The 473,732-nt window shown below is 42.2% G+C and overlaps 10 protein-coding genes, 1 long non-coding RNA gene and 1 other non-coding gene across 18 annotated transcripts; 8 read left to right on the top strand and 4 right to left on the bottom strand.

Moving 5' to 3' along the window:
* Positions 1-1,854: 1,854 nt before the first annotated feature.
* LOC132837069 (small nucleolar RNA U13) lies at positions 1,855-1,956 on the top strand. Its single transcript, XR_009647431.1, has one exon. It is a non-coding gene; the product is annotated as a small nucleolar RNA U13 (small nucleolar RNA).
* A 5,025-nt stretch (positions 1,957-6,981) lies between these two features.
* On the top strand, positions 6,982-26,393 carry mak16 (MAK16 homolog (S. cerevisiae)). The gene is made up of 10 exons (XM_060856670.1): positions 6,982-7,103; positions 10,219-10,268; positions 13,300-13,409; positions 15,827-15,891; positions 19,444-19,595; positions 20,378-20,432; positions 21,819-21,893; positions 22,379-22,483; positions 23,696-23,761; positions 25,920-26,393. The coding sequence occupies exons 1-10, from the start codon at positions 7,089-7,091 to the stop codon at positions 26,115-26,117; spliced, it is 891 nt and encodes a 296-aa protein (XP_060712653.1). The 5' UTR covers positions 6,982-7,088; the 3' UTR covers positions 26,118-26,393.
* Positions 26,394-27,234: 841 nt separating this feature from the next.
* Positions 27,235-32,287, bottom strand: tti2 (TELO2 interacting protein 2). The gene is made up of 8 exons (XM_060856669.1): positions 32,267-32,287; positions 30,980-31,714; positions 30,431-30,617; positions 29,586-29,678; positions 28,778-28,959; positions 28,032-28,175; positions 27,771-27,933; positions 27,235-27,375 (listed from the first exon to the last, which is right to left on the bottom strand). Exons 2-8 carry the CDS (start codon positions 31,663-31,665, stop codon positions 27,295-27,297), a joined length of 1,536 nt encoding a protein of 511 aa, XP_060712652.1. The 5' UTR covers positions 31,666-31,714; positions 32,267-32,287; the 3' UTR covers positions 27,235-27,294.
* Positions 32,288-47,125: 14,838 nt separating this feature from the next.
* LOC132836907 (chromaffin granule amine transporter-like) lies at positions 47,126-82,826 on the bottom strand. Its single transcript, XM_060856474.1, has 17 exons — positions 82,812-82,826; positions 81,494-81,571; positions 80,482-80,635; positions 78,360-78,714; positions 76,749-76,807; positions 72,424-72,507; positions 68,897-68,989; positions 68,046-68,135; positions 65,536-65,579; positions 64,976-65,036; positions 63,039-63,134; positions 62,850-62,928; positions 56,213-56,264; positions 56,037-56,100; positions 52,028-52,147; positions 50,807-50,940; positions 47,126-47,247 (listed from the first exon to the last, which is right to left on the bottom strand). Exons 1-17 carry the CDS (start codon positions 82,824-82,826, stop codon positions 47,134-47,136), a joined length of 1,692 nt encoding a protein of 563 aa, XP_060712457.1. The 3' UTR covers positions 47,126-47,133.
* An 8,943-nt stretch (positions 82,827-91,769) lies between these two features.
* Positions 91,770-115,460, top strand: LOC132837010 (V-type proton ATPase subunit B, brain isoform). Its single transcript, XM_060856643.1, has 14 exons — positions 91,770-91,919; positions 94,857-94,912; positions 100,046-100,144; positions 102,214-102,307; positions 103,271-103,348; positions 105,013-105,152; positions 105,795-105,896; positions 107,036-107,133; positions 108,110-108,233; positions 108,839-108,989; positions 112,069-112,151; positions 112,456-112,560; positions 113,242-113,371; positions 113,873-115,460. Exons 1-14 carry the CDS (start codon positions 91,802-91,804, stop codon positions 114,013-114,015), a joined length of 1,521 nt encoding a protein of 506 aa, XP_060712626.1. The 5' UTR covers positions 91,770-91,801; the 3' UTR covers positions 114,016-115,460.
* A 3,992-nt stretch (positions 115,461-119,452) lies between these two features.
* gck (glucokinase (hexokinase 4)) lies at positions 119,453-158,495 on the top strand. Its single transcript, XM_060856473.1, is given in 10 exon segments — positions 119,453-119,512; positions 136,882-137,068; positions 137,942-138,096; positions 139,603-139,722; positions 140,110-140,205; positions 146,136-146,235; positions 148,217-148,400; positions 150,289-150,444; positions 155,422-155,655; positions 158,363-158,495. Coding segments are annotated over 10 exon segments (1,425 nt in total).
* Positions 158,496-161,657: 3,162 nt separating this feature from the next.
* On the top strand, positions 161,658-183,345 carry myl7 (myosin, light chain 7, regulatory). Its single transcript, XM_060856728.1, has 7 exons — positions 161,658-161,730; positions 166,195-166,302; positions 177,024-177,099; positions 177,588-177,692; positions 180,908-180,986; positions 181,899-181,947; positions 183,226-183,345. The coding sequence occupies exons 1-7, from the start codon at positions 161,728-161,730 to the stop codon at positions 183,328-183,330; spliced, it is 525 nt and encodes a 174-aa protein (XP_060712711.1). The 5' UTR covers positions 161,658-161,727; the 3' UTR covers positions 183,331-183,345.
* Positions 166,305-192,591, bottom strand: LOC132837053 (uncharacterized). Of its 2 annotated transcripts, none has more exons than XR_009647428.1 (3): positions 191,904-192,591; positions 175,397-175,488; positions 166,305-166,443 (listed from the first exon to the last, which is right to left on the bottom strand). It is a non-coding gene; the product is annotated as an uncharacterized LOC132837053 (long non-coding RNA). The 2 variants fall into 2 exon arrangements; XR_009647429.1 differs by lacking the exon at positions 166,305-166,443 and adding an exon at positions 169,955-170,018.
* Positions 192,205-212,131, top strand: pold2 (polymerase (DNA directed), delta 2, regulatory subunit). Of its 2 annotated transcripts, XR_009647427.1 has the most exons (11): positions 192,205-192,630; positions 192,860-192,981; positions 201,578-201,701; positions 203,367-203,481; positions 203,937-204,135; positions 206,895-206,975; positions 207,149-207,306; positions 207,605-207,732; positions 208,033-208,134; positions 210,489-210,815; positions 211,805-212,131. XR_009647427.1 is itself a non-coding variant. In XM_060856727.1 (10 exons), exons 1-10 carry the CDS (start codon positions 192,405-192,407, stop codon positions 210,644-210,646), a joined length of 1,413 nt encoding a protein of 470 aa, XP_060712710.1. In that variant the 5' UTR covers positions 192,205-192,404; the 3' UTR covers positions 210,647-211,782. The 2 variants fall into 2 exon arrangements, 1 of the variants encoding a protein (XP_060712710.1); XM_060856727.1 differs by lacking the exon at positions 211,805-212,131 and having other exon boundaries at positions 210,489-211,782.
* Positions 212,132-213,945: 1,814 nt separating this feature from the next.
* aebp1b (AE binding protein 1b) lies at positions 213,946-287,905 on the bottom strand. Its single transcript, XM_060856726.1, has 20 exons — positions 287,147-287,905; positions 281,343-281,807; positions 270,468-270,527; positions 268,827-268,931; positions 268,201-268,284; positions 263,641-263,745; positions 261,758-261,838; positions 255,356-255,430; positions 247,609-247,718; positions 243,604-243,752; positions 240,369-240,453; positions 234,760-234,904; positions 228,530-228,612; positions 226,850-226,973; positions 225,308-225,504; positions 224,795-224,974; positions 221,943-222,312; positions 218,520-218,659; positions 217,813-217,912; positions 213,946-215,909 (listed from the first exon to the last, which is right to left on the bottom strand). The coding sequence occupies exons 1-20, from the start codon at positions 287,397-287,399 to the stop codon at positions 215,608-215,610; spliced, it is 3,213 nt and encodes a 1,070-aa protein (XP_060712709.1). The 5' UTR covers positions 287,400-287,905; the 3' UTR covers positions 213,946-215,607.
* Positions 287,906-358,961: 71,056 nt separating this feature from the next.
* elmod3 (ELMO/CED-12 domain containing 3) lies at positions 358,962-399,785 on the top strand. 5 transcript variants are annotated; one of them, XM_060856494.1, is made up of 13 exons: positions 358,962-359,027; positions 365,120-365,862; positions 370,394-370,462; positions 372,896-372,973; positions 373,115-373,184; positions 379,335-379,400; positions 388,657-388,745; positions 392,161-392,284; positions 393,149-393,271; positions 394,389-394,519; positions 394,857-394,933; positions 395,934-396,061; positions 398,731-399,785. In XM_060856494.1, the coding sequence occupies exons 2-13, from the start codon at positions 365,821-365,823 to the stop codon at positions 398,964-398,966; spliced, it is 1,233 nt and encodes a 410-aa protein (XP_060712477.1). In that variant the 5' UTR covers positions 358,962-359,027; positions 365,120-365,820; the 3' UTR covers positions 398,967-399,785. The 5 variants fall into 5 exon arrangements, with proteins under 5 accessions (XP_060712477.1, XP_060712479.1, XP_060712480.1 ...); XM_060856495.1 differs by lacking the exon at positions 358,962-359,027 and adding an exon at positions 359,401-359,439; XM_060856496.1 differs by lacking the exon at positions 370,394-370,462.
* A 36,149-nt stretch (positions 399,786-435,934) lies between these two features.
* LOC132836905 (uncharacterized) lies at positions 435,935-473,234 on the top strand. The gene is made up of 13 exons (XM_060856472.1): positions 435,935-435,960; positions 439,119-439,255; positions 439,627-439,705; positions 441,200-441,409; positions 450,834-450,941; positions 452,415-452,473; positions 457,333-457,403; positions 458,551-458,699; positions 459,623-459,700; positions 462,330-462,461; positions 462,906-463,026; positions 468,945-469,000; positions 473,121-473,234. The coding sequence occupies exons 1-13, from the start codon at positions 435,937-435,939 to the stop codon at positions 473,232-473,234; spliced, it is 1,338 nt and encodes a 445-aa protein (XP_060712455.1). The 5' UTR covers positions 435,935-435,936.
* Positions 473,235-473,732: the final 498 nt, after the last annotated feature.

Below are 473,732 nucleotides of genomic sequence, written 5' to 3'. Positions count from 1 at the left end.
GGGCGCCCTCTGCCTCAGTGAGTCTGATTCAGATTAACATCCAGTTCAGGAGGTAATGCATTCTCTCCCAGTGAAATCAAAGATCTTTAATCTTGAAACAGACTCCATTCGCATATTCATTGCGCTCCCTTGCTGCGATCTCAAGATGAAAATCACCATTCAGAACTTGTATGTCTTATATGATCTTGAACTGAGCTACTGTCTGCTACAAGGGTGCCGACTTGATCTGTCTTTTCAGCTTTAATCCATCTGTCCATGAAATCGAATTCTTAACTGATATTATCTGTAAATCTGGCTATTCCACACAAGGCAACAGGAGAAATACAAGTCAATTGAAGTTCCATTAACCTGTTTTAAATGTGGAACATTTCATTCTACAGTTTCCTTGGTTAAATCAAGATTCTTTTCCTATTTTAGTCCACAATCCAAAAATAAAAGTGATTCGCAGGATTTTGTGGCACGTGGCTGACACTACGAAAGGTTCAAGTCACAATGTTCATTAAATGTTAAACGATGAATGAATGATTTTATTGTCATGTGTATTTTACAATGCACAATGCAGTAAAAGACAGTGAGAAGTTACCATTGTCACCGTGATCTGGTGCCATTTTGGACAGTTTAAGGATTAAAAAAAAGGTATAGCTTGAAGAGAGTCCATAACTATTCTCCCGCTTTGCCACTGCCATTTGGATACAATCAATGTCCATGTCCCATTCCTCAGGCACTGTCTTATACCACTGGGTCTACCTTGCCACTGTTGCTTCTTCCAATATAACAGCTGATGCTGGGTCCTGTGCTTGCCACCCTGCCAGTTGCCTCCTTGACATTGCTGCCAGAGCTCTCTTTCTGCCCTCACCAGCCACCATATTGCTGCCTGCGAGAGTTCCACTCCAGGCTCACCAGCTGCCAGACTCCAGATTCTAACAAAGCTACCTTCCTACCACGTTCCATATCAATGCTGCCACGACCAAGCTCTTCCCCAGTAGGTAAGGAGACTCAAAATCTAAAACGAAAATAAACAAGAAAACAAAAGAAAAAGCAGACAAGGTGGATTCGCCTTGGGATCAGGAGTCTGGACGCTGCCTGCCCTGCCACTGCCATCTTATGGACCATATCAGCATACTGGCTGAGGAAATTTGCACTGTTTCCATACACTTGGCATACTCTGACTGAAATGCCATTGTGACCTTTTCCCTGCTAGGCGTCTCAAGGCAGCTGCCCCAACCTCCAGTGTGCCTTTGCCACCTCGTTTGGGTGCTCACAATGTCCAGGTCAGCAGCATTTAATCGTTGACAGATTTTTGCACAGGAAGACCAATAGGTTTCAGGCAGATGAACAAGGAGGCATCAGCTGCAATCCCAATTCAGCTACCTGGGATCTGGAATTCCCTCCCTAAACTTCTCTACATCCTTCTCCTTTGTCATTAAAGGTGCTCCTTAAAACCTCGGGTTTTAACTTAGCCGTCAATCCAAATATCACCATACATAGCTCAATAACAACTTTTTATCGGATGACTGTCCTGAAAGACGTGACATTGTTAATCAGCTGGGCTCTGCTGCAACTTTTTCAGTGCAGCGAGCTCTTCCGCATAGGCGCACTACGTCAGGGTGACGACCACGCTGTGCGTCATGACTTAGGTTCGTACATTTACATACAGACGGAGCTGGTCTTCGGACATAAACCTGTCAATGACAACACACCCCAATTAAATATTGAACAGTCCGCACAGTTAGCTTTCGTTAGTGGTCATACTTCCCCTGAACTACCACAGGATAGTCGGGTGCGGTTTGGTTCACCCTGACCTAACATGGGTTTGTTCAGCGCCAGAGTCGTGACAGCCGAAGAGTCCAGACGATCCTTTCGAATCAAATGAAAGTGATGATTGGGCTGGTCACGCTTTAGTTGTGTGAGATGTGTCTCCTATTTGTTACGTGCCGACACATTACCCATCTGATTTCTTTTGTTGCGAAGGGATTTTTTTTCTCTATGTTAATTTATCCTTTGCTTTAGTAACTTGGTTTATCGTTTGCAAAGCCTCTCAATTGTTGGTGGTTATGCCACTTGTCTTCGTTTTGTTGATGAGGCAACCAACTTTTACCCAATACTTTTATTTCCTGTTTCACTGTTTACAATCTTTTAAATCTACATTATGTACACAGGTAGTTGTTTAAGCAGTTTGGTTCTGTTCATTCCTTGCAAGTTCAGAACGACCAAACATTGGGGTCGGACTTTATAGTTGGAACAAACCCAAAGTCATTTCTTTAATCAGAGCTGATAATGTGTTGCTGGAAAAGCGCAGCAGGTCAGGCAGCATCCAAGGAGCAGGCATGAGCGCTTCTTCATTTCTTTATTAGGCAAGGTACTATTTACATATATTTGAAGCACCGGGGAAAGTCTGATAATTGAATAGGCTCTAGAGCCATAGAGATGTACAGAAAGGAAACAGACCCTTCAGCCCAGCTCGTCCATGCTGACAGAAATCCTCACCTAATCTAGTCTCATTTGCCAACACTTGCCCCAAATCCCTCTCAACCCTTCCTATTCATATACCCATCCAGATGCCTTTTAAATATTGCAATTGTACTCGTCTCCACCACTTCCTCTGGCAGCTCATTCCATGCATGGAAGACTTACTATTTCGGTCCCTTTTAAATCTTTTCACCTTAAACCTATGCCCTCGAATTCTGGACTCACCTACCCTGCAGAAAAGACCTTGGTTGTTCGCCCTATTCATGCCCCTCATGATTTTGTAAAGGTTGACATTCCAGGGAAAATAACCCCAGTCTATTTTGCCTCTCCCTATAGCGTAAACACTTCAACTCTGGCAACACCTTTGGAACTCTTTTCTAAACCCTTCCAAATTTCATAGCATCCTTCCTAAAACAGGAAGACAAAAATTGAATGGAGCATTCCAAAACTGGTCTAACATATATTCTGTACAGCTGCAACATGACCTTCCCAGTCCTACACTCAATGCATCAACCAATAAAGGCAAGTGGACCAAATGCCTTCTTCTCTCTCCTATTGTGGGAAAAAACACCAGTCTTGGAGTCAGAATCGGGATTCAATGACAAAGAAACTAGAGCTCTGGGGAGCGAGAGATGTCCGGCAGGACGGCTGTCAATTCCGAGCCTTCTCTCCCCCTTGGAGCACATGTCACGAAATTTTATACATCTCATGGGATAATGGTCCAGATATGGACTGTTTGTTTGTGCAACATAGTTTGTTTACAGAAAACATGACAGAGTCATTGTCACTTTCAGAGGAAATTTACAGAGTCATTGTCAGTTTCAGCAGGTACGCAGAAGTCCATTGCTGCAGTAACTGGTTGTAATCATTCTTCCTGAGACGGAAGATCGATTCTCATTACTGCAGATCTAAGGTCTTGTACACAAGCAATCTCAGGTAGTTAACATTTCTATTGAAGGTGATGGCTGGACTCAGACATTTCGGCGGGGAGTAGGTATTACTGATGTGTATTCTCTCCTCCACCCCCTTTAAACTTACCAATGTTCTGTGTCTATTGTGCTGGTATCCTGTTGGCCTCAGGCTGTACCAGTATATGCTTCGCTGTACTTTTCCATGTAATGGCTCAGTGGCCATCTTGTCTGCTAAGTGACCAACTTATGGCTCAGCGGTCATCTTGTGTCTGTGTGCCCTGTGTTAGCATGCCCGTGTCAACTTCTACTTCACTATCTACCTGTGACTCCACTTTCAAGAAACTGTGCATCTGCACTCTTTTTTCACGTCTACTTCCCTTGTCTCATTTTCTCTTATGACAAAAAAAAGGGACATGTCAACACAGCGACAAAATTGACTGAGCAACTGAGTAGAGTGGTGAATGGTTGTTTGGACAGGAGGAAGATACCTTTGTGAGGTTCTTTAGCACTTGGATCCATACTGTTCTTGATTAGATTACCTACAGTGTGGAAACAGGCCATTTGACCCAACAAGTCCACACTGACCCTCCAAACAGCAGCCCACCCAGACTTATTCCCCAACATTTATCCCTGACTCATGCACTTAACACTACGGGTAATTTAGCATGGCCAATTCACCTAACCTACACATCTTTGGACTGTGGGAGGAAACCCACGCAGACACAGGGAGAATGTGCAAACTCCACACAGACAGTTGCCTGAGGCTGGAATCGAACCTGGCTCCCTGGTGCTGTGAGGCAGCCGTGCTAACCACTGAGCTACCATGGCACCTCTTGAAATCTATATTTCTAGACTGAGACATTGACACACATTACATGAAATTTGTGGATTAAACTAAACTTGGAAAATACTGCAATCTACAATCGACATACAATTGTCCAATTGATTGAAAGAATGGGCAGACAAAAGGCAGACGAAATGTAATGGAGAGATGTGTGAAGTGATTTAATTTGCTGGAAGAAGAGACAACACAAAATAAAGGGTACATTCTAAATATTCACAAATCAGAGATGCTGGCAGGGTCAGACAAGACCACAATTTCAAATGTCTGCAGGCTGTGAGGCCTTTATAACAGGAACACAGAAAACAAAAAAGAAAGAAGCTGTGACAAATCTGCATAAAACACTGGTTCAGCCTCAACTGAAATGTGGTGTTCCGTTCTTGTCACCAGACTTGAACCATGTTTATATTTTTGCAGCATGGATAAAGACCATTCAGCTAATCTCTTGCTGTGTGAAGGGGGCCCACGCAGTAAGTGGGCTCCGCTGACGCCTCAGCTCAACATATGGATATATGATCGGTATTCCTTACAGACCTGTATGTTCAAATGATAAATTCTGATCGCTGTATGCAAAGAAATGGAATGTTTATGTATGTATGGCGTGGCCAATTGTACAGATCATCAAAATATTTTATGAATAAAGTATATTTTTGAGATAAAAATAAACTTGCTGTGTGAAGGAGCTATTCATCTCTGTCAGACCCCAGCTACTCGCTGGAGTCCTGCACATTCTTCCTTTTCATTCCTTCTGGAATGCTTCATTTGAATCTCAGGCAACGCATTTCAAATCCAAACCACTTACTGAGTAAAACTAAAAAGATTCTTCTATCACGAGTTGGTTCTTTTGGCACAAAAGTAGAAATGACTGGAGAAACTCAACAGGTCTGACAGCACCTGTGGAGAGTAGCAGAGTGAATGTTTTGGATCCAGAACAACTCAGAAGAAGGGTCTGTTTCCTTGCTGTACATCTCTATGACATTACAATGGGAGCCTATTCAATTATCAGACTCTCCCCGGTGTTTCAAATATATGTAAATAGTACCTTGCCTAATTAAGAAATGACTTTGGGTTTGTTCCCACGATAAAGTCAGACCCCAACGTTTGTTCTAAATATGCAAGGAATGAACAGAACCAAACTGCTTTAACAGGAAATGTTTGGAGGGAAATGGGACAAATGCTGGCAAATGGGACTCAATTAATTTAGGATATCTGGTCAGAATGGATGAGTTGGAATTACGGGTCTGTTTCTGTGTCATACATCTCCATGTGCAGCACAGTGGCTCAGTGGTAAGCACTGCTGTGTCACAGTGCTAGGGATCTGGGTTTGATGCCAACCTTAGGCGACTATCTGTGTGAATAATTGCACATTCTCCTCGTCTCCGTGTGTGTTTCCTCTGGGTGCTCCCATTTCTTCCCACAGTTGAAAGATGTGCAGCTTGGTTGGATTGGATATGCTAAATTGCCCATAGTGTACAGGGATGTGTAGGTTACGTGTATTAGGGTGCTGAGGATTTTCGATAGAAATGGAGAGGACTAGGAAGGTGAGGGAGGAGTCTGAGACGGTCCAGGTAAATTTGAGGTTGGGGTGGAAGGTGTTAGTAAAGTGGATGAACTGTTCAACCTCCTCGTGGGAGCACGAGGTAGCGCCAATACAATCATCGATGTAGCGGAGAAAAAGGTGGGGGATGGTGCCAGTGTAGCTGCGGAAGATGGACTGTTCCACATATCCGACGAAGAGGCAAGCGTAGCTGGGGCCCATGCGGGTGCCCTCCTTTGGTTTGGAGGAAGTGGGAGGATTGGAAGGAGAGGAGAAGGTGAGGTCTGCAGATGCTGGAGATCAGAGCTGAAAATATGTTGCTGGAAAAGCGCAGCAGGTCAGGCAGCATCCAAGGAACAGGAAATTCGACGTTTCAGGCATAAGCCCTTCATCATTTGGGCATTAGCTCTTCATCATTCCTGATGAAGGGCTTATGCCCGAAACGTTGAATTTCCTGTTCCTTGGATGCTGCCTGACCTGCTGCGCTTTTCCAGCAACACAATTTCAGCTCAGGATTGGAAGGAGAAGTGGTTAAGAGTGTGGCCAGGGGTAAACACAGCGAAGAGAAATGCATCCTGATGGGTTCCTCTTCAGGGGGTCCCGGTGTGGCTTTGTTGGGCTGAAGGGCCTGTTTCCACACTGTAGGGATTCTATCCTATGAATAAGCGGCCTGCTGCTGTTATCTTTTCCACAAAATGTGTTTCATTCGGACAACTTGGAAACAAAAACGTGCAAACATTCCAATTTGAACATTACAGCTTTGGCGAAGCACTACCATTGCAATTAGAAAATACATTCCACCTCACGTCTGCATTTCAAACGATAAATCACCAAAAGTGCACCCATACAAAGCTCTCTGCACAGTGCAAGGAATTTCCCTTTGCGGTGCCTCAGCCCCTCGCCCATCTTTGTTGCTGAACACCATGCAGTATTTGTTGGGCACACAGTGTGAGGGAGGCTCCAGTTCCCAGCCCTTCGGCTGCTCCCCAGCAGCTGGAGAATGTCACCTTCCCAAGGGCTTTGCGCTGCAGCCCGGCTCGCGGTGAACCGGTGCGCCACCCAGTGGCCGCCAGGCCTCAACTGCAGCCGGCGGGGGGATGGGGGGTGGGGATGGAGAGTGCGGCCCCCGAGCGGTCGGACTGAGGACGCGCAGGTCTTCCTCCCATCAACCTCCGCGCGCGGGAGGTGGGGAGGGGGCGGGGACATCCGGGTCTCGCGAGAGGTTGCCGGCGGCCGGTTGCCATGAGGGGCAAGATGGCGGCGGCTGGTGTGTGAAGCGGATGGTGTGGTTTCCCCCAGGGCTCTCTCTCTCCTCGCTCAGGACGGAGCCATGCAGCACGACGATGTGAGTTTTGGGTGGATGGGTGGGGTTGTCGTGTTGACCCTGTTCAACACGGACCTGCAGTGGTCCCAGTCCCATGGGGTGGGGGTGGGGGTGGGGGTGAGGGTTCATGCCCCAGGCTCCTGCTGATAAAAGATGCACTTCCTACAAGAGGGCCACCGGACCCCACACCTTCACCCCCTGATTGCTCTCCGCCGGTGCTGCCAGAGCTTTCCCAGCAGTGTCCCTTTCTCCCGTCCCGCCTCCATCAGGACCCTCAGCAAGAATGCCCAGGCTCACTCCTGATTTGGGAGGTGCCGGTGTTGGGACTGGGGTGGACGAAGTTAAAAATCACACAACGCCAGGCTATAGTCCAACAGGTTTAACTGGAAGCGCACTAGCTTTCCTTCATCAGGTGATCGTGGAGGGCTCAATCCTAAAACACAGAATTCATGGCAAAAATTTGCAGTGTGATGTAACTGAAATTATACATTGAAAAAAAATTGATTGCCCGTTAAGCCTCGCATCTGTTAGAATACCGTGATAGTTTCACTTCTTTCACTCCATCAGTCTTGGAATGTGGGCAGGGAGGCTGCTTGTGAAAGGGTGTTTTTCTGACTGGGGGAGGTCTGTGACCGGTGGTGTTCCCTCAGGGTCAGTGCAGGGACCGCGGTTGTTTGTCATCTGCAGAAATGATTTGGGTGAAAACGTCAGTGGACTGATCAGTAAGTTTGTAGACAGCATGAGAATTGGTGGACTGGTGGATTCCAGCAGGATATAGTTCGCCTGGAAGATTAGATTAGATTAGATTACTTACAGTGTGGAAACAGGCCCTTCGGCCCAACAAGTCCACTCCGACCCGCCGAAGCGCAACCCACCCATACCCCTACATTTACCCCTTACCCTAACACTATGGGCAATTTAGTATGGCCAATTCACCTGACCCGCACATCTTTGGACTGTGGGAGGAAACCGGAGTACCCGGAGGAAACCCACGCAGACACGGGGAGAACGTGCAAACTCCACACAGTCAGTCGCCTGAGGCGGGAATTGAACCCGGGTTTCTGGCGCTGTGAGGCAGCAGTGCTAACCACTGTGCCACCGTGCCGCCCACACGGAAGGTTGGGCAAAGAAGTGGCAGTAACTAATCCAGACAAGTGTGCAGACGATGCATTTTGGAGGTTGTACTGTGCAGAGGAACCTCGATTATCCGAACAAGATGGGTGAGCTCTTTTGATGGGCCATTCAGTTAATTGATTTCCTCTGGGGCTCAGGGTTTTCTGTGAGGTCTGCTCCCTGTTTGGGAGATTAAGCAGTAGCACACTGCTCGAGCCCCACTCCCAATTTGTCCACCCCTGTCTGCCCCCCCCCGTCCCAAACCCATCTGCGCCCCCAGCCCCAATCTCATTTACTCCTGCCCCTGCCTGCCCCAACCCTGTCCATCCCTGCCCACACCTAACCCCATCCAACACGGCCCCCCCTACCCTGATTTCCAGCCAAGCCTCTTTTCCCCCCCCCCCCCCCAAAAAGCCCTGGCACCTGAACTGCACACCAATAGTAAGATTGCTGCTGCCTTTGTGGGGCAAGTCTCCAAATAGCGCGTGCATGCACACATAGCTTTTTACTGCAACTTTTTGACAGGTTCCACTCTGCCCTGTACAGGACAATGTTGGAGAGATTGCCTGGGGGTGAGGGGTTTAGGGATCATGCCTGTGTAAAACTCCAGGAAAAGTGTTGGGGGGAGAGAGGCAGGCTGAGGAGCAACCTCAGAAGTATCTAAAATTGATGTGTGTGCATAGGGTGGATGGTTGGAGTCTCTTTCCCATGATGGAAATGTGAAATACATGGGAGCACAGATTTAAGGTGAGAAGGGAAAGTTTCAAAGAGGGAGGAGATGTACAAAGCAAGTTTTTTTTTACCCCAATGGTGGTTGGTGCCGAGAATGTGCTGCCAGGGGAGGTGGCTAGAAGTAGATGACAAGAGCAAAGCTTGAGGCATGTCGACAGACAGGTGTACCGGCAGGGAACAGAGGACACTGACCGTGTGCAGGCAGTTGGAAAAAGTTTAGAATAGCATCATGGTCGATACAGACATTTCCGGTTGAAGAGCCTGTTCCTGTGCTGAACTGTACTCTGTACTGGTGACGGTGTCCATTGTGAAACAAACTAATCTGGTTCACAAATGTTCTCGAGGGAAAGAAATCTGCTTTTTGTTTGCCAGTTTGGCCTACATAAGCCTCCTGATCCACAACAACGTGGTTGACTTTTAGCTGCCCCTGAAGTGTCTTTGCAAGCCCCTCAGTTCAAGGCCAATTTGCAAATCTTTAGTGTAAAACAGTGGGAATGCCTTTGACCTTGGCTCATTGTGGTTTTGTGACTTGAGTGCCTCCCTGAGCATATGCTCCTTGAATAACGTAGGCAGTTCCAATCATCACCTCACTGGAATGATGTGATCACCTTGGAGGAGTTCAAGGGGAGCCATACAAGGTGGTGGTCTGAACTTGAGTTTTGGTGGAAAAATGAGGTTCTTTGTGCTTGTTTTCTTTGGAACAGAGGGAGGCTTTCAGGTGATTTGATTCAGGCTCTGAAATCACGCAGCGGGTGGTACGTGTATGGAATGAGCTGCCAGAGAAAGTGGTGAAGGCTGGTACAATTGCAACATTAAAAGGCATCTGGATGGGTATATGAATAGGAAGGGTTTGTAGGGATATGGGCCTGGTGCTGGCAGGTGGGACTAGATTGGGTTGGGATATCTGGTCGGCATGGATGAAGGGTCTTTTCCGTGCTGTACATCTCTGTGACTTTGTCGTGCACCAGGAGAATATGTTGAAGAAGTTAAGGGTATATTACATCAGCTGGATGATGTAAGCAAACTTGGAAAACTCCCGGCAGCCCTGTCCGGAAATGGCACAGTTGTTCTGCAGTTTGTTTGCGGCAACATTATATGTTAATTCAAACAAAAGTGGTTTCACGACGCACAATGGCTAGAATAATCTTATCCACCAATTTTTTTTCCTGATCCCAGGGATGTTCTTCATAATCTTGACACTTTCTGTTGAATTTAGTTACTTTTCTCTGAAAGTTAGATTTGCTCATTAGAAAACAGCAAGATTAAAATTTAACATGTTTCTCTGTTCCAGGTGCTTTGGGATCTTATCGGAAACAAACAGTTTTGTTCCTTCAAAGTGAAGTGAGTAAAGATTCCCAGAAAAATAAATCCGAAATGCGTCTTCTTCCGAAAAGTTATTTGAATTGTCTGCGACTGGCTGGGATTTGGCCTCTTTGAATGCTGATCTGGCTTCATTTCCTCATTTCCTTCTGTCAGACTCGAGCTAAGTGTTTTGTATTTCATGAACAGGGAGAAGCAGCTGTCCCTTCTGAATATGCTCCTTTGTGCTCAGGAATGCCCTGAATCCTCTCACCACCTCTCCTCCGTGTATGGGAGGATCTGGAAGCTAATGGACCTCTTTCATATTGGTGCATTGTCAGTAAAACAAAGCAAACGCAGTTGGAGCAAAGACACTTGTAGCACTGAAAGCCGTTTAGCCCGTTGCATCCAGGATGGCGTTTTGAAGGAACAGGGCAAAAGTGAGGGCTGCAGATGCTGGAGATCAGAGTCTAGATTAGAGTGGTGCTGGAACATGTACAGCAGGTCAGGCAGCATCCGAGAAGCAGGAAAATCGCCGTTTCCGTCAAAAGTCCTTCATCAGGAATGAGGCAGGGAGCCTCTGGTGTGGAGAAATAAACGGGAGGGGGGTGGGCTGGTGCTGGGGAGCAGGTAGCCAAGAGTACAACAGGTGGATGGAGGTAGGGATGAAGGTGATAGGTCGGAGAAGAGGGTGGAACGGATAGGTGGGAAGGAAGACCGGCAGGTATGACAGGTCATGGGCATGGTTCTGAGCTGGCAGGTTGGAACTGGGGTAAGGTGTGGGGGGGTGGAAAATGAGGAAACTGGTGAAGTCCACATTGATGCCCTGGGGTTGAAGTGCTCCAAGGCAGAAGATGAGGCGTTCTTCTTCCAGGTGTCGGGTGGTGAGGTAGAGGCGGCCCAGGACCTGCATATCCATGGCAGAGTGGGAGGGGAAGTTGAAATATTTGGCCACAAAATGGTGGGGCTAATTGGAGCGGTTGTTCCGGAGATGTTCCCTGAAGTTCACTGCGAGAAGGCATCCAGTCTCCCCAATGTAGAGGAGACCGTATTGGAAGCAACAGATACAATAAATGATATTGGTGGATATGCAGGTAAAACTTTGATTGATGTGGAAGGCTCCTTTGGGGCCTTGGATGAAGGTGAGGGAGGAAGTGTGGGCGCAGGTTTTACAGTTCCTGCAGTGGGAGGGGAGGGTGGGTGGTTGCACTTGAGCCGTGTTGACAAGTTCATTCTGTCTGCAGATCCATGTTCATCATTCTCAACTACTTCTCTGGTCTATTTTAAAATTGTTCACCAAAGGAGATTCTACCAGCTTGTAGTCATAACCGCATTTTATGAAGAGTCATTTAGAATTGAAACGTTAGCTTTCTTTCTCACCGTGGATGCTGCCTGACCAGCTGTGATCATCAGCATTTTTTGTTTTCAATCCTAACCAGGTTTGAAGCTTTTTCCTACCCCCCCCCAATCCTTTGCCAAGTATTTTATGTTTGTGGCTGCTGCCTATTGAAACATTTTAAACAAGGTTACAGCCTCTATCTCTGAGAAAATGAAGACTGCAGAGGCTTGAGATAAGAGTAAAAAAACGTGATGCTGGAAAAGCACATCCGAGGAGCAGGACAATCACATTTCGAGCATAAGCTCTTCATCAGGAATGGGGAGGGGGGTGTGGTGGCTGGGGCTGAGGGGGTAGGTAGCTCGGAATGTGAAAGGTAGATGAAGGTGGGGGTGATGGTGATAGGTCAGAGAGGAGGGTGGGCCGGATAGGTGGGAAGAAAGATCGACAGCCCCACGCCTTCCATCTTCTCCAAAACTTTCAGTTATCCGGCCTCCAACACTTCATCTTCACCATGGACATCCAGTCCCTGTACACATCTGTCCACCATGACGAAGGCCTCCAAACCATCCGTTTTTGCCTCTCCCACCGACCCAACCGGTACCCATCCACTGACACACTCGTTCGATGGGCTGAACTGGATCGTCAACAATTTCTCTTTCAAATCCTCCTACTTCCTCAGACCCACCCATCTCCCATCATCTCTCAGCTCCACTCCCCTACACATCTGCTGCTCCTCAGATGCTGCCTGACCCTCTGTGCTTTTCCAGCACCTCACTTTTGACTACTGCCTCTATCTACTCTGTCATTATCCAGTAGCTTCCCTTCCAGGGAACAAATATAATTTTTCATTCAGTCTTCCAAACTAAAGTTCTTGCAACATGGTAGCAACAGCTAAACCACCCCCCCCCCCCCAATGTGCTGTCGTGCCCAGATAGAAGTCGAGATAACATATTGATATTTATTCTTGACAAAATTTGAAGTGCAAAATGTAGCAAATGCTTTCCAAACATTGGAAAATGTATTCTCCAAAAAATTAGCATGAACTTAGATTGAGAGAAGTGTGGAGCAGAAGAAGTTAATTCTTAGCTGTTTTTCAGAGTGTGACTGAAAATGTTTCAAACCTAAAGGATTTTTGTTCTGGTTTCTCAAAGACGCAGGGTGTTTGAAAACCTCAGGCCTTTAATTTAAATCGTGGTTGGGCTTCTTTAGTGAGGAACGAAGAGCATGTGAGAAGTATCCCTTTCATCTGCTGAAGGTGACTTTTAAACAGGGTATTTTTCTTTTGCTGGAACACGATCTCTTGCCTTGCGGTTGTCATTTTTTCGTTTTGATCAACTGACTTGTGGTATTCAAACCAAAATGTTGTTTATCAAGTGTAAATTGTAAACTGTCTTCCATCATGAACTGTCTCCTTACCATGTTAAATGGTGTCAGTTTTCCATTGCCCCCACCTCAGTGCTCTGGCCTCAAACAGCATAAGACGCAACCTCTCCTTCCAGTCAGTCTGAGATAACAACCTACACGTACACACTGTTCGATTCTTTGCTTCATGTTGCTGCAGATTCCTGTGTTTTCCAGAATGAGACCTTCCTGTCATATTAGGCTGAGGCTTCCCATCCAATACCCGTCACCAGTTTATCCCGTAATGTGTTTGATGTTTGACAGCTTCTTTGAGAACAAATGTTATATGCTTCATGACTCTTTTCATATTAATCCTCTTTCATTCCCCTGCAGAACTAAAACGCAGAACTTCTGTCGCAATGAGTACAATATCACAGGCCTGTGTAATCGGTCGTCCTGTCCTTTGGCCAACAGTCAGTATGCAACCGTCAAGGAGGAGAAAGGTAAGCAGCCTGACCTGTGATTCATATCATCTTTCTACTGTTGTGTCAAACTTTAACCCATATTAACATATAAACTAGGAGCAGGAGCCCATTGAGCCTGCTGTTCTGTTGAGTATGATCATTGTTTATCATCTGTTCAGTGTGTTCCTTCCATGTTCTCCCCATTATTACACCTTGAACTCATTTGTCTCCAGAAATCTTTGTATTTATCTCTTAAAGATGTTCACTGATTCTCCACTGCCCTCTTTGGTCAAGAACTCGACATGTTCCCCATCCTCTTAATGAAGAAATTTCGCCAAGTCTCAGTCCTCAGTGGTCTACCTCGTCTCCAGATGCTGTGAGCCACTGTTCTTGAACCCCCCCCTCCCACTGACAAGAGGGATGTCATCCTTGTATCCAGGCTATCTAGGCCTATCAAAATTTCAAATTTCAGTGAGAATCCCTCCCATTTTTCTAAAGCCTATAATCTTGCTGTCCCAGGATTCAATGGAGTGAACCTTTCCTACACTGCCTCTCTGGCAAGTATATCCTTCCTTCAGTGAGGAGACCAAAAATGCACACTAATCCAGGTCTGGTACCACCAAAGCCCTATTGCTCCAGGAAAACTACCTAGCTCCTTTACTCCAAGTATCTTGCAGTCAAGGCCAACATACGATTTCCCTTCCTAAATGCTTACCGTATTGCCCGGTTTCAGTGACTGGTATCCAAAGACATCTAGATACCTTGTGTGCCAACATTTCCCATGCTGTCACAATTTACATAATAATAAGCATTCTTTTGATCATATTGAAGTGGATAATTTCATAGTTAAGCAATAACCCCAGCTGATGTTGTTACTGGACAAGTCTGAAATCTGGCTTGACAGCTGATTTCTTTTTAAATTTAATCAGTTTGTATTTCATCGAACAAAAGCATGCAGTGCTACATATTTGGTTTTAACAATAATTTAACAATTTGGTTTATTATGCAGAAGAGAAGGTGAAATAGAATAAACCAAGCTATTTATAAACAATACAACACAAAATATTTCAAGATGCAGTAAAAATGTGATCCCACCTATCTATCCCATGTTGCTGCATGACAGTACTCCAATACGCGACAGCATTCCCATCTCTGTCTTTTGGATTGACTTGACTGTTTTTTTTTAGATAACCCCTTCAGAATTCGAAGCAAACACTACCTGTGTAGAATTTTCAAACCAAGATTCTTAGACTGAGGTGACCTGTTTCCTGACTTTGCTGAACTGACCCCTTTCTCCTGAAGAAGCTGTTTCATCCATCTAGTTTCTGTCAGGACCTGTGCTTTTGGTTCCAGTTCGCCCTTTCAAACTGAGTTTTTGGCCAATGGGAAAAAAAATCCTGATCCTTTTGAGCTGAAAGCAAGCTCAAGCTCATCAGAGTTTACTCTGTCTGCTCATAAAACTCTCGCAACATAAAGAAATTGTCATTATCGCCCCACAGACACGCTCTTACTCCCTGGTTTGAAAAAAAAAGTATGGTTCCAGAAATGCTGACAAGTTAGTCATTATATACGCAGACCAAAACCCACATCCCATGATATTAAAATCCAAATTAGAAATATTTCTAATCAAATTACACTTAGCCATGTATTACTCCTCAATTTGTCTGAATTGCATTGAAATGTCTTTGAAACATCCTCCTCGTCACTCATAATCAGTGTTCCCACTAAATTTCTTCTGTAAGGACCTGGAACACGACAAGTTGTGTTGTGACTTCTGGTGTTCGATGCTGTAAATGGCAAGGCATAGGGACCTAAACCCACATGCTGTTGGGGCAGGTGTCAAATGGTATTATGACCAGGTTATTCATCTAGAAACTCATCTGAAATTTTCGGGACCTGAGTTCAAATCCTGCCATGGCAGATGTTGAAATTGGGATTTAATAAAGAATTTGGAATTAAGGGTATAAAGAATATAAAACCATTGTCAATTATCAGAAAAACCCATTTGATTCTCTATTGTCCTTCATGGAAAGCAACCTGTCAACCTTACCTTACCTCACCTGGCCTACGTGTGACTCCAGATCTACAGCCATGTGGTTGACTTTTAACTGCCCTGGAGGCAGTTTGGGATGGGCAACAAATGTTGGGCAAGCCAGAGACACCCACATCCCATGAGTGATTTGTCAAAAAAAAGAAAATATTTTGTTCATAATGTTTGTGAAACATTGCAGAAAGTGAAAAAAAAGTTCAAATTTCTTCAGACAGCTCAGAGTCTGAAGTTCCTCAGTACTACTGCAATGCTGTAGATATTTCCAGCATTTATAAGGTGTGAAACTGTTTCAGCTGACTTTTGGAGTATTTTGTATGCCTGTTTTTGTTGGAATGCATGCAGGGTATATATCTCTCTCCCCTCGCAGGTTTTCCATAAGATAAACGTGATATGTTGTATCCTGCAGGTCAGTGTTTCCTGTACATGAAGACAATAGAACGAGCTGCTTTTCCATTTCGATTATGGGAGCGGGTAAGCACAGTCTGTCTGGGCTGGGGAAGTTACCTTTGGTGTGATCATCTTGTTCGCAGTGAGAATGAAATGTTGCATGCTCACAACATAATTGGAAGAGAACATAACAGAAGAGGTGCTAAATGGATATTTTTCATCTGTATTCACACGGGAAAAAGACAATTTTGTCAAGGAGAATACTAAGATACAGGCTATTAGACTAGACAGAATTGAGGTTCCTAAGGAGGAGGTGTTAGCAATTCTGGAAAGTGTGAAAATGGATAACACCCCTGGGCCAGATGTGATTGATCCTGGAATTCTCTGGGAAGCTAGGGAGGAGATTGTAGAACCTTTGGCTTTGATCTTTATGTTGTCATTATCTATAGGAACAGTGCCAGAAGACTGCAGGATAGCAACCCTGGTAATTATAGACCAGTGAGCCTTACTGTGGTTGTGGGTAAAGTGTTGGAAAGGATTATAAGAGAGAGGATTTATAATCATCTAGAAGGGAATAATTTGATTAGGGATAGTCAACACGGTTTTGTGAAGGATAGGTCGTGTCTCTCAAAGCTTATTGAGTTCTTTGAGAAGGTGACCAAATAGGTGGTTGATGGTAAAGTGGTTGATGTGTTGGATATGGATTTCAGTGAGGCGTTTGATAATGTTCCCAATGGTCGGCTATTGCACAAAATGCGGAGGAATGGGATTGAGGATGATTTAGAGGTTTGGATCGGAAATTGGTTAGCTGAAAGAAGACAGAGGTTGTGGTGTTCTGCAAGGATCTGTTTTGGGTCCACTGCTGTTTGTCATTTTTATAAACAACTGGATAAAGGTATAAAAGGATGGGTTAGTAAATTTGCAGTTGGCAGTCAGGTTGGTGGAGTTGTGGACAGTGCCAAAGGAGGTTGCAGATTACAGAGAGATATAGATAAGCTGCAGAGCTGGGCTGAGAGGTGGCAAATGGAGTTTAATGCAGAAAAGTGTGAGGTGATTCACTTTGGAAGGATCAACGGCAATACAGAGTACTAGGCTAATGTTAAGATTCTTGGCAGTGTGGATGAGCAGAGAACTCTTGGTGTCCACCTGCATAGATCCCTGAAAGTTAGGACCCAGATTGATAGGGTTCTTAAGAAGGCATACGGTGTTAGCCTTTGTTGGTAAAGGGATTGGGTTTTGAAGCCACGAGGTCATGCCGCAGCTGTACAAAACTCTGGTGCAGCAGCATTTGGTGTATTGTGTACTGTTCTGGTCACCGCATACTAGGAAGGATGTGGAAGCTTTGGAAAGAGTGCAGAGGAGATTTACCAGGATGTTGGAATGGCGGGAAGGTCTTATGAGGCAAAGTTGAGGGACTTGAGGCTGTTTTCGATAGAGAGAAGAAGGTTGAGAGGTGATTTAATAGATGACCAGAGGATTAGATAGGGTGGACAGTGAGAGCCTCTTTCCTCGGATGGTGATGGCGAGCATGAGGGGACACAGCTTTAAATTGGAGGGTGATAGAGGACAGATGTCGGAAATAGGTTCTTTCCTCAGAGTAATAGTGGCGTGGAACACCCTGTCTGCAGCAGTAGTAGACTGGCCAATTTTAAGGGCATTTAAATGGCCATTGAAAAGACATATGGATGATAATGGAATAGTGTAGGTTAGATGGGCTTCAGATTGGTTTCACACATTGAGGACCAAAGGGCCTATACTGCACTGTAACATTCTGTGTTCTGACCTATCAGGATATCTGTCAGAGAAATAGATCTTGGTGAAATATTTTCTTTGCTTATTGTAATTGATCATTTAGTCACTTGACTCACTGACATAACTGCACTAATGAGATACTGAACACCCTGAATCCTCTTTTACAAGGGTAAGAATAAAAATAAGTCCATGCACTTGAGGTGCAAAATAAACAAAACACCTGGTGAGCAAGGAATGCGGTGCATGTGATATACATTGAGAATATCTTGGATGGATGAGGTGTATGCATGGGATATAGGAATAAAATAAGGGAACAGCTCATCAGTTACGTGAGGAATGTGTTATGGACTAGGCCAGGCCACTCAAAACATTCTTGAGCAGGCAACCCAGACCATAACTTTACAATTTGTTTCAGTCAGTGTACAGTGAAAATTAACTGGAGTAAGTTAGCTAAGTTGACTACTCGGTTTTAAAACAGACACATTTATTCACAAAATGACGCAATGAAACACAAATAACAGAATAAAGAACCCCTACAGAGCTCAGTCTATCCAAACTAGACTTAATTATGCTGTTCCGAATATACACAACAGTCCCAATAAGCAAACCCCTTTAAAGAGCAGTTTTTTAAAAAGGAACAGACGCTTACATGTTGAAGTTAGGCAAGCAGAAAGAGAGAGAGTTTCCACACAGCTCACCGTTGAACTCCTGACTGGTTCTGGACTGAACTACTCAGCTGGAGAGCTGACCACTTCCCTTTCATTTTACAGGTAACTTCTAAAACATGACAATTTTGGCTTGAAGTCTCATCTGTTTACATAGCAACAAAAAGACCTCTTAATACCTTTTAATCTCTGTATCAAGCCAGTCTAATCGGAACCGGGAGTGTTTTATTACCCCTCTGAAAAAAAACCCAAGGCTGCAGTATCTGTGGGAAATGATTTGCTAACCCACAATAGCTAAATTGGCCAAACTGTACCAGAACACCCAGAATTCCCAAGCAACTCACAAGCCGAATCAGACAGCATGCAGACAAGGGGATGCACAGACAATGATAGATCACCACAGATATCTCAAAGCCCCAAGGACAGTTTCACAACCCAGCAATAGCAAAACCACACCAAGAGCAGGACAGACAGAGAAGCACCTCACCACTTCAGAAGAGACATTAACACCGACCTGTGAAGAGGAATGGAACAGTTGGTACTGTCAGGATGTTGCATTGTGTGAAGGAACAGGGGATTCATCTGATATTTGTTTACCAATTAGCAACCTTGTAGCTAGATTACTCCATTTCCAGATACATTGTAGTTTCCCATTTCTTAATCAGTGTCATTGTGCAGCCTTACTCTAAAACTGGTCTCATCCTCAGCTCTGGGAAGAGAAATCTGATCTACCGTACAGACTGTCAGTCCTGTGTTAGCTGGTTTGTTTTCTCTTCCAGCGATATTGCTTGCAATAAGCTGTCAATTTCACTTTGAGCTGTGTTTTGTAATCTCTAACCTATTGGGCACATTCCTCTGACAGTATCCTTGAGAAAAGGAACAGCTTTTGGAAAAAAGGGACCAGCTTTGTGATAAATGTCATGCATGGTGTGTAAGCAATAGATTTGTGAGGGATAATATTTCTCAACCTTGATGGATTCATGAGTTACTGTGGGTGCAGTTAGGACTAAACATTATACTTTGTATAAGTTAAACCCTCAGATGGTCACCATTTTGGAAGCTGTTCTGCCATTATCCACTTGTGCTGCGTGTAGTGTTTCGTGTTTTGCTGATAGAATTGCTCCTTATTTATCTGTTTCCCTAAAGTACTTCCATTTCAGCAATTGCTCTTAAACGCAAGTTTGTTCAGCTCAACCCTTCCTTGCTCAATATATTGCAGGTCAAGTTAAGTAAGAATTATGAGAGAGCTCTGGAACAGATTGATGAGCATCTTATCTACTGGCCTCGCTTTATCAGACACAAGTGTAAACAGCGTTTCACAAAGATCACCCAGTACCTGATCCGTATCCGCAAGCTCATCCTAAAGAGACAGTAAGTTTGTTCTGGAATGTGGTATGAGCTTTGGTCTTGGTTTGTTTGGAGTTACAAACAAACTATTGGTTGGGATTTGGGCTATTACTGCCAGTGAGATGGAGCTTGAGGAAGACAGTCATCCAAGGTGCAAAGGTCATCTTTGTAAGTGAAAAGCTGAAAATGTGTTGCTGGAAAAGCGCAGCAGGTCAGGCAGCATCCAACGAGCAGGAGAATTGAAGTTTCAGGCATGAGCCCTTCTTCAGGAAGGGCTCATGCCCGAAACGTCGATTCTCCTCCTCCTTGGATGCTGCCTGACCTGCTGTGCTTTTCCAGCAACACACTTTCAGCTCTGATCTCCTGTCCTCACTTTCTCCTTTGTAAGTGAAAATCCAGGAGTGATGATCAGAGAGGGGCACATAATTGTGGAGGTGAAAAAGATATCCTGGCATTGGGTTCATTTGTCTCTCAGCCATCCATGGCTACCTGGTTAATTTGAATATTCCCTGGCTCTTAAGGGTCTGAAAAACATTACTTAGGCAAGGGATGTAATAACATTTCAATTCTGGGGTAACATTAGCAAGCTCCCTCCAAGGTAGTTGATGGCTTTGAGCTCAGTAGCATTGCTCATGCAGCATTACCAACTGGACCATGCAAAAGGATCATCACTTTCTGACCCTTGACTTACTGTGACAAAACCAACTTGTGTTAAAGCAGAGACGCAGCCTGCTGCTGATGTCTCACTCACTGACTTCGACTTGTGTGATTTTAACCCTGTTCCTTTCACTTGTGTTTCTGTTTAGGAGGAAGCTGGTACCTTTAAACAAGAAGGTTGAACGGAGAGAGAAACGGAGAGAGGTAAGTGTACTCCTGCACCCTACGTGTGGTGTTTGCGATGGACCTGAGTCTGTGACTTGGATTGTTGCTGAGTGAAATCTTATTGCTCGGTGGGGGTTTGTTTGAGACTGTCAAGGTCTCCCTGACTCTTCTCAATGTGTGTTCACCTGTTGACCTGATCCAGTTGCTGGGAACCATCACTGTCATGTGATTTCTGTCAGACTTCATCCAATGCAGCTGGACAATCCTTGAACACTGGAGCAACTTCTTTAATTCATCCTGTCAGCCTTGCCTTTTCCAAGAACATAAACCTTTTTAATTCCCTGTAGATCTCCCATTTTTTTCACTTCAAGCACTGATCCAGTTCCCCTTTGAACGTCACTGTCAAGTCTGTTTTTGTTCTAAATTGTGGGAGCTTGCTATGTGAAAGAAACTCTCCTTTTTTCCTGTCATCATGAACCAGTGCACTCTGGCTCACAACCTTCCTGACACTGGCTATGCCACTGTTAAAACACAGCATAATTTTAAACATTTGAATTGGAATAAATCACACTGGAATCTTCTTTTCTGTAAGAAGAACAATTCCAGTCTTTCCAGATGTAATGGACCAGGCAAGACCCCCTCAAAACATTTCAGGAAAGTAGCTTGGACTCTCATCTTTCTAGTTTTTTATGCGGGTGTAACATGGATATTCCAGGAGGGGTGTAGCTGGCCTAAACACCTCATTTTAAACAAAACAGAATGTATTTGCAAGATTACCAAATGAAACCCAAACAAAAGAGAACAGAATAAAGAATAAATTAATCTATCCGAAAACCCAACCGACTATCTCAGAATAATGATGCTGTTCCAAATACTTGCAACAAACACTCCTTGGCGTAAAAGGTAAATTTAAACACAGTCTCTTACAGGAGAGATGTCAGAGATTGGGAGGATCAGCATGGACCTGCTTCTTTGGGTTCAGAACCTACACAATTCTGCTTGCTCAAACCAAACCAAACCAGAGCTGAGCTGAGAGAACTGGCCGCTCCCCTTTCATTGTACAAGTGCCCTTTTAAAACTTGAAAGCTTTTTGCCTGAGGCAGTGCATGTTAGCTGAAATCAAACTGGTCCTAAAACCCTTCAAACGGAGACCTCCCAGAATCTCTGTTTTTGCGACCTCTCTGGAATGAAAAAGGTCCGCAGAACCTTGTTAAAGGAGCAACGTCATTACACAGGTAACTGAAGTCCCCCACCCTTGAAGAAAATCTTGCACTCTGTCTATCCTTATGTGATCTGAATTGAATGGGAGGAGTCAGCTGCTCCATTTTAGTTTGTGGTAATTCTTCCGGGCTGAATTTGGCAAGGGCAATGAGATTCTGTGCTGGAGGAGTATGAGGCTGCAGCGTAATTGTTGTTTTCTTTCAGGAAAAGGCTCTGATTGCAGCTCAGCTGGACAATGCCATCGAGAAGGAACTGCTGGAGCGACTCAAGCAGGGGACGGTGAGTTGCTGAGCTTCATTAGCAGAGATCTGAACTCACAACAAGTTTTTATGGAACTAGCTGAGAGTAGTATCAGAAAATGACAACAATTGATGAACTTAAAAATGTGTTGCTGGAAAAGCACACAAAAGGAATCCTGAAGAAGGGCTTATGCCCGAAACGTCGATTCTCCTGTTCCTTTGATGCTGCCTGACCTACTGTGCTTTTCCAGCTACACATTTTTAAGCTCTGATGTCCAGCATCTGCAGTCCTCACTTTCTCCAACAATTGATGAACCAATGGAATGATGGTTACATGGTTAATTCCTTGCATGTGTTGAGGAATAGTGTGCTGCAGGGATTGGAAATGCCAACTCCACTCATGGGTGGTCTCCTAACTGGTTCTGTTGAGAAAGCCTGAAGTGTGGGATGAACGTTGCTGCTGTGACTGAGAGTGCTGCCCTGGATGATCTGAGTTTGTAATAGCTTTCTCTTGTGTCCCATCAGTATGAAGACATCTACAACTTCCCTATTCATGCTTTTGATAAAGCGCTGGAAAAGCAGGATGAAGAGAGTGAGACCGACTCTTCGGAGGAAGAAGAAGATGAAGAAGTAAGTGATGGTCGAAGTTGAAAGGAAAACAAAGCTGTTTGATGTCTTGGATTCTGTTACAGTTTTGTTGGGATTACTTTAATACTGGAAACCTAGGTTCCTCAGTTCTGCCTCCTTGAACACAACTGGTTTGGTGCATTGTTGTCAAACTTACGGGCAAATTGGGAAATCTGTTGTTAATCATGCATTTTTGCTCATCAGTAAATGAAAACTCTGAAATAGACACCGTCCTAGGCAGTGGTTTCCGGTGTTTATATCAGCATGATTTGTGCTATTTTGCATGTGAGCAGGATGGATGAGGATTTTTGATTTTGATTTGTGGTTTTAGCTCCCGGGTTAGTATTTATCTATTAGAAGTGTGGAAAACAAGGGTGAAATTCCAAACTTGGCACCATGGAAACAGCAGCCTTGATTGTCCGGATTAAGAAGCTCGCCTCATTGTCAGGTTCACCGATCTGAGTCAGCAACACAAACCTAAAGCATTAATGAACATTTCCAGCAGGGAGTATGATGGCACTATCTGTATTCCATGTCTTAATTCAGAATGTACCTGTCTTGGAGTCAGGGTAGGTGAATGTCTGAAGGGAATTGAGAGTCTGGGTCATGGAGATGGAGTGGTATTTGCAGGGGGGAACTGACTTGAGACTGGGGGATGTGGTTGGAAAACAAGACTGTAAGAAAGGCAGGGGAAGATTTGGACTGTTGTGGGTCTAGAGACAGGGAAAGGTCGAGAGGGAGAGAGAGTGCATTTGGCTGTAGAGTGACCTTATGTCTCTTGAAAGAGAAAAGGAAGGGTCAGAAGAGAGGGTGCGAAGGAGACTTTGGGCAGCGATGGTTTGGGTGTCTTTCATATTGAAAATATTGACCACATTTTCTCTGCTGAAGTCAGCTGCAGTTAGATGGATTGACTTTGATATAACTCTGAGCAAATTTTGGGGAAAGATTGAGTTTCATACTTTAATGACACTCTGAGTCACTGAATACGTGGATTGCATTCACCTCAATTGTTCCCAAGCCATTTCCACAAACATCCATGTTTGTAGCTGAAACCATGTTACTGTTGCTTGCACCACAATGGGCCAATGATTTTACTTCTCCAGTGCCATATACTGTCCAGAAATTTGAGATTGGACAGGTTGGTGACATGTTGGAGTTACTGTCAGTCTCAAAAGCAGCAGGCTCCTTGTAATGTGTCTTTCTTTCTCTCAACAGGATGTTGGTCAAGTGGAATACGTGGAGGGTGATGAAATAGACGAGAGTGACCTGAGTGACTTGGAGGTATTTGGCTCAGTCGTGTCTGAATTCTTCTCATTTTGGGGGAGGGGAATATGATTGTTGTATGACAAAGGATGGGGTGTCAGTGGTGAGAGTGGAATAGAGTGTGCACCCATTTTTAGTTGATTGCTGAGTAATTGAGTGAAAAATGCTGTCTTCTGTTGGAAATTGTCAGCCATCTCGGCTGAGGTACAACATCCCTTTGAACTGTTCAACTGCAGAGAGTTTTAATACAATTGTATGCATGAGAATTTGTTCCAGGTACCAATGTAAGGCCAATCTCTGATGCAGCAAACCCACCCTATTCATGAGTCAGGTCTATTCTATAATGAAAAATCTCTTCAGAAAGAAACATGTTCATGATATGTGTAACACACTGCCCTTCAGCTGTAGATTTTGGGTCTGCCTTGATACTCTGTTAACTGTCTGATTTTAATTTTAGGGACAGTCTATAGGATTAAGGAAATTATGTTAAAATACTTAATTGGGCTCGGTTGGAATATTGCATCCATACTAATGAATTAATGTGAAGACGTTCGAGATAGTGCAGAAAAGATTGAGATGAATTGTTTCAGGATGAGGAACTGAGGTAATGTACTAAGATTTATGAAATTTGGAAAGCAAGAACAAGAACACATAGATTAGAAGTAATTGGCGGAAGATGCATTTAAGACGGGAGGAACATCCTCATGACACAGTGAGTGGTTACGATCTGAATGCATTGCCTGAGTATGTCGTGGATGCGGGTTCCATTGAGTTATTTAAAAGAGAATTAGATGATTATTTTAAATGTGAGAACACGCAGAGTCATGACTAAGTCCTGGAGAAATGGCATATGGTAAATTGCTACTTTACAAAGCCATGACTCACGGGGGTCTTGAAATGCAAGTTAAACCCCATGATTCCTGGAGTTGCCACAGAAGTTGAGGTTTTTAAAAGAAATATCCAAAATCCCTATAATGTTCAGATCCAGATTGATAAAATACAAGGAACTTGACAAGATATCACTGTTTATTACAGGTCATTAAATTCCAGCCATAGGTAAACAATTAAGCTAAATGAAGTAAAGACTACAAATTAAAACTTTCACGCCCTGTAAACTCTCCCTTACAAACATAAACAGAGATAAGAATAAGTACAGGTATGGCGAGAAAAGCAATTCCATCGCCTTTGTCCATGTGATCTTTTGGGTTGGATCTTGCTGATGAGAGCATTTCTCTGAAACCTTTTTCTGAATGTTTCTACTGCTTTGCAAGAGTCACAGTGGGGCTGGTTCACTTGTAAAAGTGTCTCTGACTTAACCAATTCAAAGTCACAGCTTGTATTAACCGCCAGAGGAAAGATAAGCTTGTTTTCTTGAGGTTTCAAATGATTTACTGCGGAGAGTTGAGAATTTCTGACTGCTTCAGACCTGCAGGTTTCTCATCTAGTCTGAGCTTCACTCTGTCCTGTTCACAGCCCAAGCTTTTTAACGAACTGATGAGCAGTCATCCAGTTGTTGGCAGTCGTGGTATCTTTGTCATTCATAATCAGTCCCTTGTCCACAAACCTTGGCTCCAATTCACCTGCACATTGCTAGAACCCACAGCTACACAAACAGGGTTCACAGTAGATATCACATTCTTTGCTTTCAAAACATTCAGACATCCTTGTGAATCCCCAGGTTTTAAGATGGTTCTTTGGCATTTTAGAAAAAAACACAAAAAGACATCGTCTTTACCCAACATAGACGCACTGTGATGATTAACCTCCTTCAGTGGTGCTGTCAAAATTTTGCCGTGCTTTGAAATTTAATTTGATTAAAGTTTGCCTGCATTCCTGCTTCTGCTCACCATAGGTGGCATGTTTGTGTGGGCATGGATGAAGCCAGCTGTGATACATTGCTGCTTCAGCAGCCTACTTGCAATTCCTTATTTCACATGACAAGTCACAGCTAACCATGTGGCTGAGGAAACAAACTGTCCTTGGAACTGTCCCACTTGGAGCTTTCCTGATTGAAGGGATGTGTGTGTGACAGAAACGAACAGGAAAATGCCAGGCAGTATTTCAGCAGCTTGGCCCTTTCTTTGCTTTGTACAATGGTCTATGTACTACTGTCATGCAATCCGTTGTTGAGATGCGGCAACTGGCTGACTGGAATTGATTTTTGACACATACACAGGACAACCTGGAAGGAGAGGAGGAGGAGGAGGAAGAGGAGGAGCAGGAGCAATCCAGTGATGCAGAGGAACTGGAGAAAGAACCCTCCACATCCAAAGGCAAAACACCGGTCAAGGGCCCAGCCCGTAAGAAGCGACCATATGTGGAAATTGAATATGAACAGGAAACAGAACCAGCAGCCAAAGCGACTAGCTCATGACCACTTTGTAGTGCTGCTTGTACCGAAGGTGAGGAATTGTATTAACTCCATTGTAAAGCAAAGCAGCTTCCTGGTCTCCACTGTGGACAGGCTACATTGCTGCTTCCAGTTATCATGGCCTTGATTGCACAAAGCAAGAACTATTCTTCAAGATTCTTTGTGTCAACTGTTCGTTTATATTTTCTCCATTTGCTTTAATCGTTCTCATTTCTATAAAACTATGAATAAAAGATGGGACTGATCTTTGTATGGTTCCAAAAAATGTCGTTTGAACAATTATCTACTTAGATGTCAGCAGAAATCTGTCCAACCTGAACTACTTGACGAAAACTCCTTGAAATTGTGATTCAACTAACTGCGTTGTATTTTCATCAGATTTAGGTCTCTTACGTGCAGTTAAAAGAATATGCAAAAGGTTCAGAGAATTCTTGGATTCTTTGAAATCCTTTTGGAGTGGCGTTCTCATTGGATTGGAGAGTAAATGGTAACATGTCAATCTGAATCTCCCTGGTCGATGCATTACTATTGGGGGGGGGATTAATTGCACAGGGCAGCATCAGATTCTGACATTTCCTCACTCTCACTGGAAATGAATTATAATTTTAACAGAGAATAAGGAATTGCCATGCTTGGGAGGTGCCTTGATAGGTTTTGGAAACTTGGCTGTTTTTCATTGTAGTGACCAAGCTCTCCTAGGTCAGATTAGGTACAGTTAGATTCAGAGTTCAAGGTTTTTTCCTGTGCATTGACATCAAGTACACAAGTTGTGCCTTCTCTGAGCTTACATCAGCTTCAGAGTACGGAAGGGGATCGCCATTGAACACATCACCGTAAGGTTGCACTCGTTCATTAGTCAGGGTGGACAGCAAGGTTCAGACTTCAAGTGACAGGCCTCTGGAGTACATTGTTGCCAGCTTTATGTTCTGTTCTCCGAAATGACATGATTCACACTGTACTAAAGTGAAGGTGCTGGCATCAAGCCAAGTCTGGCCCCAACACATCTGAGCTTGAGCAATAATGAATTAACATGTTTATGTGGCTGGAGTGACTTGGTGGCCCGGATCCATTGTTTATCCTGAATAGCTGCATTTGCAATGAGGGTAGACACAACGACTGGTGATGTTTTCTGCTTTTGTTTATTAAGGTTTTATACATTTACTGTTCTGGTGGTGACTTATTACACATCTTGCTGCACCCTTTGCAGGCAGTCCAGTACTGTTGCATTCTCGCAGCTCTGCCGCACTCCTTCCAGGAGAACCTAAAAGAGCAAAAACAGATTAAACCACTCCCCTGCTGCAGTGAGTGTAGTGTGTTGGCTGATTTAGGTCAGTTCAGTTCCAAAGCAATGTTCCCACAAGTGGTACAATGTTTCAATATTCAAAATTCTTTGCTAAGCAAACCACTACAAATGGTGTATCTTCAAATAAAATGTGTACATTTCGAATTTCATGATGGATGAACAGGAGCTATGTCAAGTTCAATTTGTCAGGCTGAAGGCCATGTTGGATGAGATAATGGCTCATGTGTGTTTTGGCTTTAACTGACGGAGCTTCTCCGAAAATGAGCTTGTTTCTCTTCCCTAACTGATGCAATCTGCCCCTGCTTCATCACCACCCCACCCCCACCTCAAGAGATCACCAGAAATTAACTTACTGTTACTTTGCGTTCGCAGCAGCGATTAAGTAGGATCAGGCAGTGGGTAGCATCTTGTAACAGCTCTTCCTTCACACGTGGTGGTGTTGGACCTTGGTCAGTTGCCATATCATAAATGAATTTCAGTAAAGACTTGAGCAAAACCTCCAGCCTCACGGACATTCTGTTCAAATAACAACAAAAAAGAATGTTTAAGGTTGAGGTTTAACTGGCTGAATAAGGCATGCAAATCTTAAACCTTCATTTGGGTTTGGCTGGTACCTGGGCCAGGCCTGTTGAATCATACTCTGGAATGCTTGGAGAACACAGAGCCTGGCCGCTTCTTCTGGTCCATCATACACCTCCAGGTATCCCAGAATCACTCTCTGCAAACGCTTCAAGTGGCGAACGACCATAATGCCCAACCTGGCAACATAGACAGAGTGCTGAGTGATCAGTATTCGGGATGTTGGAGGACAAGTGGACGTGAAAGACACAACCTTAACTTCACTGTTCAGGGAGATTGAAGAAAGAGAGGTCAGCATTTTTCGTGTCTGCTGTCCTTGTTTTCCTGCCCTCCTCCAGAATGACGAACTTGTCAGTTTGGCCACAGCTCAGTCAGCATGAGAACGTATAATCAGTGGTGAAAGATCAGCACAGTCAGCTGTTATTATTCTGTTCCTATTCTGTCCTCATCTAACATCTTGGAACACATTTTTGCAACCAGATTACTTGGTGATAGGCAGGAACCCTGTCCAATTTCCACCTACCCTGGCCTTATCTCAAGGGCACCCAGAGACTAAATGCAGTGAGCTATTCACCTGACCTTGAGCAATCAAATGGTTGGCCCCTGGCTCTCTCTGGTTCCATTTCATGACAGGGCTGTGCACAGAACCACTGAGGAATGGAGAGAGATTGTGAGAGAGACATGGGGAATGTGGCAGGAATGTACTGCTTCCCTCAACGGGCACCACACGAACCAGCAGGATCGAACAGTGATCATGTCCGTAAAATACAGCAGTTCTCACCTCTCAGTGAAAATGGGTAGATGTTGGGCATACACTCGACGCAGAGGGATCTTGTCTTCAACCTCCATGTGGGTAAGAATGAGGCAGAACACTTTGTCGTAGCGATTGGCTCTCTGCTGCCCACGAATGACATGTGATTTCTCAAGAAGTGGAAGGAGGTCAAGTAAGCAGGACAGCACATTCTGAAACAGACAAGGAACCAGTTATGGGTCAGTCACACTGCCATTTGTCGTGCAGGTCCAAAATTGTACAGATATCTAAAACCAAAAGTAAGAGAACTTTTTGACAGATCAGGCAGCATCCACGAAGACCTAAGTCATAACTCAGACTGATGACCTTCAGTCAGAACTGGTCCCATGTGTGATACTGGAATTATGTCTACTGAAATAGAAAAGTAAACACCGCCACTCAGATTAAAGTACAATTTAGAAGTTATTTGCTGAAGCAGGCCTTGAACTGACAAGTGAAGAGATGACCAGTCCTGGCTTGGTAATTCCAGTCAAAGGTGAAGGAAGCAATGTCAGCCTTCCCAAACTCATGGTCGAATGGAAATTGGATTAAGTGCGTACCCAGAACAGAACCATTAATATGGAGTGATAAAACAGTACAGTCTTTCCACAATCTGTTGATTGGTGTGATCACATACAGTTCATTAGCTGCACAACTAATCTATCACTGTTCCGTTTCTGCCCTGTACAAATAAACAGACACTTGATAAGATTTGAAGGCTGGGTGCCTGTACCTACTGGCCCAGGGATTAAGGTGGCATATTCAGATAAGTGGAGATAAGGTGAGGACGCACACTCACCTGGATGAGCGAAGCCTCAGGAGTATACAAGTGATTGTAGAGAGCGTGGTATACCACCTGCGCCCGGTTATACTGCAGGAGCTCTGCAGCAGGCTGAAACGCAAAGCAGAAAGCTGTCAACACAGGGATATTTGCAATCTCTTCCTGTCCACTATACCAACAGAACAGTCAGGGTTCAGGAACAGGAGGATGACTGAGTCAAACAAAGTACTTGTTATGAACAACGACCTCTTCATGCTTGTCCTCCACACCTTCACTCTCCCACAGGAAAGACAATGGTCTCCTGAGCTCATTGTTCAAATCCATTGGAACAATTCCCTGTCCCAAACCCTAACATGACATCTGCACACAACGCACTACTGTTGTAATAGGTTGTTTGTGCTGCACTACAGGGGTGGACAGAACATCCCTTCAGTTGAGAAAGGAAAGAACTAATTTATACAGCATCTTAAACATATGAATGTGCTTCACATCCACTTAATTATTTTTGATGTGTTGTTGCTGTTCTGCACTGAATGCAACAGATTACTTTCATACAGCAAGCTCCCATAAATACTAAACTTGAGGAACGATAGCTGGGATATGGGACAATCCCTATTCTTTGTCCTGTACCTTTAAATCTACCTCCATGGAAAGCTTTGGAACGGACAAACATGAAACTGTATTTAACATCTGATCTTAAAGTCAGCAGCTCCGACAGTGCGGGGCTCTCGGTCCTGCGCTAAGTCAGCCTTGTATTGCATTTGGTCAGAAACACCTCCAGCAGAATTTCTTCTCTACAATTTGTCATGCACAGGCCTCCATCCATCCCACTCCACAATCTCCAATCTCCAGCCTCCACGTACCACATTGTCAATGATGTGCTGGAGGCACCTCACGCCCAGTATCTTGTTTTCTGTCCTGTAGTCATCAGAGAAGAGGAGGGATGGGGGCAGCACTACGTCCAGGTGCTCAGCCAGCCATGGCCTCCTCACCTTCTGCAGGAGCCACCGAAATACGTGTTTTGTGGCTGGATTCGACTTCCAGGTGTTTCTGTAGAAATTTGCACACAAATCAGTTAGTGGTATTGTGTTCAAAATTGGGAGCAAAAAAAAATTACAAGTTGTGTCGTGACTCGTCATATCCAGTTTTGAGAAAGCATGCTTACTGGAGGATAGGGACCGAGACTGCATTTTTGTTCCTAGAGCAGGAGATGGATGCTCAGTAAGTTCCAGCTGGAGCACCAGCACAGATACTCAACAAAGCTCAGCACAATCACACGGTGTAGAAGTCACCTGCAGTGCCCATTCATTGACCTTTCCCCACCCCTCTGACAAACAAAGTGAATTGCATGGTCTATCAAAGAGTAGAGACCATCTGGCGAAACAGGGAGCAGTGTCAACAATCAGACTCACTTGTTCATATGTGGTTTCATCAGATGCAGCACAGCTCCCAGAGCTCCCCTGCCTTCCTCCTCTGCACCACACAGGAGTTCTAGGACAGTCTTGCACCCCACAGCGTGCACTGCAGCTGCCAACAGCTCGTCTGCAGCCAGCCGAGATGCTGCATTGGTCCACGGTTTCTCTTCGCAGTGTGTAGCACAAAAAATAACCAGATGTGGCAAAATGGCTCTCAGAACAGAGTCTGGCGAAACTGTTGTGACCTGAGGCGTCATTTGCTCTGGCCTTGCCTGCAGTTTCCAGAGGAGAGCTTTCAAGGTTTGGGCCACATTGCAGGCTCTCTCAGGTATCAGGTTATATGCATCGTCAGGTAATTCGCCACTATCGGTCTCACATCTGGGCAATCCTGAGTACTCTATCAGGGCAGCTGTGAAATTGACATAGATTTGAACAATGTCTGACATGTCATTCTGGAAGCAGTCAAGAAGCCAGGCAGGGTCAGCCTGTAGAAACAATTCTCTTGCATCATCCAAAACTGATCCTTTGTGTCTTATCAGTTTCTCATTTGACAAGTCCCCCAAAATTTTCCTGAGAACGTGCTCGACTGCCGGGACTTGTATTCTTTGATGAGAATCCTCTTCCACTGTCCTGCTTTTTCCTGCGAGGTGCAATTTCTGAATAATTTCTGAAGGATCTTCCATGGTACTTTTTTCTTTGGCTTGGTCCTCTATCAGAAATTCATACTTTAATCTGGGAAAAAGAAGGCATTCTTTTTGACCAAAGGCAACATTAGTCATCCAAGAGCACATGTACCAGGCAAGAAATACCCAAGCTAACTGAGCTGCTAAACATTTCTGTTCGCAGATTATTACTCATGATCAATGACTGAGAGTGTTCTCAATCCTCAGATCTGCTTTGAGAATCTTCAAACAGAAATCACCATATTTATTTTGCTATTGATTTTGCATAATGTTTAAAATTCGTTCACAAGCTAGCTCAGCCAGCGCTTATTGCCCAACCTAAATTACCAGAAGGCGGTTAAAAGTCAACCACACTGGAGCCGTACTAGGTAATGATGCATGACTGGGACAGCAACCTAGATTTGTAACTGAAACCCTCATGTAATAAAGTATGATTGAGATGTTTTAAAATTTGAAGAACACGCTCATCAAGTGGATTAATCTGCGTAACTGATCCGATTCCTTTGCATGACCATGTTCTGCGAAGGGAGACCAAGATCATTACATAAACAATCACACAGCACCAGGTTATAGTCCAACAGGTTTATTTGAAAGTACAAACCTTCGGACTGCAGTTCCCTCGTCAGGAGCTACCTGACTAAGGAGCACCACTCTGTAAGCTTGTACTTCCAGATAAACTTGTTGGGACTATAAGCCGGCATTGTGTGACTTTTACCGAATGTGTCCAGCCAGTCCAACACTGGCACCTGCACATCAAGATCATCACGGATGAGACCATCACAGTTCACCAATCCAATGGCCTGTCCTGGGAAGGGGGGAGGGGAAGGGTGCATGCCAAATTCAGTGATTTCCCAGAAGTTGCTTTTTTACACAACCCCCGACTCATCCACCGCCCTCCTCGAGTAACAGGATCACTGCGGGAAATTTTTCTTCCCCCCCCACCCCACCCCTCAGCTCACATTCCAATAAACACCTCTAGTTCGCCCACACCGTGCCGAAAACTAATTTTATTTGGAGGGAGGGAGGGAAGGAAGGGAACGAAGATGGAGAGTTGCTGGTGTGGGGGCAATGATCCACCCAGGCAAAAATAAATGAAATGCAGGGAATGGAGTGGAGCAGCAGCCTCAGGCAGCAATTTGTGAGGGTGGGTGGGGGGGGCTCTCTGTGGGATGAGTGCAGGGCTGTTGGGACATTGGCAGCAGTTTGGATGGCCCCAGCATTTGGACTCAGGGAAGGAGGGTGGTTGATGGTAAAATCCCATTCTCTCCAATCAAATCCCTCTTCCTGTTGTCCGTCTTCAGCGGGGTGGGAGAAAGCTCTGGGGTTTATTTTTTTAAACACCAGCTCCTCCTTGGTCGGGCCAAAGGGCAGAGGGTCTGGATCAAAGGGAAGGAGCCCAAGGCCCAGACACAGACAGAAGGCCCTGGGGCCCAGCAGCTCCCTCAGGCCACCCTCCCTGCTGCTGGCGCTGACCTTCCTGTCGGCCCAGCCCGTTTCCGGTCACAAACTCCCCGCCTCCTTCCATCCGAAAGGGGAGTTTCTTGCCGTGCGCAACCGACAGAGAGAGAGGGGGAAAAAAAACATCACCCACCGCTCTTTCCACACGGACTGGATAGGCCGCGGACCGCGTCACAGCGCTGGTCGTCACCGACTCTCCCACCCCCCCGGGAAACGCCAGCCCCGCACTTTAGTTCCGCCCCCCCCCCTTGTCAGTCCCAGCCCTCCTGTTAAATCCAAACACAAACCGGGTCTTGCGACCCTCACCCGCTAAAGGCAACAAAAGGAATGGGTTTACAAATTGCAAAGGAAACTTACAAGTTCAAGTTGATATGTTCTTTGTCAGGGAAGGGCTTGGGGCAATGCTGCATCCTCACTCCTGAAGATGCCCACTGCTGGCAGGTGGCAAAGCAAGTTGACAAACTGGTAGCCGTGTAAGAGAAACCAGCAGTCCAGTGCAATGGCTACTTCCACAGCCTGCAGTCTGGCACTGACCCTCTCCTGATTGCTCAGAGTCAAAATAATTTGGGCTGAACTCTTTCCCCCAATGCACACATACAGACACTTGTGGTCAGTCGAAATTCTGCATAAAATGAGTTATAATATGATTTGCATTGTTTCGAGAGTGGAATCATAATTGTAGAAAAATTCAGGAAGAGGATCTCAAATGTAGGAGAGAAGCTAAGGCTGGAACGAGGAAGGCCAAGTAGAAGCATAAGGAAAGGATGGCAGACTGCGCGAAACCAAACAGTGAAATATTCTTCAAATTTAGTAAAAGATTTGTGAAAGATGGAGTAATGTCAGAAGGAACAAGCAGGGTAACCTGCTCATTGAAACAAAGAGTACAGCAGAGGTGCATGGTGGCACAGTGGTTAGCACTGCTGCCTCACAGCGTCAGAGACCCGGGATCAATTCCCACCTCAGGCGACTGACTGTGTGGAGTTTGCACGTTCTCCCTGTGTCTGCGTGGGTTTCCTCCAGGTGTTCTGGTTTCCTCCCACAATCCAAAGATGTGCGGGTCAGGTGAATTGGTCATTCTAAATTGCCCATAGTGTTAGGTAAGGGGTAAATGTAGGGGTATGGGTGGGTTGCGCTTCGGCAGGTCGGTGTGGACTTGTTGGGTCGAAGGGCCTGTTTCCACACTGTAAGTAATCTAAATTAATTTATTTTACTCTTTCTTTAACAAATTAGAAAGTGGTGACAATGGCCCAGCTGAAAAAGTGGGTGTTGAGCAACTGAGCAACAGAGTGATAGACAAAGAAGAGATGCTAAAAAGATGAGCAACAATTCAGGTAGCGAAGTTGCCAGGTCCTGATGGGTGTGACAAAATTGCTCCTTAACAAGGTTATGCTGTCCTTGGCTTTTTTTTCACAGCAGTCGTAAAGGACACAGATTCCAAAAAGTCTGGGGTTGGAGGGTTTGAGGGCCAATTTGATCATAGCCAACGGATACGGCCTCAGGCAGAAGGCTTTAAGTTTTCATTGTGCAATGAAAGGGAATAGGCCAGTTCTCCCAGCTCAGTTTTTTTCTGGTTTGGTTTTCAGCAGTAATATGAAAAAGCGGCCAGATCCAAAGAAGCAGGTCCAGGCTGGTACTCTCTCTTTCTGATTTATATCATATAAGAACTTGTGTTTGATTTTACCTTTTGTGCCAAGGGGTGTTCATGGGGATTGTTTCAAGTATTTGGAACAGCATCATTAAGTTGGGATGACCTTTTGGTTTTTTGGATAGGTTGTTATTCGGTATTCTGTTTTCTATTTGCTTGTGTTCCATTCAATAATCTTGTAAATAACTTCTATTTTGTTTACAACTAAGTGGTTTGACCAGCTGATTTTCTCCTGGAATATCCACTTAATATCCCTGCTTAAAACAACCAGCAAAGTTATGGTCTGGGCTACTTTCTTGAAATGTTTTAGGGGGGGTCTGGCCTGGTCCATTAGATGGGATGCATCTGAGATTGCTGAACAAAAAGGGAGCACATTGCAAAATTGTTAACAGAAATTTTCCAACCTTCTCTGAACACAGAAAAAGTTCCAGGGGAGTGGACGATTGTAATTGTGACACTATTGGTTGAGAAAAGTGCAATGGATAACCTAAGAAGCTGTACATCTGTCAACTTGACTTTAATCGTAATAAAATTGATGGAGGCTATAATGCAGGATAAGATGAATACACACTGAGAGAAAAATCACATCATACCAGGCAATCAACTTGGTTTGTCAATGGCAAGTCATGTCTGACAAATTGAATTGAATTCTTTGACAAGGTGACACAAGCACTGGCTGAGGATGCTGGTGTCAATGTTGCACATTTGGACTTTCAGAAAGCATTTGATGCAGTGTTCCATGGCACGTTGGTTCGCAGATTTGGGATTGATGGGTCCTTCGCAGCATGGACGAGAAGTTGGCTAAATGCAAGGTATAGATGGGTATTTCTCAGAGTGGTGTTCCCCAGGGGCCCTTGACTTTATATAAACAATTGGGATTTGGATGTTGAGGGCAAGATGTCTAAACTTGCAGATGATATTAAGCGAGGGAGAACAATGGATTGTGAGGATGATGCTGAGTGATTTCAGAGGGACATTGACAAGTTGGCCACATAGGCAGAACACCTGACAGATTCATTTTTAAGACAGAGAAATAAGCGGTAGTGCATTTTGGCAGAAATATGGATACAAAATACAGATTCAATGGTACAAAATGGTATAAGGGGAGTACAGAGCAGAGGAACGTCAAGGTTCAAGTGCATAATTCTCTGAAGGTGGCTAGGCAAGTTGAAGCAGTTGTTAAGAAGGCTGAGAAGACCCTGAGATTGAAACATCGAGGCACAGAGAAAAAAGCAAGGAAGAGTATAAGAGCAATGAGATGATGCTGCACCTTCATAAGTCATTGGTCAAACCACATTAGGAGTTTTATGTTACGTTCTTGGCTAATTATTTAGGGAAGTTTATTTAAAACTTTGAAGAGCGTACAAAGGAAATTTACTGGAATTATACCAGGAATGTAGGATTTCAGATACAAGGAAAGATTAGAGAAATTGGGCTTCTTCTCGTTGGAGCAGGGAAGATTAAGAGGTGACTTTATTGAGGTGTTCAAAATTATGAACATTTTTGAAAGGGTAAGGAAGGATATTCTGCTTCACTGTGTCAAGAAGTAAGAGTCATAATTTCAAGATTGTCAGCAAGAAAGCTAGGACCCAAATGAGAAGGTACTTATTTACTCACAGAGGTGTTCGGGTTTGGAGTGTGCAGCCTGGCAGAACGTGGAGGTGATTTCCACAGAAGCTATTAAAAGAGAGCTGGCTATACATTTGAAAGTGTCAAATTAGAGGATTAAGGAGTGAAGTCTGGAGAATCTGACTAGCTAGTACAAACATGATGCTTTGAATGGACACCTCCTATAGTGTAAAACTTTATGAATCTATGTCCTCTTGCCCCTCCATTGATGTCCATTGATGATGAAAGGCTCAAATGTCGCAGTGTTGTCAAAACGTGAACAAGATAGTGCACCAATGTCTAACAATTGCAGCGATTTAAAAAATTGATTCAAGTAGTTTACAGGCTGTTGTGTCCCACGGCAAACCCGATCTCTGATGCTGTTTTGCCATTGAGGACAGTGCAAGATTGTGATGTTTTTGCAGACAAGTCAAATTCCCAACTGAACTTGTTTGTTCCCAGATGAAAGCAAACATAGACCAAATGGCCACAAGAGGGCGCAGAATGCTGCAGTACAGAGGGATCTGTTTATCATAGAAAGTTAACATTAACACACTGTCCAGCAAGTAATTAGGCAAGCAAATAGATTGTTGGCCTTTATTGTTATGGAATCAAATCTAAAAGTAGGAAGTTTTGCTACTCCTACAGGGCTTTGGTGATTACATACATGGAGTACTGTGTAGTTTTCATTTCCTTACTCAACACTGAAAAGCGATGTTAATCACTTGACTCTGACGAAGTCAAGGGTAGGTTGGACTTGAATTTTGGTTATCTGCTTCAGAGATGGGTACTCTCCCACTGCACCACAAAAACACCCTTAAGTGGAGCTTGACTTGCTTTGCAGGAATTTCAGAGGCTGATTCCTGGGATGGAAGGATTATCTTATGTGGAACTATCAAACACGTTGCCTGGTACTCATTGGCATTGTGAAGAATAAGAGGTGATCCTGTTGAAACAGAACAATTTTGGGAATGAGCAGATGTTGCAAGGTGTTTCGTCTTGTGGCAGAATCTCAAACGAGCAGACAGAATTTAAAATAAAGGGTCCCAAAGGTGAAGTAAAGTGAATTTTACTCTCCTAGCAGTTGTTAATCATTGGAATTCTCTTCTACAGAGAGCAGTGAAGGCTGAACCATTGGAAATATTCAAGACTGTAGGTGGGGGGGAGGGAATTGGAGTTGACAGCACAATCAGCAAAAACCATCAGTTTATTGAATGGTGAAACAGGCTTGAGGGACCAAACGAGGTAAAAACAATGACTGCAGATGCTGGAAACCAGATTCTGGATTAGTGATCGATGAAGGGCTTTTGCCCGAAACGTCAATTTCGCTGCACTTTGGATGCTGCCTGAACTGTTGTGCTCTTCCAGCACCACTAATCCAGAATTGAGGACCAAATGCCTACTCCTGCTCCTATTTCTCATGTTCTTCTGCAGCATAGAAAGAAAGACACAAGTCAGGAGTGTGATGCAATGTTCACCATTTTCCTGTTGCAGTGCAGCTCCAACAACTCAAGAAGCTTGACACCATCCAGGATAATACAGCCCATTTTATTGTATTCACAAGCATCCAATCCCTCCATCACTGACATTCAGTAACAGCAGTGTGTACTATCTACAAGATGCACTGTAGAAATTCATCAAAGCTTGTGAAGATAGAACCTTCCAAACCCATAACCACTTCCATCTAGAAGGACAAAGGCAGCAGATACATCACCCCTTGCAAGTTCACCTCCAAGCCACCCTCCATCCTGATTTGAAAATATACCGCCATTCCTTCACTGTCGCAGGGTCAAAATCCTGGAATTCCCTCCCTAAGGGACTTGTGAGTCTTCCGATAGCACGTGGACTTCAGTGATTCCTGAAGGCAGCTCACCACCACCTTCTCAAGAGCATCTAAGGACAGGCACTAAATGCTGGCCAGCAAGCAACTCCATATCCTTGAATTAAGCGAATGTGTATAACCTCAGGATCTTGCAAAACCTTTGCACCTTGTTAAGAATGAGGGGCAATTATTGAAATATACAAGATTCTTCAAGAGCATCAAATAATTCCACAGAGGCTGATGTCCCAAGGTCTAGTCATCCTTCATTTACATAAGGAGCGTCCTTGACACTGATCCAGGTCCTGCAGAGCCAGCTCTCAGACCGAGGAGAACCCTCGACACTTCTATTTCTATCTCTCGTCAGCCAGGGTTCCCTGATTAGACCAGGTTAACAGCTCCAATCAGGAATCTCAGATTCCATGAGATCCATCTGGCTGACCTTGTGACAATCACTGCACGCAGGGATGATGTGGAGAGGATGTTTCCCGTTGGGGAACTGTCTAGGACCAGAGTTTATGATCTCAGTGAAAGGGATGACCCAATTAAGGCAGAGATGTGGAGGAATGTCTTCTTTCAGAGGGCAGTGAATCTCAAATTCTTTACCACAGAGAGCTGTAAAGGCAGGATCATCAATTATATTCAAGGCTGAGACAGACAGATTTTTAATCAGTCCGTGAATTGGGGTATTGGGGAGAAGGCAGGAACACAGCGTTGACAATTTTCAGATTAGATCATTGAATGGAGGGGCAGATCTAAGAAGGACTGCCTGTTTCTGATCCTCTGTCTTATGGCCCGTGATTCAATTCCGATGTTGGCAATCGTTTACTGAACAGTATTTTCACTTTTCAGCTTCTACGTTTAAGGCCCACTTCAGACTCTTGAGTATAAAATCTAGCTTGACACTCCATTGTAATACTGAGGGAATCCTTTGAACGAGTTGTGAAACCGCGGCCTCTTGGGTTCCACAGTACCCTTTGAAAATGAGCAGAAGCATTTTCTCATGTGTCCTGTTTATCCTTGAACTAAGATCACTAGATTACCCAGTTATTATCCCATTTCTATTCGTGAGACCTGGCTGTGTGCAAACTGGATGCTGTATTTTTCCCCAGTATTACGACAGCAACCACACTACAAAAGTGCTTCGCAGTAAAACACTTATTCTGTCTTGAGGCCATGAAAGACACTGTAAATGTGCATGTTCTCGTTGTACTGTCTGCAACTGAAACTGCTGAAATCTCTTGCCGTCAACCTGTCAATCTGTCAGGAAGTCTATAATTATCACAGCCCAGCTGATGAAATACTTGGAAATGTAATAAGCAGGGATTATTCACCAAGCTCACCCAGACAGCACTCAACACATTGTAACCAGGGACAGAAAAGTGCTCCTTATCAAACAAATCCTGAAACATGGCCTCTATCAAATTATTCTGACGGAGGCAGATTTTAAAGCCCATAAAGAGAAAAGGTCAGTCCCGTAATTGATTAATCAAACAAAGTGGATCTGATTTGTTCACTCAGTATGATATTTGCTCACCTGCGAACCTGGCAGCTGACTGTTCATTCAATGAAAGATAAAGGGTTTCATATTTCCTCTTATTTATGGGAAGTGTGCGTCAGTAAACTGTAATCAATAAACTCCAGTCCCTCAGCCTGGGGATACCAGCTCTGACAGATCAGGAATTGACAAAAAAAAAGACTGTCTTATTCATCGTGCAATACAAAATACTCAGCATCTAAGCACCACTAACTCTCTGCAAATATGAAATATGCAGTCTTCTGAGGCAGGTTTCATTTTGGCATCTGCCTGGTTCAATATGACCATCAGTTGGGATCATAACTATGCCATCCATCTCAATCTTATCCTGTGACTCCTTGGGTTATCGGATTCCAGTTGATTCCCTGAGTATCTGAGCTTCTTAATTTGTGACAAATGAATTTGTAACGTTTGAAGCTCCTCGTGAACCTCTGATCACAGGAAGTAGAAACTGGGTATGTCACTGACCTACCCTGCTGTGCCATTCAGTAAGATCACGCCTGATCTGATTTGGCTTCAACTCCATTTTCCCTGTGAGCCCCCTCCATAATCATTGACTTCCGTTCAGATCAAGAATGTGTCTGCAGAATGTATATACTCAGCTTCTCTTATACTGTTCTCTTTGGAAGAGAATGCCAAAGACTCACAACTCTTTTGGAGAAGAAATTCCAACTCATCCCGATCTTGTCAGGGACCCCGTATTTTTAAACTACCTGCTCACATCACAACTCACTGGAATAGTGTGCTTCAAATTAAGTCTAATGATTCCTGGAATCATTGCAAAGTTCAAGCTTTTTTTTAAATCCCCAAGCAACTTGATTATCAGATTGATAGAATATACAGTCCTGACTTCCAGAACAAGAAATCACTGTTTATTACAGGTCATTAGATTCTTGCCTGCAAGTAAACAATTATGAACCATTGACATACAATACAACAAATTAAATCCCTGAAGTCCATAACAAACACACCAGATAGACAGATGTAAACAGGGGAAAAAAACACGTGTGGGCGCAAGGAAAACTGGGAAAACAATTCCATAGTAATAGTCAAGAAAACAGACCCTTGCCGACTCGTCCATGCCGACCAGATAGCCTCACCTAATCTAGTCCCACTTGCCAGCACCCAGCCCATATCCCTCCAAATCCATCCTATTCAAATCCCCATCCACATGCCTTATAACTATTGAATTGTACCAGCCTCCATCACTTTCTCTGGCAGCTCATTTCATACACTCTCTGTGCACCACTCTCTGCATGCAAAAGTTGTCCCTTAGGTCCCTTCTAAATCTTTCTCCTCTCATCTTAAACCTATGCCCTGTAGTTTTGGACTCCTCTATCCTGAGGAAACTACCTTGACTATTCAAATCTTAATTCATAAGATCTGTTGGGTTGGACCTTACTGATGAGAAGGTTTCTCCTCGACCTTTCTTTTCCTGAATACTTCCACTGGCTTGCGAGAGGCACAGGGTGGCTGGTTCACTTGTAAAATGTCACGGACTTATCCAATTCAAAGTCACAGCTCGCATTAATTGCTGAGGGAAGAAGCAGGTTTGCTTCAGGTTTCAAGTGGTCGACTGAAGAGAAATGAGAGAGAGTTTTTTGGCTGCTGCAGTTCTGCTGGTTTTGTTATGGTCTGAAAAAAAAAACACTCTGTGTCTTGTTTACTGCCCATATTGTTCAGCTAACTGCCAACCAATTGCAAGATGCTGAGAGGCAGAGGACCTTTGATAACTGGTCCCACGTCCACAAACCAATCATCCTTCACCCCAGAACCTAGCCTAATAAACTTTGTCAGAACTGTTTGCAATGCACGTCCATCTCTCCTGAAGTAATGTGAATGAAGCAGTACTCAGTACAGTGTCACTAATGTCCAGCACGGCTGGAGCAGCTTTCGTGTTGCATCTCCCTTGTGATTAAAAACAATGCTCCATTTGTATTCCTAATTCTGCTTTCCCATTCTTCCTGCAAAAGTGCACAAAATCAAATATTTCCACATTTTCTCCATCTGCCAATTTTTTGTCCACTCTACTTACTCATGACCCTTTGTCGTTACGCTTGTCCTCCTAACAAGCTTTCCTATCTTTCTTTCTGTCATGACAAAATTATTCATCCAAGTCATTGCAAGTAGTTGAAACCACAGGACTGATTTCTGCACGTACTGCATTGGTCACATGCAAACATATTCATCTATGGCCTGCAGCATTGTTCCAGTGAAGCCCAACACTAGTTGGAGGAACAGCACCCCAATTTCTGTTGAGATATCTTTACGACTTTTGCGCCTCAACATTAAGCCAAGGTCCCTCATTCTTTTTGCCATTCTGGTAAATCGATTCTGCACCTTCTCCCAGCTCTGGGCACCCTTCTGAAAGTGCACTGCCCAGATTTGGACATATTGGATGGAATCTTCTAGTGGTGAGGTTGGAGTCAGGAAGAGCACTAAATTAGGCAGGATTTGGCGTAGCTCAACCCCACCACCCTATGGTCAAGTCAGAATATGGTGTTATGGACCAGGCCTGACCCCCTTAAAACATTTCAAGAAAATAGCTCAGACCCTAACTTTGCTGGTTGTTTTAAGCAGATGTAGAACTGATAATCCAGGAGGGATGCAGCCGGCCCAACCACCTGGTTTTAAACAAACCAGAATTTATTTGCAAGATTACCGAATGAAACACAAACAAAAGAGAACAGAATGCGGAATAACTTAACCTATCTGAAAACCCAACCAACTCTATCCCAGCTTGATGATGCTGTTTCAAATTCCTGCAATAATCCCCATAAACACCCCTTGGCAAAAAAGGTTCTTACAGGAGAGATGTCAGAAAGAGGGAGGATCAGTATGGACCTGCTTCTTTGGGTCCAGCAGCTTCACAACTCTGCTTGCTCCAAACCAGACATCTCGGCAACTTTGCCTAGTACAACACTTTTGAAAAATAACGAAGGACAACACAATCTCGTTCATGGAGCAGCATCGTCACAATGGTAACTTTACCTTGTTAGCTCAAAGTAGTCTATTTATTGGAACATCAGAAAAGGAGTTGGCCAGTCAGTCAGTCCAACTTGCCCTGCTATTCAATATTGTTATGGTTTAGCAAACACTTCAATACTTTTTATTCATCCCATCCTCATAACCCTGCAGGAGAAAGTGAGGACTGCAGATGCTGGGAATCAGAGTCGAGAGTGTGGTGCTGGAAAAGCACAGCAGGTCAGGCAGCATCCGAGGAGCAGGAGAGTCAACATTTCAGTCCTGATGAAGGGCTTGTGCCTGAAACGTCAATTCTCCTGCTCTTCGGATGCTGCCTGACCTGCTGTGCTTTTCCAGCACCACATTCTCGACTCATAACCCTGTATGCCTCTTTGTCTCATAATCTTATGGTCTAATCAGGAATCTTTTGATGTCTACTTAAAAAGTGCTCAAAGGTTGAGCTCCTGACCACCCTCTGAGTAAAATTATTTCTCCTCATCTTGGAATTAAGACCTTATTTTTACATGCTCTCATTCTAGACTTCAATTCTCCTGCGAGACAAATCAGAGGGAAATGAGACTGCACAGGCCCAGTGCCCTGGGGCCTGTTCTTTCTGCAGCTCCAAAGACATTTGTTCATCCCTGCAATTTGAAGCAGCTATTTGTGACGAATGAAACAGTATAAAACATGTCAGCAGCACCATGCGGTGAATGCGCTAACAAGCTGTTCGTGAAAGGAAGTGGAGTCAAATTTTAATCAAATGTCGTCTTTGTGAGCCGGTCCTTTGTTTGACAGCATTAATTCCAGCGATTTTAATCTGGCTTGTTCTTCATTGTTTGGCCATGGGAAGGGGAACAGGTGTAGAATATGCCCTTATCATTGGTTACCTTTGTGGAAATTCTAATATTTATTGTACTGGGCTCTGTTCCGCTACTTTGCAAACAACATTACGTAGTGTCTGCTGCAGCCACATTGATCTCACAGTTGAACTGACCTCAGCTCAGCCTCAGCGCTTCACACAAATGGCAGCTCATGGATGTACTTGGCATCTTCTGGTCAGCACTTACTCCCGTGTCTCTCCTGCTGAGTATTTTTAATCCCAGGCCAGGGGAACTGCTGTGCACTGTCACACAAGTCGTAATTGCACACAGACTTGGCAAGATCAATTCCTGACAGCAAAAGCAACAGAATGGTGTAAACTCTGGATGAGTAACATGGGAACAAAGATCTTGGGCGCACTAAGAAGCCATATGGCACTTCTTCCTGGCTCCAGCATTCAGTCAGATTATGGCCGATCAGGTTGTGGTATCAAATCAACTTCATGACTCCTTTGAGTATAAAAAATGTGTTTAGTTCTGCTTTTCATCAGCCAATCCTGCTGTACACCTACATTCAAGTGCTGCTGTACAGATACATCGACGTGAGAATACTCCTGTACTGTTACACCTATACTCATGTCATGGTACACCTACGTTCAAGGACTGCTGTATTGTACACCCACATTCAAACACATTATACTGGTACACCTTTGTTCAAGGGCTGGTGTACTGGGACACCTGATCTTGAAACCAGTGAGCTTATTTCATGGTTGAAAAGATAACAGAACCTTTCATGGAACAGAAAAATATATAAAATGTTAAAATTCAAGTACAGAAGAGTCAGCACAGTTTTCATTTGTTTGATTGACCATTGACCAAGGACATTGGAGATGACATCACAGTTAATGTGACAAAATGAATAGAAAGTTGACGACAATACAAACTGTCAAAGGTTAAGGGGAGTGACTCAGCCAATCAAAAGGCAGGAAATGGTCTTCTCTAGTGTTCGGTCTACAATCAAGGAAAATTGGCAATAAAGAAGCTATCAAGAGACGAAATAAATGGACATGTACTTGGCAAATCAGTTTTACTGCACGTAAGTTTGGGATGTTGCAGTTTGGTCGTGAGAATAAGGAGAAGCCACAAATCGTTTGTATTGTAAAGGTCCAAATGATTGATGGTACAAATAAAGAAATCACTGCAAATAGCAACACGGTTTACATATAACCACTGAGTTATAGTTGAATTGAAAGGCAGTCCAGAAGTGATGGTAAACTTACATCAAACTTTGGTTGAACCACACTGTGGAGCCATGCACTTATTTCTGGTCCAAGCCAATAAGAAGGATGGAGAGGCAGTGCAGAAAGTGCCAAGGAAAGATCCACAATGATGATTCCAGAATTTTGAGAATATCACAAAAGGCTGAACAGATTAGAAAAGAGAAGGGTGACGGTGACTGGATCAAAATCTTTAAGATTCTGAAAGGGTTTGTAAGAGTAGAAGTAAATTTAAGAAATTGTTTTCACTGTTATATCGCCACAATTGGCTCTGCTTGGATCTGTTTGGGAATAATATGCTGCCCCCGATCCTCAAAATATTTATCTGTTGGGCTGACTCCAATGGAGTGCTGAAGGAACAACAACCACAATAAGTTTTCATCAGAAGTAGCACATGTTTGAGTAACAAGAAGCATTTATTACAAAGTAACTTAAGATAGCAGGTTACATGAAGTTTTGACTGGTTAACAATCTGACACTGAAGGGAGATTTGATTATCTTCTAAGAGATACCAAGCTTGGTGAAGTTACATAGTTGTTAACAGCAGAGGTCAGACAAACAGGGGTAGACAACACACTGACAACTGGAATTTACCAGCTCCTCCCATAGGCAGAAATGGTCACTTTTATCCTAGAGCTCTGTGAAGATGTCAGAGTTAACCCTTTAAGGATAATTGCCTCAAACAACATCCAAACATCGGGCCATGAATAGAAAACAGCCACTAGTAAAACCATTCAAGAATTCCGGAGAAGGTACAATTCCCGAAGAGTGGTTCAAGTGTAGAACATTCTCCCATTTGGAGTAATTGAAGCAAATTGACCAATTGCATCTTTGGGAAAACAGCATAACTGCTTTCAGAAGAAAGAATTTGAAAGAAATGTTGAAAGGTTTAGATCATGTTAGCAAGTTTTGAGAAGATTTGTTGCTCAAGTTGAGGTTCTGGATGTAGGTTTGCTGGCTGACTTGGAAGGTTTATTTTCAGATGGTTCAGAGGTAACATCATTAGTAAGCCTCCGATGAAGCACTGGTGGCATGGCCCACTTTCTGTTTATGTGTTTAGGTTTCCTTGGTTTGGTTACGGCATTTCCTGTGGTGATGTCATTTCCTGTTCTTTTTCTCAGGGGTGGTAGATGGGCTCCAAATCAATGTGTTTGTTGATAGAGTTCCAGTTGGAATACAATGCTTCTAGGAATTCTCTTGCGTGTCTCTGTTTGGCTTGTCCTAGGATGAATGTGTTGTCCCAATCAAAGTGGTGTCCTTCCTCATCTGTATGTAAGCATATGAATGAGAATGGGTCATGTCTTTTTGTGGCTCGTTGATGTTCATGTATCCTGGTGGCTAGCTTTCTGCCTGTTTGTCCAACGTAGTGTTCGTTACAGTCCTTGCAAGGTATTTTGAAAATGACATTAGTTTTGCTCATTGTCTGCAAAGGTCTTTCAAGTTCATTAGCTGCTGTTTGAGTACATTGGTGGGTTTGTGGGCTACCACGGTGCCTAGAGGTCTGAATAGACTGACAGTCATTTCTGAGATGTCTTTGATGTCAGGGAGAGTGACTAGGGTTTATGGACATGTTTTGTCTGCTTGTTGAGGTTTGTTGCTGAGAAATAGGCAGACTGTATTCATTGGGTACCTGTTCTTTTTGAATACACTGAATAGGTGATTTCCCTCTGCTCTGCATAAATGAACACAGTCCGCCGATTTCTCAGTAACAAACCCCAACAAGCAGACAAAACATGTCCAGAAACCCGAATCACTTTGACTGGGACAACACATTCATTCTAGGACAAGCTAAACAGAGACAAGCACAAGATTCCAACTGGAACTCGATCAACAAACACATTGACTTGGATCCTATTTGCCACCCCTTGAGAAAATGAACAGGAAATGACATCACCACAGGAAATGACATCAGCAACCCAAGGAATCCTAAACACATAAATAGAAAGTGGGTCATGCCACTAGTGCTTCATCCAGAAACTAACAGATAATGTTACCTAGTATGGTGATGAAACGTCTGAAAACGAACCTTCCAGCCCAGCGAGCAAACCTCGATCCATTTCAATCAAGTGATGTGGGAGGAGGCTTGGTGGAGAATTACTGCTGACTTGTTGGAAGAATTTGTTTCAGTGTAGAATCAACACAGTTCCTATAATCTAATGTATTCTGCCTTTTTCAGTACAATGGCTCCTTGATGGTATCTTTATTGCCATGTTGTGTAATGCAGGTTGGCTGATTTGAGATTCTGGCAAATAGAATGAAGGTATGCCTTTATTTAAAAGGATTTCAATGAACACAGGAGTTATGGGCCTTTGACCATCAGTATACTAGCCTTTATTCTGAATTTATTCCTTATTCCCTGCTTCCTCATCTCTACCCTCCATTGCAGTGAATTCCAGGCTGTCCCGCTCAGCGGTGTAATGATGAGTATTCACAGCATTGTACTGAGACAAAATTGCCTGTTGATAAAAGCAAAATAGTTAGTGTTGAACATCCAATAAAAATTTACCCTCTGTTTTACCTGTCCAAAATAAACTAATGTTTCCATGAAAAAAGAGGATTGAATAATTATCTACAGACTGTTCATATATCAATATCGCAGTCTTCTTCCAGGAATGTACCCAGTGCATTCACGCTTCTCAAAAGGAGAGAACTCACATTCATCTCGTGTCCTTCATGACCTCAGAACTTTTTCAAACCCCTCACAACCAATGAGGCACTTTTGAAGTGGAATCATTGTTCCAGGATTGGCAACATGACCATTTGCTCAAGGCAAGGTCTTATAAACAGCAATGTGACAGTTGAAATCTGCAATTTGGATTGAGGGATAAACATTTTGCAAGGATACTGTAGGTAACTCCCCTGCTTGCCTTCAAATACTACCAGGGGATATTTTTCTGTTTATCTGTAGGAGAAACAGCCTTCATCTCACAGGTCATCCGGAAAAACCTAAAAAAATCTAAACCACTGGAGATGGGACGAATTGAAGATCATCTGATCCTCAGCCAACAACATTATTCATTTATCAGAGATGTGTTGTGAATTTTGGTTTGTTTGAAACTTCTTTCCAATGGTGTGAGCATACACTGAGGCCTAAACATTAATGGACTGTGGAATGATCTGATCATCCCAAGAAAACCGGGAAATCACCCCACTGGGTTTTAAGCCAGAACAGTATAGAGATAAGCTGAAAATGTGTTGCTGGTCAAAGCACAGCAGGCCAGGCAGCATCTCAGGAATAGGGAATTCGACGTTTCGAGCATAAGCCCTTCATCAGTATAGAGATAAGTCAACCTTCCCTTCTTGCAAAAATATCCCTCGATATGCCTGGAATGAAAACCATTCAGTCGTTTCCATAAAACCATGAGATGTGGGAGTGGAACTTGGCCTTTTAGCATACTGAGTCTGCTGTACCATTTGATCATGGCTGATATGTTTCTCAACACCATTCTCCTGTCTCCTCCCCATAACCATTCATCCCCTTACTAACCAAGAACCTATTTATCTCTGTCTTAAATACAGTCAATGACTTGACCTCTGCAGACTTTGCAGTAATGAGTTTCACAAATTAACCACCTTCTGGCTGATGAACTTTGCCTTCATCTCAGTTCAAAGGGTTATCCCTTCACTCTGAGGCTGTGCACTTGAGTCCTAGTCTCTCCTGCTATCGGATCTTCTCCACATCCACTCTCTCCAGACGTCTCAGTATCCTGTAAACTTCAATTCGATCACCCCCCCCCACTCCCCCTTATCCTGCTAAACTCAAGCCAGACCCAGAGTTCTCAACTACCCCTCATATGACAAGCCCTTTATCCCGCATATCATTCTTGTAAGTCCCCTCTGGACGCCATCCAACACCAATCCATCCTTCCTTTGTTATGGGGCTGAACATTGCTCACAGTATTCCAAGTATGGTCTAACCAGAGCCTTGTACAGCCTCTGCAGTACATTTCTGCTCTGTTTTCTTGCCCTCTCAAACTTAATGCTGACATTGCATTTGCCTTTTGAACTGCCAACTGTAGCTGTAAGTTCAGCTCAAGAGAATCCTGAACTTGGACTCCCAAGTCCTCTTGTACTTCAGATTTCCTAAGTCTTTCCCTGTTTGGAAAATGATTCATACCTCCATTCTTCCTATCAAAGTGCATAATCTTACACTTCCCTCCATTGTATTCCATTTGCCATTTCTTTGCCCACTCTTCAAGCCTTTCCAAGTCCCTCTGCAGCCTCAACACAACCTGCTCCTCCACCTATCTTTGCATCATCTGCAAATTTAGCAATAGTGCCTCAGCTCCATTGTCCAAATCATTAACGTATAATGTGAATTGTTGTGGTCACAACGCAGACACCCGTGGAACTCCACTGGTCACTGGTTGCCATCCTGAAAAAGACCCTATTTCTACACTGTGTCTTCTGCCAGTCAGCCAGTCCTCTATCCACGCCAGTAACTTGCCCCGAACACCATCGGCTCTGATCTTACTTCACTGCCTCTTGTACAGTACCTTGTCAAAGGCCAAATAGATCACATTTACTGGCTCTCCTTCGTCAAACTTGACAGTTACTTCCTCAATAACAGATTTGTCTGACATGACCTCCTCTTGACGAAGCCATGCCTGACTCAACCCTATTTGACCATGCACTTCCAAGTACTTTGCAATCTCATCTTTCATCACAGAATATAAAATCTTCCCACTGACTGAGGTCAGGCTAACCTGCCAGTGAAGTGAGAGCAGAATTCTGATTGGCTTTGAAGCTCACTCCTGCTTTGCTCATCATTCATTCATTCATTTGCTCTTCCCTAACCTCCCCATTCATTCGCCTCTATCCCAACAATCTTGTTTGCTCCCACTCACCTATTGGTTGCTGTCAAACTCATTCACTTCATTGACTGTTACTCTTTCCTCTATGGCCCTCACCAGCCTTGGGTGATGGTTTAAGCACCACCTGAGGGAGAGGGGGTCACTTCAAGGCTGACCTGTCCCCTTTTGTCTGAGGCATTAAACCAAGACTCTGCCTACCTTCTCTGGTGAATGTGAAGGATCCCACCAAACTATTTCCAAGAACACTGGGCGGCACGGTGGCACAGTGGTTAGCACTGCTGCCTCACAACGCCGGAGACCCGGGTTCAATTCCTGACTCAGGCGACTGACTGTGTGGAGTTTGCACATTCTCCCCGTGTCTGCATGGGCTTCCTCCAGGTGCTCCGGTTTCCTCCCACAGTCCAAAGATGTGCAGGTTAGGTGAATTGGCCAGGATAAATTGCCTGCAGTGTTAGGTAAAGGGGTAAATGTAGGGGTATGGGTGGGTTGCGCTTCGGCGGGTCGGTGTGGACTTGTTGGGCCGAAGGGCCTGTTTCCACACTATAAGTAATCTAATCTAATCTAACAACAGTCGAGTTATCCCCACTTATTGCACAGTTAACACCATAGAAATGGGTTATCTGGCCACGATGACACAGCTGTTTTTGGGAGTTGATCTGGAATTAAGAGTCTAATAGCCATGAAATTATTGTCAATTGTCAGAAAAACCCATCTGCTTCACTGATGTCCTTTGGTGAAGGAAACTGCCATCTTTACCCAGTATGGCCCACATGGGACTCCAGACCCACAGCAATGTGATTGACTCACAACAGCCTTTTGGACAATTAGAGATGGGAAATAAATGTTGGCTCAGGTAGCAATACCCACGTCCCCTGAACGAATGAGTAAAAGCTTCCTGTGTCCAAATTATCTGCAAAGTGTCCTACACGACAACAATGACTGCAATTCAAACGTGGTTCATTAGCTGTGATGAAGGGGTGATAAAAGTTGCTATAAAAACACAACATTTTTTTCCAAAAAGCACTCATCCCTTTCCATTTTTCCTTCCTTCCTATTTATTTCTTTTCCTCCATTCCTTCCTGCATTCTTTTCAGTCTTTCCTGTGCATCCTTTCTCTTTTCCATCCTTCCCTTCTTCCCATCCTTCCATTCTCCCCACACCTTCTGGAAGGAAATTGTTTTTACAATATGATGACTCTTACCACTTTCTCTTCTTTGCTCGGAGGATTTTTTAGGAAGACACAAAGTGGGGCATAGCATATGTTAATAACTCCGATGATGACCATGAGCCAATGGAATCCAATTGCTTTGACAATAGCTCCTCCCATTGAGGGGCCTGGGTGATAAGCACAACATTTCATTTTTTATGTGCGAACAAGCATGTTATACTTGAGATTTCTTCTGAACAGATTCCAAGTCCACACCTTAGTTGAGAACTTAGTTTCAGTCGTCAGACTCCACAAAACTCATACTCACTGATTATTAGCTCCCATATTTATACAAACAATTCTCACCCAATTAATCCTCAACTCAATAGCATCCATTACCCATTCCCTTAAACCATTATGTCCCACGCACCCCTTTAGACTGTATGCGATGACAACAATGCAGTGTTTTCACACTTAATTACTTGTCTGCGAGGGACAGGAGCGGTTCGATTTTGTTTGAGAAAAATGAAACAAAACTGTGCAGGTTGTTGACGTATTTGGATCTGCAGAAAACCTTATGACAATAGCTCACAGGGAAAATCATTAGTTAAATTAAAATTTATTCAGGATAGACTGTGGCATTGTGGAAGAAATTGATGACAAAACAGAAAACTAAGAATGAGTGAGAGGTGTGGTGTCAACTTTGAGTTGCAGGGAGACACTGAGTGGGATATGAATGGAGTTGACACTTTGACCATGGTGTTTTGACATGACTAATGAATATGAAAATTAATTGAAAGCTCTACAGTGATGCAGGTAAGTGGTCCCTTCAACTTCTTGCAGTGTTGGCAGGCAAACATTTGTTAATCTTGAATAAGGAAAACATGGGTCTTTTAGCATCCAAGAAAACAGCAACAAGGTCATGAGTTGTGCCCTTGTTGGTTCTTTCTTCGACAACACTTGAAAAGCAAAGGACAGACAGAGGAGTCTCAGATACCAATGGAATAGGCATTCAGCAAGAGGCCGTGCTCTCATGAAAAAAACAGCAAGAAACTTAGAAATAGAGGAAATGTCGGAACATCATCATTGGATAAAATTGAGAAGCTACAGAAGTGAAGGTTGGTACACTGCGAGGAACTGTGTCAATTTGCAGGAGACCGCTGGAGTGGGAAAGCAAACAACCCACCTCAGCTTTATCACTGGACACTTTCAGAGAGCTTGAGAGACTTACATTTAAGCAAACATGCATCAAAGAAGACAACCATTTTGACTTACCGATTGCAAATCCTACACAAAGCGCCACATCAGCGATGGCAAATATACTGCCGTACACAGATACATGACGAATGTCCACCAGGTAACCCATAATGGGAGTCATCGAGGAATCGGTCATTCCTGGTCATATCAAAAGGCACACTCAGAATTCAGGCTGCGACATTAGATTAGATTCCTGACAGTGCGGGGACAAGTCCACACCGACCCTCTGAAGAGTAACCCACACAGACCCATTTCCCTCTGACTAATGCACCTAACACTATGGACAATTTAGCATGGCCAATTCACCTGAACTGCACGTCTTTGGACTGTGGGAGGAAACTGGAGGAAACCCATGTGACACGGGGAGAATGTGTAAACTCCACACAGGCAGTCACCCAAGGCTGGAATCGAACTTGGGACCTTGGTGCTGTGAGGCCGCAGTGCTAACCACTGAGCCACCATGCCACCCATAAACATGCACGATAATAATTTCTAAATCCAGGATCCGACTGAAGTGTATGTGGGGTGTGGAAGTGTGCCTCCCAAACCTTCCACTGAACAGCTTTGGGTAACCTCCACTTGCAATCTAGAGAGTCAGTCTTTTCTTTAGGTCTCCCTTGGTGGAAGGATTTCAGCACAGTTCTGTGCAATTCCGCTCTCCATTTCAGCTTAACTTGTGAAACTGAAGGGACCAAGGTTCATCTTGAATCAATTTAGTGAGGACCTGACGTTAAAATAGATGGCTGAAAACCTTTGGATTTTGGGGATATTATAATTCCTGAAATAAATTTCTCCCTTCCTGTTTGGCAAGGTGGTCTCCAGCTGAAAGTGGAGCAGGCAATTTCATCACTGGAGTTTCCTGAAAGGATCACTTTAAGGCCTGACCAATTTTGGATTGCACATTGACTTGCACTGTGTCAGCAAGCTCAGTGCCATCATTGGCAACCAATTCAATTCCCACCCTCAGACTTGGAGACTAACTCTGTTCCTTGTATATGCACTCATGACTTCTCCAAATGTGAGATTCCAACTCAAGTTGAAGCTTCCTCAGAACTCAGAAAACTTCCTCAGTGATTGAAGTGAAAAATGTTCTTGGTCTCTTACTTTGGCTGCAATTCCATTGTTGTGGGCAGCTTTAGTTGCTCCTCAGTAATGCCAAAACACCCCCAGGAACACCACAGTAACTGCTATTTGTATGAAAGTAACCTTGAGGGGCATTTCAATATCTGTGTCCCTGTTCTGATTCACGCTGCATTCGATTTCCCTTCAGCCCTGTGCTCATTGAGCTGCTTTGACCCCCTGTCAGGACACATCTTGAATTTCAAAATGTTCACTGTTTTGAAACGGGTCCCAAGGCTTCACCCCTCTGTAACTCTGTGAAACATTTCATCTCCACAATCCTCTGAGCTATCTACATTCTTCTAACTCTGACCTCTTGTGAACCCTAATTGCTGAACATATCATACTTACAACCTTTTTTTTCAGATTTCTAACATCTTCAAGATTTGCTTTCAGTTTAGTTGCCTCATCATTGGTGGTTGCACCTTCAGTGCCTCTGTGATAGTCTGAAATTCCCTCCCTACATGTCTTATCCTCATTTTTCTATCTTTAAGACACTCTTGCCAAAACCTACCTCTTGTATCAAGCATTTTGTCTTCATGCCTCATTATGTGGCTCAGTCCCATCTTGTGTTTTATAATTCCCCTCTGTCGTGCATTTGAATTTCTTTATCACATTGTTAAACTGGTGTCCACTGACATTGGAGAAGGGGTTTCAGAACAAGAGGAGTGCACTGTCATACGGTGCACAATATCACATTGTTCCAGTGTCATTTTGAGGCCATACGATCAGGCTTTTAAAAAATTCCTTCACAGGATGTGAGTATCGCTGACTGATCTAGCATTTATTGCCCATCCCTAGTTGCTCTTGAGCTGCTGTAAATCAAACCATTGGAGTTGCTGGAAGGGAAGTTTGTGAACATGAAGGTGACGGTAAATTTTTGACTTCTAGCCAGTCGAAATCAAAAAGAAGTTATCCTAAAAAATGATTTTTTACTATATGATATACACAGGATATCAAAATTAATATCCATACTAAAATTGCTTCCCTTGAGCCTCTTCTCACCTTTCCTCATCGAACACGGTGAGATTAGATAGTATTCTATTCTCTTCTCTCGTGCTTATGGTGAATAACCTCCCTGAACTACATCTCAGCCCCTCCCTGTGAGAGCAAGTTCCACATTCTCACCACTGCTGCTGAAGACGTTCCTTCAGAGATTCTGATTTGTGTTCTTTCCATGACACTTATCTTAATGGCCTCTGCTGCTCTTCTCAACAAGTCTGATCCGTACTTAATTTTAAATGCATGATTCAATTATCAGAACATCAGAATTATCAGCCCTTCAAGCCCGCTCTGCCATTCAGCATGATCATGGCTAATCTTATCCTGGTCTCAACTTTCTGTCTGCTCCCCATAACCCTTTATCCCGCTTCTTATCAGAAACGTATCTATTTCTTGATTGAATTTGTTGATTGATTCTGCCTCCAATGCACTCTGTGGCAGTGAGTTCCACAGCCCGTTGAGAGAAGTAGTTTCTCCTCATCTCTATATCTCTGCCCTCTTGTTTAACACTGTCCATAAGGGAGAACATCTGTTCAACATCCACCTTATCAATCATGTTCGGCATTTCATATATTTCAATCGAGTACAAGCCCAAGCTATTAAACACTCCTCACACAACAGCCCTTTCATCCCTGGAACCAAACTTGTGAACCTCCTCTGAACATCCTCCAGTCCCACCACATTCTTCCTCCAGTAAGAAGAGCAGAACTGGACACAATATTCCAGATGTGATCTCACCGACGCCTTACATAATTGTAACAACACTTCTTTACTTTTATCATCTAGTCCTTTAACAATAAATACCGGGATTCAATTTGCCTTGCTTATTGTATGCTGCACCTGCATACCCACTTCCTGCAATTCATACAGAATCCTTCTCAATCAGTCTTTTATGCAACACCTTCTCAAATACCCTGTGGAAGTCTAGATATACACCAATCACTGAATCCCCTTTATCAATCTTGCTGGTTGCGTGCTCAAAGAACTTTAGCAAATTTGTCAAACACAATTTGCCTTTCTTGAAACTGTGCTGACATTGGTGAATTGAGCTTTGTTTTCCAAGTGTTCAGTTATCTCCTCCTTTATGATTGACTCCAACAACTTCCCCACTGTCAAGGTCAAACCAATTGGTCTATAGTTTCCCAATTTTTTTGCCTGTCTCCTTTTTTGAATAAGGATGTTTAAGTAGCCTGTTTCCAATCCACTAGTACCTTTCCAGAATCCAGGAATTTTGGAAAATCATAACTAATGCATCCACCAACTCTGCTATCATCTCCTTTAATATGCCAGGGTACAGGCTAGTTTACTTAATACCTTCTCCCTAGTTATAGTAATTTCACCACGTTCCTCTGTAGTCACTGCAGCTTTTGGGAAGAAACTGTTATTTTCCAACTGCGAAAACCGAGACAAAATATTGGCTTTGTGCCTGTGCCATTTCTGAGTTACCCATTCTGACTTCCCTACTTTTATCCTCTAAAGAGCCAACATTTACTTCTACTATTCTCTCCCTTTTTACATACTTATAGAAGCTTCCAAATCAGTGCATATGTTTCTTCTAGTTTCATTCTGTCATCCACCTTAGCCCTTTTGGCTTTGTTTTTAGCAACCCTTTGCTGATATTTAAAGTTCTCCCAATCCTCCAGAGTGCTCCTAACTTTTGCAGTATGATGTATTTTCTACCGATACATTTTCTTTCGCTTCCTTGTTAAGCCATGGATACTTTTTCACCTTTTATCTTTCAGCCACCCTTTACTTGGCACTTTTAAGATTTAAAATGTGAGGGACATGATTTTTGTGAAGACGTAACTAGGTATCTGCATGGAAGGTGATAGATATTGAAGGATAACTGGCCCTGCTTCCTGTCTGTTTCTGACTTGAGATGTATTCACAGTGGTTTGCTACTAACCCAGTGAAAAACCTACTCCACATCCGGGAACAATGAGCACAAAAATGTTGGTTGCCAGAGGAACCTAAGGCACAAATGAAACAAGGTTAGGGACAAGAAAATTGCACACTCAACTGAAATAAAAATGGAACAATATATCAAGTGAAATAAACTGAAAATCAAACCAAACTTCTTACAGAGATTATACTTATCCCCAGAAGTACCATTCCAACCAGGGCACACAGCCACCTGCAGATATACAGAGAGAAAGCATTTTTTAAAAGGTATACACAGATGCAAATTGTTGTGGGAGCGTATTCCTATCACTGAAGCCTTGTTGTTCCATATTTCTTTGAAGTAACAGTGTGATTGTTTTCACTTGAATAAGGCCCTGAAATGAAGTTTGTACCTTCACCTTTTCAATCATTGCAGCTGCACTGAATTGAAATAATTGTGGAATTGTGCTTGAAGGATCTTATTTATCTGTTGCCTTTATCTCAGCTTGCATCAAGATCCATTCATCATTTATCCTTGTGTGTGCCGATTTTTTTGGTTTTTGCTCTTCCTCACCATACATTTCATTTTAAAATTTTCCTGCCCATGTACAGAACATTGAACAGTACAGCACAGTACAGGCCCTTTGGCCCTTAACATTGTGCTGACCTTTTATCCTACTCTAAGATCAAACTAATCTACATACCCTTCATTTTACTGTCGTCCATGTGCCTATTCAAAGAGTCACTTCAATGTCCCTAATGTATCTGACTCTATCACCACCACTGGAAGTGTATTCCACACACTCACAACTCTCTTTGTAAAGAACTGACCTCTGACACCTCCCTGAAACCTTCCTCCAATCACCTTAAAATTATGTCCCCTTGTGATAGCCATTTCTGTTCTGGGGAAAAGTCTCTGTATCATCTTGTATACCTCGATCAAGTCACCTCTTATCCTTCTTTGCTCCAATGAGAAAAACCTTAGCTTCCTCAATCTTTCTTCATAAAACAAGCTCTCCAGTTGAGGCAGCATCCTGGTAAATCTCCTCTGCATCTTCTCTAAAGCTTCCATATTGTTTATATAATGAGGGACCAGAACTGAACACAATATTCCATGTGCGGTCTAACCAGGGCTGTACAGAACTGTTGTATAATCTTGCGGCTCTTAAACTCAATCCCCCTGCTAACGAAAGCCAACACACCATATACCTTCTTAACAACCCTATCAACTTAGGTGGCAACTTTGAGAGATCTATGGATGTAGATCCCAACATCCCTCTGTTCCTCCACACTGCCAAGAATCCTCCCTTAAACCCTGTATTCTAGATTCAAATTTGACCTTCCAAAATTAATGGCTTCAGTCTTTTCCAGGTTGAACTCCATCTGCCACTTCTCAGCCCAGTTCTGCATCCTGTCAATGTTCCATTCCAGCCGACAACAACCCTCCTCACTATCTCCAACTCCACCAACTTTCATGTCATTGACAAACTTACTAACCCTAACTCTAATTAAGGACTCCATGACTTATCGAATCAGAATTAGAATTAGGTTTATTGTCACATCTGTCACATGTGAGAGCAGTGACAAGTTCACAAAGTCACTGCTTGCAGCACCATCTTCAGTTCAAATATACCAAGCTACACATTCTTAGGAATAAGTTAGAAGAACAAAGCAATAAAAAGTTCAGATTTACAGTCCTGCCAGGTAGAGAAGATGGAACAGACGACTCTGTGTTGGTCTCCAGTCCATGTCAGGCCTCGCTTCCTGTCCAAGCCAGGACCTCCCCTCCAGTTTGTGTTGAGCCTTGCCTCCAGTCTGTCAAGGCTGGGAGTCCATGTTGGCTTCACCCAAGGACAGCAGTCTGCTTTGGATTCAGCTCTAGGCCAGGAGTCCACGCTGGCTTTAATTTGAGCCTCATGAGGCTGGGAGTCCGTGGTGACTTCACCTCAAAGCCAGGAGTCCGTGCTGAGTCTATGAGTCCATGCAGCTTCACCCCAGCCATCGGTAAGAAGAGAGAGAAAAAAAACAAAAAGGCAGAAAAAAAGAAAGGAAATGGACAGAGTGGATGAGCTCTGTCTCAGGAATCCTATGAAGACACCAACTTAGATCGGTGCTTTATACTTCTTATCTGACTAACTTCTTTCATCTTTAATGCATTCCAAGATCTCTATGACTCTACCTCTGTGCTCCTTCAGTCCTGTGTATCCAGCTTAAATTGCTCCAGTGTTGGTAGTTGTCCCTCCAGCTGCTCAGATACTAAAGTCTGTTCCTCTCCTACTTTTAACTCTCTGTTCTCCTTTCATACATTTTTTAAAAGCCACTACTTGGAGGGCTTTATCCTAATATCTCCTTTTTTGGATTGTAACCAAATTTTATCAGGTAACCTTTTCTGAGAAATGTATCAGAATGTTCCACAGTTTTAATATTTAAACTTGCAGGTTGTTAGAAATGCTACATCCAGTTTGGAATCCATGCTCCAATCAAGAAAGGTCTTGCTCCTGATGCAACCCGAAGCTGGAGTTCTGGCATGGTAAAACTTTGGGTTCTGACAGTGTAGAAAGTCATTCAGGAATGAAAATACACCTATAAGTGAGAAGTTACTATTCCTTGTTTTTTCTTATGAAGTTTTTCAATTTTCCTTAATCTGAGTACAGTTAAACCCAAATTACTTGATTTGCCAGGACACTGATTTTGCATGGTTTAGATGAAGTCCATCCCAATAGAACTGTTCCTGTTTCCCCTGTATTTGTGTCAGTATCCCAATCTTTGAGCCACACATTCATTTCTCTGATTTAGTTTACCTTTGTTTTATCCAATGCCAATTTGCTTATGGTTGGGGAGTAATCTGAAGATTATTGTCTTTCTGGGCATGCTTTTTAACTTCACCCCAAGCTGCTTATACTCTTTCAGCAGAAGTTCCTTCCCAATCCTACGTGTGTGGTTGCTATTGTGTTCGACCACAACAATTGGATCCTTCTGTTCTTACTCTAAATTCTCAAGAGATGTATTTAACACCGGCAACATACCCTACGGGACTTAAACTTCATTCTGCTGAGAATGGTGTCACACCTTTCTCTGCACTGACCATATTTCTCTGTACTCCCTCTCAGATCTTGCTGCCTCTCTTGTCTTGTACAAAATCAGAACAGAATTACCAAGTACTCTGTTGAAGCTGTGCTCTGTTGAGTAACTGCTATCTGTTTAATAGCTTTAACTTTACACTTTGCTCATGGATCTTCAGAGAAAGATACACTAAAACACCAGATCTCTTTCCTTCACCTGTCTTTAATTCTGTTCCCTCTGTGGTAAAATACTCAGCATTTGATCTACCCAATGAGAAACACCGCACGTCCAGAAGTTAAACATCATTTGTTAAACACAATTCCATTTATCCAATAAGATCTGCTTTCTGTGCTCAAGCTCCTCCATAGTTCCAACTCCCACATACATTTTGGGGTCATTCACAACTCGTGGTTTATTCTCCAAGATTATTGATAAACTTGGTAAACAGTAAAGTTAGTTAATGAGAAACAACATTGGCGAGCAGTCTTCAAGCAGATCCAAATCTATTGGCTGCCATTTTCAACCTATAGGTATTCAGCCAGGTCTCAATCTACTGGAGTGATTTGCCATTAATTGCACATGGTTCTGCCTGTCAATGAGCACTTTGAGAGGTTCTACTGAAGTTGCTTTACACGGGGTATCTGTTTCAAACATGTTCCTTCAGCTTTTGGTCACAATTCCTAATTTCTTTCTGAGCTCTGCACCCACTCTCCATGTTAATTACATTTAAGATGTTGAATACTACATGTTATTATTGCCACACTTCCATTTATTGCCCAGATCGAACAGTGGAGGGCTTTTCTGGATCATGTCAGTGGACACTTGAGCAATGTCTACCGTGGTGTGTGACTGAAGGCAGATCAGTCAGTTGGTAAACCTTCTTCCCTAATTAGAAAACCAGTTGGATTTCTACAACAGCCTCACTTTTACTGAAGTCACATTTTCATTTACAGATTTTGAATTTGAATAATACCATGATATTTGAACTCTCTTTTCTGGATAATGAGACCTAGCCTCTGAAGTATCAGCAATGTAACATAAACAATGCACTCCAGTCCCTTCATTTTATACAGCTTCACAGTTCTCTCCCCTTCCTGGACCATCTCAGATACCTCCCTCCTCTTCCTGGACCTCTCCATCACCGTCTCCGGCAACCAACTGATCACGGACATCTACTACAAGCCCACTGACTCCCACAACTACCTAGACTACACCTCCTCCACCCTTCCTCCTGTAAAAACGCCATCCCTTATTCCCAATTCCTCCGCCTCCGCCATATCAGTTCGCAGGATGACCAGTTCCACCTTACAAAATCCCAGATGGCCTCTTTCTTCCAAGATCGCAATTCCTTTCCCATGTGGTTGACGATGCCCTTCAATGCATCTCCTCCACTTCCCGCACTGATGCCCTTGAACCCCAACCCTTCCAACACAACAAGGACAGAACCCCTGGTCCTCACTTTCTATCCCAACAACCTCCGCATACATTACATCATCCTCTGCCACTTCCGTCACCTCCAAACAGACCCCGCTACCAGAGATATATTTTTCTCCCCACCCCTATCAGCGTTCTGGAGAAACCATTCCCTCTACGATTCCCTCATCAGGTCCACACACCCCCGCCAGCCCACACCCCACTCCTGGCACCTTCTCCTGCCATCGCAGGAATTGCAAAACCTGCGCCCACACCAGTCCCCTCACCTCCATCCAAGGCCCCAAAGGATCTTTCCACATTCGACAGAAATATACCTGTACCTTTATCAATGTCATCTACTGTATCCGTTGCATCCGATGTGGTCTCCTCTACATTGGCGGGACAGGACCTTTTCTTGCGGATTGTTGCAGAGAACATCTCTGGGACACCCGCACCACCAACCCCACCACCCCGTTGATGAATGCTTGAACTCTCTCTCCCACTCCGTCAAGGACAAACAGGTCCTGGACCTCCTCCACCGCCAAATCGTTACCATCTGTTGTCTGGAGGAAGAGCACCTCATATTCCGCCTTGGGACCCTGCAACCACTTGGCATGAATGTGGATTTCAACAATTTCCTCATTTCCCCTCCCCCGACATTATCCCAGTCCCAAGCCTCCAACTCAGCACCACCTTCCTGACCTGTCAATCACCTTTCCCATCTATCCATTGCACCCGCCCTGCCCAACCTACCACCTTCTCCTTCACTTTCATCTACTTATTGCTTTCTCAACCCCACCCCCTCCCATTTATCTCCCAGCCCCCCCAGGCCCACAAGCCTCATGACTGATGAAGGGCTTATGCCCGAAACGTCGATTCTCCTGCTCCTCTGATGCTGCCTGACCTGCCATGCTTTTCCAGCACTACACTCTCGACAGTGATAAGATCTGTAAGAAGGGGTTTCTTCAAATGAAATAATGTGAGTTATGCAGTTGCTATACTAATCTGACCATTGCATTTATGTTGTGCATAGTTCACCATAAACTTATCAGAATTCTTCAGTGGCAGAACACAGTCTGGGTGATGGAATGGAATCAAAGTGCAGATAACAGAACACTTGAACTAATCAGGATGCTCTGATTTTTTTCAGATGCCAGATTTTTAATTGCACCATTGCTCGCAGTCTTCTGTTGTGCAGGATGAGAATTTCTGCTGTAGCAGTCAAATCTGTAACATTCGTTCAGATACAGCAATGATTCATTGTCATTGATGAATAACAATGCAGTAGTAGATCAAACTCACTCAAACCAGGTTAGTCCCAACAGCTGACCCAATGTAAATTCACTTTTCTGTAAACAGTGTTGTAAACTGTAATTAGCAGGAACATGTGACAATATTTGAAGAAGCTCTGCACTCAAATTTTCAGCTCAGCATGTTTAACCAAAAAGGCTGCGAGGTTCATTCCCAGACTTTGCCAGATGGCAGGAATGAGGGATTTGATGATAGATACAATGGAATTCTGGATCCCTAGTTCTGTGCAGGGGAAAACAAATAAGCCTGGGTTCCTATGTTGGCTTGCTGACCAGTGATTGCCTATTGGGAAGTGCATCTGAGTCCAGGATGGAATTAGCTGTGATGTTACCACTCACTTTCAGGCAATTTGGTCAGCACTGGAGTGTGATTCAGCATGAGTCATCACCTTCAGAACAAAATATGTGGGGAGGGCTTCAGAGGAGAGCTTTTGATTTTGGAGCAAAATCCAGGGGTACAGATCAGAATGAGAAGGAAAGAACTTGAATTTCTGCCCTGCATTTGCCCGTCTCAGAATATCCCAAACTCATAGAGATGGAGCTGTGCAGCATGGAAACAGACCCTTCAGTCCAACCCATCCATGCCAACCAGATATCCCAACCTCATCTAGACCCCTTGCCAGCACCCGGCCCATATTCCTCCAAGCCCTTTCTATTCATGTACCCATCCAGATGCCTCTTAAATGTTGCAATTGTACTCACCTCCACCACTTCCTCTGGCAGCTCATTCCATACACTCACCACCCTCTGTGTGAAAAGGTTGCCCCTTAGGTCTCTTTTATATCTTTTCCCTCTCACCCTAAACCTATGCCCTCCCCGACCCCAGGGAAAAGACTTTGCCTATTTATCCTATCCATGCCCCTCATGATTTTATAAACCTCTGTGAGATCACCCCTCAGCCTCCGATAACTAAATCAATATTTCTGAAGTGTTCCTGTTAGAGATAGTCTACAGTGTGAAAGTCATCTCAAAGGATGTTATTGTTTCTGAAATATCAGGATATGAAGAACATCTCTGGAGCACTTGATATATCCAGCCCAAATTGCTCCTACCTGCCCATTTTGTTAGCGAGAACACCAAAGAGATTTGTGCCCATCAAGTAGCTGATTGTGGATGGCAAGAAAGCCAAACCTGCCAGAAGAGAACATCCAGGTCAGGAAAAAGGCAAACAAGGTGACCCTGCCTCAGCCTTTCACATCCACACAGACAATGGTTTCAACTTGATATTTGTGTCAACATACCCAAATGCAGTTTCGGAGAACACATGGTCTTCATCATCCAGATTGGGAGCGCCTGGTCCAGCATTGCGATGGCCATGTTTGAGAAGCACAGGCTTCCTTGAAATAAATAATAGGCCCAACTTTCATTCAATACATGCATTTGCCCGAAGGAGTTATGAGCAGGAGAAGGCAGTTTGGTCCTTGAGCCTGTTACACCAGTGAATAAGATATTGTTGTAACCCTCACTTCCATACTCCCACCTACCTCTGACGACATTTCATTCTCTTGCTAACCAAAAGTTCATCTATGTCTGCCTTAAAAATATTCAAACAGTCTGCTTTCCCTGCCTTTTGGGGAAGAGAATTCCAAAGATTCATAACCCTCTGTGAGAAGAAATATTTAAAATGTGCATTTGACAACTCAATGTTGGAAATCTGAGCAAATGAAAAATTCACCCTCACCACTTCAGATGAGAAAGAAACCAAATAAGCTCCGTTCGTTAAGATTTTTCTTTATCTATGCACTTAAAATTAAGTGCAAGTAATTAAATCCTTCTATATCTCACCACTGTGCTTAGATACATTTTATGTGCACACAACTAATAGCAGCCAAAGGAGAAATGAATTTCTAAGAAAAGGACTGTGTTTAGAACATTGGAGAAGGTTCAACAGTTGAACATTAAATGTATCAGGTGACCATTCTCTTGCTTCTGTTCTCGATGTTTCAAAGACATTTAGCGTGTCAAGGGATTGGAGACAGAGCAGTAGTGTGGCATTGAGAGAGAAGATCAGCCATGATCATACTGGATAGTGAAACAGGCTCCCTGGAACAAAGAGCCTCCTCTTGCACATTTTGGCTCCGTTTATCCCAGTATTCTAGTTTGGTGCCTCAGAACGACAAATTGCCAACCACTCTTCAACTCAATCATTTGAAATCAAAAATGATGTTCTCTTGTAAAGTGTTCTTCTAATAAAAAATTATTCTCAGGAGTCACTGGCAAGGCTTAGAAAGGAGCCAGGGACCTCCTTCTTCTTGAACCACTGTGAGCTGTTGGATCAGACCCAGTTGGGCCCTTTAAGAGGGGAGTTTAAAATCAGTTGCATTGGTGTGGGACCACCAATACAGTCATGTATGAAACCAGGTTGGATAAGGATGGAAGATTTCCTTCTCTCATGGCTATCTGTGAACCAGGAGACTTTTTCCAACAATCTGACAGCTTGAGTTTAAAGGAGATGCTGGTGTGTTGGTAATATCCTTGAACTGGGAATGAAGAAACCCAGGCTAATATTCTGAGGTCTTGAATTCAAGTACACCAGTGGCAGTGATGAATTCAACAGAAATATGGAATTTGAAGAAAAAAAGCAAGGCGAGTGGCAATCATGTGACCACACTGATTTGTTGGAAAAAACATGCTGGTTCATTATTGTCCTTCAGGGAAGGAAATGAACCATCCTGCCTCCCTCAGCCCACATTTTACTCCAGATCCACACCAATGTGGTTATCTGTTCAGGTGTTGTCTCCAATTTGGGATCAGCAGGAGATGCTGGCCTGACCAGCAATGTCCAAATCATGTGAGTGAAGAATAAAGTGAAAATGATGGCAATTTGGATGAGCACTTCCCTGAATTGTAAGGCTGTAGCTCTGGATTACGAGTTCACTCGCACAACCATGACACAGTCATAATTTTCACTTTGTGGATTCTAATTCTATTACAATCACTGAAACTTTCCGACAGAACAAATTTCTGGAGACACATGCTTTGAGGCAGACATATGTGAAAGAATTCTCTTCTTATCCAATTTCTAGATTAACATCCATAATTTATTCGCTCACGAAGAAATCTGCAGAGTGTCTCAGAAGCCAGGTTTTCTGAAAACCATCCTAAATCAAAAGTCGCGCAAATATTTCTGAAAACTCAATCCTTCCTGGGATAATGTGTAAACAATGGATCTGCTTACCGGCAGCAATCAGTATGTAGGGATCTCTCAACAATGTTAACAGAGACGACCCTTTCTGACTCTGTAATCAGAACAATAGAAATAGCAATGGGTCAAGCTATCATCCAATCCAAAGCCAGCTTGAATTCTGACAGAGGAGACCAAATGCTACTGTTGTAAATAGTTCATATTGAAGTACACATTCTCTTGTAATATTCAGGGCTGGAAACAAATTCTGAGAATGAACAGATGGATTGCTCATTTAAATAATTATTATATATTTCAGATAAATTGTAAATTCCTGATAGAATGCCAAAATAATGTTCAATGACCTCCTCAATCATGTTTCAACTCTATTACTCATTCTGTTCTGCAACTTCAGATGGAAGGAGTGAGATCAGTCAGCCTTGTTATAGATATTTAATATCATTTTCTGAATTGAAAGGTATAACATTTGAGATTGATATTGTCTCCCTGTCATTCTGTTGTTTTAGGGTGCTGGATGAATGCAGCTTATTGTTGTGAGGGATTCCATGGTATCAAAAGAGTGCTGAAGGACGAAAGAAAAACTGGTCACTCACCTCTGCAATAGCTTTCGTGGGAGAAAGGATGAAGAGCTGGAGAGCTGGGTGAATAGAAAAAGGAATTCAGCATTCAATAATTTAAGCAAAGTAGCAGCTATGAAAAATTAGCAGTAAAGAAAATTGTGAGCTAAATCTGGTTCATTCAGGGATTTAGGGACATCAATTGCCTTTCAAAGTAAAATCTCTTCATGTGCTGTTCTATTCTGTCTTTTTTCAAGCATGCAAATGTTTAGAGACAGAGGAGATTGTCACTCGAAGATCACTCGAGGTGATGTTTTGAAAGCCCATTCAGTGTTGGAGAAGCAGAGTTAGATTCAGCAATTCCAATTTAAAACTCTTACCCCCTCCACTGTTACCTAACAAGGAGGCAGGGATGTGACTTGCACTCGAACCTGTCTTTTGCTGCCCATCTTGATCAATTGTGGGCAAAAGACGGACTCTGCTCTGAGGCCATCTTAATTTCCTGGCTGGAGTGGAGCCTCACAGTTACTGACCTCAGTGACAATCCACTCACCAATTGGTCACATTGTTTCTCAGTAACAAGTTGTACACAAAGAAAAACTAATTTAAAAGGACTGCTTTAGTAGAGCAGGTTTGTTCTGTGCCAGTCAAATAGTAACTTCGCAGAATCCTTGCTGCCACAGGAGCAGCTTTAACTCAGGTTGGCAACATCCCACAGTTTGAAGTATCAGCTGTTTCAGAAAACAAACTGGCTATGACTAAGATCATCTCCCACTGTCTCCAGAAGGGTTGATGACACTAATGTGGGTAAAAACACATCCCCAACAGTACCCTTCCACCGACACTCTCATTTTCTTGGCCAAACTGGTCCTCAACTCTTAACAATTTTTCTTTCGAATCCTCCCACTTCCTCCAGACCAAAGGGGTAGCCATGGGCACACGTATGGGCCCCAGTTATGCCTGTCTCTTTGTTGGCTACGTAGAACAGTTGATCTTCCGTAATTACACCGGCACCTTTTCCTCCGCTACATTGATAACTGCATTGGCGCCACCTCGTGCTCCCGCGAGGAGTTTGAGCAATTCATCAACTTCATCAACACATTCCACCCTGACCTTAAATTTACCTGGACCATCTCTGACACCTCCCTCCCCTTCCTGGACCTCTCCATCTCCATTAATGACGACTGACTTGATACCAACATTTTTTACAAACCCACCGACTCCCACAGCTACCTGGATTACACCTCTTCCCACCCTACCTCTTGCAAAAATGCCATCTCGTATTCCCAATTCCTCTGCCTCCGGTGTATCTGCTCCCAGGAGGACCAGTTCCACCACAGAACACACCAGGTGGCCTCCTTCCTTAAAAACCGCAATTTCCCTTCCCACGTAGTTAAAGATGCCCTCCAATGCATCTCGTCCACATCCTGCACCTCCGCCCTCAGACCCTACCCCTCCAACTGTAACAAGGAAAGAACGCCTCTGGTGCTCACCTTCACCCTACCAACCTTCTCATAAGCCAAATCATCCGTCAACATTTCTGGCACCTCCAAAAAGACCCCACCAGGCATATATTTCCCTCCCCACCCCTTTCCACCTTCCGCAAAGACCGTTCCCTCTGTGACTACCTGGTCAGGTCCACGCCCCCCTACAACCCACCCTCCCATCCTGCCACCTTCCCCTGCCACCACAGGAATTGCAAAACCTGTGCCCATACCTCCTCCCTCACCTCCATCCAAGGCCCAAAAGGAGCCTTCCGCATCCATCAAAATTTTACTACACATCCACTAATATCATTTATTGTATCCGTTGCTCCCGATGCGGTCTCCTCTACATTGGAGAGACTGGACGCCTCCTAGCAGAGCGCTTTAGGGAACATCTCCGGAACACCCGCACCAATCAACCACACTGCCCTGTGGCCCAACATTTCAACTCCCCTTCCCACTCTGCCGAGGACATGGAGGTCCTGGGCCTCCTTCACCGCCGCTCCCTCACCACCAGATGCCTGGAGGAAGAACGCCTCATCTTCCGCCTCGGAACACTTCAACCCCAGGGCATCAATGTGGACTTCAACAGTTTCCTCATTTCCCCTTCCCCCACCTCACCCTAGTTCCAGCCTTCCAGCTCAGCACTGTCCCCATGACTTGTCCTACCTGCCTATCTTCTTTTCCACCTATCCACTCCACCCTCTCCTCCCTGACCTATCACCTTCATCCCCTCCCCCACTCACCCATTGTACTCTATGCTACTTTCTCCCCACCCCCACCCTCCTCTAGCTTATCTCTCCACGCTTCAGGCTCTCTGCCTTTATTCCTGATGAAGGGCTTTTGCCCGAAACGTCGATTTTTCTGCTCATCGATGCTGCCTGAAATGCTGTGCTCTTCCAGCACCACTAATCCAGACACTAATGTGGGTGGCTACCAGGTTAGGCCAAATGTACCTTCTGCCTCATAATTTAACAAAACAAATAATTCACATGAAATGTAGAACATTCTGTCTTTTTTTCAATAAATCAGCAGTGTTTCACAATTTAAAATTGTACCAACCTCCATCGATTAAAGCCAAGCCTGCCAAAACCAGAAAAGGAGATGACTTTCCCACATATTCATACATCACACTTCCGAAAGGTGCTCCAACTGCAAGCAATGAAACATTGGAATGAATCCAAATGAACCTTACCAAGAACCAGCTGCAAACACAAGTGAATGGGTGGCACGGTGGCATAGTGGTTAGCACTGCTGCGTTACAGTGCCAGGGACCCAGGTTCAATTTCTAACTGTGTGGAGTTTGCACATTCTCCCTGCGTCTGCGTGAGTTTCCTCCGGGTGCTCTGGTTTCCTCCCACAGTCCAGAGATGTGCTGGTCAGGTGAATTGGCTATGCTAAATTGTCCATAGTGTTAAGTGCATTAGTCAGGGGAATGGGTCAGGGTGGGTTACTGTTCGGAGGGTCGGTGTGGACTTGTTGGGCCAAAGGGTTTGTATCCATACTGCAGGGAATCTAATCAATGGCCAAAAGGTTGTTAATTTTATTCTATTCAGTCCTGGGTATTGCCCTGTCCCTGCTGCTGATAATTAAAGCTTCAGAGGTGAATGAAAACATTTCAAGATTCTGACCTCTTGACTTGTCTTCCCAGGATCTGTTCTGCACTTCCTTGAACAAACTTGCTGAGGTCAAGATTTAAACATAGGGAACGAAGGTATGGCTTTTGACTGAGTACCCTTCATTGGGAATGAGACAGAATGGAAGTAGATCTGAGGATGTTTGTTGCTTTTTTTTGATTTGATTTATTATTGTCATGTGTAATGAGGTAAAGTGAAAAGAGTTGTCTTACATGCCTGACAGTACAAATGTAACAGTACATAGTTTCATCTATGTGCAATGTACACATTACTTACCAAGCACTCCCACAGCTATTCCTCCCAGTGCTATGCCCATGGTTCTGCCTCTTTCATTGTCATCTGTATAATAACTGGCTAACATTGCCAAACCTACAGAGAAAGAAACCATTAGTCCAACAATCACTAAGTCATAAAGAAAAAACTCAAGCAACATCCAGTACTTCTCACAAAACTGGAACTCATCCTTAGTCTGTCAGCCCATTTTAATGTTATGATGTGGAGGTGCCAGTGTTGGACTGGGGTGGACAACATCAGAAATCACCCAACACTAGGTTATAGTCCAACAGGTTTATTTGAAATCACAAGCTTTCAGAGTGCTGCTTTTTCATCAGGTAGAGTCCAGCTGACAAAGGAGCAGCTCTCCAAAAGCTTGTGATTTTAAATAAACCTGTTGAATTATAACCTGGTGTCATGTGACTTCTGACTTTATTGTTGTGTAGAATTTCAGTGAACTTGTCACCATTGCACTGTCATTTTTGAAAGCTTCTGAATATTCTGAACTGAATATTCAGAATATTCTGAACCAGGAGACCAATATTTTAATGCTGAATGGTCCGAACTATTTGGCTTCTCTTCATTATTTCACCCAGGTTATTATTAGTTTCTGAAATCTCATACAGTTAATTGTTGCTGAAGCAGGCAGATGAAAAAGATATGTCCAGGAAATAAAACCTACCCTCCTCCATTTGATTAGATCAGATTCCCTACAGTGTGGAAACAGGCCCTTCGGCCCAACAAGTCCACACCAACCCTCCAAAGAGTTCCCCACCCAGATCCATTCCCCTATCCTACATTTACGCCTGACTAATGCGCCTGACATAATGGGCAATTTAGCATGGCTAATTCATCTGACATGCACATCTTTGGATTGTGAGAGGAAATCAGAGCACCCAGAGGAAACCCACACAGACCACAGGGAGAATGTGCAAACTCCACACAAGACAGTTTCCTGAGGCGCGAATCAAACCTGTGTCCCTGGTGCTGCGAGGCAGTAGTGCTAAACACTGAGTCAATGTGCCACCATATTCTGTTGATTCCCTCCCATCATCTTAACAATGCATTTATCCAGATTCCCCTAAAATAGTGGTTTCATTCTTCTTATTAATACTTTGCTCATTCAGCATTTCCCAAAGAATGATGATTCTCTCAGAATCAACGTTGCACCTTTGCACTCACAGTCGTGATTTTTAACAAGTAACTACTGTCAAATCTGCAATGATCCACAAATCTGAAAGTTTGGCCAAATCCATGATTGTCAGATTGCTTCAGTCTTGGGTAGTTTCACTGGTGCTCGTGTTGTGTTGGTTTCTCACATAGAGAATTCTGCTCTTGAAAACTTGGATGAATGGAATGGCATAATGTTCTGATATTGGAAGGAGGCAAAGTTTTAATTTTGTCTTTTTCATTTTCTCTGTGTGTGATTTGCTTAATGCCGTGTCCTCTAACTTGTTTTCAACTCTGCCTTTCCTGTGATTTACAATGACTCTGCTCTCAACCATGGTAGACAATTTCTGAGATTTGTTCAGTGATCAACTATTTCCTTTCTTTGACTGATGATCTCGTTCTGCTTTCATCAATTTCTTACACGACCTGCTTATAATCTGTGGTCATCTTAGAATGCAGCGGTGTTTGCTCATAAAAGAATTGTTTGAAACTTGAAGGACATCGATAACACAATTGAAAATGCTGGAGAAACTCAGCAGGATGAGCAACATTTGTGGAGTGAAAAACAGTTAACATTTTGAGTCCAATGTAACTCTTTTTCAGCACAGAATCAGAGAACAGATCAGGAAGGAGGTCATTTGGTCCTCTGGACCTACAGCAGCTCTCCGAGTGACCAATTCATAAAGGACCATTCTCCCATCCTTCCCCTGCAGCCTTGCATATTTATCCTTCACAGATAACCGTTTGATTGTCTTTTGATGCCTCCATCATACCTTCAAGCATTCCAGGTCTCACTACTAAAAACAAAGTCCTGTGAATGCTGGAAATCTGAAATACAAGCAGAAAATGCTGGAGACATTGAGCAGGTTTGGCAGCACCTGTGGAGGAAGAAACAGTTCATGTTTGAGTCCAACACGACTCTTCATCAGAACTCAGTTCAGATCCAAACCTGCTGAGTTTCTCCTGCATTTTCTGTTTTTATCCAGATCAAGTTATTTGCAGTGTGACAATGTTTTTCCCCATGTCGTTTTCCCTTTTCTTTAATCAATAACTTCAAATATTTTCCCTTTCTTTGATTCTTTCATGAGAAAGAACAGTTTGTCCCCATTACTCTGTTCAGATGCTCATGATTTGAATGTCTTAATTAAAAGTCTTCTCAGCTTCCTTTCACTTTAATCCAACTCACATTCTTGGAAATATGGAAACACATTTGTTATCTGCTGGCAATCTTTCAGTCACTTCTTTCTCAATTTTTCTTTCACTCGTAACTTTATTTCTATGACTATGCCTTAAGTTCCTTTAAATTTTCCCCTTGTGTTTTTTTCTTTCCCCATATACGGCATCCAACAAGCTATTATCCTGCCTGTCATGATGGAAGTGGGATTCAATAATGGTTTGTTCAAGGCAATGGAAGAAAGTTGCCTGGCTATAAGGAAAGCATGGCACTAATTGGATCATCCTTTCAAATGGTCATTGCAGACACAGTGGGATTTTTGAAATATGCAGGCAAACGTGTTATGTGACCATTGAGAAAACTCACCTGAGTATCTCATCTTATCTGTCTCTTGATATTGGTGACTGGAGTCACCACAAACTGCTGATTAATAGAGGCCTCCCGGGTTCTGTCATCCACCATTTGTGATCCACTCCTTTGGGATCCAGTGGCAAGGAAATGAATAATTTCTTTCCTTTTACTTGAGGATTGTGGGTAGAGAGGGGTTGCAGCAAGAGCAATAGTTTGACTTTCAGAGGCCACCTTATTGCCATCTGTGCCTGCAAATGGCCCCACATTGGACAATTGAAGCCCTAAGCCCCAACAGCGCAGATATGTCACCATTGTTTCCCAGCTGGGAAATTAATCACTTTTCTAACCAGCCAGGAAGGCTGGTGATGAGGGAGGAAAAGAGTTGAGGCCCTGAAGTGGCACTGACTGACAGTTGGAGCACTGCAATTGCTGGTGAGTTGAGAAAGTTCCCAATGGAACTTCTTGCCCAGAACATAATTGTTGAGGTGGTGAGAAGGCAATGAATTTCCCTCCAGAGCCAACTCACCCCATTAGTTCACTTCTTGCTGCAGGGAGGGGAAAATTCTGTCCCAGAAGCTAGGAGCCAACTTCAATGCTGCAATTAAATTATCGCTACATTGTGTTGAAATTTAGACTCATAATACAGTTTGCTACTCAAATGTCCCCCAGACCTCAAAAAGCATTGCATCCCTGATTATTTTCCCCTTTCCATCTTTCAAAACCTTTAAGACTCCAGTTCAGTATCATTCAATTACTGGTCTCTGAAGTCCTGCAGTTCTCTTCTGCATGTTACCTTGCCTTTCACCGGGGATTTCTCAATACCCATCAGAAATACCTGCTACTGAAGAACACGACGAGCCAATTCCTTGTAGTGCTCGAGCAACAAATAACCAGACGTAGGTGTTCGAGAAAGCGTACACTGTCAACAAGAGGAGAGGAAAGTTAAATAGTGTCAGTGGGAAGACCAAGAATTTGATTGGGCATTCCAGAGTGAAACTGCCAACTTCCATAGCAGGGAAGGATACAGTTCCTTAATTCAGTGAGAAGAACCTCATAGTTTGGAAATAAAATAAATGCTGCATTATTTTGATTTCCATAACTTTCTATCCTCCTCTCTTCTTTTAGTCCATTGAATTATTGATTAATTTGGAGCACTGATGGACAGCTGCTGAGTTGGAACAGTTAATCCTGAACACACTCAATTTCTCCATTCACGTCATTTATTAGCCAGTTTGCAACATTCAAATTCATCTCAAAATCTTACAAATTCTTACAGAAGTTGCACAAAATGAATGAAACCCGATGAACCACACATCATTGACAAAGGTACCAGACATGGTGGCTCAGTGGTTAGCACTGCTGCCTCACAGCGGCAGGGACCCTGGTTTGGTTCCAGCCTCGGACGACTGTCTGTGTGAAGTTTGCACATTCTCCCCGTGTTTGCATGGGTTTCCTCCAGATGCTCCGGTTTCTTCCCACGGTCACAAAAGATGTGCCGGTTAGGTGAATTGGCCATGCCAAATTGCCCATAGTGTTCAGGGATGTGTAGGTTCAATGCATGAGATAGTGGGTTGGGGGAGAGTGGGTCTGGTGAGTTGTTCTTCGGAGGACCAATGTGGATTTGTTGGGCTGAAGGGCCTGTTTCCACACTGTAGGGGTTCCGTGCACTCTATGATAAACTGACCCTCTTTGATCCCCCCTTCCAACATCTGTGGGTTTGTACCAAACTTGGGAGAGCTGTCTCACTGACTATTCAAGCTACAGCCTGATATAGTCATATTCTGGAATGACACCTTATTGATGATGACCTGGACAAAACCTTCACCATCCTTGGGTATTTCCTGTCCCAATGGCAAGATAGATACAGCATAGGTGGTGACATAGTCACAAGTGATTTGCACTGGAATCTTCAACATTGACTCCAGATCCCAAGGTATTTCATGGCATCAGATCAAAGACAGAGACAGAAAAAACCTCCAGATGCTGGAATTCAAGGTAGGCAAGCAGGAGGCTGGAAGTACACAGCATGCCAAGCAGCATCAGGAGGGGGAGAAGTCGACATTTCAGGTGTAACCCTTCTTCAGGACTCAGTGTGGGTGCAGAGGGAGCTGCAGACAAAGGGAGTGGCAGGGACACGGTAGTGAAATGGGGATAGGTAAAGACAGGGAGAGAGTACGACCTGGTTGGTCAGTGGGAGGAATGAATCTGGTTGGTGACTGGGAGGAGTGGAAGGAATGGGGAGGGGCAGGGAAGGGATCTGGGGGAAGGGAAGGGGATGAAAATTGGAGAACCCGATGTTTCGTCCTCCGGGCTACAGGCTGCCCAGGCAGAAGATGAGGTGTTGTTCTTCCAATTCAGTTTGTGGCAATGGAGGAGGCCAAGGATGGTCATGTCGGAAGGGGAGTAGGGAGGGGAATTAAAATGGGTGGTGACTGGGAGGTCCGGTTGGCCCCTGTGGGCCCGGCTGAGATGGTCAACAAACTGTTCCCTAACGTTACGTTTGGTTTACCTGATGTAGAGAAGACTGCATCGGGAACAACTAATGCAGTAAACTGGGTTGGAAGAGAGGCACGTGAACCTCTGTCTCATTTGGAAGGACTGTTTGAGGCCCTGGATGGAGATAAGGGATGGCGGTATACTGGAAGGTTTTGCTTCTTTTCCGGTTGCAAGTGAAGACACCTGGGGGTTTAGAGGGGTTGATGGGGAGAGTGGCATAAAATAAGGACTGTCAAAGGGAATGGTCCTTGCGGAAGGCAGAGAGGGGTGGGGAGGGCAAGATGTTCTTGGTGGTTGGGTCTAGCTGGAGTTGGTGGACGTGTTTAAGGATGATGTGTTGGATGCCGAGACTGGTAGGATGGTAGGTGAGGACAAAGGGGATTTTGTATTTATTGTGTTTGGAGGGGGGAGGGGTTTAGAGCATTGGAATGGGGAAAGAGGTGGTGTGGTGGGTGTCAAAGATGGACAAAGAAGCCTCCTGCTTATTATTTCATATTGTGAATTCTCCCCCATCCACGTATGATTGTTGGAGGTAACTCTTCTCAGTTCCAGGACATCTATGCAGAAATTCCTCAGCAGAGTGTCCTCAGCTCAACTATCTTCAGCTGCTTTATCAATGAACCTCTCACCTTCATAAGGTCAGAAGTGGGGATGTTTGCTGAGGACTGTACAATGTTCAGCACTATCTGTGTCTCCTCAGATAGTGGAGCACTCCATGTCCAAATGCAGCAAAATTGCTCAATATCCATGTTTGAGTTGTTAAGTAACTTTGGATGCGAGCATAAGAGGTACAGTTAGTAAGTTTGCAGATGACACCAAAATTGAAGGTGTAGTGGACAGCGAAGAGGGTTACCTCAGATTACAACAGGATCTGGACCAAATGGGCCAATGGGCTGAGAATTGGCAGATGGAGTTTAATTCAGATAAATGCGAGGTGCTGCATTTTGGGAAAGGAAATCTTGGCAGGACTTATACACTTAATGATAAGGTCCTAGGGAGTGTTGCTGAACAAAGAGACCTTGGAATGCAGGTTCATAGCTCCTTGAAAGTGGAGTCGCAGGTAGATAGGATAGTGAAGAAGGTGTTTGGTGTGCTTTCCTTTATTGGTCAGAGTATTGAGTACAGGAGTTGGGAGGCCATGTTGCAGCTGTGCAGGAAATTGGTTAGGCCACGGTTGGAATATTGAGTGCAATTCTGGTCTCCTTCCTTGTGAAACTTGAAAGGGTTCAGAAAAGATTTGCAAGGATGTTGCCAGGGTTGGAGGATCTGAGCTACAGGGAGAGGCTGAACAGGCTGGGGCTGTTTTCCCTGGAGCGTCGGAGGCTGAGGGTTGACCTTATAGAGGTTTACAAAATTATGAGGGGCATGAATAGGATAAATAGGCAAAGTCTTTTCCCTGGGGTCGGGGAGGGCTTGGGTTTAGGGTGAGAGGGGAAAGTTATAAAAGAGACCTAAGGGGCAACTTTTTCACGCAGAGGGTGGTACGTATATGGAATGAGCTGCCAGAGGAAGTGGTGGAGGCTGGTACAATTGCAACATTTAAGAGGCATTTGGATGGGTATATGAATAGGAAGGGTTTGGAGGGATATGGGCAGGTGGGACGAGATTGGGTTGGGATATCTGGTTGGCATGGATGGGTTGGACCAAAGGGTCTGTTTCCATGCTGTACATCTCTATGACTCTGTGACTCTGAGAGAGATTCTAATCTTTGCTCCATGTCATTCAATAGCAAAACCAATGCTGAATTCACGACTCTCTACATGCTGAGGCTATGATTCGCCAGAAACAGTACTGGGCTAACTGTATACATACAATGGTAATAAGAGCAGATCAGAGGCTGGCAATCCTGCAGCAAATAACTCACCACCAAATTCCCCAATGTCTTTCTACAGTCTTCAAGGCACCAGTCAGGACTGTGATGGAATACTTCCAGTTGACTAAGTGAGTGGAGCTTTGATAACACTAAAAATTCAACAACATGCAGTCCACTTGATTGGCACCATATTCACAAACATTCACACACTGATGCACAGTGGCAGCATTCTGTCCCATTGACAAGATACACAGCATAAATTTGCTTAGGCTGTTTAGACATGAGACAATAAGACATAGAAGCAGAAATTAGGCCATTCAGCCCATCGAGTTAGCTCTGCCATTCAATCATAGCTGATAATTTTCTCAACCCTGTTCTACCACTTTCTCCTGTAACCCTTGATTCCCTTGATACTCAAGAACCTATCGATCTCAGCACTGTCCAAACCCATGACCACTGCCAGTTAGCAGGAGATACAGGAACACTACCACCTGTAAGTTCCCGTTCAAGCCATTCACCATCCAAACCTCAAAATATAGGTGTTCCTACAGTGTCACAAGGCCGTAATCCTGGAATTCCCTCCCTCACAACATTTTGTGTCCAGCTCCAAAAAATAGACTCCAAGTAGTGCAAGAAGTGCACCGCACCTTCTCAAGGGTACTTAGGGATGGGCAATAAATGCTAGCCCAGCCAACAATGTCCACATCCCACAAACAACTTTAACAAATACTTTTTTACAAGCCTCTGACAACATTCCTTTTCAACAGCTGTCAATGAGTTCTGAAACATGCCCCACTATTGGCTTGCAGTGTCCCCCGCATAACTTCCAGAGTAATTCAATCTGTACTCACTTATTGTTGACACAAACAATATCACAAAACCAGTGAACATAGGAAGGTGATATCCAATCCTGAAAGAAAGAAAATAAAATTGATGCAGAGAATGAAAAAAGATATATTACCCAGGAGCTACTTTAACTGAAAATTCCCATGCTCCTTGCAGGGAAATGATCTCAATGTATTACGTTGTATTCTTTGTATTCGGGCAAAGTTAAGCATTTCAATGTCATGTATTAAAAGTAGAGTTTTCAGAGTCTTGACTGGACAAACTGATCAGCTTGTTTAGAAGCGGAAGACTTTTAATTTCAGATTCAAATTCTGAAGTTGTCACTTGGAAAGGAGAATAAAATGATTCCACTTTCAGATTAATGCTGTTGAGCTTACCTATTCCTCAAGATTGCAGCAGAATTAAGATGTTATGCTGTTTATTTCAGTTTGAGAGAAGTTTTAAGTACAGATAGACAACCCTTTATCCAAACTGCCGAAATCCGAAAAGCTCCAAAATCCAAAGGTTTTTTTTTGTGAAGTTTTTATCTCATTAACAAGGTTGTTTGGCGTGCAAACAGTTAACCCAACTCCACACCCACTCGATGCGTATCACTCAGATGCGACATGGATGGGCGTGGCCCAGCACTGGTAGGCCTCAATTCTGTCACAGGGCCTGTTACTCACAGTGAGTCTGCTGACCGGTAAGAGTTTTTTCAAAATTTCACCATTGAAGTATCACTTATTCTGAAATTCAAAAAATTCCGAATTCCGCAAGCCAGCTGGCCCCAAGCGTTTTGGATAAAGGATTGTGTACCTGTACTACGAACCTTGTTTCTCTTTTACTCGAGAATTGCAGGTCAAGTGTCTCCATACCAGCAACCTAAGGAATGAGGCTATGCCCGATTTCAGATACTGCTGGTTTTGGGCTTGGGCGGTTCAAGAAATGGGCAATTCAGGTCAAGCTTGGTTGGGTGGGGTCAAAGGTTATACAGGACAGATCAGCACACGAAGCCAATAACTCATCTGGGAGCCACATCGAGTTGAATTGCTCAACATAGTTTTTTGTTCAAAAGTTACGCAATTAAGTTTGATTCAGGGAGCATAAAAGCAGGATATGATTTTTGGAAAACTCTGTTTTCGGACAGCCAGATTTAAGGTGCTACCTGCAGTCAAGAGAAATGGGGAATACAACGTGCAGTCTTACACAAATAGCTCAGAACTCCCCAGTTGAAAGCTCTATTCAGTAGTTCAGACAGCTTGGGTACAACAACTCCACTGGAAATTCTCAGTTGTAACAATGGCAGGAAATGTGAAAAGGAAATAGTTAAATCCCTGCCAAGTCTCTCGACTGTGGGCACCATGGCCTCAGTTGAAAGGCAAACACGATGCTCCCCCAACCTTCTGCTCTGTTTGTCTTATCTTGGTTGGCGAGAGAATCAGTCACAGATTCTTTGTCACTTTAGGTCAATGATCTGCTGTGTGGATAAATGAGAGCTGAAGACCAAGCTGGAAGGTCCATGGTCTTGCACACTCAGGCACCTTGCACAGCATGGTATACTCTTGGTCCATGCAGTGAGGTGCCAAGTACATTACCCAGATTCAATTGCCTCCTGGTGTGAAGGCTTCCTCACTCACCTGTTGGTCAGAGGGCCAATTAATGGATTCACAATGAGCTGCACAATTGCTTTCGAAGCTAATAACAAGCCAACACGAACGTTTTCCTCTTCTAAGAATGATTTGTTCCGACTGCAGTGGGCTCCTCCAGTTCCTGTCTTCAGGCTTGGGATGGCAGCTCCAGTCATGTTTCTCCATTTCAATCCTTGACTCTGACTGTCAGCTGCTGCAGTATTCTCAATTGTAACCTGGCCACCACTGGAATCTGAGAGGCCAGGGGAGAGTGTGGAGGACAGAGCTGGTGGCTGCTCTGATGATGCTGACCTATTCATTTCTGAGTTCTGTTTTTCATATAAGAAATTAGGGATGATGGGTACTGAAACAGAAAGAACATTCAATCCATACTGAGTGAAGATTATAATTCCCTCAGCTGAAATGTGGTGCACTTTAATCTCCTGCTTTGGAGCCATCAGAAAATGAAACAACTGCTTCTGTGACAATGGTTCAGCTCTCGGAAGCCTCCAGTACAAAGGGCAATGGCTCTTTCTGACAACATAGATGATGTTTGCAGATACAATGATAAAAATCAAAGTGCACATTTTTACATATTCAGGATTACAATTTGGGAATTAGCCCAAAAACGTAAAATGCTGTTCTGATTACAGTCAGAGACTATGGGTTGCAAAGTTAATTTCCCACATTGTTTCTTCTGGAAGCTGACGTGCAAGTTGATCAAACAGATACCGAGACAAAGCAAAGGAATATTGTTTGAGAAAAAACTGGCAAGTAACTCAACCTGGACCTTCCCTTAGTGGCTCAGAACAGATACTGTGTAAGGCTTGAGATCATATTGCCCAGCTGGTCTCTTGGCTGGGAGTGTGGAGAGAGTGGCAAATACAAATAGATGAGGAGGAAGGAGAACAGTTTATCAGTCACTGCTGTAATGAGCTGGATAAAGCTTGTGAAAATCTCAGCACATAACACCATTCGGTACGAGCAGAATTTGACCATTCAGCCCATCGAATCATGTCTGCTATTTGATCATGGCTGATATGTTTTTCAATCCTATACTCATGGCTTCTCCCCATAACCCTTGATCCCATTACTCATGAAGAATCTATCTATCTCTGCCTGATGGAAGCCATGACTTGGCCTCCACAGCTTCTGCAGTATTAAGTTCCACAGATTCACTATCTTCTTGCTGAAGAAATTCCACCTTATCTCAGTTTTAAAGGGTTGTCCCTTAACTCTGAGGCTATGCCCTAGGGTCCTACTCTTTCGTATGAGTGAAAACATCTTCTCCATGTTCACTCTTCCAGGCTTCTCAGTATTCTGTAAATTTCAATCAGATCCCCTCTCATCATTCTACACAGACCTAGCATCATTAATCACTCCTCATATGACAAACCTTTATTCCCTGGGATCATTTCTGTAAACATACCCTCCAATGCCAACACATCTTTCCTCAGATAAGGGCCCTAAACGATTCTCAGTATTCCAAACACTGTCTGACCAGAGCCTGATACATTGTCAGCAGGATTTCCCTGTTTCTGTATCTGAATCCTCTTGAAATTAATGCTAACATTGCATTTGCTTTCCTGACTGACAACTGAACCTTAATGTTAAGAGAATCCTTAACTAGGAATCCCAAGTCACTTTGCGCTTCAGATTTGCAAAGCCTTTTCCTGTTTAGAAAACAGTTCATGCCTTTATTCTTCTGACCAAAGTGCATAACCTAATACTTCCCCACATTATATTCCATCTGCCACTTCTTTCCCTATTCTCCTAGCCTGTCCAAGTCCTTCTGCAGTCTTTGTGTGTCCTCAACACTTCTTGTCCCTCCATTCATTTGCAAATTAATCAACGATGCTCTCAGTTCCTTCATTTATATTGTGAATGTATAACGTAAATAGTCCAACAGTGTGTGAGAAATTGTATCAATCAATGAGTGAGAAATCTGACCCTTCATCATGTGAGAAACATGATCCCTCAGTAAATAAGAGGCATGGTCCCTCAGTGCATGAGAAATTCAAGCCTCTGACTCTCTTGCAGCCTCTGCCCTTCAATATTGTTATCTTCTACTGATGACCAGAATTATATTTTTTAATCAATTGTCCACAAATAATATTAGACCTGAACTTACCAATAACAGTTAGTAGGGTATAGTCCAGAAAAAGTGCAATATAAACAATAACAAGCACCATTGTCCTGGACTGCCTTCCCTTTTTCAGCCATTGCCATCCTCTGCATTCCTTGCCCCATGGCACCATCTTGATCCCAGGTGAGTTGTTGTCAACCTGAAACAACGCGGCACATTGATCATCAGATGCATGTTACCCCAACCACAGTGCCGAGCTCACAGAATGAATTGCCACAAGATAACTATGTGTATTGAGACAAATCTAAACAGAACTATTCATTCCAAGCTGAGGTTGGCACATCCCCACACTTGACAGAAACCTGTGTACAGTTACATTTTGGATGGGACTCAGGTCGGCATTCCATCAATAATTCTTGAACTGCTTTATTTTGATCTGCATCAGCATAGTCAGAGTCAGTCTCTTCTTGTTGTGTAATTTTCATGGTGCTATTTTCCATAAACAATCGATATTGATAGGAGCATCATAGTGGTGAGAAGAGTCTGGAGTTAATGCATTATGACTCAGGCAAGAGCAGAAACAGTTAAGCCAGGCAAACACTGCGATGTTACAATAATTTGGAGCTGAATGTTCTGCCTAGCCCCGGCTTGCTGCATGCGAAGACAAGTGATTCATGACCTATGTGAGCTGTGAGCTCGGAGAATCTGGCTGAATTGACTCTTTGTGGCCAATTCTCAGAGCTCTTCAAATTGGCTTTCATCACTCTTTCAGACAGTGCATTCCACATAATATCAAACTATCAATACTTTCTCCATTTTTCCCATCATTATTTTGACAATTATATTAAATCCATCTGATATGTTCCTGGTGATGAAAACTTTTTATCTATCTAATCTCATTTGTCATTTTTAACACCTCTGTTAACTGTCCCTTTATTCTTCCTCATCATGAGTAGGCTAAATCTAAAACTGACCTTACAGTCGTCACCATCTCTAAATTTGTCAGACACTTGTATTTTATTTCAGAATTTGCATCATTTAGCAATGTTCCACTTACCTTCTCCACAATGTCCTGTGGCCCTTGAATTCGCAGACTGCTGTCGTTCTCGTTTGGTCTGCACAGTTTCAGTTCAGACTAATATAAAGAAATGATTTTATGAGGAGAACATAACAAAGGATCCCAAACAAAATATAGCCTACAAAACCGTGGTTCCCTGCGTCATGTAGGAGGAAATGAATCAAATATTTTCATTTGATTTGTAAAGAACAAGGAGAGTTTAACATTACTGTGATTTGTTTGCTCAAGATAATCTCTGTTCAAACCAATGCAGTTTGTTTTCCTGTATTTGCTCCATTAAGGGATGCAGCATCTGGAAGAGGCAATTGTTGAAAACTTCAAATTTATCGCGACAAGTTTATGTTTTGCAGAAGATAACCATTGAAGAAGACAGAGCAAGGAAAAGCTGCATGTCACATGACAAGGCTACTGAGAATGTTATAATTTTGATTCATAATAAGAATTCAAACAGGGTCTGTCAGGGTGCAGACAAATTATTTCACGTCACATTTAAAATCAAGCAAAGGTCTGTTCTGGGAAAGCTGACAAAAGACTGAAAACCATAATCGCTTGCCCTTGGTTATTGCTGGGGATCATCTGTTAGTTATTAACTGTGGTGTTGCCCAGTGTCCAATAATCATTACCTTGGCTATCTTTAAAAGCACCATCAACCTCATGTTCTGTTGGATAACTTAATGTCACTAAATATTCCCAGTGCAGGGAATTCAAGATGAAGCATCTGATGTGATTGCTGATTCCACTGTACTGTTTATCTCATTATCCAGTCATCTTGATCTTTTTACAAATTTTTTCAGTCTGTTTTTCCACTGAGACTGAGTTTCCTCTAACTATGGGGCTGCTATTATTTCTCACCCCCCTCTTCCTCTTCTCCCTTCCTTTTGCCTTTGATTGACTGCAGCAACATTTTGATGAGGAAAAGCAAAACAAGACTCCAGCATACATCAGATAACCCAGCAAGGATAAAGGAGGAAAGTTGGCAATAAGATGAAAGAAATAGGCTGCCATCTTAAGCTCAAGATCTCACTTTCTCCCATAAACTCCTGAAGATTTTTACGTTTATAATTCCATGGTTCCAGCTTTGGCCTTTTATTCTGATCTCTCTAAAATCTGGTACTCATCCTTCATTTTATGCTGCCAATCTTTAACATACCAAAGAGAGATCTTGCAAATTGCAGCCTTCATATCGTTATGTACAAGAACGCAGTACATGTATCACAGCACAATTCCTTTCTTGGCACAAAAAAACCCTCCTGTTTATCAGTTGATAATTATCATCCAGTAGGGTTGGGCTGCATACCTGCTGAAGATTCATGCTGGTCCTGGGCTGATGGATACATGTGTTTTTCAGCTGTTTGTGCAGCAATTCTTAGTGCAGTGGCATCAGGGATCACTTTGGTGGCTGGATCCATTGGGAACTGTGTGGACAACACCGGGAACTGTGGATCTCCTCAACCGAATGACCATTTAGCATTCAGTTGCACACATGAATCACATTCAAAATGTCTCCTCAAAATACTGGGACATGGTGACTCCCTGTCAAGTAGGCCCTTGAGATTCCTCTGCATGGATGTTGCAGATCATTGCTCTGATCCAAATGTCTGTTGTTCAACTCTGTTGGCACACATAGAGAAGCAGACTGTGCATGTGGCAGCAATGATGAAGAAAGACAGCGACGTATGGAGGATAATGGGATGGACGTTTGAAGGCCCAAGTTGCGCAGTGAGCCTGTCCTACAATTTGTGCAGACAATATGACCTTGGAAAGTGATTGCTAGTTTGGCAATGAGGGTGAATCTTTCAGGCCACAAGACATTTCTTGTGCCTCATTACCATTAGTAGGATAGATTCATCATGTTCAGTGATGTGGTCAAAAGTGCTTCGGTCAGGACTTTTCATTGACATTATCAGTAAATGTACATCATTTGTGATAATGGATGTCATTCACACAGACTGTGCAGGTGTATGTTTAATGCTATTGTTCTTTGAAGGGCCATACATTGCACAAAAATGGATTCCCCTTCCTTAGAGAATGAAACATTTTCTGCTCTCACTTGGTTTGTGGTGGCACTCGTTTTCACTTACCTGTCATATGGATGAGGGTGGAAGGAAGCAGAGGTTGTGCTTCAGGGGAGTCACAGGCTCTGCATCTCAGTCAAGGAGACCTCCAAATCTTCATGTTTCCTTCTACCTTTTTCCTCCCTGTCAATGCCATTGGCTTTGATGTTCCTCAGATTTCCGCCCAACCCACTGTTCATCCCCCTACCTTACTTCCTGAACTCCAGGCATACAGCGTTGTCATGTCAAACATAATTTGCAGGTGCCGGTATTGGACTAGGGTGGACAAAGTTAGAAATCACACAACACCAGATTATAGTCCAACAGCTTTATTTGGAAGCACTAACTTTTGAGGTGCTGCCTCTTCATCAGGTCACAGAGTCATAGAGCATGGAAACAGACCCTTCAGTCCAATGTGTTCATGCTGCCCAGATGTTCTAACCTCATCTTGTCCCATTTGCCAGCACTTGGCCCATATCCTTCTAATCCCTTCCTTTTCCAGATGCCTTTTAAATGCTGTAATTGTATCAGTCTCCACCACTTCCTGTGGCAGCTCATACCACACACACAAAAAGTTGCTCCTTAGGTCCCTTTCATACCTTTCCCCTCTCATCCTGAACCTGTGCCCTCTAGTCCTGGACTCCCCCACCCCAGGGAAAAGAACTTGGCTTCTTTACCCTATCCATGCCCCTCATTATTTTATAAGGTCATTCTGTAAGGTCACCCCTCATCCTCTGACTCTCCAAGGAAAACAGCCCCAGCCTATTCAGCCTCTCCCTATAGCTCAAATAGCAAGGTCAACCACCTGATGAAGAGGCAACACCTCAAAAGCTAGGGCTTCCAAATACACCTGTTGGACTATAATCTGTTGGTGTGTGATCTCTAACTGCGTCAAACATAGTCATGCACAACCCTCCCATCAATGCCAAAGTGGTCATGAGTGTCAATGAAACCCCTTCTCCAATACCTTTGGCCCTCCCATGATCTATCATCTTGAAGATTCAGCCTTGACTGATGATGATGTGACCAGATAGCTCAGGGCTTGAGCAGCTAGGCCCAAAACCAAACTTAGCAACTTTTGAGTAGCCAGACCTTATAGGACAGATCGAGCTGAAAGCAGAAGACAAAGGCAAACAATGACAAGCTGGACTTGCTCTGGAAAACGAGACTGGTCTGTGTGTTGGCGTACAACATGCATCCTCACTGGAGTCCTATGTTCCTGCCATGACAACAATGGAGAGGGGGACATGTCCTTTACACATCAGGGGATGGCACTGACTGCAGTCCCAGAATCTTCCATATATGTCCGAGGGGATCCCACTGAATAAAGTGACCTTGTCCTGGAATATCGATTGGTTAAGAGCCAGAGAACATTTTGGAAGCATTCAACAGGGAGTGATTTGAAGGGACACATGGCCACCATTCCTTTAGTGAAGATTCAGTCTGGCCTAGCACCAGATCTCCAGCAACATGGATAGAGAGAGAGAGAGAACAACCTGGTGTGAGATCAATTTTCACCAAGTTCATCAGAGCTAGCTCTGCAGACGGCTAAGTTCACGGATACAACATTGTCCTTATCTGGTAGCCAGGTGTTGTTTAGATTAGGATTTGACAAAGATTTAACACTGCAATGGTAAAGTAATTCATGTAAGAGTCAGGTGTTTTCAAGCAAAAGAGCAGAGTTTTGTTTGGTATTTGGTCATATGGCCCCTTTTGTGTCTTTGGTGGATAAAATTGCATTGAATTGCAAGTGAATCTGACCCTTTTGTTTGTCTCACAAGTATCGGACCTGTTTAAAATTAATTTACACACAAGATAGTTGAAGTGTCCAAAGCACAAACAACATGGACATACCTGGATTGTTATCAGTACAAGTCCCTTCCCAATTTACTGTGAATCCCTGAACGAGTTGAATTAGACTTCCTGGACTGACCATGACCTCCTTCCAGGGCTGCAGAGGTACAGACCCTTCAACCTGATACCTTCAGATAATGAAGTGATCAGATCAAAGCCACAGGACTGACATTGAATGCTGTCCTTAACTTACTGTGATGGTATCACTGACTGAAGGTTGATACTCCTTGACTATTGTCCTTTGGCACGGTGGCACAGTGGTTAGCACTGCTGCCTCACTGCCAGGGACCCGGCTTCAATTCCCACCTCAAGCAACTGTGTGGAGTTTGCACATTCTCCTCCTGTCTGCGTGGGTTTCCTCCCACTGTCCAAAAATGTGCATTTTAAGTGAATTGGCCAGGCTAAATTGCCCATAGTGTTAGATGAAAGGGTAAATGTAGGGGAATATGCCTAGGTGGGTTGCTCTGCGGAGGGTTGGTGTGGACTTGTTGGGCTGAAGGGCCTGTTTCCACACTGTAAGTAATCTAATTACATGTGCTTCAACCAAATGGCCATAATTCAATCTGTTTGCTGCATACTCTTCTGGTGCATGGTGTAGTTGGTAACATTGATGTGGTGCCTTGAGATGCAACATCACACAGTCCATAACATCATTGTTCATGACTAATGGGAGGGAGGATGTTGCAGAATGTGGTGCTGTCGGAGAAATTCAGCCCAATGGATCAGAGACCACGAACGAGGATTGTGGTGAAATTGACAAGCGGTATGATGAAGGGCTCTGGCCCGAAACGTCGAATTTCCTGTTCCTTGGATGCTGCCTAACCTGCTGTGCTTTAACCAGCAACACATTTTCAGCAAGCGGTATATTAAACAAAGCGACATCGCAGAAGAGAAGTTGACTGGAGGATACAGAACTGATTCTCTGCACAGATGGCCAGAATGCTCTTCCCAGAACAGAAGGTGCGGGCAGGCTTTATAACGGTGCAAAACAACAGTGATAATTGTAAAGCAGTTGCAGTACAATGGTGAAAATTGTAAAGCGATTAAAACAAGAATAAAATGAGTGGAAGCTAATCAAGCGTCTGGCAGTAGCAATTCATTTATAATTGACACAGGAGATTCTAGCCATCACCGTGAATGGGTGAGAATGTCTTCTAGAGGAGTTTTCATTGTATTTCCCGTCCACACGAATATGTGTAAATGTCATTTCTCCTGGCATTCAGGTGTGTCCATTGTGTTCCTCATGTGTGCAAAATCTTCTGGGGTCTCTTGGTCTGCCTCTTTGTTTATGCAGTATCATTTTCAATGGGGAATGAGCCTGCCCTTAGGGTTTTGGGACCGCAATGTTAATCAGGCCCGGGAGCTTTATTGTGAAGGTTGTTTGGGAAGTGTATTGTCTGGTCTGGGAATAGCTTGGCCATGTCTGGTTTCTTCGTTAGCCTGTTTGGCCAAGGCTGGGGCACTGTGGGTGTGTTCTATAAGTGTTTTAATTTCTGTGTTTTGCAGGCCATGTGTTTTTTTGTGTGTGGCCATGCTGTGGGTGGGCAGGGTGGCAGATCTTTTTCCCACAGTGTCATTGAAGCATAACCTTAAACTTTGGTAACTGATCCAATAGATGAAGGTCTGAGGATCAAGCAGTGACCTGGATCCACCAGGCACTTGCTCTAACTTTAGGTCAGGCATTTTCACTGTCAAGTTTCTTTCGAGCACATGAGACAAAAAGATACTCATATCAGTGATGCAAGATTAGGTAATAACAGCATGTAAAATTGACCAAATAGGCCTCTCACCCCTCAATAGTGGGGTTCATGTCTCTCCATTCAAAACCTTGTTGCAGAACCTGACATTGAGAATCTCATTTCTTCTGATTTAGCCATATTTTGGCCTTTAGTTCAAAGGAGATAGAGCTTGAAAATAGGAAATAAAAATGAAAGGTTTTATGAAAGTAGGAAGATCATGCTTAAACAACACAAGACACTAGTTAGGCCACACATAGGACACTGCAGACAGTTTTGGTTTCCTTATCTAAAGAATGATGTCCTATATTGGAGAAAGTCCAGAGGAGTCGGCTGATTTTGAGTGTGGAGGGATGTTTTAATGAGGAGATATTGAGCCATTTGGGTCTATACTCATTGGAGTTCAGAAGAATGAGAGGCAACCTGATAGAAATATATAAGATTCTTAGCATACTTGACACAGAGAGGTTGTTTCTTCTTGTGCGAGAGTTTGGATCAGACAGCATAACCTCAGAATAAGGAGTGCACATTTAAGACACAAATGAGGAAGAATTTCTTAATGCAGAGGGCTGTGGAGGTTCTGTTGTTAAGTGTATTCAAAGGTGTGACGGACAGACTTTTGATCAGTAGGGGTATCAAGGGCTATGGGTTAAGCGGCAAAGTGTTGTTAAGGATTATAAGATCAGGCATGATCTGATTGAATGGCAGAACAGACTTAATGGGCCAAATGGTCAATTTCTGCTCCAACATCTTATGGTTTTATGGCCCGATTACGTTTTCAGGTACTCTGTTGAAATAATCTCAGGCAGTGATTTAGAATCTAAAATGGGATATATTCTTCCTGGGTTCTACTGGACAGGGAGTGCACAGTGACCGTTTTGGTTTTCTGGTTCTTCTTTTCTGATTCTGTTTCTCTCTCTCTCCCTTCCATACCTCTTGTTTGTTTTTGTTCTTGTTTCTAAATTTCTCCACCCCGTGGAACTGATCAGGTGTCTGTTTTATCCTGGCTCTTAGAAAATTAACTCCAGATCTCCTGAATCATTTTCAGTCTCGTGGGGATCATGTCGTTTTTGACCAACCAGGGATCAGGTATGTGGCTGTTGCTGATCTCATGTATTTATGTTCTTCACTTTTCATTTTCGTCTGTGTCTGAATGCTTCTACATTTCAAACATTTGTATCTTGTAGAGAGAGAGAGAGAGAGAGACATCTGAATTCCTTTGTTACCTAAGTAGTTTCTTATAGATTGTCTTCTCAAGGACTCAATTTTTTGTTGCAGTAAGCCACAAAGCCTGACATAAGCTTCTAATACTTCTCTACCTTGGCATTTTGATACTTTGCCATACTTGTAAGTTTCTCATTTTAATATACAACCAAGATAAATTCCTGTTACAGTTCAATGTTAGTTTCTCATAACAAAATAATAAATATTCTGCCAATAATCTAATAATTATTGCTGTAATCATTCTATGTTCTGAAGGCTGTTGCTTGAGAATTAAACTCTTCAGCCATTCACAGTATTGCATCTTAGAACGTACCTCAAATCCTCTGCTTACATGAATGTCATGTGAGATCAATAACTGTCACATTGCAATCTGTACATGGATTAAAACAAGAGCAAACTGGAAGAATAAGTCTGAGATCTGATTGTAGAGGTAAAAATGTTTGCAAATTTGATTACTGAGTGCTACTTTGGAAGAGCTGTGCCACACTAAAAGGACACGAGTCTGTGATTCACATAGTTTGAGTTTGCAATAATGTCAGCCTACGTAGCTGCACATATTGCTGCCATCCTGTGGTTAAGTTCACAACTTTCATTAGCTTTACATTGTAAAGGACAATCATCTGACTATTCTTAATTTATTCCTTGATATATTTTGTGCAGAAGCCATTGTCGCTATTGAAATAGACCATTAGAATAGCAGCTAATTTTGCTGTCAGTGGTCATGCCATCAATGTGCACAGAAATTTTTTTTTCTACCCCTCTTTGAAAGAATTGTTACTGAGGGTATTGGATTACAGACAGTGTGATTTAAGAGGGGAAAAAAAATCACAAGACTTTGCTTGCCTAAACTAAAAGTTTAGTGCAGATGGAGGCTAACACAGAAAGTTAGAATTTCTCATATAATAGATCCCATTCCGAGGATCAGAGGATTATATGTTTGAACTGATATTTTTTCAGTAGGGGCTCAACATTTTGTGAAGGTGAAATAGAACAGCATCTATACAGTAAGTTATGATATATTTTGGATATCCCAAATGCCTTATAATAATGGATTACCATGTTAATTGTAGTTATTTTTGATGCACAACAAGCAACCACATAGAGTTGGTAAATGAGGGTCAGAATGTGACAGAAAACCACCTATGATAATGTCCAATTATATAGAAATGCAATTTCCATTTTTCCACTTCGTTTCTTTCACTAGACACTTTGGAAGGTGTTCAAGTGTATTGATCACGGTCAGATTTTCTGGAGGCAAGACAGTGGTGAGGTTGAGGTGTCTAACCATCCAAAAACAAAAATACCAGGTTGATGATTGTCTATTGACATGTAATGGTTTGTCTCAAGAAACCATCATTTTAAATGTAGCCTTTGGTTGGCCAGATTGCATTGACTTCTAGAGTCAAGGAGTCATACAGCATGGAAACAAACCCTTCAATTTAATTCATTGGTGCTGACCAGTTTCCTCCAACTCAATGAGTCGCATTTACCAGTGCTTGGCCCATATCCCACTCATCCTTTCCTGTTCATGAACATGTCCAAATGTCTTTTCAATGTTGTAACTCTATGTACATCTAACGTGTCCTCTTGCAGTTCATTCCACATGTAAACCACCATCTGAAACCTGGCAACAAAAGAGAAGTGACAATTGTATGATCCAGAAAGTAGATTAACTTAATTGCTGGGTCTAACTTACTGATCCTCACTCAGTCAGAAACATCTTGAACTTTCCATTTTTCTCCCTGATCACATATCCTTGCAATCAACCAGACTCCAATCTCCTCTGTGGCCTGCAATTTTTCCCCGCTTTCCCTGAACACTGGCCTCTGATTTTACCACTCGTCTGTAATGTTCTTCACCCTGTCCTCTGAATCTCGCCATGGCCTCAGATTTGTTTTGGGCTCCTAATTCTTCCCCAATTTGCACCTTTCTGATATCACTCTCCCTCCTCTGCATTCCTCAACTGCTGGCTGGTGCTGAAGGCTTGTCCTTCTGACAATCAACCAGCCTGTTGAGCTGGCTGGCTGCAACTTGGAAATGGACAAAAATAAATTGTAATCAGGTCCTGCTGTGAGACAGAAAGAATTCTGAGTCAATGGAGTGGCCAGTTTTTGGATGACTGCTGCTTAATTTTGAAAACATTGGTGTTTCTCTGAATTTCTACTAAGTTTGAAAACATTTGCTGTGTTCAAGGGAACTTTGGACAAGAAATAGGCCATTTAACCCTGACAGCCTTAGTTACCATAAATGAAAATTGGCTGATCTAAGACTGAATTTTAGATAATGTTTAACAGAAACTGATCAGCACAAATTTAAAATTAACAGTTGACTCAGTACCAATTATCATGTGTGGATGTAACTTCCAAACTTCTGATATTTAACTGCTTCCTCAGGTTGTCCTGAAAGACCTTCCTCCAATTTTTAGTCGGAGTGGGTGGCATGATGGCTCACTGCTGCCTCACAGCACCAGGGACCTGAGTTTGCTTCCAGCCTTGGGCGACTGTCTGTGTGGGTTTCTTCCAGGTCCTCCAGTTTCCTCCCACAGTCCAAAAAATTGCCCATAGTGTTCGGTGCATTAGTCAGAGGGAAATGGGTCTGAGTGAGTTACTGTTTGGAGGGTCGGTTTGGACTTGTTGGGCCAAATGGCCTGTTTCCACACTGTAGGGAATCTAATCTTCAAATCTTAGACCACACGTGAAAGCATTTTCTGCCTGTTACAGAGTGACACGAGAACCAGTGGGTCTGATTGCTCATTGTAGCACAGATAAACTATAAGAATGAGATAAACTTATGATAAATAAGTTTACTTTCAAAACAGGTACTTCAGTGATTGGCTGAATTACGGCCTCTTCATATAATGCCTTACGGGTTTGTATGATTCACATTTACAACCTTGATCTAATGCTCAGTTGCAAGAAAATGTTGAGTTTTACAGTAACGAAGACATAAAAAAAGCACGATCTTGTATTGAACAAACGACTGCATGTGTTGGAAATCTGAAATGGAAGTAGAAATTGCTGGAGAAACTCAGCAGGTCTGGCGGGATCTATAGGGAGTATAGGGTTTAATGGTTTCAAGTCCAGTGACCGTTCTTCCGAAGTGATGAAGCTTTTTGGGGGGTGAGGGGGGGTGCTTACGACTTTGTCCCCTTTCATTTGAAATCTTTGCCCAGCCCATATGGCTGTTGAAGACAAGGGGTAGTCCCTCAGTGCCAAATCAAAACAGCAGGATCATATCCAGCACCAAGGACAGCAACAAGCACATGCGCGTGGCCGCAGCGGCCGGGGACCGCATTGCGCGCGTGCGCAGTCGGCGTGTTGCCGGCCGCGGGCCGAAGACGCGTGAGGGAGCGTGCGCAGTGGCTTCCTCCAACCCCCCACCCCACCTCCTCCCCCGTCGCCTCGCTGCTGAGAGACAAGATGGCGACGAAGGGGGTCGGGCGATTGGTGAACGGGGCCATGGGCGATATCACGGGCTCGGGGGGCCGAGAACACGCCCAGGCGGTCAGCAGGGACTACATGTCGCAGCCGCGGCTGAGTGAGTGTTCCTCACGTGTGTGAGAATGGGTGACCGGGGGAGGGGGTGGGGGACCGTGCGGCCCTGTCTGTGGGAGTGCAGCAACAACAAGCTGCAGGAGGATGTCACCCTCTTCCGCCCCATGTCCACTCAGTCTCACACACACACACACAGTGCTTGGCAAAGGGAGGGGACCAGACCCGCAACAAAACACAGAACGAGCTAGTTACCAGCACTGGGAGTGGGGGGGGGGGAGGAATTTTAGCTCTGAGATGACAGACTGGGCTTATTTCTCTCTCTCTCTCTCTGGAGCAGAGTGGTCTGAGTCACTCATTCTCAAACTGTTGAGGCAATGAAGGTGACACCACAGGCGGACAAAAACCAGAACACAATGAATGCACATCAATAACATTCAGCTGATAATTATGAAAGACAGGGCAGCATTATACATACATTGTAAATTCCCTTCGCTGGGAAGCAGTTGAAAAGTTCATGATTGCTTCGTATCTTGGTATCATATATTTTAATGAGTTAAACGTATATTTAAATTTTCCTGAAGCACTTCAGTCCCTGTGGCTGTTGTAAGCCCTTCCTATTTCCCCCTCCACCTCTCTGAAACCACCTTGCCCCACACTGCCTCCAGATCCACTTCACTGTCACATCCACCCTGATCTCCCCATTTCACTCAGCATCTGCCCCACACCACTCCAAATCCAACCTCCTCCCTCACAACACACATCTACCTTGCCACCCAAACCATATCCACCCCCAGCCCAATCCACTGCACCCACCTTATGTCTGACGGAATGAATATTTCCAACTTTTCTATCGTCAACAAACTGTGAAGTTATGACATGGGATACAATTATTTGCATATCGTGCTGAGGTGAAAGTAAGAGGGTGAACAAGACTCATTTGCACATATGTGGCAAAATAATGCTCCCACACAAAGTTGAAGGGTGGGAGACTGAATTTGCAAACTGTCAGGAAGGTACTTTTTTCACTGCTGTGGTGTCAAAACAAAGGCTCAAGCATTTATTTTTGTGACACACTGGAGATTTAATTGCATGACATTTGATGTGAAAATTCCAAAAAGAAGACTCTTCAGTCCTAGGGTTAGTTATTTTCCAGTCTGTAACTTGCTTCAGATCTGCACAATGGTGGCAGACTTGTGACTACACACAAGTCTGCACACGTACCTTAAGGTCTTCTTCAATTACTTGTAATGCCACTGTAGGTAAATTCTAGGCAAAACTTATGCCTAACCTTTGAATAGCACAATGAAGACTTCAGCATCATTTATGGTGAATTGTCCACACCCCTGCCTACAGGTCAAACCTAGCCTCACTCATAATTTCTGCTTCACCACAAAAGAAAGGTGGGCTTTTGACTTTTCCCTTTACTGTCTGAGGCAGTAGGTGATTGAAATGCAGTTTGCATGGCAAAATGCATGAGGTTCCTTCTGTCAAAAGCCAGAAACAAAAACAGCCGAAACCTCGAGTGGGATTTGAGAATTTTCATGGAACAGGTTGTCCTTTCTTTAGAAACTCAGTGAGCTGCTCAGGATCTCCCTTCTAGCTTTATCTCTTGCTGTTCTGGTCAGAATCTTCCTCAAGAATTCATCTAATTGCTGGCTTTGCCTGGATTCATAAATTCACAGCATTATGGCCTTTTTTATTAATTAAAAACATGGATCTATGAAATCCTAAATCATAATTCTACTTAACCCAACATAAGAAGAGAAGTGGATCATTTATCACTTTAACTTGTGCTTCAGTTGCATTTACTCAAATTTGATTTGTATTCATTGCTGAATAAAATGACAAGTTGATTTCAGTATTGAACATTTGAGTTGGCCAAATTGAGATCTTCAGTGAGTGAATTTGAGTGTATTCAATGATACTTTGTTTGAAAATGCTTCCCAATTTGGTCCTGAAGTGGCTTTGTGCTGGTTTTGATGCTATTTTGAATTCCTAACCAGAGCAAATTGTTTCTCTGCATCTGCCCTTCAATCAAAATATGTTGCTGAGATCATCCTGAACTCTCGAAACTCAAAAGTGTACAATTGGAATATATGCAATTTGCCTGAATACCATCAGTAGAAACGTTCAACTATAATTCTGATAAATCTTTGTAGCGCCCCTGCTTTGTTCATTTTGAGGTTGGTTGCCTGAACTGACCGAATCCATACGTGATCTGACCAAAATTCTGCATAATTGAGGCATAACTTTGTCTCTTTCTATTACAAGCCCCTTCGTAGAAGGACCAACATTTTTATTCACCTTTTCAACTTTACTTTGTATCTACCAACAAGTCTTTTGTGCCTTGTTTTCAGAAAGTTTGAAATCAGCTTGCTCTTCCACAGCTCCCAGTTTCTCTGCATTGAGGAACTGTTCAGATTTGTTTTTCTCACATTCAAAGAGGATAGTCTGACCTTTCTTTTACCACCTATTTTTGCATCTTTTTCTGTTTCAACATTAACATCATTGATGATCTACTGGTCAGAGTATTCTTGGAGCTGGAGTTGCTTATTTAATTTTTATTGAGGATCACGTTGGCATCAAAAATGATTTGATGCTCTGATTCTGTTGGCCCTTGTACAAGCCCATAGGTTGTGCACCACTTCCAGTGGTACCAGTGTAATGAATGGTCTTGAATAGCCAAGCGAAGGGGCTTGCTTTGATACAAGCAATACACTCATGTCCTAAAATATCTTACACAAATCCCAAAACAAAAAAACAGTTCTTCTTCATTATTCAGAACATACAGGCAAAACGTTGCAAATAAAATGTTAGGTGCTGCAAAATTCGACTTGAGCCTTTACAATTTGTGCAAGTTTGCATGTTGGAAACGTAAATTTCAAGTTGATTAAATTTAACACTGATTCTGCAGCCTAGTCATCAAATTCTATGTTCAGTTATGTCAGAATAACAACTAATGCAGCGTTTTACTTTGCAGCTTACAAGACTGTATCTGGTGTTAATGGGCCCTTGGTAATCCTGGACCAAGTGAAGGTACAGAGCTTAATGTTTTCTGTCAAGTTGCTTCGCATCTCACAGTTGTTTCATCACATCCAATCTTTGGATGTCCTACATGCAAACAATTGTTCTCATCTTGGGCAGTTGCCCTTTTGCAAGCTCTGTCTCTCCTTTTCCACCTATATGTTTTAAAATGTAAGCATAGCCTGTGCTTAAGTCACCAATTCCACAACCTCTCAATACCTTGGTTCCAAAAACAAAAGCTTCCTCTTCACTTTTTCTGAAATATTTTTATATTTAAATCTTATGTCTCCGTTGCTCAAGTCAACTCAGTTGGTGGAAACAGTCGGTATGTATGTTGTCTGTCCCATTCATTCATAATGTAATCTTTTGAATCATTCCCTGAATTCCTTCTGTCAGATAATGTTTCCAGTTTTGAAGTCTTTTAATTGAAATGTTATGTTGTCAAACCCACCAAGCAGAGTAAAAATCTGTGCCTGACTCACTTTTTGTTCCACTTCTACATTCCCTATCTTTTGCCATTTCAGAAACTTTTTTTTGGGATAGGTGACTTGGACATAAATACCTCTGCTTTTCCGTCGTATCCAGTTTTCCTGCAATCGAAGTTGTTAGGACCAGACCAGACCCCCTCAAAATATTTGAACAGGTTGGCCCAGACCCTAACGTTGCCTTTTTTTAAAAGGCAGATGTAAGTGGATATCCCAGGAGTGATGCAGCCGGCCAAACGACTTGGCTTTAAGTAAAACAGTTTATTTACACAGGACAGTTGAAACACAAACAAAAGGAAATAAAATTTAGAAAAACTTAACAATTTGAAAATCCAACCGACTCGAAATCACAATTGAACAAAGCTTTTCCAATTCCCACAACATCCCATCAACACACCCCTTGGCAAATGGGTAAATTAAAACACAGGTTCTCACAGGCAGGGGACATTTCAGAGTGAAAGTTCAGGCAAGATCTCTGTTGAAGCATGGAACCTCTTTTCACTGTTTCTGTGCTACCAGTAGCTTCTGACTGTCTGCTAAAACTAAAACTAATCCAAACTAGAAAAAACCTGAACTGGGAGAAGAGGCCACTCCCCTTCAAAAAAACCTAAAGGTCTCCCCTTTTGACTTGGGCAGTGTTTCAGTCATTTCAGCACCACTGACTTTAAAATTCCTCCTCAAAAAAAACCAAGAACACTGCAACCTTGTCACAAAGTGTAGTTTTTTTTAATCCATGATTTACTGACAAGTTTAGTTTCGGTTTTATCTCTATTTATTAATGGTAATCTGAAACTTGAAATAATGCTGATTTTCATTGCAATATATTTTTTATGTCTTACTTTGTATGAACTTGGAACCATTGCTAATTTGTTGCTGTCACTATATACCAGAATCTTAGAACTCCCTTCTTGTGATTGTACTAATAGCATCTTCTTCCATGAAGGTGACTAATCACCACCACATTCTCAAGGACACTTGGTGATGGGCAAGAAATTCAGGCCCTGTTATTAACATTCATATCCATTGAACAAATGAATACAGTTTTGCAGCTTGCCTTTTAAAAATTCTTGTGTTGACTTCAAATTCTGTATTCCCAGTTGCCTTTCAAACTCAGTGCTCTGAGTCATCTTCGGCTTGATCTGCTTTGTTCTATCTTTATTTCTGCAACAATATTCTATTTTGACCTGCAGTCACATCATACTATGGTCACTATTTTTGATATGTTGAGCCCCTTTGGTCTCCTGCAGCTAATTTAATTGGAATCAAATAATCAAGTCTCACGGTGCTTTTCCTTATAAATGTATAAAAAATACTTTTGAGGAAGGAGCCATTTGCATGTTTTAGGAATTCTGTTTCCTTTGCTCTGGTTTTGCTGCTGACGCGTTTGCTGTCTAAAACCATGTGCAGTTAAAATATCTTAAAATAATAATTGATCTCTGTGCTCTTCTGTACTTTGTACATAGGTTTTCTCTTCCTTTTTCTTTGCACAGTTTGGATTCTGTAATCCAACGTCATTCATCATTTCAAATCATGTTATTTTGATTGTAAACATCTTTTTATGTCCATTAAACCTCATTATGATTATATTCTCCCTTTCATGTATATCGCTGCTTCTCTCTTACTTAGTGTTAATTTGAAAAATATTTAAGCTCTGTATTTCATTTTATTTTTGAATCTCGTTCAGTTTTCAGAAAATCTTGTGTAAATTGGATTAAATCTATATTCTGCTGTGATATGATTGTTTTGAACCTTCGCATGATGCACTGTGACAATCTGCCAAGGCCTTTTCAGCAGCTCCTCCAGAGCTTGTGACCTAAACTCTCAAGTCAAGGTAGCAGGTTCAAGAGAGTACCATCACTTCCCTTACCCACCAAGTCACACACCAGACTGTCTTGGGCATATATTACAGTTACTTCATTGCTTCTATGTCTCAATGCTGAATCATGTTTCCTGCATCCTAACACCACCAACTCCAGTGCAGTTTGGGGTGGACAATGACTGCTGGGCTGTTCAAATCCTGAACATGAGAACCTAAACTGAATCTGAGAGTGTTTGGTGTACTCAAGACAACTTTAAGAAACTCACCTACCCATTGCCACAACTGTAGAAATTCATTTGACACTTGTTAGGAATTAGAGAAGTCTCCCAGGCGCCAGGTTATGGCTTTGTGTTGGAACTCATGACATTGGGCATTCAAGATTTTAATTCTTCTGGACAGAATTTCTGAATATAATTGAGCAGTATCTCAAAGGTGGTGCTTCTTGCATTACTGCTAGTGAAGGTTGAATATCTGTATGAGAGAAAGGTCTGCAGGTTCTGGTGCAGGAAGGATATGTGTAAATGAGACAGGTCGTACCTTGAACAGAGTGAGGATAATAGTTCTCATCTTATGGGGAAGGGTTCAAATTGACTTGGTTGAGAGAAGGGTTGGGTGCAGAAACAAAAGGGAGAGATAAGTGGCATGGAAAACAAAGAGAGATAACCAGAAACTGAAGCAAGAATATTGCACATTTTGATAGAAACCGATAAGCACAGCAATGGAATGTTAATGTGTAGTGAGAAGAGTGTTACATATAACATTGATGATCTACAAAAGTAAGTTGCCACATTAGTTATGCTATGAAATTTAAATCTCGTGCAGTTGTACAGATCTAGATTAAACTCCGGCAGAAATGAGAACTAAACATTAGATTAGATTAGATTACCGATCAGAAAGAATTGTTCCCACATATCCTTTCATTAGAGACACCTGGGTTTTATGTTTTGTGATCATGGTGACCATTAATGAGAAATGGGAAATTTTCTTGTTCACACATGATTGGTGTGCTGAATGAATGAATGAATGAATGAATCTTGAGAAAAGGACCTGCTGAATAAGATGATATCATTCAAACTGGACAAGTCAGCTGACCCAGGTGAGCAACCTATGAGATTGCTGGGTAAGTTACTGGTGGTGATAGAATAAACTCCCACATCCTTTCAGTTCTCCTTTGGAATCGAGGAATGGTGGAATGCAAATGTTCCATCCCTGCTTAAAAAGTGATAATTGTCAGTCAGTCAGTCTTTTATTCATGCTGGGAAAGCTGTTCCATGCACCAAATTAATTCTCACATAGAGAGCTATGAGTTAATAAGGAATAGACAGCAGAGATTTAGTTTAAATAAATTATGTCTGGTTGACAAATTTTGATAAAATTTGATAACAGGTTTCATTGTGGTTATGCAAACAATTTTTTTTAATTTTCAAAGATGTTCACTGAAATAAACTGAGTTAATGACTGTCTTGGGAAATCTGAGCTCTTGATGTTAAACAAGCAAATACAATTTGGGTATGTAATTGTAAAAGGATATGTTGCAGAGAGTTGTGCTGAACAGATGTTCCTCTGAGTCAGGCAAAGTCCCAGGGGATAGTAGAACAGCCATTGCTGTTGCTGATATGTTTGTTTGTGTTGGGTTGGATAAAGGGAGTATAGTTCTGAAATTCAAATGAAACAGAAGTTGGCAATATAGTAACTAGTAAGTGGATAGTTGCAGACCTGCCAGGTGTTTGACACTGAAGAAATGAGCAGTCATATGGTAGGCAATTGAGAAGTGAAACATTTTGGAAAGAACAATGTGGAGATGCAATATCATCGAATTGACAGGCTTGTAAGTGGATGGAAGAGCAAAGGTGCATGTTAAAATATCTTTGAGGATGACACGGTAAGTTGATAAAGATTTTAAGCAAGTATACAGGCAGCAGGAATTTGAGCTAAAGCTTTATAGGTCATTGACTGAGTACTGATGAAGGATTTTATGTGCATTTGTGGCTTGTTGTCAATGTGTTCGAGAGGGTGCAGAGGAAGTTTACAATAATGATACCAGGCCTCTGAGACATCTGCTGTGGAAATAGATTGGATAATCTGGAATTGTTTGGAGACAAAAGATTGCAGAGCATTTTAAAAGACTATTACAAAGAATGAGGAATTTTAACAAAGATAGAAGGGAGAAACTTCACTGAGTGGGTCAAGAACAAGAGGTTCTTGAATTAACATGATAAGCAAACAAAAAGAGAGAGAAATTTAGATCCAGGAAGTACCACATGTAATGATGTTGAAATCATATTGAGTGCAAACTCTGGAAAGGTAATTGGACATGTACTTGAAGAGAGTGACTTTTTGCAGTTAACAGGATAAAAGCTGGAATGTACAATGAAATTGGGTACCTCTTAAAAGAAGCAGCACAGGCACAAGTTAGCATTTGACTTCTTCCTGCACAGTCGGATACTGCTGTCTCATTGATCTCTACCTATATCTAGGTGATTTGTGATTGTTTTTCGGTTCGTGTGTGACAGTATACTAGTTATGGTATATTATTTTGATAGACATTTGCAGACCTTCATTAATAATCTAAAGCATGTGTTAAGTTTCAGGACTAACTTGGCAGTTTGTGAATTTGTGTTTCATTTAACTTGATCAATGAGGCCTCATAGTCCCAAAATGCAATACTAAAATGGTATTGCAGTTTTCTTGGTAATTTATTTTAATTACTATTAAAATCATGTGAATTTGAATTATACTTGTTAGAATTTGCTGGAATACCAGATGCAATCATGTAAAATGGTTTATGTGGAATATTTGCCATCTTTTACAAGTACCAGATTCTTTACCTTTTACCTCTAGTTTCCCAGATATGCTGAGATCGTGCACTTGACGCTGCCAGATGGCACCAAACGTAGCGGACAGGTCCTGGAAGTGAGTGGCTCGAAGGCAGTGGTTCAGGTATGATGAAGCATTCAAACTGTTAGCACCCAGGTGAATAAATAACAGAAGTTGATCAGAGTGGGAAATTGTGCCACGGGATATGCTCAGCAGTTGAGTCAGCATTGGGAGAGAGGATCAGGTCTCTGGTGATTAAGTAAGGTTAAAGTCAAAGATATCACTTCTTTGTTTCTAAACTGATTGTGCTGGAGTATTTGTGAATAACTTTTGGAATTTCTCACATTTGTTTCAGCAAGTTTCCTTGTTCATGTGTGAACTCTAGATTTTTGTTGGAATATTGATTCTCCCTATTTTGTGTGATTTCTCTGAGGCTCCCTTCTTTGCTTAAGCCATATACCTGGTTTGTTTGTTGCAGTCTGAAGGCTGATAGCATCCACAAAGGGAATTTCTGTTCTGTCGTTCTGTGACATTTGACATGGGTTTGTTTGCTGTATGGCAGTGCAAGTAATCCATAGCCTAGTACTGAAAGTCCATGACTCAGATGCATGAGTCGAGTATTCTTACCTGTCACGACATTTTCAGAATTTGAACTCAATTTCTAATGAAATCTGGAAATGAAAATCTGGTACTGTTAAAAGTGGTCATAAAACCGGTAGAATCCATGTCTGTTCAGAGAAAGAAATGTGACTCAAATGCTTTATAAGACACAACAGCAACAGAAAGGAGTTGGCTTTCAAAGTGATCTCTGAAGCCTTTTGTCAAGTCAGTTAGAAGGCAAACTACTGCCGTCAGACGTGTTCAACAGCAAGAACTGTCTGATTCATGACAGCAGATTGAGGTTGGAATAAACACCAGCCTGGCCAGTAACGCCCACATCCTGGGAGTGATTTTTTTAAAATAAAGTGCTGATAAACCTGTTTTAAATTTGCATTGGTTAATTCATTTGTTTTTGGGATGTGGTTGTGATGGAAAATTTATTTCTGAGTGTCAGTAAGGCATTGTTATCAATAATCACTCCACTACATTGGGCCCGTATCTCATTCTATGGTGACAGTGTAAACAAAGAGACCTTGGAGTGCAGGTTCATAGTTCCTTGAAAGTAGAGTCACAGGTAGATAGCATAGGGAAGGAGGTGTTTGGTGTGCTTTGCTTTATTGGTCAGAGCATTGAATACAGGAGTTGGGAGATCATGTTGTGGCTGTACAGGATGTTGGTTAGGCCACTTCTGGAATATTGTGTGCAGTTCTGGTCTCCTTCCTATTGGAAGGATGTTGTGAAACTTGAAAGGGTTCAGAAAAGATTTACAAGGGTGTTGCCAGGGTTGGAAGATTTGAGCGAGAGGGAGAGGCTGAATAGGCTGGGGCAGTTTTCCCTGGAGCATCAGAGGCTGAGGGGTGACCTTATAGAAGTTTATAAAATCATGAGGGGCATAGATAGGATAAATAGACAAGTTCTTTTCCCTGGGTTGGGAGTGGAGGGTCAGAACTAGAGGCATAGGGTTAGAATGAGAGGGGAAAGACATAAAAGGGATGTATGGGACAATGTTTTCATGCAGAGAGTGGTGAGAGTATGGAATGAGTTGCCAGAGGCAGTGATGGAGGCTGGTACAATTACAGCATTTAAAAGGCATCTGGATGGGTATATGAATAGGATTTCGAGGGATATGGGCCACGTGCTGACAAATGGGACCAGATTAGGTTAGGATATCTGTTCAGCATGGACGAGTTAAACTGAAGGGTCTCTTTCCGTGCTGTACATCTCTCTGACGCTATGACAGTGATTTGGATCAGGGTGTTCCAAAGTACTGAAAATCTCTTGAAATCAAGCCACAGAAGCAAAGGGGTGACCATAAGTTAAGCAATTGGGAGGAATCTTTCATTGCAGAAGTCGAAAACTGTAGGCACATTCTAGATTGTTTGACACTTCAAACAGATGCCTATCCTCTCTGTTGTCAGAGAAAGAACAGTCAATAATCCTTCTGTTGAACAAATCTGAGGACTTAATATGTAGATGTTGTAAGGGGTCATTCCACAATATGCCATGCCAGTGAGGGGAGTGAAATATGAACCTCATAAGAGTTGAAACACTCATGGAGTATTACACATTTAAGTTTTTAACCTGCTTAACAGGTGTTCGAAGGAACCTCTGGTATTGATGCGAAGAAAACAAGCTGTGAGTTCACTGGAGACATTCTGCGCACTCCAGTATCTGAAGATATGCTTGGTAAGTGTCCAGGATACCATGACCTCAAATGTCGAGTGCACTTAGAATGGTGGTTGTCAAGTTGGAGTCTTGATTGACAAGCTGTTGTTGTATTGAATCAAACTGGAAGTGATTGAGAGTGAATGTAAGATAATGGATGAGGTTGAAATGCAGATGCAGTGCTGCACAGTGCCAGTAATCTGCACCCAGTGCCTGTTTTCCCCCTGTTGTGCACTTTGTGCTGATCGCACTCCTGGTGAATTATTGCGAAAAATGAGAGTAATTTAATGTTGGGAAATCATCTGTAAATCCCAATGACGCATTGTTTTTCTTCATTTTGTTTGAAAAATGAATGACTTATTATGTCTGAAAGGACTTGGAGACTGACCATGAAGGCATTTAAGAATTGACAATAACTACAAAAGCACAAGACAATTTACTTTGAACTGCAAGTTAGCTTTTAAAATTGATTTTGGATTTTTTTTTGCTGATCAGGTGCAAAATGTTAAAACTTTTCTATGTTGATGACTCAGATATTTCCAAGAATTCACTAATTCAAATTTCATTTCAGTATGATTTGGCTCAAAAAGAGTGCATGATTTCAGTTTTCTTTGTTCCTCTTTTTAATTGCAATTGCCTGAGCCAGATTCCGAAGTTTGTGTGTTGAGGTTCACTGTTCAGCGAGAATCTAACGTAATCTATTGAAGCTATTTTGAGTGGAAGCTCTTTCTGAATTAGTAGGTTGACTGGATTCAAACCCACATTTTAGACAAAATGAGCAGAGTGTAATATGGTGAATCTTCAAGCCAATATTTTCTATTTTGCTGGATTGTGTTCTGTTGTGTTTTAACAACATGAATCAAATCTGAGTTCCTCTCTGGATCTGGTATTGCGGTGGGAAAATGTCTTGTTGAACAGTCATTAAACTATTAAAAAAGATGTTCAAACCTTGAGTTTAAAATGTCACTTTTCTGTTTATGTCAGGTCGTGTGTTCAATGGATCTGGAAAGCCAATTGACAGAGGTCCCACTGTGCTTGCTGAGGACTACTTGGACATTATGGGTATGAAAATACTTTTATTCCTATAAATAATGTAATGAGATTTAAAACTAATTCCTGCCAAATCCCTGAATACTGTGATCGTGGCGCAGGTGTGATTGAATTGGCATCTGTCATCTTCTGGGACTTAGGTTTTGTGAATATTGTTCTTCCATAAGTTAGTCAGTTAGCGCTGAACATAGTACATTGCATGGTGCATCACAATACAATCTCATGACAACCATTGACATTCACATAGATGTTTGCACAGCCCAGTAGATAATGATTAAAAGCAGCAACTCTGCTCAGTTATCTCCTCCGAAACTCAAGGGCAATAAGTATGTTTTGTGGTGGAAAAAAATATTTACTACTAAACTTTATGTAAGCTGTTGAACAACATGAGCATGATGATGTAAACTTTGTTTCAAACCTTCCAAATCAAGTTTCTATTCTAAATGTCACTTGGCTTTGAGGGAAAATATTTAAACGAAAACTTGAGTCTAATACACAGAGTACAGGGCGAACCCGGATTCGTTTTCCACAGTTTCAGTTAACCACAGTTTACTGCGGCCTGAACATCTGAGAAGGAACCTTCTGAGACTGGGGACTGACGGGAAGCTAAATTTCCCAATTAAATGAATGGGTTTGCTCCTGTGCATGGTTTCGGGCTTCTGCGGGAGGTCTTGGAACGTATCCCCGTACTGTAATATCATGCTGTCATGTTTTGATGGACATATTAAATAAAGATTATCTGATCCTGAGGTGAGTATTGAGATCCCATGCCGTGCTTCAAGTCACAACAGTAAGTTCTTTCTGTGATCTAATCAACTTTTTTTCCTTAACTAAATCACTAAATAGAGACTAATACTTCTCTTGATTGACGGTTAGTGTGCACTGATTGATTATTTTCTTTGCTGATGTGATTCATGTTAGAAACTGCTGAACATTTGATAAATGACAACAAACTTCCAATTTTTGACCATTTTTTAACAAGCAAGCATTCACTCAGATTTTGCAGCAAGTAATGATGCATTTATTGTACAGGCATTGCTATGTTTCCTATTTACAATCGCAGGGAAGAAGCACTTGCTAAACTTGTCATCTCTGAAACCTGCTCCATACTTCACTTTCCCTCATAAAATGACAGTTCACTCTCTGCCAAGTTAAGTCGTTGCACTGAGTTAGACCAAGAACTGAAACAAGCAATTTTTATTTAATGTTAGGATTGATAATCCTGAAATAGGCTAAACTGTTTGAGGCTTGAATTTAGTCAGGTTCATTGCTATGGATCACAAAATTGTTCTCCATAATTTTTTTTTGTTTTTCTTTCCTGACTCTCTTCTCTCTCAGTAGAATCTCTTTTGTTACCTTTTCATCTCTGTTTGTTTGACTCGAGTTTTCCCCTCTGTTATTTCTTTGATAAGATTTGAATAGAACAAAACAAAGTATGCTATTTGCCCCATTGTTTATTCAGATCCCAGATTCCCTGATGCTTTTGCTGTGTAATAACTTGTTTTTCCTTCCGGTTTGTTGAAGAGCACAGCATTTTGAGTGTTGAGGAAATGAGACTTAACTGAGGGCATGATTACCAAATGTTGCACTTAACTTACAAGATCTCCTGACATCTTTGTGGCTGGTTACAAATTGTTTTCTTTTAATTGTATTTCTTCATGATTGGGATTTCTCAGGTCAGCCTATAAATCCTCAATGTCGTATTTATCCTGAGGAGATGATTCAGACTGGGATATCTGCGATTGACGGCATGAATAGTATTGCACGAGGACAGAAAATACCCATTTTCTCAGCAGCTGGTTTACCACACAATGAGGTTAGTGACAGAGTCTATTTATTTCTCTAAAAACAATCAGATGAGGCATTCCTCAGACTGCAGCTTTATAGATATGAGAAGCTGTCTCCTGTGCCACACAATGGTACACAGATTGTTTTGAGTTGAAACCACAGCTGAGTGGAACATTTTACCTTCTCAAATGAAATCTGTAAGAAATGTGGATTCTATTTGGTTTTAGGCAAGCAAAGACCAACGAGAACAATGGCAAGAGATAGGAGTGCAGTCTATCACTCTGATGCATAGTTGAAGGAGGACATGCACGAACCAATTTGTGTGAAAGGAATGTTTCCTATTTGGAGCAGCTCTGCAGTTGTCATTTGATTGTTGTGACCAGATATACCTAAGTACATTGTAAAGGAGACAGTGTATCCGTAACTCGAAAAGCTTGTTAGGCATGAGCTTACATAATGCAGTGAAATTTTGGGCAGTGAAAATTTTGTGCTATGTTGAACATTTGGACTGCAGACTATTATTCTAAAAATAACATGTAAGCTTAGTGAGGATAGTTCATATAAATGGCACAAAATAGACATCATCAAAATAGTAGGTAAGCCGAATCTTATTTTGTGGTAACAACAACGTGATCAATCTTGGTGATCCTGGCACATCCTCTTTGTATAGATTGCTGCCCAGATTTGTCGTCAAGCTGGTCTCGTAAGAAAAAGCAAAGATGTTATGGATTATAGTGAAGAGAACTTTGCCATTGTCTTTGCTGCAATGGGTGTAAGTATTCAATGACTTCTCAACTTTGCCAAAACAATCCAAGTTGTGTCCTCTGACAAGTTGAACACTCTGCTCAGACTCTTCGGTCTGGTCAGTTTCTCATAGTTCAAATTACCTTGATAACATTTATTGACTGAGGGGGAAAAAAGGCATACAGTCCAGAAAATTGCTGCGTGCTACAGAAGCAGAGGGAGTTGGAATGGCTTCTGTATTTTCATATTGTTGTGACTGTCACTGATCTGCAGATATTCCAGTCACATAGGTTTTGTGAACTGCAGCAGATCTAACTGAGGTAGCAGTGACAGAACCTCCACGCAGTTGCTGGGAAATATTCTGGGAAATATGTGAGTTCGAGATGATGTACCGAAGGTTGAATCTGGTGGAGATGTTGAAAATATAGTTTCTGTTTTGGGACCACTGAAGTTGGTGATGCACATAGCCTCCTCACATCCCATGGTTTTATTCTGAGTAGTTAGTCACCATGTTGATGATGCCCTCCATGGCTACCTTATCTATTTGGAGTACCTATATATTGTGAGAATAGAGGAAGACCCAAAATTGAGAGGCTAGGATGCAATAAACAGGTAGAGAAGTATGGTTCAACATTAGTGCCTTTTCTTCAAATCAGTTCTTTTTAAGTCAGACTAGAAAGTCTGCAGCACAGTAGCTCAGTGGGTAGCAGCACTGCCTCGCAGTGCTCGGGACCCCAAGTTTGATTCCACTCTCGAGCGACTGTCTGTGTTCTCCCTCTGTCTGCATGGGTTTCCTCTGGGTGTTCTGGTTTTCTCCTGCAATGCAAAGATGTGCAGGTTAGGTGGATTAGCCATGCTAAATTGACAATAGTGTCCAGTGATATGGAGGTTAGGTGGATTAGGCATGGGAAATGCAGGGCATTTGGGGATCGGGTTTGGGCTGATGGGTTTGGGTGAGATGCTCTTTGGAGGGTAAGCTGATGGGCCAAATGGCCTGCTTCTGCGCTGCAGGGATTCCATAATTTGATTCTTTGAAAGCCCACTTTTTCGATTCCAGCACAATTATGGCTAAATATTCCAAGAGGTGAACCATGAGAAATTAATTAATTCAACATTTTGAGAGGACTGAGTGAATTGAAAGTCACAACAAAATTCTGTTCCTTCAAGGTAAACATGGAGACTGCCAGATTCTTCAAGTCGGACTTTGAGGAGAATGGGTCAATGGACAATGTGTGTCTGTTCCTAAATCTAGCCAATGATCCAACGTAAGTCATTTTCTTCCACTGTATTCTCATTTACAAGTAAATTTATGTCAGCATTACACTGACTTGAGTATGTTGGAGTGAAGAGTATGGTGTTCGTGAAGGCCTTCTGATGCATTCCATAATGTTGGGAAGATATGATCAGTTTGAGCTGACGCTTGTGCAGAGTTGAATGCTGTTTATGCATTTAATTTGAACTCCAGAACTGCACTCCACTACTTAGTCACAAGCATACTGTGACTTCTCACAGACAATTAGGTTCATCCAGCCAGTCCTCCTCCAATGATTTCGCCCTGGTCTACGTTTGCTCAGTTGCATCAAGCACATACTGCATGACAGCTTTTCAACCCTTTTTCTGAGCATTCACTGAAGTATTCATGTTCACAGACTTCTTCCAGTCCCTTCATGGCTTCTTCCAACATCACCCCATTTTGTTAGCCCCTCATGATGTTTTCTGATTCCAACACATTTGGTTGGCATCCAGTTCCTGAGTTCTTAAAGCACAACAAAATCCAACAGCCCTTGACAGTTTAATGAATCCCCTATCCGAAATCTCTGCAGTTCAGCTGCATTCACAGTAGCAAAGCAACTGGCAAACTCCTAACATGTAGTTGCTCTCTCTCTCTTGCTTCTATCACCGCCACCTTCACCCATCGTTATTCCCTGTAACTTTAGAACTCCTCATCAGTGACCCTCTGAATTGTCCTTGTGCAGAATTAAATGTAGCCACTCTGAGCAGAATAAATGCTAACAAAAAGAAGAGTTCATCACAATGTTAAAAATTTTGAGTTAGGTTCACTTTTAGAAAATAGAGAATTCAAGTTATTTATTCATGATTAGTTGACTCCGGAGTCAGTTTCATGCATTTCTGCAGACTAGAAAGATTGTCAAGTTGGAGCTCATTTCTGAAAGATAATGCTTTTTTTTATTTCTAGAAGCTTTGTTATTTCTGCACTAAATGTTGACTTATCTCTCACAGCATTGAGCGTATTATCACTCCTCGCCTTGCACTGACGACAGCTGAGTTCCTTGCCTACCAGTGTGAAAAGCATGTGTTGGTTATTCTCACCGATATGAGCTCATATGCAGAGGCACTCAGAGAGGTAAATCCAGACAAGAAACTGAAATAAACTTTCAAAAATATTGTTCAGCTGATCAATTGAACAGCCTTGTTAAACATTCCATATTAGATATGTACATAGAATATATTTGTCTGTGGGCTTTTTCTACTCTGAAATGTATTGCTGTATTTCCAGCCAAAGTATCTTAGAGCACTGTATTGAAACAGCTCTCTGAGGTAATTGATGGAAGGCTTTTGAGGCATTCAGTTTTACACAGAGGGAAAGAATGCAGTTCTAGAATTTTCCATATATTGTTTTGCTCCTTGCATGTGCTTAAGTTGTTTCTGCAGTATTGTGCACGGCTGCATCTGCTGACATCGTGGGGTGTTCACAGTAGCAGCAAAATCTCTGAAGTAAATTTATAAAAAGAGTTAATGAACAGAAAATCTTTTAAATATGGAGAGAAATTTCATGGTTGGATTTTTAAGAATTGCTGACAGACCTGTCACATTTCTCCTCTTTTTTGCATTTTCCTACAATATATCTTTGACAGAGTCAGTTGATCATCATATACCCTCCACAATTGCCCAGTGTATCAGTATGTGAACAAGCTGACAATATTTTGTCGAATTGTTTAATCATACTAGGTCTCAGCAGCTCGAGAGGAAGTGCCCGGTCGTCGTGGTTTCCCTGGATATATGTATACCGATTTGGCCACCATTTATGAGAGAGCTGGGCGTGTGGAGGGCAGGAATGGTTCCATCACACAGATCCCCATCCTCACCATGCCTAATGATGGTAAGCATCATCTCAGTGAGGATAAATACTCTTCAATAAAAATTTGCTGTGGGTGTCACTTCAAGTGTTTGCTTGTCCTTAGGTAGCCTAAAGTTCCTCCAAACGGAAGAGAATAAACAAAATCAAACCAGGTAAATTGTTAACAATCGACCAAATAGCAAAGTTAGGTGCAATGATTTCAACGACGCGATAATTGAATTATGAAGCAAGGCCTTCTCCTGGATAAGTTGTTTCATTAATTAGACATTATCTGAAATTTTCTGAAAGTCTTTAAAAATGTTCCAGGAGACTGTTTGTAATCTTTTTATAATGTATCTTCATGAACTTGTGCCCCAACTAAGTTATGGCTAGGTGTTGTATTATCACATTAGGTATGAAATGAAACATTCCAAGGTATGTTACGGGACCAAGAAAATATGATACTAAGACACATTAAGAAATTCAACGATGTCTTGAAGGAAGCAAGCAAGGTATAGGGACAGGACTCTGAAGCTTGGAGCCAAGGCATCTGAAAATTCCTCATGGTGGAGCAGTTATGATTGAGAATACATAAGAGGCCAGATTACATCAGTGCATATCTCTCCAAATGGTTATTATTTTTATACATTGATAGAGTTTCTCCCAGTTTCTCTCATACTCATAGTGAAATTGCGCTTTCCAAAAGCAGACTGAGTCTCATGTTTCAAATTCTGAGGAATGATGCATGTATATTTGTAATCATATGTCCAGGATTAAGTATGACATAATGTACTTTTCTAAAAATATGAAGAATAAGGTTCAGCACAGGTGATGTGTTTTCCATCTGACTAAGAAAGGGGTAATAATGAAACTGCCTGTTGCTTTAAAACTGTATCTTGCTGCAGTAGTTGAGAAAATCTAATCAGCAGGCTTCAAGAAGGCAAACCATGCAAAAAGAATGTGCAAATTGGATCCATCTTGACTCCCAGTCTGCAACAGTTTGTGCTCTCTCGTAGACTGCTGCCTTTTTCCTGACAATATGTAATAGTGGAAGTGTTGGCTTTCGTTATGATCCCAGCTGATCTTCATTTGAGACATGACAGACTGGAGTATGAAACCTGAATTGATGTGACATTTGTTTGAACTGTGCAGGGCAGTTACTGAACACAGTGTCTTCAAATGTGTTGTCAAGACACGAATAAAACATTTATTTGACAAGAAACACATGTATTTCATCAGGCCAAATTGTTGGACAAGTTTTAGTCTCCATATTCTTTTCTCTGTCTCAGCAATATCTGCGCAAGCACCAATCTCCTCACACAGGCTTCTCAGGCAGACTGGCACAATTACAACCGTTTTACTTCTGGCAAATTTGTGTGTATGTATTCAATATTGAGCAAGCACTCAAAAGAAACTCAATTAAGTTTTGTGCAAGACGTTTCATTGGAGAGATGAACTCCTTTGCTTTCATGCTCTGGTACAGAACTGAGTGTAGCCATCGAGTAACGCAAGGGCAAAGTGTGCTCTGGCTACGAGAGTTTACAGATGTCTGACTTCTGAGTGCAAAACAGTGTTCACAAAGAGAACAATTATTACAGTTTTATAAACTTTGATAATTGCTCAGGTTTAAACAAGAGGATTCCAATGATAAATTTGGTATAAGTTGGTTCCGTAGTCAATTTGATGCATTTCTGCAGAGTAAAAAGATTATCATACGAGATAATTTCTGAAAGATGGACTGACTTACTGATTTGTAGATTTTTGTGTGTCCTTGTGTCCCTGGGTCCCTGTCATGAGGTGATAGCATTGTCTTTTTTGTCTCCACTTTTTCTTAATTGCACCAACTCCTATCTTTTCAGCAAGTTTTTGTGAAGATTTGTAGCTCAGGTTGAGGTTTTGGATACAGGTTTACTCGCTGAGCAAGAAGGTTTTCAGACATTTCATCATCATACTAGGTGATGTCTTCAGTGAGCCTCCGGATGATGCACTGGTGGTGAAGCCTACTTTCTATTTGTGTGTTTGGGTTTCCTTGGGTTGGTGATGTCATTTCCGGTGGTGACACTATTTCCTACGGCGATGTCATTTCCTGTTCTTTTTCTCACGGAGTAGCAAATGTGTTTGTTGATGGAGCTCTGGTTGGAATGCCACATTTCGAGGAATTCACATGCGTGTCTCTGTTTGGCCTGTCCTAGGATGGATGTGTAATCCGATTTCTCAGCAACAAACCCCAATAAGCAGACAAAACACATCCAGAAACCCTAGCCCCTCTCCCCTACATCCAAGACATCTTGGAAATGACTGCCAGCCTACTCAGACCCCTTGGCCTCATGGTAGGCCACAAACCCACCAACACACTAAAACAGCAGCTAATGAACTTGAAAGACCCTAAACAGACAACAAGCAAAGCTAATGTCATTTACAAAATGCCTTGCAAAAATTGTAAGAAACACTGCATCGGACAAATGGGCAGAAAACTAGCCACCAGGATACATGAACATAAACTAGCCACAAAAAGACATGACGCACTCTCACTAGTATCTTTACGTATGGATGAAAAAGGACACCACTTCGACTGGGACAACAGATCCATCCAAGGACAAGCCAAACAGAGACACGCTCGAGAATTCCTAGAAGCATGGCTTTCCAATCAGAATTCTATCAACAAACACATTTGACTTGGATCCCATTTGCCACCCCCGAGAGAAAGAGCAGGAAATAACATCACCATAGGAAATGATGTCACCACAGGAAATGACATCACCAGCCCAAGGAAACCCAAACACACAAATAGAAAGTGGGCTACCACCAGTGCTTCACCCGGAGGCTCACTGCAGGTATTACCTAGTATGGTGATGAAATATCTGAAAATGAACCTTCCAGCTCAGCGAGCAAACCTACATCCAGAATTGCATCTTTTCAATTCAAAGTTTTCTAAAATCTCATCAAACATCCAACAAGAGATGTGCTTGAGACTTCCTGGTACCAAGATACAAAAACAAGTTCTTAAAAATGAAACAAAAGTCGAATTTTGCCTTGTCTTTACACAAAATATAAACTAAACTCTGAGTTTTATATTATTTTAGACTTAATCTTTTTTTGGTGTTGTCTGTGCTGAATGCAGATATCACTCATCCCATCCCTGACTTAACTGGCTACATCACTGAAGGACAGATCTATGTTGATCGACAATTGCACAATCGACAGGTAAATCTTTGCAGATTGCTGTTTTACTTCTGCATATTTCTGCAGCATTCCTATTAAAACTAAAAAAGTTGTGCGCTGGTTGAAGTACTGCTCCCAAAGATCTTGCCAAACTATCATCATGAGTGAGTGACAAAGTAAAAACAGCAAAAAAAACTGAACATCAACTTAATTTACAGCATTATATGCATGAAATTTTAGCCATCTCAATTTACTTGTGCTTTTTGAAAAGAAAAAAGCTTTTGGTGTGAGAATTCCCATCACTGTTATTTGATTGCTTATTTTATTTTGTGCTGCTGCCCCACAGATATACCCTCCAATTAATGTGCTACCTTCACTGTCAAGATTGATGAAGTCAGCGATAGGAGAGGGTATGACACGCAAGGATCATGCAGATGTCTCTAACCAGCTGGTGAGAAACACAGGAACTGAAGGAGTCATTCAGTCCCTCAGACCTGTTTTACCATTTAATTCCTTTATGGTTGATTTATCTTTCAGTTTGTGTTTGCTTGCCTTGGATCTGCAGTCATTACTAGGACTGCCAAAAATAAATGTTCAAAGTTTCAACTTAACTGATTCAGCTTAATTTTTAGCTAATGTAGTCATCACAGTTTTTTAAGAGGACAGAGTGCCAGATTGTGACTACCTTTTTTAGAAAGAAGTTCTTCCAGACATAATTACTGAATGGCCTCACTCTTTTTCCTCACTTTTGCAAGAAGGGAAACCAGAACATTTGATGTTATTCGAGGGAGTTTGCTTTCAAGTCATTCATTCTCTGGCAGCTGAATCCTTAGCGTCAGTGAGGTTGAGGTGGGGACATGATTATTGGTGTTCATGTGGATATGGGGTGTGAAGCTCAACTCTGCGCCCCACACAAACTTGCGCAGAGACAAGCTGAGGCAACATTCAGGCAAAGAAATTAAGTTAACAAGTGTTATGTAGAACTTAAAGTTGGCTTATCTTTGTCAAACTTAAAAGGCATGATGCCCAATATCCTCCAAGTCTTCTGATGACGTCCTTACTTGAGTTTATATCCTCCCAATATCCTCCAAGTCTTCTGATGACGTCCTTACTTGTGTTTATATTTCTTCAGTACGCATGCTATGCTATAGGTAAGGATGTCCAGGCTATGAAAGCTGTGGTTGGGGAGGAAGCTTTGACTGCTGATGACTTGCTGTTCCTGGAATTCCTGCAGAAATTTGAAAAGAATTTCATTGCTCAGGGTAAGTTTTCTCTCAATACGTAAGAATTTTAATGACTGTTCTTCATGTCAAAGTTGGAAACATCTGTTGCATTGCCCTCTTTACAAAACATGATGTCAGATGACCGCTGTAGACTTCCAATAGATCGTCAATAAGCTTGGCATCTTTGGTATTTAAAATCTCTTGCCTCAGCTGTTAGTTCATGTAGCTGTTAAATTGAAGGTAACGTTGAATGTTGCACATTGTCTAATCTCTTTCCATGTGAAAATATCCCCGATGGCAGTGGAGAACACTGCTTTCTGGCATGGCCTCTTATGATAGATGAACGATTGACATCTGGCCTACGTAGCTATGATTTGTAAAATCCAAGAAATCCTGGAAACACAAGGATAGATCATGTATATGTGCAAATGATTGCATGTTATTTTGATTGTTTTAAAAATTTTACCTGTGTATCCCAAGTCTTGGAAAATCTTGTTTACTCACAAAGGAATCTTTAGCTTTCTGACTTTATTCCTTTAGGAGCTTATGAAAACCGCACTGTATATGAGACCCTGGACATCGGCTGGCAGTTGTTGCGAATCTTCCCCAAGGAGATGCTAAAACGAATCCCACAGAGCATCCTGGCAGAGTTCTACCCAAGAGACTCTGGTGCAAAGCATTAACTTTCAGTGCAGCATTCATGTATTCTTTATTTTGTCACGTGACCTATTCATTTCCTGTGGTGTTTTAACTCTTGAAAATTCTGGTATTTGAACAAAGCAAGCATTTGTGATTTTGCTTGTGATTATTTTGAGATCTTGCATCCTGAGTTGGATTTGGAGCATCTGTTTTATCAGAGTCTGCTGGTAATGCTGGCCTCTGAGCAAGACTGCCTTGCGTCTTGGTCACAACCATGGGTTTGTGAATATTTCAGAGAGGCTCACTAATGAATGGTTGATTTGTTGCCGTTGTGTTTTCAAGTATGGTAAAGATGCTGAGCTGGTTGTCTACCTGTCATCGGCAACTCATGACTATTAATTGATAATTCATATGTATCTTCCACTTAGTAATGTGTTAATTAAAGATCCCAGTTGATGATAATATTCAGTAAACAACAGAAGCAATTAAAACATTTATTTTGCAACGTCACATTCTCACATGAAAAGTTTGATTTCTTTGCAATGGTGCAAAGACTTGCTGTCATGTAAGTGTATCTTCTAGCACAGAAGAAGCAGCTGCTGAATTCATACAGGAGGTCTTTTGGGAGTTGATCTATTTTTCTGAATTTGAATCGAACAAGATTTGTGGAATGCTTCATCTGCTGCACTTCTTAAACACAACTGATAGTTGCTGTAGTGTACCTGCTACAATTATTGTGGAGTGTTAGCATTGGCAGTTAGTATTTTTGTATTTTGCCCGAAGCCTGACTCCAGAAGTCACTTGTCAGCACTTAGAATTTGCATTTTTGTGCAATCCCTTTAAACTTCTGGTGGTTTACACATTTTAATTATCTCCATTGAAGAACATTTCTTTGTAACATATTCGGCAACTTCAGGCGACCTGGCAATTTTATTCCATCTTTTCTTTATCTGGATCTGATCTAAGGTTCTCCTTTGTTTGGACTTGGATGGAGATCGATCAAGGTACTTGGGGTACAATGTGGTCTTTACCAATATATGTAACTATGTGTTGGCAAATAGCTTGGAAAATACAGGCATTTTGTATTGCATTCTGCATGAAACTGGAAGCACTTTTTTTATTTGAGTGTGCAATGTTAGGACAGTAGCCTTTCCATGCTGTCTCGGTCAATGACTTCTCTCTTCAATTGAGTTTTCTGTTTCGCTCATACAGCCTTCATATTACTTGTGGACTAGTTCTCCTTTGAGTTAGTCTCCTTGTGAGTACATCAGAGGTTAATTCTGGTTGTGTCTAACTCTGTGTTAAGCAAATGTTTTGCTTGTATTTATTCTGCATTGATTTTCATGAGATGTACACATTGTTTAGTTGTTCAGTGTTATTTGTAAGTTTACTTTTGATAACTTGTGTTATATTCTATGCATTCCATAAATTCGGATATGTGTATGAAGATCATTTGGTTTGAAACTCAAAGTACTAAGACAACTTAAATGTCAGCCATAAATAAATAAATAAATGTTAATAGAACAATAACCAGTGTTAACTTGGTGAATGTTTTTTTGGCACCTGCATTGTTGAGGTTTTGAAAGCGCAAGTCATTTAATGCAAAACAGCCTTTAATGTTTTACTGAATAAAAAATGTCTGAACAGGTGAAGTTTCTGAAAGTAATGATTACTTTGAGTGACTGTTTCAAGGTTTAGAATCCCTCTATGATACCCTAGTCCACTCTTCCTTCACTGCTTACACTTTCTCTCCAACCCCACCCATGGTATCTTACTGTGCAGTCACAGGAGTAGTAAAACTTCCCATTCTCCACTGTCATCGTCACTGTCCTTCGGCTTTAAAAACACTTTGCAAATTAAGCAGTGTTTTACTTGTACTTCATTCAATCTCATTTATTATATGCAGTCTCCTTCACATTGGCAATGCCAAATGCAGACTAGGTGAGCTTTGCAGGCCACCTCTGCTCTCTCCAGAGGACTGACTGACCTTCCAGCCATTTCACTAACTAGTTTGTAGCAGGCTCAGAACAATGTTCCAATGAAGCACAACACATACTTGAGGAGCAACAACTCATTTTCCACTTAAACACTTGACAGACTCTTAGACTGTGTATTGAAATGCACAATTTCAGAACTTGAACTCATGACATCTTCCAGTTTTCTTACATTCTTCTCCCTGTGTTGTTGCTGTGTCTCGTTGATTTGGCTGTGAGCTGGAAGAACCTATTTCCACCCTTGCTTATACTCTTTTTACATATACATTGCTCTTTCACCCCAATTAGCAAACCCTTTGCATTTTGCAGTAAACATTCACACCATCTGTTCCCTTTGCTTCTCCTCCACTTCTGTTAGTGTATTTAAACACCATTTTGCAACCTTTTTCAGTTCTTAAGAAGGTATATCAGACTCTTGAACATTAATTCTTGCTTTTGTTTCACAAATGAAGTGGATACAGATGCTGCTAGACCTGTTGAGTTTCTCCTGCATTTTCTGTTTTATATTCAACATTTGCCTTCTAAAGCCAAAGCATATTATTTTTTCTTTCCTGGAAATAGAGATTTTTCCTTACCCTGTATTCCACGTATCATTTTACCGATCTGTTCATTTACAAGTCGACCAATTTTATTTTTGTCAAGAGTGTGGTGCTAGAAAAGCACAGCAGGTCAGACAGCATCTGAGGAGTAGCAAAATCAACGTTTCGGGCAAAAGCCCTTCATCATGTTCTCAACTCTAATCTCCAGCACCTGAAGTCCTCACTTTTGCCTAGCCAATTTTATTTTCAGTTAACAAATTGCAGCAGCCAGCACTGGGACATCACAACTGAATCTTGTGATGAATTGACTTTGAAGCCAATCCCACCATTTAACAGTTTCAGCAATGGATGACGTATTTTCAGCAAAAATGAAATGGGTGTAGTAAAGCATAGTCAAATGTTTGCTTTGTACTGAACATGACAATTTCTGGAAAAAGAGACATGCTGTCAAAATTTTTCGCTTTGTATGTACCAGGATAGAACAGCAAGGAGGACCAAATTGCAACAAAGGAGCAAGAATTTAAATTGCTTGAGAAGAGTGGTGATTGATTAGAAAGTGGACTCGGTGAGACACAGTCATGGAGAAGGCAATAATTGTCCCGAGTTTTTGTTTAAGTTGAAACTGTGCAATCCCGGTCAACGTATTCGCATGGGGGATTCCCCACTCATTATTTGTGTTTATGAAATTTGGTGTTGCAATTCCATCCTGATGAGTCAAGAATAAAGGCATCAAAGTCTCGTTTTTTATCGCAATTGACCATAATTTTGCTTGTTACATTTAATGTAGATTACATGTTAGTCATGTGCTTGTCGGACTATGCTTGAATACGAATGAAAAAAACTGAAGAATTCTAAACTCATGAAGCGGAATAATGTCAATATACTGAAAAATGTCACCCAGCACATTCAGGAGACTGAGAATTAATGGAGACGATAATCATCAACAACATTTATTTTGTGCTAATTGAGCATGTTGGAATTCTGCAGGAAAGTAATTCCAGTAATCAATGATTTTCATAAACCACAGTAATACCAATGATATAAATATCACATGATTATGACTTGAAACAAATCATGAAAAGGTAACTTGTCAGTGAGGAAGTTGTCATTTCTAACTAGAGATTTTACACATCTGTGTTTGTGACCCTTTCAACATAAGCAAATTCATTATTAGTTACATTCATGTGCACCAAGACCATTTTTAGGAACGTTCAACTTTGACAGAAGCACGACAGCAACAAACATTCACATGAAGGCCACATAGTACAAGAATCAATTTGTTGAACGGGGACAAATCAATCTTTCTGTGATAATCCATAAAATTCTCATGTAAGGCACTAATATCTCAAGCATCTTTTACTTGCAAAAAAGCTGAATGAAGCTTCTGACTCATGCATAATTGCCCCTTGGGAAAGAAGTTATGTCAAGAGGTCAAGTTTTAAGTGCTTACAGATGATGAACAGTATAGAAACAAGTTTACAGCCTTAGTTAAATCTTGTCATCTGGACTGTGCACTCTAGCCCTCCTTGACATTTTATTTAATCCTTCAGGACTGAAGGTAGCTTGAAAGAAATGTGATTTTATATTTTATGTAATTAAACAATGACACAACCAAACTTTTTCAAATACAACAAAATGTTTGATAATCCACTCTTTATCAACAGTCATTCTGATTTAGACAATTGTTTTGGATACTCACTGTGCTGAAAACTGCCAACATAAATTTCAGTTTGGAAACTAAAGAATAAGTGTTGAAATGAGACACAGGTCACAAGCCATTGTTCCCACTGAAGATTGCTTTGCTTTTGTAACTATGAGAATATGAGCTATGCTTCAGAGTTCTACCGTAAGGATTTGGAAGAAATTTTATGACGTATATGGCACAGTTCCAAGTCTCAAATATGATTCTAACTTTGTGTTGTTCTGCAAGACTGAAAATAATCATAATTTTGGCACCTGATTTGGAAGAATGACATCATACTTCAAATGGCACAACGTGAAGGTTCATTTTGCATAAGTACAACATGATGATGGAAGCTTGAAGTCAGAGTGAGATGAAAACCTGTCATTTTCCCGATGTACTATGCAGATTAAAATTAATTTGTTCAGCTTTCGTAAAGATTGTGTTCAAAAACAATTTGAAGATGTAGTTGTTAAACTCAAGTCCATTTCATGTTTACTTATCTATCTCACAAAAGACGAAAAGCTTGCATTTTTTTCAGGACTTTTTGTGACCTCAATGCCTTCTGAAGTACTTTGCAGGCAGCTTTCACAAAAAGCAATTGGACCATGATCAGATGTCCTGAACTATTTTGATCACTTCCCCAGACTTCAACCTGGCGACAAAGGAATGTGTCAGCTCCTCCAAAGTTTTACATGAAATGGCAATCCCTCAGTGCAACACCATGGAAACAACCTTGAGATTTGTGCTCTTTTCTCAAGTGGTGATTGAGCCCACAGAATTCAAACTTTGAAGTCAGAGTACCGTCAACTGAGGCCTTTTGTGTGTCACCATTTCTTGTTATGCCAACCTCTTACTGTAGTTTTCTAACTGCTTGGAGGACATTTTTCCTGCCTGTTCTTCTCTACTGAATAGTCGAGACTCCAACTTTTGGGTTTTTTTGTAGAAAAAAAAGCATGATTTTTGCAGTAGACGAACCTGTGTAAATGTTTGTCAGTTTCCTTATGCAGGCTCACAAGTTAGCCCTTTCTGTTTGGTCCTTGTTGGGTTTCCTTGTGTCTATATGGAGTGGTGGTGACTGGAAGCAGGCAGCAGCAGCACTCCTTGCTAAAGGAGGTCACCTTCTGCAGTGGACTGTGTGTGTGTGTTTGGAACTTGGAATCAGATTCTCCGCTTCGGCCATGGTGGGGGGGGCAAGGATGCTGCTCTTGCCAGGGACTTGGTTCGTGGGTGTAGGCTCCGTTTCTAGGGAGCAGGCCGCGTCTCCATGGTGACGGGCGGCTCGCAGAGGCGCCGAGGAACCAAAAAGGGAGCAAGAAATGCAGCCGTGAGATGGCGAGGGGAGACGGGGTAGGAGGGGGGAACCCACCGAGCCAGGTCCACTGCAGACTTTACCGAGGAGACAGTTTGGGACATAAAAAATTCCGAGAGACCAGACGGGAGGTGGGGTGGGGTATCACAGGGCGGGGATTTAAAAACCCTGCTGAAGGAGCTTCCGCGGCAGTTGTGAACTGGTGAATGTGCAGAGCTGAGACCCTCAAACCCAAACATTGCCTTAATGCCGAGTAACAGAGCCAGAATAGACCACGGTAGGATGCAGAAGGTAAATCCGGCCCTTTCTTTTGAGCTGGCTCAACATCAGAGCATAAATGTAAATTATTCCCAACCGAGTTAACTTTCATCTGTTTTTGCCTGATTTGGCATCTAAACAGCTGGAAATGAAAATGTTTCTCTCGAGTTGAGGCTTGGAATGCTTTTGGGATTGTGTTTTTTTTTCAGGAAGTTGGATTGTCCTGGGATGTTGTGTGAATGGGCATCTCCAACCTCTTCTGCTTTTGGAAAGCGAGTTTGTAAAGGGACTTGGACAAACAGGTTTTCTTCAACCTAATTCGTTTCCAGAACTTAAATTGCAACGGCAGTTGGAGTAACATCGTCTTCAGTAGTGTAGTTCTTGTAGCTGTGCGAATATGTATTTAAAGACCACTATTGTAAGTGCTGGACATTTTGAATCTCAATTCACTCTCTCTGAATGACCTTGAGACATTGTTCCATCTTTAAGATCCTGTTTCAATAGTCGTGTTTTGAAATTGATGCTTTCTAATCAGTTCATTTTGTCTTTGCCCACTTAATACCAGAAAAACACTAAAGTTTTGAAATGGTTTATTTCTGAATAAATTGTGGATCTGCTGTGAGATTTAATTGCTTTTTTGAGTTTCTGTTCACTAATCTGATGCAGCGAATCATCGGCTTTTGACAGCATATTTGTTTCTTTGTTTATGTTTTATGACAGGAGCAGGGGTTTTATAATATCTAATACTGTGTAGATATTTGACTGTGATTTCTATCTCTTCAATATCGTAGCATTTAATTGCTATGCTCACTGGCAAGGCTGGGTGTGCTTAAATTTGAAATCAGAAGGATTGTTTTAATAATCCATCTGTTATAATTAAATGCAGTTCAATGAAGATAAATGTGAAGTCATATATTTTGAATTTTACAATCAGGACAAACAGCCTCTTTGTGTCAATTCCATCAAGCTTTGCAGAATTTCTTTTTGTATCCATGGGATGTTGTTATCACTGGGAAGGTCAGGACACATTGTCATTCCATAATTGCCCTTGAGAGTTGGCAAGCCAACTTCTTGAATTGCTGTAATCCGTGAAATGCAGGTATTCCCTGTTCGAGAGAGTTACAGGTTCTCGACTCACGGACAAAGAAGGTACGTTTCCAAGTCAAAACAGAGTGCAGGATATGGTTGGTGTTCCTGTTGGATGCAGCTCTTCTTTGTCCAGACAGTGAAATTTGCTTGTTTAGATGGTCCTGCTGAAGCAGCTACAACTAGTTTCCTCAATCCATCTTCTAAGCATTACACATTGAAAGTATTGTACATTGGTGGGATTGGAAGTGAATCTTCATATGATGGGTGGGATTCAAATGAGCTGTATCCTGAAAGGTTTCATGCTTCTTGACTGTTGTTGGAACTGCATTCACAAAGGTAAAAGGAGGAGTATTCCATCACATATTTTAACTGTAATTATTTGCATTGGCCTCTGACACAAAAGCAAAATATTGTGGATGCAAAAAATCGGAAATCAATATGTTGGAAAAATCTGATCTGGTCTGGCAACAACTGTGTGGAGAGAAATCAGAGTTTTAGACCAATGACTCTTCATTGGAAGTGGGAAAAGTTGGAAATGCAAAACATTTTCAGAAGAGACAGATTGATACAAGAACGGGAGGAAGGTGGAAGTCAAAGCCAAGGGAAGTTAGAATGGGCAGTTTAGAAAATGAGTTGTGTATCCAGGGAGATGTGAATGGCAGAATAATGAACAATTGCTTTCCAAAATGAAAAGAGTAGGGCTGCAAAACTGCCAAGAGAAGGAAACTGAGTTGCGACGGAGGTTATAGCATGAAATTGTTGAACTCAGTATTGAGTCTACAATCATAGAATCCATGCAGTGTAGAAGCAGGCCATTCGGCCCATCAAGTCAACAATGATCCTGCGAAGAGTATCCCATCCAGACCCACCATCCTACCCTATACCTCTAACCCTGCAACTCTCATGGCCAGTCTTAGCCTGCACATCCCTATCATGAACAGATTCATCTGCAGCTGGCAGGATGTGAAGTACCAAATCAAAAGATATGTTTTTCAAGCTTGTGTGAAGCTTAATTGGAATGTTGTGGTGAGCCAAGAGAGGAGATAACCATGTGCAAGCAAGGTGAAGAATTAAAATGGCAAGCTACGCAAAGGTCGGGGTACGTTTGCAGACTGATCAGAGGTATTCTGCAAAGACACCACTTTTTTCTCCACAGTTTGGAATGAACCACATTATAAGGCAAGATTTAGGATGCGTAGGGTGGGGAAGGAAATTGCAGGGGTTGGACACAGTTGAAATGTGCAGCTTATTCAAGGAACAGCTACTTCACGTCCTTGATAAGTATATACCTATCAGGCAGGGAGGTAGTTGTCGAAAGAGGGAGCCATGGTTTACGAAAGAAGTCGAAGCTCTTGTCAAGAGAAAGAAGAAGGCTCCTGTGAGGATGAGGCATGAAGGCTTAGTTGGGGGGCTTGCAAGTTATAAGTTAGCCAGAAAAGATGTAAAGAGAGGGCAAAGAAGACCCAGGAGGGGACAACGTGAAGTTGTTGGCACATAGGATCAAGAAAAACCCTAAGGACCTACTATAGGTTTATCAGGAATAAAAGAATGACTAGAGTAAGATTAGGGCCAATCAAATATAGAGGTGGAAAGTTGTGTGTGAAATCTGAGGACATGGGGAAGCGCTTAATGAATAATTTTCGTCAGTCTTCACATTGGAAAAGCACAGTGTTAGTGAGAATACAGAGATATGGGCTACAAGATTAGATGGGATTGCTGTTGATAAAGAGGAGGTTTTAGCAATTTTGGGAGATCTGAAAATAGATAAGACCCCTGGGTCGGATGGGATTTATCCTCGGATTCTCCGGGGAGCCAAGGAGGAGATTACAGAGCCATTGGCTTTGGTCTGTATGTCATCAGTGTCGACAAGAGAAGTGCCAGAACGCTGGAGGATAGCAAATGTTGTTCCCTTGTTTAAGCAGGGGAGTTGGGACAACCCTTGTAATTATAGGCCAATGATCCTCACCTCAGTTGGGGGTAAAGTGTTGGAAAAGGTCATAAGAGATAGGATTTATAATCATTTGGAAAGGAATAATTTGATTAGGGATAGTCAACACAGTTTTGTGAAAAGTAGGTTGTGCCTCATTCACCTTATTGAGTTCTTCGAAAAGGCGACAAAATAGGTGAATGAAAATAAAGTGGTTGAAGTAGTGTATATGGACTTCAGTAAGACATTTGATAAGGTACCACCCCTGACAAAAGAGGAAATTACATCACCATAGGAAATGAATTCACCACAGGAAATGACATCACCAACCCAAGGAATCCCAAACATACTACTAGAAAGCAGGAAACAACAGTGCTTCATCTGGAGGCTCACTGAAGATGCTACCTCGTATGGCGATGAAACATCTGCAAATGAACCTTCCAACTCAGCAAGCCAACCTACATCCAGAAGGTTCCACACGGTAGGCTATTGCACAAAATACAGAGTTTCGGGATTGAAGGTGATTTAGCGGTTTGGATCAGAAATTGGCTAGTTGAACAAAGACAGAGGGTGGTGGTTGATGGAAAATATTCATCCTGGAGCTTAGTTACCAGTGGCGTACCGCAAGGATCTGTTTTGGGGCCACTGTTGTTTGACATTTTTCTAAATAATCTGGATGTGGGCGTAGAAGGATGGGTTAGTAAATTTGTGGATGACACTAAGGTAGGCACAGATGTGGATAGTGCCAAGAGTTATTGTGATTTACAGAGGGACATAGATAAGATGCAGAGCTGGGCTGTGAAGTGGCAAATGGAGTTTAATGTGGAAAAGTGTGAGGTAGTTCACTTCGGAAGAAGTAACAGGAATGCAGAGTACTGGGCTAATGGTAAAATTCTTGGCAGTGTAGATGAACAGAGAGATCTTGATGTCCTGGTACATAAATCCCTGAAAGTTACCACCCAGGTTGATAGGGTTAATAAGAAGGCTTATGGTGTGTTGGTGTTTATTGGTCGGGGGCTTGAGTTATGGAGCCATAGGGTAATGTTTCAGCTGTACAAGACACTTGTAAGACCGCACCTGGAGTATTGCATGCAGTTCTGGTCACCGCATTATCGGAAGGACGTGAAAGCTTTAGAACGGGTTCAGAGGAGACTTACTGGGCTGTTACCTGGTATGGAAGGAAGGTCTTACGAGGAAAGGCGCGAGAACTGAGGCTGTTTTCATTGGAGAGAAGAAAGTTGAGAGATGACTTAATTGAGACATATAAGATAATCAGAGGGTTAGATAGGGTGGACAGTGAGAGCCTTTTTCCTTGGATGGTGAAGGCGAACACAAAGGGACACAGCTTTAAATGAGGGGTGATAGATTTAAGACATATGTTCAGGATAGTAGATTCACTCAGAGTAGTAGAGGCGTGGAACGGCCTGCCTGCAACCGTAGTAGACTTGCCAATATTAAGGGTATTTAAATGGGCATTGGACATGCATATGGATAATAATGGAACAGTGTAGGTTAGATGGGCAGCACATTATTTTCACAGGTCGGTGCAATGTCGAGGGCCAAAGCGCCTGTACTGTGTTGTAACATTTTATGTCCTATAAACAGAAAATACAATTGGCTGAATTGAAACAAATATTCTTGAGTTGCTGTATCACTTGGAAGCAGTTTTGGGACTTTGGACAGTTGGAGAGATGAAGTGAAAGGGCAGGTGTTGTCTCTTCTCCTCTTGCATGGAGAAATGTTGGAAATGGATGGGTGTTTGGGATGACAGAGGAATGAACCATGCTTTCGCTTTGATTTATTATTGTTACATCTGCTGAGATACAGTGAAATGTTTTGTTTTGCGTGCAGCATAGGCAAATCATGCCAGACAAAGTGCAATCGAGTAATACAGCAGAATGAGCAACACAATGTTACAGATGGAGAAGATGCACAAAGAGCAAGGTCAACATTAGATTTGCAATTTGAGGTCCATTCATACCTGTGGGGAAGACGCTATTCTTGAATCTTTCTGAAGTGTGTTTAAGCTTTTGTATCTTCTGCCCGATGGAAGAGATTATAACTGGGATGGGTGGGGTCTTTGATCATGTTGACTGCCTTCCTGATGCACTGATAAGTCTTGATCGAGTCAATGGTTTGGATGGTTTGGTGATGGACTGGGCTGTGTTCACAACTCACTAGTTTCTTACGGTCCTGAGCAGAGCAATTGTCATACTAAACTGTGATGCATCCGGTTGGAATGCTTTCTGTGGTGCACCTATAAAAATTGATAAGAGTCATTACCGATATGCTGCATTTCCTTAGCCTCCTCAGGAAATAGAGGCATTGTTGTGTTTTCTTGGCCATCGCATCAACTTGGGTGGAACAGGACAGATTGTTGGTGACATTCACGTCTGATGCTCTTGACCACCTCTGCCTCAGCTCCAGTGATGCAGATAGGGGCATGCCCTCCACCTTGCTTCCTGAAGTCAATGACCAGCTCTTTTGTTTTGCTGACAGTGAGGTAGAGATTTACACCACGCCACCAAACAGTTTATTTCTTTACTGTATTCTATCTCATCATTGTTTGAGATCCAGCCTACAACAGTGGTGTCGTCAGGAAACTTGTAGAGTTAGGATGAAATTTGGCCACACAGTCATGGGTGTACAGGGAGTATAGCAAAAGGCAGTGTACTCAGCCTTGTGGGGCACCAGTGAGGATTGTCATGGAGGAGATGCTGTTGCCTATTCTCACTGATTGTAGTCATTGGATCAGGAAGTCAAGGATACAGTTGCAGAGTGCTGACCAGAGACGTAGGAATCAGTTTGAAGATAAGTCTGGTTGGAATTATGGTGTTGAAAGTGGAGCTGTGGTCAATAAATAGGAGCTGAAAATGTGTTTCTGGTTAAAGCGCAGCAGGTCAGGCAGCATCCAAGGAACAGGAAATTCGACGTTTCGGGCATAAGCCCTTCAATAGGAATCCTGATGAAGGGCTTATGCCCGAAACGTCGAATTTCCTGTTCCTCGGATGCTGCCTGACCTGCTGCGCTTTAACCAGTAACACATTTTCAGCTCTGATCTCCAGCATCTGCAGACCTCACTTTTTCCTCAATAAATAAGAGTCTGATGTAGGTATCTTGTTCCCCAGATGTTACAGGGATGAGGGTAAAGCCAAGGAGATGGCATCTGCCATGGACCTGTTGCGATGGTAGACAAATTTCAAGGGATCGAGGCAGGCTGGGAGGCTAGAGTTTTGATATGAGCCGTGACCAACTTCTCAAAGCACTTCGTAATAAGGGAGGTCAAAGTCACCCTGCAGTAGTAATTGAAGCTCACTGTATGAGTTTTCTTTTATTCCGGGACAGTGGTGGTTTTCTTGAAGCAGGTGGGGACTTCAGATCATAGTAAGGAAAGGTTAAAGATGTCAGCAAATTCTCCTGTCAACTGGTACGCGCAGGATCAGAGTGCACAGCTGGATCCTTCATCGAGGCCAGTAGCTTTCTGTGGATTCACTCTCAAACTTCACTCTGGCATTTGCAGGGGTGACTGAGGGAACAGGTGCATCTGAGGCACACACTTGTGAATGAACTCTGTAATGGAATGGTGTACTCATCTTGGTTGGCCCTGAGTTCTTAAATATGGACCAGTCCACCAGTATTGTAGACAGATTAGTTTCTTCTGAATACTAAAACACAAAAGGAAAGATCTGTTTCATGATGGCAAACTTGGTCAAGGTTATTTGTTATGTGTGGATGCTAGTAGCATGAAATGTGAGGACAAGGGGAACCATATTAGGCGTTCAGAAGGGAAGAATTGGCATTAGAGAGCACAAATGCAGGAATGGATTGGACACCTTCGAGGACCCTGTCACAATTGGGGGTGGTGTGGATTACTGAGTCAAGGAAAATGGAAGACATGATATAAGCACCCTTGAGGCAGATTACATCATCAGAACAGATGCAACGGAGGCAGAGAAACTGGAAAAATATGAAAGAGTTTTATCAGAAGCAGGGTGCGAAGAACGATATTTGAGGCCATGAGCTCATTGTCATAGTTCCCCTGTAGCCTTTTCTCAGAGATGGAGACAGATAAGTAAAGGAAAGGAAGGGAAGAGTTATTGTCCAATTTTACAAGGGTCTTTTGATGGTGCATTCAATCAATTGCTACCTTGAAGTCAAGCTGTCATTCTCATTTCACCTCTGGAATTCAGTTCTGGTCCACGCTACATGAGATTGAGAGCTGAGTGATCATGATAGAACCCAAAGTGAGTGTCGGCGATGGTTATTGGTGTGTATGTTCCAGTTGCTTAAAGTCTAATGTTTATAAACTTGCCAGTGGTAAAGCTCATCCTTCTCAGTCTCTTCTGACAGACACTCCTCTTATCTGAGGAATTGCTCTCATTTTTTCTGGCCATTAACACACAAATAATCTGACCGTAGTCAGTTAAATTCAATCCAGTGTTATGCTACCACAGTGCTGCATGGTGCAGCAGCCTCTCATGGCACACCATAAACCAGGATGCTCTAACTTGTCACACAGACACTTGGTCACATCTCTTGGGAAATTCTGAATTCAGTCAGTTTTAGTCAGAAGACAGAACAAAGTGATTCTGGTAAAAAAAAGCTTTGATTTTAAAGCAGTGAACAGAATGTTGAACTGCAGAAACTTCAAAAAAGCTAAACAGTTACTTGATTGTTTGATTGTTCTGAATAATTTTCTGTTCTCTCCTCTGTAAAGTGCTAACCTGAGAGAAGAGAGTAAGTGACCTTGGCCATATAGCTAATTATTGTGAATAATTTTGCTGCAGCTCTAACCGGTAAATAACCATCAGAAAATCCTTTGAAATGGATAGTGGGATGATTTTCCGAGCCCTGAAGTAGGTGATAGGAATAGGTGAACCAAGCCTGAGTCTGAGCAGCTGCAGGTTGTTCCTAAATGTACAGATTTATTGATGACACCAAGCATAAGTTGTAAGGAGGTTTCAAGGAGCCTTCAAGCAGATGTGTATAGGATAAGTGAATGGGCTAGAACATGGTAGTTGGAATATAATGGATAGTTAGCTTGTCTTAGGAGTAGAGAAAGGAATCCTACACAGAAGAAGTGCGAGAGATGGCTGGAGGGAAGACAAAATTAGAACAAAACATCCAAGGGAAGGATATAGTATTTTGGTCATTTCAGTCGAGCAGACAGCGAACACACAAAATTGACATAATGTGTATTCAAGGAACCATTTGACCTCCATGAAAAATGTAAGGGCACTACAGGACAGTCAGAAATGGAGATCCATGCTCATCAATCTTCTGAGGAGAAGATGAATACTCATGAACAGACACTGATGAAATTGCAGACCTGGAAAAGAATAGGTAGTCCTGTCGAGATTGTTCCTCAACACAGTCCCAACTGCTAAGGAGCTTTTCAGAGGCTGGACAGCTGTTGGTCACATTTTTCCAAGCAGAGGTCGACAGCTAGTTTAAAGTTTTAAAAGCCAGCAGAGAGCGTGAGTGACCACCCAAAGTGGCCCTGTGGCAGTCTTGATCCGCGCTACATTGGAGATGAAGGCTTCACACTCTCAAGGGGGACCTGCAGGTTAGAAAGCCCCTTCACAGAGTCCTCTCCATACTCAACTGTCTAGTTGGGGCTTCCAGTGCTCGGGGCCAGCAGCATGTTAATCCTGTCTGCAGTTGAACCTGTGTAGCTGGGGAATCTCCCTAAAGATTGCTGAACGGACCTTGCTAAAGCAAGTGTGGGCTGTCGTCAAGATCTTTAGTCAAGATGCCAAAGCCTACATTAAGATTCTGCCCAGTGTTTCTCTCAGCCCTCTAATTTTTTTCAAACACTTTCTGTTTCCATGTTTCAAACATCTAAACTTATTTGCTGTTTCCTTTTTAATTATCATATGCTCTCCATCACACAACATGATCATCAACATTTAGTGTCTTGCCAACTAAGGTATATGACACTTCAAAAAGGTCATTGGTGATACTTATCTTAAATCAAAGCATTGTCACTTAACTTTGATGATCAAGTCCTACTTCTGTGAAACCCATGGTCTCATTTGTTGCATTTACTTGTCTATTCAGTTCAGGTAGTTTCATTCCCACTGTTAAGATATGTCAAAGGCCTCTCTGTATTGACTCAGTCTTCACACCGTTCCTCTGTATTGCACTTGAATTGTGTGATGCTAATCTTTACAATTGAGTGCTTTCAGACACATCGTGTGACTGAAAAGCACTTCATATTGGCCTTGGAGGCGACTTGGGTAACCTTATGCAGCTGTAACATTTCTGGCCTTCCTGTGGACAGTTGGATGTTGGATGCAGGTCCTTGGATATTCAGAGCCAGATTTCAGCGCTTGCCTCCTGGTAGGTCTGTTGACCTTGGTGTGGACCCTGTTGTTTGTGATTTTGTCCCACCATTGAATTTTCATGAAGGAATTTAATTGTGCACTTTTTCGTGAAACTGTGATTCTGATGCAATGCCATAATCAAAGAGATGTGACCAAAGGGAATTTGGTGGGGAATGTTGTCTCCATACTACGTAATGTGGCACCCTCTCTCTCTCTTCTATCTGTCTGGGATTCTACACATGGCACCTCCCATGGGACCTACGGACCTAGCAGTCGACAGTACTTGCCTTCTGGATTTATAGTTTGAAAGCAGCTGTAAAAGTAGCTACTGGAAACTTTACATTTCAGAATACTGCTGACTACGATGACAAGGAAGTGCACTTAGCTTACCCTTAACAGCTCTGCACTTTGAAAGAACCATCAGAATGCAAGTACAGTTTCTCATTTCTGAGGGAGTTTTGAGTGGAATGTGCTCTCAGAAATGCAGAGCTCCATTTTTTGCAACAAAAAGAGGAAGGGCTAGAGTGATAGTCTCTGAGATCCATTTGGTGCAGGTAGACCAACAATACCTTTTGAAATGGAGTTGCAGGATGTGGACCCAACAACACTGAAGGAGGAGACTGATAGGACAGTAATTAGTTCGATTTATCCTACTTCTTGTGTACAGGAAATACTTGAGTAACTTCAGACATTGTTGGTTGATGCCAGTGTTGTACCTGTGCTAGAAAAGTTCAGCTACATGTACGGCAAGTTCTGGATTGCTCAGTCATTTCAGAGGACAGTCAAGCCTCAAGCATGTTACTATGAGTCTGCAGTCATATGTGGGTTAGACCAAGGAGTTTGACAGATTTCCTTCCTATAGGACATCACTGAACCAGCTGTGTTTTTTGTCAATCAATTCATTATTATGTGTTGAATTTCATCATGTTTTTGGTGGGTTTCGAACCCAGGTCCCCAGAACATAACCTGGTCTCTGGTTCATTAGTCTCATGGCAAAACCATTTGGCCATTACTCCCCGCTAAGTGAAACATATTGGATTCTTATGGTTGAAAAAAACACAAACTATATATTCTTTCTTTCATAAAGTAACCGCCTTTGTGATGTGAATAGAAACTGAAGTGTTGAGAGAAGTTTCAAATCATAATTCTGATATACCATGACAATGAGTTGTGTTCGATGTCTCAAAACATTCATAATATTTTTTACATTGCCACTGTAGTTTACTGCTTGTGTGATGTTCGACTTTTACGGCACCCATCTACTATACTGCTTCAATCAGTTTCTCACATTGTAAATCTATCACCACGGTATCAAGCTAATTATATGGACATAAGGAACGGCTGTGCTCCAGGAGTCAAATTGTTGCCATCATCTGGTATCATAAATCAGCTGGAAGCTTTCCATAATCACCTCTGCTGTACTGAAAGTCTGAAAAATTGATCACGCTGCAAGCATCTACCTTTGATTGACTGTCCTGTTTAGTGATAAATTACCAAATAACTTTGTCAGCTCACAGCACAACCAGATGTGTGTCAAGAAGTTCATGTGTAAACATGGTTTGTTGCTAAGAATTAAATTCAGACATTTACAGGAATGGAGTATAATGCAATCATATCCATCTGGCAGAGGAAGAAGCAGGAGCCAATCCGTTTTTCTCACAGGGTTTTTTTTTGCAATATTCAGTGCAGCACAACAGCAGGCTGCTATTCACATGGACCATCTCTGACACCTCCCTCCCCTTCCTGGACCTCTCCGTCTCTATCTCCAGCATCTGACTCAACATGGACAACAATTTCAAACCCACTGACTCCCACGGCTACCTTGACAACACCTTCTTCCTCCTGTAAAACCAGAATCTTTTACTCCTAATTCCTCCTCCTCCACCGTATCTGCACTCAGGAGGAGCAGTTCCACTCCAGGACATCACAAATGGCCTCCCCTTTCAAGACCAGCAATTTCCCCTCCCCTGTGATCAACAATGCCCTCCAGCACATCTCCTTCACTTCTCGCACGTTTGCCCTTGAACCCCATCTCTCCAACCACAACAAGGATAAACCCCCCCAGTTCTCACCTTACACCTCACTCATCTCTGGATAGAGCATTTCTATCTCTGGAAAGTGCCATTTCTGCCACTTACTATCAGACCCCACCACCAGAAATATATTTCCCTCCCTACCCCTATCTGTGTTCAGCAGAGATCATTCCCTCCGTGAATCCCTCATTAGGTCCACCACCCGCCCCAACCCTCCTTCATTCCCGGCACCTTCCCTTGCCATTGCAAGAGATGTAAAACCTGCGCTCACACCTCCCTCCTCACCCCCACCCAAGGCCCGAAAGGATCTTTTCACATTCGGCAGAGCGTTTCCTGCACATGATCCACTGTGTCCGTTTCTCTCAATGTGGTCTCCTCAACACAGGGGAAACAGGATGCCAACTCACAGAGCATTTCAGAGAACAACTCTGGGACACATGGACCAAACAATCCCACCTCCCTGTGGTCAACCACTTCAATTCCCCTTCCTACACCCCCAAGGACATGCAAGTATTGGGCCTCCTCCATTGCCATATCCAAGCCACCCAACAACTGGAGAAAGAGCGCCTCATCTTCTGCCTAGGGACCTTTCAACTACTCGGCATCAACATTGACTTCACTCGTTTCCAAATCTCCCCAAAACCGTCCACACCTCTTCCCACTTCCAACCCTCTAACTCAGCAATGCCCTCTTGCCCTGTCCTACCTGTCCACTTTTCTTCTATCTATCTGCTCTACCTTCCCCACTGACCTATCACTATTTCCCCCTACACCTGCATCCACCTCTCGCCTTCCCAGCTACCTTCCTCCCCCAGCCCCACGCCCATTTCCTTATTTATCTCTCAGCCTCCTTCCCACTCCACGCTACTGATGAAGGGCTTATGCCTAAAATGTCCACTTTGCTGCTCCTCAGATGCTGCCTGACCTGTGCGTTTCCAGTGCCATACTTTTCAACTCCGACTTTCCAGTCCTCACTTTCTCCTAACAAACTATTATTTCCTTCCACAGACCAGCTGAACTGCTGGAAATAAATTCTTAAAAATTAATTTCGCAATCAGTCTGTTCAAATATGTTAAGGCACACTTTTGCGGCAGGTGTGACTTGAATTCAGACCTTTATGCACAGAGGTAAAGATGCATTACAAGCAATTCAGATGATGCAACATGAGCATAGTGCGATTCTTATTAATTAATAACATTAACAGAAGCATTTAGTTTTATATTATATACTACTTGGGTGGGAGACAGTTTGGGAATCACAAAATTCACAAGATGAAGAATTCTATGGAGGTTGTAAAATTACAGGGAGGACGAAGCTGAGTTTTCAATAACGATGTGCCAGTGGTGTGCATCATAGAAGATTATAATAAAAGGAACTGCTATACATAAAGTAATTTTCCAGTATGATTCACAAAAGCTGCCTGCTAATTTAAGAGCATCTTACTTTGTCCATCATTGTCCATCAACCTGTGCTGCAAAAATTGTCACTTTGGGACCACAGATTGAAGGTCATCAAACGAGATTCTTGCAAAATGCATGTATCCTTGCTGTGAGAAGGCACATGTACCAGCAGAGTGGAGTTGAGAATTCAGCAGACTGCATAATTGAATCAAGCTTTAGTCACTCTGTTGCATCAAATAATGTGGCTGCGAGAAATCTGAAATGAAGAACAGAAAGTTCTGGAGAATCTGAGCAGATCTGGCAGCATCTTCGGAGATGGAAATGTGGTTAACTTTTCCTGTTCTGTGCAACTCTTAATTGGAACTGAATATTGGATTTTGTGGCTGTTAACAAGGGGGAGGAGGAACAAGAAAAACAGATGGTGAGAGTCCCAGAGCAAGAAGCAAAATGGCTATGAATGGGAGTAGAGCAGAGGTGTAAACAAACATTATTCATGGTGTGTGTTAATAAATTAAAATAGGTCAGCATTGCTGAGGCAAATCTATGCAAGCAACATTTTGGGGAAAAGAGTGTGTAATTATAGTGAAGAATAGGTTTCAATGTCTTCAGTTGAAGACCGTAAAGTGCTATAGTGGAAAAGGTACAGTTCTTGCAGTTTGTGTTCAGTTTTGCTGCAGACTACAGTAGGTTAAGGACAGAAATATTCATCTCGGTGCAATTGATATACTAAAATGCCAAGTGGGGACACACTTATGGACAGATTGGAGGTGATGCAGAAAGTAAGCACCCAGCCTGCATCTGGTGTCACTACTGTAGTTTATCTCTAGCAAACACAGCAGACAAGGTCTCTGTGGCATCACCTGTTCAAATTAGTGACCGTGCTACATGTGGCATATTTTCCCAAAAAGTTCACATAATATGCTGTTGAACACCACAATAAATGATCCATTGTAAGTGTTTTCAAACACAAAGGTTTGTACTTATAAAGGACATTTCATAATCATTGGATGCCAGTTTTGCAATCAATTCAATACTTTTTGAAGTGTTTTCACTGTTGTAATTATTGAATAGCACAGTAAACTCCCACAAATGAGAATGTGATCACGACCAGATAATCTGCTTTTTTCTGTGGTATTGTTTAAGTGAGACTTGTTGGCCAGGACACAAGAAAACTCTATATGCTCTTGTCCAAAATAGTGCCATGTCAAGCTTTATCCCCACCATATAGACCAAGAGGGCCTTGTTTTAGCAACTCAGCTGAAAGACAGCAACTGTAATGATGCACTGCACCATCATACTGCACTGAATAGTTTGCATTTACTTTTGTCCTCAAGTCCTCCCGAAGTGCAATGTGAACCCAGGATCTTTTGTTTCAGAGGCTTATAACTGAGCCACAATTGCACAGGGCAGCTGTCCAAATGTTAATTGACAAGTAGGATTGTCTTCACTGGAAGTAAAACAGTGAAGTGGAATGGATGAGGAAGATTGAGAACGGCTATCCAGGTGGAATGGGTCATATTCCAAAAATTGAAGCTTGACCTCTCAGTCTGAATCTCGGGAACCCTTTTGCCCAGAAAGAATGACAGAGGTTTGGAACTTTCTTCTGTGAACATCATCGAATGTCAGATAAATTGTGAGTTTAAACCCTAAATTGATAGATTCTTGTTAACCAAAGGTAGCAACTGGGGCAAATGGTGTTTGGTTGCACATCAGGTATGAAGTCGATGATGGCAGAATGGACTTGAGAAGCTGAATGACCTCCTCTTGTTTCTTGTTTTGCTGTGTCTGATATTCCAGTATTATTTTGTTCCAAATAATGTGAACTATTTTCATGGGAATACGACTTACCCATCTCATTGAATTGGTTTAGACCAAGGTAGTGTGATCAAGCATTGTCATCGTACCGCTATGTCATAAGAAGATTTTGAGCATCTCTAGAATGTGTCATTCTTGACATATTTCTTTAGTTAATGCTGTCAAGAATATAACCATGAGATTCCTTGATGACCAAATGTACTGCTGTCAGCTTATCCATACCATAGTTGGTACATATTATTCCGATGTTTCTTGTCCATCTGTGCACAGCAATAATAGTGATAAGCCAGCATTATCAGTTATGTATATTGCGTAAACATGCAATGCTTCACTTTGTGCTTCATTTGGTCCTTTCTCAGTGGTATTAGATAAATATTTGAAGCAAAGATATATAGGGAATTGTGGAAAGAACAAGTGAGGTTATTTTTGGATAACATGAATGAAGAGCCTGAAGAGATTCAGAAAAGACTGAAGATATTCAGCAGATCTGGTGGCATCTGTGGAGAGTCATCTCTGCTTTTAGTTCAGATCTCCAGTATTTGCAGTCCTTAGTTTTATATTAGCCTGAATGGATTATTGGCTTCAAATTTCTCCGTTTTCGCAAGGCTTTCAGATATCCATGGCCCTACAGTTGTGGCTCCTTGCTGACCTCTGATTATAATCACACTGCTATTCATGATCATTCATAGACATAATCACTCTGCTATTCAGGGAGGTGATGGCCTGGTGGCATTATCACTTGATTGTTAATTCAGAGATCCTGGTGATGTTCTGGAGACCCACATTCGCAACCTGCCATGGCAGATGGTGGAATTTGAATTCAATAAAAATATCTGGAAGTAAGAGTCTACTGATGATCATGAATGTATTGTTGATTGTTGGAAAAACCCATCTGGTTCACTAATGTCCTATCATGAAAGAAGCTGCCATCGTTGCCTTGCCTGGTTTGACCTACATGCGACTCTCGACAGCAATGTGGTTGGCTCTGAATTGCCCTCAGGGCAATTAGGGAGGGGCAATAAATGCTGCCAAGTGATGCCCACATCCCATGAATTAATAAAAAAAGGACAGGCTTTCAAATGTTCAACTCAAAGCTTAGAATTCCCTCTCTGTACTTCTCCCATTTTCTTCCTGGAAGATGCTGCTTAAAATCTATTGCTGAGCAAGATTTTGGACATCTGCCTTGATAGTCCTTGTGTACAGCATAGTATCAATTGTTCTTTTTGAATTTGTCTTGTACAATGGCTTGAGACAGTTTTCTTCACAAAAGGTAATATAAAAATGCAAGTTGTATGAAATCTTGTCTTACATGTGAAGCACAAGCTCTTTCATTCAATTACACTCCCAGGCCATATTACCAAATTTTGGTGTGATCTGGCCCAGGATCAGGAACTTTTAACTTGAAAGTAGCCAAAGTGTGAGATACAGGGGGCTTAGAGAATTAAAGACAAAAGGTTCAATGATTGTGAACAAACGACGCTACACTTCACTGTGCAACCTTAGAACAGTAACACATTATGTGTACAACACCCAGAATGAACACCTAAAATATGATTAATATTGGCTGTCATGAAAAACTACACCCATGTGCATCAAGTAACCAATGCCATCAAGATAGATACCACAAATATCACAGCAATCCCTCCTCCTTACCTGCCCCAACCTCCCCTTGGGTATTAGTGTCAGGATGGGACAAGAAATCTCCTCAAACTTCACAAGGGATCATAGTTCTTCACTTGTGCAGATATGACCTTGAAACTCCCTCTTGAGATCTGCTCTCTCATGGACTGCCTCAGTGACCACTCCTGTTCTTGTTGATCACCATCCTTCCTTGGGTTGAAGTTCCCCTGGACTCCAAAACTGTATTCCAGCACTTATGAACAAGTTTAACTCTAGCTCTTTGCTGAAAGCCAGGCCCACTCCTACATTTTCCCCCTTGCTCCAACGTAGCTCAGTTACATTGAATAAATATTGTTTGTGAGCTTTCCAAGTCCAAATTTCCCAGCTGCACTGAAGTATCAATGGTTGCAGGCTTCTTCTAAGCACCACATGACTTTCCCTAACACAGAAGCAGTGATCCTCCCACCTTTTGAGCTCCTCAGGATTTCTTCTGGTTCCTGACTCCAACCCTTAATTGCACATGAGCTCTTCAGATTTCTTCCTGACCCCTCACACCAAAAATCTGATCCAACTACTCTTCACTCCTCTCAGAATCTGTAATGTTCAGCTGCCTTTCCAGCAACACAATGAACTGTCACAACACTTCCATGGAGTTTTCAGTTCTCTCTCTCACTCTCACATCTTCCTAACTTTCCCAACTATAACCTTGGAACTCGTCTTCAATTACCTCCAGAGCTATCCTAAGTGACCTTTTATAAACCTTGCAATAGCCCTTCCTCAATTGATGCGCAGAACTGAATGTCACTGACATTTGGAGACAGCCAAATACTGCAGCCTTGAGTGAACCCTGAACATTATATTCTCATCGAATGCTGGAAATGGATTTCATCACATGACCGCCCACATGTATTACCTAGCTTCCATCTGTTGCTCTTTATTAGGTGCAGCAGATTTTGTCAGAATTTCACCTTGAGAAAGAGGAGCTGCTGGAAGTGATGCGGAGAATACAGCAGGAAATGGAGAAAGGTCTGCGGCTTGAAACTCATAAAACAGCCAGTGTCAAGATGCTGCCTACTTACGTACGTTCTACACCAGATGGCTCAGGTAGAAAAAACTAAGTTGCTGAAAAATATTGACCCAACACATAATTAATTGCAAAATCATTATAAGAAAACATGCTACCCTTCTAAACATTGTATAAAGTCTTTTATGAACAACTTGAGTCTGCTTATAACCTTCGCACTGGAACAATCAAATTCTAGCTTACTGTACTTGATTTATTGTTATCGTCAATATGTGACAGCTACTTAATAGCTGAACAGTTCAGTGGTCTCATGAGATTGGAGCAATGTGCAGTGCTGGAAGGTAGCATTCTGATCCAAATGTCATCATTCAATATAGTGCGTGCATAACACTTTTTTTCCCATTCTTCTTCTCTGCCAAATGTGTGATTTTGCTTTGCACATACTGCAAAAGAAAACAAAAAAGTTTGTATTAAGTCAGAATCTTTTCATGTCTTTTAGATATTCAGAACTCACAGCCGATTGTAGTCTAATCCCTGTTGCATTGCAGGCAAATAGATAAGCTACTTTGTGTACAGAAAGTTCCCACGACAGCAGTAAGTAAACAGTTAGAATGTTTTAGTTAAGTTGTTTGAGGGACAAGTTTTGTCCAGGACACTGGAAAGAGTTTCTTTGTTTAATTCTGTTCCAAGATCTCTCTTATTTTGTAGAGCTGTTTCAGAATTCCTTTTGAACCTTGAAAAGTAAGAGTTGCTTTGAAAGACCTTCACCTGAAATGTTCACACTTCTATTTATGCAGTTTCTGCTCAACTTGCTGAGTATTCCAGCATTCTCTCTTAGCTGAGTTGTAAACTGCTTTCTCTCAGCCAGTTTGGTGTTTCTTTGCAATTAGGCATTCTTTTCAATGCATGCATGTACATTGAGTGACAAATCTTCCCTTGTCCTTCACACACAGAGGTGGGTGATTTCCTGGCGCTGGATCTGGGAGGCACAAATTTCCGCGTGATGCTGGTGAAAGTAGGCGAAGATGAGAACCGGAGTTGGAAAATTATAACCAGTAACCAGAGGTACTCCATTCCAATTGCTGTCATGACTGGCACAGCAGAAATGGTAAGAGTTTATAAACTTTTTTTTAATTTCAAAAATATACTTTATTCATAAAATATTCATAACTTAATTTGATGGACTGTACATTAGGTAATGCCATACATATGTCAACATGTACATACACAGCTCAGAATTATCATTATTATATACAGGTCTGTGCATTTCTCACTCATATGCCCATATATTGAGCTGAGGTGTCAGCAGAGCCCAAATGACTGTATGGGCCCCCTGATCTTCTTTAGGCAGGCAGAGGTTAAACGGTGGTCTTTCCCCACCGCGCCTTGGCGGCAGCTGCCCCAAGCTTCAGCGCGTCCCTCAACACGTAGTCCTGGACCTTGGAATGTGCCAGTCTGCAACACTCAGTTGGGGTCAACTCCTTCAGCTGGAAGATCAACAGGTTTCGGACCGCCCAGAGAGCGTCCTTCACCGAGTTGATGATCCTCCAGGCACAGTTGATGTTCGTCTTGGTGTGCGTCCCGGGGAACAGGCCGTAGAGCACGGAGTCCCGCGTCACGGCACTGCTCGGGACGAACCTCGACAAACACCACTGCATTCCTCTCCAGACTTCCTCTGCATAGGCACATTCCAAAAGGAGGTGTGTGTCAGTCTCATCCCCCCCCACCCCTGCAGCCGCTTCGAGGGCAGCGTGCGGTGCGACAGAGAGTCCGGGTGTGCATAAAGGATCTCACAGACAGAGCCCTTCTCACCACCAGCCAAGCCATGTCTTGGTGCTTGTTGGAAAGTTCTGGCGATGAGGCATTCTGCCAAATTGCTTTGACAGTCTGCTCAGGGAACCACTCAACAGGATCCGCCCTCTCCTTTTCCCGAAGGGTCTCAAGGACGCTACGTGCTGACCACTTCCTGATGGACTTGTGGTCAAAGGTGTTTTTTCTTCAAAAATTTCTCCACGAAGGACAGGTGGTACGGAACGGTCCAACTACTTGGAGTGTTCCGCGGCAGCGTGGCCAGGCCCATCCTTCGCAACACCGGGGACAGGTAGAACCTCAGTACGTAGTGACACTTGGTGTTTGCGTACCGGGGATCCACGCACTTACCCAATGGTACAGTCTGATTTAACTGCTCATCCTTGTGCAACTGTTCTTGATTTTATTTCTGCATTTCCGAATCTGTTCAAGTCTTACACATGTTTTGAATTACTCAGGAATATGGGGAAACCAATTATTCCCGATGATTACCTCCACTGGAATACTTTAAAAATCAGAGAGCTCACTTGACAATCATTGAGCAGTTTCTTTTCCAGTGTTCTAAATTGTTGAGATTGTTTGAAATTTAAATTTATTTGAATATTGACATTCTTGTTTTGACCTTGATAACCACCAGGTAAAAAGTTGCTGCAACATGTTTCTTCTGTATTCTGCATATTTATTCTCAAGAAAGATCAGAAACTGTTTGACTGAAACATACTGCATATCTGCACACTTGTTTCTATCCTCTGTCATTTGTGATTATAATAGCTGTTTCTAACATCATTTATTTGTTTTCTGCCAGCTCTTTGATTACATTGCGTTGTGTATCTCCAACTTCCTGGACCAACACAACATGAAAGACAAGAAGCTGCCACTGGGATTCACATTCTCATTTCCTGTCCGTCATGAGGATATTGACAAGGTGAGACAGCATGGATTGTCTGTAAGATTGCATCAGTCTCATGTGTTTGAAGTGTTGGGCACATACGATAAAAGTCACGATCACGTATAATGCCAAAGTTTTATTACCAAGGTTCTGGGTTTTTCAAAAGCCATCCGAATCTGAACTCATTATTGGGATGGGCCTTCAATGCATCCCAAACACAGAGAATGCAAATCTCTGTTTACATGGTAGATCTGTGGGCATTTACTTTTTCGAGTGTCTCGCCTACAATAGTCTTTTAGTTGTGCTTCACCAGTTGTTGACTGTATTTCTGCACTTAGACAAAAGTGGCTGCTACATGTTCAAAACATATTGCTTCCTGGAGAACAATGCATGATATTTGACCACATTGATATTTCTTCACAGGGGATCCTTTTGAACTGGACGAAAGGGTTTAAAGCATCCGGAGCTGAGGGGAACAATGTGGTGGGGTTGCTTCGTGATGCAATTAAAAGGCGAGGGGTGAGTCCTGAATTTAGAAAATCCATGATTCTGTAATCCAGTAAAATAAGGTTCTCTTCTTGGTATGAAGTGCCCACAAATGGATTACAAGTACCGTTAGGACTGCAAGATCCATTTTGCGATGCTCGTTTCTCCCTTCCCATGGTAATAAGTTTTGGAGATCATATGAAAGAATATCATAAGAAATAGGAGCAAGAACATTCTTTTTAGTTCATGATCCTGCTTCAGCATTCAATGAAATTATTATTGGTCAGATTGTGGTCTTTCTTGCTTGCTCGTCTCAGAACCCTTGATCCAATGTTGCTTAAAAATCTGTCTAACTCAGCCTTGAACATAATAATAATCCTGACTCTACTGCACTGTGTGGAAGAGGACTCCAAATGTTAATCATCCTTTCCAGAAGAAGTTCTTCCTTGTCTCTGTCTTGAATGGGACCCATTCTTTTTAAGTTGTTACTACAGCTAGATTCCACCATAACTTGAAATATGATCTCAGCTGCGATGAAAGGCATGTCATTTATTTGTATACCTATTATTCTTTGGAGTTTGGATTTCAAAATATAAATGTTGGTTACTTCTGTGACATTTTATTTTTAAAAATTAGATCAGTCAGTCTTTCCAGAGCAGTGACCTGTTCTAGTCTGTGTCAGAGAACAGATGACTTCAAACCCCTGCAAGTGTCAGTTTAACTGTGGTAGCTTATGACAGGTAGAATAAAATTGAAGACTATTAACTTGTTTTTCATTCAGATTAATCAAGGGTTGATTTTAGTTGAGAAAATCCAGAAATGTAAAGTATTAGGGCAGTTTGAAACCTGACTGGGGTCAGAAGCAATTATAGTTTCTTTCCTTGAAATTAGATTTTTTTTAGAGCAGATTGAGAAAAGCAGTCACCTCAGCTGGATAGTTTAATTTGAGCAATATCCAAACCAGCAGTGTTTGGTCAGAAATCAGCAAGTTATTGAAAGCTGAGAAAGTATAAACTCTCACTTTTGAGTATTAATGTAGGAAAACTCCACAATTCACAGGAAAAACACTAGGGAAAATTAGCTTAGTGGAATTAAAAGGTTGGACGTAAAAAAATGTTTCTTCGGATTTGAGTCTTTGCTATCGAGAGTATTGGGAAACATATGGAAAATTTGATGCCTAATTTGAGATCTTTCTAACTGTGTCCTGTGTTGAGGTAATTTGATTTCTTTTGGAGTTTTCCTATTCTGCATCATAAACTCTGTTATTGTAGAAACTGTATAGCCTGGTGTTGCTATGTTTCAGTTACTGACCACCACGTTAACTAATTTTTAAAAAAAAAATTTATCTTATCAAACCAGTTTTCAGTCTTGGGTTTTACTTGCTCAGTGATGCCATCACAGCATAGGACCTGTTCCATTGATCCTCTTCAGAAACACAAACATTCCACTGTATTTACTTTCCCATCTCCAATGACTACAGGTCCAATTGTTTAAACTTTGGTCCTAAGACAAGTCCTCATGCCAGCAATCAGTCCTGGGAATGTCTCCTGAACTGCCTTTAATGCATATGTCCTTCCATCAGTGAGGACACCACAGACCATAGTTCTCCAGGTGCAGTCTCATCAGTGTCTGATGGACATAAAGCAAAACTTGCCTAATTCTATCATCTGCTTCTGACAGCTTTCTGAACTCCAAGGTCCCACTGTTCCATTACATGCCTTAAGGCCCTACCATTCACCCTGAGACTCCTATCTTAATTGACTTCCCAAAATACAACACCTCACACTTAACTATATTAAACAACATTTGCCATTTCTAAGCCTGCTTCCCCAGTTGATTAAGCTCCTGCTGCAATCCTCACGATCCATGATACTGCCTATTTGAGTGTCATCAGCAAATCATGCCTGTATATTCTCATCCAGATCATTGGTATAGATTACAAACAGTAACAGGCCCAGCACCAACCCCTCAGGCACTCCACTAGTCACAGGCCTCCAGTCCAACAAGCATCCTTCCAAAATAACCCTCTGCTTCCTACCCTCAAGCCAATTTTGTATCCAATTTTCCAGCTCACCCTGAATTCCTTGCGATCTAACCTTCCAGAGCAGTCTGTCATGTGGAACCTTATCAAAGGCCTTACTGAAATCCATAGAGACGACGTCTACCTTCCTGCCCTCATCAATCTTCCGAGTCATTTCATCAAAGAACTCTAACACCTTTGTGAGACATGGTCTCCCACTCACAGAGTGTGGTGCTGGAAAAACACAGCAGGTCAGGCAGCATCTAAGAAGCAGAAGAGTCTGCAATTTGGGCAAAAGCCCTTCATCTGCCTGACCTGCTGTATTTTTCCAGCACCACACTCTTGACTCTAATCTCCAGTATCTGCAGTCCTCATTTTCTCCTATTCCTAATCAAACCCTGTCTTTCCAAATGCATGTATATCTTATCCCTCAGAATTTTCTCAAGTAACTTACCCACCACAGATATTAAGCTTACTGGTCCATAGTTCCTGGGCTTTTCTTTTCAGTCCTTCTTGAAAAATGGCACAACATTTGATACCCTCCAGTTTGCTGAGACCTCATCCATAGCTAACGATGCTACACACATATCAGCCAGGGCACCCGAAATTTCTTCTCTAGCCTCTTGCAGTGTTTTGGATATATCTGTTCAGGATGAGGAAATTTATCCACCTTCATACATTATAAATATCCAACACTTCCTCCACTGTGATATAGACTGTCCCCAAAATCTCACCATGAACTTCCCCAAGTTCCTAGGTCTTCATATCTTTATCCATGGTACACAGAGGAGAGATATTCATTGAGAACCTTGCCCATTTCCTGTGGTTCTACACACACGTGTCCCCTTTGCCTTTGAGGAGCCCGATTCTCTCTCTCGTTATTCTTTTCCTTTAATATACTTAAAGAACCTCGTTGGATTCACCCTAATCTTCTCAGCCAAAGCTATCTCATGCCCCCTTTACACCCTCCTGATTTTCTTCTTCAGTGAACTCATGTATTCCCTGCATACATCCAGTGATTCCCTTGATTCCAGCTGTCTGTAACTGAGCCACATGTCCTTTTCTCTAGTCAAAGCCTCAATATCTCTTGTCATGTAGGGTTCCCTCTTCCTGCCAACCTTGCTTTTCACCCTCACAGGAACATATAGACCTTGAACTCTAACTATCTCACTTTTAAAAGCCTCTTACTTGCTAGAGGTCCCTTTGCCTGCAAATAACTACTCCAATCAACCCCTGCAAGCTCCTGTCTAATTCCATCAAAATCCGTCTTGTCCCAATTTAGAACTTGAAACTGTGGACCAGTTTTGTCCCTCTCCACAACTGTCTATAATTAATAGAATTATGGTCACTAGTCCCAAAGTTTTCCTCCACTGTCACCTCAGTCACCTGTCCTGCCCTGTTTCCCAAGAGTAAGTCGAGTTTTGCCCATTCCTGAGTAGGATCCTCGATATCCTGCTTCAGGAAACTTTCCTAAATGCACTGAACAAATTCCACTCTATCTAAGCCCTTAACGCTGTGGCAGTCCCAGTCCATTTTAGGAAAATTAAAATCCCCTATTATGACAATCCTATTGCTCCTGCAAGTTTCCTCAGTCTCCCTGCATATTTGTTCTTCTAATTCCCATTAATTATTTGGGGGCCTCTCGTCCAAATCCAAAAATGTCAACATCTTCTTCTTATTTCTTAGTTCCACCCACAAAGCTTCACTTGGTGATCCTTCAGTTATTTCATCTCTGACTACTGCTGCGACACTCACCTGAATGAAAAATGCAACTCCCCCTCCCCTCCTTCCACCATCTCTATCCCATCTAAAGCACCTGTACCCTGGCACATTAAGCTGCCAGTGCTGTCCCTCCTTTAGCCATGTTTCTATAATGGCTTTAATATCCAGTCCTACGTACCTACCCAGGCCTTGAGGTCATCGGCCTGACCTGTCAGCCGTCTTAGATTGAAATAGATACAGTTTAATCCAACAGGCATTTCTTACTCCCTGTTGTGTTCCTGCCTGACCTGTCTCTCCAACTTAGTATTTCTGATTACTATATCTCCTTCCAGCCGTGCAACTTGCCACCCTGATGTTGAGGGTCCCACCCGCCCTGCCAATCTAGTTTAAATCCTTCCTTGCAGCATTAGCAAACCTAGCTGCCAAAATAACCTGGGTGGCACGGTGGTACAGTGGTTAGCACTGTTGCCTCACAGCGCCAGAGACCTGGATTCATTTCCCGCTTCAGGCGACTGTCTGTGTGGAGTTTGCACATTCTCCCCCTGTCTGCGTGGGTTTTCTCCGGGTGCTCCAGTTTCCTCCCACAGTCCAAAAATATGCAGTTCAGGTGAATTGGCCATGCTAAATTGCCCGTAGTGTTAGGTGAGGGGGTAAATGTAGGGGAATGTGGGTCTGGCTGGGTTGCGCTTTGGCGGGTCGGTGTGGACATGTCGGGCCGAAGGGCCTGTTTCCACACTGTATCTAATCTAATCTAATAAATATCGGTCCCCCTCCAGTTCAGGTGCAACCCTTTTGTCCCAGGTCACCTCTGTCCCAGAAAAGATCCCAATGATCTAAAAACCTGAATCCTTACTCCCACACCAACTCTTTGGCCATGCATTCATCTGCCATAGGAGAAAGTGAGGACTGCAGATGCTGGAGATCAGAGCATTCATCTGCCATATCCTCCTGTTCTTACTCTCACGAGCACATGGCATTGGCATGTAATCCAGAGATTGTCACCAATGAGGTACTGGTTTTTGACTTGGAGATGCCGGTGTTGGACTGGGGTGTACAAAGTTAAAAATCACACAACGCCAGGTTATAATCCAACAGGTTGAATTGGAGGCACTGGCTTCATCCCTATTTCTACCTCTGTTATTTGTGCACAAAGACTTCTGGCTGCTCATCCACCCCTTTGAGAACACTCTGCAGCTGCTCTGAGACATCTTGGACCCTGGCATCTGGGAGGCAACGCACCATCTTGGATGTCAGTGTGCAGCCACAGAATCTCCTGTCTGTCCCCCTACTATCGAGTCTCCTGTCACGAAGGTTTTTTTTTACCTTTACCCTTTCTCACTGTGCCCCAGTGCAAGTCATAGTGCTATCAACCTGGCTGCTGCTGCTTTTCCCTGAATGGCCAATCCCCCCAACACTATCCAAAATGGTCTACTTGTTTTTGAGGGGAATGACCACAAAGGATTCCTGCATTCTTTGCCTACTCCCTTTGCCTTTCCCGATGGTCACCTAGCTGCTGCACCTTAGGTGTGACCACCTCACTAAAACTCTTATCCATGAAGCGTTCAGCATCTCAGATGATCCTGAGCGCATCCAGTTCCAGCTCCCTAACATGGAGTTCCTGGAACTGCAGCTGGATGCAATTCCCAGAGACGAAGTCATCAGGGGCAATAGAAGCCTCCCTGAACTCCTACTTCCTGTAGGAAAAACATGCAGTGCCTTAACTGCAATCTTAACTGCTGTAAAACCATAAAGGACTTTACCTGAGCTTTGCTGTACTTTTGGCTGAGTTGCTGCTCTCTAAAGCCTCTCAAGCCAAGGCCTTATCTTACTCTGCTCCCAACAAATTGTACATTAGCACATCTCCACTTTTGTTTGGGTACAGGAGGAGGGAAACAATACAGTGATGCAGTGTTTGGGCCTAAAGCACTCCTTCACACCAAGACCACAATGATCTGCTCTTCAGTGCAGGTGACTACATGTCCTCGGAAGTTGTCTTGCTGAGATCTTCCTGGTAGTGGTGACTGCACTGATGCAAATCTTCACCCTGTCAGCCAAGCTTATTACTTATTGTTCTTACATATTGTAACTGGTCTCATTCTTTTTAAGTACTTGTAGAAGCTTTTAGTGTCTGTTGCTATCCTTCAGTGCTCTTCTGAAGCTATTAAATAAATTGAGACAGACACCATGAATGGTGCATTCTGAATCTTTCTCTGATTTGTAGGATTTTGAAATGGATGTGGTGGCCATGGTGAATGATACTGTTGCAACCATGATCTCTTGTTATTATGAAGACCACAGTTGTGAGGTTGGAATGATCGTAGGTAAGGAGAACTTGCTGTTCTAATTTACAGCGATGCAAAAATTCAGACTGTAGCATTACAGAATTGGAAAAGATCAGATGGTCCACCTTTTCAACACCAAATTGATTTAAGAATTTTAAGTTCTATTCAAGAGGAGAAAATGCAACTTATTTTGCAAGCTCCAAGAACTTTGGAACAGTTGGTGGTAGGTTTCATACAGGCTGACCATTATGTGTGAATATTTAGAGAGGTACTGAGCAGAGTCAAAGAAAGAACAACCAATAAATAAATCTGTGCTGCAATGACAGACCAAGCAAACTATTGTGGAGAAGCAGACGTGTACATTTAGAGTAACTGGCTCTCAGTGGTGGTTGAATGTGGATTAATTGGAATGCTGAACTGAGAAAAATTCTTGAACCTTTGAGAAAATTTGCAGAGCAACAGTTATCTAAGAAATTGTGTTTCTTTCAAGAGGTTCAGACAATTGTGATACTATTCCAGTGTGAAATTCAAAAAGTTTGCAGCTTTCACTTGAATCCAAAATAGGGAATTATAATATAGTAATTGCAGAATTTTTCACTGCCAATTGAAGTTTGTTGATAACGATAATCTTCAAGAACAACAAACCTGCAAGCTAACAAGAGCTCAGTATACACTTTGTAAAGATTTGATTTTTTTGATATCACCAACAGAACTCTCTCCATACCACATTATATTTTTAGCTATTTGCATATTCTAATTCACCATGCACAAGTGGTTGCTGTGTTCACTGATAGATATGTTGAGTCATAGAGTCATAGAAATGTACAACATGGAAGCTCGGTCCAACTCATCCATGCCAACTAGATATCCTAACCTAATCTAGTCCCATTTGCCAGCACTTGGCCCATATCCCTCTAAACCCTTCCTATTCATAAACTCATCCAGATGCCTTTTAAATGTTGTAATTGTACCAGCCTCCACCACTTCGTCTAGCAGCTCATTCTATACACGCACCACCCTCTGCATGAAAAAGTTGCCCCTTAGGTCCCTTTTATGTTCACATCCAAATTATTTATATAAATGACAAAAAGCAGTGGACCCAGCACCGATTCCTGTGGCACAGGTCTCCAGTCACAGGCCTCCAGTCTGTATCTTCAATATAAGTGCCAAAATTGTGAGCTTTAGCTCCAATTCAGTTACTAAGTGCCTAATTGAGTTGACAGGAATGCAGTCCTGACAAAGTGCTGTTTTGTCAAGAGCTGCCATCCTTCATTTGAGGCATTTACATTGACCGTGTCACTGGATAATAGTGATTCCATTGTACAAAGCATACATAGCAGGAGGGAAACCTCCAGTTGAGATATGCAAAATTCAGGTTTGCTGTGAGTGTCAGCCAGGTCAACTTGCGCAATTGTTAGCTCAAGTTCAATTCTTTTGCAGTCTGTGGTAGTCCATGGAGGGCTGCTTCTTTGCCTTACTCCACCATTAATGAAGATTGCTAGCTTCAAGCTATGTAACAGTTGTCTTTCTCTGATGGAGAGAGATATAGAAAGCATTACCAGCCTAATTGTCATCTGAATATGAGAGATTCAATGGAATGTGCAGCAACAGGAACGCTCCACAGAAGAAATTTGGTCTGAATGATGTATTTGTTTTATTCAGGGTGTTGAGGTTAAGGATTGTGTTGTACTTTTTGTGCTGTGATGATATAATTGCATTTGCCAATGTGTGCAATACAAGCAAAGTGATAGCAGTTAGAAAGTAGAAGAAGTGAGAGGACACAACCAAGCTGATGGCAAAGTGAAAAAGAATCATGATGAAATCACAGGTTGAGTGTTAGACAGGTTGGACAACACAAGAAAAATTTGGTCTTTGACTGACTTGGACTATCACCATCTTCTCCAGAAAATACAACATGGAATGAAGAGCCTTTGACTCATATTCACAGTCGTTGAAAATCATTGTTTTTTAATCTTTGACTGTATTCTGCATCTAGTGTAATCTGTGTTTATACTTTGAGGCACTGGCTGTAATGCCTGTTACATGGAGGAATTGAAAAATGTGGAATTAGTGGAAGGAGAAGAAGGAAGAATGTGCGTGAACACTGAATGGGGGGGCTTTGGAGACACGGGTGAGCTTGAGGAGTTCCGCCTTGAATACGACTGTATTGTTGATGAGACGTCTAACAATCCAGGTTATCATCTGTAAGTAAAATTGCAATTAATTTGTCGATAACAGCATGTTATGTTATGTATAGCACTTTAAAATATGGGAAAATTTGTATAATGGGTGATGCAAGGTATCAATTGTATACATTTCCCTCTGAGAATCCATATTTCATTGCCCATGCCTCGTTGAATTGAGAAGGTGGTAGCACTACTTCTCCTTGAACAGCTTCCGTTCTTGGAGAATGCTGTGCGCAAGTTGGCATTGACTAACCAATTTCAGGACTTCAGTTTGGCCCTAATGCAAAAACAGCAATGTCTGTCCAGGCATAATAGTGCATGATGTGCAGGGCAACTTGCTGATGATGATGTTTCCACACTTTTGTCAGTTACAGTGCAGTTTCAGCAAACACTGATTTAAAAAGTAATTTGGATTGCTGCTCCTGTACTGTTTCAGCAATTTTAAGCTGACCATGTCAAAGGCAGATTGTGGCCTTGCATTCAACCTCAGTTATATTGTGGTTAACCTAGTTTTCACAGACCCTAACATTTATACTCAGTAGTTAACATCTAAAACAACATCAACCTTTATTTTCAGCACTACTGCTTCAGGTTGTTTTTCAAGTGGTTGTAGTGTGCACTGATCCATAATTCAACAATAAATCTTAACAGTGTGAGAGTCATGATGTGCCATTACGCAGCTTGCACTCATCAACCCAAAGTGGTCAAAAGCAACTGCAATTACCAACTCAGCTAATAGCTGTTTCTGCAACTCGAGATGAACAGAATCTGAATTAAAGTGTTTATAGTTTTGATCAGTATTGTTGCAGTTACCAGGTAAAAGTTCAAAACCTGTTTGGAGTACTTTTGGGGCTTCCAGCCACAGCTTTGAAATCAGAACAGCTGTTGGAAGGAGTCGCAACTTCAGCAGAATAAACTAGGCCAAAGTCTAATTGCCGTATTTTACTGCATCCACTGGGTGAATGCAGCAGGCAAAGATTAAATGTGTGCTAATGTGAGGCATTACTTAAACCTATTAATCAATGCAGTAAGGTTCAGAAAGGTCAGATCTAAAGTATTTTTGAAATTTGCTTCCTGGCACAACAATATTTCTGCATCTGGTTAAATAACATACCCCTGTACAGTATTTGAGGCTCCAGGATGAGCAATGTACAGTCTGATATGGTACGAGGTAGTTCATAAAATTTTAAAGCCCTGAAGGAGGCCGTTAATTTCAACATATTAAGTTTTCCAGATGTCTTTTTAAATGTGTAATGTTCAAATATTTATATGCTCTATTTTTACAATCATTCTGAATTCTGAATTCCCACTGTTTCTGGAGAAATAGTCCAAGTCCGAATGTTCTTGAGAAAAATTCTGAACCTTTTTTTCGCAATGATCTTAATTTTGTGTCCTGTTGTTTATGCCTTGTTGAATTGTAAAATTCATTATCCCAATATGCCCAGACAAAAATCTCTTTGAATTTTTAAAATCACCAATGAGTCTTCTTTGATGAGCTGAAAATTGGCCCAGTGTCTTCAGTCTCTGCTAATAGCTAAATCCTTCTGGCTGGAGTGTGTCCAGAGTGCTCTTCACTCCCTTGGATGAAGGAGGGGAGAAGACAAGTGCTTTTTGCTGGAAATATCATAAACAGGTGAATTGACCACAAGGAGATAGGGTTAATTGACAAAACAACAGAGGTATTTGAAGATGGCACGGATAAAAGTGCAACTTTGGAAGAGAGAAACAACGAAACGGACTGTTTTGTGGAAAACATTCAGAGACAAGAAGAATATGAAGGTACTTTGATTTTAGGCTATTTTTAAAATATATTGTTTTTTCTGAACAAAATCCTATGGGATATTATTGGAGCTTGAGACAGACGAAGAATTCACTGCATTTCATACATATCCTCTTTCTTAACCAGATATGAAAAGATTATTGGTGGGAAATACATGGGTGAGCTAACGCGACTTGTGCTGCTGAAACTGGTGAATCAAAACCTGCTCTTCAATGGCGAGGCATCCCAGCTGCTGAAAACACAAGGCAGCTTTGAAACAAGATTCCTCTCACTAATAGAAAGGTACAAAGAACTTTAGCTGTTGTGATCAAAATTGGAGAGATATGAGTTTTCAGTACTGCATCAAGAATATATTTCAGTTTGAATACAGCAAGTTTTCAATGTTACTCATCATCTAGTCTGCCTCCCTTTTTTCGTATATTGGTGGCCCCTGTATATTTTCATCATTCAGTTTTCTGGAATACTATGTGCAGTTTTAATTTAAATACTTAAGGAAGGATGAGCTTGTATTTAAGGCAGTAGAGCTGAGCTGCAGTGATTGGCTCCCCAGGTTGAAGGGCTGCCCTGTGGTGAGAGGCTATGAAAGAGTATCTATATTCGTTGTCTTTCAAAAGCATGGAAGTGATCTCACTGAAACACACAAGATTCTCAATGGGCTTGAATTGGGTAGGTCCTGAGAGACTGTTTCCACTGATCAGGGAGTCTAAAACATTGGGGCTCATTGTCAGGAGAAAGGGCTCATCATTGAGGACTGAAATGGGGAGAATACTTCATTCAAAGGATTGTGAATCTTTGGAATTTGTTAGAAGGGGATTGTTGATGTTCCAACAATTGGCATATTTAATGCTGGGACGGTTGGTTTTTAGTCTCTCAGGAAATTGGTAGAAATGGATGTCAGGCAGAAAAACAGACTTGAAGCTCAAGATCAGCTCGAACTGATCAGTTCCAAGGCTGGAGTAGGCATGATGATCTGTATGGTCAACTCCTTCTATTTCTGTGTGTTCCTGTTCTGTTTTTTTTTGTGAATGAATTTTGGGTTATTTCTGTTCCAATAAACTCCCCTCTCACCCAGCCTCATCCATTGTATGGAGATGTCAACTACTTCTAACTCCATAAGACATCAGAGCAGAAATTAGGCCATTCAGCCCACCACATCTGCTCTGCCATTCACTTACGGCTGATAAGGTTCTTGACCCCATTGTACCCATTTAGTATTGCTGCCTCACTACCGCAAGGGACCTGGGTTCAATTCCAGCCTTGCGTGACTGTCTGTGTGGAGTTTGTACATTCTTCCTGTGTCTGCGGGTGCTCTGGTTTCCTTCCACAATCCAAAGATATGCAGGTCAAGTGGATTGGTGATGGAAATTGCTCATAGTGTTCTGGGGTTTGTAAGTTAGGTGCATGGGTCAGGGGAAATGTAAAGTAATTGGGTAGTGCAATGGGTCTGGGTGGGATACTCTTTGGAGGGTCGGTGTGGACTTGTTGGGTCAAATGGCCTGTTTCCACACCGTAGGGGTTCTGTACTTCTATGATAAGCATTGTCCTGTTTTTGCTCCATAAAGCTTGATCCCCTTTACAATCAAGAACCTATCTGTCTCCATCTTAAATATACTCAATGACCTGGCCTCCACAGCATTCTGTGACAATAAATTCCATAGATTCACCAGTCTCTGGCTGAAGAAGTTTCTCCTTATCTCCGTTCTAAAAGGTCTTCCCTTTACTCTAAGGCTAAGCCCTTGGATCCTAGTCTCTCCTACCACAGAAACATCTTCCCAACTTCTTCTCTGTCCAGGCAATTCAGTATTCTGTAAATTTCAATTAGATTCCCCCTCATCCTTCTAAACTCCACTGAGTATAGACCCAGAGTCCTCAAACGATCCTCATATGTGAAGGTTTTCATTCTTGGGACCATTTTTGTGAACCATCTCTGAGCACGCTCCAGGACCAGTACATCCTTGCTGAGATATGGGTGTACAGTGGTCCCAGTGAAGTCTGACCAGAGCCTTATAGAGCCTCAGAAGTACATTCCTGCTTTCATATTCAAGTCCTCTCAAAATAAATGCCGTCATTGCATTTGCCTTCCTAACTACTGACTCAACCTACAAGTTTCACTTGAGAGTATTTTGAACTGGAACTCTCAAGTCTGTTTGCACTTCAGACGTCTGAATGTTCTCCCCGTTTAGGAAATAGACCATGCCTCTTTTCTTCCTACCCAGGTGCATGACCTCACACTTGCCCACATTGTACTCCATCTGCCACTTCTTTGCCTATTCTCCGAACCTGTCGAAATCCTTCTGCAGCCTCTCCACCTCCTCAATGCTACCTGTTCCTCTATATATTTTTGTACCATCTGCAAACTTAGTCAGAATGCCCTCAGTTCATTTATCTAGATTGTTAATGTATAATGTGAAAAGTTGTGGTACCAACACTGAGCCTTGCAGAACACTACCTGCCATCCTGAGAACACTGTTATCCCCACACCCTGCTTCCTGCCAGACAGCCAAACTTCTATCCACCTTGCTATCTTATTCAGTAGTCTCCTGTGTGACACCTTGTCAAAGGTCTTCCTGAGATCACATCCATTGGTTCTCCCTGGTCTAATCTGCTCATTACTCCCTCAAAGAACAGTTGTAAGAATTGATAAATGGGATTTGTTTCAGTTGAAGAAAGAGAAAATTTTGAAACAGTATGTCTGTGAGCCTTGGAGAGAGGACAGATTCACATTTGCTAGAACAGGATTATGCAGTGTTGAACTATCTTTCACCATTTCATATGCTCCATCAATTTCCAACATTTTCTGTTACCTATTTCCAAACTATTCTTTCTTCTCTTCCATTTTCTTTGCACTAAACGTAGTGGAAGTAACACTTCAGTTCAATTTCCCTTATCAGAAAACTTTAAATATTGGAGGTTAGTGTTACTTGTCAAGACTTTATTCTGCATATGAACTTGATACATTGGTGAAATACAAGGATGAATTTCACCAGTTCTTTGGTGCTTACTACTTCTTAAGAAATTATAACCTTTGGTGTTGATTGTACAAAAATATCACAATACACCAGCATCCCATGTTAAAAACCCTTGATTTGTTCATATAAAGTGTTCAGTGTTGTTCCCATTGCATTTCTCAGAACCTGAAATGAGCTTTCTGCTATTTGCCATGATTTTACTGGAACCTAAATATGATAACAGTTGAAAAGTAAGGACATGTCGTTTCATATAATAAGGCAGAAATATTGTACAACTGAAAAAGCTGCAGATATACCTGCTATTTTCTGAAACTTGTTTTGGCTGCCACAAACTATTAATGTTTTATTTTCTCCAACCATAAATTACTTCATGAGGTACATTTTTCATTGTTCGATGCAAGACCCAGAGTAAAATGGAACAAAACAGTGTCATTTGCCACAATGGTAGCACCCTTACTAGTGGGGTAGAGATTTGGGATTCAAGTCTCACCTCAAGGTGTGTCAAACTGCAACCTGCCAGGTAATTGTTAAGCTATAAAATCAGTGGCAAGTGTTAAGAGCAGAGCAGTTTTCAGGCTACCCAGAAACTCCTGGAGTAGCTGCAAGGCAACAGTCTGTCCTTGTTAAGGGACTCAGCTGCATAGATTCTTTGCTTGAGCAACTGTCAGCTTTGGTCTGGAAGGGTGGGGAGAGTGCATTAGAGATGGAATCGGAAGCAATATCATCCTGCAGGCTTTTTTGACTCATCAGGAAGAAATCCTGCTTTCCTGTCTTGAGATTGGAGGGAAAGGCAACATTCCTTTTCAATAGTTCAGTAACCAGAGGGCATAAATTTCGAGACCATCATGAAAGCGGTTTGTGAATTTGATGTACCTAGATTTCCAGGAGACATTTAACAAGGTGCCAAATCAAAAGGTCACTATATAAAATAAGAACTCATTGTGTTGGAGGTGACATATTCATGAATACAAGATTGACTTATTAACAGAAAACAGCACAATTGGATCATTTCAATGAAAAATAGGTTGTCAGTGGCATCAGTGCTGGGGTCTCAACTATTTTCAATCTGTATCAATGAACTGGTTAAAGGGACTGAATGTCTGCTTGTTAAATGTATTGATGACACAATGATAGGAAAGTAAGTTGTGAAGAAGACATGAGACTTCAAAAGGATATAGATTGGTGAATTAAACAGGCAAAGATGGAAGGAATATAACTTGTCTCATTTAGCAGAAAGATTAGTAAAGCAGTATTTTATTAAAGTGGTAAAAATGGAATGTTGGATTAGATTAGATTACTTACAGTGAGGAAACAGGCCCTTCGGCCCAACAAGTCCACACTGATCCTCCGAAGAGCAACCCACCCAGATCCATTCCCCTACACTTACCCCTTCACCAAACACTATGGGCAATCTAGCATGGCCAATTCACCTAACCTGCACCTTTTTTTTGGACTGTGGGAGGAAACCGGAGAACCCGGAGGAAACCCACGCAGACAGTTGCCTGAGGCGGGAATTGAACCCGGGTCTCTGGCGCTGTGAGGCAGCAGTGCTAACCACTATTATGAATCTTGCAGGGGAAATTGAATATGTAACAAACAATCTTTTGCTCTTGTTACTCAGGATATTAGTGAGTCATCATCTTGTCCTGTTTTGGACTCCTCATCGAAGGACGTTATTTCATGAAAAAGTCAGAGAAGGTTCACTTGACAGCTTCCTCAGTTAAGGGGCTTTCTTACTTCATTATTTCACCTATTTTTCCAACCTACCTGTCTCAGAGATGTTAAGACTTGAACCTGGTTTCTTGGTCCAGAGGATGGGGACACTTCCCATGCACCACAAGAGGGTAGAGTTGGATTGATTGCACCTGTATTCAATGGGATTTAGAAGAGGTGAATTTGAAGAATCTGAGAGGACTTGATGGAAGATGCTGGGAGGATGTTTCCTCTTGCAGGAGAGACTGAAACAAGGGACACCATTTAGAAATAAGGTGGCACCATTTAAAATGGAGATCTCTGGTTTATTCAAGAATATGAGAAATCATCTTGTCCAGAGAGTGGTGGAGGTGTGGTCATGGAATATTTTAAAGGCATAGACTTTTGATTAACAAAGAAGTGAAAGGGTATCAGGGATAGAGAGTAAAATGGTCGAAATCATGGTCAGATCAGCCATGCATCCTGACAATGTCGGCATGATAGTGTAAGGCTCAGTCTAACATTGTCCTTCATGTTTCAGGTGTCAAGCAGGTTAAAACAGCTTCTTATTGACTTATTTTGGTTATTTTTTTTCAAGTGACACAGGGGACCAGAAGCAGATCTATAATGTCCTGACAAAACTAGGTGTGTTGCCATCCAAAGCAGACTGCGATATTGTCCATTTGGTATGTGAGAGTGTTTCAACAAGGGCAGCACATATATGTGCAGCTGGATTAGCAGGTGTTATAAACCGAATGTGGGAGAACAAGCACAAGGAAACAATGAAGATTACAGTTGGAATTGATGGATCTGTTTACAAGTTACATCCTCAGTAAGTGTTCATCTGAGAGAATAGTGATCTTTTAGAGTTGTTGTGAACTCTCTGTTCTTCAAGGTGTGTTGACCGTGTTGACAGCAATCCAGTGTTGTCCATGTGCAGCTTGGTATCAGGGGAGAAGTGGTGCAGCCCATATCTTCCAATGGCATGGTCTGTAATTGTTGCAAGTTTCTCAGATTGTAAAACTTGCCTATCGATTCTAGAACTGCTCTTAATACTTCTTAAAAGATGTGAAGTAATATTGCATGTTGTTTTATGCCTTCTTTATCATTGAAATACATCTGTACCACTTGAGACAGTGATTAGTTTATTGATTCACTTCATTTTCATTGACAAGCAAAATTCTGAAACACTCAGACCATCTGTACAAGATAATATGTTAGCCCTGTGAACATGACATTTATCTTAGACTCTTTTAGTAATTGTTTTCTTCCTGCCTCACATCTTACAAACCACCCATTTCTGTTTTTCTCTCTTTTTACACATAGTTTTCCAGAGATGATAGGCCTTATATCCTTTTCATGCCAGACTGTTAAAAGCTATTTATTGCTCCCATAACCATGTCCTTGCTTTAATCAGTCCTTTGGAATGTGTACCCGAGGCAACTCCTGCGTTCATGCTTTACTGCAGCATTGAGAAAGCCTGTTGACAGAATGGCAACTTCTGGTGTCAGGAATATGATCATACAGTGCTGTGTACCTTTGTGAATAGATGGTACATTTTTAAAGAGCATGGAGATTTTTTGTAAGAGTGAGTTGTTTTTCTCAGATGGCGGGCTAGCTTTCACTTCAGATGGCAGTTTGCTCTCTCTGTCCAGTTGCCCCCTTCTTTATACCCGTGGTGACAACAACATTGGTCTGATGTTGTCAGAACCAGCTGATTTAAATTCAGTTGGCTTTTTTTTGTTTCTCAGTGCTTGGTTTAAATTAATTCGATGATTTCAAGCTAGTTCCAAAATATCAAAACAAGCCTAAGGTTTCCAATCACACAGCCAATAGATACATATTTGAATTTTAGAACGGTCTGTACATCTGCAGCTGCTTGCAGGTATTTTTTGGTTTAAATCTCCAAGCTTAAAAAAACTTACTACCTCCTTAAAGTAGCCATGCACTCTTGCCCTGCTCTCATTTTTACAAACAAATTCTGGCTTCCTACTTTCCACTTCACAAGTACTCTACACAACTTCATAACAAGTGTAAGATGTTGTGTGCCAGATGTGATATAATTGGTCAAACTACTTGACTTTAAAATAAATCCCCTTTATTCTTTTGCCATTTTTAAAATACAAACAAAGAAGAAGAGTTGGAATAACTTGAATTCTATTGAAATACACAACAAAATAATATTATTTAATGACTACTCATCAACGATTCCCATCCAGAAGCATCTCATAAACAACCCTTAGCAAAAGCATGTTCAGCAAATCAGATTTTCCCTCACTTGCTGTCTCCTTCAGTCTTGGAAAAGGAACACTGAGACAATGAATCTAGGTTTTTCATCAGCAGAGAGAGGAGAGTTGTATCTGTCAGCTTCAACTCCAAAACCCCCAACTTCCAACAACTGAAAGTAAAACTGAAACCCTGGGTCTGTATGAGCCTGAGTCCACCCGACTCCACCCACTCATGTTTCTTTCGTCTCATTTTTAAAAAACCAAAGCTTTTTATTCTGCTTTTTCCACGGAGCAGACACCTCAGCACTACGTTTACAACACCCTTCTTCAAAAAAAACAGGAGAGAACAAATCCCTCTTAAAGGTCCAAATTATCTCACTGTTGAAATTCAGCAGGTCTGGCAGCATCTGTGAGAAGAAAGCAGAAATAACATTATGAGCCATCATAAAACTCTATACTTCTACAGATCCTGACTTTTAACAACACTGAAAAATATATGACAGCAAATCAGCAGCCAGTTTGGCATATCTGATGAAGAGAAATGTAAACCTCGCTGGTGCCCTTTGTACACAGAGTGTGTGGAATCACCATCTGTCCTTTTGTATTTTCAGATCTTTAAAATTATATTTTTGAAGATAGCAGGTTTTCTGTTCTTGTGCTGCTGATCTCTATTTGTTATTCATAAATTGTTGCCATTTCCCATGCCAAAACCCAGGACCACAGTGTGGAGCTTATCACCCTGAGGGCAGAAATGTGCATGACTGACCTTGACTTTGATAGTGAAGAGCTGGCTTTCTGAGCAGTGTATAATCCTCCATTAGAATTGCACAGTTTTATAAAGTACTCAGGTGGGTGTGGCTAATCTCACCCATGGTGGACTCTTGATCTTAGAAGGACATGGAGAGAATCAGCACGCCCTCAGTTGTAAGGAATATTGGTACTCTTAAAGTAAGGGCTGGACTAAACCTATTTTGTTTAGTTCTCCGGTGCCATAAACAAAAGGGCAGTGTCAACATTACGAAAGGACCTATTTCACATGTCAGAAAGAGATTTTTCTCCCTCTGTCAAGGTTGAATTTGAACTCAGAATTTTACAGAATTCAGTCCTCCTCTCAGAGAGCATAGAGCCTCAACCTTTCTGATTGGATTTCTAATCTAATCTAGATTTTAGCTGAATAAAAATCATTATTAGGGTGTCTTTAGGTGTGCCAGCACTTACCCACAAACGTCAAGTTCACATTTTCATGCTGAGGGGTTTATTTTCCCTGCACTATTAACCACACTTTCTTCTTTCACTATTTTCCCCCCTTAGCTTTAAACATAGGTTTCACAAAATGGTGAAAGAACTTGCACCTCCCTGTGACATCACTTTTCTCCAGTCTGATGAAGGCAGTGGTCGAGGTGCAGCATTAATCTCCGCAGTTGCAAGAAGGATGGCCAGCTGATTGACCAGTAACATTGGAAATCTTGAATAACTTAACAGAAGTTAAATGATAAATTGCAGAATCCCTTTGGTGATTCTGCAGTATTTTCTGATAAACTGAAGATTATGACTTCTATATGGATCGCTGGTGAAAATACTTCAGTCTGTCCACTTATGATAAAAGCATGGCATGTAATGTCCCTTGGAAAACTTGTGATAAGCTGCAGATGGAAAACCCAAGCTCTTGTTTCGAAATATGTTTCAACAAGTTACTCACTCTGCTGTCAGTAAGGTTAGTGTTCTGGACAAAGTCCAACTCCCCCACTAGATCTCCTCATATTCGGAATGTTTTCATCAACCTGAAGCATGACTTCAAGAAGAAGGCGACAATTTGTGTTGAAAATCACTTGTTTTTTTATCCTTGTACTTTCATTAAACTGAAGCAATACAGGTTAGATTAGTGCCGCAGATAAAATTTGAGTGATTGTTATCTGTTAATTGATGCAAGGTTGCAGGTCACTTTCTTGAACTCTGACTTTCCTGTTTTTCTTTTTTATATTTTCTTGTTACTTGCACAAGTTGTGGAGCTGCAGGCTTAGCCCTTTGTAGAATGATTTCAATGTCTAGTGATTACCAGCCTTTGCAATGCTAGAAACTACATAATATCAATCTTCCCAATAATTAATGTCATCAAATGTTCGTTTTCTTTTGATTTTGTAGATTGTTAATTCTGTGGCAAGGTCTGTTCATAAAACAAAGCTTTTTTTCCAGAAGTCCAATAAAAAGCATGTTGTGAAAAGTTTTATGACAAAGAATTCTGTTGGGATATTAACTGTAGAAATTAACATCTTTTCCCTAAAGCCTGCGCTTATTCTTGTGACCTTGTTTGCTGTATTACCAGATTAACCTTTGGAAGCCATGTTTGAATTGAACTGGCAATCATACATGAGTCGATGCTGGTGATAGATATTCTTAATTGATCTATTCAAACATGATGTAACAGAATTCTGGAGCAGGTGGGACTTGAAGTCAGATATTTTGGCCCAGAGGTGGGGACACTACCACTGTACCACACTCCTCAATGAAAGGAGCAGATCGCAGCTCCTGACTGCATTATACTTTAAAGGTAATTTCTCCGGGGGAACAAATCTTCATGTTTGGCAACTATTCATAAAGTTGCTGCAGAGTGCATCATCTCAATGAATTCATACACTGGAGCAATTAGCAGCCAACTGTTGTAATTTGTTCTTAAAAAAAGTTGATCTACAGAGTTAGGGTTACATGATTTTCAAGGAAATCATGCAGAAAAAAATTTAATTTTTAATTATTTTACTTGGCTTTTTTTTCAGGCTCCAGCAGTTTGTATAAAATTGAAGAATTTATCCAAATTTAGATTATTCTGATTTTTATTGTTCAAACACCATTTAATTAGTATTCAGTATGTAATGTTACTGCAGCCAAAATTAATTTTTAATCTTCATTTTAATTCTTCTTCATGAAAACCATTTGTAATTACAAATCTCAGATGTGTACAGCTGAGAATATTCCTTATTATGTTTTGTAATGACTGTAACACTTCCATTGCTCTTTCCGATGACAACCAAAGAATATAAATACAGTGTAATTCATTTTACCTTTTAAAATATTATGATAGGTGAAGTACAAAAAATAAATACTGCTGTGTGAAAAATAAAGAATAAACATTCAACTTAAGCAGTGTTTTCTGTCTGATTTGATCTCTTCCCATGTTGGGAATTTTATGTTTTATGGTAAGTCTGGTTTGTATCCAGTTGCTGAACTGTACAGTCTCAATCATGGAGCAACTCTGAGGATGAGCAGAAGTTCTCACAGGTTGAACACAAAAAGGTTTGGACAAATATTTACTCTTCCAAATAAAAAAAGAATACTTTTGAGCTCATTATTTCTTGAACTGTCAGCAGTAAGTCTCTAATTAAGCAAGATTCAGATTTTTCTTGAATCTTGCCTGACTCCATGATAGAATAATTGATAGAAATTTATTGTCATTGTGAACGAGCAACTCTGAATCTTCTGTCTTGTCAGAGGTTGATCAATGACACACCTCCTGATTCTTGACTGATTGTTTCCAACAACTCCTATACTGTGTACTTGATAAGACACTAAGAATGTTAACTGTTTAATCATCTGTTCCAGAATTATGCTCACTTTTCAATGAATCATGTCCTGATCCCTTGTTCCTCAACTCATTTCAGCTGTTGATGTTGTCCAGTATCAACATTTCTGCCTGATATTTGTCTGAACCTTTCCTTTCATAACACTGAGCGTGCACTGTCTGGAATACAGGCTCAATGCTGTCGATGAAAACATATGCTGCAGCTGGCAAAGTGGCAGGAAGTCAATGCAGTGCTGAGATACAATATTCCTCACCAAGAGTGCAGTGCAAAAGGTCGTTTACAATATATAACTGCAAAATAAAGATACTGTCTGTTCTGAATATTTTTAAGTCCTCAGCTTTATCACAATTCTTGCTTTGGCATCTGAATGTTCAAAGTAATTTTAAAAAAGCTTTATATCGGGCTGAAGGAGGTGAAGAAATCCAGATTTACAAAACAGTATCGCAGGACTTCTAATGTTCCACTGTATCTTCAGTCAGGTCTCAACTTGGACATCTGATCCAAAAGGTGGCTCCTTCAGTAAGCAGTATTCCTTAAGTCCTGCATGGGATTTCCAACTTAGGTTATGTGCTGAAGACCTGAAGATTCCCTTGAATCCCCAAATCTGACCCATAAGCACCTGGGTTGTGATGGGAAAAAGACGGAAGCTGGTTGTTCCTGTTGTGCTGGCATACATTCATCAATATATTCTAAAGGATGGGAAAGATCTCAAAATCTCTTTAAGTTGACACCAGTGACAGAGCAGATCATTAGTTGTCATTGGTTTAAATTGACTACCAGCCAAATGGGGACCCAATGACTGCATAAATGAGGCCCCAGTTGAGTGGGTGTTGCATGTGAACAATGCACACAAGGAATTATGTTGGCTTCAAGGATGAATGTCACTTTGGAATGTTCAGCCCTCTTTACACTATCTGGATTTTAGAGAAGGAATTTGTTTTATCACAGATGCTATGACAGTCTGACACTGGGTTGCATATTTCCATGTAAGGTTTATCCTTCAGTGTGCATCTGTTTTTAGGAATAGAAGAGATAAAGAGAACTATAAAGACTGATACAACTTGGCCAATTGGCGTTTGTTTCTCATAGCAGCTCCACAAAATGGTAAGTAATCAAATATCTTTCTGATTTCTATATATATGTTAGTCCATTGTTTTCTTAGTGTGGTACAAATTATCAAGATCAAATAAAGTTAAAAAATATTTGAAATAGGTCACTTCATGCTAAACGTTTTTGCCTTCCTTGGTAATTTATTTCTGCCTCTCTTGCTTTTAATTTTTCCAAAAAGACAGAACTTTAATCCTTCCTTTTGTTTCAATCTTAACTAAAGATTAACATTTTCAAGCTAAATAAGCTTGAAGCAAACTTTTGCTATAGTGGTGAGTTCTAAAATTGTTAATGATTTTACAGGATAATATTTGACTATTAGGAATCTTATTTCAATCAAATAAGTTGTTTTGTGGGAATGGTTGCAGAACAGTCATTTTTTAGTTTCAGTGATCTCGCAAATTGTGAAAACCAGTTTAGACAGGTCACAAAAACAATGACACAACTGAGCTGAATTACTTCAGAGGATCATATTGTCAATGTGTAAGAATGTTCACGTTTAATGCAAGTTGAAAATTTTTGAAGTCATCACTGTAAGTTAACAGGAAATTCAACGGATATTATTTCTTGCCTCTTGTATGAGTTTATATTATCTCTTTGATTTTAAATATTGACTGCAAACATCTTTTGGGATGCATTCTTTTGTCCACTGAAATGGGAAAAACTGTGTTTAATTGTTAACAATGGATGAACTCTGTGTGCTTAGCAGCCTTCACAAGTCTGTCAGAAATTGGGTGACTATTATTGAGCCCTATTTGTGTCTAGTTTTCTCAATGCACAATATGCCTTCATTGCAATTGACATTGATATTTTTAAATGCTCTCTTTTGCATTATTGCTTTAAAGCTTGGTTGTTTTCTCTCAATAACCTCAGTGACAGGATGGGATTTATGGCCACCAAGAGTATTGTTGAGAAGTCCAAGTAGTCATGATTTGTCTGTAGACTTGCCAGAATTAAACACTGGTACCTTCAGGGAAGCAAAGTGGAGACTACACTAAATCCTTGTGGTGTTGAAGCATTGACAACAAGGGTCAATAATATAATTTTTCACTCACTTTGCAGAAGCACATTTAGCTCTTTCAATCCTACAACCTTTAGAGGTCACTCCACTCCAACAATTCTTCCCTCATCTGTAGAACTGACTTCGATGGGTCTGGTGTGGAGATGCTGATGTTGGACTGGGGTGGACAAAGTCAGGAATCACACACACACACACCAGGTTATAGTTCAACAAGTTTCTTTTAAAATCACAAGCTTTCGGAGTGCTGCACCTTTGTCAGGTGACTTCACTTGACAAAGGTGCAGCTTTCCAAAAGCTTGTGATTGAAAATAAACATGTTGGATTGTAACTGAGTGTTGTGTGATTTCTGACTTCAATTGTTCCACCATTAGTGCGTGTCTTCAGCTCTCTAGGTCCTCAGATCATTATTTCTCAGGCCTCTCTGCATCTCTACCTCTCCTCCTTTAAAATGACCCTTAACACCTACCTTGAAAACAAGTGTTCATTCTTCTGTCATCACTGAGTGTTATGTGGCCCAGTGTCAGCCTCTCTTTGATAATGATCCGTTAAAGCATTTTGACTGCAATGGAAATTTGTAGTGATTTTATTATTAATTCTTGGAATGTGGTGTTGCTGGCCAGATCTGTACCTCATTGTCCAGAGGGCAGTTAAGAGTCAACCATATTGTTATGGATTTGGAACAACATGTCACACAGACCATGTAAGGGCGGAAAATTTTCTTCCTGAAATGACATGAGTGAACCAAATGGGTTTTATTCCAGTTTTTTCAAATTTAATTCAAATTCCATCATTTTCTGTGGTGGGATTTGGATCCATACCCTCAAAATATTGCACAATATACAATACAGGAACAGGCCCTTTAGCCACCAAGCGTGCGCCAATTCCTAATCCTTACTTATTTCCCACGCACAGTTTCTATCACTCTGTTTGCCTGCAATTCATGTACCTATCAGGAAACGCCATAAACATTGCTACCACCACCCTCTCCTGGCAGTGTGTTCCAGGCACCCACTATCCTCCATGTGAAAAATTCTCCCTGCACTTCTCCTGATAAACTTGCAGTTGGTCTTTTCACCCTGGGAAAAAGCATCTGGCTATCTTCCCTATCTATGTCTCTCATAACTTTTCCCTGATGCTATGGATTCTGAATCCAGTGACTTGGTCACTGTGGTACCACCTCCCTGAGCAGAGTGCTGTTCCTGATGTAGAAATGCTGATTTTATTCCCATAAGAAACTGGGCATGAATATTATAGTATTGAAGAATCCAAAAGATATTTATTACGATTGAATATTTTACACAAACCTTACATTCCTCAAATATGGAACTAAGATGAAGCTATTCTTTGAACACAGAGGAGAATGCTTCCTGTCGAGTATGTTGATTCCAATGCTCTGAGGTAAAATGCAGTGGGAGATCTTGATATCCTCAGCAGTGACGAGATCTTAAAAATACTGCCAGACTCACCCATGAGATACAACATGACAGTTGTGACAACAGTTTTGTCAGTTTGAGAGTTCAATCATTTGTATTTGTACAGTGATTGTAATATCTTAATTTTACTTCAGTAACTAATACATGTATTTCATCTGATTTTTAAGAACAAAACTGAGAGGTTTTTTTTGATTTACATATTAAAATATAAACATTTCGACTCTCATGACTATTGATGTACTGTTCACATAAGATGTGAAGAATTTATCTACACTCAGAAAAATTAAACATCTAAAAGGCAGACGGTAAGTTGTCCTTAAAAAAACCCAATGAGAGATAAATTAATGTTATACAAAAAAAAAGATGCTTGGCAATCTGATGCAGAATTTTTAGATGATATTATGTTTGAAAACATTATCTGGTTTCAATACAGTTGAGACTATTATCTCAGATAATGTAGTGAACTGGAGTGATTGACAAAATTTTATGCAGCATAACAAAGACTGACAGTGACTTTCAGATCTCGACAATGATTACACTTTGGCTTGGCAAAATGCAGAACAAAGGACACCAACTGTTTGTGAATGAAAGGAAGGAATATCTGTAACTGTAGTCGAGGGTGTTGTGCTGGAAAAGCACAGCAGGTCAGGCAGCATCCGAGGAGCAGGAGAATCGACGTTTTGGTCATAAGCCCTTCATCATTATGACAATGAAACATCGATTCTCCTGCTTCTCAGATGCTGCCTGACCTGCTGTGCTTTTCCAGCACAACACCCTCAACTCTGATCTCCAGCATCTGCAGTCCTCACTTTCTCCATATCTGTAATTATACCCAAATTCCATGACCAATTGACGGATCAAAGAGAAGTAAATGACATTTGGATTTACCGGAACAAACTAAATAGGTGGACTCAGGATTGCTCGATAGATCTTAATGCAGTTAAGGGGAGTGGAATGTAAATAGGACAGAAAAAAAAGATGTACATGCAATTCAATGGTATCCAGTACCCCAAAAATATGATTATTAATCTTTGTGCCACACTAGTTGGACAATGCTATCAACAACAATCTTTATTGAATAAGGGATTCATCATGACAGACTTTGAGTATGAGCTGAAACAGGTTATTATGACTTGAATGGAATGGTGACTCAGTGGTTAGCACTGCTGCCTCACAGCCCCAGGGATCCGAGTTTTATTGGAGCCTTGGGCGACTGTATGGTGTTTGCATGTTCTCCCAGTTTCCTCCAAGTGCTCCCATTTCCTTCCACAGCCCAAAAATATACAGGTTCGGTGGATTGACAATGCTAAATTACCCATAGTGTACATGGATGTACAGGCTAGGTGGGGTAGCCATGGGGTTTGCAGGGTGACACAGATAGGGAACGGGGTGGGTGTGGGTGGGATGCTCTTCAAAGAGTCACTTTGGCCTCAATGGGCTGAATGAGCTGCTTCCGCACGATAGGGATTCTATGATTTCATGTGGACCACTGGTGAAGACAGATTTGGCATATGGCTCATATTTTGTATGGATTGGAGATTGATGAGAACATGGTAACATGTGTATTTTAAGGAAGGGGAGAATTGGCCAAGAAGAACAGCTGGCTTATATCGTGTAAAAGTGGAAGGATGGCTGATCTTGAAATGGTATCTCTGCAGATTTTTCTCTTAAGATTTCAATGGGTGGAGAAAGTTTGTGAAGTGTTGTTCAAGTGAATTATATATCAGTTACGATGAGGACGGAGAGAATTGCAAATGCCAAACAGCATTTTCTTGATCTAAACTTTGTTTAAATTGATACAGCAGCAGATATGACCCATCTTAATATCTGTTCCATTCATTTGTTTTAATCATGATAGATTCTGCTTTCTCTTCTCATGAAAATAATGAAGTTCTCAATGATTTGTACCTTATTCCCTGACAAAATAACTATAACAGATAGATAAACTTCTGGTTTGCTGCTTTGAGATATAATGGTTCCTGTCACATTGTCTTTTGGGGATTTTAGGCAAGCAGGAAAGCAGCTCGAGGAAAAGCTTCATCCAAACATAACCAACGAAGCTCATCGAATGTCTTCTCCATGTTTGAACAATCTCAAATTCAAGAGTTCAAGGAGGTGAGGAGTCCATGTACTGTACTGTTCATGATTATTGTTATGATTGAGGCTGTTGTGTCGTCCCACGACGCCTTAGGTCACAACATAATATCAAATGTTGTTACAGTTCCCGACATGACCCATTAAATTCTGTGTCTGTATCTGGTTTTAACAAAAAAGACTTGTCAACTAGGATAGAAAATAAACAAGCATGACTGGTTTATTGTCAAAGCAAAACATATTCTCCAAGATGCAATAATTAGTTGTCGGGAACAGAGAACTGGAATTACTTATCTCTCTAAATATCCCCAAAACACAAATGGAAACATTTTTGTGATAAATGGCAAGAGTTGGATTCCTCTGTGAAAATCAGCCTTCTAAAACAAACCTTATGAACCACCTACCTTGTCAAGACCCTCCACCCATCTGATTGTAGCATAAATATGCCACTCATTATTCTTAAAATAACTCATGTCTCACTGGATAGCTGCTGAAAGATTAGCATGCCTGGTGCTATTTAAAAGCTCTTTGATGAGCACAGGCATCCCAAAGCTGCCTTGCTCGGTAATGGACAATCATTCTGAAGATGTCAGAGAAGGGGAAAGAAGCATCATGGTTCTCTGACAAGGACAGGTCCTCATGGAAGGGTTAGTGCAAAGGAGGGGGAGTCCTCTTCCTAGAGGACCGGCAGAGGAGGCCACACCACTGGACGCTGGCAGCCTGGTCTGAGATCACCACTTGGCTAAGTGCAGTCTTACTCATGTGGAGGACTGGCCAGCAACTTGGTAAGGAGGTCAGTGATGTTCTCCACTCTGCCTGGGTAAATGTCACAGCCTTACCTCTCATTCTCTCTCACTGTCTCTGTGACTACATCCATCTCCTGCCAATGGTCAGGTTCAACCACTCTCAATATTTCCTGCAACATTTTGCACTTGTTCTTGATCAGCCCACAACTCCCAAACCATGAACCCTGCATGGCCTCTGCATTTCATACCCACTTGGCCGGGACACCTTGTCACCTGTTGACTTACTCCAGCACTAACTGTGCCATCCACTTTCACCTCTCTCAATCCTTCCTTTTTTCTCAAAGCAGGAGAAAACAATCCTTCCATAATAAGGAGGAAGGACCCAGGATGGGTAGAAGAGTGCTCAATATCAGGTTTCTCGCCCATTACGAGGAGAGAATCCTGTCTCAGCATGTTCGATTTGCCAGGGATTATTGGGCCCATGTTCTCAACTGTGCCCATTCACTCTACTGTCAGTGTCATTGATTACACACCAGTTTGAACCATTAGCTGAGATTCCCTCTCTCACCCTTGAACTAACCTCACCTTAGGAGAAAGTGTGGACTGCAGATGCAAGAGAATCAAAGTTGAGACTTTGGTGCTGGAAAAGCACAGCAGGTGAAGCAGAATCCAAGCAGCAGGAGAATTGATGTTTTGAGCATAAGCCCTTCATCAGGAATGAGGCTCAAAACCTCACATTGGTGGTTTTGCAGTCTCTTCTACATTACCACCCACTCAAGGTGTGATCGCGCCATTTTCTTTCATAGTTTAAAACTTCAGGACAATGGACGACAACAAATGTAGTTCAGCCACGAGTCTCCAGCCTCTGCTTCTAAGCGTTGGTAAGGCCCCTAAAATCCAGATCCACTTCCTGAGAGACCTTCGTATGAACCCATTGGCTTCTGAACTCTCCATTTCTCCACTCAGTTCATTGACATGAGCCTTTAACTGCTCACCTCTAGCCCCCAGCCTTGACAACCTGGCAAATGAGATGAACATGCCACGTATGGACATATGCTCCTCCCCACCTTGGAACAGGATATTCCTGCCCACATGATCAAATTCCAATCCGTGCCTTAGGATATAAACCTTTTACAAATACAAAAGTCCAATCTTCACGATTGTCATCCCCTCTTTTGCACAGCTTGTAGCTTCTAATCTCGACAAATAGCTTGTGGAGTCCCTGATACATAGCAACAACCTCCTCCCCATCCTTTTCTCATTTCTCTTGATAAATCTGATAAGTGATCATGGTGACTTGAGTGACTTAACCGGACTGTTCTGGGGCAGATGTCCTATCCTCCCAGTCTAGATGCTTTGGAGCCACAGCATTGACCATGACCTGCTGTCTGGACTGTAGATGGATGAACAGCCTGAACATCCTGACTGGATGCCTGACTGTGGCCAATTCCCTCGATTGGTATTGAAAACCTGTCCTTGACTTACTTCCTAGGCCCCCCTTACTGATGGGTGCCTTGATGGGCTTGGATGAGATCACTTCCCTAAGACTTTGAGAAATCACTGCCTGCTTACAGTACATGCAATGCATTTGCAGGCGTAAGGTTAATATTAAATCTTCTGTACTGCAAGATTTATGCTCCTTTGACAAAGGACTGTTAAGCGGCATGACAAGGTGCCTAGTTATGTGGCCATGCAAATTGGGAAGGTAAGTATGCTGTGAGCATGCAAACAGAGTGCAAAGAGAGCAAGTGAACAACCTTGAGATACAACCTGGTCAGATCTAGTGTGCAGTGTATCCTTTCATCGGCAATTGCCATGTACTCTGAAATGTGTGTCTTGACTTAATAACGTCATACAAGTGGATCGGAGAGGTGCCGTGGGGATCCTTAGAGGTTGACAGTCTTCAGATGAGGGGTATTTGTGGCTGTGAATGGAGCTGCTGTTGCAAAGTGAGCAACATGGAGACTGTTCACAGCTACTGGTGAGCTGAAGTCACCGAGGTACATGCTCTGACATCCAGGTTGAGAATTCACAGTGCTTACTTTTCTGGTAGCAGGTTGTAGATTGGAAGGTGCAAACTAATGAGGCAGGATTAATATGGAAATAGTTCACTTAATAAGCAATTCATTAATGTTGATGTATATTTTATTCCACAAATCTGGACGACACATGTTTCTGTACAACAGTAAATGCTTTATTATCGGACAGCTGGCAAGAGATTCTCAATGTCCCCAAAAGTAGTCGCGTGTCTACTTACGGTGACACTTCTTCACAAATCTCTGCTCTACACACAAAGACGGTATTTTTGTAGGAATTAATCAAAAGTTCTATAAGTCACATGATCGATTGTCATGACATTGATAAAGATAATCAATTATTATTTTACAATGCCCAGTGATTGTCAATGTCCTGTGATAACGAGTGGATGGATTAGAGGGATTGATTATTTTATTCTTCATAATCGTGTGTTGATGGGAAGAGATTAAAATAGAAGGGCTTTGCTTGTGCTCAATGGGGGATTCACATATCTATGTTAATAGGGAGAGGAAGCAAGATAATGGGAGCAGGAGGCAGTTAATAGGGTTATGGCCAAGGCTATCAGTCTTGTCCAGGGAGGGCAAATATCTTTGCCTTAGGCTGCAAGTGGAATCCACATGTATGGCTCCTGAGATTCAGTTCTCTGAGAGTCAGCCAGCTCCCTTACTGAGATGTCCTATCACATTTTGTAAGAGGACAGACATGCAATTGGTACTGCAGTGAGTCCTCTTAGCAATGTTTAACCCTTGAGTCCATAGTACGCCATGAAAAACTAGTAAAAGATGGAACTGATCTCTTTGTGGCTTTCGAACTTCCTCATTGCTACCTCGCAAGAATCTTAGCTTGACACTCAGAACATATTTAAAAGTTGTTGTTCCGATGTGGAGATAGGCCCTGGTGTACTTCTTGCATAAGTCTGCCAATTTCTTGTCATAGTCCACACTGTTGAGGCTTCTGTAAGATTCCAGTCAATGTATCAGTCTACCAGCCATACAGACAGCATCAAAAAATACACTTGTTGGATTTCCCACTGTTTAAATCTAAAATACAATTAGTTCTAACTTATGGGAGCCATTAGACCTCACACAGACCAAGTGAAAAGTTCAGGCCTAACATGCCCATTTGTCTCTCATAAAAGCAACAGTGTCAATTCTGGAGATTTGAAAGTGCTGAAGAGACTCAGCAGGTGACATATCATCCGTGGAGAGAGTAAAACAATGTACGCATTGAGAGCAATGTGAATCAACTTTGAAACTGAAGTTTGTTTTCTGTGCTGTTGACAAAGTAGAAGGGAGGGTGACTGGAGTCTTCATTTCAAAAGGAATGAAGAATAAAAATGGGGAAGTCTTGTTAAAACTGTACAAGGCCATAGCTGGAATACACTGAACAGTTTTGGGCATTTATATAAAGAAAGGTACACTAGCATTTGAGGCAATCCATAGAAGTTTCATTTGATTGATCCTCGGCATGGAAGAATTTCCATATGAGACACGGTTGACCAGATTTGGCTTGTACTCATATGGAATTTAGGAAAAGGATAGGAGATCTTAGTTAAACACAAGATTTTTAGGGGCTGATGCTGAGAGATTATTTCCCTTTGTGGAAAAGTCTCGGGCCAGAGAACAGCATCTCTCTGGGATTGGCTTTCAATCGAGCTCTGTGTCAAGGCGAGGTTGAAAGTGTCCATATGAGAAAAAGATGGTGTCGTGAAATGGCAGGGAACTGGAAGTTTGGGGGCTTTCTTAAAGACTGACTCAATGTGTTTGGCAAAGCAGTTAGACCATAACACCATCAGACAAAGGAGCAGAAATTAGGCCACTCAATCCATCAAGTCTGCTCCACTATTCAATCATGGCTGCTAAGTTTCTCAACCCTCTTCTCTCGCTTTCTCCTGTAACCCTTGATCTCCTTTACAATCAAGAACCTATCTATCTCAGTCTTAAATATACTCAGTGACCTGGCCTCCAAAGCCCTCTGTGGCAGTGAATTCCATAGATTCATCACTCTCTGGCTGAAGAAGTTTCTCCTTATCTCTATTCTAAAAGATTTTCCCTTTACTCGAAGGCTGTGCCCTCAGGCTGTAGTCTCTCCTACCAATGGAAACATCTTCCCAATATCCATTCTGTAAGTAACAATTAGATCCCCCCTCATCCTCTAAACTCCATCGAGTATAGGCCCAGAGTCCTCAAATGTCCCTCATCTATTAAGCTGCTCATTCCGGGGACCATTCTCACAAACCTTCTCTGGACCTGCTCCAGGACCAGTACATCCTTCTTGAGATATGGGGCCCAAACCTGCACACAATTCTCCAAATGTGTCTGACCAGGGCCTTATAGAGCCTCAGACATACATCCCTGCCTTCATATTCAAGTCCTCTCAAAATAAATAGTCATTGCATTTGCCTTCTTAACTACTGACTCAACCTGCAAGTTTACCTTGAGAATCTTGCACTAGAACTCCCAAGTCTCTTTGCACGACAGACTTCTGGTTTTTAGAAAATAGTCTATGCTTCTATTCTTCCTTACCATGCACCTGCATGACCTCACATTTTCCCCCTTTGTAGTCCATCTGCCACTTCTTTGCTCATTCTCCTCACCTCTCTAGCCTTCCCATCTCCTCAATGCTACCTGTCCCTCAGCCTATCTTTGTACTGTCTGCAAACTGAGCCAGAATGCCCTCAGTTCCTTCATCTAGATCATTAATGTATCAAGTGGAAAGATGTGGTCCCAACACTGAGCCTTGCAGAACATCACTTGTCATCGGGTACTGTACTGAGAAGGACTCTTTTATTCCCACTCTCTGCTTTTTGTCAGACAGCCAAGCTTCTATCCATGCTAGCACCTTGCCTGTGACAACATGGTCTCTTATCTTACTCAGTAGTCTCCTGTGCAGCACCTTGTCAAAGACCTTCTTGAAATCCAGGTAGATAACATCCATTGGCTCTCCTTGGTCTAACCTGCTTGTTACTTTCTCAAAGAATTCTAGCAGAACCTCCCCTTGAGGAAATCATGCCAACTCTGCCCGATTTTACCATACACTTCCAAGTATTCAGAACCCACACCCGAGGTTTGGCTAATTGGACTGTAATTTTCCGTCTTTTGCTTTACTGTCTTTTAAAACAGAGGTGTTACGTTAGCGATTTTCCAGTCCTCTGGGACCCTCCCTGTTGATAGCAATTCCTAAAAGATCACCACTAAAGCCTCCACAATCTCTGGGGTATAGTCCATTTGGTCCAGATCCATCTTCAGGCCATTCAATTTTTCCTGCACCGTCTCCTTGGTGATGGCCACCAGCTCAGCTCTGCCCCTTCACTGTCTTGAATTTTTGGGATAGTCCCGAGATCTTACACTGTGAAGACTGACATGAAGTAATTATTCAGTTCCTCAGCCATTTCCTTGTTCCCTACTACTATCTCTGCAGCGCCATTTTCCAGTGGCCCAATGTCGACTTTTGCCTCTCTTTTGCTCTTTATATATCAAAAGAAACTCTTACACTCTTAATTTGTATTTCTGGCTAGTTTACCCTCATATTTCATCTTCTCCCTCCTTACTTTTTTTTTGTTGCACTCTGTTGGTCTTTCTGAGCTTCCCAACCTCTGATTTCCCACTGCCCTTCACCACATTATATGCTTTCTCTTTTGCTTTTACACTATCCCTGACCTCACTAGTCAGCCATGATTGCCTCATCCTCCCTGAACCATACTTCTTTCTCGTAGGGATGATTTTTTGCTGTGTCTCCTGAATTACTCCCAGAAACTCCTGCCTTCGCTGTTCCACTGTCTTTCCTGCTAGACTCCTCGCCCAGTCAATTGTACCCAGCTCCTCCGTCATGCCTCTGTAATTGCCTTTATTCAGCTGTAATAGCGTTATCTCTGATTCTATCTTTTCCCTGTCAAATTGCAGAGTAACTTAAGTCATATTATGATCACTGTCTCTTGAGGATTCCTTCACCTTAAGCTCCCTTATCAAGTCTGCCTCATTGCACAACACGAAATCCAGTATTGCCTGTTCTCTAGTGGGCACCACCACAAGCTGCTCCAAAAAGATATCTCGTAGACATTCCACAAATTCCTTTTCTTGTAATCCACTACCACTGATTTTTCCCAGTCCATCTGCATATTGAAATCCCCATTACCACTGCAACTTTGCCTTTCCTGTATATCTTGTCTGTCTCCTGGTGTATTTTGTGCCCCAGCTCCTGACTGCTCAGTTATTCAGACTGCTTTTGGTCTCTTCAGTGCACAGGAGGCTACATTGTGAGCAGCGAATGCAGTATACTAGATCTTAAAAAGTACAAGTCGAATATTGCTTCATTTGGAAGCTATGTTTGGGACATTGGACAGCAAGGATGCAAAAGGAAGTGTTGAACACCAGACCTTCTGCAATGGTGTGAGAAGATGGCATGGAGGGTTGGGGGTGAGGAGTTTAGAGTGACAGAGGAGTAGAAAGGAAAGAACAATCCCTGCAGCATGCTTACAAGAGATGGGAGGGGAAGATGTTTTCAGTAATGACATCCTGCTGGATGCAGGGAAATTGTGAAGATTGATTCTTTAAATGCAGAAGTTGTTGGGTGGAAGATGAGGATGAGGGGAATCTTGCTGTTTTTCTTGGGTTGGGAAGGGAAGTGGTGAGGACAGATGTGCTTGAAATGGGTCTGACACCATGGAGGGCCCAGTCACCCATAGTCCAGGCAAATCCTCAGTTGAAGACAAAGGAAAACATGTTGAAGGCAACCAATGGAACACATACAACAAAGATGGAGAAACTGGGAGAATGGAAATAAGTCCTGACAGGAAGTGGGGTGTGAGGGTCAAGATACTAAACTAGAGGGCATAGGTGAGAGGACAAGGATCTGAGGGGAAACATTTTCATACAGAGAATGGTATGTGAATGGAATGAACTGCCAGAGGAAGCGATGAAGGATTGTACAATTACAACATTTAAAAGGCATCTGGATGGGTATATGAGTAGGGTTTAGACAGATATGGGCCACATGCTGACAAATAGGACTGGTTAAGTTTGGGACAATTAGTTGGCAGGAATGAGTTAGACTGGTTTCTGTGCTGTATAACTTGACTTGATGCCAACTGAGTATCACCCAAGCAGCCATTTGTTTCCTATTTTCAATAATTTTATATCTCTATAAAAATAAATAATTGAAGAAAATGATTATTAATTTCACCATTTCATCCTCGAGGGTTGCATACACTTGTTTGAAGAACAGTCATAGCAGATTTGAAACTTTAACTCTGTTTCTGTCACACTAAATGGTGCCAGATCTGTGGAGTTCCTCCAGCATTTTGTATTTGTTTCAGATTTCCAGCTTTCATTGTATTTTACTTTTATTACACACAGTAATGTTGCTCAGATTGATCCTCAATCCCAATCCAGACTAATCATGCAGGATTGGCAACCCCACACTGTGGAGGTCAGGAGTCCTGTGCAGCAATAAAACTGCTGAGAAAAACTTGCAGTTGAATCTTAGCATTGTTGTCAAATTTCACGTAGGGTTTCCTTCTGTGTGGCTGACCACTTGTTGTCTTCCCAAACTCACCTTATGAATTGTGCACAAGATCCCACGGTACCTCACTTGTCCTATTCTCCTACTTGGTGCAGGCGGAAGTACCAGTCACTGTCACTCGCCGGATTCCCAGTCTGGTGCCATTTTTAAAGCCTGGCCTTGCACCTGGTCAAGTGTGAGTGGCCTGCAACTGCCCTCCACTTTCATTTTACTTGCCCCAGACATGGAGTAATTGGAATCCCACTTTGCTGACCAGGCTATGCTGGGCTGGCTATGCTTGTCATCACTACTCATGGAGTGTTCCCTGAGATATTGGTGTTGGATGGAGGGTCAGAGTAGGAGCAAGCTAGAGGCACCAGGTCATCATTCTGACCTTGATGTTGGAATTGTCACCATCCATTTTTTTTAATCTGGTGGGTGGGAGAATGGGAAACTGCACATCCAAAAGGAGAGAAGATGCGAGAATGAGGATGTTAATGCATGTAAATCGGCCTTTCACCACCCGTCTAGCTGTTTAACACTTGGTTACAAATAGAATTTAGTGTTCTTAGCAGTGAGAAGCTAATCACTGGCCTTCTCACCCAATTTTGCTAACTTTCTAATCACAGTCCATGCCATTGAGGGGCTGGAAAAGCTCTGCCTTTCGTCTTAAGTGGCTTTACAAAGTGACTTTCATGGCAGTAAATTTGTTGTTAAAGGCTCACTCATTGGCAGGCACTCAGATCACTCAACTCCATGTGCTCTTATAAGTCGTGCAGTTTTGTGTGGTTTCTTAATTTCCAGATTGCTTCCTTTGAATTTTCTCCCCTTACCTGTCCGTCTAAACATCATCTCACTTGGAATTGCTTCTGTTCTTCTCCTTTGAATGAACTAACAACTGGAGGAGTGGTCCATCAGTATCTGCCTAAGTTACCAGGAGAAAAACGGCAGTTAGACCAAATAAGACAGTCCGATCAGCCAATAAATATTTTCTTTGATATTTCTGAAGAAGTGCTGGAGAAGAACGCATTTCACCAAACTATAGCAGTCTCCTGAGGCAGAACTCATTGCCTGCTGGGTGAGTGACCATGCTTTACTAGTGGCTGTCAAAGTCACCACACAGGAGCTATTTTCCCATTGGCTCCTTCCAGATTGCTGCAGGGGACATGATAGAACAGTATTCAGTAAGGTTGCATTCTGCACATCAGAAGCTGAACTATTAGCTTGTGTAAAAGGAGTCCACTTGATCAACGTGTAACTGATATTTAATCAGCACAAAAAGCAAGATTTGAATGATAATATTTTCCAATATGAATGACCTCTGCAGGTACATTGTGATATTAGCCACCTCTACCAGTGCATTGTTCTGGGGAAGGGTTTTTGGAGGTAGTTCATTGTCACTAATCCTCCTGTTCTTGAGCCTGTCTCATGAGTAGCCACTGTGGATCAGAAAAGGAAACGGTAACAGGTATTGTTGCATGATAGTAGCAAGTATTGCTATATTTCTCAGACATGATGACGAGGACCTCCAGGAACTGGTAGAGATACATCTGGTCCCTCTGAAAGCTTAAATGGAGCTGCCAAGAGCCAAATGTCACCTCGAGCAGGAAGACCACATAGAATTATATGGTCCAGTCCTCAAGGACCTTTCCCACCTCTCTGGAAATGTTGAAGCCATTATTTTAGTGAATGCCAAGAAACCTATACAACATACTCAGCCTACTACTGGGACTAACAAGAGACTTTGAACCTATGTTTCCCAAAGCTGTGCACCACTGAAATTTTCCTCACATAGTCTGTCTCTGCGTAATCTAATTTCTGGAGAATAATTCATCAGCAACTCTAGTGGCATTGTGTCATTCAACTCTATTGGTATAGTGTGATATATTCAATCACTGCTGGGAGCCATTATTTCTGCTGACTGATGGTTGAGTTGGACCAGCATGATTTTCCTGGCCAATTTTGATTGTTTTGTTCACAAGGTCAACAAAGACTATCCAAATGAAGTGTTATTTCTGATGACAGCTGTTCATCCTGTCGTGGCCAGATTTTACAGTCAGATTTCAATTTCATGCTCGACACAGACTTCTCAAATGTAACAGATGGTAAGTTTGAACCTTACTTGCCTGGTTGACATTAAAATCCACTGGCTTAAAATGGACTTGGAGTTAAAAATCAGATCCATGGATTTTGTAAGAAGCAGAGTAAGTGATGCTGGGGTGTTACAAAGGTAAAAATTATTCAAGGTGAAAGAATTTGGACTTGCTGTTTTTTTTAAGCAGGATAAGGATTCAATGTATTTCTGAGAAAATTAGTTTTTGAGACACATGGAAGCACAGGAATGACAGATCTGATTGCAATACAGTCTATGTTGTAAAGGTAATTCTCAGGCTGGTGAAGATCACATGATAAATGATGCTCATGCAATTACTGACCAAACCTCTGTCATGGATTCCCCAGGCCTTCGGCTGCATTGATCAGAACCGAGATGGAATTATCAGTAAACAGGACCTGAAGGAGACTTTTATGCAGCTGGGTAAGTGAACTGGGTCAGTTCTTGCTATTAATCTTCGGTTTTCCTTTCTGTCCAGTAGTTTCAAAACATTACAAGCATTATGTAATTTTTCAACATATATGAAAAGACTTAAGATAATATTTTCTAATCACTTTGATCAGAAATGTTGGGACATACCTCCCAAAACACATGGGATATGAACCCAGGTCCCCTGGGATATAGGTAGGCACCCTATCATTGCAGCAGAAGAGCCCTGTCTCGTGATTTCAGTTTTAAAGCGTTTACAGAGGTGAGTGGTGTCTGGGATTCAGTGTGACTGGCTGGAGAGACTGCCAATGGTGAAAAAGTGCTGCAATTGGTCCATGGTACTCATGGCTGATGCTTATTGGTTTTTAGCCCCACAAACCAATCCAATTTCTTTAGGAAGACACTGATCCAATTGTTAAAAAAAAGATAGAAATGCTATCTGCATTTGATATGAACATTAACCTGTTTGAATATATTTATAGGTAAATTGAATACCAGTGATGAAGAATTGGAAGAGATGTTGAAAGAGGGAAAGGGGCCAATGAACTTTACAGTGTTCCTCAGTCTGTTTGGAGAAAAACTGAATGGTAACGTGAAGACAGTGTTCTGACAGCCACTGGCTTATTCAATAACCTAATTCATATATGTGATGGGTCTCAAATCTTAGCATTATCTTTTTAATAGCACTGGAAAATTTCTTTCAATATATGATGATGTAACCCATATTTGGAAGATGCCCTTGCCTCTGAATCAGAAGGTCATTGGGTTTGATTCCAGTTCAGGTATTTGGGCATGAAATCGAGGCTGGCACACCAATGCCATCTTTTGAATCAAGTGTTAAAGTGAAATGTAACAACAGGAGGTGAACCCCTCTATAATGAAACCAAACACTCAGAAAGGCTCACTTTGCCTCATAATCTGTTGAAATATGAGTGACAGAGAACTCCCAAATTCCACTATTTTTAAAAAAATCAATTTAATTTTTCAACTCGAAAAGTGAACATTAAACAACAATTATTCACTACTCTTAGCCCCCTTTCTCATAACTGCTTATTATTTGCCTCCAAATTAATAACAATATGCTGTTACAGTAAGACACTTGTTAAAATTACATCAACTTAATTTCAAAACCACACAGCTGCTGTTGTCTTTTGTGACTTCACTCTTCTAGCTGCTGAATTTCCTGAATCACCTTCGTTTCATATGATTCATATGAAAAGATATCTTTTAATACAGAGCGTTACTTAATTTCTTGGATCTGTCTTGATGGCAGTTGCTCTCTCTCCAATTTTAAAAATGCCCACATTTTTACATTCCCAACATTGGATCATCTCATTGGTTTGATGTTTGTAAAACAATAAATTCAAACTCAAATTGGGTTTTAGTATCCTGGGACATAATTTGAACTGATTGGTTACATTCAAATTGTTGTCAAAATAACAACCAAAACTCAGGTATCTATTTCACAGCCAAATGTCACAAATTTTCAATTTTCCAGTACACTCTGGGACTGCCATCTAGTCATCTACACAGGGGTTTGTACGCTCTCAGTTCAGAACAGCATTCATTCTTGCTTAAAAGTACTGTACATGCCTTCAACTTCATAGCAAAACTCTCTGTGCTCCATCAAGTGTATCTAAATGGCACTAATTTTAAGAAAAGCAGGGTAGTTGTCACCTGGAATGTCACCATTATTTGTACCTCAACAAGCATCACTCAAATACAAAATGTGTGGACCTTGCAGTTATGGACCAGACCAGACCCCCTCAAAATATTGGAAGAAAGTAGTCCAGACCCTAACTTTGCTAGTTGTTTTAGAGTCATAGAGATGCACAGCATGGAAACAGATTCTTCGGTCCAACCCGTCCATGCCAACCAGATATCCCAACCCAATCTAGTCCCACCTGCCAGCACCCGGCCCATATCCCTCCAAACCCTTCCTATTCATATACCCATCTTAAATGTTGCAATGGTACCAGCCTCCACCACTTCCTCTGTCAGGTCATTCCATACACGCACCACCCTCTGTGTGAAAAAGTTGCCCCTTAGGTCTCTTTTATATCTTTCCCCTCTCACCCTAAACCTATGCCCTCTAGTTCTGGACTCCTCCACCGCAGGGAAGACTTTGCCTATTTATCCTATCTGTGCCCTTCATAATTTTGTAAACCTCTAAGGATACCCGTCAGCCTCCGACGCTCCAGGTAAAACAGACCCAGCCTGTTCAGCCTCTCCCTATAGCTCAAATCCTCCAACCCTGGCAACATCCTTGTAAATCTTTTCTGAACCCTTTCAAGTTTCACAACATCTTTCCGATAGGAAGGAGACCAGAATTGCACGTAATATTCCAACTGTGGCCTCACCAATGTCCTGTACAGCCGCAACATGACCTCCCAACTCCTGTACTCAATACTCTGACCAATAAAGGAAAGCATACCAAACGCCTTCTTCACTATCCTATTTACCTGTGACTCCACTTTCAAGGAGCTATGAACCTGTACTCTAAGGTCTCTTTGTTCAGCAACACTCCCTAGGACCTTACCATTCAGTGTATAGGTCCTGCTAAGATTTGCTTTCTCAAAATGCAGCACCTCACATTTATCTGAATTAAACTCCATCTGCCACTTCTCAGCCCATTGGCCCATCTGGTCCAGATCCTGTTGTAATCTGAGGTAACCCTCTTCGCTGTCCACTACACTTTCAATTTTGGTGTCATTTGCAAACTTACTAACTGTACCTCTTATGCTTGCATCCAAATCATTTATGTAAATGACAAAAAATAGAGGACCTAGCACCGATCCTTGTGGCACTCCACTGGTCACAGGCCTCCAGTCTAAAAAACAACCCTCCACCACCACTGTCTGTCTTCTACCTTTGAGCCAGTTCTGTATCCAAATGGCTAGTTCTCCCTGTATTCCATGAGATCTAACCTTGCTAATCAGTCTCCCATGGGGAGCCTTGTCGAACGCCTTACTGAAGTCCATATAGATCACATCTACTGCTCTGTCCTCATTAATCGTCTTTGTTACTTCTTCACAAAACTCAATCAAGTTTGTGAGACATGATTTCCCAAGCACAAAGCAGGGATGCAGCTGGCCAACTTACTTAGCTTTAAACAAAACAGAATTTATTTACCAGATTACTGAATGAAACACAAACAAGAGAGAACAGAATAACTTGGCAATTCTAAAAACCCAACTTAATGATGCTGTTCCAAATACTTGCTACAATCCCCATAAACACCCCTTGGCACAAGGGCAAAATCAAACACAAGGTCTTACAGGAGAGAAGTCAGAGAGAGGGGGTCAGCATCGACCTGCTTCTCTTAGATCCAACAGCTTCACAACTCTATTGTTTGATAACCAAACCAAACAAGGGAAAAGCTTAGCTGGGAGAACTTGTCACTCCCCTTTCACTGCACAAGTGTCTTTTTAAACTTACAAGCCTGAGGCAGTATCTGTTAGCTATAATCAAACTGGGCCTAAAACCCTTAAACTTAGACTTTTCGGAGTCTGTGTCTGATACGACCTCTCTGAAAAATAAACCAAGGACAACATAAGATTGTTAAAGGAGCAACCTCATGACATCACTGAGTGCAAATTGGTTGCTGCATTTCCTTAATCACAACAGGTACTGCACTGCAAAAACACTTGTTTGGCTACAAAGTGTTTTGAAATGTTCTTATGGGTGTAACTGCAAGTCTTTCTTTTTGATTTTATTACCACATCATGCAATTTTAGCCATTCCAGCCCAAATGCTGGTGCTGGCAAGGGCAATTAATTTGAAGTTTATTTTATCTCAATAGGAAGTGACCCAGAAGAAACCATCTTAAATGCCTTCAAATTGTTTGATCCCCAAGGAACAGGGCATGTCAAGAAGGATGAGTGAGTTGCAAAGTCACTGCAAATGTTGCATGAGGCTGTACTTTTAGTATTTCAGCGGATTCCTTCTTCCTGTAAATTTTCTGATATTCAGCATAATGTGATTTGCATCAGAGCTTCTTGCTACAAGCTATTTAGTGACGGTGTGGAGAAAGTGAGGACTGCAAATGCTGAAGATCAGTGTCGAAAAGGGTGGTGCTGGAAAAGCACAGTCAGTCAGGCAGCATCCGAGGACCAGGAGAATCTTTTCTGATGAAGAGTTCATGTTCGAAGCATCGACTCTCCTGCTCCTCGGATGGTGCCTGACTGACTGAGCCTTTCCAGCACCACACTTAGTGACAGTGTGTCCATAAATCGATCAAGGCAGTTGTTTACTTATGGTGATGCTATTAGTTGTCTTGCTTCTACAAGTTTTCTAACACCTTGACAGTTGGAAGTACTGACTGATGGAGAGACAGAGTTGTTATAGTGTTCAAGATTATACTTGTCTGTATGTGCAGCCCTAATTCTTTGGAGTATGGCAACACAAAGTTATATCAATGATTGAGTAATCCGCGGCATGGACTGATGATCCAAAGGTGTGACTACTGCGAGTTGACAGGCAATTTCACTTCAAATAATTTGCAAGTAAAAAGACAGGACCTTTTTTGATGACCTTAGAAACTTCTCTGGCACATAAGACGATGTAGTATCCTGAAGACGTGAAAAGTGTTCTTGAATGACACATTACATTTGTTCAAATCACTGACCAAGGATAAAGAAAAGGCTGATTAGATTTCATGCATTTGAACTAATAGTGGATTAAACGAAGATAATTCCATACCATTAGGTTTAATCCACTCATGATCAAATTTAGAAAAAAAACATTAATATCTTGCATCTGAACATTGGGTATGCTTTTCTCTTGCTTTACAGATTTAAGAGACTCCTGATGACACAAGCCGATAAATTCAGTGCAGATGAGGTGAGATTTTGTTCTCTAAAATTATATCATATCTGAGATACCTCAGATTCAAAGGTTTTCCCATTTTGACTTTAGGTGAACTAGACCAAACCCACAATTCTATTTGAGGTAGAACGGAACCCTTCAGGGAACATGCTTATTTCAGGGAAACTAACTGCCCACAAGGTGGGGCTCCAACTTGTGGAATGCAAATTTTTACCGAGTATGGTTGTCTCAAGATGATTGATCCTTCTCAGAGTGAAAAAATTGCTGGTTACTCTGAGTTGTTTCAAGTCTTTGCCCGAGCAACTTCACAGTATGAAACTTTTTGTTTGGTGATTGAACGTTACCCAAGTGGACACAGACAGTTGAAAAGAGAGATGAAAAGGGAATAACAAAACAATGAAAGATCTGTCAGAATAGATCGGTAAAACTGTTCCCATTGTGGGAAGGATCAGGACCTGGAGGGCACACATTGGTAAATGAATCAATGAAGACATGAGGAGAGACATTTTCATGCAGCACGCGGTTGTGATCTGGAAGGCACTGCCTGAGAGTACAATTGAGACAGGAACAACCAAGGCATGACTCAATCAATCAAAGCCAATAAGATTATTATCTGAGGTGAAAGAATGTGCAACGCTCTGAGAAGGAGGCTTATCAGGAGCACAAGTAAAACTTGCTTGTCCAGAGAGATTCTACAAATGGAATAGATTGAATATTCTCTTTTTTAATGCTATTGTGCTCAGCTGCACAGACCAGAAAGTCTAGATTTAATTCCCAGGCTAGATATTTTGTAATCAACCTGGTCAGAGATGTTATTATTTGAACCTGGGCCTGCTGGCTCAGAGATAGAGATAGGTAAATGACGACTGCACCGCAAGAGCTTCTAATATTCCCCTTCTCTGCGGTCAACAATCTGTTACTTTGGGTGGTTATCTAAATGATAGGAAACTTAGCTATCAATTGCACGTTCTCTAATTGGTGAAGACTAATGGTTCAGTTGGATTTTCTCTAATCAAGACTGAATAAAACCTGGGGTGTCAGGCATGAAGAATATCTTGAAATTGAAAAGGATAAAGAAAGTGGGGTTGAAAAGCACAGAGTTTATGATTATTTCACAGTTTTACGAAATTGTAATTTGGTATTTCACATAAAAGAAAATTTAGTGTTGCTAATGTATTTAAAAAACCAATCAAATTCTATTGTCTAAATGTGTGTTACCCTGACAGCTGTGTGACCTGGTGGTATATGCTCAGTGCTTTCGTAACCTCTATTCCTGTTCCTTTCTTCCCACAGGTAGAGCAGATGTTTGCTGTGACTCCCATTGATGTTGCAGGAAACATTGACTATAAGTCACTATGTTATATCATCACACATGGAGATGAGAAGGAAGAGGCATAGTTTGAATGTTGTTGGTGTGTGGCTTCTGCTGTCATTAATAAAAACATCAATGATAATGATCATATGAATCATCTCTCAATAAAACACCACTACTCAAAGTGGACAATTAATCCTTCGATGTTTAGCTAAGCACAACTGCTCATATCAGATTATCATGCTCACTCTTTTACTGGCTAATGGCCACTAATAAATCATTTATTTCATGCCATTTTGTCACCTTCCCCTCTTGTTGTGAAGTTGTTCGCTTTTCTCTGGAATACATTCCTCGGATTCAATAATAGTAAGTTTTTGCGCATGATTCCTGAGACTGTGGATACTGACTGGAGATTCTGTTACTGAGGGGTAAGCCTGGCCACACACAAATGCACACTTTACTGAGAGGCATGCGATTGTAATGAGAGACAGGAATCTGTCTGACTTTTCTGTCCTGAACCTTGCACATTGAGTGATATTTGGCATAGATTGTGTCAAAGTTGGAATCTTCCCGTTCCATTTGACTCAATGACTGACTGAATAAACACCCTGTACCATTGTTGAAAAGTGTGACGCTGGAAAAGCACAGCAGTTCAGCAGCATCTGAGGAGCAGGAGTATTGATGTTTCAGGCACAAGCCTGTCATAAACTAGTTCCTTTTTTTTCTAAAAGCTGTTCCTTGGCTCAAGAATACTCTGTCCTTGATTTTTTTTCCTGAGAGGTAATAAACCGTGCCAGGCTCCGATCAGTCTGGTTTGGTACAGAGATCAACAGGATTTCGAGAGGCCTTTTGTTCATATGTAAACAGATGAGACTTCAAGCCAAAGTGGTCATATTTTAGAAGTGAAGAAAAAGGGGAGTAAAAAGAAAGGGGAGTGGTCAGCTAACTGAGCAGTTTTATTTCAATCTTGAACTGGTTGGAAGTTCAACAGGGAGCTGTGTGGAAACTCTCTCTCCCTTTCAACTTCAAACTGTAAGCATGTGTTCCATTTATACTGGTTTTTAAAGGGAGTTTGCTTATTAGGACTGTTGGGTATATTTGGAACAGCATAATTAGTTCTCGTTGGTTAGGCTGTGTTCTGGAAGGCTTCTTTATTCTATTCTTTGTGTTTCATTGCGTAATTTTGTGAAGACATTTTTGTCTGTTTTAAAATCTAGTAGTCAATCTAGCTAACTTAATCCAGATAGTTTTCACTGTACACTTAGGAAACAAATTGCAAAGTTACGGTCTGAGCTGCCTGCTTAAGAATGTCTTGAGTAGTCTCAAGCCTCATGCCTGCTCCTCGGATGCTTCCTGTCCTGCTGTGCTTTTCCAGCACCACACTTTTCGACTCTGATCTTCAGCATCTGCAGTCCTCACTTTCTTCTACCCTGTGTCATTGGCCAAGCAAATCTACTTCTTTTTCAATGGCTTGATCGTACTCAGGCAAACTTGCCTCGGTAACAGCCAGCACACATTTTGCAAATTTGGGTTTTTTGGCTGTTTCTTCATTTTTACTTTCCAAAACTGGTGTCACTGCAATTTCATGGAAAGATTCAGCAACAAAATCAATTGACTCAATGTCTTTGATAAAGTTAACGTGATAATTTCTCTGTGTATGTGTCTGTGGGGAAATACCTTTGATCACGGGCACTTGAATTCTTCATTCCCAATGGTCGTGGTCAGACTGGAGTCTGTCCACTCAAAGTGAAGGGATGTTTAATCAGTGGTTACTTCTGTTGGAGGGAAACTGAGGTACTCAATCCTGGGAATTTGAAGTGGAAAAGAGAAAATAATTCTGAAAAGGTAGGGAAACTCATCATAGAATCGGGGATCATTTAAGGACTTAATTAAGTAGTGAGGGAACATTGATGTTTGCCACTATGATGGCCTATCATGTTCATGGTAATATTTGTTTGAATAATGCCTAATGTGTCTTTTCAAGCTCTCGTATACGTGTGAGGTTCTGTTTTTGTTGTCTCACTTCTTCCTAACGAATAAATGAACAGTTGGTGACTTTGACAACTTCTAACAGGATTGAAATTCACCCTTCAATTCCAGTCAGTCTGCTACCTTTGCTTCAGTGAGAGGTTGAAGTTACACCATCATAGAATTGTCTTGAGGTTGGTGTATCTTGAAAAGGTACACAGTGCAGCATGATGTTTGGCAATGACCAGACCGTCGGGCTAGGTCTCAGTGGATCATGTTCATCGGAAGGTATCGTTCTGAGTGGTGTGTGGGGACATTTGGAAACTTGGTACTGATGAAGAGGATAGAGAATGCTTTGAAGAAAGGCTGTATCACTGGGAGAAACCTGAACAACCAGGCTAAGCCTCCGACTCAAGCATGACGTGTGTTGCCTTCCATTCTCATGCAACTTGTAAATATGCATAGGAAAATTGAAATTAGCTGCAACCACGGCAGAAGTGGGCAGAGTCTTTTATTTTCTTTGAGCATATGGGCTCTGCCTGTGAGCAACATCAGGCCCTTCAAGGGGCAATTTTATATTCATCAGGCATTTTCATCATCCACACTGAAATTATCAGTCCTCATTGTATCATGTTTGTGAAATGCATGCAATGTCCAACTGAGTGAAGTGCAAATCCTGGTGATTAGGCAATTTGACAGTGCTGTTGGTTATTATTGATTGAAGATTGACATGTCTCTGTAAAGCAGACTTTAAATGGCACATGTGGTCCACAATTCACAAAGACAATGCCAGATATGTAGGTTGCACAAAGTTACAGACCCAATTTCCTTGTAATGGGGAACAGATCTTGTTCCATCTTAATATATTGTATGACATATTTTTAAAATTACACACCATAGGTCTCAAACGACATCTAGGGATGAGAACTCCTGTTGCTGTTACAACTATGAGTGTGGACTGCTGCTAGAGACTATTTGTTTGCAACCAGCAAGGTATGATCTGGTCAAAAACCAACAACATGTTTAATAGAATATCCTTGATTGTCATGTGTACTCCAGTACTAAAGTAAAGGAGTGCAGTGAGAAGTTTTACAATGGCGGCCTCCAATGACACCACCTTAGCTACAAATATTGAATACAAAAGAGTAATAAAAGAAAAATTAGTCATTATTCCCAACCGGCCGTGTCACAGCTGCACTGGAGAGTCCAATCTTGTGTCTAACTTGACACGAGCGAAATCAATCATCATTCCAGATGCATGTTAAATTCCAATGACACAAATAGCTTATTTCTCTGAACTTACTTTTAACAACATAATAATACATAGAATCCCTACTATGTGGAAATAGGCCATTGGCCCAACAAGTGGACACCGATGCTCTGAAGAGTATCCTAGCCTGGCCCATTCCCCAAAAATCACAGAACAGTTCTGTGCCAAATGAAGAGGAACAGATGCCAGTACTTTTAAAATTCTGGATTTCTCAAAAATCTTTCACAGCTAAATGAATCAAAAGGGTTGCTTTTCAAGATAAGCCAACCTGAAGACAATTCTATGATGATCCAACTTCAATCTCACGCTGAAGCCAAGGTGACACATGGATTGACCACGGTCAGTCTCGCAGATCAGTCATACTAGATAGTTTTTTTTGATGTGATATATTATTGTCACATGTACCAAGGTACAGTGAAAAGTTTTGTTTTGCATGCAATGCAGGATCATACCATACAATGTGCATTAAGGTAATAGAGCAAGGAATACAATGTTACAGCTGCAGAGAAGGTGCACAGAGATCAACATTAAATTTGAAATTGGAGAGGTCAACTCAGAAGTCAAATAACAGCAGGAAAGAAGCTGTCCTTGAACCTGCCGGTCCATGTGTTTAAGCTTTTGTATCTTCTGCCTGATGGACAAGGTCAGAAGAGATAATAACCAAGGTGGCAGGGTCTTTGAAGATGTTGGCCGTAGAGACGTCATGACATCATTTTGGGGTTGGGGGGTGCAGATGGATTTTTCTTGCAATGGGCGGTCAATGGATGTGATAGAAATGCATGGAAGAGCGGTTGACGGTGAGGTGTCCCTGCTGAGCGAGTAGGAAGCACAGAAGAGTGGAAGGGTTTGTAGTTTGGGAGGACAAATCAGCCAACAGCCATTGAAGGGATGTGACAGTGAGAGTTGCCATTAATGAGGCTTGGTGAGAAGTGTGTGTAGTTGGCAGAGTGAGTATTGGCCCTGTCAGCATGACGGAGCAGGAAGAAGATGGCGGTACTAAGCACTGCCAAGTTGACGATCTTTGACCTGCTGGGAGGTATTCCATCCAGATGCTGTGCTGCTCTGGGCCACTATCTCAGTCTCGGCTGACTGGATCTCATGATATGGCCTCCCTTGCCAGTCAGCAGGGCACAGCACAGCCCTCAATTGCGCCACTAGATCCTCCACTTCAGATCCCTATCAGTGAACCAAGGAACTAACTTGCTTTTCTGAGGCAATTTCCTTGGGGATAACATTGCAGGACTATGGTGAGACAGACATCTCCTGGCTTACAAGCATCTGAAGTGCTGTGGAATTAACGCTTAAATGTGGCACTAGGTGTGTGAATTCTGGAACATCTGGGCAGTGACAAACACCCCTTCTCTCCTGCCCATGTTACCACAAAATGGGTACTGTCGAAGTCCGCTGCATGAAGAGACTAGAAGATCGTTTGAGAAAAATAAACTCGGGTCATCGTAAACTAGGGTGTCTTGAATCTCATTTTTAAAAAAATATTTTGCCTAAAAATGGGAATTTCAGCTGAACATCCCTCCCCATTCAGTCTTGGTAAAGGCTGGCAAGTAGATTGGAAAGGTATTCAAGCTTTTCTAAAGGGTGTAAGAAGTTTGGAACACAGTCTTCTGCAATTTGAAGTGGCTGGGGCTTTACTTTCCTGGAGCATCAAACGCTGAGGGGTGACTTCATCGAGGTTGATAAAATCATGAGGGGCATGGATATGGTGAATAGCCAAAGTCTTTTTCCCAGGGTCAGGGATTCCAAACTAGAGGGCATAGGTGACAGAGTAAAGATTTAAAAAGGTCCTGAGGGGTAATGTTTTCTCCTAGAGGGTGGTGCGCGTCTGGAATGAGCTGCCAGAGGAAGTGGTGGAGGCTGGTACAATTACAGCATTTAAAAGGCATCTGGATGGGTATATGAATAGGAAGGGTTTGGAGGGATATGGTCCAAGTGCTGGCAAATGGGCTTAGATTAGGTTGGGATATTTGGTCAACATGAACAAGTTGAACCAAAGGGTCTGTTTCTGTGCTGTATGACTCTATAACTCTGTAAGTTGGATCAAAGGGTTGGTTTGTTTGAATTGAATTTATGGTCACATGTACTCAGGCACAGTGAAAAGCAATACAGACAGTTGTGTAGATAGTAAATAATAGGTAAACAGCGGCAAAAACAAAAACACAGGTCCAGGCGAATGTTGAGTTTGAGTACATTCAGTATTGTGATTACAGTAGGGTATGTTAGAAAAGTAGCTGAAAATGTGTTGCTGGTTAAAGCACAGCAGGTCAGGCAGCATCCAAGGAACAGGAAATTCGATGTTTCGGCTAGAGCCCTTCATCAGGAATGAGGAGAGGGTGCCAGGCAGGCTGAGATAAAAGGTAGGGAGGAGGGACTTGGGGGAGGGGCGATGGAGATGTGATAGGTGGAAGGAGGTCAAGGTGAGGGTGATAGGCCGGAGTGGGGTGGGGGCGGAGAGGACAGGAAGAGGATTGCAGGTTAGGAGGGCGGTGCTGAGTTCAAGGGAATCGACTGAGACAAGGTGGGGGGAGGGGAAATGAGGAAACTGGAGAAATCTGAGTTCATCCCTTGTGGTTGGACGGTTCCCAGGCGGAAGATGAGGCGCTCTTCCTCCAACCGTCGTGTTGTTATGTTCTGGCGATGGAGGAGTCCAAGGACCTGCATGTCTTCGGTGGAGTGGGTGGGAGAGTTAAAGTGTTGAGCCATGGGGTGGTTGGGTTGGTTGGTCCGGGCGTCCCAGAGGTGTTCCCTGAAGTGTTCTGCAAGTAGGCGGCCCGTCTCCCCAATATAGAGGAGGCCACATCGGGTGCAGCGGATGCAATAGATGATGTGTGTGGAGGTGCAGGTGAATTTGTGGCGGATATGGAAGGATCCCTTGGGGCCTTGGAGGGAAGTAAGGGAGGAGGTGTGGGCACAAGTTTTGCATTTCCTGCGGTTTCAGGGGAAGGTGCCGGAGTGGAGGTGGGGTTGGTGGGGGGTGTGGACCTGACGAGGGAGTCACGGAGGGAGTGGTCTTTGCGGGACGCTGATAGGGGAGGGGAGGGAAATATATCCCTGGTGGTGGGGTCCGTTTGGAGTTGACGGAAATGACGGCGGATGATACGCTGTATACGTAGGTTGGTGGGGTGGTAGGTGAGAACCAGTGAGATTCTGTCTTGGTGGCGGTTGGAGGGGCGGGGCTCAAGGGCGGAGGAGCGGGAAGTGGAGGAGATGCGGTGGAGGGCATCGTCGATCACGTCTGGGGGGAATCTGCGGTCCTTGAAGAAGGAGGCCATCTGGGCTGTACGGTATTGGAACTTGTCCTCCTGGGAGCAGATGCGGCAAATATGGGATGGAGTTTTTACAGGGGGCAGGGTGGGAGGAGGTGTAGTCCAGTTAGCTGTGGGAGTCAGTCAGTTTATAGTAGATGTCTGTGTTGAGTCGGTCGCCCACCCGAGATAGAAATGGAAAGGTCTAGGAAGGGGAGGGAGGAGTCTGAGACAGTCCAGGTGAATTTGAGGTCGGGATGGAAGGTGTTGGTAAAGTTGATGAACTGCTCAACCTCCTCGTGGGAGCACGAGGCAGCGCCGATACAGTCATCGATGTAGAGGAGGAAAAGGTGGGGAGTGGTGCCAGTGTAGTTGCGGAAGATGGACTGTTCCACATATCCTACAAAGAGACAGGCATAGCTGGGGCCCATGGCAACTCCTTTAGTTTGGAGGAAGTGGGAGGATTGGAAAGAGAAGTTATTCAGGGTGAGGACCAGTTCAGTCAGTCGAAGGAGGGTGTCGGTGGAAGGGTACTGGTTGGTGCGGCGGGAAAGGAAGAAGCGGAGGGCTTTGAGTCCTTCGTGATGGGGGATGGAGGTGTACAGGGACTGGATGTCTGTCGTGAAGATAAGGCGCTGGGGACCGGGGAAGCGAAAATCATGGAGGAGGTGGCGTGGGTGGTGTCCCGAACGTAGGTGGGGAGTTCTTGGACGAAAGGGGACAGAACCGTGTTGAGGTATGTGGAGATGAGTTCGGTGGGGCAGGAGCAGGCTGAGACAATGGGTCGGCCAGGGCAGTCAGGTTTGTGGATATTGGGCAGGAGGTAGAAACGGGCGGTGCGGGGTTGTGGGACTATGAGGTTGGAGGCGGTGGATGGGAGATCCCCTGAGGTGATGAGGTTATGGATGGTCTGGGAGATGATGGTTTGGTGGTGGGAGGTGGGGTCATGGTCAAGGGGGCAATAGGAGGAGGCGTCCGCGAGCTGGCGTTTGGCCTCAGCGGTATAAAGGTCGGTGCGCCAAACTACTACAGCGCCTCCCTTGTCTGCCGGTTTGATGGTGAGGTTGGGGTTGGAGTGGAGGGCTGCACGTTCTGAGGGTGAGAGGTTGGAGTGGGTGAGAGGGGTGGACAGGTCGAGTCGGTTATTGTCACGGTGGCAGTTGGCTATAAATAGATCGAGGGCGGGTAAGAGGCCAGCACGGGTTGTCCAGGTGGATGGGGTGTGTTGGAGGCGGGAGAAGGGGTCGTCAGAGGGTGGGCGGGAGTCTTGGTTGTGAAAGTAGGCACGGAGGCGAAGGCGGCGGAAGAATTGTTCAATATCTCGCCGCGTGTTGAACTCATTAATCCGAGGGCGTAGGGGAATGAAGGTGAGGCCTCTTTTGCAGATATAGAAAAAGCATACAGAAAAGGGGTACAGCAGGTATTTAGGAAAGAGTATCTCTACTTTTCAGTGTATAATTGTGGTTAATTAAATGCTAACTTTGGTGTGGAATTATTATAACAAATAAGTTATTTTTACAAAATAAAAGCTGAGATAACAGAAACGCTTGAGCGATACAAAATGATACAAGTTCATGAAATGTCCGAGGATGGAATGTACCAGCAGAATTGATACAAAATGTTAAACCAGATCTTGACAAGATAATGTCAAGAGGAAGGTTGCCAACCTGGGGAAGGGCAAAGTAATAAGGATGGAGCACAGCTGGGCAGTGGTATGAACTGATGAAGGGCTTATGCTCGAAACGTCGAATTCCCTATTCCTGAGATGCTGCCTGACCTGCTGTGCTTTAACCAGCAACACATTTTCAGCTGTGATCTCCAGCATCTGCAGACCTCATTTTTTACTGGGCAGTGGTATGGCATAGTAAGAGAGATTGGGTAATTAGGAGTCTGGAGAGACCTCACAACTGTATACTAACCTGAGTTCTGATTTGCTTATGCAATTGAAGCCCTGACCTGCAAGTTCGTAATAAATTGTCTTGTTTCCAGATTTGTTGGGTCAATTTTATTAAGTTTGTTTCTTACAGGTAGAAACTGTTATGAAACCAGTCGGTGCGTGTGTTCAGGCTTCTGATGCCAGTCAAAAAAGAGAACTCTGTCCGAGCTGGGAAAGATTTGGGGTGGGGAACAACAAAATGAAGCAGCTGGAGAACGGACCACATACCTGGATCTGGAGGCGCCCGAGGAAAAGGTCAAAATGCCTCAGGTGACGCAGATCGGGGAAAAAAGCCCCCCGAAAACACGGGCTTTAAAAAAAAAACTTTTAAACTAGCACCGGTCTCGGTCAAATAGCGGATGAGAGAATCGGTCGCACACAGCACATGGAGGGAGATCCTCAGGGGGAAAAAAACCAAGATGGAATCCACGAACTCGCCCCTCAACAAAATGGCGGCTTTGAAAAATCCGTCGTGGCCCCGCAACAAGATGGCGTCCGCGCCCTTGTTGTTGTGGTCGCCGCGCGCGAGGCGTGACGGTCCGTCACGTGCCAGCGAGCCCGCCGCATTGGCGGGAACCTCCCAACGGAAATCCATCCCGAAGCGCGAGCCGGGAAAAGCAACGGCAACGGCAAGGAGAAGACCCGACAACATTAACCGTGCCAGGCGGTGTCTGAGAGCCGAGAGAGGGGCGTTTCATCCTCCCCTCGCAGCCGCCCGTCCACGTCGTGATGTTTTCCGAGCGGGCGGCCCAGCAGGAGCCGACGTTGCTGTCGGCCCCGCTGCCGGCCCAGCCGGGCCCGACTTTCCCCCGGGTCGCCGCCGGCTCCTACAGCAACTGCTCCGGCTGCTTCAGGCTGGGCGAGCGCTCCTTCCAGCGGCAGTACGCGCACATCTACGCCGCCCGGCTGATGCAGATGCGCCCGTTGGTGGAGGAGAGCGCCAGAAAGAAGTGGGGTGAGTGTTTGCCCCCCCCCCCCCGCCGCCCCCCAGCTCCACACACAGCCGCAGAGATGGGGCGCTAACCGGCGGGCGGTGGGTGGGTGGATGTTGGTTACAACAAGGAACGGCATTGCCCTGGACCGCATACTCGGTCTGTGTGTGTGTGTGTGTGTGGTGCTCCGCCAGGGCTGGGTGTTTGCTGTTCACTCGGGCGCCGCATGATTTCTCCTGTTGTGTTCTGCAGGAGCCGATGTGCCGTTCAGGAGGCTGTGTGAGCTGCAGGTCGGCCAGAAGTGCTGTGTGGCCGGCACCCTCTTCAAGCACATGGAGCTGAAACCGTCCATCCTGCGGGAAATCAGCGAGGAGGTAGGGGTCCTGCTCTGGCAGCCGTCTCAGTACGAGCCTCTTGGAGGACGGATCCTTCACCGTCGCGCTCAGACCAGCGAAAGGTCTCGTACTTTTAATCAGCATGTCCCTCTTCCTTTGCGCGGTGAAGCATCCACCTTTAGAACATAACCCATGAGAATTCCTGCACCGTTACTCCAACTGGGGTGATGCTCAAAGGTATGGACTCGTGCAAACCATTGCCCTGTTCATCTTTGCAGAGTATACAGGAATCTGATGTGTTGTTATTACATTAGATTGGTTCGCCATTCAGTTAGATTGCTAATAATGGTTGTGGTCTTGTCTGTGCTTTCTGGTCTGCACAACTTTACTCTGAAGATGAACACTGACCTGTAAGAAATAAGAATGTGACTTAAGTTGTGACTAACATTACTCTACTCAACACCTTGAGCCTGTCTGCCACTGAATGGTACCATGGCAGATCTGACTTGGCTCAAGTCTACCTCTCTGCCCTTCCTCCAACTCTCGATTTCCCCAACTCGTGAAGAGTCTTACCGATCTAAGCATTAAATATTGTTTAGGACTCTTCCCCCACATCTCTCTGTGGCAAGGAGTTCCAAAGTCACTGAATCCTTTGAAAGAAGAAATACTTCTTCACTTCAAACTTAAACCCGTCTGTTTCTCGCCCTTAGCCTGAGAGTCTGCCTTCTGATCTGAAACTCCCTTCTGAGGGGAAGCGTTCTCTCAGAATTCAGAATGTCAAGCTCCTTCAGAATCCAGTATGTTTCAGTGAGATTACCTCAGATTCTTGTCAACTCCAGTGGGCAGAGCTTTCGCTCATAAGATTCTTTCTTCCTTGTTTCTCTTTCCCTTGCCACACAACTTAGGTTCCCACTCCTCTACTGTTCTAGTTTAAATCTTCCCCAACCACAAGAATAAATGTTGCCCTTGGACATCAGTCTTGGTCTGCCCAACTGTAACCTGTCCAGTTTGTACTGGTCCTACCTCTTCCAGAACCAGCCCCAATATTCCAGATATTTGAGACCCACCCCCTTACGCAAGTTTTCTGGCCATGTATTCAACTGTTATATCTTTGTTTATACTTTGATTGGCATGTGGGTAACTCCCTTTGAGTTGTAGCCTCAGAAATGCATGTCTGTTTCCTTTCCTATTGATCAATAACAATTGCATTCACACTTGCTATTCCTCCCCTGTGCAGCCACGTCAACTGTGATGCAATGAATTTACTGGTTTCCCCTGAGAGACCGTTCTCCCCAAAAGCATCCAAAGCACTATATATGCTTTGCACGGGAAGAGCCACAGGGATTTACTGCACTCCAGCTTTGACAAAGGGTCTGTTCGACTCGAAACGTCAGCTCTTTTCTCTCCTTACAGATGTTGCCAGACCTTGTCCTTTTACTTGTCTTGCTAGTCATTCATTCCATTTCTGCCAATGGAGTCTGAGCCTGTGATGTGCCAACTTATATGTACTGCTGTCCATGGCTGCTCCAATGTCCCCAGCTCCCAAATGGTTTACTTTATATTCTTAGATGGTGATCCCTGGTTCTGGACTCCCCCATCATTGGGAACTTCCTGACAGTGTAATAAAGGGGAGTACAAATAAGGTAAACCCTCTTCTCTAGATTGGGAAAATTACCTTAAAGAATGGACACCCGATATGGTGGGAAGGTCTCCACTTGGCAAGATGGACTGACACTAATATTACAGGAATTGATATTACAGGAACATGCCCATGACTGGTTCTGACCTTCTGATAAGCAGGAGTTTGAAATTGTAATTGAGAAACATGACACTGTTTGTGCACTTTCCCAGCCTGTCCACCTCCTTCTGCAGCTTCCCAATTCTTTAACATGACCTGTCCCTCCATCTTTCTTTGTGTCATACGCAAACTTAGCAGCGGTGCCCTCAGTTACTTTGTGCTGATCATATAAAGTGAATAATTGTAGTCCCAGCACAGATCCCTGCGATACTCCACTAGTAACTGGCTGCCATCCTGAAAAGATCCCTTTATCCCCACTTTCTGCCTTCTGCCAGTGAATCAAAAGTCTTTGCATGCCAATACTTTGCCTCTAATATCTGAGCAAATTCTCATGTTGACCGGTAGATGCCAGTGCTGTAACTGTACTGGAACAACTTGGTTAGAGGAGCGGTAAGTTCTGGAGCACGAGTCTTCCATTCTGTTGCTGGAATGTTGTCGGGGCCCACAGCCTATCGGGATCCAGCGTCTCCAATTGTTTCTTGATATAATATGGAGTGTATCGAAAAGGCTGAAGACTGATATGTAAGTGCTGGGAACTACGAGAGGAGGCCAAGATGGATCATCCACACAAAGCATATCTGGCTGAATGTTGCTGTGAAAGCTTCAGTCCTAACTTTTACCTGATGTGCTGGGCTCTTCCATTGTTGAGGATGGGGATATTTGTGGAGCTGTCTCCTCCAGCAAGTTCTTCAATCACCCACCATCTATCTTGTCTGGATGTGGCAGGACTGCACAGCTGAGATCTGCTCTGTTGGTCATGAGATGCTTAGTTCTGTCTATTACTTGCTGCTTATTCTGTTTGGCATGCAAATAGTCCTGCACTGTAGCTTTAAGTTGACACGTTATCTTCGGTAAAACTTGGTGCTGCCTCTGACATGCCCTTTGCACTCTCCATGGAAACAAAGTTGATCCCCTGACTTGATGGTAATCGTTAGTGGGGGATATGCTGTGCCATAAAATTACAGGCTGTTTTGGGGTACAATTCTGCTGCTGTTGATGGCCCTCAGCATCTCAAGGATACCCAGTCTTGAATTGCTAGATTTGTTCTCAATCTTTCCCTTTTGGCGCAGACCGCCAAGCAACATAGCGGTTAATCTGTATACAAGCAGAACAAAAACCAAAAGACCTTATTCCTATCATATGTAAGACTAACATAGTTTACAAGATTCCATGCAAAGACTGTGCTAAGCACTATGGGACAGACAAACAACTTCATCCATGAACACCAACTAGCGTCTAAATGCCATGACCAGTTGTCTCTAGGAGCCATACTCAAAGATGACAAGGACCACAAATTCAACTGGGACAATGCAACGATCATAGGACAAGTTAAACAAAGATCTAGAAGAATGGATTCCATCAGGAAACACACAGACTTAGTCCCAGTATACCAGCCACAACAACGAACAGCAGGAACAGAAACCAATAAATTCCAGAAGATATTGGACAGCAGCGCTCCACTGCAAGCTCCAAAGCACTGAAGATGTTGCCAAGGCAGGGGATGAAATGTCTGCAAGTCAACTTGCCAGCTGGGCGAGCATATCCACAACTATAATGTCCAGAGTCAGTGTTGAGGGCCCCCAGGGCAACACTTTGTCATACCACTGTGTTGCCACCTGTGAGCCTGTCTTGCTGATGGTACATGACACATACAGGGATGGTGATGGTCATAGCTGCGGCATTATCTGTAAAGTATAATTCTGTGAATGTGACTGTCTCAGCATGTTGCTTGACTCGTCTGTGTGACAGCTCCCACAAGAGCCCTCAGATGTTAGTAAGGAGGACGTTGCAGGCTTGACAGGGCTGTTTTGTGCCATTGTCTTTTCTGGTGCTAGGTCAATGCCAAGTAATTTATCGAGTTTCATTTCTTTGTGACTTTGGTACAACTGAATGACTTGCAGGACCATTTCAGAGGGCAGTTGAGAGTCAACTACATCATTGTGGGTTTGGAGTGACATCTCGGCTGGACCAGGTGGTGTTGGCAGATTTCCTGAAGGACATCCGTGAACTAGATGGGCTTTATGATATTTGACCGTGGTCATTGACGAGAAACTCAACTGGACTCACTACATAAACACTGCCTACACGAACAGGTCAGAAGTTATGAATACTGTGATGAGAAACTGAACTCCTGAAAGCTGTTTGCCAACTCCAAGGCACAGTTCAGGAATATGATGGAATATTCCCCATCTGCCTGGATGAATGAAGCTCCAACAGTATTTGAGAAGCTTGACACCGTTGATAACAAAGCAGCCTGCTTGATTGGCATTACATCCACAAGCAATCACTCCTTCCACCACCAATGTTCAGTATTAAGTCTGTACTATCTACAAGCTGCACATGAGAAATTTGCTCAAGATCCTCACCCAACACGTTCCAAGTCCATGACCACTTTCATCTAGAAGGCAAAGGGCAGCAAATACCTGAGAATGCCACAACCAACAAGTTCCCTTTCAAACCTCTCACCATTCTAATTGCAAGTATATTGCTGTTCCTTCATTGTTGCTGTGTCAAAATCTTGGAATTCCTTCCTTCATGGCATTTCGGGTCAACCTGAAGCAGGCAGTCTGCAGCACTTCAAGAAGATGGCACACCATCACCGTCTCAAAGGTAACAAGGGATAGGCAATGAATGCCGGCCAGCAAGCAATGCGGACTTCTCACAAACGAATAAATCTTTTTTTAAAAAAAGGCACCATGGGCTCTTAGCTTATTTAGCAGTTTCATGTGCATCACCTCCAAGGCCTTCTGGAAATCCAAATCAATGATATCTACTGGCTATCCTTTATCTAACTTGCTTGGTACCTCCTCATAGAATTCCAACAGATGATTATGCTTGACTGCTCTTGACGCAGATGTGCTGACAGCCTTATTTTCCAATGCACTTTCAGGTGCTCCTAAATCTTATACTTAAAGGGCTCCAAAATGTTAACGTTGACTGAGGTCAGGCCAACTGACCAATAATTTTGTCTTTTGCATCCCTCCCTTAAACAGGAGTGTTACATAGGCCATTTTCCAGTCATCTGGGACCCTTCCTGACACCAGTGATCCATGTAAGATCACCAACAGTGTATCTACAATCTCGTTCACTCTTTCCTTAAGAACTCTGGAATGTTGGTTGTCTGGTCCAGGTAGTTAATCCACATTGAGATCTTTCAGCTTCCCCACTTGCTCTCTCCCATACGCTTCAAATTCCCTAAAACCTGACATGGATATTCAAGAGAAGAACTACTTACCCATGAGAGAAAAGGAGGGACAGATCACCAGCTCTGTGTTTTGTGTTATGGACCACACCAAAACCCTTTGATATATATCAAGGAGATAACCCAGGCTCTAACTTGTTCTTGTTTAAAGGCAAATGAATGTTCTGTGTTGCAGAAGTAATTCAATAGCCACCTGTGTGGGATCGCAGGAAATGGATAAGATAGCAAATGATTATTTTGTGTCAGTATTGACTCTAGAGAACACTGGAAACGAGAGGACTTGGAAAAATAAATTGATATTTTGAAAAGTGTCCATATTCCAGAAGAGGTGGTGCTGGATATGTTAAAATGCAGAAAGGTGGATCAATTCCAGAGACCTGATAAGGTGTATCCCAAAATGAAGTTGCATGATAGGGAAGGGATTGCTCGTTAGATCATGTGGAGTCCAGGGGGAAGATAGCCAATTGGAAATGAAACTGGCTGAAAGATGGGAGACATGATGGTGGTTTCAGTTCAGATTTAAATTTTAAACACTTGTGGGAAACAAATGCTGAATATTTTTAAGTATGTTCTCCAAATGAAATTTCCCAAGTATAAACAGTCGAACTTCCGGTGCCAACTTCGGTAGAGATCAGCATCTTTGAATTTGCAATATGAAGGGGGCCAATGAAGTCTTAACAATAATGAACTGAACCAATTCAGCCTCAAGTTCTGATATTCTCTCAAATCTTAAAACATCAAACTGAAAATGCACTGTTCTTATTATGAACACTGCATTAAACACACAGCAGCAAAGATTATAATACAATACTCTCATCTGGTTAAAGCAGGACCACTGACCCAACCGTTCGTTTTTAAACAGGCATTGTAGAATTTCAAACACATCAGGAGTTCGAGGCACTTATTTGGTTTGTTTTAAGGATACAAGTTTGATAGTTTTAAAAAGGACATCATATTGTACACTTAGACTGTAGAAACAAAATCTGCCCCATTACCTAGCCCGCAAAACACATTGAATTAAGATCCTGTATTTTCTGAACCAGTATTTTAACAAACCAAAATATTTAAATATCAAATACTCAGCATGGCACAATTTGTGCGGAAACTTTCCTTTTTCAGTGCAAGTATTAGTACAACCTTGATTTCAGCATTTTCTTGTTTTATTTTCCTTCCTCACACTGAAATTATACTGACAAAAAAAGGTGAAGGCCCTCTCAGCAGACCACATGGTAGCACAATCCAAGACCCACCCCCGGCTTGCAGAGGACACAAACCTCTGCAAGCCAGCACACTTGTGAAACTGAAACTGTCTCTCGACTGAACTAATTACCTATTGAGGATTCTGCAGAATGGAGAGCTATCGAGTGAAGGGGCTGTCTCTGGCACACAAAATTATCGAGAGGGGCCAAGGTTTAAAATCTTACCTTGAAGGCCCATCAGTCTTTCGGCACCGATGTTCAAGGTGGTCACTAATGCTGGCAGTATGGATCCTGCCAACTACACTAATATTGTCACCCCATTGCCGCCCCCCCCGCCCCCAAAGTTAGACTACAGTTTTATGACCGCCGTCATTATTCTGGGCCCTGCGGGAAGAGAGAATGATTGCCCAGTTCTCTGGATCAGCACTTTGTAAATGAAGTATATAGTCATTTTACGGGGAGAAGCATCCAGATAAGGCAACATACATATTCATTAGGTGACTATTACAATTTGCGAGTGTCAGTTGGAAAAAATTTAGCCATCTGCTGTTTCACAATGAATTGACTTCATTTAAATGAATACTTTTCACCATGTTAAACTGACCTCACAGATGGAATGCTACCTCATCTTGTTAAATGTCTGTACGTAATTAATGCTTTTCCATTTTGTTAACCCATTACCCATGCTTCCAGCACCCCCATTGTTAACTGCAAGTTCTTATCTGATCTGAGTCATGCTCAGCTGAACCTCTTGTTTCACTAAACTCAGGACTTAACTCTTTCCCTGCCTGCTTGTACCCTATGTTCATTCTGACAGGGATATGTCAAGTAAATCTTTTCTAAACTGCTTCCAACGCTGTTCTGTTTATCAAATGAGACCAAAGCGATACGTTCTTCACATGTGATTTCATGTTGACATCTGTAAAAATTTGCAACGTACAGTTTACTTTCAGTTGTCTTCCTGATTACTTGCTTTACCTGCTTACCAACGTTTTGTGATTCATGTACTGGGTCACCCACATCTTTGTGTAATACGAAGTTCTGCACGTGCTCGCCATTGAATTTATACATAGCTTTTCTTGTTTGCTTCACATATTAATATCCTTTTAGTGCTTTCCATCTTAGCTTAACCAGTGTTCTCATAGCTACCTTGGCGTCATTGGCAAATCTAATACCATGTATTTAGTCCCTGTTTCCAAGTTATTTATGCACATTGTAAACTGAAATTTGTGGTGTTCTTGTCTGTGACAAGCCATTAGTTAAAGCCTGCCAACATAGAAAGACCACCCTATTTCTGTTTGCCTTGATAAACTGATTTGTTCAAATGTTCAACATCTCTGTTCTTAGCTTGTGTAACTTTGACTTGGTACCTTTCCAAATGGTTTTGAGAAATCCAAGTCAGTTGTGGCTGCAGGTTCCCCTTGAACAACTTTGCTTACTTTCTCAGAGAACTCTTAACAGGTTAGTTGAACAAATTGAACAATCCCATGGTCATGCTACTGATAACATTGTAATGTCATCATGTTTTAACCTTAATAAAGAATCTTTTGTATGCTGCATGTTTCACTAACTAGCCTATAGCTTCCTGCTTTCTGTCTTTGTCTTTTATTGAACAAAGGTGTTGCAGTAGCTATTTTCCAGTTCACTTGGACCTTTCCAAAATCTGTGGAATTGTTGGAAAATTATTAGCCATGCATTAGCCATTGTTGAAAAAATGTATGGTAGAGGTAATCTGGTCCTGAGGACTTGTCAAATTGGATCTCATTGTTCTTGTACTTTTTCTCCAGTGACTCATTGTTTTAGGTACCTCAGTGCCTGTTAATTTTCAAGGATCTGCTGGTAGTTTCCTGAAGACATATAAAAGATGCATGTTCATCCCCTCTGCCTTTTCCTTGTTATCTGTTTAGTTCTCCAGACTCGCTCTTGAGAGATCAAACAGTTTTTCACCTTTGTACTTGGAGAAACTTGATCTGTTTTTAATATTACCATATAGTTTTCTCTTAATATCTAAATTGTCCCAGTTTATTAGCTACTCTTTGCTGTTTGCTAAAATATGATCTCCTGAGCTACCTTTCTGTAATTATGTTTGGGCTAACACTTTTCTCATTCATACTTCGCTTTTGTCTCACCATTTAGATTTGACTTCATTAGTTAATCAGGTTTTTCTTTGTTTCTTATTCAAGTTGGACTTTTAAAATGTGATGAGACTCAAATTCTAGTCCGAGGTGCATTGGAGCAAGTGACTTGGGTCACCTGTACTCCATTCTCTGAAGAAAAAAATCTTTTTTGATACTGGGAATTGTTTCATGTGTTTTTGAATTTAAACTGATTCAAGCTGAGTTGAATGACTGCACCCCTTTGTCACTTCCGATTTGAATACTCTGTGTACTGAGGGTGATTAATTGTTCCTAATGTCATAAATCTTGTTGCTTTTAGCACAACCTGTTGCCTCAACCAGCACGTACAAAATACACAGATCAATCCGACGAGCTTATTCTAGAGGATGAGCTACAGCGAATCAAATTGGAGGGAGAGATTGATGTTCAGAAATTAGTGACAGGTATGGCTGGAAGCGTTGTTGAAACAATTTTGGTTGATTCCCTGAAAGGGCTGTCATTTTAAAGGTGCCAGGATATGTTCTGGACAGGTATTCTGATGTGTACCTTTGGATCAAGACATTTCTTCTGGCTGCTCTGCTTGTTTGTGCTCAACTGGATTTGATGACAAAACTACTATGTAATTAGCTGTGACAGTTGTCCAGTAGCTTTCCAATGAAACGTGCAGGTTGTGTTGGTAACTGTCTGCGTGGAGTTTCAAAATTGTAGAAGATAGCTGACCTTGAAACATTATCAGTTGCATTTACCAAGGCAGGGTTAAATGTACATTCTCATCAAGTGGACCTTGATGCCTAATTCGTGAGGGGAAGATGTGTGGGTGATTTGGCTTTGATGAAGTGCAGCGTCTCAAATATGCATCTTTTTGTTGGAAAGGTTCCCCGCATGCTTGTAGTAGAATATCTAGACTAGATAGTCAATATTGATTTAAAACAGCAGTCATGGTGGACATGAGGCGTGTGAAGCCATAGCACATAAAGTGGGGATACCTTTTAAATTGAGCTTCTTTCTTTGTTGATTTTGTGGATTTTTTTTCTAAAACCCCTAAATTCTGCCATTCTAAGTAAGTTGTGTAAAAATGATAAGAATAAAAGAGTCGTGATTGGAAATAGTGTCCGAAAGTTCTCTAGAATTTTCAAGATTGAAAAAAGTGTCCATGCATGTTTTTGTTGTACTGGAGTGCTTCCTTGATTTTAGTGTTCGGCATGCTCTCAAATTGGTTTTTCTTCAGATACATGGTTTAACCTCATAATGAATTGTTGATTTGAACATTACCTGTTTTTGTCCGCAGATGTTGCTTCATGTCAAGTATTTCCAGGATTTTCTTGTTGGTTAACACTGTTTTGATCTTGTATTTTTAAGTCTGACATCCATTGTTGTCGTCTTATTGTCAGCTCAGGGATTGGTTCGTTTGAGTATTTCTTGAGGTGTGACTCATTAAAATTAGCCTTAATGGTGTTCTTTAAGAGCTGATACTTGAATCCAACATGTGATAATATGTCCCTTTAAAAGAGAGTTGTTATAACCTGTTTGTCTTGAAGATGGGTGTTTGTCAACCTGGCACCTACTCCATGGAAAGAGAGTGAAGAGCTTTGATTTGTGAAAACTAGACAAAAGAAGTGTCAGTGGTGGAGTCAGGCTCACAAACATAGGGGATTTGGGACTGTAGCGGCAAGATACAGCTGTCTCTCTGCTGCAACAATCAGCTTGAATTCTGTCCTTGCTGGATTCATTCTGCCTGTGTTCCTTCTGGAGTGGAGGGAGATAGTTAGGGTAATTTGATTTGCTGAAATTGCCTTTACCAAGGGTGTGTCTATGGGATGCTGCTCTATTGGAACACTTGAGTAGCAGTTAAATAATACATAATTTTGTTATGTATTTAGATCCAGTTAAAGTTGCGCCACGTTTTTAAAAATATTTGAACTGTGGTTTCAGACTGAAGTGTGTTTTGTTTAAAGCTGCATAGTTTTATCTGTCGAATCACATTTGTAAAACAGTGCCTTGCATTGTGCTCTAAATAAGAAACTTAGTGTCCAGACTTTGTCCTTGATATTTTTTGAGAGGGTTTGGTCTGATACATAACAACCTTGTCCTTGTGGTTTGTTTACCAGGTGCAGTTATTGCATTACTTGGTGCTGAACAGGGTGATGGAAAATTTTTGGTAGAAGATATTTGTACCACTGACATTCCACCACAGCGGCAAATGGCAGGTCCAAACACTGATAGGTGAGCAAACACTTGTACATCATGGATTTTTGAGACATGAATTAATTAGCTTGTAATATTAAGTGAAGGTGAGGACTGCAGATGCTGGAGAGTCAGAGTTGATAACTGTGACCCTGGAAAAGCACAGCTGGTCAGGCAGCATCGAGGAGTGGGAGATTCGATGATAAGCCCTTCATAAGGAATTGTACATTTCTGCCTGACCTGCACTCTTTTAGTCCCACACTTTTCGATTCATTGGCCACATTAAAATGCTGCTTTCGGTATTCTTCCTGATAACATGACTCCGAGCTTAAAGGTTTTGTTTGACTGACCTTGATGGCTGATCTTCCATTTGGAACATTTCATGGTGAGCAAATTGAATGATGAATTTTATTTACCATTCTTAGCAACCTTTAAACTATACACAGAATTTAAGTAGAATGATAATTAATTGTGTGCTATTTTGCTGTTTAAAGGTATGTAATATTAGCCTCTGGCCTTGGCCTGGGTGGAAAGAATGCAGAAAGTCTTCTTGGCATGCAGCTTCTCATTGACATGGTAACAGGTCAGTTGGGAGATGAGGGTGAGCAGAGCAGTGCTGCAAAAATCTCTCGTGTAATTTTAGCAGGAAATCTTCTCAGTCGGAGCACACAGGATAAAGACTCCTTCATCAAGGTGAGCAGCTGGTGTTTCACCATGTTATTGTGTTCTCCTATTGTAACAAATGAACGCAAAGCTTTGTTAATCATGTTTCTGAACATGGAAATTTGTACATTAATGCAAAAGTGGCAACTGAAACAGGCAGATGTTACACAAATCTTCTAAAAAGCCTTAATCTGCTTCCCCCCTTGGCAGTTGTCAGTGTGATCTGTTGAGGTCTTGTGCACTTAGCCGTGGAATATGAGGCCAGATTTTCCAAGGTATGGTAATTCAAATCCGATTGTAACTGTGTTTCTACTTTTTTATATTACAAAAAGAAAGACTGCTGTATTTCTGGCAGGAGGTTTGAATTCTGCTTAGCATGGGGATTATGTTGCAAGGCATGTGTGAGGAATTGTGGTTTTTTGTAGGAGTCAATTTAATAGTATTGAAGTGTTGTCATTTTTAACTTTCCCACGATTACGATTTATTCCATCTGAATCCTCTGACTTGTTCGATTTAAAGTGATAGTTCTGGAAGTATACATTCGAAATGTCGTAGAATTGGCCATAGAAATCTTTATCTGCCTGGGTGATTCCTTTAGAGTCTGCTATGCAGGGATTCTGTCAGGTCAGGTCTGCAATTCTGTTCTGTGCTGCTTAAAAGACTCTGGCATAGGAATACCTATGCCATTATATTCTCAGTGGAGGCTGGAGAACTCTGGAAAATAAGTGTTGAAGAGGAAGTTCTGGAGGTGTTAGAGAATATAAAGGTGGCTAAATGTACAGGACCTGACCAAATGTATTCCAGAATGCTGTGGGAACTAATGGAGGAAATTGTGCGGCCCATTGTCGAAGTGAGTGCATCCTGTTTAATTTCGGGTGAGATGCTGGATGATTGGAGGGAGGCTAATAGATAGAGGCTCAAAACAGCTTTCCTCCAGTTTATCAGACATAAAGGAATGTGAGAGCACCAAATTTTCAAGTACTTATCTCCAAACTCGGGATTCCTCGGCCACTGCAGACCTTTTCTCCAGCTTCGGGAACCAGTTGGACACTGTTATCCATGCGGTGACTACATCCACCTTCGCTAATGATGACTTAACTTTCACACCTGCTGCTGTACTGACTGCAGCCACTGCTGACCATACTGCCTCCGCAAATGTTACCAGAACTTCTGCGAAAGCTGCCCTCAATGTCACTTCTTCAGCCCCTGTGGTTGCCACAGCTGATGGGACTTTTCCCCCCCCCCCCCCCCGTCTGATGTCACTCACCAGAGACAATCATGCTGTCCCTGCACACTTTGCCAAAAGCATTGCTTCCGCTTACACTGCCGTAGACGCAACTTCTGAAGCCAGGCGCCAACTCACAGACACCTCCTATCTCCCCTTTAACCACGACCCCACTTGCCATTACCAAACCATGAGAGACTCCCCACCTCCATACAGGCTACCATCCATGCCTTTCACCACCTCCATGAGTTTCGTTTCCCTGGCCCCCAACGTCTCATCTTCACTACAGACATTCAGTCCCTCTGTGACCATCCGGCATGGCAAAGACCTCCAAGCCTTTGGTTTCTTTCTCTACTGCCGACCCAACAACTAGTACACTTCCACTGACCCACTCATTCAAATGGTCGAACTGGTCCTTACCCTCAACTTCTCCTTCAAATCCTCCCACTTCCTTCAGAATAAAGGGCACCCACAAGGGCCCCCGCTATGCCTGTCTGTTCGTAGGATATGTAGAACAGTCCATTTTCCACAGCTAGACACGCACCAACCGTGCCTTTTTCTCCAAAGGATCATTTCACATGTGGCAGAGATTTTCCTGCACATCCACCCACCTCATCTACTGTGTCCATTGCTCTCACCAAACAGCCCCACCGCCATATTGCCAGCCTCTTCTACTCCCCCTCCTGCTCCACCAAGAACATACAAGTCCTGGGACGCCTCCACTGTCAACTTCAAGTTACCTGACAACTGGATGGCGGACACCTCCTCTTTCTCCTTGGGACCCTTGAATCACACAGCATCAGCATCGATTTCACTGGTTTCCAAATCTGCCCCGGCAATCCCACATCGAACCCTCCAACCTGGCAATGCCTCTTGCCCTGTCCTACCTGTCTATTTTCCTTCCACCGATCCACTCCATCCTCCCCACCGACCTATCACTATTATCCCATACCTGCATCCACCTATTGTCTTCCCGGCTACCTTCCCCCTAGCATATGCAGTCCTCACTTACTCCTTTTCTCACTGCACATGAAGAGCTTGAGAGGTGAGCTCGGAGAAGTTTATAAAATCACAATGGCTACAGATGGAGTTAATGGTCGGTGTCTTTTCCCTAGGCTTTGGATTTCAAGACTAGGCAGACTTTTAAAGTGAGAGGACAGAGATTTTAAAAAGATACAAGGGCAACTTTTTTTGGTTTTTGGTGTGGAATGTACCTCATGAAGCAGTAGCGGATGTGGGCGCAGTTAGAACATTTGAAAGACCCTCAGATAAAGGCTTGAATAGCTAAGGTTTGGAGGGTTTTGAACCAGGAGCAGGCACGTGGCATTAGATTAGGTTGGGATTACATTCTGCATGGACTGGTTGGACCAGAGGGTCTGTTTCTGCGTTACCTGACTCCACATAGGGAAAAAAAATCTTGGTTTGCCTCATGCTCTGATTCTTTCAGTTATTCTTGGAGGCAGTAATCTTTGGCTATCCAGCTTCTGAGACATGATGCAGTTTTGGTTGATATCAGATAGTGACCGTGTGTCATTATAACTTTGTCATCGAATATGTGTTTCAGGCAAAGTATCTAACAAAGAAGACTCAGGCAGCCAGCGTGGAAGCCATTAAAATGCTTGATGAGATCCTGGTGCAGCTAAGTGTGTGTATTTAATTCTCTTCATAGCTTTCTGCTGTTGGCACTTTGTGTGCGCTGAACATGTCTGTTGGGAAATAGTTGGTTTCAACTGCATGTTTAGCTGAATAAATTGTTGTTGCCCAGCTGTGTGCACGTTCATTCAAGTATGCACCATCTTTTTTCTTTGTTTACTGCAGGCCTCGGTTCCTGTAGATTGTATGCCTGGGGAATTTGATCCAACAAATTACACCTTGCCACAGCAGCCACTCCACCACTGTATGTTTCCACAGGCTATGACTTATCCCACAATGCAGCTTGTCACCAACCCTTATCAAGCAGACATTGATGGAGTAAGGTACGAATTCAGGAAGATTCGGAGTGCAACAATAGAGATGGCTGAAATTGAAATGATTCTGATAAACATGGCTGTAACTGTTTCCTTCATGTGAAGCATGAAGTTGCAGTTCATGATCACTTTCTGAAGGGCACCTTCAGAAGGCACTAACTGCTGTCCCAGCCAGTGATGCCCATTTCCCACGAATGAATATTTGAAGTAACTCAAAACTGAATTCAAGAAGCAACAAAAAAAATGTTTGCTGATGTATTTTATTAATCCAAAAGTGAAAGGCTATGCTTCATGTCCTTCTGCTCAGGTTCCTGGGAACATCTGGACAGAATGTGAAGGACATTTTCTGCTACAGTTCGATGGAGGATCATCTTGAGATCTTAGAGTGGACTTTACGGATTGGCCACATGAGTCCCACTTCACCAGACACCCTTGGTAAGTACTTCAAGAACAAAGTTCATTTTGGGAAACTGTACTTGTCGGGAGTGTCTGTCATCTTTTAAGTTGTATATGTTAATGTTTTGTGAAGAATATTCCTTGCTCAGAGCTATGTTCAAATGCAGTTTTTAAAATGAGACAGTATTTATGATTTACTTGGGACTATGGTTGATCAGATCTGCACTTGTCCGGAATATAATTTCCTAAATGTGTATTTAAATTATTTGTCATTTAGTTTTCTGCTGAAGTGGTAGTTTGGGAGTAATGAACAGGTTTATCTTTTTTTTTAATCTCTAGGATGTTACCCATTCTACATGAATGATCCATTCATTTTTGAGGAGTGTCCACATGTTTACTTCTGTGGCAATGCTCCATCATTCCAATCAAAAATTCTAAAAGGTAAGGACCGAATTTGTTGCAAGGCGTATGTCTAGAGAAAACTTTATGTGCATGATTTCTGTTTGGCAGGATGTTTAAAGAGTGTTGCAGTTAAAAATCAGTACGGGCGATTGGGAGGATTGTTGAAATTCCAATGGTTTTAAACAATTGGAACTGTGTGTTCATACTTGAATGCTGGAGGAGATAAATACTGTGGAGATTTTTCAGGGCACAATATTTGGACTCCTGAGATGCTTTAAAATAAATTCACACGCCCAGGATATGCTATCTTTAACAAACTTCAAGAGGCATGATTCTGGAAGTCAAATTTTTGACCTTTCAATATTTTCACTCTGAGAATTTGTCTTGTGATGAGAAAAAATTGTATCAAACCAGATCGTTTAAGTTGTTAGACACATTCAGGGGGCTGCCACAAATGGATCTCTCGAATTTCTTTTTGTATTTGCCACAGTTTCAAAGCCAACAGCAATATATGTAGGACATACTTAATTGTAAAGTGAAGCATTTCAGCCTACAGTTCATGAGGCAATGATTTGTGGTTTCACCAGAGTAGAATGCACATACTCTAATAGATTCTCTGACTCTAATATATAAATCCAAAAAGCATGATATATCTGAGCCATTTGGTGCAGAGAACTTGTGATAAATGTGCAAATCAGAAGCATAATTGAGTAAAGCCAGTCACCTTCCATGCAATTCGAGCTGAAAGGTGAGATTTACAAACTGATGAACAAGTTTGGAGATTTTGAAATGGAAGTTGATTTTTAAGTTGGCCATGAATATTTCTGCATGAGAACTGACGTCTCTACTTTTTTTCTTGTAGGGAGTGGATTTTTTTTTTGAGGATTATGGGTGCAATGTGTTGGGTTTTCAAAAAATAAGTATTTTCTGTTTACATGTTGCTCACTTGTTAGCACAGGTGTTGAAAAGGACCTCCTTCAGTTTTGAGATAGTTTCTGGCATAAATGTACATGTAAGAAGAGGGATAAACAGGTTAGTACGAAGGGAATTCCACTTCTGAAACATGAGTGAAGGAAGGTTGTTTCTGCAATTTTGAGCATTTTTTTTTAATCAGTGATCTGATCACTGGAGCCTGTGTTATGTTGCCAGTTTTCCAAGTAGCCCTTTGTTTTCCCATGAACTATTTTCTTCTGTATGGCTTTCACATCTCTGATTTTATTTATTCTTTAATATCCTATTGTTTTCATTTCGACCAAGTTATTATTCTCTCTCAAAGACTTGACAACTATTAATATACTCTTGTATGTAATTATTTTGATCAGATCAGATTGCTTGCAGTGTGGAAACAGGCCCTTCGGCCCACCAAGTCCACACCGACCCTCCAAAGACCCATTCCCCTACATTTATCCCTTCACGTAACACTACGGGTAATTTAGCATGGCCAGTTCACCTAATCTGCACATCTTTGGACTGTGGGAGGAAACCAGAGCACCCGGAGGAAACCCACACAGACACTGGGAGAATGTGCAAACTCCACACAGACAGTTGCCCGAGGTGGGAATTGAACCCGGGTCTCTGGCGGTGTGAGGCAGCAGCGCTAACCACTGTGCCATCGTGCCGCTGCTTTTGTGTTGCTTTTTATATTTTTGATTTTTTTTTCTCACATCTACAGTATTATGCTGTAGATGAATACATTGTGGTTGCTTTCAAACAGCAGTTACACAGTGTATGAATGAAATAATTCAGTAGCCAGCACTACACAAGTTTTTGAGATGTTTACTTGAAAAATATTCACTCTTCAAGAAAACTCATGGAATGATCTGCAGAAGCCTCTTGGCAAAGAGGTAGTGGTGTCATTGTTACTTCATGAGATAAGTGAACTAGAACCCCATTCTAATGTGCTGGGGACATGGGTTTGATTCACCCCATGATCAATGGTGAAATTTGAATTCTGGAATGAAAAGTTTGTTTGTTTATGTCCTCTAGCTGGTTTGTCTTACATGTCGTTGTGTGCACAGCAACGTGGTTGCCTCTTCATTAGGATATGATTTTGAGTGTTCGCTCAGACTAGCAAGTGATTCCTGCATCTCAAAAAAGAATTTTAAGAGGGGATTTATGTGAACAATGTATACCCAGTTTGATGTTGCTTCAAAATCACCATTCTTCTTGAGCTGCTCTAGGAAGAGCATCTCATTTTTTCATGACTGGAAAAGGCATCAATTGTTTGAACGCAGCCCTTGTTCCTCTAACTTGGACCTGTTTGGTGTGGGTAGAGGAAACATTAAGGAAGCGCAAAAAAAAGCAGCTGGCCCTTTTCCTGCTTTGTTTAGTTTTTGCATAGTTTATTTTGTCAGAATTATGGAGTAATTAAGGAAAATACTCTCTGTTCCCAGGTGTAGAAGGACAACGGGTACTCTTGGTTGCTGTCCCAGAATTTTCTACAACGCAAAAAGCTTGTCTGGTGAACCTACGGACTCTTGAGTGTCAACCAATCAGCTTCTCTGCTTTCAGTGCTGGGGATGATGATGTTGAGATGGATGTCAGTCACTGAACGTGAAGACATGTTTGTTTAAAAAAGGTTTCATGTGACACTAGCAAGCAAGATGCAGATTTCCCCTCCTGTGCAGAGTGGGCAGTCAATTGTGGGGCGTTGCACATCCATTGTAACACTCCTGTCGCCTGTGTTCAGAGGGACTAATGTTGGAGAACCATGCTGCGTGGTAACTTGTTTCTACATCTTTTCATTCTGCAAAGGCAGCACTGAAAGATTTTAAATCATGTTTTCAGCTTTAGTTTTGAAAGTGAACTCAGTCCCTTAACCTTGCCGCAATTGCATGTTTTTCAAATAAAAACAGTATCATGTTAATCATGAGTGAGACACTTTACAGCATGTCTAATTAGTGACAACATGCTGAAATTCTTAGACTTGAACCTCTGGGGATATAATGCATGAGGCATATTTAAGTTGGTAACTTGCACTTGGTGCTTTGTTTTTAATTGGTCCCTGGGGTTTCTGAGTCTCGACATATTCAATTGTTTTGATGGAACTGATTGGACTAACTCCTTTGCTCGCTCGTACCACTGAAAGTTAAAATGCTCCTGACAGGATAAACTTGAATAAGAGACGGTGTCTTTTAGTTGTGTGCTGTGTTGGGTATTTCTTAAAACAGCTTATACCATAAAAAATGTTGGAATCCTATAAGTTGATCCATTATATGTTTAACTGGATGTACAAAATAAAAGGCACTTCCATAGGGCCTAATATCTTCATGGAAATTCAAATTTCTTTTCTGTCATCCTGTACAGTCTACTATTTCAAGAACTCAACTTCTCTGATTTTAGTAGGGCAGTTTTAATCTGTCACTGTGTCTGGTGTAGCTGCTATCACACAGCAAGTATAATATCTTGTTTGTATTTTATTCTAGATTTTGATTTGGCTTTGTAAACAAACCTGTTTCCAAAAACTAAATGAACAATAGTGTGACACACTAGGGCAGGAATAATAGAAGTATTACTTGAAGAGCAAACATCTGCAGAATTCCAAGGCTGCCAATAGATGGTAGTATTAATTGCTTGCTACATGTATTTAAGGAAATACAGTAAAATGTGTATGTTGATGCTGTTTTAAGCTGGTGCTGTTTTAGTTTCATAAATTATGAAAAATAAATCAGATATTCTTCGGACAAATTTCATTTTCTGTTCCATACAGAGCTTCTTGATTTGCTAAATAATGTGCTGCCACACCAGTCCCTTCCGCTGCAAATGCCAGGATGTAAAGAGCTGAAGCAGCCCCTGCCGCCACTAACTAGACCCAAAAGTTGGCAGAGGCCACGACACTGAAGAAGCAGCATGCTGAGGCACCCCCACTGCTGACTGACCCCAAAACATTATCTCTGCCAAAGCCAAATTGTTGCTGCTGATAGTCCAATTGCCACCATAGCTGACCCAACTCGAAGACTGGTGCCCATCTCAACTTCCAAGAACTGATTGACTGTTCAGACTAACTCCTGTGGACTGAGAGTTCATTTCCTCTTTTGCAATTGCAGACGTTGTTAAAACATCAGAAGAATAGAAGAGACCCCAGTTCATTGATGTAACAGTTGTTCAAGCCGCTATTGTCATGGCTGTGGAAATGGACTGGATCTGCCACTGAACAACTCCCCCAATTTCATTCCTCCATCGCAGCCGCAAAAAGAACAGTTTGATCCCCAAGTTAAATCAAGAAAAACAAAATATAAAGAAGGAAGGATGCATTCGATCACGTGTGGAGCAGATGGGTGACTCAGTGAACATCGCCTACAGAGCCACCTCCACCATCTCAGTGCGCTGGAGCCTGAATTTCTCAAGTTTGTAAAGCAGATAGACATGTTATCGAAAAAATTTAAAGTCACGCCAGGCTTTGTTACAAGCAGAATTGAACGTTCACGTACAAATGTTATCTTACTTCCATACAGGAAGTTTGTGAGACCACACCTTGAATGTCGTGTGTAATTTGGTCTCATTTCGGTAAGAATATAAACGCATTCGAGGTGGTCCATTGGAGGTTTATGCAAGCAGTAAATTAAGTGAATGAATTGTCTTCAAATAATGAATTGCACACACTGAGCTTGTTTCCACTGGAATTTAGAAGAGACCAGGGTGCCTTCATTGAAGTGTAGAAGACCCTTATTGAATCATGAAGCTGGTTCAGGGTGGAATAGTCCCTCGTCCAAATGGAGATGCAAGATTCTGATCTTCGAACAGAAATGGAACTCTTGTACATTTTAGTACTTGAAGTGATTAGAGATGACTTTGCTGCTGGAAGTTGGTTAATTAATACTCAAGTCGGCTCGTGAATTGACTTTCAATACATGGCAAGACTTGCCCTGATTGAACATGATAAAAATGGCTGCAGAAGTTTTAAGGGTTCTGAGGAGAGGAGGAGATGAACACATTTGCAACTTGACACTATCAAGCTTCCAGATTAAGAATTTGAACCTTTTAGGAAAAGTTCTTTGCTAAACATTTGGAGTTTGAATATGTATTGTGGTCCAACCTTAGGCAGTCACAGAGACAAGGAATTTCTCGACTGTCTTCAGGTTTTGCAATTTAAATAAAGGAAAGCTGACAAGGCCAATTATCCAGAAGCTAATTGTGAAAGGCCATCATCCTCTTTTAAGGTGCCATCAATATGAAATAATAACCATCTCATTGCACCTGGTTTTCTGACACTGAACCTATTTTATTCGATGAGGAAACCTAGTGTAATTTGCAGAAAACACTGAGACTTTAGTAACAACTGATTTAATGATTTGTGAAAGAAACACTCTGAGACTGACTCTGAAAGCTCCAGGTTCAGCTGCAAAGAAATTGATTTCCTAATAGAGCAGCCAGAAGTATTTATCAAATGGTGTGCTGAATGGTCTTGAAATTAATCCTGCAGTCTGCGATCTGAATCTGACCCCATCAATCTGAAGTTAATTGAGCTGTAGTTTGAGTGGGAACAAGTTTCTCTTTCACTGGATTGTCAAAGACAAGTAAATAAGAACTGTTTCTTTGGTTTTACTAGTTTGAGAAGTCCACTATGTTACTTTGCTTTAGTGTGGTTTGTGACAGAAGGTGAGATCTATTGAGTGTCTGTATGATTCAATAATGCTTTCTGTTTAAATCCAAGACAATCTGCATATGGTGAAATTTTAGATTTATTTTCTAATCAACGTAGTCATTTTTGGCCATTGTGGTGATGGCCAGTGTATCTTGGATGAAAAGTGGTCAGGTTGTGCCTAACGCTGTTTGCTCCTTGTTTGAACACTTCTATTTGAGAAATGTTTGAGGACGACAGTCATCACTGATGTTCAACTACAATTAAAATGAGTTAATTCTTTGCTGTTGTTTATTCTGCAAAAATAGGTTGAGAAACTTTAAGACATAAAGGAACTCTTCATTGAAAGGGCAGAACAATTCTTTAGAATATTGCTTTTCCAATATTTTTAAAATAAATGTTCTCTATAACATTAGCACAACAAAACAAATCTAATTGCAATATTAAATAGAGCTGTCTCAAAGAAAATCTTTCCACCAAAAATCCCAAAGTGAAGTTGAACACCACTGTTAAAACTTTCATGTTCACTGGTTCAGCGTCAAATCAATCAACACAACTCTAAACATTTGCTTTTTAAAAACCAGGAGTAAAAGTTTGTTGTCGAACATGCATTGTTGAAATTTGCAAGTCACTGAACAGGTTAGGTTGCAAGTAGTGTACATTTAGATGAAAACTAAGATGCATTTTTTTAATCAAATGTAGAACTTGACTCTGTAGTTTTCTATGTTTAACCTTAATATAGTCACAGCTGCTGTGATATCCTGAAGATAATTTCTGCATTTGGAGTAGTGGTAGAATCTAAAATTTTATTAAATAGATTGTTCTGTTTATTGAAGCAAGGATTAATCATGTTTCTTTGCAAGATCATGAATGATTTGGTGATGTAGAGTTTCATATCAGAGGGTAATGCGTGGTGAGAATAAGCACCTTGGAAGCTGTTTACCAGAGAAGACTGAAATGTCTACACGTGTGTTTGCTGCTGTGGGAGTGCCAGTTCTATTTTGTTTATCTGCTCAATTTTTTAGAAGGAAGTGTGTTATGATTCAATATTCACATAACAAGCATTTTGTTAACAATATCCCAGTCTGCTGAGTACAACAAAGGGGCAAGTCTATTCAGCAGTGATCTGTGGGTTGCTCTTGAAATGAGTATCCATTTTAGAGATACGTGAATGAAAGCTTTCTCGTTATTTAACTCTGACTTAACTCGTCTCCGAAGCCAATTTGCTATTTCATGTGTTGATAAATCAACTCTTTTCTTTTTAAAATCGAACCCTGTGACTCCAGCTTTGAATCTGAAGCAATAACTCTTGTGCCTTAGGTCCATGGGTTTTAAGTTTTGGCTTCCCATGTGAAGTAAGTGCTTTGAAACTTTGTGGAGCCTCGTATGGTTTCAGTTCGGTCATGAAGTTTGTAAGGGTTGGGCATGGGGTTTTTAAGATTTGTCTTCAATCGAACTGTTGCATCAAGTAAATTGATTTCAAATCCTGTATCAGGTTAGTTTTGTTTCAGGAACAATTGTATATTCTCGTGGAGTAATCTTTCTGGGACACAAACTTGAAATACATGATTGAGCAAGGGAAGCCAATGGAGGCTGTGGTTCTCATGTCCCTCTCCTGAGCAGTTGTTTGTATGGGTGTGCTTTGGTTCTAATGTTGGGAGCCATTGGATTGCACCGAAGATGTGGTGTCGACCCAGATAACACTCTCTATCTGTTTGGAGAGGTGTTGGACTATGGCTGTGGACGTACTCTTTAAAACTTAGGTTTTAGGTATGATACAAACTCTCATGAAACTTAATGGACAGTAATTCATAATCTTGTTCTCACTGTTATGTGACTGATTTCTACAAGCATGTGTTTATGAATCACAGAGCCTCTGTCTTATAACACAAAGACTGTTTATCCACATGACATGTAAGGGAATAGATGGTCTATTTTGAAGTCTGCGTCTGGTTTTGGTGCTGTTTCCGGTGTCCAGCACGCACCCGAATCTTCCGGATCTTCTTTACTCTTCTTCCCCGGGTCAACAGCACATTGATGGGCTTGCGTCCAAATTCTTCCATGATTTGCTGAATTCTGTGCCAGTTGGATTTGCGTAAATTAAAGTTGCACTCGGTGGCCTCATTCTCGTATCCCACATGACATACCCGTGTACTAGGTGCATAACCCTCTGCTTTCACAGTGATGCGATAGTCACCAGGATTCAATATTCGCCAGTAGTCCCCATCAGTTGCTAGAAGAAATAAAAAGATGAAATCATACAAATACCTGCAAATGTTTATCACATCTGGTTATTTGTTTTTATGCAAGTACTCACCAAGTTTAATGAACCGTTACCAGTTTATGAATGTGAAATGAGTAACACACAGCAAGTTAAGTTCTGACTTATTCGAAAAATTTTGTTCTGATGAGTTGCCTTGATCCTATGAGCCCTCCTCGCTTTATTCTCAGCATTCCTCATAAATTTATCATTTGTTATTTAGTCCATAATAATAGTGGTAATGAGATTTAGGGTCGAGGAATTTGATAGCAACAACAGCCTCTGCTTTCCATGTCCATGTCCATGTCCAACAATGTTCTTTTTTTTAAAAAATGAAAGAATTGCAGATGCTCTAAATGCGACACAAAACCAGAAAAGCTCAGCAGTTCTGGCAGCATCGGAGTTGATGTTTTGGGTCCAGTGACCCTCCCTCAAAAGGTTCCAGATCACCAACAAATCAGGACAAAATAACACAAGCCACCATCCATTACTTTGAATGTTCACTCCCCTTACTGCCAGCATACAGTAGCTTCATTATGTACCATTTTTAACATGAGCTGTAGCAGCTCAGCAATTTCCAAATCTCTAACCATTACAAGCAGCAGAACAAGGCCTCCATGTGCATGGAAATACCACCATCCAGAAATTCCCCTTGAAACCACACACCAGGATTTTTTGTTCTTGTTCTGGAGCTGTGTTCGAATCTTGGAACATCCTCTCGAACAGCAGTGTAGGTGCATCATCACATAGACCACAATTCAGAAGACAAGCTCACCACCATCCTCAAGGGCAACTAAGAATGAGCAATAAATGTTCACTTTGCCAGTGATGCTCAAATCCTAAATCTGCAAACTGCAGTTTAATGAGTTCAGATAAGGTCAGGAGTTTAAGCAGACAATTCTAGTGTGCTCGAGTTGATTCCCGTTCCTTTGCAGGATGAGACTCTTGAAGCAGGTCTCACTTGTGGACACATGTTATTTTCTGCAAGATTGTGGATTCACCTTTCATTTCCAACTTGATTTTCACTGGAGGATGAGTTGGCATTTCAACTTGAGTCTTTTTTGCAGTTCATTTGGATCACTGCTGATCTGGGCCTTGCTTTTTCTGTTCCTACATATTCCTTCATCCATACACTTCTCATCAATCTACTCTTAATGTTGATCACTACATTTGCCTATATCCAAAGCCTTTTGAGAAAAGTAATTTCATGGTTCTTCATTTTGTGTGCGTCCATCATTTTCATTCTTGAACAATTAAGCTATCAGAATAAGATTATTTTCCCTTATTTTCTATTCACTATTTGTTCTGAACAGCCTCGGTTATCTGAACATCAATTATTCCAATTTCAGATGATCAGAACAAGATCTCAAGATCCACTATCTGTTATCCAAACAGTCCATTATCCAAACTTAGTTATACAAACAAAATGCTCCTGACCTATCTTGTTTGGATGTTGAATGTTCTGTGTTCGTCATCTTAATCTTTCTTAATTTATCTATGTTTTGGCCCCAACTCTTGAACCTCCACCTGAACCTCAAATTAATCAATCTGCCTCACTTTTAATCTACATCTCCATTCAAACACAAGTGTCAGAGATTGTCTGAACGTATGCAACACCGAGTCACTGACTGCAGGACTACTTGATACAATGGGCAATTTTGTCTTCTACTGCAACTTAGTCTTCTCTAAGATCTTAACTGCCTTATTCTTCCTTACCTCCAACATGCTTCTCAAGTTTAAGTCTAGTAGCACTTTCTCAACATTTATGAATTGTCCCTATTCTTCTGATGCAGTGAGCCTTTTTCTTTATTTTGGCAAACATAAGAGGTGCAGATAAATTGCATCAGTTGCAATTCTGCAGATGGGATTGTATTACCTGTTAGTACGTCATGGTTTATCCCTTCTGTTGACACTGTTGCATTTGCAATTGCATTTCCTTCCAAGTCTCGAACAAATCCTTTGATGCCACGATGGACCTGAAATGAAATAATATGAGCAAAAGATCCTTGTCTTCAAAATATTTGGCAACAACATTTTGAAAACCAGGAATGTTTTTCTTATAATTTATTCACAAGATAAAGCCAGTAAATAACCCATGCTGTATTATTGGGGCATTTAAAAATTTTGCTTGTGCTCATTGCCTTCTGAATCAGAACTTGAGCCTTTTTAATGCTCCAGTTGTTTTCTTACACATAAAAGAATATTGCTTGGAGAATATAATAATTCTCAATAATAAATTAGTTTGTGCATATTTAAGTTGTGGCTTGTTTTTCTGGTAATTGCAGTTTCCACTTTGTCCTTTAATTTTAATTAGGCATGAATGCCTCCAAACAACCATCTTATTAATTCTTTGATTTCCAAAACTACGATTGAATTTTACATTAGATATTTTTATCCTTCTGAAAATTCTCTTCCTCGTTTTCTCTTTTTTTGGTGAGTGACCCAAACTTTCAATCATTCTATGTTCCCTTTATTTTCCACAGATGCTGCTTGCTGCCCTCAATGAGTGGCCATTTTTTATTCATGACTTTGGAGGTAAATATTAGTCTTCGTAATCATGCAGTTTGTGTGTTCCTTCAATACCTGTTCCATAAAAAAGAGCAGTGCCTCCTGGTTGTTCTCCCATTCCTTTGCCAATTGACTCTCGTGAGGGAATTTATCACACCCGACATAAATGGAGAGCTGGAAACAGTTTGTGTGCAGATAGGTGAAATCATTCATGGCTGTGGATGAGAAGACATCATGTAAGAGCACTCTCACTTAAACATACCTTTTTTCAAGATATTTATTTGTCCAGAAACATTAAATCTTTTCACAAACTCACTGACCAGACAACATTCTTAAATGGAATAACATATGAAATCCCAGTTGGACCAGTCAATAAGACAAAGGCAAATCTGACTGGGGTTTTCACTCCACCTTCCTCCCTACCTTCTGTAAAACCCTTGATAATCGTGTTGATTGAAAATCTGTCGAAAGAAGTCTTCAGTATATTCAGTGACCTAGCTTCTATTCTTCTGAGGTCAAGGATTTCAAAGATTAAAGGTTGGCTGACAGACAAATTCTTGCTCATGTTATTCTTCAATGGGAGGTCCCTTACTTTGAAATAGCCTGCAAATTCTTGTCTCCTCTGCAATTGGAAGTATCCTTTCAACACTGACCCTGTTCAGCTTTCTTGTGACTGTTTCAACATGATCACATACTGATTTTTTTAATATATATTACTCATAATCCATTGATTGAAGCAGTTGTCTGTGTTACATGTGATTATTGGCTTTTTATGATTGATACCAACTCCTATCTGCTCCCTTTTACTTAGTTCAAAACACCCACAACCCAATTAACACAGACCCAACTAAGTACTTTTGAACAGTGGTGGCATATGTCCCCACTCCCTGTGGGCTCTGACTTCACATGACTGCAGAAACAATATTGCAGATTTTTTAATCAACCTGTTATGACATATTTCTTGAGCAGGTACCAGTTGAACCCATGTCTCTGGCCCAGATGTCAGGAAAATAACACTGAACTACAAGCACTCGCGAACCAACCTCTTTTTAAAAACATAGCCACCTAATCACTCATACGTAAGCTCCAATAAGGAGCAGCTACCATCTATGACCTCTGGAATCTGTCATGATGTATTCTTCAAGGAACCGTCATCTACAACATTAGGGATATGGGAACCATTCAAACCATTTCGCTGCCTTTGGCCCATATCTGAATACCTTTACTAAACAAAAGTTTCTATACTTCAGATTTAAAATCAACAACTGATCTGGCATCAACTGACATTTGTGGAAGAGAATTCCAAACACACTACCCCACCATGGTGTATGAAAGTGCTTCCTAACATCGCTCTTGAATGGTCTGGGCGTAAACCTTAGACTGTGCTCCCATGTTTGACAATCTCCATCCATTGGAAATCAATAATCTTTATATACCCTATCTTTTGGAACTAACATCTTGAAGATTTCCATCAAGTCCCATTCAATGCTCAAAAGTTTTCAGAAAATAGGCTTAATTTATATGATCTATCATTCTTGTAAACCCCTACATTGTATTTCCTCCAAGGACAATGTACCTTTACTGTGGTGTGGTGCCCACATCTGCTCACAGTACTCTAAGTGGGGTCCAGCGAGGCTTTGTGTAATTGCAGCATAACTTCTGGGTCTTTATTCTCCAGTACTGCTAAATCCTGAAATAGTTGCGCTCTTAAGGTTTTTTTTAAAATCATTCTGTTTAACCTGCCTCAGTAAATATTCCTCGAGCAATGGATACATAAAATGGCCTTTTATAATTTATACACAATGTTCTCTCATCAATGTTGTGTTCTGTGAAGAAGGTTACCTAAGGTTACAAAGAGATCTTGATCAATGGGCTAATGAGTGGCAGATGAAGTTTAATTTGGATAAATCTTAGGTATTGCATTTTGGTTAAACAATCAAAGGTAGGGCTTATGTGGTTCATGATAGGGCCTTGGTGAGTGTTGTTGAACAGAGACCTATGGGTTCAGGTAGATAGTTCTTTGCAAGTTGTATCACATGTAGGCAGGGTGGTGAAGAAGGCATAGAGCGTGCTCAGATGTCATGTTGAGGTTGTATGGAATGGTGAGGTCACTTGTGCAGTACTGTGCATAGTTCAGGCAAAAGCCCTTCATCAGGAATACAGGCAGAGTGCCTGAAGGGCGGAGAGATAAAAATCCATCCTTCAGGCACTCTGCCTGTATTCTTGATGAAGGGCTTTTGCCCAAAACGTTGCTTTTACTGCTCCTCGGATGCTACCTGAACTGCTGTGCTTTTCCAGCACCACTAATGCAGAATCTGGTTTCCAGCATCTGCAGTCATAGTTCAAAGTAGGTAAAAACAATGTACAACCGAAAATGTATAATTCTGCAGCAATGTGTTGTTCATGATGATCAGATTTGAGAAAGCGCTTGACTGTGCAGTCACTGCTGTATTTCATGAAATGTAGCTCATTGTTTGCCCACACCAAATGAAGGATTTGGTTGAGGGATACATTGATCAGGATATCAGAAGTAATTACCTACTGTTCTTCAAAATCATGCAATACAATATTCTGTGTTCACCGAAATAAACGTTTGGGATCTTGGTTTAACAAGAGATCTAAAAAGCCTCTCAGATCATAAAGTCCTGCGTAGTAAAGTGTTTTGGAGTAAAGCCCTGGGTTGGACTTGCCATTGACTTGCGTTGGCGCATTATAAATGTACAATACAGTGATTCTAAAGCTGCTAGACGTAATGGCAAAGACAAGTGCTATTTATCACATGTATTGCATTCTTCCTTTGGCACATGAACGTAAGGTCCAAGAAATATTCAACTCTTAGAAAATTTCATTAGCTTTTCCAAATTTTTATCAAATATTAATTTTGTAAATTTTAAAATATACTTTGTTTCAATAAATAATGTGAAATTAAGAAACTTCCTTTCCATAGGCCCCCACCTGAATGTGTTTTAGAAATGATGCTTAACTATTTTGTAAAAATTCAGTCACCTTATTTTACTGGAGTATGTTTTTCTCTTTGCGATCTCAGGCATATGACAGAGAGGGCAACATCTTTATGCCACTTAAGTTTCAGTTTCTCAAACAGCAGTGCAAATCCTGGCGACATCCATCCCTCCTAATGATCAATTAGCAACTCACATGCTTTCAGGAGCCTGTAGGTTTGACAATTCTGGCTAAGAATTACAATTTCATATTGGCAATATGATATGGATACGATTGTAAGTAAGTTTATGTGCTGCTTTGAGAATAGTGATTTGTGTTAGAAGCAGTTTTGCTGTCAGTGCAACTTAATTTACATGCAATAAATCATATTTGCATATTCTTCCTGTTTATTCAAGGTATACCCTCTTGATTCTCTGGTAAAGGAATCTTCACAGACCAGTGCTTACAGCTCATTTGTGCTTAAATTCCACATCTCTGCCTCTATGATATTGTAGACTATATTCCTGAATGGTGCATTGTGCTATCATTCATACTTACTGCCAACAGCTGAGTGCCATGCACCCCCATTGATGATTCCAAAGCCATTGGTAAAATCATCTGTGTGACATTTGCCTCGATATGTTTCTGTCATAGTAAGATGTGCAGAAGCATAAGAAATAGCTAGCCATTGGAATATTGCATCATCTGGTGTTTCCATGTAACGTATCTTTTCGCCTTCATCTTCCTCATAATCGTCTCTGCTCTGTAGCCTTCGCCTCACATCTTCCTCCTCCTCCTCCTCCTCCTCTTGAGGTTTGCCCAGGTTGAATGGGAAAGTCACCACTTGTTCCCCTCCAAGGAAATTGGCGCCAAGGACAAAAGGGGTTTTTTCTAACCATGTTATGATAGCACGTGTTTCCACCGCAACCTGAAAAAAAGACTAATTGTCAAGATTGATTCTAAAATTTGTGCTGTAACAGTGTGAAACTAAATTTTTGTTTCACAGTTAACCTATTTGTTGACAGTCTCCTGACATCAATTCAAGAGGATGTCTTTTCTCATCTCATTATTGATGTCAGTCACTCTCAGATTACGGAGAATCAATGTTTCGGGCATGAGCTCTTCTTCAGGAATCCTGGATGCTGACTGACCTGCGCTTTTCCAGCAACACATTTTCAGCTCTGATCTCCAGCATCTGCAGTCCTCACATTCTCCCACTCTGAGATTACCTCAAGATTTACACAGATACCTCAAGATATATACAGAATACTATATGTTGGAAATACTCAGTAGGTCCATGCAAAGTAAGAGCAATTGATGCACACACATTGATGATATTTTCCCAGGATTGAATAACATTCGAAATGTCAGATTTTAAGAAAGTATAGAGGCTAGTAAAGCATTAGATTATTTAGTGTGGAAACACGCCCTTCAGCCCAACAAGTCCACGACGCCCCGCCAAAGCACAACCAACCCATACCCCTACATTTACCCTTTACCTAACACTACGGGCAATTTAGCATGGCCAATTCACCTGACCCGCACATCTTTGGACTGTGGGAGGAAACCGGAGCACCCGGAGGAAACCCACGTAGACGCTGGGAGAACGTGCAAACTCCACACAGTCAGTCACCTGAGGCGGGAATTGAACCCGGGTCTCAGGCGCTGAGAGGCAGCAGTGCTAACCACTGTGCCACCGTGCCGCCTACAAGAAGGCTCCCCCGAGATTTTTTGAACTCGGATTGCTGGATTCAGAGTCCAGAGTGCTCACCATTACACCATGGGACCCTGAGATCATTGGAACTGAACTGAATGAAAGGTATGTGATGGGGTGAAATGCAGGAGTTGTTCAATGACAACTGGGTTCATTTTTCCTTCATGTGAAAATGACCATCGTTATCACATGAAATGTTTTGCAGAGTTCTGGTGGGCATGTGAGTGACTGCTCAGGCCAGTTTGTGTCTGGGAAGTTCTGTTGCAAAGACGTTAGGATATTCGGGCATGAGAGTCTCGGAATTTCCTTTTATTTTCAACTGGGAAACCAGGCAAGACAAAAAGAAGTGATTGTGGGCACTTAAAGAAACACAAGATAAATCCTGTCGGGTGTAAATGGCACCTGCAGACCTGCTGTTTGAAAATAACCAAAGGAGTGGTCATAAACTGAAATTGCCAAACTTGATGGTGAATTGAATACTGAAAGGGGAGCTTGTGCAATTAACAGACGATATTTCAATGTCAAAATTCATGGCTGGAGGTGAGGACAATTCTTATGGAAGAGAAATTCTTTTGTGTTGCTGCGTGGGATAAGAAAGGTGAGACCAGAAGGGAAGTAGAATAAATACAATTGAGGGCATCCAATTTGAGGAGGAAGGACATACTGGTGTGTGTAGTCTGTGGTATGCTCAGAGCAGATATGAAGCAAGCAGAAAAACTGGGAAAATGACATAACATACTTGTTGCAAGCCAAGTGGGAATAAGTACCGTATATACTCATGTATAGGTTGATATTGTGTATAAGTTGACCTCTTAATTTGGTCAAAACATCTGGTATTTTTGATGTATCTTGTGGATAAATCAACTCTAGTTTTCAGGGCTCTCTTCCTGACCCCATATAGAGCCTTCAAGGGCATGATTTGCACATTTTTTGATTCAAATGCTATACCTGCATCATCACATGTCACGTGCACCAGTATATATCTGCACAACATGATTTTCAAATCGTTAAATTGAATGTTGATAACTATAGAAACTGTAAATATATACTGTATATATTTATTTACGTAATATTTACTTCCATATATTTGACCTGTGCATGCAAATATCCCAGTTCCTGCTGGTCTGCCTACTAACTTTACTGATAACTGGAATATGGTACGACAGTACCGTTCCACCGTGGTGGGCAGAATGGAGGCAGTTACTCTGTAGATCAATATTCAATAAGGGCCATAATTCTTTCTCCTTTTGTTTGTTGTTTTGTACAGATATCTGACTCTTGTCCATTTTTTGACTCCTGTCAAGCATGAATTTCATTCCCTTGAAAACAATACCTTGTGTCTCAGTCGACTCCCTATTTTCAGCTTTTAAAAAAGTCTTTTAAAGACCTAAATGTGAGTATATGTGGTAAATCATTAAGTCTGTTACCTTTCCTGTAGGTATCACCTGATTGGCTGAATACTTCTGATCTCTTTACTGAGAGATATACAGTATCTGCAGGACTTTAGTATGAAAGTCTCCCTTCACTCCTTGAGTTCATCTAGGTCAAACCATTATTTTCTGCACCCAGCCTGACTATTTCAGATATTTCTTGCCCCATTTATTTCATCGGAGTTGTTGACTAAACAAAGAGCATGCAGATGAATCAACTCCTGAACCCTTCCGACAAAAATGCTGCATATCTGCTGCTTGCTCACCGCGCTTTCTTCTGCTTGGTATTCTTCTGGTATTGGAAGGTGCTGAGTGATGGCTTTTCGAGCACCTCTTGTTTGGTCTTTTGCGCCCCACATCATTGAGGTGAGGTCTGGAAAGTTGTCACTGAGGTCATGTCCTTCTTCTGTCCAGTGTCCCAGTGCCCAGCTGCTGAGTTCTGACCCCTGCGGCATAAGTAAAGAAATTTATTTTCTGTTTTCTTTTTTAATCTTAAGAGACTCATCATGAATGGGTTTGCATCTAAGTCTTTATTTAATTCACAATTTTGGATACTGCCAATCCAATTTCATTAAAAACTGCAACAAATTGATGCTAGTTTGTAATTTTACTCATGAAGTCATGGAAATAACATGACACCCCTGTCTGAAGCTGTACATTGACTGAGAAATACAACATTCAACTTCGACCATACCAGACCTGAAGTCGCAATCAATAGTACAATTGTCTGGTCCTCCCATGTAGAACTATTAACCAGTTATTTCCAGTCAGTTGCTTACTATTTCATTAGCCAGTTCATAACCATCTGGATTGAGAGAGGGTACAAGGTGTATCCTTGTGCTATCGATTATACGTGTGATCCGGGGATTTCCATAGATGTATTCCTTACACAGGAATTGCATTAGTAGCAGTAGTAACTCCCGGCCTAATGCTTCATTCCCATGCATCCCAGCTGTGTAATGAAATTCAGGCTCCCCTGCAAAACATTAATTTATCAAGTGTGAACACTAATACAGTGTTAATTCCAGAGGAAATAAGCCAGAATAATTTCAGTCTTCCAAAATAATCCTGCATGCAATTCTTTTCACTCCTCCTTTGACTGTGGTGAAAATAGTTGCCAGACAGTAGTTCCAAAAGAATAAACACACAAACATACAAATTATTAAGAAGAATAGAACAGTTGCCCCCTCGAATCCGCTGTGTCATTTGTTAACATCATAGCTGATCTTTTTGTGCCATCTGACTCCATTTTCCCCTCAATGGGGCGGCATGGGGACTCCGTGGTTAGCGCTGCTTCCTCACAGCACCAGGGACCTGGGTTTGACTCCCACATCAGGCAACTGTCTGTGTGGAGTTTGCACATTGTCCCCCTGCCCGAGTGGGTTTCCTCCGGGTACTCCGGTTTCCTCCTGCAGTCCAAAGATATGCAGGTCAGGTGAATTGGCCTTGCTAAATTGTCCATAGTGTTAGGCACATAAGTCAGGGGTATAGGGTGGGGGAATGGGTCTGGGTGGGCTACTCTTTGGAGGGTTGGTGTGGACTTGTTGGGCTGAAGGGCCTGTTTTCATACTGAAGGGAATCAAATCCAATTTAATCCTGTTCAAACATCTACTGAACTCAGCCAAACAAATACTCTATGAGCTGACCTGCATTGCAGTCTGTGTTAGAGTTCCAAAGACATTGATCCTCAGAGAAAGATATCCTCCTTGGCTCTCCCTTAACTCAAGCTCCCTTATTTTTAAATGTTGTACCTTAGTTATTGTGTCTCTCCCAGTGGAAAATCATCTGAGCATCCGTGCACGCTCTCAAATCCCATCAGTAAGATCACCTCACGTTTTCCTAACTGCAAATGATAACGGGCCAAATCTGCCCAACTGTTCCTCACAAAATAACCCATTCATCCTCAATCAGTCAAGTGGATTTTCTCTGAAAATATATCCTTTCTCATGGTAAAAAACCAAGACTGAAGAGTTTGTCAGATCTTTCTTCATCAACACCCTGTGCAACTGGAGCAAAACTTTCCTACTTTTCTATTCAACCAAATAACAATCCTTTTTTTCCTTCATCATTTGCTGTGTCTGCATGCTAGTCTTTTGAGATTTACATGCCACGAGATCCAGATCCCTCTATATTACAGAATTTTGCAATTTTTTCCTGTTTAAGTAATTTACTGCTTTCTTCTCAAATGGCTACTCTTTGTGAATTGAACAGTAAATATTTGGAAGAATTTTGTTTGATATTCATCACACTAAAAAGTCTAAGTGGTTCCTTGCCCAGTTTACACCCATTTAACTTATAGTAGGCATACTGAGGAAAATTACCAGGTTCATGCTCTCCTGGATTATCTGATAATTCCATGGCATAGATCTTCAGTCCTTGGGAGCTTCTCCCAATGTTGTAAATCTTCGTAATATTTGGGCATTGTTCATTCACAATCTTCATCAGCTAAGAGACAATTCAAGTGTTAAATATTTTCACTGATTAAATAATTAAGCATGAAAAGCGGGGATCAATGTCAAAGTTGGAGGATGAGTGGAACAAAAATTCACAATTCTTAGCTCAGTTTTCATCAAACAGCATTCTGTATTGTGCCTGCCTGACTTATTTTATCCCATGACTAAGTAAAGAACAAGAGAAGATCTCACAGCATCAAATTTCCAGTGACTTTGGAAAACTATCAAACAAAAACCAGAAGATAAACATCTAATATGACATTACCAAATTATGCTACATTATATCAGTAATGTTTCCTTGACCATAATATCTCAAATAGTACCAAGTTAAAAATCACACAACACTACATTGTAAGCCAGCAGCTTTATTTGGTAGATTTTGGAGTGCAGGTGCTTGTGGAGTATAGGAGTATAGGAGTATAAGAGCACAAGACACAGAATTTGTAGCAAAAGTTTACCATGTTATGCAACTAAAATTATATATCGGAAAAGACCTGGATTGTCTCTGTTACATCTCTCATCTTTTAGAATCAGCATGTTCGTATCAGTTCTTTCATATGTAAATCCCAGAACTTTTTTTAAAAGTTACATTCTCAAGTTAACTTAAACAATAGGTGCTATGTCAGCTCAGATTATGCACTGAAAGTGGGAGGTGCCCTGTGTGAGACTGTCTGTGCCCCAATGTTCAGACTGATTCTATTTCTAAAGGAGGGGATTACAGAATCTTACATGGATTCATGCAGTTTTTGAGCAAAATAAAATGTACTTCAGTAAGTACAAATTCATCCCACAAACTTTTATATATGTTTGTGCACCTGTGTGTGTGTGTGTGTGTGTGTGTGTGGTGGGGGGCATGAGTGAATGTCTGTGGGTGTGTGTGAGAATGTGAATGTAAAGGTAGAAGTCTGTGAGAGGGTGTATATGTGTCAGCGTTTGAGTGAGAGCTTGTGTATGAGGGTCCACGTCAGTGTATGAGTCTGTAGGAATGTGTGCGTGTGTATGCGAGAGGCAGTGTGTATCATGCATTGGGGTCACCTGTAGTGTGATGTGCACCAAATCAAATTGTACTGTAAGACTACTCGATCACCTGGAAGTATCCTGATGGTTTTGACTTGCTCTTAAAAACATATAAAATGCCTTTACATTTCCCTAATCACTAATATTACTTGACCTGTTCAAAATATGCCACTGTGATCTGGTGAACACTTTTGTTTCTCTCCAAAGGAGCGCATATACTGTCCAACACGGTTTATCTGCAATGTTTAAATGATTAAGCAGAGTCATGCAGGAATTCTTGTGAACACTTGCTGGCAATACCAAATTAAGGAGTAGAGAAAACTGAGGAGGAAAGCAGGAAGCAAATAGAGGACACAAACAATTCAATATTTGGACAGTTATCTGGTAATGCATGTAAGCAAGAAGTAGAATGGTTTGTTTTAAATGCTTCGCTTGAAACTGAAATTCACTGTTCAAACTGAGCTGCTGTTGTCTATGAACTACAGTACAACTGAACGTGCCCTGATCTGCTACCAAGTGCACTGGCCATACCTGTCGCATATCCTTGTAGTTATGATGCCTGAAATCAAGACCTTCTTCGGGACTCAGTTCATTGGGTTCATATTGATTGGAATCTGGGAGAGAGGCAGAGCAAGTTTTATAGTTTTCAGTTGTGCAATAATAACTGCAATTTGTATAACCAAATCTGATTTACAACATTTCAAAAATATACTGAGCAGCAAAATGGAGGAAGTTGTTGTGTTGGTTGGGACATTTGTAATGTGGGGAAAAGGTGGGAAATTAACACTGGAAGATACAAGGATGAGATTAAAAGAAGTGTGTTCAAATGCAGTACATTCCTCAAGAGGTTGCTCTTCAGATGAAAATTGGACTGATATGCTTTCTGGCTTGCTGTAGTCATGTGATCTCTGCCATGAGACACTTATGCAGGCAGCTGTCGAACAAACTGTTGACTGACGCCACAGTACAAACAAGACTGTTGTTCTGTAAGCTTGTAACGTGGTGTTAGGGTAGAGCTGACATTGACCCTAAACAAACTGTACACAAGCAGAGCTACTTAAGAACATGTTAACGTTCAGAGCTGTTGAAAGAAGCCCCACAAAATGAATCAAGAAAACACCTCCAGCTGAAAGCTGAGTAAAACACAATGGTGACAAATTTTCCTCTTGATGCCAGTTGAAATTGCAAGTGCATAAATGAAAGCGATGAAGCATATTTCATCTGAAATTTCTCTGAAGAAAAGAAAAGATGGTAGAAGCAGTGAAAAACTTGAATGCATGCTTTAAACCAAATTTGAATCTAACATTTAAACAGTATGTATTCAACATTCAAGTGTAAAAGAGCTTATTGACTACATGAATACAGCTTGCAGAATCATGTGAAAGCAGGCAGCTAAAGTATGATCTCCTCAAGGATAGAATTATCTCATACTTTTAAGGCCTGACTATGATAGCGTGGCTCTGGCTGAGTGGTGGTGGAAGAGCATAGCAGTTCAGTCGCCATCCGAGGAACAGTAACGCGTGGCTGTTGAGGGAACAGAATTTGACTCAAAGAAGTTATAAACTCACATGATCTTTGAGTTTTTAAAGTCAACAGCTACACAACACCTGGGAGAACTGGTCAGTTTGTCTACAATAAGGATAGCGGCCCACAACTCTGCACTATTTTGAAACATAGCTTCAATATTCAAGTGCAATAGTATGGTGAAAAACAAGTTTCCACAAAGTGGACAGTAGAAAGTTCAAAGTGGAAATACAAATTGCAGAGGTCATAGTTCAAAACCTAGACAAAGCAGGTCCAGCAGAGACAAAACAGTATTTTTTATTTTCAGAAGTTAAACACTTTGCTCACAAATGTTTAGCTTGGAAGAAGAAAATTCATAAAGCCAACCGTGATAGCTGATTTTGAGATGTTGGACAGATGGACTGACAAATCCGGTCTAAGTACGGAAGAGATGTCAAGCAAAGATTGGCACATTTCAATCTATTGAACAGGTTGGCAAATTAATTCTAAAGGTGGAAAATAGCTATAAACTATTACAATGAAGACAGCAGAATGACAGCATCAAACAAATACAAAACCCCAGTCATATACTGATGTTTACTTCAACATTATGAGCTTCATGGACCTGAGTAGAGGCTCTGTGATGGAATGATTCTTACCCTGAAAGGTCATATTAGTCTGAAAGCCCTTTGCAATGAAAAGATACCTAGGACTGAAGAGTGGGTTTCCTCCGGGTTCTCCAATTTCCTCCCACAATTCAAAGATGTGCAGGTGAGATTGCCTGAAGTGTCAGAGATGCGTAGGTTAGGTGCATTAGACAGGGGTAAATGTAAAGTAATAGCCTAAGGGGATGAGTATGGGTGGGTTACTCTTTGGACGGTTGGTGTGTACTTGTTGGGCCGAATGACCTGTTTCCATACTTTAGGGATTCTATGATCTGGAATTTCAGATGCGTCTCAGAAAGTCACACATCTCGCCAGAAGCAAATTGAGAACTTGGACGAATAATTCTAAATATGGCAAAAAGTCTTCATTTTTTTTCTAAGTCACGAACAAATGAACACAATGATACAGAAAAGGTCTGACCTTCAACACAAAAATGAAACTTGATGCCACAGTCAAATATGCAGAAAAGAATTGCATTGCTACACACAGGTAATGTATCTCAAGGAAAGAGATTGTCCAAGACAATAGTGTATATCAGAACAATGAACTAAGAATATTTTGAAACAGATTTACAGAGTATATAATTCCTACCAGCAGATGCTGGAGGAAAAACTGACAACCTGCATGCATGATACATGAGTAAGGTGACGAATAAAAGACAATGGAATAAGGAATAGTTTTGCTAATGCACAAATATAATTGTTTCCGTATTGGGTAACTTGAGTAACTGATTTAAAATGTGTTGTTGGAAAAGCGCAGCAGGTCAGGCAGTATCCAAGGAGCAGGAGAATCGAAGTTTCAGGCGTGAGCCCTTCTTCAGGAATGAGGAAAGAGTGCCAAGCAGGCTAAGATAAAAGGTAGGGAGGAGGGACTTGGGGGAGGGGTGTTGGAAATGCGATAGGTGGAAGGAGGTTAAGGTGAGGGTAATTGGCTAGAGTGGGGGTGGGCGCGGAGAGGTCAGGAAGAAGATTGCAGGTTAGGAAGGTGGTGCTGAGTTCGAGGGTTGGGACTGAGATAAGGTGTGGGGGAGGGGAAAAGAGGAAACTGGATAAATCTTGAGTTTATCCCTTGTGGTTGGAGGGTTCCTAGGCAGAAGATGAGGCGCTCTTCCTCCAGCTGTAGTGTTGCTATGGTCTGGCGCTGGAGGAGTCCAAGGACCTGCATGTCCTTGGTGGAGGGGGAGTTGTAGTGTTGAGCCATGGGGTGGTTGGGTTGGTTGGTCTGGGTGTCCCAGGTGTTCTCTGAACCGTTTCGCAAGTAGGCGGCCTGTCTCCCCCGTATAGAGGAGGCCACATGGGGTGCAGCGAATGCAGTAAATGATGTGTGTGGAGGTGCAGGTGAATGCGGCGGATATGGAAGAATCCCATATGGGGGCCTTGGAGGGAAGTAAGGGGGGAGGTGTGGGCGCAAGTTTTGCATTTCTTGCGGTTGAAGGGGAAGGGGCTGGGAGTGGAGGTTGAGTTGGTGGGGGGTGTGGACCTGACGAGGGAGTGGACTTTTCAGAATGCTGATAGGGGAGGGGAGGGAAATATATCCCTGGTGGTGGGGTCCGTTTGGAGGTGGCAGAAATGATGACGGATGATACAATGTATATGGAGGTTGGTGGGGTGGTAGGTGAGGACCAATTAGGGTTCTGTCCTGGTGGCAATTGGAGGGGCGGGGCTCAAGGGCGGAGGAATGGGAAGTGGTGGAGATGCAGTGGAGAACATCGTCAACCATGTCTGGGGGGAAATTGCGGTTTTTGAAGAAGGAGGCCATCCGGGTTGTTCGGTATTGAAACTGGTCCGCCTGGTCCTCACAGCAGGTCAGGCAGCATCCAAATAGAAGTGGCGGAGACGAAGGAATTGGGAATATGGGATGGCGTTTTTACAGGGGGTAGGGTGGGAAGAGGTGTAGTCTAGGGAGCTGTGGGAGTCGGTCGGTTTCTAGTAAATGCCCGTTGATTCAGTCGCCCGAGATAGAAATGGAGAGGTCTAGGAAGGGGAGGGAGGAGTCTGAGACGGTCCAGGTAAATTTGAGGTCTAACTTGATTAAGTTCCAGTTTGTTTTCTTTGGTTTGAAAGGAGCGATGTTTGAATGGGAATTGGACAAACCTGCTTCGTAGCTTACTGTAATTATATGACCTCTGCCATAAAGCACTCATGAGGGCAAACTGGCCAGTAAAATAACAACAGAGGAAAAGCTTGTAAAAATAAATGAAAATGAGAGAGCTGAAATCAATAGACCCCTGAGAGAATGAGGCTGAGAAAATATTAATGAGAAACCAGGAAATGGCCCTTGGTCTTCATGGTAGCAGACAATCATTCCATCCCCAATAATCAAGGGGCAAAAGGAGGGATAAAAATAAACATAACAGTTATCACAAGAGAAAAAGTAATCGAGTTGAGTTTGTACTCTTTGAAGTTGGGAGGAGACCTTATTGAAACATACAACATTCTTAGGGGTCTTGACAAGGTCGTTGCAATGAACTATTTACCCTTGTGGGACTACCTCGGGCTAGAGGGCATAATCTCTGAGTGAGCAGTCACCATTTCAGACAGAGATAAGGATAATGACCTTTCTCAGAGGTTAGTGAGTCTTGGGAATCTTTACCACGGATCTATTGAGACTGGGTTGTTAACTATATTCAGGGTTGCAATAGATAGCTTTTTCATCTATAAGGGAATAAAGACTTCTGGGGAAAGGTGGGATAGTGAAATTGAATCTATCTGTTGTCAGCCATGAAATCGAGTGATGGAGCAGAATCAAAAGACCAAATTTCCTACTTTTGCTCTGCCATCTTCTGGACTTACGATCGCTTACTGCAGGCAGCCAGCTCACAAATAATTCAGTCAAGGCTGTTTTCCTGTGATCTTGGAATTGCGACTGAAACAGAGACATCAACTTCAGATCTGTTGCACAGAAACAGGCCCATTGTTCCATCTGGGTCTATGTGGGCATTTATGCACCGGGTTAGATGTTGCTCACCTAACCCCAACTGCATACTAATTCATTTTGTTCTCCCTCGTATCCTGATCAAGATCCGTGTGGATATGGAGACAGATCATTTGGAGAGTCTAAACTAGCAGTACAGTGACTGGGTTGGAACACTTTGAAAGATAAAAGCTTACTTTCATAATAAATGTGCATTTGCCAGAGTCTCGCATTTCAAGCTTCAATTCAATGTAAATTATTAACTGCTGACACCAGCACTTCCAGATGACTCGTACAGCTCACAGAATTAACATTAACATGTTTATCATTCAAATTTTCCAGGATAGTGACTGAACTTGGGCATCCATCTATTTTGAGAAACAATGGCTGTGCCCAGGCAGTGTGTCATTTGTGGATTGAGCACTTTTGTTGTGATGCCAATTTATGAGTGGCAGTCCCTTCTTCACAGTTGATAAAACTAGCTTGAGGTTGACTGATTTTTCATTCCTCTTGAGATTGTGGTGCTGGAAAAGCACAGCAGGTCAGGCAGTATCCAAGGAGCAGGAGAATAGATGTTTCAGGCAAGAGCCCTTCATCAGGAGCCCTCCAGCATCTGCAATCCTCACTTTCTCCTCATTGATTTTTATTCCTTCCTGCTGGCTTTCTTTGCTGCCATCTGTTCATTTCTTTTGTCCTCTGCTTTTGCCTTCTTGACTACTTATCTCCAGGCTCTCCAGCCAGTTCAACTTCCCATGCACCAACTTGGATCGCTGTTAATTTGAGATTTCCCTTGCAAAATCCCTGTATTGTGGATAAGGGTAATCTCTTGGTCTTGTGTTGATTGGCTCTTTGAGTTCATGGCCGTCATCCTTTTTGGTTGATGTGACTGATCCAACAGAGTCGCTGCTGATCAAGAGAGCAAACTTGCTGTTTTCTGTCATGCCAGCAGATGCACAATATTCCTGTGAAGCAGCTGAATTGTGAGCTGTTCTCAGAGGTTATTGAACTGTGAGTTGTTCAGCCTTTCTTTGGCTTGCAACTGTTGTCCTTGCTTTGTTCTTATACTTGTGATGGTTCCTATCTTTGTCTTCAAGAGGCTATACTCAGTAGTTCCTCAATTTCTTCATTATGATATCTTCAGAAAACAATGCACGAGGCCAGAGTGTGGCATCAAAAGTGGGATCATTTGTGCAACACCATCTCACTCTGCACTTAATCTATGCATGCAGTAAAATCAGAATAATGATGACTTTGAGGCTTCTGTCAGTGAAATGGAGCCAGTTACTGCAACCAAGAGGAGATTTCTCAAGAACTCAACAGCCAGTTCCAGCAAACAAAATCAAAATGCAAGCATCAAGTCTCACAGACTGCTCAGCATTGCACCAATCAGTTGAAACTCTCCAGCAGCATGTAATCTGCTCCGGAATCCACTGATTCCAGAAGGATGCATGCAGGAATCTGGAAAGCAATCAGGTCAGCAACCACATATCAGCTGTCTTGAAAACAGTACAGAGTAAACGTTTATCTATGTATTCTGTTTAATATGTAGTACACGCAGTAAAGACAGCCATACAATATGTGTTTTGTAGAACACATCAGAATAACACATACATGCATCACACATGCCAAAATGCTGCAGTGCACACGTGATATTGCCTTTGCCTGTGAGAAAATTATTACCTGACACTGGACAGCCGAGTACCTCCATTCTCATGCACAGACTTCCATTCCAGGTTTGTGGATTAATTCGGATGAAGCGAGCAACAACGGTTTCTGGAAATTCATTCATAACTGGAGTGTCAGTATCCACATTCCCATAAAATAGCTACAGAAATGGAAGTGTATCAGTTAGTCATCACTGTTGTATTCTAAATTATTTAATAATTCTGTATGGAAAATTAACTTATACAAAAGCTTGTTTGGATGTGTCCAGCACTGACACCATCCAGTACAAAGCAGCCCACTTGATTGGCACCATATCCACAGACATCCATCCCCTTCACTGCTGACATTCAAATGCAGCAGTGTGTATGATGACAGGATACACTGCAGAAATTCGCTGAAGGTCCTCAGACAGTACCTTCCAACCCATGGCCACTACCATCGAGAAAGACGACAGCAGATATATGGGATCACCACCAACTGCAAGTTCTCCTCGAAGCCACTCGCCATCCTGACTTGGAAATATATGACCATTCTTTCAATGTTGCTGGGTCACAACCCTGGAATTCCCTCCCTAATGGTATTGTGGGTCTACCTACAGCACATGGACTGCAGCAATTCAAGAATGCAGCTCACCACTACCTTCTCAAGGACAACCAGGGACAGAAAATAAATTCCAGTGATGCCCACATCCTACAGGTGAGCACAAAAACACCTGCTTGCATCATTCAGGATCAGTCAATTTCTGTATTAGTTCTGGTATGTATCCACAAAGGCGGAGGTGCTCATGAAACAGTGCAGACTGATATAATGAAGCATAAAGTACTCCGATCAGAAACTCTGTTGGTCCCATGATTAAGTATTTCCATTTTAAATCTCATACAAAAACTATGTTTCTGGTTCTGTTCGCCGAGCTGGGAATTTGCTATGCAAACGTTTCGTCCACTGTCTAGGTGACATCCTCAGTGCTTGGGAGCCTCCTGTGAAGTGCTTCTATGATGTTTCCTCCGGCATTCATAGTGGTTTGTCTCTGCCACTTCCGGTTGTCAGTTCCAACTGTCCGCTGCAGTGGCCGGTATATTGGGTCCAGGTCAATGTGTTTGTTGATAGAATCTGTGGATGAGTGCCATGCCTCTGGAAATTCCCTGGCTGTTCTCTGTTTGGCTTGCCCTATAATAGTAGTGTTGTCCCAGTCAAATTCATGTTGCTTGTCATCTGCGTGTGTGGCTACTAAGGATAGCTGGTCATGTTGTTTCGTGGCTAGTTGGTGTTCATGGATACGGATCGTTCTCCCAAACTTTGAACACCTACGGGCGAGAGACGCTAAGACAAGCCAGGAAATGGGAATCCTGTACCAACCGCCTAAGCGCCACATACAAAACATGAGCAAAACCAATGTAGAGTACAAAATCCCATACAAAGATTGCCCAAAACACTACATAAGACAAACAGGAAGACAGCTAACGATCTGCATCCATGAACACCAACTAACCACGAAACGACATGACCAGCTATCCTTAGTAGCCACGCACGCAGATGACAAGCAACATGAATTCGACTGGGACAACACTACTATTATAGGGCAAGCCAAACAGAGAACAGCCAGGGAATTCCTAGAGGCATGGCACTCATCCACAGATTCTATCAACAAACACATCGATCTGGACCCAATATACCGGCCACTACAATGGACAGCTGGAACTGACAACTGGAAGTGGCAGAGACAAACCACTATAAATGCTGGAGGAAACATCACAGAAGTGCTTCCCAGAAGGGCTGGAGAGGCCAGGAACAGGGAGATAATGGACTTGAATGTGTGGCTGGGGAACTGGTGCAGGAAGCAAGGATTTAAATTCTTGGATCACTGGGGTATGTTTTGCGGTTAGGATAAAATATACAAGAGGGACGGGTTGCACCTTAATAGGTGGGGGAACCAGCATTCTGGCAGGCAGGTTTGCCACTGCAACACAGCTGCGTTTAAACTAAATGGGGGTGGGGGGGGTGTGGAGGGGACAACCTGGAAGTTTAAGAAGGAAATTGAAGAGAAAGTTAGAACAAGAGAAGTCAAGAAAGACAATGGTGTCAATGGAGCAGAAAACTAAAAAAGGGATCATGCCATAAGGTTGAGTGAAATAGGGATTGATAGGAAGGGTGAGGGCAGAAACAAATTAAAAATATTATACATGAATGCACGAAGCATTAGAAATAAGATGGATGAGCTTGAGGCTCATTTGGAAATTGGCAGTTACGATGTTATGGAGATAACAGAGATGTGGCTTCAGTGGATAGGGCCTGGGAAATGAGTATTCAAGCTATTGTAAGGACAGACTGGCGGGCACAGGGGGTGGGGTGGCCCTGTTGGTAAGGAATGATATTCAGTCCCTTGTGCGGGAGGACCTAGAATCAGGGGATGTAGAGTCAGTATGGATAGAGCTGAGAAATTCTCAGGGTAGAAGGACTCTCATGGGAGTTATCTACAGGCCCCCAAACAGTGGTCTGGATGTAGGGTGTAAGTTGAATAAGGAGCTGAAATTGGCCTGTTGCAAAGATATTACGACAGTTGTTATGGGGTATTTCAACATGCAGGTAAACTGGAAGAATTAGGATGGGACTGGACCCCAAGAAAGGGAGTTTGTGGAGTGCTTCCAAGATGGATTCATAGAACAGCTGGTGCTGGAGCCTACCAGGGAGAAGGCAATTCTAGATCTAGTGTTGTGCAACAATCTGGATTTGATCAGGGACCTCGAAGTGAAGGAGCCATTAGGAGGTAGTGACCATAATACAATAAGCTTCAATCTGCAATTTGAAAGGGAGAGGGTACAATCGGAAGTGACAATACTTCAGTTGAATAAAGGAAACTATGGAGCTATGAGGGAGGAGCTGGCCAAAGTTCAATGGTGCAATACCCTAGCAGGGATGGCAGTGGAGCAACAATGGCAGGTATTTCTGGGTATAATGCAGAAGATGCAGAATCGGTTCATTCCAAAAAGGAAGAAAGATCTTAAGAGGAGGCAGGGGTGGCCGTGGCTGACGAGGGAAGTTAAGAAACATGTAAGGTCTAAAGATAAAAAGTATAACATAGCAAAGATGAGTGGAAAACGGAGGACTGGGAAGCTTTGACAGAACAACAGAGGATAACTAAGAAGGAAATATGCAAAGAAAAATTAAGGTACAAAGGTAAACTGGCCAAAAATCTACAGGAGGATAGTCAAAGCTTTTTTAGGCATGTGAAAGGAAAAAAAATGGTTAAGACTAAAATTGGGCCCTTGAAGACAGAAACAGGTGAATACATTATGGGGAACAAAGAAATGGCAGAAGAGTTGGATTGATACTTTAGATCTGTGTTTACGGGGGAAGACACAAGTAATCTCCCTGAGGTAACAGTGGCTGAAGGACCTGAACTGAAGGGAATTTATATTTGTCAGGAATTGGTGTTGGAGAGACTGTTAGGTCTGAAGGCTGATAAGTCCCCGGGATCTGATGGTCTGCACTCCAGGGTACTGAAGGAGGTGGCTCAAGAAATCGTGGATGCATTGGTAATCATTTTCCAATGTTCTATAGATTCAAGATCAGTTCCTGCGGATTGGAGGGTGGCTGATGTTGTCCCACTTTTTAAGAAAGGAAGGAGAGAGAAAGCAGGGAATTATAGACCAGTTAGTCTGACCTCAGTGGTAGGAAAGACGCTGGAGTCAATTATAAAGGGTGAAATTACGACACATCTGGATAGTAGGAGCAGGATAGGTCAGAGTCAGCATGGGTTTATAAAGGAGAAATCATGCTTGGCTAATCTTCTCGAATTTTTGGAGGATGTAACTCTGAAGATGGACACGGGAGATCCAGTGGATATAGTGTACCTGGACTTTCAGAAAGCCTTTGATAAAGTCCCTCATGGGAGGTTAGGGAGCAAAATTAGGGTGCATCGTACTGGGGGCAAAATACTGACTTGGACTGAAAATTGGTTGGCTGACAGGAAACAAAGAGTAGTGATAAATGGCTCCCTTTAGGAATGGCAGGCGGTGACCAGTGGGGTACTTCAGGGATCAGTGCTGATCACCGGAGCTTTTTACAATATACATTAATGATATAGATGATGGTATGAGAAGTAATATTAGCAAATTTGCTGATGATACAAAGCTGGGTGGCAGGATGAAATGTGAGGAGGATGTTAGGAGATTACAGGGTGACCTGGACACACTAGGTGATTGGACAGATGCATGGCAGACACAGTTTAATGTGGATAAATGTATGGTTATCCACTTTGGTGGCAAGATCAGGAAGGCAGATTACTATCTAAATGGAGTCAAGTTAGGTAAAGGGGCAGTACAAACGACATCTAGGTGTTCTCGTACATCAGTCAATGAAAGCAAGCATGCAGGCACTGCAGGCAGTGAAGAAAGCTAATAGCATGCTGGCCTTCATAAGAAGAGGAATTAAGTATAGAAGCAAAAAGATTCTTCTGCAGCTGTACAGGGCACTGTTGAGACTGCACCTGGAATATTATGTGCAGTTTTGGTCTCCAAATTTGAGGAAAGACATTCTGGCTATTGAGGGAGTGCAGCATAGGTTCACGTGGTCAATTCCCGGAATGGTGGGACTATCTTACGTTGAAAGATTGGAGCGACTGGGCTTGTATACCCTTGAGTTTAGAATGCTGAGAGGGAATCTGATTGAGATGTATAAGATTATTAAAGGATTGGACACTCTGGAGGCAGGAAGCATGTTTCCGCTGATGGGTGAGTCCTGAACCAGAGGGCACAGATTAAAAATAAGGGGTAGGCCATTTAGAACAGAGCTGAGGAGAAACTTCTTCACCCAGAGAGTGGTGATAGTGTGGAATGCTCTGCCCCAGAGGGCTGTGGAGGCCAAGTCTCTGAATACTTTCAAGAAAGAGTTGGATAGAGCTCTTAAGGATAGTGGAATCAAGGGTTATGAGGATAAGGCAGGAACAGGATACTGATTGAGGATGATCAGCCATAATCATAATGAATGGTGCTGCTGCCTCGAAAGGCAGAATGGCCTACTCCTACTCCTGCACCTATTGTCTATTGTCTATAATTTCTTTTCTGCATTATTAAAAGCCACAGGAATGGCTATAACCTGTAAGGGCTATTTATTGTGAGATATTTTAATTTGACAATAAAAAATACCTGGATGTAAAATCCATGAACAAATGACACATCAGCGTGTCAGTTTCAATTGTTAACACATGTACACTTGACCGATTGTATCTGTCATTTACGTGAAACATACCCAGTCATAGTTCTTATCTGTGATACATAATATATAACATAAAATATCTTGCAACTTCTGGATAGAGCTTTAGTCAGGATGTGCCTGTAAAATCTGACAACAGCTAATGTCCATCTCTTCATATGTTCAGTTTTTGCTGTTGATACGATTCATTCCCAGGAGCTGTTCATGTGTGATGCCCACTCACTGTGCTTGATGTATTAAATCACACCTGTCTCTGCATATGATTGCATCCATTTATTACTACTAGGTAGTGGTTATGTGCCCAATCACATATGTGAAGTACGTTACACATTTTTAGTTCTATCTTATTCTTTTGTCCTCACTGTGTGCGTAAGACTGCCAAGTCACATGTTTTGAATTTCTGTGAGACATACCCAATCATAATATCCATCTGTGTACGTCATCCAGGTACGGCTGTCGTTGCTGAATTGCACATAGAATGAACTCACCCAGTCATTGCTGTCAAAAAAAAGAGTTTCAGTAGTTAGTTCCAAAGAGCTTTTAGTGATCACTGGCTTTCAATTCTTTACTGCAGAGTGATAGCATGAATTTAGTTCAGTTGTGATTTGACTGTCAGGTACTTTTAAAGAACAGACAGAGAGCATAAAGTTGGGTTCCATCTGTTAACTTAATAAACTAAATGCTCAGGAAATAGACAATAGGTGCAGGAGTAGGCCATTCTGCCCTTCGAACCAGTACCACCATTCATTATGATCATGGCTGATCATCCTCAATCAGTATCCTGTTCCTGCCTTATCCCCAGAACCCTTGATTCCACTATCCTTAAGAGGTCTATCCAACTCTTTCTTGAAAGTATCAAGAGACTTGGCCTCCACAGCCCTCTGGGGCAGAGCATTCCACACACCCACCACTCTCTGGGTAAAGAAGTTTCTCCTACCCCTTATTTTTAATCTGTGTCCTCTGATTTGGGACTCACCCATCAGCGGAAACATGTTTCCTGCCTCCAGAGTGTCCAATCCTTTAATAATCTTATACATCTCAATCAGATCCCCTCTCAGCCTTCTAAACTCAAGGGTATACAAGCCCAGTTGCTCCAATCTTTCAAAGTAAGATAGTTCCACCATTCTGGGAATTGACCTTGTGAACCTATGCTGCACTCCCTCAATAGCCAGAATGTCTTTCCTCAAATTTGGAGATCAAAACTGTGCACAATATTCCAGGTGCGGTCTCAACAGGGCCCTGTACAGCTGCAGAAGAACCTCTTTGCTTCTATACTCAATTCCTCTTGTTATGAAGGCCAGCATGCTATTAGCTTTCTTCACTGCCTGCTGTACCTGCATGCTTGCTTTCATTGACTGATGTACAAGAACACCTAGATGTCGTTGTACTGCCCCTTTACCTAACTTGCAAAAGATGCAACTGCAGAGCATTTAGAAAGGTTAAAACCACAAGAAATAATATAACTTAAAGATTATGAGTTAACAAGGAAGTGAGAATTAGGATTTTAGAAGGCTGAACATTGTAAGGAGAGAGAAATTAAAGATTGAAAACATTGACGTCCTGGTGAAAGAAGAAGTTTAGGAGGTATTCTGACGAATATTGCTTTGGGAATTCAGAAAGGGGAAGACTATGTAGGATGAGTAGATATGCATGTTTAGAGCTTACCAACAACAGAAAATTTGAGAATCTTAACAGTAACTTTTTTGATGAGATTAATAAAATATAAAGTGATTAGAAAAAGTATGTTGAGGCAAGAGACGAATTGGAAGCTGCAGGTTAAAAAATAAATATTTGCTCACTGACAAAGCATTTTTGTAGCAGCATTTTGAGACAAGTGTCAAGAAGCTCTTCAAGTACAGGAGCATTTGACAATCAGCTACAGAGACAGTGGACACTCTGGAAATAATCTTCCAAGACTCCTTTTATTCATGAAATGTTCCACCCAATTGCAAAACTACCAATGTAACACCTTCACTCAAAAGGTAGGAGTCAGAAAAAAATTACTGCAGGCCAATTAGCAGAACATCTGTCACTGGAAAAGGCAAAAGATGCAATCGCAGAGCGTTTAGAAACATACACTAAGAAAGCAAAGTCAGTATGGCTTCATGAAGGAGAAATCATGCCTAACAAATTTAATATAGTTTCTTTGAGGAGGTAACAAGCAGGATTGATAAACGGGTATTTGATAAAGTACCACACATTAGGTTACTGAAAATTATGATTGTACTCCTTATGACTGTGCAGCCAAATTCAGTTCTACCTCCATTTAGAAGTTTGCTGATGACCCCACCATCGTGGGTTGGATCACAAAGAATGACAAGACAGAGAGTTGAGTGCTATGATGGAAAGGCAACAGTCTCTCCCTCAATGTCAGCAAAATGAAGGAGCTGATCACCGACTTCAGAAAGTGGACTCTCTTCCAACCTCTTCCATCGTGCAGAAGATACAAGTTTTAAAACACATCCCAACAGATTCAAGAACAGCTACTTGCCCACTGTTGTCAGACTTACAAATGGACCCCTGTCATATATAAGAGTTGATCTTTCTCTGCACCTTCTTGTAGTTATAACACTACATCCTGCATTCTATTTGATTACCCTGATGTTCTTAAGTTACAATTTGTTTGATTAGCACACAAAACTATACTTTTCACTGTATCATGATAATAAATCAAATCAAAGATCCCATGGTCTTCAGAGGATTCAGTTAACATGGACAGAAGCTTGGCTAACAAACAGAAGACAAAGAACCAATGAAAAGGGGCTCATATTTCAGGATGGCAACCTGTAATTCATGGAAGGCCATTAAGATTGGTGCAGGGCCGACAGTTATTTACAGTATATTAAAAACTTGGATAATAAGTGATTGGACGATCACCAGATTTGCAGATGACACAAAAATGGCGGGGGAGAGCAAGTCATAAGGCTCCAGAGGAATATAGACAGGTTAAGTGAATGAACAAAAACTTGCTAGATGGAATGTAATTTGGGCAGCCAGAAGTTGGTTTGTTAAATTGACAGGACGGTTGGTTTGCAATGTAGAGGAACACCAACAGCATGGATTAAATTTTCATACCGGCCGAGGTTACCTCAGTACTTTGTTCTTCTAGAAGGACTTTCCTTTTCAACCTCTCCCCTCAGCTGAGGTGTGGTGACCGTCAGGTTAAATCACCATCAGTTGTCTTTCTTTGATGAGAGAGCAACTCAATGAACTTCTGGGACTTTGGTGGTGTCACCTTCGCCAATTTGGGAAAATGTGATGTTGTGCACTGTGGCCAAAAGAGTAGCCCAGGTGAATATTATTCAAATAGGTGAAAGACTGCATAAGACGGTAGTACAGTCTCCATTACATCTTTCCTTTTCTGTGGAGATTGTGTTCCTAAGACATGTGATCCCAAATACCTTTATAATTCCTGCTTATTTCCTTCATACCACTGCTTTACAAAGTTTAGCAACTTCCAGGTTAACAATTCCTGAAGATTAAGGATTTCAGCAATTTTCTTGCTAGCACTTGAATAATTTAGAGAACAAGTTCCTGTAAATTTTTCACATCTCACACCCAGAAGCATTTTTTTTCACTCCTAAATGAAAGAGAAACAACGAGACAATAAAACTTCCACTTAAAAACAGAAGTAGTTTATCAACATACTGCAGCAGTGAATCTCGGCCCTGGGTAATCACTCCACTGAATTCAATCAATTTTCTGGCATCGACTTCAATCCACTGTGACTGGTCCTCTGTTTGAGGGCACCAAGCCCCATCATAATAATCCTCTTCATCTTCATCCTCATCACCTGCCTGGGAAACATAAAAACAATTTCATGTAGAATGAGGAAGACTTGACATTTCAGCAAAAAACGGTGAAGAAACTCTCTCTTCACACACTTTCCCTGGAGTTCTGCACAGGCGTGTACCCTAAACCCCCCGTCCCATTGTATCTCTCCAACATTGTATGAGACCAAGGAAAATTGAACAGTTGGGAGGAGAACTGCCAAACAACCAGCATGTAAAAAGCCTGAAAAATAGCTCTCTTAAAGGTGCCTTTACCATTCAGTAACCTGTGAAGCAGAATCCCCAAAAAGAAGAAAAGAAGACAGGAATACAGAGAAAACTGAAAGCTGCCTGGTTTTGAGATAATAAGTTTTATTTTGTATATCTTAATAGAGTTTTATCAGTCTAGTATTATAGAAGGAAAGGAAAAAGATAGGTTAGAGGAAGGAGTTGTAAATAGTTGTTAGTTAATTATTCCCTGTCATATTTTAAGAAATTTGTTAATTTTTGCTTTAACTAGTTCTTGGCCTATTGAATTTTCACAGATTGCTGCACTTTTCTGTGTTACTGGTTTAAGTTAAGCAGAAATGTTTACCCCGTGTCATAACAACGGTGAAAGTGTGATTCAAGAGCTGATGTTGAGCAATTGGGATGCTTGGTTGTTTGGAGAAATCACTTTTGCTTATGGGTCAGATGGATGGACCTCTGGAATCTCGATGAACCTCAGAACAGTGAGGATACCTCAGGCAGTGTGTGTATCTGATGCTCGTTAGCTAGAATATATTTTCTACTCTGAATTGGCTCTGAGCCTGTCTATTAAATCTACAATAGCATAGTATTTCTGAAACTCCAACTGGAAAGGATGTATTGTTACTGGATTAAAACTGTGCCAGGTTTAAAAATAATTCTTTCTAGAATACAGATGAATAAGCTCACAGTTGGAGGAAGATGGGTTAATGATGGCATAACCTGTATTTAGAAGACAAAAACAAAATTCACTTCCTTATGCGAACAATTTTCTGTTTTGGATTTATCACCTCGAGACTCACTGCTGTCATTGTCCTAAACTTAAAATAAATGGAGGTTCCATGAAACACAACAGCAGCTTTTAGAACACTGATGTTAACAGGCATACATTTATGGCAAATATAGCTCAGGGATTCACATTCTCAACTCTCAGTCTCAACATTACGAGTTGAAATGGTATTCCAGAGAATTGAGCACAAAAACTGAGGCCAACACTGCAGTCTTGTGCTGTCAGAAATGCTATTGTTCAGAGAAAGCTTTAAATTGTGGTATCTCTTCCCCAGTAATGAAAATATACTAGATCCCAGGCGCTATTTTAAAGATAATTGGGGAAGGGAAGGCTTATCCCCATTATTCAGACTGGCAAATCTGTTAGAGACAGAGTGAAAGGGAGAATTCTGGTGAAACTATCAGAACAGGACAGGGGATTGGGAGGGCAGGGCTGTGATTGGGAGTGGGGTCGTACCAGTTCTGCCTTATGGCAACCAGATTTTCAGGTCAGCCGCAAAATCTTTTTAAAATTTATTCACCTACGGGATGTGGATACCTCTGGGTAGGCCAGCATCTATTGCTCATCACTAATCGCCCAGAGGGTAGTTAATAGTCAACCACGTTTTTGTGAGTCTGGAATTACATGTAGGCCAGACAAGGTAAGGATGGCAGATTTCCTTCCCTAAAAGGCATTACCAGACAGGTCATTAGACTTTTAATTCCTGATTCTTTATTGAATTCTAATTCAGCTATTTGTCAGAGCAGGATTCAAACCCTGCTCCTCAGAATTTTAATTGAGTTTCTGTATTAATAGTCTGTCGATAATACCACTAGGCCATTGCTTCCCAAATATGTGAGGGGAAGCAATCCCAGGCACAGGTTGATATGGGGAAACAGTCCTAGAGCAGAGGCCAGCTAGAGGAATTTAGTCACAGAGTGGAGGCTAGTGAGGGGAAGCACTCCTGGGCAGAGGCCAATGTGAGGAAGCAGTACCGGAGCAGAGGCCAGCAGTCCTGGACTAATCTTACCTTGGAGTCAGTACAGAGCCGAGTGAAGGCTTGGAGCGGAGCGGGACATTTGTTGGACTGGGGTCTGGTTCGGCAGTCAGACCACATTTGGAAGACCCTCTACTTAGCTACTGCAATGTAGTATTTATGTGTAATTTGCTATATGACTGTGATAACCATCCCTTTATTTATGTCTTATTTCTGTGAAGTACTGCGTCTACGTTTCTTTTTTATTCCTCTTTTTGTATCGAAGATTTGTACCGAAGGACTTGAAACTCATATTGCGCCATGAGAGGCGACATTGTAAACCTTTTCACTGTACTCCTGTACATCTGTTCTTGGGAAAACATGCCAATAAAGGATATTCTATTCTATTCCTAAACCCAAACTGCACACATGCTTGATTAGAAGCCAAGTCTGCAAAAAAACAAAACAAAAAAATCTTTATCCTTCAGTCAACTGCATTTAAAAGGGATTATTTCATCATTATCAAAAACTGTTTGTGAAAGCCAGCTATGTACAAACTGGCTGTGTATTCACTTCACTGAAAGAAGAACTACACTCTGAAAGTACTCCTCTGGCTTCAAAGTGCTTAGGATTCCCTGATGCTAGGTGGAGCTCTCCTTGAGGTCCTTCTTGAGGACTGACTACTTGTTTTACTTGTAGAGAATAAGGCAAAAATATATTTTGGTAGTCATGTTAAATGGACAGTATTGCACTGAGCACTTTCTAACTATATTCCATACCTTTGAAGTAAATTGAACCACAGATCGGGTATTTTACTCGTAACGCTGCCAGTTTTGCATTGCAGTTAGTGTTGTAAACAATATCCGTATGTGTGAAACTGACAGATTACAAGATGATGCACATTATACTGGATCTCAGACACAGAATCTTTATGAGAACAGTCAGTTCTGATAACACGTAATATTCCTTTCTCGTGCAATCTTGCATCATAAGAAAATCGCACAATAGCCATGCCACTTAAACTAATGGAGCCAGAATTACATTATTCCCAATACACATAATGAAACTTCACCTCTACAAATAACTGTCTAAGTTCTTCAACTGCGCGACAGCGAATTCACAATGAAGAAAAATGCGTTTTAGCAGAACCAACTGTAGTTCTACTTCAAGTCTTCCACTTCGGAGCTGGCATTCCCTATGATTGCAAAATTGTACAGAACATGTTACTGTGGCATTTTATACCTTCGATCTGAAGTCTGTTGTTGTTTTTAAGGTCCCTGTGAATCCTTTCTGGCCCAAAGCACTGTGAAAGCCATCATGCCAGCATTAAGGCTGTTCATCAAATGCTGTGAGATGAAGAATGGTTGGATATGAAGCTTTGGTGAAGAATTAGTTCTCTAATTCTGCCCATTGCATAATTTGGACATTGCCATTTCTATCAGGTTCGCTCGGTGCTCAGGCGAGTTTGTAAGAAACACTGAATTTTGATATTTAGCAGTGCTTTGATACATCCATTTTGCTTTAGTCACTGTTGTGACTTTGTTTCTTGTAATACGATGTGCTGTGTTGTTGGTCTTTGTCAGAAGTTTTTAAAGAATTTATAGTGATTGTAACAAGGTCAGCCAGATGGATTTCATCTGAGTTCCCTGCATGGGGCCGTGAATCAGGTGCAGTCAGGGAGCCCTGGCTGACAGATAGAAACAGGCATGTCAGAGATGCTGTCACTCTGGTGCCTGACTGAATGGAGCAGCACTAAAGTCAAAGACTGTACATGTGTAAACAAAGGGTGACTTGGTGCTGGGATACTGGCCTCTGTGGAATTATTTCAAAATTTTTTCATGGTAACAGAAAGGAACTAATATTAAAGTGGATGTGTGCTGCAAACCTCTCACCTGGATATTCAATCGAATACGTTGTGGACCTAATCCATATCTCAGAAAAGAAGATGCTGTCAATTGTTCATCAGCTACTTGATGGGACTCAAGACCCAGAGGAGGGCATTCTGAAAAAGAAAGATAGAGTTAATTGATGAACTGAAGAGTGAAGAATTGGGTACAATCCAAGTCAATACAGAACTGGTTTACTGTTGAGGTACAAAACTAAGATATTGAGCCAAACTGTGTTTCAGGGGCAACCATTCACAGTACAGTACAGGACTGTTACTCACAGCTTGGTTGTTTCCTCAGTTGCAATCATTGTTTCAGGAGACAAATCATTCAAGCAGTGAATTTTTCTTCAAAAGTAGATTTGGAGTTTCTCAGAGAAACTGGAATACTGCACTGTTCATTCGCAAATTAAATTGAGGGTCTGATGTTCCTTTATTAAGTGTTTAGTTCCAACCTTAGTTCCAACTGCAATTCATTAAGCATATACTTTTGAGAGAGAAATGAGAACATTTGGTAGTGACCAGTATTGGCCATAATCAGAGGCCATAAAATTTAGAGATCAAGTGATGGCTGAGATTGGAGAACGTAGCAGCTGAAGAAGAAACGCCAGATACCTTGAACAGCCTTACATTATTTCAGTCACAGATTGTGGTGATACTTTCTAGTGGGCAGTGTTGAATTATCTGTGATTTTTTTATGTTTGTTTGTATTAAAGAAAACAAATATAATTTATGTGAATGCGGGAAGGGAAAAATGTTCATTGACATCAAATTCTAAGCCTTGAAGTGGTTAACTGTAAACAAATTGTTGTCAGACAGACAAAAGCTCAAGGAATATGGGATTTTGCTTTCTCAATTCCAGTTTATTCTTTTAACATTATTTCACAATGAAATGACAAATTGCAATTTTATTTTTCTATTTCTAGAATCACTAGCCCCCTGAACCAAAACCTAGGAGCGACCAGGTCCACTTAATAGGAACCTGGGACAACTCTATGACAGCAGGCTATTATGGAGTAATGTGTGACTTAAAATCTACTATATCTGTGCACTTGCTGTGGGCACATCTGCGCTGTATCACATCTGCTTGAAATTTGGCTTCAAGTTGGTGGCATGGCACATTAGTTTAGAGGTAGGCATTAATGCCGATGGTAACACAATGATTTGCAATACCACAGCATATATTGGCTTCGGGTGAGTTTTATGCTGTAACAGTGTTTTTGATTGAAATCAGAACAGAGTTGGTGAACATACGATCCCTGTGAGAATACAAGTCAAGTTATGGAGAAATTGTATAAATTTAGGCTGTTTCTTCACACATCCACATCAATAGCAGACTTTGAAGAAAGGCTGTATAGATTTGAAACTTTAAATGTAATGTATCTCCATGGAGATGTGCAAACAGGAATTAATTGAATGTAACAACTGTGCCTACTGTTTTATTGGCTAATATTTAAAACAAATATGTCAAATCATTCAGAATTTCTGGCAGAGGTGGGGCAGCTGTGGAGATCTTTAAAAGTGGAGAATGGGGGGATCTAAGATGATGGCGATCTGAGAAGATCGCACTGCAGAGCTTCGCATCGCAGCAGGAGCAGGACGGTCCTTTAACCCACCCAACCCAGGTCATCAGGATTTCTTGGGGCGTTGGAAAGTTTGTGGAGCCCCAAGAAACATTTAAAAATGGACTTACATGTATTTTCAGCTGTCCAGAAATGCCTAAAAAGGGAAGAGGAGCATCTGAGGCCGGGCCTGCAGCTGAGCCTGCAGCAGCCTCGGAGCCGATTACTCTCCAGGACTTGGTGAACCAGCTCTCGAATTCTCGTGAGATGCTGGGGAAACAGATTGAAGAGAAGCTGGCTCCAGTCTCTCTCATGCTGCAGAAGCATGAGCAGCAGCTGGGAGACCTGGAGAAGAGGGCGGATGAGGTGGAGCACAGGGTCAAAGTGGTGGAAGCTAATGCCATTTCATTTAAGGATGAGATCCAAGCCCTGAAGACGCAGGTTCATAATTTGCGTGACCAAGTGGATGATCTTGAAAACAGGGGCAGGAGAAAAAACATTCGGATCATTGGTCTGCCTGAGGGTAAGGAAGGTGAGTGAATTTGTTCAGATTGGCTTCCGAAATTCCTTGATCTGGGGTCTGGCATGAGAGGATTGAAGATGGAAAGGGCTCATCTGGTCGCAGCGCGGAGATCGGGTCTGGGTCAACGCCCTCATCCTTTCCTGATACGATTCCATCATTACCGGGATAAGGAGAGAGTCATGGAGGCTTCCAGACTCCAGGGGAAGGATCCAAAGGCCATAATTTACGAGAGGTCTAAGATCATGTTTTTCCAGGATTTTTCAGTGGTGGTGATCCAGAAGTGAAAATCGTATGATGGTGTCAAGAGAAGATTGAAGGAGCTTGGGATTCAGTACTCCCTGAGATATCCGGCAGTGCTTCAGATCACCTCAGATCGATCCATGCATCTCTTTGACACATTGGAAAAGGCAAGAGACTTTGTGGACAAACTAACCTAATTTAAACAATTGTAGTATGTATAAATATTGTTGCTTGGGTATGCGTTTATCATTCTGTAAAAGAAATGGAGGAAATCTGGTTGGAGCTTTGTTTTTCCCTTTTATTTTCCTCTATTGATAATAATTTGGTTCAAACTATGTCTGGTGGTGGTTAAGATGTACATTTTAAATTTCTAAGTTAGGATATATCAAAGGATTGGTGGGGTATTTATTCCCCCTTCTAATAAAAGAATGTATTTTTATTCATATTGATATTCTATGGGGTGTTTATTCCTTTTAGCTTGTGCTTGCGATGCGGCTCTAGCTGGGAGAAGTGAAGGTGGTTGAGATGGTTAGATGCCTATTTATGGGCAGTTCGGGACGGGTAGTTGCCCCCTTCGGGCAGGGGGTGAGTTCCCCTACTCAGCGCGATTGGCGCTTTATATGTTGGTTTGTTTTCTGGTTTTTGTTGTTTTTTATTTTTAATAATTTTGTATGTTTGTTAAATGTAGTGGTTTTAGTTTATGTAGTTTTTATATTTTGTGGACCATGTGACACTAAGGCTCAGCAATTTGTGGTTTGGGCTCCTCTCTGGAATTTAAATGTAATTGCAGAAGATTATGGCTAATGATTTGATTAAATGGTGTACCTGGAATATCAAGGGAAGTCACTCAACAATTAAGGGGAAGAAGGTACCCTTGAGTCTTAGAAAGGAGAAGGTGGATATCGCATTGTTACAGGAGACACATTTGGATGACAAGGAACATCTGAAATTACAGCAGAATGGCTTTGACCGATTTTATTTTTCATCATTTAATACCAGAAGTCGGGGAGTGGCTATATTGGTTCGGAAAAATCTCTCAGTTAAATTGTTGGAATGTGTTAAAGACACATACAGGAGGTTTGTAATTATTAAAGTCTTGATAAATGGGGAAGAATATGGTGTTTTAAATGTTTGTTGTCCCCCAGCTCATCCTCTTAAATTCTTGGTGGATGCTTTTTCTAAACTGATAAGTCTCAAGTCTCGCCATGTCATGAAAGGGGGAGATTTTAACTGCCTCATGGATCCCACAGTAGACAGGTTGCCAAAACGTCCCTCGATACCCTCTGCACAAACTAAACTGTTATTGGGTCTGTGTGGGGAATTAGGGTTGGTGAACTTCTGGAGATGTCTCCACCCTACAGGTAGGGATTTCACGTTTTTCTCCAATCCGCATAAATGTCACACGAGGATTGATTTTTTTTTTCTGACCCCTGCGGTACCCCTGGATCTAGTGGCATCCTGTACAATTGGTAATATTGCCATCTCTGATCATGCTCTAGTGTACCCCATGGTTAAGATTAAGGATGTTACATTGGATTCAAGGTACTGGTGAATGGATCCCTTTATTCTCATGGACAGTAAGTTTGTGGAGTACTTCTCTAGGGAATTTCGGGCATTCCTAGACATCAATATAGGCTCGGTTGATAGCTCATCTGTTCTCTGGAAAACTGCCAAAGCTTATGCCAGGAGGTTAGTTATTTCATATTCCACCAGTAGAAAGCAGCAGAAGGGTGAGCAGCAACGTCTTCTTGAAGCATGATTGAAGGCAGCCGAGAAGGCCTATTTTGACAGACCTTCGTCGGTCAAACTACAGAGGATTATGGCACTGTGGTCTGCACTAAATTCCGTGCTCACGCAGATGGCAAAGAAGGAGCTGGCTTTTGCAAAGCAAAGGTTATACGAGCATGGTGACAAGCCAGGCAAATACTTAGCCTACCTTGCCAGAAAGAGGAGTGACCCACAAACCATTACAACGATTAGGGAAGGGTCTGGGAACCTAAGGTGATTCTAAAAAGATTAATGTGACATTCCAGAGATTCTACTCTAAGTCTGGGAATTATGAGGAGGGGCAGGCCAAAATAGAGTCCTTTTTTAGAGATCTGAAGCTCCCGGGTGTGACTCCCGAACAACAGTCCTTTCTCAATGCCCTGTTATCAGAGCAAGAAGTGCAGGAAGCTGTGAGGCATCTTCAGAGTGGAAAGGCGCCCAGTCCTGACAGACTTCCCAGTGAATTCTATAAGGAATTTATAAGTATACTGTCAGGCTCGATGCTGAATATGTTTAATGATTCATACAGTCATGATTGTCTCCCACCATCTCTGAGAGAGGTCAATATTTCACTTATCCTTAAAAAAAGGAAGGATCCGGAAGACTATACTTCATACAGGCCCATCTCACTCTTAAATGTGGACTTTAAGATCCTCTCTAAGGCTCTCGCATTAAGGCTGGAGACTGTGTTACCCTCTATTATTAAAGAGGATCAAACGGGCTTCATAAAGGGACGCAGATCCTCCAATAATGTTAGGAGGCTGCTTAATGTAATTCAAGCATGCCAACAGCAGTCAATACAGGGATTGGTGATTTCTTTAGATGCAGAGAAGGCATTTGACCGAGTTGAGTGGCTGTACCTTTTCTATACTCTCGACTGGTTTGGTCTGGGCAAAGTTTTCATAAGATGGGTAAAGGTTCTCTCCAGTGTACCTCTTGCGGTGGTCATTACCGACGGGATACGATCAAGCAATTTTAGTATTTCTAGGGGCAGCCGGCAGGGCTGTCCCCTTTCACCATCACTTTTTACATTGGTGATTGAACCATTGGCAGAGGCCATTTATGGGGATCTCAATATATTAGCTCCAGAAGTGGGGTCAAAATTACACAAGAACTCGCTGTATGCAGACGCTGTTCTAATTTTCTTGACAAATCCAGCAGTTTCAGTGCCTTGCGTGATACAATGCATTCACATGTTTGGTGCTTTTTCAGGGTATAAGATTAATTTTGCTAAATCAGAGGCTATGCCTATGGGTGGTCGCTCTTGAGAGTGACTATAGATTCCCATTTAGGTGGTCATAGGGGGGTTTTGTGTATTTGGGCATATCCAATACTCCAGTTCTGGATTGACTGTTCAAAGCCAATTTTACTCAATTATTTGAAAAAATTAAACAAGATCTGCAAAGATGGGAGGCCATTCCAGTCTCGTGGTTGGGTCGGAGAGCGCTTATTAAGATGAATATTCTCCCTCGTTTGCTATATCCTATACGGATGCTCCCCCTGATTTTCAATAAACAAACAGTCAGGAGACTCAACAGATGGTTCAGCTCCTTTATCTGGCACCGTAAACGGCCCCACATTAAATTAGCCAAACTGCAGATGCCTCACAGATTGGGGGGAGTAGACCTTCCGGACATTAAAAATTATCAATTAAGCTTGCTTTTGACCTACATGAGTGATTGGGTTTGTGGGGACCCTCTCTCAATATGGCTAGATATCGAAGTCTCCCAGGGAAAGTGCCCCCTTACCAGTTAGCTGTTTTTGGACAAGGTAAGGACAGTTAGGGAATTTTGTCATAACCCAATAGTCATCAATACTGTTAAAGCATGGAGGTCAGTTTGGCAGAGGGAAGGTAATATTGGCAAAACATCTTTGTTTACACCTTTATTGGGTATGCCAGGTTTTCAACTGGGTATGATAGATTCAGGATTTAAACGTTGGGCACCTAGGGGTGTATCTTGCATGGGTAATTTATTTGAGGGAGATGTAATGATGTCCTTCGGTCAGTTAGTATGAAAGTACGAGTTACCTAATAGAGACCTCTTTCGTTTTTTTCAAGTTAGGCATTTTATTCAAAAAAAGACCACACTTTTGACTGATCCCTACAAATCTGGGATGGAAAGAGGGGTACTAAGTGTTAAGAGTACACTCTCTGTCAGTACTTTATATCACCAATTGGGGGGTGCCACCTCAGATGAGTCTGATCAACTCTGCAAGATGTGGGAAAGAGAGCTGGGTGTTGAAGTTTCTCCAGAGGCATGGGAGGATATTTGGGAGAATGGAAGGAAGATATCAATTTGTAATAGGACCCATGCTTTACAGTTGAAGATTCTCCACAGGGTCCACTTAGTCCCAGATCATTTGTCAAAATTTAAACCAGAGGTATTTTCAGCATGTCCCAAGTGCAAGGTCTGTACGGGTACTCTTACCCATTGTCATTGGTCTGTTGACAGGCTTCAAATATATTGGAGCACTGTGGTGGGTGCAATGGAGAGGATTTTGGGTGTAGGGGTGGAGAAGACATGGCAACCCTTTTTGAAATACCTGGACAAGGGCTTTTATATAGCCGTAACGATTGTGTTTCATGAGTCCAATATCCAGGGAGGAGGAACTGTGAATGTATGAATATTTTGTTTGGCTGGGCTGAGTTATTACTATTTATTTGTTTGTTGTTAGGTATTTATTTATTTAGTTAAATAGCTAGTTTAGGTTTTCCTTTAATTTTATACTTCTCTCTATATATTTATACATTCGTATAAGAGGGTGGGTTGGGGAATTTTTTTATTATTTGCGTTTAGTTTTGAAATATTTTTGGACTGTTTTGAATTGCATTGTTTTCTATTTGTTGTAATATATAAAAATATTTTTTTCTTAATAAAAATATTAAAAAAGTGGAGAATGAGGTTTCGATGCAGAAATCCCATACTCATTTCCAACTGATATAATTTTCATTGTTAAAGGAAAGGGGACAGGGTGTGAATCACACAGATAGGAGATTGGAGCTCAGCAGTATAATTTGACTTTTGTTCTGATTTGTAAAATACCTCATTTTTGCTGTTCCAGGGCTTTAGGAGCAGTATAAGAATCATGAATTTGTGAAAAAGACAGAATCATTCTTGAAGGGCAGACAAATTCTTTTTGAACCTCATGTTCTGAAGTTATTTAAATCCCCAGCCCTTAGGAATAAAAGGACTGTAGTGTTCACCGAGAATTACAAAAAAATCTCCTTGTCTTACACTTGCATACTGCTGGACTACTTTGATTGACAAGCCAGCTTGCATATCTTTAAAAAGCTATCACCATCTGTTAGTACAGATTTATATGAGTTCATTTTTGATATTTCCTAAGAGCTGTTGTTATAGCTGAGTGTCTTCTGAATACTTGGCTGAGTTTTAAATGTTTCATGTTTTGAAAATATCTAATGTCCCAAGGTCCAAAGATTTTGGAGAAGCTTTTGTAGATTATCACTACCCTCTATGTGAAAAATAGTTTCCTAATTTCACTTAGCTTTGTTGATACTATGCTCAGGGCTGCATCAGCTGCTAGTCTCATCAGTCTGTACCAATGAATTGAATCATGGACAGTGTGAACTGATAAATCAGTGGGGAGAAACATTAACAATCAAGTTGGAGCAATAAATCTCTCAAAAGAATTTCACTGACTTTTTCCCAGTGGTGGTAAATACTCGTCTGGGTCTGTCTCCTCTGGAATCCTCCCATCAGGTTTCTTGGGGATAACTGCAAAATACAAAACAGTATGTCACCACAGCCATATTTCTTGTATATACCAATTCTCTGAATCACCAGTATACACTATATGTTGTTACGATTTAAATTTTGTGTGACCAGGCCATGTTGTAACTATTAACTGAAGATCCAATATAGACTGCAACCATAAATTCCAGTGTCCAGACTTTAAACATCCGAGGACTCAGTATGTCTTTCTTTTCCGATTTTCTTCCCTTTTGAAGGCACTGAGTGTTGAAGGAATTTTGTGTGGTTCCGTGGCCGTGAAAGAATATCCAAGTAGCCAGTCCTTGAAGGTGGAATTTCTGGAGGGTAGTTGATTCTGCCTTTATTAGATATTCACACATGCATCTGTCTGGCAGAGGTCAATGAATCATGATCAGTAACGGAAATGCTCACTTTGTGTCTTCATTTGCATTAGTTGGTGCTGAAGACAAAAATATTGTGTCAAATGCAACTAGACCAAGGATCATACCTTGGATCTCCTAGTCTTAGTAAGATAAGGCATATCAAGTGAAAAAGTTGGTGAACACTCGAATTCCAGACATTTAATTTAAAGGACACTTAACCCACTTGTTATTCATATGTCAGTTAATTGTCTCAGACATTGCACATGACTGATTGATACTGTTTAAAATTATTGAAACGTTGGTATAATTCTGATCCGAACCATGAAAGCCATCGTGCTAATTTTGGGAAAATTGTATGGCAAAACCATCATTACAGTAATAAGTTCACACAAATATGTTCAAATGTAGAAGCTGCTTATTATCATAAAGGTGCACGACATTTCTGTTCAGAAAGCTGCAAATCCAAACAGTGCTCCTGTGACAGAAACATTAACAATTAAATTCTTGAATGGTCGCTGTCTTCTGATTGCTTGTGAAATATGTCGCTTGAAACATGAATTCCCCTTTCCACCCACTTCAGTCTTTCTGGTTTCATTGACTTCTCCATCAACATAAAGACTTGAGCAAAAAATTTCAATGGTGTTACTCAAACTCAGAAGTACAGGTCGTTCTTTTGTAATGTGTGTTTCTTCAGCACGAATTGGGTATAACATGACTGATGAATTGTACACGTTGTTTGCACAACACGCACTTTCTGCTGAATGGGTATATCGGGTTTTTCGAAACGTGATCTACAGTGCGATTTCTACAGCGGTTTCCTAAAGGAACACAACTGTTGCATTATAGCAAAATGACCTGTACTAACAGTGTTCTCCATTCCTCCAGATTGCTCCACCAATTTATTTTGATGCCATGTGCATCAGCTACATGGCATGAGGTCTAGATGACACACTTCACAAGACTGAGCTCAAGTTAGGAGTTGTCCATTCGCCTCTTAAAGTCTGGTCCACCATTTGATATAATCATGCTGATCTTATTGTGGCCTCTACTTCTCTTCTCCTGTCTTCCCTCAGTGAGCCTTGACTCTTCAATCAAAAATCTATCTCACTCACCCTTCAATATGTTCAATGATCCAGCCTCGATTGCTCTCAGGGAAGAGAATTCCACAGACTAACAATCCTCTGAACAAAATATTAGTTATCCTCATTTCAGTCTTGGCAGACCCCTAATTATTAACTTATTTCACTTGGTTCAGATGCTTTTACCAGGGAAACATGCCTCAGCAACTTCCCAGTTGAGTCCCTTCAGCATCTTTCATGTGTCAATTAAATCACTTCTCATTATCGGCTCAACCTGCTCACTTTTTCCTCACATGCTAACGTCTTCATTCCAGGAATCAGTCAAGTGCACAGTTGTCTGTTGACCAGTAGTGTTCCACTAGGATCAGTGCTGGGACCTCTGCTGTTCGTGGGCTACATAAATGATTTGGAGGAAAACGTACCATACCAAGACTGGTGAAGTTGAGGGAAGTGAGGAGGATTGTCAGAGGATACAGCAAGGTCTAGATCAGTTTGCATGGGCAGAAAAATGGCAGATGAAGTTCAAACTGGACAAATGTGAGGCATTTTGGAAGATCAAGTACAGGCGGAAATTATGCAGTGAATGGCAGAACCCCTCAGACATGCAGAGGGATCTGGGTGTGCAGGTCCACAGATCACTTAAGGAGACAGTGCAGGTACATAAGATCATAAAAAAAGGCTTGCCATCATTGGAAGTGCCATTGAGTATAAGGATAGGCAAGTTATGCTGCAACTTTATAGAACTTTTGTTAGGCCACACTTGGAATATTGCGTACAGTTCTGCTTATCACACTACCTGTGCTATATTGTTCTTTATTGTTTCTGTAAATGATGACAGCTTTAGTATGGAAGGACAAAATATGTTGGTGCAGGCTTGGCTGGCCAACAACCTATTCCTGTACTGTATTGTTCTTGTACCAGAAGGATTTGGATGCTTTGGGGAGGGTACAGAAAACAATTACCAGGATATTGCCTGGTATGGGGTATTTTGGCTGTGATGAGAGGTTGGATAGACAGGGTTTGTTTTCACTGAAATGCAGGAGGTTGAGGGGGGAACCTGACAGAAGTTTGTAAGATTGTGAATGGCATGGATAGAGTGGAAAGTATGTGGCTTTTTCACAGGTGAAGGAGTCAATTATGAGTGGACACAGGTTCAAGGGTGTGTAGATGGAAGTGATGGGTTGGGGATGGTGGTAGAATTTAAAAGAGATGTGCGAGGTAAGTTTTTCACACAAAGGGTGGTGAGTGCCCGGAGCGTGCTGCTAGAGGAGGTGGTGGAAGCAGACACAATAGCAACATTCAAGAAACATTTGGACGAATACATGAATAGGAAGGCAATAGATGGATCCTGTAAGTGAAGACAGCTTTAGTATGGATGGGTAAAATGTGTTTCCACAGCCTTAGAGGGCCAAAGGGCCTGTTCCTATGCTATATTGTTCTTTGTTCTTTCACCACTTCTAATGCAGTAATATCCTTTTATAAGTAAGGAGACCAGATCCGCACAGTCTTCCCAACACTGTTGCAATACTTCCCTATTGTTGTAACACACTTCCCTTGTAACAAATGACAACATTCCACTTACTTTCCTCATCTGTCACTGTATCTGCAGTTAACTTTCATTCATGTACCAGAGCACCAAGATTCTGCTGTACCAACAAGCCCATTTAATAATTCAATATTTTTCTATTTTTCTGACCAAAGTGGACAAGTTCATTTTTGTTCCCTCAAGTTATACTCCGTCTGCCAAATTTAAGCGCATTTTACATCTTGGCCATTTTGTTTCTTATTTTTGTATCTTTATGTCCTCAGCAAAAGAAGCTACTCTACATTTGGTCTCTTCATCGAAGTATTTCATGCAGATTGTAAACAGTTGAGACCTCAGCACTGATCCCTCAGCATTCCACTCAGTGTAGCTTGCTAACCTAAAAGTGATCCCTTTCTTCCTACCTGCTTTCTGTGAGCTAACCAATCTGCTATCTACGTTAATATGTTACCCTCTACACCATGTGTTCTTAATGGGTGAAAGAGCTTTGCAATTGCCACCTTATTGAATACCAGTGAACTGATGTTTTGTAACTGCGCACTTCCATTATTTCATGCTATCTCCTCACTCATTCTTTTTTGAGATTTAACAATTGTCATCTTGTCCCAAAGTAACATGTTTTTTTTAATGCTCATATAAAGTTCTTTTTCAAGTTGAGGAAACTGTTGTCAACTCGACATTATTCATGTCCATGTCGGTTCATGATTTCTACTAAGACTTGGCTCAGAATGATCTATGGTGCTCTTATTGTCCAACCTGCAAGCTTTGAGATCTCTGCTCTTTTATGCTTTCATAATTCTTTGTCTTTAGTATTACAACATGTGACGCAGTCTGGCACTACACACTTTTAACAAAATTACTTTTCAGTAATCGCTGATCTCAGCTACTTTCAGACTGTAAGACATTTAATTTAGCTCAATGTTTGTTACGTCTAATTCTTACCATCTTATTCTGCCAATTATCAATTTCCTCTGCTCTTTCTCCATTTCTTTTCTCATTCTGTCGCCTCTACCACTCATATCTCATTCTTTCCTTTCTCATTTGAACACTCTGGACTCATTGTCTTATTTCAATGCACTGAATCATGACTATTATGCAATGTGATGGATTTCAATCATAAAGTCATAGAGTTTTTATAGTATGGAAAGAGGACATACAGCCCTGCATGTCTACACTAGCCATCAAACATCCATCTATTCTAATCCCATTTTCCAGCACTTCGCCCATAGCCAAATATGCTATGATGTTTCATGTGTTCATTTAAGTAGTTCTTAAATGACTTGAGAGTTCCTGCCTTCGCAACCCCTTTAGGCAGTGAGTTCCAAATCCCCATATTCTCTGGGTGAAAAATACTTGGCTTAAATCCTCTCTAAACCTTTAAAACCAGCTGGGGAGATGTATCTCCTAATCTAACCTGTTGGGGCCCTTTTTAATAGATTTATTTTCTTCATGCCTTTTGATGGGAGAATGGAAATATAAATTTGTTCAGTTCTTTGATGACATACTTTCATACCCAATTTTCATATCCAGACGGCTTTTGAAAATTTTGCTGAGTTAAAATGAAATTCCTGTATCTCCTCTCGTAATAATACCACATCCAGAGAATTCAGTTTCATCGTCATGTCACCTTTACTTTTTGTCTGTAAGCTCTATAAACATTCATTCAAAACATATATATTGCTCCCCTATGTGGGAAGAGTCATCTTATACCCATCTCAGATTTTTACACAGAAGAAAAAGCTGTTGTCTATCAGGCAACCCGTCCAGCAATACCAGTCTCTCTCACATCCCCTCTTCTAGCCTTTTTCCATGTCATTTTATCAATACAATCATAATATTTTCTGTTTTTCTTGATAAATGAAAAAAAATCTAAAATATTCCACCTCTTTGCATTCTCTCTTACTTTGCACATCTTCACCACTGCATTGAAACAAATTATCACATTGTTTCCCAGAATAACTTTTTTTTCTCAGATCCTCAAAACAAGAATACTTATTAGCATCAATTATTTTTCTCCTGCCACAGTCTGTTAAAACTGACGCTTGACATTACCGAATGAGAAGAAATATGAAGAAAATCAGAAAATGGTATCATGGAGGCTTTGACACTTCATGAAGATTACTAAAGTTGACAAATCTTCACTTGAGATAGGTGTTGCTGTCTTTAATGTCAAGGAAGATTAGAATCGAATACTAACTATTTTTGTCAGTCAGAGTAATTAAGCAAAGTGACAGTGATATGAGGCTGAAAAAATGTTTTGCATTGTTAAAAGTGAGAAACGCTAGAAGGAATTGAAGTGAGAAAGCATGATGAGAAGAGAATGTGGAAAATGTATATGGAATTCAGTGTAAATGCAATGTGGAGCAAAATATGCAGATATGCCTCATCTCACCAGCTACATAAACCCCTCGCCATACTCCACCTTTGCACAATCCCATGATTATTCAAGATTTCATGATTGTGTCACAATTTTTGTCACTGATAATCTATAATTTACTCTTGCTACAATAAGAACTTGTTTCATGTTGGACCAGAGGTTTTATTTTATTTTAACTCCCACTTGATTTTTCAAAGCCACACACCCCATCTATCCAAATGGGTAGGTTTGTAGCTGGATGTCCTTTCATGAGGCACTGGCATAGCAGGTGGACTGTGCTAAAGACTACCCTACTTCTCTTTTGTCCTGATGGGGAGATTCTCAGTTTTGACCATGTTCCCTTTTTTTTCATTTCTTTTCTCGTTGGTCATAGCAGATAAACTGGTTTCTGCTAGCTGTTTCTGCAATTTACAGCAAACCAAATTTGCAGTCTCTGTTGCAAAACAGGCACTTCAGATTTGTTATTTCTTGGAAATATTTCTGGACACCACTCTGTTGAAATGCCATAATTTAAATCCTATTGTCCTTTTTTTGTATGGAAGGTCTTTAATATGCACTATGTTAAGATACATCTTCTGTAAAGTCTTGCTGACAATAGGGTGGATTCCTGAGGCTGCCATAAGTTGAGTGCAGGTCTGCAGATAAAGGAATGAAACTGGGAAATGTGGTATTGTTTTCCTGAGACCCAAACAATGGGGAGATAAAACATGGATAGCGTCTGGATATCTTTACAGATATATGGCAAAATCTTGCAACTGTAATGTTTTATAATCTTTGTGAGGATGACATTTTAAATATCTGTGTTCCGAATTTCCTAAAAATCACTTTTAGAATGTGACAAAGAGACTGAACTAGTGTCCAGAGATTTGAGATTTTTCATTTAACTTGTAGAACAATTAAGGATCCTGCAAAATATTATTGTGCAGACAAAAAGCAATAGGACATATCATTGTCATTAAAAATACTTACAGTCTTCTTCATTCCAAGTATATGCCTCCCCGAGATCTTCATAGTCGTATATTTCATCAAGATAGGGCTCTTTTGGTTGCACTGAAATACACAGAGAATTCATCTTTTGCTGATTTGACTATATGTGCTGTTGTGCCAGGAGCAAAGTTGGTGTATTCCAGTGTCATTCACTATCATTCACACATCTACGATTGGTATTTGGAATTAGAAAAGTTACATTCTCTTTTAACAGAAATGGATATCTCCCTCTCCACGAAGTTCTGATTGTCTCAGTATGCTTCTTGCAAAGTAAAATTGCTGTGTGAATAAACTAGCAAAGATCTAAAGGTTGAAAATTGGAAAAAAAAAGACTGGAAAAGCAAAGCAGGACACTCAGTGTCAGAGAAAAATGGCACTATCTGTTTGAATAAAAAATGAGGTCTGCAGATGCTGGAGATCACAGCTGCAAATGTGTTGCTGGTCAAAGCACAGCAGGTTAGGCAGCATCTCAGGAATAGAGAATTCGACGTTTCGAGCATAAGCCCTTCATCAGGAATGCTAATTTTCAAAGCTTGTGAAAATCTTTTTATCTGTTACTCAGTTAAACAAAAGAGATCCCATTACACCAAAACAGGGCAACAATTTTGATATCACGAGATATGGTAGAAATTGGGGTAGCACAGTGGTTAGCACTTTTGCCCTTCCTGATGAAGGGCTTATGCTCGAAACGTCGAATTCTCTATTCCTGAGATGCTGACTATCTGTTTGAAGGCCATTCAGTTTTGTGAGACCATAGAAAATAGTAACAGGTGTAGGCATGTCAGAGACTTGACCCTGCTCCTCCTCTCAATACAGTCATGGCTGATCCGTGTTCTGCCAAATAGTCACACCGCATTTTATTTTAACACTTTTCTTTAGGTTGCTGACTAAACAACCTTTATGCTCCACTACTTTTAAACCATTCACATGAAATAATCTCATATAAGGTTCAGTTCCGTTCAAGCTTATTGTTTACCTGTATGTGAAACAATATTTTTCTGTTGGCAAAGCTCACATGCAGTGTCTCTAGAGTGCTGTCAGTTGAAAAATCTCTTCAAAAATGAAATAGTTTGGAACCAGTGGATGCTGAGTTGGTGGTGGCACTGGACGGAATGTTTGGAAACAGCGGTTGGGGTGGGGGGGGGGGGGGGGGTGGCGCGGTTTCTCATTTAAGATTTACTGCCACAAAATTAAATGCTGTCATTCATCTCAAAATTGTATTTTAAATTTCAGTCAGTATATAGAGCAGGCTAAATTTTAATTCTGTCTCAAAACGGGCACACTTTAAATTTTGAAGTCATGGGAATTTTTATAACATTTTTACAACTGCTGTATTCAAAAAATGTCAGTGAATCAGCTGCTTGCTGACTTCAATGGAAATAAACATTGAGAAAGATGGTGATTCACTATCATCCATTTCATGCCACAATTATTTTCACTGACGAAGGATGATGATTGCTTTCAGTTCTATGATAATGTTTTGCATTGTTTGGAACTCTGAATGCCTACAAGCAAGTGGTAGGAAGACTGAAAAGTAATTTTATGTCAGGCCTTTACTGCTTTCCGACTTTCAATTTTCCAACCGAGCTAAAGAACTCATGTGTCATATGTGAAAGGACAACGCACAGGCTCACTGCATTAATTTGTTCTTTGTCATTGTATCCTATCATGCCAATTCCCCAGCTCAGCAAATTGAGAGTATAGAACATTTCTGACTGACATACTGTCATTGACGACCTCCAATTGGAAGGTCAGGATGAACTTCTTCAGTTACCAGGTTTGTATAAAAACTGTCCAGGTAGTTGGAATTTAATCAGCCGTGTAAAGTGATGTCAGAATTGGCAGACAAGCAGAAGGCTACTTACACTCTCCATATTCATCTGGTTCAAGTTCATCAATCTCCAACTCAAATTCTAGCTCCTCATCGAGTGTTGTGTCATAATCTTTCTCATCTGGTGTGCTCCACCCATCTGTATTATATGACAGAATTTGATTAGAATGAGGTTTTGGCTTTCCATTTCTGAAATGCTAATTTTCAAAGCTTGTGAAAATCTTTTTATCTGTTACTCAGTTAAACAAAAGAGATCCCATTACACCAAAACAGGGCAACAATTTTGATATCACGAGATATGGTAGAAATTGGGGTAGCACAGTGGTTAGCACTTTTGCTCACAGTGCTAGGGACCTGGGTTCAATTCCAGCCTTAGGTGACTGCCTGTGCGGGCTTCCTCCGGGTGCTCCGGTTTCTTCCCACAGTCCAAAGATGTGCAGACTAACTGGATTGGCCATGTTAAATTGCCCTGGGTTGGGTAGGTTAGGGGCATCCCAACTGGGTGGGATGCTCTTTGGAAGGTTGGTGCAAACTCGATGGGCCAAATGGCCTCTCTCTGCACTGTCAGGATTCTATGAAATAAAGTAAGGAACATTTCAAATGCAGGAATTTTTGAATTTCCCTCAAGGGACTTGAGTGATACTTCACGACTTCCTGGAAGAATGATGTATATTAACACCCAGCTAATTCATTGTTTCATATGAGCAGTTTTCAGTAATGGGCATTTGGGATGCACTTGAATGACAAATTAATCGAAGAACATCAGTATTTTCTCAGTTGGTCTGGTAGCTAATTTGGGGATCTTGGTATGTGAAGAGTTTTTCTGATGCTCTGATCGTGTGCCTGCCTTTGAGCCAGAAACATTCAGAGTTGATGGCAAAGGAAGACAAATTTACAACATGGCCAAACAGTTTAAGTACGAACCTGAAAATCCTTCCAAAACATGCTAACAAAAGGAAAATGTGCATGTTGCCACAGTAACTTGGACACAGTGAACAGTAACACCTCACCACCACTTTGTTTAATACGAGGATCGAAACGATTGATTAGTTGTCCTGACACTTTGACAGCCATTGTGTCAGAAGATTGAGGGTTAATGTCCAACTCCAGACACTAGGCTGATACAAGATTAAAGAGCATGGCGACTGCAATGTCATGATAACATCGATCTCTGATAAGTTCATAAGATATTGGAGCAGAATTAGGCCATTTGGGTCTGATCCGCCATTCAGTTATGGCTGATATGCTCCTCATGCCCATTTTCATGCCTGCTCTCCATATCCTTTCTCCCCATTACCAACTAAAAATTTGTAAAACGTCTCCTTAAAGTTACTCACTGTCCTGGCATCCACCGCACTTTGAGGTACTGAATTCCACAGATTCACAACCCTTTGGAGAAGTAGTTTGTCCTCAACTCTGTTTTAAACTCTCCTTATCCTAAGACTAGACCTCTCATCCTAGAATGGCCCACAAGAGGAAGCATCCACTTCAAATCTATTTTATCCACATCTTTTACCACCTTGAAGACCTCTATTTGATTTTCCCTCATTCTTCTAAATTCCAAGGAGCATGGGCCCAAACTGTTCAACCTCTCCTCATATGAAAAACCCCTCATCTCTGGGTTCAATCGAGTAAACCTTCTCTGAACTGCCTGCTGTACCGTGACATCTTTCATGGGGACCAAGACTGCACAGTACTCCAGGTGTGGTCTCACCAATACCTCATGTAGTTACCACAATACTTCCTTACCTTTATATTGTTTTGTGAAGGGTAGGTCATGCCTCACAAATCTTATTGAATTATTTGAGAAGATGACCAAACAGGTGGATGAGGGTGAAGCGGTTGATATGGTGTACATGGACTTCAGTAAAGCATTTGATAAGGATCCCTACGGTCGGCTATTGCAGAAAATCCGGAGACCCGGGATTGTGGTCAATTTAGTAATTTGAATCAGAAATTAGCTAGTTGTAAGAAGACAGATGGTGGTGGTTGATGGGAAATGTTCATCCTGGAGTTCAATTACTAGTGGAGTACACAAGGATCTATTTTGCTGTTTGTCATTTTTATAAATGACCTGGATGAGGGCGTAGAAGGATGGGTTAGTAAATTTACGGATGACACGAAGGTCAGTGGAGTAGTGGACAGATCATGCGGAAAGATGTTGCAGGTTACAGAGGGAGATAAGTAAGCTGCAGTGCTGGGCTGAGAGGTGGCAAATGGAGTTTAATGAGGAAAAGTGTGAGGTGATTCACTTTGGAAGGAGTAACAGGAGTAAAGAGTACTGGGTTAATGGTAAGATTCATGGTAGTGTGGATGAGCAGAGGGATCTTGGTGTCCATGTGCATAGATCCCTGAAAGTTGCCACCCAGGGTGATAGTGTTAAGAATGCATACGGTTTGATTAGATTGTTTACAGTGTGGAAACAGGCCCTTCAGCCCAACAAGTTCACACCGACCCTCCGAAGAGCAACCCACCCAGACCCATTCCCCTACATTTACCCTTTCACCGAACACTATGGGCAATTTAGCCTGGTCAATTCACCTAACCTGCACAAATTTGGACTGTGGGAGGAAACTGGAGTTCCCGGAGGAAACCCACGCAGACACGGGGAGAATGTGCAAACTCCACACAAACAATCGCCAGAGACGGGAGTTGAACATGGGTCTCTGGCACTGTGAGGCAGCAGTGCTAAGCTCTGTGCCGCAGTATCCGGTGGCACTCCCTGCATTTATTGAGTTTGAACTTGATTTTACTCAGCACTATGTTCACTAACCTGAATTAAATTAATTAAGCTAGCCTTTCCTACTTCAGACTACCTCTAAGGGTCTACCTAGGACTTGAACCCAGGGCCTTTCAAATCTCATCCCAACTCTAACCACATGGCCACCAGACACATGCATATGGTGTGTTAGCTTTTATCGATAGAGGGATTGGGTTTGGAGCCATGAGGTCATGTTGCAGCTGTACAAAACTCTAGTGCACCCACACTGGGAGCATTGCATACAGTTCTGGTCACCGCATACTAGGAAGACGTGGAAGCATTAGAAAGGGTGCAGAGATTTACCACGATGTTGCCTGGTATGGAGGGAAGGTCTTATGACGAAACGTTGACAGACTTGAGGCTGATTTTCACTGGAGAGATGGTTGAGTGGTGATTTATTAGAGACATACAAGATGATCAGAGGATTAGTTAGGGTGGACAGTGAGAACCTTTTTCCTCAGATGGTGATGGCTAGCACAAGGGGGCATAGCTTTAAATTGAGGGATGACAGATATAGGACAGATGTCAGAGGTAGGTTCTTTACTCAGAGTAGGAAGGGCATGGAATGCCCTGCCTGCAACAGGAGTAGACACACCAACTTTAAGAGCATTTAAATGTTCATTGGATATGCATATGGACGAGAATGCAATAGCGTAGATTAGATTAACTTCAGATTAGTTTCACAGGTTGGCGCAACATCAAGGGCCGAAGGGCCTGTACTGCACTGTAATGTTCTATGTTCTGTCTTGTCTGAACCTGTTCTAATGTCAAGAATTTTCTCAAATGATCTTAAATGTACATGGCCAACCTGTCATTACGCTTCTAATCCACTTGTTATCCAAAAGGATCTGAACAAACTCTTGTGTGTCAGATGTCAATATGAACTTGGTCTTCATCTCAACAATATGCTACTTTTGCAGTACTTCACTGTGCTTCTATTTTCATTGAATCAGAGAACATCTCGTCCATTAGGAGGCCAATTAATTTCTCACAACTGTGATAATTAATGTGGAGGAGTCTCTCCCAAACCACTTTCCCTTCTCTCTCAATTCTTTTTCAGATTTTAATCACTTTCTTTACAAAGATATGACAGTCTCTGTCTCAACAACCACTCATGCTCCCTTATTCTTGGTTGTTCTTGATTCTCCAACCAATGAAATCAAATGCTCACTTATGTAATTGTGCCTAATTTGGGAAGCTGTTATAAAAATCTTTCTTAAGCATTTCTGTTTCAATAGAAATGTTTCAGTTCTGACTTTTCTTCATGACTATTTAATATGTTTTCATTTTTAAAAACTGAAACATTTAGTTTCAAAGGAAGTATTTATCCTCCACTAATTTTCTGGAGACCAATAAATATCATATCAAGCAGAACTTTGAAGCTGGAAGAAGCTGCATAGACTAAGTGCCTCTTATATTTCTTTGAAATGCAGCCACTGTTGATCAAAGACAGCTACCCCTCAAACCGTCAAAGACGAGGAATGCTATTTTTTTAAAGAGCGCAAGTTTGGGACACAAAGGATGATTCATCCTGTAGGAAGTTTTTTCGAACTTGCATAATACTGATGGCTGATGTTCGGACTCTACACCTTCAACCTTTTTTGCAAAACCACTTCCTATCTTCCTTCTATGAGACTTGGATTAACCCTCCCCCTGCAACCCCCCTCCCTCAATACTGACTCTCCTCTCAAGGATTCACAATATCCACTCAACACAGGGCTGATGTTACGTTTCACTTGTATCTACTGTTGGAAAACCAAGTGCTAATGACTAGAGATATATCCATGTGGTGGCTCTGCACATGTTTTGCAAAGTAAATTGTTTGAAACACACATTCATCCACATGTTCATCTATTCCATAATCATAATTCTCTCCAAATGACTCAGTTGGGACTTCTGCAGCTTCCGTAGGTTCAGCTGTAAAAGGAATTAAGAAAAATCAAGTTTCAGTACTTCACAGGCAAGAATGGAATTAACTAAGATACACAAAACAGTGTAAGATGAACAGTACCTTAGATTCACCAAGATATATCAGAAATAGAGCTATAAAACACAGCAAGTGGCAATTTGCCCCATCACGTGTGTGCCAGAACTTTGAAACAGCTATCTATTAATCCCAATCCTCTGCTCTCCTCCCACAAACATGCTATTTTTTGCATTTCAATGATATGCTCTGAAGAGTAAGATTCTAGATTGCAAGAACAGTTCCAACTGCCAAACTGGTGTTAAATATATTCCTTTGAGCTCATGCCTGTCACCAGTTTCAATTTGTTATGAATTGTTTCCAACGAGTATTTTAATTTCAGCTCTCTTTGCAGAGCCATATCACATCTCATACTGTATTAAATAGACCTCCCTATTCATTCACCACTTGAGATACTTAAGCATTAGAGCACTATATGGCGTCTGGCTCCAACTAGAAAATTCTGTCCACGTTATGAACAGGAGGGATAACCTACCAGTTTTCTCTTCGATGATTTCCTTCTCCTCAATGTCGTATTCAACATAAGGTGGTGGTGTGAATGGCTTGGCAGGTGGTTCAGTTGGCCACAGGTCATATTCAACTGAGTAAAAAGCAGATTTTAGTTTTTTTTCTGTCACAGTTTGCCTTCATGTTAAAAATAGGTTTATGCTTAAAACGCAAATTTTTAATTTATGTCAGCTTGGCTCAGGAATTCCAATCTCCTTGGTCCCCAGGTAAATACCAAGATTCAAGCAAGACTAGGAACTCACCATCACTTCTGATGATGTAGTGTGCTGAATAATTCCTATCTTACACTGTTGAACACTAACCCATCTGTTTCCTCCCCTCAGGAGTCTCTCAGCTTTCCTCTTTAGTATGTCAGCTTTGTGTCTTTTTGTGGGTTCTTAAGTCTGGTTGCTACATCTGCATTTGATTGATTTTTTTTAAATATGGAAAAACCCAAAGGTTTACAGAAAGAAAGTTGGAATCTGTACAGATCAGAATCAAAAAGATCTTTTTCACTGGTGCATTGTTTCCTTTCACCATTGGTTGCAGTGTGAGAGTTAAGCATTTATTCACCTTTGAATGGGACCAGGAGACAACTGAACTCTGAGCACTCTCGGAGAGTCATTTGTCAGGCACCTGAAAGTTATAACTTCTTAAAAAATGTACCTCTGGCTGCCAGCAGTTCCTCTGAATCCCAGCTCCCCAAGCCTGGTCGTTTAAAAATAAAGACTTGCATATTTCATGCACTAATGTTGAAATAAGGAATAATAATAAACTCAAATGTGAAATGGCAGCAATATAGCTGTGACACTTGTTCGAAAAGCACCCCCCGCCCCAGGAACTTGGCTGTGCAATTCCACTATGTGGACGTAAGATGAGCACTGGTTGAGACTCAATGGTGATTTCTCCAACTGATGCATAATATGTCAGCACACACTGGGATGGTCACTCAGGACAGTTACAAATGAGTGGTGATGAGTAGAGCTGTACCCGAGTGAAAGTCAGTACTCCCCAGGGTTGAAAGAACACAAATGTAAACTGTGGAGACACTAAAATCATTTGCTATAAAACATGCTTTTCCTTCTCTTGATCCCCATTTATGCCTTTCTTTATTCATTTATGGCACGGAGGCATTGCTGGCTGGCCAGCATTTACTGCCCATTTCTCTTTTCCCTTGAGGAGGTGGGAGTGAGCTGCCTTCTTGAACTGCTGCAGTTCACATGGTGTGTGTTGACCCACAATACTGTAATGGAGGGAATTCAACTATTTTATAATACATTTATATTATTAACCTTTCATAATAACCTTTTGTAATAATCGAAAATTGAGCAATTTACATGATTACACCAAAGAACTCAGTTTTTGATCTGATTTACCAGCAGCAAGCAGAACACTGAAACACTGGCTTCAGTTGTCCAACCCAGGAATATCAGGGAATGAGCACAACAGATCTCAGAATTGCAGTTTAATTGGCCACTTGCTTTTCAATTGTCGTATAATAAAGCAAGCAAAGGAATTTTATTTGGGAGCAATAGGATCAGAGCTGAAGTTGAACTGAATGTACAAGTCACCACCTCCTCTCAGAAACACCGTGGCTATTTGGATTTCATATGATCCAAATTAGACTTACACATTTCCAGGCCTGTGACAATTTCTTCCATCATTTCTGTGACAGGCTCAGTAGGAATTTCTATAGATCAGAAATAAACCAAAAGTTAGACATATCTGTAAACAGGTCATGATTTATACTCTTTTTCTACTTCAGAAATAAAATTGAAAAGCCATTCACAAAGTATCATAAAGCATGGAGAATATATTCAGCCTACCATGTCCATTCCTAACACAAATCCATGAAAATGCAAAACCTTGTGTATGATGCCCGCAGTACAAAGGAAACATGATCATCTCTGATCTTCAATGCTAAGATTCTCAACTTCTGTCAGGCATAAACAATTTTCTTCACGTTGGCATCAGCAGCTTACTGTGAATTAAAGCTAAGCCAACAAGTGTTGTAAATTTGAAGCCATTGCAGAAAGAGCTGCTGCCCATGCCCTGGAACACGTCAAAGAGAAAAAAAAGGATAGGACTCTGCAGGTCCATTTGAAGTTGCTCAAAGCTCATTCAATTTTATGTGGTTAAGATTAGGGATCGTTGACTTTTGCTTTTCTATGGCTGACTGCCTGTTGTGAGCTTCTGAAACTTGGATGTGTCTGGAAGGAGAGACATGTTACCAAAGCTTTTCATCTTGAGTTCAATGTGACAAATATGACAAATGTCAAGCAATCACAATTTGCACAAAAGGAGAAAAGAATGCTGATTAAGTTGGCAATCAACTCTGATTGACCATGGCATTGCTTTGAAAGAGACGACAGGGAACTATTGTCCTCCCATCCTTCTGCACAGTTCATAACAGGCGCTAAGCTTGGCCATTCTCATTTATTTGCACAGAATACATCCCTGCATCGCATGGGAAACCCATATTTCCCTATTGCGTTTTTCTACTGCATTGCCTTGTCCAATGCCTCTTGCCAGTGCAAGACAAAGGCTTTTTGCATCATGTTTCTTTTCAGCAATACTCATGTTCTGTACCTCCGTGTACTGTTTCTCAAACTTCTTGCTTTTATTCTATTGTTGGCACAGCGGGCAAAAAAAATCCCAGCTACTTCTTGCTTATGAATGTTCACTTTTGTTAACAATGCAGAGTGGTACAGAACTTCGTTCAAAAGGCTCAATTACTTTCTTTAGCTTGAAAAAGAAGTATGTTTCAACGGAAGGTTTATCACAAGAGGGAATGCAAACAAATAGGTCTGCACTGATTGGACTTATTTTGAGTCATAGAGTTGTACAGCAAGGAAACCTCCAGTCCAACTCGTCCATGCCGACCAGATATCCTCAACTATTCCAAACCCATTTGCTAGCATTTGGTCCATATCCCTCTGAAGGCTTTCTATCTATATATCCATCCAGCTGCCTTTTAAATGTTGTGATTATACCAGCCTCCACCACTACCTCAGGCAACTTGTTCCAGACATGCCCCACCCTTTGCATGAAAAAGTTGTGTCTTTGGTTGCTTTTCCAGAGATTCTTGAAACCAAACAGCTGAGGCAGTTAGCTGTGTCGCTTACTGCTGGATCAGACAGCTGTGCAAGTTTACTGCTCCATTTTATTCACATCTCATGTGATCACTGCCTTTGCCTCACTCTTCCTCCTTTTAAAACTGCCTTTGTTTTGATCTTTTTCTTCCCAAAATTCCAAAACAATGCAACAGCTTATAAAATAGTAACTACTGCCCTTAGAATTCTAGGAACTCAGCTTCGACACTGAAAATACAGTCGTCCTCTCGTGCGCATGGGGGATATGTTCCAAGGCCTACTGCGGAAGCCTGAAACCACAGATATGTGCGAACCCATTTATTTAAATGGGAAATTTATCTTCCTGGCAACCTCCTGGTCCCCGGTTCTGCAACGTTTCCTTTTATATGTTCAGGCTGCAGTAAACTGCAGGTAAATGAAACTGCGGTAACAGGACCTGTGGATACGGGGGTCACCCTCTCCCTCAAAAAAGGAGCATCTTTTCCACCCACAATTTTTTTCCTGTCCTCCATCATGGATTATCCAGGAATCCCTTCATCTGTTGGTTGTCGGAATTATACACAAAGTGCAAAGAGAAGGTAATTTGAGCTTACCGATAACACCAACTAGCATTTATTTGGTGCCTTTAACATAGTTACTGCCCCAAGGGGCCTCACAAAAGTTATTGAATAGAATTTGGCACCAAGCCAGAGAAAGAGATCTGATGGAAAATATCAAAAAGTTGGTGAAAGAGGGAGGTCTAAAGGTCTCAAAGGAGGAGAATGGAGAGGCTGAAGGATGGGTCAGGTGCCAGTGGTGGTGCAATTAAAGTTGGATGTGCAATAATGAAAGCCAGAATGAAGGTTAAGGGACCTCATTGTGTTTCTCATTGACATCCAATATGGAAAAAGTGTAACTCATTGGAAATAGTTCAGGAGAGTTTGCTTTTCTGCCCTCATAATAACAGGGAATGATCTTATGGTCACAGAATAGTTGAATTTACATTCACAGTTTGTGCAATGAAGTGAAATGCCAGCCTGTGCTATTTTCTCATTGGGAGATATAAAGTCAAGATGAGTGCTTCAGCATGGGGACAGAGTCAAGTGAAGGTTAGTTGAAACTGCACAAGGAACATTCTATGAAGGGAAGCTGTTTCTATACTCCTTTAACAAATTAAATATCGATATTAATCTGGATGCCTTCATCCATTGTGCTTGTCTATGGTCCCTTATCAATTTGTAAAGCTTATTTAATAATATTTTATTATAAATTTATCTTTCCAGAGTATAGGAAAATGACATAACCACAGGAAATGACATCACCAACCCTAAGAAACCCAAACATATAAACAGAAAGCAGGAATCATGTACACTGCTTCGCCTGAGGCCCACTGAAGATGTTACCTAGTCGGGTGACGAAACGTCCAGAACTGAATCTCCCAGCTCAGCGAGCAAATCTACATCTATAAACAGTATCTGACAATGCAGTAAATTAGCCTTGAATTAAATTTGATGTTTTTCTTTCCAAATTAAATATTTGTAAGTGTCATAAGGAGCCGAGCTCAATACATGAAATATTATGAATGAGTCATAAAACATTTGATCCTTATCAAAAACTCAATAATATCCTGAGGCATATATCCTCATCACCAGTGTTTTGGACAACCCACTTTTTCTTCATACATACATGAGTTTTATGGTTTCTACCACATCTAAACTCTGGTTCACACCTCATTTTTGAGTCATGAATGCACCTCTGAGCCTTCTGTGATCCCATTTAATTGTTTTAATCTCACATCAAGAAATAGTTCTGTTTTAATTATAGGTACATGAACATCCACTGAAGTCTAGTTTGTACAACTGCATCAAAATAAGAAACATTAAATAATTGGACATCCAAAATAGGGTATTGCATATGTGATTCTGAGCTTGTGTGCACCTTCCTGACTACAATCCACAAAGGATTGTTGCAAGATGGTGGCGGAGTAGGACGCTCCAAGCGGACCACATCTGGTCCGCCCGTCTTCTTTTCCTTCCTCGTCGTGCTTTGTTATTCTTTTCCTTTTTTTCCCTTTGATTCCTGGGCTCTGGCGATGATTCCTGGCCTCTGGCGAGTGATGATTCTTGACTTCTGGTGATGATTCCTGGCCTCTGTCGAACGACGATTCCCAGCCTGGTGCAGTGGCCTCCTGTAGCAGCCTCCCAGTTTTGCTGTGGCTACCTTCCAATCTGTCACGACAGCCTCTCAGTGTGGTATCACGACCTCCTGACCTGGTGCAGTGACCTCTCGGCTTGGCACAGTGGCCTTTTCCCGTAGGGGCCTCTTGGTGTGGCGTGGCGACCTCTGTCTGATGCTGTGGCCTCCTGGCATTTCAACTTTCTGGCCTCCTGCAGTGGCCTCCCAGTATGGCATGTTCCTGGCGCAGTGTGGAGCCAGGGCCCATTGCGGAATGGAAGCTAGGAGCCAGCGTGGTCTGCAGCACTGAATTTTATTTCTGTACTGCTGGGTATTTTACTTCTGCATTGCCCAAAATCTTCTAACAAAAGATGCTATGCCTAAATATTTTATATCTAAGTCGGCGCTCTGATTAGCAACACATAAACTTTTCACTTTACCCATTGAGTACATGTGATAATAAAGGCTATTCTATTCTATTCTGTTCTAAAGGATGAAGCGTATAAAACCCTGCTACCGCATTGCATGTATAGCAATTCTTTCAGTATCCTGACTGTTACCAAGAAGAGCAAAGTTTGGTTATGTGAATGTCAGTGTGATACTGCAATTCATCAGAGTGCAGGATGTAAGTGAAGGCAGAATGATGCAGCATGACCCTTGGCATGCTGTGAGGCCTTGAGAGGGAAGAACAGAAAAGGGCAAAAAAAATCAACACACTGAGAGTTGAAAAGCCTGAAACGGAACTGCAGCATTGGAAGAAACAAATCACCAATTAAAAAATAAAACTAAAATAATAAACTATGCATGATTGAAAATGATGCACAATGATTAATCGAGTTGGATAATAAGATGAGATCTCCCTGAGTTTGTAAGCAGAATACTAAGCTGTTTTATTCATTTTCCTTTACTTTTATTCACTTCGTGTCTCCAGCAGGTGATTAGTTAATGATACCTTATCCCTGAGTTACCTCTTTCCTACTTCACAGTCTCAGTGGAAGAAATGCAAAATAAACTCATCAAAGACTCTGTCTCTGGCTATTTATTCTGACACTTTGCCCACACACATTGCAGCTGTCTTCTTCATTCATCGGACAATGAATAACTGACCAGGCTAGCATTTCCAGCTCCTCCTGAATCAGACTTAATGGCCCAAGCTACTTTAGAGTGCAATTTAGAGTCTTCCATATTGTTGTGGTCTGGAGTCACAAGTAAACCAGACCAAGTAAAGGCATATTTCCTTCCTGAAGGGAAGTCAGTGAACCACAGAGGTTTTCACAACAATTGACAGTGGCCACAACGAGACTGGCTTTTCATTCCAGATTTTTAGAAAATTGAATTCATTTTCAGTATCTGCCAAGTGGGATTCAAACTCATGTCCTTAGTGGAACACAAAGACCCCAGGGTTCAGTTACATCGTTCATTGTATCACAGGTAGACAGGGTAGTTGAGAAGGCGTTTAGCACACTTGCTTCATTGCTTAGACCACATAAGCTGTGATGTCATATTGAGGTTATGCAGGAAGGTGCTAAAGGCACACTTGGGAGTATTGTCGCACTGATAGTGGAAGGAATTGTTAAATTGGAAAGAGTTCAGAAAAGATTTACCAAGATGTTGCCAGGACTGGAGAGTTTGAGGAATATGGTTGGGCTGGGACATTTTTTCACTGAAGCCTGGAGTTTGACAGATGACCTTATAGAAGCTGATAAAGTCATGACGGACATGGACAAGGTGAACAGCAAAGGTCTTTTCCCCCAGGGTGGAGAATTTAAAATTAGAGGGCATATTTTTAAGGTGAGAGGAGAAAGATTTAAAAGGGACAGGAGGACAATCTTTTCACACAGAGGGTGGTTCATATGCGGAATGAACTGCCAGAGAAAGTGCTGGAAGCAGGTACAGTTAGAAAATTCAAAAGACATTTGAGCACGTACATGAATAGGAAAGGTTTAGAGGGATATGGGCAAAACACAGCCAAGTGGGATTAGTTTAGTTTGGGAAACTTGGTCAGCATGAATGATTTGGACTGAAGGGCCTGTTTCCATGCTGTAAGACTAAAGCATTAGCCTGCAGGTTCTGAATTACTAGTCCATTGATATGACTGCAATGCTACTTCCTCCCTTCTACATCAGCATCTCCCTCAGCATTCTTTGCCCCTGCATACCACTTTCCATCTCTGCACATCTGGAGTGCAAGAAATCTGAATGCTTCCCGGATGGCTCACTGAGTTCATCCACTGACTCACGCCACAAAAACCAGAAGGCCAATTTGTAAGATCTCCCATCCATGGTGATTGAGGTGACAGTACGGATGCTAGAATTTACTTGGTGCCTGTGGTTAAAGGAGGGCTCCCAGTCCTGATCATCATGTCCATGTTAGAATGTGTATCTGTGTAGACATTGTGTTGCCTCATGTGGTTGCATATCCTTTGACACACTGTCAAGGATGTGATGAACGTTCATTTCAGGGAGAGTGCTTGATATCTGTGGAATTATTTCTTGGAAACAGGCAGTGCCTTTCATAAAGGACATGATGAAAGAGTCAAATCTCTATTGACTGGAACATTCGCCATATTAATGATTGAAATGCAGCAATAACTCTTCAACTCGGTCATGAAAAATAGTGCAATATACAGCACTCTTCACAACTCAACCAATCACATCAATCTTTTCACAATGTGATTGGAAGAAAGTAATGTGTAGTTATACTCAAAATCTGATGTGTTTATTTGCAGTTTTGCAGTTCAATTGTTGCTGTTGGGTTCACCATCCTGCGACAGATTCAGTTCCTCAAGTAAAAGCAAAATACTGTGGATGCTAGAAAATTGAAGCAAACACAGAGTGAATGTTTTGAGTCCAGTACTACTCTTCTTTGCAATACAGAAGTTCAGAAGAAAAATCACATTGGACTCTCTCTCTCTCTAGAGTTTCTTCAGGACTTTGTGTTCACATTTCAGTTATCAACTACTTATGTGGGCGAGTATCCACAATAAAATAAATCATTAATGTATCCTTCATTCCAGAGATTTTTATCATGATATCGGATATTCTCGATAAAGATTCTGATTTTGAAATTGCTGTGGCTCTTGCTGAAGTGGATGAGTCGGGTGGTGAGAATTTTCACTGCTCTGTGTGAAGAATTGACTGTGACCAAAATATTTCTTTGACCGATCTGCTTGGACTTCCAATGACAACTATATTCGTCAAGTGGCACAAATTCATTTTTATGTGAAAGTATCAGATGAAAAAAAAATTCTGGTCTGAAGATGCTGTATCACATCATGTGAACACTATTAAATAATGGTCGAGCTCAGCAATAAGAGCATGTATTCCAAATCTTACTCTGAAAGTAGGTTCCAGCTGTGGTAGACTGAAGCAACATTCCTGATGAAGGACTCCTGCCCGAAACGTTGATTCTCCTGCTCAACGGATGCTGCCTGACCTGCTGTGCTTTTCCAGCACCACATTCTCAACTTTGATCTCCAGCATCTGCAGTCCTCACTTTCTCCTCCCTGAAGCAACTTTCCACTTTTCGTTTTGATGGAATGTTGAGCTGTTGCTCTTTATTTTGCTGCAGCAATGTGGCTGAGTTCACTCGGTCAGTATTTGGAATTCCTTTGAAGGCTTATGCACTACCCAAATATGATTCCACAAACTGGAGCTCCCACTCTTCTGCCAATCGCCTCCTCCTAACTTGGCTTTTTCATCTTTGGCTACGGGCTTAGTATGTCTTTTTAAGTTGTAAGCTAAGTCACAGTGAACTTTGAAAAGACAAGTGAATAATGAGAAGGGCAAGAAAATCTAGGGGAAACAATCATTTATCTATTTGTTACTTTGCAAAACCATATAATCTCTCTACTTGTTTCCAACTCTTAATATATTGAAAAGAAAAATCTCCAGCTCATTACATATTTAACTTCCAGCGTCTTGAACAAAAGATCATTGACTTGAAATGATAACTCCATTTCTCCCTCAAAAGATTCTGTATGAGCTGTTGAGCATTTCCATCATTTTCTGTTTGCATTTCAGATTGCCAGGATCCACAGTACTTTGGTTTTGTCTGTCTAGGTCAGGTGTCTTATTTCTGCTGAAGCACTTTCTGCACAAGTTTTGGAAGCAGTTTCATTTACTGCAATAGGATTATACTTTTGACTGGCCTGAGGATCAATCTGTGGGCACATGAAAGCAACAGAGTATGACATCATGGTATGTCTCCTTGGGACCCTATAACATCCCATTCTCAAATTCAACCCAAAGAAGCAATCCCTTTGCAGGCAACAGATCTTCTCTGTTGTCATACAGTAACAAAGCAGCAAAGACATGAACAAAAATGTTGGAACTACTGCAGTATTGAAAAGAAGGAAATTTCCTAAAAAGTTTTTTTGTCTTTACAAAGTTGGGATATTCCTTGTGGTGCAATATAGTAAAGGAGGGTGGGGAATAGCTTGGTCCGTGAAAGAGGGGAAAACTCCAGGAAGCTGCGACTGTGCCAGATAAAGTATCATATTACAGGATCCTGTAAACCAGCTGCATTAAAGCTTTTTAACTTCTAGCAGTTTCAAAAAGCTCTCCTATAAGCTTGTTTAATTGTAGTTAAGCTGTTTTGGATAGGTTGGTACTCGTTCTTTGTCAGATGTAAGACAGAAATTATTTCATAAATTGTCCACGATCCTGTCCGATTTTTAGCTGTCAATCTACATAATTTTAGATTCTTTGGCCATGATCACAATACTGTTCATGAGACTGTGCTGTGTACAGACTGACTGCATGGTTTTACATTACAGCAGTGACCATGCTTCAAGAGTGCTTCATTTGTGACATCGGGATGCCCTAAGGTGGTAAAAAGTTACGATATAAATGCAAATCATTTTTCCTTATATTCTAGCTTATATATCTCCTCCAAGTTTCCAACTTTTATGTTGTTTGGGTTATTCTTACTGGAAATCAAAAGAAAAATCAATTCCAAAATAGACTGTTCTGTCTTTTGACATTAATTAGTCACAAAAATGTTGTTGATATGAAGAACAGGAATGGACAAGTGATTATTTGGGATTGCTGTGGCATTCACATAGTTTTCACTAACAGTTTTTTTCATCACTAATAAGGCAGCTGGTTACCAAGAGAAAATATAGTAAGACATGGGATGAGACTCATTGGGAAAATAAATAGTTTATTTTCAATTGAGCAAATCAATTTGTAACGGAACTCAAGGGCAGCAGAAAAGCAAAAGAAAAAAGCATGCAATGCGGCGAAAATTTGTGGGAAGCCAGAGGATTGGGAAGCTTTTAAAAACCAGACAGGATAACAAAAAGCATTTAGGGGGAGTAGATTGCAAGAGTTCTTTCAGATATAAAGGTAAAAGAGAGGCAAGGATGTTGGACTCTAAGAAATTGAATCTGGAGAAGAAGTAATGGGGAAACAAAGATATGGCAGAAGAACTGAATGGATACTTTGCATCAGTTTTCACAGTGGAAGACACTAGTAGTATTCCAGAACTTCAAGAGAGTCAGGGCAGAGGTGAGTGTGACTTCACTAAGGAAAATGTGGAGAGGAAGCTGAAAAGTCTGAAGGTGTAAAAATTACCCAGACCAGAAGGACTGCACACAGACTTCTGAAAGTGACAGCTGAGGCATTGGTGGTGATCTTTGAGGATTCACTGGAGACAGGGAGAATCCCAGAAGCTAGAAAATGTCTCATGTAACTCCCATACTTAAGAAGGGAGGAAGGCAGAAGAAAGGAAGCTACAGGCCAGTTAGCCTGACCTTGGTCGTTAGTAAGATTTTACAGTCTGTTATTAAGGATAGGACTGCGGAATACTTGGAAGCGCATGATAAAATAGGGCTGAATCAGCATGGCTTCGTCAAGAGGATGTCACGACTGATAATCTATTAGAATCCTTTGAGGAGGTAATGAGCAAGTTAGGCAAAGGAGAGCCACTGGACTTGATCCATTTGGATTTCCAGAAGGCCCTTGTCAAGGTGTCGGAAAGGAGGCTGCTAAATATGAGAAGAGCCTATGGTGTTGGGGCAAAGTACTGGGATGAAGGCAGAGAGTAGGGATGAAGGCGTTTTTCTCAGGATGGCAGTTGGTGATTAGTGAAGTTCCACAGGGGTCACTGTTGGGACCACAGATATGCTTGTTACACATTAACGATCTGGATGAATGAACTAAAGGCATTATTGCTATGCTTGCTGGTGACACAAAGACAGGTAGAGGGGCAGGTAGTATTGAGGAAGCAGGGAGGCTACAGAAGTGCTTGGACCAGCTCGGAGAATGGGCAGCAAAGTGGAAGCTAGAATATAACATGGGGAAGTGTGAGGTTATGCACTTTGGCAGGAAGAATAGAGGCATAGATTATTTTCTCAATGGGGGAAAGCTTCAAAAATCTGAAATACAAGGGGACTTGTGAGTTCAAGATCAAGATTCTCTGAAGGTTAACATGCAGGATTAGTTGGCAGTAAGGAAGGCAAATGCAATGTTGGCATTTATTTCAAGAGCACTGGTATACAAGGGCACAAATGTACTGCTGAAGCTTCATAAGGCTCTGGGCAGACTGGGCATTTGTAATATTGTGAGCAGTTTTTGGCCCAATATCTAAGGATGTGCTGGTGTTGGAGAGGATCCAGAGGATGTTTAGAACAAAGATTCCAGGGGTGAAGGATTTGTCATATGAGGAGCAATTGAGGACTCTCATTCTGGACTTGATGAAATTTAAGGATGTGGAGGCATCAGCCTGAAACTCACAAGATACTGAGAGGCTTGGATGGAGTGGACATGCAGAAGATGTTTCCACGAGCAGGGAGAGATCAGGACCCGACGAAACAGCCTTAGAGTGAAGGAACAACCCTTTAGAATATAACAAAGGTAAGGCAGAATTTCTTCAGCCAGATGGTGGTTAATCGAAGGAACTCATTGCCACAGAGGGCTCTGGAAGCCAAGCTATTGCATGTATTTAAGACAGAGATAGATAGATTCTCGATTGGTAAGGGGTTTGAGAGTTACAGGGAGAAGATGAGAGAATGGTTTTGAGGAACACAGCAGCTGTGATCAAATGGTGGGGCAGACCCGATGGCCAAATGGCATAACTGTGCCCATTTATGTCATGGTCTTCTGTCTCATAGCCCAGTGTGATGAATGATTATGTCGGTGTCAAACAGATGGAATCAGAGCAAAACAGATAGTTGCATTTGTACTGTTCAGCAGGATTGGAACTTTCTTTGTTATAAACTGACTGAAGATAAATGTTCAAAAGCTTTTTTTACATACCCTGGTGTTCTTCCAGCGGCTGAGACTTTTCTTCCTCTTCTTGTGAAGGTAGCTGAGGCTTTTCTTCCAGTTCTTGTGAAGGTAGCTGAGGCTTTTCTTCTTCATGCAAAGGTTCCTTTGTGGGCTCAAGTTTTTCAACTGGTTTCTTGGGTTTCTTTGCTTTCTCAGATTTTGGCAGCTTTTCTTTGGGGTTTTTCTCTTTCTTGGGTTTTGAATTTTTGTCTTTGGGTTTTCGCTCTTTCTTGGGTTTTGGAGGTTTCTCTTTGGGTTTTTTCTCTTTCTTAGGCTTTGGAGTCTTGATCTTGGGCTTTTTTTCTTTCTTGGCTTTTTTGGGTGTTCCTCTTGGTTTTGTCATTTTCTCAGCTGTCACTATTGGCAGACTGTCTGATTCTTCACGTCTCTTTCTTACTAGTGGAAGAGATTTTTCGCGATCGTTTGTCTTGCCAATAAATTTCCTGGTTCTCACTGTTGAAACAGAAGTAACAAGAGAAGTAATTAAAAGTGTGAGGAGAAAAAAAGAGTGAGGTGAGCAAAAGACTGAAAAGTAACTTAAATGGAAACGTTACTTGCTAAACCAAAGAATAGTGCAAGAATACTTCGAGAAAATATAAGAGCATATGAACTGAACAAAGAAATATAAAGGAAGATGGAATAATGAGAGAGACACGAGATAAGTTGATTTTCCTCAGAGCATTATTGCAACAGGTATGGAAATGAAAAGGACAGCAAAATGTGAAGCTAACAATGGGGAGCTGCACAAAAGAATGGTCATTTTTAAAAATGAAAGGTGATTACATCTGGTCCCAAATATCTTGGAATGTTCAGGGAGCTCAAGGAGCAACAAGCATTTCAGAATCGTACAATGAATACGCAAGTAAATTTTAACATTAATTCCCAATCATTTAAAAAGTGATGCTTACTCATTGTTGATTCCCATAAAACAAAAATAATTTTGGATTCATGATACTTTTCTCACTCTGTACTGACCATGTCCTGTCATATTTCAGATACATAGCACATTTTAAAATGCACTGCATCTGTCCCCAACTATTATCAATTGTCAAGCCCATTGTTCAGAAATTGTACTACTTTACATGATGCTTGGATGAGGAAAATCCTTCAGCTCATTTCATTTCATCCTTGGAGAATACTGATTCCATCTCTTTCCAACACATGTGTTTTCTTTAAATGAACCAAAAGACTGTCTCATGCAGCTTCTATCCCAGACACAAGTTCTTGTTCGATGTCATGATAGTTTTTTATTCCAATCCAACCCACTTCATTCCTAAATTCCAGGCCTATTTCAGACAAGGGTAATGGAGGAGAATGAAGTCCTAATAAAATTGCTCATTAAAAAATAGAGAGAGAGAGAGAGATTATAATTTGGAAATCTAGATAGGGTACGAGCTGGGGATTTCACCACCAAAAGTGGTTTGACTCCTGCTCTCCTAATTAAAATGGTCAGATCTTAAAGGACATTGCTGTTCAACCAGGTCTGCGACAAGTGCTGAGGGAACTAACAAGAGAGAAAAATATAGTTGACCTCATTCTCACCAGTCTGCTGGCTACAGATGCATCTGTCCATAACAGCATCAGTAGGAGTTACCACCTCACAGTCGTTGTGGAGAGGAACACCTGCTTTCAAATTGAGAATACCTCACATGGCACTGCCACTGTGTTGAATAGGACAGACTTTGAACAGATCGAGCCACTGAAGCTGAGTTTTCTATGAGGGACTGTGGGCTATCGAACAACAACAGAATTGTATTCCACCACAAACTGCAACCTTAAGTTCCAGAATATCTCCCACTCTCCCATGACCATCATGCCAGGGGTTCAGCCCTGTTTTAATGAAGAGTGCAGGAGGACATGCCAGGAGGAGCACGAGGCACACTTGAAAATGAGGTGTCAAACTGGTGAAGTTACAAAACAGGACTACTTACATGTCAAACAGCATAGCACGAAGTGAAAGACAAAGCTAGCCACCTCACAACCAGTGGACTAGATCTAAGCTCTGCTGTCCTGCTACATCCTGATGTGAATAATAGTGGACAATGAAACAACTCAGCGGAGGGGGAAACTCCACACATACCTCCATCCTCAATAATGAGAATGTCCAGCATGTGAATGCAAAAGATATGACAGAAGTGCTGAGCGGATGGTCATCTCAGCCACCTCCAGAGGACCCCAGTGTCACAGATGCTTGTCTTTAGCCAATGTGATTCACTCCAATTGGAGTTGGAGGCACTGGATAGTGCAAAACTATGGGCCTGACAGCATTCCAGCAATGAGGAATTTTGTTCCAGAAGTTACTCTACATTATCTAGACTGAGTCTGAAAAGTGGCAAGTACCTTTTGCGCCACACAAATGCCAGGCAATGATCATCTTCAACAAGAGACAACCTAACCACCACACCTTGACAGTCAATGGTGTTACCATCATGGACTCCTCGATAATCAACATTCAGCGGGTTATACCATTGACCAGAAAGTGAAGTGGACTCATCACATAAGTTAAAAGGCTAAAAGAACAGGTCAGAGGCAAGGAATCTGTCAGTGAGGAACAGGACTCCTGACTCGCCAAAATCTGTCCACTATCTATAAGACATCAGGTGTGATGGAATTTGACTTGCCTGCATGAGTGCAACTCCAACAACACTCAACAAGCTCAAAACAATCCAGCCTGTTTGATTGGCACCACATCGACAAATATGCACTCCTTCCACCACCGCAGCTCACAAGCAGCAGTATGGACTATTTACAAGATGCACTACAGAAATTTGCCAAAGATCATTAGATAGCACTTTCCAAACCCATGACCACTCCAACTAGATACCATGAATGAACCAGAAGATCCACTCCTTACTTAGTCCAAGTCTGAGACGTTCATGTCAGGCGATCCTGACCTTTGCAGGAAATCCATGTACAGCCTTTGCAAGGCCATTGGGAACGCCAAGAGGTAATACCAAAATAAGCTTGAGGCCCAGACTGGATAGCTATCATTTATGGCAAAAGTCAAATGTGATAAAAAGTCAAACAGAACTGCGGGCAGCTGCACATCCCTACCTGATAAGCTCAATGCCTTCTATGTTTGCTTTGAACCGAAATGATATCACCTGTCCCATCAGCTTTGGATGTACTTCTACCCTCAGTCAGTGCCACAGATGTTAGATAGGCCTTCTTAAGGTTGAATCCAAGGAACACAACAAGCCCAAATAGAGTCCCGGACATGCACTCAGTTCCTGTGTGGTCCAGCTGGCAGGAGTATTCACAGACATCTTTAACCTCTCCTTTCCATGATCTGAAGTTCCCAGCTGCTTCGAAAAGGCCACCATCATACCAGTGCCAAAGAAAAAATCACGCAGCTTGCCTCAATGACAACTGCCCAATGGCTCTGACTTTCATAATTATGAAGTGCTTTGAGAGATTGGTTATGGCTTGATTGCCATATGATTGCCTTGATTCCCTACAACTTGCCTGCTACTGCAACAGATCCATGGCAGTTGATGCCATCTCCTGGACCCTACACTCATATTTGGAACATCTATCTGAACAACAAGCATACATATGTCAGGCTCCTACTTATTGATTACAGCTCCACCTTCAACACCATAATTCCGAACAAACTCACCTCTAAACTCACTGCTCCCCAATCTTCAACTGGATTCTCAACTTCCTGAGCAACAGACCACAGTCAGTAAAGATAGTTGACATCAGCTCCTCCATGACAATCCTCAAGACTGCATGCTGAGCCCCCTACTATAATCCTTATATGAATACGACAGTTGCTAAATGCTGCACCAACTCTATTCACGAGTTTGCTGGTGACACCGTCATTGTAGGTTTGATCTCATCAGGATGTAGCAGGACAGTAGAGCTTAGATCTAATCTACTGGTTGTGAGGTGGCTAGCTTTGTCTATCACTTCATGCTATGCTGAGATCAAAGGAGGAGTACAGGAAGGAGATAGAGAGCTTAACAGCATGTTGTAAAGACAACAATCTCTCCTTCAACATCAGCAAAATGAAGAAGGTGGCAATTGACTTCAGGTGGTAGAGTGGAGGGCACACCCCTGTCTGCATCATATTAGTGAGATGGAGATGGTCACGAACATCAAATTGCTAGGAGTGACGAGTACCAACAATCTGTCCTGGTCCACCCGTATTGACCCTAAGGTCCAGAAAGTACAGCAATGTCTCTAATTCCTCAGGAAACTGAGGAAATTCAACATGTCCAGAAAGACTCATAAAAATTTTTACAGACGCATAGAAAGCATCATGTCTGGATGCATTGCAGTATGGTGTGGCAACTGTTCTTTCCAACTCTACAAGAAACTACAGAGAGTTGTGAATACAGCCCAGTTCATCACGCAAACAAGCCTCCTATCTTTTGACTTCATCTATCCTACCTGCCGCATCAGGAAAACAATCAATATAATCGAAGACCCATCCCAGTTATCCTCTCTTCCACTGTTTTCCATCGAGCAGAAGATCCAACAGTCTAAAAACACCTACATACTGATCCTCCGGGCAGCATCCCACCCAGACTCAACTCCCCTACCCTATCCCTGTAAACCCGCATTTCCCATAGCTAATCCACCTTGCCTGCACACCCCTGGACGTTATGGGGAATTCAGCACAATGAATCCAGCAAACCTGCACATCTTTGGACTGTGGAAAGAAACCAGATCACCCAGAGGAAACCCACACAGACACAGGGAGAATGTGCAATTTCCACACAGACAATCACCGGAGGGTGGAATCAAGTCAAGGTCTCTGGCAGTGTGAGGCCACAGTGCTAATCACTGATCTACCATGCTGCCCCTAATGTTGAACTCTCTCTGCACTTCTTGGCAGCTGTAACAGTGTGTCCTGCACTCTGTTCTGTTACCCTGATGGACTTGTATAGGACGATCTGCCTGTAAAGCACGTAAGGCAACCCTTTTCACTATACCTCAGTAAATGTGACAGTCATAAATCAAATCCATTCAAGCAGATACATGGGAATACTACCACCTGAATGATCCCTTCCACTCGCCATTCCTTCAGTTCGCTGGATCAAATTTCTGGAATTCCCTCCCTAATATACAACATACGGATTGCAGTGGTTCAAGAAGGCAGTTCACCACCACCTTCTCAAGGGCAACTGGGTGTGGGTGATGAATATATTCCACAAGAGAATAGAGTATGGATTACAACCTGAATATGCATTTTAACTGCAGCAACACAAGATGGGCATGATGTTACTTGTGTTGCACAAACAAGGGTCAGTATGGACTTGAATGGCCTGCTTCCACACTGTCGGGATTCTGTGATCCTTTCCTTTTTTGAACTGTGAGATCTTCTGTCCAACTGACAATGAAGAGATTAAAACTGGGGTGCGTCTTTGATAATGTTGGTTGTTTTTTCTGATGCCACTGCACACAGAAAAGATGACTGGAGCAGCATTAAAAGCAATCTGGAAGACAGACAATTCAAATATCATCCCAGGACATAGTGGTCTTATTTATTCACATTTAGAATGTGTGTCTTTGTATGGGGCATCCCGGTAATGTTACCAATCACTCGACCAAGCAGGTCAGGCAGCATCCAAGGAGCAGGAGAATCGACGTTTCGGGCATGAGCCCTTCTTCAGGAATGCCATTCTCCTGCTCCTTGGATGCTGCCTGACCTGCTGCACTTCTCCAGCAACACATTTTCAGCTCTGATCTCCAGCATCTGCAGTCCTCACTTTCTCCAATCACTCGACCAAGTCAGGTCCATCTGTGCTCTTTCCATCTTGCTTGGACTAAAGTTTGACACTTACCAGGAGGTGTTTCTTTGGAAGACTGCTCAGCGACCATTGTTCTTAATGATCCGGTGGACTCTGCACGATTCACTGTTCCTTCAGGAGGGCTCATATCAGGACCCAGCCCAGCGCCTGGTGTTTTCTCATTTCCCTGTCCCGATCTGTCCTGGAGTTGAGAATCCTCAGGGCTAAGATGGACGAGCAGGGATTGAGTGAACCCAGCGTTACTCAAAGCGAGAAGGAGTGTGAGGACTCGAACAGCACCGTTCATGCTGGCTTGGTGTGGATCCGACTGTGCAGACCTGCAAATGGTTGAGAGAGGTTGACAAAAACTGTGCTGTGAGTTCCACTGCCTTCTGGCAGCAAGGCAGTGGGTACCGGGACAGGTCCAGTCAGAAGCCGGCACCGAGACTCCCAAACCAGAGACAGGCAGATTCGCCCATACAGACACCAATCGGCTGTGTTTGAAAATCAAAAGTTTTGTCAAATTCTTGCCACGTTGTGTGTCCTTTTTATCTCAAAAAAAATTCAGTTGCTGAAGGGTTAATCTTCGTCTGTGAACACGATTAATCTGCGGTAATAAAACTCTTTTGAGTAGTGCAATAAAAAAAAACACTCTTGAATAGTGCGGAAAGTTTTTTGCAATGAGTTTGGATGGAGTTTGCAGCACAGTGTTCCCGGGCAATCACTGAACTTCCCCTCTTTGATGCTGCTCAATGATCGCTTCGAAATGTCCCCTGCACTCTCTGTCTGCCTGCTGCTGTGCTGAGTCGGCTGACTGGGTTTGCCAGCTGTACTTTTTGGTCATAAACAAGGAAGGAAATTAAAGCCCCCCCCCCCCATCCATACACACGTCTGAAAAGAGAGGGAAAAAATACTTGGCATAGATTTTTCCAACTCAACAGCCAACATAAATCAGGAAGGAGATTAAATTAGCAAACCAGCAAGTGAGTCATTCACCGAAATCCCAGGCAGCAGAAAACATTGGGAGCTCATCATTAAAGAGATGATAGCCCTCTGTGATTTCCGTATCAGGATACAAAAAGAATTTTCCAGGGCTATAAGCTCCAAATGTAGCCTGTTCGAGAACTTGCCCTCAGGTTGCAGGGTGGTGCACTTTCTATTCGTTGGAATAACAAAACTCCATCATTTATAAGAGAGTCATGGAGACGTACAGCACGGAAACAGGCACTTAAGTCCAATTCGCCCATGCCAAACAGATATCTCAAATTAATCTATTCCCATTTGCCAGCATTTGGCTTAAATCCCTCTAAACCCTTCCTATACATATCCCGATCCAGATGCCTTTTAAATGTTGTCATTGTACTAGCCTCCACTACTTCCTCTGGCAGCAAATTGCACACAGGAATCACCCTCTACGTAAAAACATTGTCCCTTGGGTCCCTTTTAAATCTTTTCCCTCTCACCTTCAACCAATGCCCTCTATTTTTGGGCTCCCCCACTCCAGGGAAAAGACCTTGTCTATTTACCCTATCCATGCCCCTTATGATTTTGCAAAACCCATTGAAGTCGTCCCTCAGCCTCCAACGGTCCAGGGAAAACAACCCCAGCCTATTCAGCCTCTCTGTATAGCTCAAACCCTCCAACCCTGGCAACAGTATTGTAAATCTTTTCTGAACCCTTTCAAGTTTTACAAATCCTTCCTGTAGCAGGTAGACCAGAATTGTACACAGTATTCCAAAACTGACCTAACCAATGTCCTGTACAAACACATCAGAACCTCTCAACTCCAATACTCAGTGCACTGACCAAAAAAGGCAATCCTACTAAATGCCTTCTTCACGATCCTATCTACCTGTTACTCCACTTTGAAAGTATCTATCTCTTGACATTTTAAATAGATTTCTCTTGAGAAATTGTTCATCTTTTACTTATCAGACTCAGCAATGACTTTCCAAAAGGTGCTGGGAGGAATTCAGCATTGACATGCCAGTTCACAATCTATGATTTTAAAAAACTTTGACAGCTACTGAGTCTTTCCTACCATTAACTGAGACTGTAGCTGATCTCCAGTCTCATTCTATCTGCTCACCTTTCCCCCCATATGCTTTTAATATCAATTTTAGTTTAAATTAAAAAAAAGATCAGTTCAGATAATGCATTGAAGGTATGAAGTTAAAGTCAGTCTGTGTCCCAATGTTCGGCCAATGTTCGGTTTATGTTGCTCAAAAACTACATAAATCCATGTAAAATTCTGTGAATCCCACTTTAGAAATAGAATCAGTCTGACCGAACGTCTCGAGAATGTAACTTTAAAAAGTCCGGGGATTTACATGTGAAGGAATAAACACTAATATGATTATTTTAAAAGATGAAAGACTCAAAGCTCAATTTGATTAATATTACATTTCATGACACTGTAATCCAGTTGCTGTAAGTTCTGTGTTGTATGATTCTTCTTCACAACCACCTGATGAAGAAGCACCGCTTCGAAAGCTAGTTCCTCCAAATAAACCTGTTCGACTATAACCTGGTGATTTCTAACTTCGATCAGAATGTTATGAATGAATTTGCCCAGATGTCCCAGAAAACTGGAGCAGTCAAATCAAGATGAACACAAGCTGTACCAATGCAAAATACTCCCAACCTTATTTGGAAAATGTTACAACAACATACTATCTTTAATCCTATTTGGTCCCTCAAGATTACAATACTTAGTGAGTGTGTTGTAGACTTACTCTCTCTTTCTCTCTCTGGTTCTAGGTCTGCAAAGCTGCTTTCTCTCTTTATTAAAAATCACACAACACCAGGTTATAGTCCAACAGGTTTAATTGGAAGCACACTAGCTTTCGGAGTGACGCTCCTTCATCAGGTGATAGACTATCACCTGATGAAGGAGCGTTGCTCCGAAAGCTAGTGTGCTTCCAATTAAACCTGGTGGACTATAACCTGGTGTTGTGTGATTTTTAACTTTATACACCCCAGTCCAACACTGACATCTCCAAATCAGTGTGTGTGTGTGTGTGTGTGTGTGCGTGTGTGTGTGTGTGTGTGTGTGTGTGTGTGTGTCTCTCTCTCCAGTTGGTCAGCTTGTCTCTGCCTCTTGCCATGTTAGTCTTCTCAGAAGACCTCCAGAAGAAAGAAGAGCGATTGGTCTTCAGGTGAACCCTATTTTTGCAGATTTTTGGATGATTTTCTGGAATTTTCTGTAGTTCTGGCCAATCAGGGAGACACGCTTAATAGTTTGAAACATTGTCAATCATTTGAATGGCTTACTACTGTTTGTTTCTTTGCGTAGCACCACCCGGTGCCTTTCTGTCTGTGCCCTCCTTTGTTTGGGGATACGTCTCTTCAGAATAACAGTTGCCTTTCACATTATGCTAATGTCATTCGCACTTGGCTGCTGCATTTGCACTGTGTCTGATGTGTGTGTGTTCTGTGACTTCAGAGTTTTACTTGGCCAGTATACCCAGCATCCTTTGCTGTTTGGCCAGGAAGCTGCTAAAACTCCATCCAGCCCTCTCAGTATTCTGCAGGTTTCAAATATATTCCTCCCTCATCCTTCTCAACTCCATCCAGGACAGACCCAGTGCCTTCAACCACTCCTCACATGACAAGCCCTTCCTCCCTTGGATCATTCTTATAAAACTCCTCTGCTCCCCCTCCCAAAACCAGCGTTTCCTTCCTTGAATCTGGAAACAAAACCTGCTCACAATATTCCACATGCAGCCTGATTAGAGCCTGAAACAACCTCAGTGGTAAATTTCTGCTCTTGTATTCAAATCCTCATCTAGCCCACTGATCCTGCAGGTTGACTTTAAGAAAATCCTGAACAAGGCTCCCGAGTCCATTTGTGATTCAGATTTCAAAGCCTTTCACTGTTTAGTAAAATAGCATATATCTGTATTCTTTCTGCCTAAGTGCACATTTTCCCACATACGATTCCATCTTCCACTTCTTTGCTCACTCTCTGACCCTGTCCAAGCCCTCTGCAGCCTCCCTGCTTCTTCAACACTACTTGTCCCTATCTTTGTATCATCTGCAAACTTAGCCACAATGCCCTTTGTTCCTTCAAAATATAACATGAATACTTGTGGTCTCAACATGGATCCCTGCAGAACTCCACTAGTCATCGGCTGCCGTCCTGAAAATGTTGATTCCTGATGAAGGGCTTATGCCCGAAATATGTATTGTCCTGCTTCTAGGATGCTGTCTGACTGGCTGTGCTTTTTCAGCACCACACTCTCGACTCTGATCTCCAGCATCTGCAGTCCTAACTTTCTCCTCCGTCCTGAAAAAGACCCCTTTTCCCCAAATCTCTGCCTTTTGCCAGTCATCCAATCCTCTATCCATGGGAAAAAGTGAGGACTGCAGATGCTGGAGAGTCAGAATTGAAAAGTGTGCCACTGGAAAAAGCACAGCAGGTCAGGCAGCATCCGAGAAGCAGGAGAGTCGATGTTTCGGGCATAAAGACGCTGGTCATCAAATTCAGGAAGCAAAGTGGATGACATTGACTTTATTAATGGTGCTGAGGTGGAAGTGGTCGAGAGCTTCAGCTTCCTAAGAGGAGATATCACCAAAGATCTATCCTGATCCATCTATGTTCACACTGCTTTCAAGAAAGCACACCAATGCCTCTACTTCTTCAGAAGGCTAAGGAAATTCAACATGTCCACAAAACTCTTACAAATTTTTATAGATGCACCATTGAAAGCATCCTATCCAGATTCACCACAGCTTGGTATGGTAACAGGGAGTTGTTAACACATTCCAGTCCATCACAAAAACCAACTTTCCTTGCTTTGACTCTGTCTGCACTTCCCACTGCCTCAGGAAAGCAGCCACCTTAGTCAAAGACCCCTCCCAGCCTGGTTATACTCTCTTTTACCCTCTTCCATCAGGCAAAAGATGCAGAAGTCTGAGAAGACAAACCAACAGATTTAAGAACAGCTTTTTCCCTGCTGTTATCAGATGAATGAATCGATCTTTCATATATTAGAGTTTATGTGCCTCTGCACCTTTGTTGTAGCTGTAACATTATTTTCTGCATTCTGTTTTATTATGCTGATATACTGATGTAAAGTATGATTTGTCTGCTTAGCATGCAAAACAATATTTTTCACTGTATCTCAGTACGTGTGGCAATAATAGATCAAATCAAATCTTGCCCCTTACAATATGAGCTCATACCTTTTCTAGCAGCCTCCAGTTTAGCATCTTGTCAAAGGCCTTCAAGAATTTGAAATATATCACATCCACTGGCTCTCTTTTGTCTAACTTTCTTGTTACCTTCTCCTCTTGTCCAAGCCATGCTGATTCAGCTCGATTTTACCATGTACTGTTAAGGAGGCCACTGTTGGAATATTGCGTGCAATTCTGGTCTCCTTCTGATCGGAAAGATGTTGTGAAACTTGAAAGGGTTCAGAAAAGATTTACAAGGATGTTGCCAGAGTTGGAGGATTTGAGATATAGGGACAGGTTGAACAAGCTGGTACATTTTCCCTGGAGTGTCGCAGGCTGAGGGGTGACTGTATCGAGGTTTACAAAATCATGAGGGGCATGGATAGGGTAAATAGACAAAGTCGTTTCCCTGGGGTTGGGGAGTCCAGAAGTAGAGGGCATAGGTTTAGGGTGAGAGGGGAAAGATATAAAAGATACCTAAGGGGTAACTTTTTCACGCAGAGGGTGGTACGTGTATGGAATGAGCTGCCAGAGGAAATGGTGGAGGCTGGTACAATTGCAACATTTAAGAGGCATTTGGATGGGTATATGAATAGGAAGGGTTTGGAGGGATATGGGCCGAGTGCTGGCAGGTGGGACTAGATGGGGTTGGGATATCTGGTCGGCATGGATGGGTTGGACCGAAGGGTCTGTTTCCATGCTGTACATCTCTATGACTCTATGATTATGCCAGACCACTCAAAACATGCTTAATCAGGCAGCCCAGACTATAACTTTGCAATTTGTTTCCATAAGTGAAAATTACCCAGAATAAGTTAGCTAGGTTGACTACCAGGTTTATTCACAAAATTACACAATGAAACACAAAGAATAGAATAAAGAACCCCAACAGAACTCAGTCTATCCAAACTAGAGTTAATTATGCTATTTCGAATGTACACAACCGTCCCAGTAGTCAATCCCCTCCCCCCCACCCCCTTAAACAAACAGTAAAAATGGAACAAATGTTTACAGGTTGAAGTTAGAAGGACAGAAGGAAAGAGACAGAGCCTGTTTCCACACAGCTCACTGTTGAACTCCTAACTAGTTCTGGACTGAACTGCTCAGCCAGAGAGCTGCCCACTCCCCTTTCATTATACAGGTCACTTCTAAAACATGATGACTTTGGCCTGAAGTCTCATCTGTTTACATATCAACATAAAGACCTCCCAGTACCCTTTAATCTCTGTACCAAACAAGTCTAATTGAAACCGGGAGCTGTTTACGACACGTCTGAAAAAAGCCAAGGACACAGTGTCCTTGAGAAAAGGAACAGCTTTTAGAAAAAAGGGGACCAGCTTTGTGACAATACTTCCAAATACTCTGCAATTTTATCCTGAATAATGGACTGTAAAATCTTGGCAATGATTGTGGTAAGGCTAACTGGCCAATAGTTTTCTACTTTCTGTCTCCCTCAACTCTGAAACACAGGTGTTACATTAGCCATTTTCCAGTCCTCTGTGACCCTCCCAGACTCTAGTGATTCCTGAAGGATCATTACCAATGCCTTCATAATCTCTTCAGCTGTCTCCTTCAGAACTCTGGGGTGTAGTTAATTTGGCCTGGGTGATTTATTCAACTTAAGACTTTTCAGCTTACCCTGCACCTTATTCTGAGTGATGACCACGACAATCACCTCTTCTTCCTGACTCACTTGAAGCTCTGGAATATTGCTGGTGTCTTCCACTGTGAAACTTTTGCAAAGTAGCTATTCAGTTCCTCTGCCATTTATTTGTCCCCTATTGCAAATTCTCTGGCTTAATTTTCCAGTGGTTCAGTGTCCACTCTTGCCTCTCTCTTCCCTTTTATATTTCTAAACAAACTTTTACTACCTGGCTTACTGTCATAATTCATCTTCTTGATTAAGATGCTTTTTTTAGTTCTTCTTTGCTTTTTTTTTCACAAGCTTCCTAATTCTCTAGCTTTCACTAATCTTCGCCACATTGTATGCTTTTTCTTTTGTTTTTCTGCTGTCTCTGACTCCCCTTGTCAGCCATGGTTGCACTGTCCTCTCCTTGGTATGATTTTTCTTCCTTGGGATGAACAGGATTCTCAACCCAGAGCAATATGAATGATTTTAAGCTGTTATCTAAGCAGTTAGGGCTGGGCTACAAATGATGGTCCAGTTAATGGCGCCCTCATTCCATGATCAAATTTTTAAAATTGCAGAAATGAAAAGGATTGCAGAAGTTAATGTATCGCATCATTAAGGTTTCTGAATGCCAGCATGGCACCTATAAGAAAATCATCTAAACCAGCTGATGCATTGTTGCTCCAGGATGAAACAGAAATTTGACTGACTATAATTCACTCGCTGAATTGATTTGAGTGGTGTCATGTTATTCTCTTCACAGAATGAAAGAAGCTATAAGCAACATTTTTTGAAAATATTATTAATCCTGGAGATTTGTGTGTCTCCAGGTAGGCCAGCATTCTATTGGTTATCCTTAGTTTTCTGTTTCTTGAACTGTTATAATTTGCATGATGAATGTACTCCCACAAGGATGTTTGGTACTGTGTTCCAGAATTTTGTTTCAGCGACTGCAGGTATGGTGATCAATGCCCAAGTGAGGATGGTGTGTAACTTGAAGGCGAACCTGAAAACAATCATGCTTCCATGCATCAGTTACTGTTGTCCTTCAATGTTGTGGAGTTGTGATTTTGCAAGGTGCTGCCAATGAAGCTTTGGTGATGTTGACGCCTATGGCTGAAACTACCTTCCCCAAATGCACTACGCTTGTGACAGAGGGAATGCATCTTTATGCCAATAGATAGGATGCTGCAGAACAAAACAGTTTTGTTCTGGATATTGGAGAGCTGCTGAGTGTTGTGTGACTGCAACCTACTGTAGTGAAATTGTAGGATGAGGAAGTGAGTCACTTTTCCACAGAATACCAAGCTTGCCTGCCAAAGGAACTTTAATATTGATATGGCAAGTTTAGTTGAACTTTTAATCAGTTGTAATCCAAGATGTTGTTACAAAGGATTTAGACTCACTTTTGATAGAGATGACCATTGCTTGGTACTTGTGCGGTGTGAGTGCGACTAGCCACTAACCTGGTTGCTGTCTGGATGTAGTTGCATGCTGGCACCAACTACTTCAGTCTCTTCATTCGTTCTTGGGATGTGGGCTTCACTGGCTAGAACAATATTTATTGCTGATCCCGAAGTGCCCTTGCGAAGGTGATGATTAGCTGCATTTTGAAACTGCTTTCGTCCATTTGGTGTGCATAGACCCCTTATGACCAGAGACATCAGAGCAGAAATAGGTCGTTCCATTCAACAAGATCATGGCTGATCTTACAAAGATGCCTAACTCAACTTTGAACTTGCTCAACAACTCTGCCTCATCAGCTCTCTGTCTGAAAGAATACCTCAGATTGACTCCTCTCTGAGGAAATTATGACTGCAGATCCACTCTGTTCCCTGTGAATACGCACATGTGTTGACTGTTGAACTGTCAGTGGGGAGGAGGTTGGGAAAGGACCAGGTCAGGGCTGGAGTGTGGTTGGAGGGTGAGATGTGGAAGAGATCGGGCAGGCTGGAAGAATAGGCAGGAAAAAGCCAATAAAGAGATTATTTTGGGGGAGGGGGGGAAGAGGTTGGGCTGGGGGTAGTGGGCGGTAAGAGATTGGGCCAGGGAAGATGGGGGAAAGAAATGAGGCCAGAAGGAGTAGGGCAAAAAGACTGGGCTGGAGGAGGGGATGGTGAGTGATAGTGCTGGGGAAGGGAGACGATGGTGTGGTTGAAAGAATAGTTGGGGACATTAGAAGAACAGTGCAGAAAGGAAGAACAGGTTGTGGAGAGGAGCAAACCCCATTCATTCTCCCGCTCCCCAACCAATTCTCTCCATACTGTTTCCGACACGATCTTTTTGTATCCTTCCCAGCCCAATCTCTTACCTTCTCCACAGGACTGAGTGTTTCTCCCACCCACTTCAGTCTCTTTACCCCTTTACCCCCTCATTCCAACCTCATCCATTTGCTCTCCTTCCTCTCACACTTGTTCATTCTTTCTTCCGTCCAGCCCTGTGTGTTCTTTCTCCTCCCCCCATCCTGTCTGTTCTCTCTTCTTCCCCTTAGACCCATCCATCTATCTCCCTCCACAGCACTGTCAATTCTTTCTCCCCCAAGAACTGTCTATTCTCTCCCACAAGACAAAACAATCTATCCATATCTAACGTGTAAGAATCCATATGTTTCAATAAGGTCACCTCTTATTCTTCAAAACATCAATCAGTAAAAGTCCAACCTATTTTACCTCTTTCCATAAGAAAATACCTCCATGCTCAGGATTTACGAGAATATTACCAAGACTGAAATGTTTAAGCTATAAGGAGAGGCTGAACACGCTATGACTTTTTTCCTAAATCATTGGGGCCTCATGGTGATCTTTTGAGGTTTATAAAATCATGAGGAACAAAGATAAGATGAATTACCAGGGCCTTTCCCCCTAATAAGGCAGTTCAAAATGAGAGGGTATAAGATGAGAGAGAGAAGGATTTAAAAGTGACCTTAAGGGCAACGTGTTCACACAGAGGATGGTGCGCACATGGAAAGAGCTGCCGGAGGAAGTGGTGTGAACGGATACAATCACAACATTTAAAATGCATTTGGACAGGTACATGGATAGGAAAGGTTTAGAGGGATAGGGGACAAATACAAGCAAATGGGATTAATTCAGTTCAGGAAACCTGGTCAGCATGGACTAAATGAGCCAAAGGGCCTGTTTCCATGCTGTATGACTCTAAGCCCATGAGCCTTCTCTTGCCGTCTGCAATGCTATTAGTTCATTTCTTATTTAAGGGGACTGCTTGTGTCATTCTCATAGCTTGGCTCTCCACCTCTTCTTGTATCATCTGCAAAATTGGGACTATCACACTGATATCTGTCACTCGAATCATTTATACTAATTCTAAGTAATTGTCGCCTTGGCACTGATCCCTGTGAGACTCCAGAAGTTGAAGGTTTCCATTTCTGAAAATGCCCACTGTATCCTAACTACTAATATTCTATTACTTAACCAATCCTCCATTCATTTTCATATATTATCACCAAAAGCATTGGTTCTTATCTGTCTAAGTAGCCTCGGGTGTGGTGCCTTGCTCATACCTTTTGAAAGTCTGAATATATTACGCTGCCTCATTCCCACTTCCGGATGAACCCCATCTTGCCTTCACAATTAATCCCAATAAATTTGTCAGGCCTGATTTTTTCTCCATGAATCCGGAGAGTCATGGAGTCATACAGTATGAAAACAGACCCTTCAGTCCAAGTAGTCCGTAACCGACCATGTTCCAACCAAATTAGTCCCATTTGCCTGCATTTGGCCCATATTTCTCCATATCCCTATTCAGGTACTTGTCCAAATGTCTTTTAAATGTTTTCACTGAATCTGCATTCACCACGTCCTCTGACAGTTCATTTCACAAACCATTTTCTGGGTAAAATAGTTGCCCCTCATGTCCTTTTGAAAACTTTTTTCTCTCACCTTAAAAATATGAACTCCCCCATCCAAGGTAAAAGACCCTTGCTATTCACCTTTTCTATACATCTCATGATCTTATAAACCTTTATAAGGTCACACCTCAGCCTCCTACTCTCCTGTGAAAAAAGTCGCAGCTTATCCAACCTCTCCTTCTGACTCAGATACTCTATTCCCAGTAACAACCTGGTAAATCTTTTCTGAACCCTCTCCAGTTTAATAATATATAACAGGGCAACCAGAACTACACACAGTATTCCATAAGAGGCCTCACCAACATCCTGTATCACCTCAATGTGACATCCCAACTACTATACTGAAAGGTCTGTGCAATGAAGGCAAGCATCCTAAACACATTCTTAACCACCCTGTCTACCTATGAGGCAAATTTCAAAGAACTGTGTCAGTAACCCCTAGGTCTCTTTGTTCTACAACACTACCCTTGTTTGTTTTACCAAAATGCAATTCTTTGTACTTACCCAAATTCAACTCCGTCTGCCATTCCTCAGCTCATGATGCAATTCATCAAGATCTCTTTGTAATCTTAGATAACCTTCTTCACTGTCCACAATACTACCAGTTTTGATGTCATGTGCAACGTGACTAACCATGCATCCTACATTCTCCTCCAAATCAGTAATATAAATAACAAACAAAAATGGACTCAGTATCAATCTCTGTGGAACGCCGCTGGTCACAAGCCTCCAATCCAAAAAAATGACCTTCCCCACTACTCTCTGAGTGTTGCCATTAAGCCCAATTGGCAAGCTTACTCTAAATCCCATATGATCTAACTTTACCAATTAGACTACCATGCAGGATCTTGTCAAAGTCAATGTAAACAATGTCTACCGCTCTGCCCTTATCACTCTTTTTGGTTCCCTCCTCAAAAAACTAAATGAGGTTTGTCAGATACAATTTCCCTTGCACAAACATGCTGACTATCCTTAACTAGTTCTTGTCACTCCAAATTCACGTTAAGTCCTATCTTTCAGAATGACCCACATCAACCCAATATCAGGCTTCCATGTCTGTGGTTCCAGGCTTCAACTTACAGCCTTTCTGTAATAAAGGAACAGCATAACTACCTTCAGGCACCAAATCCATGTTTAAAGATGATACAAATATTTCTGCTTGGAACCCTGAAACTTCCCTAACTCCCTCCAACGTCCTGGGATACACTTGCTCAGGTCCCTGAGATTCATCTTTGTGTTTTTTTTTATATAGATATTTTTATTGGAAATTTAAAATTTTAACAAGTTTACAAAAATAAACAAAACTCTCAAGTACAAACATTGATATACAAATAAATCTTAAATATATAATAACCAAAATTTAACAAAAGAAAAATACTGAGAAAAAAAAAGCAAAACTCAATTAACTACTAATTTAACCTACAATTAACCAGAGTGTATAGTTGAGTCTCTTACATTTTTCAAATAAGAGAAAGGAAAAAAAGGGGAGAAAAAAAACAACGGATAACATAGAAGTTGGATAGTGAGATACATGCTCAGAATGTGTTAACATCATATGTAACAAAACCCATATTCGTGCGGGATACCTCTCCCAAGGGGCCCCGGACCAGCCAGGTTTGTAATCTCAATTAAATAAAAGCCCTTGTTAGGATAGCCAAAATATCTGTATAGAAGGGCTGCCATATTTTATAAAATAATTCGGTCTTTCGGTGCACCATATTTATAAGGAAGTCAAGGGGAATACATTCCATAATTAACCTGGGCCAATTTGAAAGTCCGGGGGGGGCCCTCAGCCACCCAGTTCACCAAAATATTTTTCCTTGCGCAGAAGGAGAGAATAGAAAATAGTTTCTTCCTGTTTGACATTCCAGGTGCACCACTTAACCAACTGATCAACCATAATCGTCCAGGTAAATCCGAGACCCCTCGGGAGGGGAAACCCTATCTAAAACATCCCGAGCATAGAGCATATAAAATTCACAAAAATAAAAGTGCTCTAATACACTCACAACAGTATAATAAAAAGCTATTTCTAAATAATAATAAAAAAAAGTATTTAAATGTAGATTATCCCCCTTGTTCCCAGGGGGTATCACTTCCTTTCCAAAGGTCCATTGTATCCTCTCCCAACCAATGTCCCACCCTTGACCCAGGCGCTCCTCAATAGGATGAGGAGAATTCAGATATAGTACAGAGCTAGAGCTAACAGTGAGCACCCTATCCCCACCCACACCTGCGTATATTTGGTAGTATTAATACCATGTATAAACATATATAACTTTAAAATTACAACTTCAACAAATAATAATTAAATATAATAATATAAAATAGCAAGGGAAAACAGCCCCGCTCCTAGAGACAGAAGTAAAATAGAATAAGGTAACCACCTCCCCCCACCAACATTAACTAAACCCCCCGGCTTATATATATACATATATATATATATATATATATATACGTGCATACACACATATATACACACACATATATATATGTACATACACACATACATACATATAATAATAAAATAAAACAACCCCAAGGGGGGATAAAATCGTTAAATAGAGAGCAAATAAATAAATCCCTCTCTCCACCCCCCAAGATAATATTAAACAGTAAGATAAGAAAAAGGGAGGGGGGGATATAAACTGGAGTGGGGGGAAAGGCAAGCTGCAAATGTGTTGCTGGTCAAAGCACAGCAGGTTAGGCAGCATCTCAGGAATAGAGAATTCAACGTTTCGAGCATAAGCCCTTCATCAGGAATAAGAGAGAGAGAGCCAAGCAGGCTGAGATAAAAGGTAGGGAGGAGGGACTAGGGGGAGGGGCGATGGAGGTGGGATAGGTGGAAGGAGGTCAAGGTGAGGGTGATAGGCCGGAGTGGGGTGGGGGCGGAGAGGTCAGGAAGAGGATTGCAGGTTAGGAGGGCGGTGCTGAGTTGAGGGAACCGACTCAGCACCGCCCTCCTATTGTCTCAGTCGGTTCCCTCAACTCAGCACCGCCCTCCTATTGTCTCAGTCGGTTCCCTCAACTCAGCACCGCCCTCCTATTGTCTCAGTCGGTTCCCTCAACTCAGCACCGCCCTCCTATTGTCTCAGTCGGTTCCCTCAACTCAGCACCGCCCTCCTATTGTCTCAGTCGGTTCCCTCAACTCAGCACCGCCCTCCTATTGTCTCAGTCGGTTCCCTCAACTCAGCACCGCCCTCCTATTGTCTCAGTCGGTTCCCTCAACTCAGCACCGCCCTCCTAATTGTCTCAGTCGGTTCCCTCAACTCAGCACCGCCCTCCTAATTGTCTCAGTCGGTTCCCTCAACTCAGCACCGCCCTCCTAATTGTCTCAGTCGGTTCCCTCAACTCAGCACCGCCCTCCTAACCTGCAATCCTCTTCCTGACCTCTCCGCCCCCACCCCACTCCGGCCTATCACCCTCACCTTGACCTCCTTCCACCTATCCCACCTCCATCGCCCCTCCCCCTAGTCCCTCCTCCCTACCTTTTATCTCAGCCTGCTTGGCTCTCTCTCTCTTATTCCTGATGAAGGGCTTATGCTCGAAACGTTGAATTCTCTATTCCTGAGATGCTGCCTAACCTGCTGTGCTTTGACCAGCAACACATTTGCAGCTCTGATCTCCAGCATCTGCAGACCTCATTTTTTACTGGGGGGAAAGGCAAACCAACATCCATTTTCTCTTACAATTTATCTAAGAGAGTCCAAAAATTCCTTAGCCTTTTCTGGCGATCTGAAATTATACACGGATCCTTCATGGTTAAAACATAGCGTCGCTGGGTAGCGTAAGGAGTACTGAATATTTAAGTCCCTTAAACACTTCTTCGCCTCATCTAATGCCTTCCTCTTTCGGACCAGAGCTGGGGAAAAGTCCTGGAATAACATGATCTTGGATCCTTTATAGATCATGGCTTGGGGATCTTTTCCAAGATTTCTGGAGGCTTCCAAGAGCATCTGCCTCTCCTTATAGCTCTGCAGCCAGAACAGGACTGGGCGGGGATGCTGGTTCGAGCTGGGCCTGCATATTGCAACCCGGTAGGCCCATTCCACCCATACCTGGCCTGACCCAGCCTCCAGATTTAAAAGTTGTGGCAGCCACTGCTTGAGAAACGCTGTAAGCTGGCCTTCCTCTTCCTGTTCGGGAAGGCCCAGCAAACGAATATTTTTTCGGTGACCTTGATTATCGAGGTCGTCAATGTAATTCTCTAAGGTCTGGACTCGTTGTTCGAGAGTCTGGACCTGATCCATGGCCGATTGCGCTGTAGTTTCGGAGGTCGCGGCCTTTAGCTCCGCCCCTCCGACTCGGCGCTCCAGTTCCTGGATGTCTCGGTTGTGCTTCTGCAGCGCGGCCGAGAGTGAGTCCCATCGATTTCGGGATTCTTCAATGAAAGCGTCGATCTTCGCATCCAGTTTGGAGATCATTTCCACAAGGCTTGTTTCTGTAGGTAAGTCCCCCGGGGCGGCTGTGGACGCCTCTGCTGCAGCTGGAGAGGGTGGGGGAGGGGTTCCTGCTAGCTGAGAGCTGTGGGCTCTCTTCCCTTTAGTCATTTTTCCTAAAGATTAGATTATTTAAATTTAATACTAAACAACTAATTACATTAAAAAAAAGTTATTTTAGATGATTTGGTGAGCGTGGTGGGGGTGGGTGACCCACTTTGCCCAAGTCTTGGGAGGAGGACTGTAGACTCAGACTTGCTGGGTCGCCGCCATCTTGGATCTCCATCTTTGTGTTTTCTAAGACTTCCAGCACTCCTCTGTGATGTGAACTGTTTTCAGAACATGACTATTTATTTCCCTGAGTTCTCTGAGTAGTCTGCATTTCTTTCTCCAAAGTCAAACGTAATGCAAAATATTCATTTAGTTTGTCTCCCATGTCTTGTTATCACATTTTGAAAGGTCCCACTTGTCAGTCGTCCTTTTGCCTTCATGATGTCCTTCATGATTTTATAAACCTCTATAAGATCACCCCTCAGCTCCGATGCTCCAGGGAAAACAGCCCCAGCCTATTCAACCTCTGTCTATAGCTCAAACCCTCCAACCCTGGCAATATCCTTGTAAATTTTTTCTGAACCCTTTCAAGTTTCACAACATTCTTCCTGTAGGAGGAAGTCCAGAATTGCTCTTATTTCCCAAGAAAAGATAAAGTTTTGCTCCTTTTGAGTTGGTACATTTATAATTGATAAAGAAAATATTTGAACACATTTAACAAATTCCTCACCACCCAAGCCTTCAACATTGTGGCAATCCAAGTCAATGTTTGGAAAATTAAAATCTGTGACCATTATAACTCTATGGGTCTTACATATATCTGATATCTCTCTAACATATTTGCTCTTCAGTTTCCCTCTGATGATTAGGGGGCCTATGGTGCAATTCTATCAAGGTGATCATTCCTTTCTTATTTCTAATTTCTACCCAGACAGTTTCATTGGACAATCCCTCAGAAATAGCCTGTCTAAGTACAGTGGGAATGCTTTTCTCCTGTCTTGCCTCCCTTCCTGTCTTGTGTCCGTTTCTATCCTTCCTTCAACATATAAAACCCGGAATATTGAGCTGCCTGTCCTATCCTTCCCTCAAGAGAACTTAAGGACTGCAGATGTTGGAGATCAGAGTTGTAAAGTGTGGCGCTGGAAAAGCACAGCAGGTCAGGCAGCATCCAAGGAACAGGAGAGTTGATGTTTCGAGCATAGGCTCTCCATCAGGAGCCACATTCCTGATGAAGAGCTTATGCTCGAAACGTCAACTCTCCTGCCCCTCGGATGCTGCCTGACCTGCTGTGCTTTTACTTCCCTCAGCCAAGTTTCTGTAATAGCTATGATGTGCCAGTCCTAAATCCCCATACACACCCTGAGTTTGTCAGCCTTACTTGCAAAACCCCTTGTATTGAAATAAATGCACTTTAATTCTTCACAGTTACCTTGTTCTCTGACTTGCTGTTGTCTGCCTTTTCTACTTAACTTGCTCTTTTCTGATTCAAAACCATCCTCATCTGTCTTTCTATTTTTAATGCTACTTAGGAACCCCACACCTCTGCCCTCTACTTGTTTAAAGGCTCCTGAAATAGATCTAGCAAATCTCCCCGAGAAGATATTGGTCCCATTCCATCCCTTTTGACCTGTATTTTCTGCCCCAAAAGAGATCCCAATGATCCAAAATTCTAAATCCTTGCACGTTACACCATCCCTTCAGCCACTGATTTATCTGCCTGTGATGATGCTGCTCCTTTAACAGGGTTATACTGTCCTCAGCTCTTTTTTTCAGAGAGTTTGTAAAAGACAAATACTCCGAAAAATCTGGGGTTGAAGGCAATTAGATTATAGCTTTCAGATACTGCCTCAGGCAAAAGGCTTTTAAGTTTTAAAAATTACTTGTACAATGAAAGGGGAGTGGCCACTTCTCCTTGCTCAGTTTTTCTCTGGTCTGTCTATTCACTGAAAGCTGTCAGGCAGTTGTAAAAGCTGCTGGATCTAAAGAAGCAGGGTCTGTTTCCGTGCTGCACATCTCTAATTAACTAATCCTGCTGTATAACCACCTCTCTAAATCTACTGGCCATAACACACTGTGTCTCTTGAATATGCCCTCAGTGACATTAAATCTAAAAAGAAACTCTTGGAATCGCATTATATATATTTTTTAAAAAAACCTTCTTACCTGATAGATTTTAATCTGAAGATTGCAAAATATGAAAAAAATCAAACATTTAAAATTATTTTAAAAAATAAAGCACTTGATTGAAACTCTTGACAACTGAAAAAGGCCCCATCCTCAAGTTCTGTTGACTCTGCTTGATGATATAATGTACTTCTGATTGCATGCTGACTTACATGCATTCTAAAGTACGCCCTTTATCATGGATAGTGATTGCCTTGGTTTATAACTTGGAGGTGATAGCATTCTTACGTACCTGCTGCCCTTGTCCTTCTTGATGTTAGCGTTTATGGATTTAAATGGTACTGTCGAAGGAATTTTGATGAATTTTCATGATGCATTTGAGGATGGTACACACAACTATACTGAGTGTTGGTGGTGGAGAGAATAGATGCTTGTGGGTGTGGTTGTGCTGCCAATCATACAGACTGTTTTGCCCTGGATGGTGTCCAGCTTCTTGAGCATCGTTGGAGTTGCACTTTTCCAGGCAAGTTGGGAATATTACATCACGCTTCCGACCTGTGTCTTTTTGATGATGAATTCTATGGAATCTTCTGTCAAAGGTGAGGATCTTCAGTGCAACTCCTCCCAACTGTGTGCCATTGTGCTGCCACCTTTGCTGGGTCTGATGCTGGTCCAACAGCGCATACCCAAGAGTGGTGATGGTGGTGTGTGGGACATTCCTGACATGGTTCCATGAGTATGACTATATCAGGCTGTTACTTGCCTCGTCTATGACACAGTTCTCCCAGTACTGACACTGACCCCCAGATGTTGCATCAGGAGGTCAGTGCAGGCTTGTTAGGGGTGAGTTGCTGTTGTCATTTCCAGTGCATAGATGAATGCCAGCTCATCCATCTGGTTTCATTCTTTTCAGATTTGTATTTAGTAGTTTGGTACAACTGAGTTTTTTTGCTCAGCCATGTCAGAAGACTGTTAAGAGCCAACCACATTTTTGAGAGGCTGATGACACATGTAGGCCAGACCAGCAAAGGATGGCAGATTTCCTTATCTCTGCGAAGCAATTTTGCAAACAAATTTTGGTCATTTTCCACTCAGTTTGGATTTTTATGGCTTTGTTTCATGATCATTATTTCACTTCTATCCTAAATCTCTTCAGTTACAAAAACTTTGAAAGATGGAAAGTTTTGCAAACTGACTCACAGTCGTATAAATGTGATCCATCATTTCTGACATAAGACTTTTTAGAAAAGTTTTCAGTCTGTTTCCAATCAAAATATGTATTTGTAAGCAAAGGTTTTAATTCTTAAAAATAATTATGTATTTTCTGAAGGTTGTGAGGAATATAGATTCTACCCTCATCTCAGAGAAACTTTCAATAATTTTAAATGTATACAGATCTCAAATACTGAACAATGGAACATAGGAGCTTTCAAATCTTCACATTGGTAGCAACGACAAAAGTGGAAAGAGGGCTGAGATCCTGCAATAAGAATTTCAGGAGTTAGATGGCAGAATGAAAAGCAGGACCTTGAGGATTGTACTTTCTGGGTCAATCCCAGTATGAAATGCGGGTGAGAATAGGAATAAGCAGATAGAACAGATGACTATGTGGCTGAAGAACTGATGCAGGAAGAAGGACTTTATATTTCTGGCTCACTGAATCAGTTTGTGGCAAAGGTGGGATCTGTACAGGTTCAACAGGTTGCACCTAGGCTAGAGTGAGGCCAAACTCCTTGGGGGAATTATTGAGGAGGTGGTATTTGTAAGTGCTGTTGGTGAAATTTTAAACTAATTTGGCAAGAGGAGGGTACACCAAATAGAGGTATAATACAGTGTGATGTACAGCCACATCAATGGGAAAGCAGAGTGTCAATTGTCAAGTTAAGGCACAAGGAAGCACAGAATGGCTGGATGGCAATCATTTCAATGGAAGGAGTCTAGCAAGTAAGGCAGATGAGTTGAAGCTCTGATTAACACATGGAGACATTGTTGCAATCACAGAGATACAGTTGAGGAAGGCACAGAACTGGTAGCTCGATATTCTGGCAAACGGAACCTTCAGGTGAGACAGGAAGGGTTGGAAAAGACAAACTGATGTCATAATATTGTTCAAGGAGTCAATGACGGAAATGAGGAAGCATGATATCTTAAATGGCTCCATGCTATAAACTTGGTGGTTCTGTGATTCTTTATATGTCTGACAAAACAATCTGATGCTTTTATGATATTGGCTGACAGATGAAGTTGGAACTCTCTGCTATTCAGGTTTGACGGTGCCATTGTTATATTTAATTTCAGCAGACATTTCAGCTTTGATTTAATTTATTATGCAAAAGAATGACAACAACAATTATGCAACACTCCCTGCACTGTGAATATATCCTTGGGCATCTCCAATGAGCTCAAGAAACAAAGGTTAGGAGCAACAATTGAAGTGCTTGGCTGAAAAGCTGGATTTTAAGCAAAGTCTTCAAGATAGTATTGACATCACATCACAAATCCAATCCCTTTTTGGAGCATTCCATGGATGGGTTTGGCCACAAGGTTTTCCATGGAGATAAGACAGCAATGACTGGATCTGCATTTGCTGCGCAACACTCTGTTCCACCTGCCTCTTCAGCATGACCTCTACATCATTGTCTTTATTGACAGTCACCTCACTGACGGGGTAGCCTCTTTCCTGGCCTTGGGAATCTCGTCTTTCCGCACGATTTGGATGGTTTGATCTGTGCCATGATCCCGACATCTGTGGATGCTCCATTGTTGACCATGTTTCAAGTTAGAATGTACAGCTTTTCAGTCTCTCATGGAATCAGAGTATACATGGATGAGCAGCAGAGAAATGGTGTTAAAGTCATAATCATATTGAAGAACAGATCAGATTCATCAGGTGAAATGGCCCAAACCTCCTCTCTCTCTTGTCTTTTTGCTATTTAACTGAACAAGTTTGTCTCACCATCCTCCTCCTTCTGACATATTCAGACTTTCAGAAAATGTTACAACATTGACAATATTTCTTAATGTCTTGGCTGAGGAATGAGAATGCACGATAGCCAAGTATGCAGATAACACAAAAGTAAGTGGGAAGTCAAGTGTTTGAGATGACATAAAAAGTCTGCAGTGGATAGATTAAGTGAGTGGGAAAAACTGGCCAGATGCAATGTAATTTTGGAAAATGTGTTATTTACCATGATAGGAAGAACAGGAAAGGCGAATATTATTTTAAAGGGGCAAGTCTACATAGTTCCTGAAAAGTAGACTCGCAGATATATAGGACAGTGAAGCAGGCGTTTGGTATGCTTTCCTTTATTGGTCAGAGCATAGAGCATAGGAGTTGGAGGTAATGTTGCGGCTGTTAGGACAGCCACTTTTGGAATATTGCGTGCAATTCTGGTCTCCTTCCCAGGGGAAGAATGTTGTGAAACTTGAAAGGGTTCAGAAAAGATGTACAAGGATGTTGCTAGGGTTGGAGGATTTGAGCTGTAGGGAGAGGCTGAGTGGCTGGGTCTGTTTTCCCTGGAATGTCGGAGGCTGAGGGGTGACCTTATAGAGGTTTATAAAATCATGAGGAGCATGAATAGGATAAATAGACAAAGTATTTTCCTTGAGGTGGGGGAGTCAAGAGCTAGAGGGCATAGGTTTAGAGTGAGAGGGGAAAGATATAAAAGGAACTTAAGGGGAGACTTTTTGATGCAGAGGATAGTGGGTGTATCGAATGAGCTGCCAGAGGAAGTAGTGGAAGCTGGTACAGTTACAGCATTTGAAAGGCATCTGTGTGGGTTTTGAATAGAAAAGGTTTCAAGGATATCGGCCAAATACTGCCAAATGGAACAAGATTAGGTTTGGATATCTGGTCATTGTGGACAAGTTGGACTAAAGGATTTGTTTCCATGCTGTACATCTCTCTGACTCTGTAACGGAATGTGGAAAGATTGTTTCTCTTGTGGGAAAGTGTCAGACCAGAGGACATATTCTCAAAATAAGAGATTGTCCTTAAGTTGGGACTGAGGAGGAGGTTCCTCTCTCAGAGGCAGTGAACCTGTGGAATTCAGCTCCAGAGGACTGGAGAAGCTGGGTTGTTAAATATATTCAAGACTGAGATAGACTTATAATCAGTCAGGGAACGTTGTGAGGAAGAGGCAGGAAAGTGGAGTTGAGGATTATCAGTTCAGCCATGCTTTGTTTGAATGACGGACCAGATTTGATGGGCCAAATGGCCTTCTTCTGCTCCTTTGTCATCTGCTCTTCTGGTCTTCTTCTTGCTCCAATAGTGTCAGTATTCTTCCTTATCCAGCAAGTAGTTCACTCCCTTCAAAATAGCTCATGGCCTCCAGTTCAGAAAACCTTTCAGGCAAAATATTTTATATTCTGACCACATTCTTCATATCATCAGGGCATTTCACTTTTGATGATTGAAAAATATTATTCCTTCACAAATCTCTTCGTTGAAACGGTTCTGCCAATCAAAACCCTTTCCATTTTCCCTGTTTGGCACCCACTGTTTTGATCAGCAATTTGAAACAGCTCCCTGTGGATAAAGAACATCAGAGGAATGCAAGTGGTTATTGTGGACCATATTATACTTGCCTCTGGTACAATTTGTATTCTGTGGCAAAGAATGAGTTCTGACTATGTGTTAGTCATGGGCTGCACAGGCTCTGAAGCTGACATTGTTAAATCGTTTGCAGATCTGGACATACTTTGTGTTAAATTTGGTGGGAACTGCATTGCTGTCATGTTTTTGTCAGCTCTTTCATTCAAGTCTGCAGAACAGAAGGCAGAATTTGTGGTGGTTCTCATGGGTTCCAGACAGTTTGCATAGTCTCTGCCTGTGTAAGATGTGATACAGACACTGAGGGTAATTTAAATTTTTTTTAACTTAACCTATTTCTTTAATCAACCAGTTCAGAGATTTTGTTACACATCTGTAGATTAGACCAGACTTCAATATGGGCCTCCCAGTTCAGGGGCATGGGCAATGCCACTGTGCCACAAGAAGTCCCGTCCTGAGGGTAACTTTAATCTTCAGGATGAATGTGTGGGAGGTTGGGGAATGGGAACATATCAGATTTTCCTAAATTTAGTAGCATTGAGGTGGAATGCGAAGACAGGTAACACTGATATTAAGAAATGGGAGAGGTTGATTGCAATGAAAGAAATAAACTGTTGTGATTGTAACAAGGTCAGCTAGGTGGACCTCCCAGAATCTAAGTTCCCTCTTTGGGGCTGTTAATGTGGTCCAATTAGGGAGACTTGGCTGACAAATAAGGGTGAATGTCAAGCATATTGGGCCCACTGAATGCCTAATTCAGTGTGAGGCAGTGCTACTGTCAAAGGTAATTTACATTTGCAAATGAAGAGTGATTGGTGATGGCATGCTGGTTTCTGAAGAGTTGTTTCAGAATACTTGCATCCTTTGACACTTTGCCCATCATCGGATCATCCCAGAATCCTCCACAAAGAATTGTTATCAGTATTGCATTGGAGATTCGCAAAGCGTAAGAAGTCCATAAACAAAGTTGAGACAAACAAAATTTTTTTTTAACTGATGTGAGTTGGTTGAGGATCTTTGGCCTGAATGTCAGGAGAACTTTCTGATTCTTCACCATATTGTTCAATTATATTTTTAATATTCATTTGTAAGGAAGATGGAACCTTTGTTCCAACACCTAATCTGAAATTTGGCACTTCCAGGAAAGCAGCATTCATTTTGTTTGACGCTGCTAATTTAGCTAAGACTATATGGCCAAGTCTTGGAGTGCCTTGAACTTGCAGTATTTTGACTGAAAAATAGGTCCGAGAACACTGAACAAAGGCCAATACTTGAAGAGACAGAAACATTGTCAGTGCTCCCTCCCCAGGATAAAAGGAACAAAGATTGGATACTCAAGGGAGGGATAGGCAATTGCCTGGAAAAACCACAGGGCAAAACAACTGAAAACACACTGGGTTCAGTCAAAAACTAGAAACCCAAACACATTAAATAAAATTAAAAATGGTGTCTGGTTTCTTGCCTCACCATCTGAATAAGTTAACTACTGAGGGACATGCTAGGCAGTTGCACAATGTGGGTACTGAGGGACTTGACCATCAATTACCCACAGTGGGGTGTGACTGAGCAACAGATCAAACAATCACTGTGCCAATAGCCAATAGTACACAAGCTAAGCATATCAACAAAAGACAACAGATTTCTATTTAAATTGCAGTGGAACTTGAGGGAGAAATTGAAGTACAGGATTATGATTTACAGGGTGAAGCAACATTAAATTCATATTGAAGATGATAATCTGTAGTAACCTTTGAACTGAAAATGTTTTGAAGACTTTTAAGAGCATTGATCTGTTCAACTGTTTATTTTGGTGAAAATAACTGTGAATTCACTGGTACTGCCTTCTCAGCCACCACTCTAAAGTTTGGCTTAAATGACAGCAATTGTAACCTGGGTTCAGTCGGTGAATGTACCATAAAGTAATAAGACCATAAGAAATAGAAACAGGAGAAGGCTGATCAACCTCTCAAGCCTGCTCCACCATATAACTGGATCATGGCTGATCTGACATTCCTCACTTACACTTTCCCGCCCTTCCCCCTTAATGGGTGGGTTTTGGTTAGAGGTTATTGAGAATCCAATGTCTACGTTCTTCACTTTGACCATTTTACTTTGGAAATAGCCCACAGAATCATTGCTTTCAATATTGTATGAGTTTTGAAAGCTTTTCCACATACTCAGAGTTGACAAAGTTAAACAAGAAGATCTTTAATTGATCAAATCCATATCTTGAGACTAAAAATTGTAATAACTAGTCGGATGATATTGTTTAAGAAAACTTCTGACAAAGGCTCACTGGATGTCCATACACAAATAACACATGAAAGACATTGAGGTAAGTTTACGAATAAGAAATATTTGGAGGAATATGGGCCAAGCGCAGACAGCTGAGACTAGTTTAGTTTGGGATTATGGTCAGCATGGACTTGTTGGACTGAAGGGCCTGATTCCATGCTGTATGACTGTACGACTATAGAGTCCTTTAAAACCCTGCTCAATGATTGTCTGAGAGTGAAGTGCTTTACAGATGGCCCCTATGCATCTGTCTCTTGATATGTTGAACATATTAGCTTTCTTTGGCTGCAGTTCAGAATCATTTAAGAAGAATAAATTTATCTAACAGACTTCAGTCTCCACAGTATTTGGCAAATTATTTCTTAAAATTGACTTGAAATTGGGATAAGGTTATCAATTAAAGGCAATTTATTTTAATGTTTTGATTAACCTTACAGGCAGGAAACAATTGACAGATAATCTTGAGAATGGGTTCTTTGGATTTTCTTTTAAATTAACACTTAACAAGAATCATATTCCTGCTACTATCTTGTTACTGAATTGTGAACTCGATGGTACTCACCATCAAAGTGAACAGAAACATGAAATTCGACTCTGGGATAGCACTTGCAGTTTTATGTTTTAAATAATACAACATATTTTGTTTTAATCAAATTCCAGCAGAATTGATAGGATCCAGACTGTAGGTTCCAGCAGCTTCATTGGTTTATTCAATTTTATCTCCAACATTGATGGACTATTGTTTTGGGGCTTTCTGTGAACCCACAGCTAATTAACTGTTAGGATCAAGGATTGTGAAGCTGTCGTACCTGGTACCCTCAACAGTCTGTAACCTGTGCCATCCACCAACACAACAGGAAGGATGTTGACTGATGTTACTTATTCTTCTCTGGAGAATATTAACTGCCCGTTGTAAGACCATGAGACATAGGAGTAGAAATTAGGCCATTCAGCCCATCGAGTCTGCTCTGCCATTCAATCATGGCTATAGACAAAAAAAACCCGAAGATGCTGGAATCCAAGGTAGTCAAGCAGGAGACTGGAAGAACACAGCAAGCTAGGCAGCATCGGGAGGTGAAGAAATTAATGATTTAGGTGGACAGTTGCACCCGAAACTGTGACTTCTCCAGCCTCCTGCTTGCCTGCCATTTGATCATGGCTGATAAGTTTCTCAACCCCATTCTCCCACACTCTACCCATAACCGTTGATCCCCTCAATACTCAAGAACCTATCTATCTCAGTCTTAAATATACTCAATGAACTGGCCTCACAGCCTTCTGTGGCAGTCACCACTTTCTGGCTGAAGAAGTTCCTACTTATCTCTATTCTAGAGGATCTTCCCTTTGCTCTAAGACAGTGGCCTTGGATTTTGGTCTGTCCTACCAATGGAAACATTTTCCCCACATCTACTCTGTCCAGGGCGTTCAGTATTCTGTATGTTTCAGTTAACTCGTCACTCATTCTTCTCAACTCCATCACATAAAAACCCAGAGTCCTCAAACATTCCTCATATGTTAAACTTTACATCCCTGGGACCATTCTAGTGAACCTCCTCTGAACAGGTTCCAGCACCAGTACATCCTTCCAGTGATATGGGGCCTGAGAGAAAAGAACTGATGAATCTCATACTAGTAGGTGACAAGAGTGCTCAACTGACAGAGTTTAAGTCATCATTTGATTGGAAAATAAATTCTGTCAAAACAATTTCACCATTTTCTGGCTTTTATATGGCAGAGTAAGATAAGAGCCCATGGTGTTTGGGGCAAGGTCCTAGCATGGATAGATGCCCGGCTGTCTGGCAGAAAGCAGAGAGTGAGGATAAAAGGGTCTTTCTCGGGATGGTAGCTGGTGACAAGTGATGTTCTGCAAGGCTCAGTATTGGGACCACAACATTTCATTTTATGCATTAACAATCTAGATGAAGGAACTGAGGGCATACTGGCTAAGTTTGCATCAAAACTGATCGTGTTTTCAGGAGGTGGAGCAGCCCCAAGTCGAGGTGTATATAGGCACCAACTACAGAGGTAGGAAGAGATAGGAATTTAAGACAGAAATTCAGGGAGCGAGGATGGAAGCTTAGAGCTGGAACAGAGTTATTATCTCGAGTTTGTTGCCTGTGCCATGTGCTAGCAAAATAGGAAGAAAAAGAAATTGAACACATGCTACATGGATGGTGCAGGAGGGAGAGTTTTGGATTCCTGGATAATTGGTGCTCTTTCTGGGGTAGGTGGGACCTCTACAAACAGGACAGGCTTCACCTGAACCAGAGGGGTACCAATATCCAGGGTGGGGGTGGGGGGGGGGTGGAGTTTGCTAATGCTTTTCAGGTGGGTTTTAACTAATTCGGCAGGGGGATGGGAACCTAAATTATAGTTTGAGTATAGAGGAAGTTGAGAGTAATGAGGTCAGAAATGTGGTTTCAAGGTTGCAAAAAGGCACCAGCCAGCAAAACGTTAGTTTGAAGTGCATCTACTTCAATGCCAGGAGCACACAGAATAAGGTGGGTGAACTTGCAGCATGGGTTGGTACCTGGGATTTTGATGTTGCGGCCATTTCAGAGACATATCTAGAGCAGGGACAGGAATGCTTATTGCAGGTTCTGGAATTTAGATGTTTCAGTAAGAACAGAGAAAATTGTAAAAGAGAGTGAGGTGGGGGTTGGGGGTCGTGGGTGGCATTGTTCGGTCAAGGACATTATTATGGTTGCAGAAAGGATATTTGAGAACTTGTCTACTGAGGTAGTATGGGCTGATGTTAGAAACAGGAAAGGAGAGGTGTTGGGAGTTTTCAACAGACCTCCAATTGGTTCCAGAGATATAGAGGAAAGGATAGCAAAGATGATCCTCAATCGGAGCGAGAGTGACAGGGTAGTTGTTATGTGGAACTTTAACTTTCCAAGTATTAACCAGGAACGCGATAGTTCAAGTACTTTAGCTGGGTCAGTTTTTGTTGAGTGTGAGCAGGAGAGTTTACAGACACAATATGTCGACAGGCCAACAAGGGGCGAGGTCACTTTAGAGTTGGTACTAGGAATGAATCCAGCCAGGTGTTAGATTTGGAAGTATGTGTGCACTTTTGTGATAGTGACCACAATTCGGTTATGTTTACTTTCGTGATGGAAAGGGATAAACTGCAGGGCAAGAGTTATAGTTGGGGGAAAGGCAATTATGATATGATTAGCAAGATTTCGGATGGGGAAGTAAACTGCAGGGGATGGGCAAACTTGAAATATGGAACTTATTCAAGGAACAGCTACTGCGGGTCCTTGACAAGTATGTACCTGTCAGGCAGGGAGGAAGTTGTTGAGTGCAGGTGCCATTGTTTACTAAGAAAGTTGAATCTCTGGTCAAGAAGAAGAAGGCTTTTGTTAGGATGAGATGTGGTGGCTCAGTTAGGGCACTTGGGAGTTAAAGTTCGCCAGGAGAGATCTAAAGATGGAGTTAGGAAGAGCCAGGAGGGGACATAAGAAGTCATTGGTGAATAGGATCAAGGAAAACCCTAAGGCTTCCTATAGGTATATCAGGAATAAAAGAATGATGAAAGTAAGATTATGGCCAATCAAGGATAGTGATGGGAAGTTGTGCGTGGAGTCAGAGGAGAAAGGGAAGGCGCTAAATGAATACTTTTCATCAGTATTCACACTAGAAAAAGATAATGCTGTCAAGGAGAATACTGAGATACGGGCTACTCTACTAGATGTGATTGAGGTTCACAAAGAGGAGGTGTTAGCAATTCTGGAAAGTGTAAAAATAGATAAGTCCTCTGGGCCGGATTGGATTTATCCTCGGATTCTCTGGGAAGCCAGGAAGGAGATTGCTGAACCTTTGGCTTTGATCTTTATGTCGTCATTGTCTACAGGAATAGTGCCAGAAGACTGAAGGATAGCAAATGTTTCCCCCTTGTTCACGAAGGGGAGCAGAGACAACCCCATTGTAGACCAATGAACCTTACTTCAGTTGTGGGTAGTGTTGGAAAGGGTTGTAAGAGATAGGATTTATAATCATTGAGAAAGGAACAAGTTGATTAGAGATAGTCAACATGGATTTGTGAAGGGCAGGTCATGCCTCACAAACCTTATTGAGTTCTTTGAGAAGATGACCAAACAGGTCGATGACGGTAAAGCAGTTGATGTGGTGTATATGGATTTCAGTAAGATGTTTGATAAGATTCTCACAATATTGCTCAAAATGTGGAGGCATGGGATTGAGGGTGATTTAGTGGTTTGGATCAGAAATTGGCTAGCTGAAAGAAGACAGAGAGTGGTGGTTGCTGGGAAATATTCATCTTGGAGTTCAGTTACTAGTGGTGTACCACAAGGATTTGTTTTGTCCATTGCTGTTTGTCATTTTAATAAATGACCTGGATGAGGGCATAGAAGGATAGATTAGTAAATTTGCGGGTGACACTAAGCTCAGTTGAGTTGTGGATGGTGACGAAGGATGTTGCAGGTTACAGAGGGAGACATAGATAAGCTGCAGAGCTGGGCTGAGAAGTGGCAAATGGAGTTTAATGTGGAAAAGTGTGAGGTGATTCACTTTGGAAAGAGTAACAGGAATAAAGAGTCCTGGGCTAATCGTAAAATTCTTGGTAGTATAGATGAGCAGAGAGATCTCAATGTCCATGTACATAGATCCCTGAAAGTTGCCACCCAGGTTAATAGGGCTGTTAAGAAGGCGTACGGCGTGTTAGCTTTTATGGGTAGAGGGATTGAGTTTGGAGCCATGAGGTAATGCTACAGCTGAACAAATCTGTGGTGCGGCCGCACTTGGAGTATTGCACACAGTTCTAGTCCCGGATTATAGGAAGAATGTGGAAGCTTCGGAAAGGGTTCAGAGGAGATTTACCAGGATGTTGCCTGGTATGGAGAGAAGGTCTTATGAGGAAGGGCTGAGGGACTTGAGGCTGTTTGCAAGAGAGAAGAAGGTTGAGAGGTGACTTAATTGAGAGATAGAAGATTAGAGGGTTAGATAGGTTAGCCAGTGAGAGCCTTTCTCCTCGGATGGTAATGGCTAGCACAAAGGGGCATAGCTTTAGGTTGAGGGGTGGTAGATATAGGTCAGTTGTCAGAGGTAACTTCTTTACTCAGAGAGTAGTAGGGGCATGGAACGTACTGCCTACAAATGTAGTAGGCTCACTATTTAAGGCCATTTAAATAGTCATTAGATCGACATATGGACGAGAATGGATTAGTGTTGGTTAGATGCGCTTCAGATTGGTTTTACAGGTCAGTGCAACATCGAGGGTCTAAGGGCCTATACTGTGGTGTAATGTTCTGTGTTCTAATACACAGATAAATAGAAGGACAGGTAGCATTGAGGAGGCAGAGAGGCTGCAGAAGGACAAGTTAGGAGAGTGTGCAAAGAAGGGGCAGGTGGAGTACAACGTGGGAAAGTGTGAAGTCTTGCACTTTGACAGGAAGAATAGAGGCATGGGCTACTTTCTGAATGGGAAGAAAATTCAGAAGTCTGATGTGCAAAGAGACTTGGGAGTTCCAGTCCAGGATTCTCTCAAGGTAAACTTGCAGGTTGAGTCAGAAGTTAAGAAAGCAAATGCTATAATGGCATTTATTTTGAGAGGACTTGAATATAAAAGTAGGAATGGGAATACACTAGTTTGTGTTATTTTTGTAATTGTACGAAAAACCTTAAAAATTTTCTTTTTCAATAAAAATACCTATAAAACAAAAGCAGGGATGTACTTCTGAGGGTCTATAAGGCTCTGGTCAGACCACATTTGGAGTATTGTGCGCAGTTTTGGCCCCCATATCTCTGGAAGGATGCACTGGCCTGAGAACTTGTTCATAGGAGGTTCATGAGAATGGTCCCAGGAATGAAAAGCTTAACATGTGAGGAATGTTGGAGGACTCTGGGTCTTTTCTCGATAGAGTTTAGAAGGCTGAGGGATCTAATTGAAACACACAGAATACTGGATGGCCTGGACAGAGTGGATGTTGAGATATTTCCATATGTAGAAGAGACTAGGACCTGCGGCACAGCCTTAGGGTGAAGGGAAGGCCTTTTAGAATGGAAATAAGGAGAAAAGTCTTCAGCCAGAGAGTGGTGATTATATGGAGTTCTGTGAAGGCTGTGAAGGCCAAGGCAGGTCTTTGAATATATTTAAGATTGAGGTAGATTGATTCTTGATTGTCAAGGGAATCAAGGGTTTTAGATTAGATTAGATTACTTAGATTAGATTAGATTACCTACAGTGTGGAAACAGGCCCTTCGGCCCAACAAGTCCACACCGACCCGCCGAAGCACTAGCCACCCTGACCCATTCCCCGACATTTACCCCTTCACCAAACACTACGGGCAATTTAGCATGGCCAATTCACCTAACCTGCACATTTTTGGACTGTAGGAAGAAACCGGAGGAAACCCACACAGACACGGGGAGAATGTACAAACTCCACACAGTCAGTTGCCTGAGGCGGGAATGGGGAGAAAGCTGGAGGATGGGGTTGAGAAACTTATCAGGGAGGAGAAAGTGAGAACTGCAGATGCTGGAGATCAGAATCAAGAGTGTGGTGCTAGAAAAGCACAGCCAGTCAGACAGCATCCAAGGAGCAGGATATTCTCCTACTCCTTGGATGCTGCCTGACCTGCTGTGCTTTTCCAGCACCACACTTGCGACTGAGAAACTTATCAGCCATGATTGAATGGAGGAGCAGACTCAATGGGCTAAATGGCCTAATTTCTGCTCCCATGTGTTCTGGTCTTATGGTCATAAGTGTCTCACAGTGTCTCACAGAGGTAAAGTGTAAGAAAAAAATCAACTGTCAGTCGTAGCACTCTTACCTCTGTGTCAAAGGTTGTGGCTTCCATTCCTTATCCAAGGACTTAAAGCATATAATTTGCACTTCTGTTCAATGCTGAGGTCTTTGTGTACTTTTGGATGTTGCTTCTTTCAAAGGTTTGAAGATTAAATTTCTAGATAACTTACAGTGTGGAAACAGGCCCTTCGGCCCAACAAGTCCACACCGACCCTCTGATGAGCAACCCACCCAGACCCATTTCCCTACATTTACCCCTTCACCTAACACTACGGGGAATTTAGCATGGTCAATTCACCTGCATGTTTTTGGACTGTGGGAAGAAACCGGAGCACCCAGAGGAAACCCACACAGACACGGGGAGAATGTACAAACTCCACACAGACAGTTACCTGAGGCGGGAATTGAACCCAGGTCTCTGGCACTGTGAGGCAGCAGCGCTAACCGCTGTGCCACCATGCCACCCATAAAAGTGATGTTAAACTCACTCCTTATGTGCCCTTTCAAACTGGGTATAAAAGATCCCCTGATATTGTTTGTCGAACATCAGGAAAGTCTTCCTGGGGCCTTGATCAAGATTTAATTTCTCTGCAATTTTGTTAAAATAATTGCTCTGGTCATTAATCCGTGCAGTGCTAAAATTAGCTGTTGTGTTTCCCTGCATTTCAATATCTTGCATATTGTATCTCTTGTATCAATTACAGGTTTGGTCTACTTCTTGATATCTACTTCTATGTTGAAGAGTGGGAAGTTGATGTTGTTGTTATATACATCATGCCTGCTCTATCACGAAAGGATTTCAATGGAACTGCTTCTCATTGATTATCAGTATACTACAAAGCCTACGCCAAACAAGTTTCCTTCAAATCTTTCCTGCACAACTCAGAGGATGTTTTGTGTAGTAGCTGTTCAATTTGTGCACATGGGTGTTGTATTATGATTGGACAAACAAATGCTGGATATAACAGATGTACTGGGAAAAAGAGTTACATTTGGAAAGCAACATTGAAGGTGTAAAGGAAGGCCATGATACAAGCACAACATCACATGCTGCAATCCATTTATACTCCATTTGGATAATTGATTCCCTAGATAGAAATTGTGCTCTCAAGAGTCACATTGGAAGCAGTACAGGAAGGATTATATTTCCAAAGTCACAATGAATATCTTATAGGAAGGGGTAAAACTCCCAGAGTAACAGTGGACTCAAAACATGGTTCTGAAGAAACAAGTTGCACTGGATAGAGTTGTGTGGGGCCTAAGGGCACAAGTGGTGAAATCTCAATGAATTACTCCAACCTTTTACCCTTTTTGACTGTGCTAAAAACTGTTGGCTATAACACTATTTAACACACCTACATCTAGTTATGTTTCATCAATATTAGTTTTGAATAAATTCCTTAAGGTCATTAGCTATGATGAGATAACCGTAACCAGCTGTGAGAGACTATAATAACTATGCCAAGTCAAATTTGAACAAAACACTCTCACACACTGGTGCTTAACGATATGCCTTACAGCATATAGCACAGTATTCAGGAAGTGAAAATTTGTAAGCCCCTGTCATGCTGTTGTACCTCATAGGGCAGACAAATTGCTGAAGCTAATGTGACAACTCTCCTACTGTATTCTCAGGAGACGTTTCCTCCCTTAGAATATTCCTCTATTGATTGCAATGCAGAATAGTTTGACTTGGAACATGCAAATTGTGAAAATATAATCACCCAACCCCCAATCAAAGAAAAGAAGCCATTAAACATCTGTAAAGAGAACAAGAATAGCAGTCCTCGAATTCTTTGGTCATGACCTGGGCAACAAAAATGAGTCAGCCTTTGCAAACATGGCTCTGAGAGCAAACAATGAATAGACTATGAACTGGATTGAAACTGCTTTATCAACAAGAGAAATCTGACCATCTGACCTGTGTACATGGCATACATTGCTTGTCTGGTAATTTGTTTATAATCATGGGAATTGTCAACCATTTACAGAAAAAAAAATTGCTCAAGGTTCCTTCACTTTGCAGGCTAGGGCCTGCTCTTCAAACAGGAGTATGGACAAGAGGACAAAGAGAAGGAAAGGAAACACAAAGAATGGGGAAAATTTCATAATTTGCTGATTAATGCATGGTGTGTGGGTTTGTGGCACTCTGTTTCATTGCACTATCTGTTTCCTACAAGTTTGTTTGTTCTCCTGCTATATATACGAGGTTTGTCTCCTATTCTTTATATCGCTGACATATCCTGTATTCCTGTAGGTGTGATAATTAAATGGATATAAGTTAGGTCAACTTCAGATTACTGATGCTGCCCTGTACCTGTGTTACATTGCACTGCCTGTTTTGAGGCCTTCACATAGATTCCTCTATGTGCCCTTTAAACCTAATCCCCTGAGTTTGTTGAGAGGAAATGGCAAATATCATTCATGCCATTATGCAGTATGAGCCCCACAGAGAAAATGGGCAACAGAGGAATTTGATATTGTTGAGAATGTTGAGGGTAACAGTTTGTTCTCGCCTTATAACTTTTCTGAACTCCCAGCTCACTGTTATCCTGCTTCCAGTAATGTGCAAGCTGCCGATAGTGTCACCATGTTCGTCTTGCTTTCCAAGACACCCTTTTTCCTTCACTTGAAGCACCACCTTTGTCAGCCAGTTCAATCGCAACAGACCTAGGAGGAGAAGAGAGAACAGCAGGTGATAGTTGAAGAACCTCTGTCACCTGATCTGTCACAGTTTGCAGTTCAGTTACTAGTGGTACTTGAAGGTGCAGTGTAGAATTGGGATCTGTATGAGTGAATTGCAACCATATAGCAGATGTTCTTCACAATCACCTGACTGCAAGTTTGGTGCCTGACTCTTTAAATGATGTTCATATTGGGTCTCTTTGTCGCTGAACATACTCTTTGGTGAATGAAAGTGAATTCACAGAATGGGTCTGCATCATTCAACTTGGAAAATAGTATGGGTCAAATAGGTTTGGAAATGTGTAGACGACTGTAATGCTTTCACCAGTTCAAGAGCTTCCAAGCTACCCTGGAGATGGCTGCACCAACTTGCTTCTAAAGTGTGGCATTGCTATGCAATCAGCTGCAGGCTCACTGCATAGCAGCAGAAGGGTGTTCCATAGTGTCTGTCGTGTCATCTTCAGCAGTTTTATCAGATCTAATTTTGTGTCCAGATAGTGTTATGCATGAGATGTGAAATTACAGCTCTTTTCAATTGAATATGAAAGATTTTGTGATACAATTCAAGGAGGGTCAGGGGAATTTTTCCCTGTGTCAAAGCCAACATTCATCTCTCTTTACAAAAACAGATTAATTCATAACTCATTGTCCCTTTCTTTCACATGAGACAATACTGTTTCCAATGCTGAACTCCATACGGCAGCAACTGTAATTCATAAATTAATTATTATAAACAAGCTCGGATGACCTGAAGACCTGAAGGAAATTTTTCGAAGCCATATATAGAGAGCAAGAATGTTCTGTTATTTCTGAATTATTCTTCTTGACATATTGATATGTTGCCAGAGGACCTTGAAAGAGAGTTTACAACTAAAACATATCACTGCCAGTATTTTCAGTGAATTAGCTTATATTGAAGTTTGGCAGAATTTGAAGCTGGAAACAGCATTGGCCATACTGCTGCATTGCAAGAAAGGCGTTCAACTGAGCAGTGTTGATACTGGCACTGCACCAAGCTACATGTGTAAAGAAAACAAAAGAAATAAGATTGTTGAAACTTTGAACAAATAGAATACTGTATATGTCGTTTGAAAGAATTGTGTCAGAGTTGCATACTGGCAACATTTGAGCTCAAATGCCAAGATTGGCATTCAGTTTTATTTTGAGATTATTTTGAAGCTGTTCCTTATCTTTCTAAGGCTCCATATGGTGGAATCACTGATTACAGGATAGCGTGGAAAATCTTTCAAAACCTTTGAAACAATTTACACAGAATGTTCTCGAGTTGGCAGTGATATGTTTTCAATGACAATGGGCTGCAATCGCAAACAAACAGCAGACTTTGGAATGTTGCCTTTGAAGGAAGATAGTTTTGGCAATCTTGCTCCAAAGCAGATCACCAAATCCCAGAACTTTTGAGGGCCTGAATTTTAATAGGCCCCCTCAGCATTCCTGGAAGATCAGTTAGTCCCAAACTGACTGACGTTAAAGAAGGCTATCTTGCATTAATAACACACTCTGGGTGGCCATAAAAGGCTGAAATTCAAACTTCTGCATAACAGCAAAATAAAATTTTGCCCTTTATTTAATTTGTTGGTAGCTGTTGCAGTCACAGCAGCAGCACCAAAACATAGTCATGGGCATTGAAGGAACTGACAGCAGTCTCAGAAAGAAAGAAAGCAATGAATCCTGAACCCAGATATGTTCTGGGCATTTGGGATGGTGAGGGATAGACAACCATAGGGAGGTGGTGGGGCGAAGTTTGGTGTTGGGAGCAGGTCTTGGAGTTCAGGTGGAAGCACAAACATCTTGAAAGGTGCTTCTCTTGTTCCTAACATACCCCGAAATTATGTCGCTCCTTCCTTTCTGCCTTTTCACCAAACTTGTTCAAATCAAAGGCCTTCACAATCTCACCCACCTTCCACTCACCAGTGTAGATATTTTTAATCAACTTGTTCAGAGATGTTACGATAAACTTCCAGAGCAGATGGGATTTAAACCCAGATCTTGTGGCTTACAAGTAGAGTCATGACCACTGCACCATGTGAGCTCATTCCCCACTGGGTTATGAAACTGGAAGTGGCCTGAGGGCTTGAATTGGGCAATAATAAGCCACTTATGGGCCCAGTAGGCATAAAGAGCAGTGGATAATGGTTGCCTTACCCACACCCTCTACCCCATATTAAGGGGCTGGGTTGAAGGCAGATTGGAAGTTAATGGACTAGCCAATTAACATATTTTATGTCTCTTCTTGCTGAAAACACACTGATTGAGAGATTGTAACTTTCAGCTCCAGAGTATCATCATAGAATCATGAGTCATAGAGATGTACAGCATGGAAACAGACCCTTTGGTCCAACGTGTCCATGCCAACCAGATAACCTAACCCAATCTATAGTCATTTTAATTAACCTATTTCAGACATGCTGCGTCACACCTCCAGCTCAGGTGGACCTGAGAACTGGATCTTTATCGCAGAAGCACACTCCCAAGTGTGTGAATATAATGTTCTCAAATCCCATTCTGCACAACATAAGTGATTCTGTAACTTACACTCCAAATTCTCCAGATTGATTCTGAGACCATTTCTCAAAAATATCAGGAATCAAATGGATGGAGATTGTATTGCCACAATCTAGCTGTTAAAGAAGCCAAGGGAAGTTAGAAGGAAGTGCACATTAGCTCAGACAAGACAAGTCTGTTTGGACAGGGATTTGAATGGCTTAATACAGATCTAATAGAGGATACATTGCATTGGTTCAAAACATATGGATCAATTCCACAATTTCCATCACTTATTACAATTTGATAAATCTACAGCAGTGTGAGCTCTATGTTGCTGAGACAGTAATCTTGGAAATGTTGTGAAGGAGAAAGATGTCTGTGTGTTTCAGTATATATCACTTAGCACAGGCTTTGCAGCAAGTCAGCAGTGTATTTTGATATCAATTAGTGCAATAGATCATGTCTGAACAGTTTTAGGCAACTTATTACATACCTGGAGCAGAGGGCTACATGTAGGAAGAAGTTCTTTCATCAGCTTAGTGTTAGAATTTGCTAACATGGAATTTCCTGCACAGCATGCCCAGACTGAGAGAGTAAATCTGAAGCACACAGCGGCAGGTATAGGCAAGAAGTAATAGAGACAAACACACCAGAGAAGAACAAGTTGAAGGAGAGAATGAAGAAAAGTGAAAGCAAGGAGATGAGCAAAAGCAGCAAATTACTTCACTGTTCCACTATTTGTTGCCATCATATGGATCCTGGTATTTCTTACCTTTTCATGACAGTACCAAGGCAATGGAGTACATATTAAGTGTTAGGGAGTACACAGAATTAGAGGGACTGAGGTGTGCATGTCCATAGATTCTTGAAAGTAGAAGGATAGGTTAAGAAGGCATATGGGAACTTGCCTTTATTCATCAAGACATTGAATACAATAGCAAGAAGGTTACAATACATAAAAACCAAAAGAACTGCAGTTGCTGCAAATCAGAAATAAAAACATAAATTGCTAGAAAAGCTCAGCAGGTCTGGCAGCATCTGTGGAGAGAAATCAGAGTTTATGTTTCAGATCGAGTGACCCTTCCCTGCCAGATGAGGTAAACTTTACCAGCAATTTCTGTTTTTGAAGGTTATGATGTATGGATAATTATAGATAGGACAAAGCTGAACTGCTGTGGGCAGTTCTGGTTATCACACTAAAGGAAGGATATAATTGTATGTGAGAAGATGCAGAGTGGATTCAAGAGAGACTAGGAACTGTTTTTCTTTGAGCAGACAGAGCTGAGGAGCATTTGATTGAGGTGTGCAAAGTTCTGGGGGTGTAGACTACATAGACAGGGGCCACTCCTCCCCTCAGTAGTGAGGTCAGTTACCAGGCCCACAATCTTAAAGGAGGTTTAGAGGGGATTTGAATAAAATTGTTTCTCACCCAGAAGGTGGTGGGCATCCAGAAATCAAAGCTTAAAAGGGTGACAGAGGCTGGAATCCTCAAGAGATTTAAGAAGTTTTTAAGGCGAACACTTGAAATGCCATGGCATACGAGACTATGAGACATATGCTGGAAATTGGGGTGAGTGTAGATAGATGTTTGATGACCCAGTGGGCCGAAGGGTCTCTTTCCTTGTTGTGAAAACTCTGTGATCTCTCTGACTGTATGACTAATGTCATCATGATAGATTTTTCCATAACAAGAAACTATTTTATTCTCACATTCTTACAGCTGGATTGGAATTGTCCTGTATTTTCCAATATTGTAACCATTAATGAGAACTTGTAAGTTTTCAGTGAGTGGAGACGAGTTTGCTTTTTCTAACCACTGTTGCAAATCTTTTCCCACAGTGCTCAGTGCTGACAGGCTGATGCGACAGGTCATACTAATGTGGCATCTTCTCTTGCACCACATGCAATATGGGAGGATGCTGTGTGGTCTCTGAATTCCGTTTACTCAGTACTAACCATTTTGGAAAGAATTTACTAGGGTGGAATTAGCTGAATCAGTGTGGCTTCTGAAATGTCTGTGGAAACTTGGCTGATCCCTTTCCCTTCTGGGATGCTGCATAAATTAATAAATGGAAAAGCAGCCAGAATGAACAGTGGTTTAGTGGGGACTGATTTGAGTCGTTACCTGGATGATGATTTAGATGCTGAACTACCATTTTTGGTGTGTCCATCCCTCTCTTCACCAGGTCATGTCCTAACTTAAGCCCCAGAACTAGATTCTTAAGTCTTGACAAGAAAGAACCTCTCTGATTCATGGGATACTACCATAGAGCTAATGGTCATTCAGCTTGGACAAGTGTCTTGCTGGATGTCAACCCAGGAATTAGGGACTGTGATGTCAAACACCATTAGTTTATGTTGATTGACTCGACTGAAATGTACCAAAAGCTTAATTAACTGAATTCACAAGTTAGTTCCACTGTCACTGGATTTTCTGTGAATTTTTACACTGATTTTTAATATCCCCATTTTTGATGATTTCATGTCTTTTACATGCATATTTTGTCTGGTAGTTGCAAGGTATGTGGAACTGTAGGAAAGAATGACTCAAATCTATGTGATCAAGCTGTGCATAATAATTTTTTATATTTCAGGCTATTAACTCTGAAACCATTGAAGATTGGTGATGTTTGTTTCTTTTTAGTGGATGAGTAAAATGCTCAGGAAAATTTGTTTTCAGATTATTGGAAGAAAGCTCCTGTTTCTGGACAAAATAAAAGTTATATTTGTGATCAGATAGGGAGAGGAGTCATACAGATAAGGAAAGAGCCAGAAAGGAGAGCTCAAGGAGAGATGGGAAGGGAGTGGGTCAGTGGCAGCAAATAGGACAGCTCCCACAAGCCACAGGCACTCACCACTGTTACATTACACAGGTGCATACCCATACTGGCACCAGCAAAGCAATGTGAACCATATTGTGTTTCTAGCATCTTTGAATCAGGAATGACATTATTAAAACCATTCATGCTGATATCTGGCCCCTTCAGCAAAACTGACCATATCCACAGATTGAATTCATCAGCTTGGAAAGTGTCTGCTAATTTGCAGCCCTTAAAATTGTTTTCTATTAGCTGCAGGGGCAGAATTAGGCATCTTTTGAGTTATTAGAAAACATTTAATTTAATGATAAATTTACTTATATACACCAATTAAACAAGTCAATTGCTCTGTTTAGTTTCTTTGGAATCATTTTCAATTATTTAAAGTTAACAGGAAGAGAGGGTTGAATTTTTAAAAAATGTTTAAATAATATAAACATAATTTTAGCTGGCTAAAATGACAAGATTACCATTTTTTAATACAATTTATTGTCACAGGTGGTAATGAACATCTCGGTTCTAAAATATTGTCTGATTGAAGTGATTTGCATGTGCAATAAAACCAAGTTTGGAGCCGACTATTTTGAAGGCTCACTGCACGGACCCACAAGGCCTCCTTGTTCTAGTTTGATAGAGGAAAATAAAACCAAAAGAACTGCCATTACTGGAAACCAGAAACAAAAACAGAAATCGGTGGAAAAGCTCAGCAGGTCTTGCAGCTTCTGTGGAGAGAAATCAGTTCACATTTTGGGTCCAATAACCCTTCCTCCGAACAGAATCACTTTCTGTTTTTGGTCATATCGTATCGAACAATAAGTAAGTTTACAGCTAGTTACAGTTTACAGTGATATGATCAATTCTACAATAAAATCTGTGATTGCAATCTTTGAGAAGATTTCTAGCTCAGGTTGAGGTTCTGGTTGTAAGTTTGCTCGCTGAGCTGGAAGGTTTGTTTTCAGATGGTTCGTCACCATGCTAGCACTATGGGTGCTAGTATTATGTCTTGCTTTCTATTTAGGTGTCTCGGTTTCTTCAGGTGGGTGATATCATTTCCAGTTCTTTTTCTCAGAGGATGGCAGATGGAGTCCAAATTGATGTGTTTATTGATGGAGTTCTGGTTAGAATGCCAGGCCTTGAGGAATTCCCATGCATGTCTCTGTTTAGCTTACCCTATGATGGATATGTTGTCCCATTCAAAGTGGTGACCTTCATCTGGAAGTAATGATACTAGTGATGGGCCATGTCTTTGAATGGCTACTGGATGTTCATGTGTTCTGGTGGCTAGTTTTCTGCCTGTTTATCTGATGTGTTTGTTACAGTTCTTGCACGGTATTTTGTAAATGGCATTTGTTTTGCTAGTTGTTTGTATAGGGTCCTTGAGGTCCATTAGCCGCTGCTTAATGTGTTTGTAGGTTTGTGAGCTACCATGATGCCAAGGGGTCTGAGTAGTTTGGAAGTCATCTCAGAGATGTCTTTGATGTAAGGTAATATGGCAAGAGTTTCTGGGTGCATTGTGTCTGGTTGTTTGGGTTTATTGTTGAGAAATTGGCAGACTGTGTTTATTGGGTCCCCTTTCTTCCTGAATACGTTGTATAGGTATTTTTCTTCTGCCGCTCATAGTTCCTGCGTGCTGCAATGTGTTGTGGCTCATTGAAGTGATGTCCTGATGCAACTGTGTTTGTGGGTATTGGGATGCTTGCTTCTGTAGTTAAGTATTTGGTCTGGGTGTGTTGTTTTCCTATTGTCACTGGTTTGCAGTTCTCCATAAACTGTTTCTTCTCCTGTGGCATCTAGGAATTGGAGTCTGTTGTCATTCTCCTCTTTTGTGAATTTTATGCCAGTAAGGAAGAACAGGTACCCAAAAGATCAATCTGCCGATTTCTCAACAACAAACCCAAATAAGTAGACACAATGTGCCCAGAAATCCTAGCCACATTACCTTACATCAAAGACATCTCTGAAATGACTTCCAAACTACTCAGACCTCTTGGTATCATGATAGCCACAAACCTACCAACAAATTTAAACAACAGCTAATGAACCTAAAGGACCCTTTACAAGCAACCAGCAAAACGAATGTCATTTACAAAATCCCCTGAAAGGACTGTAACAAACATTACATTGGACAAACAGGCAGAAGACTAGCCACCAGGATACATGAACATCAACGAGCCACCAAAAACATGACCCACTATTACTAACATCCTTACATACAGATGAAGGAGGACACCACTTTGACTGGGACACCATATCCATTGTAGGATAAGCTAACCAGAGATATGCAAGGGAATTCCTAGAGATGTGGCTTTCTAACCGGAATTCCATCAATAAACACTTCAATTTGGACCCAATCTACCATCCACTGAGAAAAAGAACCAAAAATGATGTCAACCCCCCGCCCCATGAAGAAAACAAGACATCTAAATAGAAAGAGGGACCTAATACCAGTGCTTCACTGGAGTCTCACTGATGATGTTACCTAGTGGTGACGAACCGTCTGAAAACAAACCTTCCAGCTCAGCAGGCAAACTTATAACCATAATATCTGTGAGGAGGACTTAGACATGATAAGTTAGTTAGGTCTGGCAGAATTGTTTGAAACCATATTGGGCTCAGGAATGGGTGATGCGTATAAGTCAATTCGGTGACACTTGAGTGAACATTGGTTATTATTGGAATATTATTTCTAGTTATTTGGAATATGGCTCTTGTGGTAACGTGATGGTGTGAAAACTCTTTACAGTTTGATGGTTTGAGTTCAAATCCCACCTATCCCAACATGTATTGTTACATGTTTGAACAGCTGCTTTAAAAAACATGTAAACCATTGTGTTGGTTGTCCGTAAGTTTGTAACTGTGACCAGTGCTGGACTATATCTCAACAAGAGCAATATTAACATTGGATGCTTAGCCTTACTTCTCTGAGATCTAAAACTGTTGTCCTCCCAAGACCATATGACATCAACATTAGAGGTCATGTTGAAAACACTTTTCAGAATTAATCCTTTCAGACACCTTCCATCTTTATACAATGGTGTGTGGCGGAGCTTATAGTTAACTTTGAGTGATAATTTGCAGACAGATTGTTTATTACTGTTTTAAGTGGAGCTGGAACCCTTTACTTTGTGACTCCTGTGGTAATGCTGCCATTATGAAAGGCCTGAGAATAGCCTGACGTTTAGGACCTGGGTTCACATTCAGCTCAGACTTAGGGATGAAACTTGCCTGTGTTTGCTAGATTTAACACTAGATTGCAGTTCCAAAACAAGTCTTGAGTAGACTTATTCATTGTAAAGCGCATGAGAATTTGTTCACAATTATTCCATGATACTACTATTGTCATTCGTGATTATGTGATGAAGATTGTGTAACATTGGTGATTTTTACTAAATCTTGATTGAAAGGACAAACAGATGCTCTTGTTTTCTCAATAATTCTCATATGGTTGATTGACAGAAATCAAATATGTTTTCTCTATTTTGGCAAATAAAATTAGCATGAATAACTTGACATTCCAGATGGTAAAGTGACGCAGATTTTCCATAAAATAGCACCTGATAATGTTGTGCTTAATCTCACGTCTTTCAGAAATTTTAAAAATCATAAACCAATTAAAAGCAACTTCGACCAATTTTATTTTTGTGTGAGGAATATGACCAGAAGGTAATAAATTTCAACAAACCAGCCCTTGCTATTGATTCTGCAGTGAACTCCAGTTTGTGGAATTCCATTCAGAGCCAAGAATCTGAGTGCTGAGTAAAACTGAAGGCATTCAGACAGCCAGAGGGAGGGGATAATAATAAGAATGATCAGACTGCAAGATCAAGTTTTGAAAAGACCAGAGCTTTTCGGCTGTATTGAAACTGCTCTTTTGAATTCATTGGGTAGTTTAACTTTATCAAATGCAAATGATAATGAATTCTCTTTAAAACTTGCAAAAAATTATGGTTTTAATACATTTTCATCTTTTCCATGTCAGTTGACCAGGGATACTACCTTGTCCCTTTTCACAAGTCAAAATGGCAGTTTATTTTAACAAGCAAAATTGAACCTTGCCATTCTTCACTGACATGCAGACATTCTCTTCCTCACTGGTTGCTAGTGAAATAGGATTCAGATTTCTCTTCTTTTGATATAGACACAAATTCCTCTGTGCCAGAAAGGGTGTATCAAGCCCAACTTCTGTTGCAGAACCTGTGGAACCTCACAGTTCTCTCACTTCTGAACAGAATTTGACAGATGAATTGTCATTTGGTAAGCGACCCTTCATTGACTTCTGACTTGCAAAGTCTCTGGGGAAAAGAAATGATCAGACCTTTTTTCTAGACATGAATCATTCTGCTGAACAGATTCTTGGAAACTTGAGGAAGTTCATCACAAAATATCAATAAAAAATTCTTTACATGGAATATGTAGGCAGAGAAAGCTGTGGTAACTATTGTAAAATGTCCAATTTTCAGAAATTCACAAAGTGCCTCCTGCAAATGAACATAATTTCAACAGGTGGCCTGGGTTTGTGCATGGTTAGTACAATGCATGAATAGCTTAGACATCTCAAGGCAGCCTCACCTCTACTTAAAGGGGAACTGCTGCAAACCTCTCTCAAAGATTTGGCTGGAAGGTAAAACACAGGACTTGAAGGAACGGGCAAGACAAAGGATCCCAGGTTTTCTGATATGGCCATTGGTGATAGAGGTGGAAAGAAGGACAGATGACCTAAGTAGGAACAGTATTAGGGGACAGTGTAGTGGAATCATGACAGTGTAAGAGATGCATTGAGCAACAATTGGCATCCACAATACTCAGCTGTTAAATTCAATTGTGAGTCAAAGAATGCTTTGTTGTAAATAGGCTCACTATATCATACTGCTCAAAGTATTTACATGAAGGTCATTCTCACTGAATTTTGTGACTTTTAGGGCACTTTTGTCTCATTCAGTTGTCATTGTGCTTTTTCTGATCTGTTGAACACTAAATCCAGATTGCCAACGATAATGCAAAACCGACATCAAAAGTTATATTTTTGTTCCAAAGAAGACTCATATTCAAAGTATTAACTGTTGCTCTCTGATCAAATATTGCCAGTGAACTTACTCCACAGAGGTCCATCATCAAGGCACATTTAATTTATTTGTGGAGAGTCCTTGACATTGATCCAACTTCCTCAGAGCCAGCTCTCAGAATGAACAGAACCCCTGAAACTCCTGTTTGTATCCGTTAGCCAGGACCAGATTAACAGCCTCAATCAGGGAACTCAGATTCCATGAGGTCAACCTGCCTGACCTCATTACAATTGCCACAGCCAGGCCTGCTGAGTTTCTTCAGCACTTTCTGTTTTTATTTCGAGTCTCCAGCATCTGCAGTACTTTGCATTTATAAGTTTGTATTCCTGGAGGTTTGCAGTAATGAGCTAGAGATGTGAGTTTCAGAAATTTAAATTCAATTAATGAATTAACCTGGAATAAAATTAAGCTGTCATCGCATAAAACTCCATCTGATTCTGAACTTTCTTCAGGAAAGAAAATCTGCTCACCTAATCCAGTTTGGTCTGTATGTAACTCCAGGAAAACAGGACAATGATTGACTTTCGACTATTCTGTGAAACAGATGAGCAAGCCACTGAGTTAAAAATTATTAGGACGTGCAATAAACAGTGACCTTGCCAGTGGTGCCACATTTCAACACTGGACTTCCTCTGAATGGTGTGACTCTAATTTTAATGTGAAGTCTTCTTCTCCAAAACTCTCCCACCAACAAAGAAAATTACAATACAGAAACAGGCCCTTTGGCCCTCCAAGGTTGCGCCGATTCAGATCCTCTATCTAAACCTGTCACCTATTTTCTAGGGGTCTGTATCTCTCTGCTCCCTGCCCGTTCATGTATCTGTCTAGATACATCTTAACTGACACTATCATACCCGCCTCTACCACCTCTGCTGGCAACGCATTCTGACACCCACCACACTCTGCATAAAGAATTTTCCATGCCAATCTCTCCAAAACTGTTCCCCGCTTACTTTGAACTCATGACCCCAGTAACTGAGTCCTCCAACTCTGGAAAAAAGCTTCTTGTTATCCACCCTGTCTGTACCTCTCATGATTTTGACGACCTAAATCAGGTACCCCCCCCCAACCTCCATCTTTCGAATGAGGTCGGAGCAGAGGGTGGAGCGGCTAGTGGGAAGGAAGATGGACAGAGAGGACAGTTCAAGAGGGTGATGTCAAGTTGCAGGGTTGGACGTGGGATAAGGTGGGAGGAGGGGAGAAGAGTGAACTTGTGAAATCGACATTGATCCCATGTGGTTGGAGTGTCTGAAGGCAGAAGATGAGGCATTCTTCCTCCAGGTGTCGCGTGGCTAGAATTTGCTGGTGGAGGAGGCCGAGGACTTGCATGTCCTTGGTGGAATGGGAGGGGGAGTTGAAGTGTTCATCCACAGGGCAGTGGGGTTGTTTCATGCGTGTATCCCAGAGATGTTCTCTGAAACATTCTGCAGGTTGTTGTCCTGTCTCCCTGAAGACCACATTGAGAGCAATTGACACAATAGATGATGTGTGTGGAAGTGCAGGAAAACCTCTGTCGGATGTGGTAAGATCCTTTGGGTTCTTGGTTGGAGGTAAGGGGGGAGGTGTGGGCGCAGGTTTTACACCTCTTGCAGTGGCAAGGGAAGGTGTCGGGGTTGGTGGGAAGCATGTACCTAACAAGAGAGTCATGGAGGGAATAGTCTCCATGGAACGCAGATAGGGGTGGGGAGGGAAATATATCTCTGGTGGTGGATTCTGTTTGTAGGTGGCGGAAATGTCAGAAGATGATGTGTTATGAATTCGGAAGTTGGTGGGGTGGAAGGTGAGAACCAGAGGGGTTCTGTCCTTGTCACATATGGAGGGATTCGGTTCAAATGCGGAGGTGCAGGACTAAACATGCATGAAACAACCCCACTGACCTGTGGCCGAACACTTCAACTCCACTTCTGTCAAGGACATGCAAGTTCTGGGCCTATTCCACCGTCAAATTCTAGCCACCCGACATCTGGAGGAAGAAGGCCTCATCTTCGGTCTTGGGACTCTCCAAACACATGTCGATTTCACCAGTTTCATCATCTCCCCTCCCCAACCTGATCCCAGATCCAACCTTTTAACTTGGCACCGCCGTCTTGAAGTGTCCTACCTATCTTCCTTCCCACCTATCCAATCCACCCTCCTTTTTGACCTATCACCTTCAACCCCACCTTCATCGACCTATTGCATTTTCAGCTACCTCCCCCACCCCCTTCCCATTTATCTCTCAGCCCTCCTGGGCCTCCCCACATTTGTGATGAAGAGCCTATGCTCAAAATGTCCACTCTCCTGCTCCTTGGATGCTGCCTGAGAGGATTTGCTTTTCCTGCACCACATTTTTTGACTCTGATCTCCAACATCTGCACACTTTCTCCGAGGTGATTATTACATTTATCTTGCCCTTTTAATAATAAACAATACCCCAAGCTACTTCACACAAGTGAACTTCAAAATTAGATAGGATGTCAGATCACAAAAGATGACATCAGAATGGTGACCAAAAGCTTTGTCAGAAAGGTAGATTTTAAGGTGCATCCTTAAAGAGGAGTGACAGATTGAGACAAGTGAAATGAAGTAAGAGAATTCCAGGGACGAGGTAGCCACAGACATGGCAGCTAGTCATACAGTGACGAAAAGGGATGCTGAAGTGAACAGGAGGAGTGCATATTTGGGTCATTAATTTCTGTTATTTCAAGAAATATCAAAAATATCAAGAAATATATTTTTAACTTTTTTGGTTTTATGGAGGATAAGTAATCAAACGCAGTATGAAGTGGAGAAAATGGCTGGGAAGAAGAAATGTTGAATTTAAAATTCTTAGCCCAGGGGAATCCAAGATGGCGGCGACGCAGAATGTCTGAGTCTGCAGAGCTCTGCCCAAGACTCACTTCATCTGCTAAATTACTTAAAATAGTTTTTGCCCAGCACCCCTGGCCATTTTGCATCAACTTTAACAGTTTGGTGCTTTTTAAAATGACTAAGGGCACAGGCTCTCGTAGTTTGCAACAGGTAGGGACCCCCTCCACCCGCAGCAGCAGAGACATCCACGGCAACCCCGGGAGACTTAGCTGCAGAGGCGAGCCTGAGTTTGTTAAACTCCGAGAGAAGATTGATGCGTCCATCAAGGACACCCGGTCCAGATGGGAGTCGATCTCAGTCATGCTGCAGGAGCATGACCGAGAGATTGAGAAACTTGGGCAGCGTGTCGGAAGGGCGGAGCAACAGGCCGCGGCCTCGGAGACTGCTGCTGAGTCATCCTTGGGTCAGGTCCGGGCTCTGGACCAGCGAGTTCGGACTCTGGAGGAAAATAACGACGACCTCGAACAGCAGGAGGAAGGCCAGCTTGTGGACTTCCTGGAGCAATAGCTCCCACAGTTGCTGAAAGTGGAGTCGGAGCTGGGGCAGATGTGGGTTGAGTGGGCCCACCGAGTTGCTGTACACAGGCCCGGGTCGGACCAGTGCCCCCGCTTGGTCCTAGTCTGACTTCAACACTACAGGGATAAACAAATGCTGCTAGAGGCCTCCAGAGTCTTGGGGAAGGATACCCACGCCATGATGGATAAGGGCTCCAAGATAATGTTGTTTCAGAACTCTTCTCTGGTTGTGGTCCACAAGAGGAGGGATTTGAAGAGACGAAGAAGCATCTGAGAGACTTAAATATTCAATATTCCATGCAATATCTGGCAACGCTGTACTTCAGTCATAGAGGACCTGTATATAACTTTGGCTCACCGGAAAAAGTAAAAGAATTCCTGGATACTCTCAAATAGACTGCGGGACTTGAACTGTATGGACAACGACTTTATTTTGCCCCCCCTTTGTCTTTCCTTTTTCCTCTCTCCCCCTTTCTTTTCTCCATCATTCCTGGTGGGGTGGGGTGGGATGGTGGGGGTTGGTTTCTTATTCTTTCTTTGGTATCTTATCTATAGCTTGCGCAGTTTCTTTGATTATTGGGGGATGTCTCTGAGTGGGGTTTTTTTCTTAGTTAGCTGCTTAATGCTTGGATTGTAATTTTGTAATCTTAATTTGGAACATAGAAAATAGAACATTACAGCTCAGTACAGGTCCTTCGGCCCTTAATGTTGCGCTGACCAGTCATACCAATCTGAAGCCCATCTAATCTACACTATTCCATGTACATCCATATGTTTGTCCAATGCACTTAAAGTTGGCGAATCTACTACCATTGCAGGCAAAACATTCCATACCCTGACTACTCTCTGAGTAAAGAAACTACCTCTGTTATCTGTCCTATACCTGTCCCCCCTCACTTTAAAGTTGTGTCCTCTTGTGTTTGCTGTCCCCATACTTGGAAAAAGGCTCTCCCTGTCCACCCTATCTAACCCTCTGATTATCTTGTATGTCTCTATTAAGTCACCTCTCAACCTTCTTCTCTCCAACAAAAACAGCCTCACGTCCCTCAGCCTTTCCTTGTAAGACCTCCCCTCCGTACCAGGCAACATCCTAGTAAATCTGCTCTGCACCCTTTCCAAAGCTTCCACATCCTTCTTATAATGTGATGACCAGAATTGTACACAATACTCCAAGTGCGGCTGCACCAGAGTTTTGTACAGCTGTAACATAACCTCATGGTTCCAGAACTCAATCCCTCTATTAATAAAAGCTAAAACACTATCTGCCTTCTTCACAGCCCTGTCAACCTGGGTGGCAACTTTCTGTGTACATGGACAATGAGATCTCTCTGCTCATCTACACTACCAAGAATCTTACCATTAGCCCAGTACTTTGCATTCCGGTTACTCCGACCAAAGTGAATCACCTCACACTTGTCCACATTAAGTAGACAATAGACAATAGGTGCAGGAGTAGGCCATTCTGCCCTTCGAGCCTGCACCACCATTCAATATGATCATGGCTGATCATCCTTAATCAGTATCCTGTTCTTGTCTTATCTCCATAACCCTTGATTCCACAATCCTTGAGAGCTCTATCCAACTCTTTCTTAAATGAATCCAGAGACTGGGCCTCCACTGCTCTCTGGGCAGAGCATTCCACACAGCCACCACTCTCTGGGTGAATAAGTTTCTCCTCATCTCTGTCCTAAATGGTCTACGCCATATTTTTAAGCTGTGTCCTCTGGTTCAGCACTCACCCATTAGCGGAAACATGTTTCCTGCCTCCAGAGTGTACAATCCTTTAATAATCTTACCCTTCACAAAACCATGCTGACTATCCCTAATCAAATTATTCTTTTCTAGATGATTATAAATCCTATCTCTTCTAACCTTTTCCAACACTTTACTAACAACTGAAGTAAGGCTCTTTAGTCTATAATTACCAGGGTTGTCTCTACTCCCCTTCTTGAACAGGGGAACCACATTTGCTATCCTCCAGTCTTCTGGCATTATTCCTGTAGACAATGACGATTTAAATATCAATGTCAAAGGCTCAGCAATCTCCTCCCTGGCTTCCCAGAGAATCCTAGGATAAATCCCATCCGGCCCAGTGGACTTATCTATTTTCACACTCTGCAGGATTTCTAATACCTCCTCCTTGTCAACCTCAATCACACCTAGTTTAGTAGCCTTTATCTCAGTAATCTCCTCGACAACATTGTCATTTTCTAGAGTGAATACTGTCGAAAAATATTCATTTAGTGCTTCCCCTATCTACTCTGACTCCACACACAACTTCCCACTACTATCCTTGATTGGCCCGAATCTTACTCTTGTCATTCTTTTATTCCTTAAATACCTATAGAAAGCCTTAGGGTTTACCCTGATCCTATCTGCCAACAACTTCTCATGTCTCCTCCTGGCTCTTCTGAGCTCTCTCTTTAGCTCTTTCCTAGCTACCTTGTAATCCTCAAACACCCTAACTGAGCCGTCACATCTCATCCTAACATAAGCCTTCTTTTTCCTCTTGACCAGAGATTCCACTTCCTTTGTACACCACGGCTCCAGCACTCTACAGCTTCCTCCCTGCCTGACAGGTACATACTCATCTAGGACACTCAGGAGCTTTTCCTTGAATAAGCTCCACATTTCTAATGTGCCCATCTCCTGCAATTTCCTTCCCCATCCTATGCTTCCTAAATCTTGCTTAATCGCATTGTAATTGCCTTTCTCCCAGCTGTAACTCTTGCCCAGTGGTATACACCTATCCCTTTCAATCACTAAAGTAAACATAACAGAATTGTGATCGCTATCACCAAAGTGCTCACCTACTTCCAAGTCTAACACCTGGCCAGGCTTGTTACACAATACCAAATCTAATGTGGCCTCGCCCCTTGTTGGCCTGTCTACATATTGTGTCAGGAAGCCCTCCTGCACACACTGGACAAAAACTGACCCATACTACACTTGTACTATAGTGTTCCCAGTCAATATTTGGAAAGTTGAAGTCTACCATGACAACTACCCTGTCTCTCTCACTCCTATCAAGAATCATCTTTGCTATCCTTTCCTCTACATCTCTGGAACTATTCGGAGTCCTATAGAAAACTCCCAACAGGGTGACCTCTCCTTTCCTGTTTCTAACCTCAGCCCATACTACCTCAGTTGACGAGTCCCCGAACATCCTTTCTGCAAGTGCAATACTGTCTTTGACCAACAATGCCACACCTCCCCCTCTTTTACCATCTTCTCTGTTCTTCCTGAAACATCTAAATCCTGGAACCTGCAATAACCACTCCTGTCCCTGCTCTATCCATGTCTCCGAAATGGATCGAAGTCCCAGGTACCAACCCATGCTGCAAGTTCATCCACCTTATTGCGGATGCTCCTGGCATTGAAGTAGACACACTTCAAACCAACTTCTTGCTTGCCAGTGCCATCTTGCGTCCCTGAAACTTGATTTTGAACTTCCCTACTCTCAACCTTTTCTATACTCGAACTACAATTTTGGTTCCCATCCCCCTGCTGGATTAGTTTAAACCCACCCCAATAGCCTAAGTGAATTTCCCCCCCAGGATATTGATACCTCTCTGGTTCAGATGAAGACCATTCTGCTTGTAGAGGTCCCACCTACCCCAGAAAGAGCCCCAATTATCCAAGAATCCAAAACCCTCCCTCCTGCACCATCTCTGTAGCCACGTGTTCAACTCCTCTGTCTCCCTATTCCCCGCCTCACTAGTACGTGGCACGGGCAACAAACCAGAGACAACAACTCAGTTTGTCCTAGCACTAAGCTTCCATCCTAGCTCCCTGAATTTCTGCCTTAAATCCCCATCTCTCTTCCTACCTATGTCCTTGGTGCCTATGTGGACCACGACTTGGGGCTGCTCCCCCTTTCCCTTAAGGATCTCAAAAACACAATCAGAGACATCACGAACCCTGGCACCTGGGAGGCAACACATGAAATATATATTTTTATCTTGTGTTGTTTTGTTAAGTGTATCTACGTGATAGTGTCGGCGGGGTGGGAATGGGGGGTCACCCACTTTTAACTTTTGTTTTATAAGATCCTGGAATTTATTTACTCTGTTTTGTAATGCCCAGGCCAAAGGTAGGGCTCTAACTGGGAGGGTTTATGACGGGGTTATTAGAAGGTAGTAGTGCCCGTGTGAGCAAGGGGAAAAGTCTGCCTTTAAATATGCTTTATATAATTTTTATTTAGGAGTAGTTCTTAGTTTTTTTATTTAACTGTTTTAAAGAGTTTTTTTTATATGTGAATAGTTTTTGGTCTGTATTCAATGTCTTTTGAGTGGGGTTCTTTCTCTTGGGAAGTCTCGGGCTTACCTGGATGACCATGGTTTGCCATTCATTTAGGTGGTGCACCTGGAATGTCAAGGGAAGCTACTCGCCAATCAAAAGGAAATAGATAATATCAAGTCTTAAAAAAGAAAGGGTTGATGTAGCTCTTTTACAGGAAACATATCTATTTGATAAGGAACACTTGAAGCTGCAACAGGATGAGTTTGGCCAGATGTTCTTTTCATCTTTCAGCTCAAAAAGTAGGGCAGTAGCCTTTCCTATTCAGAAGAATCTTCCCTTCCAAATGCTAAGCCGATAAAAGATGAGTCTGGATGGCACACCCTTTTAAATTTGTAATGCAAGCGTTCTCTAAGTTGATGGCTCTCAGAGTCCGCCATACAATTATAGGGGGATATTTTAATTGTATCATTGACCCAGAGACAGACAGGATACCTAGGAGCTCTGCGGGCATATCTTTGAGATCTAGCCAGCTGGTGGATCTGAACAGGGAGTTGGGATTGGTAGATGTGTGGAGGTGTCTCCATCCTGAAGGTAGAGACTTTACTTTCTATTCTAACTCACACAAGTGCCATACCAGAATCGACATGTTTTCATCCCCTGACCCTTTTGAATTTGATGTTGTCTTGTAAAATAGATAAGAAAGCTATTTCTGACCATGCCATAGTATATATGGAGGTTAAAACTAGTGATGATGGGATAGGTCCCTGACACTGGCGCATGGACCCTTTTTTATTGAAGGATAGCAAATTCATAAAATATTTTTCACAAGAATTTAAAACCTTCTGGGATATTAACTCAGACACGGCCAGTAACCCCTTGATGATGTGAGAGACTGCAAAGGCATACGTGAGAGGCTTGGTCATCTCATATTCCGTGACCCGGAAAACACAAAAAGGAGAGCAACAGTGTCTGCTCGAGGCTCGGCTAAAGTCAGCTGGGACAACGTATGTTGACTGGCCCTCCATTCCTAAACTACAGCGGATCACAGCCCTTAGGACAACCTTGAATACCGCACTTACTCAAACAGCAAACAGGGAGATATTATTTGCGAAGCAGAGACTATTTGAATACAGTGACAAGCCTGGCAGGTATCTAGCCTACCTTGCCATAAAGAAAAAGGCCTCCCCAAGCCATTGTGTCTATTAGAGAGAGTGCTGGTACCCTGACTTGTAACCGTAAAAAGATCAATGCAGCCTTGAGGTGGTTCCATTTTGAATTGTATAAGTCGCAGGACTGTGAGGATAGAACGAGGAAGATGGAGTCTTTCTTTTAAAATCTGGCCCTCCCAGGCCTAACGTCAGAGCAGGTGTCGTTCTTGAATGCCCCCCTGACAACCCAGGAAGTACAAGAAGCGATGAGGCAGCTTCAGAGTGGCAAAGCGCCTGGACCAGATGGATTCCAGGCTGACTTCTATAAAGAATTTACAGGAGAACTGGCCGGGCCACTTATAAATATGTGTAACTATTCACATGGTCAGGGCTGCCACCCGCCTTCATTGAGAGAAGCAAATATTTCTCTCATTCTTAAGAAGAGAAAGGCCCCAGAAGACTGCTCTTCATATAGACCCATATCCTTGCTAAATGTGGATTTTGAAATTCTCTCAAAAGTGTTAGCATTAAGACTGGAAAGGGTTTTACCATTCATTATAAAAGAGGACCAGAGGGGATTTATAAAGGGTTGCAGATCAACTAATAACATTGGAAGAGTCTTAAATATGGTACAAGCCTACCAGTAGGGAGCGATACCGGGTTTAGTTGTCTCCCAAGATGCTGAGAAGGCATTTGATCGGGTAAAATGGCCATATCTTTTTTATACACTGGAACGGTTCAGTGTTGGAGTGGTCTTTACGAAGTGGGTTTCAGTATTATATAATGGTCCCAAAGCAGCGGTGATCACCAATGACTGAAGTTTGGATAGTTTTAGCGTCAGTAGAGGCTGTCGTCAGGGATGTCCTCTCTCACCATTATTGTTTATGCTCGTGATTGAACCACTGGCAGAAACTATACGAACTGACTCTAACATAACAGCTCCAAAGGGTTGGATCGGGCAAGCACAAAATTACTATCTATGCAGATGATATTGTCCTTTTCTTAAGTGATCCTTTGATATCTATGCCCAGCTAAATTCAAGTGGTCAATTTATTTGGCATGTTCTCAGGTTACAAAATCAATTTTGTGAAATTGGAAGCCATGCCATTGGCCGGCCTTGCTGGTATATCCAATTTCCAGACGGATCATGTTTTCCCTTTCGGTGGCCGCCAGAAAGTTTTCTGTATTTAGGTATTTTCATTACTCTGGCATTTGGTCAGCTATATAAAGCCAATTATACACACTTATTAGAGAAAATAAGACAGGACCTTCAACGCTGGGAAGATCTCCTAATATCTTGGCTAGGTAGAGTAGCCTTAGTTAAGATGAATATTTTACCTCGTCTTTTATACTGTGTAAGCTTTATGGTTGGCTTGGCTCCTTTATTTGGAGTCATAGACAGCCCCTTATCAAATTATAAAAGCTGCAGCTTCCACAAGTAAGGGGAAGGCTGGATTTTCTAGATTTCAGAATGTACCAATTGAGCTCCCTACTATCTTATGTAGCTGATTGGGTCTCTTGTGACCCACAATCAATCTGGTTAGATATTGAGGCCTCCCAAGCAAAATGTATCTCCTGTTTGGGAGATCTGTTCGATGGGGAGATCATGATGTCTTTGAGCAGCTGCGCCAGAAGTTTGAGCTGTCCAGCAAGGACCTCTTTTGGTATTTTCAAGAAGACCACACTGATAATCAATCCTTACAACTCAGATAGGGAAAGGAGAGTGCTTCAGCCAATGGGTCCGCCCTCAAACAGTACTCTCTACCACTTACTATGCAATAAGGTATCGAAGGACATGGAACGGAGATATAAAACGTGGAGTCAAGAATTCGGGTTGTGAATCTCCTTAGAAATGTGAGAGGATGTCTGGGAAAATGTCAGGAAGATCTCTATCTGTAACAGAACTCAGGATACTCAATTGAAGATACTTCAATTGGTTCACATGGCACCAACGACTTGCAAAGTTCAAGCCGGGAGCATCTCGAATGTGTCCTAAATGCAAAATAAAAGTTGGTGCTCTCACATTTTGTCCATGGAACTTGCCATAAGATCCATAGGTATTTGGACAGAGTAGCGAATGCCTTGACAAAGATTTTGGGGACAGAAATTGGATTGGACAAAGTGTCCCTACTCTTGAGCTCCCCAAATTTCCCCTCTTTGGATCTATATGAGAGGAAATTATTTACTATCCTTTCCTTTTGTGCGAGGAAAAATATTTTAGTGAATTGGGTGTCCGAAGGTCCCCCAGGACTTTCAAACTGGCACAGGATAGTCATGGCACAGGATATCCCCCTTGACTTCCTTATAAATATGGTGCACCAAAAAATGGAATTATTTCATAGAACATAGCAGCCCTTTTAGAACTATCCTGACACAGATATTTCGGCCATATTGTCCAGGGCCTTTGCTTAGCCGTGGGAATGGTTCTGGCTGGTTCGGGGCCTCCAGGAGGAAGAATCCCGTATTAATATGGTTTTGTTATGACTTGATATAAATCTATTTTGAATATGTATTTCATTATTTATTTACCTATTTGTTTATTGTTAGTAATGTATGATATCCTATTTGGTTGCTTGTAGAATAGATTAGTAGTTAGTTTTTTTTAAATCTTATATTGGTGTTGCTATTATATTGTAAAGTGGAATACACTAGTTTGTGTTATTTTTGTAATTTTGTAAAAAAAACTTTAAAATCTTTTTCAATAGAAATATCTTAGCCCATATCTCCCGAGTATAAATTTGATTGGATGAGTACTTATATTCAAAGTTTGTGCGAAGATTTGTAGCTCGGGTGCTTGTTGTAGTGGTTCTGTTCACCAAGCTGGAAGTTTTTGTTGCAAACGTTTCATCCCCTGGCTAGGAGACATCATCAGTGCTGTGGAGCCTCCTGCGAAGTGCTTCTTTGATGTTTCTTCCGGCATTTATAGTGGTCTGTCCTTGCCGCTTCCGGGTGTCAGTTTCAGTTGTCCGCTGTAGTGATTGGTATATTGGGTCCAGGTCGATGTGTCTGTTGATGGAATTTGTGGATGAATGCCATGCCTCTAGGAATTCCCTGGCTGTTCTCTGTCTGGCTTACCCTATGATAGTTGTGTTTTCCCAGTCGAATACATGTTGCTTGTTGTCTGAGTGTGTGGCTACTAGGGATAGCTGGTCGTGTCGTTTCGTGGCTAGTTGGTGTTCATGTATGCGGATTGTTAGCTGTCTTCCTGTTTGTCCTATATAGTGTTTTGTGCAGTCCTTGCATGGTATTTCACGAGAGAAGTAGAAAAGGATAGCCAACTCCCATTCCTAGACGTGATAGTACAGAGAACACCGAACGGAGAATTCACCACAAGGGTACACAGGAAAACAACACACACAGACCAAGTCCTAAACTATGAAAGTAACCACCCCAACACACACAAACGAAGCTGCATCTGGACACTATTCAAAAGAGCTACAACACACTGCAGTTCACCAGAACTGCGAAAAGAGGAAGAGGAACACCTATACAAGGTATTCGCCAAAAACGGATACCCGCGCAACTTTATCAACAGATGCCTAAGAGATAGACCACGGAACGAGGACATGCCACAACCAAAAGGACTAACCACACTACCATACATCATGAGCGTTTCAGAACTGACAGCCAGACTACTGTGACCCCTAGGACTCATAACGGCACACAAACCAACAGCCACGCTCAGACAACAACTTACTAGAACAAAGGAGCCAATACCCAACATGAGCAAAACTAATGTAGTTTATAAAATACCATGCAAGGACTGCACAAAACACTATATAGGACAAACAGGAAGACAGCTAACAATCCGCATCCATGAACACCAACTAGCCACGAAACGACACGACCAGCTATCCCTAGTAGCCACACACTCAGACAACAAGCAACATGAATTCGACTGGGAAAACACAACTATCATAGGGCAAGCCAGACAGAGAACAGCCAGGGAATTCCTAGAGGCATGGCATTCATCCACAAATTCCATCAACAGACACATCGACCTGGACCCAATATACCAATCACTACAGAGGACAGCTGAAACTGACACCCGGAAGCGGCAAGGACAGACCACTATAAATACCGGAAGAAACATCAAAGAAGCGCTTTGCAGGAGGCTCCACAGCACTGATGATGTCTCCTAGCCAGGGGACAAAACGTTTGCAACAAAAACTTCCAGCTCGGCGAACAGAACCACTACAATGAGTACTTATATCTTTAAAAGTTGTTGCAGTCTCATCCACCCTAATATCGGATGCGAAATTAGGAAAGAAGAAACCATTCATCAAGTTAAGGTGTATCGTAGAGAATGCAAGAGGAATCAAGGATTCCTCAGTTCTTTTAATTGTTCTGTGGCAGTCAGCATTTGATATATGAACTTCCTCAACTCCAAAAGAAAATTCATTTTCTTTTGAAGCTTGGATTTTCGTGGGTGACTTGTGTCAGTCACCACGCAGGTTAAGTTTTGTTGCTGTTTCTTGAACTTTCATAGTTTTTCATTCTTTCCACTAGAGGAATCACACCTGTAGAAGGGAGATCCATCAGCTTTATCGGATGATCCACAGATGCAATAGCCGTATTTAACATGGCATTATACACAGTAACATGTTACTTGCATGGGAATTGTTATCCGCCACCCTCATTGAAACAAAATGACAGTGAGTGTCCAGCTGCTGGGTCAGTTTGCTTTCTTGCCTCTCATGTACACACTATCTTGGAAGGATAATTGTCTTTTTTTTCACTCCTCTCATATCTTTCCTTCTCTGAAATTTTACAGATTTACTCTCTTCAGCAAACTTCCCTCAAAATTCTGCAGCTCCTAAAATGGCTGGCAAGTGTTATGTTCAACAGGCTAAAAATAGCTGCACTGGAAATGGAAAACGTCACATTGCTGTCTTAAATCAGAAACACATGGGCTGGCAAACTTGATTACAATAAACATCAGGCTGATAATAGTGGGTGGCGAAATGTGATCTTGGAGATCTTTGCCTGGAATCATATTAATTTAAGCAACCCCTCTGCCATGCAATGTCTGATTTAGATGCCAGCATCAGAATTATGGAATGAATTGGAGAAGATGGTGGAGAAAATTATTACAAGGACAGTTGGAGTTATCAGGCCCCTTTGTTTCATTCCATTAGTGACTGAAAGGGATATGACGATGCTGTCCCTTTCACAAGGTTTTGTTGTCCTTGTTTTTTTTCAAGAGGGGTTGGAAAGTCAGTGGTGCCAAAATGGCTTACACGTGCTCAAGAACCAGAGGAGCCCTTTAGGGTTTTTAAAAACAGTTGTATCATGAAAGGGGAGTGGCCACTTCTCCCAGTTCAGGTTTTTTCTTGTTTGGTTTAGTTTTGACAGGCAGTCAGAGGCTCCTGGTAGCAGAGAAGCAACAATAATGAAAAGAGGTGCCATGCTTCAACAGAGACCTTGCCTGAACTTTCTCTCTGAAATCTCTCCTGCCTGTAAGGATCCGTGTTTGAGTTTATCATTTGCCAATGCACATTGCGGGAATTAAAACGGCTTCATGAAGTTGTGACTTCAAGTTGGTTTTTGAATCGTGAAGTTATTCTAAATTCTGTTTTCTTTTGTTCATGTTTCAACGATAGTGTGTAAATAAATTCTATTTTGTTTGATGCCCAGTGGTTTGACCAGCTGCATCACTCCTGGAATATTCACTTTACATTGTCTTTTAAAAAATAAAAGTTATAGTTTGGGCTACATCCTGAAATTACTTTGAGGAAGTCTGGCCTAGTCTATAACAGGGGTCAAAAGCCATTGCCTTGGATATGTCTCACCATTCTGCCATGAAACTCTTGAACCAATGTGATGAATTTCTCAGGGTGCCCGAATTTCTCCATTCCCTTCCAAAGATTGTCATGAACGTCTATATGAAAGGTCTTGGTCACTTTAACAAATGTACTCTGACGGTAGAGGTTTTTTTCTTGGCATTCTTCCAAGAGCTGCTTAACTATGAATACCATATTTGTGATTCTGTGCCCTTTTTCAGAAATTGCACTAATTCTTGAATGGTACATTTTGGTCAAGATATTGCACAAACTCGTTATGAGGGATTCTGGGTAATAATTTGCTGGCAACAGAGAGGAGTGAGACTTCTGTTTATTTTCACAAGATTGGTGAGTTCCTTTCTACTTTTGCAGTTGGACAACTCACCAATGCTTTGTCTGAGGTAGCCTGGACTGGGCATTAACTGCTGACCTAGCCAACGATACCCATATTCTACAAATAAACAAAGGAAGCGTGTTCTATGTTGCATCCAACAACTTTGGCCTTCTGATCAGTACAAAATAAACTGAAGTAACATCTACAGCTTCCCTCAGGGATGACTACCTTGAGCTCCAGGTTTCAGTTAGTGACCAGAATGTCTTGGCAGTGGATCTTCTCAAGTTTGTCAATGGCACATTCTCTCAAACTGCCTGTGTTCATGATGAGACACATTTGTGAATTGCCTAGCAAGTATTACGTTTGGCAGACTTTAAATGTCTTTTTGGGAATAAAGGGTATAAGTTCACTGACGAAATGAAAGTCTCGAGAGCAATTGTCCTCCACTCTCTGCTCTCCAGATCCAAGACTTGAACTGTGAACAAGGATCATGCCAAGAAATTCAACCAATTTCATTTCAGGAGCTCCTGAAGATTGAAATGAAATTGGTTGAATTTCTTGGCATGATCCTTGTTCACAGTTCAAGTCTTGGATCTGGAGAGCAGAGGGTGGAGGACAATTGTTCTCGAGACTTTCATTTAGTCAGTGAACTTATACCCTTTATTCCCAAAAAGACATTTAAAGTCTGTCGCCTGCACCTATCTGCCTATTTTACCAATTTCACCAACACATTCCATCCCGATTAAATTCACCTGGACCACCTTGGACACCTCCCTCCTCTTACTCGATCTCTCCATCAACGGTGACTGCCTCAACACGGACATCATTTACAAACCCACCGACTCTCATCGCTACCCGGACTCAGCCTTGCCTCCTGTAAAAACTCTATCCCTTAATCCCAATTCCTCCGCCTCCACCACATCTGCTCCCAGGAAGACTAGTTCCATCATAAAACATACTAGATGGCCTCCTTCTTCAAATTCCACATTTTCCCCTCCCACATGGTCATTGATGCTCTCCAGCGCATCTTATCTACTTCCTGCACCTCCGCCCCTTCCAACTCAACCCCTGCAACAAAGACAGAAGCCCTCTGGTCCTCAACTTCCACCTTACCAACCTCTGGATACATCGTATCATCCTCCGCCATTTCCGCCACCTACAAATGGACCCCACCACCAGAGATATGTTCCCTCCTCATCCCTGTCTGCATTCCATAGAGATCATTCCCTCTACGACTCTCTTGTCAGGTCCATGCCCCCCACCAACTCACCGTCCCCTCCTGGTGCCTTCCCCTGCCATCGCAAGAATTGAAAAACCTACACCCACACCTCCCCCTCACCTCTGTCCAAGGCCCCAAAGGAGCCTTCCACATCCATCATAGACTTACCTGCACACCCACACATGTCATTTACTGTATCCGTTACTGTATCCAGTCTCCTCTACACTGGGGAGACAGGACACCAACTTGCGGAATGTTTCAGAGAACATATCTGGGACACATGCACTAAACAAACCCATTGCCTTGTGGCCGAACACTCTAATTCCCCTCCCAATCCACCAAGCCATGCCAGTTCTGGGCCTCCCCCATCGTCAAATCCTAACCACCCAATGACTGGAGGAAGACACCTCATCTTCTGCCTTGGGACCCTCCAACCACACGAAATTAATGTGGATTTCACCAGTTTCCTCATTTTCTCTCCCCCCACCTTATCCCAGAACCAACCTTCTAACTCTGCACTGCCCTCATGACCTGTCCTACCTGTCCATCTTCCTTCCTACCTATCTGCTCCACCCTCCTCTCTGACCAATCACAATTACCCCCACCTTCATCCACCTATTGCACTCTCAGCTACCTTCCTCCCAGCTCCACCCCCTCTCATTTATCTCTGTATCCCCTTGGTTCACAAGTCTCATTCCTGATCAAGGGCTTAAGTTGATTCTCCTGCTCCTTGGATGCTGCCTGACCTGCTGTGCTTTTCCAGCACCACATTCTCGACTATTTTACCGATATAAAAAGTGGGGTCTGCAGATGCTGGAGATCAGAGCTGAAAATGTGTTGCTGGTTAAAGCACAGCAGGTCAGGCAGCATCCAAGGAACAGGAAATTCGACGTTTCGGGCCAGAGCCCTTCATCAGGAATCCTGATGAAGGGCTCTGGCCTGAAACGTCGAATTTCCTGTTCCTTGGATGCTGCCTGACCTGCTGTGTTTTAACCAGCAACACATTTTCAGCTATTTTACCGATGTGTCCAGTCAATGTCTTTTGAAGTTCCATATGTTGTCCCAGAAGTTTACAATTCCGTAAAGTTTTGAATCGCCTCAAAGCTTTGAAATGGTCCCAATTAAACCACAATCTAGTTCATGTATATATGTCTCAGGAAAAGCAAGGCTCTCAAGAAACTCTACTGCAGACCTTCATCCAGCCCAATAAGTATCCATTAATGATTTCTCTCAGTTTGCTACCACACAGCCAATTTTGTATGCACACAGCTACTATCCCTTTTGTTCTATGAGCTGCCACTTTCCTCACAAGGCTATTGTGTGGTATTGCATCTTATGTCTTTTGGGGTTCAGTGCAAACCACATCAACAGCATTTCTCTGTTTTCTTTTGTAAATATATTTATTAGCAAAGAAAAACCTTTTTTTGACTTTACAAAAATATAAAGTTATGGAAAATATAACAAATACCAGTATAAAAAAAAATGCAAATTACAATACAACTACTGTCTGCCAACTACTAACCTACCCTATAAAACAATAGAAAACCAGACACTGTGCGAAACAACACCAATAAATAAGTAAGTGACGAAAAAAAAGTCAACAGAACACACAAAATACAAAATAACAATGCTCAGTGTAAAGCTCCCAAACAAAAAATAGGAGTGTTGTATTTATACCCGTATTAACTCAGCATTCCTCTCCTAAGGGGAAATTGGGTACTGCAGATGCTGGAGATTCGAGTCAAGATTAGATTCGTGCTGGAAAAGCACAGCAGGTCAGGCAGCATCCGAGGAGCAGGAAAATCGACATTTTGGGTAAAAGCCCTTCATCAGGAATCCTGATGAAGAGCTTTTGCCCAAAACATAAATTTTCCTGCTCTTCAGATGCTGCCTGACCTGCTGTGCTGTGGAAGCTCACCTTTGAGCTTCTGGGCCTCTTGTGAACGCCTGTCCAAGAACAGAGAACCACCACTTGATTAACACATTTCAACAGCACTGTTTTTATTCAAGACTGTCAGTATACGAATATACAAACAAGGCTTGGGAGAAAAGCCACCTTAGACCACGCCGGGTACTAAAGAGTGGATTCTCTCACCGTTGATAGGGAAAGTTGTTACATTTATACATAACTTCGTACGCAATACAGAGTCCCGTATCATTAAGCTATCGCACAGTGTATTAATCAAAGCATACTTTATTGGAAGCTTACACATTAAAAGTGTTCTAAATCTAACACACACACAGATACCAACAGCCATCTGGTTAAGCTCTTAACATAGCCCTCATTATTCTTACTCTGCTTTTCAAGGTAACATTCAGATATCAAAAATTGCTCTAAACTAAACATGTATTCATTAGTACAGCTCTAAAACAATGAGGCTCCAGTATTCCTCTGATGGTTGCCCTTTGATCTAGTGCTATGTACTATCTCATCCTCGGACCTGTGGGGAGGATTGTTTACCGCTAGGCTGGCTTCTTACAAATTGCTATGTTAGCAATTAGTTTTGCTTAGCCTGTCGCTTAGGATGCCGGGAAATACAGCCAATATGCCGGGGCCATTTTAGTTAACATTTCTGAGCTCCATTTTCTATATGGTCACTATATCTATTTCCAACTTATCAGTGCTTTTCAGCACGACTCTAATCTTGGTTCTTGTCTTAGTCCTTTCTGTTACCTCTTTAAAAAGACAGGAAGTAAGTTCGTTTGTCACAACCTTTTCTTAATTCCACATTGACTCTTCTACATCAAATTCTGCTTGTCCCCATGATGATATATTCTACCCTGAATTTTTGCATTTAGAAGTTTCCTCCATAACAAAGTTAAACGGACTGATCTGTCATTGCTGGCAGGATTTTAAAACTGTTTTTGAGCAAGGATGTAATGGTTTCAATTCTCCAATCCTTTGCAATTACATTGAATCCAGGGAAGAATAGTAAGTGAATAGAATACTCAACAGCCTGGAGAGAGTGGATATTGGGAAGATGTTTCCATTGGCAGGAGAGATGTGGACCAGAGGGCACAGCCTTAGAGTAAAGGGAGGAGCCTTTAAAATGGAGACAAGGAGAAACCTCTTTCTCTCTTTCACAAGAGAGTGGTGAATCTGTGGAATTCATTGCCACAGAAGGCTGTAGAGGCCAGGTCATTGAGTATAGTTAAAACAGAGATTGATAAGTTCTTGATTGCCAAGGGGGTCAAAGGTTACAGGGAGAAAATAGGAAAATGGGGTTGAAAAACCTATCGGCCATGATGAATGATGGAGCAGACTCAATGGGCCAAATGGCCTAATTCTTGTTTCTATGTCTTATGGTCTGAAGATTGAAAAATATTTGCCATCTTAGTTGCCAGTCTTTTTTTTTTCAGAATCCCTCTTTGCTTCTAGTTTTTGCTTTCTCACTTCCCTTCTGAATATTCTGTATTTGGCTTTGTTATCAGTTGTTTGTACAACCTGATACCTGTCATCAGCACATTCTTTTTCTTCCTTCATTTCTTTCCATTCTGATGTCCAAGGAACCCTGGATTTGTTTGCCCTGTCATTCTCTTTGGGAGAATAGACATTGACTGTGCTGAAGCCATCTCCTCATACTTGTGTGTCATTCTGATTTAGACTTCATTGTTTTATCCCTTATTCCAATTGCACCTATTCACTTAGAATTCTCTATTTTAGTGCTATTTGCCTCTCCAATCCCTGATATTACTTTCTAATATTCTTACCTTATTCTCACCCACACTGAGCTCACTTAAACCCTCCCCAACGGCACTAGTAAAATGCACTCAATACTGAGTCTGTTCAAATACACATATTCCAGCTTGCACAGGCACCACCGCCTCCAGAGCCAGTCTCAATATCTCAGAAATCTAGTGCACTCCCTCATGTGCCATCTTTCCAGTCACACATTCATCTGTCTTAGCTTCCTGTTTCTGTATTCCCTTTGATGTGGCACTCCTGATTACTACTTCAGAGCTCCTGTGTGTTTTACCACTGTAAAGTGTCTTCAAAAGGATGCCTACTTTGAAGAATTTCTCTGCCTCCCTCAGATGTGAATGCAGTGAGTCCTTTCTCACTGTCACACTGCTGTGACCTTTTAAGCCCTTTGGCCCTTTGCTCCCCCACCCCAATTCTAGTCTTGAAAAATGGTTAATACCCAAAACGTTGACTTCTCCACCTTCTGATGCTGCCTGGCTTGTTGTGTTCTTCCAGCCTCCTGTTTGTCTACTTTGGATTCCAGCATCTGCAGTTTTTTTTTTATCTCTGCTAATTTTCTGCAGAGATCTGAAGATTTGAATTGCAGAGCCACATGCCATCACCTCCCTACGTTGTTAGTACCATTGTAAGTGTGACCACTGGCTCTTCTCCCCCAAAAGAATGTTTTGCAGTTGTTCTGTAACATATATCACCCTAGCACCAGGGAGGCAATATACTACCCTGGAGTCACGTTGATGGTCACAAGAGACATCACCCAACTAACGAATCTGCTATCAATATTGCCCTTCCTCTCTTCTTTCCCTCTTCTGGTACACTTGTGCCACCTGTGGTTCCTGCTGCACTACTTGAACAATTCATCACCTTCAAGCACTATCCAACATGGAAAATTGGTTTGTGAACAGGACTATTTGTGCCTAGTTCTGTTAGATTACCAGGTGTTACCCATTCCCCATCAGCTTGCTTGTCCCTAACTTGCAGTGGGACCACCTCTCTGAACATGCTTTCCATATTGTTCTTTGCCTCATGGAGGCAACTCAGTGACTCTAAGATCTGGAGCTCAAACTCGGACAGCCAGTGACATATCCTCCACTTGGTCACCAAAATGTCCACGCTTGTCCACATGCCACAGGATAGACAATCTGTTTGGTCAAGCTGCCTTGCTAGACCTAAACTTATACTTTTCAAATACGTACTGTAACTTTGATTAACTTCACTCTTGTTTTCTTAAATAATACATGGAGATAAATAGAAAGTGGAAATTCCTCACCCCTGCTCACAAATCGATTCCTTCTCCTGTGCCGAGAAATTCTTTCTTTCCCTGTGCTCATTCAGAAATTTATATTTAAGTTTGTCAAGTTCAAACATAGTCCCTTACAGTCGTTGCTCAACAACCAATCAACTAACTCCTTTCCTGTGATGCCATCCTTAGACTTTCTTTTGTTTCCCTCACACTATTTTATTGGTGCCCACACATCCCCTTTCCTCGCATTTCCGGGGCTGCTGACTTTCTCCACATCCTCCGCCATTCTGCTGCAACCTTATCTGGATTTTCTTTATGTAGTCAAGAGACTCTGGCATCAATTGAGACAGCACAAACCAGGAACTGAACCTCAACTCTAGATGACTCAACTGCGAAATGTCTTCATTCTCCAGTTTTCCAAAATCAACAGATAAATGGAAGGTTATGTAAGTCCCAATAAATAACAGTAAATCAGTTGTGTTTCTGTAACACACCTTTGACTAGTTTGGTCCAGAAACACTCTTGCGCAGTATGTGGCCAGTTAACAACTGGGAATCTTATTTGTCGGAATGCAGTTGTGAAGGTTTTCTTAATGGGGGAATATGTGCAAGTATTATTTCTTGTATGTGTCAGAAATCCATGACAATGCTCATTCCCATATTCTCACCAGCTGATGTACTAACAATGGTAATTAAAGCAAACATTCTGAAGAAGGGTCACTGGACCCAAAATGTTAACTGTGATTTCTCTCAACGGATGCTTCCAGACCTGCTGAGATTTCCAACAATTTCTGTTTTTGTTTCTGACTTCCAGCATCTGCAGTTCTTTTGTTCTTTTTTTGTTAAACAAATGTCGTGTTTAAAATTGAAACATTTTCTGTTTTCAATTAACATAGTTCTGTACTTGAATGAAAACCGCATGAGACTTTTTTTGTAATTGTTTTGCCTTCCTGTATATGAGCTCATGCCAGATCGAGAAACATATGTTGTTTGTAACTTTTGTACATTTTTCAAACTATTGGCTGAAGTGAACATCTAGGTCAAGCAAGGCTTTACATCAAAGGATTTTAATTTGTAACTTATTTTCTTTAATAAAAAAAACTGCATTTGATTCCAGTTTAGAACAGAAATAGAATGATAGCAGTATTGTAAATAAAATCACTTAACACTGTGCCACTTCTCCAATTTAAATGAAGACATATATATCAAACTTCAGGAGAAAATGATCTTTTTTATTCACAGTCATTAATTGGAAATATTAGGTTTGGAATCAAGTGGTACATTGATTCAAACAATGCCATTACTCCTCAAGAATCTTGCACAGGATTTAATGGCTAATACTCCATTATATCAACCCTTCACAACTGAAATCAGTGGCTCAAACTGACTATATTCTCTGCACATGTCTGTGGAGAAACCTATTTACAGGCACCTGAGCAAGTTCCCAGCTCATATATGTATTATATGTGAACATATTAATTAGGAGCAGAAATAAGCCACTTGGCCCTTTGAGCCTGCTCCTCTATTTCATAACATCATGGCTGATCTGACTCTAACTTCACCTTCAGCCTACCTCCAATAACCTGTCATCCTGGATGTAAGTTTGCTTGCTGAGCTGAAAGGTTCATTTTCAGACCTTTCATCATCATACTAGGTAACATCATCAGTGAGCCTCTGGTGAAGCGCTAATGATGTCATTTTTAGCATCACATCACCACAGGAACTGGCATCACCACAGAAATGACATCGCCAACTCAAGGAACACATAAACACATAAATAGAAAGCGGGTCACTAAAACCAGCGCTTCACCGGAGCTCATTGATTATGTTAACTAGTGACAAAATGTCTGAAAAGGTACCTTGCCATTCAGTGAGCAAACTTACATCCAGAACCTCAACCTGAGCTACAAATCTTCTCAAAACTCGCTCAGCTGTCTTCCTTTTGCTGACCAAAAGTTTATCCCCCTCTGTCTGAAGAATCCAGAGAAAATTTTACTTCCTTGGCATTCACAAGTGGTTCCACAGGATGAATTTAAGAATCTTTCCTAATTTGGAGGTGCCGGGTTTGGACTGGGGTGTACAAGGTTAAAAATCACACAACACCAGATTATAGCCCAACAGGTTTATATGGAAACACTAGCTTTTGGAACGCTGCTCCTTCACCTGATGAAAGAGCAGCATTCCGAAAGCTGGTGCTTCCAAATAAATCTGTTGGACTTTAACCTGGTGTTTTGTGATTTTTAACTTTCCTAATTTATTTGTCATGCACCAGTAAATTCCTGTTCTCTGAGTGAAACAAACCAAAGAACGGGCCGACAGACATCAAAATGGACAGAACCAACAAAGACTATCTGCAAGACATTGGCAAAAAGTATGAATAACATTTAATAAAAAGTATATTGGGATGTCTTCAGTGACTGTAAATCCCTGTGCATAAAAACTCTTTCATTATAGAAACGATTACCTCTAACTTGCATGATTAATGCTGCTCAAGACCCACCAGTGATAGGTAAAGAGAACAATTTTCCACATGGACAACACAGTAGAAGTAGAAGAATTTTAACAAATTCAGAATAACCAGAACATATTATAGGTCTGATGATATGAGACACTGGGGGCTGTTGTGGGCAAAGATGAATGATTCATTGTATGAATCCCAAGGTGGGAATTTTGATTCTTTGTCCAGCTCACAGATTCCACATTCTGATTCACAGTAGTGACATCAATGGTTTGACCTTCCCCAATTTCTCCAGATACTGGTGCCTTTCTCAACAGCACCACTGTGTTCCACGATTCTATCCTCATTGCTGCTGGGTCCCAGACCATGTCACTTGTTACCAAACTGCCACAGTTCTTATGCCAGTTAGAACTATCCCAAATTCTGATTCAATTAAACCCCTATTCCTCTTTCCAACTGAACCTCCATTATTTCCTCCCATCTTGTTATGACAGCCAAGAACCTGTGCTTCAACACTCATAAACCCTGCACTGAGCTCGTATTGAACTTCTCTTGATGCTGCCACTTTTGGTATTATCTAGCACAATAGTGCCTAATCTAAGGAATTTCTACCTTCTCTGCTTTGATCATTCTGCAGAAATATCCATCACTGTTATCACAGTCGAACATCACTATCATGGTGCCAGACCCAAGGAACTATGTGCCAAAATAGCTGGGGTACAAATGGGGGTTAAAATATTATGTATCAGTGTCTTTTGATTCACTGTTCACAGGAAAATGGCATAGAATTCCGAGGAAATCATGTGTTAAAATGAAAGTTGTTGTAAATGAAGTGGTCTGATAACACATTTGTCCATTATGTAGAAATCATTCTTTCTTGGTACAAACAATATATTCTTTTTGAGCAATGCCAACAATATCCTGTAATTGTAATTTTAAAACAGTGGATCCAGCACAACTTATCTATCCCACTTCCTCTCCTGTCTTCCACTTGCTCACTAAGATAATGCAACATAGATATCATCAGATGTACACAGCTAATTGACTTATGGTAAAGTTTGCATCAATTTAGATTTCCTCTAATTAGTTGTCTGGTACGTAAAATTCTCAGTTGTAATTTGCCTGTTCGCAAATTTCTTCACAAGGAGGGGTGAAATAAATTATTTAGAATACTTTCTGAAAAGTTTACATCCACTATTTTTCCACTCAGCTTCCTAACTACACGTGGGTTTAACCTCAATTCTAATTCAAGTATGGATAAAGTCAACCTGAGTATTGTAAGGTTTCAATATTTTGTTAGAAATGCAGCATGTAAATGTGAAATCTAAGATCTATGAGTTATCCTGAGATCTTGAATTTAGCTGAAAATGTGTTGCTGGTTAAAGCACAGCAGGTCAGGCAGCAGCCAAGGAACAGGAAATTCGACGTTTCGGGCAAAAGCCCTTCATCAGGAGGGCTTGAATTTAGCACAACCCCGAATGGTGTAGACCGGTTTTTGCTCCCAGTGCTTTTTTCTTGGCCCAAACTGACTTGCAACAACTTTCACAGGTACAGCATATTCTATGTACTTTCAGTCTTCATCATGTCTATAGTTCTTCTTTTCAACATGACTTTCCTTGGGTCATGTCTGTTTGTGTTAAGTTTTCAGCACCACACATTACACTTCACAGGTATTGTTTGGGTTCTGCAAACAGCTTATGTACTTCACCAAAAAAATGAAAGAACTGCAGATGCTGGGAATCTGAAACAAAAGCAAAATTGCAATTCTGAAGAAGGGTCAGTGGCTCTGAAAGGTTAACTCTGATTTCTTTCCACAATGCTGCCAGACCTGCTAAGCTTTTCCAGCAATTTCTGTTTTTTGGCATGTACTTGGCCAATTTTTTAAGACGAATGGTGAGATCCTGGAAAATGTGGATGGCATTTCATCTGTTGGGAGTTTCCTCCCCAGAAAGCCGGACATGGACAATGATACTCATCATTGTTTCCAATGTGCTACCTCAGCCTTTGGGTGTATGAGGAAGAGTATTTTTGAATCAAGCTCTCAAACTTGACATGGAGGTCATGGTTTACAAGGCAAACAGTGAACTCTGTACTTTTTTTAATATTGCAAACTGAGACAACAGCAAGCACTTTGACAAACATGTATTATCAAAGATGCCTCAGCAAAATTCTCCAGGTCTGATGGTAAGAAAGCCAGTCTCTGAAGCCTGAATGCCTCGTTGCAAGTTGCATTTCAGCAGTTCCACTTCACTTGGTGGTGGCAGGAGGCTCCCAGGAGGACAATGAAAGTGTTCTTGAAGCATCTCATAAGAGATGGAACATTCGTGCTGTCTGTGATCTGTCAACACAAAAGAAGTTGTTCAGGGAGGCACCAAAGAAAAGGGCAACTATGGCGAAACATGCTGCAGTGAAGTGAAGGATTGTGTAGAGGTAACAGACTTCCAAGTTCCTCATGAATCCACTCCTTCAAGTGCTGTGTGTGTTTACATGTTACAGGATGCAGAACAGTAATAGCCATTTCATAACCCATTGAACTTGTCCTTGATCCCAGGAGTAAAAAATGAGGTCTGCAGATGCTGGAGATCACAGCTGCAAATGTGTTGCTGGTCAAAGCACAGCAGGTTAGGCAGCATCTCAGGAATAGAGAATTCGACGTTTCGAGCATAAGCCCTTCATCAGGAATAAGAGAGAGAGAGCCAAGCAGGCTGAGATAAAAGGTAGGGAGGAGGGACTAGGGGGAGGGGCGATGGAGGTGGGATAGGTGGAAGGAGGTCAAGGTGAGGGTGATAGGCCGGAGTGGGGTGGGGGCGGAGAGGTCAGGAAGAGGATTGCAGGTTAGGAGGGCGGTGCTGAGTTGCTGAGGAAGGAGATGTGGCTGTGGTAACGGGTCTGTTTGAGAACGTGGCTGAAGAGCTTCTGTGCAGAGGAGATGACCTGGGGGGTGCAGTGAGAGAGGGACTCACTGAAATCCTTGTAGAGGGAGGAAGAGAGCTTCTTCAAGGAAGGCATCCTTGTAAGAGGATGATCCCAGGGTATGCTTCAAAATAAGAGTTATATGTGCACCGAACATGTTAAATCCCACGTGTGGTGTTTTATTACAGATGCAAAACAAATTTAAAATGATGAATGCTTCTGAAATGCAGTCTGACAAGCATAATTCAAGCCACAAAGTTAAATGTCATGTGTATGACTTTAGACTATCATGATTTGGAGGTGCCAGTGTTGGACTGGGTTGTATAAAGAGTTAAAAATCATACAACACCAGGGTATAGTCCAACAGGTTTATTTGGAAGCACGAGCTTTCGGAGCACTGCTCCTTCATCAATGGTTGTCCACTTGATGAAGGAGCAGCACTCTGAAAGCTAGTGTTTCCAAATAAACCTGTTGGACTAAAACCTGGTGTTGTGTGATTTTTAACTTAATACTGTGTACTCTTTACCATATTACAGAATACAGGTAAACTTCATAAAGAACTCTTGGCACTCTTTCAAAGCAAAGGTGAGTTATTCCTGGTGGTCTCAATAAACATCACATAAAAACAGATTATCACATTGGTGTCCGTGGGAGTTTGTTGAGTGCAAATTCATTGCCGCGTTTCGTACATTTCAACAATGACCACATTTTTAAAAAAATACTTTATGTGTTTGTGAGAAACAATTTGTAAATGTTTTTGTGTTTTTATGTAATAGGTTACACTGTTACTGTGTGCATTGAAATGGCTGCAAGAATTAATGAGTCCAAAGAAGGAATAAAGAGAATAGTTGTTGAATAAAACCGCATTTAAAAATGTTCTAGCAAAAACTCTCAAATGTTTTCTCAATGAATTCATCATCAACGGTCGAAATGCAAAAAAAACAGGAAATGCCGGAAATACTCAGCCGGTCAGACTGCATTTGTGGAAATTTAGATAAAAGTTAACACTTCAGGCCAACGAGCTTTGCTCAGAAACTTGAGTATTGTTTCAGTTTGGGTGAGAAGATGGGATTAGAACAGGAAGAGTTAAAATGCAACCCATATTCCCGAGTGACTATTTGAGATCGTTAAAATAACAAGTCTGCTTTTCATTTCATTGTACATGGGAATAATTCTAAATGACGGAAATATATACATGACTGTTTGCCAAACTCTGACGGGAAAATAATGAAATATGATTGTTTGCAGCACTGTCCCTGAGTCATAACTTATACATGGTGCGAGGCTCTGTTGAGTTTCGCGTTCTCGTACTTCCTGTCGCCTGTCCCTTCCTGTAGGACAATCTCTGCACGCATTGTTGCGAGGCTGGGTGCCGTGGGGGTTTGGGGGAAGGGGGATGCTCTATGCATGTTGGGAAATGTAGTTCTAATGTGACCGGATTCCCGCTGAAACGTCAACAAAAGACTACAGTTTCCGGCCTGTCCCGCGAGTCGAGTGCATGCGCAGATCGTGTGCGACTGTTAAATAGCGGCTGAGATTGAAGCGAGAGGTAAAGTGGAGATAAGGCAAACCTTGTTTAACAAAAAAAATCATTTGATAAAAAGTATTCAGAGCAGTATCCGATTCATAAGATGTGGAGACCATCATGGCCCCGAAAACAGTAGTTGGTCACAAGCGCTTCAATCGAGTTGTTGGGGTTAAATCTCACGTTGTATTGAAATTATTTATGATGATGAAGTAAAAAATATTGTATAGTTGACCGAGGCCCCCATGACAATGGCTTTAACCTGCCATTTCTTGCATTATTATTATTATTTAAACGTTTTGTGCCGATGTCAATATCTTACGGCGCTCCTGGCCTCTTTTTTTCAATGACAGTTCTTGTCCAGGTTGACCATGGAGAGGAGTTGTCTGGGAAGGGTCATGGAGAGTGCCCATTGCTTGTGGCACCCATGCCCGAGGTAAGAGACAGGGCCACTTTGGAGGGGTGAGTGACAACAGCAGTGTTACTTCCATTGGAACCAGTGGGACCAAATGGGTTGCAAAATGCTCTAGATTGAGCAGTATCATTGTGGCATGTTGGGTTACCGATAGGAATGGTATCAGGCTAATGAAAGATCATTGAGGTTCAATGTAAATGAGAAGGTGGGCTTACCTGTCACCGTACAGTATTATCCTCTCAAAGATCTCGAGGTAAATATCTTTAATTTGATTTTTTTTATTGGCTGTTCTCAACTCCTTGACTGTTCCTCAACACCACTGATGTATGTGAACAATTTCTGGCTTATGTTGGTTGAAAAGAGGAAATTGACCAAAATGAATTTTCTCAGACCAGCTGTTGTCTGTCTTATTTTGTTGCTGCTGTAATTTGCTGGACTTTTCCCATGAATTCCGTGCAGGATGTAAACAAGGCATCAGTCTTCATTGTCAGGAAGCTACTGGAATGCATTTGTTGGGCAGAAAGCACAAAGTTGTCACGCTGAAGTCTGCAAACTCACTCCTCCCTGCTTTTGCCTTGGGATTGGCTGATGATGAATTCCCATTTCTTTCAGTATGGATTTTCCTGTTGGAAGTGCACTGGAACAAGAGTGACAGTGTAATAGGAGCAATGACAGAGACTGTTATTGTGACATTATTTTTTGACAGTGTAGTGGTGGTAGATATTTGTTAATCAACCTGTTCAGACATGATGTGACAAAATCCGCCATCCCCACCACAGCAGCTGGTCTTGGCCCACAGGTGGTGATGTTCTCACTGCATCGCGAGGTCAAGTCTCAGAACTCAGACATGGTGATCTTGGCATAAACACAGTGCTAACAGCTACATTGAAGTCACAAAGATGAAAGTAGAAAAAGAATGGTGCAATAGAGATAGGGTAAGATTCAATGTCACAATAACATGGACTTGATTCATGAAATATTCAGCTGGGAAGGAATCTTGTTAGGAATGTGTCAGAATCCCAGAGCATTTGCTGCAGAAGAAGATTTGCATCAGATACCAAGTTTAGATACATGCAATAAAAATGTGTTGCTGGAAAAGCGCAGCAGGTCAGGCAGCATCAAAGGAGCAGGAGAATCGACGTTTCGGGCATAAGCCCTTCTTCAGGAATGAGGAGGCTGTACCAAGCAGACTAAGATAAAAGGTGGGGAGGAGCGTTGGGAATACGATAGGTGGAAGGAGGTTAAGGTGAGGGTGATAGGCCGGAGAGGGGGTGGGGGCGGAGAAGTCGGGAAGAAGTCTGAGGGTTGGGACTGAGAAAAGCCTCACCTTAACCTCCTCCTACCTATCGTATTCCCAACACCCCTCCTCCCTACCTTTTATCTTAACCTGCTTGGCACACCTTCCTCATTCCTGAAGAAGGGCTTATGCCCGAAATGTTGATTCTCCTGCTCCTTTGATGCTGCCTGACCTGCTGCGCTTTTCCAGCAACACATTTTTGAGCTCTGATCTCCAGCATCTGCAGTCCTCACTTTCTCCTAGATACATGCCATGTCTGCCACACTTTGCAAAAGGCAACCCTTTTTCCAGTACTCCATTTACAGTTGTTTCAATTCCCAGTGATGACTTCTTTCCCAAAACAGGAATTTGGTCCTCACTTACTCTTACTTACCTTCCTCTGAACTTGTAGCACTCTATTAGATCCAACTGTAACATTCTAAACCAATCTGTATTTTGCAGAGGCCATCTTTGTGACAGTTCCACCACTCTCTCGCTGAACAAGAGCTTCAACAAATCATAGCACATTAATGTTGTTGAACATCCCAAAGTATTTCAGAGGGAGTTATAAAACAAAGAATGAAATTGAATTAAGCAGGGAGATATTTGGACAGATGACCAAAGATGCACGAATTTGAGAATAGCTTGAAGGAAGAATATGAGGTAGAAAGTCAATGTGGTATGTGGAGGGTATACCAGAGCATTAGGCCGAGGCTATTGAAGTGGAATAAAGAAAACTGGAGATACGCGAGGCCAGAATGAGAGGAGCACAGAGACCTCTTGATAACAGATCATGAACTCTTCGTTTCAAAGAGTGCCATTTATATTGTCTTTGTAAATGTTCTTTCTCTATCTTCCAAACTCAAATTCCCTCAAACTGGAAAAGCCCACTTCTGTCTCAGCCCCAAAGTATATTAAGAAGACTCCTGTTTTTGGACCTATCATTTAATCGTGTTCTTCACTATGACACTTATTTCTTCATTTTCCCACCATTACATGCAGCTCTGTTGACATCATTTGCCAGTTGGGTTGCATTGCCCTAATTGTCTCCTTTGCACCAAGTTTATCCAAAATGTTTCCACCTTTATGTATCACAAGGGTGCTTTGAGGACTCTCCTTTGTTGAAAGGAGACCCAACTTTTCCTGAGCCACCACCATTCTGTTTAACTTGATTGACCCTGGTTCTCACATAGAACCACATTCTTGTATAAATCCATTCATTTTGTCTCAAAAAAGCCGTTGCTGAAGAATCCAGATGCACCCTTGAAGCTCCTGCATTTTTCAGCACACATGAAACTTCATCTAGTTTTACTTGGGTCATCTTCTTTAGCTGTTTTCCCATAAATATCACTTCTGTATTGGTGCTATTTCCTACTGTCTCCCCACACTGGAAAATTTCATCAACTTTGGTCCAAAATTCCATTGTTTCTTCAACATCTTATGGTCAGTGTCTGACTATTACCTTCCCTCTTGAACTCCTTTATCTCCGATTCTGGGGATAGGGTGATCAAAATAGTCTAGGTTTTGTCAGTCTCTTGCTGTGCATTGATGTATTCTGATGACTGCACATTGTTAACCAATGCTTTGCATATGTCTTTTGTTTGATGTCTTTGTGAATATATCTTCCTTTTCCTTTCAGCCTGTTTGACATGGTCCTTGACTTTGTCAGTTCCATATCCTAGAACTCTTCCCCACATCTTTGCTGTCTCCTCCCTGCCGGAATCACTGGAGAGTTTGTTTTAGTCTCAACCTCCACCCATCAGCCTCCATGTTTTCTGAATCATACTCAATTATTTCTTCAGTGTGATGCCATCAAAGGTATCTTCCTCTTATCTTTCAGTATAAACTTTATTCCTCAATCATCCTCCACACCGTCTTCCTCCTCAGAATGCATCTTCATCTCCAAGTGCATAAAATATAACACCTGCCCCTTTTATATCCTCCATTCCCATCCCCTAGTGTGTCAAGCACTCCTTTGGGTGAATCAGTGCTTTGTGTACTTTTTTTTCCCAAGTTGGCAAAATGTTTTTTATCCTCACGGTATGATATTGAGGAAACCATATGCAGAGGTTCTGGTTTTCTATAATTTTAATTCCTTCCCTTCGACTTGGCCTCTTATCCTGTTTCAATGAACCTCAATGTCGCTTGAGAAACAGCACTACAGAAGCATTTTGATTAGATTAGATTAGGTTCCCAACAGTGTGGAAACAGGCCCTTCAGCCCATCAAGTCCACACCGACCTTCTGTAGAGTAACCCACCCATTCCCATTTCCCTCTGACTAATGCACCTAATACTATGGGCAATTTAGCATGATGAATTCACCTGACCTGCAAATCTTTGGACTGTGGGAGGAAACTGGAGCACCCAGAGGAAACTCATGCAGACTCAGCTAATTTGGCCAAGAATTTTGACGAATACAGTTCACTACTGGAGACTCCGGACCTCTGTCAAGCCGACTGTGAGAATTGTTTTTGTTTTAGTTATGACAGCTTTTGCAAGATTTTATTTCCTTTCCTGGTGAGGTCTGTCATATGAAGGTGAGATTTTAGATTAGATTAGATACAGTGTGGAAACAGGCTCTTCGGCCCAACAAGTCCACACCGACCCGCCGAAGTGCAACCCACCCAGACTCCATTCTCCTACATTTACCCCTTCACCTAACACTACAGGCAATTTAGCTTGGCCAGTTCACCTAACCTGCACATTTTTGGACTGTGGGAGGAAACCGGAGCACCGAGAGGAAACCCAGACAGATACGGGGAGAATGTCCAAACTCCACATAGTCAGTTGTCTGAGGTGGGAATTGAACCCGGGTCTCTGGCGGTGTGAGGAAGCAGTGCTAACCATTGTGCCACCGTGGACTTGAATGTGATGAGAGTGTTTCCGGAGGTGTCAGGCAGTGAATATAGAGGGTCTCTTGATTGCGTGCTGGACCCATTGACTATCTACAAATTGACTTATGGTTCCAGAATAAAGGACAGAAACATTTGGAAAGGAATATGTAATTGCAAATATCCAGTCTTTCAGAGTGTTCTGATGAAGTCTTTACATTAACCATTCCCCTGTCTTTTTTCCTTCAACATAATAATGGAAGCACTAATGTATGCTTTGATTTTGGTTCACATTCCAGTTTTATTTGAGCAGCAAAGGAACGATTCTGTAGAATTTATGAACTTAAGGAGTGATCAGATTGAAGTCTTCCAGATATTAACAGGAAAAACCAGGATAGATGAAGATAAACTATTTCCAATGTTTGGGATTATAGAACAAGCAGGTATAGTTTGAGAAATAGGGCCATACTGTTCAGCAGAAATGTAAGGATGCACTTCAGTATACAAAGGTTACAAAGGTGGGTAGAGATTCGGAACTTCAGACCACAAATGGCAGTTGATACCAGATCAGTTGTTAATTTTAAATCAGAGATAGCTTTTTGTTGAGCAGAGTTATTGAGGGATATGGGCCAAAGGCAGGTAATATGGAGTTAGACCACATATCAGCTATACTGGCTGAGTGGTGGAATAGGCTCAAGAGACTAAGTGGTCTACTCCTGTTCCTGTGTCGACTCTGGTGACTGTTGGAAAATTCAAACCTATCCTCAATGTTCAGAGTGACAAAAATTCTGATTTCACTGTCCATGACCCCTCCCTCCCAACCTATGGAGAGTATGGAAGTCCTTGAGCAAAGCATTTGTTTGTCCACAAAAGCATCCTTGATATTTGTCCCAGCATTGAGATCTTTTACTCAAAAGCTACAGAATATCCATTTCCTGTTGAGCAATTACCTGTCTGGCTGTTGTAAATAAAGGGCCATTGTCAATGAAAAGGTGTTCAAAAGACTTAAGCCATGTCTTCTGCTTCTGAGAGTACACTCACTCCTCGTTATTCACTAATTTGTTACCTGTGAATTTGTGTACTTCTGCAGTCTGCCCCCACCCCAATTTTGTAACACATTGATTCTTCCAGTCTGATCCCAAGGACCTTCATGGTACATCGAGGAGCTACATGGGTTCAGGATCCATGGTTTTTGCATTCTGTAGATAATCTGTGACCCTGTCCCCCACTGCTAATAAGGATTTAGTGTTATCATATCGGCTGACCCCTGCTGGGAGGTTTGCGTGGATCTTTTGTAAGAGCAAGATCTATCTTTTCTGCATTATTTTCTGCTCACACTTTGTAGCTGTGCTCTCGTATTGAATAACCATTTGACTGAAATACCCACACTGAGAGTAGCACTCATGTCAATCTATCCCAAGAATGGATCTGAGTCCACTGGAACAAAAGAGAGCAAATAGGTGAGGAACGGGAGTCATGTTGTGAGTTCATCCTTTTTTGCTGAAGTATTCTGAGCAGAGGAAGCAAGGATGGGTGAAAAAATTTGTTGTTCAAATCCAATTTAGATTTTTTTTCTGCTTTTGTATTCCTCAGAAAGTTGTTCTCCAACTGCATCTCATTTAGATCTTTGAAAGTATGAGCAATTTCTTGAAAAGCTTTGCATACGAAGGAATCCTTCATTATTTTGGCACAGAATAACAAGTGCAAGAACCCAGCCTGTGAAGCTTCGAGCATCATCAAACAAGTCTTTGGACGAGATTTTGTGGATTGAAGACTGGCATACAAAGGGTAGAGTTTCTCACACATCAGCATAGAGGGCTCCCTTGGTGCAGCACACATCGAATTAAATGACTGCATTTTGTAATAAATTCATTGTCAGCTTCCTGTGCTGTACATGAGCTGGCCAGTGCTTATCGTCACTGCACATGCAACAGGAACTCCAGCACCTTCCTTAACGATACAACTGCTGAACAGGACAACGTCACTTTACACAGTCGACCACACTATATATAAGGATAAGTCTGCTTTCTCGTATGAGATTCAGGACTATTTGCCTGTGATGATGTTGTGCAAATTAGGCTGGGCACCATTCCAGATGTTGGTTATTGTGCAGTTTTGGTTTTGCACAGTACTGTTCAACTACCACCCTGAACCCATAGCAAATTGTTGACTTTAGAAATTTAAAGGCTGAAGAGACTCCTTTTCCCGGCCATTTCAAAAGCACATGGTTTTAAAACTTACCCAGAATCCTGAGAAGAAGTGACAGCTATTACCATAGGAACCTGTGAAAAACAATGGATGGGGACCAGCATTGTCGAACTGAGGCGAAGCAAAAGGTATGTGAAACAAGTGGGTGAGTTGGACTGAGACAGTATCTAGCTTGATTTCACCTTTGTGTACAAGTATAGATTATATTTCATTGTAAAATTTTCTATTACTGTTTTATTACTGGTCTTGGCACAAAACTTGATCTTAACAAGATTACACCAACTGACACTGAGACTGTTGTGTGAACTACTACTGTCATAGTGCAGCATATAGTTCGTCATCTTATGCTGTGAGCATGTCCCACCTGGCCCATATCCCTCCAAACCCTTCCTATACTTATGCCCATCCAGGTGCCTTTTAAATGATGCAATTGTACTCGCCTCCACCACTTCCTCTGGCAGCTCATTCAATGCCCGTGAAAGTTCCACTCCTCTGCATGAAAAAATTGCCCCTTAAGTCTCTTTTATATCTCTCCCCTCTTACCCTAAACTATGCCCTCTATCTCTGGACTCCCCACTCCAGGGAAAAGACTTTGTCTATTTATCCTATCCATGCCCCTCATAATTTTGTAAACCTCTATAAGGTCTCCCCTCAGCCTCCAATGCTCCAGGGAAAAAAAACCCAGCCTATTCAGCGTTTCCCTATAGCTCAAGTCCTCCAACCCTGGCAATGCCCTTGGAAATCTTTTCTGAATACTTTCAAGTTTCACAATTGCACGCAATATTCCAACAGGGCCGAACCAATGTCCTGTACAGTCGCAACATGACCTCCCAATTCCCATACTCAACACTCTGACCAATAAATGAAAGCATACCAAACGCTGTCTTCACTGCGACTCCATTTCATGGAGCTATTAACCTGTACTCCAAGAACTCTTTGTTCAGCAACTCTCCCTCGGACCTTAGGATTAAGTGTATAAGTTCTGATAAGATTTGCTTCCCAAAATGTAGCACCTTGCACTGATCTAAATTAAACTCCATCTGCCACTCATCAGCCCATTGGCCCATCTGACGAAGATCCCATTGTAATCTGAGATAATCTTGTTAGCAGTCCACTACACCTCTAATTTTGGTGTCATCTGCAAACTTACTAACCATACCTATTATGCTCACATCCGAATCATTTATATAAATGTTGAAAAGTAGCGGACCCAACATCCAACAACCTTCCACCACGAGTGTCTTTCTACTACCTTTGAGCCAGTTCTGCATCTAAATGGTTAGTTCTCCCTGTTATCCATGAGATCTAACCTTGATAACCAGTCTCCCATGAGGAACCTTGGCGAACGCCTTATTGAAGTCCATATAGATCACGTCCACCGCTCTGCTCTCATCAGTCCTCTTTGTTACTTCTTCAGAAAACTCAATCAAGTTTGTGAGACATGATTTCCCACGCACAAAGCCATGTTGACTATCCCTAATCAGTCCTTGCCTTTCCAAATACATGTCCATCCTGTCCCTCAGGATTCCCTCCAACAACTTGTCCACCACAGATGTCAGGCTCACTGGTCTATAGTTCCTTAGCTCGTCCTCACCACTTTTCTTACCCAGTGGCACCATGTTAGCCAACCTCCAGTCTTCTGGCACCTCACCTGTGACTATTGATGATACAAATATCTCAGCAAGAAGCCCAGCAATCACTTCTCGAGCTTCCTACAGAGTTTTAAGGTATGCATGATCAGGTCCTGGGGATCTATTCACTTTTAAGTGTATCAAGACATCCAGCACTTATTCCTCTGTGATATGGACATTTTTCAAGATGTCACCATCGATTTCCCTGCATTCTATATTTTCCATATCCTTTTCCACAGTAAACGCTAATGCAAAATACTCGTTTAGTATCTTCCCCATCTCCAGTGGCTCCACACAAAGGCCCCCTTGCTGATCTTTGAAGGGCCTTAGTCTCCCTAGTTACCCTTTTGTCTTTAATTTATTGGTGAAAACCCTTTGGATTCTTCTTAACTCTATTTGCCAAAGCTATCTCAAGTCCCCTTTTTGCTTGCCTGATTTCCCTCTTAACTGTACTCCTACTGCCTTAGTACTCTTCTAAGGATTCACTCAACCTCTCCTGTCTATACCTGACATATGCTTCCTTTTTTTCTTTACCAAACCCTTAATTTCTTTAGTTATCCAGCATTCCCTACACTTACCAGCCTTTCCTTCACCCTAACAGGAATATACTTTCTCTGGACTCTTTTTATCTAATTTCTGAAGGTTTCCCAGTTTCCAGCTGTCCCTTTACCTGCGAACATCTGCACTGAATCAACCTTTGAAAGTTCTTGCCTAATACTGTCAAAATTAGCCTTCTTCCAATTTCGTACTTCAACTTTTAGATCTAGTCTATCCTATTCCATCACTATTTTAAAACTAATAGAATTATGGTCGCTGGCCCCAAAGTGCTTCCCCACTGACAGCTCAGTCATTTGCCCTGCCTTATCTCCCAAGAGTAGGTCACGTTTTGCACCTTCTCAAGGAGGTACATCCACAAACTGAATCAGAAAATTTTCTTGTACACATTTAAAAATTCCTCTACATCCAACCCCTTAGCACTATGGCAGTCCCAGTCTATGTTTGGAAAGTTAAAATCCCTCACCATAACCAGCCTATTATTCTTACAGGTAACTGAGATCTTCTTACAAATTTGTTTTTCAATTTCCCTCAGACTATTAGGGAGTCCATAATGCAATCACAATAAGGTGATCATCCCTTTCTTATTTCTCAGTTCCACTCAAATAACTTTCCTGGATGTATTTCTGAGAATATCCTCTCTCAGTACAGCTGCAATGCTATCCCTTATCAAAGTGTCCCTCCCCCTCCTCTCTTGCCCCCCTTTCTGTCCTTCCTGTAGCATTTGTATCCTGGAATATTGCACTGCCAGTCCTGTCCATCCTTGAGCCATGTTTCTATAATTTCTATGATATCCCAGTCCTGTGTTCCTAACTATGCTGTAAGTTTATCTGCTTTCCCTGTTAGGTGTCTTGCATTGAAATAAATGCAGTTTAATTTATTAGTCCTACCTTGTTGTCTACTTTGTTACTGCCAGCCCTGACTGTTTGACTTGCTTCTCTTCTCAACTGTACCAGTCTGAGATTGATCTCTGTCCTCACAATCTCCCTGGGTCCTATCCCCTGACCTTACTACTTTAAATCCTCCTGAGCAGCTCTAGCAAATTCCCCCTGCCAGTATATTAGTCCCCTTGCATTTCAGGTGCAGTCTATCATCTTGTACAGGTCACTTATGCCCCAGAAGAGATTCCAGTGATCCAAAAATATGAATCCTTCTCCCATACACCAGCTCCTCAGCCTTTAATTCACCTACCCTATGTCATTGGTGTGTGCAATGACCTCCTGTTGGGCCCTCTCTCCCTTGAGAATATTCTACACCCTCTCTGAGACATCCTTGATCCTGGCACCAGGGAAGCAACACACCATTCTGATTTTTTGCTGCTAGCCACAGAAACGTCTGTCTGTGCCTCAGACTAGAGAGTGCCCTAACACAATGTATCTCTTGGAACCCAACATCACCCTCATTACATTAGAGCCAGTCTTGATACCAGAAACCTAGCTGTTCGTGCTACATTTTCCTGAGAATCCATCACTCCCTACATTTTCCAAAACAGCATACTTGTTTGAAATGGGAATAGCCACAGAAGACTCCTGCAATGCCTGCCTATCTCTTTTAACTTGCCTGGAGTTAACCCATCTGTGTAAGTATCTGAGACTTTCCTCCCTTCCTATAATTGCCATCCATCACACCCCCTTGCTCTTGTAAATTTCTTATTGCCTCTGACTGTTGCTTCAACCGATCCATTCAATCTGATAGGATTTGCAACCAATGGCATTTATTGCAGATATAATCTTCAATAACATGTAATCCATCCCTAAACTCTCACGTCTGACAAGAAGAACATATAACTTTACTAAGGGCCATTTTTGCTTCTTCCAGTCTACAGACTCAGAAAATAACACTGTCTTATTCCTCTACAAAACAATGCTCCGGGCTAACTTCATACTTGTGGCTTATATTATTAAGTTCAATCAAGAGACATATCTCAAATAAAACATATAATCAAGAAAGAACCCACTCTACTCACGATTGTAGATTTAAAGCAAGGCTATACTTAAAATATTCACTTATCTGTTTCTGTGCTGCGATCTCTCCCAAATAGATTCCTCCAAGATCAGTTTGAATTTACTATTTGTTAAGTTTTCTAGAGGCACTCCAATGTCCAGCGATACATGAATTCAACAGCAAAGGCAGTAACTGCGCAGGTTCACTGCTGTATCAGTTAGCAGTGTGGGTTTCTCTCTCTCTGTCTCTCTCTCTCCCCCTGCACTGACCTGACCATGTGCTGCCTTTGTCTGTCCCTCTCCCTTTTAAATGTGCCTTTGTTTTGACTTCTTTTTCCTCCAAAGTTCCAAAACAATGCAACAGCATATAACACATTAATTGCTGCTCCTGGAATTCGAGGAAATCACCTTCAACATCTAAAATACCTCAAAAAAGCCTGTTACAGCTAGAATTTTTTCTCATCCTCCATCTTGGCAGATCCATAAATTGTTGAGTTCAACTGTTGTAACTGTCAGTCTTCTCTGTGCAGGTGTTGAACATTCCTGGCATTGGAAATTGTGCTCCTGGGACTCTGCAAGAACAACATAGTTCCAGAAACGTAAGCATTTGATCATAGAGTCATAGAAATGTGCAGCACAGAAACAGCCCCTTCGGTCTAACTCATCCATGCCAACCAGATATCTTAACCTAATGTAGTCCCATTTGGCAGCACTTGGCCCATATCTCTCTCAACCCTTCCTATTCATATATCTATTCAGATGCCTTTTAAATGTTGTGATTGTACCAACCTCCACCATTTCCTCTGGCAGCTCATTCCATATGTGAAAAAGTTGCCCCTTAGGTCCCTTGTAAATCTTTCCCCTGTCACCCTAAACCTATGCCCTATAGTTCTGTAATCCCCCACTCCAGGGATAAGACCTTATCTATTTATCCTATCCATGCTCCTCATGATTTTGTAGGCCTCTGTAAGGTCATCCCTCAGCCTCCAACTCTCTAGGGAAGACAGCCCCAGCCTACTTAGCCTCTCCCTTTCGCTCAAATCTTCCAAACCTGGCAACATCCTTGTAAATCTTTTCTGAACCCTTTCAAGTTTCACAACCTTTGAGCATTGCTGTCTGCCAGGGAGAGGATTTCAGTGAAAACATTTTTAATGAAAATTCTGAAAGAGGGAAAGTAATAGACTTTATTATGATGCTGTGGCTGTTGGACTTTCTCTTGGACTCTGAATATGCACTTGTTATCAGAAGATAGATATGCACCAACTTAGTAAATGATCTTTGTTTTAAAAACAACTTTGTCTTGGGTTTTACAATGCAAATGTTAGTCATTGCTTAAACAGGAGCAAATGACTCAAACGTATCAGAAATAGTACATCGAAGCACTGAGGAAGCAAAGGCAAAAGATCTCCAAGTTTGAAACCAGAACTGAGATGTTACAGATATTTGGAAACAAAAGAGACTGTGTTTATTTTCTCAAATAAGTATAAAGGGGAAGATTGACCTCACAGAAATCTTTAAAAATTTGAAACAGGTTTGATGAGATTTATCCATATGTTTCTTCAGAACTCCAAAACTACAGGTCATAAATGTGATTGTCACTCATAAATTCTGAGGGAATCCAGAAGAAACATCTTCATCTCGACATTGACAAGACTGCGGAGCGTGCTGCCATGTGGATGAATTCAAAAGACGGCAAGAGAAATATGAGTGTGAAAGGAACAGAAAGTTATATCATTTGGGTTTGCTTAAGTTAGCTGTTGGGAGGAGTTTTGGGTGGAATTTAAGCATATTCATAGCCAGTTGTATTGAATGGCTGTAAATTCAATATGAAACGATGTAACACCTCAGATAATTTCCTCTTGGTTCTAAATTTATTTACATGAATGCCCACAAATAAAGAGGTTTGGAATGGGAGCTGAGTTGGCTGCATGGTCAGCTGCACCATCAATATGATGATGGCTGATCCCATTATGTTACATCCCTGCCTGCCCCTAATAAACTAGCTCACAAAGAATCCATCCACCTCTGCCGTAAAGATGTTTAAATATTTTGTTCCCACTGCTTTTTGAGGAAAAGACTCACAACTGCCTCTGAGAAAAAAGTTTCTCCTCATCTCCATCTGAGATTAACACCCTATCGTTTTTATCCCTTCATTTGATTGCCTTACAAGATCTCCTATTGTTTCCAAATGGTACATGTTGTATGTTGTACTCTGATATATTTCAATCACGAAGCTGATTACTCTTCTGAACTCCATCAAATTCAAGCCTAGCCTGTCTAGTTTTTCCTAGTAGTACAGTATGCCCATTGCAGGTATTAGTCTGCTAATGTTATTCTTAATTGCTTTCTTCTTTGCTTAGGTAAGGACACGAGTAATGTACACAGTACTCTATGTATTCTCACCAGTGTCCTGCACAAACTGAAGCATAATCTCCCTATTATTATACTTTGTTCCCTTTATGCTAAGTAATAATATTCTACTAGCTTTGTTAATTGCTTGCTGTACCTCTCTGCTAACATTTGGTGAATCATGATCAAGAATGTCCAGATTTCTTTGCATCTCAGACCTCTGTAATTTGTTCTCATCAGAATGAACCACCATTCCTGTGTGTGCTCCTTGAAAAGATTTATGCGAAAAGAATATTTATTGAAGAGTTGCTTCAAATTTCAAGGACTCGTGCTAAAATAAGCACATTTCTTGATGACAAAGAACATCAAGTTTTTATCTGGACCATCTATAGGATTCAACAAGAAGTCAGACAGCTTTGACTCTGATTGTGTGATCAAAGATGAAATCTTGTTGTGTGAACTTACGTGAATTGATTTCTACCCTGTGTTCTGGTCCTGACAAATTGGGAGGTCTTCTTCAAGCTTACTTCATTGAAAGTAAAATGCTCACAGTTTATCCCAACAATAACAGAAGATTAATGAATTAATGAACTCTTTCTCTCTTTAGTATGGCAGCTTCCTCACCTCCCTGGGCAGGAGTGTTTCTGCTTGCGCATGATGTTCTCTTTTGTGCTGCTTTTCAGGGTTTGCTGGGTATGTGTTTACGTCCACATGTGGCTGATGATGTTCGTAATGGGAATGAAGTGCTTAAATCTATGCCTGTGAGTAGCTAGAGCCTTGCAGATTCAGAATGAAATTATGACAGTTCATGGGATACGTGTTTGTATATATTTCAACATTCTTGCTAACATCAGGAGTTCTTCAAGGCTTTGGATTCAGGATTGCTATTACTTGTATTCCAGATTTCTGCATTGAAGAAAAATGGCCTTTTACAGTCTCTTACAGCTGGAGTTGATGAAAAAAAGCATGAAGGTGAGTCTGTGGTTCCAAGGTTTGGATTGGATGTACGTTTCAGTTTCTTTGAAGGTTAACTCCTACCTAGTATCCTCTCCAGCCATGAATCAACTTGAATTGCACACTTCTTGGTCATTGCAGGCCAAAAGGTTGACTTTTGGCTTTAATAATCAAAGTGAAGGTTGGCAAATTGGTTTACTGGCAATGAAATGAATGAAAGGCATGTTGCTTAACTTAAAAATGTGCTGTGTATGTGAGCAGCGCAAATATAAAACATAAATACTTTTCCTGAAAGGTGTACATACATAGTGGAAAAAGAAAAAGCTTCGACTCTTTTGCAGCATTAAGTGTTCATGGCCAATGCAACACAGTGGTTGTTGGAGCTGATAGAGCACAAATATGTTTTGTGATGTAAGTTTCTAATTTATTAATATAATTTGTGAAATTAGTTTCTCAAGTATTTGTAAACAGGCTGTTGATTTTCCGTTCTGTCAATATGACTTGTATTAGTTTCAGGAATACTTTGTTTTTTAGCAATGGGTCAAACAACAGTTCCAACAAATCATGCAAGTTAAATCAAATGGCCAGAGAAACTGCCTGCTGCACTACTTGTTGGAGTGTTTCCTAAGATAAATTTTTATGACCTGTGGATAAATCAGCCAGAGATTAGAAGCAGGATCAGTTCAGAAGAAAGCAGTTGCACTGTTTAGCAGCTGAGTAGTAGTCAAAGTAATTGAAGAAAACTTTGCATTTCATCTTAGAGTTCCTTTGGAACAGTCAGTGAGTGAGTCTGTGGCTGTGTGTCTCAGGTAGAGATAGTAACACAGAGAATCACATCTTGTAAATGTTCAGAAGTTCACCGAAAGGAAATGCTTGCAATCACATGAAGGTTTGAGTTATACTATAATGGGCTAAAAACAATGACTGCAGATGCTGGAAACCAGATTCTGGATCAGTGATGCTGGAAGAGCACAGCAGTTCAGGCAGCATCCAACAAGCAGCGAAATCGACATTTCGGGCTGAAGGGCTTTTGCCCGAAACATCGATTTCGCTGTTCGTTGGACGCTGCGTGAACTGCTGTGCTCTTCCAGCACCACTGATCGAGAAATTATGCTACAATGGGGTTGACTGTCTCTAAAGGATATTGCTGGCAAAGAGGGTTGAATCTTTCTATTTTCTGTTAATGCAAAGATTTTTTCAAGTTGTCATAAAGCTTTGGTTTTGATTTTCTTGCATATCCTAAACTTGACGTTGTTTGTTATGAATGCAGTGTCTTGGGAATATATCTCGTGAGTTATCACCACTCTAACCAAATTGGGAAAATAAAACTATGATCCACTAATCTGGGTTTCATTCTGGAATCGAATTTATCTGAATCGTTGTGTGTGGATTGAACTCACTCCGTTCTTGTCAGTCTGTACCATGCTGTGGTCTCTTACTTAACTGGATTTACCAAACCTGAGAAATGTAACTCAGTTTGGAGAAGATAAGTCTATTGGTTATTTTATCAAAGATTATAAAATGAAAAATACAGATTTTGTTTGTGTAGACAGTTTGTTTCAGCTGATTAGGTCAAGAAAGACGAGAATTCATCTCAAGTTATGAAAATTCATAACTCACCGAGATTCAGGGATATAGTTATTTTTCTCCCCCAGAGAAAAGTGGAACCAATGGAACATGGTTCCACTGTGCATGCAGAACAACTTGTTTCTTTAAATGAGAACTGGACTGGTGGAGAGAAAAGCAAAATAAGATAGACACCTCGTTGAATCAGTGAGCCAAAGATGGGTTTCTGCACTTGCTTTGATTGTCGAAAGGGATCCAAAAATTTTCCAGATGTTTCCTCCTAATTGTGCAAGTTTGTATCTGGTTTCTCACTGAATCTTATATGGATTTTGGGTAGGCTGGGATGCAAATGTTGTGATGTGTGAGCTATTAGAGCTCTGCCTGAGTGGAACCATTCATTCTTTACGCCTATCTCTTATATTTGTGTGTTTGTTGTTGCGACTAGAATAACTCATCAGAGTTGTGATGCACATAAAGTATATGGCTGGAGTAGACGAGTAAAACTTGTTCATTTGGGCAAGAATAGAACATAGAACAGTATAGTGCAGTACAGACCCTTTGGCCCTCAATGTTGTGCTGACCTTTTATCCGACTCTAAGATCAGACTAACCTCCATACCCTTCATTGTACCATCTTCCATGTGCCTATCCAAGAGTCGCTTAAGTGTTCCTAACTTATCTGACGCTACAACCAGTGCTGGCAGTGCATTTCATGCACCCACCATTCTCTGAGTAAAGAACCTACCTTTGACGTCTCCCCTAAACCTTCCTCCAATCAATTTAAAATTATACCCCCTCATGATGGCCATTACCATCATGGGAAAAAGTCTCTGTCTATCCACTCTATTAATGCCTCTCATCATCTTATACACCTGTATCAAGTCACCTTTCATCCTTCTTTGTTCCAATGAGAAAAGCCCTAGCTCCCTTGACCTTTCTTCAAAAGATACACCCTTCAGTCCAGGCAGCATCCTGGTAAATCTCCTCAGCACCTTCACGAACGCTTTCACATCCTTCCTACAATAAGGCGACCAGAATACAATTTTCCAAGTGTGGTCTAATCAGGGCTCTATAGAATTGCAGCATAACCTCATGGCTGTTAAACTCAATCTCCCCGCTAATGAAAGCCAACACACCATATGTCTTCTTGACAAACCTATCAACTTGGGTGGCAACTTTTGAGGGATCAATGAACATGAACCCCAAAATCCTCTTCTTCCTCACTGCCAAGAAACTTGCCTTTAACCTTGTATTCTGCATTCAAATTCGACCTTCCAAAGTGAATCATTTCACGCTTTTCCAGGTTGAACTCCATTTGCCACTTATCAGCCCAGTTCTGCATTGTCAATGTCCCTTGGTAACCTACAACAACCCTCCACACTATATACCGCTCCACCAACCTTTGAGTCATTGGCAGTCTTACCAGCCAACTTTTCCACTTCCTCATCCAAGTCATTTGTAAAAGTCACTAAGAGTAGAAGTCCCAAAACTAGTCCCTGCGGAACACCACTGGTCACCAAGTCCAGACTGAATACTTTGCGTCTACCATCACCATCTGTCTTCTATGGACCAGCCAGTTCTGCATTGAGACAGTCAGATTTTTCCATATCCCATGCTCCCGTACTTTCTGAATGAGTTTACCCTGGGGAACCTTACAAACACCTTGCTAAAATCCATGTACATCGCATCCACTGATCTACCTTGGTCAACGTACTTTGTCACATCCTCAAATAATTCAATAAGGCTTGTGAGGCATGACCCTGCTCCTCAGAACATCATGCTGACTCTCTCCAATCAAACTATGATTTTCCAAGAAATCATAAAAACTGTCTCTCAGAGTCCTCTCCAATACTTTACCCACCACAGGTGTGAGACTGACTGCTCTGTAATTCCCAGGATTAAATCTGTACCCTTTCTTGAACAAGGGAATAACATTTTCCTCTCTCCAATCATCTGGCACTACTCCGGTAGACAATGAGGACGCAAAGATCTTTGCCAAAGTCGCAGGAATCTCTTCTCTCACTTCCCATAGTAACCTAGTGTATATTGTTATGGACCAGGTTAGACTCCTTAAAACATTTCAAGAAGGTAGCCTTTACCCTAGCTTTGCTAGTTGTTTTAAATAGGTGTAACACAGACATTCCGGGAATCATGCAGCAGGTCAACTCACTTGGTTTTAAACAGAGCAGAATTTTTTTAACAAGATTACCGAATGAAACACAAACAAAAGAGAACAGAATACCATATCCGAAAACCCAACAGACTATCCCAATTTAATGCTGCTGTTTCAAATCCTTGCGACAATCCCCTTAAACACCCCTTGGCAAAAAGATAAAGTCAAACACAAGTTCTGACAGGAGAGATGTCAGAGAGAGAGTACCTGCTTCTTTGGGTCCAGCAGCTTTTTTCACGTTACTGCTGAAAACCAACCCAAAACAGAGAAAGGCTGAGCTGGCAGAACTGGACACTCACCTTTCATTGTACAAGTGTTTTTTATTTAACTTGAAAGCCTTCTGCTTGAGGCAGTATCTGTTATCTGTAGTCAAATTGGCCCTAAAACCCTTCAACCCTAGACTTTTCGGGTCTGTGTCATTTACAACGTCTCTGAAGAGAAAAACAAGGATAGCATAACCTTGTTAAAGGAGCAGTTTCATCACAATATCCTGTCTGTCCCATGGGATTTATCTGTTCTGATAGTTTCAAAATTTTCAGCATATCCTTCTTCTTAACATCAACCTGTTCGAGCATATCAGTCTGTTTCACGCTGTCCTCAGAAACACCAAGGTCCCTCTCAGTAGTGAATACTGAAGCAAAGTATTCATTCAGGACCTCCCCAACCTCCTTTGTCTCTAGGCACAAGTTCCTTCCACTGTCCCTGGTCTGCCCCACCCTCACTCTGGCCATTCTCTTGTTCCTCACACAAGTATAGAACGCCTTTGAGTTTTCTTTAATCCTTCCTGCTAAAGCTTTCTCATGCCCCCTTCTAGCTCTCCTCAGTCCATTCTTCAATTCCTTCCAGACTACCTTGTAACCCTCTCGACCCCTGCCTGATCCTTGCCTCCACAACCTTAAGTAAGCTTCCTTTGTCCTCTTGACTAGATGTTCTACATCCCTTGTCACCCAAAGTTCTTTCAACTTCCCATCCCTTCCTTGCCTCAGTGGGATAAATTTGTCCACCACTATCAGCAAATGCTTTGAAACTACCTCCACATATCTGTCGTGCATTTCTCTGGGAATATCTGTTGCTAATTTATGCTTCACGGTTTCTGCCGAATAATGTTGCAATTCCTCCTTCCCCAATTAAATTCTTATCCGTACCATCTGCTGCTATCCATCGCCATGAATATAGTCAAGGTCAGGGAGTTGTGATCACAGATCTCCCACTGAGAGATCTGACACCTGACCTGGTTCGTTGCCAAGCACCAGATCCAATAATGCCTCTCCTGTAGTTGGCCAACCTACATGTTGTGTCAGGAACTGTTCCTGGACACACTTGACAAAAACTGCTCTATCCAAACTGTTTGAACTAAGGAGGTTCCAATCAAAATTAGGGAAGTTAATGTCACACATGACAACAATCCTTTTACTTTTGCACCTTTCCAAAATCTGTCTCCCAATCTGCTCCTCTGTGGCTATTGGGGGGACCTATGGAAAGCTCCCAATAAAGTAACTGCTCTTTTCCTATTTCTGACTTCCACCCAAACTGGCTCAGTGGACAAACACTCCTCGACAACCTCCCTTTCTGCAGCCATGATACTATCCCTGATTAGCAATGCGACTTTCCCACCTCTTTTATCTCTTTCCCTATTCCTTCTGAAACAGCTCAACCCCAGAACATCCAAAAACCATTCCTCCGCTTTGTAATGCCCACAGCATCATAGCTCCAAATACTGATCCATGCTCCAAGTTTGTCACCCTTATTCCTGATGCATCTTGCATTAAAGTAGACACATTTCAACCCATCACAGTGTTTGCAAGTTTGCCCTATCAATTGTCTATCTCTCATCGCAGACTCTCTACATGCTGTATTTACCTGTTCCTCAGTTACCCCATCCTCTGATCTGCAGGTCTGGTTCCAATCCCCCTGCCAAGCGAGCTTCAACCTACCTAAAGAGCTGTGGTAAACCACCCGCCCAGGATATTGGTGCCCCTCCAGTTCAAGTGCAATCCATCCTTCTTGTACACATGCTACCTCCCCCAGAATGTACCCCAATGATGCACATGTCTAAAGCCCTCCCTCCTACACCAGTCTTGCAGCCACGTGTTCATTTGCAGTCGCTTTTTATTCCTAGTCTCACATGCACGTGGCACTGGTAGCAATCCTGAGATTACTACTCCACTTGTCCTGCCTTTGAGCTTCCAACCTAACTCCTTAAAGTATTTTGAAGTGCTATGATTTCTAATTTATTGTACTTTATTAGGAGATAAAATAAAATTGCAATCTTGAAATTATTAATCTCAGAAAATAAGCCACTGGTGCATGGACAAGGCATATAATCTGAAGCAGCAAGAATACAAAGGGAAGGTTTTCAACTGTGAAAGGAAGGCGTTTGTACATATAAATGGAACAATAATGGAACTTTTTTGGTCATTACTTTTACAGTGGAGGTGACTTTGGAGGTGCTGCAGGCAGAAGCAGAGTGGGAGGCTTTGGAAACAGTTCACAGAGGTGAGAAATTTATATTTAAAGTTCTTGCTGTTTAAATCAGATCGTAACTAGTTACTGTTTCTGCCAATCCTGAATCATTGACAGTTGGTTGGAGTTTAATTCTTTATACTTAGCACATTTACTGAGAACTACCTGTTTCATTTAGATCCCACAACTTGTTATGACTTGCTTTCACTATGATTCAATTTAAGAGTAACAATATGTTTAAAAGGCAACAAACACTGTGATCTCAGGTCATTATTTGAAAGATGTGGCACACAGCCAACCATGTTTCACCTCACATAGTGCGATGCTGAAAAAAAGAGGAACCTTGATCTGTTTGTATGTAATGATAAGGGAGCAAGCAACTTCTGACCTGGTAACGTGTCAAGAAATGTGATTAATTAAGAATGTCACCATGACGTATGCTCAGTCAAGAGTGACCATAGCTTGATTCAATTTCATTTTCAGTTTGAAGGAAAGAAATTGACTTATGAAACTTGAATCTTATCCTTGAAATTGTCTTTATATAAGTGAATGAAGACAGAATTGGCTCAAGTGATTGGGAAAGTAAGTTAATAGCTAAGGCAATTCAGATATTTCATAACTCCCAACAGTTATATTCCATTGAGAGAGAGAGAGACTTTACAAAAAGGATGCACAATTTGAAGCTAACTAAGAAGGAATAACAATTGTCTGAAATAAAAAAAAATCAATGCAGATATTAGTGCTAGGCTAGAAAATTTGGGAAGATTTCGGAAATAGGAAAAGATGAGTTAAAAAAAATCGACCAAGTCATTAATGTATCATAATGGCCTTACTCCATTTAAAAGAACTGACCAGCATTTTGTTGAGTGAAACTGGACTCTATGTATGTGCAGATTGTTCTTGCTGAATCTTGCTGAATGATCCTTAATACCAGTGGCATGAATATTTTCTGTTTGCACATTTTTTTTGAGAAAGCTGACATTACGCACGTGATCCACAAAAAGAAAGTGAATTCAGAGAAAACAAACGGCCAGCTCACAAATGCTGAGAATTTGGAGAAAACATTCAGGCTAGATATACGAACAAGTGATTCATTGGCTCTCCATGTAGAGATGTTTGTGCTGTGTTGCCTGGGATACAGAAATCCCAGCTTCATACCCTTGGAGAGTTACAAGGTTTTGTCTCATTTATAAATGATCAATCCTCAGTCCTGAGACTGTGCCCCCATCTTTTAGGTTCTTCTAACATGGGAAACAACCTCTGCTTGTCTTATCTGGGCAGTTATGATTATGTTGTCTTCTGAAGGTTGCCATACCCCCTACTCCAATTCCTCCATGTGTCCATATTTTCGAACAATAACATTGCAGAATGTATGTTATCTCTTTTTCAGTTGCTTATGCTTCTTGATCCTCAAGGACCCTTGCAAATACAACACCTGTACCGGAGAAGTTAGGCAATACAGGCCACTGATGACAAGGTTAATAGCAAGCAAACAAAATGCTGTGTGGCTGGTCTCACAATGACTCCCTGTTGAATATTCCTCTTTAAGTGAAAACATTGGGTCTTTGATCAGATCCTCAGTGGAGTGGCACTTAAAGCTCCATTGTGCCACTGAGTGGTATTGTGAGCAGTTGATCTCAATGACAGTACCATTTTATTATTCTGGCTTTCCCCTGCAAAGGATTAATTTAGGTGCTGTGACACGTCATTCGTGTGATGTTACAAATATTTTACAGATTTTGCGATCTACATGTATACAGTTTCATGAGTGGTAAATGAAATATAATGTGGGAAGTTTGTATTTACTTGGGCAGGAAATCAGAAAAGTAGAACTTTTTTTTCAAAAGCTTGAATTTGGAAGTGTTGCTGTTCAGAGAGACTTAGATAAAATCATACAAGGAGCAGAAAGTTAGCATGTAGATGCAGCAGCAGGAAAGCAATGGTAGATTGGTCTTGATCAAATGGGGTTTGATGATAAGATTAAGTGTCCATTGCCATGGACAAAACTAGATGGAAGCAGATTTTTGAAACCCAGTGACAACAGAATTTAGAGGTGAAGTAACAGCAGTAAAAAGAACAAACCAAAGATTCGAACTAATAACAGATAACTAGGTATTCCACATGACAATAAATGCCCCGTTCACTTACAAATTCCGAATCAGCTATCAGGGAAGACAATAATCCTCACCTGCAAAGAATAACCACTATGCAGGATAAAGGAAGTCTTGATTTGAAGAGTTTGATGAGACCAAAGCTGGAGTACTGTGAGAATTGTGATCATAGCCCAGTCCAACATACAAACCAGCCTCCCATCCATTACCTTCATCTATATTTCCTGCTACATTCGGAAAGCACCCAACATAAAAACCCCTCAGTTATATTCTGTTTCATTCTCTTTCATCTGGCAGAAAATGAAAAAGTTTATACATGCATATGAATTCAAGAATGGCTTCTTTCCTGCTGTTAGCAGAATATTGAATGGACCTCTTTAATGTTCATGCTGATCTCTCTCTGCACCTTCTCAGCAGTTGGAAGATGGTATCCTGAACTTTTTTGTTACCGTGATGCACTTGTGTCGTATGATCTGCCTGTGAAGTGCAGAAGACAACACTTTTCACTGTACCTTGGACATGTGGCAATAATAAATAAAATTTTGGGTTCCACCATGCAGGATGGATATAATTTGAGAGGAGATTGCACACCGAAAGTTTGCAAGGTTACTTCTTGTGATGAAGTGTTGAGAGATTGAATGTATTTGACCTATATTCACTGAAGTTTAGAAGAATGAAAGGTGATCACTTTGCAACAAACGGGTCTCTGAAGGAACTTGATAGGACAAACATTGAAGGGTTGTTGGCTAGGTATCAAGAACACTTGGAGAGTAAGGGATTAATCATTTAGCACTGAGTTGAAAATAAACATGTAAACTGAAAGTCTAGAAATCTTGGAAATTTTCTCTTTCAGAAGGTTGTGCTTTATTGTTTTGTTTTCATTTCAAAAACATACTTTATTCAGAAAACATCTTCATAAACATACACAGTCACGAGAGCAGTTCAAGTCTGTACAGCCTTAATAAACGGAAAATAAACAAACCAAAGGCATATCTTATTCATACAAGACTGTATTTAAATATATATAAGGCACCGGGGGCATCTGATAACTGAATGGACTCCCATTTAACTTCAGCAGAAGGAGCTTAGGTGGTCATCTTTCCCTCTGAGCCTTGACAACAGCTGCCCGCTGAGTGCATCCCTCCGCACACAATCCTTGGAATGTGCCAGTCGGCAACACTGAGTCAAGGTCAGCTCCTTGTTCTGGAAGACCAACAAGTATTGGGCAAACCACAGACCATCTTTCACTGAGTTGATGGTCCTCCACCACAGTTGATGTTTGACTCAGTGGGCATCGTGGGGGACAGTCCAAAGAGCACAGAGTCCTGTGTCACGGAGCTGTTCGTGATGATGACATAAAGCACAGCATCTCTCTTTAGACTTGCTTTGCAAAGGCAAATTCCAGAAGTACATGTGTGACAGTCCTTTACCGTCCAACCCCAACATCCCGCTTTGAGGGCAGCGTGCAGCATCCATGAAAGATCTCACTAACAGCCAAGTGATAGCTTAGTGCTTGTTGGAAGTTCTGGTGATGACTTCAGCAGTTTGCTCTGGGGATAACCTGACAGAATCCATCCTCTTCTTTTCCAGCAGGGTCTCGAGGACACTATGTGCTAATCAATTTGTGATAGACTTGTGGTTAAAGATGTTTCTCTTTGCAAATTACTCCATGAAAGACAAATGTTATGGAACAGTCCATCTACTTGGAGTATTCTGTGGTGCCGAGGCCAGTCTCAATCTTTGCAACACTGAGGACAGGTAGAACCTCAGTACATAGTTACACTTGGTGCAAAACCTGATGCAGCCACACGCAAAGGTGGCCATCACAATGAGTGTGGCGTTTGATATGTTTTTTCCTCCTCCCAACCAGAGCTTTGTACATGGTGTCCCTGCGGGCACAGTCCATCTGAAACCTCCAGTTGAATTGGGAGATTGCTTTGGTAACTGTAGCGGCACAGGTTTGGGGAATGAGCCAGACCAGCACCAAGTGCAACACTAGAGAGTAGATCACACTTGATATCCAGGTTTTTACTTGCAGTAGAAATTGAGTGATGCTGCTGTCTGTAGACTTTGTGTCAAACATTCTGACATAAAAAGATTTGCTGATCCTCAGAATGCCTGACTCATCATTTTCCTTCAGGTTACTGAGCACAGAACTCTGCTTGTGCACCTTCTGGTAGAAGAAATATGAGCACATTTCAGCTAGCTCCATGGTGTAGACCCTGGACCGGAGGATTATCTTGAATGCCTCCGAGACCAAGAGTATGGCTTGCTGGCTCTTCACCTCCTGGAGATCCTCCGTGACATCAACCCACATCGTCTGCAATAGGGTTAGGTTCTGAATGCTTTTCTGGAGTTTGGACAGTTATCCCCATCTTTCTTTCTCACTTTCTGAACATGTTTGAGGATAAAGAGCCTCTTGATGTTCCCCTTGACTGCTTCCCACCAGTTCCCTGGAGAGTCAAAGAGGGACTTCACAGTTCTCCAATCTGTGTAATCTCTTTTGAGCGCCTCGGTTTTTTCTGAGGCCATCAGTTTCATGTTCAGCTTCCATGTCCCTTGCTGGTGTGCTGGTTGTTGTCCTATAGGTAATAATTGGCCAGCAGGGGGTGTGTAAATGAATTATTATCTGGAGCGTTTCGCAATAAAACATCTGTTATGAGGAGGCATCTGTCGACCACCTCCTTACCCTCAGAGATGGTGAAATTGCCTCACCACAGCAGAATACTCAGATCACAGTAACAGCACTTGTTCCACCCTTGACCAAATTGAAGGCCTGTGTTCACAAGTTTGACCATTTCCTGTAGTTGCTAAGGTATGCTATCCCACACTCCTGCAGAGGCAGGAGGTCTGCTTAGTCATTGGCCAGGTAAACCGACATAGAAACACATCGCATAGTAGATTTATGTTAATGCTGGCAATTTTAAAACCCATTTTGGGAGTTTGTAAAATTATCTATCGACCTGATGTCTGTTCACTTGGGGAACAGTCTTGTCACTGGGGGAGCTCCTGCATCCACCTGTGGTGTGGGTGAACTGTTGGACACTCTTAAGTGCTGAGGGAACTGTCCTGTTCCACCCTGACGGCTTTGCTTGATCTGGTTCTGAAGCCATGAAGATCCAGTTCATTGTCCAATACAGGACCTGTTGTGCTGTGCTCCTCATCTGGAATGTTGCTGCTTCCAGCTGCTGGAGCTGTGGTGCGGTGGGTGCCCCTTGGTTCATGGCGGTTGGAGTTTGCTTTTCACTGGATTGCTTGCGACAGCCATCGCTTCTGTGTTGGGGGTGTTTCTGTCCTTTCCCCCCATGCTGCGGTGCCTCTTTTTTTTGTTGGTGGCCATCCCTCCTCAAGTCTTCATTATCAGAGGAGCTGCTGATGTGTCCATCATGCAGATGCCTTTTTCCATTTTGATGTGAGCCTGTGTGGGCCCAACGTGTTTTCCTTTTCCTGTTATTTGTCACTGGGATCCACTTCCCTACCACCTTCTGTATTGACTTCAGACCAACGCCACAGAGTCATGGAGATCTACGACACGGAAACAGACCCTTCTCGTCCAACTCATCCATGCCGACCAGATATCTCAATCCAATCTAGTTCCACCTGCCAGCACCTGGCCCATATCCCTACAAACCCTTCCTATTCATTGGCCATTCTGGATGCCTTTTAAATGTTGCAATTGTACCAGCCTTCACCACTTCCTCTGCCAGCTCATTCCATACACAAACCACCCTCTGTGTGAAAACGTTGCCCTTAGGTTTCTTTGATGTCTTTCCCCTCTCACCTTAAACCTGTGCCCTCTGGTTCTGGACTCCCCCACCCCAGGGAAGAGACTTAGTCTATTTATCCTATCCATGCCCCTCATGAATTTATAAATCTCTATAAGGTCGCCCCTCAACCTCTGACACTTCAGGGAAAACAGCCCCAGCCTATTCAACCTCTCCCTATAGCTCAAATCCTCCAACTCTGGCAACATCCTTGTAAATCTTTTCTGAATCCTGTCAAGTTTCACAACTTCTTTCTGATAGGAAGGAGACCAGAATTGCAAGCTATATTCCAGAAGTGGCCAAACTTTTATGTGTTTCAAGACAATGAACATTTTTCAAGAAGTCACTCTCTATTTCCCTACATTCTATATCTTCCATGTCCTTTTCTACAGTAAACACTAATGCAAAATACCTGTTTAGTACCTCTCCAATCTCCTGTGGCTCCACAAAAATGCTACCTTGCTAATCTTTGAGGGGCCTCATTCTTTCCCTAGTTAGCCTTTTCTCCTTAATGTATTTTAAAAACCCTTTGGATTCTCCTTAACTTTGTTTGCCAAAGCTATCTCATGTCCCCTTTTTGCCCTCCAGATTTTCCTCTTAAGTATACTCCTACTGCCTTTATACTCTTCTCAGGATTCATTCGATCTATCTTATCTATTCCTGACATATGCTTCCTTTTCTTTCTTAACCAAAACCTCAATTTCTTTCGTCATCCAGCATTCCCTACACATTCCAGCCTTTCCTTTCACCCTACCAGGAATATACTGTCTCTGGAGGTAGATCGATTTTTTTGTCTCTCAATCAAGGCAGTGAAGGGATTTAGCTCTTGAGAGGGTAAGAAGAGTGAGGCCCTGGTTGGTAATGATTCTATTAAGTGTTGTGCCGGCTTGAGGGTTGTATGTTCTACTCCTGCATTTTCATATGTTTTTTGTTCCCTTGCTTTGAGATATAGAAGGGGAAAGTTGAAAGGGAAAGTTCAAAGTGTTAATTGAATGAGCAAAGCTCTGTACTCTTTTTCTCCTCTGGCTGAGTGATTTTCGTTGGTCTCAGACTTTCCTTTTGAGGAATGGAAAGTAAGGATTCCTCTTCATAGCAGGCTGTTTTAATGACGTTTAACATTCTGATTCCTCAATTGCTAACACAGCCAAAGTAAAATACCAGAGCAACATGTCATGCAGACTTGGAAACACACCTTGGCATGCTTGGCAGGATTCCCCACTTAAAATGACATCACCTCAGAAGAATGTCCCAGAACAGCTGGCATCAAGCCCCAATACCCTGGCTACATATTGCAGGATCCTGTCTAACTTCACCATCAGAAGTATGGCCTAAGAAATGCTTGAGTAGGTTACACAGGTTACTTTGTCATTTTGATGAAGTGTTTCATAGTTAACTGAACATGGTACAATCACAGTTGCTGTGCATAGATTTGAAAACTTTGGTTAATGTAAACTGAGTGGAGAGCCTGAAATTTTCTTTTGTTTGGGTAAAAGATTATCTGAAAATTAATATGGAGGTGCCAGTGTTGAATTGGGGTGAACAAAGTTAAAAGTCACACAACACCAGTTTATAGTTTAACAGGTTTATTTGGAAGCAGTAGCTTTCGGAGCGCTGCTCCTTCATCAGATAGCTGTGGAGCAGGATCATAAGACACAGAATTTATAGCAAAAGATTAGTGTCGTGTAACTTAAACAATATAGTTAACAAACCTAGATTGTTGTTAAGTCTTTCATCTTTGAGAATGGGTTGCAGGTTTCATTTCATTAATATGTAAATCTCAGAAGCTCTTTTAAGTCACATTCTCGATAACTTAAGGTTTTTCTTAAAAAAGGTGACATCTCAGCTCAGACAATGCATTAAAAGTGTGAGTCTGTCTGTGTCCCAATCTTGAGTCGGCCTGGTTCTATTTCCAAAGTAGGACTTTATAAAATATTACATAGATTGACTGCCTGCAGGTCGTGTGCTTTTTGAGCAAAGTAAAATGTGTCTGTAAATACAATTCTGCAAATGCAGATTCACTCCAGAGATTTATATGTGCATGTGCATGCATGAGAGAGAGAGAGTTTGTGCATGTGAGAGAGTGTGTGTTTGCGTGTGCATGCTTGGAAAATTGCGTGAGTGAGTATAAGCCTCTGTGTGTGTAGGGTGGTGTGGTGTATATGTGTGTTTGAGAGAGAGCATGTGTATGAGAGAGGGTCCGCGTGAGTATGTAAGAGTATGTGGGGTCACCCGTAGTGTGACATGAACCCAAGGTCCCGATTGAGGCCATCCTTATGGGTACCAAACCTGCCTATCAGCTTTTGCTTGGCTACTTTGCTTTATTGCGTATCCCGAAGTCCATGTACCATGTCGCAGGGCATATTCCTGCCAATGTACCATGTCTCGGAGCATCCTGAGGAATGGTACATTGGCAAGACCAAGCAGCCGCTATGACAACGGATAAATGGACACTGTGCAACAATTGCCCGACAAGGATGTTTCCTCCCAGTCGGGGAACACTTCAGCGGTCAGGGACATTCGGCCTCGGATCTTCGGGTGACCATCCTCCAAGGCAGACTTTGGGATACACAACAATGCAAAGTGGCTGAGCAGAGGCTGGTACACGTGAGGATGGCCTCAACCGGGTCCTTGGGTTCATGTCACACTACAGGTGACCCCACTACACGACAGTCTCTCTCTCTCTTTTTCAAACACACACACACGCACACACACACACACACACACACACACACACACACATCCTCTTTCACAGGCTTACACTATGTAACACTCATGCACACACTCTGCCAAGCATGCACTCACGCAAACACACACTCACACTCATGCACACAGTCATACTCCCTCTCTCTCTTTCTCTCTGTCTCATGTATGCACACACATGCAAGGGTGAATTTGCATTTGCAGAATTGTATTTACAGACACATGCTATTTTGCTCAAAAAACAGACAATCTGCAGCCAGTCAATCATGTAATATTTTATAAATTTCCACTTTGGAAACAAAACCAGTCTGACTCAAGATTGGAATACAGACAGACTCACACCTTTAATGCGTTGTCTGAGCTGAGATGTCACCTTTTTTAATAAAACCTTAAGTTATCCAGACAATGTCACTTAAAAGAAGTTCTGGGATTTTCAAATTAATGACCTGAAACCTGCAATCCATTCTAAAAGATGAAAGACTGAACAGCAATCTAGGTTTGTTCAATATATTGTTTCAGTTACACGATACTGTAATTTTTTTTAACTATAAATTCTGTGTCTAATGATCCTGCTTCACAGCTACTTGATGAAGGAGCAATGCTGCGAAAGCTCGTGCTTCCAAACAAACCTGTTAGATTACAATCTGATGTTGTGTGATTTTTAACTGAAAATTAATGGCAGTTTTTGTACTGAAATGCATTGTTCTTTTCCAGGTCCAAATGACTTTACTGGAAGCACCCCACTCATCTCCTTTAATGAAGCACTTCAGCATTTTCAAACGGCTGATCTTTGTGAGTACAGGGTAAGCACAATGTCAGACCAGAAAAGCAAGAGCAGAATGCTCAGCTTTTAATTTTGATGGGAGAAAGTGAGGACTGCAGATATTGGAGATCAGAGTCAAAAGTGTGGTGCTGGAAAAATGCAGCCAGTCAGGCAGCATCCGAGGAGCCGGAGAGTCAACATTTTGAGCATAAGCTCTTCATCAGGGATGTGGCGGGGGGGAGCCCAAGGGGGCTGAGAGATAAATGGGAGGGCAATGGGGCTTGGGGATGAAGGTAACTGGGAATGCGATAGAAAGATGAAGGATGGGGTTGGTGGTAATAGGTTGGAGTGGAGGGTGGAGCGGACAGATGGGAAGACAGATGGACAGGTAGGACAGCTGAAGAGGTCGGTACCGGGTTGGAGGGTTGTTTCTGGGATTAGGTGGGGAAAGGGGAGATCAGGCAACTGGTAAAAATGCCATTGATCATCTGTGGTTGGAGAGTCCCAAGGTGAGAGATGAAGTGTTCTTCCTCCAAGCTTTGGGTGGCTGGAATTTGGCGGTGGAGGAGGCCGAGGTCTTGCATGTCTTTGGCAGAGTAAGAGGGGCAGTTGAAGTGTTCAGCCACAGGGCGATGGGGTTGATTGGTGCGTGTGTCCCGGAGACGTTTTCAGAAATGTTCTGCAAGTTGGCATCCAGTCTCCCCATTGTCGAGGAGATCATATAATGAGCAATGGACACTGTAGGTGAGGTGTTTGGAGGTGCAGGAAAATTTCTGCCAGATGTGGAAGGATCCTTTGGGGCCTTGGATGGAGGTGAAGGGGAGATGTGGGTGCAGAATTTACACCTCTTGAGGCAGCAAGAGAACGTGCTGGCAGTGGAGGGTGGATTGGTGGGGGTTGGGGACCTAATGAGGACATCACTGAGGGAATGGTCTCTGCGGCATGCTGAATGGGAAGGGGAGATATATCTCTGGTCGTAGGGTCTGATGGTAGGTGGCGGAAATGGCGGAGGATGTTGCGTTGTATCTGGAGCTAGGTGGGATGGAAGGTGAGGACTGGGGGTTCCTCGGCCTCTGGTGCCTGATCTTCACCATGGACAACCAGTCCCTTCACACGTTCATTCATCATGACGAAGACCTCCAAACCCTCTGTTTCTTTCTCTCCCGCCGACCCAAGCAGTGCCCTTCCACCAACACACTCATTCGATTGGCTGAACTGGTCCTCACACTTAACAATTTCTCCATCGAATCCTTCGACCTACTTCAAACGAAAGAGCTAGCCATGGGCACCCACATGGCCCCCAGCTATGCCTGCCTCTTCGTTATGTATGTGAAACAGTCCACCTTCTGCAGCTATACCGGCACCATTCCCCACCTTTTCCTCCGCTACATTGATGACTTTTTTTACGCCACCTCGTGCTCCCACAAGGAGATTGAACAGTTCATCAACTTGACGAACGCCTTCCACCCTGACCTCAAGTTCACCTGGACCATCTTGGACACCTCCCTCCTTTTCCTGGACCTCTCCAACTCCGTTTCCAGCGATCGACTCAACACGGACATCTGCTTCAAATCTACTGACTCCCACAGTGATCTGGATTGCACCTCCTCCCACACTGCCTCCTGTAACCATGTTATCCCTTACTCCCAATTCCTCCGCCATTGCTCCCAGGAGGACCACTCGCACTCCAGAACATCCCTGATGGCCTCCTACTTCAAGGACTGCAATTTCTTCTCCTATGTGGTCAACAATGCCTTCCAGCGCAACAGCTCCACTTCCCACACATCCGCCCTGGAACTCCATCCCTCCAATCACAACAAGGACAGAACCCCCCCTAGTCCTCAACTTACACCCCACCAATCTCGGGATACAGTGCATCATCCTCCGCCATTTCCACCACTTACTGTCAAACTCCACCACCAGAGATATATTTCCCTCCCCACCCATTTCAGCATTCTGGAGAGACCAGTCACTCCACCTCTTCCTTATTAGGTCCACGCACACCAACAACCACCCTCCATTGCCGGCACCTCTCCTTGGCACCGCAAGAGGTGTAAAATCTGCAACCGCACCAGCCCCCTTGCCTCCATCCATTGCCCGAAAGGATCCTTCCACACATCCAGCAGAGATTATCCTGCACCTCCAAACACCTCATCTAATGTGTCAATTGCTCTTGGTGTGGTCTCCTTTACACTAGGGAGACAGGACACCAACATGCAGAATGTTTCAGAGAATATCTCTGGGACACACACAGCAATCAACCCCATCACGCTATGGCCGAACACTTCATCTGTCCTTCACAATCCGCCAAGGTCATGCAAATCCTGGAACGCCTCCACTGCCAAATTCTAGCCACCCCGATGCTTGGAGGAACAACACCTCATCTTCTGCCTTGGGACTCTCCAACCACACAGGATCAATGTCGATTTCACCAGTTTCCTGATCTGCCCTCCCCCCACCTTATTCCCAAATCCAGTCGCCCTCTTGAACTGTCCTACCTGTCAACCTTCCTTTCCACCAACTGCTCCATTTTCCTCTCCTACTAATCATCTTCACCCCCACCTTCATCGAACTATTGTACTCCCAGCTACCTTCACCCCTACGGCTACTAAAGAGCTAATGCTCGAAATGTTGACTCTCCTGCTGCTCCTCGGGTGCTGCCTGACCAGCGGCGCCTTTCCAGCACCAGCACGACTCTTTTTGACTTTTAGTTTTGATGGTTTGTTTCAGAAAATTACTTTTTGAAATGCCACTTCTTCATTTTCCCTCAAAACCAATGTTTGGTTTCATGTGATATCTTCTCAGACTGATTCCTCAGAGATTTTATTCCTTCTTTTTGGAAGAATCTTGAAAAATCTGACAGATTCAGAGATCTTTGCAGGATACATTTCACCTGTTAGGGAGTCCAGGTGTTCTGAGAGAGTGTTTGAGACTTGAGCTGTGTGAAAGCGCAAGGTCAGATGTGATAAATGTTTCATGGCAGCAGCATGTATGATGTAAAGGGCAGGGTATTCCAAACATAACAGGATCTGCAAGCTTGCTGAACACTATTCCAGATCTGATAGGGTCTAGTAATTTTTGAACATGGAACATGGAAAAGTACAGCACAGAACAGGCCCTTCAGCCCACGATGTTGCGCCAACCATTGATCCTCATGTAAGGTAAACCTAATGTATGAACCCTCAAATTTCTGTGACCATATGCATGTCTAGCAGTCTCTTAAATATCCCCAATGACCTTGCTTCCACAACTGCTGCTGGCAACTCATTCCATGCTCCCACAACTCTCTGCGTAAAGAACCCGCCTCTGACATCCCCTCTATACTTTCTGCCAAGCAGCTTAAAGCTGTGACCCCCTCGTGTTAACAATTTCTGCCCTGGGAAAAAGTCTCTGGCTATCAACTCTATCTATGCATCTTGTTATCTTGTACACCTCAAATTTCTTTCCATTTACAGAAGAACATCCAGACTACTGTGCGGAGGACAGGACTTTCTGCCATCACTCATTTTCTCTTTGGCCCTCCACGATTGCACAAGGAGTTGCAGGAGGAGCGGGACTTGGTCTTTGCGATTGGCCAGTGTGAGTGTGTCAAGCAGTGTATTGAATCTGAATTAAGACTGAATCTTGCGCTGGTGCACTGTATATTGAGATGATCCAGCATGCTTTGCACATTAGTCACGGCCTGACATTCAACATGGTACTCCTTATCATGTGTGGGTCGTGGCACTTACTTGTCAGGATCAGCCAATGCTCATTGGAGACTTCTCTCTCCTGTGTGCCATGAGGTTCTGTGTACAATGCCCAATCCAAAACGTAGTGAGAAAACTCACTACTGACCCTCCAACTCAACACTGCAGGAATGCTACATTGATGGAGGGTGGTCTTTAGCATGATATTCAGCACTGCCTGCGTAGACATAAAAGATCACATCACATTACCTTGAATGGCAGGAGAGTTATCACTGGTGTCATAGAAAACATTTATTCCTCAGTGAATATCATAAAAACAGATTGGCTATCACATTTGTTATATGACAACAGTGATCACACTTCAAAAAGTACTTAAATGATTGTAAGGTGCATTGTGATGTCCAGTAATCTTGAAACATACTACTTAAATGTAAGTCTTCATTTCTTCGAGTGAAGCTTGAGCTGTATGGTTATGTGCTATATGAATATGTTGGCGAACATTTTAATGATCTAACTGTATAGGTATCCAACACACGCTAAGCAGATATCACTGGGTTTTCAGGTTGAATTGACAAGATGATTGATAAGACTAGATATTTTAAGAATCTCAGACTCGAGTGAAATGAAAGCAAAGATGGAGCTTGAAAAAACATTGGTGAATATAATCACAGATAATCCAAATGTGTTTTATATGTTTTTAGGGGCAAGCTGATAACTAGGAATTAAATTGCAAAAGATGTGTTTCTTGGCACAGGCTCCTTGGACAATGATCAGGAAGTTCATATTCGGGTTTTGCAGACAATTTACAAGAAACTAACTGGGTCAAAGTTTGACTGTGCACGCTATGGATCACATTGGGAACTATTAGGGTTTCAAGGTAAGGATAAAGAAATTTTCTGATTGAATCTTTGTGTTATGGTAATGCCATGGCCTTTCAGGCTGGGGCTCAACAGGGATTTGCCAATGGCGGGACAATTGTTATTCCAGTATCGATGAAGGTTGCATGTGAGGCTCCTGTGGAATCCCTGTCATTACAGACTCTTCAGGAATTACTTTGGAAATTGAAGATTCTGTTGGGTAATCTCCCAATACCTGGACCCAAGTGAAAGCCTTCATTCAAATCAGAGAATCTAGAGGATTGTGATGAACTTAAGTAAATTGTTACTTTGGGAAAATGAACTGATCAAACACCTAATCAAACTCCTAAGTAACTGTTCAACTGATCCCCAACTTAATTCACACCCCAGCTATATCTTCTGACCTGTCACCCCCCGCCGCCCCTGTGCGAGCTGACACTGTCTTCCCTACTCTGGACCAGGTGTTTCCTTCCTGAATCTGGACCTGACACCTCTTTACCCCCAGCTCTTGACCTGACCTACAGGAGCTGCCTCCATTCCCTCCTGCAACGCTGGACCCAAGGCCCCTTCACCCTGGAGGTTGACACACCTCCCACACTCTTTGGACCTCCAATCGCTTTTTCTGGACATGCTATCCCTTTCCTCACTGCTGGGCCCTCACTCCATGTAGAACCACCTTTCCTGTACCTTCTGTGGACTTAATAATTCTTGGTCTTCCCAGCTCCTGGCCCTCCATGCCCTTGCTACATGACAAGAGAAGTGTTAGAATGGAATTGTGGCTCTGCGTTTCTGCTGGGTTCCTGATCGGAATCTGACAGGACACGTAATAAGAATTCATTTCAAAACCGTGTTTACAATGAGCTTGAACTGTGCAGCAACAAGCATGTTGGAACCAGTAACAAGAAGTATAATGTGTAACAGTTGTCTGACAGTGTAAGACTGAAATTTGATGTGTTGAACTGTTTCATGTGAAGGTGTGTTTGCCACATCCATAAAACTGTTGTCATCTCTTCACATTATGTCTGATAAATAAGAAAACTAAAGGACGTATTTACATAAGAAGTTGTGAACTAGAAGAGCAAACTAGTAAATAAGTTTGACTTCTGTTTCTGCATGTGAATTTTATATTTTTACTAGGTGCAGATCCAGGGACTGACCTACGTGGGACAGGATTCCTTGGTCTGATGCACACCTTGTACATGGTGATGGATTTGCAGACTTTACCTTTGGCTCGTGATATTTACAAATTGTCACAGCATCCGATACAAGTTAGTTAAATCTACCAGTTTTAATTTGGTTGAAAATTTATCAGAAAGAGCCTGTTTTGGAGAAGGCCACATAAATCTGTTCACTAATATTGAATTCTGCTGCGTACACAGATTAAGTTTATTAAAATTGCAGGTGCATTGGAGTTTTGAAATGATGTCTGAGGCTTTTTTTTCTTCTGAGAGGAAGCCTAATTGTAGAATATAAGTATCTATGATATTGTTCACATGTTAATGGACTGTTTCAATATTTTTAAATGACACACCATTTTAAGGTTCTGAGAGCGTAACATGAATTCTGCTGTTTGCTTTCACTTTGACCATATTTTCTTTGTTGCAGAATTTCCCTTTCTGTCTAATGTCCATTAACATCACCAGAATCACAATCCAAGCTTTGAGGGAAGAATGTTTATCCAAGTAGGTGACATAGAATAATCCCAGTTTGTTCCTATCAAATGAGAGGGCAATTAGAAATTAAACATTGAAACAAGAAAATTGTTGGAAGTGATACATCTCTTCTTCTTTCTTCCAAAAATTACCAATGCCACTAAACAGTTCTCATCCTTGTGGCTGACAATTGTGTCGTCATCTGTCTTAGTGAAATTTTACATATGACTATTTATTCATATGGGGACAATGAATTGTGCTTGAAGAATTCAGAAAACTACAGTGAAAATATTTCATCTACTCTCTGCATTCAGTCCACCCGTTAGCAATGTGGTTCAGCAGACAACTCCCAGAAATGCAATGGGGCAGTTGTCTCTGACCCATTAACATTAACAGGTGACAGAATATTTGGCTGCTGAAGTGGTCCCTGGAGAAGGAATTTGGTTTCAGAGCAGAGCTGGTGAGCCAGAAAACCAGGAGGTTTTCTTTGTGCCTACGCGTGTTTTAACTGGTCAGTCTTGCAGATATTTCCTCACCAACCTGTTCAAAGATAATATAACACACATCTGGAGCAGCTGGGACTTGAACTCACACCTAATGGCTGAAAGGTAGAGACACCACCACTACATTACAAAAGCACTTGATCATTCTTGCAACTCCCTCTGCCTACCAGTCTTACCTGTTCTCCCTTCATATCTAGGTGAAAGTGAGGACTGCAGGCACTGGAAATTAGAGTCAAGTGTTGCTGGAAAAGCGCAACAGGTCAGGCAGCATCCAAAGAGCAGGAAAATCAACATTTCGGGCAAGGCTTTTGCCTGAAACGTCGATTTTCCTGCTCCCCCTTTATATCTGCTCAGTCAGTGATTGAATAATTAACTCCATCCCCTTGCTTAACTACTTGCTATGTTAACAATGGGAACCAAGTTGTGATGGGAGAAAACTAAAGATTTGGAACTATTACCTTTAACGACCATTATTGTAATTCTTTTAAATTCTAGCTGAGTTTTAAGAGCTGTGTGTTTTGTGACAGAGAATGTAACCGAAGGCAGCAAGTGATTGGAGTCCTCAATGATTTCTATGTGGCTGCATTCCTGCATCTTTATCAGATATGGAAAACACAGCACAAAACCATCTCTGATTCAGGATTGGTTCTTAAAGGTGAGAAATTGAATGCAAGATATGTTTCTCTGAAATTCTTTTGACTTGTATTCAATAATGCGTTGTTAGTGGGTTGAGGGAATCCTTGGACTTGTTCATAAGGTTGCATGTTGAATGCCTAAAATATTGAAAGAAACACTTGAAAAGCTGCACCTAAATGTTTGACGAATTTCGAATGGGTCTCACAGCTGGTGGTCTAAATGACATTAAAAGCACAAAATGTAAAACAGATTTGTGAAAGCCTGCGATAGAGACATAAGGCTTCATACAAATTAGAAAAACATTGTTATCTGGTTTGCTCAGACAGTTGGCACTCAGATAGTCCTAGTCAAAATGCAACGAGACTTTCTTTTTGTTCATGGGATGGGGGTGCTGTCGACTGGGCCAGCATTTATGACTATCCTTTTCTGCTGTTTCAACTGGGTGGCTTGTGAGGACCGTTTCACATAGCAGTGCACTGTCAATGACATTATTGTGGATCTGGACTCAAACTCAGCAATGACGATGGATATCCTTCCCGATAAGACATTTGTGAATTTACAAGATTCAACAAACCATTTGGCAAGTTTTTAATTCCAAATTTCAGTGATAATGTCATAGAGAAGTATCAAAACAGATCCTTCGGTCATGCCGACCAGATATCCTAAAATAATATAGTCCCATGTGCCAGCATTTAGAGTCATTGAGATGTACAGCATGGAAACAGACCCTTCGGTTCAACCCATCCATGGCAACCAGATATCCCAACCCAATCTAGTCCCACTTGCCAGCACCCGGCCCATATCCCTCCAAACCCTTCCTATTCATATACCCATCCAAATGCCTTTTAAATGTTGCAATTGTACTAGCCTTCACCACTTCCTCTGTCAGATTATTCCATACCCGTACCACCCTCTGTGTGAAAAAGTTGCCAGTTAGATCTCTTTTATATCTTTCCCCTCTCACCCTAAACCTACATCCTTTATTTTGGACTCCACAACCCCAGGGAAAAGATCTTGTCTATTTACCCTATCCATGTCCCTCATGATTTTGTAAACCACTCATTCTTTGATGCTTCAGGGAAAATAGCCCCAATGTAGTTAGCCTTTCCCTGTCGCTCAAACCCTCCAACCCTGTCAACATCCTTGTAAATATTTTCTGAAGCCTTTCATGTTTCACAACGTCCTTCCACAGTATTGACACAGTATTTCAAAAGTGATCTAACCAATGTACTCTACAGCTGCAACATGACCTCTCAACTCTTATACTCAGTGTCCTGACCAATAAAGGCAAGCATGTCAAACACCTTCTTCACTATTGTGTCAACCTGTGACTCCACTTTGATGGAACGATAAACTTACACTCCAAAGTCTCTTTGTTCAGCAACACTCCCCAGGATCTCCCTACTAATTGTATAAGTTCTGCCTTGATTTGCTTTATTCAAAATGCAGCACCTCACATTTATCTAAGTTAAACTCCATCTGCCACTTCTCAGCCCTTTGGCCCATCTGATCAGGATCCTATTATACTCTGAGGTAACCTTCTTCGTTGTCCACTACACCTCCAAATTTGGCGTCACCTGCAGATTTGCTAACCATTCCTCCTATGTTCATATCCACATTAGTTATATTATTGATGATTGATTAAGGTTTCACCTTCTGCTATGGTGGGGTTCAAACCAGAACATTAGACTGGATTGTTGGATTTTGAGTTCAATTATAGTTTTTTTATTGCAAAAGATATACTTTATTCATTAAAAAAATCTTCATCTGCATTCACTGGGGGCAGTTCCATATAGTCTTTGCGTATCAAGTGAAACAAGCATTCCAATCTGACAAAAGCCAAAGGTATTTCTTACTTATGCAGGACACTGTTTACACACACTGAGGCAATGTGAAGGTCTGATAACTGAACAGGCACTCATTATCCTTCAGCAAAAAGACCTTATATGGTGGTCTTTCCCCACTGTGCTTCGGCAGCAGCTGCCCAAGCATTGGTGCCTCCCTCAGCATGTATTGGAATGTACCAGTCCATGACACTCATTTGAGTTCACCTCATTACAGTGGAAGATCAACATGTTTCGGACAGACCAAAGAGTATCTTTCACTGAGTTGATGATCCTCTAGGCTCAGTTGATGTTTGTCTCGATGTGCGTCCCAGGGGACAACCTATAGAGCAAAGAGTCCTATGTTACGGAGCAGCTCGGTACAAACCTTGACCAAAACCACTACATTTCTCTCCAGATCTTCTTTACAAAGGAGCATTCCAGAGGAATGAGTGGCACTCTCCTCACTAGTGCAACCACTTTGAGGGCAGTGTGTGGTGGTGCACAGAGACCCAAGTGTACATAAAGGATCTGATGGGGAGTGCCAGCTATATCTTGATGTTCATGGGAAAGTTCTGGCAATGTGGCATTCTGCCAAATAATTATGACTGTCTGCTCAGGGAACCATGTTACAGTATTCACCCACTCCTTTTGCTGTAGGGACTCGAGGCTGCGATGTGCTGACCACTGCCTGATGGTCTTGTGGTCAAAGATGTTTTTCTTTACAATCACAATACCACTACACCATTGCCTCCCTTGAAGTGGAACTGAAAATCGTAGATATCATCAACGCAATATGTCTGAAATTCCATTTCACCTTGTACTTCAAATGACTGGTTCAAAAATTTTTCCTATTTCCCTGCAGGAGTTGAAATGTTTGCCAAAAAAAACCCAAAACAGCTCCTGAAAAGGTTGGAAACCTACTTGATGGAACGTCAGAATGGAACAGTTTTGTCGGCAGACAAGGTGTCCTCAACTTCAAACCACACTCAGACTGGGATGAGATCAAAATCAGCATCTACCATAAACACCAAAGAAATGAATTTTCTGGGTGTGTGTGAGCTGGAGCCAGAACCTGAGGGGGAGGTGCGGCTAATCTAAATCTGTTGTGAGAAAGATAATCAACGTCACCTTGTAGCAGGGATGTGACACTTGATTGTTTCACCGTTATGGCATGCAGTACACAAAACTGGACATTATATGTTGCCGTAAACCCCACAGAACAAAAATAGAACTCTTGCTTTCCTGACTAACAGTGGCTTGCAAATGTGTAGGTGTTGTAGGCGTGTCATACTCGCTCAAAAGATATTCAGCACGACTTGAACTTGAGTGCTGTTTCCAGAAAATGCTAGAACACAGATGCTTTCTGCTTCCTTTTGAACACAATAGTGCCAGACTCTTGGCAGGAATGCAGCCCCTACTCAGGAGAGGAGAATGTCTTTGTTTCTTTCAATAGAGGTGCCGCCTGTGCTCGACATAGTTTGTACTGTACATTTAAAGTAATGCAAATTAGCTTTATTTCTGAGTTTGTGTTGTAAGTAACAAAGAGAGAGTTTAAAGATTTGATTCCACTCTTATGTTACTGATATTAAGGCGAGGCAGTTAAAGGACTTGGGCTGAATGAAGAAATGTTCCTTTCAGGATGGTTCTGTCTCTGCCTGACTTAAACTTAACCGTGAAAGCTGGTTGATTTATATATGAGATATATAAATTTATCAAAACATGATTTTTGTTAGCACTACATGATTTGACAGTACCTAATCCCATTCTCTGTCACCCTTCTGCACAACCAGTTTTGTTCATAAGCTATAGGCCATTTGAGCAAGCAAAAACCTGTTCCAACTTAGGAAAGTGTCAAAGTTCATAATAAACTACTGAATAAAAGCAAATTACTGCGGATGCTGGAATCTGAAACCAAAAGAGAAAATGCTGGAAAATCTCAGCAGGTCTGGCAGCATCTGTAAGGAGAGAAAAGAGCTGACATTTTGAGGTCAGTTGGACTCGAAACGTCAGTTCTTTTCTCTCCTTACAGATGCAGCCAGACCTGCTGAGATTTTCCAGCATTTTCTCTTTTGGTTTATAATAAAGTAAATATCCAATTATTAGTTGCTGGTGACAGGCTCATCACATTTAAATAAATAGTCCTTCATGTAGCCCAGTCTTTTAGCATTTGGTATCATTGTATTTTATCCCTTCATGTTCTTTTGAAAAGATGCTCCAAGGTATCCACCTGCCCAATTTGGCTTGTATTCATTTGTAACTACTGGTCTTATCAGGATGTAGTTACCCCTCCTTCAATACGCCTTACTGATTGCAAAATAAATGACGTCAGGTCTTCCCATCTTGAATCCAACAATTGTCACATTATTCGTCAATTCTTTGTGGCAGTAAAATTGGGCCTGCCAAAAACCTTTTTTTTGGATTCATTGTATTCTTTGTGTTAATTTTTTATTCTAAATTGGACTGTTTCACTCTCAAGATCTCTGTGAACAATTGCTTTAAGGCATGAAACATTTCTATTTTCACAGATCTTTGTTTTTGGGTGAAATTAAATTTTAGTGATCCCTTACTGTACCTTTTCAGTATATGATTAGCCTCAATGATTATTAATTGGATTAGTAATTAGTTTATCCTATCAGTGTCAGTCACTTGTGTGCACCATTTTGTTGAAATTATGGGCAGTTTGGAGCAGTTAAGGATCTGCTGTTTTTACCAATATTTTGGGAAGAAAAGAATTTTGAACTTACTTCCTAAGAGGAGGCCATTTGGGAGGCTATCGACAAGAGCAACTCACCTCATGCACTTTTTTTTTTGTTCACTCGTGGGACATGGGTGTCACTGGCTGGCCAGCATTTATTGCCCATCCCCAGTTGTTCTTGAGAAGTTGGTGGTGAATTGTTGCCGCCCACATGTTTTATGCTGATTGATAATGTCCTTTGGGAGGCAGTTTCAAAATTTCGACCCAGCAAGAATGAAGGAATGTCAATTTATTTCTAAGTCAGGATGGTGAGTAGCTTGGAGAGGAACTTAAAGGTGGTGGACTCCCCATGTATCTTTGGTCATGGGTTTGGAAGATGTTGTTGAAGTATCTTTGGTGAATTTCTGCAGTGCATCTTCCGGATAGTATACACTACTGTCACTGAGCGTTGGTGGTGCAGTGAATGTTTTGTGGATGTGGTGCCAATTAAGAGGGCTTTTTTGGCCTGGATGGTGTCAAACTAGGTGTTGTTTGAGCTGCACCCATCCAGGCAGGTGCTTTGTAGATGGCGGACAGGCTTTGGGGAGTCAGGAGGTGAGTTATCGCTCCTTATTTCCCTTGTAGCTCTGGAGATGTTTTGTCTTCATGTACTAATCCAATCCTGTTCCAAAGGCTTTGAATATATCTATTCCCATCATACACACAGGCATTTCAGATTTACACACCTAACCATTTGCTGCTTAATTTTTTTTGCTGTTACCACTTTAAATCATGTCCTTGTGTTCTTGATCCTTCCACCAAAAGTAATATGATTCTATCTAAACCTGTCATGATTCTGAACACCCTCATCAAATCTCCTCGTGATTTTGTCCAGAGCCCTAACTTGTCCAGTTGATCCCTGTAACTAAAGTTCCTCACCCCAGCAACCATTTTCACAGATCCTTTCTACACCCTCCTTACTTCATTCATACCTTTCCGAAAGTATGTTGCCCAAAATTGTAAATTATATTCCAGCTGAGACCAAACCAGTTTTGTTTTTATTTCCATTGAATAATTTCATTGCTTTTATTCTCTATTCCATTATATGCAAAGCTCAGTTTATTTTGAAACATCCAGACTCATTGAGCAGCACATTTACTACTACTTTCTTTCTCCCCAACCCTCACCCGACCCAACAACTGGAAAACTGCCCTAAATAACTCTTTTAATTCAAGCATTCAAACAGGTAATGTTGACAATCAGCAACATCTGGCTGTGTTAATCTCTAGCAAGATGCCTTTGCACACTTAGATGTTCCCAAGATAAGTTTTTTTTTGACCAACTGCTGTTCAGCTGTCTGAATTTACTTGAATGGGATGTCTCCTTACGAGGTAAGAGTGCATTCCATGCGAGCTGAAGAAAATCTGTTTGTGGACTTTTTCATTGGTTGGCAGACTTTTTCTAATATGTGGCGACAACCGTGTGATCAAAAATAACATTTTTAAAAGAATTTATAAAATGTGATGGTCGCTGGGTGACATGTTCAGGGACATTCAGCTGCACTGTGTCTGGAGAAAGAATATGGAGCATTTACAATAGGAAATTCAGGGGCTGCTAGGTATGGAATTGTCACCAGCAGAGTAAAGCAAGGAATTCATCGCAGTTCATAATAATCCTATTTGGTGAGAAATTGTTTACAGAATATTCAGAGTAGTTGGGACAACATCACTTGAGAGAGATTTTGTTTGGCATCCAATCTTTAATTATTTTATCTGTCTTCAGACAGGTCCAGATCTGAGGTGAGATGAAGACACTTCAATGTTGTGGAGTTGAGGGCTTGGTCAATTTAGTGGTTGAAATAGATTTAATATTTGAACACATTTGCACGTGAATCCAAAGGCCCTTTCCAACTCTGAATGTACTGTAATAATTGTGCAGAAACAAGGTGTGTACTGGGAATCTATGAAAATCTCTTAAATCCTTTTCATTAATCTCTGGGCTGTTGAAGTGATTGTAGGTAATGTGATGTAGTTTCAAAACTTTGACTTTTTATTGACAGGTCTCAATTATTATATAGTTTTCTTTGCACAAAGTCGCGGGTTAATTGATGTTTATCATAATCAGGATTTTACTAACGAGCACTGTGATTGGCTGTATTGAAGATGTAATGTTAACACTGTTCTTGGATGTTATGGTAATATAGCACTAAACATCTTTATTTTTGCATCCATTAAATTTTATGTTTTTAAAATAAATGAATGAATCTGCAGCTATTAACTGTTTCAGTATCGTCATTATGGGGTGGCAGGGTAGCTCAGTGGTTAGCACTGCTGCCTCATAGAACCAGGGTCCCAGGTTCGATTCTAGCCTCAGGTGACTGTGTGGAGTTCGTACATTCTCCCCATGTCTGCGTGGGTTTCCTCCCACAGTCCAAAGATGTGCGGGTCAGATGGATTAACCATGCTAAATTGCCCATAGTGTTAGGTGCACATGTAGGGGAATGGGTCTGGGTGGTTTACTCTTCGGAGGGCCAATGTGGACTTGTTGGGCCAAATGGCCTGTTTTCGTTTTTTAGGGGATCTAATCTTTTTGACACAGAACTAAAATTCACCCAAAATCACAATTTTCACATTCAAAATTATGGCAATACCTTGACCAGATTTGTGCTTTCTGAATGAAAAATTAATGGAAAGGCACAGAACCTAACCAATTCATTAAGTAAAGCACTCAAACTGAGTCATGGAGAATTGTTGTGGAAACATGAAACAAGATTTCAGGCAATCAAAGTTGGTTAACCTCAGTATCAGAAGTAGCATAATACATTGGTCAAAAAACTGCTTGTGAGATGCACTCAAGGGTTCTGGCTGTCACCTTTCAAATTTGTTTTGTTGGCAAGTCAATGATATTATATGCATCAAGTTGTCCAGGTCACAATAAAGAATCTATGAAACAAAAGCCAAATACTGTCGAAATGAAGATATGAAATGAAAGCAAAATGCTGAGCAGGTCAGAGACCTCCTGTGAAGAGCGGAAAAGAGGTAAGATTTCAGATTCATGTCCCTTAATCAGAGCTGGAGGGTACAAGGAACATCCTGGAACTGTGAAACAAGGACCATGTCAAGGAAAAGGGAGGATTGCTGAATGGTGTGGGGACCAAGAATAGGGAAAGAACAAAAGAGTGCAATCTGAAAAAGGTCTGGAATGATGATTATTAGCAAAAGTGATGTTATAAGGCATAAGTGTTAAAACAATTGGCAGATATTCAGTCTCTGCAAGATTTGACTTTCATTTCATGGATCCTTCATTGTGAGCTGTGCAAATTGATGCTCATACCACCATCTAATAGCCTGCAGAACAACTCTGAATGTGTCAACACAGCCAGTACCCTTGCATGCATCTCATGAAAAAATCTTTGACCGGTACATTATATTTCTTCCAATGCTGAGGGTAATCAAATTAGGTTTCCTGAAACCTTTCCAAATCTTTAATGGTGTCATTGTCTTTGAAAATGGAAAATTTTTTTGACATGCAAAGCTTCTAAAACCAAACAAAACTTCAGTAACCATTACACCTGTACACTAAGGAGAGATGATGGCTGAGTGCTCTTTTCCAGAGACCAAGGAAATGTTCTGGGGACCTGGGTTTGAATCCCACCAAAGCAGCTGTTGGGGTTTAAATTCAATAAAAATCTGAAGTTAAGAATCTAATAATGCCATTTAATAATGACCATGAATCTGTTGTCAATTGTTGGCAAAACCCATGCGGTTCACTTGTGTCCTGCTGTCCTTAACTATCTGGCCTACATGTGACTCCAGACCCACAGCAACCCACTCTTAATTAAGAATGGCCAATAAATGCTGGCCTTGCGAGCAACATCGTATGAATGAAGTAAACATAGTGGAACCTGAATGTTTGAATCGGCTTCAATCTGTTTTATGAATAGGGCTTGGATGGTGTGAATTTAATATTCAATCATTGTACTGGCTTGGGAAAACACAAGCCTTTATGGGTTTTGCCTTGTATCTTTTGCGGTTGTCTGGCAGATTCCAGTCACCTTGTGCGGATGTCACTGGCATAAACAAATGAAAACTCTACACAAGTATAAAATGCAAGAGTCATTTTTGTACATACGTTATCCGGAGTAATTTCTTTCCTGAAATTGAGGTTTTTTTTAGCCTGGCAACACTCAGCCTCAGGTTAGAAACAAGAGTTATCTGCTTCTTGGAACAACAATGATTTTTTCGGTGTATCCAGTGTCTCTCAGTTGGAAAATGTGAGGTTATTTTCATTGGATTATTGCTAAATCCAATTTGGATTCCATAAATAAGATGAATTTGCCTCAACTTTTGAACACCATTGTCTCTGACCCCACAGCTTTGACTCCCACGAAAAACAAGAGTAACAGACAAATGTGAAAAAGTTTTCATCTAAACATTTTCCCTGAGTCTCTCACTATATTCAGGAGGCTGATAAATGTCCCCATCTTCTATGATGGAAGAGCCAATACTTCAGTGCAAAAGATAAAGCTGAAGCATTTGCAGCAATCTTCAGCCAAAACTGCCCAATGGATGATCCATCTTAGTCTCCAGCATCACAGATACCAGTCTTCAGCCAATTCAATTCATGCCACATGATATCAAGTAATAGTTGGAGGCATTGGAAAGGCCAAGGACTCTGTCAATATTCTGCCAGTAGCACTGAAGACTTGTGCTCCAGAGCTCCCTGAGCCAAGCTCTTCCAACAATTACAACATTGGCATCTACCGGATAATGTGGAATATTGCCCCAGATATGTCCTGTACATCAAAAAAGGACAAATCCAACCTGGCCAAGTACGGCTCCATCATTCAAGTGTCAATTATAAATAAAGTAAAGGATGGTGTCATCAACAATACTGTCAAGCATTCTTGTTTTGAATATTCTGCTCATTGATGCTCAGTATGGGTTCCACCAGGGCCACTCAGCTCCTGACCTCAGTCCAGTCTTCGTTCAAACAAGGACAAAAGAGCTCAACTCCAGAGCTGAGGTGACAGTGACAGCTGTTGATATCAAGGTTGCATTTGATGAGTATGGTGTCAAGGAGCCCAAGCAAAACGAATCACAGGGTATTGGGGGCAAATTCTCCACTGGCTGGAGTCATACCTGCCAGATCAGAAGATTGTTGTTATTAGTGGTCAGTCATCTCAGCTCCAGGACATCTGTGCAGGGTTCCTCAGGGTAGTGTCTTGAACTTGCCAAGGCTCTTGAACAGCATTCTCCAAACCCAAAGCTTTGACTTCCAAGAAGAACAAGGATCACAGACAAATGAGAAAAACACCATACCGAAGTTTTCCCCAAGTCTCCTAATATATTGAGGAGACTCACTAATATCCCCATCTTAAATGATGGAAGAGCCCACACATTAGTGCAAAAAATAAAGGGCCAATCATCTTCAATTGGTTCCTCAATGACCTTTCCTCTGTCATAAGGTCAGAGGTAAGGATGTTGGCCGATGATTGCACAATTTTCAGCACCATTTGCGGCACCTCAGATACTGAAGGAGTCCGTGTTCAATTGCAACAGGCTTGGTCTGACAAGTGGCAAGTAACATTCCCACCCATACCCATGCCAGCAATGACTGTCTCCAACAAGAGAGCATTGAACCACCACCTTTCGACATTCACTGGCTTTACCATCACTGAATCCCCTACTGGCATCCTGGCGATTTCCATTGACCAGAAACAAAACTGGATTCACCACATAAACACAGTAGCTACAAGAGCACATCAGAGGCAAGGAATGCTACAGCGAGTAACTCATCTCCTGATTCCTGGGGGATATCATAGCAATGACAGAAACATGGCTCAGGGATGGACAGGACTGGTAGCTTCATGTTCCAGGATACAAGTGCGACAAGAAGGATAGAGAGGGGGAGTGGCGTTTTTGATTAGGAATAGTATTACAGCTGTACTGAGGGAAGATATTCCTGGAAATATATTGAGGGAAGTTATTTGGATGGAACTGAGAAACAAGGAAGGGATGATCACCTTACTGGGATTGTATTATAGACTCCCTAGTTGTCAGTGGAAAATTGAGAAAAAATTTGAAAAGCGATCTCAGTTATCTGTAAGAATAATAAGGTGGTTAGGGTAGAGGATTTTAACTTTCCAAACATAGACTGGGACTGCCATAGTATTAAGGGTTTAGATGGAGAGGAATTTGTTAAGAGTGTTGAAGGAAACTTTCTGATTCAGTATGTGGATGTATCGACGAGAGAAGGTGCAAAATTTGACATACTCTTGGGAAATAAGGCAGGGCAGGTGATTGAAGTGTCAGTGTGGGAGCACTTTGGGGCCAGCAACCATAATTCTATTAGTTTTAAAATAGTGATGGAAAAGGATAGACTGGATCTAAAAGTTGAAGTTCTAAATTGGAGAAAGGCCAATTTTGACAGTATTAGGGAAGAACTTGCAAAAGCTGATTGGGGGCGGATATTCGCAGATAAAAGGATGGCTGAAGAATGGGAATCCTTCAGAAATGAGATAATAGGAGTCTAGAAACAGTATATTCCTGTTTGGGTGAAAGGAAAGGCCGGTAAGTATAGGGAGTGCTAGATGACTGAAGAAATTGAGGGGTTGGTTTAAAAAAAGGAAGCATTTATCAGGATAGATTGAATGAATCCTTAGAAGGGTATAGAGGCAGTGGGAGTACACCTAAGAAGGAAATGAGGAGGGCAAAAAGACATGAAATAACTTTGGCATAGTAGAGTTAAGGAGAATATACAGAACTGGCTCAAAGGTTGAAGACAGAGGGTGGTGGTAGAGGGTTGTTTTTCAGACTGGAGGCCTGTGACCAGTGGAGTCCCACAAGGATCGATGCTGGGTCCACTACTTTTCATCATTTATTTAAATGATTTGGATGTGAGCATAAGAGATCTAGTTCGTAAGTTTGCAGATGACACCAAAATTGAAGGTGTAGTGGACAGCGAAGGAGGTTACCTCAGATTGATCAGATGGGCCAATGGGCTGAGAAGTAGCAGATGGAGTTTAATTCAGATAAATGCGAGGTGCTGCATTTTGGGAATGCAAATCTTAGCAGGACTTATTCACTTAATGGCAAGGTCCCAGGGAGTGTTGCTGAGCAAAGAGTCCTTGGAGTGCAGGTTCATAGCTCCTTGAAAGTGGAGTCACAGGTAGAGAGGATAGTGAAGAAGGTGTTTCTAACAGTTGCTTTTATTGATCAGAGTACTGAGTACAGGAATTGGGAGGTCATATTTTGGCAGTACAGGATGTTGGTTAAGCCCTGTTGGAATGTTGCGTGCAATTCTGGTCTCCTTCCTGTTGGAAAGATGTTGTGAAACTTGAAAGGGTTCAGAAAAGATTTACAAGGATGTTGCCAGGGTTGGAGGGTTTGAGATATAGGGAGAAGTTTAATAGGTTGGGGCTGTTTTCCCTGGTGTGTCAGAGCCTGAGTGGTGACCTCATAGAGGTTTCTAAAATCATGAGGGGCATGGACTGGATAAATAGACAAAGTCTTTTCCCTGGGGTAGAGGAGTCCAGAACTAGAGGGCACAGGTTTAGGGTGAGAGGGGAAACACATAAAAGATACCTAAGGGTTAACGTTTTCACACAGAGGGTAGTATATGTATGGAATGATCTGCTAGGGGAAGTGGTGGAAGCTAGTACGATTGTTTTAAAAGGCATCTAGATGCTTATATGAATAGGAAGAGTTTGGAGGGATATGGGCCAGATACTAGATTGGGTTGGGATATTTGTTTGCCATGGACAAGTTCGACCAAATGGTCCATTTCTGTGCTGTACATCTCTATGACCTCACATTTATCTAAATTAAACTCCATTTGCTACTCCTCGTCCCATTGGCCTATTTGATGAAGACCCATGTTGTACTCTGAGATAACCTTTTTCACTGTCCACTACATCTCCAGTTTTGGTGATCTGCAAACTTAAGAACCATACCTCCTATGTTCACATTGTCTTTCCATGTTTTTTATCCCTTAGTGCTGGGACCTGTGTAATCCCAGATTAATGGCCAAATCTGACTACGAGGTCAGAGGCTTCAGCGTTGGCTGTGAAGGAGGCAGGAGCCTGGCAATTGATGACAGGCAGCAGCATCTGGAAGAGCGTTGGAGGAGCAACAGGATGTATGGGATCCAGCTTGGATGCTGCAGTTGCAGGACTGGTGGCAACGGCAGAGACGGACCTGCAATCGAGACCCTGGAGCCTGTCATGGAGATGTCATGTCTATAGCTATAAATTCTGTGCCTTACAACTGTATCCTCCACAACGACCTGATGAAGGAGCGGCACTCCAAAAGCTGGTGTGCTTCCTGTGAAACCTGTTGGAACATAACTTGGTGTGATTTTCAACAAAAGATCATTGTCTTGATCTTTTCAGAGAGATTTATGCTCCAGTTGACTTTTCCTCAGTACTGGTATGAGCGTTCCCAAGAGGTCCACACTTTCTCAGAAAACTCAAATAAAATTTGTATACCACAATACATGACTGCACCATTCTCGATTGTATTTAATATACGCTTTATTTTCACTGTATAATCATTCCTGTTCACAGTATTTGCCTCATGAACATCTGCAACCTTTTTTTTTCCTCTGTCCTCCCCATGTCTCCTCTATTTTCCCTCTCTTTTCTCTCACCTCTTCCTCTTTTCTCCCACCTTCCCCTTTTCCTGTCTTCCGTCACCTGACCCTCTCTCTTTCTACGCCATCCCCCTCTTTCTTTCTTGACCCAACACCTCTGCCCTGCTTCCCTCTCCTTCTCTTGCTCCCTCCATCTCTCTCATGCCCCCACCTCCCCTCCCCATAACTCTTGCTTCACCTCTCCCGACTCTTGCCTCATCATCCCCTTCCCCCGCCACTCCTCCCTTCTTCTCCCCAACTTCCTGGCTCCAGCTTTCCTCTCCCCACTCCTTCCTTCCCCACTCCCTCCGCCTTGCTCTCCTCCCTCCTTGCCCCCACCTTCCTGCCTACCCCGAACCCACCTCCACTTCCCTCTTCCCCATCCTCCCCAAACCCCTCATCTGGCCCCTCACATTTCCCCCTCTCCCCCCACCCCATTTCCTTCCTCTTGCATTTCCTCCCCCTCAACCCCTTCCTTTTGCCCCCTCTCCCTTCACCTCCCCATCTCCCTCCCTCAGTCCCTCCCCATCCCCCTCCTCCTCATCTCCCCATCTTCCCCTCCCCTCCCCATCCCCCCATCCCCCCCCGCACACTCCTCACCATCCCCTCCCCTCATCTTCCAGTTCCCCTCATTTTCCCTTCGCCCTCCCCCTCATCTTTCTCTCCCTCTCCCCCTCGTCTTCCCCTCCCCCTCCCTCTCATCTTCCCCGCACCTTCATCTTCCCCTCCCCCCTCTTAAATTCCCTCTCCTCTTCCCCTCCCCCGCCTCCTCACCCTCATCTTCCCCTCCCCCTCCTCCTCTCCCCGTCCCCTCTTCATCTTCCTCTTGCCCCTTCGCCCCATCGTTTTCCCCTCCCCCCATCTTCCTCGCCTCCCTCCATCTTCCCCCTCCCCCTCATCTTACCCCCTCTCCCACTTCATCTTCCCCCTCCCCCCTCATCTTCCCCCTCCATCTTCCTCCCTCCCCCATCTTCCCCCCTCACTCTCATCTCCTCCTCGCTCATCTTCCCCCTTCCCCCCCATCTTCCCCCCCTCCTAATTTTTCCCCTTCCCCCCATCTTCCCCCTTCCCCCGCCATCTTCCTCCTTCCCCCCTCATCTTTCCCCCATCCCCCATCTTCCCTTCATCTTTCCCCTTCCCCCTCATCTCCTCCTTGCTCATCTTCCTCCGCTCCCCCCATCTTCCCCCTCCCCCATCTTCCTCCTCTCCCCATCTCCCCCTCCCCATCTTCCTCCTCTCCCCATCTTCCCCTCCCCCACTTCTCCACCCTCATCTTCCCCCCTCCCTCCCCACCTTCCCCTTCCCCCCTCATCTTCCCCATCTGCCCTCATTTTTCCCCTCCCCCTCATCTTTCCCCCGCCTCCCCCATCTTCCCCTCTCTCCCTCATCCTCCTCCTCCCCTCCGCATCTTCCCCCCTCCCCTCCTCACCACTCCCTCATCTCCACCTTTCCCCCATCTTTCCCCATTCCCCCTCATCTTCCCCCTCCTTCATCTTCCCCCTCCCCTCCCTCACCTTCCCCCACCCCTCCCCCTCATCTTCCCCCCTCCCCTCCCCTCCCCTCATTCCGCTCCTCATTCCCCCCTCCTCTCCCCCCCCCCCTCCTTCCCCCCCCCTCCCATCCCCTCCCCTCCCCCCCCCCCCTCCCCTCATTCCCCCCTCCCCCCCCCCTCCCCCTCCTTCATCCCCCCCCTCCCCCCCCCTCCCCTCCCCCCCCTTCCCCCCCTCCTCCCCTCCCTCATCTTCCCCCTCCTCTCCCCTCCCCTAATTCCCCCCCACCTCATTCCGCTCCTCATTCACCCACTCCCCCATTCCCCCCTCCTTCACCCCCCCCCCCCCCCCCCCCCCTGCCCCCCCCCCCCCCCCCCCCCTCCCCCCCCTCCCCCCCCCCCCCTCATCCCCCCCCCTCTCCCATCTCCCCCCTCCCCCTCCCCCCTCCCCCCTCCCCCCCCCCCCCTCTTCACTCCCCCCTCCCCATCTCTCCCCCCCCCCCCTTCCCCTCCCCATCCCCTCCCCCCTCCTCTCCCCCTCCCTCCCCCCCTCCTCCCCATCCCCCCTCCCCCCCCCTCCCCCTCCTTGCCCCTCCACCCCCTCGCCCCTCCACCCCCTCCCTCCCCCATCACCCCCTCCCTCCCCCATCACCCCCTCCCTCCCCCATCCCTCTCTCCCCATCCCTCTCCTCACCCCTCCCCCATTCCTCTCCCTCCGCCCCATTCCCCCCTCCTCCCCCCATTCCCCCCTACTCCCCCCATTCCTCCCTCCCCTCCCCCCATTCCTCCCCCTCCCATTCCCCCCATTCCTCCCCCATTCCTCCCCTCCTCCCCCCATTTCCCCCACTCCTCCTCCCTCCTCCCCCCATTTCCCCCACTCCTCCTCCCTCCTCCCCCCATTTCCCCCTCTCCTCCCCCATTCCCCCCTCCTCCCCCAGTCCCCCCTCTCCTCTCCTCTCCTCCCCCCCATTCCTCCCTCCTCCCCATTCCCTCCCCATCCTTCTCCCCATTCCTCCCCCGCGTCATTCCTCCCCCCCCACCCCCGTCATTCCTCCCCCCCGTCATTCCTCCCCCCCACCCCCACCCCGTCATTCCTCCCCCGCCCCCGTCATTCCTCCCCCACCCCCGCCATTCCTCCCCCGCCCCCGTCATTCCTCACCCCCGTCCCCGTCCCCGTCCCCGTCCCCGTCCCCGTCATTCCTCCCCCGCCCCCGCCCCCGTCATTCCTCCCCCCCACCCCCGTCATTCCTCCCCCGCCCCCGCCCCCGTCATTCCTCCCCCCCACCCCCGTCATTCCTCCCCCGCCCCCGCCCCCGCCCCCGTCATTCCTCCCCCGCCCCCGCCATTCCTCCCCCGCCCCCGCCCCCGTCATTCCTCCCCCGCCCCCGTCATTCCTCCCCCGCCCCCGTCATTCCTCCACCCCCCACCACCCCCGTCATTCCTCCCCCCCCCCATCTCTATACACTCCCTCCCAGGGGAACTGAATGGGTAAAGGTGTCGTCCTGAGCTGAAGGTGTGTGAGGGCACTTCCTCGGATGGCCGGAGGGGGGCGGGCTGCGGGATCTGACGGCGGCCCTAACGCGTGCGCGCGAGCGAAGCCAGCTGCCCGTTGGCGGTTGCAGTTCAAACGGAGACGAGGTGGAAGGATTCGAAACCGTTCCACCTCCCTGACCGCGTGAGCTTGCTGCTTCGCTCATGGGTTAGGCTGAGGGGTGGGGGCGTCGGGTTAGTGCAGTGGGGGCGTCGACTGAACATCTCTCTCTCTCTCTCCTCCTCCGAAACCCGGGACGAAGGAGAGATGGTTCGGGTGTAGGAAGCCGTGCCAGGGGAGGTCTGTGGGTGTCGGGTGGTGAGCAGGAACCAGGTGCGGCCATCGGGAGTCTGGGTGAGTCGCCATGAAGCAGGGAAGGGCGTGTGGAGATGGGGATGGAGATGGGGCTGGGGAGCAGGACTGGACGGGTTGAGGGAAAGATCAGGGAGGGGAATGGGAGGTGGGTACCTGGGGTGGTGGTCCCTTTGTCAGTGCGGAGGTTTGAAAGCGTGTGTTAAGCAGGGAGGCTCGGTCTGGGGTTGCTGCAGACAAGAGCTGGGTCATGGATGAGCTTGCAATGGGAAGGTTACCTCAACTGCTGTTGGGGACAGAAAATGCAGCCAACTTGCTTTGTTACTGTGGTGGAATGCTTAAATGTGGGGGGAAAAATAAACTGTTAAGTGTTAATTAGAGATTGACCCTTTCAGAAACTTTAAGCAATGGTCCATAAGAATAGATTGAACTGCGGGCTCTGCTGTGAGGCAAGCTACTGCTTGCTTTAGCCTGACTGTCTTTTGGACTTGCCTTGATCCTCATGGCTGAATGTCCTGTAGTGTTTCGATTGAGAGTTGAAGCCAGAGTGCCGGGCAGCCCAGTTTATGACCCAGCGCTTGCCCGACAATTGGAATGAAATCCAGATAGTACAGGTAGTTCTCCTCTCGTGCCTGAGTTGCGTTCCCATATGATGCCAGGTCGTAGAAAATTGTGCAATAGAAGTAATGGGGCCTTTGGGAAAAACAGGGTTGGGGCAAAAATCAAAACAAAGATAGCAGTTAGCTTGATGCTAATGACAGTACATTCTAAGTACATTTTGACTTTAGATTAGACTTATAGTGTGGAAACAGGCCCTTTGGCCCAACAAGTCCACACCGACCCGCCGAAGCGCAACCCACCCATACCCCTACATTTACCCCTTACCTAACACTACGGGCAATTTAGCATGGCCAATTCACCTGACCCGCACATCTTTGTGACTGTGGGAGGAAACCGGAGCACCCGGAGGAAACCCACGCAGACACGGGGAGAACGTGCAAACTCCACACAGTCAGTCGCCTGAGTCGGGAACTTGTTGGAACTAACCTGTTGTCTGATACTGTACAGTCCAATTCATTAGAATCTTCAATCCTGTTGGCTGCACTAAATCCTTGCCACTCTTTTGACCCCATCCAATGGTAACACTGCACAAGTCAGATCCCAGAATGAAACCTGCCTTGATAGTCAAGGGCTGAATCTTAATTTCTTTAGCTAAGTCAGTTTAGTTGAGTTCTTTGAAGGGTTTCATGTTGTGCCGTATGGGGGTGTCTGTCACCTTACTTGGTAAAACCCATCTGATTTATTACCTCCCCCCACCCTTCAGTGCCTCTCTAATGCACGAGAGCGCCATCATGCCATGTGCCCTTGCCATAACAACTCACCGTTTCCTGTATATCCCAGACTTGACCAACATCCGTGGTGCAGCACCATCTTGAAAAATATATTGTGCCCCCAGACAAGAGCTGTCACTCCAGAGGTGTCCTGCATGGTTTCTGACATTGGCTCTGGATGTGGTAGACAAAGGAAAATTGGTGCCTCCTGTTGTGTGCAGGGAAATGAAGATCCTGCTGACGAGGATGGGGTGATCAGAGGCAGGACATACTTCTGTCCCAGGCTAACAGAGGGCAACATTCTACTGGTACCATGCCAACCTGGACCAAGGTTACCATCCAGACCAGTCCAGTCTCTTCCAACTGAAGGAATGCACAGAATGCAGAAAGATGATCAATGACCTTCTCCACTCTGCCAGTGAAAGTGCCACCATCTTATCATTGATGCCTCATACTCATATCTCTGCGACTGTACCTACCATTTCCTGCAATTTCTACCCCACTCACTGTCATCTTTGCTAACATATGACCCTGGCTAACCCTAAATCTCTTCTGCGTAGCCTACTCACTCCCTTGGCACATCTCCATACGTGCTCCAAAAGTAACAGTGTGCCACCGACCTTGGTCTCCCTGACCCATATATGCAGAGTTTCCTGACTCTGACCGAGTTTTTGTTGTTTGCCTGGTGAAATATGTGAATGCTGATTTTCAGAATTTGAATTCTTCCTGTCAACAGTCTGAACTGACCAAAGTGACGTGGAACTGGACAGAATCCTTCCCCAGTCTCATGTTTGGAGTTATTTTTGCAGACAGAACTTGCAGGTTTCTGCTGTTTTAACATGCCACCATGTTACATGGTCAACATTGCTGTCTCAGGCCTGTTGTATTGCTTCAACAAGGCTTAATGCAAGCTGGAAGATCAACATCTCATTTTCTGCTTGGGGGACTCTCCAGCTGTCAGCACTAAATTTGAAGTGCAATAATTTGAAATTTTGAACACTTGTCTTCCATGTCCCTCTCAGAAATTCCAGCTTCATTCATCTGTGAAAGGTATAAAAGATGACAGATGAAACTGAAGCAGTTGGGTTTACAGGGAAATTGCTCCAGTAGCTGGAGGCATCCAAATGCAAAGTGAAATTGTTAAATTGTTAGAAGATCATCATCACAAGTTTGGATAAAGACTTCCTTCGGGTGCAAGCAAAATGAAGACAATGACTATTAACTTCGCTGCTTACTTGTACATGGACACGAATGCTTTCTAATTCATGCATGTGTGTGTCTCTATCTGAGCTGTTTATTATCTCACCGTTTCCATGAAATGCTTCTTTCTTTTCCTGCCAGAATGGACAATTTCACATTTTCTCACATTATACTTCATTTGCTAGATATCTCTGCACTCAAGTTGACTAGCATCCCGTTGTAGCCTTATGCTCTCTTCAGAAGTTAATTTTCCACCAGTCCTTCTGTCTTCAGCAAATTTAGCTTTTATACTTTGGCCCCTCCATGTAAAATCATGCCGCTTGTCTATCGTGGAAGCCACTTACACGTGCAGAAAGCTCAGTCCAAATTGTATTACGGGCACCCAGCCCTTCCTGACTCCAGGTGTACTGTGGTTGCTGCCAGTACAAATCTATTGGATGAATTACTACAGCATACTGTAGTAACCTGAACAGACTTTAACTGCAATGCTAACTCAAAAAATCAAGAGCAGTAATGTGGGAATGTTACTAATTCTCAGTCTGTCAATGTTGAAACACTGACAAATTTTTAGTCATCTTCATAGCTGGGTTAATATCCTAGAACTTGCTTACCAACTAAAATTATGCAGTCAGCATTACTTCAAAACAAAAACAGTTGAAATGGAGAGCTCACTGTCATCTAAAAGCAACTGTGGATGCACTGTAGATGCCTGGTCTAGCACTTGTATTGAGATGACTTCAAAAATGATATGCAGACATCTGTATAAAGTTTTTATAAAGTTTTTTGAATTTAGTTCTTGGAAGAAAGTCAGCGTTTTCTGAGGATGGCAAATCTTTTGTGCATAAAGCACCTGGGAGCCAGATCCAGTCAAACGGTGTATAAGGATGCAACAGAAGAGCATTTCGAAGTGCATCATGGAATCACAATCAGCATGGCTTCAGGACAGGAAAATGTCTGACAAATGTTTTATAGTTCTAAGAGGAGTGAACTAGTAGGATAGGTCAAGGATTACCAGGAGCTGTGGTTTATTTTCATAAGTTGTTTGACAAGATACTGCAAGTAAGTTAAGAGCCCATGGTGTTGGATGTAGTATATGACCAAAGATAGAGGGTTGACTAACTCATTGAAAACAGGAGAGTTGGGAGAAATGGTGTTTACAGAATGGCAATCTGTAATGAGTGAAGTGCCACACTGTACTGCTGGGACTGCAGTTATTTACATTGCATGTTATTAATGACACCAGGTTTGTGGATCACCCAGAAGTAGGTGGGAAGGGAAATAGTGAATCCAACTGTGGGTAAGTGTGTGAGTAAAAAGTTTGCAGATGAGATATAGTGTGGGAAATTGTCAGTCCTCGCACTTTGGCTGTCGGAGGAGAAGAGCTAGACTTAATTTAAATGGTAAAAGGGCTGAAGAAAGCTGAGCACCATGTGGGATTTGGGATTCCTCATGCAAATCACAAAGAACAAGCCTGAGAATTCAGTTGGTAACAGAAACTGTGAATGGGCAGTTTGCCTTTATTTCAAATGAAATGGAGCATAAAAATAGGAGTTCTTGTGAAAACAAGGTCCATGTCAAGCCGCACCTGAATATGGTGAAGAGAGTTCGTCTCCTCATCCAAAAACGGACTGATATTGGAGGCAGTGCATAGAAGATTCATGAAGTTGAATTCTATTTTTATGAGAAGAGAATCAGAAGGTTGAACTTGGACTTGTTGGAATTTTGAATGCTGAGGGGGGACCTCATTGAAACATGGAAGGTTTTTTGGAGGCTTTCCAGGGTAGATTTGTGGAGCGAATGTACGACCAGAGGGCAGAATCTCAAAGTGAGGGGTGCCCCCTAACTACAGAGATGTGGAGTTTTTCTGCCAGGGTAGTGAACCTCTGGGATGACTTAATTGTAGATGGTTGTTGAGCTTGGTCCTGCAGTCTACTCAAGGCTGAGATAGACAAATTTCTCATTTCTGAGAGAGTTAGGGTTTATGGAGCAAAGGCAAGGACGTGGAGTTAAGGATTATCAGATCAGCCATGACCTTGTTGAGTGATATAGAGCAGTCTCAATCGGCTGAATGGCCCACTTGTGCTCCTGTGTTTTAAGATCATATAAGTATGCAATTAAATATCCTTGGATTGAGAAAGATTGCCTTTTCAAGCTGTTGTCAACCATGGAAACTGCTCCATAAAATGAATGCTGCCATTTATTTCCTGGAGATATTGCAAAAGAGGCAGTTCATTGCAGGTTCTACAAATCTTCAATGACAACAGAAAACACTGGAAATGTTGACTTCACAGGCAGTGTCTATGGACAGAAATGTTTCAGGTTAATGTAGTTCTTTCTGTGGAGCATTCCCTTTGCGATAGATAGTTGTTTTTCTTCTCAAACCCAACACAGCCTTGTCTACAGAGGACCCCTTGATGATGCATACATTCCCTCAGCTCCTGTCTCAGTCTAAATGGAACAGAGACCATTTTAGAATGGCGGTTTGCTTTTAAAGCACTCTCACAGTGGCTCAGGAAAGCATGACAACTGTTGAACAGCAAAATGGCACTGAAATTTCTCTCTCATTTGAAGCAATTGAATCTTTATCTGAGTTTGGACAACTCGTGGTTGCTTCGAGGTATTTTGCCATTATTTTCATTGTTTTTTTACATTGGATGTGGCCACTATAATTCAAGGACACATTACAGCCACACGTGAAGAAGTCCTGCTCTGAAGGGCCACAACCTTAACTCTGCTTTGTCTCCATGGATGCGGCCAGATCTGCTCAGTTTTTTCCATCTGTTCCTCTTTTTGTTTCAGATTTCCTGCACCTGCAGTTCTCTGATTTTGTTTTTGAAAATGTACTTACCCATTGTCCACACTGGTACTGGACCCTTCTGTTGCACTATTAGTGCTGTTCAGTTTCATGTAGTTCTGTTGTCCCTTGTTCACCTACAGTGGCCACAAGTTGATATGGGACAAGATAATCAGAAGTCTGGTTCGTGATATTGCATATGAAGAAAACTGTCAGATTCCTCATCAAAGCGTTGTTAAAGTTTTCAGCCAGGTCAAAGAACATAAGAACTCTGAGCAGGAGGAGGCAATCTGGCCCTTTGAGCCTGCTCCACCATTCAGTAAGGTCATGGCTGATATTTTTGTGGCCTCAGCTCCACTTATCTCTTCTCTCACCATAATCCTTAATTCTTTTATTGTTCCAAAAAAAACTATCTAAGTTTTAAAATCAAAAATGAACTAGTGTCACACAACATTATGGGTGGCACGGTGGCACAGTGGTTAGCATTGCTGCCTCAAAGTGCCAGAGACCTGGGTTCAATTCCTACCTTGGGCGACTGTCTGTGTGGAGTTTGTACGTTCTCCCCGTGTCTGCATGGGTTTCCTCCGGGTGCTCAGGTTTCCTCCCACAGTCCAAAACATGTGCAGGTTAGATGAATTGGCCACGCTAAATTGCCTGTAGTGTTAGATGTAGGAGAATGGGTCTGGGTGGGTTGCTCTTCGGAGGGTCGGTGTGGACTTGTTGGGTCAAAGGGCCTGTTTCCAAACTGTAAGTAATCTAATCACTTGGCAGGGAATTCCATCGATTTACAACCGTCTGGGTGAAGAAGTTCCTTGTCAATTCAGTCCTAAATCTGCTACCCCTACTTTGAAGGCTACGCCCTCTGCCAGTGGAAACATCCTCTCTATGTGTATCTTACCTCTTCCCTTCATAATTTTATGTGTTTCTATAAGATCCTGCCACATTCTTCTAAATTACAATGAACGTAATCCCAGTCTATTCAGTCTCTCCTCATACTCCAACCCTCTCAACCTAGTGGACCTCCTCTGCACTCTGATATCAACTTAGACATGTGCAAAGATAATCTGTTACTGTGTTGTTAACTGTACATGGTATTTATAATTCCCTGATTTATTCATCTTACCTCCATTTTTCCTTCAGTTGATACCATGGCTTCAGAGCACGATCGCGATAATGGATTTGTTCAGGCCTCGGCTCCTCAGGAATCAAGCGAATTTATCAGACAAGTAATTTTTACTTTTTGTTGCTTTCATTGGAGATGAATCATTAAAACAAGCACAGCCTTCATCCAAGTCATCATTTTGACTCATTAATTTCTCATACTCTTCTTGCTGCTAAGTTGAGTTAAATGAATTCCATCCCTCAGAATTCCTACAGCATGTGGACTGCAGCAGTTTACAAAGGCAGCTCACCACCCTCTTTGCAAGGGAGCTGGGGACGGGTAATAGATGCTGGCCAGCCAGCAATTCCCAAGTCCCAGGATTGGTTTCAAAAAACTTTTGAAAATTGCTGATCTGTAAGCCGTCATGACAACTGTTTTGCACACAGCAAATATCCTCCTCTAAGAATAAGTCCACTGTCGTTGATATTTTTTTGTTAAAGAATAAATTTTAGCTCAGACTATGGAAGAAACCTTGAGGTTGTTTAACAAGTTTGTGAAGCACTGACCATGCACCCAAATGCAAATTTAGATGATAAGGTCTCATTTTATTATCTCATTGGCTGACTGGCAGCATTCTTTGAATGTTCAAGTGCCTTTTTATGAGCCTCAATCCTCACATGTGAGTCCGTGACACATTATTTTGAAGAAAGAGTGACTTCCCCAAACTGACAAGTGACACAGTTTGACAAATAGACGCAGCGTTTCTGTTGAATTGTTGCAAATTAGTTAATATAAATGAGTGCAAAATCATGGATCTCAGAGGATATGACATATCGAACTTCATAAACTCTGTCAGAGATGTCTTTCAAGAAGTAATGTACTGTGGATTGAAGGGAACAGTTATATACATTGTACGCAAATGGCCAGAAGGCACTCGATAATGTGCTACATCTAAGGTTATAGCGGAAAGTTAAAACTCATCATGTGGGGAATAACATGGGCATAGACAGAAAGTTGACGATCTCACAGAATAAAATTAATGTTTCCTGGTCGCCAAAAAAGAGCGAAGAGTGTGCCAAAAGATTCAGTGCTGTGCCATGAATTCTGCGTAATGTACGGAAATGACTTGAATTCAGGGAACATAGATATAAGTGCTAAATTTTCTGACAGCTTAAAGATAAATTAAAAAGTAAGTTGTGATGTGGACTTGTAGCTGCTAAGAGATACATAAAGTCACCATGATCCATTGGGGTACTCTCTCATTTGAGAGAGACAACTGAAGGGCAGTTTAACCTGAGGGTCACTATTTCCCAGGCAAGGTCAAGAAGGTGGGACTGCCATGGTGACCTCAGCAGGTACTGAAATTGAATCCTTGCTATTGGTATCACCTGCACGATTTCCTGAAGAAGGGCTTATGCCCGAAACATCGATTCTCCTGCTCCTCGGATGCTGCCTGGCCTGCTGTGCTTTTCCAGCACCACACTTTTCAACTATTGGCATCATTGTACATTGCAAACCAGCTTTGTAAGTACTTGAGTTAATTGATCCCAAAATGCAGACAAATATAATGTGGGAAAATGCAAAATTGTCCATTTGTTGGATGGTTTTCTTAAAATAAACTTATTGTGTAAATGAAAACAGGTTGCAGAGCTCAGATGCAGAGGGAGCCATATGACCTTGTGCATGGGTTGCAAAACATTAGCAATAGGTTCAGCAAGTCATTGGAAAACCTAATACTGTCAGTTTTTTATTGCAAAAGGGATTGAATACTCAAGATTATACAATACTTAAGGTCGAGGACAAAAAAAAAGAGCTCGTGCTTCAAGTATTGTGTAATTTGTACGGTGTTAATCTACTTACTTCAGGTGGGATGACACTTTGACTTTAAGAGGTGTATTTTGTCCTGTCTTTTTTACCGTAAAAATTGCTGTTTAGTTGTTAAGTAATTTATTACTCTTAAGTTTTCCAACAGGTTTTAAGATCTACCTTTTCATTATTTGTATTTCAACAATCGATAAGAACAAACTTTTGCTTAACAAGTTGAATTACATTTGGAACAGAGCACTTCACTCTTGCCTTCAATTATGATAGGCTAGACCCAAACTTCTATCTCCTTGATATATTTGCAGGGGATTTGGTCGAGTCCATAACAAAGGAGCGAAAAAAAGAGATTGAAACATTTAAGACATTGAGGGCTCTTGACAGGGTGTATGTGGAACTGATGAGAGGTTCCAGAATGAGGGATCACTTGTGAAAGATTTGGGATTGCTGATGTAAGACAGCTGGCAAGAATTCTTATCAGGTCGTTCATCTTTTAATGTCTGAAAAGACAGAGGAAATGGAGTCTTTCACTCTTGTTAGGGCAGAGTTCAAAGATTCTTGACCAGAGTAGACTGGAATGTGGAGTAATCAGATCAGCTGGAATCTTGTTGAATAATCAGTCGTATTCTCGGGCCTGAGTGGCCGACTGCAGCTCTTAATTTGGATATTTACATGTTCAAATGTATAAAATCTGGGTAACTTAGGTGCAATAAGATATAAACTTATGCAGCATCTTCCGCAAAGCAAAAGAGGCAAATGAACGGCATTTGCAAGTCAAGAGCATGTCATTAGCCTTCAGACAAATTCAAAAAAGTTACATTGGATAAGAATGACAATTTTATAAGCAAGTAATTGTTTGGAAGGCAGTATGTGCAAGTTGCTGTGCTGGAAATACTAATGGGACCTCAGCTTTGCATGATACAATAGTTTAGTTGAAGGCACAGTGAATTCTGTGTCCAAATTCGCAAATCACCAAAAAAAGTAGGGTAGCTTGCGTTGACAGAACTGATCAATTAGAATAGGATCATATGGATTTCGTGAACGAGCCAAACTGTGACAAATGGAACATTAGTTAATCTATTTATGGGATGTGGGTTGAGTTGCAAAGAAAATTATGGAAGAAATTAAAGTCGGGGGAGTACTCAGCAAAGGTTATTCAAGTTTCCAGATAAGTAATGGGATGGAAAGTATGACGAGGCTCAGAAGTCTCACTTTGGGATCAGCAGATAGGCAGACAACTATGGGGTGGGGGTCAATATTTGATTGACGGTGTTGTAGATAAATGCATGTTGTAAACAAAGCAAAGTAAATTAACTTGTAGGGCAAGTTGCAATTGATGCGTCACATATTATGGGTTTCACAGAGACATGGGGGCAAGGATATCAGGGTTTGGAATTAAATATCTAAGGATTTGCATCCTCTCTCAAGGGGAGACGAGGGGTGGGCTTGCCTAGTCAGTCAGAAATGTAATTAAATTGATAGCAAGAAGTGGTAAATAGTTGCAAGGCTCAGGATCTGAGAGTAGAGTTGAGGAACCACAAAGGAAAAATGACATTGAATAGATTGACATTTAGGCTTCCTAGCAGTTCTCAGGATGTGGGGAACAAAGTTAATCAGGATGGAGAAAAGGCATGTAAGAAAGATGCAGGTGGACTGAGCAAGTCAGGTTGGGAGCCAATCCCAAGGAAGGGATTCCATGGAATGTCTACATGGAGCAGCTTGTGGTCAAATCCACTAAAGAACAGGCAGTTTTGGATTTGATGATGTGTGATGAGGCAGACATGACGTAGGAACTGAAGGTGAAGGAATCCCTCAGCAGCAGTGATGATAAAATTCACGTGGCTGTTTTAGAAGGAGAAGCTGGAATCAGATTTAATGATACTACAAATGAGAAAATGTAATGACAAATACCTGACGGAGGAGCTGGCCTGAGTTGGTTGGAAGGGGAAATAGAATAGGGAGATGGTGGAGGAACTTTGGCAACAGTTTCTGGGAAATTTGTACCAAATAAATCTGTTACTGTTCTTTGAGAAGGTAACAAGTAAGTTTATCAAAGGAGACCCAGGTGGACATGATAATTTGGATTTCCAGAAAGCCTTTGACTTGCAACGGCACAGAAGACTGCTTTGTAGATCAGAGCCCATGGTGTTGTGGATGAGATACTGCCACGGATAGAGCAGAAGGCAGAAAGTGGGGATATTAGGGTCTTTTTCAGAATCACAGCTGGTGACTCGTGGAATTGCACAGGGGTCAGTGATGGAGCCAGAACTGTTCACTTTATAAATTAACAATCTGAACAAAGGAACGAAGTGCATTGTTGCAAAATTTACTGATAGGTGGGGTGACAGTGAGTTGTGAGGAATGTTGGAGGCTGTAAAAGGACTTGGGTCTGCCAAGAGAGTGGGCAAAAGTAACAGATGGAATACAATGGGACAAAGTGTGAGGTTTTGCACTTTGGTAGGAAGAATAGAGATTTTTCTGAATGATGAAAGGCTTCACAAATCTGAATTACAATTGTGGAGGCCAAGCCATTGAGTGTATTTAAGACAGATAGGTTTTTGATTGGTAAAGGGATCAAGGGTTGTGGAGAGAAGACAGGACAATGAGATTGATAAACATATCAGCCATTAAATTAAATAGCAGTGCAGGCCAGTGACCGAATGGCATAATTCTGCTCCTGTACATCACACTGTTATGTGGGCGGCGCTGGCTCCGACAGTATATTGCCTACTCTGAATTGTCTTGAAGAAGGTGCTGGTGAAATGCCTTCCTGAAGTGCTGCAGCCCATGAGAGCTTAGATACACGGATTGATATTGGGAAGGGAGTTCATTGATTTTGATTCAGTGACAGTGAAGCAGTATAGATCCATTTTCATTGCTTCCATTTCAGTAGAGAGCAAAATCTCATTGATACTGCTGTTGGCCCTGACAGCTTTTCAAACCAATCTTTTATTTCATGTATCTCTTTTTGCGTTGCGTGATCATTTCTCTTGTAATAAAAGCATTCCGAAACTCTACCATGTCTTGTACCTTAAATTTGATTTTTTTTTAAGCATCCACTGCCTATTTGGCCAGCAAACGAAGATAAAGACTTGAAATCTTATCTGATGTTGATGGAATCTATTGATCTGGCACAGTATCTGTATTTCCTCTACAGCATGAGCCATTCCATTGGAGTAAACTTGGCTCCTGGCAATTTGAGAGGAGATTGTTGTCTCATTGTGTAGATATGAAAGGGTTGTAAGCTGATCTCCAGTAGATGCCACTGCAGAGTTAATTATAAGCTAAAAATGGATAATTCTGGTCTATTAGTTGAACAAGTTGTACTCCAAGATTTTAAATATTTTCATTAAAAAAGGAACTTGTGACCATTTTTAATATTTCTCCAGAAGAGCGAATATATTCCTCCATAAAGTAGCTGCAGATGATGCCTCTATCCTTTGTCCTTTTATATTGGCACATGTTCATGCAGCTCCTGTTTTAAATGAGTTTAGACTGTTGTTCCTAAAGTAATAAGACTCCGTTTGTTTTCCCTTTAGGTGAATCACAGTGGCCTGTTATCAACTCTGGCCTTCAGTTCACCATCTGGAGGGGTCAGTCTTTTCTTGGGAAACATTCGACCATTTGTGGGTCGTTGCTGTTACATCTGTGCACCCCAAAGCTGGGTAAGAACATTGAAAGCACTTGAAAGAAAGGGGAAGTCTAGATGACTCAGCTTTTGAAGACCAAACATTTTGTTGACCACGCAATGCTAATAGTATTGGATGAGTTGATGGGGGGATCTAATTTTGACTTTGCATTTCAAAGATCATGAAGTGGCAGTTAGGAAAGGTCGAGTATTTTTGGTGAAGTGGCCATTTGGATGAAGTAGGAGTATTTTTGGGGTTAATTGTTACCCTATTTTTTTCAGAGAATCTTCAATACAGGTCATTTTGCTTGAATACGCGTTCCATTAACGCAGATTTGTTGGGGGAATTGTGGGCACAGTTTCTAAAGCGTGAACTTTAAAAATGTGCATTGGCTGTAATGTGATTACATCACCAACACTTGAAGCGCTGTTTCTAAAGTACAATTTGTCAGTAGTGTGATGTTGCATGAACGCAACCATTTTGATGTAGACAAACTACTTGTATTTGGCACTGTTTTCAACAGCGTATGCTTTTAAATGGAACTGACTTTGGGACAACAAGTTGCACATTCTGTTTTTCTTCTGTGCGTTTCTTTGACAGATGTTTTTTACATTCCCCCAAACATAATGTAGCAGATGTTTCTTGTGAAATACATAATCAACCTCTTAAGTGTTTGCAGCTTTCCACAATGAAATTACCTCTATATTTCAGGCTTTGCTTTTCCACAATCACTTATCCTTGCTGGGATTTCGAAATGCCATCCTTGTTACAGAGACGCAGACACGGTATGTTGTTAAAGATGAGGATGCAAACAAATTGCTGTTTTCACTCTGAGTCAAAAAGGATAAAACTAGCTGAGATTTTATTGTTTTGGTCTTTGTTAGAGACATTGCCACTGCTGCTCACCACCCAGACCCAGAGTGACCAACAATTTCAATGAAAGTTACTGTGCACTGGTAACACAAATGCCTCTTGAAGTTTGTCTCACTGCCATGATCTCTTTCAGAAATCAGTACATTCTTCTGTGCAGGATGAACTTGAGATTTTACCCATTTTGTCTGCTCACTGATGTCTGGTTGAGTTCTTCAAGCACCATTCAGCTGCTGACCTCCTAATAGCCTTTGGTTGAAAAATAGACAACAGAGCTGAACTGCAGACTGATGTGAAAGTGATTGCCCGTGATGTCAAATCAGCATTTGACAAAGTACATGCACCAAACCACCCTGGAAAGCTTGAAGTCATTGGTAACAAAGGTTTGGAAATCTCTAGTGGTTGAAGTCATACCCAGCACAAAGAAAGATGGGAGGTCATGGAATCAGAGAGAAATGTGCAACACGGAAATAGATCCTTTGGTCCAGCTTGTCCATGCCGACCAGATAGCCTTAATTTATTTAGACCTATTTGCCAACACTTGGCCCATATCCCACTAGACCCTTCCTATTCACATACTCATCTGAATGCCTTTTAATGTTGTAATTATACCAGCTTCCACCACTTTCTTTTGCGGCTCATTCCATACATGCACCACCCTTTGCATGAAAAAGTTGCCCCTTAGGTTCCTTTCCTATCATTCCCCTCTCAACTAAAGCTATGCCCTCTAATTTTGCGCTCCCCCAACTCAGGGGAAAGACCTTGCCCATTTACCTTATCCATGTCCCTCATGATTTTGTAAACCTCTATAAGGTCACCTCAGTCTCCGCTCTGGGGAAAATGCCCCCAGTCTATTCAGCCTCCCCCTTTAGCTCAAATCCTCTTTGGCATCGTCCTTGTAACTCTTTTCTGAATCCTTTCAAATTTCACAACATCTTTCCTATTGGAGGGAGACCAGAATTGGACACGATATTCCAAAAGTGACCTAACCACAGTCCTGTACAGCCGCAACGTGACCTCTCAACTCCTGTACTCTATACTTTGACCAATAAAGGAAAGCATGCCAAACATCTTCTCCATTCTTATCTACCTGCGACTCTCCCTTCAAGGAACTATGAGCCTGCACTCAAGTCTCTTCTACCACCCTCTGTCTTCTACCTTGGAGCCAGTTCTGTCTCCAAATGGTTAGTTCTCCCTGTATCCCACATGATCAAACCTTGCCAACCAGTCAACCACAAGCAACCTTGTCGAACACATTATTGAATTCCATATAGGTCACATGCACTGCTCTGCTGCCTTCAATCCTCTTTGTTCCTTCTTCAGAAAACTCAATCCACTCAGTGAGACATGATTTCCCACACACAAGACCACATTGACTATCCCTAATCTGTCATTGCCATTCCAAATACTTGTAAATCCTGTCCCTTAGGAATTTCTCCACAATTTGTCCACAACCGATGTCAGCCTCGAGGTCTATAGTTCCATGGCTTTTCCTTACACTTTACTTAAATAGTGGCTCCAAGTTAACCAACCTCCAGTCTTTTGGCACCTCCCATATGCCTATCAGTGATGCAAATATCTCAGCAACTGTATCCAGCCATCACTTCACTTGCTTCCCATAGAGTTCTAGTGTACATCTGATCAGGTCCTGGGGCGTTATCCACCTTTACGCATTCTAAGACACCTCGCACTATCTCCTCTGTCATGCAGTTATTTTTCAAGATGTCACCATCTGTGTGTTAGTCACAGAGTAATTCAGCATTGAAACAGACCTTTGGTCCAACCAATCCATGCCAAACATAATCCCAAAATAAACTAGTCCAACCTGCCTGCTCCTGACCTAAATCCCTCCAACATTTCCTATTCATGTATTCAGCGAAATATCTTTTAAATATTGTAATTGTACCTGTACCTACCATTTCCTCAGGAAATTCATTCTACATGTGAGCTACTCTTTCATTTAATGTGGGAGGTCACCAAACCTTAGGTTGTTGAGCTGGTGAGTTCTTCACATTATCCTTAGCCACTGTGGGATGTCAGATCTGAGTCAAGTCGGTCCCAGAGCATCCTGACAGAAGTTGCACAGGGTAGTGTCCAATGCTTAGCCACCTTAAAATGCTTGATGAAAGAACCTCCTTTCATTGTCATGTCAGAATTGTGGTTTTTCATTGTGCAATCAACAACGTTTGTTCCAATTTTTGGCTCCTTGGAAACTACAGAATTATCTTCCACAAGCCCTGTACAAGTTTCAGGTTTGGGCTGACAACAGGCTTGGGCTGAGACATTCAGTCACGTTATCAACACTGATTACTTCACTTTCAATATCTTAAGCCAGAAACTGAACTGGACTCAGTACACAAACAAATTAATGATGAGACCAAGTCAGAAGTTAGGAATTGTGTGGAGAAGAACTCACTTTCCATCTCCCTAAAGGTTGGAGTATTGCATCTTTACCAGCACTGGAAAAGCTTGACCCCCATCCAGCACAACAAAAAAGTTTGCTTGATTGGCCACCTTGTCCACTACTCTCGCCTTTCACATTGAAAAACATTGCTGGCACTTTTTTCCACTTTCAGGTTTCATTGCAGCAACTTGTCAAGGCCTTTTCCACACCGCTGGGAAGGTCAAGGATGCAGATGGATGGGACTGCAGGCACCTGCAAGTTTGCCTGCCTCCATTCACCAGTTGGACTTGGATTTAGATCATTTTGCTTTTGTTCACTCATGGAATGAGGGCGTTGTTCGCTGGGCTGGCATTTGTCCATCCCTCGTTGTCCTTGATAAAGGGGTGATGACCTGCCTTGTTGAAAAGTTGCTCCCCATATGTGGGGGTGGTGAGGTGTGTTGCTGGAAAAGCACATCAGGTCAGGCAGCATCTGAGGAGCAGGAAAATCAAAGTTTCAGGCCAGAGCCCTTCAGCCCTTTCCTGATGAAGGGCTCCGGCCCGAAACTTTGATCTTTCTGCTCTTTGAATGCAGCCTGACCTGTGTTTTCGATATGCTATCAGCAGACCCACAATGCCATTAGGGAGCAAATTCCTGGATTTTGGCCCAGCATGAGTGAAGGAATGTCAATGTATTACCAAATCAGGATGATCACTGGCTTGGAGGAGAACTTGCAGATGATGTATCTGAATCCCTTGTCCATTGAGACAGAGACAGAGGTATCGTTGGCTCGGAAGATGCTGTTTGAAAAAGCATTAGCCGATTTGTGCATTACAGCTTGTAGATTGTACACATTGTTACTACTGAGCAACAATGGTGGAGAAGATGGATATTTGTGGATATGGTGCCAATCAAGCAGCTGTTTTGTCCTGGATGGTGTCAAGCCTTTTGAGTGTTGTTGAACTTGCAGTCATCCAGGCAAATGGTGAGCATTCCATCACCTTCCTGACTCTTAGCTTGATGGACTTGCTTTCAGGAGGTGAATTATTCATTGCAGGATTTCTAGCCTGACCAACTCTTGTAGTCACTGTATTTGAGTTGAGTTGAGTTTCTGGTCGGTGGTAACCTCAGATAGTAGGGTATTCAGTGACGATCATCCCATTGAATGTCAAGGGGTGTTGGTTAGATTGTCTCGCTGGGGGATGGTCATTTTCTGGCATTTATATGGCATGAATGTTACTTGCCAGTTTGCAACCCAAGCCTGGAAATTGGTAATTTGTAAACCACAGGTCTTTAATTTCAGTTCTTGTCAAGGGGTGCTGATTATTTTCTTTCTTTTTGGAGACAGTCATCAGCTGGTACTTGTGTAAGTACTTGCCTACTTGTTCACCCATGTCAGGATGTTGTGTGGATCCTGTTGCGTTTGAACACCCAACTGCTTCAGCACCTGAGGAGTCATGCTTTGTACTGAACATGGTGGAGTCGACAGCAAACATCTCCACTTCTGACCTTATGGAAGGAAGGTCATTGAAACAGCTGAAGGTGGTTGGACCTGGGACACGACCCTGAGGAACTCTGCACTCATTGATTTGTGAACGAGTGACCAGTTATTGATGACAAAGACACTCAATCTTCACCAATTGTGTTTGGTTCTCAGGTTGCTGAACAGTTTGGGCCTGTCAACAGAGAGCCTTCAAACCATTCATTACCTGCATAGGGATGTTGTCTCTGATCTCTGTAGTCAGCCACTTTAAACTGGAAGATAATCAGTTCACCTTTCCTTCAGTTGTTGTAAGCTGTGAATTTTCATGAATAAATCACAGGTTTTTTATAAATAAATCAGCTCCCCGTGCCTCATGGAAACCGATGAAAGTGTCCAGGGAAGGAACACTGAGTAATAGTGTTCTGACCAGCTGAAGAGCCAAAAGTATCATCTCAGCACAGGAATTACAAACGGCTTACCCATTCCTCCCCCCAATCACAACTCTTTCTCTTTGCCTGAATTGATTTCTGATTTGCTGTGTGGTTGTGAGGGGAAGTTTATAAGAGGATTTAGTTTAAATTAGCTTGAGTTATGTGCTTATGGTTTTATAATTATTTATCTTTAGCATGAGTCAGATGACTTGAAATAAACTTTTTTTTGGCAAGTATGGAAACTCGGTTCATGTTTTCTGTCAATTTGCTTTGAAGAAAAGAGTTATATTGGGGAAGTTTGCATGTGTTTTGTTAGAAATTTTGAACATTTGTCATTACTCCAGGAATAAGACCATAAGACATAAGAACAGAAATTAGACCATTCAGCCCATCAAACCTGCTCTGCCATTCAAACATGGCTGATAGATTTTTCGCTTCATAACCTTTGATCCCCTTGGCAGTCAAGAGCTTATCTATCTCTGTTTTCAATATACTCAATGACCTTGCCTCCACAGCCTTGCGTAGCAATGAATTCCACAGATGCACAGGGGCTCAATTTCCTGTGTCCTACCGCAGTAAAATTGGACACGGTTGAATTTCTAGAACTTGCATGCTATTGGCACCTAAAATCATAGAATCCTGCAGTGCTGAAGCAGGGCTTTTGGCCCATCATTCTGACCTTCAGAAGCTCATCCCACCTAAACCCATCCACCTGTGTTATCCCTGGAACTCTGCATTTTCTATGGACAATCACCAAACTTGTACATCGTTGGACTGAGGGAGGGAATCGGACAAAACCCACACAGACACTGGGAGAATGTGCAAACTCCACATAGATAGTCACCCGAGGCTTGGAACTGAACCACTGGACCACCATCTCACCCAGGTGGAGGTAGTTACCATGCAAAGACTGCATTGATTCAAGGAGGCATCTCACCAACTTGGGCAGTTGGGTGTTTGCAGTAAATGCTGACCTGGTCTGCGATGCTCATATCCTATGATTACATTTAAGGCACAATGCATTTTGCTATTCAAGAGGTTTGAGAACTTGGCTTCTGGCCAAATTAAAAAAAGTATGAAAATGTCCACAGCTGACACAAATCTGCCCAACTTATGAGTGCATTTCTGGCAAGGAGCCTCAACATGAGGAATGTGACAAACATTGATACCTTCTTTTGTGGTACAATATTCAAGTTAGGGTTATGGTAAGAAATGATTTCTGCAGTTCCTTGCGAGTCCAAGTCTTGTGCTGTAATTAGGCTGCGATATATATTCTAGCACTGAAGTGTTGGATTCCATGTACGAGAAGAGCATGTCTTCAGTTGTTGGAAAGCAACAGCAAATGTCCAACATACCATTCTGTCCTTTTGAAGTAATACTACTTCAACAAGACTGTTGCGTTTATTGATGAATTGTGATGACTGATTGAACAAAAGTAATGGCAGTGACAATAAGCTCATACTTACTTCTGATCTGTATCACCCCTGTCAACAGTGAGTGATTTTTCGCATATGTTCAACTTGAATTTCCGTCGATTATTGAATCTCTTCTACACCAAGTTTGAATTTCATAAGCAGTATGCAGAATTTGTAATACGAAATGTCACCTAGTTCATTCCTGTGAAATGCTCTTTGCTGAACTGCCCATACAGATATCGTGGATGGCTGGCTCGACGCCTGTGCTATTTCCTGTTTGTTGATGGATGCACAGTTTACCCAGATGTCCCCTTCCTGGAGCACAAAATAATCAACAATGCAAGGTTAGAAATTTATTGGTACATATGCTGTTAATGTAGGAAAGTTCTCCCACTGCTTTTTCCTTCCATTTTAGAATGGATTTACAGTGATAAAAGCAACTAATTCTGTTTGTGCAGAGTTCAGGAAGCCATTAGGGAAAATTCATGCAGTACATTTGATCAGAAGTCAACTTGTAACATGCGGAATGTGCTCGGAATCTTCCACCAGATCCAAGCTACAATCTCGCCCCTCTTACTCAGGTATGAGTCCATTTCACAACTTGGTAAAATGCTGCATTTGTGCAAAATTGTCCCTGCACTGAAGTCATCTGGTTGTTCTTGCACATGTTGTGATTTTCCTCTGCATACATTTCAAACAGGTATGCTGTTTTGGAAAATGTAGGGGATGATGGATTCTCAGGGCAAAGTAGCACGAACAGCCAAGTTTCTGGTATTGAGACTGGCTCTAATGCAACGGGGGGTACGTCAGCTTCCAAGAGATCAATTGTAATAGGGGATTCTGTAGTCAGAGGTACAGACAGATGTTTCTGTGGCCAGCAGAGAAAAAGCAGAATGGTGTGTTGTTCTCCCTGGTGCCAGGATCAAGGATGTCTCAGAGGATGCAGAATGTTCTCACGGGGGAAGAGGGTCCAGCAGGAGGTCATTGTCCACATTGGAACCAACGACATTGGAAGGGAAAAGGTTGAGACTCTGAAGGGACATTTCAGAGAGTTTGGCAGAAATGTAAAAAGGAGGTCCTCAAGGGTAGTAATATCTGGATTACTCCCAGTGCTACGAGCTAGTGAGGGCAGGAATAGGAGGATAGAGCAGATGAATGCATGGCTGAGGAGCCTGTGTATGGGAGAAGGATTCACATTTTTGGATCATTCGAATCCCTTTTGGGGTAGAAGTGACCTGAACAAGAAGGACGGATTGCACCTAAATTGGAAGGGGACAAATATACTGGCAGGGAAATTTGCTCGAATTGCTTGGGAGGATTTAAACTAGTAAGGTGGGGGGGTGGGACCCAGGGAGACAGTGAGAAAAGAGATCGATCTGAGATGGGTACAGCTGAGAACGGAAGTGAGTCAAACAGTCAGGGCAGGCAGGGACAAGGTAGGACTAATAAATTAAACTGCATTTATTTCAATGCAAGAGGCCTAACAGGGAAGACAGATGAACTCAGGGCACGATTAGGAACATGGGACTGGGATATCATAGCAATTACGGAAACGTGGCTCAGGGATGGGCAGGACTGGCAGCTTAATGTTCCAGGATACAAATGCTACAAGAAGGATAGAAAGGGAGGCGAGAGGAGGGGGAGTGGCATTTTTGCTCAGGGATAGCATTACAGCTGTACTGAGGAAGGATATTCCTGGAAATACATCAAGGGAAGTTATTTGGGTGGAACTGAGAAATAAGAAAGGGATGATCACTTTATTGGGATTGTATTATAGACCCCCCAATAAGTCAGAGGGAAAATGAGGAGCAAACTGATGAGATCTCAGCTATCTGTAAGTGTAATAGGTTAGTTATGGTAGGGGATTTTGACTTTGCAAACATCGACTGGGACTGCCATAATGTTAAAGGTTTAGATAGAGAGGAATTTCTTAAGGGTGTACAAGACAATTTTCTGATTCGGTATGTGGGTGTACCTATTAGAGAAGATGCAAAACTTGGGAAATAAGGCAGGGCAGGTGACTGAGGTGTCAGTGGGGGAGCACTTTGGTGCCAGCGACCAAAATTCTATTTGTTTTAAAATAGTGATGGAAAAGGATAGACCAGATCGAAAAGTTGAAGTTCTGAATTGGAGCAAAGCCAATTTTGATGGTATTAGTCAAGAATTTTCGAAAGCTGATTGGAGGCAGATGTTTGCAGGTAAAGGGACGGCTGGAAAATGAGATAACAAGAATCCAGAGAAAGTATATTCCTGTCAGGGTGAAGGAAAGGCTGGATGACTAAAGAAATTGAGGGTTTGGTTAAGAAAAAGAAGGAAGCATATGTCAGGTATGGACAGGATAGATTGATTGAATCCTTAGAAGAGTATAAAGAAAGTAGGAGTATACGTAAGAGGGAAATCAGGAGGGCAAAAAGAGGACATGAGATAGCTTTGGCAAATACAATTAAGGAGAATCCAAATGTTTTTACAAACATATTAAGGACAAAAGGGTAACTATGGAGAGAATAGGACTTCTCAAAGATCAGCAAGGCGGCCTTTGTGTGGAGCCACAGAAAATGGGGGAGATACTAAACGAATATTTTGCATCAGTATTTACTGTGGGAAAGGATATGGAAGATATAGGGTGTAGGGAAATAGATGGTGACATCTTGCAAAATGTCCATATTACAGAGGACGAAGTGCTGAATATCTTGAAATGGTTAAAAATGGATAAATCCCCAGGACCTGATCAGGTATACTGAAGAACTCTGTGGGAAGCAAGAGAAGTGATAGCTGGGCCTCTTGGTGAGATATTTGTATCATCGATAGTCACAAGTGAGGTGTCGGAAGACTGGAGGTTGGCAAATGTGGTGCCACTGTTTAAGAAGGATGGTAAAGACAAGCCAGGGAGCTGTAGACTAGTGAGCCTGACCTTGGTGGTGGGCAAGTTGTTGGAGGGAATCCTGAGGGACAGATGTACATGTATTTGGAAAGGCAAGGACTGATTCAGGATAGTCAACATGGCTTTGTGCGTGGGAAATCATGTCTCACAAACGATTGAGTTTTTTGAAGAAGAAACAAAGAAAATTGAGGGCAGAGCAGTAGATGTGATCTATATGGACTTCAGTAAGGCATTCGACAAGGTTCCCTGTGGGAGGCTGATTAGCAAGGTTAGATCTCATGGAATACAGGGAGAACTAGCCATTTGGATACAGAACTGGCTCAAAGGTAGAAGACAGAGGGTTATTTTTCAGAATGGAGGCCTGTGACCAGTAGACTGCCACAAGGATCGGTGCTGGGTCCTCTAATTTTCGTAATTTACATAAGTGATTTGGATGCGAGCATAAGAGTTTCAGTTAGTTAGTTTGCAGATGACACCAAAATTGGAGGTGTAATGTACAGTGAAGAGGGTTACCTCCGATTACAACAGGATCTGGACCAGGTGGGCCAATGGGCTGAGAAGTGGCAGATGGAGTTTAATTCAGATAAATGCGAGGTGCTGCATTTTTGGGAAAGCAAATCTGAGCAGCACTTATACACTTAATGGTCAGGTCCTGGGGAGTGTTGCTGAACAAAGAGACTTTGGAGTGCAGGTTCATAACTCCTTGAAAGTGGAGTTCGCAGGTAGATAGGATAGTGAAGAAAGTGTTTGATATGCTTTCTTTTATTGGACAGCGTATTGGTCAGAGTATTGAGTTATAGGAGTTGGGAGGTCATGTTGCAGCTGTACAGGACATTGGTTAGGCCACTGTTGGAATATTGCGTGCAATTCTGGTCTCCTTCCTATCGGAAAGATGTTGTGAAACTTGGAAGGGTTTAGAAAAGATTTACAAGGCTGTTGCCAGTGTTGGAGGATTTGAACTATCGGGAGAGGCTGAACAGGCTGGGGCTGTTTTCCTGGATCGTTGGAGGCTGAGGGGTGACCTTATAGAGGTTTACAAAATTATGAGGGGCATAGATAGGATAAATAGGCAAAGTCTTTTCCCTGGGGTTGGGAAGTCCAGAACTAGAGAGCATAAGTTTAGGCTAAGAGGGGAAAGATATCAAAGAGACCGCAGGGGCAACATTTTCACGCAGAGGGTGGTACGTGTATGGAATGAGCTGCCAGAGGATGGAGTGGAGGTTGGTACAATGGCAACATTTTAAGAGGCATTTGGATGGGTATATGGATCGGAAGGGTTTCTAGGTATATGGTCCGGGTGCTGGCAAGCGGGACTAGATTGGGTTGGGATATCTGGTCGGCATGGACAGGTTGGACCGAATGATCTGTTTCTTTGCTGTATTCTATGACTCAATAACTTGCACTCCAAAGAATTAACTCTCGAGTTGTTGCTGGCTAATTCAACCACAGTGGGTTGATGTATGTTTGGACTTGGATTTACTTGATTTGCTTTCGTAATCCCTTATGAGCCATTTATTTACTGAGAGGGCAAGTTCCAATCCAGGGCTTATTGGAACTCTGGGACCTTCTAACTATGGAATTCAGCTGGTTAAATTTCAGTTATGCTTTTATGTTCTTCAGAGGGTCTCCACCTTCGTTTGTGGCAAGCTCCCTTGGTTTAGCAAAGTAGAGAATGCGTGCTAATGGGAGAGAATGTGCGTTCTGTATCCAACAAGAAATAAGCATCTGGATTTCTCTGTTGTTTGGCTTCGAGTCATAAAGTTGTACAGACAGTGCAGAAACGGATTCTTTGGTCCATCTTGTCCATGTCAACCAGGTGTCTCAAATAGTTGAATGATGCAGCATTGTTTGTGTGTTGGACACCTAGGTGCAATGAATCTCTTCTGTTCTTTTGATAAATATGTTTTAACTTTGTGAAGTTCAATCAGATTATGAGTGGCACAGATAGCCAAATGGAAATGTGAATGAATTCAGGACAACGTATTTAAATGCAAGGTGTGTTTGACAATTGTTAGGATGACCAGTTGGATGCTGCTGAAAATATTTAACTGGGTTTTCGTGAATCTGCAAGTGCATCGAGGGCAAATTGAGATGCTGCGGAAAGCAAGTAAAGAGGTGAGGCACTGATCTTTTAATCTGTTGGGAGAACTATTGCAGGAGAGATATCTGAGGATTTAAGTTTCTTCTGAAAGGATTGAAAACTGTAGCCCATCATGGGATACTAAAGGTACTGCAGTCAGGGTTTTGTTTTGATTCAGAATAACTACCCCCTCTCTGAGGATGAAAGATCAGTCCTCAGCAGAGGCCTCACCTTCATTACCCTACGCTCTCGGATTAATGAGTTCAACTCGCGGCGAGACATTGAACAATTCTTCTGCCGCCTTCGCCTCCGCGCCTACTTCTTCAACCAGGATTCTCGCCCACCCTCTGACGACCCCTTCTCCCGCCTCCAACACACCTCATCCACCTGGACACCTCGTGCTGGCTCTTACCTGCCCTCGATCTCTTCATTGCCAACTGCCACTGTGACATTAACCGCCTCAACCTCTCCACCCCTCTCACCCACTCCAACCTCTCACCCTCGGAACGTGCAGCCCTCCACTCTCTCTGCTCCAACCCCAACCTTACTATCAAACTGGCAGACAAGGGAGGCGCAGTAGTAGTATGGCGCACCGACCTTTACACTGCTGAGGCTCAATGCCAGCTCGCGGACAAGTCCTCCTACTGCCCCCTTGACCATGACCCCACCTCCCACCACCAAACCATCATCTCTCAGACCATCCATAACCTCATCACCTCAGGGGATCTCCCATCCACCGCCTCCAACCTCATAGTCCCACAACTCCGGACCACCCGTTTTTACTTCTTGCCCAAAATCCACAAACCTGACTGCCCCGGCCGACCCATTGTCTCAGCCTGCTCCTGCCCCACCGAACTCATCTCTGCATACCTCGACACGGTCCTGTCCTCCTTAGTCCAAGAACTCCCCACCTACGTTCGGGACACCACCCATGCCCTCCACCTCCATGATTTTCGCTTCCTCGGCCCCCAACGCCTTATCTTCACCATGGACATCCAGTCCCTGTACACCTCCATCCCCCATCATGAAGGCCTCAAAGCCCTCCGCTTCTTCCTTTCCTACCGTACCAATTAGTACCCTTCCACTGACACCCTCCTTCAACTGACTGAACTGGTCCTCACTCTGAGCAACTTCTCTTTCCAATCCTTCCATTTCCTCCAAACCAGAGGAGTAGGCATGGGCACCCGCATGGGCCCCAGCCATGTCTGCCTCTTCGTAGGATATGTGGAACAGTCCATCTTCCGCAGCTACACTGGCACCACCCCCCCAACTTTGCCTCCGCTACATCGACGACTGTATCGGCGCTGCCTCGTGCTCCCATGAAGAGGTTGACAATTCATCCACTTTACCAACACCTTCCACCCCGACTTCAAATTCACCTGGACCATCTCAGGCTCCTCCCTCCCCTTCCTAGACCTTTCCATTTCTATCTTGGGCGACCGAATCAACACGGACATATACTATAAACCGACCGACTCCCACAGCTACCTAGACTACACCTCCTCCCACCCTGCCCCCTGTAAAAATGCCATCCCATATTCCCAATTCCTTCATCTCCGCCACATCTGCTCCCAGGAGGACCAGTTCCAATACCGAACAACCCAGATGGCCTCCTTCTTCAAAGACCGCAATTTCCCCTCAGACGTGATCGACGATGCCCTCCACCGTATCTCCTCCACTTCCCGCTCCTCCGTCCTTGAGCCCTGTCCCTCCAATTGCCACCAGGACAGAAGCCCACTGGTCCCCGCCTACCACCCCAACCAACCTCCATATACATCATATCATCTGTCGTCATTTCCGCCACCTCCAAACGGACCCCACCACCAGGGATATATTTCCCTCCCCTCCCCTATCAGCATTCCAAAAAGACCACTCTCTCCGTGACTCTCTCGTCAGGTCCACACCCCCCACCAACTCAACCTCCACTCCCGGTACCTTCCCCTGCAACTGCAAGAAATGTAAAACTTGCGCCCACACCTCCCCCCCTTACTTCCCTCCAAGGTCCCAAGGTGTCCTTCCATATCCGCTGCAAATTCACCTGCACCTCCACACACATCATTTACTGCATCCGCTGCACCCGATGTGGCCTCCTCTATATTGGGGAGACGGGCCGCCTACTTGCGGAACGTTTCAGAGAACACATCTGGGACACCCGGACCAACCAACCCAATCACCCCGTGGCTCAACACTTCAACTCCCCCTCCCACTCCACCAAGGACATGCAGGTCCTTGGACTCCTCTACCACCAGACCATAGCAACACCACGGCTAGAGGCAGAGCGCCTCATTTTCCGCCTAGGAACCCTCCAACCACAAGGGATGAACTCAGATTTCTCTAGTTTCCTCATTTCCCCTCCCCCCCCACCTTGTCTCAGTCCCAACCCTCGAACTCAGCACGACCTTCCTAACCTGCAATCTTCTTCCTGACCTCTCCGCCCCCACCCCCACTCCGGCCTATCACTCTCACCTTAACCTCCTTCCAACTATCACATTTCCAACGTCCCTCCCCCAAGTCCCTCCTCCCTACCTTTTATCTTAGCCTGCTTGGCACACACTCCTCATTCCTGAAGAAGGGCTTATGCCTGAAACGTCGATTCTCCTGCTCCTTGGATGCTGCCTGACCTGCTGCGCTTTTCCAGCAACACATTTTCAGCTCTGCTCTCCAGCATCTGCAGTCCTCACTTTCTCCTCCAATGCTTAAGTTACCTGACATTCAAGTTGCGTTGCATTGCAGCATTATCTTTTTGCAGGCAGTTTACTGGAATTCCCCTGGGAACCAACATGCTCAGATTCATTCTGTTACGAAAATAGAAATTGCTGGAAAAGCTTAGGTTTGGCAGCATCTGAGAAGAGAAATCAAACTTTGTTGGGGGTCACTTGACCCTTTGTCAGGAGTTCTGAGGAAGGACCTGAAATATAAACTGATTTCTTTCCACGATGCTGCCAGTCCTGCTGAGCTTTTCCAGCAGTTTTGTTTTTTCTGCATCCACAGTTCTTTTGATTTTCATTTGGTTAGTTCCTTTCAGCAAGTTAGATTGAAATGTGTATGCTATAACCAACCATATTCTCTTAAAGAATATAATTTATACAGTCTTGTCACTGTTTTCACAGCACAGGATGAGAATGTAATGACCAGTTGTCTTGAATTGTATCTGCATTAAATGTGGATATACGTTCTTCCTTTTTTTTGACAGTATGATGGTCCATTTGTCTTTGTGCCTCTTCATAAGTCTCGCCTCGACTACCTACTGGTTCCCTTTGTCCTTTTCTGCCACAGTATCAGAGTCCCATACTTTACTTGTGGGGAAGATGTCCAACTTCCATTTCTCAGGTAATGACTGAAACCACGGTCAAGTATTTTCTCACTTTTGAGTGTGAAGAATGTGCAGTTTTCTTGTGTTTTTGTTCCATTTGGTTCAGATGTGTTCAGCAGCCCCACTGTCAACAGAAGGTTTATTTGCTTGTATACATGTGATTCTCTTGGTCAGAAAACGACAAGATCAGTTTTCTTCAGGTTGGGCATATATTTGTTATTTCTTTGCAGTGGTTAGATTGAACCTCCAGAATTGCTATTGTTGGAAAGCATCATGACTTTGACGCCGTTGTCACAAGTTTTTCACGAACTAAAATGCAGCACAGCCAGTGTGCTTGGATGTCTGTTTGCTATGCTATTCACATTCATCTTGTTTTTCACCTGCTCAGGCCTCTGCTTCGGAAATTGGGAGGCATTTTTACTTCACATGATCATGGAGACCACTTGTTCCAGGTTGTTTTAAATTCGGTATGTGAGAAACATTTTCTTCTTTGAAATACTTCATGAAATCTGAATTTGAAACACTTGATCTCAGAACCAATTTGAACTCAGCTATGATGGGTTTGTTTTCTTGATGTGAGTTACTTTGTCATTTTTAATTTGAGCAGGTACAACAACAGTCTTGAAAGCTGGGCAGAATCATTTTGGGGAACTGACCAGGCCCCCTCCAAAATGTCATCTAATTCCACCTCACCAATTCTTGTGGAACATTAAATATTATGCTGCATGTAAAATGTAGTGACTCAGAGGCCTTGAGGAGAGGGTGTTGAACAAATATTGTTGTTCAATATGCAGCCCACAAATGTTAAAAATGTTGTACTTAGTTCCTTTGCTTGTTTGTCGTTACAGTTGGGGTATCAAGCAAGACAGAAATTGTCAGTCAGGGCGCAGTTTGCTCAAGGAAGAAATCAGTTTGGACTGAAACTGTTGAAACCAGACTGAAAATATGTTTTTTTCCCAACAAGCAAACATGGTTCACGTAATGATCCAGCTCACATGACGAACAAGCCCATTCTTTCTATTTTGCAAAATCAGACGATATCTTGCATTTCCTAACTAAGAAAAATGGAATAAGATACACCCATGAGCTTGTTACCAAAAATAGCTGGGAATCCACAGTTGATCTGAAGGTGAAATAGGTCTTTGCTGAAACGATACTATCATCCTTTAACTCTGTAAAAACTGAAAGAACTGCGGATGCTGCAAATCAGAAACAAAAACACAAGTTGCTGGAAAAACTCAGCACCAGGTAGAAATCACAGTTAACATTTGGGTCCAGTGACCCTTCCTCAAGACCCAAAAGTGTTAACTCTGATTTCTCTACACATGTGCTGCCAGACCTGCTGAGCTTTTCCAGCAAATTCTGTTTTCAATGCCTTAACTGTTAGTGCATTGACACACATTTTGATCACTTCATTTTTTTTGTTCAGCTGGAAGTGTGAAGGAACATTCATTTACTTAAAATATCCCAAGAACTGGGAATTGGTACTCTGGTGCCAGTCATTAAGCCGGGTACAACATGGACAATTTATCTAATTGCCTCCTCTTCCTCCTCTGAATGACCCTTTGCTGTCAAGTTTTTCAGAGAGACTTGTTCTTCAACCTGGCTTTTTTCGAAGTGTTGGAAAAATAGCCTTATATGTTTCTCTTGCTCTCTGTAGCTCTCCTCCCCACCTTTTTATTTTCTCCTTTCCTGAAAAGTAGTGACTTTACATTCCTCCCAATACAGTCATAAAAGCATCCAAACACTCTGTTTTGACTTCTTCTAATTACATACCTGCCATCCAGTTTGTGTTCTTGAAGTTCGCGCACATACATATAGATAAATTCAAGCACTAAGCCTCACCATGTAGTTGTCAGATGTTGTTCAGTCCATGCAGGATGAGGTATCAGGCTTCTGCTAAATTGTTTGGCTGTGGTACTGAAGTAGTTTGATTTTCTTCACTGTTTTTCATTTTACAGTACATCGAGGAACTGTTGAATGAGCAGCAGAGCCTGGCAGTTTACCTGAAAAGTCCTGTTTCATGTCCTGTGCTTTCAAGTCTCTCAGGATTAGTGTGGTTGGCTCAGGTGTTTGATGCCTTTCAGAACTGTTTAATAACAGATGCAGTTCTCATACCTGTGGGTGTAGCTTATGATCGCATCGTAGAGGAAAACTACTTGGAACGAATGGTAAGATTGTTTGTGTGCAACCTTGGAGATGACATGAAAATTACTCAGCGTGGTGATTGGACTTTATCAGACCTGCACATGATTTTTATTTCTGGCTCGTGAAAGAAACTTCATCCTATCTGAACATGAATTGTATATGTTTTCTTGTTTCTTCTAATCCTATAGTATGAGAATGACAAGTGTAAAGATTGACTTTGATGGCACTTAATCTTGATTTTGCAAGATTCAAAAACCTACAGTCTTGAGTGAACTTTGAATTGAGTCACATCTGTCCAGAAAGCAGGCCGCACTTTGCATACAGTGGCAGAGAGGTACTTTGGTTAGGAAGGCAAGAGAATTTGCTGTTCTTCACATTGTGATTTGAGTTATTTTCTTTCATGTGAGCAGGCAAAACCAATATTGATTTCATACTTCTTAGATCCATGGTATTGTACTTTACTGTCCACCTCCATCACGTGTGTGAGACATTGTGTTTACGTTCTGCAAACAACAGTTATCCACCGGGTAGTAGATGAGAATGGTTCAGGCCTTGTTTCCATGAAGAAGCAGAAAACACTATGACAATCGTAATTGAGAGGGTGCGTATTTGGAGAGTGGTGAAGGTGGTGGACATGCAAAGGGATTACGTGTCCTTGGTGATGAGGAGACGGTTGATTACCTTGAACAGGAAATGTTGACATAGATATGCAATGTGAGAAGCATTGCACAAGTAAGTGGGGAGAGGCTTGACAAGGGGAGAAAAAATAAGGTCAAAGTCAGAAAAAATAAGTTCAATGAGGCTGGCACAAGTAGAAACAGTCGATCTATCTGGGAAGCCATGTTTGTGGACTTTGGGAAAGGGTATAGGGTTGGGTCAATGAGCTGAGAAGCTATTAGGAGAAGATCATCAGATGAGGTGAGGTTGGTGAAATTTGTGGATACAATAACCTGATGCTTCATTGTATGGTCACTATCCAGGGACAATTGGAGAAAGTGTCCATGAGGTGGTGCTCAGCCTGAACAATGTTGAGGACAGTGTGCCAGACAACAGTAGCACTACCGTTTTGGCAGGCTTGATGACAAAGACAGAATTGGATCTAGTGCACAGAGTGCCATCAGTTCAAAGAGCATTAGGATTACGACGGTGAGGAGGACAAACAAATTCGTGCAACCTATGTCACGTCAGCAGTTCTAAATGAACACGTTGAGTGAAGCTAAAAGGCCAATAGAAGGGGTCCAGATCAAGGGTGAGTGTTGGAGGTGGGTAAAGTTGTCTGTGGGACAGGGAGAGCACGCCTGTCCAAAAGAAATGAGCGTGGAAGTTGAAGTGACGGGAGAAGAGTTCACCATAATCGAGCCCAAAATTCATGGACTTGGGGATTCAGGGGGATAAAACTAAGACTTCTGCTGTGTACAGAACGTGCAGCATCGCAGCGTAAGATCAAAAGGGATAATAAAGAAAATCCGAAAAAGTTTGAGGAAAGCTGCATTTGGAGTCATTGATGCACAAGAATAGAGAACATTTTCATTGAGGAGCAGGAAGAGATCATTCAACCCTTGTTCTTCTGTTTCCACTCTTCTGTAATATCATGGCTGATCTGATTTTGGTTTCAACTCCACATTTCTGTCCATGTGTGTTAAACTTGGACTGTTGCTGGACCTGAGATTCCTTAATCTTTTGATAATTTTGATTAATTGACTGCTAACACTGCTGTTCATTCGTGTGCAAGAATCAGTTAATTGGTGTTACTGAACCTGGGTATTTCAAAATTAAAATTAAAATTAAAACCTTCAAAAATCTCACTATTGACCCAATGGTTCTAAACTAGACTTTTCGAATATCCAATCCTAGACACTTGAATTATCAATTCTAGATGTCAATTTGTAACTTAAATACTTTGCAATTTAGTGACAAGACAGTAACTTCAGTGAAAAATCATAAAAAAAAGTAATGTTATGTCTTATTCAAACTCCATACTGTTTGTTTTCAGCCACATTTCCACAAAAGACAGACAGACAAACAAACGAGTACATTTCAGGGATAAATGAAAGAAAATAACAAAATTGGCCAGGTCACATAGGTGGTTTTCATGATGCAAGGTTTCCTCAGGAATAGATTATTGTTTCCAGGTTGATTTTCCAAAGATATTGGAAAATCCAACAGCTATCTCTGCAGTTCACTGACAAGATGTCTGTCATATTTAAAACTCGGTTTCTCTACTCTGAACATTCAATAGCTGATTACAGGGGGTTAGCCAGAAAGCTTGCAAATCTTCATGCGGTGCCATTAACAGCCAAACTAATCTGTTGGACTATAACCTGGTGTCATGTGATTTTTCACTTTGCTCACAGAAAACATGGCCCAAAAAGCTAGTTTAACGTTCTGGCCTCTCCCTGTCAAACTGACTGTCTCCCTGCAAGGTCTGAGTTCCAGTTAACATTGGCTATTTGCTTGAACCTTCGAGGCATGGTGGAACTGACTTTGAGGTCCTGTCCTCCTTATTGACTAAATGTGCTGTGTTTCAATATAATGGTCTTCACCTGTAAAAATCATCTAACGAATCTTTTGTTCAGGGATCAACTTGCAATTCATTCCAGGCCTGACCTCTCAAATAAACAAAACTTGTTTGTTCTGTTTTTTTTTGCAACACAAGCTGTTGGATGCAGACCAAATGTTACTTTCAGTTCACAATTTCCAGTTCACAACTCTAAACCAAAACTGATGATGCAATAAAATGATGATGCATTAAAAATGACAAATCTGTGGGTGTTCCAACAAAGGGAACATTGACTCACCCTTTCAAAGGCTGCAACTTTAGAAAGGATCATCCAAAATACTGTCTTGAACAAAGAGAACAAAGAAAATTTATAGCCCACGAACAGGCCCTTCGACCCTCCAAGCCTGCCGATCCAAATCCACGACCTGAACCTATCACCCAATTCCTAAGCGTCTGTATCCCTCTGCTCCCCACCTACTCATGCATCTGACCAGATGCACCTTAAGTGAATCTACTGTGCCTGCCTCTACTACCTCTGCTGGCAACGTGTTCCAGACACCGACTACCCTCTGTGTAAAGTACTTTCCGTATGTATCCTCAAGCATTTCTCCTCTCACCTTGAACGCGTGACCTCTCGTTATTGAATCCCTCACCCTGGCAAAAAAGCTTATCTCTATCCACTCTGTACCCTTAATGATTTTGTAGACCACAATCATGCCCCCCCCCCCCCCCCCCCCCCCCCCCCCCCCCCAATATCTTGTTAGAATGAAAACAATCCTAACCTACTCAACCTGTCTTCATAGCTAGCACCTTCCATACCAGGCAACTTCCTCATAAACCTTCTCTGCACCCTCTCCAAGGCGTCCACCCACGTCCTTTGGATAATGTGGTGACCAGAACTGTACACAGTATTCTAAATATGGCTGAACCAAAGTCTTGTACAATTTTAACATGCCCTGCCAGCTCTTATACTTAATACCCTGTCCAATGAAGGCACGTATACCGTATACCTTCTTGACCACACTATCCACTTGTGCAGCCATCTTCAGGCTACAATGGATGTGAACTCCGAGATCTCTCTGCTCATCAACTTTTCCCAAAGCTCTTCCATTTATAGTATCGTTCGCTCTAGAATTAGACCTTCCAAAGTGCATCCCCTCACCTTTGCCCAGATTGAACTCCATCTGCCACTTCTCCGTCCAAATCTCCAGTCTATCTAGATTCTCCTGTTTTCTTTGACAGTCCCCTATGCTTTCTGCTACTCCACCAATCTTCATGTCATCTGCAGACTTAGTGATCATACCACCAATATCCTCTTCCAGATCATTTATGTACATCATAAACAACAGTGGCCCTAGCACTGATCCTTGTGGAACACCACTGTTCACCTTTCTTCATTTCGAGAAAGTGGGTAATCAGAGAAGGAGTTGGTCCACTAAAGGATAAGGAAGGAAGGTTGTGTGTCGAACCCGATAGGATCTGTTGATATATCTTCAACTACTGCTGTCTCCTGTTGCTCAACCAGTTCTTTATCCACATTGCATGAACACCCTGCACATAATGTGACTTAACTTTCTTCATGAGTTTACCATGGGGAACCTTATCAAATGCCTTACTGAAGTCCATCTACAGGCCTTCCTTCATCCATCAACTTGGTCACTTGCTCAAAGAACTCTATTGAGTTGTTAAGGCACAATCTCTCCCGCATAAAACCATGTTGCCAATGGATCCTATGCCTCAGTACCTTCTCCAGCAACTTTCCCACCACTGATGTCAGGCTCATTGGTCTGTAGTTACGCGGAATATCCCTACTACCCTTCTTGAACAGGTGACAACATGAGCAACTCTCCTGTCGCCCGGCACATTACCTGTGTTTAAGGATGCTGCAAAGGTATCTGTCAGGGACCCAGCTATTTCCTCTCTCGCCTCTCTCAGCAACCTGAGATAGATCCCATTCAGTCCTGAGGATTTGTCCACCCTATTATCTTTTAGCCTACCCAACACATCCTCCCTTCTTTATGTCAATATCCAGAGTAAACAAACTTCTATCTCTAATCTCACCATTTATTCTGCCCCTCTCCTCAGTGAACACTGATGCAAAGTAATCATTGAGAATCTCCCCCATTTTGTCAGGTTCGGCACACAATCTTCCTTCCTTATCCTTTAGTGGGCCAACCCTTTCACTAGTTACCCTCTTGCTTCTTAAATATGAAGAAAAGGCCTTAGGACTCTCCTTAATTCTGCTTGCTCAACTTATTTCATGAGCCCTTTCAGCCCGCTTCATTCCTCATTTATAAGGTTGTTTCTACTTTGCAAATATTCTTCCAAAGCCTGTTCTGTTCTTAGCTGCCTGGACCTGAGGTATGCTTGCCTTTTCCTCTTGGCTAGTCACACAATTTCTGCTGTCATTGAATCTTGCCTCTCCTATCCCTTGTTTCCAAAGGGACGTGCCTATCCTGCACTATCTTCAACCTATCTTTGAAAGCCTCCCCATATCAAATGTGGACTTCCCTTCAAATACCTGACCCCCAATCCACATTTCCCAGTTCTTGCCGAATTTTGATATAATTGGCCTTGTCCCGGTTTAGTACTCTTCCTTGAGGTCCACTCTCATCTTTATCTACAAGTATTCTAAAACTTAGAATTATCTAGGATTATGTGGGAAGCAAGAGATGAAATTGCAGTACCGTTGGCAATGATCTTTTCGTCTTCACTGTCAACGGGGGTGGTACCAGGGGACTGGAGAGTAGCAAATGTTGTGCCCCTGTTCAAAAAAGGGAATAGGGATAACCCCGGGAATTACAGGCCAGTTAGTCTTACTTCTGTGGTAGGCAAAGGGTACTGAGGGATAGGATTTATGAGTATCTGGAAAGACACTGCTTGATTCGGGACAGCCAGCACGGATTTGTGAAGGGTAGGTCTTGCCTTACAAGTCTTATTGAATTCTTTGAAGAGGTGACCAAGCATGTGGATGAGGGTAGAGCAGTGGATGTAGTGTACATGGATTTTAGTAAGGCATTTGATAAGGTTCCCCATGGTAGGCTTATGCGGAAAGTCAGGAGGCATGGGATAGAGGGAAACTTGGCCAATTGGATTGAAAACTGGCTAACCGGTCCAAGTCAGCGAGTGGTGGTAGATGGTAAATATTCAGCCTGAAGCCCAGTTACAAGTGGAGTTCCGGAGGGATCAGTTCTGGGTCCTCTGCTGTTTGTAATTTTTATTCATGACTTGGATGAGAGAGTCGAAGGGTGGGTCAGTAAATTTGCAGATGATACGAAGATTGGTGGAGTTGTGGACAGTGAGGAGGGCTGTTGTCGGCTGCAAAGGGACTTAGATATGATGCAGAGCTGGGCTGAGGAGTGGCAGATGGAGTTCAACCCTGCTAAGTGTGAGGTTGTCCATTTTGGAAGAACAAATAAGAATGCGGAATACAGGGTTAACGGTAGAGTTCTTAGTCAGGTGGAGGAACAGAGGGATCTTGGGGTCTATGTACATAGATCTTTGAAAGTTGCCACTCAGGTGGATAGAGCTTGTAAGAAGGCCTATGGTGTATTAGCGTTCATTAGCAGAGGGATTGAATTCAAGAGTCGTGAAGTGATGTTGCAGCTGTACAGGACTTTGGTTAGGCCACATTTGGAGTACTGTGTGCAGTTCTGGTCGCCTCACTTTAGGAAAGATGTGGAAGCTTTGGAGAGGGTGCAGAGAAGATTTACCAGGATGTTGCCTGGAATGGAGAATAGGTCGTACGAGGACAGGTTGAGAGTTCTCGGCCTTTTCTCGTTGGAACGGCGAAGGATGAGGGGTGACTTGATAGAGGTTTATAAGATGATCAGAGGAATAGATAGAGTAGACAGTCAGAAACTTTTTCCCCGGGTACAACAGAGTATTACAAGGGGACATAAATTTAAGGTGAAGGGTGGAAGGTATAGGGGAGATGTCAGGGGTGGGTTCTTTACCCAGAGAGTGGTGGGGGCATGGAATGTGCTGTCTGTGGGAGTGGTGGAGTCAGAATCATTGACGACCTTTAAGCGGCATTTGGATAGGTACATGGATGGGTGCTTAATCTAGGATAGGTGTTCGGCACAACATCGTGGGCCGAAGGGCCTGTTCTGTGCTGTATTGTTCTTTGTTCTATGTGGTCACTGTTCCCAAAGAAATCCCCCACTGCAACTTTTACCACCAGGCTTGGCTCGTTCCCCAACATCAGATCTAGTATGGCCCCTTTGTAGTTGAACTATTGACATATGCTGTATAAAACTTTCAGGATGCTCCTTACAAATTCTGTCCCATTCAGACTTCTGACAGGAAGTGTGTCCCGGTTAATGTTGGGAAAGTTAATGTCTCCTAACACCACCACCCTGTTGCTTCTACATCTTTGCATAATCTGTTAACCTATTTGTTCTTCAATGTCAAGGTCACTGTTGTGAGGCCTGTAATACAGCCCCAACAATGTATTTCCACTCATAATGCCTCACTACCCAAGCCCTGCATACTGTCCTCCTTTAGCACAACCATGATGCCATCCCTGACCAGCAATGCAACTCCTCCCCCACCTTTTACTTCTCTCTCTGTCCTGTCTGAAGCATCTGCAGGTCAGGCAGCATCCAAGGAGCAGGAGAATCGCCGTTTCAGGCATAAGCCCTTCAGGCATTCCTGAAGAAGGGCTTATGCCAGAAACGTCGATTCTCCTGCTCCTTGGATGCTGCCTGACCTGCTGTGCTTTTCCAGCAATACATTTTTCAGCTGTGATCTCCAGCATCTGCAGTCCTCACTTTCTCCTGAAGCATCTGTATCCTGAAACACTTGGTTGCCAATCATGCCCTTCCTTCAGCCAAGTCTCTCTGATCGCAATAATGTCATCCCCCCCAGGTACCAATCCAAGCTCTGTTTGTCTGCCTTACCACCTTGCATTAAAGCATACGCACTTCAGACCACCAGTTCCCTTGCATTCCTCTGCTCTCTGCCTAAGCTTCCCCTTAGTAATACTAACTTCATGATCCTGTTTCTTAGAGTCTCTGCAGTCCTTACAGTTTTCACCTTACTGTCTACTAGTCTTCTGGTTCCCAGCTCCCTGCCACATTAGTTTAAACCCTCCCCAACAGCAGTAGCAAAAACACCTCCAAAGACATTAGTTCCAGTCTGGTTCAGATGTAGAATATCCAATTTGTAATAGTCCCACCTTCCCCAGAACCGATCCCAATGTCCCACAAATCTGAACCCCTCCCTTCCACACCATCTGTCAAGACATGTTTCACCCTGCCTATTCTTTTATTTCTACCCTGGCTAGCACGTGGCACTGGTTGCAATCCTGAGATCACTACCTTTGAGGTCCTCTTTAACTTCTCTCCTCGTTCCCTGAATTCTGCTTTCAGGACCTCATTGGTGTCTATATGTATCATGACAATGGGCTGTTCACCCTCCCCTTTCAGAATGCTTTGCAGCCAATCAATGACATCCCTGACCCAAGCACCTTGGAGGCAACCTACCATCTGGGAATCTCAATTTTGGCCACAGAACCACCCATACAGTAGAATTCCATATAACTATGGCCCTATGAGTTGTCTTCCCGCCCTTCTGAACAATAGAGTCTGCCACGGTGTCGTGATCCTGGCAACTGCTGCCCTCCCCTGGTGAGCCATCTCCCCCAACAGTATCCAAAATGGTATTTCTGTTTTGGAGGGAGATGACTGCAGAGGACACCTGCACTGCCTTCCTACTCTTTCTCTGCCTTTTGGTCACCCATTCACTGTTTCCCTCAGCAATTGTAATCTGCGGTGTGACCAATTCAGTAAAGGTGCTATCCACGACCTCCTCAGCATCACGGGTGCTCCACAACGAGTCCATCCGCAGCTTCAGAGCAGTCATTTGGTCACATGAGCTGCAGCTAGACACACCTGCAAGTGTAAGAGTCTGGGATGTCAATCAAGCAAGAGACACATGCTATGGGTCTTCATGTGACTGACAGCCATGTGCCACATGGGTACTTTTCAGCATGCACTCCACATGATTGTGGTTTTTAAAGCAGACATCATATTGACACGACCAGCTTCTAATGTGGCTCACATCATCTTAGTTTGCTGATTTGTAGCATTGAGTGACTATGGAAACAGTTTTTGTTAAGTTACTGAACTGACTACAGCAGTTATGGCCAGTTCAGTGATGTATGCTTTGGCATTTCCAGGGGAAATCTTCAAAGACTGGAGTGTCATGGGATGCTGACTTTCAATCAGTGGGTGTTGTCTCTCTGCTTTCTGTCTCGGAGCTTACAGAAAGGCAGGATGCTCTATTTTGTTGACCACACTTGTTGCAACCTTTGATTGTCCTGAGACAGCCTTCTCTCTTTGTCTGCAAAACTAAACCAAGACATGAAGTCTGTCTTTATTGAGTCCAGCAGTTGTTGCTTTTGTTTCATGTGTAAATGTTTAGCAATTAGATCTTGGTGTGCCTCACCCTGAAGTGCTCTGGCCCACATAGTGACCAGGCCATGCAGACATATTGGGTAGAAATGATTGCAATCACATGACACTCATGATGACCCCCCATTTTACCTTCAATTAGACACTGTTCCAAAGCGTAATCCTCTTGTAAAACCTTGCATTAATGACTGCAGATTCATACAGAATTCTGGACACACTTTCCATTTGCTTGAGGAAGTGAGAAGCATGGAGCAGGTAAATGAAGAGGGGGGGGGTCAACAAAATCTCAAGATCCTAATTTGTTGCTTCATTTAGTCTATGAAAATGACTTTATGGCAACATCTTTATTGCTTGATGAGCAAAGTACCTTTGTGACATCACAAATTCACTGGTATAATCTTCATGAGAGGACAGGAAGATATTCGAGGAAAATTTAGTTGTTTAGTTTGTACCAGAGTATCACATCAATATCTTGAATGCTGACACATTTGTAACTTGAATGTCGTAATTAACTGTTGTAAATTTCTGTAGAGACCTGGAAAGACTAGTATTTTTGCAGCAGTTCGTTGGGTGCTTAGATTCCTACAAAAGAACTATGGCTGCATCCGGGTGGATTTTGGACAGCCAGTTTCTCTTAAGGTATGAAGTGGGTTTTTCTGTGTTGGAGCACTATGGTGTTGCATATTTAGCGTTAGTGCCCATTCATAAAAGCGGGCAGTGAACATGAATTCCCTTGAATAATCCAGTTACGTGCATCAGTTGAGAAATATTTTAGACTTGAATTCTGGTCAAAATAGATTATAATTTCCACAACCTGTACAGTCTTCAATCTATTGGGTTAGTTGATACATGAGTGGATGTGTACTCGCAAAAGAAGTATTTGCAGCTCTCTGGCTACTTTTAGTGCAATCCCCAGATTGACTGAAGTCAGTTTTAACCTGACATTCAACAAGAACCTGCATTTATATGGTGCCTTTAAATGATACAATGTCGCTCAAGATTTGTGAAGTGCTTTGAAGTAAAGTTTGACAGCGAGACACATAAGGAGATGCAATATAAGGTGACCAAAAACATGATCAAAGCTGGAGGTTTGAAGCGATGTCTTAGGTGGTACAGAAGAAATGTGAAACACTTGACCTTTCTCATGTGGGGTGACAGCTTAGTTTGCCTTTCTTTGAGGAGTCTAGTTCATGTGGGTTTTTCTCTGCCCTAGGATTACGTAGAGAATGAAGGAATGCATTTGTGCAGCTCTGCAATTCCGCTCCAGAAGATCTTATTGCCCTGTGTGCTCGGATGCAGGTGAGGAAGAGAGACATGGAGTGTTTTGAGCACTAAGTAACTCAGTTCACCATTGCAGGTTCATTTCCTTTTGTGTCCTTTTTCCAATATCTCAAAGTATGTGTTGGGCCTTCCAACTAAGATAACTGTGCCACCATAGAGAATAAATCAAATCCAAACATTTTTTGAAAAGTGTTCTTCAAAAATGTTGTGTGCACGTTAATGGCGAGGTTAATCCTCAGTGATACAATATTAGACTGACTGGAAGATGCCAAGTTCACTGCTTATTTTAGAGTCAAGGAATTCTACAGTACAGAAACAGACCTTTCACTCCAACTTGTCCATGCTGACCAGGTATCCTCAATGAATCTTGTCCCATTTGTCAGCATTTGGCTGACATCCCACAAAATCCTTCCTGTTCACGTACCCATCCAGATGCCTTTTAAACATTGTAATTGTACCAGTTTTTCCCACTTCCAGTGGGAGCTTGTTCCACACATGCACCACACTCTGCATGGCAAAGTTGCCCGTAGGTCCTTTTTATATCTTGCCCTTCTCATCTGAAACCAATGCCTTTTTGGTTTGGATTCCGGTACCCTGGGGAAAAGACCTTGACAGTTCACCTTATCCAACTCACATCTCAGCCAACCTTAGTAATAGTTAATTTGCAGGGAAATAGTAAGCATTGTATTCAGAAAAAGAAACAGCTCGGAGGAAGTTATTTGGAAAAGCTCAAGATAGAAGTTGTTTTTAGTGGAGAAGTGCTGGCAGTGTATGAGATTTTCCATTTGAAGTTTTTGACAGAGTGAAAATCTTATTTCTGTTGCTCTAAAGATAAGGGACATTCAAGTGTATGTGCAGGATCATCATTCCAAGAGGGAGATAGCGATTGGGTAAGAGTGGCTGTCAGCGGTTAAAACTTGAGATTCTTATGCGCTATTTCACAGGGAAAAAGACACATGCGTTCAGAGAAGAGACACAGAATAAAGGTTTAAAATTAATTTTCAATACAAACACAATTAGCTGAAAAATGAAAAAAAAGAATTTATGTCGTGCCTTTCATGACCTCAGGATATTTGGAAATGATTTACAAACTGTGAAGAATTTGAATTATCGACAGTTTTGGGCAGGGGGTGAACTGTCGTCAGTTTTGCATGGCTGACTCTGCACACAGCAATGTGATGATGAATAGATTACCTCTTTGTTCAGTAATGTTAATTGAGGGATCAACATTGGCAAGTGCTCTGGGGATAATTCCCTTTCTTCAAGATTGTGTCATGGAATCTTTTATAACAACCTGACAGCAAGGATGGGATTGTGGTTTATCATCCAATTCAAAACTCAGGAACTGTGGCAGCGCAGCCCTCCCTCTGCAGTCCAATGAAGTGTAAGCATTGGCCATATCCCTCTAAACCTTTCCTATTCACATATCTAACAGCCATCTGGTTTGGAGTCCGAAATGATAGCTATGAGCCCTGGATAACACTTGGCTTCACAATCTATGATTGAAACCCATACTTTAATGGAAGCACATAAAAGGCGCAATAAATAATTGGGTAACATTCATCCTGACAAAATGAGGGCATTTTCAGTTAAAATTCATCCCTTAGTATGCCTGAACTCTCCAGCATTGTAACCCTCAATCTCATAAGGACAGGTGCAACCTGTTGGTTCTGAGCATACTCTGCTAGAACATTTCCACACTCTGGAATCGTGCATGATAATATTGTTGTGAGTGTGGGACCGAAGACCAGCATATAGATTAGATTTCAAAAGCCATTAGCGTTGTCCTCCAGTGGTTTCTTATTTACAAATGCTATGATTTTAACCTCCAAGGTATTACCTTTCAGTTGTTCTGATGCATACATATAGATTGTGTTCATTGTTTTCTGGAAAGATGGAAATTCAAACTTAAACATAGCTGTTCAGACAACTCAAAAAGATAGAAACCAAAAGAACTGCTGATGCTGTAAATCAGAAATGCTGGTAAAGCTCAGCAGGCGTTGTTTGTCATTAACAAATCATCAATATTTTAATATAAGGCATTATGTTTCAGCACTGATTCTGTGTACTATGAGAAGTCTCAAGACTGGCTATTGAACAATGATGAATTGACACAACTCAGCAAACACCATCGAGCGCTAGTAGCTGATCTGGGGCGACACATGCTTTACAGTAAGTTGACTGGCACTGATGAACACCTACGCCTACTGTTCAGGGATCTGTTTGTCTACGTGCATCTTCAGCAATTCATCTGTTCTACTTCAGCTTTTTCGTGCAATCTTAAATTCTACTTGCAATTTGTGCCAGGTGAATTTGGTGAAGTTTAGCATTGACCCTAAAGGGCAATGTAATTTAGCAGTGGGAAGTAGCAAAGTTATTTCACCACAACTTGAGGAGACTGCAGGAGCTTGCAACTTGATATTCCAGACTGTGGCATCCTACCTCTTAGTCATCACATCTAGTTAACCTCTCATGTATTATTATTAGAGAGTCAGTTGGAGTCACGTGTGAAAGGTTAACATGACTGGTATCATTGTTTAAAACTTGAACCGCTCGAGCCAATTTGAACTGTCAGGATATTGGCATCAATTCTAGTACTGGTGTGAAATGTATCCAGAACATGACCCTGATTTTTGGAAAATTGGAAGTTTTTCTATTCATTCTGATCTGTAATTAAAAGTTTTTGGTCTTGTTCAGAATTATGAAACTGTCGGGAAATTAGTACTGATGTCCTAACTCAAGCTCCATTTACAATGAGTCTTGGATTATTTTTATTTGAATGCTCTTTCTCTTTTTCATTCCATTTTTTGCATCTCTTGAAACCTTGAGTAGCCTATAATTCCAAAACAAAAAGTGATACATTTGAAGTTGTGGACTTACATATTGATAATTTTATGGAACGTCATCAGTTGGAATTCTTAAAACACGTAAATAACAAAGTCGTTCTCAGGAGTACAGCACAGTTCACTGCAGAGCCGAATATTGTGTATACTTCTGATTCCTTTGCTAACATGATCCTCAGAAATAGTTGAGCAAACCTTTTAGTTGTATCAAACCATGAAATAGTTCAGAAACAGAATGGAACCTGACCTTGAACTGGGTGTGGAATCAGACCATATGATGTCCCAGTCATCACCATCATAGTATCTGGTGCATCTGGCAGGATAGACCCAGTATAGTTTGTGGAACAGTGGCATACTTTTGGGAGTGAGTTGTCTCAGGCATCTTCAACGTTGTGTCTGGACCCCATGAAGTCTTATGGTATCAGATCAAAAATGGGCATGAGTTCTCCTGTAATACCACCATCTCTTTATTGACAAATGTGTATTTCATGTTGAGCACCACTTGGAGGAGGGGTGCAGACTGTACAAAAAAATGGGGAATCACTGACCATCACCCAAAAGTGGCACCGCAGCACGACTGCTGTCTGAGCTTGTCAAGTCCTGATTGATGTTGCTCCTCAAGTAGGTTTGTGGCAGGTGATGAGGGAACCAACAAGACGGAAAAACATGCTTGACTTTGTCATTCCCACTCATCTTGTCACTGATGCATGTGTCCATGGCAGTATCAATATGCATTACTATCACACAGACCTTGTTGAAACAAAGTGACTTGGGCACATTGAGGATATCCACCAGCATATTATATGGTACTATCAGTGTGCTTAATGGCCTAAATTTCACATAGGTTGAACAACTTCAGACTGGACATCAGCAGCAGCAACGTTGAACTTCAACATTACCTACAAAAACATGGCTCAGCATAGCTCCCACTTTGTCATTTGCCATCCATCTCTGCCATCTTGACCAACAAGCAAGGGATCAAACTGGTGAATTGAAGGTTAAGTAATTCCACAGTCAATAAATCAAATCTAAAGTCTGCAGTCCTACTTGATGCAGTCATTAATGGTGCTGAACAATTTCTCAACTGTTTGGAGGTGGAGGCTCCACAACTATCCCCATCTTAATTGTGAGGGAGCCACACATGAATGCACAAGATCAGGCTGAAGCATTTGCAACAATCTTCAGCTAGTTGTGTCAAGGGAATGATCTATTTCAACCTTCTCTGAAGATTCCCAACATCACAAATGCCATCCTTGGCAATAGACATTTCCAAGCCCTTGACATTCTACAGCGATACCATGGCTGAAACTCCCCCTCCCACTCCACCAAGGACATGCAAGTCCTTGGACTCCTCCATCGCCAGACCATAGCAACACGACGGCTGGAGGAAGAGCGCCTCATCTTCTGCCTGGGAACCCTCCAACCACAAGGGATAAACTCCGATTTCTCCAGTTTCCTCATTCCCCCTCCCCCCACCTTGTCTCAGTCAAATCCCTCAAACTCAGCACCGCCCTCCTAACCTGCAATCTTCTTCCTGACCTCTCCGCCCCCACCCCACTCTGGCCTATCACCCTCACCTTGACCTCCTTCCACCTATCACATCTCCATCGCCATTCCCCCAAGTCCCTCCTCCCTACCTTTTATCTTAGCCTACTGGACACACTTTCCTCATTCCTGATGAAGGGCTTATGCCCAAGACGTCGAATTCCCTGTTCCTTGGATGCTGCCTGACCTGCTGCGCTTTAACCAGCAACACATTTTCAGCTCTGAATTCTTCACTGTCAAGATCCTGGCAGTTACCATTCACCAGAAACAGAATTTGATGAGCCACATAAATAGTGTGGTACAAAGAGCAGGCCAGCAGTTCAGAATTGTGCAATGAGCAATTAATCCCTGATTCCTCAAAGCCAGTCTGCCATTTACAATGCTCCAGCAACACTCATGCAACTTGACACAAAGCAGCCTGCTTGATTGGCACTACATCCACAAAAGTTTGCTCCCTCCACCACTGAAACATAGTAGCTCCCTTGTGTGCCATCTGTATTGCACTGCAGAAATTCACTAAGGTTTTTTGGCAACTCTTTCCATAGCCAGACTCTGTACCATCTCAAAAAACAAGGGCAGTAAATCCATGTGAATACCACCACCTGCAATTTTCAACCCAAACCAGACACTATCTTGACTTGGAAGTACATTGTCATTCCTTCACTGCTGCTCTATCAAATCTTGGAATTCCCTCCCAAAACAGCACTCGGTGTACTGACACCAAATGGACTGTAGCTGTTCAAGAAGACAGCTCACCTTGACGTTTTCAAGTGCTGTTGGTGTTGGACACTATCTGCTGGCCATACCAGAAAAACCTACATTCCCTGAATGAATGAAAATATCTGTGCTGCCTTGAAGAGAGTAAGGAGAAAGTTTATTGGTGCATACTATGGCTGAGTAGCTTGAGCTGGGTGGTGAAATTGGACATCCGGGAGCAGAGAAAATTCAGGGGATATAAACAGTTTGTCAAACAATGTGGTTTTCACATAGCAAATGGAAACTGTTAGAGCTGACAAGTTGTTGGGTAACCAGATGTTATAGACTTAAAATAAAAGTCCAAAGAAATTGAAGGGAAATGTAAAGATTTCTCGACAGAGTTGGCAACATTTGGATTGTGTAACTTGTGCAATTTTGTTCACAATTGCTTACATGTGCTTGAAGAGGACTAACCTGGGATATTATTAGGTAAATGATCATGTGCTAGATTAAATTGATTAGCTTTTCTGTAGTGAAGATGAACAGAATGGCTTCTTCACATTAGAAGATTCTCTGTGTTAACCAGTCATGATACTGCGTGGAGAACACTTGTCACTGAAGACTTAAATTTGTTGTGAGTAATACTTATTCTTTCTTTCCGATAGCTGCTTCTTGCTCCTCGGCAGTTATGTCCACCACCATCTTGGCCTGCCTTCTGTTTCACAAACATCAACAGGTAGGTTGTATCTGTGAGAAATAACTTCATTTCAGTTATAACAAGCGCATTGATTTGAAAATAGAGAAAGTGTGGACTGCAGATGCTGGAGATCAGAGCTGAAAAATATGTTGCTGGAAAAGCACAGCAGGTCAGGCAGCATCCAAGGAGCAGGAGAATCGACGTTTCGGGTTAAGCCCTTCTTCAGCATTGATTTGAAAATGTCTGCTTTTGGGATATTTTTAAAAGATTACTGAGAAATGAGCAGTTCTGATCATTGCTGAAATAAATAATATTTTAAAGCCATTAATACTTTTAACCAAATCTTTCTCCAGGGCATATTTCTGAGCACATTGGCAAAGGATTTCTACTGGTTAATGAATGAGGTTCTCGCACGGCATTTTGATGTCGGATTTTCAGGGAAGTTGCTGGATATTGTGCTGCATGCCCTTTTTCTGCTGAGAGAATGTGTGATACTGAGGAGTTATCCACTGAATAATCTGATTGTGATACCAAAGGCAACCAGGAAAGCTGTGGCTGAACTCAGTTTTTACAGTAATTCTATTCTACCTGTCTTTCTTGGTGAGGCTGTAGCTGGTAAGTAGTGAACCATCTCTTTATTTCAGGAAAGTAGAAAAAGTGGAAATGCACGAAAGTGATGCAGCATTTGTAAAAGAATGGAGGGAATGTTTTGCTGAGAACCTACTTTCTACAACAAATGGTTTTACCCCCGTTAACATTGCTCTCTGTCACTTTGGTACTCAATAATGTGTTGTGCACTTCCAGTATTTATTTCTGCTTTGATTAGTTCTGAGTTTTCTTCCGTCATTTCACTTGGAGTCTGTCTGCAAGTGAACTGAGAAGAAAAATCCCCATGGATTTTGTTTTCAAGTTCAGTATCAACTTGGTTTTCTTCAGCTGTGTTTATTATGCTGTGAGATAATGCTTCTGATTGTGTATTGCATAATTATGATGAGTTTTTAGCATAGAAAGGAGCAAAACTTGATGCTGTCCATGCTTCACAACAGCAACCAATTCCTTCCTGTCTGATGAAAGAGTAGTTTGATGGCAATCAAAGATGGCTTGTGCATGCAGGATGGTAGAGAGCCTATGTGGTGTATGACTGCGGACACTTCCCACGTCAAACCTATCATCTCTTTTCTTTCAGCCTGTGCTTTAAATTCACTTCTAAGGGAAGTGGCTAAATACATGGTGGACTGGGACTCCGATGCTGAGGTTGCAATCAGCCAAGAGGAACTTATCTGTAAAACTGTTCAGCTGTGTCAGTTACTCTCCAGTGAGACACTGCTTCTACCAGTAAGGACAGTCACAGTTTGTATTCAGAGATTAAAACAGAGCATATTGTTTAGAAAACAAGTGATTTTAAGTTATGGGAATTGAAGAAATTCAACTAAATTGAGTTGAATGACTTATTGTCACTTGCATTTTAAAGTGAGTAACGGAATACAATCCGATGACAAGCTTCAAATGTCAGCTCAGTCTAGTGCTATTTTGAAGAGTTTAAGGTAAAAAGATAGAACTGAAAGAGAGTTCATCTTCATTCCACTGCCTTCAGCCTGAGTTCTGAACTAGCTCACCAGTGACCCGTGCACTGCCACCCTGCAACATCTGTGCCAGACCCACCGCTGTAGCAATTGCCACCCTTTAGGTGCCATCTCTTTGCTGCTGGTCTCATTTCACCATTGCTGAATCCACAGTCACCCTGCAAATGAAGACACTTGAAAGTTGCCAATATAAATTTCTGCATGGATATTTGTGTCTGACAAAGCTGAGCAAGCAAAGATGTGATCGAAAACATTGATATCGAGGAATGTTAGGCCTTGGACTGATACTTCAGGAAACAAGACCACACATTTGGTGGTTGTGCTTTTTGAAGTTTTGGCATTAAATTCTAGAATGATGTTTCTGCTTCTTGACATTGCTGAACTCTTTGTGTCCCCCTTGAGCCCCTCTTATTTCGCGGAGCCTTTTGGCACCATTTTTAATTCCTATTTGTTTGACTGAGCATTCATTTTGTTTGTTACATAAAGCACCTTGGCACATTTTTCAGTTTTAATTCAGGTTGTGACGTGCAGAGGGAGTTCAATCAGTAAATAGTGGTCTTATTTGGGATTATGTTATTTTCCTATGCCTGAAAGATTTCTATGAAAAACATTTATTTTCAGTTGTTTCCTTACTTCCCACCATAACAATCTGTATTTTACTTGAAACTCCTGCAGCCCTGCCAGTCAGTGTACCAGTTTTCACAGGAAGCAGTGGACAAACTGATGTATTGCGAGATTCTTCTCATGGAGGAGGTATGATCATTTTTCTAGTTACCGTGCTGATGAGAAGGTGACTCATGGGAGTTCGTGTTTTGTTTCAGTCATCATTAGAAATTTGGATTCTGTGGTTGTAGACAGCAATGTGAAAAGTTATTCCTGACGTTATCCGGATCTTTAGCCCAGGACACTTCTACTGAGAAAGTGATAAACAACACATTTGGGATTTTGACCGTTATCAACTGAGGTGTAGAGTACAGAAACTAGACATTTGCAATGAGTATGTACAGAACCCAAGATTGGCCTCAAAAAGATTATTGTGCCATTTCTGGGCACCACATTTCACAAAGTATGTGGCAGTTAGTGCCACCATGTAGAATGTTTCTTGAGAATGGTTGCAGAGATCAATGTTTATGGATTGGAGTATCCTTCAAGGAGAGAAGATGAAGACAACATTTTGTCAGGGTATTCCAATTCATGAGCCTTCTGGATAGACGAAGAGAATGTTCTTTGTTGTTGAAGGATGGAGAGGCAGTGTATTCTGATTTAAGGAGATTGACACATTTCAAAGCATTTTCATACAGCAAGTGGTTACAATCTGAAATGCATTATTCGAGAGTTCAGCGGAGGCAGATTTATTCAAAGAGGAAATCAGATAATTATCTGAAAAGAGGAGTAATTACAGTGTTGGGCAAGTATGACTAGTTGAAATGTTTTTGCAGAGTGCCAGCACAAACATTATGGACCAAACAGCCTCTTTCTGGGCTGCAACAGTCAAATGATTCCACATTTTCTCTTCAGATTTTAACAAAACAGGTTGTTACGTTTCAAAATAAAAACAGAAATTGTGGAGAAATCCAGCTTCTCAGAAGAAGTGTCATGGAATCTGAAAGTCAGCTTTCCCTGCACACATGCTGCCAGGCCTTCTGAGTTTCTCCAGCAATGTCTGTTTTTATTTCAGATTTCCAGCATCTGCAGTTCTTTTTTTTTGTTTTGTATGTGAACTGCTTTTGAATGTTTGAGAGAAATGATGGTCTGTCTTGTTCCATTTTGGAATTCATGAGGAGACTTGTGGACTGTAGGCGTTGAGAAACTGAATTTAAATCCAGGTCTGAAAAGGTTTTTCATTCATACAAAGATGTCAGAGGCAAGTTTTAGTTATTTTTCTTCCTGTGCATAGGATCAGGTGATGGAAAGAAGAGTCTACAGCCTATTGAGGACAGACTAATGAAGGTCTGTTGTCCCACGAGTGAAGGACCCAGTAATCCAAATTTAAAAACCATAAGTGTGACACTTGCCAATGAAATAAATCAGGAACCCATTGGTTAGATTGTGAAACTTGACCACAAGGAATAGTTAGGACAAATAGCATATAACCACTGATGTGAAAGCTTGCAAAGCACGTGGGAGAATAAGGAATATGAGGTTGTGCTGCTAAGATTAGATGAAGCAGAGTAAGAAGAGACTATTGTGAAGCATTAATGCTGGCATGAACCACTTGGGTTATCTGACTTCTGAAGTAAATTCCACTTCAGTATGCTTAATAGCAGACACACACATCTGAAAGTGAATGAATGGAATATACAGTGTAGAATAGGCATTCCCCTCTGCATTCTTGGGCTTAAGAGGGTGAAGTATATATATGATTGTGACTGTAGGAAGCTGAAGTATCATGATGGCTAAAGGATGAGATTTTACTTTGTTCATCTCCCAACAAAGACTTGCAATCTGAACTAAGAAGGAAATGATCCCTGAGATCATGTACTCGGGAAGTTGTTAAAACAAGCTGTAGCACTTTAGACATTGATCCACTGTTTATTCAGCCAGCTGTAACATTTTCAGAAGTGATCTCTCTGGGTAGAGGCAGGAAAAAATTTAGCAGATGGCACTTAATACAAGTGTGAAATTGTGTACTTGGACAGAAAGGACAGCAAAGCAGTATACTATTTAAATTGAAAGCAATTGCAGAACCCTATGATGTAGCGGTATCTGGATGTCTGGTACATAAATCAGATAAAGGTATTATGTAGGGAAAGCAAGTGATTTGGAAGATTTGAGAAATGTTGTTTATTGCAGAGGGAATGGAATGTAACAGTAGGGAAGCTGAACCATAGTTATACAGTGTGTTGGCGAGAGCACATCTCAAGTGCTGTGTGCAGATTTTGTCTCTGTTTGAAGAAAGAAAGAGTTGCTTCAGGACCAATTAACTGAAGATTCACATGACGCATTGCAGTGTCTAAAAACGGAACACGTCTGTCTTAAATCAGTCAGTGTTTAGAATGATGAAATAATCTTTTTGAGATATGTAGCACTTTGAGAGGATGAGCTAGGTGGATATCTCGTAAAGTTCCCTCTTGGAGTAAACGCTGGAATGAATTGCAGAAATTCCAGTTGAGAAGGAAGAAAATATCTTTCACTGAATTACTCATGCAGAATTTTCTTCCTTGTAATGCCGTGGAGGCTGAGTTTTCACAGGTATTTGAGGCGAAGTTGGATGGCTTTCTGCTTGTCTTGAGAGCTTTTGGGTGCAGACAGGAAATTTGAGCTGGGATCACAAACAAATTAGTCATGGTCTTCTTGAGTAATGGAGCATACACAAAGGGTCACATAGTTTAGTTCTTAAATAATTGTCCTGAACCTTTTGCTTTTTCTCCTCCTTTTGTAGAATGAGAACAAACAGCCAGCCTGTGACACATGGCAGAAACGGTTTGGGAAGGAGATGACATGGAAGGTGATGGATGATTTTGATGACTCTGAGAGTGACACTGATGAAACAGTCTGGACCTGTTATTTTAAGGTATAACACTCATTTGAAAATCTAGCTACAGTAAGAATGTTCTCAACTTTTCTACATTGAAGAACATGTACATAAGACTATGTGTTGAAATTTCATTGCGGACATAATGGACTAACAACTTCGCAGAATTATTTGGCATAGCATTGGATAGACTGGGGGACAGTCACGGGAAGCCAAAATTGCAGAATGATGTGAATCTTTTGTGAGGTTGGTTGATTGCACAAGAGCAGAGTTTTGACTTGAGGTCGTATTTCTGATGTGAAAGTACAGCAGCTAACTGTGTTGACATTTATGGGGGTACATCTTTGCATTTTGGTTGGTTGTACACAATGAGTCAGCTGTAAATCCAAGAGTAGAACAGTTTGTGCATTTTTGGTCTTGTTTCTTGTTTTGTTCAACTCTGTTTGGCAGCAGGTGCCTAATGTATTGTTCTATTATTTCCAGCTTGGCCAAACCCAGGAAAGCCACACATTTTTCCTTTTTCTCTGTAGCTTGCTGCAGCCTGTATTGAAAGTGTATGAAACAGCAGCAGGTTTGCTGCACAAATTGGACTTTCCAATAGAAGGTACTGTTTGTATGATTGTTGAACTACTTTTGAATGATCAAATAATTAATAAAATAAGAATTTTGAGCGCTTTGGTGGTGCCTTGGTTTGTAGAATGCTGTCCCTTGGCTTGTGTCCATCAGTCAGAAGACACCACCCCTTTCCTCCTCAATATTCATGATTTTGGAAGGTCACCAATGGTTTTGTGTGTCATGAGTCTGAGTGGGATACTCAGGAAATGTCACCTTTGAAACTGAGATGTGTTGAAGTTGGAATCTTTGCTCATATGAATAAACAAAACAATCACTTTTATTGTTATGCCATTCAAGTAAATCTGAAAGGAAAAGTGAACTTATTGCATCTCAATAAATAAATTCCAGTTCTTCTTTTATGTGGCTTACCTGGCCAATGTTGTGTTTAACAAGAATTTTACTAGAAGCGTCCTACGCAGCCCAAAATTCTCAAATTTCACATGCTATGAACTGAGATAGTGAAAAGAGAACATAGCCGTTCTGACAGGATGCAACGAGAAAAGATTCCAGCTCATTCTGCTTCCGTGCTTTTTCCTTCAGAGCCACAGTGTGTACTGAAGATGTTTCAGCTTTTGAATGCACAGGGAGAAGAACAGCATGGTGAGTCAAACAATATAACAATGATTTGAATCAACGATTTGCTCACGAACCACTCCATTATGCACAGGAAGGAATGATTACAGATATGGTGTTCATATAGAAAAGTCATGTCGCTGTTTTAAAATTGCTTAGCACTGTGAGCTTCCTTTGGCTGATCTCAGCTTGTTTCAGATGTGGTTATTGTTCACTCAGCAACAATGAAAGATTTTATGGGTTCATGTCAATTTTAACTGGAAGAGCTTACTCAGTAAGTTTATCATAGGAATTTTTATTGCAAAAATATACTTTATTCATAAAACGATTATCCAAAGTGCATGAAAAGGATTCTCGATCTGTTCTGTAAAGTCTGTGTGGAGAAAAAAGAGAGGCATAAATGACAGAAATTTGACATCCCACAAAGAAATTGTGCAGTTGCAAAATACCAAGACATTTTTTTAACCCATGCAGGTAAAATATGTATATTCATTGAGGCAACGGTGGGGCCTGAGAACTGAATGGATCTCCACCTTTGTTTGGCAAACCGAAAAGTTCCTTGAACCAAGTGCATATTCCTTTTTGGCCCAGTTGATGTTTGTCTATATGTGTCTGGGAAACAGCCCGTGGAGCATAGAGTCCTGAGTTAGAGAGCTGCTCAGGACAATCCTCAGCAAAAACTACTGCATTTCTCTTCAGATCTTCTTTACAGAAGCACATTACGGAAGATAGTGTAGGACTGTCTTTTTCCCCTCTGTAGCCACTTCAAGGGCAGCATGTGGTGGTGGAGAAAGTACTGATGGTCACAAAGGATCTCTTAGGCAGTGCTCTTCTCACTATGAGCTAAGCCACATCTTGGTGCTTGTTGAAAAGCTCTGGTTATAAGGCATTCTGCCAAATTATTTCAACAGTCTTGCTCATGGAACCACCTCACAGGATAAATCCTCTCATTTTCCCGCAGGGTCGTGAGGACACCACATGCTGACCACTGCCAGATGGAGGTCTGGTCAAATGTGTTTTCCTTGGCAAATTTTACATGAGGGCCAGTAATATGAAATGTTTCAACCACTTGAAGTGTTCTATGGCACTGAGGCCAGACCCATCCTTAGCAACACTGGAGACAGGTAGAACCTCAGTACACACTGTCACTGAGTGTTTGCTTCCTAAGTGTTGACACACAGCTTCATGCCTCTGCATGCAGCAGCCATCAGGATGAAGGTGGTGTTGGGTATGACCACCCCCATCCAGAACTTTATAAATGTTGTCCCTGCAGACACAATGCATCTTACCTCCAAATCAAGTCGAAAATGGCTTGGGTGACAGAGGCACAGGCTCGCAGAGTGGACCAAACCTGCACTTTGTACAGCAACACTGAGAGTACTTCACACCTGATAATCAAGCTTTTACCCAAAATGGAGAGGGAGCAGTGCTCCCATCTGCCTAGTTTCTGCCTCACCTTGACAAGATGCTCTTTCCAAGTTCTGGTGCAAGCCATGGCTCCCTCTGAGTCATGTAACCAGCTCGTAGAGTAATCTAATCCGATTGCAGATTCCACCCCCCCCCCGCCCCCCAAAACACATTTTGTAGAGCCTGACCCACCTGGATGTTTAAGACCTTTTGTCCAGAGTGATGAGACAGGTGTCCATCCCTCTATCCTACAGGTAGGCAATCGTAACCCTGAGTAGTGGGAGGCTTTCAGAAATCACCCTGTCCAATGCAGCACAGGTTTGGTCAGGGTGATTCATTCATTCACGAGCAGACCTGATCCGGTTGGTAACGATCTTATATTTGACTTTATAATCTGCCTTCAGCAATGACGTTGATGGTCAATTTGTAATTTCTTTCTGCTTGTAGAAGAGGGGGATGATATCTTTCCAAAACTGGATTTGTACATGCTACCTCCCAGAAGCATATACATCCAGCAGGTCCTGGCCAATCAAGTCCCACAGAGGTGAATATAACTCGGCCAGAAAGCAGTCACTTTTGGGAGTTTATTCTTTTCAAAGCACTCGAGGGCCTTAACTCATTCAGAGGGAACGGCTGTTCCAGCCTCTTCCACATGCTGTCATCGAAGACCTCAGTGATAGAGGACGGGAATGACGAGGAGGCCGAGCTATCTTTGGGCTTCGTGTCATACAGCCTGACATAAAAATGATTGCTGATCATCAGGATGTCAGACTGAGATGACATTTCTGAACCATCTTCTTCCTTCAGGCTGCTAATCACAGTTCTCTCCCTGTGTACCTTCTGGATGAAGAAAAGCGAGCATGTTTCATCCTGCTCCACAGTGCAGATCCTGGACTAGAAAATTATCTTGAAGACCTTTGAGGCAAAAAACCATGCTTGCTGGCATTTCGCCTCTTAGAGATCCCCATTACCCCATTGCCTGCAGCAGGAGTAGTTTCTTCATGCTTTGTCTGGAATTTGGACAGTTATCCCTGTCTTTCTTTCTCACCCTCTGAATACCTTTGAGGTTAAAGAAGCTGTTGATAATCTACTTGAATGTTTCCCACCAATCGGCTAGAGACTCAAAGAGGGGCTTCATGGTTCTCCAGCCTATATAATCCCTTTGCAGCTTCTCAGTGTTTTCTGGGGTAAAGAGTTTTGCGTTCAGCATCTATTTTCCCTTGCTGGCCTGTTGGTTGTACTGTACATCACAGTTGGTCAGCACAAGGCAATGGTCAGAGAAGAATACAGCCTTGACGTTGATGGATCTGACAGAGAATGTGGGGGATTGACTCATCCATGCTGCACTTCATCTGCATGGGTGCAGAAGATGTTACGCGGCTTGGCAATCGCTAATCTGATTTGGTGTCCAGTTGCTGTCAGTCCCCTGGATTGAAGTCTCCAGCCAGAATGTTGTCAGCAACAGTTCCTTATGGCTGGAGATTGAGTTTCACTGGGCCACTCACAACTTCCAGATTGGGTGGTGATTCTCTCCTTCTCCCCTCAGGTGCTGTGCCTCATTTGTTTGGTTAATGGCTATTCCTCTGCATGACTTTATCAGGGGAGGTGATGTGTCCATCATCCAGCTGCCTCTTTCTGTTTTGCTGTTGGCCTGACATGTTTTCCTTTTTCCAGTTGTTTCCCATCGGTATACGTTCCCCTGTCTCCTTCATTTCCTCCTCCTCCATTGACTCCATTTGTTCAGGTGGACATTGAATCAGTTGTTGTGCTGTCACTCTGGCAACCACAATCCATCGATGATCTCGAGGTCTTGTGGTGATTAAAGTTCTCAGTTCAGATTTATCCTTAGAGAACCACCTTTTGGATCAACTACAAGTATGTAACATTCGGTCAAAGTCAATTGTGTACCTCCATTAACCTGACTGTGCTCTTGACACTCTGGCCTGACACATGGTTATTTGCAGTGGTCGTAGCTTTGGCTCTGCTGCGCTGGCGTGATGATGCACCATTTGCACCTCATTTCAAGCAACAATCCTTCAATGTCCAATCAGAATCAGGCGATCATCTTAAAACCCTCTGATGACTTGCAACTCTTAAACTTGGTCAGAGCCAAAGGGCCAAGAAGTGAAAGCTCTGGATACTAGTTCCCCATTACTGGCTGTCCTGACATGTGTCTCTAGTTCTGTTTTGTTCACTGAAGTTTTTCTTATGTTGTCAGTCTTATTTTCTGAACTCAAAAATAGCAACAGTCCACACTTCACAACTGCTTGACCATGACAAGAGGCTACACTACATTGGACATCCGGTGGAAAACTAGCTACCAGGATACATGAACATCAACTAGCCACAAAACGACATGACCCTCTCTCACGAGTAAGGACATCACTTCGACTGGAACAATACATCCATCCTAGGACAAGCCAAACAGAGACATGCATGCGAATTCCTAGAAGCATGGCATTCCAACTGGAACTCGAGCAATGAACACATTGACTTGAATCCCATTTCCCACCCCCTGAGAAAAAGAACAGGAAATGACATCACCAATCTGAGGAAACCCAAACATACATTGAAAGCAGGAAACACCAGCAGTGCTTCATCTAGAGGCTCACTGAAGATGTTACCCAGGATGGTGACGAAATGTCTGAAAATGAACCTTCCAGCTCAGTGAGCAAACCTACATACAGAACTTCAACTTAAGCTATAAATCTTCTCAAAACTCACGAATCCATCTGTCACTCCACAAAAGGTCTTCATGCCTGAAGCAAGTTAGCTAAAGTATTTGGAGAAAGATGGGCAAGCTTATTTAGTTTTGTGAACAAAACCAAGTCACATTAATAAGAATTGCATCTTGCTTCCACACTGAAGCAAGTGAACTGCTAAAAGAGGCAGAAAATACATGCAGCTCACAACAACAGTAGGGAGCTTGCATACATTGGTCTGTTGCATACTTCAAGTCAGAACTAATCCATTTTAAAATATAGCTCTGTCCTTGTGGAAAAACCTTCAATCTCAGCATTTTCACACTTGTAAACCTTGCGTCATAAAACCAGACTTAATTTTTGACCAGGAACACCAGTGCTCACAAAGGGTTTTATAACTAATCACTGTTAAACAGAAATTAATTGAATTCTTCATTTGTTGAATCAGGTCAAAACAAATGCAAGTGTACAATATTGCTCTGGCATCAGAATTTATGTGGCTTGAATCGTTGTTGTCCTTGTGCTCTGCTGTGACTTCCTGTTGAGATTTTTCAGCCCATTTATTAGTGACTAAGACAAGGCTGAAGTATTTGCAATTGTCTTCAGCTGAAAATACTGAGCAGATGATTCATCTTTCTGTCCTCTTCAGTATGTGTTGTCATGGATGCAACCCGTGTGATATCAAAAAATTGCTGAAGATACTGCATACAAAAAGGCTATGTGTCCTGACCCATCATGTGTGCAACAATGAAAACCTTGGTGCCAGAACGAGGCAGGGTTTGAGTTAATATTTCCAATACAATTATGCACCTTTGACGATCTGACAATGTAGAAAGTTGTTCAACCTTGCAAAAGACAGGGCAGTCCATTGTGACCGTTTACATCAATATCTCAACTACTTTGAATAGTAGGTGCTTGCAAAGACTATTACCTGCAAGTTCCTGTCAAATCACACACTACTCTGACTTTCAGTTCCTCAATACTTCATTTATAACTGGATTATAAACCTGTATACCTGCGTGACATAGACTGCAGCGTTCAAGAAGGTAGCTAACCACCAGTTGCTCAGTGGCAATTAGGGGTGGGCAATAAATATTTGGCCTGAAGTATTTGTCACACTTAATATATGATTAATTTGAAAGATGAACAATGAAGCATGTTTTTGGTGAAGATGAGTTTAGTTTTGAATGCATGCATCACTGAAGCATTTTCAAACATTTTACAGGAAGTGCCACAGTCAGCATTGTAAACAGCACTATTAAGATCTTCAGGGAATTGGGGGTAAGTGAAATTAATGTCGACCTTATTCAGAAAATAACTGAGTCATGATCCCGTGCCCCTCCTGAGCTAAAAGTTGTGTGCTTTGGCATTGCAATTTGCACAGTGCTCGTATGTTATGGAGGGAAATTGACCTGCAGATTCTTTCTTGTCGCCGTGCAGTGATATGTGACCATAGTGCAGGTTAATATTTTGGGTAATTTTGCACTGATCCACAGGGTGGTTAACCAGCCAATACTAAGCCTACCAATATCCTGTGCTAAATGTTAATGCACAATTCTTTGTCAAATGGCTAAGGTACTGAGGAACATCTTTTGATATACACCATGTCCGGGAGGATTCATACTCTTACAACTCAGGAAAAAGAAGCAGTTGCAATATTCATTAAGAAACTCATTGAGATCTTTGCTGGGTAATTTGGAAAGATTAAAATTCCTGAAGAAGGGCTTATGCCCGAAACGTCGATTCTCCTGTTCCTTGGATGCTGCCTGACCTGCTGCGCTTTTCCAGCAGCACATTTTCAGCAAAGATTAAAGTTGTCTACTTTGAGGATCTGAGGCATGTACCATTTGTCACAAGTTATTGTTCATAGAGTCACAGAGATGTACATCACAGAAACAGACCCTTTGGTCCAATTCGTCTATGGCGACCCAATCTACTCCCACCTGCCAGCACCTGGCCTATATCCCTCCAAATCCTTCCTATTCATATACCCATCCAAATGCCTTTTAAATGTTGCAATTGTACCAATCTTCACCGCTTGCTCTGGCAGCTCATTCCATACACCTGTCACACTCTGCGTGAAAAAGTTGCCCCTTAAGTTTCTTTTATATCTTTCCCCTCTCACCCTAAACCTTTGCTGTCCAATTCTGGACCCCCCCACCCCAGGGAAAAGACTTTGTCTATTTATCCTATCCATGCCCTCATGATTTTGTAAACCTCTGTAAGATCACCCCTCAGCCTCTGATGCTTCAGGGAAAACAGTCCCAGCCTATTCAACCTCTCCCATCGCTCAAATCCTCCAACCCTGGCAGCATCCTTGTAAATCTTTGCTGAACCCTTTCATGTTGAACAGCATCTTTCCGACAGGAAGGAGACCGGAATTGCACGCAATATACTAACATTGGCCTTACAAATGTCCTGTACAGCTGCAGCATGACCTCCCAACTCCTGTACTCAATGCTCTGGCCAGTAAAGTAAAGCATATCAAACGCTATGATATGGAGCTATGAACCTGCACTCCAAAGTCTCTTTGTTCAGCAACACTCCCTAGGACCTTTAGCATTAAATGTATAAGTCCTGTTAAGATTTGCTTTCCCAAAATGCAGCACCTCACATTCATCTAAATTAAACTCCATCTGTCACTTCTCAGCCCATTGGCCTGTCTGATCAAGATCCCATTGTAAATATTTAGTCAATGCAAATTAAAGTAAGTATCACACGTCATGGAATATTTTAAAGGGTAATGATCATTCTTTGTGCACACTTCGTGCTGAATGTGCCAGCTAAGTCAGCTGAAAATGCGCCACCTTATTGCATTGTAGAAATATGTAGAAAACTGCAGATTACAGGATGCATCATTTTGGGAATTTGACAGGCACAATTATAGAATCATAGAGCTGTACTGCATGGAAACAGACCCTTCAGGTTCAGCTCATCCATGCTGACCAGATATCCTAAATAAATTTAATCCTATTTGCCAGCTTTTGGCCCATATCCCTCTAAACCTTTCTTATTCATATATCCATTCGGCTACCTTTTAAATGTTGTAATTGTACCAACCTCCACCATGTCATTTGGCAACTCATTCCATTCACACACCACCCTCTGCGTGAAAACGTTGCCCCTTAGGTGAACTTTCCCCCCTCACTTTAAATCTATGCCCTCCAGTTTTGGACTTCCCCACCCTGGGAAAAAGTCCTTGTCGATTTACTCTATCCGTGCCCCTCGTGATTTTACAAACCTCTCTAAGGTCACCCCTCATTCTCTGATGCTGCCTCAATCTATTCAGCTTCACCCTAGAGCTCAAATCCTCCAACCCTGGCAACGTTAATGTAAATTTTTCTGAACCCTTTAAAGTTTCACAACGTCCTACCGATAACAGGACAACCTGAATTGCACGCAACATTCCAAATCAATGTCTAGTACAGCTGCAGTATGAACTCCCAACTCCTATACTCAGTGCACTGACCAACAAAGGCAAACATACCAAATGCCTTCTTCATTATTCCATCTACCTGCAACTCCAATTTCAAGTAATTATCAACCTGCACTCTAAGATATCCTTGTTCAGCAACACTGTCCAGGACCTTACCTTTCAGTGTATAAGTTCTCCCCTGATTTGCCTTCCAAAATGCAGCAGCTCCCATTTATCTGAATTAAACTCTATCTTCCACTCCTTGGCCCGATGGCCCATCTGATCAAGACCCATTGCATTCTGAGGTAACCTTCTTTGCTGTCCACTACATCTCCAATTTTGGTATCATCTGCAAACTTAACAAACGTACCTCCCATGTTCACATCCAAATCATTTATGTACATGACAAAAAGCAGTGGACCCAGCACCGATCCTTATAGCACACTGTTGATCACAGGCCTCCAATCTGAAAAGCAACCTTCCACCACCACACTCTGTCTTCAACCTTTGAGCTAGTTCTATATCCAAATATCTAGTTCTCCTGTTGGTTCGTGTGATCTAACCTTGCTAACCAGTCCAACATGAAGAACCTTGTCGAATGCCTGACTGAAGTCCATATAGATCACGTCCATTGCACTATCCTCATGAATCCTCTTTGATACTACTTCAAAAAACTCAAGTTCATGAGACATGATTTCCTATGCACAGAGCCATCTTGACCATCCGTGTGTACAACTTTAGGGGATTGATTAGCTCAGTTGGACAGCTGTTTTGCAAAGCAGAGTGATGAGAATAACGTGGGTTCAATTCTTGCATCCGCTAAGATTAACATGAAGATGTCTCCTCCTGAACCCCTCCCCTTGCCTGAGGCATGCTAACTCTCTAAGTAATCCACCAGCACTCATCTTGTGCTGTCTCTCTGTTTCATGAGAGAGCAGCCTTGTGGTCTGGTGGGATTACAGCAACTTTTGTCCATGAGAGCTCGGAGCAGAAAGGAGGACACGATTCAGCCCCTTAACCTTGCTCCACCGTTTGATATGATCATAACCGATCTCATGTCCCTTTCAAGCCCATTTTGCTGAGTCCTCTTCATAACCATTCAACCCATTATAGATTAAAAACTTGTCTATCTTATTCTTAAATTTACTCAGTGTCCTAGCATCCACTGCACTCTGGGGTAATGAATTCTACAGATTCATGATCCTTTGAGAGAAATAATTCCTTGTCATCTGTCTTAAATCTGCAACCCCTTATCCTTGGACTGTGACCACTAGTTATAGATTGCCCCATGGGAGGAACCATCGTTTGTACGTTTCCCTGTCAATAACCTTTTGCATCTTAGATCTGAATTAGACCTCCTCTCACATCTTCAGAATTTGAGAGGATATGTCTAAACTTCTCAATCCCTCTTTATAAGATAAGCATGACATCTCTGGAATCAATCTAGAGGCATTTCAGAGATAATTCACTAATGTAATTACATCCCTCCTCAGGTAAGCGGACTAAATTTTTTTGCAGTATTCCAGGTGCAGTTTAGCAAATGCCTTGTACAGTTGCAGCAACACCTCCCTGCTTTTATACTCTATTTCTTTTGCAATAAATGCTAAAATTCCATTTACCTTCCATGTTACTTGCTGTAACTGCTTGCCATGTTTCTGCATTTGATGCATGAGGACACCCAAGTCCCTCTGCACCAAAGCATTCTGAATTTTTTCTCCATTTAATAAATAAGGTGCCTTTATATTATTCTGACCAAAATGGATAACCTTGCAATTATCCATGTTAATGTTTGATTTACCAAATTTTGTCCTACTCTCTCAACCGATCCAAATCCTTAACCTTTAATTGTAAAATTAAATGTTGCAGCTTTTTCAAAATTGGTTTTATTAACATTTTTAGTGCATAACAATTCTTGACAAACAATGAAGTATGTTTGCGAATAGCTGCTGAAGAAGCAGTTAACAAAACCATTTCCTTCACTTCTAGGTTTTCAAAGAGGAGCCAGGAACAAAGGGACCCTTACTGAAACTCAGCAACACTTTCCAGCAACCTGATAATTTACTGAAGCTCCAGCAGTACATTCAACAATTCTGTGCTTAAAAGTAAAAGAAAAAATATTGGTAAACAATTCTTCATTACATGTGACTGAACCAGCTGAGAGACTGTATTGAGATTTTTTTGCAGTGACCCATAACTACTTTGGTCATCACCTGGAGAAAAGGCCCCCCAGCTTATCTCGGATTAAACATTTCCATGCAGTCCTGCTCTGGACTGCTCCCAACTTCCTGATGTGTGGAAAGCGAAGTTCAAAACTACATTACTTTTCACCCCACGTCCTGAATGGTTGAAAATCCAAAGACATTTTTCAAAATAACTTTTCATGGGATGTGGCTGTCACTGGCTAGGCCACCATTTATTACCTATCTCAAATGGATCGTAAGAAGGTGGCTTTCAGCTGTCCTCTTGAGTTGGTGCAGTGCTTGTGGTCAAGGCACACCCACAGAAGAAACTGGAATCATGATTGTGAGTAAAACCCTTGAATTATCTTGCCATGAGAAAAGTCTTGCAAGTTGTGTGTCAAATGGGCAGAATTGTATT

This window comes from Hemiscyllium ocellatum, chromosome 48 (genome assembly GCF_020745735.1).
Source record: "Hemiscyllium ocellatum isolate sHemOce1 chromosome 48, sHemOce1.pat.X.cur, whole genome shotgun sequence".
Lineage (NCBI taxonomy): Eukaryota > Metazoa > Chordata > Chondrichthyes > Orectolobiformes > Hemiscylliidae > Hemiscyllium > Hemiscyllium ocellatum.
Note: the sequence above shows the minus strand (reverse complement) of the source record. Positions and strands in the feature narration are given on the sequence as shown.

Excerpts from the sequence above, each read along its gene's own strand:
- mak16 (XM_060856670.1), top strand. Across the intron at positions 13,410-15,826 it reads AACCGTCAAGGAGGAGAAAG|GTCAGTGTTTCCTGTACATG; the intron begins GTAAGCAGCCTG and ends TGTATCCTGCAG. Across the intron at positions 22,484-23,695 it reads AGGAAGAAGAAGATGAAGAA|GATGTTGGTCAAGTGGAATA; the intron begins GTAAGTGATGGT and ends TTCTCTCAACAG.
- tti2 (XM_060856669.1), bottom strand. The coding sequence starts at position 31,665 with ATGGAAGATCCTTCAGAAATTATTCAGAAATTGCACCTCGCAGGAAAA. Across the intron at positions 29,679-30,430 it reads AGCACATCATTGACAATGTG|CCTGCTGCAGAGCTCCTGCA; the intron begins GTACGTGGAGGC and ends TTTGCGTTTCAG. Across the intron at positions 28,176-28,777 it reads CTACCCATTTTCACTGAGAG|GTTGGGCATTATGGTCGTTC; the intron begins GTGAGAACTGCT and ends CTATGTTGCCAG.
- LOC132836907 (XM_060856474.1), bottom strand. Across the intron at positions 68,990-72,423 it reads GTCGTGTTCTTCAGTAGCAG|GTTTGGCAATGTTAGCCAGT; the intron begins GTATTTCTGATG and ends CTTTCTCTGTAG. Across the intron at positions 50,941-52,027 it reads TTGTGTAGGATTTGCAATCG|GCCCCTCAATGGGAGGAGCT; the intron begins GTAAGTCAAAAT and ends CTTATCACCCAG.
- LOC132837010 (XM_060856643.1), top strand. The coding sequence starts at position 91,802 with ATGGCGACGAAGGGGGTCGGGCGATTGGTGAACGGGGCCATGGGCGAT. Across the intron at positions 102,308-103,270 it reads AGTATCTGAAGATATGCTTG|GTCGTGTGTTCAATGGATCT; the intron begins GTAAGTGTCCAG and ends TGTTTATGTCAG. Across the intron at positions 105,897-107,035 it reads TTGTCTTTGCTGCAATGGGT|GTAAACATGGAGACTGCCAG; the intron begins GTAAGTATTCAA and ends TGTTCCTTCAAG.
- myl7 (XM_060856728.1), top strand. Across the intron at positions 177,693-180,907 it reads GTTTGGAGAAAAACTGAATG|GAAGTGACCCAGAAGAAACC; the intron begins GTAACGTGAAGA and ends TTATCTCAATAG. Across the intron at positions 180,987-181,898 it reads GGGCATGTCAAGAAGGATGA|ATTTAAGAGACTCCTGATGA; the intron begins GTGAGTTGCAAA and ends CTTGCTTTACAG.
- pold2 (XM_060856727.1), top strand. The coding sequence starts at position 192,405 with ATGTTTTCCGAGCGGGCGGCCCAGCAGGAGCCGACGTTGCTGTCGGCC. Across the intron at positions 192,982-201,577 it reads TGCGGGAAATCAGCGAGGAG|CACAACCTGTTGCCTCAACC; the intron begins GTAGGGGTCCTG and ends TGTTGCTTTTAG. Across the intron at positions 203,482-203,936 it reads GCAGGTCCAAACACTGATAG|GTATGTAATATTAGCCTCTG; the intron begins GTGAGCAAACAC and ends TGCTGTTTAAAG.
- aebp1b (XM_060856726.1), bottom strand. The coding sequence starts at position 287,399 with ATGAACGGTGCTGTTCGAGTCCTCACACTCCTTCTCGCTTTGAGTAAC. Across the intron at positions 255,431-261,757 it reads TACTTGGAATGAAGAAGACT|TTATCCCCAAGAAACCTGAT; the intron begins GTAAGTATTTTT and ends TGTATTTTGCAG. Across the intron at positions 226,974-228,529 it reads ACTACAAGGATATGCGACAG|CTGATGAAGATTGTGAATGA; the intron begins GTATGGCCAGTG and ends ATTGTCTCTTAG.
- elmod3 (XM_060856494.1), top strand. The coding sequence starts at position 365,821 with ATGGATGGGGACCAGCATTGTCGAACTGAGGCGAAGCAAAAG. Across the intron at positions 373,185-379,334 it reads TGATGAAAAAAAGCATGAAG|TGGAGGTGACTTTGGAGGTG; the intron begins GTGAGTCTGTGG and ends TTACTTTTACAG. Across the intron at positions 388,746-392,160 it reads CTGATCTTTGTGAGTACAGG|AAGAACATCCAGACTACTGT; the intron begins GTAAGCACAATG and ends TTCCATTTACAG.
- LOC132836905 (XM_060856472.1), top strand. The coding sequence starts at position 435,937 with ATGCTGCGGAAAGCAAGTAAAGAG. Across the intron at positions 435,961-439,118 it reads TGCGGAAAGCAAGTAAAGAG|TATGATGGTCCATTTGTCTT; the intron begins GTGAGGCACTGA and ends TTTTTTTGACAG. Across the intron at positions 463,027-468,944 it reads ATTGGACTTTCCAATAGAAG|GAAGTGCCACAGTCAGCATT; the intron begins GTACTGTTTGTA and ends AACATTTTACAG.